This window comes from Papio anubis, chromosome 16, assembly GCF_008728515.1.
Source record: "Papio anubis isolate 15944 chromosome 16, Panubis1.0, whole genome shotgun sequence".
NCBI lineage: Eukaryota > Metazoa > Chordata > Mammalia > Primates > Cercopithecidae > Papio > Papio anubis.
Window position 1 is genome coordinate 34,499,395 of NC_044991.1, and position 540,210 is coordinate 35,039,604.

At 47.3% G+C, this 540,210-nt stretch overlaps 6 protein-coding genes, 4 long non-coding RNA genes, 1 other non-coding gene and 3 pseudogenes across 39 annotated transcripts; 5 read left to right on the forward strand and 9 right to left on the reverse strand.

Moving 5' to 3' along the window:
* Positions 1–6,210: 6,210 nt before the first annotated feature.
* Positions 6,211–17,753, reverse strand: VSX1 (visual system homeobox 1). 4 transcript variants are annotated; one of them, XR_652631.2, is made up of 6 exons: positions 17,051–17,753; positions 14,802–14,880; positions 14,179–14,302; positions 13,047–13,227; positions 7,852–7,959; positions 6,211–7,335 (listed from the first exon to the last, which is right to left on the reverse strand). XR_652631.2 is itself a non-coding variant. In XM_003905176.2 (5 exons), the coding sequence occupies exons 1-5, from the start codon at positions 17,472–17,474 to the stop codon at positions 7,238–7,240; spliced, it is 906 nt and encodes a 301-aa protein (XP_003905225.2). In that variant the 5' UTR covers positions 17,475–17,753; the 3' UTR covers positions 6,211–7,237. The 4 variants fall into 4 exon arrangements, 3 of the variants coding, with proteins under 3 accessions (XP_003905225.2, XP_009214939.2, XP_003905223.2); XM_003905176.2 differs by lacking the exon at positions 7,852–7,959; XM_003905174.3 differs by lacking the exons at positions 6,211–7,335; positions 7,852–7,959 and adding an exon at positions 9,950–11,899.
* A 6,017-nt stretch (positions 17,754–23,770) lies between these two features.
* Positions 23,771–53,913, reverse strand: LOC103888193. 5 transcript variants are annotated; one of them, XR_004178978.1, is made up of 7 exons: positions 52,685–53,913; positions 51,754–51,830; positions 50,743–50,787; positions 48,918–49,023; positions 29,265–29,502; positions 25,561–26,048; positions 23,771–25,224 (listed from the first exon to the last, which is right to left on the reverse strand). It is a non-coding gene; the product is annotated as an uncharacterized LOC103888193 (long non-coding RNA). The 5 variants fall into 5 exon arrangements; XR_004178976.1 differs by having other exon boundaries at positions 25,561–26,082; XR_004178977.1 differs by lacking the exon at positions 29,265–29,502 and having other exon boundaries at positions 52,685–53,907.
* Positions 26,961–29,267, forward strand: LOC100997494 (annotated as a pseudogene).
* Positions 53,914–63,430: 9,517 nt separating the features above from the next.
* Positions 63,431–69,971, reverse strand: LOC116270774. Its single transcript, XR_004178980.1, has 2 exons — positions 67,797–69,971; positions 63,431–67,079 (listed from the first exon to the last, which is right to left on the reverse strand). It is a non-coding gene; the product is annotated as an uncharacterized LOC116270774 (long non-coding RNA).
* An 18,910-nt stretch (positions 69,972–88,881) lies between these two features.
* Positions 88,882–94,462, reverse strand: LOC103888194 (annotated as a pseudogene).
* An 81-nt stretch (positions 94,463–94,543) lies between these two features.
* LOC116270775 lies at positions 94,544–112,515 on the reverse strand. Its single transcript, XR_004178981.1, has 3 exons — positions 111,410–112,515; positions 110,073–110,367; positions 94,544–94,581 (listed from the first exon to the last, which is right to left on the reverse strand). It is a non-coding gene; the product is annotated as an uncharacterized LOC116270775 (long non-coding RNA).
* Positions 112,516–112,657: 142 nt separating this feature from the next.
* LOC103888195 lies at positions 112,658–130,123 on the reverse strand. The gene is made up of 3 exons (XR_652638.3): positions 129,094–130,123; positions 127,551–127,635; positions 112,658–113,955 (listed from the first exon to the last, which is right to left on the reverse strand). It is a non-coding gene; the product is annotated as an uncharacterized LOC103888195 (long non-coding RNA).
* A 2,982-nt stretch (positions 130,124–133,105) lies between these two features.
* ENTPD6 (ectonucleoside triphosphate diphosphohydrolase 6) lies at positions 133,106–163,583 on the forward strand. Of its 12 annotated transcripts, XM_031656508.1 has the most exons (16): positions 133,197–133,305; positions 135,261–135,351; positions 144,742–145,063; positions 147,266–147,342; positions 150,682–150,825; positions 152,305–152,380; positions 153,108–153,143; positions 154,080–154,168; positions 154,906–154,985; positions 155,586–155,650; positions 155,802–155,912; positions 158,125–158,226; positions 159,728–159,868; positions 160,950–161,006; positions 162,061–162,173; positions 162,354–163,582. In XM_031656508.1, the coding sequence occupies exons 3-16, from the start codon at positions 144,772–144,774 to the stop codon at positions 162,450–162,452; spliced, it is 1,482 nt and encodes a 493-aa protein (XP_031512368.1). In that variant the 5' UTR covers positions 133,197–133,305; positions 135,261–135,351; positions 144,742–144,771; the 3' UTR covers positions 162,453–163,582. The 12 variants fall into 12 exon arrangements, with proteins under 12 accessions (XP_017800579.2, XP_031512370.1, XP_031512371.1 ...); XM_017945090.3 differs by lacking the exon at positions 135,261–135,351 and having other exon boundaries at positions 133,106–133,305; positions 162,354–163,583; XM_031656509.1 differs by lacking the exon at positions 135,261–135,351 and having other exon boundaries at positions 133,152–133,305; positions 144,745–145,063.
* A 19,287-nt stretch (positions 163,584–182,870) lies between these two features.
* Positions 182,871–242,875, forward strand: PYGB (glycogen phosphorylase B). Its single transcript, XM_003905180.5, has 20 exons — positions 182,871–183,233; positions 197,792–197,893; positions 213,555–213,633; positions 215,805–215,908; positions 218,962–219,093; positions 220,977–221,088; positions 221,574–221,656; positions 222,673–222,816; positions 223,407–223,499; positions 224,629–224,775; positions 225,317–225,480; positions 226,385–226,499; positions 227,530–227,631; positions 228,569–228,716; positions 232,795–232,853; positions 234,859–235,000; positions 236,739–236,946; positions 238,459–238,593; positions 240,206–240,272; positions 241,270–242,875. Exons 1-20 carry the CDS (start codon positions 182,991–182,993, stop codon positions 241,420–241,422), a joined length of 2,532 nt encoding a protein of 843 aa, XP_003905229.1. The 5' UTR covers positions 182,871–182,990; the 3' UTR covers positions 241,423–242,875.
* Positions 242,876–245,074: 2,199 nt separating this feature from the next.
* On the reverse strand, positions 245,075–330,714 carry ABHD12 (abhydrolase domain containing 12). 4 transcript variants are annotated; one of them, XM_021921322.2, is made up of 13 exons: positions 330,231–330,714; positions 277,734–277,858; positions 267,564–267,669; positions 264,532–264,651; positions 261,412–261,442; positions 259,226–259,271; positions 255,195–255,324; positions 254,213–254,250; positions 253,724–253,803; positions 252,571–252,653; positions 248,591–248,669; positions 247,131–247,258; positions 245,075–245,747 (listed from the first exon to the last, which is right to left on the reverse strand). In XM_021921322.2, exons 1-13 carry the CDS (start codon positions 330,419–330,421, stop codon positions 245,708–245,710), a joined length of 1,197 nt encoding a protein of 398 aa, XP_021777014.1. In that variant the 5' UTR covers positions 330,422–330,714; the 3' UTR covers positions 245,075–245,707. The 4 variants fall into 4 exon arrangements, with proteins under 4 accessions (XP_021777014.1, XP_021777013.1, XP_021777016.1 ...); XM_021921321.1 differs by lacking the exons at positions 245,075–245,747; positions 247,131–247,258 and having other exon boundaries at positions 248,301–248,669; XM_021921324.2 differs by lacking the exons at positions 245,075–245,747; positions 247,131–247,258; positions 330,231–330,714 and adding an exon at positions 278,200–278,699 and having other exon boundaries at positions 248,301–248,669.
* Positions 306,485–308,426, reverse strand: LOC116270776 (annotated as a pseudogene).
* A 17,045-nt stretch (positions 330,715–347,759) lies between the features above and the next one.
* GINS1 (GINS complex subunit 1) lies at positions 347,760–391,578 on the forward strand. The gene is made up of 7 exons (XM_003905182.5): positions 347,760–348,839; positions 355,212–355,276; positions 358,529–358,627; positions 359,525–359,615; positions 367,387–367,503; positions 386,900–386,974; positions 391,331–391,578. The coding sequence occupies exons 1-7, from the start codon at positions 348,372–348,374 to the stop codon at positions 391,397–391,399; spliced, it is 984 nt and encodes a 327-aa protein (XP_003905231.4). The 5' UTR covers positions 347,760–348,371; the 3' UTR covers positions 391,400–391,578.
* Positions 391,579–398,726: 7,148 nt separating this feature from the next.
* Positions 398,727–483,790, reverse strand: NINL (ninein like). 8 transcript variants are annotated; one of them, XM_031656514.1, is made up of 25 exons: positions 481,124–483,790; positions 468,009–468,199; positions 459,023–459,119; positions 455,921–456,093; positions 454,140–454,289; positions 453,933–453,999; positions 447,814–448,004; positions 446,895–447,047; positions 444,169–444,339; positions 441,493–441,629; positions 439,953–440,093; positions 434,672–434,846; positions 433,207–433,317; positions 432,579–432,659; positions 426,503–426,635; positions 424,703–424,809; positions 423,494–423,777; positions 420,629–421,675; positions 414,461–414,565; positions 412,831–412,900; positions 407,171–407,329; positions 406,297–406,410; positions 403,148–403,318; positions 401,707–401,820; positions 398,727–399,668 (listed from the first exon to the last, which is right to left on the reverse strand). In XM_031656514.1, the coding sequence occupies exons 1-25, from the start codon at positions 481,158–481,160 to the stop codon at positions 399,477–399,479; spliced, it is 4,371 nt and encodes a 1,456-aa protein (XP_031512374.1). In that variant the 5' UTR covers positions 481,161–483,790; the 3' UTR covers positions 398,727–399,476. The 8 variants fall into 8 exon arrangements, with proteins under 8 accessions (XP_031512374.1, XP_031512375.1, XP_031512376.1 ...); XM_031656515.1 differs by lacking the exon at positions 481,124–483,790 and having other exon boundaries at positions 424,703–424,779; positions 468,009–468,537; XM_031656516.1 differs by lacking the exon at positions 481,124–483,790 and having other exon boundaries at positions 444,169–444,222; positions 468,009–468,536.
* A 6,297-nt stretch (positions 483,791–490,087) lies between these two features.
* On the forward strand, positions 490,088–490,192 carry LOC116270911. Its single transcript, XR_004179215.1, has one exon. It is a non-coding gene; the product is annotated as a small nucleolar RNA U13 (small nucleolar RNA).
* The last annotated feature ends 50,018 nt before the right edge of the window (positions 490,193–540,210 follow it).

The following is a 540,210-nucleotide window of genomic DNA, read 5'->3' on the forward strand; positions in this document are numbered from 1 at the left end:
TAGCTTCTGAGAATGGCAGCCAGCTCTGGCTGGGAAAGTTTAGATTTTGACTTGCATAAAACTAAAAATTGAGAGGTGAAGCTAGGAAATGTATCCTCAGCTAGAACTCGGCGTTTGCTTCAGTTTGAATTTGAGTGACAACTAGAGTGTGGAGCTTGGAGGAGGAGGCTTATAGTCCAGAGGACAAAAGGGATAGTCCCAAGTTCAACACTGTGCTCGGAGAAACAGACTCCCACACCCAGGCAGAGGCACGGCAGCAGCAGGGTTTCCACTGCACCCGAAAGACCAGGGGCTCCCTGCCCTCATGGCTTTGTCCTGTGGTTTCATTGCCCAGCAGAAGCCTGAACCCCTCCCCACACACACATGCAGGGCCAGGGGTCCTGCTGTCTGCTGATGGCCCATCCTGTCCTCTGAGTGATCTTGGAGCCAGATGCACTGCTTGAGCAGTCGTGCAGATATTGCCCGGGTGCTTGTTTTGCAGCAATCACTTGGTTTCTTGACCCCTCCATGATAAGAGGCCACAAGGGGGAGAGGGAAACCAGGGAATAGCCTTTGGCTAGATCTGAGCTGTCGGCCCCTTTGCTCTGTCCTGAGAAGGCAAAGGCCACTAAAACTGCCATCGCATCTCTGCCTACGCCCTCAGGAACTTCTTGGACTTCCCAGCCTCTCAGCTCAAACTCAAGGGTGAAGGTTTATGATGCAGTCAGAGCTTTGAGCAGAGATCACAGGCAGGGGAGGAATTTGTCTGCAACGGTGCTGATCGCTAGGGCTGGACATGGCTTTCTCAGGGACCAGTTTCTGAGTCCCAAAGAGAGATTAAACATGGCCCCAGCCCTGAAAACACCAGGGGGGACCCAAGAGGATGTGTATCTATTGATGAGGAACTAATAGCATTAGTCAAATTTCTCACCGGGCTGAATGTTGAAAAATTGTAAAGCTGGCCAACACTGCCCCCTGGCGCTGTAACTGATGCTGCTTTCCAGCCTGTCTAAGCAATCTGTCAAGTCTTCCACAGGACAAGCCAACCAGAAGAACTCACGCATTCCTTAAGATCATATCGCCATCAAAGGAAGCCCAGGAGCATTTCCCTAATAATGAGCCCTCTCAGAATAGCCTTTGTCTCCTTAGTAAATTAATCAACACAGATTGACTATGGCCAGGGCAGTGTGATAGTCCTGAACTAGGGGAATTCCGGATGGGGACATGAGAAATCTCTTCGCCCGGGCAAAGATACGTACTCCATCAAGACGGAGGACGGGATACGGGAAGTGGATAGATGATAGATAGATAGATAGATAGATAGATAGATAGATAGATAGATAGATAGATAATAGATTCCTTTAAAGGTCTAATAAATTGGGAAAACGCAAATTCCTTGGTGGAAGAGAAATTCTGAGGAAGAGCCCCTGGCAGGTAGCAGGCAAATAGGTTGGAATTCAAGGCAGAAACTATAACTGACGGATATAGTCAGGAACACCCTTTGTGGTTTTCTTTTCATATTAGTTTAACTAGAATTAACTTTATCCTGGACTTACTGTGCAAGCAGGCATTGACGTTTTGGTAGATTTCCCGTCCAGTAGCTTCTGACAACGGCAGCCAGACCTGGGAAGTGGCTTGAGAGGGCAGCTGGGAGCACTGCGAAGGTGCTCTGGGGAAACCGTCAGGATTTTTGGCTGGGGACCAGGGAGAAGTAGAAGTAAAGTAAAGCCATGCAAAAGTTTTTGTCTGGGTGGAGGAACGATATAAATGCAGGCTAACTCTACATAGTGGTAGAAACATATGTTTATTTGGTATGTTTAAATTTTATGTATAATTCTTAGACAACTAAAAGGAGTATGTGATTTCCAAACCATTGGTGAAAGAAATGGAACAAAAATTGGTCAGTTTTAAAGAAACAAAATAGGAAAGGGTGGAGTGGGGAAGGAACAAGCAAGGATGGCAAGTTGGGAAATATAAAATAAGATCAAGAGATATGTCCATACATCATATCAGTAATAACTGAATTAATTAAATTTTCCCATTAAATAGAAATTGTAGCATAGAGTAAAGAAAGAAAATTTAGAAAAGAGGATGCAAGACATGGGGCATGGGATAGACACACATACACACACACCACACACACACGGACACACCACACACACACCACAATTCAAACACATATATACCACACACACACAGACACCATACATACACTAGGTTAATAATGACACACCACACATACACCACACAGACACACCACACATGCACACACCACACACACGCACACACACCACACACAGACACCACACACCACACACACGCACACACCAAATACAATCTACACACAAGACACACCTACATTAACACGTATATTATTAAAGACACCAGCACACATGCACACACCACACATGCACACACCACACAGACACACACACACATGCACGCAGACACACCACACAGCCACACACACATGCACACACCACACACACTATATTCATAGACACCATCGCACACACCACATACCACACCATACACACCAGAAACACCCTCACACTCCCCCACACCACACACACACACTACACACGTCATACACACGCACACACCACACATAGGCACCACACCACACCCACACCACACACACGCACACACCACACACACGCACACATCACGCACGCACCACACACAACCACACAGCATGCACACACCACATCACAAACCTACACAACCACACCGCACACACTCGGACACACACACCACACACACTACACACGTGCACACACCACACATACGCACACATCACTAACACACACCACACACTTGCAGACACACACACCACATGCACACACAGACACACAACACACACACACCCCCAGAGTAACATATACACAATACACACACGTGGTCACAAATACCACACGCACCTGCACACACCACTAATACACACATGCACACAAACACCACACACAGACTATACACACTTCACACACACCACACATGCACTCACACATACTCTTTACACACACACATACAACACACAAACATTCACACACCACACACTCCCACACAACTACACCATATGCACACAAACCACACACAGGCACACACCCACACACACTCGCACACACCACCACACATACGCACTGCACACACAACACACACGCACACACCAAACACACACCACACATGGGCATGCTCACACACACATGTGCTCACATATACCATTAATAATATATCAGAGTAACGTGCACAATATTTTAATGAACACATTACCACATCACTGTGCACACACACCATAATTACACACAATAATTCAAACACATGCACACACCAATATATACACACACGCACATCACATTTACAGCACATGCACACACACTTATACACACATATATACATAATGCCAAGACACACAAGATAAAACATTTGGAGTTTTAGGAGAGAATGGGGAGAGGAAATACTCAATGAATTAAAAGCTGCAACACTTCTAGAATTAATGAAAGACAATACTCGGACTCAGGAAGTACACAAATTCCAATTGACCTAAATAAAAATGAAAGCAGCACCTCAACACATGATTGCGAAACTGTCACAAACCAAAGATAAGCAGCAAGTCTTTAAAAAGTCAGAGAGTGAAGACAGATTACCTACACAGGAATGGTGTTTAGACTGACAGCTGACAGCTGAGTAAAATCTTTAAGGTATTTCAGGAAAATAATTGTCAACTTTGAATAGCGAAATCATCTTTCAAGAACAAGCACAAAATACGTTTTCAGACAAACAAAAACTAATAGGCTTTTCACCCTATTACTTCAGGATTATTTCCAGAAGAAGAAAAATTATCCCCCAAATGAGGATAATAAGGGTGGTGTGCCTGCAATGGAAGGACAGTGAGCAAGGAAATTGTTACACTTGTGGGTAAATCTAAAGAAACATTAGTGATATGAAATTATAGCAATAACGCCTGCATCATGGGGTTAAGAAAAAAACAAGGTAAAAGAAAAGTCCTGAACAAGAGTGTAGAAAGTAATTAAGAAATCAAAAGTAGCATCCTATAATTCCTCAAATGTTCAGGACAGTTTTACATTTACATCAATATGCATGTCAAATTTTCTAGATTAACCACAAATAGAAGCAGAATATATACCTTGTAATCTAGTAGAGGGAGACAAGGGGTAAGAAAACTGAGCAGTTTAAAAAATGAAAAAAGGAGAAATAGATTTAAAAGAAAGGGTAAAAAACATTTGCAAATACAAAAAATAAATTTGTTAAAATAAAATTTAAATGTCAACAATTATAATTGATATAAATGGAGTAAATTCTCTAGTTAAAGAAAAGATTTTTGGAATGGATTTTCAAAATCTCAACTACATACTCCTCAAGAGACAAACCTAAACCTAAAACATATTTAGAAAGGTTGATAGTAAAAGTATAGAAAATATTTACCAAATAAATATGAATTAAATATCAGACAAAATGCACAGCAAGACAAAATGCAAAAAAAGTTAAAAGGGGAAACTTTGTATGATAAATGTTCACCAGGAAGATCTAGAAGTTCTTAACTTACAGACACCTAATAATACAACTCCAAAAATATGAGCAAAAATTGATGGAAATACAAGGGGAAACTGAAAAATTGACCCTCATAGTATTTTCAGGCCATGTATAAGAAATCCCAAAATCATTTTTTTAATTGGGGCAGGGACTGTATATCATCTAAATCCACAAAAGTGGCTACTTCACTGGATTCAAACTTTGTTTACAAAACTGAACTCGGTAAAACCAGTTTGTGTGTACAGATGGAACTTTAGGTCATAATAGTTCTTTCAGATTCTGTGATGCATTCAGTCATGGCTGGGGTTGTTGGCCGTGGCAACCTGTCCCACTCCTGCTCCCAGTCTTGTGGGCTTGTGGGCAGGTGCCTTGACTTGGGAGAGGATGCAGGACTGAGGAGTGGGAGAGGGGATGGGCAGAATGCCCAGCAAGTGTTCCTTCTCCAGTCTGTCACGCCAACGGCAACCAGGGCTGGGTGCCACCCAGATCTTCATGTTGCTGCGTAGAATGACTTCAGAGGTCTCCATCACAGAGGCAAAAGAGGAGAATTTATCACAAGAACTCCCCTGACTGGTCACGGACTGCCTTGTGTGTGCTATGGACTTCTTCTAGGAAGGCCTTCAGGGTCCATAGTTGGAAGTACCAAGCAGGGGTACCTAAGACGTCCACATCTCAAAGTCAGAGAAGCCCCAGGGCAGTGTTAAAAGAAAAATCTTAGGCAAACTAAATGTAACAGAGTTTAATTGAGTAAAGGATGATTTGTGAATTGGGCAGCCCTGAACGGGAATAGGTTCAGAGAGGCACCAGTGCTGCCACATGGCCAAAGAAGATTCACGAACAGAAAAAGGAAAGTCACACACAGAAAATGGAAGTGAGGTACAGAAACAGTTGGACTGGTTACAGCTTGATGTCTTATTTGAACATGGTTTGAACAGTTGGCCCACTGTGATTGGCCAAAATCTCAGTGATTGGCACGAGAGTAGGTTACAGCCTGTTTACACATCCAGTTAGGTTATAGTTTACTATGTACAAAGAAACCTGTTGGCCAGACTTAAATATGTAAGGAGGCAGCTTTAGACTAAACTGAATTTAACAGCAGGAAGCAAGACCAGTTGCTGTGGCAATGGCCGGAGTAAGAGATATTTGAGGAGATGTGATCCGGGGCAGAGAAGTGTACCATGCAGGAATTTCTTGCAAGACTCATTGCATTACTTGGGAAAAGGAACGCCGCCCCCCAAACCCCTGCACACACACACTCCTGTGCAATATTTAGCTTCATCTTGGTCATTGTTATGGAATCCCTGGCCCTCCAAGGGCTCCCTAATGGGACAGTAAAGGAGATCCCAGAATCTCCTCCACTTCCCAGTTTAGTTACTGCACAAAATTGACTGTGTTAAAGAGGGAAATAGAAAACAGGCAACCTGGCTGGTCGAAGGACAAAAAATTTCAGTTCTGCAGGAGGAATGAGTTTAAGTTCTGTATACACGGTGACTATAGTTACTAACAATGTGTTACATACTCGAAATCACCAAAGGGGTAGATTTTAAGTGTTCACACCACACACAAAAAAAAATTATGTGAGGTAATGCTCTGTTAATTACCTGGATTTAGTCCTTCCACAATGTATACACATTCCAAAACATTATGTCTTACACCATAAATATATACAATTTTAATTTATCTATTAAAATGTAATTCTTATAAAGAAAGAACGAAAAGGAGGAAGTACTCCTTTTTAGTAGGCGATCTTCAACAGAAGAAAGTGAAAAAAAGTCCTAAAATGTCAGTATGAGACAACAGATTCTGCAATGACAAGAAGGGTGGGTAACAGACAATTACGTGAACAAACACATTTCAAAACCCCGGTTGAGATCAGGGGTCAAAGAGGAGACGACCACGGCTGGTGACTTAGAGGGTCAGTAAGAGGGACCAGGGCAGAAAAGCACAGAAACTCTTCCGCTTAAAATTTCAGGCTGTGAACTCACATGGGTGCCTAGCTGAGCGCCCAGGCAGACGCTGGCCGAAGGGGATGCCCGTGTGTCACTCATGATGGAAAGAGGGGAAAAGGGCAGCCAGCCTGGGGTGAACTCTTAAGAGCTGGAAGTAGCTGGGGCAGTGGTTCACGCTGTAATCCTAGCAACACGGGAGGCTGAGGTGGGAGGATCACTTGAGCCCAGGAGGTAGAGGTTGCAGTGAGCTATGATCGTGCCACTGCACTCCAGCCTGGAGACAGAGTAAGACCCTCCCCTAACCCTCAGTGTCTTTTTTTTTTTTTTTTTTTCTTCAAGGCATTTTGGGTTGAGGAAGTCCAGAAAAGTCAGAACAATGCCCTGGTATGACATTTCCCTTTCAACAGATAATCTTGCGTAGAAGCAGTTCCGAGTGCTAGACAAAGCCTCTTAAATAAGGAGGGGCATTTTTGTAAGAGCAGTTTTCTGCACCTGTCACTTGGACCTAGCTGTCATGACTGCAGGTTTATTCTCATCAGCTGGTAACAGATACGGGAAAGCACATACTGAACTTGGAAGAACAACGCTTTCAACTCCCAGGTTGTTGAATTCCTTGCACATCAGGGTGCCCTGCAGGGGGCAAGTCTGGTAGCAGTGATCATGGAGGATGACACAGGAAAATTGGCATGCTTCCTGAGGCAGAACAATGCTACCTGAGCACTTCTCCAGAGGGGCAGACTTTAGCAGCATTACAGGGTTCAGCTGAAGGTCATCAGGCACCACAGCAGGGTTTGGGGAGCCTGTGTGTCTCCTGCAAAGTCCAGTGAACAGGAGCCTCCAGGAGCAGAAGTTTGCACTGGAAAACGGAGAGCATTTCTCAACAACTCTTGTATATATGTAGGCAGAAAGAGAGGGGAAGGTGGGGCTGAGAGAGAATAAGAGACTGTGGCTTGGCGAACCTAGCTGAAATAGATGCACACAATTGTGAGCTTAAAATGATTGTTTTAAGCCACAGTTTGGGGAGAATTGAAGGATCTTCTAAATCAAAATATCTGAAAGCTTTACAGTTTAGCCTTTCACACACCAAACATATACACCATGTCTTTAATCCACTTGGAAGTGTTTTCCTGTAAGGTGTGAAGTACAGGTCCAATTGTATGTTTTCCCATATGGACAAACAGTTGTCCCAGTAACTTACCAAAAAGCCAGCCCTCCCTGGGTGTCAGCCACACCAGCTTTGTGTCCACACTATGTGTGCTGCCTGCTCCTTTTCCTGCTGCATGGGTCCATTCTTCCCCCTGAGCCAATACTATCCCGCTGTGATGATCACAGCCTTATCAAAGCACTGGCCTGGGACAGACTCAGCCATCACCTCGTTCTTTAAGGGTGTTTTCCCGATCCTTGGCTCCGAGTTTCTCATCCATTTGACAATCGGCTTAGCAGGTTCATTTCATTTCTCTGCGGCCCAATGTCTCATCCTCTGAGAATGCAAAAGGATCATGAATTTAAACATGATTCATTGGCCACAGAAAACAATTTGTGTTTGCATATATTGTTTTTATATGATTAAACCTAAGGAAAAAGCATTATTTGTTATATCTTGTTCTTCTGTCATTTCTGAAAATATCACCTTAATTCATGAATGTCCTCAAGTCCTGAGCTGCTGCCTCCTGCTGCTACAGAGACAGGAGTGTTAACACTGGTTCCTATTCGGAATGTTTTCAAATTCGCCTTACTAAAATTGTAATTTTTTGAAATCTCCTTTTAGATTTTAACAGCCGCATTTCAGCTGGCAAACAGTTTTGAAAACTGGAAACAATTCAGTCCTACTGTCAGTCTGTGGCCAGATTCCAATCTGACGTGCTGCGGGATTTGAGTGAGGGCTGACAGGACCACGTGTAAAATCCTGCTGGTCTCTTCATCCTCAGACGGGCACTGTGAGAACCACGCAGGAGTCACTGGCAAGATGTGAACTCTTTATCCTGAAAAACTTTCACAAGATATTTTTTAAAAGCATTTTTGTCTCATGTGAATTTAACCCTATATTGAGAAAGCGGTGTTAATATTTTAATAATGTTAATAATAAAAATTATTTTATTTTTACATACGAATTTTACAAAACTTAGAACATATTTAAAGATTCAAAGTATCCATTTGTCCATGATCTGAAAAATTTTATGAATATTTTAAAGAATTTTCGTCTATTTTTTCATCTTTCTGCACACGTTTCTTGTTTTCTCTCTTAATATCACACACACACTACTTTATCTCCTGTATAGGGATGACCTATTGGTTGGTTGGTTGGTCAGCAGTCATACCCCTTTCCTTCTTGTCTGTTGAAAGGGGCCAAATTACATTAGTTAACGGGCAAAAGAGCAGGGGCTGGCCACAACCCAGGCCCAGAGGTGAATTTTGATTGGACTAAACCAAACAAGGAATTCTGCCCACCTGGCTGGTGATGACTGGCTTAGGCCCCAGCGTGACATGCAGTGCTGACCACTGAGGAGTGAGAGGGGGCTCGCTTGCCGGTGGGGGTTTACTCCTTGATGAAGTGTGGCCGTAAGTGGTCTCCACTGTGATGTCTGGACTTCAGGAGCCTCCAGTGACCTTGCGGGGACAAGCTTGAGTCCTGGATTCCTGATGATGTTCCTGAGCAGCTCAAAGTCCTTATCCCCAGACTCTAGTCACACAGGACAGTGGTGGTCCTCTGTGGGGCGTGGCCAGTTGAGCTCCTGGTCCTTGCACAGCCAGAGAGAGAGAGCAGCCCAGTGACACACCGGCCCCTGCTCTGAGGGTGACATTTTGCTGTGTTCCTAGAGTTCTTCTTGAGTTGTTGTTGCAGACCATTCCAACAAGCTAATATTCCATGATTTCTTTTGTTGGTCCCATATTGTCAAATAATGATAATGATAACAAACTTCCTCACTTGAATTGTGACATTAATAGAAATGCCAATAATTACAGTAATAATAGTTAAATATTTAATTTGTTCCTTCCTCAGTTACACCAGAAACTGAGCCAAGTACATTACTCATGTCATCTCATTTAATCTTCAGAAAAACGAGTGTTCTGCTGTTATCTCCATTTTACAGTTGAAAAACCGACAGATCAGAAAGGTAGTGTAACCCATCCAAGGTCACATGGCTAGAGGTGGCAAAGTCTCCTCAAAGACTATGCTCTTACATTATATGTGTATATATACACACGTGTAAGTATGTATACATTATAAAATATTAGTCTGCCATATTGAAGAGAGCTCCTTATGTTAAGAAAGCATCCTTCCATTTTTACTTTAGTGCTTCTAGCCCCTTTGTCTTGTGCCACTTCCTATTTTCTCCTTTTCCTTTGTAACATTACACAGAGATTTGTCCACTACTTGTATATTTTGTATGCAGAACCAGTTGTCAAGGTTATTTATTTCATTTTCATTCTGCCTTACATATTTGTTTATTTCTATCTTTGTTCTTTTATTTAGGGATTTTTTTACTCAGCAATATTTTGTCAGCATCATTTCACATTAATAAATAGGGCTTACTGTTACAATTTTAGTGGCTGCCTGTATTGTCTAAGTGTGATGTATATAAGTTGCACAGCTTACTGGTTCCCTCTCCCAAACTCAATCCTGGATAAGCTAAGGAAGAGGGATGGAAGCAACAACCAAGGAGTAAACATGAGGAAACGTGTTGAGAACCTTCTGGGAGGCAGAACCTGTGTGGCCCCAGAGCCCGGAGCCAGGGCTGCTGTCTCTAAACAGGAAAGACAGAAGAACTTCCAGAGTTCATGCCAACTGCTCATTATGGATGCAGTCTCAGGCCGCAGTTATGATCTCTAGTAGCCAGAATTAATACAAGAACACAGGGCTCATCATTTTCTGTTGCTACAGAAAGGAATTGGTGATGTTTAATTTTCCCAACAGTATGGAACTAGCATAATATGAGAAAAATTGGCCAAAGGGAGAGAGCTTCTGTTTTCTTACCTGCAGAGATGGGACCACCAAGCCTGGCCTGACAGATCACTGTGCCAGTTCCCAGAGAAAGCCCTCACAATGAGCAGCTCCACACTTTCCTTGCACTGCCCTTCCTTCTTCACGAAGCACCACATTTTCCCATCAACTAGAAGATATCTCTCTGGACTCTGAACTCCAAAGAGTGAGTCAGACACAGCTGCTGCCCCAGAGGAGTTGACAAAGCAACACATGATAAGAGCTGCAGCCTGAAGAATAAATAAAATGTGTCACGTGTCCCCAGATTGAGAAGGGGTGAAGGGAGAGTCTGGCTGGGATCAGAGATAGTGGAGATGTGCATGTGTGTAATAGAGGGAGTGCCTTGAGAAGCAAACACACCACAAAATGTTTATTTTTAAATAATAAAGAAATGGCAAAGGAAACGCAGGAAAGGAAACATTTACAAAATCCAAGTCACTAAAGTGCTTTCAATCAAAAATTGTAAAAGACCAAAAGCCTGGTCTGACCTAAAAACACTGTTTCCAGCTATCCAACAATTGTTTAAATGTGATCCCATGCTATTTTTGAAGGAAATGCAGAAACGCCCAGAGTATGGCTTTCTTTGAGTTCCAATATAAATACCCTATCAAGTGACACTCAGGAAAACGTAAATTACCCCGTAACAAGAAAATTGAAATATCCAAGGCCAAGTTCAAGGTAAAGACAATATAATTCATTCATGTGTCCGTATAGAGTCTTCACTATAATGATATCAGATTCTTCTGGCGATTAAAGAATTTTATATTTCCTAATTGAGAATGAGGACATCAGACCTAACCTGTTCATCTGTATAGCACATTGAACCACACATCTCAAATGATGCCCAGCAGTGAAATCATTTTTGAACTTCGGGTCCTCCCTGCTCAAGCTACAAAAGAGAATCAAAAGTTTTGCACCAAATTAACTGGTTAAAGTGCCATTAAGGAACCGTTTCCATTCTAGAATGAAATAGAATTTTCCCTAGGTCACTCATCTGTCCTCTTAAAGCAAGTGGCATTGCATTTTATCTTGACAGTGTCAGAAGAAAATCAAACTGAGAGTATATGTCTTGGACCATTTTTATCTTTTGGAAAATGCCAGTGAGGAATATGCACATTTTCAGCCTTTGACGGTGGGACCTGTGGGTCTCATATGGCTCCAACTTTCCCTGGCTGGGGCCCCTCCAGTGCCATGGAGTTGGAGCCTCCTTGAGCACCAGCCCCAGGGTGCACTTTCTTGGTCTCCTGCCGGGCAGAGCTGGAGAGGTCGATAGCCACGTCTTCCAAGCCATGCTCAGGGCTCACTTTATCTGAGCCTCTCTGTGGTCCTGACTCACTCTGGCTAGAATCTTCTTTGAAGTGGTCAGAGCCCCAGAGTCCTGCCAACTTATCTTCACTTCCTGGCTTCCTTATCATCCCCATGGATTTTTTATGCATCCCTTGCAAAAAAAAAAAAAAGGAAAAAATAAAAATATAAATTTAAATTCAGCAATGAAGTAAATGTCCTTCTTTTTGTTCTCTAAATCCCACTAGAATTGTCCTTGTCAGTGCCTATCTCTGGGGCCTACAGGAAAGGCAGGTAGGTAACTCCCATCTTAGGGGTTTAAAGCAGGTGTCTGACCCCGGGTCACATCCAGCAAAGGTGTTTTGGATGACAGTGATTGGCATTGGGCCCACTTTCCCCAAGGCTGCGGTCTGGTGGATGCCAGTAAGCCACCTCCCCACCTGCTTGTGTAATTTCAGATGAGCCGGCTTGGGTCACTGCCCACAATGCTCCCTCTATTGTTTCAGTCCTTGAGAGCAAAGTCGAGACATATCTATGATTGGAACCTCCAGTGCCCAGCATAGGGCAGCTTGGTAGCTGTCCAAAAACTGTTCGGTGAGCAAAAAACTTCCTCCATCTAAACCTAAAATGCCACCATGATCCTCCTAACTAGTCCCCCCATGCCCGGAGGTACTCATCTGTGACTCATTCCCACAATCTGCGATCCCTGCCTGCTGGTTTCTGGCAACAGCAAACAGGGCAACAAGGGTGGAGCATCCTGAGAGTGCCCAACAGCGAAGTTTGGACCTCAGCAGCGGAGACTGTTGAAGCACCAAAAATCCAAGGGACAGAAAAGCCACTCGGCAGGTTGTTCATGACAGAACCAAGCGCGGGGCCAGCTCTCCTGACTCAGATGGAGGGGCTCACTGTCTCTAGGGGTCGCTGCTCAGCACCGCCCTCTTTCCTATTACCAAGTGCCCTAAATTGTACGGTTTCTAAAAATTCTAACAGCATTCAACACTTGGGAAACATATTTCACATAATGCAGTGATGTCATTTCACCCTTAAATCCCAAATTATTTAGCATGCATAGCCCGGTGAGACTTCCACACAGCCTAGACAATCTCTGTGAAAAATGAGGCAACCGTTCAGATGCTGCAAGCTTTGTTATTAATTAAAAATAATAAGAACGGTTCTGGACCTGCATCTCAGTAAACTGACGTTGCTTTGCTTTGGAAATGGCTGCCTCGGTGGGGACCCCCGGGGATTCCCCCACCTCCTACAACACCTCGAGCAGTGCGCTCCCGGGGACCCTTCCTTACCCAGGAGCCAGGGCGCGCAGGAGCCCAGCAGGCCACCCTCGGCGGAGTTGAGCACGGAGTCGGGCAGCGGGATGCAGTGGCGCACCATGGCCCCGTACAGCCCGTACTCGGCCATCACACTGCTGCCGCCCCAGCGCTTCTCCCGCTTGCGCCACTTGGCCCTGCGGTTTTGAAACCAGACCTGATTGGAGGCAGGAGAAGCAGAGAGCACACAGAAGAGACAGTGAAGAGAGGCGCCTGGAGGAGCGGAGGCGGCGTCCCTGGGCTCGGAGCTTCTCTCCCGAGGATGATCCCATGCTATTTCTGAAGGAAATAGCTCCTGAGGGCCAACCAGCCGCCCCCAGGGAGCGCGCCCAGGAGCCCCCAGCGGCGCCCATGTGCGGTCCGGACTCACGGGCATTCAGCGCGGTAGGCACACGCGTGACCAAGTCCACTGAAGTTTCCATAGAGTCAGGAATGAAAAAAACTAAATAATCAAACTCCCTTTTCCCACATTGTGTGAAGAGGTCAACTACAGTGTTTCCTGCTTTTTCTCATTGATTGGAAAGAGTTCACTGGGGCAATGGCTCCTTCCAAGCTTAGACTCTTGGGATGCTGGTGATATTTCTCATTAAAAACATTATGTTAATAAAAGACTATTATGAACTCCGGTGTAGCTGTTAAAAAATAGTTAGTGACGTATATTCTGACAAAACCAAGAGCAAAATTCTGTGTATGCATGTCAGCGTGTGTACATATGCAGGTAGATGTGTGTATGCACATACATATTCAGGGGCAGATAATATACTCCACAAAGTGGAGAAAGGTCTTCTCAGGCATTTATGTTGATTTCTTTCAGGGTTTGAGATGGAGAGGCAGTATTTTTTTTTCATTGACATATCTTTATATAGTTTCTAGTTGCAGCACACACTATCGTGTGATTTTAAAGAATGATTTGATACTAAATAATAATAAAATGAAAAAAGTCATGAGGGTCACAGGGACATGCTCTTGTGGTGCCTTCAGCTAAGGGAGTTTCTGTGCAAAGGGAGAGTGTTGGCTGTAGAGAAGGGACTGCTGATTGGCTCACTGAATGTGGGAATGACACGTTCTGTGCGGTGTCTTTGGAAAGGAGAAAAGGGACCCCAGACACCTGTATCCGGTCTTCAGGGAGCTCAGTTTTCACAGCCAGCATTTCTCGGGCATACACATCAGGGTAGTGGGCCTCGCTGAACGCCTTCTCCAGCTCTTCCAGCTGGTGAGCAGTGAAAACTGTCCTGCAAGGACCCCAAAACACACACGTGGGCACGTGTCCCCTGGGGACAGCAGCCTCCCTGGCCTTAAGGACCACCGTGCCTACTTCCCCTGCTGTTCACACCCTAGAAGCCACCTCATGATAATGGAACACCCCACCTCTGAATGATTAGCTGATGTAAAGTCCAGAAATTTCATTCAAACAAAAACAGTTCTTTAGCTCTTTCTTAATGAATACCATCAGCTCATTCTGACAAAATCCATTTGACAGACCCACAAAATTGTCTTTAAAATACTGCCAAAAAAAAAAAAAAAAAATGCTAGCAAGATTGTAGCATTTTCCCAGCCTCCTAGGAACAGCAGAATTATCTTCCCAAATGGCTTCTGTGCCCTTCCTACTGCCAACCAGGAGACCACTGGGCCTGCCATCACGCAGGGTCATAAACTCTCAGATGCAGGTGCCATACACCTTGGGCTGTGTCCCGAGGAAAGGCAGGCAGAGGGGACTGCCTGGCCCTGTACCTGTGCCGCCGCTTCTTCCTCTTGCCCAGGGTGGGGGATGCCTTTAGGTCATTCCTGTCTTCAGACGGGCTGTCCTCATCTGCTGGCACAAAAAGAAGAAGAGGACTTTAAAGGTGATCATATTCTGCCCTCTATTTCCTGGATTTTAATGTGAGGATTGAAGTTATGAACCTCTTGGGTATTTGAGTAGTTAACAATATGAACTAGCATTTTTAGTGCTTACTAGATCCCAGGTTCTGTGCTTAACACTGTCCATACATTATCTCAAGTATTCTTAATATAATAATAAAACACCAAAATGACTGCTATCATTATCATCCTATTTTTACAGATGAGGAAACTGAGGCACAGAATGGTTAAGTAATTTGCCCAAGATCACACAGTTAGTAAATGGTGAAGTTGAGAATTCAAATCCCAGATTATCTGAAGCCAAAACTACTTGGTTACTGATTGCACCTTCTGTCCCCACACTGCTTCCAAACACACCCACCCCTCTGCCCCCAGCCTCATCATCTTAACCTCTACACCAACATTTCCCAAAGGAAGTCTGGGGCTTGTGACATCAGAATGCTTGTCAGAACTGCACCCCTTCCCTGATGCACCAAATCAGAATCTCTGGAGGTGGGGTCTAGGAGGCTCATTCTTGACAAGTGTGCTCAGATGATTTGTAGTTGCCCTTGAAAATTCAAGAACCATTCCACTGTGCTTTATCTTTTTATACCCATTATATCAAAAAGTCCAGATGGAAAAGAAGGTTAGAACTATTGTGAGATTCATTGCTAGAAAGCATAATTGCCTCAAAATATTTTTAAAATGAATAAAGGCAAAAATAACTAAATAATACTAGTTTTACTCATCCATCAATTAGTTCACCAGAAACCTGACTTGGATGAAAACATTCTGTATTGGACTGTCCAACCTATGAGACATGAGACACATAAGGTTATCGAGCACAAGAAATGTGGCCAGTCAGATCAAGACATGCTGTAAACATAAATCACTCAGTGGAGTTAGAAGACTTAGTGCTCCTAAAAAGTAAAATATTTTTGTATCAATTATGTGTAAAATGATAATATTTGTGATCATTGTTGGGTTAAAATATAGTATTTAGATTCATTTCACTTTTAATGTGACTGTGAGAAATTTCCATCAAACATGTAATCACATTGCATTTCTCTTGGACAGCTCTGCTCCAGACTTTCAGAAACGCCGCCAGAGTAGGATTTAGCTGCCTTTGGTTTTGTAAGAAGGAACCCATCCCATGAAGACAGTTTTTGCATTTTTAGTGACACTAATAGCGAGTTTCATTTTATCTTATATAGAGGCTCATGAAATAAAGTCCTTTCAGAGTGGAGCGAAAATGTGCCTGCCTGTTGATCTGACATGCTTCTTTTTAGTATCAGAGACCCAATGTATTCTTTTTGCCTTGGCTGCCTGGATGCTCAGCTCTAGGTTCTACCACGTACCTTCGCTAGTCCACCCTTTCTTGTATAATTCTTTCTTTTCTCTCCCACACCCAAAACCACTCGCTTTCTTAGCCCTTGACCTTTATAGAATTTCATTGCTTCCTTCTCTTTCCCCGCGACCCGCCGGGATTTCTTTGGGGAAATGGGTAGGCCAGGAACACATCTCTAGGCGTAACTACAATGAATCCTCGAGGTTGCTTGTTTCTCCTGCACGGGGGACTGCGTGGACGCCGCGCCGGCAGAGGAGCAAGGTACCCGGGACTCTCTTTTCAGCACCCCGATGGGCGGACAGTTCCAGGGCTCGAGGCCCCGTGTTCTTCAAGGACCTTCAATCATTCGATCATTTCCGCCCGCGTTTCCACCTGGTACCTTGTTCGGTGCTGCTGGTGAACAACAAAGGTCCGGGCCTTCCCGATTCACACCGCTGCCAGAGGCCGAGACTGGCTCCTGGCGCTGGGGGAAAAAAGGCCCTCTGGAGATGGTTGTTGGGGTGCCAAGACCCCAGGGTCTCATCAAAAGGTTCCAGGTGGTGGAACCAGGTGGTGGCGGTCCCACATCGCTAACGGAACAGCACCCCGGATGAGAGGCAGGGATTTGGGATGCAGCAAGGGGCAAGCGGCGCAGTTCCGCGAATGCCCCTCCAGCGACGGGGCCTTGCTCTGGGCTCCCCGCTTAGATCTGGGACGCTGGGGCCAGGGGCGCGGTGGGGCGATGGTCTGTGACCCCTGCGCGGTTCAGAGCCTAGGGGACCGGGGTAGGAGCGTAAAGCGCGGGCCTGATTACCGGACGTTGAGACGCTCTCGCTGCGCTTCTGGCGGCCGAGCGCAGGCGGCTGACGGCTGGGGGCCTGCGGGGCAGCGGGCTCGGGGCCCCTGGGCGGCAGGAACGGCACGTCCGCTAGGAGCAGGCAGGGCGCTCGAGCGGCCGTCGGCGGCTGCGTGCCGAAGCCGCAGAGGAGGCCGAGTCCCAGCGGAAGGGCCCCACGCGCGAGGCTGGAGCGGTCAAGCCCCGGGCCTAGGCACGGCGCTGCCGCCGGACCCTCGCAGCCGGATCCCTGTCCCGGGCCGGCGGGCACAGGCAGCTCGGCCTCCAAGCCCAGCAGGTCCGTGATGGCGAAGCCCCGGGGGCGCGAGCCCCTGGGGGAACCGCCAGGCACCAGCGCCCTGCTGCTAGTGCGCCCGTCGGACAGCTCGTCCCGGCCGGTCATGGTTCCTTAGCAAGCAAGGCACGAGCCTCTCTGGATCCGGTTTGCGGAGGGCCCAGCTTAGAGGAAGCTTTATAGGATTGGGCTGTCGGTCGGGCGCGGGAGGCCTGAAGGGCTCCAATCAGCTGGGCGCCGGCGCGTCGCCGTTCCGGAACCCGCGAGATGGGGACGCCACCAGTTCCCCTCCCCTTGGTTACCGCCCTCCCAGCTGCAGTCCCCTCGGTCACCTCCTTCTCCTCTCTTCTCTCCAGCCCACCCCACCCCACCCCACCCCATTCTAGGATGGAGGGGAGGAAAGAAGGGAAGGGACAATGACTCCGCTCTCTGCCTGTCCCTCGAAAAGTCGCAAGTTCTACATCCTGGCGTGGTCTTCTCCTTCCTTCCAGACTCTGGGTGGAGGCCCACTCCCGGTTGCCCAGAAGCTTCTTTGATGTGACCCAACTGCCTATTAAGACCTAGGGACCCCACTGCCAACCACACCCCGGTGGCTACCACCTATACGTGCCCAGCCAGCCCTCCACCTCCGCCGCCGGTGCCAGGAAGGCCTTCCTGCAAGAAGGCCTTCTCTGAAAATCCCCAAGGGGAAAGGAATGAAAACCGTGTATTTAATCCATGGTCATTCTACCTCCAACCAAATCCACCACCAAGTCCATCCCCAACTCTCCACCGGCTGAACTGTAGGGGGTTGCAGACTCTCACCAGCTGGGGAAAGGGAGAGAAGCACAGACAGGAGTGGACTGCCGGGGGCTGAGACGGGCAGGGTACTAGGTTTAACCAACAAAACACGGTAGACTCAATGAAATGTGAATTTCAGATAAACAAGGAGGGTTTTGTTTGTTTGTTTGTTTGTTTGTTTGTTTGTAGGAGTATGTATCAGTATTTTATCCAGCAACCCTAAATTGGGGAGGAGTGGAGGGAGGTAAATTGGAATAAAATAGGGTCTGTCTACTGGAAAGCACACCTTTTCATCGGGGCTTACAATTTATTGTCCGATTTCACGATTATTCAAAGAAAGCCTGATTCTTTCAATAATCAGTGAAACTTTCATATTCGCTAAAGTTGGCCCCAAATTACGTGGGTAAGTCACTCCTGGTTAGCGCTTTGAATCCACCAGCCCTCATCGCTGGGAGCCCTGAGTCCCCCCTTCCCAATGCCAGAACCCTGGAAACAGATATCCTCAGTCCCACTCCCTGAGGGGCCTACAGTTGGAGGTCCCGCAGCGAGGGAGGAGCAAACGCCTGAGCTCTGCGGGAACCCGGCGCGGCTGCCTGCGCGCACTCAGGGACCGGAGACCGAGCCTGGGCCCTGCAAAGTGGGTCTCCCACTCTCTGCGCATTCGAGTGGAGCCTCAGCTAAACATGCAGATTAAACAAGGGGCTTCCGATAAGGATAATTACAGGAGTCTGCGCATTAACTTTCCATTACTAAAGGAAGACCCAAATCTCCCCTTGCAAGCTGTTCCCGGGATTACCAAAACAATAACTTTCCTTTGAGATAATTGTCTTTTGAATCGCTCCAGCTCGGGGGAGAACGCTTTAGACGCCGGCGTTGTTTTCGGCTCCACGAGGAATTTTCCCCCAGATTTATCTCTGGGTTTAGGGACGGCGTTGGTCACACTGGACTGCATAGTCGTTTGTAAATCCGAATTTGGGGTCGCAGTTAAGGGAGATACCTACGCTTCCACACAGTTTGTAGCCCGAGACCAGTCAGGCAGGCAGAGTAGTCTGTTGTAAGGTGGCCCGACCGGGGTCGTCCGCGAGTGGAAAGACTAAGAAGGTGCCGCGCCTGCAGCCCCGGGTGCCGACCAAGTGGCCTCAGACGGGTCTTGGGGTCTATCTCCCCTCGGTCTCCCTGGAAGGTAGGCGATCACCGGAGTGACAGACCCAGAGTAGATAGCCAGTGATTCAAAGACACCAACAGGCCAGGCGGTGGGAGCCCAGCCTTGGACACTCTCTATGGTGACCGCGGCGCAGGGCCAAGAACACCCCAGTTTCCAAATCCTCGGGAAGAATCGTCGTAAACTCATTTTACAGGTGAGAGCAACTGGGACTTATTAACCCAGTCACATCGGACACAGACAGAGTAGTGGGGAGGGCAACACAGAGCAAGAGACCCGATCAAGGAGCCCGTGTTGAGGCTCTAAGGGGATTCAGAGATGGAGAAGGAACGAACTTCTAAGGGGTCTTGCAATTCCTGGTCTGAGGCGTTCCTAACGCATCCCGGGACCCCAATGTCAGCGAGAGGCCTGCAGGACCCCAGCGGTGGGGAGTTGGGTCCTGGGTCACCTTGTGTTTCGCAGCGTGGGGATGGCAGGAGCGCAGCGCGGGAGGACACTTTCATTGCCTTCTACAGTGAGAAATGACCCCCACCCGAGGCTGCGCTAATCTGTGTCCCCGCTGCTGCCGAGGCTCTGGGATCCACTTGCGCGCCCTACGTGGTGGGGATCCGCTCAGAGCCCAGCGTCAAGTTATACTTCGCTCAGCGTCAGCGAAGCACTTCTTGCCGTTTAGGAGACGTCTGCAAGAGACAAAGAGCTAGTCCACGATCCACCCACGATCCTCGTGTCCCCGGGGTGCCCTCGAAGTTGCCAAATCTACGTGCCGCGTTTAGGGGACGCCTCCGCGCCCTGGCGGCCAGAAGAATGGCTCCCTCCAGCTTCCCCCTCCTGGATACCATCTGCAAATCTACGGCCATAGGCGCAGCCCCAGCGAGCGTTCCCGCCCCAGGCCGCCCCCAGGAGTCGTTTTGGGTCCCTAAATCCGTTGAGGGTTCCGAATCTGTCTTCATTAGCCAGGATTACCCGGGATTTAACTAATCAATAAAGGTTTTTCCGCTCATTATTTTCTAGGGAAGATCTCCAGCCCCTCTGTCGCCGACCGCGAATGTGCCTTGGCAGCGCCAGGCTGAGGTTGGACCGGCTGTGGGTGGCTCAGCAGACACCCCTTTTGGGCTTCTCAGAGCCGCAGCTGGCCAGGCTGGCGGGATAAAGTGCTCAGACACAATGGGATGGGATGCCGGAGAAGGTGAAACGGATCGCCCTGTGCGTCTGTGAAAATGACGCCCCGCAGCTCCGTTCTTATGATTTTCCTCCCACCTCTGGCTGCTCCATCTCGGATGCTTTTGTGTCTTCAGTTAAAAGTTGTAGCAGACGCTGTTTGGCCCTGCCCACCTCCAGCCTGACCCCTCCACCTGCACGCCCGCCCAGCCTCCAGTGCCCGCCACATCTTTACCTAGGGACTTTTCCCGACCTTCAGAGCTCACTCTGCCCAGTAGCCAAAGGTGCCAATAATTAACACGTGGAGATATACGGGACCAAACACTGACGGGAATTGCGGTGTAAGCACCACCCCCCACCCCCCGACACACACCCCCCTGCACAGAGTGACTCTTAGAGGCGCCTTCTACTCCGCCTCCCAGAGATCCGAGCAGGAGGAGCTTTAGTTGATTGCATTCCTTATTGCCTCCTATGTAAATGCTGTTGTGCCTACCGAGACTCCCTTTCCAGAACTGTCGCACCTTCTTTCAGCTGCTGTGAGTGTGGGACCCTCGACTAAGAAGAATTGCCCTCGGCTGACAAAGGCCCCTTAATCCAGAGCCCCCCACCCCCTGACAAACACACACACTGTGTCATCAACAGAGGGATGATACGAGGTCTCTCCTCTTGTTTCAAAGGACAGCTCTACAGAGGCATTTCTGCTCCAAGCCCCTCTCCCTTCATGGATCAGACCAAGTCAGCTCCTTGCTCAGCTTGTTCCCACCGCATCTTGGCCCCTCATTCCTGAGACCTTGTCTCAATATCTCTCAGGCACCCAGACCCCGTCCCTGGCTCTGCTTCTAGGAACTTGAGCTCAGACACTTCCTGTCTCCATCTTGCTTTTACCTGGGTGTTCCTGGAATGCTCAGCTCAAAGTCTACAGAGCCCTTCTTTCTCCTCAGGTGGAACTCCACAGGGCAATCACCATCTCCCTGCCCAGACCTCCGGAATCTTCTCCAATCTGGACCCCACTCCCAAAGCCCAGGCTGCTGTCTCAACGTACTCCTGCATGTCTGACCCAGTCTCCCGGGGCGCTGAAGTGCAGCACACTCAGAGCTGAACACAGCAGCCTCCCCTGCAGCCTGCACCTCCCCAGGTCTCCTCTTCCTCCACCCCGGGGCCCACACAGAATCTAGCGTCATCCTCAGCCCCCCACTCTCCCCACAGGCTCTCCTCCCACGACTGAAAGTGATGGTGATGGCCGACCTCTCTTGGCTTCTTACTGGGGGCAGCTATTATTATAAACACCTTGTCACAATGGCCACATTTCATCCTGACTACAGCTCTATGGGTAGATAATATTATTGTCCACATCCTTCAGATGAGGAAGTGAAAATTTCAATTGATCGAATAATTGCATAAATTGCCCGAGGTCACTCACTATCCAGTGGCAAAGATAGGATGTGAATATAAGCAGTGAGAGCTCACAGCCTAACTCTGACTCTGGGTGACTTGCCGCCCTGCATCCCTCTTCAGATCCTCTCAAAGTGGCGTCTTCTCTCCTTTGCCTGCTCTGATTTGACTGTGTGCCCTGAAGTTCGTTTGTTGCACCTTAATCTCCAATGCAGCAGTGTTGAGAGGTGGAGGCTTTAGCGGGTGATTAGGTCAGGAGGGCTCTGCCCTGAGGAGTGGATCGATACCATTGTTGCGGGAGTGGGTTAGTTATTGTGGGAATGGGTTAGTTATCGTGAGCGTGGGTTAGTGACCACAGGAGTGGGCACATGAGTTTGGCCCCTTCCTGCCCCCTCTTCTGCTCTCTCTTCCTCTCTCACCATGTGACACCTTCCACCATGTGATGTGGCAGCAAGAAGGCCCTCCCCTGATGTGGTCCTTTGACCTTGAACTTCTTTCCAGTCTCCAAACCATGAGCCAAATAAAAGTGGTTTGTTTATGAATTACGCAGTCTGTGGTATTCTGTTATCGTAGCACAGAACAGACCATGACACTACCCATTGCCACAGGATGGTTCAGACCAATTGCTCACTTGCTGGAGTGGAATTTATTTTTTAATCTAGGGCTATTCAGTATACAAATGAGTTTCAGAGTACCCTAAAGAGGTGGCTTCTAAAAAACAAAAACAAAAACACAAAACAGCAGGTAAAGTCCTCCTTGTCCCACTCCTTGGCAGTTCTGTGACCTTGACCCAGGGACACAGGGAGAGGGAGGGTTTTCTGCAGCAGCGATGGTGGGTGTCTCGTGGCTACCCTGCATGCTATGGCATGCTCACTGCTGTGCCCTGTGGTGATTTGGTCTTGTTCCCAGGTTCCTGGGCTGCACATCCCTGTCCTTCCTCTGCAGCTGCCCATCAGTCTGGGTAGGGAAGTGTACAGGGGTGAAATAATGCCATTCAGTAAGGCTATTTTCTGTGTAAATTGGCTGGATGACATTTCTGTGATTTGCATCCAATAACCCTGTCTAGGATGTACGGCCAGGGCTCTGCCCTCTGGAATCTCCACCTACCTCCTTCATGCCCCTCCCTGTACCCCACCACTGCCATCTTTATTCCACAGCCACAGTGATCCTTACTTAAGCACAGCCTATTGCTCCCTACTGCAAATTCCTCAGTGGCTTCCCCTTGCCACGTGGGCAATGCTGACTCCTAACTCCTTCCTGCTAGTGACTGAAGAAGCGATGGTATCACATGCCCAGCACGTCAGTAAACAAGTGGGCTCTCGAGAGTCAGCAATCCGGTATATCCTATAAAACTAACCCAGGGTGCTGGGATCAGGGTTGTCCATCCTCTCATCAGTCCCATGAGAGCATCAACCCCCGAGTTCCCTTTCTTGGCTGGATGTTCTGGTTACTATTTTAAGGTAACACATTATCCCAAAACTTAGCTACTTAAAATAAATGATTTCATTTTGGTCACAGTTTTGTGGCTGAAAAATCTGGGGAGAGCTCAGCAGGCCGTTATCACTTAGAGCCCTCCTGTGGTTGCTGACTGAGACTGCAGTCATCTGAGGGCTCAACGGGGCTGGGCTGGGTGCTCAAGGCAGTTCGCTCACATGGCCCAGGCTGATAGGCCTTGTGGGCTCTCGGGGGGAGTTGGGAGCATCCCATAAGAACCAGGCAGACGCTGCACGGCCTTTCCTGGCCCTTTCACAGAAGTCAGAGCATTACTTCCATCACGTTCAATCAGCGAGGCCATAGTGTGACTTTTGCGGAAATGGCACTTTTGCTTTCATAGGCTCCTTCTTCTATAAAAATATTTAAAGGTATATTTTGTGCCTATGTTGGTATAAAGGTGAATATAATCCAGTCTAGATTCATTGTTGCATATTCTTTATTATTGTATTCATTTTTCCTTCTGATTTTAAAATATATTCAAGGGCATTAGAAGCATAGGTCCTGGGCATTGTACCCAGGGTATTAGTGTGTACTGGCCTTGATGACTGGTCTAAGCAGCCACAAGCCACCATATTCAAGGATGAAACACAGATTCAAGGTGGGACACAGGACCCACCACATCGCACTTGCAGGGCCAGCACCAAGCAGTGCTCAGCCATCCATCAACGCCCAGTCCAAATGGTTCCTCACCGCAGGGCCTCCCCAGGTTTTCCTGCCCCAGCTGGAACAAAATCACTGCTGCACTCTTGAAGCACTTCATGGTCGTTTGGTCTTATTGTCTGATTCTTAAGCTCTTTTCATTAACACATCCCCTGGACAAATGTTCTTTACCTTTCAGGACAGTGGCTTCGCCGGTGGTCTCTGGAAGAGGCCTCCTTACTATGTGCCAGTGGTTCTCAAAGTGTGGTTCCCAAAAGTGGTTCTGGCCACCTGGGCACTGGCCAGAAAAACAAACTCCAGGACCCCACCCAGACCTCCGACATCAGAGACCTTGGGGAGATCCAAAATCTGTGTGTTCACAAGTCCCCCAGGGGACCCTGAGCCCCACTCAAGTTTGAGAACCACATCTTCTATTAATGCTTCATGAACCATGTATCCTGACTGGTTTCACAAATATGTTCTGGGTGCAGAAACACACAGTTATTCTCAAATGCTCTGAGGAGCTATGAGGAAAGCTTGAGTTCAGCACTAGGATAATAGTCAGCACCAGACATGAGCTTAGGGAATCAGGAAATTGAGGTTCCAAAAGGAGAAGGAAAAAAAGAAAAGAGAAAATTTTATTTTAAAATGTTACATATCAAAAAATACATTCGTGGGAAAACTCACAGCCACTATCGGTGGGGCCCTTGGTCTGTGCCAGGCACTGTAGGGCTTCACAAGAACCCGTTCACTTAGCACTTGTGACAGCTCTGATGAGGGAGGTCCTGTATTGTCCCCATTCTGTGGGTGAGAAAACCAAGGCCCAAGAGCTGGGACCAGCCCAACAGCCAGGGGAGCGGTCAGGACCCGAATCCTGATGGTCAGGCTGGAAGCAGCGAAATCTCCACGGGGCGTGGTCTGTGGCTTAACCTTGGTTTTGTTATTCATGTTGCAGCGCTTGGGATCTAGAGAGGTCTGACTCTTAAGCTGTTCCAACTGCTGTAGATGCATGGCGTTATGGGCTTGAGGCAGATTTCCCAGAGGCTCACATACACCATGGCTGGTCTTTTCCCTTTAGATCCTGAGACAATAGGAAAATCCTGGGTAAGAATCCAAGTAACACTTTGATTCCAAAAAACATATTTCTCTTTCTCCTTTTCCAGCCTCTTCACTGTCTCTCTCCTCTCCTCTCTCTCCTCTTCTCTTCCTTAGCTTCTTCTTGTTAAGTTCCATCTGTAAGAAAAAGGAACCCAGGGGCAAGTTAAGCTCAGGAGAGGACACAGCAACCAGCCCCTGAGCTAAGACCACCCTCCAACCCCACAGCAGAAAAGATCAAGAGCAGAGGGCACAGAAGGATCTGCCTCTCCTCCTCTCCCCCGTGGCAGACAAAAGCAGGTGCACTGTGTGGACCTCAAGAGGGTACAAGGGAGGTGACACAAGCCACGCCAACCAGAAGACCACACCTGGGCATGAGAGGGGCCACTGAAGGACAGCCCGAGAGCTGCCGCTGAGCTTCATTTCCGGCGTTAAACAAGCACTAGGTCATCTCTTGGCAATGGAGAAACCTACCCGGCCACTGATGATGCGCTTTTAACGAGCTCATATCAGAAGCGAACGCAATCACCATCCTAGCTCACGGCTAGCACTGAGGCTCTAGGCAAAGGTCAGAACAGCTCTCCCAGGGCCACGTGACTGAGGGTTCCAGCCTCTGCTTGCTGGGTGCCCACCTACTACAAGGAGGCAGGCATGAGTCATGACCCTATATGAAGGAGGTCTTTGCTCCTCCTTCTGTGCTCAACTCCCAGTCAGCTCCCTCCAAGGCACCCACTACAATTGCAACCATTCACTCACCTGCTGGTTTACTGCTTTACCTGTCCGCCTTGCCAGATGCTGCAGCTGACAGTGCTGGGTCACCTGCCGCCTCTGTAGACAGTTCACACACACACCACAGCTCCTGCCTGCAGCGCCTGCCACTCAACCAGAGGATGCCCCAAACCGAGGAGTGCACCAGTTAGGGCTGAAGTCCTGGAATCAGAGGGTGATGCCTCCAGCAGCCACTCTTGACAGATGACAGGGGTTGATGGGTGATACCTGGCCAAGGGGTGCAATTATCCTGTTGTAGGAAAATCCCAAGGAGAAATCACCTTGCAGAGTCACCCGAGGTCCTGGTGTGATTGAGCCTTGGGAAATGCCACTTGTTGTCACAGCTTCTCTGTGTCCCTGCCCCCTCATTAGTAAGTAATGTTCCTCCCACATTACTTACTTCACTCAAATCCCTGTCTCAGAGTCTGCCATGGAAAACCCAAACCTAGACTGCCCATAAGCTCCAGAACAGGGCTGGGTCTGGCCTGGGGTTGCTGCATGCCAGGGCCCCGCACACTCCTGGTGCAGAGCCAGTGCTTGGTGAAGGTCTGCAGCAGGGGAACAGGCCATAAAATGGAGAAGTCTGAACCATATGCCTGTTGACTGACAGGGTCTCCTGGGAGAAACTCAGCTCTTCCCCATTCGTCCACATTAGATCTGGAGTCCTCTCCCCAGTCCTGTGCCCACACTCAAGGCCTGATCCAAGGAAGACTGGCTGGGAGCATGTCATCCACTGTAACCTCAGTGCTCAAGAGGAAATAACGGCACCTTAATTCCACATTCTTCTTTAAGAAATATGCTAGGCTGGGCGCGGTGGTTCACGCCAGTTATCCCAACACTTTGGAAGGCCGAGGCGGGTGGATCAAGAGGTCAGGATATCAAAACCATCCTGGCTAACACGGTGAAACCCAATCTCCACTGAAAAATACAAAAAAATTAGCCAGGAATGGTGGCAGGCGCCTGTAGTCCCAGCTACTCGGGAGGAGAGAATGGGGAGCTCTGGGAGGCAGAGCTTGCTGTGAGCAGAGATTGCGCCACTGCACTTCAGCCTGGGTGACAGAGCGAGACTCCGTCTCAAAAAAAAAAAAAAAAAGAAAAGAAAAAGAAATATGCTAAAGAGCCGCAGATTGGGTCTTCATGAAAACAAAGGAAAAGCCGTGAAGTTTCCACAGCATAATTAGCATCATCATTATTCTGGCTGGAGCAACTACACTCATCATTGGCTCTGGTATTTCAGGGAGACACTCCATCACAGTCACTACTCTCACCCCAGCTGGGAACACTGGGTAGGATGGAATCCTGAGCTGCACTTTTGAACTTGACATCAAACTTTCTGATATTGTGATACAATGGCTGATGGAAGGGGTTATAGGCTTTGTCCATGAGTTCAAAGAAGGCAAAAATGAGCTGTCAGAGCAGGATGAAATGTTCAGAGGCCTGATAGCAGTGCTTGCTGATCAAGTGATAGTTGGCAATGCCTCTCTGCGGCTGAAAAACATACAACTCACAGATGCTGGCACCTACAAATGTTATATCATCACTTCTAAAGGCAAGGGAATGCTAACCTTGCATATAAAACTGGAGCCTTCAGCATGCCAGAGGTGAAAGTAGACTATAATGCCAGCTCAGAGACCTTGCAATGTGAGGCTCCCTGATGGTACCCCCAGACCGCAGTGGTCTGAAGATCCCTAGTTGACTAGGGAGCCAAATTCTCAGAAGTCTCCAACACCATCTTTGAGCTGAACTCTGAGAATGTGACCATGAATGTTGTGTCTGTGCTCTACAATGTTATGATCAACAACATGTACTCCTGTATGACTGAAAATGACATTGCCAAAGCAACGAGAGATATCAAAGCGACAGAATCTGAGATCAAAAGGTAGAGTCACCTATAGCTGCTGAACCCAAAGGCTTCTCTGTGTATCTCTTCTTTTTTTGCCATCAGCTGGGCACTTCTGCCTCTCGCCCCTTACCTCCTGCTAAAATGATGTGACTCGGCCACAAAAAAGCATGCAAAGTCATTGTTACAACAGGGATCTACAGAACTATTTTGCCACCAGATATGACCTAGTTTTATATTTCTGTGAGGAAATGAATTCATATCTAAAAATCTGGAGTGAGCAAACAAGAACAAGAAACAAAAAGAAGCCAAAAGCAGAAGGCTCCAATATAAACAAGATAAATCTATCTTCAAAGACATATTCGAAGTTGGGAAAATAATTCATCTGAACTGGACAAGTGTGTTAAGAGTAATAAGTAAAATGCACGTAGAGACAAGTGCATCCCCAGATATCAGGGACCTCCTCCTACCTACCAACTGGGGAATGAGACGATAGGATACTGCGTGTCCTTTGTCTCTGAAATTTTGGTTATCTGTGCTGTAATGTTTCTCTGAGGAAGCTTCTGGAAAGTCTCTATCCCAACATATCCACATCTTATATTCCACAAATTAAGCTGTAGTGTATATTCTAAGACACTGCTAATTGACTGCCACTTCGCAACTCAGGGACGGCTGCATTTTAGTAATGGGTCAAATGATTCACTTTTTATGATGCTTCCAAAGGCACCTCAGCTTCTCTTCCCAACTGAAAAATGCCAAAGATCATAACTTTAGCATAAACAAACCAGTCTGTGGCACCGATTTTATAAGTAAACTGAGCACCTTCTTTTCAAACAAATGCAGGTTTATTTCTCAGATGATGTTCATCTGTGAATGGTCCAGGGAAGGACTTTTCACCGTGCCTATGTGGCATTATGTCATCACAAGCTCTGAGGCTTCTCCTCTCCACCCTGCGTGGACAGCTATGACCTCAGTTTTCAATAGCATCTGGAGCAGCGGGACACAACTGGGGTGATTTCGCCCCCCATCCCCGGGGGAATGTCTGAAGACAGTTTTGGTTGCCACAGTGAGGGAGTGAAGGAGGACACAGTGCTATTAGCATCTAGTGGATAGAGGCCAGGGGTGCTGCTTAACCTCCTACTGTGTACAGGACGTCTCCCCATTACCACACCCAGTCCCAAGCGTCAACTGTGTCAGGGCTAAGAAATCCTGATTTAGAGTAGAAAAGGGCCTAGAAAGAGGGGAACAAACAAATCTCTCTGCTTCCTCACATTAGTCATTGGCAAAAAGCATTCTGTCTCTTTGGCTGCTGCCTCAGCACAGAGAGCCAAAACTCTATTGGACACCAGGATAACATCTTTCAGAGAACAGAGTTGACAAGGCCTGTGGGAAATGCCTGATGGGATTATCTTCAGCTTGTTGAGCCTCTAAGTTCCTTTCCCTTCATTCTACCCTATAAGCCAAGCTCTGTAAGAGAACTGCCTGAGTTCTACCTCAGGTTTTCTCACTCTGAATTTAGATCTCCAGACCCTGCGTGGCCACAATTCAAATTAAGGCAACAAACATATACCTTCCACGAAGCACGCAGAGACTTTTGAAAGCAGGGACAAGGACTGTTTGAATGGAGGACTTGAGGAATGAAGCTTTGATGGAAAAGAATGCTTTGTTTCCAGCGCCCTTCCTACACTTTTCGTGTCTTAACCACTGTCTTCCTGGCCCTTGGAGCCACCGTGTCTGTATTACATTTTGTTATAGAAAACTGACTTTAGAGTTCTGATCGTTCAAGAGAATAATTAAATATATATTTCCTAAAAAAAAAAAAGACACATATATTTTATTTAGCATTTCTAGAGAAAGTTTTCAGTTTAACCAGTTCACAAATACTATTAAAAATGGAAATCAAGTACTCTCCTTCAGATAAAATTTTCAAGGTGCTTCTGGTTGCAAGCATCAAAACCAACTGTGACTGATTTAGGCAAAAGGGGAATTTATTGGCTTGTAGCATGGCCTGTTAGTCAATTTGCATTGCTATAAAGGAATATCGGAGACTGGGTACTTTATAAAGAAACAAAGTTTCTTGTTTTGTTTTGATGTTGTTTTTTGTTTTTGGTTTGTTTGTTTTGTTTTTTGAGACAGAGTCTCGCTCCATCACCCAGGCTGGAGTGCAGTGGCGTGATTTCAGCTCACTGCAACCTCTACCTTCCAGGTTCAAGCAATTCTTCTGCCTCAGCCTCCCAAGTAACTGGGATTACAGGCACCCACCACTAAACCCAGTTAAATATATATATATATATATATATTTGTATATTTAGTAGAGACTGGGTTTTGCCATGTTGGCCAGCCTGGTCTCGAACTCCTGACCTCAGGTGATCCACCTGCTTCAGCCTCCCAAAGTGCTGGGATTACAGGCATCAGCCCCCGTGCCTGCCCAAGAAATGAGTTTTATTTGGCTCGTGATTCTTCAGGCTGTACAAGCATGGCACAGGCATCTGCTCCGCTTCTGGTGGGGCCTCAGGAAGCTTTTAGTCACAGCAGAAGGTGAAGCAGGAGCCAGTGTATCACAAGGTGAGATGGGGAGCAAGAGAGAGAGGGGGGGTAGCCAGCCTCTTTTAAACAACCAGATCCCACGTGAACTCATAGAGTGAGAACTCACTCATCATCACTTGGAGGAGAGCACCAAGCTGTTCATGAGGCATCCCCATCATAACCCAAACACCACCCACTAGGCTCCACCTCTAACACCAGAGATCCCATTTCAACAGGAGATTTGGAGGGGACAAAACATCTATGTCAAATTGGGCCGCTTATGTGACAACTGAGAAGAGATCATAGTGCCGCTGGACCTGCAGAAACAATTGTGGGCAGCCCCCCTCCTTTGGCTCCATGTCTATGGGCCGCAGGCTCTGCCTCACTGAAGCATGTTCTCTGCCACCCTCCAGAGCAGTGCCCCACATGGGATCCGTGCCCAGGAAGGATGCTGCTGGGGCCACCCACCCACCCCTGTGGGCCGTCTGGAGGGAGGGAGCATTTAGAGGAAGAGACAGCCACTGCAGGCACAGAGTGTATTGTGTCTACACTTTCTCCTCTTTTCTACCTCCTGTGTGTTGTGATGAAACTGTCCTGGGGAGAGAAGGAAAGGAGATGGAGTTGGCCAAGGCTCTGTGGTCACAGTAATATTGAAGGAGTGTAGGAGGCTGTAGAGTCAAAGGCAGAGAGGCTGGTCTGCCTACAAAACGAGAGGCCCTGGCACTGGAGCTCAGGAGCTAAAGGGGCTGACCACTTCTTGACAGAGCAGGAGTTTCACCATCTTGGACAAGCAGTGTCATTTTAAAGTTCACCTTAATCAAAAACCACCTAATCCAAAGGGCGTAAGCCTAATGGCTAAGGTCAACATGACCATAAACCACAAATAACGTCTCTCATCAGAAACATTCCAAACTCCTCCCTGACCAGAGACATGCTAGCCCCAAGATAAGCCCCCTCTGGGCAGGAAGATGTCAGCCCCAAAGTAACAGACATTCCGACCCCACCATAAACTTCTCCCCACACAGAAACATTCCAAGCTTGTGATAAGCCCCTTCACCCTAAAACCAATATATACTCTTAGTCTGTAAGAGAAAGCACTTCTGACCAAAATCAGCCAGAAGCCCCTCTCGGATTTTTTCTTAAATAAATCTGTCTTTAACTGTTAAGCTGTGTTTCGTGTTTCTCTCCTCTTTAACTCTTACACTTCTCTTCTAGCTTTGCTCCCCAGAGAGGCGGGCTGGGATGCCCAGGGTGGTGCGGGCGTAGGACGCCTCTATCAGTAGTTCTACTGAGACACCATGAAAGCAGGGCGTGTCCCCAAAGAGAAATGCAGGTGGCCCCAAAAGAAGGAGGAAGGATTGCTGGGCAGGCAGAGATGGTAGATGGGGTATCAGAAGGATAGGGCCACTGCCAGGGCCAGGAATTAGGCAAGAGAAGGAATCTTTCTCCTGGTATAAAACTAGACAATGCTGTGTCCACATCACATGATGAGACCTATTCAAAAGAACTAGTGGGGAAATAGCCTGGAGCTCTCCTAGGGGGACAATGAACCTGAATCAGAGTTAGGAAAGGGCCAGAGCACAGCTTTCCCCAACCCCCAGGCATAGGACAGAGCCCAGCCTCCTCCTTCCCCAGTGATGAGGCCAGAGCCCAGCCTTGTCCTTCCCCAGCCACAGGGCCAGAGGCCAGCCTCGTCATTCCCCAGTCACAGGATCAGAGCCCAGCCTTATCCTTCCCCGGCCATGGGGCCAGAGCCCAGCCTCCTCCCTCTTCAGTACTGGGGCCAGAGTCCAGCCTCCTCCTTCCCCAGTGATGAGCCCAGAACCGAACCTCCTCCTTCCCCAGTGATGAGCCTAGAGCCCAGCCTCCTCCTTCCCCAGTGATGGGGCCAGAGCCCAGCCTCCTCCTTCCCCAACCATAGGGCTGGGAAATTGCCCCAGGCCATCCACCTCAGAGTCAGCAAAGTCTGAGCAAATATCTCCTTTACATCAAGCGTGTACTGGAGGTTGGCAAGACCCAGAGAGGAGTATCTCTGTCACCTGGGGGACTGGGGAGGGTGGAGGGAATGGGAAAGCGGCGGCTGTTGAGAGAGGTGGGCTGTTGACAGAGGAGGGGGTCCCTCCACACATGGCTTTCCTAAGGCCCTTTGACTCCTAGGTGAAGAATTTCATGCCCTCATGGGACATGGGCCAAGGGAGCATTTGGGGAGCAAATGCCCTTCCCTGGCCATTGTGTGGGGGTGGGGCTCAGGCACAAATGGGGTTAGAAGGGCATTGGCCTGTGGACTGTCCAGGGCCTTGTGGGTCCAGAAGAGACCCACCGGCATGAAGACCCTCCACGCTCAAGACTAAAAGCCATTCCCTGCAGGGCTCAGCTGGAAACTAAGGAGACCCATCACCGCCCTCCACGGCCCCCCCATTGTAACAGCTGCTGCTCACTCTGTAATCAGGAGAGCACAGGCAAGGGGGGACTCAGCAAGAGGAGCTGGGGGCTGGGGAGGACCCATCTCTGACATTCCGAGCTCCCGCTACCACACAGCTGGCGGCTGTGCTGCCCCTCTAGGCTCCACCACTCCCTCGAACCCTTGCCTGCTGCCCTCCTTCCCCTCCACAGCCAGGCCGCCCGCTGCATCTGCAGCCCCATAGCAGGTGGCCTCATTCTGGTGGGTGAGACCAGGTCTCAGAGAGGCTCGGTGCTTCCTGCAGTCACAAGGTGAGTGGGGCCTGGCTGTCTCCATCCTGAAGCTGTGTTCTCTCTGTGACACTCAGCTGCTCCCACTCCCCATCTGAGAATTAGTCATCAGTAGGGCCACCTTCAGCTTCTCCTGAGTCCCAACAGCGGGGAGCCCAGAAGTAATGTGGTGGTGTTGTTTAAGCCACTGTTGTCTGGAATGGCTTTTGATGTAGCAATACATCACTGAAAGAGTTCACGTTTTAAGTAGCCACAAAGAATATTCCCAGCACACTGTCCATATGAAGAGCTTTAAGTGAAATTATTAGAGTGCTCTTTTTAAATAAAAGACAATTTGATGCCCAGTATCATCCACTTTAGAAAATGCATTAACAAACATTTCCTTTTCAGTGAGAAATTTAACACTGTTCCTTTCACGCCTTGAATTTGTATTTATTCCAGTTCCCCCAAAGAATTTGACCCTAATGTATATGTTTTGTGCTTGAAGATCTTTCATTGAACAATGTCATATGTTTCTATAACAAAAAATATATCATTTTAATTCTAATTTTAAAAAATTTCTGGCTGGGCATTGTGGCTCACGCCTGTAATCCCAGCACTTTGGGATGCCAAGGCGGGCAGATCACGAGGTCAAGAGTTCGAGACCAGTCTGGCCAACGTGGTAAAATCCCATCTCTACTAAAATACAAAAATTAGCCAGGCGTGGCAGTGGGCGCCTGTAATCCCAGCTACTTGAGAGGCTGAGGCAGGAGAATTGCTTGAACCTGATCTCTTGAGCCAAGATCGTGCCACTACACTCCAGCCTGGGCGACAGAGTGAGACTCAGTCTAAAAAAAAAAAAAAAAAAAATTCCTGCAACCACATGTTTCTATGTATTTAAAATGTCATCTGGGTTGAATTATAATTATTATTAATGCACAGTTGAGCAGTAGTAAATATACTTAAAATTTAAAGAATGATTAAACATAAAAACTCCTATTTTATTGGAGGAATGTATCTTTTTTGAAATAGAACGTTTTTGATTGGTTCATCATGCATAGGTGGATGCTGTTTATTGCTAGCCTGACAGTTTCATCACCCATTTCATCTCTTTTCTTAGTTTTACAAATGGAGCATCAAGATACCTGCTCACATGAAGTCCATGGGACTGGAAGCAGTTTCTCTATAGCAACATCACTCAAATATTTGGTGGGGATTTTTTGCTTTTTTGTTTGTTTGTTTTTAGACAGGGTCTTGTTCTGTCACTCAGGCTGGAATGCAGTGGCACCAACACAACTCACTCCAGCTTCTGCCTCCCAGTTTCAAGAGATTCTGGTGCCTCAGCCTCCCTAGTAGCTGGGACTACAGGTGGACACCACCATACCCAGCTAATTTTTGTATTTTTTTGTAGAGATGGGGTTTTGCCATGTTTCCCAGGCTGGTCTCAAACTCCTGAGCTCAAGCAATCCACCCTCCTCAGCCTCCTAAAGTGCTGGGATTACAGGTGTGAGCCACTGCACCCGACCCACTCAAATATATGAAGCCCTTCCCAGTTACATGCTGCAGACTCCATTTTTGCTCGATTATCTATCAGTTGACAACCTAATCAGGTGCTCTTTAGATTTGTTAAAACAAATAATAAGAAAACACCTGACATGCAAAGTTATTTCTTATCCAGTCTTTAGAGCCTTATTTTTGAGGAATTATAACCAAAAAGGCTTTACTTAGACCTACCTATCAAGTGACAATAAATTGTACCTATTCTTCTCTCACTTAGCGGCACCTGGCTTATTGCCATATATTAAGATCTGCTAGTGATACCAAACACCGCATGTTCTCACTCATAGGTGGGAACTGAACAATGAGATCACTTGGACTCGGGAAGGGGAACATCACACACTGGGGCCTATCATGGGGAGGGGGAAGAGGGGAGGGATTGCATTGGGAGTTATACCTGATGTAAATGACGAGTTGATGGGTGCACCACACCAACATGGCACAAGTATACATAAGTAACAAACCTGCACGTTATGCACATGTACCCTAGAACTTAAAGTATAATAATAATTAAAAAAAAAAAGAAACAAAGCTGTGAAACTAAAAGTGAGGTAAAATTGGAAAAATGCACATTTCAGAAATGCTTCTGGCAGCTCTGAACAAAAACAAATATAAGTCAATCTATTTGCATTTTGTATGTCACCTTAAAGTGCCTTAAAATGCATGACAGATGGACAGAAAGATGGATACAGCTATATACACATATACATAGGAATTGACTTTATAGTTATGCTTCTGACAGATTTAGCACAGCCTCTCCTGATGCAAGTGGGAGGATTAATCCTGCTCAAATGAAGCCGGTTTTCTCAAATTCACGGACTTGATTCCTAGATTATGCTTTAGGAAGATGTTGATCCCGCCCATGTATACAGTATATGTTTGGGAGTGCAGTGTAATCCAGGCTTACAGCATGAGTGTTAATGATTGCTAAGTGCTTTATTTACAGTACATTCCACAGGACACTTCTTGAGAGAAAGTATGTAGAAATGGCTCCTGACTCACAACAGGATGCTTGTACCCAAGTTTTTTGTGTTTTTCATTTGTTTTTGAAACAGAGTCTCACCGTCGCCCAGGCTGGAATGTTGTGGCACAATCTCGGCTCACTGCAACCTCCGCCTCCCGGGTTCAAGCAATTCTCCTGCCTCAGCCTCCCGAGTAACTGGGATTACAGGCGCCCATCACTATGCCCAGCTAATTCCAAGTTTTAAAACTCTTTTTTACATCTTATGTTTTATGAATTTCCTCCAATATGCTTTATGCAAAAGTCAGTAAAAATATTTCTCCTATAAGTCTAAACAAATGTTTAAAAAATATGTAAGATAGGAAGTTATTTCCTACTTGCATATTCTTTTCACAAATATGTAAGATAGGAAGTTATTTCCTACTTGCATATTCTTTTCACATGCAGAAGTAACGGTGAGAATTTTTCATCTCCTTCGCAGTGGACGCCCCCCGGCCTGGGCCCTCAGCAAGCTCGAATTCCTGTGGCTGGGAAGGCTGGGGAGGCAGAGCTGGCTTCCTAGCAGCCTGGGGTTTCCTAGGGTTGTTTCTGCGCATGTTAAATATGCTAAGAAAGTTTGGTTGTAGGATTGGTGCCTGACCAGATGCCTTTGCCTTTTACTGGCTGGTGCTGCCACACACACACACACACACACACACACACACACACCCCTGCTGCTGTGAGACTTGTCAGCTACAGGCTCACTGGGCATCCTTCCCTGGAGAATTGCCCGAGGCTGGCAGAACCACCTGGCTCTAAAATGCCTGGAGGCCCCAGCTTCCTCCACTCACCCTCGGCTGACCCGATGGGTCCTCCGCTGTGCCCCTTCCTCAAGGCAGGACTTGCTGTGGGACAATTCATCCCTCACATCCTTGCTTGGTTCCTTCCACTCTCCCATCCAGTTTTGCTCACTGCCTTCTCAGAACTCAGTAACACACAAGCACCAAATCCCTGCCTTAGGCTCTGCTTCCAGGAAACCACCTAAGCCAAGTGGTCATTTGGCTTAGTCAGCCTCCAAGACTGGCATTTATATGGCTGTAACTCGTAGAACTGTACATTTAAAAAGGTGAATTTTATTGCTTTTCAATTATACCTCAATAAACCTGCCCTTAAAAACAAGATGAACTTCATAGAAAAATAGTTACTGCTATTTTGGAGAAAAGATCCAAACATGTTAACCAATGAAAAACCTCAGAAAAGCAAAAAGGGAGGCAGGGAAATGCCACCTTGCATTTAAAATATTCTCCTGGCCCACTGGCATGCAGCCGCCACAGGTGGAGGACAAGGCAAGGGGTGGGTGCCCCAGGTGCTGACTGAGGGGCCAGTATGTGATAAAATCTCCTTCTTGAGAGAAAAGGAGGAACCACAAGACAGGAAAGGGATGCGCAGCTGCAGGAAAGGGGTGGGCCGAGGGGCCATGGTCTCTGCTGTGCCTTTCAAACACGTGTGGCGGGGAGCTCTGGGGGCTGTGCTCTCATCTGCCTGGCCGTCCTGTGCTCACAGGACCAGCGTGTGATTATGTGGGATCTGGCGTGGGTTTTCTCTTGTTTGTTTTATTTTTCACTTACCAGCTGCGTGTTAATAGAAAGTCCCCTGACTGAAGGATTTGCCCGGGATTTCTGTAATAAAATAGAAGGATTTGCCACACACGCTGGAAGGACCCTCTGCAAAAGTGGTATTTTTCAAGTGATTATGAGCCCCAGAACATATTGTCATCCTAGGCTGCAGGCCTGGCCTCTGCACTGAGTGGCGGTGACAGATGTCCCCTGTTAATGTCCAGTGATTAAATGTCACTGCAGAGGCCCCTCCTCGCCCACACAACCTGTTCCTTTCTTTCTGCAGCCACTGTGTCACTGCTTGTCACAAAATCCACATTTCCTGCATATCGTTGGCCTTCTCCAATGGTGAGCCCTTCTGCCAACCCTGCCCTGCCCTGCTGCCTCCTCGGCCCATCCCCAAGGACACTGGGGGACAGATAGTACCATCACTGCTGAGTGATAATAAAGGCTGGCAGGAACATGTCCTCAACTTGGGGCAGCTACAAGGAAGGAAAGAAATGAGGAAAAAAGCTCATGAAGATGCTGGAATTATAGTCTCCTCCTAGGAATTCAGCCCAAGAAAACAATTTGTCAGAAATAAAAAGCTCTGTTTAGATGGAGATTTACTGAAGCACTTGCTATCATAACAAAACCCTGAGAACAACTTGAAAATCCTTGTATAGGTGGATAAATGAACGATGATCAATTATCTTGATTGGTTATGGCAGGACCCTTAATAATCATGGGGCACTGGTGAAACGTGGCAAATTGAGCAGCAGTTTTTGTTTTCATTGCTTCCCCAAGTCCTACCAAAATAAAAGTAAAAGGGGAAAGTATACAAATTCACAGAAACAAAGAAAACGGGAGGAGAGAAAAAGGCGAAGGAAACAGCAGACAAGGAAGGTCAATGAAGAAGGAAACAGCGTGAACAGAAAAGGCCCAAGTTCCTGAGAAGAAAACCACTAAAATGTGGGTCACTGTGTGCTCCAGAAACCCAGCAAGGCTCAGGAATTGGACTCCCCAAGTACCAGGGAAAGCAGGATGAGGCCTGGAGCTAAGAGGGGAAAGTCTGCAAGGGGAACAAGCAGATGCCTAGAAGAAACTCCCAGGGCTCCAGTGGCCCCAGAACCATCCTCCCCCAGTCATTGGGAAGTGGGAGTGTCTTCTCTGGAGAAATGATTTAGATACATTTCCAAGGTGGAGACATCCAGGAGTGGGGGCAGGACTAAAGCACCAGACAGAAAGGGGTGATCATGAGAGAAAAATGTGAGATCTCAGGCCCAGGTCACTAGCTTGGTGCCCAGTGATCTGCAGGAAAACCAGCAGGTCAGCAAGCGCCCCCACCACACTCATGTGCACATCCTCACATGCACTCATACAGACTCTCACGCACGCACACACTCTCACGCATACACACACTATCACGTGCACACATAGACTCTCACGCACACACACTCTCATGTGCACACACTCACGTGCACACACAGACTTTCATGTACACACACTCGTGGATGCACACGGACTCTCACACACACTGACTCTCACGTGCACAAACACACACTTCCACATGCACACACACAGGACTCCTCACGTGGCACACACACAGTCACATGCACACACACCTCACATGCACACACTCTCACATGCACAGACTCTCACATGCACACACACACTCTCACATGCACACACAATCTCATGCACACGCATACACACTCAAGTGCACATACAGACTCACACACACACTCATGCACACACGCTCCCACATGCACACACACTCTCATGCACACACACTCAGGTGCACACACAGACTCACACACTCACGGGCACACACAGACTCTCACATGCACACACAGACACATGCACACACACAGCCTCACATGCATGCACACACACTCAGGAGCACACACACACTCTTACACACACACACACGTGCGCACACAGACTCACACACTCTCACGGGCACACACAGACTCTCACATGCACACACAGTCACATGCACACACACACTCTCACATGCACACACACTCTCACATGCACAGACTCACATGCACACACACACACATGCTCACAGACTCACATGCACACACACACTCACATGCACACACAGACTCACACACATACTCTAATGTATCACACGGACTCTCACACACACAGACTCTCACGTGCACACCTACAGACTCTCACGCACACACACTCATGCATACACATGGACTGTCACACACACAGACTCTCACTTGCACACACAGAGTCACATGCACACACACACAGAACTTCCACTTGCTTTTTGTTTACTCATTCTTAAATATGAAAATGTAGCTGAGGAAAGCCTGTAATGTTGGACACAAAAACTAAAACAAAAAATAGGAGACCCAGTGGAAATAGAGACAAAGCATAGAAGAGAAGAAAGCTTTAAAAATAACTACAATTAATATCCTAGAAGAGATGAGAGGGGCTGTCCCTATGAAACTGTAATAGAAATCAGAACTGATTTTTTTTAAAGTAACAGAAAGTAAGAATAACCAAACAATCTCTTGGAAATTAAAAGTGTAATAGCCAAAACAAAAATTCAGTGGCAAGATTTTAAGATCAAGTTGAAGACATCTCTTAGAAAGTGGTGGGGAGAGGCAAGGAGATTAACAGTAAGAGAAAAAAGGTAAGAAAGTTAAAGATCACTTCAGAGATGTACCTCTGAGAATCACTCTGAAGTGACTCTGTAAGTCTTGGAGAGATGTCTTCAGGTCTTTCACATATGGCTGATCAGAGTTCTAGAAAGTACAGGAAACATGGAGGGAATTTTCAAATGAAGCACAAAAGAAAATGTCCCACAAGGGAAGAACTCGTCCCTCTTTCCAAAGGCCCACCAGATACCCAGAAACACAAATGACTAAAGGCCAACATCAAGGAACATCATCAGGAAATTACAGAACACTGGGAACAAAGAAAAGATCCTAAAAGTTTCCAGAGAAAAACACAGGTCAAATACCATGAGTGAAGACTCTGAAAGGACTTCTCAACACAACAGAGGAAGCCATGGGAGCGGTGCTTCCACATCCTCAGGGGAGATTATTTTCCATCTAGAATACTATCCCCAGCCAAACTATCAATCCATTGTGGAGTAATGTGAAAATAGCGATAATTTTACACTTATAAGGTCTCAAAAAAATTATCCCAAATCATCCTCTTGGAGGAAGCTACTGGAAGGAAGATCCACCAAGATGAAGGCCACAAACCAAGAAGGAGGAAGACATGGGACCCAGGAGACAGGGGTCCCACAAGAGGGAAGCTGAGGGAGCTGCTGGGATGCTCAAGGGGATGTCCCAAGATGGTTCCTGCGCAGAGCCTAGACTGGAGAGGAGACTGGAGGGCTGCAGGAGATATGTTTGTAGGAAAAATAGATCAGTGAATCACAAGATGATCTGATATACTTGGCAGCATTAAAAAATTATAATAGCAGGTGAGGGAGGAATTGTTATGAGATTCCTGGAATACAAAGAAAATGAAAAGGAAAGACAATGATTAACTAGAGAAAAACAAAACTTTCTACGAGAAATGAAATGTAATTATGGCATAGTATATAGTCATAATAATGTAAATATTATCAGTTTAACAAATATAAAGAGAAAGCGAGAAAGAGAAGTAAAGAAAGATAGCAAAGTCCTCATACAGCATAATTTCTAAAATGGCTAAATAAAGAAATGGCTATATAAAATACTATTCAGTAATAAGAATATGCAGTCTAGAAACAGGTAAGAGGATTAAAAGTGATTGCATCAAAAGTGGGTAGTAGTGAGATATCTTATCCCAGGATCCTCCCAAACAGACCCTGAGACAAGCATTTGGCACAAGTCATTTGTAACATGATTCCAGGAAACACTGGTAGATGATGGGGGGCAGGGGTGGAATGGGGAAGGGAGGGAGCTAACAGAGGATGAGTCAATGATCAGGATGTCCCTGTGAGCAATTGGGAACTTCCAGGAGACAATGTAGGGCACACCTGAGAACTGTCACAACTCACTTTCCTCACTAGCTCAGGGCTGCTCTGTGGGCACCAGCTCCCTGGAACTGTGTGCCTCCTCCATGCAGGGGCCAAGCCCACTCCATGGTTGGATAATACCCCCAAGCGGAGGTCTGCAGGTGCTAGAGGTAGGAAGTCATCGGGGTACATGGAATTGTCCACTGAGACTTCAGATAACCTCTGAAGCAGGAAAATAGAAAGAAAGTAGATAGCAGTAGGGTACCAAAGGAGTTGCTACATGGACCAAGGTCCTATTATACATTATAAACTATCTGGTATCTTTGAGTATTTAAACTATAATGAAAGCTCTCTAAAATGACCACTAGTCAACCAACAGACACCCCCTCCTCCCACTGTTCAATCCCTATCGCACAATGAATGTTCATGGCTACCATCAAAAATGAGGTCATTCTTCCATTCCTACCAATCCAGTAGTATGCCTACCAATTGTCAGTAGAGATTCTTCCCAAACTTGTTTATGCCAGTTGTAGTTGTTTGCATTATACAACTTAGTTAATAACATGTAAATCAATTAAATAGGAATAATATGTAAATCAATGAGGTAGAAATGCAAAAGTAGAGTTTATTTTACATTAGGTGTTGAGGAAACATTTGTAAATGTAAGATTAGGAGGGAAATGTAAAAATCTAGAAAAGCTATCTTGATTTCTGCTTCTGGCAATATAGTAAACTCTCCATTCTCCGTCCTGGTCTGAATGGGGAAAAGAATAGTCTCTCCTAAAAATTGAAAATCGGATGTCGTGTTCTTACACTACCCTAACCATGAGAGTATCCTGACCAGACCCATGAGACTGAAATAACATAATTGCAGTTAAATTAAATTAAAGAATTTCTAGATTGGTAGCATTTTCTGGTACCCAGCTTTGGAAAACACCAATCTTCTATAGAGAAAAATATTCTCAATCCAATCTCCTAAGAATTTCCACAGATCAAACTAAGCCAAATGGGAACTCAAAATAAAAATTTATCAGTCAGTGGAGAAAATAAACATAAGATTTAGATTCCTTCCCCACAAGACTTCAAATATTATAATTATCAAATACAGTATATAAAATAGGTATGAAAAGTTTGAAGTTATAAACCATGAAGTTAAAAAATCAGCAAGATTGAAAATACTACCAATATTGAACAATCAATAAATGTTTTGTTTCTTTATTTATTTTTTATAGAGACAGGGTCTCCTTAGGTTGCCCAGGTGGTCTTGAACTCCTAGACTCAAGCAACCCTCCCGCCTCAGCCTCCCAAGGTGCTGGGACTACAGGCATGAGCCACCATTCCCAGCCCAATCAATATTTTTTTTTTTAACCAACAGTCATGGTTTAAAAATAGAACTCTTGGGCAAAAAAAAAATTAATCACTAAAGTAAAAATCTCATTGTCTAGGTCAACAGCAGCTAACGATAGAAATCATGAGCAAGAAGACAGAGCTGAAGAAGATGCTCAAAATGCAGCACAGGAGAGCAGTGAGGTGGAAAATACAAGGAGGAGATAACAAGGAAGACTGAAGAAGATCTAACTTGTGTCTAATCAGAGCTCCTAATGGAGATAATAGAGCACACAGAGAAAATGTTTGCTCTGATAATAGTAATCATTTTTCAGAATTGAGGAAAGGCTTGAATCCCACAGATTACAAAGTGTAATGTTTACCCAGCAGGCTTATAAAAAGACAAAGAAAATATCTTAAACAGCAAGTAGAGACAAAACACAATTACCTACAAAGAAACAAGAGCTAGACTTCTCTAGAGCAACAATGAAGCCTGAAGACAGCGGAGTAATATCTTCAAAAGCTGAGAAAAAATAACTCTCAGCTTAGAATTCTACACAGCTGCTGTAATATTTCAAGAGTGAGGACTAGTTCACAGATGACATATATATATACACACACACACATATATATACACACACACGCACGTATATATATACACATATGATTTTTAATATGTATATATGTATGCACATATATACACACACATACACATATCCTAAAGGTTTCACACAGAATACTACAAGAAATAATAAACGATTTCAGCAGAGTAGCATGATACAAGATCAGCACACACAAGAAATCAGCTGACGAGCACAGTGGCTCATGCCTGTAATCCCAGCACTTTGGAAGGCCAGGGCAGGTAGAACTTTTGAGCTCAGGAGATCGAGACCAGCATGAGCAACATGGCAAAACCCCATTTCTACCAAAAAAAAAAAATACAAAAATCAGCTAGGTGGAGTCCATGTGTCTATAGTCCTATCTACTTGGGAGGTTAGGTGGGAGGATCACTTGAGCCCAAGAGGTAGAGGCTGCAGTGTGCCATTGCCCTCCAACCTGAGCAACAGTGTGAGACCCTGCCTCAAAAACAATTAGCTGCATTTCTGCGAACTAAAAACGAACAATCTGAAAAGGAAATTAAGAAACAAATCCATTTAAAATAATATCTAACATCAAAAAGAATAAAATACTTGGAATTAACTTTAGGAAGCTAAGAATTTTACACTAAAAACTACAAAATATTGCTGAAAGAAAGAAGACATTAATAAATAGAAATACATTCAGTGTTTATGACTTGAAAGACTTAATATTATCAGAATTTCCACACTAACAAAAGTGATTGACAAATTAAATGCAATCTCTATCAAAATTCCAATGACATTTATGGCAGAAATTTTAAAAATTCATCCTAAATTTATAATGGAATCTCAGGGGACCTAGAATAGCCAAGACAATCTTGAAAAAGAATAAAGTTGGAGGCCACGTCCCAATTTCAAACTTATTACAAAGCTACAGTAATCAAAACAATGTGGAACTCGTGTAAAGGCAGACATAGAAACCAATGTAATAGAATAGAGAATCCAGAAATACTTTCTTGTACATATGGGGGAATGATTTTTGACAAGTGTGCCAAGAACATTCAATGTGGAAAGGACAAACTTTTCAACAAATGGTGTTGAGAAAACTGGATATCCACATGCAAAAGATATGCAACATTACCTTACAACATATGTAAAAATTAACTCGAAATGGATCAAAGACCTACATATAAGACCTAAAACATTAAAACTCTTAGAAGAAGATAAGGCGAAAGCCTTCATGACATTGGATTTAGCAACAATTTCTTGGATATGACATCAAAAGCACAGGGAAAAGAAAAATAAAGGAGATTGGATTACATCAAACTGTAAAAATTTTATCGCCGAAGGACTCTATCTAAAACAGAGTGAAAAGATAACCCATAGAATGGGAGAAAATATTTCTAAATTACATATCTGATAAGGGGTTAATGTCAAGATTAAATTTTTAAAAACTCCTATATCCCAGCAACAACAACAAATGTAAACCAGTTCAAAAGTGACAAAGGACTTGAATAGACATTTCTCCAAAGAAGATATACAAATGGTCCATAAGCATCGGAAAAGATGCCAAAAATCACTAATCATTAAGGAAATGCAAATAAAAATTACAATGAAATAACATTTAATACCCATTTGGATAGGACTATTTTAAAAATGACCCAAAAAACAAAATAACAATGGCTATGAGGATGTGGAGAAACGAACATTTGCATACTGCCGGTGGGAATGTAAAATGTTGCAGTCACTATGGAAACCAGTGTGATGGCTCCTCAAAAACCTTTTCCCACTGTGACTGTGCATTGAGGAAAAGGAGATCATCAGGCCTTCAGAGACCAACAGACACTGGCTCTGAGGTAACACTAGTTCCAGGAGACCAAAACATCACTGTGGCCCACAACTCAGAGGTCAGGTTTATCCCACAGTGGGCTCAGTGAGTCCACAAACACATCCTGGAGTTATTTCCCAGTCATGGAATGGATTATTGTAATAGACATACTTAGCACCTGACAGAATCCCCACATTGGCTCCCTGACCTGTGGAGCAGGGCTATTGTGATGAGAAAGGCCAAGTGGAAGCCACTAGGACTGACTCTGCCTAAAAAAGTAGTAAACCAAAAGCAATGCCGCATTCCTGGAGGGATAGCAGAGATTAGTGCCACCATCAAAAGATAGTTAGGGCTGGGCAAGGTGGTTCACGCCTGTAATCCCAGCACTTTGGGGGGCTGAAGCAAAAAGATTGCTTGGGGCCAGTTCAAGACCAGCCTAGGCAACAGAGTGAGATCCCACTTTAACAAAAAATTAAAAAATCAGCCAGCAGGGTGGCATTTGCCTGTGGTCCCAGCTACTTGGGAGGCTGAGGTGGGCAGATCACTTGAGCCCAGCAGTTCAAGGCTGCAGTGAGCTATGATGGTTCCACTGCACTCCAGCCTGGGTGACAGAATGAGACCTTGTCTCTTAAAAGAAAAGGAAACAAAAAAGCCCGGGCGCAGCGGTTCATGCTTGCAATCTCAGCACTTTGGGAGGCTGAGGCCGGTGGATCATGAGATCAGGAGATCGAGACCATCCTGGCTAACACAGTGAAACTCCGTCTCTACTAAAAATACAAAAAAATTAGACAGGCGTGGTGGCGGGGGCACCTGTAGTCCCAGCTACTCCGGAGACTGAGGCAGGAGAATGGCGTGAACCTGGGAGGTGGAGCCTGCAGTGAGCCAAGATCGCGCCACTGCTCTCCAGCCTGGGTGACAGAGCAAGACTCTGTCTCAAAAAAAAAAAAAAAAAAAAAAAGTGGGGTGGGGTGAAAGATGCAGGGGTGATGATTCCCACCACATCCCACAACCTCATTCAACTCATCTATTTGGCATGTGCTAAAAACAAATAAATCTTGGAAAATGACAGTGGCTTATCATAAGATTAACCAGGTGGTGACTGCAATTGCAGCTGTTGGACCAGATGTGTTTTCATTGCTTGAGCAAATCATCACATCTCCTGGTACCTGGTATGCAGCCATTGATCAGACAAATGTTTTTTCTCCCTCCCTGTTAATAAAGCCCACCAGAAGCAGTTTGCTTTCAAGTGGGAAGGCCAGCAGTACACCTGCACTGTCCTGCCTCAGGGTGTGTCAATGCTCAAGCCCCTTGCCACACTTTATTTCACAAGTGAACTGAAGGATCTTGGTTGCCTTCCCCTTCCAGAAGATGCCACACTGGTCCGTTACATGGATGGCATTTTGATTGGTCCTTGCCAGCAAGAAGGAGCAACTACTCTAGACTTATTTCTAAGACTCTGTCAGAGGATGGGAAATAAAGCCAACAAAAATTCAGGAGCCTTCTATCTTAGTGAAATTTCTATGGCCCTAGTGGTCTTTCTAAAGTGAAGGATGCATTGTTTCTTCTGGCCCCTCCTAGAACAACAACAACAAAAAAGCACAATGCTTTGTGGGTCTGTGGATTTGGGGGGCAACATATTCCTGACTTGGGCAGCTACTCCCGCCCAGGTACCAAGCAACTAAAGGAGCTGCTAGTTTTGATTGGGGCCCAGAACAAGACAAGGCTTGGAAACATGTCCCTGCTGCTATGCAAGCTGCTCTGCCAGGCGGGCCACGTGACTCAGCAGATCCGATGCTGCTGGAGGTGTCAGTGGCCGATGGGGATGCTGTGTGGAGCCTTTGGCAGGCCCCTCTATGTGAATCACAGGGAAGGCCCTTGGGATTTTGGAGTGAAGTTCTGCCATCTTCCTCAGATGACTACCCTCACTTTGAGGAGCAGCTCTTGGCCTGCCACTGGGCCTTAGTACAGGCTGAACACTTAATTAACCATGGGCCACCAAGTCACCATGTGCCCTGAGCTGCCCGTCGTGAGCTGGGTGTTATCTGACCCAGAAAGCCATAAACGGGCATGCACAGCTGCACTCCATCACCAGTGGAAGTGGTCTAACAATATCAGGCCTCAGCAGGCTCTGAAGACACAAGTAAGTTACACGAAGAAGTGGCCCAGATGCCCAAGGTTCCCACTCCTGCTACACCATCTTCCCTCTTTCAGACAGACCAGTGGCCTGGTGGGGAGTTCCCTACAATCAGGTGACACAGGAGGAGAAGACCCTGAGCTGGTTTACAGATGGTTGTGCACGATAGGCAGGCACCACCTGAAAGTGGAGGCTGCAGCACCACAGCCCCTTTCTAAGGGACATCCCTGAAGGACAGTGGTGAAGGGAAATCCTCCCTGTGGGCAGAACTCTGGACAGTGCACCTGGTTGTGCACTCTACATGGAAGGAGAAATGGCCAGATGTGTGATTATACACATATTCATGGGCTGTAGCTAATGGTTTGGTTGATGATCAGGGACTTGGAAGGAGCATAATTGGAAAATTAGTGACAAGGAAATTGGGGAAGAGGCATGTGGATAGACCTCTGAATGAGCAAAAAGCATGAAGATAGTTGTATTCCATATGAATGCTCATCAGAGGATGACCTTAGCACAGGAGGATTTTAATAACCAACTGGATAGGATGACCCAGTCTGTGGATGCCAGTCAGCCTCTTTCCCAGCACTCCCTGCTGTCACCAATGGACTCATGAAAAAGGTGGCCATGGCGGCAGGGATGGAGCCTACACATGGGCTCAGCAACGTGGACTTCCACTCACCAAGGCCAAGCTGGCTACGGTCACTGCTGAGTGCCCAATCTGCCAGCAGCAGAGACTGACACTGAGCCCCCAATATGACACCATGCCCTGGCATGATCAGCCAGCTATCTGTGGCAGGTTGATTACAGTGAACAGCTTCCATCATGGAAGGGGCAGGGCAGTGCTTTGATCTTATTGGAATAGACACTTACTCTGAATATGGATTTATCTTCCCTAAATGTAATGTTTCTGCCCAAACTATCATCAATACTATGGAATGCCTCATCCATCACCATGGTAGTCCACACAGCATTGCTTCTGATCAAGGGACTCATTTCCCAGCAATGAAGTGTGGCAAGGATCCATGCTCACGGAATTTATTGGTCTTATCATGTTCCCTACTATCCTGAATAGCTGACTTGAGAGAATGGTACAGTGGCCTTTTAAAGACTCAGTTACAATACCAGCTAGGTGGCAATACCTTGCAGGGCTAGGGCAAGGTTCTCCATGAGGCTGTATATGTTTTGAATCAGCATTCAATATATAGTGCTGTTTCTCCCATAACCAGGATTCACAGGTCCAGGAATCCAGGGGTAGAGATGAGAGTGGCACCACTCACTATTATCCCCAATAACCCATTAGCAAAATATTTGTTTCCTGTTCCAGCAACTTATGCTCCACTGGCCTAGAAGTCCTAGTTTCACAGGGAGGACTGCTTCCTCCAGGAGACGCAATGATTATTCCATTGAACTGGAAGTTAAAATTGCAACCCTGCCACCTGGGGCTCCTTATGCCTCTAAATCAACAGGCAAAGAAGGGAGTTACTCTGCTGATTGATCCAGACCACCAAGGAGAAATTAGACTGCTACTTCACAATGGAGTCAAGGAAGAGGATGTCTGGAATACATGTGATCCCTTAGGAAATCTTAGTGTTACCGTGCTCTGTGATCAAAGTCATTGGAAAACTACAACAACCCAAGCCAGGCAGGACTACCAATGGCCCAGACCCTCAGGAATAAAGGTTTCAGTCACTCCACCAGATAAAGCACCACCAGCTGAGACACTTGCTGAGGGCAAAGGGAATACAGAATGGGTAGTGAAAGCAGTTAGCTACAAATACCAGCTATAACCACATGACAGTTACAGAAATGAGGGCTGTAATTGTCGTATTTCTCCCTCATTGTATGTTATGAACAGATTTGTGTGTGTGTATGTGTGTGTGAAGCAAATGTCTTTGTTTTATTACCCTTCTTGTTCCCTTATCATGTAAACAAGCTGTATTGATTTTATATCATAGTGTTTCAGTATTATTAACTTTTTATCTGTCTTCGATTGGGCTGCTATAAAAAATTATAGCTGAGTGACTTAAATAACATTTTATAACATTTTATAAACCATCGGCTGAGTGACTTAAACAAGAAACATTTATTTCTCACAGTTCTGGAGGCTCAGTCCAAGATCCAGGCATCAGCAGATCTGGCGTCCAGTGAGGGCCTGCTTCCTGGTTTGCAGTTGACCATCTTCACATTGTCTCTTCCCCAGCTGAGAACAGAGAGGAAGTGAGTTCTCTCATGTCTGTTCTTATAGGGCACTAATCACATTCACAAGGGCTCCACCCTCTCGACCTAATCACCTCCTAATTCCATCACATTGGGGGTTAGGACTTCAACCTATAGATTTCGGGGGAACACATTCAGTCCATAACAACATCAAGTATTTAAGTTACAGAATATCAAGAAATCCTGCCTTGCTCTTTCCGTGACCAGCCCCCCTCTGAAGTGCTCAGTCAACGTTAGCACACAAAGAGACATCACTTTGGGGATTCCAAGGATGTTAGGAGTTGTACGCCAGGAAACAGAACAAAGACCAGATATACATATTTCACAATATCACATGTACATTTACAAATAATGAATTTTATGGTATGTGGATTATACCTCAATCAAGCTGTTTACTTTTTTTAAAGGCCAAAACATGTTCAGATGTAACCCAAAACATCAGGACTTCAGGTGCCTCCTGACCCTGACCACAGCTGGCACCTTTTCTTCCTCCCGCGCCATGTCCTGCACTCTGTTGAAACTGGGTTCCCATTAATTATTCATTTTTCTCCAGGGAATACTTGTTAAAGGAGAATTAATGCTATTGTTTTAGAGCAAATGCTGCCCAAATACTGTCTTTAGTAGAATTGTAATCAGCTTTACCCACTTTCCATCTAATCTGATTGAATCAGATTTTCTACAAAATCTTTTTTTTATTTTGTTGCTATTAAAAGGTCACCGATTTGATCTGCCTCAAACTCTAAGTTCTTGGGATCCATTTATAATTATAAGTTCACAGATGACCTAACCAAGGACTGAATTACAATACTTTTAATTACAATAGAAAAAAGGGCGGGGAGAGAGGTGGATGTTCACCACAGTGGAATTTGGGGGAATGCTGGGTGCCGCTTGGCTGAATCTATTTTAGCCTGTCTTCTCTAGCCCCTGGTTAGAAGTCTGTTCACCATAATGCCTTCTGACCCTCTGCACTTACTCCATCATAATTATCCTTTAATACTCTTATAAATGAACTTTTAGCTTATCTTCCATTAATTCTCCAGAACAAGCAAAGCCATCTAAATAAAGTGTTTAACCCTTTCCTGGTCTTCCCTTTCCCAGGGGTCCATGGAAAGTTGCTAGGCAGGGAATTTCATTACCCTCCTGTGTAGAAGTGAACTTGAATCAGTCACCTGTCTCTTCTCCCGACCACAAGTGAGGCTCACAAGTTGTATGTGGAGTGAAGTGGGTACCCCAAGGCCTCTTGATATCAGGCATGGGAAGGGCATAGCTGCCCCAAAGATGAGAAACACCCAGGGCACCACCGCAGGAGTCCAGGTGCTTGGCGTGGAGCACTCGTGGCCTTTGCAGCATTGTGTGGGCCCAGGGTCACACTGGCCAGGAAGAGTGGTCCACAGAGGACCAGGGCTTGCTCTCGTCCTCATACCGTGTGCGGAAGCTCCACCTTGGGGGCCAAGCAGCTCAGTGGGGGCAGGAAAAGAGCTCCAGGCCAGGTTGACGTGAGGCTCTGATCTCCACCCTGCCACTTGGTGGCTGTGTCCTTGGGCAATGAACTTGGCCCCCTCAGTTTCCTTGTCTGTAAAATGGAAATGGGCTTAGTGCATATTCCACAGGGATGTGGTGAAACCTAAAGGGACCAAGGCAGCTAGAGCTCAGTACAAGACCAGTAACATCCCCTACATGGCGCTGTCGGGCCAAGCCTTACCTGCCCCACTCATCTGCATGCCCTGGTGGTGCTTTCTGCAAATGCCTGTAAATAGGATTTTGGGCCTGAGAGCTCACGTGGCAGCCAGGAGTGCCAGAGAGTGAATGCCTGGCCCTCAGGTGCACATCTCTCATCCCTCAGGTGGATGCCCCTCAGATGGAAACCACTCAGGTGGGACTCTCCTCAGGTGGATGCCCCTCAGGTGGACACCCCTCAGGTAGATGCCCCTCAGGTGTGATTCCTCTCAGATGGACACCCCTCAGATGGACTCTTCTCAGGTGGGACTCCCCTCAGGTGTGTGCCCCTCAGGTGGATGCCCCTCGGGTGGATGCTCCTCAGGTGGATTCTCCTCAGGTGGACGCCCCTCAGGTGGATGCCCCTCATGTGAGATTCCCCTCAGGTGGATTCTCCTCAGGTGGATGCCCCTCATGTGAGATTCCCCTCAGGTGGACGCCCCTCAGGTGGATTCCCCTCAGGTGGATGCCCCTCAGGTGGACGCCCCTCAGGTGGATTCCCTTCAGGTGGACAACCCTCATGTGAGATTCCCCTCAGGTGGACGCCCCTCATGTGAGATTCCCCTCAGGTGGACGCCCCTCATGTGGGATTCCCCTCAGGTGGATGCCCCTCAGGTGGACACCTCTCAGGTTGATGCCCCTCAGGGGGATGCCCCTCATATGAGATTCCCCTCAGGTGGATGCCCCTCAGGTGGACACCCCGCATGTGAGATTCCCCTCAGGTGGACGCCCCTCAGGTGGACGCCCCTCAGATGGACGCCCCTGAGGTGGATGCCCGTCATGTGAGATTCCCCTCAGGTAGATTCCCCTCGGGTGGATGCCCCTCAGGTGGATTCCCCTCAGGTGGACACCCCTCAGGTGGACGCCCCTCAGGTGGACGCCCCTCATGTGAGATTCCCCTCCGGTGGATGTCCCTCACGTGGGATTCCCCTTGGGTTTGTGCTCAGTCTCCAGAGTCCCCAGAGGTCCCTGCTGGGATGAGGCCCTGGTCACCTACCACAGTCACTTGCAGAATGATGCTGGTATTCGTTCCTCCCCCGCCTGCCTCACTTTCCAATCCCTTATTAGAGTTTCCTGCAATCACCAAGAAATGATTAGTTATGTCCGTTTTGTCCCTACCCCATCTCCCACTTAGCACCAAAGCTGGGCCGCAGTCAGCTGCCTCCACTCTGTTTTCCAGCTTCATGTTTGGGTTGCATCTCCCTTCCAGGCCACCAGTCGACCACCTCTGGTCAAACCATACCCACAGGTGAGCCGCCCTGCACACTGGGAAGACTGCAATCATCACCTACCATCTTATTCAGGTGGGCTTTTCCCAAGCAGACGCAGCCACTGTCTAACCAGTGTCTACACCGCCTCTGAACTCCACGGAGCTCCCACACTGTGTTTGACCTTCAGGAGATTTTTTAAAATGCTGGTTCATGTTCCCTGTCCCCACGGAGTTGGAGAAACAAAAATGGCTCACATCTCTGTAGGGTCAGCCAGAATGGACATCATGGTTTGGAGTCCACAGAAGCAAAGCCAAGTCGGAGATTCACGTGCATGTGGTTTATTGGAGGGTGCTCACCAGAAGAGAGGGAAAGGAGGAGGCAGGGACTTTGTACCCCACCCACCCACTTCTCCACCCACCCCTCCTGGCACTCAGAGGCCACAGGCAGTCAGAGAGGTAGAAACTGTAGCTCTGGGCCAGGCAGCTTCTGCTCCCAGAGGGGTCCAGGAGCAGGTGGCAGGAGTGAGGCCTAAGCCCCCACAGCACCTGGGAAGGACACACCCTTACACGAAAAGGGGATAGCAGGGTGTCAGAGCAGGGACTAAAAGGCATGTGCTGTAATGGTCTAAAGATTCAGACTGTGTCTTAGTCCGTTCAGACTGCTATAACAAATACCTTGGCCTGGGTAATTTACAAACAATACGAATCTATTGCTCACAGTTCTGGAGACTGGGAAAGCCAAGATCAAAGCACGAGCAGATTCAGTGTTGGGTGAGAGCCTGTTCCTCATAAATGGTGCCTTCTAAGTGTCCTCACACAGTGGAAGAGGCCAGAGGCTCCTTGGAGCCTCTTTTATAAGGGCATTACTCGCATTCAGGGGGGAGGGGGAAATCCTTATAACCTAATCACCTCCTAAAGTTCCACCTTCTGTACCATCACAATGAGTATTAGGTTCCAGCATATGAATTTGGGGGGTGGGGGTGTATCTGAGTCCAAACTCACTCTGCTCACCACATGGCAGCCAATAAGTCAAGAGCAAGGAGCTAGGGCAAAGAAAGTCACTTATTTCAGAAAGTCAGAAAAACCAAGAAGATGGTGACTAGTGTCCTAAAGCACCATTCTAAAAGGCGTGAATCCCAAGCTTCTTTTTACATTGAGGAATGGGGGAACAAGAAGGGGGTTGAGGTCAGGAGGTGACTTATGACCACAGACATGTTGGAAGCAATGAGGATCTGAGGAGGTTGTGAAATGTCTTTGTCCTTGGTCAGGTTGCAATCCTCCCATAAATCCTTAACACAACATTGTTACTTGTATGTGCACCCTATTTATCTCCTTGGGGGTTAGTTTTATAAAGGAACTACTGTCATCCTTGCTTTAGTTTAACCAAATTCCTCTCATAGTTAGCTTGGCCCATGTGCAAGAATGAGCAAAGACAGCCGGTGAGGGTAGAAGCCAGACAGAGTCAGCTATGTTCCATTTCTCTCGCTGTTATGGGGGCACCAACACTCAGACCAGAGCACAAGCAAGGGTATGTCTAGAACTCCAGGGCCAGAGGTCCCAAAGGATCTAGAAGGTGTAGAAGGACTAAGACTCAAAGTCAACACATAATCCAGACAAGGAGAGCTTCTGGTTCAATCATGTTGGTTAACATAAAAACATTGTGTACGAAGTGTTACGTAGAAATAGAAACACATCATATTTAGTGTAGAAATAGAAATACATCACATTTAGTTATACAGCTGATGAACCCAATCCTACAGAAAAATGTAAAATGTTATAAAAGTCGGGCTGTTCCATGAAAGCCAGAGCATCAGGGACTACCTGTGCCAGTGAGAGGCTTCCCTAAGAAACCAGAGTGTTCACAAGAGGGCAGACGGTACTGGGGGGCCGGGGCTCAGGAACCAGAGCGTTCACAAGAGGGCAGACGTGCTGGGGGGCCGGGGCTCAGGAACCAGAGCGTTCACAAGAGGCAGACGGTGCTGGGGGACTGGGTCTCAGGAACCAGAGTGTTCACAAGAGGCAGACGGTGCTGGGGGGCTGGGGCTCAGGGGCATTTAACGCTTTTGCCTGCTGACCTTGGAAGCAGCCCTCACAGCCAAGGCCCTCCCTCCCTGCAGCTGCCTCACACCTGGGCCCTCCCTGGCAGGAGACTCTCGTCTCTGTAGGGTCAGCCAGTTTCTCCCATGTTTATACTACAGGAGAGCAAAGCAGAAATGTCTGCACATAATCTTAGGACAACCGTGGTGCCGCCAGCTGGAGTGCGGCGCCTGCCTCCCTGTAGGCTGAAGAGGGTTCAGGTTGTCAACTGAGAAGTCACACAAGTATAAGTTTGGAAAGAAGAGACTGTTTTTTATAAAGAGTTATGGCCTGAAGATGGTCATCCTGCAGGCTGGGAAGCACAGCCTCCGGCAAAGACCAGAGACAAGCAGGATTGGACAAGCAGGAGGAGCTTCATGTTGAAGAGGTTGGCTAAACATACATATTCAATGGCTGACAAGGGTAGCTATGAATATTTATGAGAATGGTCCTGATGCATGCATATTGAACAAACATGCATATAACAAATGGCCCATGTTCACTTTAGGGTAGAAACTTAACATTGAAATGTATTACAATTAGGGCCTATACATCAAAGGCCATACATCTTTCCAGGACACAGGGCACACCAGCACAGCCTCTGTAAACTGGCTAGGACCAGTCCATAGTCAGTGGCCTTTTGATCAGGAGAAAGTTACGAAAATCAATCTCCTGTCCAGTGAAAGCTGTAGTTATGGCTGGTGGAACAGGAGGTCAGCTAGGCAGTATTTGTGAGCTGGACCAGTTGTAACTGTTTGAATATCGCTTATCTCAAAGCCAGTGTTTATTTACTGCTAGAGAAAAAGAAAAACCCGTGGCAGTTAGGACACCATTTATTCTTTAAGTGGAAGGCACACGACTTGCCCCTCACCTGGAATGGCCTTAGGTCAGTCAAGTTTATGATTTAACATCTTACTGCCACACAGAGTCTGTTCTGTCAGTCTTATGATCTCTATTTTAACACAAATGCTGGTCAGTTGTGTCTAAACCACAAAAGGGAGGGGGAAACGAGGCATGTCCGACCTCCTGCCCCATCATGGCTGGGAACTCAGCTTTTTAAGTTTTTTTCTGGGGTCCCCTTGGCCATGAGGGGATCCATTCGGTGGGTGGGGGGCTTAGGATCTTCCTTTTAGTTTACAAGGTCCACACCCTAGACAGAGTGAGTGGAAACAGCAGGGGGGTCAAAGGCTTTGAGATAAGCGGCCTCTGAAGCTGGGCCTCTCGGGCCTTGATGCTGTGACAAGAAAGAGGGCATCAGGGACCTGCGTGGATCCCTCCTCCTCCTTCTTGCCTCCCTCCAGTCAGCATCAGCTCAGGCCGAGGAGGCCCCCATCCTTGGTAAGTAGAGTCTCCTTTGGTCTTGGGTCCCGCCCTGGCCACACACTTTCCTTCCTTCAGTCTGCACTGCCCTTGCTCCACTCATTCCCCGCGCTTCAAGCTTCCTGCAGCTGAAGCTGCATGATGAGATCCCAACAGTTGGCACTACCTGAGCCTGCCCTGGGCCTGTTTCTCTCCTGATCCTCTGAACATCCTCTTGGGCGTATTCATCCATTCCAAAATGTTCAGCCGGGTTCGCCACACCTGCTGGTGACTCCCAAACCCAGACCGGCAGTCTGGTCTCTGTCCTGAGTTCCAACTGGAATCCAGATGCCTGCTCAGCACAGACAGCTCAGCCCAGTGGTCAAGCCCGCCCGCCACCTCTGCTGGGTCACTTCTCCCCACCTGTACCAGGAATGGGGTACCTACCTGAACTTTCCCTGAACCCCACATGCAATTAGTCCCCACATCCCCTCTTAACCAATTCTTAGGGCCGTGCCTCCTCCCAGCCCAGGGTTACCGCCTGCTGCAGGCCCCATCCTCTCCTGCGGAATCCATGGTGTCTCCCACAGTCTCCCTGCACTTGGTCATTGCCTGCTGGGACGATCTCAAGACCAGCTGACCCCTCTATTCCGCTACTCAAAACCCCATGTGGCTCCCCCTAGTCTTTGGATGAAACTCACATTTCTTAGCTCCCCTCTGTTATTTCCCCCATTCCAGCCTCACCTAACCCCACAGAGGCCACACTCTCCACCCCCTCCAGCCTGCCCTCCTGGAAGCCCCCTCCTCTTTCCTTCCTTCCCGACTCCTGTGCATGGTTGCAGCCTTGGCCAAGAGTCCCCTCCTCCAGGAAGCCCCCGCATCCCCGCTGAGCCAGGCACCTACCTTTGAGGTCCTTTGTACCCTGAGAGGCCTCCAGCCAGGTGCATGGAAACAGGAAGAGCCTCCATGCATGCCAGTGGAGTGGCTGAGACCATGGCGATTGTGGGCATATGCTGCTTGCACGCTGTTTGTTCCATGAGCAAACCACTCAGCCTTTCTGAGCTTCAGTTTCCCTCTCCGTGAAATAGAGATGGTAAATGTGCTTTTAAAAAAATAATAATAATGTTGTCAGTGTAAGTGCACAGTGTCTGGCATATAACAGATGCCTGATAAACATCATGAAATGGAGTACAAGTCTTTAGAGATACCTAAACCCTCCATTTTAGAAAAACTGAAAACACAGACCTGAGAAGAAGAAAGTCGTTAGAAAACTCTATATGTGGGTCTCTGTAACAATGGCTCAGGTAGCTAACCGTGTCATGTTACTTACTGTGTTTTTCAGGCCATGTGGATAATGGCTTCAAAAAAGGGAGGCATCTACAGGGAGAGACCAGAGGACCAAGTTGACGCTCAAATAGATAAAAGCAAGAAATGGTCAGCAAGGGATACAGCATCTGAACTTATGAAATAGCAGTTACCTCACTGGATCTGGAAAGAGAATGGAAAGCATGTAAAGCACAACCAGATGGAGATGGCATGGGCTCCAAAAATGTCCCCACTGCATACGACCCCCAAAACCCCTCTCGGAGCACGGTCGGTCTGACCTCTGCAGAGGAAGACTGGCTTTTTGTGTGAGTTCAGGCCTCATGCTTCAGGCCTACCCCTCCTAATGGACGCATGCATCCATGAAGTCTTAGCAGCCCGAATGGGGAGCTTCAGAGAGCCCTCCTCCCAGCTCAGCCTGTGAGCGGCCCCTCCTCATTCTACCACCTAGGTCATCTCCATGGAACACGGGGTGCAAGGAGCCAGCAGACACCCCAGAAGGTCCTGACAAGTGATGACAAAGAGAGAGGAAGTTGGAAGACCCGTATTCCAGTGCCAACCCCATGGCTCACCATCGGCCGTTCTCTAGTCTCCATTTCAGTCATCAGGAAAATGGGAGGGTAAAGTCGATAGATTTGTGTATTGTGTGTTTTAATTTTATTCTTGAAAAAGAAATACATGCAGATGGTTCAAGTTTAAAATTACAAAAGATATTCGGCAGCGAGTCTCCCTCCCACCCCTACCCCTGCCTGTGTCGCCCCTCCTGGAGGCAGCTAGCCTGTGCGCGCTTCAGAGGTAGTTCGTGCATTTACTAACAGGTGCATCCTTTGCTTTGTTTACACAAATGGCAGCTCCCACACACACCTCCCACACTCCGCATCATTTGCTCAACACTGCGCCTTGGAGACTGTCCAGTGCACACACGAAGTGCTATCTCGTTTCTTTTTCTTGAGGCTGTCGTCCACTCCATGGAGGCATTGAAATTCTGGGCAGCTTCTCAGGGTCCCTTCCAGCTCTGAGATTCCAAGTTGTCCATTCAAATGTGTCTTTCAGCTGCCCACAGTGGGCTGAGGTGGGCACCCCTGCCACAGAGGAGGCTTCACCTCTCCTCCCCTAGAGGTGCTCTGGAGACGACCCCCTCCCATAAACCAGGCCACTCCTCACAGCAGACCTGGGACAGTCACCTTCTAGCCAGGTGGCAGACTGGCAGGCAAACCGGACCTGAACATCTTTGTTTCTAGGCTGTGAGGGACAAGGCTTCCATGACTACATGGGAGATTCCCAGCAAATTCACTCCATAAAATAACCAAACACATTTTAGGAAATGCCTGGCCATAAAGGATGGCCCTCACCTTTCCCCAGAGCTGGTCTGGTCCCTGTGTCAGGATAACGTCCCACTAGGCTGGTTTGTCTCTTAGAAAAGAAAAAGAGAATTAGGTTCTGAGGACAAAAAAGGCCACATCCTCATCTGGTGCTGGGGTTCCCTTGTCCAGCTACAAAAAAAGCACTGGGGTCAGCCTACAGAACTGCCGAGAGCCCCATGGAAGTCTCAGGCAGACCACACACTCGCTGGCGACCCTCCTCATCCAGCAGGGAGCCAGGAGGAGAGAGGGGGAGTGAGCACCACAGAGGGTAGAGGAGGAGGTGGGCAAGCAGAGAGAGAGAGGGAGCAGACGAAGCCAGGGAAGTGGGCGTCTGAGGCCGAGCAGGAAGATGGGGAGCACAGAGACCTACCTGTTAAAGTCACCAGAGGCCCCAGACCTGAGAAACAATGGCATAGAAAGGGTATCCGGAGCAGAAAAAGACTGATTAGTAGACCAATAATTAGCAGTTACCTAATGCTGCATAGCTAAATGTCCATGACTTAGTGGTCTGAAACTGCAACAATCATTTATCATCTCTCACAGTTTCTGTGGGTCAGGAATTCACTAACAGTCAGGCTGGGTGGTTCTGACTTGGACTCTCCTACAGCCTGAATGTGGCCCCTGGAAAGCATGTGCTGGAATCGTAATCCCCAGTGCAACAGTGCTGGGAGGGGGCTACTGAGAGGTGATTAGACTGTGATGGTTGTGCCCCCGTGAATGGATTAATTCTGTTACCATGAGAATGGGTTTGCTATCTCAGGAGTGGATTCATTATAAAAGAACAAGTTTGATCCTCCCTCTCTCTGTCTCTCTCTCCGTCCCCTCTCCCACCTTTTGCCATTCCACCATGGGATGATGCAGCAAGAAGGCCCTTGCCAGATGCTGGGCCCCCAGTCTTGGACTTCCCAGCCTCCAGAACCATGAGCCAATAAATTTCTGTTGATTATGAATTGCCCAGTCTATGGAATTCTGTTATAGCAGCACAAAGCAGACTAAGAGGGCTGCAGTCAGATGTCAGCCTGGGCTGCCATCATTTGAAGGCACTGCTGTGACTGGGCGATCCACTGCCAAGGCAGCCCTCACTGGCTGCTGAGCTGGAGCTGGCTGCTGGCAGGAGGCCATAGCGTCTCTCTGCATGGGCCTCCCCAGGGTTGTTTGGGCATCCTTTTGGCATGTGGCTGGCTTCCCCCAGCATGAGTCACCCAAGAGAGCAAGGTGGGAGCTGCAGTGCCTTTTCTGACCCAACAACATTCTGCTGGACACAGAGGCCAGCCCTGATTGAATGTGGAAAGGACTGCATGAGAGTGTGGCTCAAGGAGGCCAGAACCATTGGCAGCCACCTGGAAGACTTCGCGATCACAAAGAGAGGGAGACAAGACATTACATGGAAACTGTGAGTGGCTGTGTCAAGTTTATAATATTCCGTAAACATGGGTAGAGGAAGATAAGGATGAATGATTAGCAAGGAGAGGAGAAAAAATAGAAAGCAAACTTTGTGCTTCCACTGGACAGTGGTACCTGAAACTTTTTCTTTTCTCACCTTCCTTGTTATTTTAAATGATTTTAAATAATATCAGTAATGCATGCATATATCTTCACAATAAGAATGTCTAACAAAGCCCTCCTTAACCAAACCACCTTGAATGCCAGCCCTCCCCAGAGATCATCACCATAACCATGCTGAGTCACATCCCAGGACTTGCCTTCACAGCCTTCCTTTTATGTTGCTGTGTGTGTGTGTAGGAAATGAATTTTTTTTTTTTTTTTTTTTTTTGAGACGGAGTCTCGCCCTGTCGCCCAGGCTGGAGTGCAGTGACCGGATCTCGGCTCACTGCAAGCTCCGCCTCCCGGGTTTACGCCATTCTCCTGCCTCAGCCTCCCTAGTAGCTGTGACTACAGGTGCCCGCCACCTCGCCCGGCTAGTTTTTTTGTATTTTTTGGTAGAGACGGGATTTCACCGGGTTAGCCAGGATGGTCTCAGTCTCCTGACTTCGTGATCCACCCGTCTTGGCCTCACAAAGTGCTGGGATTACAGGCTTGAGCCACCGCACCCGGCCATGAATTTCATTTCATGAAACGTGTAATTCCATTTTGTATTTTTTGATGTAAATTGTATCATATTGTTGCTCTTAGAATTATTTTTCCACTTATCAATACGTCTTGGACATCATTGTGTGCAGATGTATGTAAGTGGATCTCATTCTTTTTGACCACTGCATGGTATTCCACAGTGTGGCTGCACCATGACTGTAACCATTTCCCTAATGAAAAATATTTAGGTGTTTTGCATTTTTTCTATTACTAGCAGTAAACCTTGTATGTGCATCTTTGTACACTTACTTCTAGACTATTATTTCTGAATATATATGTATCTTCAGTTGTCAATTCTTAATCTTATTATGTTGTAATCAGTAAGTGTGACCTATATCATGATTTCTATTTTTTGGAGTTTGTTGATCATTTCTTTACAGCTTAACACATGACCAATTTCTGTGACTCTGCTATGTATACTTGAAATAATATACACACTCTGGTGGGTAAAAAGACCCATTAGCTATTATGTGATGTTTGTCTCTGTTATTCAAGAGTTTTGTTTATTTTTATCTTCTTGATCTCTGTCAGTTTCAAAAGCTGTGCATTAAAAATCTCACACGATAGTAGATTTTTAAATTTATCTTTGCATTTCTATCAGTTTCAATACAAGTTGCTAATATTTATTCACCGCCTGCTAGGTATCAGGTCCTGTGATAAGGACTTATAAGGACTTAGCATATATTATCTCATCTGATCCTTACAACAGCCTGTAAGGGAGGCATTATTATTATCCTTGTTTTTCAGATGAAAAACCCAAAACAAAGAGGAACCTGATATCACATACCTAAAAAGTAGCAGAGTTGAGACTTAACCTACTCTTGGCTCTGAGTATGCAGCATGGACCACACATCATAATTGCTTTTCCTGGAGCCCTGCTCTTATTTTGTGTAGCCCTGAGAAAGAAAGAAAAAAGCTGCCAATTTCTATGACACAATGCTTTCTAATACATGAGAGCTTTTACATTTATCGAAAAAGTTCTTTTAGACATTTTTTTTTGAGACAGGATCTCGCTGTGTCACTCAGGCTGGAATGCAAGTGGTATCACAGCTCACTGCAGCCTCAGCCTTCTAGGCTCAAGCAATCCTCCTACCTCAGCCTCCTGAGTAGCTGGCACTACAGATGCACATCACCATGCCTAGCTAATTTTTTAAAATTTTTGTAGAAAAGAGGTCTCACCATGTTGTCTAAGCTGGTCTCAAACTCCTGGGCTCAAGCAATCCTCCCACCTCAGCCTCCCAAAGTGCTGGGATTACAGGTGTGAGCCAATGAGTCACCACACCTGGCCTTTTAGACTTATTGATAAATCATCTTGTCATCGATTTCTCCTGAGCATATACAAAAAGGACACATATGTGTCCTAAGACTTGCTTCCTCCCAGAACCCGATGCCTCTATGTCACTTTTGAATTAGAGCCGGCTCTGTCCCCTGAAGAGCATTGGGGATACAGGATTTATTTGAACGTGCCTTGAATCGTATTGTCTCCGAGGTTTTCTTCCAAGGCATTCACATCCATTCGCATCGGCACTGCTGCTTTGTTGATGTTACCAAGAAATGTCAACAGAAATTAGGAATCACGGACACACGCTGTTTTGCTCTCGCTCTCAGCTGTGTGTCGAGAACACAGTCGTAGGACAGCAGGGTGATGCAGGAAAGCTGCTGGCATCGGCAGAGAGAAATGGGAAGACAGCCACATCTTCAACCGAAGGCAAGCTGCCCGATGCACGGAGCCCCTAGGGCTGCCTGCACTTACATGAGCTGTTCAGACACCATGGACACCAAGGGTATTTGAGTGGCTGAAAGGTTGAAGATTATTCTACAGGATGGCAGCAGAACCAGGACCAGGACCAGGGGAGCACCACCAAGGAAGACCTGGACACAGCCACCTGGGGGCAGGAACCACACCTACTTCACTTTATGAGAAACAAATTCACTCGTCCAAACCCAAAGAATGGACTCAGAGACCCGGAGAACTGCAAAAGTGAGAATCTTAATGACAGTCTTGCAAGATCGGGTATCTGACGGACAGGCGCACCCAGCACAGTTTCAACAAGCAAGTTATCCTCTAGTGCACAGGCCCCTCCCCCGGTTCCTCAAATGCCAAGTACTATGGGGGTCACAGTCTTCCTGGACGTCACCTATTGGTTGTTGGGTAGGGGTTTTAGGCATTTTCTTTAGAGTGGTCATGCTGCATCTTGTTGCAGCCACAATGCATTGCAATCCTAGTTAGCTCAAGGGTTCCTCAAGTATTTGACTTATGACCTAAGTAACTGGTCAGGCTGATAAGAACAGACAAAGTGAGCTATTTTGCAGGCTAGTAAACTTTCATCTTCAACTAAACTTCTTTGGTTCTGGTGAGGGCAATTAAGGGGGCGAGAGGCATCAAAAAGGCATCGGCTCTCCAAGCAGGGGCCTAGTATATCCTGTCTCTTCTGTAGTTTGCTGACCTAAACTGATTCAAGGCACTATGTCTTGGAAATGAACCACTATATACATTATTTACTTCAAGTTCATCATCATGTTACCAGCGCTCAGCATAGTGTGGGAAACAGAGACAAGAGACAGCAATGGAGCCCTCAATGCTCTAACGGCCCCTAGATCGCTGTGTAAACTCCTCCTGCCCATCTGCCCTGATGTGGAGAGTGCCTGGCAGAGCTGTGTCAGGACTGGAATTTAGTGAGCAGGTCCATGGCGTCCCCGCTCTTTTAGTGGAAGAAACCGCACCAGGACGACTATCTTTGAAGCTTCCCAAACCACACTGTTACTCTGCCTTCTGTTTAAAATCTCTTGAAATTCACACCGCAATGGCACAATTCTCTCCAAAAAAACTGGGGTACTTAGCCCCCCGTGATGGCAAGTGAAGAAGACTCCACCGTGTTCATGGGCGAATTATCCAAGCATTTATCAACCCCTAGCTTGGAAATTCTTTGGCTGACGAGTTTCTGCCCCTTGGTCTGTCCACGTTAGGAGAGGACTGGGCGGGGGCTTGGCCAAGGTGAAGTAGCTCCAGGAATGCTCGCAGAGACAAATCCTTTGCCCCTTTCTGTCCTCTCTCCTGTCAACACCCCACATGGGTATTTTGCTGAGGAATGAGCGTGCCTCCACCAGCACGGGGATGTCCAGCATCTGTCGGCACACGTTTTCCGAGTGCTCCCCGTCCCTCCCTGGTTCCAGAGTGGGTCATACAAAGCACAGAAAACCCTCTCTGTCTCAGGACAGTGTAGCTAGCAAGTCAAAACTAGCACCACTCATTAGATAGTGAGCAGTTCAGTGCTAATTGACAGAAAATGGGTTAAAAAAAAAGTTCACAATCATATTTTTAAAGTAGTTTTTATGAAAGTATAATATTCATACAAAATCATAAATGTACCAATCATAAATGTACAGCTCATTGAATTTTCACAAAATGTTTACACCCAGATCAAGAAGAGAAAATTACCAGAACCTACCAGCACCACCCGCCACATGCAAGGATCCCACTGTCCCGGCTTCCAGCACCACAGCCTAGCTCTGTCCGTTTTTGAACGTAGTGTAGCTGGAATCGTAGAATGTGAATGCCCTTCCTCCTGGCTTCTTCCACCCAACATTATGCTGGTGAACTCACGGGTGCTGGGGCTCACTCATCGCCGTAGATGTGTGGGTATCCATTTATCCATGCTGCCCCATTGGTGGGCATTTGCCATCTCTCCCATTTGGGACTATTACAAACAGTTCTGCCCTGGAGGGCTTGGTGGCCACACATCCCCATGCCTGTTGCATGACTGTCCAGCCAAGGACTTGCTGGGTGCAGGGGGCACCTGTGGTCAGCTCTTGTGGATATCCCCAGCAGGTGCCCAGAGTGGTTGCCTCATGGTTCTATTTAGTGATCCTTATGACTTCAAATTTAAATAAAACTACCACCCAGGAGGGAAAACACACCACTACGGAGCACCTCATGTATCCTGGCATGAGATACGGCTCTCACCAGAGGACGGCATTGAGTAAAGGAAAGGAAAGCAGCCATGCAGTCACAGGTGCCCTTGAATTTCCCCTGGGAAGTCACTTGGGGAGGGAGGGGAGCGGGGAGACTGAAACTTCAGCTTTCAATAGACACAGCTGTGAAGACGATCCCATGTCCAGGAATCCTGGAGTGCCCCCAGAACATCTCTCATCATTAAGAAGGCAACGACAGGCTTCCATGCGGAGGCTGCCAATAGCCAGGAGGGAAGGCTGTCTGGGCTCGCGCTTGCCAGGCTGGGCGTTGGTCCACTCCCCACTGTTGTTTACATTGTTTATCATTCATTCTCATTCTTTCTTTCTCTCTCTCTCTCTCTCTCTCTCTCTCTATTTCTCTTTCCCCGACTCTCTCTTCCCATCCCCACAACTAGTGTCATTGTATTTATAAAAGTCAAATAAGGTGACTCCATTTTATCATCCTCTTTTTCAAAGCTGATGCAGCTAAGGCTCAGAGAGGCTAAGCAGTTAGCCCAAGGTCACAGAGCATTCACACACACACTGGCGCCCCAGGGCATGATCTTTCAGCTGTACCATCTCTCTACAAAGCCACCAGGATCATATAATAAAGAATGTAAAGAGACTCTCTTCCTACCAGAAAGTCCCTTATATGTGAGCAAACACCTAGGACACCAGAAGGACTCTGTGAGATTTGCATAGAAATCCGCTGATATTTCAGTTCTCCCAGTGAGTGGACACTATTTCTCATCAGGAGGCTTCGATGTCTCTAAAGTCATCCCCAGTGTTCTGAAAGGGGTAGATTACGCTTAGGAGTGACCAGCCAATTGTTACAGAATATTTCAGTCGAGGCTTTGCTTGTGAAGGTGCACTGCTCACAACTTAGCTTCCCCTGTATGGTTCACAAATGTGAAGGACCAAGCAGAGCATTTATGAATACCAAGGCTGTGGCTCACTCTCAGGTCAGAGTTTTAATTGTCCACTGTCTGCATCTGAGTAAAGATGCATCCATCAGTCCTAACATGGAACCCAGAGTAGAGTCTTTCTGCCCTGAGTAGGTCTTGATCCAGAGATCCAGTAAGGGCCCCTAGAAACAAGCATGAATGCCCCGGTCCTTCCAACCTCCCCAGAAGCAGAGAGAGGGCACGCAGCTGGACTGGGTTGCCTTAGCTAAGCTGTGGCTCATGGATAGGGGTGCCTGCTGGCTGCCTCAACCAGTAAGGAGGGGACTGCTGTTCCTGTAAAGCATGGTCCTCTCCTCTGGCAAGTCCACCATCATATTCCAACAGGGTAAGCACAGTGGCACGCAGGGAGGGGAATAACCCGGTATCACAGGCAGCCCCAAAGAAAGGGCAGTGAGACGAGTGAGTGTGGTCTCCAGTTTTCTCACTGGAAGCCTACAGGCCTTCCAGGGCTGGGCTACCTGGAAGTACCAGACCTTTTAGTTTACATCACTAAAAACCAACCACATTCTTACATCTCAAAGAACTTGCACTTAAATCAAACTGCCAAAATATAATCAAGTTGCATGACTCTGATTTTAATTTAAGGCCTAAATTTCTCCAGTAGTGTAGGGAACACTCAGGTGGCCAGTGTTGGGAGCCATATCACCAAGTGGCATTTGCTTGGGAAGCCAAAGTCCCCCAAAAGGAATTGGGCCTGGAGAACCTTACCAATATGTCATCAGTAACATTAACTGCCCCTTGATTAACCTTTTCCTCTTTGTAATTATTTTTCCTCCACGACTCCTGTGACATTCTTTCCAATGGTTTTGAAGACAAAGGAAAGTGTGCTGCCAAGCCCTCTACAGGCTTCCTTGGGAATGGACAGGCCACATAACATTTACTGCAACTTTAAGAAATTGTTTAATAGGAAAGGAATCTTCCTAAAAGCATTTTCTGATCATCATTAAAGAATTCAATCCCCTCTTTTAGCTTAGAGATAAATAAAGTCCTGATTACTGGAACAAAGTACCTTGAGAATTTCCCATTTATTCCCTGATGATATAATCCTCATGCCAATAAATTGACCATGTGATGTGCATGCTCCTGTAATGCCACGTGTTAATGTCAGGGAATAAATTCACAATCTGATTTGATTCTTTTTGGAGGGGGGAGAACCTGAAACAACATAATACAGACACATAATCAGCAGACACAAAATAAGCTGCTCATCCGATTTCACACACACTGACAACCCAACCTCACTTCTGAAATCACCATAATTACTTTTTCAAATAATTCATTTTTAATGATCATAAAAGTCTGCATTCCTGTTGTGGAAAATATAGGAAATAAGAAAAGAACAATCACCACTAAGCCTATGATCCACAAATAAGCCCTGTTAACATTTTTGGTCTATTGTATTTTAATACTTTTCAAAACATACACAATTTTACAACCCAATATCACATTGTAGATGCGACTTGTACTGATTTTTTTTTTCACTTTGCATGCAACATCGTCAAAGTATGTCAAAATGTGGAAGGATATATGCTAAGGTGTTAGTGATAACCTCTGGGTGTTATTTTCTTATTTTCTTTACGCTTTGTGGCCTATATTTTCTAATTTTCTATAATGCACATTCATTATTATGAAAAGATTATTTTTAAATTCAGAAAGATTATTTTCCATGGCTGCATACCATTACATCTTATGGATGTACCCTGATCTACTTAATCCTTATCAAAATGGTGGACAGCTGCCCTTTCCAAGGTCTTGGGATGTGTTCATGTGGTTACATGTTTTTGTGAAATTTGCAAGAGTAAACTATAACCACAGTCATTTGAGACCATTCTAACTTCCCTCCTGCACATCTTTGCTGTCAGGCTGTACTGGGAGGAAGTCGAATTGAGGGCATTTATGGGACCCACCATCATTTCTCATTGTACCTGTTACTGCAGCCACCTTAGCATGGGGATGCTTTCAGGATGCTCCCAATGTCAGCAAATCCATGAGGATTTAAGGGGATTCTAGGAAGATGGCAGCAGTGACCTGGGTTTTGAATCTCCTTGAATCGTACACAAAAATAACATGGAAATTAGATAGTAAAACCAAAAACACATGGACAAATTCACAACAAAACTAGATGATACAGTCCCCACCCCCTAGGCCCTACATACAAGCAAGTGGGGGCGATCACCATGGCCACAGCCCTGCGTGATAACAGCATCTGTGTGGAGGGAGAAGAGGGAAGCAAGGGAAACCTGGAAAAAGGATGACTTGGGAAAGAATTCAGGACAAATGAAAATCATCTCAGAAATGAGGGCTAAACTGGAAGGAACACAAGAGCAAATAACAGGCAGTCAATGCACTGAGAGAAATAGGAGGAATTTGTTTTAGCTGTTAAGGACATAAAGGAAAAAATAAAAAGGACTTTTAAGGAAATGACAAGTAGCTAGAAATGATTCAGCATATAGGTAATAAAGTGTCTAGAGAAAAAGCCCGAAGCAAAATAGCAGAACAAATACTGAACTCTGCAATGGCAAAAAAAAGAAAGAAAGAAATTTTCCCATAATTTAGAATTCAGAAAACAATGAAAAAGAGTTGAAACTACATTCTGAGAGAGCACAGTGAGCACCTGAGAATATCAACCCAAAAGGACCAGCACCAAGACATAGGCTAGGAAAACTACGGAACTCTAAAGACAGGTAAATAATTCCTTTGCGAATCTGGGTGGAACAGACATGAACGAACATAAAATCAAAGGGAGAGAAAATCTGATTACCATTCATGTGGAGAGCAACACTTACTCCAAAAGGAGATGGAGGAATCAATTCTGCAACCCAAGGAGCTGCTCTCGGTCAGTGCCATGGGGCTGCATCTGTGCAGGGGGCACAGGAAGGCCTGGACACCCATGTGTGGCAGCGTGATAAGGCCCGGAAGGGAACATCACACCCAGCCTAGACTGGCATTGAGCCACCAGTTGGACACCCGCATGGGAGCGTAAGCCAACAGGGAATCCTCTAGGAGGAGTGGGCCGAGCCACACAAGTGCAGGGAGGAGAGAGGAGGGAGGAGGGAGAGCCACATTGTGTCATGCTGGAGTGAGTAGGTTTGTCGGGACTCAAATGGGCCCTTTCTACCAAAGCACAAGCATTCAGGACAACCATCACCAAGTTCAGCTGCAGTCCTAGCACCCTACTGCTGTCTGTTTTCACAGGAGCACCAGTCCAAGAAGTGCATCAAGGCACATGTACATAGAACTGTGACATGCAGTTTGGCTTTGGAAATCTTGAGCAATGCACCATGCCCAGGAAAACCATAGATGTCCTTGACTGTCCTGTACCAGAATGACCAAATCATCGCTGCGTCTGCACAGTCCCAGAAATAAAACCACCAACCTAGTTTTCAGCCAGCTCAGTTTTTAAAAGTTAGTAAATGTACAGTTGTAAAGTTCAAAGTCATGAAAAACAAGGAAAGACTGAGTGACAAATGAAAGATTGAGAGAGACATGATGACTGAATACTGCAGGGCAACCTGGATTCAATTCTGAAATAGAAAAATTACATTGGTGGAAAAACTGGTGAAACCCAACTGAAGTGTGTCATTGAGTAAATGGCATTGCACAAGGGTAAATTCTTCGTTTTGATCAATGTCACATAGCTATGTAAGTTGCTAACATTTGGGGAAACTGGGTAAAGGGTATTTGGGAACTTTGTACTACGCCTGCAACTCAGCTATAAATCTAAAATTATTTCAAAATATCAAGTTTTAAAAATAGTTAACACTTTGCAATAGTAGCACAGAAGAAAACAACTAGTTATTTGGCTGAATCAGTTTCTTTTTTACCTTTTCGATGGTCCCTAGAACATCACAAGGTACTGTGGGTGGGTCCCAAGTGTTCTGCCCCTGTGTTGAGGTCAGAGCTCTCCCTGGACTTGCCACCATGATCCCCTTAGCAAGGAACTGCTGGGGATGCCCAGGAGCTCTGGTACTGGTCCCTACTGTGGCCATGAACCCCCACATGGAGAGAAGAAGTCAGTGGGTGACACCTTCCTGGACTTTCCCTATGCCTGTCCAGCCACTGTCCTCGACAGTTTTGCTCTCTGACTACAAGTGGATGTGGGGATGTTGTTGATGCACTTGAAGGGTTGATGCCTTGCCCATCCTTTCTCACCCTACAGCACAGTGCTGATGCAGCTAAGACCATGGCCCTGCCTCACATGCCCACAAAACCACACCCACACCGTCCCGGAAGGTCTCCCTTAGTCTGGCACCAATGCAAACAGCTCTGCACTGTCATCACGTCCTGGGCCTCCGACTCTGCCCCATTTGCTAACCCAGACCCTTGCCACGTCTTCTGGCTCCAGTCCTCAGAGAGCAGAGCCTGACCCCAGCCAGATGCAGGCTGTCAACCCCGGAGGGAACCCAGGGGCAGGAGTAAGGCTGGGGAGGCAGAGCTGACAGAGGTGGGGTGGGATATTGAGTCAGCTCCTCTTTCTGCCTTTGGGAGTGTGTCTGAGAACAGTCCTGGGGAGGAAGGTGAGCATTTCCCCATTGGCCCCCGTGCATCGCTGGTCCAGGACCCTGTGCGCTGGCTCGCCACCGGCAATGCACACTCCATGACCAGGGAGCCCCACGCAGGAAGGCAGAGGCCATGCCAGGCCACATTACCCCTGGGCAAAGCTCTCAGAATCCTGCCAGCATGCAAGGAGAAACTGAGAGGATGGGCAGTGGGGAAGGCAGGGTCCCGGGCAGCTGCCCCATCCTCCCAACAGAGCAACTGCGAGTCTCTGAGGCATTCTCTGCCCAGGAACCCAGCCAAGCCCACATGAGGGCAGGTGGGACGGCCAAGGGGCTAACACCCCCGGGGCAGCCTCAGCCGCTTAGTGTTAGTGGATCAAGACCCCAGCTTCCCCACCTGCCAGGTAAGACAATGCTGAGGTATGGTCCGCACATGGTCCTGGGGGTCCCTAGCAGGTGTGAGCCCCTGCTGCCCACAGTGGAAACCTGTGTCAATGAACACTCCCCGGCTAGCTTCCCTCCCTCTCACATCCCCTCCCCGCAGCTGCCTTCCAGGACCACATTCACCACTTGCACCCAATCCTACCCATAGGGATTGCTTTCAGAGAATCCATTTAAAACTGACTAAGTGGGCTTTGGAACCCTGCACTGTCTGATTCAGACCCAAAACGTTTAAACACAATGCTACTACCCTCAGTTGTTGGGAATGTTGGGTTATTCGTGGGTTCCATTTGGATACTGGCCCTGTGACGGCCACAGGACACGGGATGCCACCCATCCACTGATGCCACCTTTCTACCTCCTGCCCCAGCAACGCCTCAGCAAAATGGGCACCAGAGCCTCTGGGCACCTTCCGTGCTTCTCCAGATCCAGGGACCACGGAGGAGGGAGACTGTCTTCAGCTCTCTGCTCTGCAGCTTTAGATCCTGCATGCCACACACCTTCCCTGTGGCTCCAGACCCCTCCATGGGTTTATCTCCCGCAAGGAAAAATCATCACCGGGTTCTTCCTTTTACACGCACTGGCTGCAGCCACAGCCTGGGGGGACCAGGGCTGGACGGCGCCACAGGCAGGAGAGGGCCCGGACTCCCGAGTCACCTTCCGAGTCACCGTGGGAGAATAATCAGGCCGCGCTGACCTTCGCCTCCAGCACGGCCTCCGCTTCACTCCCTTCAGGGGCCTGGGCATCATCTCTGGGCCTGGGCACACCCTAAGACAGTCAGAGGCGGCGGCTTCCATGCGCCTCCCTCCCTCGGGCCTCACCCCCTTAGTTCTCTCACTCCAAAACCTCCTGGACCCACCACTAAAAACCCTTCCTTTAAATCACCGGGGGGAAACGATGCGGCTGTCGTGGTGGTGGGTCATTTGGTTTCGGGTCGCGTGACCTCAGTGAGTGTGTCCCCATGGGGGAGCCGAGAGCGCTGATGTGCCCCCCGGATGCGGGAGAGTCCACTCCAGGATCCCTGCTCCTGGAAAACCGCGTCCTCAGTGAGGGTGCAGCCCAAGCCCCTCCAGTTGGGGGCTGGCGGGGGAGGGAAGGCACTGGAGGAAGAGGCTCGGAGGTGAGTCCGCAAAGCCAGGCTGCCAGGCTAACCACGCCCAGCTTCCGCCAGACACCGACTAGGCTGCAGAGACGCTTCCAGAACATCATGTGGGTGCGCCGGCCGGCCCTGGGTGTCTGGGTCGAGGCCCCTCCAAGCCCACCTGGGAGAGCACTCCCGCCTCCCACTACCCGGGGCGCCCACCACCCCGGCCTCCGCCGTCGCTCCGCGACAGCACCCCCAGGGCCTGGCGTCCTGGGCCTCCGACTCTGCCCCGTTTGCTAACCCGGACCCTCGCCGCATCTTCCGGCTCCAGTATCCCCGGGAACCTCCTCCTTTTCATCGCTTCGACAAGACCTTCTGAGGCCACATCTCGAGGCAACATCTCTCTGTCCCCGCTTTGTTTGGCTCTCAAAATTGTGCTGTGCTCCCTCATCTCCAACAGCGTTACGTTGATTTTCGAGCTCTTCCATGCTCTCCCTGGCTCTTTGCTGGCGTCACTCGGTTTTCCGCGCATCCCCGTGCGCACGTGTTAGCTGTGCCAGCCCGGTGCGAGCTGCTGTAAGGATCGGTAGATTACAGCGAAGCTGCAGTCAGCAGCTCCTCTGCCTGGCCCTGCATACCGTGAGACTCCAGGCAGTGCCCGGGACAGCCTGGGGAACAGAGGAGGGAAAAGTCAAACCCTGCAGAGGAAGGACGAGAGCTGGCAGCCAGGTCGGCTGCAAAAGGAGAGAGAGGTGGGCAGTCCAGGCCTGGGATGAGCCAGCCTAAGCTCGAATCGCTGTGTCAATGGGCTGGTCACTTAGCCCTTTTAAGCCTCAGTTTCCTCATCTCTAAAATGTGGATAATAACAGGATCCTCACAGGACGTCCAGAGATGGAGGCTGTGCGATGAACCCAGCCCAGGCCTGTGGAGTTTTCTGTGCTCCCTGCTGTTGCTGTTGTCATCATTAGCCACCATTTTGCAAATCTCGGAAGCCTCTTAGACAGAAACCAGCTGTTCTTGATGACCACTTGTGAAAGGAGAAGCAGATTTTTTAATCAGAATGATTCAAAGAACGTTCTCCCAGCAACAGTTGTTAAATCCAGGCCTTGGAATTTCTCCGAAAGAGAATTCTGCTGGATGCCCTGCCTCACACCTGTAATCCCAGCACTTTGGGAAGCCGAAGTGGGAGGATTACTTGAGGCCAGGAGTTCAAGACCTGCCTGGGCAACATAGTGAGACGCGTATCTACAAAAAAGTTAAAATAAAACTAAATTAGCAGAGTAAGGGAGCGCATGCCTGTAGCCCCAGCTACTCAGGAGGCTAAGGCAAGAGGATTGCTTAAGCCTAGGAGGTCAAGGCTGCAGTGAGCTATGATTGCACCACTGCACTGCAGCTCGACAACAGAGTGAGACCCCGTCTGTAAAGAAAACAGTACGTACAAATAAATAAAAGAGGATTCAGTATCAGGCTTGAGTAGTTCCTGAGAGAGAAAAGACCTAGATCATTCCTTAAGTTCCCCCTGGAGCCCCAATATCTTGATTCTGTGACTCTTCACATCTCTCTAATTAAATTGTCTGGCTTAATCCTCTCCTTGAGTCCTCTCCTCAGCCTCTGTCCTCCCCAGCCTTGCATCCATTCCATGCTCACCTTCCGTGCTGGGGATGACTTACTAACTGCCGGCTTGCAGATTCACAACCACTCAACAATATGCTGCACAGACAGACTGCCTTGCTCCATGGACACCCTCCTTTGTGCAAAGACCAACTGCTTATGGGCAGTTGGAATGTCTTCTAAGCAGACAAAAGGACTGCTCAAGTGTGCAACTATTTGGGGGCAGTGGCCACTCCCTCCACGAGTGGTTAAGGGCTGTGCTGCCTGGAGCCAGCTGCTGAGTCCTGGAGAAGAATAGAGTAGGCATGTGGACACCACAAAAGCTGCCCAGCCCCGTGCCCCAGGCCAGCCTAGGACGCAGCCCATCCTCAACATATGGGTCCCCGGGGGGTGTTCCCCTCATTTAACAATCATGACTTCCCCCTTCAGGAGACAACAAGATTTGGAAACCTTAAATGGGCTGTGTGACTAAATTAAATTCCCAAGGCAGCCAGAACCAAGATGCTAATTGCCTTGGCTCATGGTTCTTACCCTCCATGAGACAGATTGGCTCATTTTTCAGGCGACTAATTATTAATTGAAGCCATGAATAGAAAGAGATGGGAAGGACCTGTCACATCCCGCTTGGTGAATGCTAAAGCTTTGTCATTTGCAGGCACAGGAGAGTGCCGGCAGGCCTTTGAGTGAGCCAGGCAACAAGTCAGGGGTCCCATATGTACAAACTGCATCCTGGCATTGCTTCTGCTCTGTGCAACGTGGTGGGAGCCCACTTAGAATCAACTGCCAACATCAGAGCTCATGGGACACAAGGGCCATGTTATCTGAGGCCTCAACAAATTCAGACTTCGGAGAGATCTCCAAAGTTTGTATAAAAGTCTCTGCTGGTATAAAGCGTGTAATTCTGAGTTACACTGTCAGAATTTTAAAATGTTAAAGTTCTTTATACAACTTTAAACTTCTGTCCTAGCCAGGAGCAGTGGCTCACACTTGTAATCCCAGCACTTTGGGAGGCCAAGGTGGGCGGATCACCTGAGGTCAGGAGTTCAAGACCAGCCTGGCCTATATGGTGAAATCCCCGCCTCTACTAAAAATACAAAAATTAGCTAGGCATGGTGGCAGGCACCTGTAATCCCAGGTACTCAAGAGGCTGAGGCAGAAGAATTGCTTGAACCCAGGAGGTGGAGGTTGCAATGAGCCAAGATCGCGCCACTGCACTCTAGCTTGGGTGATAGAGTGAGACTCTGTCACAAAAAAAAAACATTGGGGGGGTGCCCAAGATGGCTGAATAGGAACAGCTCCTGCCCCAGCTCCCAGCGTGAGTGACACAGAAGATGGGTGATTTCTGCATTTTCAACTGAGGTACCGGGTTCATCTCACTGGGGCATGTCGGACAGTTGGTGCTGGTCAGCGGGTGCAGCCTGATCAGCAAGAGCTGAAGCAGGGCGAGGCATTGCCTCACCTGGGAAGCGCAAGGGGGAAGGGAATTCCTTTTCCTAGCCAAGGGAAACCGAGACACACAACACCTGGAAAATTGGGTAACTCCCACCCTAATACTGCGCTTTGCCAAAGGTCTTAGCAAATGGCACACCAGGAGATTATATCCCACACCTGGCCTGCAGGGTCCCACACCCACGGAGCCTCCCTCATTGCTAGCACAGCAGTCTGAGATCTAACTGCAAGGCAGCAGCGAGGCTGGGGGAGGGGCACCCACCATTGCTGAGGCTTAAGTAGGTAAACAAAGCCGCTAGGAAGCTCGAATTGGGTGGGGCCCACCACAGCTCAAGGAGGCCTGCCTGTTTCTATAGACACCACCTCTGGGGACAGGGCATAGCTAAACAAAAAGCAGCAGATACCTCTGCAGATGTAAAAGTCCCTGTCTGACAGTTTTGAAGAGAGCAGTGGTTCTCCCAGCACGAAGGTTGAGATCTGAGAACGGACAGACTGCCTGCTCAACTGGGTCGCTGACCCCTGAGTAGCCTAACTGGGAGATATCCCCCACTAGGTGCAGACCGACACCTCACACCTCACACAGCTAGGTACACCTCTGAGACGAAGCTTCCAGAGGAAGAATCAGACAGCAACAGTCGCTGTTCAGCAATATTCTATCTTCTGCAGCCTCCGCTGCTGATACCCAGGTAAACAGGGTCCGGAGTGGACCTCAAGCAAACTCCAACAGACCTGTAGCTGAGGGTCCTGACTGTTAGAAGGAAAACTAACAAACAGAAAGGACAACCACACCAAAACCCCATCATTACATCATCATCATCAAAGACCAAAGGCAGATAAAACCACAAAGATGGGGAAAAAGCAGCGCAGAAAAGCTGAAAATTCAAAAAATCAGAGCGCACTTCCCCTCCAAAGGAACGCAGCTCATCACCAGCAATGGAACAAAGCTGGACAGAGAATGACTTTGACGAGCTGAAAGAAGAAGGCTTCAGTCAATCAAGCTTCTCAGAGCTAAAGGAGGAACTATGTACCCAGCGCAAAGAAACTAAAAACCTTGAAAAAAGAATGGATGAATGGATAACTAGAATAATCAATGCAGAGAAGACCATAAACAAACTGATAGAGATGACAATCATGACACGAGAACTACATGAAAAATGCACAAGCTTCAGTAACTGACTTGATCAACTGGAAGAAAGAGTATCAGTGATTGAAGATCAAATGAATGAAATGAAGTGAGAAGAGAAGTATAGAGAAAAAAGAGTAAAAAGAAATGAACAAAGCCCCCAAGAAATATGGGATTATGTGAAAAGACCAAATCTACGTCTGACTGGTGTGCCAGAAAGTAACGGGGAAAATGGAACCAAGTTGGAAGACATTCTGCAGGATATCATCCAGGAGAACTTCCCCAACCTAGTAAGGCAGGCCAACATTCAAATTCAGGAAATACAGAGAACGCCACAAAGACACTTCTCGAGAAGAGCAACTCCAAGACACATAATTGTCAGATTCACCAAAGTTGAAATGAAGGAAAAAATGTTAAGGGCAGCCAGAGAAAAAGGTCAGGTTACCCACAAAGAGAAGCCCATCAGACTAACAGCAGATCTCTCCGGAGAAACTCTCCAAGCCAGAAGAGAGTGGGGGCCAATATTCAACATTATTAAAGAAAAGAATTTTCACCCAGAATTTCATATTCAGTCAAACTAAGTTTCAGAAGGAATGGTACCAGCTCCTCCTTGTACCTCTGGTAGAACTCGGCTGTGAATCCATCCTTTACAGACAAGCAAATGCTTAGAGATTTTGTCACCACCAGGCCTACCCTACAAGAGATCCTGAAGGAAGCACTAAACATGGAAAGGAACAACTGGTACCAGCCATTGCAAAAACATGCCAAAATGTAAAGACCATCGATGCTAGGAAGAAACTGCATCAACTAACGAGCAAAATAACCAGCTAATATAATAATGACAAGATCAAGTTCACACATAACAATATTAACCTTAAATGTAAATGGACTAAATGGTCCAATTAAAAGACACAGACTGGCAAATTGGATAAAGAGTCAAGACCCATCAGTTTGCTGTATTCAGGAGACCCATCTCACATGCAGAGACACACATAGGCTCAAAATAAAGGGATGGAGGAAGATCTACCAAGGAAATGGAAAACAAAAAAAAGCAGGGGTTGCAATCCTAGTCTCTGATAAAACAGACTTTAAACCATCAAAGGTCAAAAGAGACAAAGAAGGCCATTACATAATGGTAAAGGGATCAATTCATCAGAAAGAGCTAACTATCCTAAATATATATGCACCCAATATAGGAGGACCCAGATTCATAAAGCAAGTCCTTAGAGACTTACAAAGAGACTTAGACTCCCATACAATAATAATGGGAGACTTTAACACCCCACTGTCAACATGAGACAGATCAACAAGACAGAAAGTTAACAAAGATATCCAGGAATTGAACTCAACTCTGAACCCAGCGGACCTAATAGACATCTACAGAACTCTCCACCCCAAATCAACAGAATATACATTCTTCTCAGCACCACATCACTCTTATTCCAAAATTGACCACATAGTTGGAAGTAAAGCACTCCTCAGCAAATGTAAAAGAACAGAAATTATAACAAACTGTCTCTCAGACTACAGTGTAATCAAACTAGAACTCAGGAATAAGAAACTCAATCAAAACCACTCAACTACATGGAAATGAACAACCTGCTTCTGAATGACTACTGGGTACATAACGAAATGAAGGCAGAAATAAAGATGTTCTTTGAAACCAATGAGAACAAAGATACAATATACCAGAATCTCTGGGACACATTTAAAGCAGTGTGTAGAGGGAAATTTATAGCACTAAATGCCCACAAGAGAAAGCAGGAAAGATCTAAAATTGACACCCTAACATCACAATTAAAAGAACTAGAGAAGCAAGAGCAAACACATTCAAAAGCTAGCAGAAGACAAGAAATAACTAAGATCAGAGCAGAACTGAAGGAGATAGAGACACAAAAAACCCTTCAAAAAATCAATGAATCCAGGAGCTGGTTTTTTGAAAAGATCAACAAAATTGATAGGCCTCTAGCAAGACTAATAAAGAAGAAAAGAGAGAAGAATCAAATAGACGCAATAAAAAATGATAAAGCGGATATCACCATCAACCCCACAGAAATACAAACTACCATCAGAGAATACTATAAACACCTCTATGCAAATAAACTAGAAAACCTAGAAGAAATGGATAATTTCCTGGACACTTACACTCTTCCAGCACTAAACCAGGAAGAAGTTGAATCCCTGAATAGACCAATAGCAGGCTCTGAAATTGAGGCAATAATTAATAGCCTACCAACCCAAAAAAGTCCAGGACCAGACGGATTCACAGCCGAATTCTACCAGAGGTACAAGGAGGAGCTGGTACCATTCCTTCTGAAATTATTCCAATCAATAGAAAAAGAGGGAAACCTCCCTAACTCATTTTATGAGGCCAACATCATCCTGATACCAAAGCCTGGCAGAAACACAACAAAAAAAAGATAATTTTAGACCAATATCCCTGATGAACATCAATGCAAAAATCCTCAATAAAATACTGGCAAACCGAATCCAGCAGCACATCAAAAAGCTTATCCACCAATGATCAAGTGAGCTTTATCCCTGGGATGCAAGACTGGTTCGACATATGCAAATCAATAAATGTAATCCGGAACCAATGACAAAAACCACATGATTATCTCAATAGATGCAGAAAAGGCCTTTGACAAAATTCAACAGCCCTTCATGCTAAAAACTCTCAATAAATTTGGTATTGATGGAACATATCTCAAAATAATAAGAGCTATTTATGACAAACCCACAGCCAATATCATGCTGAATGGGCAAAAACTGGAAGCATTCCCTTTGAAAACTGGCACAAGACAGGGATGCCCTCTCTCACCACTCCTATTCAACATAGTGTTGGAAGTTCTGGCTAGGGCAATCAGGCAAGAAAAAGAAATAAAGTGTATTCGGTTAGGAAAAGAAGAAGTCTAATTGTCCCTGTTTGCAGATGACATGATTGTATATTTAGAAAACTCCATCATGTCAGCCCAAGATCTCCATAAGCTGATAAGCAACTTCAGCAAAGTCTCAGGATACAAAATCAATGTGCAAAAATCACAAGCATTCTTACACACCAGTAACAGACAAACAGAGAGCCAAATCATGAATGAACTCCCATTCACAATAGCTTCAAAGAGAATAAAATACCTAGGAATCCAACTTACAAGGGATATAAAGGACCTCTTCAAGGAGAACTACAAACCACTGCTCCAGGAAATAAAAGAGGACACAAACAAGTGGAAGAATATACCATGCTCATTGATAGGAAGAATCAATATCATGAAAATGGCCATACTGCCTAAGGTAATTTATAGATTCAATGCCATCCCCATTAAGCTACCAATGACTTTCTTCACAGAATTGGAAAAAACTGCTTTAAAGTTCACATGGAACCAAAAAAGACTCCGCATTGCCAAGACAATCCTAAGCCAAAAGAACAAAGCTGGAGGCATCACACTACCTGACTTCAAACTATACTACAAGGCTACAGTAACCAAAACAGCATGGTACTGGTACCAAAAAAGAGATATAGACCAATGGAACAGAACAGGGCCCTCAGAAATAATACTACACATCTACAGCCATCTGATCTTTGACAAACCTGACAAAAAACAAGAAATGGGGAAAGGATTCCCTATTTAATAAATGGTGCTGGAAAAATTGGCTATCCATAAGTAGAAAGCAGAAACTGGATCCTTTCCTTACTCCTTATACGAAAATTATTTCAAGATGGATTAGAGACTTAAATGTTAGACCTAAAACCATAAAAACCCTAGAAGAAAACTTAGACAATACCATTCAGGACATAGACATGGGCAAGGACTTCATGTCCAAAACACCAAAAGCAACAGCAACAAAAGCCAAAATTGACAAATGGGATCTAATTAAACTAAAGAGCTTCTGCACAGCAAAAGAAACTACCATCAGAGTGAACAGGCAACCTACAGAATGGGAGAAAATTTTTGCAATCTACTCATCTGACAAAGGGCTGATATCCAGAACCTACAAAGAACTCAAACAAATTTACAAGAAAAAAACAAACAACCCCATCAAAAAGTGGGCAAAGGATATGAAAAGACACTTTTCAAAAGAAGACATTCATACAGCCAACAGACACATGAAAAAATGCTCATCATCACTCGCCATCAGAGAAATGCAAATCAAAACCACAATGAGATACCACTTCACACCAGTTAGAATGGCAATCATTAAAAAGTCAAGAAACAACAAGTGCTAGAGAGGATGTGGAGAAATAGGAACACTTTTACACTGTTGGTGGGACTGTAAACTAGTTCAACCATTGTGGAAAACAGTGTGGCGATTCCTCAAGGATCTAGAACTAGAAATACCATTTGACCCAGCCATCCCATTACTGGGTATACACCCAAAGGATTATAAATCATGCTGCTATAAAGACATATGCACACATATGTTTATTGCAGCACTATTCACAATAGCAAAGACTTGGAATCAACTCAAATGTCCCTCAGTGACAGACTGGATTAAGAAAATGTGGCACATATACACCATGGAATACTATGCAGCCATAAAAAAGGATGAGTTTGTGTCCTTTGTAGGGACATGGATGCAGCTGGAAACCATCATTCTCAGCAAATTATCACAAGAACAGAAAACCAAACACCGCATGTTCTCACTCATAGGTGGGAATTGAACAATGAGATCACTTGGACACAGGAAGGGGAACATCACACACTGGGGCCTATTGTGGGGAGTGGGGAGTGGGGAGGGATAGCATTAGGAGATATACCTAATGTAAATGATGAGTTAATGGGTGCAGCACACCAACATGGCACATGTATACACATGTAACAAACCTGCATGTTGTGCACATGTACCCTAGAACTTAAAGTATAATAATAAAAAAAAAAACTTGTGTCCCATGAATAAACCACACCTTTGACACTATTAATATTTTTAATAAACTCTACAATTATCTTGGGAATGGTACAACTTCTTTGCACTGTATTTTGGTATATTAAAGGCATTCATTACCCATTAAACGCAAACAACTAGGCCAGGCATGGTGGCTCACGCCTGTAATCCCAGTACTTTGGGAGGCTGAGGTGGGTGGATCACCTGAGGTCAGGAGTTTGAGATGGGCCTGGTCAATATGGTGAAATCCCATCTCTACTAAAAACACAAAAAAATTAGCCAGGCGTGGTGGCAGTCGCCTGTAGTCCCAGCTGCTCGGGAGGCTGAGGCGGGAGAATGGCCTGAACCCGGGAGGCGGAGCTTGCAGTGAGCCGTGATCAGGCCACTACACTCCAGCCTGGGCGACAGAGCGAGACTCCGTCTCAAAAAAAAAAAAAAAAATTATCTGGGTTTGATGGCACATGCCTGAGGCAGGAAAATCGCTTGAACCCAGGAGGTGGAGGCCGCAGTAAGCAGAGATCATGCCTTTGCACTCCAGCCTGGGCAAAAAGAGCAAAACTCCATGTCGAAAAAATAAATAAAATAAAATAAATGCAAACAACTAAAATTTACCATAACTTTTGGTAACTCATTTTCTCCTCAGCTTTCTATTATTTAAAGTTTCAAATATATAGAAGAATTGATAGTATTTACAACGAATCCCCATAGATCTACCACATACAGTCTACAATTAATGCTATCAATTGTAAATCAAAGAACATGACTGAGGCAAGCCTCAATCATTTTAGGAAGTTGATTTGCCAAGGTTAGTGACATGCCCAGGAAAGACCATAGATCCACAGGAAAAATTGTGGTCCATACCTTTCCTGAAGAGGGTCTGGGGATGTCAATATTTAAAACGAAAAGAGTGGGTATTGGAGAAAGAGGAGGAAATTTTTTAAAGGTGTGGGTAGATAAGAGGCAAATAGTTGTATTCTTCTGAGCCTTTGATCAGCCTTACATGTGAGAGGAGGACAGAGAAACAGGCACTTATGCTTTCCTGTAGCTCAGTGATTCTACATTTTTACATGAAATAAAATAGACATGGGGCAGAGGAAGTAATCAGATATGCATTTGTATCGGTGAGCAGCAAGACGAATTTGAGTTCTGTCCTTTGTACCACAGTCTATCACATTTTTCGTGCATTTCACATGAAGTTGCTGGCATCAGAGCACTTTGCCTCTAAACACCTCAGCATGCATACCATTACCAGCCATGTTTATGGGGATTTGGGGGTAAAACTTATATAGAATGTCACATCCACTCCAAAGCTCACCTTCTGTGAGTTTGGACATGTGTACCCCTGTCAAGATGCACAGGATTCATGCCCTCAGAAGCCTGGCGTCCCTTCCCAGTCAATCCTGTCCCACCCCCAACTCACCCCCAGTCCAGCCCCACAGGCAACCACAGTTCATTTTTTTCACCATAGTTATAACTCATTTTTGCTATAATATTTATATCCCAATATACTCGGAACCTCAATAAGTAAAAGTGGTCCAGGGCCCTGTCATCTTCCATGAGGTCCAGAGAGCCTCCTTACTATTCTTCTTTTTTTTTTTTTTAATCGCCAAATCATCAATGTGCCCCTCCAGATCTAAGAAGGTGAAGGGCAAATTACAAAACACAAGCTGGCTTTAAGTCCATGAGTCTGCAAGATGTCTTTTTCTTTTCTGCAAACAGGGAATATTAAGCCTGGTTGCTTTGCCTGTTCTCATGGGACACTTTAAAACAAGCAAAGTGTACACTTTGTTGAAGAACACAGAGCTCTCTGAATCTTTTGAATTGGAAATACAATCTCAAAAAAGAAAAAACAGAATTAGAGATTGATGTAAAAATCCCATTTTTAAGGCAAAAATCAACAATGGATGCTAAAATTAATGGGTGGAAAGTTGAGTAAGAAGATATTTACCTAGTCTCAAAGTATCTCCAATGAGATACTTAGCAATTTCAAAAGGAAATAGGGTAACATGGCAGTGGAGAGGCCTGGCAGACGCCGCCTAAACCAGGGATGAACTCCAGCATCATCAGTGATCGGACAAACTGAAACCCACGCCTTCTTGCAGGACGCGCAGAACAGGTACATCACTGCAGTGGTATTCTTTTTTTTTTTTTTTTTTGAGACGGAGTCTCGCTCTGTTGCCCAGGCTGGAGTGCAGTGGCCGGATCTCGGCTCACTGCAAGCTCCGCCTGCTGGGTTTACGCCATTCTCCTGCCTCAGCCTCCCGAGTAGCTGGGACTACAGGCGCCCGCCACCTCGCCCGGCTAGTTTTTTTTTTTGTTGTTGTTGTTGTTGTTTGTATTTTTTTTTAGTAGAGACGAGGTTTCACCGTGTTAGCCAGGATGGTCTCGATCTCCTGACCTCGTGATCCACCCGTCTTGGCCTCTCGAAGTGCTGGGATTACAAGCTTCAGCCACCGTGCCCGGCCGATGGTATTCTTGATGAAACCCCATCATCTGAATCTATCAGATGAACCCCAAATTAAGTGTCATTTAATAAAACAATTTACTCTTAAAAACAGTCAAGGTCGTGGGAAAAAAAGACTGAGGAATTGTTTCATATTAAAGGAAATGAGACATGACAGCTGATGGCAAGACATGATCAAAGACTTTCTTTTGCTATAAAGGACATTAAATGGAACAACAGCAAAATCTGATGAAGATACATAAATTATAAACAGTATTATATCAAGGTGTGTTAATTTCCTAATTTTAATAACTGTACTGCTGTTGTGAAGAGAAGATACTTGTTATTTTATAACAGCTTTGCTGAGATATAATTTTTGTACCATAAAATTCATCCTATTAAAAATTCATTCCATGGTTTTAGCATATTCATAGTTACGGAATTATCACTTAGATTGTTTTAGAATATTTTCTTTGCTCCAAAAAGAAAACCATTAGCAGCCATTTAGCCACTGTTCCTTCCTTCCTCCTTCCAGCCTCTGGCAACCACGAATCTACTTTTTACCTCTGTGGATTTGCCTATTTGAACAGTCCATGTAAATGGAAACATCCAATATGTGGCCTTTGTGTCTGACTTCCCTCACTTAGCAGAATGTCTTCAAGGTTCATGCGGGTTGCAGCATGTCAGAATGTCACTCTTGTTGTGGCTGAGTAGTATTCCACTGTGTGGGTCTACCACCTTGTGTTTATCCATTTATCAGTGGACAGACATTCGGGTTGTGAATAGTGCTTCTATGAACATTTGTGAATAAGTATTTGTAAGTATTTGTTTGAATATCTGTCTTCAATCATGTAGGGTATATATCCAGAAGTTGAACTGCTATATGGTATTTTTATTTTTAACTTTTTTTTTTTTTTTTGAGACGGAGTCTCGCTCTGTCGCCCAGGCTGGAGTGCAGTGGCCCGATCTCGGCTCACTACAAGCTCCGCCCCCCGGGTTCCCGCCATTCTCCGGCCTCAGCCTCCCGAGTAGCTGGGACTACAGGCGCCCGCCACCTCACCCGGCTAGTTTTTGTATTTTTTAGTAGAGACGGGGTTTCACCGTGTTAGCCAGGATGGTCTCGATCTCCTGACCTCGTGATCCGCCCGTCTCGGCCTCCCAAAGTGCTGGGATTACAGGCTTGAGCCACCGCGCCCGGCCTTTTTTTTTTTTTTTTTAAGTTAGGGTCTTACTCTGTCACCCAGGCTAGAGTGCAGTGGCGCTATCTCAGCTCACTGCAACCTTGATCTCCTGGGCTCAAGCAATCCTCCCATCTCAGCCTTCCAAGTAGCTGGGGCTACAGGCATCCACCAACACGCCCTGCTAATTTTTTGTATTTTTTTTAAAGATGGGGTCTCACTGTGTATCCCAGGCTGGTCTTGAACTCCTGGCCTCAAGCAATCCTCCTGCCTTGACCTCCCAAAATATTGGGATTACAATAATGAACCACTGTGCCACGCCTATTTTTAACTTTTTGAGGAATTCTCAAACTGTTTTCCAGAACAACTGCTCCATTTTACAATCCCACCAGCAATGCATGAGAGTTCTAATTTCTCTCTCTCTCTTTTTTTTTTCCCCAGACTGAGTCTCACTGTCACTCAGACTGGAGTGCAGTGGCATGATCTTGGCTCACTGAAGCCTCTTTCCCGGGTTCAGTGATTCTCCTGCCTCAGCCTCCAGAGTAACTGGAATTATAGGCCTGCACCACCACACCTGGCTAATTTTTTTGTATTTTCAATAGAGATGGAGTTTCGACATGTTGACCAGGGTGGTCTTGAACACCTGACTTCAAGTGATCCGCCCACCTTGGCCTCCCGAAGTGCCAGGATCACAGGCTTGAGCCACTGCACCCGGCTGAGAGTTCTAATTTCTTCACATCCTCACCAACACTTGTTTTCCTCTCCTTTGTTTAAATCAGAGACAACCTAATGAAAGTGAAGTGGTATCTCATAGTTCCGATTTTCATTTCCATGATGTCTAATGATGTTGAGCATATTTTCATAGCTTTGTTGGCCCTTTGTATGTTTTCACTGGAGAAAAGTCTATTCAAGACCTTTCACCATTTTTTAATTGGGTTGTTTAAGTTCTGAGAGTTAGTTATATGTTCTGGAAAGTAAGCCCTTCTTACACATATAATTTGCAAATATTTTCTCTCATCCTGCAGATTTTCTTTTCACTTCTTAAAAGTGTTCTTTGATGCACAAAAGTTTTTAATTTTGATGGGTTGCAATTTATCTAGCTTTTCTTTTGCCATCTGTGTCATAGCTATTGTCATAGCATTATATTGCCAAATTCAAAGTTATGAAGATTTATCCCTACATTTTTCTCCTAAAAGTTTTACAGTCTTAGCTCTGTGTTTAGATCTTTGATCCACTTTGAGTTAATCTTTGTATACAGTATGCAGTATAGTCATTCTTTTGCATGTGGATATACAGTTGCCCCAGAATTATTTGTCAAAGAGACTTTTTCCCAATAAATGATCTTGGCACCCTTGTTGAAAATTAATTGAACATAGATGTATTGGTTTATTTCTGGACTCTCAGTTCCATTTCATTGGTCCATCGTTATGCTACAACCATGCTTCTTTGGTTACTGTAGCTTTGTAGTCAAACTTTGAAATTGGAAAGTGTGTGTCTTCAAACTTTATTTCTTTTTCAAGATTGTTTTGGCTATTTGGGGTCTCTTGCAATTCCAGATGAATTTTAGAATCAGCTTTTTCATTTCTGCAAAAAAAAAAAAAAAAGACCATTGGTATTTTGAAAGGCATTGCGATGCATCTGTAGGTCACTTTCAGGAGCACTGCCATTCTAACAATTCTATGTCTCCCAATCCACAAACACAAAGTGGCTTCCCATTTGGGTCTTTTTAAGTTTCTTTCAGCAATGTTTTATAATTTTCAGTGCATAAATCTTGCACCTCTTGGTTTAAATTTGTTCCTGTGTATTTTATTCTTTTTTATGCTATTATAAATAGAATTGTTTTCTTTTTTGATTTTTTAAATAGGGACAGGATCTTGCTCTGTTGCCCAGGCTGGAGTACAATGGTGATCCTAGCTCACTGTAGTCTCAAACTCCTGGGCTCAAGTGATCCTCCTACCTCAGCCTGCTGAGTAGCTGGGACTATAGGCAAACGCCACCACACCTGGCAATTTTTTTTAAGAGACTGGGTCTTGCTCTCTTGCCTAGGCTGGTTTTGTACTCCTGGCCTCAAGCAATCCTCCTACCTCAGTCTCCAGAAGTGCTGGGATTACAGGCATGAGCCACCACAGTCAGACAAGATTGTTTTCTTAATTTATTTCTCAGGTTGTTCATTGCTAGTGTACAGAAGTACAACTAATTTAATGTATTGACCTTGTACACTGCAAATTTGCTGAACTGGTTTATTAGCACTAGTGGATTTTTTGTGAATTCCTTAAATTTTTTTATATGTAAAATTATGTCATATGCAATAGAGATAATTTTACTTCTTGCTTTCCAATTTAGATGCCTTTTTTTCTTGTCTAATTTCTTTGGCTAGAACTGCTAGTGAAATGTTGAATGGAAGTGGCAAAAGTGGGTATCCATTCCTTATTCCTGATTTTATAAGGAATGATGTCAGTCTTTCACCATTGACTGGGATGTTAGTTGTGGGATTTTCACAAATGTTCTTTATTATATTGAAGAAGTTTCCTTCTACTCCTAGTTTGTCAATTGCTTTTATCACAAAAAGGTGTTCAATTTTGTGAAATGCTTTTTCTGCATTGATGGAGGTGATCATGTTTCTTTCCTTCATTCTATTAATGTAGTATATCCACCGGATTGATTTTCATATATTGAACCACTCTTGCATTCCTGGAATAAGTCCCACTTGGTTATGATGTGTACTTCTCTAAAGATGTTGAATTAGATTTGCTAGTTTTTTGTATTTATACTGCTATGGACTGAATTGTGTTCCCCCAAAATTTATAGATTAAATCTCTAACCCCTAATATGGCTGATTTAGAGATAGGGCCTTTGGAAGGTAATTAAGGTTAATAAGTTCATAAGGCCTAAATCAACAGGATTGGTGGCCTTATAAGAAGAGGAAGAGAGAAATATCTCTCCCTCTCTCTTTCATCACATGCACTCAGAGCTAAGGCCATCTGAGTACTGCAGTGACAAGGTGGCCATCTGCAAATCAGGAAAGAGCCCCCTCCAGACAACTCACTGGGCCTTCATCTGGGACTTCCAGCCTCCAGTACTGTGAGAAATAAATGTCTGTTGTTTAAACCACCCAATCTATAGCATTTTGTTATGGCAACCCAACCTGATTAATATGTGTACTAACAAGGGATATGATCTATATTTTTCTTTTCTTGTGACGTCTGTATCTGACTTTGGTATCAGGGTAATGCTGGCCTCAGATAATTAGTTAGAAAGCTTTCCCTCCTCTTCTATTTTTTGGAAGAGTTTGAGAAGGATTGTTGTTAATTCTTGTGTGAGCACTACTTTGCAATCCTTAATGACACACACGCAGATATTCACATAATAAATCTTAAGATATCTATGTATTGACAAAGTATTGAAATACATACATAAACTACCAGGTAAGACTAACAGTCTGAATATAGGGGTTCAGCATTTTATTCTTCCTTAAACGATATCTTCTGTTTGGGAAAATAATTTTAGTGTTAAATTTGCAATAACATATTGTTTTTAATGTGTATGCCCAACAGTGATTTTTATATAGACAGTTTTCAATATTTCATTGTTTCTCAGCATACTCCAACTCATTAAATCTTTCCCAGTCTTCCTCCTGGGCATGCATATATGTCAACACCAGTTCATTTTCCCATCCAGGGTACTCATTGAGCCTTGTGTCAGGAAACTTTGACCTGAGTATAACATACCAAGGACAAAATCTCTGTGACAGGTGACACAAATAAATATCTAAAACTTAAATTCACCAGAACAGAGAACCACCACAGTCTCATGTTGGATGTCAAGAAAAGTGCCATGAATTTCATCACCAGGAAGGTGTCCTAGAAACATCAATAAAGCTCTTAATGCTAAAAGAAAAAAAATAATTTCTGTAGTTTTCAAATACTATCTTTTCAGAAGATACTTTCACGACTCAGCCTCCTGACATAACTGGGACTCCAGGTGCACACCACCACACTCAGTTGATATTTCTCACATTTTTTTTTAGTGATGGGGTCTTGCAATGCCCAGGCTGGTCTGAAACTACTCCTGGAATCTAGCAATCCTCCCATCATGGCCTCCCAAAATGTTGGGATTATAGGTGTGAGCCACCACCCAGCCAGAAGATACTTTTCCTACAAACTTGTGTTCATAGCTTATATGTCTGTTATATAACTAAAGTGAAACAGCAATGAACAGAGTAAACACATATTTGGTCTGAGGTATAATTCCATGGACCTTCCATGGATCATCAATTTTCAAAAATTTATAATTCATGGAATGGTATTCAACATTACACTGTAGTGAAAAGACTGCAATGGCACATTAGGGCCTTGCAGCCATCTCAGGTTGTCATTGTGAACATTGGTCATAGTTTAATAAAACTGGGGAAATGCTGAAGTCAGCTTAAAAGAATTCTGAAGAATAAGATTTACTATTATTACCCTGAGAAGTCTTGAGCTACCTTAGAAACAAGAAACAAAACCTAATAACATTTAAAGTTGGAGCAGAAAAAAATCCAGTCAACCTGAAATTTTTTTTTTAATGACAACTTTTCAGTTAGAATTTTTGTTTTGAGAAAAATAAGCTTAGTATAGAAATAAGAAAAGAAAAAGACATAAGAGATAAGAAATAAGAAAAATAAGTTTAGTATAGAAATAAATAGTCAATTTCTTTTCCATAAAATCAGTAAGTGGTAGTAAATCTGTCCATTATATTGAAGACCACCAAAAATGGGATTGCTGCCATGCATTTCAAATAGGAAAATGTTACGGACATTTTAATGTGTAAAAGGTATTTTCCTGCAGTAGCCCCTGAGGTATTAATATTTTGTTTTTCAGGAAGTTGACTCTTTATTAGGATATACCTATTTTTAAAGATTAGTTGGCCGGGCGCGGTGGCTCAAGCCTGTAATCCCAGCACTTTGGGAGGCCGAGACGGGCGGATCACGAGGTCAGGAGATCGAGACCATCCTGGCTGACACGGTGAAACCCCGTCTCTACTAAAAAATACAAAAAAACTAGCCGGGCGAGGTGGCGGGCGCCTGTAGTCCCAGCTACTCGGGAGGCTGAGGCAGGAGAATGGCATGAACCCGGGAGGCGGAGCTTGCAGTGAGCCAAGATCACGCCACTGCACTCCAGCCTGGGTGGCAGAGCGAGACTCTGTCTCAAAAAAAAAAATAAAAAATAAAAAAAATAAAAAAAAATAAAGATTAGTAACTAATCATAATTTCCTTAATAAGGGAGCAAGTACCAAATTTCAAGACAGCCATTATGATAATTCGTTCAGATTTTTCACAAAGATTTCTCTAGCTGTTTCCAAACAGTCTATGGAAAACTCACCCTTTAGGGATAAAACACTTGAGAACAACTGAAATGTACAATGTAATCCTGAAATAACATAGCAATTATTTTACAAAAAAAAAAAAATCTCTATATCAACAAGAAAAATAATCTTGGGATAATAGTAAAAGAAAGAAACAAAATGGACGTAAATGACTCCAAAGCTGAATTTACCTGGACTTCTTCAGAAACTCCATTTTATGCCATCCAGGTCTGAGTTAATTAAAAGAACCTGTGAAAACAGTCGCATGTGTCTGTGTTTTTGTGAAAAGAAAAAATCGGTTTCCTTTATTTGAGGTCTAAAGTATTTTTCTCTTCCTCCATTCTTCCTCTTTAGCGGGTTGTAAATTCTTATGATTTGTCAGTAAGTTAGAATTCATAAACTCTTCATGGGTGGGTGTGTCTTGTGTATTCTAGCCTACTAAGGAATAAATTTCCAAAGCAGCTTGTTTTTCCCTTAAAATAATTAATTAGCTAACCAGTTTAAGAAGGAAGTTGCAGAAGGGAGGACAAAGCACCAGTGATCTCGCTTCTCAGTTTCAATAATTTGAAATTATGACTCATCAGAGAAAATGACTGATACTCTGCTTATCAAAACACTGCTAACTTTCTATCGATGAATGTGAGTCATACAGCCACCAAAGAAAAAATGAAGAGCCACCTGACAGAGACAAATATATTGTGGCCGGAGGAAAGAGATTATTCAGAGACACACATAGCTCTTTGATTTCTTTGATCCCTAGGGAATATTTCAAAGTTTGCAGAAAAGAAAAGCAGCAGACGTCTTCTGGAGGAGAATCAATCTGATTTTCAAATTTAATGGCCAAAAAGATGGCATTTGTACTTGGCCTCACATTTAAATTAGTTAGAACTTCAAAAATGCTAACTTTCCTAGTTCCCAGAAACAAGCATTCATTTTCCTCTTTGAGTGTCTAATACTGGTTAAAATTCAGTGTTTCTAGAGACTTCAATCATCAGTTCTACTAAACAAGGTAACGTTATCATTGTATCCGGGGCTGAACACTCCAAGTTCTCTAAAACTTGTAAACAGGATTGCTCTCATTGCCAATCAGAGAGATGACTTCTTTCTTAGCAGTGGATGTCAGCTTACTCCAGGTAATGTCAGTATTTTTAAAAGCATGTAGAAGAAAGATGCCAAAGATAATAGTGAAGAATCCACTTAGGTTCTTGATGATATCTCCAGGCTTCATGCCATACCACTCTTGGAGTAAGATGGCAGAGCAAGTCACTACCATGGATGTGAAGAACGCAAAATAAATGGGAGTCACAGGAGATGTAGTAACGGTGTCCAGTGCCTTGAGATAGTTAATCTGTGTAGTCACCAAAAGCACAAGTATAGCCAGCAAAACAGTGACCAGGGGATGCTTCTAAACTGTCTTCCATTCTAGTAATTCCTTAATGGCAATTCCCAGGCCTTTGGCAGAAGAAACTGAAAATGCTCCAGTCAAAGAATAGATTTAAATATAGACCAATATATTGATCTGTCCTTTCTTGGGAGCCACAATCAAAATCAGTACCAAGAAGATCACAATTATGATCACAGCAAAGGAAATAAATCCTGGGTCTCTCAATTTCATTTCCATTTCATGCAAAGAAGTGACTTCCTCTTCTTGTGGGGGATGGATAACCATCACAGTTGACCCCAATATGCAGCCTGTTTTCCCATAAATGTTCAAGTGCTCATTTAAAAAATAAGAAGATAATATTGCACTTACGAGAACACTCAGAGGGCCGAGAGGGTGGGGGTGACCAAAATGGCAGGTGCAAAAGCATAAGCCAGAAAATGTACAGCCTTTCCTGCTCCCATGGCTAGCACTCCTGCCCCCTAGAGCCATCCTTCAGGTCGGAATGTCCACCTTGTCCAGCTCTAGTGACGCCTTTTTTGACCAGTTGCAAGAGACCCTTCTTTTTCAATATGAAGCTGGAGCTAATAAAAATACTGGAGGTTACTTCCAGTACCTAGCCCACATAAAGACTGTATTTGTTTTCTACGTTTGCTGAAATGCTCAAGTTGGTTATGCTGGAATTCAGGTCCGTGTAGAGGACCGGAGAAGCAGCTGTGACACTTCTGTGATCTCACACCAAGCCTGGGAGGAGTTTGGACAGACCAGAGACAGCATATATCCTTCTCGGCAGGGCTCTCTGTGCCACAGCCTCACATGGGCCCCCATGTCCCTGGACGGGGCTCCTGGATGCAGATGCTCTCTCCTCAGTCACCTGGGCCTCTCCTCCCCATGGACCTGCCAGATTGTTGTTAATTGTTTTTTAAAGAAAACTGCTCTATTGAGGTAAAATGAACATATAAAAAGCTGTATATACTGAATGTATACATTTTGATAAGTTTGGGGATAAGCTGCACCTGTGAAACCATCACCACTATCAAGGTTATAAACACATCCATCACCTCCCAAAGTTTCCTCCCACCCTTTTATTATTGTTATTATTATTGTTATTGAGACAGAGTCTTGCTCTGTCACCCAGGCTGGAGTGCAGTGGCATGATCATGGCTCACTCCAACCTCCGCCTCCCAGACTTAAGTGATCCTCCCACATCAGCCTCCTGAGCAGCTGGGATCACAGGCACAGGCCACCATGCCCAGCTAATTTTTATATTTTTAGTAGAGACACGGTTTCACCATGTTGGCCAGGATGATCTTGAACTCCTGACCTCAAGTGATCCACCTACCTTGGCCTCCCAAAGTGCTGGGATTACAGCTGTGAACCACTGCACCCAGCCCCTTTATTATTTGTATTTGGATTTTGTTTTTGTTACTGTTTTGATAATAACACTTACCATAAGATCAACTTGCCTTCATAAATTTTAGGTATACAATGCAGTATTTTTAGCTATAGGCATCATGCTGCACAGATCTCCAGAGCTCATTCATCCTGGATAACTGAAGTTTGGTACCTTCTGATCATCATCTCCCCATTTCCCCCTCCCTCCAGCCCATGAAAACCACCATTCTACTCTACCTGTTTTTTTTTTTTTTTTTCTTTTGAGACGGAGTCTCGCTCTGTTGCCCAGGCTGGAGTGCAGTGGCCAGATCTCAGTTCACTGCAAGCTCTGCCTCCCGGGTTTACACCATTCTCCTGCCTCAGCCTCCTGAGTAGCTGGGACTATAGGCGCCCGCCACCTTACCCAGCTAGTTTTTGTATTTTTTTGGTAGAGACAGGGTTTCACCGCATTAACCAGGATGGTCTCGATCTCCTGACCTCGTGATCTGCCCGTCTCTGCCTCCCAAAGTGCTGGGATTACAGGCTTGAGCCACCACGCCCGGCCTACTCTCTGCTTTTAGAAGTTTGATTATTTTAGAGTCCACATTGCTATGGTTTGAATGATGACATCCCTCCAAAATTTATGTTGAAGCCATCCCCAATGCAGTAGTATTAAGAGGTATGGTCTTTGGGATGTGATTAAGTCATGAGGGCTCTACTCTTATGAATGGGATTAGCACCCTTATTTAAAGGCTCAAGGTCAAAAGGAGTGCTCTGTCACCCTTCTGTCTTCCTCCATGTGAGAACACATGCATCTCCTCTGGAGGAAGCAGCAACAAGACACCATCTTGGAAGCAGGGAGCAGCCTTCATCAGACACCAACGCTAGTGTCTTGATCTTAGACTTCCCAGCCTCCAGAAACATAAGAAACAAATTTCTGCTGTTTATAAGTTACCCAGTCCCAGATATTTTGTTATAGCAGCACAAATGGACTAAGATACACCCATAAATGAGATCCTGCAGTATTTGTCTTTCTGTGCCTGGCTTACTTTGTTTAACATAATGTCCTCTGGGTCCATCTATGTCATCACAAATGGCAGGATTTCCTTCTTTTTAAGGACTAAATAATATTCCTTTGTATGTATATACTATAATTTTTTTTATTAAGTGAAATCAAGTTTGTTAAGGAAGTAAAGGAATATAAGAATGACTACTCCACAAGCAGAGCAGTCCTGAGGCTGCTGGTTGGCTGTTTTTATGGTTCTCTTGATTATGTGCTAAACAAGGGATGGATTATTCATGAGTTTTCAAGGAAAGGGGTGGGCAATTACCAGAACTGAGGGTTCCTCCCCTTTTTAGACCATATAGGGTAACTTCCTGACGTTGTCATGGCATCTATAAACTGTTGTGGTGTTGGTGGGATGTCTCTTAGCATGCTAATGCATTATAATTAGTGTATAATGAGCCAGAGGTCACTTTCATTGCCATCTTGGTTTTGATGGGCTTTGGCCAGCTTCTTTACTGCATTCTTTTATCAGCAAGGTTTTTGTAACCTGTATCTTGTGCCAACCTCCTATCTCATTCTGTAACTTAGAATGCCTAACCTCCTGGGATGCAGCTCAGTGGGTCTCAGCCTTATTTTACCCAGCCCCTATTCAAGATTGAGTTGCTCTGGTTCAAACACCTCTGGCATATTTCCCCCCTCCCTTTTACAAGGGAACCCTTAATCCTAAAGGCTGTAAGCAGATGAAATCTATCCTCTTCAACTTCTTCAGGCTGAATAGGGGCAATGATATTCCCACCTAACTATTAGGGCATCTCATATCCAGGGTAGAGAGGAGCTGAGTCAGAAAGCATCATTATGGTGAAAAACAGCCCCAAAACAACTGATGAGACTAGAATCTAATAACAAGTGTACCATAGTTTTTGAAACATAATTTTTCTCTCTCCAGTCTCACATTTTTACTAAAGACAAATCATGGTAGGATGGATTTGTTTCAAAAAATAAGCTTTAGCCTTATACTTGGTCAGATTATTTGTAAAGTGCAGCAAGAATAATTTTTCACATAGGCTTTTTTAATTGGCTTTGATGGAACGTTGTTCCATAAAATGAATCTCAGATAAGACTTTTTTCAAAGCCAAGCCCAGCGTTGAGTTTGTACCCTCAAATACCTATAAGTTGGAAAATTCCTTTCCTCTTTAGCTCACAAGGTAATATGGGGCTCCTGGGCCTGTTAGAAAGTGACATGCTTGGCCAGGCACTGTGGCTCAAGCCTGTAATCCCAGCACTTTGGGAGGCCAAGGAAGGCACACAATGAGGTCAGGAGTTTGAGACCAGCCTGGCCAATATGGTGAAACCCTGTCTCTACTAAAAATACAAAAATCAGTTGGGCTTGGTGGCGTGCACCTGTAGTCCCAGCTACTTGGGAGGCTGAGGCAGCAGAATTGCTTGAACCTGGGAGGCGGAGGTTGCAGTGAGCTGAGATTGCACCACTGCACTCCAGCCTGGGTGACAGAGTGAGACTCCATCTCAAAAAAAAAAATAAAAAATAAAAAAACCAAAGTGACATTCTTTACTTACCACAGGTTGGAAACCCTGTACAGGGACTATGCAGACAATGTATGAGGCCAGTTTTCCCAAGGGATTTTATTGGCTCTATAAGTCAAGTTTGATTCCTAAAAGGAAAGCATGCCATTCCAGTCAAAGCCTTGATAAATTAAGCAGTTTCTCCAATTGTGTCCTGTTACAAAAGAAAACAGATTATTATTACACTTATGCAAATAACTATATTGCCATAAGTTAAGAATACTCACAAATAGTTTTCAAATTCTGGAGAAAATAGGTAGAGAAAAACAAATATGCTCCAAATTTTGTTCACAGGAGTATACCTTACTCAATTGTTAAAAGCTGTATATAGCTCAAAAGAAAAGTTTCCTTGACTCTGGAAAACAAAACAAAGGATCCTCAGCATTTTAAGCAAAAAATTTCAAAAGGATTACTTCAGTTTTCTATTAGATCAGTCCATGCAGTTAACTCCTGTTCTGTTTGATATTCATGAACATTTCAGCTCTCCAAGAGAGTTCCAAAAGTTTTTTTTCCCTATTTTAACATCACAGTCTCCAAAGGTTATCAGATACCTGCATTCAGGAACATCTGTCAAAGTCCTATAGATGATTATAAACCTCATTTTAAATAGGATCAAAGCAAGACAATTGTCTGTGAATGACAAAAAATCTTAGGGCAGTTACTATTAAAGCCAAAATAGACTAAGAAATTTGGTTACTTCTTGCTGGCTGTCAAGATGGCTGAATAGGAATAGTTCCAGTCTGTAACTCCCAGTGAGATCAATGCAGAAAGCAGGTGATTTCTGCATTTCCAACTGAGGTACCCAGCTCTTCTCATTGGGACTGAATAGACAGTTGGGTGCAGCCCACGGAGGGTGAGCCAAAGCAGGATGGGGCATCACCTCACCCAGGAAGTGCAAGGGGTCAGGGAACTCCCTCCCCTAGCCAAGGGAAGCCGTGAGGGACTATGATGTGAGGAATGATGCCTTCTGGCCCAGATACTATGCTTTTCCCACAGTATTGACAACGTGCAGACCAGGAGATTCCCTTGGGTGCCTACACCACCAGGGCCCTGGGTTTCAAGCACAAAACTGGGCAGCTGTTTGGGCAGACACTAAGCTAGCTGCAGGATTTTATTTTTCATACCCCAGTGGTGGGTGGAACACCAGTGAGACAGAAATGTTCACTACCCTGGAAAGGGGCTGAAGCCAGGGAGCCAAGTGGTCTAGCTCCACGGATCCCACCCCCATGGAGCCCAATAAGCTAAGATCCACTGGCTTGAAATTCTCACTGCCAGCACAGCAGTATGAAGTCCACCTGGGATGCTCAAGCTTGGTATGGGGAGGGGCATCTGCCATTACTGAGGCCTGAGCAAGTGGTTTTCCCCTCACAGTGTAAACAAAGCCACCAGGAGGTAAACAAAGCCACTGAACTTGGCAGAGCCTACCACAGCTCAGCAAAGCCACTGTAGCCAGACTGCCTTTCTAGATTCCTCCTCTCTTGGCAGGGCATCTCTGAAAGAAAGGCTGTAGCCCCAGTCAGGTGCTTATAGATAAAACTCCCATCTCCCTGGGACAGAGCACCTGGGAGAAGGAGCAGCTACGGGGTCAGCTTCAGCAGACAAAGATTCCTGCCTGCCAGTTCTGAAAAGAGCAGCAGATCTCCCAGCACAGTGCTCAAGCTCTGCTAAGGGACAGACAGCCTCCTAAAGTGGGTCTCTGATCCCCATGCCTCCTAACTGGGAGACATCTCTCAGCAAGGGTCAACAGACACCTCATACAGGAGAGCTCCGGCTGGCATCTGGAGGGTGCCCCTCTGGGACGAAGCTTCCAGAAGAAGGAACAGGCAGCAATCTTTCCTGTTCTGCAGCCTCTGCTGGTGATACCCAGGCAAACAGGGTCTGGAGTGGACCTCCAGCAACTCCAGCAGACCTGCAGCAGAGGAGTCTGTTAGAAGGAAAACTAACAAACAGAAAGGAATAGCATCAACATCAACAAAAAGAATGTCCACCCAAAAACCCCATCCAAAGGTCACCAACATCAAAGAACAAAGGTAGATAGTGCCATGAAGATGAGGAAAAAACAATGCAAAAAGGCTGAAAATTCCAAAAACCAGAATGCCTCTTCTCCTCCAGAAATAACAAACTCCTCTAAGCTAAAGAAACATGTTCTAACTCAACGCAAAGAAGCTAAGAACCTTGAAAAAAGATTAAAGGAATTGCTAACTGGAATAACCAGTTTGGAGAAGAACATAAATGACCTGATGGAGCTGAAAAACTTCGTGAAGCCTACACAAGTATCAACAGCCAAACTGATCAAGCGAAAGAAAGGATATCAGAGATTGAAGATCAACTTAATGAAATAAAATGTGAAAACAAGATTAGAGAAAAAGAATGAAAAGGAACAAACAAAGCCTCCAAGAAATATGGGACTATGTGGAAAAACCAAACTTACATTTGATTGGTGTACCTGAAAGTGACGGGGAGAATGGAACCAAGTTGGAAAACATTCTTCAGGATACTATCCAGGAGAACTTCCCCAGCCTAGCAATACAGGCCAACATTCAAATTCAGGAAATACAGAGAACACCACAAAGATACTCCTCAAGAAGAGCAACCCCAAGACAAATAATCAGATTCACGAAGGTTGAAATGAAGGAAAAAAATGTTAAGGCTAGTCAGAAAGGTCAAGTTACCCACAAACGGAGGCCGATCAGACTAACAGAACTCTCTGCAGAAACTCTACAAGCCAGAAGAGAGTGGGGGCCAATATTCAACATTCTTATAGAAAAGGATTTTCAACCCAGAATTGCATATCTAGCCAAACTAAGCTTCATAAGTAAAGAAGAAATAAAATCCTTTACAGACAAGCAAATGCTGAAAGATATTGTCAAAACCAGGGCTGCCTTACAAGAGCTCCTGAAGGAAGCACTAAATATGGAAAGGAAAAACCGGTACCCGCCACCACAAAAACATATCAAACTGTAAAGACCATTGACACTATGGAGAAACTACATCAACTAATGGGCAAAATAACCAGCTAGCATCATAATGACAGGATCAAATTCACACATAACAACATTAACTTTAAATGTGAATGGGCTAAATGCTCCAATTAAAAGACACAGACTGGCAAATTGGATAAATAGTCAAAACCCATCGGTGTGCTGTGTTCAGAAGACCCATCACACATGCAAAGATACACATAGGCTCAAAATAAAGGGATGGAGGACTATTTACCAAGCAAGTGGAAAGCAAAAAAAAAAAAAAAAAAAAAAAAAAAAAAAAAAGCAGGGGCAGGGGTTGCAATCCTAGTCTCTGATAAACAGACTTTACACCAACAATGATCAATAAAGACAAAAAGGGCATTACATAATGGTAAAGGGATCACTGCAACGAGAAGAGTTAACTATCCTAAATATACATGCATCCAATACAGGAGCACTCAGATTCATAAAGCAAGTTATTAAAGACCTACAAAGAGACTTAGACTCCCACACATTAATAGTGAGAGACCTTAACACCCCACTGTCAATATTAGACAGATCAATGAGACAGAAAATTAACAAGGATATTCAGGACTTGAACTCAGCTCTGGACCAAGCAGACCTAATAGACCTCTACAGAATTCTCCACCCCAAATCAACAGAATATACATTCTTCTCAGCACTGCATCACACTTATTCTAAAATCGAGCACATAATTGGAAGTAAAACACTCCTCAGCCAATACAAAAGAATGGGAATCATAACAAACAGTCTCTCAGATCACAGTGCAATCAAATTAGAACTCAGCATTCAGAAACTCACTCAAAACTGCACAACTACATGGAAACTGAATAACCTGCTCCTGAGTGACCACTTGGTAAATAATGAAATTAAGGCAGAAATAAATAAGTTCTTTGAAACAATTGAGAACAAAGGTACAACATACCAGAATCTTTGGCACACAGCTAAAGCGGTGTTTACAGGGAAATTTTTAGGACTAAATGCCCACAGGAAAAAGCACGAAAGGTCTAAAATCGACACCCGAACATCACAATTAAAAGAACTAGAGAGGCAAGAGCAAATAAATTCAAAAGCTAGCAGAAGACAAGAAATAACTAAGATCAGAGCAGAACTGAAGGAGATAGAGACACGAAAAACCCTCCAAAAAATCAATGAATCCAGGAGCTGTTTTTTGAAAAGATTAACAAAATAGATAGATCACTAGCCAGACTAATAAAAAAGAAAAGAGAGAAGAATCAAATAGACTCAATAAAAAATGATAAAGGAGATATCACCACTAATCCCACAGAAATACAAACTACCATCAGAGAATACTATAAACACCTATGCAAATAAACTAGAAAATCTAGAAGAAATGGATAAATTCCTGGACACATACACCCTCCCAAGAGTAAACCAGGAAGAGGTCGAATCCTCAAATAGACCGATAACAAGTCCTGAAATTGAGGCAGTAATTAATATTCTACCAATCAAAAAAATCCCAGGACCAGATGGATTTCCAGCCGAATTCTACCAGAGGTACAAAGAGAAGTTGGTATACCATTCCTTCTGAAGTTATTCCAAATAACAGAAAAAGAGGAGCTCCTCCCTAACTCATTTTATGAGGTCAGCATCATCCTGATACCAAAACCTGGCAGAGACACCAAAAAAGGAAAATTTCAGGCCAATATTCCTGATGAACATTGATGCAAAAATCCTCAATAAAATACTGGCAAACCGAATCCAGCAGCACATCAAAAAGCTTATCCACCACGATGAAGTCGGCTTCATCCCTGGGATGCAAGGCTGGTTTGACATATGCAAATGAATAAACGTAATCCATCACATAAACAGAACAAGAAACAAAAACCACATGATTATCTCAATAGATGCAGAAAGGGCCTTCAATGAAATTCAACACCCATTCATGCTAAAAACTCTCAATAAACTAGGTATTGATGGAATATAGCTCAAAATAATAAGAGCTATTTATGACAAACCCACAGCCAATATTATACTGAATAGGCAAAAGCTGGAAGCATTCCCTTTGCAAACTAGCACAAGACAAGAATGCCCTCTCTCACCACTCCTATTCAACATAGTATTGGAAGTTCTGGCCAGGGCAATCAGGCAAGAGAAAAAAATAAAAGGTATTCAAATAGGAAGAGAGGAAGTCAAATTATCTCTGTTTGCAGATGACATGATTATATATTTAGAAAACCCCATCATCACCAGGCACGGTGGCTCACACCTGTAATCCCAGCAGTTTGGGAGGCCAAAGTGGGCAGATCACTTGAGGTCGGGAGTTTGAGATCAGCCTGACCAAAATGGAGAAACCCCATCTCTACTAAAAATACAAAATTAGCCAGGCATGGTGGCACATGCCTGTAATCCCAGCTATCCAGGAGGCTGAGGCAGGAGAATTGCTTGAGCCCAGGAGGCAGAGGTTGCAGTGAGCCAAGATCGTGCCCTTGCACTCCAGCCTAGGCAACAAGAGTGAAACTCCTTGTAAAAAAAAAAAAAAAAAAAGTAAAAGAAAAAAGAAAAAGAAAATCCCATCTTCTCAGCCCAAAATCTCCTTAAGCTGATAAGCAACTTCAGCAAAGTCTTAGGATACAAAATCAATGTGCAAAAATCACAAGCATTCCTATACACCAATAGCAGACAAACAGAGAGCCAAATCATGAGTGAACTCCCATTCATAATTGCTACAATGAGAATAAAATACTTAGGAATACAACTTACAAGGGATGTGAAGGACCTGTTCAAGGAGAACTACAAACCTGTTCAAGGAAATAAGAGAGGACACAAACGAATGGAAAAACATTCCATGCTCATAGATAGGAAGAATCAATATCGTGAAAATGGCCATACTGTCCAAAGTAACTTACAGACTCAATGATATCCCCATCGAGCTACCAAAGACTTTCTTCACAGAATTAGTAAAAACTACTTTAAATTTCATATGGAACCAAAAAGAGCCTGTATAGCCAAGATAATCCTAAGCAAAAAGAACAAAGCTGGAGGCATCATGCTACCTGACTACAAGCTATACTACAAGGCTACAGTAACCAAAACAGCATGGTACTGGTACCAAAACAGATATATAAACCAATGGAACAGAACAGAGGCCTCAGAAATAATACCACACATCTACAATCATCTGATCTTTGACAAATCTGACAAAAACAAGCAATGGGAAAAGGATTCCCTATTTAATAAATGTTGTTGGGAAAACTGGCTAGCCATATGCAGAAAACTGAAACTGGACCCCCTCCTTACACCGCACACAAAAATTAACTCAAGGTAGAGTAAAGACTTAAACATAAAACCTAAAACCATAAAAACCCTAAAAAAAAAACCTAGGCAATACGATTCAGGGCACAGGCATGGGCAAAAATTAACTAAAGGTAGAGTAAAGACTTAAACATAAAACCTAAAACCATAAAAACCCTTAAAAAAAAACCTAGGCAATATGATTCAGGGCACAGGCATGGGCAAAGACTTCATGACACAAAAAGCAAAAGCAAAACAACAAAAGTGAAAATTGATAAATAGGATCTAATTAAACTAAAGAACTTCTGCACAGCAAAAGAAACTATCATCAGAGTGAACAGGCAACTTACAGAATGTGAGAAATTTTTTGCAATCTATCCATCTGGCAAAGGGCTAATATCCAGAATCTAAAGGAATTTAAACAAATTGACAAGAAAAAAACAAACAACCTCATCAAAAAGTGGGGAAAGGATATGAACAGATACTTCTCAAAAGAAGACATTTATGCAGCCAACAAACATGAAAAAAAGCTCATCATCACTGATCATTACAGAAATGCAAATCAAAACCACAATGAGATACCATCTCACTCCAGTTAGAATGGTGATCGTTAAAAAATTAGGAAACAACAGATGCTGGAGAGGATGTAGAGAAATAGGAATGTTTTTACACTGTTGGTGGGAATGTATATTAGTTCAAGCATTGTGGAAGACAGTGTGGTGATTCCTCAAGGATCTAGAACCAGAAATATCATTTGACCCAGCAATCCCATCACTTGGTATGTACCCCAAAAATTATAAATCATTCTACTATAAAGACATGTGCATACATGTGTTTATTGCAGCACTATTCATGATAACAAAGACTTGGAACCAACCCAACTGTCCATCAAAGATAGACTGGATAAAGAAAATGTGGCACATATATACCATGTAATACTATGCAATTATGAAAAAGGATGAGTTCATGTTCTTTGCAAGGACATGAATTAAGCTGGAAACCATCATTCTCAGCAAACTAACACAGGAACAGAAAACCAAACACCGCATGTTCTCACTCATAAGTGGGAGTTGAACAATGAGAACACATGGACCTAGGGAGGGGAACATCACACAATGGGGTCTGTCAAGAGGTGGGAGGGCTAGAGGAGGGATAGGATTAGGAGAAATACCCAGTGTAGATGATGGATTGATGGATGCAGCAAACTACTATGGCACATGTATACCTATGTAACAAACCTGCATGTTCTGCACGTGTACCCCAGAACTTAAAGTATAATAAAATTTTTAAAAAGGAATTTGGTTACTTCTATGGCATACAACAATTTTACATAACAAATATAACTATTAATAACATACACTAAGTCATATTGGAATTATAGGAGTTTCCCGTAATTTTGGAACACATACCAATAATATGTTTATACAAATATAGCCCAAAGAAAGCCAAACAGCACTTCATATTTGACAATAGTTTCTGTATGACTTTTATACCAAATAAGCCAATTTCACCTTTAGATTAGTGTACTCTTATGTTAAATCCAATTCTTAAGAAAACCTTATAGACAAATCTACCTAATTTTAATATTTGACCATAAAATAAGATTCTCATAAACCTTTTATAATCCTTTACAAATTTTTGTGAAAGAACAGATCAGTGCTCTAAGAAAAACCTGTTGTGTTCAATTTATGGAAAAACTAAGTAATACGCCTTTTACTTTGGCCAATATGTTCATACAGAGAATTTTTACAAGATTAATTTTTCACAAACTTTCCACAACTTGTTCAAACCTTCAACTTTATCCTACCTAACTTAAAATAATCCTTTAGCCATCTAAACTAGGCCCAAGAAAACCCATATTCCATTGCTTTCTTATAATCTCTTACCAAAAACCCATTTCACTTTCCTTACACACCTTGCATGTAAAACTGTTTCTTCAGTAACCTACTAAAAGTCATTACAATTTTAATTTTTCTGACAAAATATTTGATTTAAGCACTTAGTATTTTTTTTTTATTTATTATTGTGCCTTTAAGTTGTAGGGTACATGTATAACATGCAGGTTTGTTACATATATATCTTGCAGTGCCATGTTGGTCTGCTGCCATCAGCTAGATCATTTACATCAGGTATAACTCTGATACAATCCCTCCCCTCCCCCACCTCCCATGATAGGCCCGATTATTGTGATGTTCCCTTCCTGAGTCAAGTGATCTCATTGTTCCAGTTCCCACCTATCAGTGAGGTACATCTCGGTGTTGGTTTTCTGTTCTTGTGATGGTTTACTTTAAGAATGATGGTTCCAGCTGCATCCATGTCCCTACAAAGGGCCCATAAACTCATCCTTTTTATGGCTGCATAATAGTATTCCATGGTGTGTATATGTGCCACATTTCTTAATCAATCTGTCACTGATGGACATTTGGAGTTGATTCAAGTCTTTGCTATTGTGAATAGTGCTGCAATAAGCTTATCACGTGTGCATGTAATGGCAGCAGCATAATTTATAATCCTTTGGGTATATCCCCAGTAATGGGATGGCTGGGTCATATGGGTACATCTAGTTCTAGATCCTTGAGGAATCGCCATACTGTTTCCATAATGGTTGAACTAGTTTACAATCCACCAACAGTGTAAAAGTGTTCCTATTTCTCCACATCTCTCTCCAGCACCTGTTGTTTCCTGACTTTTGAATGATCGCCATTTCTAACTGTGGTGTGAGATGGTATCATTGTGGTTTTGATTTGCATTTCTCACAGTGGCCAGTGATGATGAGCATTTTTTCCTTATGTCTGTTGGCTGTATGAATGTCTTCTTTTTGATCAATGGCTCCTGTTCATATCCTTTGCCCACTTTTTGGTAGGGGTTGTTTGTTTTTTTCTTGTAAATTTGTTTGAGTTCTTTGTAGGTTCTGGATATTAGCCCTTTGTCAGATGAGTGGGTGCAAAATTTTCTCCCATTCTGTAGGTTGCACCTTGTTCACTCTGATATGGTAGTTTCCTTTTTGCTGTGCAGAAGCTCTTTTGGTTAATGAGATCCATTTGTCAATTTTAGCTTTTGCTGCGTTGCTTTTTTTTGGTGTTTTAGACATGAAGTCTTTGCCCATGCCTATGTCCTGAGATAATTTTCACACAGAGTTTTCCTCTAGGATTTTATGGTATTGAGTCTAACATTTAAGTCTCCTAATCCATCTTGAATTAGTTATTTTTTGTATAAGGAGTAAAAGGATCAGTTTCAGCTTTCTACTTATGGCTAGCCAATTTTCCAGCACCATTTATTAGGCAGGGAATCCTTTCCCCATTTCTTGTTTTTTTTTCTCAGGTTTGTCAAAGATCAGATGGCTGTAGATGTGTGGTATTATTTCACAGGGGACTCTGTTCTGTTTCATTGGTCTATATCTCTGTTTGGTACCAGTACCATGCTGTTTTAGTTACTGTAGCCTTGTAGTATAGTTTGAAGTCAGGTAGCATGGTGCCTCCAGCTTTGTTCTTTTGACCAGTTGTCTTGGAGATCGCGGGCTCTTTTGGTTCCATATGAACTTTAAAGCAGTTTTTTTCTACCAATTCTGTGAAGAAACTCATTGGTAGCTTGATGGGGATGGCATTGAATCTATAAATTACCTTGGGCAGTATGGCCATTTTCCGCGATGTGGTCTTCTATCCATGAGCATGGTATGTTCTTCCATTTGTTTTGTGTCCTCTTTTATTTAGGTTGAGCAGTGGTTTGTAGTTCTCCTTGAAGGGGTCTTTACACATCCCTTGTAAGTTGGATTCCTAGGTATTTTATTCTCTTTGAAGCAATTGTGAATGAGTTCATTCATATTGTTTGGCTCTCTGTTTGTCTGTTATTGGTGTATAAGAATGCTTGTGATTTTTGCACATGGTATTTTGTATCTGAGACTTTGCTGAGTTGCTTATCAGCTTGCAGGAGATTTTAGGCTGAGACAATGGGGTTTTCTAAATATACAATCATGTCATAGGCGGGGACAATTTGACTTCTTCTTTTCTAACTAGATACCCTGATTTCTTTCTCTTGCCTAATTGCCCTAGCCAGAACTTCCAACACTATATTTGGCGAATGGGAGTGGTGAGAGGGCATCCCTGTCTTGTGCCAGTTTTCAAAGGGAATTTTTCCAGTTTTGCCCATTCAATTATGATATTGGCTGTGGGTTTTGTCATAAATGGCTCTTATGATTTTGAAATTAGTTCCATCAATACCCGAATTTATTGGCGTTTTTAGCATGAAGGGCTGTTGAATTTTTATCAAAGCCTTTTCTGCATCTATTGAGATAATCATGTGGTTCTTGTCTTTGGTTCTGTTTATATGCTGGGATTATGTTTATTGATTTGCGAATGTTAAGGTGTACTTGCATCCAGGATGAAGCCCACTTGATCATGGTGGATAAGCTTTTTGATGTGTTGTTGTGATCCGGTTTGCCAGTATTTTGTGAGGATTTTTGCATCGATGTTCATCAGGGATATTGGTCTAAATTCTCTTTTTTGTTGTGTCTGCCGGAGGGCTTTGGTATCAGGATGATGTTGGCCTCATAAAATGAGTTGAGGGAGGATTCCCTCTTTTCTATTGATTGGAATAGTTTCAGAAGGAATGGTACCAACTCCTCCTTATACCTCTGGTAGAATTCAGCTGTGAATCCATCTGTGGTCTGGACTTTTTTGGATTTGGTAGGCTATTAGTGTGCCTCAATTTCAGAGCCTACTATTATTGGTCTATTCAAGGGATTCAACTTCTTCCTGGATTTTAGTCTTGGAAGAGTGTAAGTGTCCAGGAAATTATCCATTTCTTCGGTTTCCAGTTTATTTCTGCGTAGAGGTGTTTATAGTATTCTCTGATGGTAGTTTGTATTTCTGTGGGGTGGAATTGGTGATATTCCCTTTATCATTTTTAATTAGTGATTTGATTCAATTTTCCTCTTTTCTTCTTTATTAGTCTTGCTAGTGGTCTGTCAATTTTGTTGGTCTTTTCAAAAACCAACTCCTGGATTCATTGATGATTTTTTGGAGGGTTTTTGTGTCTCTATCTCCTTCAGTTCTGCTCTGATCTTAGTTATCTCTTGCCTTCTGCTAGCTTTGGAATATGTTTGCTCTTGCTTCTCTAGTTCTTTTTAATTGCGATGTTAGAGTGTCAATTTTGATCTTTCCTGCTTTCTCTTGTGGGCATTTAGTGCTATAAATTTCCCTCTACACTGCTTTAAATGTGTCCCAGAATTCTGGTATGTTGTATCTTTGTTCTCATTGGTTTCAAAGAACATCTTTATTTCACTGCCTTCATTCGTTATGTACCCAGTAGTCATTCAGGAGCAGGTTGTTCAGTTTCCATGTAGTTGAGCGTTTGATTGAGTTTCTTAGTCCTGAGTTCTAGTTTGATTGCACTGTGGTCTGAGAGACAGTTTGTTATAATTTCTGTTCTTGTACATTTGCTGAGGAGTGCTTTGCGCCAATTATATGGTCAATTTTTGGAGTAAGTCACGATGTGGTGCTAGAGAAGAATATATTCCTTTGATTTGGGGTGGAGAGAGTTCTATAGATGTCTATTAGGTCTGCTTGCTGCAGAGATGAGTTCAATTCCTGGATATGCTTGTAACTTTCTGTCTTGTTGATCTGTCTAATGTTGACAGTGGAGTGTTGAAGTCTCCCATTATTATTGTATAGAGTCTAAGAATCTATTTGTAGATCTCTAAGGACTTGCTTTATGAATCTGGGTGCTCCTGTATTGGGTGCATATATGTTAGGATAGTTAAGCTCTTCCTGTTGAATTGATCCCTTTACCATTATGTAATGGCCTTCTTTGTCTCTTTTGATCTTTGATGGTTTTAAAGTCTGTTTTATCAGAGACTAGGATTGCAACCCCTGCTTTTTTTTTTGTTCTCCATTTGCTTGGTAAATCTTCCTCCATCCTTTATTTTGAGCCTATGTATGTGTCTCTGCGTGTGAGATGGGTCTCCTGAATACAACAGACTGATGGAGTCTTGACTCTTTATCCAGTTTGCCAGTCTGTGTCTTTTCATTTAGACATTTAGTCCACATTTTACATTTAAGGTTAAGATTGTTATGTGTAGACTTGATCCTGCCATTATGATATTAACTGGATTTATTTTTGCTCGTTAGTTGATGCAGTTTCTTCCTAGCCTCGATGGTCTTTACATTTGGCATGTTTTGCAATGGCTGGTGCAGGTTGTTCCTTTCCATGTTGAGTGCTTCCTTCGAGGTTCCTTGTAAGGCCCAGGCCTGAGTGGTGACAAATCTCTAAGCATTTGCTTATCTGTAAAAGGATTTTATTTCTCCTTCACTTATGAAACTTAGTTTGGCTTTGGATGTATGAAATTCTGGGTTTAAAATTCTTTTCTTTAAGAATGTTGAATATTGGCCCCCACTCTCTTCTGGCTTGGAAGTTTCTGCCGAGAGAGATCTGCTGTGAGTCTGATGGAGAAGGCTTCCTTTGTGGGTAACCCACGACCCTTCTCTCTGGCTGCCCTTAAAGTTTTTCCTTCATTTCAACTTTGGTGAATCTGGCAATTATGTGTCTTGGAGTTGCTCTTCTGAGGGAATATCTTTGTGGCGTTCTCTGTATTTCCTGGATTTGAATGTTGGCCTGCCCTACTAGGTTGGGAAGTTCTCTGGATGATATCCTGAAGAGTGTTTCCAACTTGGTTCCATTTTCCCCCTCACTTTCAGGCACCCCAATCAGACGTAAATTTGGTCTTTTTACACTTAATCCATACTTCTTGCAGGCTTTGTTCATTTCTTTTCTTCTTTTTTCTTTTGGTTTCTCTTCTGGCTTCATTTCATTCATTTGATCCTCAATGCAGCTGATACTCTTTCTTCCAGTTATTCAGTGGGTTTTCAAGCTTGTGCATTTGTCACGTATTTCGTGTCATGGTTTCATCTCTTTCATTTTAAATTTATGACCTTCTCTGCATTAATTACTCTAGCCCGTCCAATTCTTCCCTTTTTTCAAGATTTTTAGTTTCTTTGCTGGAGTAAGCCGTTCCTCCTTTAGCTCTGAGAATTTGATGGACTGAAGCCTTCTTCTCTCATCTCGTCAAAGTCATTCATAAATTAGCTTTGATCGATGCTGGCGATGAGCTGCGGCTCCTTTGCGGGGAGATGTGCTCTTATTTTTGGAATTTTCCAGCTTTTTCTGCCCATAGCTTTCCCCATCTTTGTGGTTTTATCTGCCTCTGGTCTTTGATGATGGTGATGTACTGATGGGGTTTTGGTGTAGAGTGTCCTTCCTGTTTGATAGTTTTCCTTCCTAACAGTCAGGACCCTCAGCTGGAGTCTGTTGGAGATTGCTTGAGGTCCACTCAGACCCTGTTTGCCTGGGTATCAGCAGCAGAGGCTGCAGAAGATAGAATATTTCTGAACAGCGAGTGTACCTGTCTGATTCTTGCTTTGGAAGCTTCCTCTCAGTGGTGTACTCCACCCTGTGAGGTGTGGGGTGTCAGACTGCCCCTAGTGGGGGATGTCTCCCAGTTAGGCTACTCAGGGGTCAGGGGACCCCTTGAGCGAGCAGTCTGTCCGTTCTCAGATCTCAGCCTCCGTGTTGGAGATCACTGCTCTCTTCAAAGCTGTCAGACAGAGTGGTTTAGCGTCTGCAGAGGTTTTCTGCTGCTTTGTTGTTGTTGTTGTTGTTGTTGTAGCTGTGCCCTGTCCCCAGAGGTGGAGTCTCTCTCAGTTGAAAATGCAGAAATCACCGGTCTTCTGTGTCGCTGGCGCTGGGAGTTGGAGACTGGAGCTGTTCCTATTCGGCCATCTTGCTCCGCCCTTCCAAATAATTGTCTTAAATAAATTCATCGAGTGACAAGGGAACACAGAAAAACAACTGGGGGAGGAGGGAGCAGGACGGCGCGGCTGGAGCCACTGGGCTCAGTCCCCGCCTGGCCCCTGCGCGCCTAGATCCGGGTGGGAGGAAAGCAGGAGCCCAAGCACTTAGTATTTTTAAGCCAATTAATCAGAGCTCTTTCATATATAAACATCACACACAGCACATATAAATACACAGTCAGACAAAAGATCCAGTAGTTGTAGGGTTTTTCATTTGCCAGTTTCTTACTTAGATTACTGGTTTCAGGGTAGAGCCCTTGGAGGAACAGGGCCAGGAAAGCATGCAGTTTCTATAGCCTAATAAGTGGGCACAACTGGAAGGCAAAAAAAAAAAAAATCCCCAAAATTAAAGGTCCCATTTTTCATATTGGATCCTAGATCCCCAAAAGAGAAACACTACAGAACAACAGTGTAATTATTTTACCATGCGTTTCATTGCAAAGCAATCCAAAGACAATCAGCACATTCTATGATTAGTCCATCCCCCTGAGAGTCTTATCTCTCACTGTGGGAGTGGGGACATTTTCATATCTTCTAGGTAGCCAAGAGCATGCTTCTCTGATCCAAACGTACAAAGAGCTGAGTATCTTCCCATAACTGCCATTAGCCACCCCTAAAAGTATATTTCCTACCTAGTCATTACACACCAAATCTCTCTCGCAATGTGAAGTAATATCTGATATCCCCAGAAGTCAAAAATGTTGGATGACACAATGCAAAACAGAACAGTGCCTTAGATTTTGAGAGAGATCTATCCACTTTCAGTTCCTGGGGTTTCATGAGGAAAACAGAGGATTTTCCCAAAACGGGGTCTGTGGCACCTCCTATTTTTCTCAAGGAGTTCCAGGCTGTTAGAGCTTGAATATGCGGTTTTAATTAAGCTGACTTTTAATCATAGTGCTCTTTTAAAAAATCCTTTTAAATCTCTTATTACCCAACATTAGTCATGCCAAATCACCAGTATTTCTGACTTTTGAACTTTACCAAATATAACCTCCCGGGTGCTCAGAGAAAGGAAAATTCAAGATGGTTCATGGAGGGGAGGAGAATCAACAAATGGTAAAGGTCGTATCGATATCAAACAAGGAGTGACTCATTCCCTAAGCCAGGAATTGAACCCTGAACCAAGGCTGCCATTGGAAACAGACAAAACCTTAGCCACAAAGCTTCAGCATTGGGCAGTTTCCACTGCTCTTCCCAGAAGGGGCCTAGAGTAGCCAATTTTGAGCTTTCAATGGCTTTTAACTGCTTAAGATAATTTTTAGAGCCAACTATGACATGAATTCCAAAATTCCTGTTCTCTGGATGGTGGAGACCAAGAGAAAGTACTGAGTACTGCCACATGGTTACAAGGTCAAGCTCCCAAGGACATGAAACAAGATGAGAGGGAAACTTTATCCAATTTTTTTTTTTTCAGAGACCTTCAGCAAGGTTTGTAACTGACCAGTTTGCTGGGTTGGCTTGTACAGCCATCTTATGGGGTCCTAAGCCTGTGTTCTATCCTAAGGTACTCGTCTTTATGACAGGACAATACAGAAAGACCAATTTATAGCACAACGTACACCAGATTTGCTATAGTAGCCACTCCACTTAGCGCCCAATATCAAACTGGCAAGGCTCAAACTTGCCCCCAGATGGGCCCTGTCATGTTTAATCCACTGCACTCCAGTGGGTGCTCATAGGTGTAAGAAGAGAGCCATGGATCTCTTGGCCACACTTGTCTGTAATACAACTTCTGCAACATCGAGCTGGGGAGAGATGTGAGATGCCATCTACTATGGTGAATCCATTGCCCCAAGTCAGAAGCTCAGGTGGGGAGGGAGTCCATCTTCTTGACCACATCCACCTGGAGTCAAACTTCAAGCAGGGAGAGGAAGGAGATCATGGATCAGTGCCACAGACCCCACCATTCTTACCAATATTTAGTAATATTCTTGAATAAATGCTTTTCCATTTGCAGGATGCCCTTAGGAGAATTTCAGAGATTTTATGTGGCTGTTTCTTTTCAATAATTTTCACCAATGATGGTTGTTTTGCTTGGGAGAGGGTCTGCAGAGCCCTTCTTGCCCCCATTCCAGAAGTGCACCTCTAGGGGGCAATCAGTTGGGGCTGGTTGATATATAGCACTGTTTTGGCAATAGCTGCCTAGTACAACAAGCCTACTTCCTTCTCCTAAAATACCATCTAGCATTCACTGTTTACTCTTCACTACTCATAGAGTAGATATTGTTTTTAATCCCCATTTTACACATGATAAAAGTAAAACTCAGAGAAATTGAGCTTCATCTCACCATCAAACAGCTGCTAAAGCACAGTGGTAGAACGTGAAGCAGAGCACATTTAAGTACATGTCCTACTGAAAGAGCCGTGTTATTCACATGTTAGTGTGTGTGTGTGTGTATGTGTGTGCATGCTGGTATTTATTTCATATGAGGAGAGTCACCTTCTTCCTAAATTTTAAGTATTTTTAAAAACATATTATTTGGGTTCATAATGGAGTGTGAGTAAAGTAGTTAAGATATATTGGCTGGGCATGGTAGCTCACACCTATAGTCACTCTGGGAGACTGAGGCAGGAAGATTGCTTGAGTCCAGGAGTTTGAGACCAGCCTGGGCAACACAGCAAGACCCTATCTACAAAAAATGAAAAAAATTAGCCAGGAGTAGTGGCATGTGCCTGTGGTCCTAGCTATTAATACTTTGGAGGCTGAGGTGGGAGGATCCCTTGAGTCCAGGAGTTCAAGGTTGTAGTGAGCTGTGATTCCACCACTGTGGTCCAGCCTGGGTGACAGAGCAAAATCCTATCTCAAAACAAACAAAGCAAACAAACAAAAAGATCTATCAATTGTAATAATAACTTTTCTGCATTTAATTCATAAACGAGAAGATTCCAAACTTACCTAATAAAATGCACTTATGTCAGGGTCTCTCCCTCTTGACAGATTCGGAGAGAAAATGGGGTCTGCAGGATGTTCTCCTGTCTGAGCCTCCTCTTCATGATGGGAACGCAGTGCTCAAGAAGCACATCCTGGCCCATGAGAGAAGGGAGGGAGTAGGCTAGAATAACTCTGAGCTCCCTTTCTGCTCCAAAACTTTAAGATTCCATGAGCTAGGATGTCAGTGACTCTCCCCACTATGACCTTTGGACCCTAGTTTTCCAGCACCAACTTCAACCAGCTCCAACCACCAGCATCTCATCTCTGTGCCAGAACCTGCAAATGCAGTAGGTCAGACATACAGAGGGATTCACACTCAACAATGATTGACAGGACCTAGTGTATAAATACCCCAGCTCCCTCCTTCCTCAGGCTCCGCGTCTGGGAAATCCCAACCAGGGCAGCGTGAATCCAGAAGTGTTTCTGTGAAGCAGAGAAAATGTGACTGAGCAGAAATCAGGAGCAGAGCTGTGTGAAGCCAGGAAGAGGAGGGCACAGCCAAGGACAGCCCCAGTCTGGGCAAACTGTGGGGTCAGCAATGTGGGAAGAGCAGGGAACTGGAGGCTCAAGGGTCAGCTCTTGCTACATGACATTCCAAAATACAGATCATCCCTTTTTGTTCATGATCTAAGGTGTGGCAAAGCTCAAAATTGGGGGTACATCATGACCCCTCAAAAGTTACAAGGAACTTTGACACAAAATGGGGCCTCGGAGCTGTAGTAACCTCAAGCCAACCACATCTCACGCCCATCCTCAGCAGAAGTCACCCCTGCAGGAATGCCAGGGTCCAGGGAACACTATGGCCAAGCAGACACTGACAGAGGAACACCAGGCTTAGGAGCACCACATTGACCTTTCTGTCTACCCATGTTGCCCCTCTTTCAAGGCCAACCTCCTCCAGGCCCAGTTGCAGTACTCTGCCTCCTATGCGGTCACTAGGAGTACTTGCCTGGAGCCAGGCCCACTGGGTTAGGATCCTGGCTTGTGAGCATGACTTTCAGCAAGTCTTTTTTTTTTTTTTTTTTTGAGACAGGGTCTCACTCTGTCACCCACGCTAAAGTACAGTTGTGTGATTTCGGCTCACTGCAGCCTTGACTTCCAAGGCTCAAGCAATCCTCCCACCTCAGCCTCCCAAGTAGCAGAGACCTCAGCCTCCCAAGTAGCACCACCACGCCTGGCCAATTTTTTATATTTTTGGTGGAGAAAGGGTGTCACCATGTTGTCCAGACTGGTATCAAACTCCTGAGCTCAGGCGATCTGCCTGCCTTGGCCTCCCTGGAATTATAGGCGTGAGACAGTGTCCAGGCATGGCAAGTCTTTTTGCCTCAGTCTCCTCATCTGTAAAATGAAGATAATAATAATTATCTCATGAACTGATTTAAATAGTGCATGTACCAAAGTCAAGAAACCTGGCAGACACTGTCTTAAATAAGTGATCAAAGTTAACATCACCAACAAGGAGACATATTGACATCACAGGCCTCCTGACAAGATACATCACTTCTGTGGCATTATTACCAAAAATGTATAATCTGTATTTAATCATGAATAAACATCAAACAGGCTCAAACTGAGAGGGCTTCTACAAAGTAACTGGCTCGTACTCTTCAAAAATGGCAAGGCCGTGACGCGTGACGTACACAGAAAGCCCAATGAACTCTTCCACATTGTGGACAACTAAATGCAGTGCGTGATCCAGGAGGCAGTCCTGGGGCAGAAAGGAAGAGGGAAAAGGAAAGACATTTTTGGTTCTGCTTTGTTTTTGCTCTGAAAGACCGGACTGGTACAGTCGGTGAAACTTCGGATGCGTGGACTGCATGGCAGTGTTGTGTCAGTGCTAAATTTCTGGTTTTGATGAGGGCACTGTGGCTGTGTAGGAGAGTGTAGGAGCTTAGGAAGAAGACTGACCCTCCAGAGGGAGAGGGCCAGGCCCAATTAATAGCTGTAGTTATTAAACTCTGGAGCAATTGCCATTGGCCCCGCACAGTCTATGATTATAGATAGTCTTGTTGCTTAACTGCTCAGCAGACAGATGCTTGATTTCTGGGGCCATTGCGTATTTGTAACACTCAGGAGGTCTAAAATATTGGCAGGCAAGTTATTTTATCCAACATGAATGAGATCTGGATTTGCCAGTCACTGTGCCAAGCATAGGGAGGCAAAGGGACCCGAGGCCCAGGCCCAGGCCTTTGTAGAATGTGCCCATTCCAGCAGGAGTGGCTGGAGAGCTCCCCACAGATAAGGGCAGGATGGGGTGCTCTGTACCAACTAGTGAAATGAGAACAACCGCAGGAATGCAGAGGAGGAAAAGGAATGTGTGTGGAAAAAAGACAAATGACATGGAGAAGTAGTAAGAGCAGAAAGACCCTGTTTAACATGACCTTCAAAGCATTTTCTTTGAGATGAGTGTGGGCTTGCCTGAAACGGTGAGAAGACAAGATATGTTCAAGGCATTCAGCCATGATGGCAACATTGCACTCCAGCCTGGGCAACAGAGCAAGACCTGGTCTCTAAGGGGGAAAAAAAAAAAAAAATATATATATATATATATATATATACACACACACACACACACACACATAAAATATATGTATGTATTATAATAATGACTTTTCTGTTTTTAATTCATAAGTGAGGGGCTTCCAAACTTACCTTAAAAATGCACGTATGACAAGGCACAATCTCTCACTCTTGACAGAACTTGGGAGGAAAATGGGGCCTGCAAAATGTTTTCTTGTCTGAGCCTCCTCTTCACGATGGGAGTGCAGTACTCAGGGAAACACATCCCACCTCCACGAGCGTAGGGAGGGAGTAGACTAGAATAGCTCTGAGCTACCTTTCTGCTCCAAAACTCTAAGATTCCAAGAGCTAGGGTGTCAGTGACCCTCCCCCAGTGGCCCTCAGACCCTTGCTTTCCAGCACCAACTCCAGTAAGATCTAACTGCCTATATCTCATCTCTGGGCCCAAAGGCTCTTTCAAGAACTTCAGTGTGCAGCAGATCAGATATGCAGAGGGAAAAACACTCAACAATAACTGACAGGACCCAGTGTATAAGCACCCAGCTCCCTCCTGACTCAGGCTCAAGGCATTATGACTTATGACTCAAGGGATTGAGTCATCATTTATAATAGCAACACTTGGAAATATATGGCAAGATATGTAATAGCCACACAACACCTCTCTCTTCCTTTGGAGTGCAGTGGTGCAATCACAGCTCACTGCAGCTTCTCCAGCCTCAGACTCTCCAGTAGCCAGCGTTCTTGCTATGTTGATCAGGCTGGTCTTGAACTCTTAGGCTCAAGCAAACCTCCTTCTCGGCCTCCCAAAGTGCTGGAATTACAGGTGTGAGCCATGGTGCCAGGCCAAAAAAAATTTGTAGACATCCCCAGCCTCCTCCTTGTGATACTATACTGCCGCCTAATGTCCTCTCAATAAATTACACCAAATACATTCTCCATGTGAATTCAGAAATAATGGAATAAACGAGGTTGAAGTTGAACCATTTTACTGTGATAGAAAAACTTTTTGGAAACCAGTCTGCACATATGCACGTATGCTTGTGTATGTATGAAGTACATCTGGAGAACACAAATAAGCTGTTAACAGCAGATGCCTCTGGGAAAGGGAACTGGCAGGCTGAGAAATCTACCAAAATAATAGTGATGATGATGATGGTGATGATGTTATTTTGTATCTTTTAAATTTTGAGGCATACGATGTCCTGCTAATTGAAAAAAAAATGTTTAACTTAAAAAAAAGGCATTTGTTAAATGTTGCTGCTATGATGACTAAGGGGCCATCTTTTCTTCATTCATTGATTCGTGTTCTTAACAAATACTTACTGAAAGCTTCCTGTGTGCTGGGCACTGTCTGGAGGAAAAACAGTGAGGAAGACACGCTCCCACTCTCCTGGAGCAGAGATGCTCAGAGGACAGCCCGGGACACCACATGGTGAAGGCGGCCGAACCCACGGCCTGGGTCCTAGGCTGGCTGGCCATGTGGAGCGGCACCCACCCAGCCCTGCGGCCGTGGGTCAGTGCCGTGGGGAGCAATCACACGCAATGGGCTTCAGACCTGCATTGGGTCTCTTTGTTTGGGCACTTCAGCCTTATCCTAATTAATATGCACTTCACAAGCAGCATATAAGGGACATTTTATTCACCCAGCAACTGAAGCACACACATTCTTCTCCAGTGCCATGGAAAACTTACAAAAAGTCACAAAGAGGGATACAAAGCTCATGTCGACAACCTCCACAGAGTGGACATCAGAGATGACACTCCCTGGCCACAGCTCAATCAAGTGAGAATTCACTGATTAAAAGGTAAATTTAGAAATTAATTCAAAAATTTAAAAATGTTTCTTTTTTATTTTTTTTAAATTTATTAGCAATCTAAAAAAAATACTGATTCATAGGACATAAATCAAAGAAACCACTAACTTGCTAATCTCTATGACATACTAATTCCATTTATGGTCATGAACTTGATAGTAGGCCAAATTTAGGGTTTAAAATCCTAGAAACAAAAAAAAAAATGTATAGAATTTTAACCTCACAATTATTTGAATGTCATTTTGGAAAAGTGCTACCTGAGACGCAGACACTGAGGACATACCTGTATGTGCATGTTGGTCCTGACCCCCACCTCCCTTTGTACTCACACTAAGAAGCACCCCAGTTACTAAACAGAACAAAAGGAAAGAAGCTGTGAAAAATTACTTATGAGAGAGGGGACATGACCACAGGCAGAGGTGCTTCCTAACTCGTACTGTGAAATCCTCTGTCTTCAAAAATTGTCCTTAAATGTTTGAGGTGATGTATATCCCAGTTATACATATGTATAAAAGTGTCACATGTACCTCAAAAATACATACAACTATGATAGAGCAAGTTTTTCTTTTAATACTTTAAGTTATAGGGTACATGAGCACAACGTGCAGTTTTGTTACATAGGTATACACGTGCCATGTTGGTTTGCTGCACCCATTAACTCATCATTTACATTAGGTATTTCTCCTAATGCTATCCCTCTCCCTGCCCTCCCGCCCGCCACCCCACGACAGGCCCCAGTGTGTGATGTTGCCTGCCCTGTGTCCAAATGTTCTCATTGTTCACTTCCCATCTATAAGTGAGAATATGTAGTGTTTGGTTTTCTGTCCTTGCAATAGTTTGCCCAGAATGATGGTTTCCAGCTTCATCAATGTCCCTGCAAAGGACATGAACTCATCTTTTTTTTATGGTTGCATAGTATTCCGTGGTGTATATAATCCAGTCTAACATTGATGGATATTTGGATTGGATCCAAGTCTTTGCTATTATGAATAGTGCCACAATAAACATAAATGTGCATGTGTCTTTATAGTAGCATGATTTATAATCCTTTGGGTATACACCCAGTAATGGGATCGCTGAGCCAAATGGTATTTCTAGTTCTAGATCCTTGAGGAATCACCACACTGTCTTCCACAATGGATGAACTAACTTACAGTCCCACCAACAGTGTAAAAGCGTTCCTATTTCTCCACATCCTCTCCAGCATCTGTTGTTTCCTGACTTTTTAATGATCGCCACTCTAACTGGTGTGAGATGGTATCTCATTGTGGTTTTGATTTGCATTTCTGTGATGACCAGTGATGATGAGCATTTTTTCTTCTGTCTGTTGGCTGCATAAATGTCTTCTTTTAAGAAGTATCTATTCATATCCTTTGCCCACTTTTCAATGAGGTTGTTGTTATTTTTTTCTTGTAAATTTGTTTAAGTTATTTGTAGATTCTGGATGTTAGCCCTTTGTCAGAAGGGTAGATTGCAAAAATTTTCTCCCATTCTGTAGGTTGCCTGTTCACTCTGATGGTAGTTTCTTTTGCTGTGCAGAAGATCTTTAGTTTAATTAGATCCCATTTGTCTATTTTGGCTTTTGTTGCATTGCTTTTGGTGTTTTAGTCTTGAAGTACTTTGCCCATGCCTATGTCCTGAGTGGTATTTCCTAGATTTTCTTCCAGGATTTTTATGGTTTTAGGTCTAACATTTAAGTTTTTAATCCATCTTGAATTAATTTTTTGTATCAGGTCTAAGGAAGGGACCCAGTTTCAGCTTTCTACATATGGCTAGCCAGTTCACCCAGCACCATTTATTAAATAGGGACTCCTTTCTCCATTTCTTGTTTTTGTCAGGTTTGTCAAAGATCAGATGGCTGTAGATGTGTGGTGTTATTTCTGAGGGCTCTGCTCTGTTCCATTGGTCTATATCTCTGTTTTGGTACAAGTTCCATGCTGTTTTGGTTACTGCAGCCCTGTAGTACAGTTTGAAGTCACGTAGAGTGATGCCTCCAGCTTCATTCTTTTTGCTTAGGATAGTCTTGGCTATGCAGGCTCTTTTTTGGTTCCATATGAACTTTAAAGCAGTTTTTTTCCAATTATGTGAAGAAAGTCATTGGTAGCTTGATAGGGATGGCATTGAATCTATAAATTACCTTGGGCAGTATGGCCATTTTCATGGTATTGATTCTTCCTATCCATGAGCATGGAATGTTTTTCCATTTGTTTGGGTCCTCTTTTATTTCCTTGAGCAGTGGTTTGTAGTTCTCCTTGAAGAGGCCCTTCACATCCCTTGAAAGTTGGATTCCTAGATGTTTTATTCTCTTTGTAGCAATTGTGAAGGGGAGTTCACTCATGATTTGGCTCTCTGTCTGTTATTGGTGTATAGGAATGCTCATGATTTTTGCACATTGATTTTGTATCCTGAGACTTTGCTGAAGTTGCTTATCAGCTTAAGGAGATTTTGGGCTGACATGATGGGGTTTTCTAAATATACAATCATGCCATCTGCAAACAGGGACAATTTGACTTCTTCTTTTCCTAATTGAATACCCTTTATTTCTTTCTCTTGCCTGATTGCCCTGGCCAGAAATTCCAGCACTATGTTGAACAGGAATGGTGAGAGGGCATCCCTATCTTGTGCCAGTTTTCAAAGGGAATGCTTGCAGTTTTTGCCCATTCAGTATGATATTGGCTGTGGGTTTGTCATAAATAGCTCTTATTATTTTGAGATACGTCCCATCAATACCTAGTTTATTGAGAGTTTTTGGCATGAAGGGCTGTTGAATTTTGTCAAAGGCCTTTTCTGCATCTATTGAGATAATCATGTGGTTTTTGTCATTGGTTCTGTTTATGTGATGGATCAAGTTTACTGATTTGCATATGTTGAACCAGCCTTGCATTCCAGGTATGAAGCCAACTTGATCATGGAGGATAAGCTTTTTGATGTGCTGCTGGATTTGGTTTGCCAGTATTTCATTGACGATTTTCACATCGATGTTCATCAGGGATAATGGTCTAAAATTCCCTTTTTTTGTTGTGTCTCTGCCAGGTTTTGGTATCAGGATGATGCTGGACTCATAAAATGAGTTAGGGAGGATTCCCTCTTTTTCTATTGATTGGAAAAGTTTCAGAAGGAATGGTACCAGCTCCTCTTTGTACCTCTGGTAGAATTCAGCTGTGAATCCATCTGGTCCTGGACTTTTTTTGGCTGGTAGGCTATTAATTATTGCCTCAATTTCAGAGCCTGTTATTGGTCTACTCAGAGATTCAACTTCTTCCAGGTTTAGTATTGGGAGGGTGTACGTATCCAGGAATTTATCCATTTCTTGTAGATTTTCTAGTTTATTTGCATAGAGGTGTTTACAGTATTCTCTGATGGTAGTTTGTATTTCTGTGGGATTGGTGGTGATATCCCCTTTATCATTTTTTATTGCATCTATTTGATTCTTCTCTCTTTTCCTCTTTATTAGTCTTGCCAGCAGTCTATCAATTTTGTTGATCTTTTCAAAAAACCAGCTCCTGGAGTCATTGATTTTTTGAAGGGTTTTTGTGTCTCTATCTCCTTCAGTTCTGCTCTGATCTTAGTTATTTCTTGCCTTCTGCTAACTTTTGAATGTATTTGCTCTTGCTTCTCTAGTTCTTTTAATTGTGATGTTAGGGTGTCAATTTTAGGTATTTCCTGCTTTCTCTTGTGGGCATTTAGTGCTATAAATTTCCCTCTACACACTGCTTTAAATGTGTCCCAGAGATTCTGGTACGTTGTGTCTCTGTTCTCATTGGTTTCAAAGAACATCTTTATTTCTGCCTTCATTTCGTTATGTACCCAGTAGTCATTCAGGAGCAGGTTGTTCAGTTTCCATGTAGTTGTGCAGGTTTGAGTGAGTTTCTTAATCCTGAGTTCTAATGTGATTGCACTGTGGTCTGATAGACAGTTTATTGTGGCTTCTGTTCTTTTACATTTGCTGAGGAGTGCTTTATTTCCAACTATGTGGTCAATTTTGGAATAAGTGCTATGTGGTGTTGAGAAGAATGTACATTTTGTTGATTTGGGGTGGAGAGTTCTGTAGATGTCTATTAGGTCTGCTTGGTGCAGAGCTGAGTTCAAGTCCTGGATATCCTTGTTAACATTCTGTCTCATTGATCTAATATTGACAGTGGGGTGTTAAAGTCTCCCAGTATTGTGTGGGAGTCTAAGCCTCTTTGTAGGTCTCTAAGGACTTGCTTTATGAATCTGGGTGCTCCTGTATTGGGTGCATATATATTTAGGACAGTTAGCTCTTCTTGTTGAATTGATCCCCTTACCATTATGTAATGGTCTTGTCTCTTTTGATCTTTGTTGGTTTAAAGTCTGTTTTATCAGAGACTAGGATTGCAATCCCTACTTTTGTTTTGTTTTGTTTTGTTTTGTTTTTGCTTTCCATTTGCTTGCTGGATCTTCCTCCATCCCTTTATTTTGAGCCTATGTGTGTCTCTGCACATGAGATAGGTCTCTTGAATACAGCACACTAATAGCTCTTGACTCTTTATCCAATGTGCCAGTGTGTACAGAATTGGTGGGTTCTTGGTCTCACTGACTTCAAGAATGAAGCCATGGACCCTCGCGGTGTTACGGTTCTTAAAGATGGTGTGTCCGGAGTTTGTTCCTTCAGACTTTCAGATGTGTCTGGAGCTTCTTCCTTCTGGTGGGTTCATGGTCTCACTGTCAGGAGTGAAGCTGCAGACCTTCGTGGTGAGTGTTACAGCTCTCAAAGGCAGCGTGTCTGGAGTTGTTCGTTCTTCCTGGTGGGTTCATGGTCTCACTGGCTTCAGGAGTGAAGCTGCAGACCTTTGCAGTGAGTGTTACAGCTCATAAAGGCAGCATGGACCCAAAGAGTGAGCAGCAGCAAGATTTATTGCAAAGAGCTAAAGAACAAAGCTTCCACAGTGTGGAAGGGTACCCGAGCGGGTTGCCACTGCTGGCTTGGGCAGCCTGCTTTTATTCCTTTATCTGGCCCCACCCACATCCTGCTGATTGGTCCATTTTTTAGAGAGCTGATTGGTTCACTTTACAGAGAGCTGATTGGTCCGTTTACAATCCTTGAGCTAGACACAGAGTCACAGAGTGCTAGTTAGCTGGATACAGAGTACCAATTGGTGTATTTACAAACCTTGAGCTAGACACAGAGTACTGATTGGTGTATTTACAAAACCTGAGCTAGACACAGAGTGCTGATTGGTTTGTTTACAATCCTTGAGCTAGATACAGAGTCACAGAGTGCTAGTCCTCCAAGTCTCCACTAGGTTAGCTAGATACAGAGTACTGATTTGTGTATTTACAAACCTTGAGCTAGACACAGAGTACTGATTGGCCTATTTACAAACCCTGAGCTAGACACAGAGTGCTGATTGGTGCGTTTACAATCCTTGAGCTAGACATAGAGTGCTAGATGTAAAAATTCTCCAAGTCCCCACTAGGTTAGCTAGATACAGAGTGCTGATTGGTGCACATACGATCCTCAGGCTAGATATAAAAGTTATCCAAGTCCTCATCCAGTTCAGGAGCCCAGCTGGCTTCACCCAGTGGATCCTGCACTAGGGCTGCAGGCGGAGCTGCCCACCAGTCCCAAGCGGCGCCTGCACTCCTCAGCCCTTGGGCTGTCTAAGGGACCAGGCGCCACAGAGCAGGGGGCGGTGCCTGTCGGGGAGGCAGCTAAGGCCTGGCGAGAATTTGAGATTTGAGTGCGGTGCCAGCAGGCCGGCACTGCTGGGGGACCCGGCGCAACCTCCACAGCTGCTGGCCCAGGTGCTAAGCCCCTCACTGCCCTGGGCCGGAGGTGCTGGCCAGCGGCTCCGTGTGCGGGGCCACCGAGCCCACACCCGTGCCTGTCGGAACTCACACTGGCCGGCAAGCACGGCCCCGGTTCCTGCCCACACCTCTCCCTCCACACCTCCCTGCAAAAAGAGGAAGGTGGCTGCAGCCTCAGCCAGCCCAGAGAGGGGCTCCCATGGTGCCGTGGTGGGCCGAAGGACTCCTCAAGCGCTGCCAGACCGGGTGCCGAGGCCGAGGAGGCGGTGAGAGTGAGGGCTGCTAGCACATTGTCACCTCTCACCAGTCTGTGTCTTTTAATTGGGGCATTTTCTCCTATTTACATTTAAGGTTAAAATTGTTATGTGTGAATTTGATCCTGTCATTATGATGTTAGCTGGTTATTTTGCCCGTTATTTGATACAGTTTCTTCCTAGTATCAACGGTCTTTACAATTTGGCATGATTTTGCAGTGGCTGGTACCAGTTGTTCCTTCCCATGTTTAGTGCTTCCTTCAGGAGCTCTTGTAGGGCAGGCCTGGTGGTGACAAAATCTCTTAGCTTGTCTGTAAAGGATTTTATTTCTCCGTCACTTAGGAAGCTTAGTTTGGCTGGATATGAAATTCTGGGTTGAAAGTTCTTTTAAGAATGTTGAATATTGGCCCCCACTCTCTTCTGGCTTGTAGAGTTTCTGCTGAGAGATCTGCTGTTAGTCTGATGGGCTTCCCTTTGTGGGTAACCTGACATTTCTCTCTGGCTGGCCTTAACATTTTTTCCTTCATTTCAATTTTTGTGAATCTGATGATTATGTGTCTTGAGGCTGTTCTTCTGGGGTGTTCTCTGTATTTCCTGAATTTGAATGTTGACCTGCCTTGCTAGGTTGGGGAAGTTCTCCTGGATAGTATCCTGAAGGGTGTTTTCCAACTAGGTTCCATTCTCCCTGTCACTTTCAGGTACACTAGTCAAATGGAGATTTGGTCTTTTCACATAGTCCCATATTTATTGGAGGCTTTGTTCACTTCTTTTTACTCTTTTTTCTCTAAACTTCTCTTCATGCTTTATTTCATTAATTTGATCTTCAATCACTGATACCCTTTCTTCCACTTGATTGAATCAGCTATTGCGGCTTGTACATGCGTCACATAGTTCTCGCGTCATGGTTTTCAGCTCCATGAGGTCATTTAAGAACTTCTCTACCTGTTTATTCTAGTTAGCCACTTGTCTAATCTTTTTTCAAGGTTTTTAGCTTCCTTGAGATGGATTCCAACATCCTCCTTTAGTTTGGAGAAGTTTGTTGTTACAAACCTTCTGAAGCCTTCAGCTCATCAAAGTCATTCTCTGTCCAGCTTTGTTCCATTGCTGGCAAAGAGCTGCAATCCTTTGGAGGAGAAAAGGTGCTCTGATTTTTAGAATTTTCAGCTTTTCTGCTCTGATTTCTCCCCATCTTTGTAGTTTTATCTACCTTTGGTCTTTGATGCTGGTGACCTACAGATGGGGTTTTGGGGTAGATGCCCTTTTTGTTGATGTTGATGCTATTCCTTTCTGTTTGTTAGTTTTCCTTCTAACAGTCAGGTCCCTCAGCTGCAGGTCTATCGGAGTTTGCTGGAGGTCCACTTCAGATCCTGTTTGCCTGGGTATCACCAGCAAAGGCTGTAGAATAGCAAATATTGCAGAACAGTAAATATTGCTGCCTGATCCTTCCTCTGGAAGCTTCATCCCAGAGGGGCATTTGACTGTATGAGATGTCAGTTGGCCCCTACTAGGAGGTGTCTCCCAGTCAGGCTACATGGGGGTCAGGGACCCATTTGAGGAGGCAGTCTGTCCATTCTTGGGGTTCAAACACCATGCTGGGAGAACCACTGCTCTCTTCAGAGCTGTCAGACAGGGACATTTAAGTCTGCAGAAGTTTCTGCTGCCTTTTGTTCAGCTATGCCCTACCCCCAGTAGTGAAGACTACAGAGGCAGTAGGCCTTGCTAAGCTGTGGTGGGCTCCACCCAGTTCAAGCTTCCCCAGCCACTTTTGTTTACCTACTCAAGCATCAGCAATGGCAGACGACCCCTGCCTGCCAGGCTACTGCCTCACAGGTCGATCTCAGACTGCTGCGCTAGAAGTGAGCAAGGCTCCATAGGCATGGGATCCACCAAGCCAGGTGCAGGATATAATCTCCTGGTGTGCCGTTTGCTAAGACCATTGGAAAAGCACAGTATTTGGGCAAGAGTGTCCCATTTTTCCAGGTACAGTCTGTCACGGCTTCCCTTGGCTAGGAAAGGGAAGTCCCCTGACCCCTTGCTTTTCCCAAGTGAGGCAATGCACCACCCTGCTTCGGCATGCCCTCTGTGGGCTGCATCCACTGTCCAATCAGTCCCAACGAGATGAACCAGGTACCTCAGTTGGAAATGCAGAAATCACCCATCTTCTGCGTCGATCATGCTGGGAGCTGCAGACTGCAGCTGTTCCTATCTGGCCATCTTGGAACGGAGAGAGCAAAAATATTTCTAAATAACACATGGACAGAGAAACATTGTAGTAGCAGACTTTAGAAAATGTTCCTAAGCCTGTAATCCCAGCACTTTGGGAGGCCGAGACGGGCGGATCACAAGGTCAGGAGATCGAGACCATCCTGGCTAACATGGTGAAACCCTGTCTCTACTAAAAATACAAAAAACTAGCCGGGCGAGGTGGCGGGCGCCTGTAGTCCCAGCTACTCGGGAGGCTGAGGCAGGAGAATGGCGTAAAAACCCGGGAGGCGGAGCTTGCAGTGAGCTGAGATCCGGCCACTGCACTCCAGCCTGGGTGACAGAGCGAGCCTCCGTCTCAAAAAAAAAAAAAAAAAAAGAAAATGTTCCAAACTGACAATTACAAAAATACAACATAGCCAAATGTGTGGGACAGAGCTACAAGGGTGCTTATAGGAAATGCAAAGCTCTAAATGCATTTCTTATAAGATAGGCTGAAAGTTGACTTCGGGTAAGACAGCAGCACATTGCTCCCACTGGGCAGCCTGGCTTGGGGCTCCCTAGTAGGGATGGTTTTTGAGGGGGACCTCATCATAGTTCTGGGGTCATGTATCGGACACTCTGGTGTTACTGTTTCCAGTGCACCAAGGGTGACTGTCTTCTGGTGACCTAGCTACCTTGGCCCAAGCATTCTGGGGCCTGGGAGACTGGGAGCCAGGAGATGGGTGGGAGGAGAAGCAGGCCCCAGGTAATAGGGGAGCAGGGCTAAGGAACACAGGTAGCCAGCCTGAGGCAGCTCCCTCGGCCTCTGTGCTGAGAAATCTCGTTCTCTACTTCTCCGCCCTGAGAAACCTTGCTGTCTGGAATCCTGTCACCTGCAGATGCTCAGCCATGCAGGTCACTCCCCAGAGAGAAGCAGCCTGGAGCTCTCACCTTGGCTCACAGCCTCAGATGAGGGGCTTCCGGATATAACATGGCACGTCCATCCTGAGCTTGTGCCCCCAAGTCAGCCTTTCAGCCCAGTGTGATGTGTTGCCATGTGACCCACAGCCCTGCTTTCAGCCTGTCAGAAAAGGCTTCATTTTAAACTTCACCTGAACTCCTCCCTTCTCCGCAATCCTGTCTATCCTGTGCTGAAGACAGGAGGCCTCTGATCTGGCTCCCTCGCTGCAGTTACTAACCCTCACTTTGTCATGGACAGCTGTGCCCTGGTGCCCTTCACCAAAGGGGCTTTATCAGGCATCAGAAACACCCTTCCTGATGGTGAGGCGCTGGGCTGTAAAATATATATACATTTTTTAAAAAGGCAAATGCTTGATGACACAGTGCTATTTGGACTTTATTTTTTCGAACGCTTAGCAATGCCCTTTTTCAACAAAACAAAACACCATTTTACTTGAATTCCTTAGATAATGGAATTGGCTGCAGGCAGGGTTTGTTTTTTCACCCCTCGAATGTTAAAAATAACCCCGAGAGAGCTATCTGTACTGAGCATGAAGGAAATAATACATACAGCGGTCCATTTCCAAGACAAAGTGCCTTGAATTGGTTTAGGTCAGCAAACTACAGAAGAAACAGGATACACTAGGCCCCTGCTTGGATAGCCAATGTCTGCTTGCTGCCTCCCCACCCTCCCCCCTACCCCATTGCCTTAGTTGCCCTCAACCAAACCAAAGAAGTTAGTCTAAGATGAAAGTTTACTAGCTTGCAAAATAGCTTACTTTGTCTGTTCTTAACAGCCTGCCCAGATACTTAGGTCATAAGTCAAGTACTTGAACAGGCCCTGAGCTAACTAGGATTGCAATGTATTGTGGCTACAACAAAATGCAGCAGAACAATCCTAAAGAAAACGCCTAAAACCCCTACCCAACAATCAACAGGCAATGTCCAGGAAGACTGTGACCCCATCGTACTCAGCCTATGAGGAACCAAGGGAGGGACCTGCGCACTAGGGGATAAATTTCTTCTGAAACTGCTAGGTGTGTCTGCCCATTAGACACCCAATCTTGCAAGACTGTCATTAAAGTCTCACTTCCACTGTTCTCCGGGTCTCTAAGCCCAAACTTTGGGTTTGGATGGGTAAGTTTTTTTCTCACAGCATGACCTCCTCTCCACCAGTGATGTGCACCATGGCAGTGAGCAGAGCAGAAGAGCTCTCCCTTCTCACTCACCCACCTGCCTCTTGGTTAGACATAAGTTCTCTTGTAACTTCTTTTGCTTCATTTCTTTTAAGTAAGAATAATAAAGTTTTAGTCTTTAATTTAAAAAAAGAAGATAGGCTAAAAATTAATAAGTGTTTAGCTTAAACTAGAAAACTTTTTTAAAAATACACTCTTTAAGTACAAAGAAAGTACTAAAGATGAAATAAATTTTAAAATATTAAACAAAGATACAGAGGCGTTCCACAAAGCCAAAAGTCAGCTCTTGGGGAAGAGAGGTAATAAAACTTAGGCATTTCTGGAGATGCTGACTAAGGAAAAAAGGAAAACTTACAAATTAATTATGAGTGAAATGGAGGCTATCGCTGCAAATACTAAGAAGATGTGAATAATGTTATACCAATAACACTGAAAACTTAGGTGAAATGGGATGATTCCTTTAGAAAAATGCCAAAACTGCCTGGAAAAGGAGAAAGCTTGATTAGAAATGGAATCAGCAGTTTAAAATATTTCATACAGAAAACAGAAATATTCCATCAAATATTCAAGAAATAGAAACTAAAAACTTAAACACATTTAGAAGATTTAAAAGCAGAAAATCTCCAACTCATTCTGTAAGGCGAATTTAATGTTGATAGTTTCTAAACAAGTACTATATTAGAAAGAACATTAGAAGCCAATCTTTTTGTGAATGTAAGAGCAAAGAACCTAAACACAATGTTAGCAAGTCAAATTCAGCAATGTATTTTAAAAGTATGCTTTATATTGGGAATGCAGGAATGATTCAACGTTGGAATTTCTCATATTAACAAATTAGTGGGCCAGGTGTGGTGGCTCACGCCGGTAATCCCAGCACTTTGGAAGGCTGAGGCAGGTGGATTGCCTGAGGTCACGAGTTCGAGACCAGTCTGGCCAACATGGTGAAAGCCCGTCTCTACTAAAAATACAAAAGAATTAGCTGGGCGTGCTGGTGTGTGCCTGTAATCCCAGCTACTTGGGAGACTGAGACAGGGGAATTGCCTGAAACAGGAAGGTGGAGGTTGCAGTGAGTCGAGATCATGCCACTGCACTCCAGCCTGGGTGACAGAGCAAAACTCCGTCTCATACAAAAAAGAAAATTAGTGGAAAAAAATAATAATATTCATGTATAGATGAAGGAAATGCACAAAATAAAATTGAACATTCATTAATGATTTTTCAAAACTCTTAAACTAGAAATAGAAGGAAATTTTCTTAATCTGGTAGATGACAACCTATACAATGTAAAATGCTAAAGGCCCTCGTGGAGAGAAGAGAGTCCATTAACAGCTACTCTAAATGGGACAATCTGTTCACACCAGTCCCCCCCCAACCAGGACAGTCGACCAATTGCCCAGAATATTATTACCTGTGTTACGGCTGCACTTCATGTGGTCCCAACAAGACTGTCACTACAGTGCAAGGTGACGTCTGTCGGATCATCCATCGGGAAGCTAAAAGAGACCACACAATGGCCCATGTGGCAGGCAGGAATCATAAATGCCAAGTTCTCTTGGGGAAGAGTAGGGTTTCCCTCACATTTTTTCCTGTGTGTAGTAGATTTTGGAAAATGGAAGGCTAGTCATGAGCAGGGAAGATCTAACTTACTTTTTTGTTGAGTTATAGGAAAAATATGTGGTAGAGAAAGCAGTGATTTGTGGTTATAGATTTCAGAGGAAGAAATCAGAGCAGTGGCCAAGATGTTTTGTTTGATATTATTAACTAAATGACCTATGAGTGATGGTATCTTAGGTTGAATTCTTCCAAAACAAATTCTAAAGAACGATTTGAGTGCAAGTAGTCTATTTAGGAGGTGACACCAGGAAAAACCAGTAGAGGAGTGGGGCAGTGAGACAGGGAAAGGAGGAAAGCCAGTATGGGTTACCACTCGGGACCACTGTGCTCAATTCCACGTAGACATGCCAGAGAGTTGTCCTGAGCAGAAAGGGAGCCAGGGTCTTTGCACCTGACATGGGCTGAGGGCCGCTCTCAGAAGCGTTACCTCCTGGCACTTCCTCTGCCAAAAGAAGGCCCTGCTGTGGAGAGTCATGGGAGTACACAGTGGGATAGACATGGGCAGGAGGCCTGGCAGCCTCTGCTACAGAGACACTGCGCAGTCCACGTTCTGTTCCTTCACTGAGCAGACAGCTTTGCAGCTGTCCTCCTGGACTTTTGTGAGTAGGTGGGCACATGTGAGCAAGTCATACACAATAGTGGGCTTCCTCCACTATTACTCAAGTTAGGTAAATTGAGGCAGCTTGATAACTCATCAACCTCTTCTAAAACATTCTCACCCCCAAAAAGCAGGGCCAGGCACTCCTCCCTGCTGTCAGAATACTTGCATACATGTTCTGCTGAAGCCCATGTCTCAGTTATCTGCTCCTGCATTCCTAGGGCGGGTGCCAATTGGCTTCCTTCACCTTCTGCCTGCAGGGCTGAGCTGCTTCTGGCTGACAAGTGAAAACATCAGAAGCACCCTCATCAATCGATCCATTTCTTCAACAAATATTTTTAATACTGACTTAATTTGAGTTTACCCAAAGGCAATTTGAGTCAAGAGCTTAGATGCAGGTAGTTGACCTGGGAGGTGATTCCCAGAAGCAGCAGAGAGAGAGAGAGTAAGAGAGAGAGAGAGCGCGAGAGCGCGCACGCGAGAGTGCACCGAGGAAGATCAGAGGACCACCCAAGGGGGCATTATTGAGCTGATCACCACTGAGGGTCACTGAGGCTCACTTCTACTGAGGACTCAGAATTGGTCCTCTGGGGACAGAAGGCTGAGGCATATATCCCCAAGTTAGTTAAGGGTTGCTGTGAAGCAGGTTCACTGTGCACTGGTTACCAACATGTCTGTGTCCAGTGAGAGAGAACACATTCATACTCAATAGGTTATATGAAGCAAATTTATTACTTACAGACAGGCAGCAAGGGACAAGAGGAGCATTCATTGCAAGCTGGTCGCCCAAGGCTCAGGAAATCTGCTCAGGGCAAATGGAGTCTCAACTGGGCAAACCCTGCTTTCACCACAGATGAGGGATGCCAGAGAGCAGCCTGCCCTGGGTTTAACATCCCAGGGTAATGTGATTTGCTGGGCTGTGTTGAAGGACATCCTATTTTCAGCAGGAGACTGGAACTGACCTTGGGCTGTTCGGCCAGCTCTCCCTTATCGCACGATGTTGCAATCCCAGCACATTCTGCAGCTATTCCTGAGAACTACATGGAAAAAGAGGGACTGGGTCTGTCCAAGGCCAGCCAAATTGCCCTGCAGTTACCCCGGGGATGTTAAATTTCCCTGAATTCCAGGCTGTGCCTGCTCCCAAGGCTTCCGGAGAAAGTCGTAAGATAAGCCTTAAAGAGGACAGCAACAAGATGCTTGAGGTGGCAGCATTTAGGGGAACTTTCCACAACAACCAGAGAGCTGACGGCAGAGGCAGGCAAGGGACATTAGCACTGCCAGTGTATGCTACAGGCACCTACCATGTTCCAGACAGAGTGCCGGGCACGCAGCAGGGAGCAGGACAGACCAACTTATTTGTTCTCATGGAGCTTCATTTCAGTAGTGGAACAAAGAATTCACCAATAAACAAGTCAGCAAATAAGTAATGATGGGTGTTGTCTTTGCAAAAATTATGACAATAAGAAAAATATGACATAGGAAAATTACGACAGTGAAAAAAAACCTGACCTAATCCAACTCCATCTTCTAACCTCCAATCTGCCCTTGTTCATTCCCAGGCATAGGCCAAACAAATTTGTGGAGAAATTTAGTTTATAATTTCACTTTAAACCAAATATAACAGCCCCTCCCTGAAACAAACCTCCTTCTTGCTTGGGGACCAGACCACCTTTGTGAGACTAACAAATTAGCTACAAGATTAAAAATTATGGGCCAGGCATGGTGGCTCACACCTGTAAGCCCAGCACTTTGGGAGGCCAAGTTGGGCGGATCATCTGAGGTCAGGATTTCAAGACCAGCCTGGCCAACATGGTGAAACCCTGCCTCTACTAAAAAATATAAAAATTAGCTGGGCATGGTGGCAGGTGCCTGTAATCCCAGCTACTCAGGAGGCTGAGGCAGGATAATTGCTTGAACCCAGGAGGGGGAGGTTGCAGTGAGCTGAGATCGCACCATTGCACTCCAGTCTGGGGGACAAGAGCAAGATCATCTAAAAATAAAAATTAAAAAAAAAAAATTATGGCTTAGGAGTCATGCAGCCCGAAGCCACAAGATTCCTAACTCCCCCAATTGCTCTAATAAATAATATTACTATTATAAAACGTAAGATTGGTGTTCAAGGTATTTTTTAGACCCTGCATTGTGATAGACTAGCCGCCCAGACTGGTAAACTGGCTCATCTGGTCTTGTGATCCCAACCCAGGAACTGACCCAGAGCAAGACAAAAGCTTCATCTCCTCGTGATTTCATCCCTAACCCAATCAATCAGCACTCACCATTCCCTAGCCCCCTGACTGCTCAACTATCTTTTAAAAACCCTAGTCTCCAGACTGGCACAATCCTAGCACTTTGGGAGGCTGAGGAGGGCAATCACTTGAGAGCAGGAGTTCAAGACCAGCCTGGCCAACACGGTGAAACCCCGTCTTGACTAAAAACACAAATAATTAGCTGGGCATTGTGGCGTGCACTTGTAATCCCAGCTACTGGTGAGGCTGAGGCACGAGAATCACTTGAACAGAAGGTGGAGGTTGCAGTGAGCCTAGACTGCACCACTGCACTCCAGCCAGAGCAATGAAGCAAGACACTGTCTCAAAAACAACCGCCCCCAAAAAATTCCTTAAACTCCGAATCTGAGGAGAGCCTGATTTGAGGAATAATAAGCCTCTGATCTCCTATTTAGCCAGCTCTATGTGTACTGAACTCTTTATCGCAATTCCCGTCTTGAAAAATTGGCTCTATCTGGGCGACAGGCAAGAAGAAGCCGTTGGGTGCTTACAGTGTGATGAGTGCTATGAAGGAAATAACATAAAGGGTGATAGAGAATAACTAGAGGAGGCATTCTAGATAAAATGGTCTCAGGAGGTGACATTTGAGCTGAGTATTAAACATTGAGAAAGAATCTACAAAGGGAAGATCTAGTGCAAGACCTTTACAAGCAGTGTATATATAACACACACAAAAGCCCATGCCAGCAAAAAGATTTTACTTTCACAAATTCTAGAAACTCTAAGAGTAAAAAATGGTGAAAGGAAATGAAGTGATAACACATATTGTGAGTGCAGCAGGCAGAAACAGCGCCATCACCGTTTCACGACAGGATCTCAAAATACTAGGAAAAGTGCAAATTAAAACCGTGAGATACAGTTTGGTCATTATTGGATGGGGAAAGATCCAAAAGTTTGGAAAGACCCCACTGGTGAAGATGTATGGAAACCCAAGGTCTTACACATTATTTGCCAGAGTGTAAATTAGTACAGTGTCTAAGGGGGGCAATTTAGCCATGTTTAGCCAATATATTATTTTAAAGGACATATCCCAGTACAGCCAATTCCAACTCTAAGAATATTTCTGACAGATACACCCACATGCATGCACAAAGACAGTCCATGGGATCCAGTCGCATTATTCCTAACTGCAAGCAACTGGGAAAAACTTCAAGGTCCATCAGTGAGGACCCGCATAGGCTAACCTCTGTAATAACCAAATCTCAGTGGCAGTGTCCAACCAGGTGCTTGTGGGTGACCTTCCAACAGGGACCGCATTGCCCGGCTGACAGGCCTGGTCTATGTACTGTCCGGGCATCCCATACAGTTAGCACTCATTCACCCTCAAAAGCGTCCCATCTTGAAAATAAACTCTTGTCACTTGGTGCTTCAGGAACCTGGGCTTCTTCCACCAATTACTCTCCCAGATGCCCCAGTGCGCACGTGGGGCCGTCCTCTAGGGCCAGGCCTGGCTAGGGCGCACCCACACCTCCTTGGCCAGACGCTGTGGGCCAGGATGGGGCTCTGGCCCTTGCGGGAATGAGGGCGCCTAGCATAGGTGTGCACGTGGGCAGCCCCCACCCTGGGGCCCCTAAGTAAGCCGGGGCCTGCGACCAGGACAGTCAGGAGTTGCAACCTTGGTGATTTCTAGGAAGACATTAGAAAATGGGGTCAAAGGCCGGGTGCGGTGGCTCATACCTGCAGACCCAGCACTTTGGGAGGCCGAGGCAGGAGGATCACCTTAGGTCAGGAGTTCAAGACCAGCCTGGCCAACAGGGTGAAACCTCGTCTCTACTAAAGATACAAAAATTAGCCGGGCGTGGTGGCGCACGCCTGTAATCCCAGTTGAGGCAACAGAATCGCTTGAACCCGGGAGGCGGAGGTTGCAGTGAGCCGAGATCGTGCCACTTCACTCCAGCCTGGGTGAGACCCTGTTAAAAAAAAAAAAAGAAAGAAAATGGGATCAAGAAATGGGGGGTGGGGGGGGGGGAGTGGATTTCATGAACCTGCCTGCTCTGATGTGGCTGCATTTCCATCATGCATTGTCCTAAAAAAAGAAAAAGAAAAAAATAAAATGTAGACGTGGAGGGGTGGGGGAAATTGCACAGGCCGGTCCAGGCTGTGAGGCTGCCCCCTGCCAGGCACGACGAGGGTCAGCTCTGCCGCGCCGTGAGGAAACCGGCCAAGGAAACCCCTTGAATCTGGCGAGGTCCCGCCCTGAGATGCTCGGGGAACCAGACTGCCGAGCCCTGCCTCTGGGCCGATGCCAGCCCGGTTGCGGACTGGAGAAAACCGCAACGCCACCCTCGGAAATAGAATTCGGCCGCCGCGCTTGCACAGCTGGGTCCCCGACCCGGCCCGCGCCTGCGCAACTGGGCTCCCCCGGCCCGCGCCTGGGCAACTGGCCCCTCTCCCCAACGCAGCCCGCGCCTGCGCAACAGGGACCCTGTGACTCCCGCCTCCTGTCCCGCTTGCGCCTGCGCGGCAGGGTGCGCCCGCACCGCCCAGCCTGTGACGCCACGTGCATGTGGGCGGAGCCCAGGTCCTAGGGAATCGTGGGGTCGTATCCCGCTGGTGGAGGTTGGGGTGGCGCCGGCCGCGGCTGGGGAGCCCGAAAGACCGGCTGCCGCCTGCTGCCCGGAAAAGGGCACTCGTCTCCGTGGGTGTGACCGAGCGCGCGGTGCAGGGTAAGCGGCGGGCCGGGGCGCTGGCGGGGGCGGCCGGGGATCACCGATTGCAGGCGGGCCTCCCCACGCGGGCGCGCTGCGCTCCGGAGGACGGCCTCGGGGTCACTCGCACCCCGGCTCCCACCTCCTACTGCCTTCCTGTCCAGGCTTCATTAGGGCTCCCTGGACGTCTGGGCTCCGCTGACCGGTGGGGGACAAGTCCAGTGTTTTGGGCCACAGGGCGGGCCAAATAGCAGGGGCCTCTAGCCCCAGGGGGCCCCAGCCCTGCTGCGTTCATTCATTCAACCAGCTTTTGCGGACCCGCCCCCAGTCTGCGTCAGGAACAGGCCCCTCCGCTCCTGGATGAGCCCGGCGGGGAAGCCTCGCGTAGCAGTTTCTGGGAAACAGGTAGGATCAGGCCGCTCGGACGGGACTGAGGGTGTAAGGACGATTCACCCCGGCATTGGGGTGATGTCCCGAGGAGCTCATAGGTGGTCAGAGCGGTTCTGCCCGAGTTGACCTGTGAGCCGCGGATGCCCGGACCGAGGGAGGGAGAGCCCCTGATGTGGACAGACTAGACTCCTTCAGTGGAAAACATTCAACAGCCAGGAGAGCGTGGAAGAGGAAGGAGAGACGGGAGGGTGTTTTTATTATAAGTGCAAAGGAACCAGCCACCGGGAAGTGCCTGGGCAGCTCTGGGTGTCCCTCCAGGCACCTGTATTCCAATCTTACCTGCGCGAAGCCACACACCCACGTCACACAGGATGCGGGGAATTCAGCCATAGCCTGCAGGCGGGGAATCTTCCTTGGGAGAGGTGGATTACAAGGACTCTTCCTCCCACCCGCTGTGCAACAGCCATGGGCGGCGGGTAGTCATTTTTGAAGGACCTGGCAAGCACGGTACCAATCTCGAAGTTGCTTTTTGTCTCCCTCCCCTTGGCCTGGAGAGAGTGACTGGCTAGCGTGTGTGTCTGCCTCCTGAAGCTTCGGGTAAAGGACCAGGGAGATAGGCAGCCCTTTGTGTCAGGAGATCCGGAAGCGCCTCCCCTCCCATCGCCTCCTGTGTAAAGGAAACAGCAGGTGGTGTTGACAGGCCCTTCATGCACCGGTTTTTGCCAAGGAGAGAAAAACCTATTGAAACCTCCCAGGAGGATGAGTGGAAGTTTCTAATGTGCTTTATTTTTGGATACAGCGTGCATGGCAGGCATTTGCATTCATGGCCCTTCCGTGTACAGGAACTGAAAACCTGAAGAAACTGGCCAACAGATTAGGCAGCCATCAATCCACATCAGATGGCGCCTGTATTTCCAAGAGGTGGCTTGCCATCCCCATCTCCTAGAAAGCCAACCAGGGGACGGGGCAGCTCCTACCACCGACAACACTGCTCCACCCTCAGATTCTCCTCTCTGACTCCTGCCTGGAGGGTGGCCTCGGCAGGAGCCACACCTCTCTGTTTGCCTGTGTGCACCCTACTTCCTATCCCTGCCTCCCCTTGGTCCCCACCTGCTACCTTCCTTACAGCCTCATCCCACCCTCTCTCTCCTTTAAAGAACAGACTGAGATGACATTGTTTTCCTCAATGAGTCTGTCAGGGAGAACGTGATCAACAAATTCACGCTGTGGTGTTAGTGGTTCCCACAGAAACCCCATTGCCCCTCCTGCAGGTGTCTCAGCCATGGGCAACACTTTAATCTAGTGGAATGACATTGATGTTAAGATCTGGGCCACAGGGATATGGAGGTGACCTGTTCCTTGGGGAGAGGGTATGGTGAACATGATTGTAAGAACTCTTCTTCCCACCCCTGTGCATGAGCAAGGCTGTTCCTGGTTCTGTGCTCTCTCAGTACTGTGTTCTAGTTGGACTCTTGTTTTTGTCTTCCTGAACTTGGTGTGTAACTTCAGTAATTATGTCTATGTAAGGTATGTCTATGTATGTGAGTGTTTTTTGGATATCTAAAGTAGTCTTGTACTTACAGGGAAGGTGAAGTGATAAAGCACGTTCAATTTGGGGACTGAAGCTGGGGACTCTTGTGTGCTCCACCACACACTGACTGCAATCTCAGACAGGTCCGTTTACACACATTCCCAGGGCCTTGGTGCTGTCTTAGGGAAACCCAGGGCTGTGAGGTGGGCTTTGTGGGGCACTGGACACGGGACATGGCACATAAAGGGTTATTTTAAATGGGTAGACAATAAATAACTAGCAACTTTGCCTCTAGATTTAATATACCACCTGTGAATCTGATCATGTAGAATATGGTTCTTAGACTAACAAAGGACATGACAAGACTTGATTATGGGCCAGGTGTGGTGTCTCACACCTGTAATTCCAGCACTTTGGGAGGCCGAGGTGGGCAGATCATTTGAGGTCAGGAGTTTGAGAGCAGCCTGGCCAACATGGTGAAACACCGTCTGTACTAAAAATACAAAAATTAGCCGGGCATGGTGGTGTGTGCCTGTAATCCCAGGTACTTGGGAGGCTGAGGCAGGAGAATTGCTTGAACCTGGGAGGCGGAGGTTGCAGTGAGCCAAGATTGTGCCACTTCACTCCAGCCTAGGTGAGAGAGTGAGACTCTGTCTCAAAAAAAAAAAAAAAAAAAAAACTTGATTACATGAAAAGGATTTTATTAAACATATTCACAGTTGTAGGGTGTTACTATTGCTTTTTGTCCTCACTATTCATCCCTGGACTGTTTCAGAACTTTCTCTATAAATACTGTAATTTAATTAAACATTTGATGATTACTTAGAAACCTGAAACTTTGGGTTGCAGTCCACTAAGGAAGGGAGACTGTTGTGGTATGAGAGGCGCTACCTTGGAATGGACATTCCTAGTGCCATGTCTCTTCTCCCAATCTCAGCTAACGTTGCCTTAATGTGCATCATTCCCAGCCCCAAGCCTGTCACCTCTCATAGAGTCCATCCTATTTCTGGACCAGCCCCAAACCTGTCACTTCTCATAAGGCCTGCCCTGTTTCCCACTGATGTCCCACTGGCATATCAAACTCAGCATGTTGAAAACCTGATCACTGCTGCCTCCTGCCAAACGGTCCCTTCCCAGATGACCTGTTTCAGCTCGTGGCCATCACCCAGTCCTGTGGCATCTGTGATGCCTGCATCTTCCTCCTACTGCCCATTCTCCCCCTCAGTACACTGCTGAGCCATCAGCGGACCCCCTTCAACAAGTGCTGGCTGAGCAGCTGCTGGGCTCTGGTTTTGTGTTGGGTGTTGGAGGTTCTGGGATGGGGGCTGGTCCCTACTCCTGGAGTCTAACCAGATTGAGAGGGGCCTGGAAGAAGAACTGTACATGTCATGTGCTATGGAAATGGCAGAGCAGCCAGGAGCCCAAGGGAGGAGCTCCGCCAGCACATTTCAGCAGGAAGAATCTTAGTAAGGCATGATCTGTCTCCTTCGTTGAGAGAGTAGGGCGTGAGTGTGATCAGAACTGTAAAACATTTTGTATTTGACACAGTGGGTGGGCCCTGCTCTCTTTATCCCCATCCCTCACCCCACAGAGTTCCTTAAGTCCTATACCAACAGAACTTACTTCTGTTACCTGCCTGGCCTAGCCATTGAAGGATTTTAAATGTTGCGATAAAATAGGCATAACACAAAAGTTACCAACGTAACCCTTTTTAAACGTACAGTTCTGTGGCATTAAGTGCATTCACAACCACCATCACCATCTGTCTCCAGAACCTTTTCATGTTCCCCAACTGAAACTCTTTACCCAGTAAGTCCTCCTCACCCCCCTGCCCTCAGCACCTGCCCTTCTACCCTCTGTCTGTATGATTTGACAGCTCTAGGTAACTCATGTAAGTGGAATCCTACAATATTTGTCTTTTTGTGACTGGCTTATTTCACTTAGTGAAATGCCTTTAAGGCTTGTCCATGTTGTAGCATGTGTCAGAATTTCCTTCCTTTTTAAAACTGAATAATATTTCATTCAAAATTCCATTCAGTTCTAAATTGAATTTTGTGTATCCATCTGTCAATGGATGTTTGGATTATTTCTGTCTTGTCTGTTGTGAATAATGCTTCAGTGAATGTAAGTGTGTAGCTCTTTAAGATCCTGCTTTCAACTCTTTTGGAAGCGGGATTGCTGAACCATATGGTAGTTCTGGCTTTGATTTTCGGAGGAAGCTCCGTGCTGTTTTCCGAGGCAGCTGCACCATCTGACTTTCCCACCAGCAGCGCACAGGGGTTCCAGTTTCTCCACATCTTCACTAGTATTTGTTATTTTCTGTTTGTTTGATAGTGGCCATCCTAATATATGATGTGATGGGTCATTGCAGTTTTGCGTTTAGCTAATGACTCATGATGTTGAGCCTCTTTTGTATGCTTTTTATCTGTTATTTTTTAATCAGATTTTTGTGGTTGACTTTTAAGAGTTCTTTATATATTCTGATTATTAACCCCTTTCAGAGCAGACGTACTGTTTATCTATTTTCTCCTGTTCTGTAGGTTTTGTTTTCATTTTGTTGATTGTTTCTTTTGCTGGGTAGAAGCCATTTAGTTAATGTAATTCCACTTGTTTATTTTTGCTTTGATTGCCTGTGCTTTTGGTGTCATATCTAAGAAATCATTGCCAAATTCTTTACTATTTATCTTGGTGGATTTTGTGTTCAGGAATTTGTCCATTTCATCTAGGTTATCCAGTTTGTAGGCATACAGTTGTTCATAGTACTCTCTTATAATCATTTTTATTCCGTAAAATAGGTAGTAATGTCCCCTCTTTCATTCCAGATTACAGCTATTTGAGTCTTCTTTCTTTATTCCCTAGTCAGTCTAGCTAAAGGTTTGACAGTTACGTTGACTTTTGAAGAACCAAATTTTAGTTTCATTTATTTTCTCTATTTTTCTATTCTCTATCCTCCTCTAATCTTTATTATTTTCCTCCTCAATTTTTACTTTTTTTCTCCTCCTTTTTTCCTCCTCCTTTTTCTAGCTTTATGTTTAGTTTGTTCTTTCAGTAGTTATTTAAGGTGTACAGTTAGGTTGTTTGTTTGAGCCCTTTCTTCTCTTCTAAAGCAAGTGTTTACAGCTGTACATTTCCCTATTGGCACTGTTTTTGCTGCATCCCGTAAGTTTTGGAAGGTTGTGTTTTTGTTTTCACCTATCTCAAGGTATTTTCCAATTTTCGTTATGACTTCTTCTTTGACTCTTTGGTTGTTTAAGGTTGTGCTCTGCTGAATTTCCACATAATTGTGAATTATCCAGTTTTCCTTCTGCTGTTGATTTCTGGTGCCACCCCATTGTGACTGGAAAAGATGCTTTGTATGGTTTGGATTGTTTAAAATGCATTAAGGCATGTTTTGTAGCCCACCATCTGGCGTTGCATGTAGGGTGTTCTGTTACACTCTTGCTCTGTAGTGTCGTTTGAGTCCTCTGTTTCTTTGTTGATCTTCTGTCTCATTTTTCTATTATTCAAAGTGAGACATTTCAGTCTGCTAGTATAATAATATTACTATTATTGATAGTTGTCTATTTCTCTTCAATTTTATCAGTGTCTGGTTTATATATTTAGGGGTTTTGATGTTTGTTGCATGTATGTTAACAATCATTTTATATTCCCGGTGAATTGACTATTTTATCGTGATATAATGTACTTCTCTGTCTCTTGTGACAGTTTTTGACTTAAAGTCTCTTTTGTCTGATATTGGTATAGCAACCCCTGCTCTCCTTTGGTCACTCCTTGTGTTGACTCTTTTCCATTCTTTTACTTTCAGCCCATATGTGCTCTTAGATCTAAAGCGAGTTTCTTGTAGATAGAATATACAGCTGACCCTTGAACAATATGGGTTAGAGATACCAACCCCTCACCTGCAGTTGAAAATCCAAGTGTAACTTCAGTCTCGAATGCAGTGGTGCAATCATGGCTTACTGCAGCCTCGAACTCTGGGGCTCAAGTGATTCTCCCACCTCAGCCTCCCCAAGGAGCCTGGACTATAGGCGCACACCACCATGTCCAGCTAATTTTTTGATTTTTTGTAGAGACAGGTTCTCCCTATGCTGCCCAGGCTGGTCTCAAACTCCTGGGCTCAAAAAAAACCTCTCGCCTTCGCCTCCTAAACTAGTAGCCTACTGTTGAAGAAGCCTTACTGATAACATAAATAGTTGATTAACACATAGTTTGTATGTTATATGAATTATAATCTGTATTATTACTATGAGGTAAGCAGGTGAACAGAAAATGTTATTATAATAAGAAATCATAAGAAAGAGAAAATGTATTTGCTATTTAGTAAGTGGAAGTGGATTATCATAAAGGTCTTCATCTTCATTGTCTTCATGTCGAGTAAGCTAAGGAGCAGGTGAAAGAGGAAAGGTTGATCTTGCTGTCTCAGAGGTGGCAGGGGTGGAAGAAAATCTGGATATAAGTAGACCTGTGCAGTTCAAACCCATGTTGTTTGAGGGTCAGCTGTAGTCAGGTCTTGTTTTTTAATCTATTCTGTCAATCTGTGTCTCTTGATTGAGGAGTTAATCCATTTATATTTAAAGTAATTACTCATACGAAAAGACTTGTTTTTGCTATTTTGTTGTTTGTATATATTTTATAGCTTTTTTGTCCTTCATTACTACCTTCTTTTGTATTTAGTTGATTATCTGTAGGTTCCGTTTTTGATTCCCTTCTCATTTCCTTTTTTGTATATGCTATAGATATTTTCATCGTGGTTACAACCATAGGGATTGCATACATAACATCCTGAAGTTATAGCAATCTATTTTAAATTGATATCAACTTAATTTCAGTCAGTTCACAGTAACCTCTCCTTTACAATTCCATCTACCCCCACTTTGTTATTGATGTCACAGATTACATCTGTATGTATTGGGTATGTACCATTAGCATAAACCTGTAATTATTTTTATGCATATATCTTTTAAATCCTGAAGAAAATATTAAGTAGTGTTGCAGACCAATTGTACACTAATACTGGTTTCTAAATTTGTCCCTCCATTTGCCTTTGCTGGAGATGTTTGTATTTTCTTACAGCTTTTAGCTGCTGTCTAGTGGCCTTTTGTTTTAACTTCCAGGACTCCCTTTAGCAGTCTTGTAGGGCAGATCTAGTGGCAGTGAGCACCCACATCTTTTATTAATCTGGAAGTGTCTTAATTTCTCCCTCATTTGTGAAGGACAGTTTTGCTGAATATAGAACTCTCCATTGACGGATTTTTTTTTTTTTTTTTTTTTAGCAGTGCCTCTGGCCTCTGAGGTTTCTGCTAAGACATTGGCTAACAGTGTTATTGGGGATTCTTTGTATATTATGAGCTATTCTTTTGCTGCTTTCAATATTCTGCCTTTGTCTTTACACAGTTTGATTACATTGTGTCTTAGTGTGGGTCTCTTTGGGTTTATCTTATGTGGGGTTTACTGAACTTCTTGGATGTTTATATTCATGTCTTTAGTCAAATTTGGGAGGTTTTTAGCTATTCTTTCTTCACATAATTTCTCTGCCCCATTCTCTCTTCTCCTTCTTAGACTTCTATAATGTGCATGGTGCATGTGAGGGAGGCCCCTAAGTCCCTGAGGCTCTGCTTACTTTCCTCATTCTTTTGCTCCTCTGACTTGATATATTCAAATGTGCTGTGTTCAAGTTTGCTGATTCCTGTGCCGACTCAAATTCCTCTGGTCACAGTTTTCAGTTCAGTTTTGTATTTTTCAGCTCCACAATTTCTGTTTGATTCCTTTTTATAATTTCTCATTTTGTTGTCGTATGTTGTTTTCTTGATTTATTTTCATTCTTTATCTGTTTTCCTTCAGCTCTTTTAAAAGGCATATTTAAGATAGTCATTTTTAAGTCTTGGTCAAGTATATCCAGTGCCTGCATTTCTTCAGGGATGGATTCTGCCGCTTCATTTTCTTCCTCTGAGTGAGCTGTGTTTTCCCGTTTCTTTGTATGCCTTGTGAGTTTTTTGCTGAACATTGGGCATTTGAAAAACAGCTCCATGTCCCAGTCTTTGCAGACTAACTCTGTTTTGGGAATGGCCCCCACCAAATAGCAGGATATGTCTAAGCCTACGGATCAGCTCAGAATGAAGGCTGAAGTCTCCTCAGGTTTCTTCTGAGGATGCATCTTCCCTGGGCCTGTGTGTATGTTTTTTTTCAATTTCCCCATATTCGTGACTATTTAAAAATATCTTCAAGCTTCCCTTTGGAATATACCAAGAAATGTATTTGGAGTTACCTTTGTTTTTCTTTTTTTTTTTTTTTTTTTTTTTAGGCGGAGTCTTGCTCTGTTGCCCAGGCTGGAGCGCAGTGGCTTAATCTTGGCTCACTGCAAGCTTCGCCTCCTGGGTTCACACCATTCTCCTGCATCAGCCTCCTGAGTAGCTAGGACTACAGGCGCCCACCACCACACCCAGCTAGTTTTTTGTATTTTTTAGTAGAGACAGTGTATCACCGTGTTAGCCAAGATGATCTTGATCTCCTGACCTCATGATCCGCCTGCCTCGGCCTCCCAAAGTGCTGGGATTACAGGCGTGAGCCACCACGCCCGGCCCGGAGTTACCTTTGTTTCTCTATCATTGTAAATTTAGATTCTGGAATTGGGGTTTGGTGGTGTGATGTGTTGCTCACATGTGCCCGGAACTGCTGTTCCTAAAGGGACTTTGAGATCAAAGAACACATATTTAATCTCCCCTTTATGGCTTGGTTTTAGTTCCTCTTTCCAAGTTGAATAACCAGTTTTTCATTGCTGTTTTGTTTAAGTTGGTGTTGTGGTGCTTAATCTCAGTACCCTTAACTCTGAATTGTCAAATTTTGATAAAATGTGTGCCCTTTTTTTTTTTTTTTTGGTAAGAGAAAGCAGGTCTTAATGTCTGCCAGAACACAATTTATTTGCCTTGTTGGCTCCATTAAACTTTTACAAAGCTTTGAGTACATATATATCTTACTTTCCCAAAGTCTCCCCCAGTCCCTCTTTGGGCTTGAGATGTTCTACTGTATTTCTCACCTGTCATTCTTGCCCCAGGTATGCGTGGGGTTGTAGTCACCCTACAGCTTTGCCTAGCAGTGCTCACAACCATTTCCCTGACTTCCCATCTGAGCTCTGAGCTCAGAGTCAGGTGAAACAGAGATCTGTTCCTCAGGCAGCCCAGGACAGATTAGGATGTTGCAGAAAGGTCCGCTCCGCTGCCTCCAGTTCAAGGGAAGGAATTGGGAACCGGGCTGCTGCTTTCATCAGGCGGCGCCGTGCTGGGGAGGCATGGGGCAGGAGTGAGTGAAGCACCGCAGAGTTCCTGACATCCTGAATGTGACTGCTTCTGGGCTGGGCATTCTCTTGGTTGCTGTAGATCGTTGCCTGTTTTGCAGAGCTCCTATACAATATTTTAACCAGTCTCTAGTTGTTTTTAATGTTTCTCTGTGGGGGAACGAGGGCCTTTGAGCTTCTTCTTTTACCGTCTTGCTGTGTCCTCTCCCTGTTAATGGATTTTCTACAGGATTCTGTTGTGTGTCTGCTGACGTTATAGAAGGTGCAGGGGTGGAGGAGCAGCTTCTTCCATTCTAAAGAAGGGCTTGGATACCATGCTGGGCAGCAGCAGCACAAGACAAACTGAGTCCCTGCCCTGGGGGCTCATGGCCTAGATGGGAGACACAGACCTACAGGAACCAAGTCTATTAATACTGGTTTCATCACAGCTGGTGGTGGGTAAAGGGAGCTCAGAGAGTATGTGATGGGGCATGTGGAGGTTGGGGGCATCCGGGAAGGGGGTGGCAGTGACATTTCAGTGGAGGTTTCAGAATGAAAACACGGTGCCAGGGTGGTGGACCAGTATTCTGGGAATGGGTATCAGTCTGTGCCAGGGGCCTGAGGCAGGGAGAGGCTGAGTTCTAGGGGCAGAAGGCGGCACTGTTCTCAGAGCACTGTGGGCAAGGACAAAAGAGTGCGATGAAGCAGCAGGGGCCGACAGGAACAGGCCCAGGCAGAGGCTGCAACATGATCCTGAGAGCTGTAGGAAGCTCCTGAGTGTGGTGGGACCCAGGCCCAACATAGGGCTGGGGAGGGGCTGCACCTTGGCACCTGCCAGGAGAGCCTTTTTGCAGCCCTGCCCATGGCAGATGCTCAAGGAAGGGTGGTTTTCCTGTCTGCTGCCCCAGTGTGGGTAGCCAGGCCACTGGTGAGGCTTCTTCCCTCGGCACGGGGCACTGTGGCAGTGCTTGCCTTACCTCTCTGGGCCTGAGGATAGCCAGCTGTGGCCACAGGTGGGACCTCAGTAAGGAGGGGCCAGGAAGGGCCTGCTCCCTGTGCTCTGCCCCACTGGCCCTGTCCTTCCATTCTGCTGTGCCCCAACAGCCTCAGGTAGTGCAGGTCGCTGCTGACTTGCCCCTTGGACTGCCACTGCCCCCTCCTCAGCAGTGCAGCCATGCTGTCCTTGGCTTCACAGAGATGTCACCTCCTGCTGCCCTTCTGTAAAGCCCGCGTGTGGCACGTGCTTTCTCTGCAGCCTGTTCTGAGCACACTGAATCCCCAAAGTCACGAGGGGCTCTCCCATGAGCAGCCCCACCTTACAGATGAGGCTGGCCCCCTCGAGGGGCATCTTGCCCACTGTCATACGTGGCTGCAGGCAGAACCGGTACCCCTTCCAGCCCGGCACCCTCCTGACCCCTGCTCCCCTCGGAGTGGCCACTCACCAGGACTGCCTGAGAGAGTGAGCGGGGGACAGGCTGGTGGACGTTCCCCAGGGTTGGCGGCCCTAGATTCGGCCCACGCTTCTTGTCCTTTGAAGCCTCAGGTTCCTACATGCTGCCTCACACTGGAGCAGCCAATGAAACTTGAACAAATGCTTTCATTTTGGGTGTATTGATCCAAAAATAATGGTACCCAGTGAATTTTTTGCTACTCTAGTAGAATTTTTGTAGGCTTTGGAAGTACACAGACAATATTATCTCCTTGGCAGAAATGGGCTACGTGAATGAAAAAGGTATTCGTTATGAAACTTCCAGAAAAACGAGCTACATTTTTCAGGTTTGTCTGGGGCTCTCAGTAGTTGCCCAAGGGCTGGAGTTTAAACCTTTCGAAAAGTAAATTGCCTGAATAGAAGTATAACTGAGGATTGAAAGACTGAATCAGATATGTGCTTCTGTTCCCATGAACAGTTTGGGAACACCATTTACATGTGGCTTTTTTTTACATAAATCGCCATGTGTCCCAAGCTGCCGGTGGGACCCTCCCTTAGAGGAGGCAGCAGCTGTGGCCTGTGCGCCAGGTCAGCACCTGCAAGGTGTGCGACCTTGAGCAGGCTGTCCTGCCTTTATAAACCTCAGTTCCTCTTCCGTGAGATGGGCTCACACCTTCTGGAATCATTATGAGGATCAAATGAAGCTTCTGATTCCTGTGGGGAACATGGAGCGGTTTCAGGTTGAACATTTTGTCCCTGGACCTGGGGACGTCTGACTCTCCTTGGAACTTGGCACCCTAACGTGCTCTTCCTGCCTCTCCCCCTTCCCACCAGCAGCCGCAGCACGGTCCTTGGCAGACAAGGATGAGAAAAATATCCAACCACGGGAGCCTGCGGGTGGCGAAGGTGGCATACCCCCTGGGGCTGTGTGTGGGCCTGTTCATCTATGTTGCCTACATCAAGTGGCACCGGGCCACCGCCACCCAGGCCTTCTTCAGCATCACCAGGGCAGCCCCGGGGACCCGGTGGGGTCAGCAGGCCCACAGTCCCCAGGGGACAGCTGCAGACGGGCACGAGGTCTTCTACGGGATCATGTTTGATGCAGGAAGCACTGGCACCCGAGTACACGTCTTCCAGTTCGCCCGGCCCCCCAGAGGTACCCGCCTCTCATGGCAGGGCTCTCGGGATCTTCTCCCCTGTGCTACGGTGTTGGCCAGGTCCCCTGCCGCAGACTCACCTGGGAGCTTGTCTAAATGCAATTTCCCAGAGATGCTGACGCCGATGTAGGCTGGGGTCCAAGAATCTGAATTTCCCGGGAGTCCCAGATCATTCTTACACTAGTGAGTGGTGATCATGCTGAAGGGCAGCTGAGACCTTGAGGGTGTTTGGTGGCCCGTCCCCTCCCCACATTCACCAGCAGGTCAGGTGGCTAGGACCAGGATTTAGGCCAGTGGCTGCTTGGGGCTTTGTGGGGAGTTCAGGCAGGAAGTATCCCCAGATTCAGGCCCATGGGAGCCAGAAAATCAGGAAAGCCAGATAAATAGCAAAGGCTCCTGGGCTTGACCAGGAGCTGCCAGGTGGGCCAAGATGGCCAGGGGCAACAGCCGAGAGGGGTCTCAGCTGGAGAAGGGAACTGGAGCCTGGACCCCGTTGGCTGTGCTTCTAGGGTGGGCCTCAGGCCGGGATGGGCGGCTTCTCTTGAGGGGTCCCCCTTGCTACCCTTTCCTCTGCTCTCCGACCACCCTCTTCCTTTGGTTCCCTGATACCCGTCTCGTGCCTGTGACCCTGAGGTTCGCCCTCCATGTGTCTCTAGCCATAGCCAGTGAGAGTTTGCAGCCCCTGTCAGGCAGGTCCCCTGGTGTCCCACGCTCTTCTTGGCTGACCTAGAACCTGTGGGGTAGACACCATCCTGGCATTGCACGGTTCTGCTGGCGCTGGAGACTCCAAAGCTGGGTGGTGTATTGTATTTACTTTTGACTCCATTTATTTTGTAACTTATTACAGTAGTGAAATATTTAGATGCCATATATGCTTATCTCTAAAAGTGGCTTCAAAGCCTGTAATCCCAGCTATGCAGGAGGCTAAGGCAGGAGAATCGCTTGAATCTGGTGGGCGGAGGTTGCAGTGAGCCAAGATCATGCTATTGCACTCCAGCCTGGACAACAAGAATGAAACTCCATCTCAAAAAAAAAATTTTTAATGGAACTTTTTAAAACTTAATAATTAATTAAAAAGTAAAGCTTCTTCAAAGCTAAGTGTGCAATAGACATCAGCCTGCGATGCTTTTGGAGCCATGTCCCAGGGTTTTCTCTTTGGAGAGAAAATACCTTGCAAAAAGTTTTGTCCCTGATCTTTTCTGGTCCAGTCTTCGTGTCTGAATTTAGTATTCCTGCTTGTTGCATGCACGAGTTCATGCCACTCCTGATAGTTTAAAACAGTGCATTTTTTAAAGTGAAGAAAAAACCTAATCTTGAGAACCCTGTAATAAATTCATTTCAGAATCAAGGAAATGGTGTTCCTATTTTCAGTTTGAAGTCACTTGTCCTGTTCCTCTGTTTATTGAATTAGCAAGAATTAACTGTGTTAAAATGTAACACTGATGTAGTTGTTTTGTATGTAAATTATCTTCAGTTAAGTTGGATTTTTATTTTTTATTTATTTATTTATTTTTGAGATGGAGTCTTGCTCTGTCACCCAGGCTGGAGTGCAGTGGTGTGATCTTGGCTCACTGCAACCTCCGCCTCCCGTGTTCAAGCAATTCTCCTGCCTCAGCCTCCCAAGTAGCTGGGACTACAGGCACCCGCCACCACACCCAGCTAATTTTTTTGTATTTTTGGTAGAGACGGGGTTTCACCATATTCTCCAGGATGGTCTCAAACTCCTGACCTCATGATCTGCTCACCTCAGCCTCCCAAAGTGCTGGAATTACAGGCGTGAGCCACCGTGCCCAGCTGTAAAGTTGGATTCTTAAAAAGTAAAATGCAGGGCACAGTAGCTTGCAACTGTAGTCCCAGCTACTCAGAAGGCTGAGATAGGAGGATTGCTTGAGCCCAAAAGTTCAAGACCAGCCTGGGCAACATGCAAGAGCCCATCTCTTTAAAAAAAAAATAATTATAATAAATATAATTTTTAAAAAATAATAAGTAACGTTCTGGCCAAGACATTAGGTATTAGACTCATCTTTTTCTGATGAGCAAAGAGTCAGAATTTAGACAAGGAATAGCTGAAGGGCCCCTGCCACTTGGGGATTGGTCTGTATTGTCAGCGTCTGTCTTTAAAAAGTGTGGCTAGTTGTGATTGTATGTGTTCTCGTGTGTGTATTCATAGTTGTACCCTTTTCAACATGTTTTCCTCTTAGAAACTCCCACCTTGACCCATGAAACCTTCAAAGCACTGAAGCCAGGTCTTTCTGCCTATGCTGATGATGTTGAAAAGGTAAGGATCCTCTCCCGTGTCTCCCTGTTCAACTGCGGAATGTGTTCAAGCTAGTTCTTTTCCTTTGAATGTGGTAGGCTGTCTTCACAAGGGAAGAGGGCTTTGACGGTGCTGCCTGGGCATTTCACACCATTTGGGATGGTCAGATGAGAGAAGGTGTGCAGCACGTGAGCCCAAAGGAGAACGCACCCCCACCGGGCTCCATCCTCTGACTCCACTGTGCCAGTGCTCAGTTCTCCAACCTGGGGGTCCTGAGGTCTTGGTACAGGTCAGAAGCACAAATCCTACAAACTTACAAAAATCATTATTTGACAGTTTACTTATTCATATTTTTACACTAATTTTGTCTTGTGAATTTTGCATAATACATTTTTAATTTTTTGTTGTGGTTTCTGATTGAAGATAGCACACATTGACTGAAATAAAAAATTAACGTTGGCTGGGCCTGGTGGGTCACACATGCAATCCCAGCACTTTGGGAGGCTGGGGCAAGAGGATCTCTTGAGCCCAGGAGTTCAAGACCAGCCTGGGCAACAGAGGGAGAACCCCATTGCTACAAAATTTAAAAATCGGCTAGGCATGGTGGTACACACTGTCATCCCAGCTACTTGGGAGACTGAGGTGGGAGGATCACTTGGGCCTGGGAGGTCAAGGCTACAGTGAGCCACGATTGTGCCCCAGGTGACAGAGTGAGACTTTATATGTAAAGAAAAAAGTTAAAAACATGTTACGGGCTGGGCACAGTGGCTCACGCCTATAATCCCAGCACTTTGGGAGGCCGAGGCAGGTGGATTACCTGAGATCAGGAGTTCCAGACCAACCTGGCCAACATGGTGAAACCTCATCTCTACTAAAAATACAAAAATGAGCTGGGCGTGGTGGTTCCAGCTACTCGGGAGGCTGAGGCAGGAGAATCACTTGAACATGGGAGGCAGAGGTTGCAGTGAGCCGAGATTGCGCCGCTGCACTCCAGCCTGGGGGACAGAGTAAGACTCCAACCCCATCCAAAAACAATGTATTATGCAAAATCCGCAAAACCAAATAAATAGAAATTTAATTAAAATTGTCAAATAATGATTTATGTAAGCTTGTATCATTGCTACTTCTATCTCAAGTCCTTAAAGCTTACAGATGCACTAATGCAGGATGCATTACTGCAGGTTGCCTGATTTTCTACTGAGGCACCCACAAAATGGGCTATGGAGAGAGTTGTAACTTCCTTTTGGTTCAGGCATTTCTTAAGTCATGAGCTAGTACATTGCTCGTGTCCACAAATGTGTCATGGTCTCGGACAATGTAGTTCAAGCCTTGCTTTCCTGTAGCTTAGTTAAAAAAGAAACTGAAATTAGTGATTCTAGAGTGACCTTACAGTTAAACCTGATTAAATTAGATAAATTTAGAATAAGCTCCTAGGATTTTTAAGGCCTTAGTTGTTTGAGTAGGTGACACACATTCAAGTGGGACAAATGTCCACGCCCTCCAGGGTGACAGCACAGATGTCCCTCCTACTCCGGGCTGCCTCGGAGGCCCACGTCCTGGCTCTCTTAGCATCCTTTGAGGCTGGTTGATGTGTATGTAAACAGAGGCATCTGTGTTCTCCCCATTTTTACCTCACACCCATGGTGGCGTCCATACCGAGGCCCTTGGCTTTGCTGCTGAGCAGGATAGTTGGACAGCGTTTATGTCTGCATGTGCAGAGCTTCCTTAGTTTTTTTGGCTGAATGTTATTGCCTGGATGCTGCACACTTATCTCATGGAACCAGTCCCCTTCTGAAGGACATTTAGATAATGTCCAATTTTTCTCTCTTGACAGTAGAAAAAGGCTGCACCTGACACATACTTCATTATCCACACACGCAAGGGGCATCTCTCAGATGAATTCTCTATTTTTTTTTTTTCCCGAGATGAGGTCTCTCTCTGTCACCCAGGCTGGAGTGCAGTGGCACAATCACAGCTCACTGCAACCTCTGCCTCCTGGGCTCAAATTATCCTCCCACCTCAGCCTCCCGAGGAACTGGGACCATAGGTGCACACCGCAATGCCCGGCTAATATTTAAATGTTTTGTAGAGATGGGAGTCTTGCTGTGTTGCCCAGGGTGGTCTTGACCTCCTGGGCTCAAGTGATCCTCCCACCTTGGCCTCCCAAGACGAATTACTGGAGTGGGATTTCTGGATAGGAGGAATGTGTTTTTCCCTTGGACAGATGCAGCCCACGTGTCCCCACAGAATCACACCTGTCTACAACACCCGGCTGCCTTCCAGGCCTTCACTCTCATGCACACACCGACATAGGGCCCTATACAGCCTTGGGTTCTGGATCCAGCACTCTGGCAGGTGAAGTGACTCCTCGATGTAGGTGTCATGGGGGTTTAGTGCCAGGAGGGACCCCAGAATTGCCTAGTGCCACACCTTTGCAATGTCCAGCGAAGCTGAGGCTCACCTGAGATTGCCCGTGAGGATTGGCACAGGTCTGGGTGTGGGCTTAGGTCACCAGGCTGCAGTAGAACAGCAGGCTTATTCTCCTGACCTGTCCTCCCCCTGCCGTGTTTCACCTGGTCCCTGTGTTCCCACACACCTGCCAGTACCACTTGCGTCACTGTTTCCTGCAGATTTTGAAAATCAGGAAAAAAAAATTTATAAAAGCAAGGGCCAGGGATGGTGGCTGACACCTCTAATCATAGCACTTTGCGGGGCTGAGGTGGGAAATGGCTTGAGGCCAGGAGTTCAAGACCAACATGGGTAACACAGAGACATAGTGTCTCTATAAGAAGTTTTTTTTTCTTTTCTTTTTTCTTTTTTTTTTTTTTGAGATGGAGTCTCGCTGTGTCGCCCAGGCTGGAGTGTAGTGGCGCCATCTCGGCTCACTGCAAGCTCTGCCTCCCAGGTTCATGCCATTCTCCTGCCTCAGCCTCCTGGGTAGCTGGGACTATAGGCGCCCACCACCACACCTGGCTAATTTTTTGTATTTTTAGGAGAACGGGGTTTCACTGTGTTAACCAAGATGGTCTTGATCTCCTGACTTTGTGATCCACCTCAGCCTCCCAAAGTGCTGGGATTATAGGCGTGAGCCACCGCACCCGGCCAGAAGTTTTTAAAAATTAATTGGGCATCGTGGCTCCCGCCCTTGTCCCAGCTACTTGGAAGGCTGAGGCAGGAGGATCACTTGAGCCCAGGAATTCAAGGCTGCAAATGAGCTGTGATCAAGCCACTTCACTTTAGCCTGGGCAACACAGTGAGACTGTCTCCAGAAACCAAAAAAACCTGGAAGGGTGGAAGCAGCACGTGTGACCCTGTATGCTGCATTTGACAAACCCTGCTTTGCTCTTACCGTGTTCACAGAGCGCTCAGGGAATCCAGGAACTACTGGATGTTGCGAAACAGGACATTCCATTCGACTTCTGGAAGGCCACCCCTCTGGTCCTCAAGGCCACAGCTGGCTTACGCCTGTTACCTGGAGAAAAGGCCCAGAAGTTACTACAGAAGGTGAGCCTGGCCATTCCCCAGTGCCATTAGCCAGCCCCCAGGACCTACTGATGACTAAAAACACCTGCTGTCTCACCAGTGCCACACCATCAGGCAGGACACAGATGCTTCTAAAGAAAAGTTTGCAGCATCACTTTTAGGTGGAGGGGTGGTGGGCAGATGATACTTTGTTCCTTGTGACATTTAAGGTTATTCATGTTTTCTAGAGTGAATCTGTGTTTTACAGGAAGGAAAGCAGCTTGATTTTAGAAGTGTACTGTGGGCTGGGCGCAGTGGCTCATGCCTGTACTCCCAGTACTCTGGGAGGCCAAGGCGGGCAAATCATTTGAGCCCAGGAGTTCAAGGCCAGCCTGGCCAACATAGCAAGACCCCATCTCTACCAAAAACACAAAAATTAGTTGGGCGTTGTAGCGCATTCCTGTCATCCCAGCTACTTAGGAAGCTGAGGTGGGAGGATTGATTGAGCCCAGGAGGTCAAAGCTGCACTGAGCTGGTGATTATGCCACTGCACTCTAGCCTGGGCAGCAGAACAAAACCTTGTCTCAAAAAAATAAATAAAAATAAATAAAAGTGCATGGTGCCTTCAAGGGACTTGATCCTGGTCAGAAGTTGGTGTGTGCTGAGCCCCGGTGCTGCAGCTGAAGCCTGCTTGTTCCCCATGGCAGCTGCTCATCCTGCTCCTGGTCTGATGCTCATACATGACTGTCGAAGAGGCCCTGTGGCCTCTCCCAGTCCCGGCACGTCAGGGCCAGTGTGTCCCCAGCCGCCCAGCATTCCGCACTGGGTCCTCCTCACCCTCTGTGCTGCCTCCACCCATTTACTTGTGGGAGGAGGGCACAGGGCACGCCTGTCAGGGTCCCTCACAGGGTTGGATTGTGGGGCATGCGTGCAGGTGGGGTGTGCAGAGGTGCTGAAGCTTCTGTGGGTAGATTTTGCTGAAAGGTGGGCAAGAAAATACCCCGAGAGGCCAGGGCCCTGGTGAAGGTTGCTGTCTGCCTTGGAGGACTTCCGGCTCCTTTATCTCACATCCCAAAGCAGGGCAATGTTTAGAGCCCAGCAGGCCCAGTGTGCCCCAGCTTCCCCCAGTCTGTGCAGCCCCCAGAGCCCTTCTGAGCCCCAGCTGGCTTAGGACAGGGTCTCCAGGGCAGCATGGGCCTCAGCGAGCCCTGGCGGTAGATTAACTTGCAATGGATTAGAGAGGCCTGAACAGACTCGCAGAACATTGGCAGGTGCCCCTGGGGTTTCGTTACTGCCTGCCAATAGCATGATGCAAAACCCTTGACCATAAATTCTAAAGGATGAAGAAAGCTGATCTGAGTGCAGTAGTATTTGCAACTAATTGATCACAACCAGTTACAGATTTTTTTGTTCTTCTCCACCCACACTGCTTCACTTGACTGACTAGCTAGCTAGCTAAATAAATAAATATATTCATTCATTCATTCTAAAGGATGAATTAATGTCTCTCTTTACATTTAGGTGAAAGAAGTGTTTAAAGCATCGCCTTTCCTTGTAGGGGATGACTGTGTTTCCATCATGAACGGAACAGATGAAGGTAAAGTGTCTGGAAGCGCCTCTGTACGGTAGGGCTGTGCAGTGAGGTGGGCGGGAGCGATCCTGCTGCTTCTAACCATCCCCCACCCCGCCCCGTGTGGCAGCCTCCTCCCCTGTCAGGTGCTCAAGTGAAGAATCATGGCTGTTACAGCCCTGTTCTGAGTTACAATTGACATGTCACAAAAGGGTCTTTTTGGGGTCATTGTCAGAGACAGATTATCTTGACCAACCCCAAACCTGGCACGAATGGAGCTTCTAAAAAACATCGTGTTTTTAGTTTTAAGAACATCTGGAGAGAATCTCCAGTTGCCGCCACATTTAGAATGTTGTTGCATTGTTAATTCTAAGAGACATTTAAGGTTCCTCACTGGCTCCTGATGGGTCTTCAATATGACCTTGAGAATGAGTGTGTATGGAGGAGGAAGGGGAGCACTGTGTTCTTTTTCTGCTTCTTCCAAAAAGAGGAGGCCAGTAATAACCGGAGGAGAGAAGCGGCGTTTGGTGAAGTGCTTTAGGATTCAGTTTGCTGTCTCCCGGACAGTCGGCCGGAAGCTGCTGGATGCATTTACGAGAAATGCTCCTCTCTGCCGATGATCCAAAGGCTGGGTGTAGTGCAGAAGTGATCCCTTCGTGCTCCCCAGATCTGAAAATTGTCGTTTAACGGTCCTGTGCATTATGCTCTCAGCATCTCAAGTGATTAAAATAATGCCTGTGACACTCTCTTGTAGGCGTTTCGGCGTGGATCACCGTCAACTTCCTGACAGGTGTGTGCGCACTGCATCACAGAGGCTAGCCGCCACAGACGCCTGCGGAGGGCTCGGCCAGGCCTTTCGAGAGCAGGAGCCTCATTTCTGCTCTTTAAGATAACCCCTCAGGGTTTGGCAATGTTGCTGACTGACCATAGGGTGTTGGGGATGGATGGGGTCAGCCATCTGACTCACAAGTGTAGATGCTAGGAGTGGGGTGCTTCTCTGCAGATCTGGGGCATTTTTCTCCCAGCACAGCCCCTGCCCTGTCGCCTGCAGAACATCCACCAGGACCCCCATCCTCTCATTTCTAAGAGAAGTAATGAATCAAACCAGTCATATCTTCCAATATTGAATGTGATGTGAACGCTATTCACCTTCTAATTAGATTCCTCTGCTGTAGGTGGAACAGGGAACGGAAACATCTGTTTTTAGAAACAAGTGACAAGGAGTCAGTTTTCTTAGCGCATGTGGATTTTTGTCCCTTTGCTGGAATTATGGGAAAGAGCAGTGGTTCTGATGTACGTACAAAAAGGAAAGAAGTTTCCTGTCAGGTTTGCCCATTTGCCACTTTGGGGGATAGAAATGTTAGGAGGTGGGTTGGGAGCCTCCGCCTGAGATGCTCTGGGGAGTGGAGACGGGCTGATCAGAGCAGGGCCCAGCTCTTCCTGGGAGCTAGGCGAGCGGGCTCCCTCCCAGTTGATACGGCAGTTTCAGTATCTCCCCTGAAGGTTCGTGCTGTTCCGTCAGGATCCAAATTAAACCACAGCTGGTGGAGCCATTACTCTTGTCCCTTAGATGTATAGTGTATCCTTAAATGGAGATTTGTCAATAGTTGAGCTACTTCTCTGTCTTGTTTTTCTTTCCCCTGAGGGCCTGGCGTTCACCCTGGCTTTTCTGCTGTTCTCGCCATCTTACTAATGCCCCGTGCTGTTTTTGCTTGCTGTGCTCCAGGCAGCTTGAAAACTCCAGGAGGGAGCAGCGTGGGCATGCTGGACTTGGGCGGAGGATCCACTCAGATTGCCTTCCTGCCACGCGTAGAGGTAACGAGCCCCTGCCGACCACACGCTCTTCCCACCCCGAGGCCACCCCCCACATGGGGGTGCAGGGTGGGGCCTGCTGAGGTGCTGCAGGGTGGGGTTGGCCAGGCCTCTGGACCCCTGCGGTCATTTCCTCGTCTGAGAGCTGGACTCACTCACAGATGATGTTTCTGGCTTGGAGTTTTAATTCCACCAGGAAAAAAGCCAAAAACAGAAATTTGGTCTTTAGAGGGGTGATAAATTAGAGAATAACTAGAAACGTTTGGGCTAGAGGGTGTGAAGTGCTGCCTCCCTGCCCTTCAAGGTTCCAAAAGGAGCAAGAGCAGAAAGAAGATTTCGTCCAATTCGTAGGTTGGGAGGGAGCTTCCAACCTTTTCAATGAAAACACTTCCCATTGAGGCGTCTGCTGCTCTAAAAACAGTTCCCTCCTCACCCACTCATCCTCCTGTTGTGGGTAGTTTTCCATGGTAGGGTGGGCTTGTAGGTACTGATATGATCGTCGTCGTGGCTGTGCCGTGTTTGTCAGCATGGGAGGGGTTGCCTGTGGGAAGGAGGCACCGTTCTTCACTGGGATGTTGGCTCCTTGTTGCCTGCTCCTGTCTCGCAACCAGCAACCTAGTGAACAGCTCCTTTAATTGGCTGCACCTGACCATCCCCTTTCTTTCAAATGAATTCAGTGGGTGGAGGAGAATTTTCTAGAAAGACCAGCAGCAAGCATAGTTACCCTCGTTCTTCCCCAGGGCACCCTGCAGGCCTCCCCACCCGGCTACCTGACGGCACTGCGGATGTTTAACAGGACCTACAAACTCTATTCCTACAGGTCTGCTTTCGGGAATAGGCGTGGGGAGGCGCCATGGGGCGGGTGTGTAGCTCCTGGGGCCTCACATGGCCCTCTTGAGGTCATGGATGGCAGATCCTGGTATTCCTGTGCTGGGAATCCACCCAGACCTCTCTGTCCTCCTCCTCCCACCTCCTCTGTCCTCCTTTGTCCTTTAATTTGTCTACAGTATAGCATATTCCTCCTTGTGTGCTTATTCTGTTCTGCTTTGGAGAAGGTTTGAGAAGTGGGAGGAACCAGGGCTGCACAGGAGTGTTCCGGGCCACCTTTTGCCATGTGCAGGCTTCAGTCGATTCTTGTTACAAAGCAGGAGCATCCCAGACTGGGGTCGAGTCAGTCCCACTCGCCACAGTGTCTGCAGCTCCTGGATGAGCTTCTGCCATATGATAGGCCCTCGTGTGTTGAATTAATTAGCTAAGTTTCTTCAACTGACAGAAAGAGGCTTTTAGAAGGAGCAGAGAAGCTCACTAACTGCCTTGCTGCAAGCTCCCCCTTCCCCACTTGGGCTGGGTCTCAGAGGTGAGCCTGCCGTGCCCTGTACCTGCCATGGCAGCTGCCCTCACTAAGGTGTCGTTCCCACAGCTACCTCGGGCTCGGGCTGATGTCGGCACGCCTGGCGATCCTGGGCGGCGTGGAGGGGCAGCCTGGTGAGTGGACATGTTGCCCCGGGCCGGCTCTTGCAGTCTCTGCCCTCCATTGTCAGCGGGAATGAGGAGCCCCTCGGGAGGGCGGCAGCTTGGCCCTGGGGGAGAGGTCCCTCCTCCCCTTCCGCCCCACTGCTGTCCTGCTGCACGCTAGGCACCCGGCCGGGCCAGGGCATGCGAGTGGAGGGCTGTGCTGCAGATCTTGTTGGTGGCAACCTGATGGGGCAGGAACCCAGGGTGGTGGTGTACCTGTCCACGTTCCAAGGTATTTCTTTCTTTATTTTGGGACAATATCTCACTCGCTCTGTCACCCAGGCTGAAGTGCAGTAACATGATCCCAGCTCACTGCAGCCTCTGCCTTCCAGGTTCCAGCAATTCTCATGCCTCAGCCTCCCCAGTAGCTGGGACTACAGATGTGTACCACCACACCCAGCTAATTTTTGTATTTTTAGTAGAGACGGGGTTTCACCATGTTGGCTAGGCTGGTCTCGAAATCCTGCCTTCAAATGATTGCCTGCCTTGGCTTTCCAAAGTGCTGGGATTACAGGCGTGAGCCATGACACCCAGCCCCAAGTTATTTTTTAAAAGATGCTGGTGAAATCCCTTCTGAAGCACTGAGCTGAAACTGAGGGAACCAGGGAACTGCACACTCATTCCCTACGTTGGGAGCCAGCTTTAGGGATGTGAAGACAGAACCTTGTTCAGACAGCACAGGAGGGCCGTGGGGTGGGTGCTCGGCTCTTGCCATCGGGAAAGGTTTTCTCTCTCGCTCATGATTCCAGCCTTGCAAGAACATCCCTCCTCCCTTGCTCTGCGAAGGGTCATGAAATGTGGGCTTGGCCCTTCCTGAGATGTGGAGTTGGCCTGGGGACGCAGCCTGCATCAGGGCCAGGGCCTCTGCTGCTTACAATGGGCATCACAACGGGCATGGACTTAGGAGATCTCAGGATTGCCATGGTCTGCTTCAGGGTCGGGGGCACAGCCCTGAGGCTGGTGGCACCTATCTTCCCTGATGGAACTGACCAGGCCACAGAGGCCTTCCCAAGGCCTTAGTGTCTGATGTGTGTATGAGGCGCTCAGCAGTGCCCACGTGTGCTCCCGCCAAATGCCCTTACCTCAGCCCCCAGTGCCCCATTGGCCCAGCACCCCTGCCCACCTCTTCCAAGGGCCTGGTATCTGACAGAGTAGGTTGTTCAACTAGAATTTTCATTCTCCCAGGCATGCCCTACTTCAGTTCTTTCTTTCAAATCTTGGTGTTTATCTTCATAATGGTATTTCTTTTGTTGCAAACAAAAACCATGTCTATGTCTCAGAAACACCTGCAGCCCTTATTCTGGGACCAAAAAACACCTATTATTTAGCCAATGAGAAAAGCCAGGTACCTCTTTGCCCCTTGTGGTTCCCAGGGAGTCGCGGTTCAGACACTGAGTCGTCTCCCACCCAGCAGAGCAGCAAGAAGGTCTCCTCGTCAGGCTGTACAAAGTGCCTGTTTTGGACACTTGGGGGCTGTGAGGACCCAGGAGAATGAGTCTCTCTGTTTTGTTACTGGTTATTGCATAACAGACCCCCCCAAGTAGAGTGAAAGAACAGCAAACAGCAGTCACGGCTGGAATCTCATGGCTGACCACACAGGCTCATCTGGGTGGCACCTCTGCTGGGGTTCTGGGGATCTGTGCACGTGCCTGTGGCTGTGGTGGCAGTCTAGATCCCCCCGCTGGGGTCCTGGGAGTCTGTGCAGGTGCATACGGCTGGGGCAGCTGTCTAGACTGGGTCTGTGCACGTGCCTGTTGCTGGGCGGCTATCTAGAGCCTGGGCGCTCTTCCACATGGCCTCGCCCCAGCAGAGCAGCCTGGGATGCTTTTGCAGTGGCTTCAGAAAAGGAAGGCTACCCTGAGGCCACCATTTCCTGCCCATTCCATCAAGGAAAGCAGGCCCAGGCCAGAGTCCAAGGATGGGACCAGCACCTTTTGGTGGGACAGCAGCCTGCTGTCCTCGAGCCTGATGCTGGGGCCAGCCCTGGGACCAATATGCTTTGTTTGCTGGTTTTGAGCCCCCGGCTTGTGTGTATTGGAGCAGCAGATTCCATTCAAGGCATGGTGGCACCTGGCAGCACTTGTCCTGGCCCTGCCACCAACCTACCAGCTATTCACTGCCTCAGTCACCTATAAAACTGGGAGATGATGGCTCCCCTCCTAAGAGGACTGTTGTCACACTTCACTGAACAGCCCTTGGCCCAGTACCTGGCACCCAACATGCCCAGGGCCATGGGCTGGGCATGGTCCTGGTAGCGGTGTGCTTCCTGGCTGAAGAGGCTTTGCTGCCACTTCCCAGGGAGGTGTTGCCTTCCCAGTGGACCTGGAAGCCACTCAGGTTCCCCCATCCAGTGTCAAGCCAGGGCCTCTATGACTCCTGGCTCGGCCCTAGTCCATGGCAGTGATATACCTTCCTTTCTCTTTCCTTTTTAATCTCTGTTTCAGCTAAGGATGGAAAGGAGTTGGTCAGCCCTTGCTTGTCTCCCAGTTTCAAAGGAGAGTGGGAACACGCAGAAGTCACATACAGGGTTTCGGGGCAGAAAGCAGGTATGGGAAAGGTTGCTGCTTGTTGGGTTCTGCGGGAGAGACTGGCGGCCTCCTCTCCCCCTTGCCTTTCCCACATCCCATGGGACGCTCCACAGGAGGCTCCTGACCTCTCCTTGAAGAGCCTGTACCTGCCCTGGAAGTGAAGGTGGTTCGGCTGCAGGGGCCTGTGCCTGTGCTGAGAGCTGGTTCCTTCCCTCTGCCTCTGCTCAACACTCCCCTGACTGTCACCAGAAGCTTCCTCCTGAGGGCTGATTTCCTAACAGGCCTGCAGGGAGGAAGGACTGGACCAGCTCGGGGCTCAGATGCAGGACTGGGGCTGGGAGCCCAGGCACTCTGTGCTGTGCCGGGAGGGAGTGAGGGAGGATCTGCTCCTACCTATCCTGCTCGAGGCCATGGAGCCCACTCTTGTCCACTGGCCCTGGGCAGGCTCTGGTGCTCTGCACCCTTGCAGTTTCTTCTGAGAGAAATGTTCAAACACCACTCCCAGACTGGGCACTCAGCATGAGGAGTGCGTGCCTTCAGGAACCGTACAGGTCCCTCCAACTCAGTCACCCACTGGTGCATGTGCTGGGGGGGCCGCATCAGGCACAGCAGAAGTGCGCAGCTGCGTTCCACAGGAGGAGCCAGACAGTGAAGCTCATTGGAAAGGCCTTCCAGGAGAAATAACATGGGGGTGGGGGTCTGAGAGGGCGACTGCAGCTGTAACTAGGACAGCCAAGGACGGCCTCGTGGGGTAACATGGGATCTAAGACAGGAGGTGGTTTAAAGGAACTGCACAGATCTGAAGCAGCAGCACCCCAGGCCGGGCAAACAGCACACACCGGGGCCCTCTGGCAGCTGCTGTGTTTAATGAACGAGGAGGAAGTGGTGTGGCTTGGCGAGGGACAGCAGGAGGAAATGAGATCAAAGGGTCAGAGCGTGGGTCTATGGACCATGGGAACCCTGGAAGCACTCGGAAGGACGGGGCCTGGTGGAGCAGGACTGGGAAAGCCGGGAAGCCGGGTCAAGGTGTGGGGTGTAGAGGCGCCCTCAGATGTCCACACGGTCCATTGGCCTCCGGGGTCCTCTGTTCCTGCTCTCCCCTAAGCCATGGGAGCTGGGCTTCTGCTTCCTTATCTATGACATAGGGAGGGTGCAGGCCCCCCGAGGAGGTGGGATGCAGGCCTGGCAGAGGGGGGATGCAGGGCAGATGGTCCCAACAGGCCAGAGGCCGGCTGGTATCAGGCATCAGCAGCCTCCTCCTCAGAGTCCAGGTCTGCGGCTGCTTCGTGCCCACAGTCTTCGCTCCCTGCCCCGGGACCAACAGTGCCTTGGCTCCTGAGGGCTGCTTTGGACCTGTGTGGGGAGAAGCCCCAACTTGGGGTGGGGTCTTAGGGGCTTCTGGACCTGCCTTTTCCTGACCATTCAGGTCAGGGTCTCAAGTCCCCTGGGAGGGGCCCCAAGCAGCTGTGAGGCCTGGTGCTCGGAGCCCACTGACTGCTAGCCTTGTGCTTGTCCCCAGTGGCAAGCCTGCACGAGCTGTGTGCTGCCAGAGTGTCAGAGGTCCTTCGGAACAGAGTGCACAGGACGGAGGAAGTGAAGCATGTGGACTTCTATGCTTTCTCCTACTACTACGACCTTGCAGCTGGTGTGGGCCTCATAGGTAAGGGGGCCCGGATGGGCTGAGCAGGAAGTTCGGGGTGGCGTGGAGGGCGTGTGCTCCCCAAGGCAGAGGGCCGGTGTCCGGCAAGCAACCCTGTTGCCACATCGCAGCAGGAGGCCAGAAGTAGATTTGGGAAGGCGTCTCGTCCTAAGTAGGAAAAGATCAGTTCTTAGAGCCCTTCAGTAAAACCTCGTGGCTGGTGACTTGCTGTTGATTCCAGTTCCTGCTAGAAGGCAGGTCCTGCCCTGCACTGGCCCACGTTGTCTCCTGGCTACAGGAGGCCTCCTGTGACCTGCGGGTGGCTGCCCTGTCCCCGTGGGAGGGATCAGCTCACTGAATGTGGAGTCTCTCCGACTCACCCTGCACAGCCCAGGAAGCCAGATTAGGGCGGAAAAGGGTATTCAGAGTTTGCTGAGGCTGGTGGTGGTCAGGCTGTATGGGGACTTTGGAGGGGGTTGCAGAGTCACTACCATGGGGAGAACATCAGAACGTATGGCCTGTGGTAAGGATAAGAACACTACTGTTTTAAATAAGCTAACACAGTGCTGGCTCTCTGGGCCCCGCGGCCTCCGGTGGGTGTCTGTGCTGACAAAGCTACCGCTGACCGGCCTGGGTGGAAGATGGGTGGTCAAGGTGGAAGGCCACCAATAAACCACCCCTCACTTTATTTTTCAATAACTTTTCTTTTTTTTTTTTTTACATTTGGGAAACTGAAACCAGAATACTGTTGCTGAGCTCAGTGCTATGGCTTCAGGAAACACTTCAATTTCTCTACTTTTATTTTTCTTAACTTAAAATTTTACTCAATTTGGGGCCCTGGGTTCCTGGTGAGCTTTCTCGGGCGACACTGCAGGGTTGGGATGTGGGGTAACCCTCTCAGCCCCCAAGCCCACCCCACTCCACATCACCCAGAAGCTGCCCTCAGAGCATGTGAGTGGCCGTCTACAGCTGGAAGGCCTGCCTCAGAAGCCAGTCAGTGCCTTGGGGCTCTCGGGCCGGCGTTCCCCGTGCCAGCCTCGTGTCTCAGTGGCATCGCCAGCCTCACGGTGCTCCTGCAGACTGGATGTTGTGTCCCCCACAGATGCGGAGAAGGGAGGCAGCCTGGTAGTGGGGGACTTTGAGATCGCAGCCAAGTACGGTGAGTGATGCTACGGGGGCCATCTCAGCAGGTGCAGGTGCTGCATGGTGCTCGTGACGCAGGCGCTGGCCCTGACTCTCCTGGGTGTAGCCCCTCCTAAACGGTGGCCACAGGCAGGGGCCTTGGCGGCCCCAGCTGAGAAAGGACCACCGTCCTCGTCCCACCCCCATGGGGTCGTGAGGAACTGGGTCCCTCGATTCCACTTCCTCTGATGCCATTTTACTGCTACTAGGGTAACCCCAAGAGTGATTTCCCCTGGGATGTCCCAGTAAGTTCATGATTGTCACACAACCCTTAAGAAGCCGAGGCCCTGCAGAGTGGAGCCTGGGATGTGGGGTGAAGGGCTGTCCCCGGGGTCGCAGGTGACTAGTCCAGCAGAACCTGTGCCACACACCTCACCCCTCCACCGTCTCCTTCATGCCTGGTCCAGCAAGCAAGCCTTGGCGAACATCTCCTGCTCTTGGTTGCCCTTCCCAATGTGTGGGTCCAAAGAGCTGAACTTTGTACATCTTTCCAGAAAAAGTACTACCCTTCCCCTCCCGCAAAAGTGGCTTTTTTTATAAAGCTTTTGTGTCATTTTCCCAGTTGTGCCCATGGACACTGGGTATCCACAACTACAGCAGGAAAAGGCTTTGAGCCATAATCCCAGGACAGTTCTTGGTGGATTTGACCTTCCTCAAAGAGCAGGAGTGGATTTTTCTGAGCTGGTTTTGGTGTTTTCTTTCCCCAGAAAGCTTACGTTTTATTCAGGTTGACACCTGGGAGAGGTGTCCAGGGTCTTAGATGTAGAAATATGGCTTGGGAGACGTTGGCCCATGACCCTAACACCAGGTGTGAAGTCCCCTTGGAGCCCAGACCCAGTGGCAGCCGAGGTTGCTGCCCACCTGCCTGTGCTGTGCACTAGGCGCCTTCTGCGCTCAGCTGCAGTCTTGTCTGTGAATCCGGAGTGCGGAGCCAGCGGATGCCTGTAGTGGGTGGAATTGGGGTCTGCACTTGCCCCTCCGCCCCTGGGTGGGAGTCACCTGGAGCCTGAAGGGATGTGTCTCATCCCCAGTGTGTCGGACCCTGGAGACACAGCCACAGAGCAGCCCCTTTGCGTGCATGGACCTCACCTACGTCAGCTTGCTACTCCAGGAGTTCGGCTTTCCCAGGAGCAAAGTGCTGAAGGTAAGGGTGCCCTCAGGGCACACCCCAGCCCCTTTATGGAGTGAGGGGCCTGGAACCACTTCTCTAGTTACTGGGGTTGTGTCCCCCAGCCCATCCCTGGCTTCCAAGGAGCCGCAGCCTCTGATGCACAAGCCTTTCCTGTCTGCGTGATGGTCCCCTCTCCCTCTCTGTCTTTTCAAGCTCACTCGGAAAATTGACAATGTTGAGACCAGCTGGGCTCTGGGGGCCATTTTTCATTACATCGACTCCCTGAACAGACAGAAGAGTCCAGCCTCATAGCGGCCGAGCCACCCCTGTCCCCGTCAGCAGTGTCTGCATAAATCCTCCTGTCCTGGACGTGACTTCATCCTGAGGAGCCACAGTACAGGCCGTGGTGGCACTTTCTGCACACTGACTCTGGGACTTGCAGAAGGCCTGGTGCTGCCCTGGCATCAGCCTCTTCCAGTAACATCTGGCCAGAAGGCTGTCTGGACCTGGGCCCTGCCCAATGCCCCCTGCCTGCCTGGGCTCCAAGTGGGCAGGACCAGGACAGAACCACAGGCACACACTGAGGGGCAGCATGGTTCCCTGCCTACCCCATCCCCGTGCCCCGTCCGCGGGGCTGTGGCTGCTGCCGTGCGTGTCCCTGTGACGGGAGTCTTGTCTCCCAACCTGTCAGTTTCCTCCCCAGGGCAGATCTCCCCTTCCTGCGAGAGTCTGGGAGGTGGTGCAGGCTGTCCTGGCTGCTCTGGGGAAGCCAAGGGACAGCCATCACACCCCTGAGACAGTGGGTCTGGGCGGCACCACTGGCAACTCTGGACTTGAGCGTGTTTGCCTCTTCCTTGGGTATGAATGTGTGAGTTCACCCAGAGGCCTGCTCTCCTCACACCCTGTGTGGTTTGGGGTTAATGATGGAGGGAGACACCTCCTCATGAATGGCAAGTGCCCACTCTTCAGGGAATCTCCCAGCATGGGCGATGCCAGGCGTGAGCTGCTGTAAACAATTTGTGGCTGTGCTGCTTGAGTGACGTCTCTGTCATGTGGGTGCCAAGTGCTTGTGTAGAAACTGTGTTCTGAGCCCCCTGTGTCTGAGCCACAGGACCGACTGTGTCCTGTGAATGTATCGCTACTGTGAACCGTTGCCGCCTAGCCAGGGCCATGTCTTAGACGCAGCTGTGCTGCGGGTCGGCTGAGCCACAGTCCCAGAACCAAGCTCTCGGTGTCTCGGGCCACAGTCCATCCACCTCGGGCTGACCCCACCTCCTCCATGGACAGTGTGAGCCCCGAGCCATGCGTCCTGCTCAGTGTGGCATGGGTGCCCAGGGCCGAGCCCGCCCCGCTGCTTCAGTGAATGTACAGTGCCCGGCACGAGCCGAACCTCATGTGTTCTACTCCCAATAAAAGGTTGACAGGGGCTTCCCCTCCTCTGGGCTTCCTCTCGTTGAGTGACAGCAGTACTTGCCCACCTGGCACCTGAGATCCCTGTTTACTAAAGCTTAGAAAAACTGCCAAACGGGGTGGTGTATTTCCAGTCCTGTCGACGTCCCTCCTGAGGACGCAGCAGTGGAGGGCCCCTGGGGGCCGGGGCTGGGGAAGGGTCTGGCTAATGGCCCCAGCCCTCCCAGCGTCTGTTGAGCACAGAGCTCCTCCCGTGCCAGGCCAGCAACCCACAGCATGGCCAGGCAAGGCCTGGGCACATCACCTCGGGTGAGCTGCAAGTCTGCATGTCATTGTGTCCAGCAAGGATCTGGTTTTGGTCTGGAAGCGTCCCAAAGGTGTTGCATGCCAGGGAAACTGCAGACCAGCCCATACCCTGAGTGCTTGTGCCTGAAGCCCCCGCAACCAACTGTGACAGGAGGACAGGGTCTGGCCCTAGGGCCTCCCAGGGTACAGCGAATGCTGATGGAGCCACGTGGTAGAGGCCTGCGCAGAGCAGGAAAGGACAGACGAAAAGAGGAACAGTTTCCTCCCTCCCAGAGCCCGGGCCTCACAGTGGGCAGGGGCAGGAGAGGGGTCTGGGCGGAAACCTTCCTGAGGTCTGAGCAGCTGTGTACCTGCAGGGCACTTGGGGAAGGGACGAAGGGAGGATGGCCACGCTGCACGCCAGTGCGGCCCCAACCCTGGAGGCTGGAGGGAGACCCTGGGACAGGAATGAACCCCTCAGAGAACTGCAGCCAGCTATTCTCTGCCTAGCAGTCTCCTCAAAACGTAAACCTTGGGGGAAGAGGTCTGGAGGTCAGCGTATGACACAGGCTGAGAAACCGCAGGAGAGATGGTCCCTCAACAAGTCAAAAGTCGCATTAGGACCAGGGCTAGGAAGCTTGCTTCTGGCGGGCATGACAAGGCCTATCCTCCCCACGCTCACCGCCCCGGTCTGGGCTGGGTCCCCGCCAGCACCTTCACTTCCCTAATATCCACTAGCTTAAATATTTAAAGAACTCCGGAGGCTGAGAATCAAACGCATGAAGGTAAAGCCAAAATCAATTTGGTCCATTTAAAGAAGGTCGGTGACCTCATGCCTGAAAAAGGCAAACAACTGGAAGTTTTCCAAAAGTGCACCAAATAAGTCATGGAATATTTCTGGGCCTGGCAAATTATGCAAGTCATTTCTCTCTGAGTGTCTTTTGTGATAATGAAGTAGGCTCTCATTTGTCAAAAATAGCTACACATGCACATCGTAAAAGAAGCAAACTAGGATTGCTTGAAAATTCTGTTCCCTCAGAGGATGTGTGCATTGACGAGCTCAGACAGGTCTCACGCACCCCAACGCCACCCCAGCCCACGTACCCCAGGTCACTTAGCACCCATTGCTGCCCACTGAGCTGCCTCAGTCCTGCAGTGCCCGTGTCTGGATGGCAGGACCGCAGAGCAGTGAGTTTCAGGGCATAAGCAGACGTCGCCACGTTGCCTTCAATCCTACTGGACAAGCATCGGTGCCGGCCGCCCCCATGTCCTAACAGCTGCAGCCAATTTAATCTTTGCCATTCTGGCAGATTTAGAAAAATGATAACTGATAGTTTTAATGTGCATGGATCTAATTCATCTGGTATATCTAAGTTGTATTTCTGTGAAACATCTGTTCATATCCCTTGCCAATTTTCTACAAGATTATCATCATTTTTTAAATTGTAGATCTTTATTTATTAAGGAAATTAGCCCATTGTGATATGATGTGTTCAGAATTTATCTTTTTGTGACTTCTAAGTTTCATGTCATAATTAGGAAGGCTTCTCCACAGAGATAGTTTTAAAAGTTAACCAAAAGGTATTTTTATAGTTTTAGTTTCTTAACTTTTTGTTTGTTTGTTTTTGAGACAGAGTCTCACTGTTGGCGAGGCTGGAGTGCAGTGGCACAATTTTGATTTCGGCTCACTGCAACCTGTGGCTCGCAGGCTCAAGCAATTCTCCTGCCTCAGCCTCCCGAGTAGCTGGGATTATAGGCACGTGCCACCACGCCTGGCTAATTTTTGTATTTTTAGTAGAGATGGGGTTTCACCATGTTGGCCAGGCTGGTCTCGAACTTCTGACCTCAGGTAATCCACCCACTTCGGCCTGTCAGAGTGCTGGGATTACAGGCATGAGCCACCGCACCTGGCCTTGTTTTTTAATTATTCATTTATTTATTTATTTTTGAGATAGAATCTCCCTTTGTCACCCAGGCTGGAGTGCAGTGGTGCAATGTGGGCTCACTGCAACCTCTACCTCCCAGGTTCAAGCAATTGTCCTGCCGCATCCTCCTGAGTAACTGGGATTACAGGCACCTGCTACTGGGCCCAACTAATTTTTGTATCTTTAGTAGAGATGGGGTTTCACAGTCTTGGCCCGGCTGGTTTTGAACTCCTGACCAGGTGATCCGCCCATCTGGGCCTTCTAAAGTGCTGGGATTACAGGCATAAGCCACTGCACCCTACCTTAACATTTTTAAATATGTTCAGGCACAACAAATCATTGTTGCAGGTTGAATTTGATTTTTAGAACCATTTCAGAGTCGTCAGAAGGCAAATGTGGCCAGGCATGGTGGCTCACGCCTGTAATCCCAGCACTTTGGAGACCGAGGCGGGTGGATCACTTGAGGTCAGGAGTACGAGACCACCCTGGCCAACATGGTGAAACCCCGTCTCTACTAAACATACCAAAAAAAAAAAAAATTAGCCGGGCATGGTGGTGTGCTCCTGTAATCCCAGCTACTAGGGAGGCTGGGTATGAGAATTGCTTGAACCCAGGAGGCAGGGGTTGCAGTGAGCTGAGATCGTGCCACTGCACTCCAGCCTGGGCAACAGTGAAACTCCGTCTCAAGAAAAAAAAAAAAGGCAAATGTGATATTCAGACTAGGTTAATACCATTTTTGGATAAAATCAAGGATGATGGCCCGGCACGGTGGCTCATGCCTGTAATCCCAGCACTTTGGGAGGCTGAGGTGGGTGAATCACGAGGTCAGGGGTTCGAGACCAGCCTGACCAACATGGTGAAACACCCCCGTCTCTACTAAAAACACAAAAAATTAGCTGGGCCTGGTGGTGCATGCCTGTAGTCCCAGCTACTCTGGAGGCTGAGGCAGGACAATTGCTTGAACCCAGGCGGTGAAGGTTGCAGTGAGCAGAGATTGCGCCACTGCACTCCAGCCTGGGTGACAGAGCAAGACTGAGACTCCATCTCAAAAAATCAAGGATGACGATAGAAATGAGGCAGTTCCACGAGGGAGCTCTCAAGAGCGTGTGGGTCGCAGCCATCAGTGGCAGAGTCCCTCGGCAAGGTCTTTGAGGAGCCACACTTGGGCGTGCAGTCTCTGGTAGAGGTGTTTAATATGACCTGTGTGGAGGCCATGAGATGTGGGGCATGTTTGAAACAACGGGCTGTTCATCCTGCAACAAGGAGCTTTTGGCTGGACAGCAATACGACAGGTGTCTTCACTATTACTGGAGGATTGTCAGACACTGGCTTTTGCCGTGTAGCTCCAGGGGCAGCAGAAGTTATGGGGACACTGCTGTCGGGTTTCTCACTCAAGCATTGCTCACTCACGCAATGAACGATGTCCAGGGCTAAGGTGGGCTCGTCCTTGGGATGTGCCCCTTCACCTGTGGGCATCGGGGTGCTTGAGAAAGGAGCCTGCGTGAATGAGAGGTTAGAGTCAGGTTCTTCCAGTGTCTTCACACTCATCAGATTCTTGGATTCGCCTTGAAAATGATTTTGAAAATCATGGTCAGGTAAGCATACTTACTTCTTTCCCCCTTAATTGTAAATGAATAACGGTAATTGTGTTTATGGAGTGCTTGCTGTGTGTCAGGCATGGTGCAAACTGGACTGTGTGTCGTGTGGTCAGAGACTGAACTGAATGCTCAGCCTCAAGGCAGGTACCGTGCATCTCCATCCTGCCACCGAGAGAGAAGCAGGCCTGCAGGAGCTTGGGGACTTACCTGGACCCGCTGAGACCTGGTTCTGCAGGCTTCCTACACCTAAAACAGTGGGCCACCTTGCCTCCCAAAGTGGGAAGTGTTTCCAGAGGAATGTTTACTGATCACATCAGGCCATGTGCTCATTCTCAAAGGCAGGTCTCTCCCCTGAAGAATCAGCCATCTCCATAACAGTGTGCTTGTAATGCTTACAAAAATAGTTACACAGTTGAGAGAAATAATAACTCCCTCTAGGCCTCACTGCCCCTTTATCATTTTAACAGCCTCTGATGATTTTCCTGTTATTGATTCAGTGGTTAAAGGTTTCCATTTAAGAGCTTAAGTGCAGCCTTGTGAATCTTACTACCTGCCACATGATTTACATCGTTCAGAAGCAGCCATCTCCCTATAAGGACTCCTGTTTCAAGAAACCTCTCTAGAGGTCAGAAGAGCCCACAGCCAAGTTTTATGGCACAGCACAGGGTGGTAGGATAGCTCTAAATACAGCCTCCAAGAGGGTCGAGTGTTCAGCTGGCACAGAGATGTGGTTCCTCCAGACCTACCAGGGAGGACAGCCAGGGATCGCATGGTTTTGTAAATTAAAATGCCCAAGCTCAGAGGTCTGCAAGGACTTACCTTAAAGCAACAGGGAGGCTGGATGTGGTGACTCACACCTATAATCCCAACACTTTGAAAGGCTGAGGTGGGCAAATCACCAGGTCAGGAGTTTGAGACCAGCTTGGCCAATATGGTGAAACCCCATCTCTACTAAAAATACAAATATTGGCCAGGTATGGTGGCAGGCACCTGTAGTCCCAGCAACTCGGGAGGCTGAGGCAGGAGAATCGCTTGAACCCAGGAGGCGGAGGTTGCAGTGAGCTGAGATCACGCCACTGTGTCTCAAATAAATAAATAAATAAAGCAACAGGGAGAGGCTGGATGCAGTGGCTCACGCCTGTAATCCCAGCACTTTGGGAGGCCAAGGCGGGCGGATCACGAGGTCAGGAGTTCAAGACCAGCCTGGCCAACATAGTGAAACCCTGTCTGTATTAAAAATATAAAAATTAGCCAGGCATGATGGCCCATGCCTGTAATCCTAGCTACTTGAGAGGCTGAGGCACAAGAATCACTTGAACCTGGGAGGCAGAGGTTGCAGTGAGCCGAGATCGTGCTGCTGCACTCCAACCTAGGGGGCAAAGCAAAACTCTCAAAAAAACAACGAAAAAACAGGGGGAGTTTTCCTGTTGATAGTCCCCTGGGCTGTCTCCTGTTTGGGGCTTTATGAATAAGGCTTCTGTGACCATTCTTGTGCAAGTCTTTTATAGGCACATGTTTTTATTTCATTTGGATGAATATCTAAAGGCAGAATGGCTGGGTCATATGGCATGTGAATGTTTAACTTTATAAGAACCTACTGGGCTCGGCGCAGTGGCTCACACCTGTAATCCCAGCATTTTGGGAGGCTGAGGCGGGCAGATCATGAGGTCAAGAGATCAAGACCATCCTGGTCAACATGGTGAAACCCTGTCTCTACTAAAAATACAAAAATTAGCTGGGTGTGGTGATGTGTGCCTGAGTCCCAGCTACTCAGGAGGTTGAGGCAGGAGAATTGCTTGAACCCAGGAGGCAGAGGTTGCGGTGAGCCAAGATTGCGCCACTGCACTCCAGCCTGGCAACAGAGTGAGACTGTGTCTCAAAATAAAAAAAGAACCTACCAAACCATTTTCCAACACGGCTGTAACAATTTACACTCCCATTAGCAGTGTGTGAGAGTTCCTGTATAATATAAACCAGGGTTTTCAGCTTTCTATACATTAAGAGATTTCGAAGGACTTTTTTTTTTACTGACTCTCCAGACATTGGCATAGTATTCAGCCTTAAAAAGAACTGAATTTCTAGCCGGGTGCGGTGGCTCACGCCTGTAATCCCAGCACTTTGGGAGGCTGAGGTGGGCGGATCACAAGGTCAGGAGTTTAAGACCAGCCTGGCCAACATGGTGAAACCACGTCTCTACTAAAAATACAAAAATAAAATTACCTGGGTGTGGTGGTGAGCAACTGTAAACCCAGCTACTCGGGAAACTGAGGCAGGAGAATCGCTTGAACCCGGGAGGCGGAGGTTGCAGTGAGCTGAGATCGTGCCATTGCACTCCAGCCTGGATGACAGGGTGAGACTCTGTCGTTAAAAAAAAAAAAAAAAAATAGCTGGGCATGGTGGCAAATGCCTGTAGTCCCAGCTACTTGGGAGGCTGAGGCAGGAGAATCGCTTGAACCCAGTAGGCAGAGGTTGTGGTGAGCCGATATTGTGCCACCACACTCCAGCCTGGGCAACAAAGCAAGACTCAAAAAAAAAAAAATTAAATTTCTGACCCATGCCGCAACATGGTGAACCTTGGAAACATTATGCTAAAGTGAAAAAAGCTAGACACAAAGGACTCCGTAGTGTATAATTCCGTTTATGTGAAATGGCTCATCCACAGAGACAGATTGGTGGTTGCCAGGAGCTGGGGTAGGGGAGAAGGAAGAGTGACTGGTGCGCAGGGCTTTTGGGGGGTGATGAAAAAGTTTAACACTTAGATTATGGTGATGCTCGCACAACTCCGTAAATATACAGTAAACCATGGACTTGTGCACTTAAACAGGTAGCTTTCTGCTATAAAAATTATATCTCAGTAAAGCAGTTTGAAAAATGAGGACTCGAACTCTAGAAGGCAACAGTCTGAAAACAATAGGTTTCCTCCAGAGAGTTCCCTTGAGGTAAAGCTCATGCTTGTCTGAGAGCCGATGACCTTCCCTTGTCTTTTCAAGCCTTAGACTCTTTTCAGTCTTGTCCTTGTCTCACCTTAGACCCTGAGAGGAGTATCAGACCTACTCGTTTGCTGGTGAACCCAAGTCCAGCAGGTGCTGCCCTGGTGCGGGGGTCCCTCAGCCACCTGTTGAGTGGCGGGAGGTTGCCTGTAAAAAGGAAGGAATTGAAATCCCCACACTAGGGATATTGGTCCTCCTCCACACCCCCACCCCGGCATTTCCTAGTGCAGCCAGCGATCCTCTTCTGTTTTCTCAGTGGGTGCGCCTGGCCTGGACTCCACCCAAGCCAAACAGCCGAGGTGAAACGGTTGGGCAGAGCAAACAGGCTTTCGCCAGGAGCCTTCCTTTACTTTCCCCTGGACAAATCACACTGGGCTCAAAGCCCGCGCTGGAATTCCTCCTGCTGCTGCAAGGCCCAGAGTGGCCACATCACCTGCCTGATGGAGTCATGAGTCACTAGCTCTCTCTGGGTTTTACCTTGACCTAGTGAATGTTTTTCTAAGAATATTTTCTTATTGAGGTATCATTTTCATATAATAGGACACACAGATCTTAGGTGTACAGTTCAAGTCATTTTGGCAAATGCATGCACCCATGTGGCTCACACCCCTATCAAAATAGAGAACGTTGCTATTACCCCAGAAAACTCCGCGAGTACCCTGCCCCTGGACTCTAGCAGCCCCTGTCTGGTGTCCATCATGACATATTACTGTCACCCATTCTGGAACTTTAAGTAGATGGCATCGTCCAGTGTCTGCTCTTGTGTGTCTGGCCTTCAGCTAAGCATGGTGTTTGTGAGATTCATGCAGGTGGATGCATGCAGCTCATTCCTTTTCATTGCTGAATAGTAATTAATTATTTCAATATAGCACACTTTGTTTCTTCATTTGCCTGTTGATAGTCCCCTGGGCTGTTTCCTGTTTGGAGCTTTATGAATAAGACTTCTGTGACCATTCTTGTGCAAGTCTTTTATAGGCATATGTTTTTATTTCTTTTGGATGAATATCTAAAGGCAGAATGGCTGGGTCATATGGCATGTGAATGTTTAACTTTATAAGAACCTACCTACTGGTTATAACCGGTTATAAGAACCTACCAACACGGCTATAACATTTTACTCTCCCATTAGCAGTGTGTGAGAATTCCAGTTGCTCCACATCCATGCTAGCACTTGGTACTGTCTGTAATTTTAATATTAACTGTTCCGGGGGGAGTACTGCTATCCTATTATGCTGTTGTCGTTTTTTTAAAACATAGGGTCTCACTAAGTTGCCCAGGCTGGACTCAAACTCCTGAGCTCAAGTGATTCTCCCACCTCAGCTTTGGAGTAGCTGGAACTACAGCTGCATGCCACCAAACGTGGCTCCATTGAGTTTTAATGTGCATCACCCTGAGTGAGGTAGTGAATTTTAAAGGAGCCTCCAAGAATCCTCCCGCCCAGGCCAGCCTGCCTCCCCTCCCAAGCACCCTATTGCCTGGCATGCTGCATACAGAACCGATGGGACTCCTTCATAAGGATTCACCTGTGAGCCTGTATGTGCAAGGCAGCGCTACAGACGTGGGTTCCTCACCCAGAGGTCCACACTCCAGGGTAGTGAATGGCCAACTCTTTTCGTAAAGAGCAGCCAGTAAATATTTCAGGCTTTGCAGTCTCTGTTTTGGCTGCCCACCTCTGCTGTCGAAGGGTGACAGAACCTTAGACAACTGTAAATGAATGAGAGAAGCTGTGTCCTAACTTGATTTATGGACACTGAAATTCAATTTTCATATCATTGTAACACCATGATTACTTGGATTTTTTTTTCAATAATTTAAAAATGTAAAAGGTATTCCTAGCTTGAGAGCCGTACAAAAACAGTGGGGTTACCAGATCCTGTGCTTGGTGCCCCGTTTCAGGCAGGCAGAGCAGCCAGCTCGGGGCCCTTCTGCACTAGGCAGGCTCTCAGGAGCGGCTTCACAGTGAACCAGGCCAGCCCTGCGGAGCTCCAGCATCCCACCTGCTCCAGGAGGCAGCTTCCCCAGGATGAGTCCAGGTGGGGACCCACACCACTCCCAAAGGAAACACCGATGGGCCAGAGGAGGGCGAGAGCCAGGCGGGGAAGGGCTTGAGAGTGCCAGATTGGTGTCCACAGCCCCTCCCTGCCCAGCAGGCGGCTCCCAAGCTCCCTGATTATGGGCTTCCTCTGTCTCCCTCCAGCCTCGCTGACCTCAGTACTGCTCCCTGCTCACCTGGTCCCTTCGGAATCCACACATCAGGATGCCCACTAGCTTTGGCCCAGTGTTCGCCTTCACCCTGGCCACCTCCTCAAGTCTGTCTTTGCCCTGCCCATGCCCAGCCTGGGGACCTGCCAGGAAGGGGTCTGGGGTGGGGGTGTAGGATTATTGTCTTTCTTGTGAGGTAGTGGTTTGCAGGAAGGGTGTTGGGCTCAGATCTCCATCTGGGGAGTGGAGTCTGCACCCTGTGGAGGCTCTGAGGAGGGGCCCAGGAGGCGGGAGGACCTGTGTGGAGTCTACTGCAGGGCCCCCAGCAACAGGACCCCAAGAGCAGTAGCCACGAGTTGGAAGAGGGTTGTGCATCCCCACAAGGAACAAAACACAATGGCCGGGTGTGGTGGCTCATGCCTGTAATCCCTGCACTTTGGGAGGCCGAGGTGGGTGGATCACCTGAGGTCAGGAGTTTGAGACCAGCCTGGCCAACCTGATGAAACCCCCTCTCTACTAAAAATACAAAAAATTAGACGGGCACGGTGGCAGGCGCCTGTAATTCCAGCTACTCAGGAAGCTGAGGCAGAAGAATCGCTTGAACCCAGGAGGCAGAGGTTGCAATGAACTTAGATTGCGCCAAAATAAAAAAAAGGAAGTCAAGTCTTGAGCTGGTGGCTCCTGGCCTCCTCCTGGGAAGACTGGCTGCTGGGCAGATTCTTTGTAGCTTGTGGAGAAGGCCTGGGCGTCGCTGGCACCACTGGTCTTAATGAAGGACCTAAAGCCCTGTTGAGTGTGGGGAGGGCCAAGAGGCATTGGATAAGGTAGGGAATGACCGTGGGATGTGGGACCCCGCAGGCCCGTGGCCCAGGTCTGGGGAGGTCCACCACACCTATAGACGCTGCCCACAAGGGGGTGGTTGCCAAGTGTGCCCACAGTGCACTTTCACACTTGTATACACCAGACAGCGATGAGGAGCTTCTCCAGATCCCACTCCTCACAGCCCCTCCAGTTGCACACAGCAGGAGGTTCAGCCACTTCCTTCCTAACAGGGTAGAGGTCTGACACCTGAGGGCTTCAGGGAACAGGATGTGCTCTTTTGGGCTGGTCCCTCACACAGCATTACTCATCCATGTGGGAGAGCAAAGTCGTAGATGACTCATCCTTGTGTTGATGTGAATATGCCACAGTGTATTTATCCATTCCAGTGATGATAGACGTTTGCATCGTTTCCAGTTTGGGACTGTTCTGAATAGGGCTGTTCTGAACGTTCTTGTACATGCCTTGGGGTGAGCATAAGTATTCATTTCTGTTGGATGTTTTCTTTGGAGTAGAATTGCTGGGTCATAGGGAGGCGTTTGTTTAGTGAACACTGCCGGTTTTTCAAAGGGATTGTACTAACCTATAAGGAGTTGTGTTGATGTGGAAACTGAAGGCGCCGAGAAGCACATTAGGGTCAGTGGGTGACATCAGGGACACCCCCAAACTGATATTGAGGGGGTCCAACTTGAGGTGTTCAGGACCATTTCACAGGCGTCCCAAAGGACAGGGGCTCCAGCTGACACTGTCAGTCCTGACAAGAGAGGACTGAAATAGAATCTCCAGCATTTGCTGTAGGATTTGGATTTGAGGGGCTGTGAAAGGGGAGAATCTTGGAAATGCCAGGCTGGGAGTCTGGAGATGGAGAGCAGGATGTTTTGATGGAACTGTGGGCCGTGGAGACACAGGCTGAGGAAGGAGTCGGAGCCCAGGCAGGCTGGCAGGCTGGGCAAGTCCCATGGGTTCAGAGAAGGGGCAAGGGTTTGAATGCCCTCCCCTCCAGAACTTGTGTTGAATTTCGATTGTTGGTGTAATAGTATTGGGAGGTGGGGCCTTTAAGAGGCGATTAAGCCGTGAGGGCTGCACCCTTATGGTGGGTTTAATGCCTTAGTGAAAGGGCTTTGGGAGTGGGTTCTCTCTTGGCTTTTCACTTTCTGCCATGTGAGCATGCAGCCCTCCTCCCCTCCGGAGGACACACCGTGCAAAAGACACCATGGAAGAAGCAAAGGGCCTCACCAGGCCCCAAACCTGCTGGCATCTTGACCGCACACTGAGAAGGACACTCCATCCTTAGACTTTTCAGCCCCCAGAACCGTGAGGTTGTATTCGTTCATTTTTGCATTTCTCTAAATACTTGAGACTGGGTAAATTATAAAGAAAAGAGGTTTAAATGGCTCATGGTTCTGCAGGCTGTACAGGAAGCGCAGTACCGATGTCTGCTCAGCCTCTGTGGCGGCCTCAGGAATCTTACAGTTATGGTGGAAGGCGAGGTGGGAGGCAGCAGATCACATGGCCAGAGCAGAAGCAAGGGGTGGGGCCCACACTTTTAACCAGATTTCACGAAAACTCACTATCTTGAGAACAGCATCAAGGAGATGGTGCTAAACCATTCATGAGAAATCCACCCCATTATCGAGTCACCTCTCACCAGGCCCCACCTCCAAAACAACATGATTACAATTCACCATGAGGTTTGGGTGGGAGCACAGACCCGAACCGTATCAGAGGTCTTGTGTTTTGTGTGTAAGTGAAGCTCAGTGCCTGGCTGGCAGCAGGTGCACTGCAGATGGAGCCAGTGTCTGATGAATGAAGGAAGGGTCCTTTGCTGGTGGGGTCCGGGTCTCACTGACCTGCTGTCCCCTCGGGGCCTAACGGGTGGGAAGTGGCCAGATGGAGGACTCCTCCTGGGTTGTCTGAGGACACCGGGCTGGCGCACTCGGGTGGCGCAGAGGCAGTTCCTAGGGACACTTGTTTTCCAGCGCCATTTCCACAGGTGCTGTGCTCATCCTTCTCACATTAATTCAGGCCAGCTGAAGAGAGCCGGGCTTTCTCAGTGTGAACTTAACCTGTCCTCTGGAGAGGCAGACATTTTAACAGCCAGGCCCGTGGGTGCACTGGAATCTTCCACTCAGTACTATGCTGGCAGGTTTGTGTTGGCCAGACCGGGTGGGAGGACCCCTGAGCGTCTTAAGTTCCGATTTCATCCCGGACCTGATACTGACTGAGCAGGAAGTGGCGGGGTGCAGACATGCGTATCAGTGGCTCAGCCTGGCCTTCTGAGCCCTGCCCCTTGGATGAAACCCACTGCCTGGTCACTATGGGGCAGCGGGGAGTACAGTCCATTGCTCAGCTCCACAGTGACCACCACAGCTCCCAGGGTGGGCCCATTTAACATATACCCTCTCCCCCAAAGTCAGGACATGTTTCTGACTTGGAAGACAGCAGGGTGGTGGCCCCAGGGTGTGACCAGCTTGCTGTCTCTTTAGCATGCTCATCTGTCCCTCACTAACTCCTGTCAGGGGAGGGCTGGGGCAGGGTACCAGACCCACTCTCGTCCCAGCTCTGGAACTCATCTCCCAGTCATTCAGTAGCAGCAGTTAGGCCTAGCTCACAGATGCCTTGAGGCCCCCTGAGAGCCCCTGCACCCCCATCTGCATACTGGGGAAGTCCTGGTAGAACTGGGCCACTGGGTTAGAAACGCAGCCCGCCCTGCGGCAGAGATTCCCACATTGCACAGTGAAAATATGCCCTGGAGATGGCCGAGTGCAGTGGCTCATGCCTGTAATCCTAGCACTTTGGGAGGCCAAGGCAGGTGGATCACCTGAGGTTGGGAGTTCGAGACCAGCCTGGCCAATATGGTGAAACTCCATCTCTACTAAAAATACAAAAATTAGATGGGCGCCTATAATCCCAGCTGCTCAGGAGGCTGAGGCACAAGAATCGCCTGAACCTGGGAGGTGGAGGTTGCAGTGAGCCGAGACCATGCCATTGCACTCCAGCCTGGGCAACAAGAGCAAAACTCCATCTCCAAAAAAAAAAAAAAAAAGGCCCTGGTGGTGCTCACTAAGCGGGTGGAATTCTGGGTTTGGGGCTTTGGGAATGTGCTAGTCACAAGCCCTGTCAAGAGTTTTTATTTGGAAGTTTGGGAAACTGCTTCCAAGTATTACCTGCACTTCTACAAACAGTGTCCCAGAAGCCTGTACTGTGTTACTAGGGAATGTAATATACTACATATGTTAGTGTGTAATATACTGCGTTATGTTACGGCACAGTAAGTGATGTTTGCCCTTCTCGGTGCACTGAATCAGACTCAGTGTGGGTTTATCCCCTGGGTGGCGATGCTAAGTTGCGTCACTTCATGAAGCTGGAGTCTGCCATACCTCTCCATTGCAAATCCCTTTTCCCTTTTATAGCTAATAAAGGTAAAGTGTAGGGTGAGGCTTCGAGATGCAGTGAATCCCCTGTTCCCCTGTGGCCGCTGTCCAGTAGTTCTCAAAATCTCCTGTATTGATTTGGCATCCTGTAGAGAGGAATGGCTTCCTTCCTTCCCCATCTCCATTTCGTTTCTTCTTAGTATCACTCTGGTCTCATGGATTCTTTTTCCTTTAATGTCAGTGTGTTAAAATCATTAATGTCATGAAGAATATCTGTTGACACACCCCAGTGAAGGGAAGGCATCAGTTCCACAGTGTCATTCCAGCTGGTGGGCTCTTTATTCCCTTGAGCTTTATAATTACCAGCCTCTCAAAAGTAATGCATTTGTTATTTATCTTCATTTCCTGAAAGCCTGGGTCTGTGTTCCTTTCTAACACGAAATTGACCAGCACAGATCTGCCAGTGGCGTTGCTGGGATCCCAGAGAGATTTTCCCTCCACACTTGCGGTCTCAAGGGCTGGCGGTGCTTCTGAGTCACTCATTTCGTCAGCAATCAATGCCACACTCTTCAGGTCCTCAAGAAGCTTAAGCCTAGCAGACCAAAAATATCTGTTTTCCACACCCCACTTCTAAGTCCCACAGCATTTTAATCCATTCACAAGACATCTTTCATCTCTTTTTCTGAGGCAGACGACAGGGGACTTGCTACAGTTCGAATCTTAAATACCTATTTAAAAGAACTTTAGGCTGGGCACAGTGGCTCATGCCTGTAATCCCAACACTTAGGGAGACCGAGTTGGGTGGATGGCTTGAACCCATGAGTTCAAGAGCAGCCTAGGCAACATAGCAAAACCTCATCTCTATAATAAATACAAAAATTAGCTGAGTATGCTGGCATGCACCTGTAGTTCCAGCTACTTGGGAGGCTGAGGTGGGAGGATAACCTGAGCCTAGGGGATCGAGGCTGCAGTGAGCCGTGATCACACCACAGCATTCTAGCCTGGGCGACACCATGAGACCCTGTCTCAAAAAACAGATAAAAGAACTTTAAAGGTAACGTATTATCTCCAACAACACAGAATAGCTCACTACAATAGTAACTAAACCAGAACCAGCATCCATCCCTTCTTAGTGATTTTTTTAAAATGACCTCCCAAAAAGAGAAGACAGAGATGTAGAGGACAGTCTAAAACAGGGATTCCCTGATGCTGAGGTTAGTAGATGCTCTGGCCTGGTCACTGCTCTCATCCAGGCTGCCAGAACAATCCTTTCTCTTAGAAGGGTAAACCTGCTTTTCAGCTTTATGTAAAATAAAAGCATAGCCCAATTTCTTTCCATTTTGCCTGTTCTGAAGCCTGGCAGTTTTGTTGCTAAGATGGAAGATGAAGCTGAATCCAACTCTTGGTTATTTACAGAAGGAAAAAAATCTTTTCCCTGGCCCATGTTAGGGTCTCCAGCTAGGGCGCCTCTAATTACACCAGCCAAAGACAATTCAATCAGGCAAGAGAAAAACAAGTTAATTGGCATGTGCATTGCACTTACACATGGCAGTACCTGGCAATGAATAACCCAAAGTGGGGTCAGAACTTGGGTTCATCTATCATCTTAGGCTGACACAAAGGAAAAGGCCTGGAGCTTCTGGGCAGGAGAGGCATGTTGTGGGAAGGTGTCTTGGTCTATTTTGTGCTGCTGTAACAGAATGCCACGGACTGTGTAATTTATAAAGAAAAGTGGCTTATCTGGCTCATGGTTCTGAAGACTGGGAAATCAAGAGCATGGCACTGGCATCTGGTGAGGGCCTTTATGCTACGTTGTCCCATGGAAGGAGGGTGGAAGTGCAAGAGAGGGTGAAAGAGACAGAACAAGAGAGGGCCAAACTCATTTTTATAACAACCCACTCCCACAATGGCATTAATCTATCCTTGAGGGTGGAGGCCTCCTGGCCTAATCACCTCTGAACAGTCCTACCTCTTACACAATGGCAATTAAATTTCAACATGAGTTTTGGAGGGCATATTCAAACCTCAGCAGAAGGTGCCCAGGAAAAGTATGGTAAACAAGGGTTCTTTAGGAAGGTTTGTTATGCAGAATAAGCCAGTACCTTCTTCCATTGATAAGAGTTGTTACAAGATACCCTCTTCCTTGCATGGAAGAGGGAGACATGGAAATTTCCTTTATAATAAATGTGAATTTCTTTTACAAAATGAAAATGGTTTTTAGAGCCTTTCCTGTGGTCTGCTGGTCTTAATGGCCTTTAACTCAAAATAATCCACATGCAAAGAGGCATATTTTGGGGCGGCATATCCCAATGCCCCTCAGATGCTTCTTTTGTGAACTGTCCAAGTGGATGCCCATCTCAGGACCTTTGCATTTGCTATTGCCCCAGATTCATTCATTCCTTCTTTTTTTTTTTAGATGGACTCTTGCCCTGTGGCCTAGACTGCAATCTCAGCTCACTGCAGCCTCTACCTCCTGGGTTCAAGCAATTCTCCTGCCTCAGGCTCCCAAGTGCTGGGATTACGGGCATGCGCCACCATGCCCAGCTAATTTTTGTATTTTTGGTAGGTACGGGGTTTCATCATGTTGGCCAGGCTGGTCTCGAACTCCTGGCTTCAAGTGATCCACCCACCTTGGCCTCCCAAAGTGCTGAGATTACAGGCGTGAGCCACTGCACCTGGTCCATTCTTTCACTTTTTTTAGTCTCAGCTCAAATATCACCTCCTGTAACTAACAGCTCAACCTGCTTTTCTTCACAACATTTTATCTAAAAATTATTCATTTGAAAATGATGGCCAGGTGCGGTGGTTCACGCCTGTAATCCCAGCATTTTGGGAGGCCGAGGCGGGCAGATCACCTGAGGTCAGGAGTTAAAGACCAGCCTGGAAACATGGTGAAATCCTGTCTCCACTAAAAATATAAAAATTAGCTGGGCATGGTGGCGGGCGCCTATAATCCCAGCTACGTAGGAGGCTGAGGCAGGAGAATTGCTTGAACCCAGGAGGCGGAGGTTGCAGTTAGCAGAGATTGCACCACTGCACTCCAGCCTGGGTGACAGAGCAAGACTCCATCTCAAAAACATTAATAAATAAATAAATAAATAACCTGAGATTTATTGGTTAATAAATGGCTGAGATAATTAATGAAAAATGAAATGGCTGAGATAATTAATCCTGGGACTCATTTAGCCACTCCAGCAATATTAGCGGCCAGAGGAGGTGAGGAGACATGATGGTGAGAGGGCTCCTCCCTGCATCAACCATGTGCATTATGAAGAGTCACATCATGAAGATTCAGTATTGGACTAAGTGCTGCAGGAGAGGGGAAGGACCATGGCGGCTCCCAGGAAGAAGAAATTACATCTGGGTAAGATAACTGTTAAAGAAAAAAAAAATCAATAGCATTTGTTAAAGCATGGTACCAAAGACTTTATTCACAACCATCATGATAGGTACAGGGACCACTGCAACGGGGTCTTGCAGCAGGGGAGAGAGATTGGGCTCAACTCCAAAAACAGCATGGGCAAGTGGGCATTTATAGCCAAGGACCAGGGGAGGGGTCAGTGGATGGACAGTTACTAAAAGGACACTTCAGGGGTCTGAGGGATTGTGGCTAAACCACCTCACAGGATTCCTGCTGAAGGCAGTCCAGGGTGATTGGACATCATGGGGGATGGTGGAGCACGGGGAGCCTGATCAGATGTCACCGAGGGGGATCAGCTATCAGGGGCAGGGAGTCCTTGCTAAATTGACAAAGCAGGGATTACTAAAACGGATGTCACAGGGAAGTGTACAATGGCCCTAGGAGAAGGCTCAGAATCCTGACTAGAGTTTGGTCAAAGAATTTTTGTCAAACATTTGTGTGGGATTAGCAAAAAAAAAAAAAAAAAAAAGAATTTTTGTCAGGATCTTGGAAAATTTCATAAAGTGTAGCTATGAAAGAAAGGACTTAAAATTTATTTAACCAGAGCACACAGAATTAAAAGTCAATCCAGTAAGAGAATATATAGGCCTTAAATCAACAACCATTAGTGAAGTCTGTGGCCTCTAGTTTTTCTTACTAAAACTTACTCCAATTATAAAAGAAATATTGTGGAAAAAACAGGAAATACAAAATGTATGGAGAAAATAAGGAAACCCCCCTGATAATTCTTCCATTCAGAAATAACCAGTGTTTAGGTTTGGATATGCACCTGTGTTTCTAACACAGTAGTCCGTAGCCACATGTGGTTATTTAAATTTAAATTGACTAAATTAAAATAATATTTAAATCAGTACTGTCATTTCTGCATTACATCCTTATTTTTGTCTTTCATTTATCAGTATTGTGTCATCTATCACACCTTCCTAGCTAGCTATTAAAATAGTCATTCCTTTTAGCAGCACAGTGGTTTATGATATTAACTTTGAGCATAGATACATTGTTCCGGGCTTGTGCAGTGGAGCAGGGCTTGGCTGGGGTGAACCTTGGCTGTTTCCCTTATTAGCTGTGTGGGCTTAGGGAAGAGTTAACTTCCCTGTGGCTCATCTTCTCCATTGTCAAGCAGGAGTAATAGCAGGCTATTTGCAGACATCAGGAGTTAATATACGTACACTGCAAGTAATGATTAATAAGTGTCAGCTCCTCCATTCTTTGCCAGGTGTGCACCACAGCTGGGGGATTAACCTTTACCACACCACAGCAGAAAACATATTTGCATAGCTTGCTTTTTGTCTTTTGAAGCTTTGCTTGAACTCTATTCCCCAGAGTGGTAGAAGTGGTCATGGGGCACTATCGTTTTTTTGACTTCTGAATTGCCAGATCACCCTCAGAGAGATTGCATAAGTGTTTGGAGCTTGCAGCCAAGCTCGACCCCACAGCCCTGCCATCTGTGCCCGAAGTTCGATCTTGTTGGCTCCAGAATCCCTAGGATATAGTGCAGGAGTGAATCCCGAGCTGGAGCTGGATGGGCTGTGGGGTCATTCCAGATTGATTAACCTCCGACCTCTGAAGTCTGCATCTGGAAGGGGCTCCAGGTAAGAAGATAACTTTGAAGCATCACACCAGGAAACCTACTGCACCTGGACTTTTATGACATCTCCCGCGGGCAATTTTTACCTCTATGAAATTCAGTAACCTTCGCAGCCCCTTCAGCCCAAGACCACCAGGAGCAAACCTGTAGTCCCACAAAATCGGGTGTACTGACCCACTGCAATGAGGGAGAGCCTCCCAAGAACGAAGGGAAAGGCAGAGTTCTTGTGGGAATGGGGGAAGGCAGAGTTTAGGTGACCTTTACATGAAGCAGGGTTCCCATAGGCTGAGGCCAGCAGGACTGTGTTCCGCGGGGACCAAGTGTGGGAAGCTATGTGCAGACGCCCCCTATCTGGAGCTGCAGCCTGGGTTGGGATGGCGGAGGCTAAATCTTGGTTAATGGCTGAGCTCCCCGGCCAGACAGGCATGTGTCCTCCTCCCTGCTGTAATCTCAAAGCGGACAGCGTCTGCCGGGTGGTTTCGGGAGCAGGGTTTCTCGGAGGGCTAGGGGGCTGCGGTCCATCCGAGGCGGGGTCACGGTGGCACTTGGCTGTGGCTGCCTGGCGCCCTCGGGAATGGGCGTCTCCCGTTCTCTGGCAGTTCGTTTTCTCCACGTCTGCTATCGGCCTGGAGTGGCAAGCAAATAGCTGGTATTTTCAGAGCCGCCCTGCCCCCGACACAGAAGACCGGGCCCAACAGGCGTTGGTGGATGCCTTTCAAGCTGTAATCAGTTTCCCCGAACGTTTACCAGGCCTCGGCCACAGCCCGGGCCCAGCGCACTCCCGCGAGGCACCTGCTGACCCGGTGTAGGGCGTGGGGACCGGCCCCAGGAACCCCCAGGGCCCGAGGGCAGGGCCCCCTCCCGCACCGCCCCCGGGCTGGCAGGAGCGGCCAGGACCGCACGCTCCAAGGCCCCGGGTCTCTTGCCCCCTCCACTCGCTCCCACTTTCTGCCGGGCTTCCCCAACGAGGGGGCAAACCCCAATCTCAGATGTTGTGGACAGGTCCCTGCTGCCTCGGACCACATCAGCGCTCTCAGCTGTGAGCCTGGACGCCCGCCCCGCCTTCCCGAGGCCCCGCCCCGCCTCCCCGGAGGCCCCGCCCCGGCGCAGCGCGCAGATGCGGCCCGTCCCAGCCGCAGAGCCGCAGTGCCGGGCGCCAGAGCAGCTGCACCATCCAGGCGCTCTAGTGTCCCGCCGCTTTCCTTCTCCAGCTCTTTTCCTCCGCCTCGGCCGGCGCGATGGCGAAGCCGCTGACGGACAGCGAGAAGCGGAAGCAGATCAGCGTGCGCGGCCTGGCGGGGCTGGGCGACGTGGCCGAGGTGCGGAAGAGCTTCAACCGGCACTTGCACTTCACGCTGGTCAAGGACCGCAATGTGGCCACGCCCCGCGACTACTTCTTTGCGCTGGCGCACACGGTGCGCGACCACCTGGTGGGCCGCTGGATCCGCACGCAGCAGCACTACTACGAGCGCGACCCCAAGGTGAGGAGCTGCCCCGCCCTCTGCGCCCGGGCCCGCTGAAAGGGCGCCAGTCCCGGAGCCGTGCCGGCGGGGGTCTCTCTGCGGGGCGGCCCCCTGGGCGTTACCCGCGCCCGTCTCCGGCCGGCGGCCAGGCACAGCCGACTGGGGAGTCGCCTGGAAGCCGCGGTCGGCGGGGGCCGGGCGTCCCCAGCGCAGGGCCGCGGCCACAGGTCGCCTCCACTGAGAGCCCGCGCCGTCCCCCGCATATGATGCTGAGCCCGGGAGCCTGGCGGATGTTCCCGGTCTCTTTCTGGCCGTGCGCTTCCGCGCTGGCTGCAGAGCCCGTGCTCCCCGCCCCTGCCTCCAGCCACCTTTTGTTTTCTTGCAGCAGCCTGTAGGAGAAGATGGGACTGGAACCCGGCCTGGGCAGCCTTGTAGGTTGGAAGGGGGTGAGCTCGGTAATCTGCAGGGAATTGTGAGACTTTTGTGTGTGTGCGTTGCTTAGAAGAAAATCGCTGAAGATGCCTGCTTCACGCAGGAGGGGTACGAAGCTCAGAGCTGGAGATGGAGCCCTTGAAGAAGGCTCTGTCTTAGAGGTTCCCATACCTCCCTTGGAGAAATTTACTTGGGTTAAAGTTCATAGAGATTGCCTTAGTAATTGTTACTTTTTATATCTTGCAAAAATTTGTTTGAGTAGTTGAAGTCACCGATTGTCCCCGTTACTCTTAACCATATTAACTATGGGCCTGTGTTCCTGCCGGTTTTTTGGTATTCCTAAACATACGTACACATTTTAAAAAAGTATAATGCACATAGTTTTTTTAGATTTTCTGTTTCATTCGTAAACATTTGTAACTTTTCCCCTGATAAACAGCTTTGCAAGTCAATGGATAGGATGGTAGGTTTCAGTTTGATAGGTACACGGTAGTCTTGCACAGCCCCATGTTGCCAGTTTTTTGTTGTGTTGTTTGTTTTTTAACTTTTGGCTATGGAGAATTGTGTCTTTCTACTGCACTAACGTAGAGGGAAAATTGGTGAGGAAAAGACACACTTCCAGACCTGAAGCCACTTGGCAAAGATTTTACTTGCAGTGTATACACCTGGGCACCGAGGACTTACTTTATGGATGGTATTTTAGAATATTTTTGTAGGGCATTAAGATATGTTTAATACAGTAATTGCTAAGAGATTGATTGCTTTGCCAAACTTTTTCTGGGGCATTCTTTTTTCTGAAATAGGGTAAAAGGGACAGATTTGTTAGAATACCAACTGGGGCTCTTCATATTTAGTATGCAAAACATAGAAGTGGCAACAAATGGCCAAAACAGGTTATAACAAGGGCTTGGGATGACTTTGCCAGGAAAAGCAGCCAAGAAGCAGTGGCTCCCCCAGAATTCCCTGCTGTTGGGACAGTTCTGATGCACAACACCAATTTTTTTTTTTTTTTTTTTAATTCTGAGACGGAGTCTTGCCCTATAGCCCAGAGCTGGAGTGCAGTGGTGCGATCTCGGCTCACTGCAACCTCTGCCTCCCAGGTTCAAGCAATTCTCCTGCCTCAGTCTCCCGAGTAGCTGGGATTACAGGTGCCTACCACCATGCCTGGCTAATTTTTTGTATCTTATTAGAGACGGGGTTTCACCTTGTTGGCCAGGCTGGTCTCTAACTCCTGACCTCGTGATCCGCTTGCCTCGGCCTCCCAAAGTGCTGGGGTTACAGGCGTGAGCCAACGCACCCAGCCTACAACATCATTTTTATTGTCTAAGTGGTTTATGGCAAGGACATAGCTCTGCCTTCACATTCAAGGGCATTTCCTTGGAGCTGGACCAGGACTCAGCTCGGCACCTTAGGGTGCCCATTGGAGTATTTATATATAATCACATCATGGAGAGGCCAGCGATGGGCTCAGGGATTACGGAAATGACCTTCATGAACAAGATAGTCCCTGCAACAAAACAGGTTTTCTGATCCACTGTGAGATCTGTTTTGATTGTCTACTGTGGTGGCTCTTGGTGGAAACCTTTCTCTTAAACCACAATCTGTAAGTTGTAAAGTTGTAAACTTTTCTCTTAAACCTCACAGTCTGTAAATAAGCTGTGTGCCTATTCTGAATAGGAAGGACGTGTAAAAGTGGAAAATTGGGATTTAAGTACTTCTTTGGCTAATTCATGATGAAAATAAACTTGCCATCCTTTCTCTGGAAAAGTTTCATGTTTGCTGGTGATGGACCAGCAACCAGTCCCACCAGAGCCAATGAGAGGAGGTGGGCTCCCAAGAAAACACCTGCTGTGCCTCCCCCTCAGCCAGAAATGACCTCAGATATTCACCGGCACACTGCAGACTGGTAATATAACACTCTAGAGTTCCTAAATAGAATGCTTTTTTTGTTATTTTTGTCTTTTCAAAAATTATGTGGCTGGGCGTGGTGGCTCATGCCTGTAATCCCAGCACTTTGGGAGGCCGAGGCGGGCGGATCACGAGGTCAGGAGATCGAGACCATCCTGGCTAACACGGTGAAACCCCCTCTCTATTAAAAATACAAAAAATTAGCCTGGCATGATGGCGGGCGCCTGTAGTCCCAGCTACTCGGGAGGCTGAGGCAGGAGAATGGCCTGAACCTGGGAGGCGGAGCTTGCAGTGAGCCGAGAACATGCCACTGCACTTCAGCCTGGGCGACAGAGCGAGACTCCATCTCAAAAAAAAAAAAAAAAAATTATGTAAGTCCTGAAGGAAAACTTATTACTGGAGGAAAAATTAGAAAATATAGATAAGCCAGAAGGAAAAAAATTAACTGTAATCCTGTAACCCATTTCTATCACCCACTTTGTAAATGCTGTAAATATTTTATGTTCTACATTGTTTTTTCTGTATTGACAGAAACTTGTTTTTAATACATAAAATAGCATTATACTGAACCTATTGTTTCATAACTCTTAGCACTTTATTTGTGGTAAATAGTAGAAAGAGTAGAAGTTGGAGTGTTCAGAGGAAGATTTGTCAAGCTTTGCCATGCTTGGCAAATCAGCACATCAAAACATCTGGCTAACATGGAGAACTTTGTGCTTGGCAAGAGGTGGCGGTTGGTCATGAAGACGTTTAATGGATTCTCTGAAGTGGTGGCAAGGTGGCGAGAAGAGTCCAACCTGAAGCTGCAGAGCCTGGGATTGCACTACATGGAGAAGGAAGGGTGTGCGTGATTCCATGCTCCTTTTCATCCTGGCCTTTCCATTCGGTCTGTGCAACTGTGGACTTGGGTGCATTTATTTGCTGTTCTTGGCCTCAGTTTTCTCATCTTTAAAATGAGGGGAATCAGGCTGGTGATCTGTTTCCGAAGTCTGTTGCCATTCTGAAATGTTAGAATTAACGTTTCCATTTCTTATTGAATTGACATTCCATCTCCATCCAAAGAGAATTGGAGGATGCTTATGCTAGATGCAGCACAAAAGGTTCACATTAGAAGGCCTCAAAGTGAAGGTTGGGGTGGGACAGTGAGGGTCAGGACACAAAACGCAGACCAGGATCCTGGCAATGAAAGCAGCCCATGCCCAGTTATGAGAGTCATGGGATCTCTTCTATAACATCCCGAAAGGACGGGTGCACGGTTTATTCTGTGGGCCTTTGTGAAGCAGTGTTGTCAGTGTGCTGAACCACTGACCTGCAGCACCCCTGCAGTGAATTTAACAATCAGTTTTTGAGACTCTTCCCATAAGCTCCTGGCATGACTACGACACAGATTAAGGAAAAGCAGCTCTACCTTAGGGCCCACACTGCTGTCCTAAATATTCCTAATAAGATAAACACAATGAAATACGATTAATCTTTTGGTTTGGCTGGACCCAGGAATTAAAGATGATCTAGAGAAGCATTTTGCAGCCCCTGCTGCTCTGTGATCCCCACTTCTGGGATTTGTTTTAGTCAGTCAGTTGTGGGACCAGCCTCTGGAATCTTAACACTCCCAGTTTTTCTGATGTGTTTCTACTTTTATGTGTGAAGTTCAGCTTGCATCTCCTGGGCAGGCTTCCCTGACAGCAGATCGCTCAAAGTCATTTTCTCTGGCCAGCAACTGATGGTGGGTGCTGTTTTGTGTTGCTGACAGCCAGCCAGCCACTTGGAAGGTAGGCCCCAGCTGTCATTTTAGCAGATGGAGAAGCCTGCAGTGTGTGTGCCTTCAGTTTCTGCAGAAGACTGCCTGGCCTTTGCCCTTGCAGGCTGTGGTGGCTGGGTTTTATGTGTCAACTTGGCTGGGCTGTTATGCCTAGATAGTAATGTGGATGTGCCTCTAGGGGGTGGGGGCTAGTGTTTCCCACACTGACTGAGCGTCCTACAATTCAGTTCTGTTCTGAGACTGTCTACCTGGATGTAGCCTGAGATCCCACAGGCCAGAGGCTCAGTCCCACAAGACTTCTCCACCCCAGATGTCAGTTGCACGTCAGGGCCTCCCTTCTGACCTCTGACCAGCAGCCTCCTCAGGTTTGATGATTTGCCAGAATGGCTCAGGAAACTCAGGGAAACACTTCACTTGCGTTTGCCAGTTAATTATAAAGAATACAACTGAGGAACAGCCAGATAGAAGATATGCAGAGGGCAGGTCTGAGGGAGGGTGCAGTGGCTTCCATACCCTCTGCAGGTGCCACTGTCCCAGCACCTCCAGGATTCACTGAACTGGAAGGAACCTCTTCCATCCCCTTCAGTTGGGGATTTTATGGAGGCCCCAATTACCTGGCGTGATCATTGGCCATTGGTGATGATCTCAGCCTTTAGCTTCTCTCCCTTCACTGGAGGTTTGGGGGTGGTGGGAGGGGTGGACCTGAAATTTCCAATCCTCTCATTGCAGATCTGGTTCCCCTGGCAACCAGCCTCTGCCCTTTAGGGGCTTGCCAAAAGTCACCTCGTTAAGGTGTGGTTGGAAGGCGTTTGTTATGAATAACAAAAGACACTTATTTCATCTTTACTGGTCTTATCACTTAGGAAATTACAAGGGTGTTAGGAGCACTGGCCAGGAAGAACAAACATACATATCTCATTACATCACAGTTTTACAACCTCCCATGGGGCAAGGCCTTGCAGAACAAACCCTGCTACCAGCTACCTTGCACCGGAGCTGCAGCTTGCCTGGGTCTCCAGCCTGCTGGCCCACCCCTCCCCCCGCAAGTTGCGGCCTTGCACTTCTAGAACCACTTGAGCCAATTTCTTTTTTTTTATTTTTATTTTTATTTTTTTTTATTTTTATTTATTTATTTATTTTTTTTTGAGACGGAGTCTCGCTGTGTCGCCCAGGCTGGAGTGCAGTGGCGCGATCTCGGCTCACTGCAAGCTCCGCCTCCCGGGTTCACGCCATTCTCCCGCCTCAGCCTCCGAGTAGCTGGGACTACAGGCGCCCGCCACCACGCCCGGCTAGTTTTTTGTATTTTTAGTAGAGACGGGGTTTCACCATGTTAGCCAGGATGGTCTCGATCTCCTGACCTCGTGATCCACCCGCCTCGGCCTCCCAAAGTGCTGGGATTACAGGCTTGAGCCACCGCGCCCGGCCCACTTGAGCCAATTTCTTATATCTGTCTCTCTCTCTACACATACCTTACTGTTAGTTCTGTGTCTCTGGAGAACCCTGACTAATCCACAGGGGCCGTGGTGGCTTTATAAAATATGGCTGGGCCTGGTGGCTCACACTTGTAATGCCAGCACTTTGGGAGGCCGAGGCGGGTGGAGCCCCTGAGGTCAAAAGTTCAAGACCAGCCTGACCAATATGGTGAAACCTGGTCTCTACTAAAAATACAAAAATTAGCTGGGCGTGGTGGTGTCTGTCGTCCCAGCTATTCGGGAGGCTGAGACAGGAGAATTGCTTGAACCAGGGAGGCGGAGGTTGCAGTGAGCCAAGACTGCACCATTGCACTCCAGCCTGGGCAACCCTGCCTAAATAAAATAAAATAAAATGAAATAAGGTAACCGACCTCGCCTCCACGTCTCAGCCATATTTCCTTTTAAACTTTATGTGATTTCAGACTCTTAAAAAGTTGTAGGAATAATACAAAGATTTCTTGTAATTCCTGTATACCCTTCATCCGGATTCCTCAGATATTAAACATTGTAACACACTTGTTAGGTCATTTTGTCGCTGTAAGTTCATTTTTTGTCGCTGTGAGTTCATTTTTCTCCGAATCATTTGAAAGAAAGTACCAGCCTGACCAACAAGGTGAAACCCCATCTTTACTAAAAATACAAAAATTAGCCAGGTGCGGTGGCAGGCGCCTGTAGTCCCAGGTACTTGGGGGACTGAGGCAGGAGGATCGCTTGAACCTGGGAGGAGGAGGTTGTAGTGAGCTGAGATCACGCCACTGCATTCCAGCCTGGGCAATGGAGCAAGACTCCGTCTCAAAAAAAAAAAGTAAGTTGTAGCCTTGTTGCCCCTTCACCCCCAAAAACGGCAGTGTGTACTCCGGAAAAACAGGGAGATTCTCCTACACACCTATAGTAGAGCAGTTAAACTCTGGACATTTTCATCGACACAGTGCTGTCATCTGCGAATCTTTCCAATGTCACCAGCTGTCCCGCTTCATAAATACAAATAAAATGCAAAAATACAATTATAAAAAATACAAATAAGTAAATTAGGAGAACTTTAGAAGTCTTTTCAGATTATACCTATTTTTTCATTATTATTAAACAGATCAAAGCTTTAAGCCATTTGGAAATTCACAGCATCCTAAGACATGCAGCAAATAACCGCAGGAGATAGGAGCTGGCTCTTCCTCACCCATGCAGAATGGCGTTCTTAGGATACGGTGAAGGGCAGAGAAATGAACACAGATTTAGAAAGGTAATGGACACTAAGATAGGTTTGGTTAACAGTGTCTTCAACAGTATCTTGAGTAGGAATGACATGTAATTTTAGGTGTAGCTAAGTGGCATTTCTTGGCTGGCAAACAGTTAAAATGAAAGATTAAAGTAGTGGTTAAAAATGGTGACTGGTGGCTCACTAGTTATAAATATAGTTTGACATGGTCCAGATCACTTAGTGTAAGTTGATGAGGCTCTGTCAGTGATAAGGAGAAGGCTCCCATCGCTTTCTGGCTCTAGATTAGTACTGAGTAGACTTTTTGTGGAGCTTAATTGAATAGAAGGCAGGAGACAGTGGACTGTGGCAATGTGAGTCTTGGATGTAGAAGGAATTTGTTTACTGCAGAACCAAGTGATCTCTAAGATCCCCGTAAGTTCTAAAGTTCTATAATTCTTTTACATTTCATTTTCAAAATTGAGCAAACAGACCTGTGTTTGAGTGCTAGGTACTGGAGTGTGAAGGAAATCCACGATCCATGTTGAGAAGCCTGTCCACTCCTCACGGGAAGCGAAGTTTCCCTGGCATTTAATTCATTAAGAAAGTGCTGTGTGACTTCACAGGCTGGGAGCTTGAGAGATGTGCTAGCTAATCCTCACGTCCTTACAGCAGATACAGTAGTAGGTTACCAGATTGCTCTGTGAGCAACTTCCCAGAAGCACCCTCAGACATGGTGGAGTGGACACTGACACTGTCAAGGAAGCCAAAGACCAACCTCAGCATCTGGCGGGTGGGAGGCCGCTCAGCATTTCTCCTCCCACAGGACCTTGGTTCCCCTGGATGGTGTCTTGAGACTGCTTAGCTCACCAGCAGGAGCCAGCAGGTCCAGCCCAGGGAGGTGACCTGTTTGTGTCTGGAGGGACCGGGAGCCCCCCTCCAAGGCCTGGCTGGTGGATCGTGGTGCCCACTGGCCTCCAGCTGGCTCAGTGGCCCGTGTCCCTGTGTCTTATCAGGGCCAGCTCTGTCCACAGTGCCTGGGTGGCAGGGAGGGACAGTCTGCCTTGTGAGTCACTCTGTGCCCATTTAGGAACCAGTAGAGGGTGGCTGGTCTGAGGCATGCTGGCACTGATAGAATTGAATACACAAAAGGAGAGTTGCTATGCTTTCTTGGGGACAGGAGGACCAGTTTCAGATTTCAGACCAGATCTACCTGCAGAATGAGGCTCTTCATCTTGGTGAAAGCAGCTGCCCAACTCTTTTTTTTTTTGAAGTGGAGTTTCGCTCTTGTTGTCCAGGCTGCAGTATAGTAGCACAATCTCTGCTCGCTGCAACCTCCGCCTCCCAGGTTCAAGTGATTCTCCTGCCTCAGCCTCCCGAATAGCTGGGACTACAGGCATGCACCACCACGCCCAGCTAGTTTTTGTATTTTTAGTAGAGACGGGGTTTCACTACGTTGGCCAGGCTGGTCTTGAGCTCCTGACCTCAAGTGATGTACCTGCCTCAGCCTCCCAAAGTGCTAGGATTATAGGCGTGAGCCACCACGCCTGGCTCCAGCTCTTTCTGTTGTTTCCCTGAATGTTGGGAAAGTTCTTTCTTTTTCCACCAGAGTATTCAGACACCAGTGTTATTAAATGAAGACTCTAGTTAAAAATCCCTTCAGAAAAGGGAGAAAAAATTGGTGGTTTCTACAGGCCTGATTCTGTGAACCTGTGTCTGTGAGAGCACAATGAGGCCCTGCCAGTTGGTGTTACATTCTCTTTTCAGTCTGTTAACTCCTGAGGTGTCATTAGATGATTGCTATGTTGTGTACTGTTTGTGTCGATCATATTTTCATCTATTTTTTGAGCTTTATGCTTTTCTATTATTTGCCTGGTTGTGTAGGCTTTGCATGTAATAAATAAACTCTATTTAAAAAAAAACACACACACAGTGGGGGGCTTGGCTTGAACCCAGGAGGCGGAGGTTGCAGTGAACCAAGATTGCACCATTGCATTCCAGCCTGGGCAACGGAGCGAAACTCCGTCTCAAAAAAAAAAAAGAACAACAGAAAAAAACAGGCTGGCTTTAGGCTAGTTAACACTTGTTATGGTCATATTGCAAGAAGGGACCATGCTGGAAAAAGCAAGTTCAATCCCAGGCGGCAGGGCCTCCTTAGAGCAGAGCTGCTGAGCAGGGAGGTTAAGGGATCCTGTTGGCATTTTCAGGCTGAAGTAGGTGAGACCAGTTCTCCAACCAGCACTGCCTGAGCAGGGAAGCCCTGTTCACGGTTGCACAGGAGATGCCAGAGGGGAGTGAGTGGAAAGAGGCTGTCCTGCAGCAGCAGGATTTGGGGTCATGGAAGAGCTAGGTCCCTAGGCTGTTGCTTGGACAAAGTCTATGACTTTACATGATTTTTTTCAGAACTGCCACCTGCCAACTTACTAGGCTCTGCATTTCTCCTTGAGAAGTCTGATATGGTGAGGGCAACCAACCTTGCCTAAGTCCAAGCCTAGCCCTGTGCGAGCCCACAGGTTAATGTGGTCCTCTCAGAGGCTGAGTGACTTGCCCAGGTCACCCAGCTAGCCAGGGCCGGGAGCTGGGAAGGGACCCCAGCCTGTACCATTCAAGTCTGCATTTTCTTGGCCGGCTCCTCCAGCAAGCCTCTTTCAGTTCCATGGTTTTCACTCGGAACCATCTTAAGGTAAAAGCGAAATAGACACATCTCAGCAAATGATGAAAGTTTTTAAATTGAAACAAGTCGCAGAAAAGCCTCACAACAACAAAACACATTGCAGTCCCCAAGGACAGAGCCTGTGGCAGGGCAGACCCTGGGCAGTGCCTTGGGGGCTGTGCTTCAGCAAGAGGCTGCAGAAACCTCATGTCTGCATACAACCTGGAGGACAATTGGAGACGCACAGGCTTCGAGTCTAGGCCCAGCACTTCCTGCATCAGTACTGTCCCTTACAAACAGAGATAATCAAGCTCTTGGGACGTAACTGGTGAACTTTTTCCCCACAGTAGAAAAGTTCCTAAGTAGAAGTTAGGAACTTTTGCAGAAAGAGCAAACTACAACCTAAAAATACACATTTTAGCCAGCTGTGGTGGCACACACCTGTAGTGCCAGCTGCTTGGGAGGCTGAGACGCAAGGATCACTTGAGGCCAGGAGTTTGTGGCCAGCCGTTTGCGGCCAGCCTGGGCAACACAGTGAGACCGTCATCTTTTAAAAAAAAAAAAAATACACATTTTTAGTTAAAGGCAAAATCATTCTGATCATGTTCTTAGCCTGTCAGCTTTTTATAAAACCTCTTGTTAATACTTGACTCACAGTATTTTCTCAGACAGCCAGGGTCTAGCTGGTCTCAGTATGATTTCACACTGGTTAATAAATCCCACCTGGACAGTGGCTGTGGCTTCCTCTGCAGGAAGGGAGGCAGGTGCTATGGAAACCCCATAGAATATTAAGTTCATTCAAATAAGTCCAGCATGATGAAAGTCTGCCAGAGGCCTGGCTGTGAGTGACAGCAGCAGTAGTTGTACTTATAGTGGCTATGGGAATTCATTAATTATACTGCTATAATGTCTTGTGATTTAAAAGATGTTGGAATTTGTATAGTAATGTAGAAGCCTGTATTCAAATGGGCAAAAAAGTAAAAACAGGCCATTAAAGACAGAGCTGTGATTTGTGTGTGTGTGTGTGCTTTCAATTTGTAGATTTCGATATTTATAGAGTATTCTTAAATTATGTATTAAAAACTTTATGGGCCAGGAGTGGTGGCTCACATCTGTAATCCCAGCACTTTGGGAGGCTGAGGCGGGTAGATCACCTGAGGTCAGGAGATTGAGACCAGCCTGGCTAACATGGTGAAACCCTGTCTCTACTAAAAATACAGAAATAGCTGGCATGGTGATGCACACGCCTTTGTTCCCAGCTACTTGGGAGGCTGAGGCAGGAGAATCACTTGAATCTGGGATGCAGAGGTTGCAGTGAGCCAGAATTGCACCCCTGCACTCCATCCTGGTCAAAAGAGTGAGACCCTGTCTCAAAACAAAACAAATAAAAAAACCCTTTTTATATATGTATATTTTTTATTTTTTGTAGTGACGGGGTCTTGCTGTGTTGTCCAGGCTGGTCTTTCACTGCTGGGCTCAAGTGATCCTTCCACCTTGGCCTCCCAAAGGGTAGCGATTATAGACCACCACACCTGGCCAAAAATACTTAAAATGTTTTATTCAGCCTCTTTTCAGTGAGCCTGGTGATGCAGACATTAGGTGTCCTCGGTCTTCCAAGCCAGTATCTTTCTCCCCAGTCCCTCTCATGCTTCTCCCACTCTGGTTCACTTTTTTCTCAGCCAGGTTTTGTTTTCAGCTTTGCTTTTGTTTTGCATTCAGTGGTTCCTTTAGTTCTGTGGTAGTTTTATTTACTTATTTATTTTACTTTCCCATGCTTGGTTGGATCCTTCTGTAACAGTCGTCATTTCTTGACTTCCTGGGTAAGTCTATGTTTATGAATTTCATTTGCCCCTGGGTAAATGCTTTGTGCTCTTTGCCCATTGTAGTTTTTTGTTTTTTGTTTTTGAGACAGAGTCTTACTCTGTCACCCAGGCTGGAGGAGTGCAGTGGTGTGATTGCAGCTCACAGTAACCTCTGCCTCCTAGGCTCAAGCGATCCTTCCGCCCCAGCCCCCCGAGTAGCTGGGACTACAGGTGTGCACTACCATGCCTGGCTTTTTATTTTTTTATTTTTTATTTTTTTTTGAGACTGAGTGTCGCTCTGTAGCCCGGGCTAGAGTGTGGTGGCACGATCTTGGCTCACTGCAACCTCCACCTCCTGGGTTCAAGCGATTCTCCTGCCTCAGCCTCCCGAGTAGCTAGGATTACATGCGCCAGCCACCACGTCCAGCTAATTTTTGTATCATTATTATTATTATTATTTTTGAGACAGAGTCTCATTCTGTTGCCCAGGCTAAAGTGCAGTGGCACGTCTCAGCTCACTGCAACCTCCGCCACCCGGGTTCAAGTGATTCTCCTGCCTCAGCCTCCCGATTAGCTGGGATCACAGGTGCCTGCCCCCGGCTAATTTTTCGTATTTTCAGTAGAGATGGCATTTCCCCCATATTGGCCAGGCTGGTCTCGAACTCCTGACCTCGTGATCTGCTCACCTTGGCCTCCCAAAGCACTGGGATTACAGGCATGAGCCACTGTGCCTGGCCAATTTTTGTATTTTTAATATAGATGGGATTTCGGGATTTCACTATGTTGGACAGACTGATCTCAAACTCCTGACCTCAAGTGATTGCCTACCTCGGCCTCCCAAAGTGCTGGGATTACACGCGTGAGCCACTGCGCCCGGCCCTTTTTTTTTTTTTTTTTTTTTGTAGAGATGGCCTTGAACTCCTTGACTCTAGAATCCTCCGCCTCAGCCTCCCAAAGTGCTGGAATTACAGGTCACGAGCCACCGTGCCTGGCCTCATCTATTACTTTCTTTGACAAGGGTATATCAACATAAAATTCAGGTACTATACAGTTCACCCCTTGCTGGCATGGTTGGATATGCTGGTTTGGGATGATCCTACAGAGTTGTGCTTCCATCACCACAATCAATTTTTTTTTTTTTTTTTTTTTTTGGGGAGCCCAGTCACCATCTGCCGCCCAGGCTGGAGTGCAGTGGCGGATCTGGCTCGCCTGGCTCACCTCGGTTCCTTGTTCTGCCTCCAGCCTCCCGGTAGCTGGGACTACGAGCCAGCCACTGCGCCCGGCTAGTTTTTTGTATTTTTTAGTAGAGCCCAGGGTTTCACCGTGTTAGCAGGATGGTCGATCTCCTGACCTTGTGATCCGCCCGTCTCGGCCTCCCAAAGTGCTGGGATTACAGGCTTGAGCCACCGAGCCCGGCCACCACAATCAATTTTAAAACATTCTTCACCCCGAACAGAAACTCTTTAAGCCTTTTGTTATCACCCACCGAAACCTCTAATCCCCAGCCCTTAGGCAATTACCAATCCCCTTTTGGTTTCTTTAGATATGCCTGTTTTGGACATTTCGTATAAACGGATTCATAGAATGTGTGGTCTGTTGTGACTGGCTTCTTCCGTTGAGCGTGGTGTTTTTGAGGTTCCTTCATGTTGTAGGACATGAAGGATTGACATTTGGGTTATTTCCACCTTTTGGCTATTATGTACAAGTGTTGGAGGGGACATAGGCCTTCATTTCTCTTGGGCGTGTATATACCTGGGAGTGGAATTGCTGGGCCAAAGAGTAACTCTGTTTTTCACTTTTTGAGGAACTGCCAAACTCAAAAAGTGCTAGAATTGGAGATGTGAACCACTGCGCCTGGCTCGTTGCAGCCTTGACCTCCCAGGCTCAGGCAGTCTTCCCACCTCAGCCTCCCTTGTAGCTGGGACCACAGGCATGCGCCACCACGCCTGGCTCACTTTTAAATTTTTTGTAGAGAGGGAGGTCTCCTATTGCTGCCCAGGTTGGTTTCAAACTCCTGGCGTCAAGCAGTCCCCCGCCTTGGTCTCCCAAAGTGTATGAGCCATAGTAATTGTTTTATTAATTTTATTTTTGGAATGTTCATTGCTAATGAACATTGGATAGTTATATTAATCATGAATAATTAAAAACAGTAAAGATAACTGATTTTGTGTTAGTCTTATATTCTGCTACCTTGCTGAATTCATTTATTAGTTCCAAAAGCCTGAATGTGGCTTAAGATTTGTGACAATTTGTTGATCACTCCTTGTCTTTTATGACCTTACAAATTTGATGACTGCTGGTCAGGCATTTTATAGAAAATTCCTCAGTTTGGGTTTGTCCGCTATTTTCTCATGATTACACTGGGGTTATGGGTTTTGGGAAGAACACACAGAGGAAAGTGTCCTCATCACGGCACACTGGGGTGCTGGTCAGCGTGGTCAGCTGTCTCCACTGTCAAGTTGCTGCTGTTTCCTTTCTGTGCTCCTCAGCGGGATGTTGCTACATCCAGCCCACCCTCAAGGTGGCAGACAGGGAAGTAAGCTCCTCCTGGAGTGAAGAATATCAGAAAGAGTTTGGCCCCTGGTTAAAACCACCACAGCAATTAGTAAATATTTCAGGGGAGATGTTGGCTGTGCAGATATCCTGTTAGTCCTTGGGAGTTGTGCCCACTGATCTTACCATTCAGCCCTGGCTGCTGCAGGCCCATGGATGGCCATGAGAAGTACTCGGTAGAGAAAGTAGGGCGCCTAGAACCCCGCTCAGGGCCCAGGAGGCACTGCATGGGTGGCCGTCCTTGCCACACCACCTCAGAGGCACAGAGCTGGCTCATGTGGCAACCCCAAGCCAGCCAGCCAGCAGGCATCGGCCAAGAGACTTCTGCTGGGGAACATGGAGGCGTGCATTCAGCCGTCTCTGCTGGCGTTCATTGTGCTCAGGGCTTTCCATTGAGTACTTGAAGACATGGCCTACATTACATCCGTGTTAGAGATGTGAAGTAACTTGCCCAAGGGCACATGTGTGGTAAGCTAAGTGCATGCTGAGCTAAGTGCAGACCTGGGTCTGTCCAGTTCAACCACCAACCTGCCCTGCCTCCCCACACATCATGGAAGTTAGTGTGCGTTCATCCAGGTGCTTGAGGGTCAGGGAAGAGACGGCCGTGTTGAGGAGGGGTCTCCCGGGTGGGCTGCTATGGTGGGCTGCAGTCAGCAGGCTGCTTGACAGAGCAAGCCCAGTTTTTGTGCATGGGATTGACATGAATGAAATCCCGAGGGGGGGCTTCATGGGTCCTGTCATCTCTGTAACCTTCCTAAAGTGTAGAATGGAATGAGAAATCTGATTCTTTCTTCTGCTTCCTCAGCGCATTTATTATCTTTCCCTGGAATTCTACATGGGCCGCACGCTGCAGAACACGATGGTGAACCTGGGCCTTCAGAATGCCTGCGATGAAGCCATCTATCAGGTACGGGGCCTCATGGCGGGGCTTCTGGGTGGCCCCTCCTGGTGCTTTGAGGTCTGAATCCATTTTCCCACGGAGGTGAGCCCTGATGTTAAGACTAGCAGCTATCTGGGAATCGGGAGACTTACAGCCTGTTCTCCCCTCCTGGAAGGAATGGGTTGGTGGGGCTGCTCTCTGTTTTTGAGAGGAGAAAGTGAGAATTGAATGGACCACAAGCATGGGGTTGAATTGGGATGCAAAGGTGTGGAGGTTCTAGAGGCCATCCCACACCCCACCCCACCTTGGGCAGATTTAGAGCACCGTACTGGTGATTGGTATTATTCCATTTTGACTTCATCAAACTGTTGACCCACATCTGGTTTCCCTCCCTCCACCCCTGAGATGACCTCCGGAGCTTACCCTAGTTGTCTAGTTGTAAAAGCGCCATTTCTCCCCTAAAAAAAAAAACTGCCTTTCCTTGGGAGTTCGTCATTAGCACTTGCTCACTTTGAACGTAATCTTTTCACGGTTCCTTTGTGGTTTTAGAGCAGAGCAGCCGTTGGCTTCCTTGTCTGTCTTTGCTTCCCTTCCCAGCTGAGTCTCTAGAGTATAACCTTTTACCTGCGTATAGATGGGTGTCTTCATGGCGAGGCCACTTCACCTCAGCACCCTGCCATCACCTTTGCTTTGCTTGGGTTTGATGTGGGTGGGAGGACTTGGGGGGTTTCATTGGGGGCAAATGTCTTGCCTGGCTGGGAGGCGGCTCAGCGTTGCCTGGGGCTCCGTCTCCCCCTGCAGGAAGTCATGGCTGTGTCTGTGCACAACAAAATGCAACAAAAACTTCATTCCCCGTGTTCGAAATTAGCTAATGGCGCTGAAGGTTACCCTGGCAGGTGACATGTCATTTATGTCTGTTTACTGACTGTTAACATTAGGACATGTCTGTAAGAAGTATGGAACATGCAATATCTTAGTCTTGTCTTTGGATTTTACCATTATAGAATGCATTTTATTTTTTGAAACATTTTATGCAGTTCTTACATATAGTAAAAATTTTAGTGAATAGTTTGCATCATAACTATGCAGTATGTTTATAATTTTTATTCTCAAAAAATGAATGTTAATTATAGAAATTTAGAAATTGCAGGCAAGCATGTATCCTTTTAAACTTTGTATACTTGATGGGAGGTTCCAAGATGGCCGAATAGAAACAGCTCCAGTCTACAGCTCCCAGTGGGAGCGACACAGAAGACTGGTGATTTCTGCATTTCCAATTGAGGTACCGGGTTAATCTCACTGGGACTTGTCAGACAGTGGGTGCAGGACAGTGGGTGCAGCCCACTGAGGGTGAGCCAAAGCAGGGCGAGGCATCGCCTCATCCGGGAAGTGCAAGGGGTCAGGGAATTCCCTTTTCTAGCCAAACAAAGCTGTGACAGACAGCACCTGGAAAATTGGGTCACTCCCACCCCAATACTGCGCTTTTCCAACGGTCTTAGCAAACGGCACACCAGGAGATTATATCCCGTGCCAGGCTGGAAGGGTCGCATGCCCACGGAGCCTTGCTCATTGCTAGCACAACAGTCAGAGATCCAATTGCAAGGAGGCAGTGAGGCTGGGGGAGGGGCGCCCACCATTGTTGAGGCTTGAGTAAGTAAACAAAGCCATTGGGAAGCTCAAACTGGGTGGAGCCCACCACAGCTCAAGGAAGCCTGCCTGCCTCTGTAGACTCCACCTCTAGGGGCAGGGCATAGCTGAACAAAAGGCAGCAGAAACTTCTGCAGACTTAAATGTCCCTGTCTGACAGCTTTGAAGAGAGTAATGGTTCTCTCGGTACGGAGTTTGAGATCTGAGGACAGACAGACTGCCTCCTTAAGTGTGTCCCTGACCCCCGAGTAGCCTAACTGGGAGACACCTCCCAGCAGGGGCTGACTGACACCTCACACGGCCGGGTGCCCCTCTGAGACGAAACTTCCAGAGGAACGATCAGGCAGCAACATCTGCTGTTCTGCGATATTCGCTGTTCTGCAGCCTCGCTGGTGATACCCAGGCAAACAGGGTCTGGAGTGGACCTCCAGCAGACTCCAACAGACCTGCAGCTGAGGGTCCTGACTGTTAGAAGGAAAACTAACAAACAGAAAGGACATCCACACCAAAATCCCGTCTGTACGTCACCATCATCGAAGACCAAAGGTAGATAAAACCACAAGGATGGGGAGAAACCAGAGCAGAAAAGCTGAAAATTCTAAAAATCAGAGGGCCTCTTCTCCTCCAAAGGAATGCAGCTCCTCGCCAGCAACGGAACAAAGCTGGACAGAGAATGACTTTGATGAGTTGAGAGAAGAAGGCTTCAGACGATCAGACTTCTCTGAGCTGAAGGAGGATGTTCGAACCCATCGCAAAGAAGCTAAAAACCTTGAAAAAAGATTAGATGAATGGCTAACTAGAATAAACAGTGTAGAGAAGTCCTTAAATGACTTGATGGAGCTGAAAACCATGGCACGAAAACTACATGATGCCTGCACAAGCTTCAGTAGCCAATTCAATCAACTGGAAGAAAGGGTATCAGTGATTGAAGATCAAATGAATGAAATGAAGCGAGAAGAGAAGTTTAGAGAAAAAAGAGTAAAAAGAAATGAACAAAGCCTCCAAGAAATATGGGACTATGTGAAAAGGCAAAACCTACCTTTGATTGGTGTAACTGAAAGTGACGGGGAGAATGGAACCAAATTGGAAAACACTCTTCAGGATATTATCCAGGAGAACTTCCCCAACCTAGCAAGGCAGGCCAACACTCAGATTCAAGAAATACGGAGAACGCCACAAAGATACTCCTCAAGAATAGCAACCCCAAGACACGTAATTGTCAGATTCACCAAAGTTGAAATGAAGGAAAAAATGTTAAGGGCAGCCAGAGAGAAAGGTCAGGTTACCCACAAAGGGAAGCCCATCAGACTAACAGCAGATCTCTCGGCAGAAACTCTACAAGCCAGAAGAGAGCAGGGACCAATATTCAACATTCTTAAAGAAAAGAATTTTCAACCTAGAATTTCATATCCAGCCAAACTAAGCTTCCTAAGTGAAGGAGAAATAAAATCCTTTACAGACAAGCAAATGCTGAGAGATTTTGTCACCACAGATCTGCCTTACAAGAGCTCCTGGAGGAAGCACTAAACATGGAAAGGAACAACCAGTACCAGCCACTGCAAAAACATGCCAAATTGTAAAGACCACTGATGCTAGGAAGAAACTGTATCAAATAATGAGCAAAATAACCAGCTAACATCATAATGACAGGATCAAATTCACACATAACAATATTAACCTTAAATGTAAATGGGCTAAAAGGTTATAGCCCAGTTAAAAGTATAGCCCAGTTAAAAGTATATAGCCAGTTAAAAGGCATATACTGGCAAATTGGATAAAGAGTCAAGACTCATCAGTGTGCTGTATTCAGGAGACCCATCTCATGTGCAGAGACACACATAGGCTCAAAATAAAGGGATGGAGGAAGATCTACCAAGCAAATGGAAAATAAACAAACAAAAAAAGCAGGGGTTGCAATCCTATGCTCTGACAAAACAGACTTTCAACCAACAAAGATAAAAAGAGACAAGACCATTACATAGTGGTAAAGGGATCAATTCAACAAGAAGAGCTAACTATCCTAAATATATATGCACCCAATGTAGGAGCACTGAGATTCATAAAGCAAGTCCTTAGAGACCTACAAAGAGACTTAGACTCCCACACAATAATAATGGGAGACTTTAACACCCCACTGCCAACATTAGACAGATGAGTGAGACAGAAAGTTAACAAGGATATCCAGGACTTGAACTCAGCTCTGCATCAAGCGGACCTAATAGACATCTATAGAACTCTCTACCCAAATCAACAGAATATACATTCTTCTCAGCACCACATCACACTTATTCCAACATTGACCACACAGTTGGAAGTAAAGCACTCCTCAGCAAATGTAAAAGAACAGAAATTATAACAAAGTGTCTCTCAGACCACAGTGCAATCAAACTAGAACTCAGTATTAAGAAACTCACTCAAAACCACTCAACTACATGGAAACTGAACAACGTGGTCTTGAATGACTACTGGGTTCATAACAAAATGAAGGCAGAAATAGATATGTTCTTTGAAACCAATGAGAACAAAGATACAACATACCAGAATCTCTGGGACACATTTAAAGCAGTTTTATAGCACTAACTGCCCACAAGAGAAAGCAGGAAAGAGCTAAAATTGACACCCTAACATCACAATTAAAAGAACTAGAGAAGCAAGAGCAAACACATTCAAAAGCTAGCAGAAAGCAAGAAATAACTAAGATCAGAGCAGAACTGAAGGAGATAGAGACACAAAAACCCTTCAAAAAATCAGTGAATCCAGGAGCTGGTTTTTTGAAAAGATCAACAAAATTGATAGACTGCTGGCAAGACTTATAAAGAGGAAAAGAGAGAAGAATCAAATAGACGCAATAAAAAACGATAAAGGGGATATCACCACTGATCCCACAGAAATGCAAACTACCATCAGAGAATACTATAAACACCTCTACGCAAATAAATAGAAAATTTAGAAGAAGTGGATAAATTCCTGGATACATACACCCTCCCAAGACTAAACCAGGAAAAAGTTGAATCCCTGAATAGACCAATAACAGACTCTGAAATTGAGGCAATAATTATTAGCCTACCAACCAAAAAAAGTCCAGGACCGGATGGATTCACAGCTGACTTCTACCAGAGGTACAAGGAGGAGCTGGTACTATTCCTTCTGAAACTACTCCAATCAATAGAAAAAGAGGGAATCCTCTCTAACTCATTTTATGAGTCCAGCATCATCCTGATCCAAAGCCTGGCAGATACACAACAAAAAAAGAGAATTTTAGATCATTATCCCTGATGAACATTGATGCAAAAATCCTCAATAAAATACTGGCAAACTGAATCCAGCAGCACATCAAAAAGCTTATCCACCAGGATCAAGTGGCCTTCATCCCTGGGATGCAAGGCTGGTTCAACATACGTAAATCAATAAACGTGATCCATCATATAAACAGAACCAAAGACAAAAACCGCATGATTATTTCAATAGATGCAGAAAATGCCTTTGACAAAATTCAGCAGCTCTACGTGCCAGCAACTCTCAATAAACTAGGTATTGATGGAACATATCTCAAAATAATAAGAGCTATTTGTGACAACCCCACAGCCAATATCATACTGAATGGGCAAAAACTGGAAGTAGTCCCTTTGAAAACTGGTACAAGACAGGGATGCCCTCTCTCACCACTCCTATTCAACATAATGTTGGAAGTTCTAGCCAGGGCAGTCAGGCAGGAGAAAGAAATAAAGGGTATTCAATTAGGAAAAGAGGAAATCAAATTGTCCGTGTTTGCAGATGACATGATTGTATATTTAGAAAATCCCATTGTCTCAGCCCAAAATCTCCTTAAGCTAATAGGCAATTTCAGCAAAGTCTCGGGATACAAAATCAGTGTTCAAAAATCACAAGCATTCCTATATACCGATAACAGCCAAATCATGAGTGAACTCCTATTCACAATTGCTTCAACGAGGATAAAATACCTAGGAATCCAACTTACAAGGGATGTGAAGGACCTCTTCAAGGAGAACTACAAATCACTGCTCAATTAAATAAAAGAGGACACAAACAAATGGAAGAACATACCATACTCATGGATAGGAGGAATCAATATCGTGAAAATGGCCATACTGCCCAAGGTAATTTGTAGATGCCATCCCCATCAAGCTGCCAATGACTTTCTTCACAGAAATGGAAAAATCTACTTTAAAGTTCATACAGAACCAAAAAAGAGCCCGCATTGCCAAGACAATCCTAAGCCAGAAGAACAAAGCTGGAGGCATCACACTGCCTGACTTCAGACTATACTACAAGGCTACAGTAACCAAAACAGCATGATACTGGTACCAAAACAGATATACAGACCAATAGAACAGAAGAGAACCCTCAGAAATAATACCACACATCTACAACTATCTGATCTTTGACAAACCTGACAAAAACAAGAAATGGGGAAAGGATTCCCTATTTAATAAATGGTACTGGGAAAACTGGCTAGCCATATGTAGAAAGCTGAAACTGGATCTCTTCCTTACACCTTATACAAAAATTAATTCAAGATGGATTAGAGACTTAAATGTTAGACCTAAAACCATAAAAACCCTAGAAGAAAACCTAGGCAATACCATTCAGGACATAGGCATGGGCAAGGACTTCATGTCTAAAACACCAAAAGCAATGGCAACAAGAGCCAAAATTGACAAATGGGATCTAATTAAACTAAAGAGCTTCTGCACAGCAAAAGAAACTACCATCAGAGTGAACAGGCAACGTACAGAATGGGAGAAAATTTTTGCAATCTATCTATCTGACAAAGGGCTAATATCCAGAACCTACAAAGAACTTAAATTTACAAGAAAAAAATCAAACAACCCCATCAAAAAGTGGGTGAAGGATATGAACAGACACTTCTCAAAAGAAGACATGTATGCAGCCAACAGACACATGAAAAAATGCTCATCATCACTGACCATCAGAGAAATGCAAATCAAAACCACAATGAGATACTATCTCACACCAGTTAGAATAGCAAGCATTAAAAAGTCAGGAAACAACAGATGCTGGCGAGGATGTGGAGAAATATGAACACTTTTACACTGTTGGTGGGACCGTAAACTAGTTCAACCGTTGTGGAAGACAGTGTGGTGATTCCTCAAGGATCTAGAACTAGAAATACCATTTGACCCAGCCATCCCATTACTGGGTATATACCCAAAAGATTATAAATCATGCTACTATAAAGACACATGCACACTTATGTTTATTGCGGCACTATTCACCATAGCAAAGACTTGGAACCAACGCAGATGTCCATTGGTGATAGACTGGATTAAGAAAATGTGGCACGTATACACCACGGAATACTATGCAGCTGTAAAAAAGGATGAATTCATGTCCTTAGTAGGGACATGGATGAAGCTGGAAACCATCATTCTCAGCAGACTATTGCAAGGATAGAAAACCAAACACGGCATGTTCTCACTCATAGGTGGGAATTGAACAGGGAGAACACTTGGACACAGGAAGGGAAACATCACACACCGGGGTCTGTTTTGGGGTGGGGGGAGAGGGGAGAGATAGCATTAGGAGAAATAACTAATGTAAATGATGAGTTAATGGGTGCAGCACACCAACATGGCAAATGGATACGTATGTAACAAACCTGCACGTTGTGCACATGTACCCTAAAACTTAAAGTATAATAATAAAAAATAAAAATAAAAATAAAAAATAAACTTTATACACTTTTTTCTTAAAAGTGATATTTTACTTGCAGTTTAGCTTTTATTTATTCTTGTGTTTGAAATATTTTCGTGATCACTGGGCTTTCAGTGTTTCCAGGTTCCTGTGCTGGGTGTGTCTAGGTGTGAGACATAGTGCCAGATGCTTCAGGTGGAAGAAAACAGTGATGCTTCCATTTCTAATGGAACGCCAAAAAGAAAATGTGGCGCAAATGCATTGTCAGGCCTGAGTCCTCCAGAGGAGCAGTTTATACTAAAAAGTAGTGGTTCAAAAGCAGCAGCCCACTCTTGATTGAGCTATTAAAGATGCATTAAAAGTGATCTTCATTATGAAACATTTTACACATACACGAAGATTGAGTGACTGTTACAGTGAACCTGTGCCACACACCCACCTTCTGCCTTCTCTAGTCACCAGCTCCACCTCACGGCCAGTAGTGTGTTCGTCATACCCCACCACATGCAGGTTATTTAAGCCAACCTGAAGCAGCATGGTATTCACTTGTAAATATTTCAGTAGGTGGCCGTGCACGGTGGCTCACGCCTGTAATCCTAGCACTTTGGGAGGCTGAGGTGGGCGGATTGCCTGAGCTCAGGAGTTCAAGACCAGCGTGGGCAACAATGATGAAACCCTGTCTCTACTAAAATACAAGAAAAAAAAAAAAAAATTAGCCGGGCATGGTGGCATGCGCCTGTAGTGCCAGCTACTCAGGAGGCTGAGGTAGGTGAATTGCTTGAACCCAGGAGGTGGAGGTTTCAGTGAGCCAAGATTGCGCCACTGCACTCCAGGCTGGGCAACAGAGTGAGACTCTGTCTCAAAAAAAAAAAAAAAGCGTGTGTGTGTGTGTGTGTGTGTGTGTGTGTGTGTGTGTGTGTGTATATATTTCGAGTGAGACTCTGTCTCAAAAAAAAAAAAGTGTGTGTGTGTGTGTGTATATATATATATTTCAGTAGGTGCCTCAAAAAGATAAGGAACTCCTAAAAATAGTTATATCATTATTCCTAAAATACTGACAGTAATTCTTTTTTTTCTGAGATGGAGTCTTGCTCTGTCACCCAGGCTGGAGTACAATGGCACGATCTTGGCTGACTGCAACCTCTGCCTCCCGGGTTCAAATGATTCCCCTGCCTCAGCCTCCTGAGTCGCTGGAATTATAAGCACATGCCACCACTCCCAGCTAATGTTTGGATTTTTAGTAAAGACTGGGTTTAACATGTTGATCAGGCTGGTCTTGAACTCATGACCTCGTGATCTACCCACCTCAGCCTCCCAAGTCAGTAATTCTTTAATGTCAACTTCTCAGGCAGGGTATAAGTTTTTCTGATCATGATACAACTTTTTAACAGCATGTTCAGAAACTAAATTGCATTTTTTTTTTAAACTTTTCTTTTTCTTTTTTTTTTTGGAGACGGAGTCTCACTCTGTCACCTGGGCTGGAGTGCAGTGACACTATCTCAGCTCACTGCAACCTCTGCCTCCCGGGTTCAAGCAATTCTCCTGCCTCATCCTCCCTAGGAACTGGGATTACAGGTGTGTGCCACCTCGCCTGGCTAATTTTTGTATTTTTAGTAGAGACAGGGTTTTACCATGTTGGCCAGGCTGGTCTCAAACTCCTGATCTCAACTGATCCATCTGCCTCGGCCTCCCAAAGTGCTGGGATTACAGGTGTGTGCCACCTTGCCTGGCCACATCTTTCTTAATCTATAGATATCTCCTCTTTTTTATTTTCTGCCTTGCAATTAGTTTGTTGGAACTGGGTTTGTCCTGTAGAGTTTTCACAGAATTTACATTTGACAGACTGGGTCCCCATCTGGTGTTTAACCTACCACTGTGTCCCAAGGATGTCTGCTCTCACAACTTCTTTTTGTTTTTTTGAGACAGAGTCTCGCTCTGTTGCCCAGGCTGGAGTGCAGTGGCTTGATCTCGGCTCACTGCAAACTCCGCCTCCCGGTTTCAAGTGATTTCTGGCTAGTTTCTGCATTTTTAGTAGAGACGGGGTTTCACCATGTTGACCAGGCTGGTTTCAAACTCCTGACCTTAAGTAATCTGCCCACCTTGGCCTCCCAAAGTGCTAGGATTACAGGTGCGGAGCCACCACACCCGGCCTGGTCTCACAACTCTTACTCAACATTGTACTCAGAGTCTTGGCGAGGGTATTTGGCAAGGAAATGAAATAAGAAGCATCCAGATTGGAAAGGCAGAAGTAAAACTAACTCTATTTGCAGATTATATGATCTAGAAAACCCTAAGGAATTGACTAAAGACCATTAGAACTAATAAATGAGATCAGCAAGGTTACAGGATATAGTATCAATCTACAAAAATCAACTGTATTTCTATACATCTGCAATCCAAATGGAACATTTCATTAATTCAGTCCAGATGGAATAAATCCAAAATGAAATTAAGAAAATAGTTTCATACCATTTACAATCGCATCAAAAAGAATAAAATGCTTAGGTGTAAATTTAAGCAAAAAAATGCAAAACCTATACCCTGAAAACAAAGACATTGAGGAAGAGCTAAATATGGAAAGGGATCTCATGTTAACATCTGGGAAGACTCAGTGTTGTTAAGATAGCAGCACTCCCCAAATTGATCTACAGATATAGTGAAGTCTCCATCTAAGTTCCATTTGGCTTCTTTGCAGAGATTGACAAGCTGATTCTAAAATCTTGCTAGAAATGCAAGGGAAGTCCGGGTGTCGCGGCGGGCAGCTGGCGTCCCTGCACTTTGGGAGGCTGAGGCAGGTGAATCGCTTGAGCCCTGGAGGACAGGGCTTGCAGTGAGAGGTTGCAGTGAGCCAAGATTGCACCGCTGCACTCCAGCCTAGGTGACAGAGCAAGACAGACCCTGCCTTAAAAAAAAAAAAAGGCCAGGCATGGTGGCTCACACTTGTAATCCCAGCACTTTAGGAGGCCAAGGTGGGCAGATCACCTGAGCTCAGGAGTTCAACACCAGCCTGACCAACATGGAGAAACCTCATCTCTACTAAAAATACCAAATTAGCCGGGCGTAGTGGTACATGCCTGTAATCCCAGCTACTCGGGAGGCTGAGGCGGGAGAATTGCTTGAGGCAAAGGTTGTGAGCCGAGATCACGCCATTGCACTCCAGCTTGGGCAAAAAGAGTGAAACTCCATCTCAAACAAAAAAGAAAGAAAAAAGAAAAAGCAAGGGACCAGGAATAGTCAAAATAACCTTGAAAAAGAAAAGAATCAGAAGACTCACACCTCACAATTTCAAAATTTACTGCAAAGCAGCAGTCATCAAGACTGTGTGTTAGAAGCATAAGGACAGAACAATGGAATTAGAATTAAGAGTCCCAGAAATAGGCTGGGCATGGTGGCTCACACCTGTAATCCCAGCACTTTGGGAGGCCAAGGTGTGTGGATTGCATGAGCTCAAGAGTTTGTGACCAGGCTGGGCAGCATGGTGAAACCCTGTCTCTACAAGAAAATTTAAAGAAAAAAATTAGTCAGGTGTGGTGGTGCTCACCTGTGGTCCCAGCTACTCTGGAGGCTGAGGAGGAGGATTGCTTTAGCCCAGGAGGTCGAGGCTGCAGTGAGCTGGGATTGTGCCACTGCACTCCAGCCTGGGTGATAGAACGAGACCCTGTCTCCAAAAAAAAAAAACCAAAAAAACAAAGTCCAGAAATAAGTCTCATATGTATGGTCTGTTGTTTTTCTGCCAATTAAAAAAATTGGGGTAAAATATACATAACATAAAATTTGCCATTGTAACCGTTTTTAACTGTACAGTTCAATTGCATTAAGTACCTTTACCTTGTTCTTTATCCATCACCACCATCCATCTCTAGAACTTTTTCATCTTTCCTAACTGAAACTCTATACCCATTAAAAAATAACTCCTCCTTTCCTCTTTGCCTAGCCCCTGAAAACCACTGTTCTGCTTTTTGTCTCTATGAATTTGGCTACTCTAGGTACTCATTTAAGTGGAATCATACGTTATTTGTCCTTTTGTGACTGGCTTATCTCACTCAAGCAAAACGTCCTGAAGGTTCATCCATGTTGTAGCATGTGCCAGTACTTCATTCCTTGTAAAGGCTGAATAAATTTTTATTATGTGTATATACCATATTTTGTTTATCCATTCATCTGTCAGTGGACATTGGGGAGCTTCTACCTTTGGCTATTGTGAATAATGCTGCTGTGAACATAGGTGTACAAATATCTCTTTAAGATCCTGCTTTCAGTGCTTCTGAGTATATACCTAGAAATGGAATTGCTGGATCATATGGCAGTTCCATTTTTAATTTTTTTTGGAACTACCAAAATGTTTTCCACAACAGTAGCACCATTTTACATTCCTACCAAAAGTAGGCAAGAGTTCCAGTTTCTGTACATCCTCACCAATGCTTCTTTTGAATTGAAAATAGAATGACTACTATTTTTTGATAGTAGTCATTCTAAATGGGTATAAAATGGTGTCTTATAGTTTTTATTTGCATGTTCCTGATAACTAATAATGCTGAGCATCTTTTCATGTGCTTGTTGGCCATCTGTATATCTTGTTTGAAGAAAAGCCTGTTCAAGTCGTTTACTCATTTTGAATCAGGTTGTTTGTTTTTTTGTTGTCGAATTTTAAGAATTCTCTATTTGTCCTAGATATTAATAGCTTATCAGATACGTGATTTGTGACTATTTTCTCCCATTCTATGGCTTGTCTTTTTACTGTGTTGATAGTACATATTATATTACTCTCTATATAAAGATGAGGTTTCACCTTGTTGGTCTGCTGTTCTCAAACTCCTAACCTGAAGTGATCCACTTGCCTTGGCCTCCCAAAGTGCTGGGATTACAGGCGTGTGACACTGCGCCCGGTCGATAGTATCTTTTGATTCACAAAAGTTTTTAATTTTTATGAAGTCTAGTTTGTTTATTTTTTCCTTTGTTGCCTGTAAGATTGGTGTCATATAGATCAATAGATTTTTTTGAAAGGAAATAGGTACCAAACCAATTCAATGGAGAAAGATGTCTTTTCAACAAACGGTATTGGGATATTTGGATATCTACATGCAAATAAATGAAATTGAACCCCTACCTCACACTACATACAAAAATTAGCTCAAAATCGATCAAAGACCTAAATGGTAAGAGCTAAAAGAATACAACTTTTAGAAAAACATATAGAGATCAATCTTCGTGACCTTGGATTAGAATGATTTCTTAGATATGACACCAAAAACCCAAGCAACGAAAGAAAAAATAGATACATTGGACTTCATCAAAATGAAAAACTTTTGTGCGTTAAATAAAGACAACCTACAAAATGAGGGAAAACATTTGTAAATCCTAAATCTGATAAGAGTCTAGTATCCAGAATATATGTAAAGAACTCTGACAGCCACAAAAAGACAACCCAATTGAAAAATGGGCAAAAAGACTTGGATGTTTCTCCAAAGATGATATCCACGTGCACAAAAAAGATGCTTAATGTGATTAGCTATGAGGGAAATGCAAATCAAAACCACAATGAGATGCTGCTTCATACCCACGAGAACGGCTATAATCATAAACACAGAAAACAAGTGTTGGTGAGGGTATATAGCCATTGGTGTGATTGTCAAATCTTGCAGTCACTTTGGAAAATAGTCTGGCAGTTACTCAAAAAGTTAAGCATAGAATTCTCATGTAGCCTAGCATTTCCATACCAAGGTATAGGCCTGAGAGAAATGAAAACATATGTCTACATGAAAAATTGTATATGAATTTCACAGCAGCATTATTCATAACAGCCAAAAGTGGAAACATCCAAATGTTTATCAGTTGATATATAGGTAAGCAAAATGTGGGCTAGCCATACAGTGGAATAGTACACAGCAGTACAAAGACGGGAAGGGCTGACATATGGCACAACATGGATGAAGCTTGAATACATGCTCATTGGAAGAAGCCATGAAATAACCGAAATAGGTAGATCCATAGAGATGGAGAGTAGATCAGTGATTGGCAGAGGTGGGGGAAATAGGTTATGACTGCTGATGGGCACGGGACTACTTTTTGATATGATGGTTTGGAATTAGTGGTGATGGTTGCACAATTTTGTGAACATACACTTTTAAAAGGTGAATTTTATGGTTAATGAATTATATCTCAATAAAGAGATAAAGGTTACTGGGTGTACTGCAGTGCACTTTTTCTGTCTTCAGTTCAGAAGCCCATTTCAGCAGAGTTTTGGACTTTCTGTTAGCTACTTTTTGTGTCGTTGTTGTTGAGACAGGGTCTTACTCTGTCACCCAGGCTGGAGTACAATGATACGATCACGGCTCACTGTAGCCTCAACCTCCCGGGCTCAAGTCATCCGCCTCAGCCTCCCGAGTAGCCAGGACTGTAGGCATGCGCCATCACACCCAGCTAATTTATTTTTTATTTTTTATTTTTTATTTTTTTATTTTTTTATTTTTTTTTGAGACGGAGTCTCGCTCAGGCTGGAGTGCAGTGGCCGGATCTCAGCTCACTGCAAGCTCCGCCTCCCGGGTTTACACCATTCTCCTGCCTCAGCCTCCCAAGTAGCTGGGACTACAGGTGCCTGCCACCTCGCCCGGCTAGTTTTTTGTATTTTTTAGTAGAGACAGGGTTTCACCATGTTAGCCAGGATGGTCTTGATCTCCTGACCTCGTGATCCGCCCATCTCGGCCTCCCAAAGTGCTGGGATTACAGGCTTGAGCCACCGCGCCCGGCCTATTTTTTATTTTATTTTATTTTATTTTATTTTATTTTATTTTATTTTATTATTATTATTTTTTGAGACAGAGTCTCGCTCTGCCGCCCAGGCTGGAGTGCAGTGGCGGGATCTCAGCTCACTGCAAGCTCCGCCTCCTGGGTTTACGCCATTCTCCTGCCTCAGCCTCCCAAATAGTTGGGACTACAGGCGCCCACCACGTCGCCTATTTTTTATTTTTAGTAGAGACATCTCATTATGTTGCCCAGGCTGGTCTTGAACTTCTGAGATCAAATGATCCTCCCACCTTGGCCTCCTAAAGTGTTGGGATGACAAACTTGAGCCACCACACCCAGCCTTTTTACATCTTTCTCGAATGCTCACAAAATCAAGGTGACATTTGCCCTCCTAGGTGGGATGAGTGTGCTGTAGGCACTCAATTTAAAAACATGAAGGAACTAAACATCTTTCCCTATGTTGACTTGTAGCCTGTCTTTGGAAAAATATATAGAGATTTTTAAAAAGTTTAATGGATTTTTTGAATTTAATAGATTTTTTTATGAACGAGAGGTTTTAAGATCGGTTTAGACCATAAACTTAGAGGTTTTCTGGTCGGTTATGTTGTAGTTAAACTTATTTCTTAACTTTGAGCAAGTAATGCATTATTGAGTAAATCCTAGCACTCCCCTCCCTGTATCCAAAATATTGTTGGTGGAATGTACCCTTTGAAATTGCTTTAGGAATTAAGTTCAAGTCACGGTATTTTGAAATTTTACCCTGAATCAAATTACTATATGTGTCAATACCATTCATTTGACTTAGTGTATGCTAAATCATTTGTAACTTTGCTGTTGTTATTTAAAATACTACCACTCTTCTCAGTGGATATTTTTTTGGTTTCAAAAATGTACTTTTTTAAAATTAAACTTTGTTGTTTTTGTTAACATGTATTGGGTTTACTATTTTTAAATGAATTCATATGTATACTTTAAAAAGGTCTGCATTTTAATTTGTAATTTGATAAATATCAATACATGTAATTCAAATTAAAAAAAGCTGTTTGGATTCTTCTGAGACCAAAAAGTATAAAGACTACCAATCCAGATAATGTGAGCAATTTGTCAAGTTCGTGCACTAAATCCAGATTAATGGAATATTTATCCAGATGCCATAATGAGAGTACTGAGTTCGGCTTCTGGAATGGTGTTGTCAATCGTGATTTTATTGCTTTTTCTCTAATTTTTAGCATGACATATCTATTTCACAACATCGTTTGAATACAGTTGGAATCACCACAGGAAAAGTGCTTTTAGGTTTCAGTTTAAAAATATGTCATGTAAATATCTTTAGCCCATGTGAAATTAGAGAATGACAGAACCATTGGTTTCATTTTTAGGATACATGTTATAATTTGTTCACTATTAATAGGTTAACTACCTGGCAATAAATGTTTTTGAAGTATTTGTAAACTTTCATTTCCATGCAATAACATCAAATTTTAACATTGGATTTTCAAGTCTAACAGAACCCAGACTCTAATTTTTAGCATAAGCTCACAAGACTTACGTATCTTTCAGCCTGTCATTCAAGGGAAAATATTGAGTAACATTAAAATGCTGCCTCTGTTTTTGTTTGCAGTTGGGGTTGGACTTGGAGGAACTCGAGGAGATAGAAGAAGATGCTGGCCTTGGGAATGGAGGCCTGGGGAGGCTGGCAGGTAAGCTGCCCCATCCAGGAGGAGCTCTCTTGGACCTGTTGGCTGGGTTGGTGGCCATGTAGTGAGGCCAGGGTCAGGTAAATTGGCTTCAGGGTAAATTGGCTTTGAGTGGATGGGCCAGTGTGTTCTTCAGATTGAAATCTTTGCCACTATTCGGGGGAAAAGGGGAAAATATATGTTTTCTTTCACACAAGGGGCATGTCATCATTTTCATGAAGACCAGTCCTGCCAGCATGGAGTAAGCTGGTGCTGGGAGGGGCTCCCGATATGCTGGCCACTTTCCAGGGCACAAGAGCCAGCGATTGGCAGACAGCCCAAAGGATGGAAAGATGATTTATGAACGTGGCCCTGCTGGCAGCAGGCAGTTTCAACTCTGATACAGTCAGCAGATTGCCTTGAAATAAGAAGGCAGGGCACTGAGCTTTGAAGGTTTTCAGCCCTCTCCACGCCCTGGCCTTTGCAACATGTGATGGGTCACCACCATCTTCCTGCTACGTCCCTTCTCATCAAATGCAAAACTGGGCTTCCTACACTCAAGGGAAGCTCCAGCCTCCTTTGTCCCCATCTGCTGACAACCCCAGGGGCGGCCATTCACCCCACGTCTCACCTCCAAGCTGGAGACTGTGGACTGCTCCCTCCCCAGCCCTGAGACCTGCTTCCATTTGGGGTGTTCCGGGTCCTTGGGCTTTCCGAGTCACCTTGCCTGCCCCTTGCTCCTCCCTTCATCCTTCTCCATGGCCAGATATGAGTAGAGCCTTTGCCTTCTGCCCACAGGGCCCCATACCCACAGACCCAGGCAGCACTGAGCCCGCCATGGCTTCATGTGCTTCCCTCCTGCAGGCAAGTCCCCAGAACAAGAGTCCGTGACGCTCCCTCATCCCTCTCCCTCGGCACAGGGCCTCATAGGCATCTGTGTGTTCCATGGATTGGACATTTTATTTTAGTTACTAGTGTTCCATGTCGGTGTTTTTTTGATTTTTTAATCCTGAATTTTTTATTTATTTATTTTTTTTGAGACGGAGTCTTGCTCTGTCACCCAGGCTGGAGTGCAGTGGCGTGATCTCAGCTCACTGGAAGCTCCGCCTCCCGGGTTCACGCCATTTTTCTGCCTCAGCCTCCCGAGTAGCTGGGACTATAGGTGCACGCCACCACGCCTGGCTAATTTTTTTGTATTTTTAGTAGATACGGGGTTTCACCGCATTAGCCAGGATGGCCTTGATCTCCTGACCTCGTGATCTGCCTGCTCCGGCCTCCCAAAGTGCTGGGATTACAGGCGTGAGCCGCCGCGCCCAGCTGGTCCTGAAGCGTTAATAAGGCTGCATTTCACTCTCGCCCAGGCTGGAGTGCCGTGGCACAGTCTTGGCTCACTGCAGCCTCAACCTCTCTGGCTCAAGCAATTCCCCCACACCAGCCTCCCGAGTAGCTGGGACAACAGGCATGCGTCACCATGCACGGCTAATTGTTTGTATTTTTTATAGAGACAGGGTCTCACTATGTTGCCCAGACTGGTCTCAAACTCCTGGACTTAAGCGATCATCCCACCTAAGCCTCCCAGAGTGCTAGGATCACAGGTGTGAGCCACCACACCTGGCCTCTAACTCTTTATTCAAAACATTGTTTTGTTTTTCTTCCAAGAAGTTTTGATTGGAACAAGGGCTGGGTTTAATGACACGTGCTGTAGCGCCCTGGGGCCCCTGGTACTGTGGTGTTTGCACAGGTGGACGTTGATTTGCACGTGGCCAGCTGCCACTGCTGTGCCGGCTTCACTGAGGAATAGGGGTGAGGCTTGGTGTGTTGATGTGTCCCTGCTGTCAGAACAGCTTGGGTTTCAGTGGAATGTGCAGGGGATTGGCGAGGCCTCAGCCTGAACTGGGGTGTCCAAGAGTGGAGCAGTGGGGGGCTTCGTGCTTAGAGAGGTTCCCGGCCTGGCGGAGTTCTCTGGGATTCTTCATCTCCCCATCCTCCCGTGCCCTTTGAGTAACCACGTTGATGTCTTCTGTGTGTGGCCCCAGGATCTCATGGGGAGGGTGAGGGCTCCAGTTTTCCTCTCAGTGAAGCCTGAAGTCAGTGTGATCCCCTCTGAATCTCTGCCTTGCGTCCCGTGGGCTGCCTCCCTATGGGACCTTGGTGCCGTGCCTTCGATTCTGAGTGATCTGTGATTGATTTCTCAGCGTGTTTCCTTGACTCAATGGCCACCTTGGGCCTGGCAGCGTACGGCTATGGAATCCGCTACGAATTTGGGATTTTTAACCAGAAGATTGTCAATGGCTGGCAGGTGGGTGAGATTTCATTTCTTCACTGGTTTCCAGCTCTTGTTCACACAATAAAATGGTAACATTTGCAGTTAGTCTTTTCATACTTCCCACGCCCCCGCCAGGGAACTGCAGGCCGGCCAGGGCAACGTGGAGCAAGTCAGGGCAGCTCCCTTGCTCCGGCTCCTTGGCCCACATGGCCTGGGAGAGCCTGGGCCCTGTGTGAGCTTTTTACCAGCTGCCTCTGCCTGGTGACGGGGAAGTTGGGGCATGCAGGACACAGAAACCTGGCGAGCCTTACAGCAGCTCCCAGTTAGGGCCAGTAGCAGCCAGGCAGTGAGGGTCACTCTGGTGACCCTCTGCACCAAAATGCAGAGTGCAGGGTGGTGCTTTTGGGGTCAGCCTCAGTGGGATGTTGGCCCTAAGTAGTTAGAAGAGCAGTTGTAGCATTTGCTCTCACCTTCTGCCTTCACTGCCTGACCCCAGTGAGGGGACAGTGCCTTTGGGGTTAGAGACTGGACTCTGCGTAGTACAGTGGCCCTTGGAAGGAGTGAGCCTCGATCTTGAAGCCTCACATTACAGCTAAGTGAGGTGGTTGAGACCGTGGCAGGGAGGAGGGCATGGCCTTAAAATGCAGCCTCCTCCTCCCCAGGGAGCAGCTCCCTTCCCATATGCCTCAGAATGAAAGTCACCACTATTCCACTCAGTTGGAGAATGGTTTATTTAATATCATCTGGGGCCTGCAAGTCACAAATAAAGCTAGTCTGGGGTTAGAATCAAAAGATTTGTAGCATCAGAGTGTACAGCCCCAATGAATGTGTGTGTGATGGGTGGTAGAGATGTCCTTGGGGCAGGGGTGGGAAGTGGGGTTGGGCCGCATGGCGGGTGCAGCCTCCAGAGCTCGTCCATGGCATCTGTAGGACTCATGCCTCTCACCATAGAGAAATTAACCCAAAACGTAAACACGCAAGGAGCTGCTGTCCATGACACGCACAGCGATGTGTTTAGAGGGAATGTGGACTCCTGTCTGCAGCTTGCTTTAAATGCACCCCAAAATCAACGGATTGGCGGATGGAGAAACAACAGACTTTACAGCACCTAGGTGTGGGTGCATGACGTTTCTGCATGTTTGAAAACACTCACAATAAAATGTTGGTAAAGAAAAGTAATGGCTAAAGGTAAACCTAAAACGGACTCAGATCCATTGCTTGATTTGTGGAGATGCCCTCTGCAACCTTAGAAAGGCACCTTTCTCCACTGCCTCAGGACAGCTCTGCCCCAGCCCTCCACGTGCTGCCTGAGCGCCAGGGCAGTCCGGTCTATGCACATGCTGATGCTCTGGCTCATTCTGGCCCCCAACAGTCCCCATGTCACGTGTGGGTTTATAAGGCAGAAGCTCAGAGGCACCCCTTCGCCTAGTTGGTGTTAGGGTTTTCAGCAGGAAGGTATTGGTGGTGGTTTTGGTTTTAGCACGGAGACATTTTTCCTTCTGGTGGTCCTCGTTCCTGTAACTCTTGCCACCTTGTGTGATAGTTCAGGATGATCAGTAAGTGAAGCTCACCCCTCCTCCCATCCCCTTTTCATGGGAACTGGTCATATTCAGTGGGTTTTTAGTTGGCTTTAGCTGTGGAAGAAATAAATACAGGCAGAGTTGGCCAGCAGCGTGTGGCCAGAGGGGCCGCAGGCCAGCCTGCTTGGCACCCTGGCCGAGGGAGCAGGGAGGCCCTGGAAGGGAGACTCAGGCTGCCTTTGTATGTAGGAAGCTATTGCTTCTGCTGACGACTCCTGGAGCAACTCTGCAGGAGATGGTCAGGCGCTGGTGTTGGGGAATCTCACAGCGGACAAGGAGATGCCACCAGAAAGGTCTTGCTGGGAGTACCATGGGGAGGTGCCTCCCGAACAGCACAGCCCAGACAGTCTTGCTCGTGACTCTTTATGTCTGTGTAGGAACCATTAAGAGGAAATCCCTCAGTGTAGCATACTAGGGCTGCTTGTTTGTTCTCAAGAGAAGAGGCTTGATCTCATTTCAGTTTTAGGAATTTAGATTTCAGAACCCACCCTTGCTGCTATACCAGACAGAGTTACTCTGTCACTTGGTGGTAAAGCAGCCCCTAGTGCTTCTGTGCAAGGGTGGCTCGAGTCTGCAGGGCCGCTTTTAGTGTGGGAATTGGTTTTGTGTATTCACTGGTCTCGGGTGCCACTGGGCACAGATTTTGGGAATAAGCCCTCCCGGAACAGCTTGTCTTCCTGGGTGCATCCGGGGCACCCTCACTGCCAGCTACCAGCTTGGCCCCAGCACTTGTGGATTTGCAGCGTCACTTTCTTTCTTTTTAAAATTTAATTTAATCATTTTTTTTAGAGTTAGGGTCCTGCCCTGTCACCCAGGCTGAAGTACAGTGGTACAGGCATAGCTCACTGCAGCTTCGACCTTGTGGGCTCAAGCAATTCTCCCACCTTGGCTTCCCAGAGTGCTGGGAACTGTCAGCGTGAGCCTCCGCCTGGCCAGTGTGTCCCCGTCAAAGCAATGTCTTCTAGTGATTCTTCTGTAACAGCTTTATTGAAATAGAGTCGATTTCAGTATATTCAGAGTTGGGTAACCATCACCACTGTCTATCTTGAGAACATTTTCATCACCCCAGAAAGAAGGCCTGCACCAATTTGCCATCATACCCAGCCCCTGACAGCCTCTCGCCTGCTTCTCTGTGCAGGTGCCCATTCTGAACATTTCCTGTAAATAGCCTCATGTGACGCGTGGTGTTTTTGTCTGGCCTCTTTCACTGAGTGTAGGTTTTTCAAGCTCCATCCAGGTCAGAGCATGTGTCAGTCAGTGGTTCTTAGTGTCTTTTTTGGGGGTGCATATTTCTGAATTTTGAGTTTGTTACTTTAGTGCCCACCGTGTTCATTTTACCCACGTGGGCTTGGCCAGAAGTGGGAATCCTGATGTGGTAAGTGGCTGTAGGTAAGTTTAAGTGCCAGGTGCTGTGTGATCTCGGCTGCATGGTCTGCTGGGTCCAGGACAGGGCGGCGGCCTGGGACATCTGCACTGAGGGTGCCCTCACAGCTCTCCCCTTTCCAGGTAGAGGAGGCCGATGACTGGCTACGCTATGGCAACCCCTGGGAGAAAGCGCGGCCCGAGTATATGCTTCCTGTGCACTTCTACGGGCGCGTGGAGCACACCCCCGACGGCGTGAAGTGGCTGGACACACAGGTACCTGGGCTGAAATGTCCACGGCAAGGCTGGGACCGGGTGAGGGGGCTGCTGCGGCTCATTCCTAGTCATCTCGACTTCTTCTGGCTTGGGGGACTTGCTGCCTCCCTGGAGGACTTAAGGTAAAAGCCGGGGGAGGTTTATTCTCCTCATCTCCCCAGTCTCTTACGCTTTGATGGGAGCTTCCCAAACAGTGGAGGCGCTGAGCACAGCGCGTGACTCTGTGGGGAAGCCCCGCTGGGCAGGAGCTGTGTGTTGGGGCTGGGCAGGGTCCACTCACAGCCAGATGCTCACGAGAACCCTGCTGCTTAAGAGCAGGCAGGAGGGTGTTCTCATGGGATGGGGGCACAGACCGCCGCGTGGGTGAAAACAGCTCCCACTATCTGTGGAGCATGCGACAAGCTCGCTTGGCCTCCTGGTGCCATACGTGGCCCGTGGCTCTCAAAGCGTCAGCTGTCAGAGCCCCTGGAGTATGTGTGAGGTCTGGGCGACATCTGGGGATGGGGCCAGGCCCTCCTGCCCAGCAGGGTGCTGATGGGGGACCAGGGCAAGAGCCTAGAGTACTCAGCAGTGAGGGGTGCCAGGCATGCAGAGGCCACGTGAGGGAGCACCCAGTCCAGGCTCAGGGCAGCTGGGAGCCGGGGTGCCTGGGGCAGGGCAGGGGCCGGCAGGAGAGGCTGCAGGAGAACGTTAGGGCATCAGTGAGATTTGGCCACCTGTGATGGAGAAGGAGGGGTGATAACGGGAGAGCCTGGAGGCTGGGTGGTCACTGGTGTGCAGAGGGCGTTGTCCTGACTTTGTAGGACACAGTTTTAAATCAAATACATGGGCTTAGAGTGGCTGGGGCCATGCCATGGAGGCTGAAAATACCATGAAAAGTTGTATTTAACTTGCAAAAGCAGGGCAGGGGACCGACGCTGTAGATGTGTTCATGGATGAGTGTGTCAGTGTGAGTGGGGATGCTGGAGAACCGGGACATCGCAGGCAGGCTGTGAAGATGGGCTTAGTCCCGAGGGCTGGCCAGGATGGAAGGGGCCGGAATGCCTTGCCGGGGACTTGTCGCTCACTTGGATGTCGCCTTGTGGGGCAGGGGCAAGGGTTGACAGGAGAGAGGAAGGGAAAGGGATCCTGGGGTTTTGGTCTTGGTGGCCCCGGTGCGCCCCCTGTGTGGCCATCTGAGCTGACTGGCGGTGCCACAGGCACGTGTGTGCCGGGATGAACCCAAGCATCCCTGAGTGCGCCTGCCGGGAAGCTGGGACCACAGGCCAGCCTCAGCTTTGTGAGCCTCCTCCTGCCCTTGGTGGGAGTGGAGCTGATGTCTCTGGATGCAAGGGAACCTGGGGGCTTGTCAAGGAGAGGGGGAGCCAGGCTGGGGTGGAGGGAGCACGGCTGGGCTTGTGCTAGGGAGAAGGCAGCTGCAGGAGCAACCTTCCTGCAGGTGGAGCTGAGAGAGGTCATCTCCAGGGCGAGCCTTTGTGTATTGGAGTTCCTAGAGCAGAGTTGAGTGAGGAGGGGAGGCGTGGAGGGCGGAGGGTAAGGAGGGAGGTGGGGGTTGGTGCTGCGGCACCTCAGGAAGTCGGGATGGGGATGTTTCTTCGTTCGAAGCCATTCCTGAGGAAGGTGAAGTGAGAAGACAGGTCTGGTCTGGGGAGGGTGGTGGGGCAGGTGGTCCTCTCAGGATGACAATGTGGCACCACAGGGGCGGGCGCGGATGGGGACTGTGGTGCTGAGCATGGGCTGGGTGGATGTGTTTGGGCAGAAGGGGGAGACCGTGGGGGACCAGCAGGGCGCCAGGTGCCCAGGAAGAGGCTGGGGCGGGGAGAGGCTCAGGGGCCGGTGGGGGCCCTCACCACTCCGTCCTGAGCAACCTGTTTTGTGGCCAGGTGGTGCTGGCCATGCCCTATGACACCCCAGTGCCCGGCTACAAGAACAACACCGTCAACACCATGCGGCTGTGGTCCGCCAAGGCTCCCAACGACTTCAAGCTGCAGGACTGTACGTTCCGTGGTTCTCGGCGCCCCTGTGTCCATGTGGGTGGCTGGCCCCGGATGCCCTCGCCCACAGCCTTTACCACGCCCTGCGGCTCCCTGTCCTGGAGGCTGCACGGCCCTCCTCTAGGGTGAACCTGCATCCTGGTGAAAACGAGGCTGGTGCAGCTTACCTGTGTGTGGGACCTGGCTGGGAAGGGCCTACAGGCAGAGCGACCGAGACACCTGGGCCCTGGGCACCCAGGGTCTGCTTGTGCAGATCATGTGCCCCTGGGGAGGCGTGAGGGGGATGGAGTTGTATGCGGTGCGTAGGGGAACTGCAGGAGGGATCACGTTTACCTCCAGGGGTGGGGGTGAGGTGAAGTAATGCAGCGGCTAGGGGAGTCCTGTGCTCGAGCGAGTTTCATTGGCCTTTGCAAGTAGGCCCCTGAGCGGTTGCGGTGCTGGTGCCAGGAGGCACGTGTGTGCTGACCCCACTCCGTTTCTTCTTAGTCAACGTGGGAGACTACATCGAGGCGGTCCTGGACCGGAACTTGGCCGAGAACATCTCCAGGGTCCTGTATCCAAACGATAACGTGAGTAGCTGGCCTGGGCACTCTTGCTCAGACTGCGTCGCTTTCCGGCTTAGTGAGGTGGGCTGACTGGCTGGGCTCCCTGGTGGGGCCTCTTGTTGGCCTTGGCAAGCAGTCCCCTGGTGGCCCTCCCTCCTCAGGTGCACACACGATGCCCTTGGGGAGGAGAGGGGGGCACTGTCCTCCATAAAGCCCAAGCGGGTCCTCGTGTGCCTCTTGGCAGCTCTGTGGTCGTCTCTCTGAGGACACTCTCTGCCACCTTCCCCTCTTATCCATTCCCCTCATAAACACACAGCCAGCAGCTCCTTGGGGCCAGCTGGAGCCTGTCAGCCCTCCAGCCTGTGTGCTGTTCTAGCCCGCAGTGCCAGTTCCCCAAGTAGGTGATCTGTCTCTCCGGGGAACGGTAGCGCCTACCTGGCATTGATGCCTGGGGACATTCGAAAGGTACTTGGCACATGCCCTTCCCATGCTAGGTGATGGTGTCGCAGCCATGTTCCCCACTGCCACCTACATTTAGTGCCCAGTGGCTTTCTTTTTGTTGTTGTTGCCTGACAAGTCCTTAGAATATGCCCTAGTGGGCAATAAAAAGTTAGCTTTTTATTTTATGAAAGTAACCCGTGCACACAAGAGCAAAGGCCTGGGTGCCGGAGGGCTCATCAAAGAGTGTACTCTCCTGTCCCCATGAGACTGTTGGCAGACCCCAAGCCCCAGGTGCAGAATGTTCCAGAAGGCCTGTGCTTGGACAGTGCAGCTCCTGAGTAGCACTGGCACTGTACTTCTCCTGACGGATGGACACTGTGTCCCAGGGTCTGTCCCAAGGCAGGGTGACCCTCCTTAATGACCTGAGGGCACACAGGCAGGCCCCAGTGTCAGGCGGCTGGGCTCCTCTCGGCCTTCTGCCTGCGCCCTTGAGCCAGGTCGCTGACCTGGGCTTCCTGGGGGAGGAGAATGGCCCTGGGACTGGGTCATGGGGCATGCGCCCCCAGCCTGCACCCTCCAGCTTGCTCTGCTGTGTGCAGTTCTTCGAGGGGAAGGAGCTGCGGCTGAAGCAGGAGTACTTCGTGGTGGCCGCCACGCTCCAGGACATCATCCGCCGCTTCAAGTCGTCCAAGTTCGGCTGCCGGGACCCTGTGAGAACGTGTTTCGAGACATTCCCAGACAAGGTGCGTGGTGGCCCTGGGAGGGATCTCAGTGCCAGGGGCTGGGCGCCTTCAGGCTCTTGAGGTTGCTTTCTCGTGTCTGTCCCAAAAGGGGCTAGAGTGGGATGGCACATGCCCCTTGTCTTGGGGTGTCGTCATCCTGGGCCAGGATCCCACCTGGGCCCTCCCTCGCAGAACAAGGGCCACCAGCCTTGTTAGGAGTCAAGTCAGCAAGGGACATGGTGAAAGGCTCCTGTGCAAAGTCAGATGTGCTTGGCGGAGCTAAGTGCAGTTATTTCATACAAAGCCTTCATAACTCCAGTGAGAGAGCCCCCAGCCCTGGTGGCCACGGCTCCTCCCCTCCGGCTGCAGCACACACTGGCAGCAGAGCACACCGCTGTGGGGCACTCACCAGCAGGCACGTCGGACACGGCACACACCTGCCACAGTGTGAGCCCGGCTGTCCTCCCTGCTTCCTTCCCAGAACCCCTCCCTGTTCTCCAGGCTCCTCAGGGCTGGGCTTGCTCCTTCACTCGGGGAGCTTCATATGCCAACAACCGTGGGTGCCCACACGGGATGAGATGACTGAATGGCACCCCTTGTGCGACCTGCAGGTGGCCATCCAGCTGAACGACACCCACCCTGCCCTCTCCATCCCCGAGCTCATGCGGATCCTGGTGGACGTGGAGAAGGTGGACTGGGACAAGGTGCGTGTGGAGGAGAAGGGCGTCACCTCCCCAGAGCCTGGAGCCCATGCAGACCAGGGCTACGAGGAGCTGAGCTGGGGGGCGTCTCCCCTGGCCTGGGGAGAGCTGTGTGGTCATCATGCCTGGGAGAGATGCGAGCTGTGGGAGGGGTCTGGTTCCAGGAGACAGAGGTTTTGTGGGCCAGTGTGTGGGGAGCCAGAGCGTGGGGGACAGGGCACGGGGGAGAGGATAAGGATAGGACTGTGACACTTCTCAGGGTTTCCCGTTGGTGCATTCTCATCTTGAAGTTTGGTGACGGCTCCCCAAAGCATTGTTTAGAGCTCTGTGCTCTGTTCATGGCACCTGCTCTCACGACTCAGCGTATTTTGGACTTTAATACGTTTGTGTGGTGAGATTTTCTTAATCTAACCGTTATCCAATCGACATGTAGAACCATGAAACTGGACAGTGTGGTGACTCACACCCGTAATCCTAGTGCTTTGGGAAGCTGAGGCAGGAGGGTCACTCGAGGCCAGAAGTTAGAGCCTGGGCAATACAGCAAGACCCCACCTCTAAAAACAAAAGATAGCCAGGTGTGGCGGCACACACCCAGAAAAACAAAAAAGAAACCACAGAACAAATTTTTTTAACTCCGTTTTGTAGAAACCCAAGCCCCTCTCTGGCCTTGGTGTGTGTGCACTCCAGGTGAGGCTGTGCCTGTTGAGGGTACCTCAGTTCTGGCCAGCACGGGGCAGGTCCACGTAGTAACCAGTGTCCTCCCCACTGTGGGTGTCCGGCTACTGTAGTGGAAATAAATAGAAAACCGCTCAGCGGTGCGTCCATTTACCAGTGATGGGAGAGTGTGAAGGTGACCCCAGGTAGCAGGCGAGTGTGTCTTACTTGTGTGTGTGTCACGCACTGGACCATAACATCACACTTCGATGGGTTGCATCAGCAGAGTGAGGGCTCTGGGCTGCGTGTCAGGCTTTCAGAGGGCTCCAGATCCACCCTGGAGAGCAGAGGGGAGGGTGGCCCTTCTTGGGGTACCCAGCATCTGCCTGGGATCCTGGATGCTCACCCCGCCTAGGCAGCTGGCCAGAGAGCTGCTTGTTTCTAAACAAACACATGGGAACATTCTCGAATGGCCTAGGCCTGGGAAATCACGAAGAAGACCTGTGCATACACCAATCACACCGTGCTGCCTGAGGCCTTGGAGCGCTGGCCTGTGTCCATGTTTGAGAAGCTGCTGCCGCGGCACCTGGAGATCATCTATGCCATCAACCAGCGGCACCTGGACGTGAGTGTGGGCCCAGGTGGCCGTGTGGGGTGGCGGTTACACCCATGCCAACGGCCCCCCACCTGGCCTGGGCGAGGAGGTGCTTTACTCCTTGAACGAGGCACCCTCCATTTAGCAGAAGATGCTTGGGGCTGGGGGCTGTCCCTTGGCAGAGCTGTTGGCTGATCCCCACGCCTGAGCCACAGCTGTCCCAGGTTCCTCTTTGTAAATTAAATTGCATGTTCTCTCCCTCAGACCCATCTTCCTCAGACACAGTAGCCCTGTGGGTCCCTGGGCCGGGCTGGGCCCTTTCCTGGGCTGGGGAGTGGAGTGAGCGAGAGCCTCCTCCTGGAGCTGGCCCCGGGCCCTTGTGAGATGCCTCTGAAGTGGCTGCTGGCGCTGGGAGCACTTGAGTGAGGTCCGGCTGTCGCAGCCCCAGGACTTCCCTGGAGGCAGCAGAGCTTCCTGTGGGTGGTCATGGACTGTCCCCTGGTCATGGGGAGTGCTGGGTCTCCGTGGGGCCTCCCGTGCCCACCTACCTGCCTCTGTGTTTTGGCACCAGCACGTGGCCGCGCTATTTCCCGGAGATGTGGACCGCCTGCGCAGGATGTCTGTGATCGAGGAGGGGGACTGCAAGCGGATCAACATGGCCCACCTGTGTGTGATTGGGTCCCACGCTGTCAACGGTGTGGCGAGGATCCACTCGGAGATTGTGAAACAGTCGGTGTGAGTAGGGCGCTTGCCCGAGGGGGCCAGCTCTGTCTGACACCCAGGCCTGCACCTAGGACCAGCCACCGAACACATGGACCCAGCTGTATGGCACACACCCCATGCCACTAGGCCCCTGCCTCCATGGCAATGACAGAGCTGCCCAGAACACCCTGTCAGGGTCACGCCTTGTGCCTTCACCGACCAGCACAAGGGGCCTCTGGCCCTGTGGGCAGTGGGGAGACGGCTTTGTCTCCTGTTGCTCTCCCGCGCCCCTGCCTTCCTGGGGGTCCAGTCGGAGGCTCTGCACCACTGGTCCTCCTGCCGCTGGCGGGGCTTAGACAGGGCTTGAAGGAGGGATTCTTAGGTCAGATCTCGTTCTTGCCCCTCTTAGGTCGGGCCTGATCTAGGAATCACTCCCACTCTTTCACCTAGCATGTGCTGGGCGTCTACTGTGCGTGCTGGGCAGGCAGAACCCGGCAGGAGCGGGGGCTTCTGTGCCCGGGGCTGGGCTGCAGGCTCTGTGCATGGCACCCACAGCAAGCTTCTGTGTTGGGCCCCTCCCCAGTAGCGATGAGGAAACCGACCACAGCTTCTCAAGCCCTACAGTCCCTGCGGTCTCGGCTGTCATGACTTGGACACCTGTTTCCACATGGACCGCTCCAGAGAATGGCCAGGCTCTGATGCCTGCGAGGGTGTAGTTGGGCAAACCGCACAGCCAGCCACAGAGGCCCTGGGCGCAGGCGCTGCCTTTGTATGGCTCCCAGAGCCTGCAGCGGCCGCGGTCACTGTTCTCAGAAAACAGAACAGAAACACTGAGCTTGAGGGATCCTGGGACCTCCTTAAAAGGGCCTTAAGGTCTCTTGCTCACCTGGTTCAAGGCACAGCATTTGTGACAGTTCCCTGTTCTCTGTGTTTGCAGCTTTAAGGATTTTTATGAACTGGAGCCAGAGAAGTTCCAGAATAAGACCAATGGTATCACCCCCCGCCGGTGGCTGCTGCTGTGCAACCCGGGGCTGGCCGATACCATCGTGGAGGTGAGCGCCAGGCCCTGCCTGTGCCTTTGAGTATGCCTGGGCTGAGAACCACTGGCCGTGTCATCAGCCCCTGCTGAATGGTTGCTGAGTAGGCAGGAGTCTGTCCCTCACGTGTTGACCTGTAGGCTTCCGGACATGAAGGCTGAGCCCCTGAACATGGACGCTGAGCTGGGCAGTCACCCAGTGGGGCCTGGCGGGTCCTGTGTGCGAGTTCAGAAGCTGAGCTTTAGAGAGGGCTGGGGTGTGGCTCAGAGCAGCCACGGGGCCATTGCAAAAGAGGCAAGAGGCAGCTGACTGCCAGGAGAGTCTGCCAGGCTGGGCGCCTATTTCCTGTTTGTATGTCGGCTCCTATGCAAGCTCCCGAGGGAAACGAGCACTGAGGTGCCAGGCCCTGTGCTACGGGCCAGGACCAGCGGCTTGGGGGTTGGGACCACTCACCTGGGGCTATGGTCAGGGAAGGCTTCCCAGGAAAGCTGAGGTCTGAAGAGGGAATGAAGAGGGAGGGATCAGTGCTCTGGGGCAAACGGGCCTAATGTCCTGTGCTGGGGGACGGGCCCCTGGGACCTGGAAGGCAGCATGGCTCCCGTGCAGTCTGAGGCGGGCCTGGGCAGAGTGAGGAGAGGTGGCTGAGTGTTTGCGGGCAGCACCTGGGTGAGGTGCTGGCTTTGAGGGGGCTGCCTGCTGCATTGTGGAGGCAGGGAAGGTGCTGGTGGAGGGCAGCCGGACGATGGCTTTGGGTTTTGGGTGGTGATGGGATGTTCAACGTCAGAGAACCCTAGGAACGGTGGCTGAGGGAGGCTTGTGTGTTTGTTGTGGGCATTTGAATTGGTGGGACTGGGCCACATTGCAGAGCCCTCTCAGAAGATCAGAAGAGGTGGGAGGGGCTGCCGGGGTGACCCTGTAGCCTGAGAGGTGGGATGCGTGGAGAGGCTGGATGAGCAGATCCCAGGGGAAAGCAGGGGCATGAGCGACAATGGGAGGAGGGCAAGTGGCTAGGGCCCACAGTGAGCGGAACCTTTACATTCTCCAGAAAATTGGGGAGGAGTTCCTGACTGACCTGAGCCAGCTGAAGAAGCTGCTGCCACTGGTCAATGACGAGGCGTTCATCAGGGACGTGGCCAAGGTCAAACAGGTAGGCATGGCCCTGGCCCTGGCCCGAGCCCCAGCCCCAGCCCTCCCACAGCCAGGCAGGTATGCCCTGGCCCCAGCCCTCCTACAACCAGGCAGGTCCGCCCTGGCCCCAACCCTCCTACAGCCAGGCAGGTCCACCCTGGCCCCAGCCCTCCCACAGCCAGGCAGGTATGCCCTGGCCCCAAGCCCTCCTGCAAGCCCAACACAGGTCCTGGGGTACCCACTGGGGCTTTAGTGGGGACTCGGAACAGGACTGAGGGTGAGGCTGTTAGGGTCCCCTGAGGTCTCTCTGCCCCACTCAGCCTTTCAGATGAGGGCCCCGAGGAGGACAGGTCACGTGGCAGATAGCTGAGTACAGACCCCAGGCCAGCCCTGCCCGTTCCTCAACCCTCCACCACGGGTCAGTTCTGTATGGAAGCCTCTAGAAGCCAATTCCAGCGTGATGCCCTCTTTGCCCTTGGAGAGCTGTGCAGGTACACGAACTGTCTGCACCGGCAGCAGCCCCTCGGCTAGTCCGGGGCCAGTCACGGCAGCCTTCAAACCTCAGCAGGCTGGAGGCCATTCTACACAGCCCGTCGAGCTTGGCCTCCTCCTAGAGGCCAGAACTAGTTCTTGTAGTCCTTTCAGCTGTCCCACTCCCACGCTGCTCCCCTGCCTGCATGCCTGGCTCTGCAGTGTCTTCTACTTGGTTCCAGGCGTGCTCCTGGGCCGGCTCCTCACTTATCCCCTATTCCTGGTACAGACCCACCTTCAGCATCGCCCTCTCCCCTTTTCCCATGAGAAGACCCCGGTGCCATCTCTGCCCCTCAGCTCCATCCTGTATACCCCTGCCCTTTCCCTGCGGCGCTCCTCACAGGGCACTCGAAGCAGGAAACCGCAGGGTCAGTGGGTGGAGTCCTGGTGAAGTCTCCAGCCATCCTTCCCCCTCACTCTCCCAGGAAAACAAGCTTAAGTTCTCAGCCTTCCTGGAGAAGGAGTACAAGGTAAAGATCAATCCCTCCTCCATGTTCGATGTGCACGTGAAGAGGATCCACGAGTACAAGCGGCAACTGCTCAACTGCCTGCACGTCATCACCCTGTACAACCGTGAGTGCCGGCATCACCTGCACGATGGCACTGCGGGGCGCAAGGCTTACCCTTGCCCGCCAGCTGTGCGCAGACCCTGGGCCTTTGTCATGGTGGGGGCTGTGCGTGTGTAGGCGTGGGCATGTGTGATGTGGCACATTTATTTTAAGCAAAAGCCACGTTTTTCTGTGTGCCCCATGCCAGGCCTCACGTGAGCAGGTGAACAGTTAAACACCCGAAAGGCCCAGGCTGGAGTGCAGTGGCACCATCACAGCTCGCTGCAGCCTCGACCTCCCAGGGCCCAGGAAATCCTCCCACCTCAGTCTTCCAAGTGGCTGGGACTACAGGCGCACGCCACTGTGCCCTTGTGTTTTTTGTAGAGACAGGGTTTCACTGTGTTGCCAAGGCTGGTCTCGAACTCCTGGCCTCAAGTGATCTACCCACTTCTGCCTCCCAAAGGGCTGGGGTTATAGGCATGAGGCACTGTACCGGGCCTTCAGTTTTTATTTTAAATTTAGTTATTATCTCTGTGAGACTAATCTTATTTAGAAAGATTATGCTTATTAGAGGCATTTAAAGCATACTTATAAAAATTAAGATAGTATGTGTTAAATTTACACATATATCTTATATTGTCTGAGGACATTTAATTATGAGAACAAACATGAATCGGACCTCCAGAGGTCAATGTGACTATTTGCTAGGTTTAATAGATAATAAAACCTTAAGGAAAAACTAGGTTTCTAAAGTTTTGTAATTTAATAAAGTGGGTATTTTGAAAACCAAAGGAACCACACATCCTCCTTTCCGATACAAAGCTCCTCTTGGAAATACATCTCCTACTCCCAATGAGTAAGCCTCGATGGGGTGGAGGATCTGGGTGCGTTTGAGACACACGCAGTAGGACAGAGGCTGGAGGCCACCCCCACTGAGGACCCCTCTGCTGTGTGGGCACCACGGGAGATGATGCTTCCCAGGGCTGTGGCTTCCTGGCTCCGAGGTGGTGCATGGGAACTTTGCATCACCTTTCTTTGCCCCGCTTTCCTCCTGCAGTTGTGACGCTCTGTGTGTCCCTGGTGGTGACCCGGAGTCCTCCGCTTGCACAGCGCTTGGTCCCATTCGTGAGCGACAGTGAGAGTCGCGGGTCACCCCTCCCTTCCTCCCACTCCGCTGCCCCCACAGTCAGTTGTTGCGTCGTCGTTTAATGTGGGCTGTCAGGCTTCCCAGACGCTCTGCTTCCGCTTGCTTGGTTCGTTTGCTTTGAACAACCCGCTGTGATTTCCAGCCGTTCACAGGAGGCAGCCAACAGGCTGGTGCTCGCTCCCACTGGTCTTCCCCCTTGCCCCATGTCTGTGTGCGTGCATAAATGTATGTGTGTGCATGCGTGTAAACACGTGTGCTTGTGTGTGTGCATGTACGTGTGGACATGCATCTCCTTGTCCCACTGTCAGAGCTCACAGCATCAGTACTCTGCCCTTCCTCCTGTCCCTAGCTCTGTCAGTTTGAGTCTGCAGGTGAGTATGTTCACTGCTCCTCACAGTCCTCCTACAGAGTGCTGCCCAGCCCTGCCGGCGCTTTGTGCCTAGTTCATGACTGGCTCATGGGAACAACCTTCCCGAATTCTTGCTTGTTCAAAATAGCCTGGACCCTTCACCACGAAGGTCGGTTTGGCTGAAGATGCCAGTCTTGACTCCACTTCCTTCCCCCAGTGCCTTTTGGGGCCCTGCTGGGCACTGTCTGGAGGGTGGATGTGTGTGCAGAAGTCTGGTGAGGTCTGAGTTCTCGACCTCATGAGTGACTCACTGTCATTGCCGTGTCTTGGTGTTGGCTGTTAACGCGGCATTTTCGTCAGTACTCAGGGTGCTTGTTGAACATGTTGCTGGACTTCAGGGAAGTTGTCTGAAACGTGTGTTTGGTTCTGTTTGGTTTTTTGCTTCTGGGCTGCAGTGTGGCGTGAGGTGGCTTTCTCTGGCCTGCCTCCTTGGTACCTACTTCTCTCAGGACTTGGCTTGTCCTTGTCCTTGGGGTGGCACTGCTCTCTGGAGCGTCTCCCGGCTGCACTTTCCTCCCGTGCCCTCTGCTCCTCTCCTCTGCTCTCTGCCCCCCTCCCTGAGGCCTTGCATTCGGCTCCATGTCTTTCCAAGTTGGTGGTCACCAAGGGTATGTGATTCGCGAAGGGGTTCACTCCCCTCCTGTGGCCTATAGCAGGGCTGGGTGCTGACTTCCACTGCTACGTTAGGGTGAGCTGGATCGCCTGGGGCTATTCGGAATAGGCTTCTCAGCCCTCCAAGGCAGCTCCTCTGCTGGGCCAAGGCTGTGCTTCCCCAGTCTGTGGCACCTCCCTGTGGCTGCGTCTCCGCTGTTTCTCCAGGTCTCACCTGGGCAGGAGGCTCCCCTGGATGCCAGGACCTGCCTTGTGAGGATGCCCTTGTGGGAGAGGCACTTGCCTGAGCCTGCTGTCCCCTGGGGGCTCCTTGGTGGCCCCCAGGACCGGACCTCTGCCCAGAGTGCCCCTCCCCAGGGGTTAGGATTCCCAGGACCCTGTCCCCTGCCCACTGTGGCCTGGAGTTTGCATGGTTGCCTTCTTTCCTAGTTGCGCTGAAATCATCATCTGCGTGTTTCATTTTTCCTGTTCTCTGCTGATTTCCAGAAGTACCAAGATCCAGCACTAAGGGGCAGCTGTGTTCCTCCTGGAGCCTGGGGCCAGGGGGTACACATCGGCCCGACTCCCTGCTGCCCCACCCAGGCCTGGCTCGCTGGTGAACACCTGTCCAGGGTGGCCACTCATCCCCTTTTTGTAGGAACCTCCTGTGAAATCTGCAAACCCATGATCTGGCAAGGACAGCCTGTTTGCTGGGCTGGCAGTGAGCTGGCCATCATGGCTTGACCCTCCATCCACTTCTGTGAAGAACTTTGGGGGCCCTCACCCCCTGTCCCAGCAAGGCAGAAGGGAGACACAAGGTCTCACCCAGCACCCCTGCAGGCTGATGGCACCACAGCCACAAGGCTGAGGTTGCCACTTTTTCTTTGTGTCATCCAAACAATGTGTTTAAAACACAATTTAAGGTCAGTGTGGTGGCTCACCCCTGTAATCCCAAGGATTTGGAAGGCTGAGGCCTGACGACTGTTTGATGCCAGGAGTTTGAGACCGGTCTGGGCAAAAAAGCGAGACCCCATCTGTACTAAAAGTGAAAAAATTAGCTGCATGTGGCAACCTGTCGGTGCCTGTAGTCCCATCTACTTGGGAGGCTGAGGAGGGGAGGATCACTCGAGCCCAGGTGTTTGCGGCTGCTTTGAACCCCGATTACACCACTGTACTCCAGCCTGGGTGGCAGAGCTAAACTTTGACTCTTAAAAACAAAAACAACAACAAAAAACCACAAGACTGGTAGAGCGTGAGGTGCGGTAGCTCACGCCTATAATCCCTGCACTTTGGGAGACCGAGGCGGAAGGATTGCTTGAGCCTGGGAGTTTGAAACCAGCCTGGGCGATATAGAGAGACCCTCAGCTCTACAAAAAGTGAACAAATTAGCTGGGCACAGTGGCACGTGCCTAGGATCCCAGCTACTCAGGAGGCTGAGGTAGGAGGATTGCTTGAGCCTGGAAGGTAGAGGTTCCAGCCTGGGCGACAGAGTGAGCCGCTGTCTCAAGAAACAAAACCAGACAAAACCCACAAGTGTGCCCTTCATGTACAGGGGCCTCGAACACTGGTGACCAAACCCAAGGAAGCTCCTGTATTGGGCTTTTCTGGAAACTGAGGTGCAGCTTTTCCTCTGAGCCCCTGGGAACAAACAGCATCTTTGCTTGGGTCAGCTGCTGGGTTCGTCACTGGTCCTGGCTGGCCTTCCTCACCAGCTGGGAACCTAAGTGCAGACCTCAGGGTGGCCTCGCTCCCTTGTAAGTGGCAGGTTCCTGGTGGGTGGGCAGTGGGTGGCCAGTGGCCCTGTGCCGCTGCCGCCCGTGTCACTGGGGCTTGAAGCACACTTACGGCGGAGCCTGCCTGTCCTGCCTCAGGGTCGGCCTCTGATGTTGCTGGGCCCCGGCAGGGGCTTGTCCGGCTCCTAGTGCCTTGTGTGAGTCTCTTCCGTGTGTCCTGCAGGAATCAAGAGAGACCCGGCCAAGGCCTTTGTGCCCAGGACTGTTATGATTGGGGGCAAGGTGAGTGACGTCCTCTGCAGTCCTCTCTGTGGTGTTTGGTCCAGGGACGGTGGGTGGGCAGCCTGCATGCTTCTCGTGGTGCCACATCCATACTGAGGAGCCGGGTGCCCAGCGGTCACCGGCCCTACTGGTGTGCCTGTCGGGGTGGGGACCCTGTAGAGGGTCAGAATGGGATGGAAGCCTCCCTGCCCAGCTCACCGGAGGGGGTCCCCAGCCTAGAGGGCCAGTCCCCAGTGGGCTTGCTGGTGCCCACCTCAGAGGGGGCGGTGTCCTTTCTCTTTGTGCCCATAGGATTGCATGGTGCCCAGTGGGCACAGGGCGCTGTGGCTGCTTCATCACCTGCACATGCCCTGAGCATTGCCTGCTTTCAGTTCACTTTATTTTACTATGACACATACTTTCAGAGTCCTAGATGTGCTGTCATCGAGTCCCAGGTCACATCGTCATACTCATCAGCCGTCTGCGGCCAGTGTCCCCACCTCCTGTCATGTTTCCCTAGTAGCTTGGTCTTTATCCAGAACTGTGGGGCTGCCGTGGGGTGCAGCGTCCTTAGGAGGGTCCTGCTGGAGCAGTGGCCCTAAGTGAGTCTGGACTGTGTGAGGCACCCCAGCTCTTCATGGCAAGGCTGGGGCCTGGGGGTGCTGGTGCCTGTGTGCAGCCTGAAGGACACTCTCTCTCTGCCTTCAACGAGTGGGAAGCTGGTCAGAGGGGCGAGCACTCCTCAGGGCTCCACCACCTCCTGGCACACCCCATTTGGTCTCTGTCCACTCCTGTCACCTGCTGTTTTTGAAGCAAATTTTGGAATTGCATCATTTTATTTGTCAGTATTTCAGTATGTGAAGTCTGTAGAGAGATGGAGTTTGAAAAAGTTTTAAATGTTATTGTGAAAGTTTTAGGCCGGGCACGGTGTCTCACGCCTGTAATCCCAGCACTTTGGGAGCCGAGGTGGGTGGATTGCATGAGCCCAGGAGTTCCAGACCAGCCTGGGCAATGTGGTGAAACCCCATCTCTACAAAAAAATGCAAAACTTAGCTGGGTGTGGTGGTGCATGTCTGTAGTCCCAGTTACTTGGGAGGATGAGGTAGGAGGATCGATTGTCCTGGGTGATTGAGGCTACAGTGAGCTGTGATTGCACTGCTGCATTCCAGCCTGGACAACAGAGCCAGACCCTGTCTCAGCACAAAAAAAAAAAAGAAACATCTGAACCTAGAGAAAAGCAGGAAGAACTGTAGCAAAACCGTAAACCTATCCCTCAGACTAGCTGAAGCATTTCCCAGTAAACGGCAGACACTCTAGCTCTTCAGTCTTACGTACGTCAGCGTTCCTCTTCATAAAATGATGTTTTCCACCAGAACCACAATGGGGCTAGACTGAAACATCACCACACAGTAGCACCCACCATCCGTCACACCTAAAGCACTGGACAGGAGTCCTCCGTGTCGTGAAATGTTCACTCGGATACCTCATGGGTCCCTGGCCCAGTCGACTTTGTGAAGTGACAGATATTTCTAAAAGTTGGTCTGAGGGAGGGCCCAGTGAGTTCTCACCTTAGACTTGCCATGGTGTCTCGGTTCTCTGTAGGTTTCCCCCACGGTCTGTCTGTTACAAACATCGGGTTGTCTGTCCGCCGTAGCCTGGCTCTTTCCGAATGTGTCCCTCTAGCGTGTCCCAGTATGTCCCTAGGGACAGTTCTCTGTTTCCTGACAGTCGGCAGCTCTAGAAATCCTGGTCTCTTTTACGTTGTGATTTCTGAAAACCTGACAACAACCAGAAAACCAGACTTGAGGCAGACACGTTTCTGGATGTGGTGAGGTGGCCACCATCCTGAGCGCTCAGCAGAGGCTGAGGCCTTGGGGCCAGGGCGGACTCCCCAGGTCCTCTACTGACCGTCCCGGTGGCAGGCTCCTGTGGCTCTGGCCTCACCCTCCTACAGACCCCAGGAACCAGGAGTGCTTCCGAGGGCCCGAACAAGGCGTTTATGCTAAAAACCTTCACCCCTCTCCAGGCAGCGCCCGGTTACCACATGGCCAAGCTGATCATCAAGTTGGTCACGTCCATCGGCGACGTCGTCAATCATGACCCAGTTGTGGGTGACAGGTTGAAAGTGATCTTCCTGGAGAACTACCGCGTGTCCTTGGCTGAGAAAGGTAACTCTGGAAGCCTGTGTCAGACAGAAAACTCACCCCTGCCCAGGAACGGGCGCTGTACTACTGTACTGGCCCCCAGGCCTTTCGTCCTCAGCCGGTTCAGCTCTGCCTGGACACCCAGACCTCACCAGTGGGGCTGCAGGCGAGCAGGGAACGGCTTTGGGAAGTGCTCCCTGTGCAGTGTGGAGGACTCAGTGCTTCCCGGGACGCCTTGCATGTCACAGGCAGTATCATCCCCCATCTGGGCGCCCTTACTGCCGTGCCTGCCTGGCCTGCCCTCTGTACCCTCCCTCCCCTGCCCTTTCCTCCTGCCCATCAGCCATGCCTTCTGCCCTGGGCCCCTCTGCTGGCAGGACATGCACCAGGCCAGTGGGGGTGTGGGCCCACAGCTTCCCCCAACCCCGCTGCCCCTCCTCCGCCCACGTCATTGCTCCTCACTGCCTGCCTGCTCTTGGGCCCACCACTGTTCTCAGGTGGCAGCACCTGCCTCATCTGTGCTTCCTGAGGGCAGCCTGGGCCAGTCCTGGGGAGACCCTGGGATGCGCTGCCACATGCCCTGGAGCCCATCGGTTCCCACCCCTATGGGCCCTTCTGGACAGGAAAGTGATTTGCCCACCAGATGGTGGGAGATCTGAGCCTGGCCTTCTCGTGCTCCCCTCCTGCTGCCGAGGGCCAAGAGTCCCCGCTAGTTCAGGCCACCTGGACTTCCCAGGCTGCGATGGTGTAGGTGAGAGGGCTGATCCGCTGTTGTCTTACAAGCTCAGTGGTGGAGGGGGGTCCCTGGGCACCGTCCCTGTGGCCTGGCTGCTGCCTTGGTGTCCATGTCGCTCCCCCTCTTTAGTGGTGCCTGGCCAGCGAGGTCCCTTGGGGCACTCACAGGCCGGCTTGCCTCCGACTTGGCCAGGAACTCCAGTGGCGTGGCTCTTCCTTCCCTGCTCCTCTGACCGAAGCGTCTTCTCTCCCCCACGCTGCCTGAGGCTTCCCTCATGTGTCTTTGGGGCCAGCTGACTCCTGCTCATCTTTAGAGCAGGCCTTCGGGCGCCTGGTCTGGAGTCTGGTGCTGGCTTCAGGGCCCTGTTCTCCCCAGCACTGTTGCTGTGGCTGGGCTGCAGCCCGAGATGAGGGCGGAGAGCAGGTTGTATAGTCACTGTGTGCAGTCACAGCGTGCCTGGGAGCAGTGACCAGTCCCGAGGGACAGGCACAGAGAAAGCGCAGGGCCGTGGCATCTGGCAGCTGCTGGTGCCCATGAGGTCGCCGCCCCTCAGCCTCTCCAGCCCTCTGGCTCTATGCAATTCTACGTTCCTCCTGAAAGGATCCAGGGAGCTGCTGGGGCTGATCAAGGTCGCGGGGATCCAGGGAGTGACATCATCAGCGAGCCAGGACTGGCTCCTTGGCTAGGCCTGGTTTTGGGAAGGTTTTGGTGCAGAGATCCTTTGCCACCTGGGGGGCTCCTCAGGAGCCTCCATCTTGGACCCTCTGCCTCAAGGCTACCCCAGTCGTGAAGGGGAGCCCAGCAGAGGCGGGTAGCCGTGTCCAGCCTGGTCCCCTGTGGGAGCGGGAGTGGGAGCAGGAGCGGGAGTGGGAGTGGGAGCGGGAGTGGGAGTGGGAGTGGGGGCTGGAGCAGGGCCACCACATTGGTCCCTCCATGCCCCAGCCCTGGGTGGATGGGCCGGCTCGTCCTGCAGTGAGCCTTGTGGCTGAGGACATTGGGGTCCTGTTCCTGTGCTCCCCTCCACAGTGATCCCGGCCGCTGATCTGTCGCAGCAGATCTCCACTGCAGGCACCGAGGCCTCGGGCACAGGCAACATGAAGTTCATGCTCAATGGAGCTCTCACCATCGGCACCATGGACGGCGCCAACGTGGAGATGGCCGAGGAGGCTGGGGCCGAGAACCTCTTCATCTTCGGCCTGCGGGTGGAGGATGTTGAGGCCCTGGACCGGAAAGGGTGCGAGCCCCCTCCTGTGCCCCTGGGCACCTGGCAGCGTGAGGATGGAGAATGAAGGGTGTTGGGCTGGGGGTATTGGCTGGACCGGGCTCTTGGGGCCAGGCCACGGTGTGCCAGGGTCAGTGCCGCCCAGGGCTGTGTGCCTGCCTGCAGGGGTGACCATTCTCTCCAGGTGCACGGAGTGGACGGGGTCCGGGCTCTGGGCAAGGCCACGGGGATGCTGGGCTGCTGCTGTCTTGGCTCTGAGGCTGAATCCCTGGGGTCCAAACCAGGGGCTCCTCCTCCAGGAAAGGCCTTTTCCCCCTGGGGAAGGTCTCCTAGAGGGACGCCCCCTGGGGCACAGGCTGGACGCAGCCCCACACAAATGGGCTGGGGCTGGGCGGGATCTCCACTGCTGGGGCGCTCTGCCGGAGCACTCTGCTGATCTGGGGCTTGCCTGCTGTTGAGGTTCCCTAGTCTAATTGTAACTGTTACAAATAGTTTAAAAATAGTATTTTGGAAACATTTTAAATGTGCCGGCGGGGAGCGGGGGCAGCCGGGGATCCTGAAGACAGTACCCAGAGCTTCATCCACCTTCTCCCCGTGCCCCTCCGTTGGCTGCACTGAGCTCGGAGCACTGGTCCTCCTGCAGCCCACACTCCATTGCGACTCCACCAGGCTCTGTTACTGTCTTTCCCATCCCAGGATCCCATCAGGGCACTCAGCTGTGTGTGGCCATCAGGTCTCCCCAGTGTCATTTGGTCTGTGACAGATTCTCAGTCTTTCCTTGTTCTTCATGACCTGGACGTTCATGAGGAATCCGGCACGGGCCTGATTCCAAGCGATAATTACAAATAAAAGGCAGTGTTGCCTGATTGTCTTGAAGTGCTGGGGAGCCCGTGAGGCCTCAGGTGCAGTCAGGTGAAACCGCACATGCCATCTGAAGTCAGAGCTGCGCCTTACCGGCCCGAGCACACAGGCCTATGCACCCTTTCTGCACCCTCACACAGCTTCTCCCGCCCGGGCCCCGTCCTGGGATGTCCATGTCTGCCCATCCTTCCCTCACCCACTTAGCTCTGCCTTGTCCTGTCTGGTCTTGCTTGCGTTTTTCCTTTTCCATCTTTGAGGTCCCCGCCAAGGGTGCTCCACTTCACTTCCTGCCACCCTGGCAGTCTGTTTTCCAAAAGCTCTGCCCAGGATTTCACAGTGAGCCAAGTTCTGAGTGGCCCTCTCCACTAGGAATGTGGCATGAGCCAGTATATCCTAGCAGATCTGCTAGTGATGACATTTCTTTAACAGTCAAAGGAGCAGATGGGATTGGCTTTAGGCTGACTTCACATCTCTGCTCGAGTGGGTCCCTGCTCAAGGGCCTCATAGCCACCCATGGCCACTGGCTGCTGCCCTGGACCATGCAGGCTTTGAGCTCCCAGGGCCATCCTGGGGCAGGGGCTGTGCCAGGCACCAACGTGGCTTGTCCCTCAAGGTGGCCCACCCGGGGCGCTGGCTGCTGACTCCTGGCCCATTGCCTCGCAGGTACAATGCCAGGGAGTACTACGACCGCCTGCCCGAGCTGAAGCAGGCTGTGGACCAGATCAGCAGTGGCTTTTTTTCTCCCAAGGAGCCAGACTGCTTCAAGGATGTCGTGAACATGCTGATGCACCATGACAGGTGGGACTGACTGCGCCCTGGTTGGCCGGCTGGGAGGGAGGGAGGGGTCCTCTTTGTGGGTTGGATATTGCACCTTGTTTGGAGAGTGAAACCCATGCTTTCAGGACGTCTCCACTGTGCCCATGAGACCTTACTGGGCAGAGCCTTAGACTCCAGCTGGGAGTTTGCAATGGCCTGTGGCAATGCCAGGGGGCCCTGAGCAGTGAGAGACAGCAGCAGAGTCCAGGCCCCAGGCCTTGTGGACCAATGTGCTGAGCAGGAGGGGGTGTCATCTGGTGGTTGGAAGTCCCAGGGGCAGCCATGTCCCAGCAGGCCAGTAGGGGGAGCATGGGCCCAGAACTCCCTGGGGTGGGGTAGGGGGCGCACAAGGGCTGCGGAACCCAGACAGGTGTCAGTGCCAGTGACAGGCAGTGGTGAAAATGGATTTCACTTGCAACGATGAAACATTATAACGTAGTTAGTGTTTTATTTCGGTGAAGTTAGCACATGATATGGTTTATCTAGAGTTACAGACTTTGTAAGGTTTGCAGCACAGGGCAGTTCTTTACCCTGCTGGCAAAAGTTGAATCTGGCGAGGGCTGGGAATTCACCTGTCCTCCACTTTCAGCTGCCTTTGGGTTAGTTTTGTCTGCTGCTCTTTAATGACTGTGTCACCTATTGGCTTCAGTCACACCGGCTCTGATCACATGCTGGGATCTGGGCTGGAACCTGGGTCCTGCTGAGGTCTGTGATACAGGAAGTGCTTTTAAAATTGTGAACTCTAGCGGCCGGGCGCGGTGGCTCAAGCCTGTAATCCCAGCACTTTGGGAGGCCGAGACGGGCGGATCACGAGGTCAGGAGATCAAGACCATCCTGGCGAACACGGTGAAACCCTGTCTCTACTAAAAAATACAAAAAACTAGCCGGGCGAGGTGGCGGGTGCCTGTGGTCCCAGCTACTCGGGAGGCTGAGGCAGGAGAATGGCGTGAGCCCGGGAGGCGGAGCTTGCAGTGAGCCGAGATCGCGCCACTGCACTCCAGCCTGGGCGACAGAGCGAGACTCCGTCTCAAAAAAAAAAAAAAAATTGTGAACTCTGCATTTCGTGAAGTGTGCTTCTGACTCGATAGCGAACAGAAATGCATTTGTAGAGTCATAAATCTGGCATTTTTGTTCAGCACATCAGGAATTGCAAGTCAGTATTTCCTGTGTAGGCAAATCCCAGTCAGACTTGAGATAAGACGGCAAATGGAGATGCCGTTGCCCAGCAAGTGCCCCCTGCCCCGAGGAGGTGCCATGGGCTCTCCACTGTCTGCCCAGGAGGCCTCTCCCATGTGCAGCTCTAACTGCCCTGTGTGTGGAAGATGCACTTTAAATGCCAGTTTATTTAAAGGAGTGTTGGGTTGAAATAAGGTTTTCCTGAAATACCGTCCCAGGACATAAGTCCTTGCTCACAGAGAAGCCCCGTGGCCAAATGGGCCCGGTGCAGCCTGGCTCTGACCAGCTGCATGGGCCCCTTCGCTCCAGGCAGGACCAGGTGGATGGTGCCTGGCCTCCTGCCCCGGGACTCTCCCCTCGGGACAGTGTGGGCAGGGCTCCCTGCTGCCCTGGCCCAGCCTCCTTTCTCCCATTCCAGGTTCAAGGTGTTTGCAGACTATGAAGCCTATGTGCAGTGCCAGGCACAGGTGGACCAGCTGTACCGGGTGAGGCTCCTGGGCCCGGAGGCTGGGGGAGCAGCTGGATGGGTCCGTGTAGACGTGTTGGGTCGGATTGTTTATTTCCCAAGCTGAGTAGGTTGTTGGCCGAGGCCAGAGGGGTTTGTGTTTCTGATTTGTCATCAGTCGGCTGTGGATGCCTTTAGGGAAGCTGTCACTGTCACTCCCTCCCTTGAAAAAACAGCTCCTAATGGCCAAGAAAAGAACGTGGGGCCTGGAAACTGAGTGCCAGGCAGGGCCCTGGGAGGGACCTTCTCTTCCCTTAGTCAGGGCTGGCCTCGAGGAAAGCCTGGCCTGGTGCAAGCTGCAGCTTGCGGCAGCTGTGAGGCTCCCTGGTGGAAGGAGAGTGCTCGGCCATGTCCACTGGCACTGGATCTGCCTGGGCAGTTTTTTTTTTTTTGGAGACAGAGTCTTGCTCTATCGCCCAGGCTGGAGTGCAGTGGTGCGATCTCGGCTCACTGCAAACTCCGCCTCCAAGGTTCACGCCTTTCTCCTGCCTCAGCCTCCTGAGTAGCTGGGACTACAGGCGCCCGCCACCACAACCAGCAAATTTTTTGTATTTTTTAGTAGAGACGGGGTTTCACTGTGTTAGCCAGGATGGTCTCGATCTCCTGACCTTGTGATCCGCCCGCCTCGGCCTCCAAAGTGCTGGGATTGCAGGCGTGAGCCACTGCACCCGGCCCCTGCCTGGGCAGTTCTTACCTGGTGCTATCCCTATCGTCATCTTGGGGGCCATGCCCTAGCAGGAATTTTCAAGGCTGGGACCTTCTCTCCAGCTCCTTGCTTCCTGTATCTAGGTATGTGGTAGCTTTCCTGGTCCGTGGGGTCCCCTTTTCAACAATTGATTGTAATGTCCTCCTCTTCCAGTGGACAGCCCCAAGGCTCAGAGCTCATTTGGAAACAGTCCTAAAGTTCTGGAATCCCATGCTCTTAGCAGCCCCTAGCCCTGTGACGCCAGAGACTAATTTCATCTCCTTCCCTGCAGAACCCCAAGGGGTGGACCAAGAAGGTCATCAGGAATATCGCCTGCTCGGGCAAGTTCTCCAGTGACCGGACTATCACGGAGTATGCGCGGGAGATCTGGGGCGTGGAGCCCTCCGACCTGCAGATCCCGCCCCCCAACATTCCCCGGGACTAGGCGCACCCTGCCTTGGCGGGACCAGCGGGCTTTTGTTTTCTTGCTGACTTTGCACCTCCTTTTTTCCCCAAGCACTTTGCCAGCTGCTGGTGGTCCCTGCTTTTCTAAGTACCATGTTTCCAGGAGGGGCCATGGGGGTCAGGGTGGTTTTGAGAGAGCAGGGCAAAGAAGGAATGTGCTAGAAGTGCTCCTGGTTTCTTATAAAGGAAGCCAGAGTTGACAGTACAAAGGGGAGGTTTGTACAGAGTCGACAGTACCAGAGTGGGAGGCAGGTGAAGTCGCCTGCTGGGCTCCCCTAGAACTTTGCACGCATCTTGCTATGTATTAGCTGATGTCTTTAGTGTTGAGCCTCTGGATTCTGGGGTCTGGGCCAGTGACTGTAGTGAAGCCTGGGGACGTATTACTGCAGCATCTGGGCTGCCAGCCACAGGGAAGGGCCAAGCCCCATGTAGCCCCAGTCACCCTGCCCGGCTCTGCCTCCTGGCCATGCTGGGAGGGGTTGGATCCTCCAGGTATTGCCTTCACAGCCCCCTGCCCTCTGTCCTGGCTCTGCACCTGGTATATGGGTCATGGACCCAGATGGGGCTTTCCCTTTGTAGCCATCCTGGGCATTGTGTGGGTGCTTGGAACTTGGGATGACCGAGGGGTACATTGGAGTGGGTGCTTGTGTCTGCTGTCTCAGAGGTCTTGGTCAAGATGAAGTTGGCTGATGCAGCTTAGCTTGGTTTTGCTTATTCAAAAGAGAAAATAACTACACATGGAAATGAAACTAGTCTTGTTTTAGCAACGGAAAATTGTACTTGGTCACTTTTGTGCTTGGGGAGGCCCATTTTCTGCCTGGCTGGGGGCAGGTCTGTGCCCTCCCTCTGCCTCCCGCTGTGTCCTAATGTGCATTTCCTGTTGTACACACAAGAGCCAGGCTCCATTCTCCCTCCCTTTCCACCAGTGCCACAGCCTTGTCTGGAAGAAGGACCAGTGGTCCCAGAAGAACCTGTTTCTGCTCTGCGTGGACAGCAGGCCTGGCACTGGGAAGTGGGGGTGAGCCCCTCACAGCTTTGCCCCTCCCCAAGGCTGCCAGCCTGCCTCCCATTGCCCAAGCGAGAGAGCAGGGACAGGCTACTGTCCTTCCCTGTGGAACTGCTGAGAAATCTAGCACCTTGCATGCTGGATCTGGGCTACAGGGAGGCTCTTTTTCACCCTGGCCTCCAGTGCCCACCAGGAGGATCTGCGTGCGGTGCACAGCCCACCAGAGCACTACAGCCTTTTATTGAGTGGGGCAAGTGCTGGGCTGTGGTCGTGCCCTGATAGCATCTGTCCCAGGCAGTGGCTGTGTGGAGGAGGCCATACTCCCTGAGCTGGTCACTGGGGCCACCACCCTGACCACCACTGTGCCCCTCATTGTTACTGACTTGTGAGATAAACTGATTAAACCTTTGTGGCTGTGGTTGGCTGATGTGGGGTCTGTGTTTCACCAACTGCAGGTGGTATTGTGAGGCTGTGGGAAGCAGAGAACACAGGCCTGAGGCCCAGGGTGGTGCCAGTGCAGTGATGAGACATGATGAGACCAGCAAGTGGGCTGCAGGTCCCGCCTCTGAAACTAGAGCTGGGCCTGAATTATACCCCATCATTCTGGGATTGAGGGCAGAAAAGTTTGCATCTCCACAAGGTGTGGGACCTGGGGCCATGTGTACCTGAACAGCTAGCTTTTTTTTTTTTTTTGAGATGGAGTTTTGCTTTTGTTGCCCAGGCTGGAGTGCAATGACATGGTCTTGGCTCACTGCAACCTCCACCTCCTGGGTTCAAGCAATTCTCCTGCCTCAGCCTCCTGAGTAGCTGGGATTACAGGCACCCACCACCACACCTGGCTGATTTTTTGTATTTTTAGTTTCGCCATGTTTGCCAGGCTGGTCTCAAACTCCTGACCTTGGGTGATCCACCCCCCTCAGCCTCCCGAAGTGCTGGGATTACAGTTGTGAACCACTGTTCCTGGCCAAGCTAGCTATTTTCTTAAAATCCTATCAAATCCAGCCATTACTAAACATGCTATCTGGGGATAAGAAACACTGGCCTTTCTGGTGTGACTTGTGCTGGTCCCTTTGCACCTGCAGCTTTTGTCTCCCACTCCTGGCCCTGGGGACCAAAACATCCCCCCTCAATTGTATAGTTGCAGATGAAGAAATCGGGAGAAACGAGCCTAGGGCTCAGTGCTACCCTGAAGACCCAAAAACTGGGATGCCGGAGTGCCGTGGGTGTCCTTGGCCTGAGACCTGCTCGTGCAGGGCTTGGTGCTGCCAGGTTGTCCTCGTCCCTACACCCACCATGCACCTGGGTGGGCAGCACCAAGATGGTGCCCTGGGAGTCTGCCTCCCCAGGTCTGTGGGGTTCTCTCCCAGGGATTAGTTGCTTGGACAATGGAGCTCAGCAGCCCTGGGTAGGGCACTTGGATGTAATGAGCTGACAGGTGATGGCGGAGCAGCTGCCACACAGTGCACCCATCTCGCTCTGATCTGCATCTGTCAGTTTTGTAAAAAACACTAGTAGCTTGGCTGAGTGCAATGGCTCATGCCTGTAATCCCAGCACTTTGACAGACCAAGGCAGGAGGATTGCTCAGGAGTTTGAGACCAGCCTGGGCAACGTGGCAAAACCCCATTTTTACAAAACACACAAGAATTAGCTGGGCATGGTGGCATGTGCCTGTAGTCCCACCTACTTGGGAGGCTGAGGTGGGAGAACTGCTTGAGCCCAGGAGGTGGAAGTTGCTGTGAGCTATGATTGTGCCACTGCACTCCAGCCTGCGCAACACAGTGAGACTGTCTCAAAAAACAACACCCACTAGGAGCTTGTATTTTTAGTTTATATCTTGCCTCAGTCCCCCAGCCAAGGATCCAAAGTAGCTTACATGGACAAAAAAATGAGGAAAAGATGAAGGCTAGCCCAGGTACAGCAGGTCACCTCTGCTTCCTGGTCAGGAGCCACAGTGCGGGACAAGGCCAGGAGAGCAGCCTCGGGCTCTATGCTGGAGTCCACCTGCGTCCTAAAGAAGGGGTTGCCTGGCTCCCCTAGGGGTTCCTATAGCCTCGCAGAGACAGTCTGGGACGCCACGTGGGTTCCCAGCTCAGATGGCTGTGCAGGGAGATCCCAACCCAGGGGCACGTGGTGTCTCCGGGGCCATGGGTGGGCAGAACAGAAATGACACCCTAATTAGAGACGGGGAGCCGGGACATACCCTGGCCAGGAAGGGGGCCAGCGTTTTCATGACTGACCTCCGGAGGAATGTCTACTCAGCTGCTCCCCTGTGTAGGAAAAGTGTTCTCTGGATTTGAGAGCCACTGTAGGTAGCTCAGGGTACCCCAGCGAAGAGGGAGTGCAACTGCAAGGACCTCTGGGCTCCCTGCCAGCCCACAGCTGCTGATGCTGGGCCTGCAACTTGGAGAAAGGAGTGGGCAGGTGAACAAAACTTCCTACTCCTGACAAATTTCTGAGCTGCTGGAAATGGAAATTTCATAGCCTGAGGCTGAGTCATGGAGTGGCTCCAAAACAGCCAGAGGCTGAGCTCTGAGCCTGGCTGGGGCTGTGGGCGGCTCTGGGGCTTTGAGAGTGTGTGGGGCAGGAGGCAACATTGACCCTTCTTGCGCTGCAGAGAGACAAAAGGACCACCACCACAATTTTATTCTTAAATAAAGCTCAGTCTAAGGCCAGGTTAGGCGTACAGGTGGGTGAAAGGGGAGGAAGTGCAGATCCTGGGCACCTCCACTGTGGGTGAGTGGGCCAGCCCAGAGGAGGCAGGGCAGCCGACGAAGGCAAGCAGGTACACAGGGCAAGAGGGGACGATGGAACCACTGGAGTCATTCTGCGTGTGCTGGGAAGGGGCAGAGAGAACCTGGACCCCACGTTCTCTGTGGGTGGTGCCGGAAAGCTCAGCATGGTCCTGAGCCCTAAGAGTCCCCTGCCCGGCCTCCCCCTGCCCAGCTCAGTGCAGCATCAACCAGGCAGTGATGGCTGCCTGCTGTCAGTAAGTCTCCCAACAAGATCTCAGGTTGCGTAGCGGCAAGGAGAGCCACGTGCCTGCCACCCACGCTTTCCACACACAGCCACGCTCAGGCCTCCGGGCACTGCAGGCCTGCAGGGTCCTCCCCACCTGGCATCTGAGTCCTCTCCAGGTGCAAGTTGGGCTCCTGAGCATTGCAGGTGCTGGCCCCCCCGGGGCTCCAGGATGCCGGGCTGCTGACTGGAGGAAAATGGGAGGAGGGCAGAGGTCTTCATGCTTCCTTCCCCCAGCCAGGCTCAGTGCTGGTGCTCAGGCTCCGACTTCCCCAGGAATTCCCTAGACCACAGGACAATCAGGAGCCAATCATTTGAGCTCAGATTTGAGCAAAGATCCTTCTCCACAGTCCTCACATTGCTATCTAAGGAAGCAGAGGCTGTGCAGAGAGGAGGCAGCCAAGAGCCCTGTGAGGACTCGCTGTAGCCCAGAGCAGCATTCAGTGAGTTAGGCAGGGCGCAAGCAGCACGGTGCCAAAGCCCAACACAGGCACGGACACAAGGCCTCTGATTCTTGACCCTCAACTTCAGAGCTATTCTCTGGTTTAAATTTTCTATAATCTTCCTTTTATAAGGGGGAAAATTATAACCACAAAGCAAACCCATACTCTTTGAGCCCACTGTCCCCTCAGCAACCCAGGTCCCTGTGCCCGGGAATGGCAAACCGCTAAAGGGACACAGCTTTGCCTCTGGAACTTCCAAAGGCGGCTGGAGAAAAGCAGAAGTTTGCAGTAGAATTACCCGTAGGATATACAGCACTGGGAGGCAATTCAGGCCACCAATTTCAGTCCCCTTCTGGGAGAAACTGGCACCTTGACCTACTTTTTGGAGCCGACTGGCACGACACAACAAAAAACCCTATCACCATTAGCAGCAGCCCCTCCATGGGTCCAGTGCTCAGGGTCGAAGTACCACATGCCCTCTTGGGCTCGGAAGCCTTGTCCCATGCACAGGGAGGGTTAGCATCTTGCCCAAGGCCACACCAGCCAGGCGGTGGGGTGGAGCCTGTGTCCTCTGACGGGCAGGTAGGCGAGTCTGGGCAGCAACCTGCATAGGGCCCAGTACAGGGCAGTACAGAGAAGGCTGGGGGTTGGTCCGTTCCACACGCTGCCCTTGTCACTACTGCCAAGGCCTCACCCTCAGGCTTGGGCTCTGCACTCAGGCCCAGGTAGGTACTCATGGCTCTCTGGGCTGAGCCCATGTCCTGCCAGTGCAGGGCAATCCAGGAGCACAGCGTCCCTTCAAGAAGCAGCTGGGGACCAACAGGCTTTTGAGGAGCTGGCCCAGGGGCAGCATGTACATCTGAGAGGTGTGTGGAAGAGATCCGAGGTCTGCGAGCATCTGGGGTGTCTGTGTCTGAGTGCTCTCAAGTGTGTGGCCACCTGTGAGCGTGTGTGCCCCTCTGTGTGGGTCTGTGTGAGTCTGTACATCCTGTACAACAGGGAGGCGGCTTACCCTGCATGATCATGGGAACAGTCCTGGAGGGGGGGAGAGGCACTCCCTCACACCCCTCTGCCAAGGAAATGGAAGGCTCCCAAATCACTGTGACTCTTGGCCCCACTGAGGCCCCCCTGCGAGCAGCTTCAGCAGCTGCCACCGGCTGCATGCTTAGATGTGAGCCACTGCCGCCCAGACGAAGCGCCTGGGTGGGAAGAGAATGTCTCACCTCAGTATCCGTGGCAGCTCAGGGCTCTTGTAAATGTATTTGTGCCTGTAGCCAAGGTCTGAATGAAAGGGCACAAACTGAACTTTGAAGTCTCGGAAGCTTCGAGCTGGTGCGGCGATGCTATAGAGCTGGGGAGAGAAAGGGGTCAGAGACTGAGGCAGTGGCCTGGCATGGGGGTCCCAGCCTGAGGAACATCAGCTTGGCAGCCTCCCCTTCAATAGAAACCAGTCCAGAGTCCCACATACACTGCTTGTTGCCACAGCCAGTCACAACCAGGAGGCCCAGGGGTGGGCTGGCAGGAGCCAGGCCCCAGGCTTGGCTCCTTGGCACACACACCACTCAAGATACTGTCCTCACACCTTCCAGACTGCCCTTCCTCTGGGGAGTGGCTAGGTGGATGGGCCAGACCAGGTGCCTGGGAGGCTCTGATGGCAGGGATGGCAGAGTCTTCGGGAGCTGGGACAAAGGGTATGTGCCTCAGGCTTAGCTAAGATGGGCTTGATATGCCCATCTCAGCCCCCTCCCTCCCATGTCGGCAAGGGTGGGTGGGCCTGAGCTATATGCCGCTGGGCGGCTCTGCATCCTGCCCCTACCCTGTATGGCTCTGTCATCTGTGTGCCTTATGGAGCCTCACTGCATGGGGGCTGTCAGAGCAGGAAGTGCTCCCAGCCCTGGGCTGAATCCATGGACGAGGCCTGCACGCACCCAACTAGTTTACCCTGCCCTGCCATTACCAAGACCCAGGCTGCGTTCTCTTACCCTACTCTGAGCCACAAATCCAATCCAACTTGTTGACAGTCAAAGCAAATTCAGCAAAAGCAAACACTGAGGCCCCAAAGACAACATGGTCTGGTTCTGACATCAGTGCAATTCCAAAGGCAAGGAAACAGGCTAGAAGTTTCTGTATCAATTTTGACTGACCCCTGCAATGGGCCTGGGAGATCCTCATCAAGGGGTTCTTTGCCTTCAGCCCATAACTGATGAGCCCTTCCAGCCGAGTGCCAGGTTGGCCTGGGCTCTGATAACACAGGCAGCCTGCCCTGAGAACCCCCGTGTGAGGACTGGGAACTGCCTGGGCTCTGATAACATAGGCAGCCTGCCCTGAGAACCCCCGTGTGAGGACTGGGAACTGCCTGGGCTCTGATAACACAGGCAGCCTGCCCTGAGAACCCCTGTGTGAGGACTGGGAACTATCTGCTTATTTTTCTTAGTTCTTCTTGGAGACAGCATCAGTGGGCCTCTGCCCAACCTTGACACCAGACCTCCCATGTCCTTCCGAAGCAGCCTGGAGGTGACACAGGGAGGATGAGGTGGCCTCCTGAGCCTGACGTGGCTGGTGCACGGCCCATGATGCAGCATGCAGAGGCTGCCTTCCCACCTGCCCACTCCCAGCCTGGCTCACCCACACTGGCTGAGTGTGCAAGATGCCAGCTACACCAGAGGCAGAGGCCAGGACCCACCTTTCTGCCAAGCTGGAAGGGCACCACCGGGTCGTCCTCAGCGTGCAGGATGAGTAGGGGACAGGAGATGTGCTTCACACTGTGGGAAGGAAAAGGGGCTAGGCCAAGACCAGGGAAAGGACAGAGTTGCCCAGACCCTCTGTCCGTGGCAGGGATCTGGGTTCAGGGTGTGTTTCACGGAACCGTCCGATTTCTGCTGGATTTCTTTTTACTAGACAACCGAAAGTTAACTCTTCATTGTCTCTATGAACATCTATTCCAGCTAGATGACAGGTGTCAATCACAGCTATATAACTGGCCCCGGGAATGTCTTCTGAAAATTGAAAATGATTATTTTTCCACCAGATATATTCTTTAAAAGTCACAAAACAATATTTTTAAGCTGAATAATTCAGGTGGGCCAAGAAACTTAGTGTAAATGAATGTTACTAGGAATCTGCTGGTAAAAAAAGTCAATGTCCTCTAATTTATCTTTGTGTAAGTGACATTTATGGTCACTCCAACTCTGAACATTTAGAAGTGATTTAGGATTTTCAGTAGGTCTGATAGATCCAAATCCTTCAGCAAACCACATAATAGAAGCATGGGCTGCCAGGACCGGCGGAGCCTGGGCTGTCTTGTGTGGCCCTCACTAAGGTGGCACCTGACCCAAGTCTCCTTTATCCCCAACAGGGCTGTGGGCTCCGTGAGGGCAGCGCTGGCGTGCTCCTGGCACCTGGAGCAGGACCTGGTTGGGAGCCCCCTCCCTGTCTCTGCTGCTGGCAGGAGGCACACACTCTTGCTTCCCAGTAAGGCTTTTCTGATGTGCGGAAATGATGAGGCTCTGGTCAGAGCCTCCCTCTGACCAGAGGCTGTGAAGGAAGCGGCAGTACTTGGGATTTCCCGGAACACGGCCCACCTGAGCTCAGGAAAGCCCCTCCTGCCCTCAGAGCGTGCCCCTGACTTCCAGTGAGCTGAGGGTGGGGGTCTCACCCAGGGTCAAACTTGCTTTGTTTGTTTTATTTTTTTTGAGGCAAGTCTTGCTTTTTCGCCAGGCTGGATGGAGTGCACTAGTGCAATCTCAGCTCACTGCAACCTCTGCCTCCTGCTTCGGCCTCCCGAGTAGCTGGGACTACAGGCGTGCACCACCAGGCCCGGCTAATTGTTTTGTATTTTAGTAGAGACAGGGATTCACCATATTGGCCAGGATGGTCTCAAACTCCTGACCTCGTGATCTGTCTGCCTCAGCCTCCCAAAATGTTGGGATTACCGTGGTGAGCCACCACACCCAGCTGAAACCTTGTTTTTTAAGAAGGAATCCAGTTCATTCAGATAATTATTTTTCTTTTCTTTTCTTTTTTTTTGAGACAGAGTTTCGCTCTTGTTGCCCAGGCTGGAGTGCAATGGCATGATCTTGGCTCACAGCAACCTCTGCCTCCCGGGTTTGAGCGATTCTCCTGCCTCAGCCTCCCAAGTAGCCAGGATTACAGGCATGCACCACCACGCCCAACTAATTTTGTATTTTCAGTTGAGGTGGGGTTCACCATGTTAGGGTGATCTCGAACTGCTGACCTCAGGTGATCCACCCGTGTCAGCCTCTCAAAGTGCTGGGATTACAGGCGTGAGCCACCACGCCCCCCGGATAATTCTTTTTCAAGTTCCAAAACAGTAACATTTACAAACAAGCACCGTTTGTTGCTTAATATATTTGCTCAACTTTTAATTTGTTCTATTTTTATTTTTAGAACCAAAACATACTTGAGGGGAAAAAATACTCCCTTTTTTTTCATATGCTGTTTCAAATTAAATTAAATATTTATAGGGTGTTTTACTTTCCCTCTTTTTTTTTTTGAGACAGAGTCTCGCTCTGTGGCCCAGGCTGAAGTGCAGTGGCGCCATCTCGGCTCACTGCAAACTCCGGCCTTCCGGGTTCAAGTGATTCTCCTGCCTCAGCCTCCTGATTAGCTGGGACTACAGGCGCAAGACACCACACCCGGCTAATTTTTGTATTTTTAGTAGAGACAGGGTTTCACTGTGTTAGCCAGGATGGTCTCGATCTCCTGACCTTGTGATCCACCCACCTCAGCCTCCCAAAGTGCTGGAATTACAGGCGTGAGCCACCGCGCCCAGCCTACTTTCCCTCTTTTTTAAAGAAATCAAAATCCATGATATAAAAATGTCACAAAGACAATGTCAATGCAATCTGAAAAAGGTTTAAAAAAAGAACCCTTAATTAGAATAGTTAACTTCTGGTTTATCTAATATATTTTTAACAATAAACTTTGTAATATTTTTCTATAACCAAACACAAATCAAATGGCTGAGGCAAAATCATTTTCTGAGTAAGTTAGTATCAGTCGGGCACAGTGGCTCATGCCTGTAATCCCAGCACTTTGGGAGGCCAAGGCGGGGAGATCACCTGAGATCAGGAGTTCGAGATCAGCCTGGCCAACATGGTGAAACCCTGTCTCTACAAAAATACAAAAAATTAGTGGGGCATGATGGTGGGTGCCTGTAATCCCAGCTACTCGGGAGGGAGAATCACTTGAATCTGGGAGGCAGAGATTGCAGTGAGCCGAGATCACGCCATTGCACTACAGTCTGGGTGACACAGCAAGACTCTGTCAAGAAAGAAAAGAAAGAAAAGAAAGAAAAGGAAGGAAGGAAGGAAGGAAAGGAAGGGATGGAAGGAAGGAAGGGAGGGAGGGAGGGAAGAAGAGAGGGAGAGGGAGAGGGAGAGGGAGAGAAAGAGGGAAAGAAAAGAAAGAAAAGAAAGAAAGAAAGACCAACCAGTTAATATCACTGTTTTAATGTCTTTTGGCTGTCACAAACCATTCTGAAATAAAACAACTATATGGGGCTGGGCGCGGTGGCTCACACCTGTAATCCCAGCACTTTGGGAGGCCGAGACGGGTGGATCACCAGGTCAGGAGATCGAGACCGTCCTGGCAAACACCATGAAACCCTGTCTCTACTAAAAATCCAGAAAAAAATTAGCCGGGCGTGGTGGTGGGCGCCTGTAGTCCCAGTTTCTCGGGAGGCTGAGGCAGGAGAATGGCGTGAACCTGGGAGGCGGCGGAGCTTACAGTGAGCGGACTGCGCCACTGCACTCCAGCCTGGGCGACAGAGTGAGACTCTGTCTCAAAAACAAACAAACAAAAAAAACCTATATGGACAAAAACTATATATTGTTTTAATATTGCTTTACTTCTGTGATCTTTTCAGATTTATTTCTTTCTCTGTCAGCCAGGCTGGAGTACAGTGGTGCAATCACGGTTCTCTGCAGCCTTGACCTCCCCAGGCTCAGGTGATCCTCCTAACTCAGCCTCCCATGTAGCTGGGACCACAGGTACATGACGCCACCATACCTGGCCAATTTTTGGATTTTTTGTAGAGACAGGGTCCTGTTATTTTGCCCAGGCTGGTCTCAAACTCCTAGGCTCAAGCAATCTGCCTTCCTCAGCTTCCCAAAGTGCTGGGATTACAGGTGTGAACCATGGTCCCTGGCAGGCTTTCCCTTTTTAAACCTGTTTGCTAGAGAACGACCCTAAAGGCCGGGCGCGGTGGCTCAAGCCTATAATCCCAGTACTTTGGGAGGCCGAGACGGGCGGAACACGAGGTCAGAAGATCGAGACCATCCTGGCTAACACGGTGAAACCCCGTCTCTAATAAAAAATACAAAAAACTAGCCGGGCGAAGTGGCAGGCGCCTGTAGTGCCAGCTACTCGGGAGGCTGAGGCAGGAGAATGGCGTGAACCTGGGAGGCGGAGCTTGCAGTGAGCTGAGATCTGGCCACTGCACTCCAGCCTGGGTGACAGAGCGAGACTCCGTCTCAAAAACAAACAAACAAACAAACAAACAAACAAACAAAAAAAAAAAAGAGAACGACCCTAAATACTCTGAATTCCATCCTATTTGATTACTGTGACTAAAGAGGCTCATCCAGGGGTTCTCAGAGTTTTTCTAAATAGGAAAATTAGTTCCTATCCCATAGTACTCACTTTTCGTCATTTGCAAATTTAATTCCACTGCTTGTAATAGGATCAAGGAAGAACCAGTCAAACCCAGGGAAGTATCGATATATCTGGAGACAAGATGGAAACCATTTTCAGAAGCGTTGGTTAAGATATCCAGGCAAAGGTCAAGGGTGCAGACAGTTTAAGTTCAGGAATCTACAAGGCATTGCCCATAACTACCCTATCTAAAGGAGCAGGGGTGACATTGCCAAGGGGCCACCAGAGCTGTGCCCTGGCACCTTCTGCCCTGGCCGTGTCCTGGCTTTGCTGCTAGGGACAGAAGAATCACCTGCCAGGCCCCACAGACTGGCATGGCAGGGGCTGCCCTGCAAATGGTGTTCCCACACCTCCCAGCCAGGCCGGAATCCAGCCCAGAAACCAGTCTTCCCACAGACACCAGGGCTGCCACCCCTGAGAAAATGGGGTCTATGGACAGTTTCCTCACACAATTTAAGAAAAGCAGCACCAAAAAGTAAGATAAGATAAAAGGCTCTTCTGGTCGGTAACAGAACAGCATGAGGCCAGGATGGGCTGACACAGGCCCAAGAATCTATGGCCAGTGGGGAGCACGGAGATCACAAACCAGTGTGAGAAGGAGGGGAAAATAACTGGCTAGGTTTTAAGAAAAGGTCCAAGGTTCCATTCCTAGCTGGGGAGGGCACAGGTTGGGTGGGGCCTAGCTTACCCAGAATTCCCACTGGGGTTCACCCAGGCCTTTCCCCAAGATAAACTGGGAGGCCAGGCTCCCTGGTCTACAGAGTTCAGCTCCCCAAGCACTGTCCTCATACACAGAGAGGGGGGCACCCCCAGCTCCACTCCTGAGCGGGAAGGCAGGGCTGTCAATATAACGCAGTCGATGACACCATGTGGACCCGGCCTCCACTGGGTCTCGCTGTCCTCACATGACCCAACTATGGCCTGTCATTTCACCTGGCTGCAGGTTATAAACTTCTCAGGCAGTTCTGTGGCCAAAACTAGTATTAATTTTTAATGAAATCTGTATTCATTAGCATATTTAAATAATTTTTAATAGTCATAACCTATCCTATTAGTTATTTCTATAATTATCTTAATAATGAGTTATTTCTATAATTATCTTAATAATGAGAAGTCAATTTTTAATAAAATATGTACTTGCCACTGAAAATGGATGGCTCTTAGCTTCTTCGCGGATATTAGTGAACGGAGATTCCAATATAAGGGCATCTGGAGGCGTCTCTAGATAAACAAACAGGGAACTGAGAGGTGGGCAGGAAGCCAGCGACATACACGTGGCCTGTGGGGCTCTGAGGGGCCCCCAGAAAGCACAGGGAGACCACAGTGCCTCCCCCTAGGCATCCACCTTGGCAGGCCTCAGATAGCTCCAGGGGCGCCCGCGGCGGGCCGGAGATGGCTCTGGTCACTCCTAAAAAGCAGACTTGCTGATGCGGCCTCTCTGGGGCCAGGCCTGTGTGAGGCTCCCCAGCTCCTCAGGTGTATCATGGGAAGGGCGGCCTGGTCAGCCCCGGGCCCCTAGAATGCCCAGCTCGTGCTGCTCCGTGAGGATGCTGAGCACTTGCAGCAGGGCCGGGACTGGGGAGCACCCTGAATGCTCACGGCCACGGATGGGGCCCAACAAGGCACTCACCTCGCTCACAGAGACGCCGCACCAGATTTGTCGCCACACTAGGTAAAAAGAAGAACAGCGTAGTTGAGTTATGATAAAATTGTCTGAGATGATATGGGCCTTATGCTGGAAAGTGCTCAGAGGAGCCACAGGGTCTGTGAAGCTACTGGAGTTGGAGGACAGAGTGGGGGAAATGGAGATCCCTCTAGCACTGGGGGTGACCTGACTGCTCTACCACAGCTGACCCCTGCAATGAGGGTTGTACCCACAGCCAGTCTCCTTGTCCCCAAGGTGTGTCCTGCTGCCTCTCACTGCCCATGCCTTCCCATTGGCAGGGCCGCCCGTTGGCTGGGGGTGGCCAGCATCTGCCTGCACCTCTCCTGGAGCCCACCACACCCAGGGCCTCTCGCCATCCTAGGACCACACCTGGCGGACCATGCAGACGGCCAAAAGGATGGCCAGTGCCCCCCACCCACTCCTCTCCTGGACGCTTCCCAGCCTGCAAGAGGCCATTCAGGCGCTGGGAGAAAGGGCTGCCCTGAAGGGAAAGGCAGCAGAAAGGGAATGGCAGTGAAAGTCTGGGGATTGGGGCCGAGAGCAACGGTTTCCCGCAGAGACTGTGGACAGCAGAGATGACTCCGGCTGCCCACAAAGGGCGTGTGGAAGTACCTCCTGTCCTGGCCTATGTGAGAAGCAAACCACCCACTGTGCCCTCCCCCAGCTCTGAAGACGCTTCTTCCTCAGGGCCAAGTCGCCCTGCGGAGACGCCTCGACCTCCACGGCCTATGTCTGTCCTGAACCACTTTCTGGACGAGGAGCTCAAATCCTTTGGAGTATCTTTGGAATTTCCCCTCCTGCCTCTGCCATGGGGACTGGAGCAAGGCTGGTTGGGACTAATGGTGCCACAGAGTTTTCAGGGATGGCGGGCTCTCTAGATCCAGGCATGGGAGTCACCAGGAATACTGGCTCCCACTAAAGGCTGCCTCCTGCTGGGGTCCCTTACCCCGTGCCCAGAGAGTGGCCCCAGATGTATACAGGGTTGTCACCACTTCTTGCTTTGATCCAGTCAAAAACGTGGAGTGCATCATAGGTCATGCCCCGCTCAGATGGCGTTCCCACCGAGTCACCCCAACCTGGGAGGGAGAAACGGCAGGACAGGGAGGTCAAAGGCAGTTCACAAAACCTGGACAAACATACCTCCCCAGGGGAGCCCAGGGTCAGGAGGGGACAGGGAGGGGCTCGCTCAGCCTGCCCTTCCAGAGTCCACAGACCCACCCAGGCCACTGGGCAGAGCAAGCAGTGGAGAGAACGGGCACAGCCCCACATCCCCACCAGCCCTGGGGAAGGCAGCCCAGCAGCAACTCTGCCCTGCCCCTGCTGACTGCACAAACCAGACGTCCCCTCACAGGGTCACTAAGTTGATGAGCTGCAAATTTGAATGGCAACTAACAGCAAGCTGAGTCAACAGATCACAGAGCTTCAGAGCTGGCACCGGCATCCTCACGCCAGGGCTGCGGCTTGCCTCACCCTCTTGCGCAGGGGGGTGAGCTCACCCTCTCCCTCTCTCTTTCTCTTTCTTAACAGACAGGCTAGTGAGGTCTGAGGCAGTGGAAGCCTTTGCCACCACCATCCTCAGCTCTACACTTCTCCCCGCTCCCCCAGCAGCATCCACGTGTCCCGCTCCGGCCCCGACGAGCATCAGTGCAGCTGGTGTGGTCAGATGAGCAGCCCCCGGGCCGCTGGCTGGACACCAACCTCCTCAACGCCGAAGGCTTGGTCAGGGGCAGGATAGGGAGTGGAGTCCGGAGGCTCCCAGAACAGGGAGGGCATTTCTGGGTGCAAGGCAACTCTGACCCAGGAAGGGGAAAGGGGCTGTTTTCCCTTAGGGTCTAATTAGCATCTTGTTTGCATAACGGAAAACACTACCATCTCTGCCCTCAAAATTACAACCTCCCAAGGGTCCCCCCCAGTCTCCAGCAAAGATGGAGTGCAATTATCTTTCCAGCAGCCCAGCAGTGAGTCATCATCAGATGATCTGAAAGCACCACAAAGGTCAGAAAGAGCAGGTTGTGCAGTGTAAGCAAACCCCACAGTTAGTGCAGGACTTGCTGTTTCCCGACTCAGACACTAGAGGAGGGAGGAGGCCGTGCAGAGGGCCAGGGCCAGGCTGGGAGGCAGGGGTATGGGGATATGAGACAGAAAGAAAAGAACAGAGATAGGGACAGGAGACAGAGACAGACAGGAAGACTGAGAGACAGGGACAGAGAGGCACAGAGACAGGCAGGAAGACTAACAGGGATAGAGAGGCACAGAGACGGGGACAGGAGGCAGAGGGATGTAGACAAAGAGGCAGATGCGGTGAGAGAGACAGAGGGACAGTCGGAGACGGAGCTGGCAGTCTTGGTGCCAGTTAGAAACGTGGAGACTCCACGAGAACTGAAACAGAAAGTGCTGCGTGGGATTTCATTTCCTGACAGAAGTGCGGGGAGATGAATGCGAAGAAGTCACCCCTTCTCCCTCTCCTAAAGTCTCTAGCGTGCGGCAGAAGAGAACCCATGTCAGCACGAAGAGAAGGAGAGGGCACACCACGTCCCGCTCCTCATTCTGGAGTTTCTCCCAGCCCACAACTGTCATCCTGATGGAACTTTCTTCCCTGTGGGTGGCAGCATGGCGGCCCCCACAACTGTCCACGACCCTGGCACTTGTGAACGTGTTGGGTCACATGGCTGGGGCATGAAGGGTATGGAAGGAATGAAAGCTGCTAACTGCTGGCCTTGAGAAGGGGGTGATCCTGGACAAGCTGGGTGGGCCCAAAACAACCACAAGGGTCCTCATCAGAGAAAAAGGGAGGAGCCAGGGTCAGAGCCAGAAGACCTGGGACTCAATCACGGAAGAGGTGTGAGCCAAGGAACACAGGCGGCTGGAAAGGGCAGCCAGGCATTCTCCCTGAGAGCCTTCCTCCCGCCCTGATTCCAGCCTGGGGGCTGCAGATTCTGAATTTCTGACCTCCAGAACTGCAAGACGCTACATGTGTGCTGGTTTAAAGCACTGTTTGTGCTAACATGTTACAGCAGCAAGAGAGAATTAACACAACCCCTACATCCGGGTGACAGCCTCTCTCCTTTGTTCCCCTCATATCTCCTCTTGGTCTGAGGATAGACACGCCGCCTGTCCCCCTGGAAGGTGAAGGCAGCCAGCCACGCTGCCATCAACTCTTTGATCTCTCCAGCTGAGGACTACATGGTGGAATACACTTTTTGAAATTTTTGAGACAGGCTCTCGCTGTCACCCAGGCTGGAGCGCAGTGGCATGATCTTGGCTCACTGCAACCTCCGCCTCCTGGGCTCAAGCTTTCCTCCCACCTCAGCCTCCCGAGTAGCTGGGATTACAGGCGCCTGCCACCACACTCAGCTACTTTTTTTGTATTTTTAGTAGAGGTAGAGTTTTGCCATGTTGCCCAGGCTGATCTCGAGCTCCTGGTTTCAAGTAATCTGCCCGCCTCAGCCTCCCAAAGTGCTGGGATTACAGGCGTGAGCCACCATGCCCAGCCAGAATACACTTTAAAACAGTCTCTCAGCCAGGTGCAGTGGCTCACTCACACCTGTAATCCCAACACTTTGGGAGGCCAAGGTGGGCAGACTGACTGAACCCAGTAGTTCGAGACCAGACTGGGCAACATGGTGAAACACTCTCTTAAAAAAAATAAAACAACATTAGCCAGGTGTAGTGGTGAGTGCCTATGGTCCCAGCTACTAGGGAGGCTGAGTTGGGAAGATCACTTGAACCCGGGAAGCAGAGGTTGCAGTAAGCGGAGATCACACCACTGCACTCCAGCTGGGTGACAGAGTGAGACCCTGTCTCAAAGCAAAATCAAAACCAAAACCAAAACCAAAACAAACCAGTCGTTCACTGTTAACACCAAGTTATTTCTGTTGCCCATTAAGCCATAGTGTCCTTGGTATATATCAAACTGGATTCTTGATATGTTCAGTGGCAAGCCCTGGTTCATTCAAAAAAGCAGAAATGCTGAGGTGCAGAAGAATCTATCTTCTCTCTTAACAGTTTTTTTTTTTTTTTTTCTTTTGACATGGACTCTTGCTCTGTCGTCCAGACTGGACTACAGTGGTGCAATCTTGGCTCACTGCAAGCTCCGCCTCCCAGGTTCAAGCGCTTCTCCTGCCTCAGCCTCCCCAATAGCTGGGACTACAGGTGCAAGCCACCATGCCCAGTTAATTTTTGTATTTTCAGTAGAGATGGGTTTTCATCATGTTGGCCAGGCTGGTCAAAAACTCCTGACCTCAAGTGATCCTCCTGCCTCAGCCTCCCAAAATGCTGGGATTACAGGTGTGAACCGCCGTGCTCAGCCTCTCTTAACAGTTCTTACTGTCTTCATAACTTTAACAAGACAAGCTTTGATGAGCATAAATCATGTCTGACGTCCAGCTGCAGAGACAGTCTAAGTCCAAAAAAGACAGGATCTTCTAATTTAAAATGTTGCAGGTTGGGTGCAGTGACTTGCCTGTAATCCCAACACTATGGAGGCTGAGGCAGGAGGATCGCTTTAGGCCAGGAGTCTGAGACTAGCCTAGGCAACATAGCAATACCCCATTTCTACTAAAAACAAAAAAAAAAGTAGCGGGTGTGGTATGGCATTCCCGTAGTCCCAGCTACTTGAGAGGCTAAGGCAGAAGGATCCCTTGAGCAAAGGAGTTCAAGGCTGCAGGGAGCTATGATCATGCTACTGCACTCCAGGTTGGGTGACTAAGTGAGAGCCTATCTCAAAAAAAAAAAAAAAAAAAAAAAAAAGTTGCTGACAGGGCATCTGCTGGGGGCTCCAGGTGCTGAGCCTCCCCTACCAGAAGGGGCTCTCCCGGCAGCTCCATCAGGGGCTTTGTCAGGACCCAGGAAACCTTCACAGCACAGCCAAAGCAGGCGCTGGTCTTGCTCCGAGCCTCTTCAAGTGAGGCCTGCCCATGGGATACTGCCAGCAAGCAGTGGAAATGTGCTCAGATGCTCTTGCAAAAGAAGTCTCACCTCTGTAGTCAAAGGTGACCACATGGTAACCAAGGGAACTCAGCACCTGTAAAGTGAAAAACAAACATCTTTGGCAACAAATCCAAGTGTCTGTGTTGAGGGCAGCTTGCCGCTTACTAAACTCATCCGACTTTCCCTCCCGTGCCTTGTGCGTAGTGGCAGCTTCACAAAGACTGTGACATGCTGCCTGACTCCTGGCTGGGTTTTATGAAACCCAGATGCCAACTGCCGCTTCTGGACCTGCTGACATCCCTGCCTGGGAGCACAGGAAGGCTCTCCCGTCTTGCTGCTTAGACGCTAGGGAAGCATCCCCCTTCCTCCTGCTTAGACTTAGAGGGCCAGGCGCAGACTCCCGCAGGTCCCAGGTCCCAGGCCCCAGCTCCACGCGTGCTGCAGGGCAGCCTCTGGGGCGGCCTCCTCTGGGGACAGCTCTCGGTGCTGCAGTGTGATGGTGGACCCCCAGGAGGAGGGCTATACTGTGTAGAGACCCCATCTCAGGACCCTTGCTGCAACCCAGTATTTCTTGGATTTTAAGCTCTTGTCAATTTTTTTCTGTTACTTTTTTTTCAATCCCTACAGACTAGCTGACCTCTCTGATTTAGATCACACCTCAACGCTCCTGTGCCCTTGCTGGGGTGTGCCCAGAGCAACATGGGAGGCTGCCGCACCATCTCGTCACCCAGAATCACAGCTCCCCTCTTTAGGGAGGGAGTCGGGTGCTTCCCCAGGGCAGCCGGCACTTCCCTGCCAGCTCCTAGCCACCACAGAGTCTATACCCAGAGCCAACCTGCTCCAGCCCTGTTGACCTCAGCAGGGTGAATCATTTCTTTTAACAGAAACCTAAAGAAAGAACCAATCACTTCTCAAACTCTCCCCACCTTTCCTGACTTAATGCAATTTACTCCAGGGGTAAAATCCTCCAATAGCTCAGAGCTGGGTGTGCCCCTACCTCTGTCTGTGCCCCTGCCTCTGTCTGTATCCCCTTCTGTCCTGTGGGCCAGTGCAGATGGCCCTCTGAGGGGAGGAGAGTGAGGCTGTTCCAACAGTAGCTCTTCGGCTCCAAGACCCAGACAACCAGATGAAGAACAAAATCAAGCAGCCAAGCACAAGTAAAGGTCTGCACGCCCTGCCCTAGACACCCCCTGGACGTGGGGAGATCTGCAGGTGCTCCCACTGTGTGCCTGGAAGCTGATTCAAATCCCGCCTGCACCCTCTGCTGGGGTGAGCCTGGGATCTGGCAGTCAGTGTAGCACCTGGGGCACCTGCTTTCTCTTTTCTTTTTTTATTTTTTTTGAGACGGAGTCTCGCTCTGTCACCCAGGCTGGAGTGCGGTGGTGCCATCTTGGCTCACTGCAACCTCCGCCTCCCTGGTTCAAGCAATTCTCTGCCTCAACCTCCTGAATAGCTGGGATTACAGGCGCCTGCCACCACACCTGGCTAATTTTTTTTGTATTTTTAGTAGAGATTCGGTTTCACCATCTTGGCCAGGCTGGTCTTGAACTCCTGACCTTGTGATCCGCCCACCTTGGCTTCCCAAAGTGCTGGGATTACAGACATGAGCCACTGCGCCCGGCCCTCTCTTTTCATTTTATACACAAGTAATGTAACATTGAAAAACAATTTCCAGTGCCATTTATGTAGTCTGCCAATATCTGCACTTGGTCTACCAAGCCCATACATTCTGATTTTGGGGCCCAAGCCTAGAGGCAGTGTGATGGGCAGTCACAGCAGAGGCAGCTAAGGCCCTACCTTCCAGCACACCCATCCAAAGGCAGTGTTCAAAAGGCCAACAAAAGGTCAGACATGGTGGCTCACACCTGTCATCCCAATACTTCCGGAGGCCAAGGTGGGAGGCCCAGGAGTTCGAGACCAGCCTGGGCAACATAGGGAGACCTCATTTCTATAAAAAAAACAACAAAAATTAGCTGGGTGTGGTGGCGGCATGCACCTGCAGTTTTAGGAGGCTGAAGTGGGAGGATAGTTTGAGCCCAGGAGGTCGAGGCTGCAGTGATCTGTGACCGCACCACTGCACTCCAGCCTGGGCAACAGAGCAAGAGGACCCTGTCTCACACACAGAAACAGCACAGCAATAGTTAACTCTCAAGCTGTGAGTCTGGTGACTCCCTTCACTTCCTGCCCTGGAAAGAATAGCCCAGGGAACAGGTGTGGATGCCACCTGCACTCACCTTGTAAAGCTCCACGCGGTGGTCACCTCCTCTGGAGAAGGAAACAGGACATGGTGTGAGCACATCTTCTCAGAGTCAGGCCCCAGGTCAACTTGTCCTCCGTACCCCAAACCAGGGAAAGGCCAATGAAAGAGGGCAACCTCCTCCTTGGGGCCCCCTAAGTGGCCCCACACTCGCCTCTGGCAGTGCTGTGCCAAGGGGGAGATAGTTTTAGCACTCTGGGGAGATTTCTTAACGACTGCTTTTATTTTTCAGTAGGTAATGCACACCTATAGTCCCAAACTAGAAAGACACTAAAGGAAACACAGCAAGCCCTCATCCACCACACCCCAGCCCCTCCCAGCTTCCCCGTGCCAGGGACACCCTGTGTGGACAGAGGCTGTGCTCCAACAGGGCCTGTGTGGACACCTTCTGCCCTCACTTCTTGCTCCACACGTCTCAGCTGACCTTCAGAACTCTGCTTAGCTGCACTGCCCTGGCCTCTCGTGGTCATCTCGGCTGTTTCCCACCTGGCACTAACTTCTATTTGCTGCCGCGGCCACCGTGCCTTATAGCCCTTCACGTGTGTGTGTTCCACGCATGGGATATGCTCCTAGAATCTCCTCAGGGAGACCCTGAGGTGCAGGAATGGCTGCCTCCTGGCCCTCACAGTCAACTACAGCTTCACCGTGCATGTCGCTACGGAGACTAAGTGGGCTCGGCAAACACACCCCCATTTGTACTTCCTTGTCTGAGGCCTGTCTAGGCTCCCTTCCCACTGTTAACCTGGACGGACCCCTCCCAGCAGGGACATGGGCCACCTGGGAGGAGGGCGGGTCCACACTCTCCACACTCCGTAGCTGTGCTCCTCCTTCCTCAGGAGCGGTTTCACCATTTCAGGTATGGGGGCAGGAGTGTTGCTGGTGGGAGACCAGGATGAGATGAAGGAGGAAGCCAATAAAGTGCAGAAACAAAAATGTAAAGGGTCAGGCCGGTGGCTCATGCCTGGAATCCCAGCACTTTGGGAGGCCGAGGTGGGCGGATCACTTAAGCTCAGGAGTTTGAGACCAGCCTGGTCAAACGGTAAAACCCGTCTCTATTAAAAATACAAAAATTAGCTGGGCGTGGTGGTGGGTGCCTGTAATCCCAGCTACTCGGGAGGCTGAGGCAGAAGAGCCACTTGAACCCGGGAGGCTGACGTTGCAGTGAGCCAGGACTGCGCCACTGCACTCCAGCCTGGGCAACAGAGTGAGACTCTGTCTCAAAAATTAAAATAAAAAATAAAGGAAGGAGTTTCAAGACAAGGAGGAAACACTGCAAAGTATTTTCAGTGATCACTGTAAGAGTTCATAGTGGCTCTTTTCTAAGTTTATAAAATTTCCTACATTAAGCAAAAAAGTAACAGTTGCTGGGAATCCAGGGGGTGTGGACCTCAGGGAGATCCGCATGGTGGATCCCACAGACCAGTGAAACTCCACTGGGATGCACAGGACAAAGAAAGCAGGCAACACGAGGGTGGCGAGGCCTGCAGCCAGGCACTCTCTGCAGGAGTGGGAGGGGGCAGCAAACCTTGAAAGTCACAGCATCACTTTCTAACCTGAAGTTACAAGCAGGTTCTTTTTTTTTTTTAAACCATGTGATGGGCACTGCAGAACTGAACCTTATTCACAGCCAACCACAGTTCTCTCATTTATAAAAAGATGCTGCAGGAGCTGTTTGTAGCCGCTTGCTCTTTGAAAAGCAGAAGAGAAACCCGCTGCAGCTTGTCCCAGACAAAGAAGAAAGGAAACTGTGCAGCACATGCGTGATTCAGTAGCTAGACACGCCGTCCCTGGCACAGAAATCGCCTTATGGACCATGCCGCTGGGCTCTTTCAGCAATGCCCTCTGCAGGGGTCCACCATGCAGATACCCACCTAGGCCTGCTTTCGCCTCCAGAAGGGCCCAGCACGGCTCTCCTTGCTGGCTCTGCCTATAAAATGTTTGCCCCTAGCCCTGACACACCCTGGTGCCACAGTGGACCTCGGCCCTGGCCCTGCAGCAGCCCTGTCTCCATGCTGGGTCTGCCTCTGCGCTGGCTCCTGGCTGCCTCTCTCACACACGAAAACCTTGGTGGTTTTCAAACAATGCTTTGTTCAGAAAATGTATCCCCCCTACACCCACCCTGGGCTCTCCCACAGAGGCTCTTCTGAACAGCAGTCACATGGTGTGGAAGGAGCACCCTTTAAGGCAGGGAGGCCAACTCCAGGGCAGCCAGTGGAAAGGACAAGCCATTAGGCCCACTCAGGAAAAGCATCTGAGATAGCACCGGGCAGAGCTGATCAAACAAAGCGCATGTACTTCACCAACAGCCCGTTAGTGAGTGGAGAGCCCACACTGTAGGGTGCCCTGCAAGGACCCCAGCCCCTGGTACATTCAGCCTCTCCCTTCTGCCCCTTCTCAGCACCCGCCACTTTTTTCCAGGAAGTATGGCTTCTCCTCCAGGGCTGCCCTGGCTCTGGCTTCAGCTGTCTGCCACCTGGAGCTATCTTACAGGTAACAAAGATCTGCCTGCCACTTCAGGCTGCATGACAGATATGGGGAAAACCAGCTGCCAGTGAGCTGGAGCCGCCCATTCCCAAGGGCATGAGGCTGCCACAGTCAAGTGCCACCATGACCCCTTCTCAGAGGGACCCCAAAGCCCTCACTCTCCAAGAACCCTGCTCCCCAAATCACATAACAGCAGATGCTGTGCCCTTTGAGATTACAACAGGGAGAAAAAAACATGCCCTCTGGCCCGGGAGCTCAACCCCTGACCGAGACTCAGCCTCCTCCATCCCAACCCAGGCTGGAGTTCCAGATAGCAGACGGTCTGCACACAGCTTCCCACACTTGGTCCCTGCGGAACACAGCCCTGCTGGCCTCAAGCTGTGGGAACCCTGCTTCATGTAACGTTCACCTAAACTCAGCCTTCCCTCAACCCCTTAAGAACTCTGCCTTTCCCTTTGTTCTTGGGAGGTTCTCCCTCATTGCAGTGGATCAGTACTCCTGATTTTGTGGGGTCGCAGGTTAGCTCCTGCTGGTTTCCAGCAGACTGGGCCAGGACATTCCCACCCCAAAAAGGAGCCATGCTCCATAGCAAAGATGGGCTCCCCTCCCTCACCTGGTACCTGCGTTCCCATGCAGGTACAGAATGATAGCGTGGCTGGAAGCCAAGGCATCCTCATACCACATCTGGTCTTTGCCTTGGGCGTTCTTCCACCAGACTGCGGGGACGGTATGCCTGGAGACAGAAGCAGAGGGCAGCGCAGGATCAGATGCTCCTTCCGTCCTCATCCAGGCGACTGCATGTGGTGTTACTTAATCAGCTCAAGTCCAGACAGCAGGGAGCTGCAGACCCCATCTAACTACTGGGGAACAGATGGGGGTGGGTGGTAGAAAACTAACCCCATCACTAGAATCAATAACCATGGAACTGCAGGCTGTGTGGATGGTGCTGACAGCTTCAGCAGGAGTGTTCCCTGACTGGCAGGCCAGCCTCCTCTGGGCCACAAAGGCTTGCAATGTGACAGTTACCACCGACGCCTAGCAGAGAAGCAGCACTTAGTTCATCCTAAGTAATAACATTTTCCTCATATGTGCCCCACATCCCACTTAACCCCATGCTTCAACTGTCCACAGTTTAACTCACAAAAGATTTTAAACAGTACATGCTGTCACATTTGCTAATTCAGCAACACCAATGTTCGTGAGCTTGACTAGAAACCAGGCCATCGCTGACGCCATTTCTAACGTCGAGTATGCACCAACTTCCCGGCCTGCTCATGGTCCACGCCTGGCTGGGCACTCTGAAGCTGCTGGTCTAACTAGCCAAACCCTCCTTCCGAGAGATACTAAGGTTTATTTTAACTCAGGCCAAATGGAATATTGTTAATCACTGGGGAGGGTCGAAATTAATCACTTTTCTGTAAAGCTTCTTCAAATTCATTCTGGATACCAGTGACAAGAATCTTCAAAAAAAATATAATGGCCAACTTCTTATTTTCTAGATTTTAAGCTTCAGCATCTCATCTAACTTCTGTCTCTGATCCGTTCAAGAGGATCACATTTTGGGGTGGATCTAGTCACTATGATCATCACTCCCATACGGTTATAAACTTGAGGGATAGGACGGCACATTTTGAAGGTGCTGGGAGCAGATGTGCTTCCAGTAGCCAGCCCACCCCAAACCTGGGTTCCTGACAAAGAGCCAGGGAACTCCTAGCCAGCAGAGAAACCCATTCCTGGGCCTCTTCTCTCAGCAGACAGGCGATGGCCAGGCATGGCCAGGTATGGCCCCCAGGCTTCACGCTAGGCCTTGAGGCCCTCCTTTCAGGAAGCTGGTGGGAGGGTTTGATGAAGTGATGGTGGGGGCAGTTGGTGAGCTGGGCCTGCTGCTACCTGAGGGCCCACTGTCATTGTGACTGCCTAGGGCATGAGAGTAGGCAGCAGCCACACCCACCAACACACAGCAACACACAGCGTGGCACCGCCTTGAGACTTGCCACTAGCATCACTAAACAAAACCTTTTCTGGTAACTGATAATATATGCAGATGTTGTTAGTACTTCCAGCCTACGTCTTACCACCATAAACACCCTCCTGCAATAGGACAGACTCATATTAATCAACAAGAGGGCTGGCCAAGTCCCACTCAGCAGCTCTGTGCAAAACAGGTCACGCTTCAGACAGAAACCCAGAGTCCCACAGTCACAGGTTGGTCAGTAAATGCTAGATTAAATCAAATCAGGAAGTGACAAAAGACTTTAATCCTAGCACCAACTACTAAGAACAAAAATCTCTCTTCTTGTTTTATGTTCTTTACCAAGGACCACTGTTAGAAACGCCTGAATGTTCTCTCATCCACACTGGGAAGCTACTCACAGCATTTCATTTAGAAGCTTCTCACATACACAGTGGTTTTCTGAGACAGCGGAAAGGGACGTTATGGCTACTGAAAAATAAATTCAGCTAGATAAAGGGGCTGTGATTCAGGATCACTTCTCAGAGAAAAAGGGAAGTGCCACAGTGAGGTTGGTTGATTTTAATTCAGTTGTTCAGAAGCACCATTTATGTACAGAAGAAAACATGAAAATGTATTCCAAGGAGACACAGAGAAGTCACGAGGCTTATGTCCAACGTAAATTTATGGCTTAAAAAAGTAAATACTTAGAAGACAGCCAACACCATCACCGAAGCTATATGTGAAAAGAAATCAAGCTGTTTTCACTTCTTGGAAAAGATATATATATTTTGGAGACAGAGTCTCCCTCTGTTGCCCAGGCTGGAGTGCAGTGGCACAATCTCGGCTCACTGCAGCCTCTGCCTCCTGCGTTCAAGCAATTCTCTTGCCTCAAACTCCCGGGTAGCTGGGACTATAGGTGCGTGCCACCACGCCCGGCTAATTTTTGTACTTTTTTTCAGCAGAGACGGGGTTTCGCCATGTTGTTTAGGCTAGTCTCGAACTCCTGATCTCAATGCCTGTCTCGGCCTGCCAAAGCGCTGGGATTACAGGCGTGAGCTACCGTGCTTGGATGGAAGATATATTCAAAAGAGTGTTTGCGATTCTTCCCTTATATTCTTTTTTTTTTTTTTTTTTAGACAGAGTCTTGCTCTGTCACCCAGGCTGGAGTGCAGTGGTGTGAATTCAGCTCACTGCAACTTCTTCCTCCTGGGCTCAAGTGATTCTCCTGCCTCAGCCTCCCAAGTAGCTGGGATTACAGGCGTGCACCACCATGTCTGGCTAATTTTTGTATTTTTAGTAGAGACAGGTTCACCATGTTGCCCAGGCTGGTCTCAAACTCTTGGACTCAAGTGATCCACCCGCCTCGGCCTCCCAAAGTGCTGAGATTACAAGTGTGAGCCACTGTGCCAGCCACTTACATCCTGTTTCTAGCTTCTTTGTTTGTTTTTCCTAGAAAGAAGGTTCTCTAAAAATAATAATCTCTTCACAAAGCCTTTGCTGGGAATAGAGTTTAAAGTCACTGAATCCCTCAACACTAGGATCAAATGTACTGAGATCTTTCCTTTAGGAAAGGAAGAGGTGAAGATAAAAATGAACAACATTTCAGAGGCCAGTGTCAAAGACAGCACCAGCTCAGCCATGTAGGGCCTTTTCCTGCTGCTGGAAGGGCTACAGAGCTTACCAGCACTTACCAGACTCCAACGGTCACATCTTCCTCTGGCTGCAGGTAGTAGTTACATGTGTGATTCAAACCTTGATCCTGTGGTTTTTTCAAATCAATGAAATAGGGAACCCTTACTGTAGGAAATAAAGAGATGGAAATTAGGATTACTGGTGGATTAATACACACACGTACACACAGACATGCATACAAACATGCACACTCACACACATATGCATCCACACGTACACACACACACACATGCACACCCACATGCACACACTGCAGAAGCTCTCAGAAAGCACCAAGTCCTTTTCCTGTGCAATCTTACAATAGTGCCAGACCTGCAGGCCCAGCCTCAGGCAGGGTATGGGCTGAGGCCAGCATGTGCAGGGACAGATACTGCAGTGAGGGCGAGGTCTGTGTAGAGACTGGAACGCTAAGGTCTAAGGTCACTCAAGGTGTGAGAAGATGCAAGTAAGGGAAGGAAAGATCCCCAACAGGTCTTAAGGATGGGCCAGCCAGGAGGGAGGCTAGGGAGGCTGAGCCTGCGAATAACTCAGGTGCCTAGTGGAGTGGGACATACACAGCAGGAAAGGGGATGGCGCTAAAGGATCTGATGAGCAACTGAACGTAGGGTGGCAAACAAGGTAAAGGGGATTCCAAAGTTTCTAGGACTGTTGCCTAACACAGAAAAGACAGCAGAAGGTGAGGTGTGGGGGCAGCAAGAGGGATGAATCCACAGGACCCATGCAGAGCAGAGTGAAGTCAGTGCAATGGCCCAGCAGAAGTCCTACATTGACCAGGTCATCTGCCAGCAGGACAGCAAGTGAATTAACCAGCACTCCACACTGTGGAAGACCATGAGGCCCTTAGACCTGGAGGAACCTCCAGGACCTGCGGGCAGAGAGGAGCAAGGTGACTGTGGGTGCGGGTGCGGTAGCCCCACTTTGCTATTGTAAAAACATGCCAATGAAACACAACCCCCACATGTGGCTGGGAGGAAATACAGAAAGACAGAAGCCAGGCCGCTCATATAGCTTCAAAGTGTGTGTGTGGGGAGAATGGGGGCAATTTTTTCCTTATATACCATTATAGTCTTATTGCTTTTGGTGAACACAACTTTAAAATAAGTTTAACTGAAAAATAAAAAATGTAAAATAAACCCATGAACCCTGAGGTGGGATTTTTCTGCTTTATAAAATGGCAACTCCCAAAAGAGGCAGTGACAGAGAGCAGTGCGGGCCTGGCTTCCCTCTGGCGGGTCCTGCCCCTGGGGAAGCTCTGCTGCTGACAGCTGTCTCTGGTGAAGACAGGGGCTGCATGACTCCCACGTCCGCGTGGCACACTGCACATCTAGCCTCACTTCCTCAAATGTCACCAGGCTGGACTCACGAGGACATGGGGACATACACACTCCTTCCCAGAAACTCCCTGAGCGTCTGTCCCAGACCACGTGGGGAGACAGTTCCCCTGACCAGGGCTGCTGTTCATACCCCACCTTCTTAATCCATCTCTTCCCCAGGAAGCAGATACATCTTCAAAACTTTAATAAGAAGTTTCTCTCAAAATAAAAAATGGCAAAGGAGGTGATCCACATCCCCATTAGCTCCGGCTGAGCCAGGCCACACAGTCTCTGAGGCAAGTCACCATCATCACCATCTGACGGCTCCTATTAGATTGCCGGCTCACATGATAAAGCTGGATTTTTTGATACCAGCCTGGGCAACATGGCAAAACCTCATCTCTACAAAAAATGTAAGAATTACCCAGGCAAGGTGACATGCACCTGTGATCCCAGCCACTTGGGAGGCTGAGGAGGGAGAATCACTTGAGCTCAGCAGGTCAAGGCTGCAGTAAGCCAAGATTGTACCACTGCATTCCAGCCTGAGTGACAGAGAGACCCTGTTTCAAAAAAAAAAAAAAAAAGAAAAGAATTGGCTTTGAACCCAGCAGCCCGGCTGCACAGCCCTGCCTCCTGGCTGGCTGGACAGGAAGTCAGGGAGGTAATAAGCCTGGCCCCTGAGAGGCCTGGAAGGTCCACCTGCCCTGTTATGGGCTGAGTTGTGCTCCCCAAGAAAGACTATGTTCAAGGCCTCACCCCCAGTACCTAAGAGTGTGACCTTACTTGGAAACAGGGTCTTTATGGAGGTAATCAAGCTCAAATGAGGTCACTGGGTGGATACTAACCCAAATGACTGGTGTCCTTATAAAATGGGGACATTTAGACACAGAGACAGAGGGAAGACCATGAAAAGACAACCAAGAAGATGGAAGCAGAGATTTGAGGGAAGCTTCTCCAAGCTGGGAATGCTGCCAGACAGACAGGCAAGAAGGGTCCACCTCAGCGTCTCAGGAGGAGCTGGGCCCGCCCACACCTCAACCTCGGACTCTCAGCCTCCATGACCATGAGAGGATACATTTGTTTTAAGCCACCCAGTTTGCAGGTTTGTTAGAGTGGTCCCAAAAAATAAATGCAGTCAGCCGGGCGTGGTGACTCACACCTATAACCCTAGCACTTTGTGAGGCCGAGGTGGATGGATCACCTGAGGTCAGGAGTTCGAGACCAGCCTGGCCAACATGGCAAAACCCCGTCTCTACTAAAAATATAAAAATTAGCCGGGCGTGGTGGTGTGCACCTGTAATCCCAGCTACTTGGGAGCCTGAAGCAGGAGAATGGCTTGAACCCCGGAGGTGGAGGTTGCAGTGAGCTGAGACCATGCCACTTCACTCCAGCCTAGGTGAAAGAGTGAGACTCTGTCAAAAAGAAAAGAAAACAAAAGAAAAGAAAACAAAAGAAAGAGGGGGAGGGGAGGGAAGGAAAGGAAAGAAGGGAGGAAGGGAGGAAGGGAAGAAAGAGAAGAGAGAAAGAGAAGAGAGAGGAAGGAAGGAGGGAGAGAGGGAGGGAGGGAGGGAAAGAAAGGCAGGCTCTTCTGCAACAGGAAACAATTGGAGAAACTGGTTATTTTACCAAGGCTTTGACTGGAATGGCCTGCTTTCCTTTAAGGATTCAAAGGACTTATAGAGACAATAAAAGCCCCGTGGGTAAAACTGGCCTCATACCTTGTCTATACAGTCCCCATACAGGGTTCCTGACCTGTGGTAAAGAATGTCGCTTTCTAATAGGCCCAGGAGCCCCAAGTTATTTTAGGACCTCAAGAAGAGAGGAATTTACCAAACTCATAGGTATTTGAGGATACGAACCCATGACTGGACTCAGTTTTTAAAAAGTCTTATCGGAGATTCCTTATGGAACAGAGTTCTATCAAAGCCAATTTAAGAAGCCTATGTAAAAAATTATTACTTGTGTTGCAATTTATGTAAATAATCAGGCCAAGTATAATAAGACTAATGTTTATTTTGCAAACAAATCAGTCTTATAATGATTTGTTTTTTAATAAAAATGGGGACTGGAGAGAGAAAACTTGTGCTTCGAAAAAAAATATATATAGTATACCTGTTGTTAGATGTTCTTGCATTTTTCCTGCAGTTTGGAAGGACTAAATCTTAAATTCTTTGTGGGCTACAAGTCACCAAACTAATGCATTCAAATCTTTACTTTTAAAACTGGGAATTGCACTCTTTACCCTATTCCTCATTATTAACCTTATAGTTCACTGTTCCCTTAAATGCAGTGCTAAAACTATAGATGACAATAGTAATGCCTTTGCCATGCAAGCCTTGGATCTCCAGCCATGCCTGTGTGAGTATGCTCAGAGCTGCAAAGTGGTTCCATTCCTTTCACCTTAGGGTAAACACCTACCCCCACTACACTCCTGGCCAGCAGGAAGAAGTTAGAGCTGTCTTTGCCCTTTCTCCATCTTCATTAGCTAACACCTGAAAATTAAGGTGTTATGAAACCCAAAGGGGTATGAGACGCGGTGGCGCATGCCTACAATCCCAGCACTTTGGGAGGCCGAGGCGGGTGGATCACGAGGTCAGGAGTTTGAGACTAGCTTGGCCAGCATAGAGAAACCTTGTCTCTACTAAAACTACAAAAATTAGCCAGGCGTGGTGGTGCACGCCTATAGTCCCAGCTACTTGGGAGCCTGAGGCAAGAGATTGCTTGAACCTGAGAGGCAAAGATTGCAGTGAGCTGAGATCGTGCCACTGCACTCCAGTCTGGGTGACAGAACAAGGCTCTGTCTCAAAAAACAAACAAACAAACAAACAAAAAACCAAAAACAAAAAACGAGAGGGAGGGACTGAAACTACCATTCCAGAACTGTAACTGAGACAGTGAAAGAGATCTGACCTGACTGACTCCATCTTGGTTCTAACCTCCACGCTGTCCTTGTTTACTCCTGGCCATAGGCTAAACTAACTTTGGGAGGAGCTTAGTTTATAGTTTAAAGCAAAGATGATACCCTTTCTGGAAACAAACCTCCTTCTTGCCTGGGGATTAGACTGCCTTTTTAGGACTAACATTTTGGCTGCAAGATTGGAAACTGTTGTGGTTTAGGAGTCATGCAGCTGGAGGCTAGAAGACTCTGACCCCTCCCCAAATTGCTCCTGGTGATAAAATCACTATTGTAAAACCTAAGACCAGTGCTTGAGATATTTTGCAGACCCTGAACTTGATGGATCAGGTGGCACCATCCAGATGATAAACTAGCTCATCTGATCCTGTGGCCCCCACAACACAGGAACTGACTCAGCGCAAGAAGACAGCTTTGACTCCCTATGATTTCATCTCTGAGCTGACCATCAGCACTTCCAGCTCACCGGCTTCCCCACACCCACCAAGTTGTCCTTAAAAACTCTGATCCCTGAATGCTACGGGAGAGTGATTTGAGTAATAATAAAACTCCAATCTCCAGGAAAAAAAAAAAAAAAAAAACACGGCCATACAAGTATTTAGATTTTATCCTGGCAAGGGGACTCAGAGAAGGCTCCCGACCAGAGGGAGTGCCTGGAAAGCAAGTCCACTTCAGGCTCTGGAGTAGGAAAATGAGTCCACTTCAGACTCCAGGGCCCACTCCTGCCGCCTCATCCTGGGAATTCACCATACACTTCGGGAGCCTGAGAGCCGCAGCCCAGGGTGCAAGTCTCTCATCTGACAGCCGGGAGGGGGGGTGGCCTCCCCAGTACAGTACAACTCTGAATATCCACGCCTGGGACCCACTGCCCATCCCACATCTAGACCCACTCAGCCAAATCCTGCCTCTGATGCTGGAACCAGCCCTGATTCTGCCAGATGGGAAGCGGGCACCATTGAGGGCCGAGGACACTGGGCTTCCACTGGCTCCACTTCAGGCCTCACTCAGTTCTGTGTCTGGAGAAGGATGCCAAGCTCTTGGGACACAACCTGTCCAAGAGTTCTGAGAGCATTCCCCGGCCACTGAAAAGTATTTTACAAGGATTAGCAGCTAATCCAGAAAGCTTCCAAGCCCAAGAAATCTAAGAACTAGGAAGCCAAATTCTACTCCAGGACGGCCTCATTCCAGGAAGCTGGTCTTCCAGTTCACTTTTACTCGGTTTAGAAACAACCATGAGGCCGGGTGTGGTGGCTTATGCCTGTAATCCCAGCACTTTGGGAGGCCGAGGTGGGCGGATCTCCTGAGGTCAGGAGTTCGAGACCAGCCTGACCAACATGCAGAAACCCCATCTCTACTAAAAATACAAAATTAGCCGGGCATGGTGGCGCATGCCTGTAATTCCAGCTACTCGGGAAGGCTGAGGCAGGAGAATCGCTTGAACCCAGAAGGCGGAGGTTGCAGTGAGCTGAGATTGTGCCACTGCACTCTAGCCTGGGCAACTAAGAGTGAAACTCTGTTTCAAAAAAAAAAAAAGAAAAAAGAAACAACCATGAAAAGGAGGCACAGTGACTGCTCTGAAGTCCCCCAGATACTGCCTGGCACCTTCTCTTCCGCAGCAGCACCTCCAACCAGCGTCATGTGGCATGGGAGGCATGGAGCTTGGCTGGTCCCAGGGATCACACAGCCCCAGAGCGCGTGGCTGTAGGAACCACCTGGCCAGTATTACTCTAAATGAGCAGAAATGCTTCAAAGTGAGATGGGTGGTGAGATGGGTTGGTGTGTGTAGGGTCACAGGATCCACCCAGGGCCAGAAGCACTACTGGCTCACTCCCGCAGACCAGTGCCAGGCGAGTGCCAGGACCCTCTGGCCTCCTGCGTGGTCAGATCACCCATGGACATCGACTCTTTGTGGCCCCCGTGACTCTGGCATGCTGGCTGGAGTCCACCCTGCCCAGGCCCCTGCTTCATCCACAGGCCTGGAGTGGGGACAGAATGCTCAGCCCCGTGGCAGCCCCACAGGAGTGGCCCGGGCAGTGTGCCGCCACTGAGGTCCAGCTCTCCCATGGCTCCCTCTCACAGGCTCTTCTGAACTGGGAGCTCCTCACAGGGGCCCCAGCACCATGGGCAAGCAAGGCCCACAGGGCTGCTGGGACTGAGGCCTCTAGCTGCTCCTGCTTCCCCCAGTTTTCACTGTCTACTCTCCAGTTACGTCATCACGTACCAGCAACCACAAACATCAACAGGCAGGATGGAGAACGGATTCTGCACGCACAGGTGCCGTGGAGAGTGAAGGAGTGAGAATGTGAGGGTGGAAAACGACCTGCTCTGTCATACTTCTTTTAGCTCACCTGCAAAATATTTGGTGGGGGAAAGGCTGAAACTACTGAGCTGTGATGGTCTTTGAGTGCTGAGGGTCTGAACACGGAGCTAAGTCTCATTCCAATCACTGTGAGTAACAGAGCAGCCTTGATACCGGCAGCCATAAGAGGTGTGGTGTCAACAAGGGAAAGCCTGGGTTGGTTATTTGGGTTTTATCAAATTCCAATTACCTGATGCAGGCTTACAGGGCCTTCCGTGTGAAAAAAGAGGGACAAGAAAAGAAAGGTAACAGGAGTTAACAGGAACAGCTCAGGGGAAGGACAAAGAGGAATCTGGCCCTTTGCTTTAAAAACAAATGCATGATGATAGATCTGACCTATTTCCAAAAAATCCCTGCCTAGCCTGTAAACCAAGACATGACTTTCACCAAGAGATTCCTTCTTGATCTGAAGGCAAGTAATGGCTGGGAAGATATTCTAGGCTTCATAAATGCTGAGTCTCATCCAAACATCTTTTGGATGGGATCAGACTGTGAATACAAGTATTGAAAAGCACATATATTTATGTGTATGTAAACGGACACATATAAAAAGGGTCAGTAGGAAATAAACTACAGTGTTAACAAGGATTTTCTCAGAGTAATGTTCATTTTCTTATTTATTCTATTGAGGGTTCTTTTTTTAGCTAATTCTTTGTTTCTAGAATAATCATGATGTTTTGCTTATGAAAATTTATTTAAAGTAGAATAATGCCTTAAATTGTAGTTGCTATGTTTCTTTAAAAGCTTATTTATCTAATTTATACATTTGGTTTCAGATAGATTTGCTGTGAAGAATGTTTTAACCACATTCTAGGGCCCAAGAGATTGCTACTCCTCCTGTAATGTTGAATGGATGCCCAGGTCATGCTTCTTGTCTGGAGACAAGAGCAGAGGCACCTCCCCAACAAAACTCCAAATCACCGCAGGGCCACGCCACAGACCCCACCTCCTCGGCGCCACAGACAGGCACAGACCTGTAAACCTTGGATGCACATTACAACTGGAAAACCAACAAGCTCCATGCTGCTCCTCTGAAGACTGCCCTTCCTCCCAAAGGGGGAGACAGAGACCCACACTTGGAAGGGCCTCACGAGCTGACAAAATACACCGTGGCTTCCTGGGGAGGACAGTGCGGCCTGGAGATGAGGGTCGCTCATCATGGGGAGGAGGGAGGAGTAGGGTGTGGGGGCCAGGCAGATGCCCAGGGGGGTGAGGCAGAAGGCATGTCCAATCGCTGCTCCCAGGGACACTGTTTCTTGGTGCTAGACCTTTGGTCAACTTTTCAAAAGAGGCTGGAAACACAGATTTTTATCATGCTGGCAACTAAAAATCTCTTTCAGAAACACCACTGGGCTGGGTGCAGTGGCTCACGCCTGTACTCCCAGCACTTTGGGAGGCCAAGGCGGGAGGATCTTTTGAGCCCAGGAGTTTGACGCCAGCCTGGGCAACATGGCAAAACCCCATCTCCACTAAATATAAAAAATTAGCCAGATGTTGTGGTGGTGAGTGCCTGGAGTCCCAGCAAATCAGGAGGCTAATGTGAGAGGATCACCTGAACCTGGAAGGTCGAGGCTGCAGTGAGCCATGATCACACCCCTGCAGTCCAGCTGGGGCAACAGAGCCACGCCCTGTCTCAGAACAAAACAAAACAACAAAACAAAATGCCACTGTAGGCTCTCCTACTCCAGTGTGGCAAACAGGTGGAAGGAAATCATTAAGGATGGGCAACACCCTGGGAGGCTCAGCCTCCCCTACCCAAGCCCAGCCCTACTCTCCCATGCCACGGGGCTGGACCAGGAGAACCCAAAGTTCTCCCTCATAGCAGTCTGCCACTTCCTTAGGAAATCCACAGAGCAAAATCTGTAGGCTGTGTGTCTACAGTAGCCCAAACAATCAAGTTAAAGAAAATCTATTCAATTCAAACATTTGCTGGGAGCCCACAATGTACTAGGCCACACAGGGCAATGCACCCCACACACCCTCCCTTAAGAACCAGCTCACGTGCCCGGCAGCAAAGGCACCTGCCCAAGGAGGCCAGCAAAGGTGCAAAAGCTGTGAGGGTCAAGTCTGAGGTCTGTTGATGGTGAACCTGCAGTCCTTGTAGCTTCGTGTTTATACCTAAGCCCCAAATCCTTTCTGGGCTGTACTATGTATATTTAAGGAACATTAAAGTCAGAAAAACAAAACTCTCATCATTTTGGTATACTGTTAGTTTCTTTTTGAGTTTGTGCTTCTTACAAGTGGCAAAACTTAGAGATGAAAAATTCCTAGAAGTTCTACTTTTCCGTTAGAAAAATCAAATGCCTCTTAGTACACTACATGTGTTTTACAATTAAGACACCCAAATAAAAAAGTCAGATTTACAAAGTATTAAATAACCTTACAATTTCTGTTCTTACCAGCATTAAAAAAACAAAAACAAAAAGAAACAGAAATTCCTTTTTTAGCCAGTCATTTCCTAAGTTTCTGTGATTAAGTCTATTATAGACTGAACACCCAAACTCATAAGCCCAGATGCCTGCAGAGGGAGTCTGGAGCCTCTCAGTACCTCCTGTGTTCCTCTGTGGCCTCCTCCTTTCCTCCTCCTCCCACCCCACCAGCTCACCTGCTGCCTCAGCAATATCAGGCCCAGCTTTGCAAGCCTTAAACTCCCAAACACGCAAGGCCAGACTCACTATGTGCAAACCAATCTAGCTACAAAGTGACCCCAGAGCCCCTGCCTCATTCTGTTCTAATGCTGTCAGCACCTGCCTCTCAGGCTGTCCTTCACAGAACACCCGCCGTGTGCAAGCCCTCGTTGTTCTCAAACAACCTTGTTTGTTTGAGAACAACCTCGTACCCACAGATGCAGCCCTTTCCTTGGAGCCTCATTTGTAGGACTGTTCGCAGGGCCACGTGCCCAGAGCCTCTGCCTTCGACCTCATGGGCTTGATACATCTGCACCTTTCTCCTTCCACATCTCCAAAAGCAAATACACAACGTGAAAAAACACACAAGATCCAAGTTCACTCAAGGAGACTACAATACCTACAAGGCCAGCACAAAATTCCACAGAAACCAAAGTACTGTATATCTGGATTTTTTAGGGGTATAAAAAACTAATTTGTTTTAAAAAAGAAACTATATTTTTTAGTGGTCATCTTTTCTAAAGGCAGTTAGGCTCCTAGAATGCACAACTGACAAGGCATCTCCAACATGATGGCTTCAGCTGACTTCTCAGGTTGTCAACATTTTTACTCACCTCAGCTGAAGACAGACACGCTGGGCCCCCAGTGCAGTGTAGTCTTCTGTGGACACAAATCCAGCACCGGAGAGCAACCCTAGCACAGAAAGTCCTCCAGCTGGGAAGGGGCACAGGGACCTTTCTGGGTAATAAAAGTGTTCTATTTCTCAATCTGGGTGGTAGCTCTACCTCTCTCTCTATAAAGATATAGGTATATAAACTGTACACTTAAGATATATACCCTTCACTGCATGTAAACTAAATCACCATTAAAGTAAAAAGACTCCCCCTAAAATCAGACATCATCATGAAAAGGAACCCTTACTAAAATTAAAGGAAAAATGGACACATACCACTTACCGAAATTCAAGAAAATCAGTTTGGCCTGTATTCCAGGACATAGTTTGATGAGAAATGGAATGGCAATGTACAACCCCAAAACACAGAAGAGTATCTTCCTCAGGCGCAACCATAGGCCCTTTCGCCTGCAAGAGAAAAGCAATGAATCGGTCAAAAGGCAGTAGGTGTCATTTTGCTGTAGTTTGTCAATAGTGTTATGAAAATCCCTAAAGAGCCACATGTATTTTTTTTTTCCCACAATGATACTGCCAATAATAAAAGTAGCCTCCCACCTGCCTTTGCTCAAGTAATTATTTTAGATAGTCTTTAACTTGAGCTTAGAACTCTACTGGGGGTAAGAGGAACTTTTTTTCTTGAAAGACGAAGAAATAGCTAATGATTTCTTACATTTGCCCTTGCGGAAGAATCCAGCAGAGAAAACAGACCCCACAATGCCCCCCACCTGACATCAGACCCCGGCTGTAACCTCATATCAGGGAAGAGCGGCTTCCTCAGGCCTCCCAATCAGTCTTCTGTGAGCCAATTGCAGGCAGGCGTAGGTTACTCATTAGCTCCTGGTAGGAAGCACGCAGACCAAGGACATCAACAGAACCTGCCTGACCAGGTCCTCGGAGAGCAGGAGGCTAAGAACTGGCACGGTGTGTCCTTGCATTTACGTGTGGGCGAGCCCCTCTGTACCCACTCAACAGAGGACCCTTTTCCAGGCCCGTCAAGCCAGGTCGCATGACCCTCTTCTAATTCCTCTCCAGCTCCAGAGTTCTCATCATGTTCCCAAACCTCCTTTCAAAACTATCTCTAACCCGATGATTCTCAAACTCCTTGGTCTCAGGACTTCTCTACAGTACAAAATTGAGGACCCTACAGAGCTTCTGCTCAAAGAGCTTTTTAACTTCTCATTTGACAGACAGTCAAAAACAGTTTATATTTATGATGATCTGTTATATGAGAAGTTAAAGACATTTAAAAATGTCTATTAATTCATCTAATAATAACAATCCATTACATGTTGTTATAAACGGTATTTGTTATGAAAAATAATTTTCCAATACAAAAAATTTTAGTGAGGAGAAAACCAAAAAATTTTAGTGAGAAGAGTGACATTAACATTATTACACCTTTCTCTAAGTCAGAGAGCTTAACAGAAAGATGGACTCTCCTATCTGCTTCTGCATGCAATGTGCTGTGAATCCACATATCACATATCATCTGGAAAACCTCACTGCACACCCATGAGAGGAGGATGAAAAAAGGCAAATCACACCTTGACACTATTATGGAAATCGGTCGGACCTTACTGACCCTCTGCAAGGATCTGGGAACGAAAGAGTGCCAAGGGCACACCTGTAGGGCCACCGTTCTAACTTACCATATGACTCTAAATCTAGTGGGACAAGCTATCTCTAGACTGTTTCCAAACAGTCTTAAAACCACATATTAAACTGCTGATACAAGCAACAATACAGATGAATCTCAAAAGGATTGTTATGTTAAATAAGACATCCAAAAAAGACCATATACTATGTAATTCCATGTCTAAAATTCTAGAAAAAGTAAAACTCTAAGGACAGAAAAACAGAACAGAGAGAGGTTGCCAGGGGCTGGGGGTGGAGCAGATGGACTGTAAGGGCCAGGAGAGGGTCTTGGAGTGATGGAACATACTTTACCTTGATGTGGCTGTGGTTACACGATGGCATACATTTGTCAAGACTCACTCAATTGTACACTTAGAATCCATGAACTTTGTCATACGTAAATAATCTCAATAAAACTGATGTAAATAATAAAGCTGACAAACACCTCAATAAAGCTGATGACAAATATGCACATCCGATAATGTAACTCATTCACTCATTTTCCTGGTTCATTCAGAGATCATCATCGAGAGCCTGGCACTCTGAGGTGGTGGACAGTCAGGGCAGCAAAGGATGGCGCCCACACTTGTGCTGTGCTCACAGCCCAGTGGGCGTTAATCAAGCACAAGGGCCGTGGCAGGCTGGGTGAGAGGTACCTGCTGCTGGGGATACTGTCCAGGGTGATCTGAGCTAGTTGGGCTACCAGGGACAAGGCCATTGGACTGATACAGTAATTTAGGAATATAAGAGTTAACTAGATGGTGGAGAGAACAGTTTAAAATGGCATCGTAAACACCATACATGATCGAGCTTTTCAAAGAGGGTATATTAATCACAATATTGAGGTTCAAAGTGCCAGCTCTGAAGTCTGGTTCAACATCTAACCCATCACTTACTATCTGTGTAATCTTGAACAAGCGATTTAACCTCTCTGAGCCTTGTTCTCCTTAATGCTTGGTAAGGATGATAATGGTACCTCCTTTGTGTAGGTTCCTGGAAGGATTACACACAGTAACACATGTAGACTGCACATGTGAGTCCTTGCACCAAACCTGCAACACATCTTAGCTTCCATCACCAACTCTTTATTCTTGTTAAAGAGCAGGGTCTGACACAGCTAATGGCCCTGGCAGGGAGAAATTGGGAAAATGTGAGAGGTTGGAAGAGGACCAGAAAGACTCAGAACGTTATCCTGAGAGAAAACGAAAAGCCCATAAAAAGAAAGAAGCCTGCAATCAAGTGTGCCACCACTTCAATGCCTGGTGCCTATGCCTGGATCATCTGTGGTTAGTTCTGTGTCCCTCCCACAATCTACTTACTCATCCTTCAGCACCTGCACAGATCTCTGCCCTGCTGTAAGGCGTCAAGTGGTTTGCAATTTTGTGCCTCAAGAGAAAGGAAAGCCTATGTCCACACAAAGACTTGTTAAAAAATGTTCACAGCTTCAGCCTGGGCAACAACAGTGACACTCTGTCTCAAAAAAAAAAAAAAAAAAAAAGAAAGTTCAGTTTTACTCACAGTAGCCAAAAACAGAAACAACCCAAATGGCCATCAATGAGTGAATGGATAAACAAACCATGGTATGCCCTTAGAATAGAACATAATGCAGCAATAAAATGAAATAAACTATTGATACATGCAACCATGCAGATGAATCTCAAAATAACATGTTAAGCAACAGAAACCACGTGAAAGATGGCCAGGTCACTGGCAGATTTTCACTGACATATGATTTCACCCAACACATTTTATTGCACTTCACTTTACTGCATTTTGCAGATACCACATTTTTTTTTTTTTTTTACAAATTCAAGGTTTGTGGCAACTCTGCACTAAGCAAGTCTGTCAGTGCCATTTTTCCAACATTCCAACAGCATGTGCTCACTTTGTATCTTTGGGTCAGTATTTTTTACCGGTAAAGTTCTTTTGTTGTTGTTTGCTTTGAGATGAGGTCGCATTCTGTCACCCAAGTTGGAGTGCAGTGGCACAATTATAGCTTACTGCAGCCTCTACCTCCCAGATCCAAGCCATCCTCCCACCTTGGCCTCCCAAGTAGCTTGGATCACAAGCATGTGCCACCATACCCAGCCAGGTTTATTTTTTATTTTGTAGAGACGAGGTCTCCCTATGTTGCCCGGGCTGGTCTTGAACTCCTGGGCTCAAGTGATCCTACCATCTTGGCCTCCCAAAGGGTTGGGATTATGGGTGTGAGCCACAACCTCCCAGACTCAAGTGATCCTCCCACCTGAGTCCCCTGAGTAGCTGGGGCTGTTATAGGCATGTGCCACTATGCCCAGCTAATTTTTAAATTTTTTGTAGGGACAGTGTCTCTCTACGTTGCCCAGGCTGGTCTCGAACTCCTGGGCTAGGGCAATCCACCCACCCTGGCCTTCCAAAGTGCTGGGATTACAGGCATGAGCCACCATACCTGGCCTAAAGTTTTTTTTTTTTTTTTTTTTTGAGACGGAGTCTCGCTCTGTCGCCCAGGCTGGAGTGCAGTGGCTGGATCTCAGCTCACTGCAAGCTCCGCCTCCCGGGTTTACACCATTCTCCTGCCTCAGCCTCCCAAGTAGCTGGGACTACAGGCGCCCGCCACCTCCCCCAGCTAGTTTTTTGTATTTTTTTAAGTAGAGACGGGGTTTCACCGTGTTAACCAGGATGGTCTTGATCTCCTGACCTCGTGATCCGCCCGTCTCGGCCTCCCAAAGTGCTGGGATTACAGGCTTATAAAGTATTTTTAAATTAAGGTATGTACACTGTTTTCTTAGATAAAACCTGCCAAAACTCACATAAGAAATAGACAATCTAAACAAGCCTGTTTCTATTAAATAAATTGAATCAATAATTAACAACCTTTCAAAACAGAAATCACTGGGCCCAGATGGGTTCACTGGGGAATTCTACCAAACATTTAAGGAAGAAATTACACCAATTCTCTGCAATCTCTTCCAGAAGACAGAAGCAATCTCTTTTTAACTTATCCTATAAGTTCAGCATTACCCTAAATGAGACAAAGACATTACAAAAAAGAAGACAAAGCTGGGCCTAGTGGTATGTGCCTGTGATCACAGCTACTTGGGAGGCTGAGGCAGGAGGATGGCTTCAGCCCAGGACTTCAAGGCCAGCCTGGGCAACATCTCGGAAAAAAAGAATGAGGTTGGGCACAGTGGCTCACACCTGTAATTCCAGCACTTTGGAAGGCCAAGATGAGTAGAGTTCAAGACCACCTGGCCAACACGGGGAAATCCTGTCTCTACTAAAAATACAACAATTAGCTGGGCATGGTGGCAGGTGTCTGTAATCCCAGCTACTTGGAAAGCTGAAGCAGGAGAATCGCTTGAACCTGGGAGGTGGAGGTTGCAGTGAGCTGAGATCACACCACTGCACTTCAGCCTGGGTGACAAAGCAAAAAATAAAATAAAATAATTAAAAAATAAAGAAAGCTAAAGACCAATACTTTCATGAACATAAATGCAAAATCCTCTAAAAAATATTAGCAAAGCAAATTCAATAATGTATAAAAAGAATTATACACTATGGCCAAGTGGGATTTGTCCCAGGTATGCAAGGCTAGTTCAATATAAGAAACTCAATTAACGTAACATTACATCAATAGGCTAAAAAAGAAAAATCACATGATCATATAAATAGACGCAAAAAAGCATCTGACAAAATCTATACCCATTCATGATTTAAAAGCCTCAGCACACTAGGAATAAAGGGCAACTTCCTCAACTTGATAATATCTACAAAAAACAGTTAACATCTTACTTAATGATGAAAAGCTTGAAGCTTTCCTGCTAAGATTAAGAACAAAGCAAGATTACACAATAAAACAAGAAAAGGAGATAATAGGTATAGAGACCGGGGAAGGAAAAAAATAAAATTGTTTGCAGATCACATGACTGTCTATGTAGAAGATCTAAAACTTGGAACTAATTAGTGATTATTGCAAGGTTCCAAGATACAAAGTTAATATACATAAGCCAGTAGTTTGCATATATACCAGCAATGTCAAATACAAAACATATTGCCATTTACATTAGCAACCCCCACAATGAACTACTTAGATACAAATCCAACAAAATATGTACAAGATCTAAATAAGAAAAACTATAAAACTCTGATGAAACATATAAAGGAAGAACTAAATAAAGAGATATTCCATCTTCATGGATAGGAAGGCCCAATATTGTCAATGTCAGTTCTTCCCAACTTTGTAGATTCAATATAATCACAATCAAATCCCAGCAAGTTATTTCCTGGATATTGACAAACTGATCCTAAAGTTTATATAGAGAGGCAAAAGACTCAGGATAGACAGCATTAAAGGAGAAGAACAAACTTGGAGGATTGACACAACCTGGCTTGAATACTTACAATAAAGCCACAGTAATCAAGACAGTGGTGTACTGTCAAAAATACGAATAGACCAACGAGCCTAGAAATAGACCCACATAACTATAATCAACCGATCTGTGACAAAGGAGCAAGGGCAATACAACGGAGTAAAGATGATCTTTTCCACAAATGGTGCTGTAACAACTGTACATTCATACTGGAAAAAAAATGAATGAAGATATAGACCTGATACCCTTCACAAAAATAAAACTCAAAATGCGTCATAGACCTAAATGTAAAAACCAGAAAACTGTAAAACTCTTAAGAGATAACAGAGAAAAAAATTTAGGTGAACTTGGGTATGATGAACACTTTTTTTTTTTCCTGGAGACGGAGTCTCGCTCTGTCACCTAAGCTGGAGTGCAGTGGTGCCATCTCGGCTCACTGCAACCTCTGCCTCCTAGGTTCAAGCAATTCTCCTGCCTCAGTCTCCTGAGCAGCTGAGACTACAGGCGAGCGCTACCACCCCCAGTTGATTTTTTGTATTTTTAGCAGAGACGGGGTTTCACCATGTTAGCCAGGATGGTCTCGATCTCCTGATCTTGTGATCCGCCCACCTCAGCCTCCCAAAGTGCTGGGATTACAAGCGTGAGCCACAGAGCCTGGCTGATGAAGACTTTTTAGATACAAAACTACCAAGGTAAGATCCATGAAAGAAATATTAATCAGCTAGGCTTCATTAAACTTGAAAACTTCTGCTCTGTGAAAGACAATGTCAAAAGAATGAGAAGGCCGGGCGCGGTGGCTCAAGCCTGTAATCCCAGCACTTTGGGAGGCCGAGACGGGCGGATCACAAGGTCAGGAGATCGAGACCATCCTGGCTAACATGGTGAAATCCCGTCTCTACTAAAAATACAAAAAAAAAACTAGCCGGGCGAGGTGGCGGGCGCCTGTAGTCCCAGCTACTCGGGAGGCTGAGGCAGGAGAATGGCATAAACCCGGGAGGCAGAGCTTGCAGTGAGCTGAGATCCGGCCACTGCACTCCAGCCTGGGCGACAGAGCGAGACTCCGTCTCAAAAAAAAAAAAAAAAAAAAAAAAGAATGAGAAGATAAGCCACAGACAGGGAAAAACATATTGACAAAAGTGTATCTGATAAAAGACTGTTATAAAAAATATACAAAGAACTCTTAAAATTTGATAATAAGAAGACAAATAACTGGATTTTACAAGGAGCAAAGGACCTGAACAGACACCTCTCCAAAGAAGATGCACAGATGGCAAGTAAGCATATGAAAAGGTGTTCACATATATGTAATCAGAGAAAGGCAAATTAAAACAACAAGATATCACTACACACTATTAGAATGGCCAAAATGCAAAACACTGATAACACTAAATGCTAGGAGAATGTGGAGCAACAGAAATTCTCATTCATTCCCAGTGGGAATGCAAACAGTCACTTGGGAAGACAGTTTGGCAACTCCTCCCAAAACTAAACATATTCTTACTATATGATCTAGCAATCAGGCTCCTTGGTACTTACTCAAATAAATGAAAAATATATGTCCACACAAAAACCTGTATACAGACATTTACAGCAGCTTTATTAATAACTGCCAAAAGTTTGCCATTCACATTAGCAACTCCCAAAATGAACTACTTAGATACAAGTCCAACAAAATATGTACAAGATCTAAATAAGAAAAACCATAAAACTGCCAAAAGTTTGGCAGTTATTAATAAAGATAACCAAGATAAGATGTCCTATGATAGGTGAGTGAATAAATAAACTGGTACATCCAGACAATGGAATATTATTCAATGCTAAACAGAAATCAGCAATCAAGCCATGAAAAGAACATGGCAGCAACTTAATATTACTTAGTGAAGCTTATTACTAAGTGAAAGCAGCTCATCTCAAAAGGCTATATACTATATGACTCCAAGTATGTGACATTCTGTAAAAGGTAAAACTATGGAGATGGCGGGCCGGGCGCGGTGGCTCAAGCCTGTAATCCCAGCACTTTGGGAGGCCGAGACGGGCGGATCACGAGGTCAGGAGATCGAGACCATCCTGGCTAACACGGTGAAACCCCGTCTCTATTAAGAAATACAAAAAACTAGCCGGGCGAGGTGGCGGGCGCCTGTAGTCCCAGCTACTCGGGAGGCTGAGGCAGGAGAATGGCGTGAACCCGGGAGGCGGAGCTTGCAGTGAGCTGAGATCCGGCCACTGCAGTCCAGCCTGGGTGACAGAGCGAGACTCCGTCTCAAAAAACAAACAAACAAACAAACAAACAAAAAAACTATGGAGATGGCAAAAAGATTAGTGGTCATCCAGGGATGGCACAGATTTTTAGGGCAGTGAAACTATTGTGTATGATATAACAATGGTAAATAAGTATTATACATTTGTCGAAATCTCATAAAATGCACAACATCAAGCGTGAACCCTACTTAATGCAAACTATGGATTTGGGGTGATGATGTGTCAATGCAGGTTCACTGATTCTAGCAAACATACCATTGCAGTACAGGATGTGGATAGTGTGGCATACCATGTGTGGCAGGGGCAGGGAGGGAGTGCACGGGAAATTCTGTACTTCCCACTCGATTCTGCTGCAGACCTAAAACTGCTCTAAAAAATAAAGTTTATTATTATTATTATTATTAGACACGGAGTCCCGCTCTGTTGCCCAGGCTGGAGTGCAGTGGTGCGATCTGTAGGCTCCCCCTCCCGGGTTCACGCCACTCTCCTACCTCAGCCTCCCGAGTAGCTGGGATTACAGGCATCCGCCACCACGCCCGGCTAATTTTTTGTATTTTTAGTAGAGATGGGTTTTCACCATGGTAGCCAGGATGGTCGCGATCTCCTGACCTTGTGATCCACCCGCCTCGGCCTCCCAAAGTGCTGAGATTATAGGCGTGAGCCACTGCGCCCGGCCAAGTCTACTAATTTTTTTTTTTTTTTTTTTTTTTGAGACGGAGTCTCGCTCTGTCGCCCAGGCTGGAGTGCAGTGGCTGGATCTCAGCTCACTGCAAGCTCCGCCTCCCGGGTTCACGCCATTCTCCAGCCTCAGCCTCCGGAGTAGCTGGGACTACAGGCGCCCGCCACCTCGCCCGGCTAGTTTTTTGTATTTCTTAATAGAGACGGGGTTTCACCGTGTTAGCCAGGATGGTCTCGATCTCCTGACCTCGTGATCCGCCCGTCTCGGCCTCCCAAAGTGCTGGGATTACAGGCGTGAGCCACGGCGCCCGGCCTCTACTAATTTTTTAAAGTCAACAATAAAATGTTACTCATAGCTGTCAAGTGTCTTTGGACTCCACAGAAGACCTGAAGCACAGGATGAGAGATGAGGGTGGTACAGGATAAGAGATGAGAATGGCAGTTAGTGTTCAGAGACTTGAGATGGAAATAAAAGTTAATATTACACTAAGAAATCCACAGAACCAGAAAGAGAAAACTACCTAATTTTGAAACCTTCACAGCTTACATATTAGAAGTTTTATATCATTATTTTTACCAGACATATATATATTCTTGTAAATAATTAAGTTCTGCAAGAGTCTCATAAGGGACAAGAGTTGGTCATCTGGAAATACTGCCAACATGGTGTTTTCAGCAGGGTACTCCCCAGCACCCTTCTCTCTCCTGGACTGCAACCATTATCTGTCTTTAAAACTGTACCAGGATGTGTGATTGCGGATGCCTCTCTCTCTCATCCTGTGAGTTTTTTCTTCATTTAATTATGAACTACTATATTATTTTAATACCTAAGAGTATAAGTTTCCATAATAAAATTTATTTTTTCTAGATTCCATTTCAGTCAGTGTTATGGTCAAGGATAAATCTTGGCCAGGTGTGGTGGTTCACACCTGTAATCCCAGCACTTTGAGTGGCCAAGGCAGCAGGACCCCTTGAGCCCCTTGAGTTTGAAACTGGCCTGGGCAACACAGGGAGACTCTGTCTCTATAAAAAAAAATTAAAAATTAGCTGGGCATGGTGTACGTGCCTGTGGTCCTAGAGGATCGCTTGAGCCCAGAAGGAAAGATAAATATCTTCAGCAAGTCTGAAAATCTCTTGGAAAGGCAAACAAATTCTGTAAGTCTGTATTATATTTGAAAAGCGTATCAGAAAAATAAAAATGTTTTCATGTTTTTAAAAAAAGTTCACATATAATGTTGGCTGTGGGTTCGGGAAAGAAAAAAAAAAAAGGAAAAAAGGCTGGGCGCTGGGGCTCACGCCTATAATCCCAGCACTTTGGGAGGCCTAGATGGGTGGATGACAAGGTCAGGGATCGAGACCATCCTGTCCAACGTGGTGAAACCCCGTCTGTACTAAAAATACAAAAATTAGCTGGGCATGGTGGTACACGCCTGTAGTCCCACCTACTCGGGAAGCTGAGGCAGGAGAATCGCTTGAATCCAAGAGGCAGAGGTTGCAGTGAGCCGAGATGGCACCACTGCACTCCAGCCTGGGTAACAGAGTGGGACTCTTGTCTAAAAAAAAAAAAAAAGTTCACAGATAAAAGCAACAAATACAAGAGCAACAAATACAAGAAAAAGCAAGAAATAGACTAATAAGTTCTGGGCTAGAAAGAGAATATGAATATACAAAATCAGGGATCAAAAAGGTCAGATGGCTGTAGATGAGATTTTTATTTTTAATAAAGAATATTATGTACTTTGCTAAACCAAAACAATTTTGATAATTCAATGACACAAACCATTTGGTTAAAAAAAAAAAATGCACTGGGTGTGCTGACTTGAGTCTGTGGTCCCAGCTACTCGGGAGGCTGAGATGGGAGGATTACTTGAGCCCAGGAGGTTGAGGCTCAGTGAGCTGTGACTGAGCCTGTGACTAGCCATGACACTCCACTCTGGGCAACAAAGCAAGGCTCCACCTCAAAAGAGCGTAAGTACTGAAAACTCACTCAAATTGTGTGGAAAAAAACTAATTAAACCTTTCTCCGAAGGAGGTGTTAGACAAAGTTATCAAAGACTTACATCCTTGAAAGCCACTAATCCCAGAAGGACTAACAAGCATTTCCCCCTGAATTTTAAGAAATAGATATCATATCATACAATCTGGCAAAACGGGGGAAAAAAGAGAGCACATTAAAAATCAAAGCTAGCGGCCAGGCGCGGTGGCTCATGCCTGTAATCCCAGCACTTTGGGAGGCCCAGACGGGCGGATCATGAGGTCAGGAGATCGAGACCATCCTGGCTAACATGGTGAAACCCCTTCTCTACTAAAAATACAAAAAATTAGCCGGGCGTGGTGGTGGGCGCCTGTAGTCCCAGCTACTCGGGAGGCTGAGGCAGGAGAATCCCGTGAACCCAGGAGGCGGAGCTTGCAGTGAGCCGAGATCGCGTCACCGCACTCCAGCGTGGGCCACTAAGCAAAACTCCGTCTCAAAAAAAAAAAAAAAAAAAAAAATCAAAACTGGCTTTAGTATAATGTGAAAATGGAATCAACATAGCACCACAAAGCAAACTACCAAGAGTTTCAAATATGAAGAGATACAAACATGCTGGTAGTATAAAAACAAATCAGGTAGGAATATAAAATAGTCCAGCTGCTATGGAAAACAGTTTCGCCATTCCTCAAAAAGTTAAGCCTAGAATTACCATATAATCTAGCAATTCCACTCCTCGATATATACTCCAAAGAATTGATATCAGGGACTGAAACAGATAATTGTAGACCAATGTTCATAGCAACATTATTCATAATAGTCAAAAAGTGGAAGTAACCCAGTGTCCATCAACAGATGAATAAATCAACAAATGAACAGATGAATGGATATACATACAATGGAGTATTATTTAGCTACAAAAATGAAATTTGGATGCATCCTATAACACGAACTTTTAAAACATTATGCTAACTGAAATAAGCCAGACACAAAGGATAAATATTATATGATAAAGAATAAATATGACACATTTATGTGATGTACCTAGAATAGGCAAATTCATACTGACAGAAAGTCTAACAGTGCTTACCAGGAGTTGTGGGAAGGGGATAATGGGGAGGTATTACTTAATGGTTTCAGAGTTTCTATTTGGGATGGTGAAAAGTTCTGGAAATGAATGGTGGTGATGTTTGCAAAACAATGTGAAAGTATTTAATGCCACTAAATTATACACTTCAAAATGATTAAAATGGTAAATTTTATGTTATATATATTTTATACCAATGATAAATGAAATCTAGGGAACATAACGAAAGGCTAACATAACATCAACAAATAGGTTTTATTTCAGGAGCACAAGTATCAGCTGCATCAATAACGTGGATGAAAGAGAGGGGCTTAAAAGGTTAGTAAAATTCAACATGTAGTCCCAATAATAAAACCCCTAGTGAAATAGGAATAGAGGACATTCCCTTAAGATGATCAAGTTTATACCTGTTTCAAACCAGTAATCAAACCCAAGCAAAACACAGCAGTAAAATACTAGACAGAGATAGGATATTCACTAGCATCACCATAATTAACACTATTCTGGAAGTGCAAGTTAAAAGAATAAGGCAAGAGAAAATACAAAGTATAACCAAAAAAACTGGAAGATAAAAAAATAGTTGTTATGATTTGGCCCTGTCCCCACCCAAATCTCATCTTGAATTGTAATAATCCCATGTGTCAAAAGCAGGGCCAGGTACAGATAACTGAATCATGGGGGCAGTTTCCTCCATACTGTTCTCATGGTAGTAAGTCTCACGAGATCTGGTGGTTTTATAAATGGGAGTTCCACTGCACAAGCTCTCCTGTGTGCCACCATGTAAGACATGATTTTGCTTCTCTTTGCTTTCCACCACGATAGTGAGGCCTCCCCAGCCATGTGGAACTGTGAGCCCATTAAATCTCTTTCCTTTATAAATTACCCAGTCTTGGCCGGGCGCGGTGGCTCAAGCCTGTAATCCCAGCACTTTGGGAGGCCGAGGCGGGCGGATCACGAGGTCAGTAGATAGAGACCATCCTGGCTAACACAGTGAAACCCTGTCTCTATTAAAAAAATACAAAAAACTAGCCGGGCGAAGTGGCGGGCGCCTGTAGTCCCAGCTACTCGGGAGGCTGAGGCAGGAGAATGGCGTAAACATGGGAGACGGAGCTTGCAGTGAGCTGAGATCCGGCCACTGCACTCCAGCCTGGGCGACAGAGTGAGACTCCGTCTCAAAAAAAAATTTTTTTTTAAATAATAAATAAATAAATAAATAAATTACCCAGTCTCAGGTATATGTTCATTAGCAACGTGAGAACATACTACTACAGTACATTAGTACCCCAAGAGTACTAAACATAAAATCCTAAGCCCCTCAATAGACTGAATGGACCCTCTTTGGGGATCCCAGAGAAACCTGTTAACGTCTTATCTGAACTTCCCTCATCTGACTAGAGCAGAACTTTATGACAGTCAGCTGCCATAAACCTCGCACTCTGGGAGGATCTCCAGTCAGGTTGATGATTGACCTTGGGTACTAGAGCATTAAAAAAAAAACTGTAAAAAAGCCTCATCAGAGGCTTCCATCCTATGAATCCTTCACTCACACACACACACCCTTATTAAGCTGGTACATAAACCTTCACCTCTTCTTCAGAGAGCTACTCTCTCTTAGAGTATTGCCATATGCATAATAAACATTTCTTATGTTAATCTATCTATTGTCGTTTAATTCACAGGCCCCCTAACAATTTGGATCTAAGTTGGTGGAAGAAAGGTTTTTTTCTTCCCAAAAGTGACATCATTGGATCTGGCTGTCTTTCTTCTCCAATATGATGGATTCCTGCCAGCAAAGACTTTGTCTTTCACCTTTGTCTCCAAGGCATTTAACTCAATGCCAGGCTCATAGTTTGTGCCTGATGAACCCATAACCAAAGAATTACTGTCTCATGATCATTAGTGCAAAAAAACGATCAGAACCACCATCACCTTCTTTGGGCTTCCACTGTACTTAAGAATTTCACACCTTTTTCTATTTCACAGTGTGTGTCTTGCTCCCATTGAAATAACTGCATTGGAAGTCACTCTGCTTGACAGTCACTTGGCTGTGTACTGCAATCTCCTGTAACATTTACAAAATACTGATGCTTGGGACTTGCCCTGGAAATTCTAATTTTATTGGCCTCAAGTTGACCTTGGCCCTTACCCTCTAGACTAGGACTTTTACTATCATTTAAAATAAACTGGACAGCACGGTGGTTCACCTGTAATCCCAGCACTTTGGGAGGCCAAGGCAGGCGGATCACCTGAGGTAGGGACCTGACCAACATGGAGAAACCCCATCTCTACTAAATATACAAAATTAGCCGGGGGTGGTGGCACATGCCTGTAATCCCACCTACTCGGGAGGCTGAGGCAGAATTGCTTGAACCCACGGGGTGGAGGCTGTGGTGAGCTGAGATCGCACCATTGCACTCCAGCCTGGGCAACAAGAGTGAAACTCTGTCTCCAAAGAAAAAAAAAAAACACTACACACTGTACCTAACATGGTGCTAGACACACAGTAAACAACCACATTTGATTATTTTTTATTTTACTTTTATTTTTTGAGACAGAGTCTCTCTCTGAAGCCCAGGCTGGAATGCAATGGCATGATCTCAGCTCACTACAACCTCCACCTCCTGGGCTCAAGAGATTCTCTAGCCTCAGCCTCCCAAGTAGCTGAGATTACAGGTGCCCGCCACCATTCCTGGCTCATTTTTGTATTTTTAGTAGAGACGAGGTTTCACCACATTGACCAGGCTGATCTCAAACTCTTGACCTCATGTGATCCACTTGCCTTGGCCTCCAAAGTGCTAGGATTACAGGTGTGAGCCACCACACCTGGCCTTTTATTTTATTTTTGAGATGGAGTCTCGCTCTGTTGCCCAGGCTGGAATGCAGTGGCAGGATCCCAGCTCACTGTAACCCCTGCCTCCTGGGTTCAAGCGATTCTCCTGCCTCAGCCTCCCAAGTAGCTGGGACTAAAGGCACGTGCCACCACACCTGGCTAATTTTTGTATTTTTCAGTAGAGACGGGGTTTCACCATGTTGGCCAGGCTGGTCTCGAACTCCTGACCTCAGGTGATCTACCCGCCTCGGCCTCCCAAAGTGCTGGGATTACAGGCCTGAGTCACCACACCTGGTGCAACCACATTTGTTTATTAAAGTGATAGGCTAAATGAAGGGACTGCTAATTAAGTGACTATCTGTATCTCTCAAGCTCAGGACAGTGTTCTTGAAAAGGGTATCTATTTATTGTACATATCTGTCAAAAAGATTTCTCAAAATTAAAATGAATTCTAATTAAAACACACACAGGCCAGGCATGGTAGCTGATGCCTATAATCCCAGCACTTTGGGAGGCCAAAGCAGGAGAATCGCTTGAGGACAGGAGTTCAGGACCAGCCTGTGCAACAATTAAGAGACCAGGTCCCTTAATTAAAACAAAAAATTAACCAGATGCGGTGGTGCGCACCCGTAGTCCCAGCTACTCTGAAGGCTGAGTCTGTAGTGAGCTATGATCACGTCACTGCATTCCAGCCTGGGCAACACAGCGAGACCCTGTCTATATTTTTATAAACAAACAAACAAAAAGAGCCTCCAAAATTGGTGATTTTAAATTAGCAGCTCTATCACCACTATAGTTCTGTCATCTAATTATGGAGGACACATATAAAGAATTTATAAATGAAAATTAGCTACTTTAAAACTTGAATCTCTAAGTAATACCAAAATAATAGACAAAATAAATCAGAAATCTCATATGTTTTTTTCCAAATTCTAGAGCTGAGGGCAAGTGTTAGGTGTTTTTTTGTTTCCTGGCAAACATGCCATGTTTAATGTACCTTTAAAGTTAATTCCCAAAGTATGAACAAGCACCTGTAAATGAAAGTAAATAACTCAAAGAAAAAATTTAAAGAATGAGCAAATTTATAAGCAGAATATGCAAATATTTAAGCAGAATATGCAGCATTACCCTCTAACTATTCCAAAAGACAACGCTCTCGAAACACGTGTTTGGGAATATGGTTATTTATGCAGCAGCACTCAGGAGGGCACACAGACAAAGGCCCCAAAGGGAAAAACACAGATGAACCTAAGCCTGACCCAGCTGTATTCTGTACAGGCTGTGCTGCTGCTGGGTCCACTTTAGAGCAGGACTGAGAATGTTAGTTTCTACCCTGGCAGGCAGACCCTAGGCTCTTATGGGACAGTTGCTGAGATCCTTCCAAGGTCCAGGAAATAATCAAGCGCCCAAGGCACAGAGAAATCAAATTTGTCCTGGGCCTAGAGACCACAGCCTGCCTGGGGCAACGGCTGTCTGCACACCTTGGGACACACTGCTCACTTCACCTTCCTGGCCTTTCCTTCTGTCCTCTGCAGAACCAAACTCAACGTCAGGCCATGCTTTCTGCTCATCCAACAATGACTGCTCCGTGATCACTAACGTGCCACTACCTGCACTTCAGTGTCTCAAGGTCTCCCCTGCTGCTGACATTTGGAACAGGCTGGTCAGGATACTGAGGATGCCGGACTCTTGTTCGCGATGGTCTTTGTATAAACCCAAGGGGAATGGGAATTTGGAGACAAAGGAAGCCATCCTGGAGTGGCCAAATAAAGCCTTTAATCTTTAAGGACTAGGAGGTTCTTATTTCAAGACCCAAACCAAATTCCTAAGTGAATAAACAAATGAGTATGAATTTCTAGCCTCAATAAATCAACTAAGGTGAATGTAGCAGCAGATCATATTTGGCAGTAAAGCAAAAACCAAAAACCAGAGTCTGGCCTGAAGGGCTGTTCCCACCTGTGGTGCCAGTTCATAGGTGTAGGGGCAGAAGATGGACACAGGGTACACGCTGTCCTGGAGGCAGGAAACAGGCAGGCAGGAAGGTCTGGGGAGAACTGGGGGGCAGGAAGGCAGGGAGGGGGCCGTCCCACTGACCCCAGCTCTGATGACAGAATACGTTCTACATTTTTATGGCCCCGTTTTTAAACATTCTGATTTTTCAGCATCCATTGCCACTGTTTGCTAGTCATGCCTCATAGTCTAAAAGGCTGTATATAAGCCACGTGTTACAGATGAAAAACTGAGGCCTGTGTTCAAGATGCACTGTCCATTGGAACTGGACACAGCCCATCTTTCCTGATGGCCATGATAAGAACCCTCTTGGTTCACCATTTACACAACCACAGGATCCCAAATGGATGGTGAAAGACAGTGACACCAAAAGAAATCTGACAAGTCAAACTATTAAGTGCAATAAAATCCTATATAAGATAGAATTGCTGTAATTATTAGAAAAAAAAATTATTATTTTAGAAAAAAATTAACTTGTCTGGTTTCCTCGGCTTTTGACTGTCGTATTTTCTTAGAATGACAGTGTTTGGCCTCTCTCCAGCAGTTCAGAATTAGAAACCTAACCCAATCACGTCTATCCCTTCTCTTATCCAACTTTGCTTTCTCTTTCCTATCTCTTTTTTCTCTTTCTGTACTTTCTGAACAGATACTCAAGCATAATTAGACTACTTTGAACAACAAAGACATTATGTCCTAAGAGGTCTGAGTTGTCAATGACTTTGTATTTGGATCAGGAAACAGGAAAAGTAAAGGTACAATAAGCCCAGAGGGTCCCCACTCTCAAATAATGCAGCACATTCCTGCTAAGCTACAGTGGGGGTGTTCTGGGCATCACTGGATTCACTGGTGCCACATCATACATGTACACACCTGACGTTTTCCATCCTGATGACCTGCAGGCTGGACAACACTTAATGCAGTCCATTCTCTGTTGCTGCCTACCAAAGAGAAATATGCAGAAAACAAACAAAGATTTTAAAAAACAGACCCTGTCCCCAATTTTAAGGGCAATATAGAAAAAAAAATGAAGGTGAGCTCATCATGCTAAAAGGAGAAATGCTGTGTCTCTGAACTCAATCTAGAAAGCTTTCTGTTGCCACTTCCCTCTTTTTGTTTTTGCCATTTCCTGCTGAAAGAGTAAAACATTTCCTTTGGGCAAATGTAAAGAGTGTTTTGTTGTTGTTTTGTACTTTAATTTCCCATACTGCATTTGACAAAGTATAAAGGGTTTTTTTGTTTTTGTTGTTTTTTTTTTTGAGACGGAGTCTTGCTCTGTCATCAGGCTAGAGTGCAGTGGCACGACCTCAGCTCACCGCAACCTCCGCCTCCCAGGTTCAAGCCATTCTCCTGCCTCAGCCTCCCGAATAGCTGGGACTACAGGCGCCCGCCACCACACCCAGCTAATTTTTGTATTTTTAGTAGAGACAGGGTTTCACCACGTTGGCCGGGATGGTCTCTATCTCCTGATCTCGTGATCCGACCGCCTCAGCCTTCCAAAGTGCTGAGATTACGGGCGTGAGCAATCGCACCCAGCCCATAAAGGGTATTTTTTAAGAAAAAAAGTTTCACCGCATGTCACCAAATAAAAGTTGTCATTTATATTTCAGGAGGCTGACTTCGTTTTGCACACGTTGAGCTGTGAAACTGGGCCAATAATAGGAGGTACTGATGGGCAGATACAGAGTCTTTTCCTGAGAGAACAAAAGCCAATCTAACAACCAGGGAGCCCACAAGATCATCTGTGTTGACGAAGCCTGTTTCTATTGATGCAGCTTCTGCACTTGGTGGTGACGAAGAAGGGCATACCCTAAGTGTGCTATGTAGAGCCCTCCCATCAAACAGCATCTGTAAAACTGCAAGGGAAAAAAACACATCCAGGGTCAGGCCTTCACGGTAGCTCCTCTAGGTCTCCACTCTCGCACCCGAGACTGCAGAGGTTTTGCTTCCCACGGGGGCCTTCGGACTCCTTACGTTGCCACATAGCAATAAACACTAGGTGCCTGTGAGAGGCTCTTCTATCAGCTCAGCCAGGCGGATGGCCACCTGTCTGCTTTCAGAGGTGGCAGATGGCTTTCCCATGCGCTGCTCTTGCACACTTTCCTTGCGGGGTGCGGGTCCCTCTGTGGCCATCCCTTAGATTGCAGGACTGGGAGGTGTGGGCCTTCAGGGCCTTGCTGAACAGCAGCTGAGCAGGGAGTGTGGCAGAGGTGCCAGCATTCCCTCTGCCAGTTTGACAGTGACTTCCTTTTCCTCCTACTGTCCAGGGTAACTGTTTGAACAACCTGCCCTGATTCCTCTGAGGGGGTTGGAAGAGAGCACTGGGCCCTCAGTCTGAGGATGTTGAAAGCCCTGCGGAGCACCAGGAGCACTGTGGCAGAGTGGCAGGTGGCTGAGTGGTAGGAGTGGGGTCTCCAGAGCCTCTGACTGCGATGGAATCTGCCCTAATGGGCTGCTGTGCATATGAATGGGGCCGGAAGGGAAATGCTTAGCAAGGCGGGCATCCTGAATGAGGACTAGGCAGTGAGCAGCACACTGAGGCCGCACAGTGCACGCGCCTGTAATCCCAGCACCTTGGGAGGTCAAAGTAGGAGAACTGCCTGGGCCAGGAGCTCAAGGACAGCCTGGGCAATATAACAAGACTCTGCTCTCTACAAATGAACAAAGAAAGACACAGTAAACTGAATAGGTCTCCTCAGAGGTTGGGGAAATATAACTAGAAGATCTGATATTTCCTTCCCAGACCCCAGTGACTATGTCTGGGGTCAATGCCCCCCTAATCCTGCCAAGGGCCGCTAAAACTGGTCCAGGACCCTGTGCCCCACGCTGCTGCCCCCTCTCTAGCACTTGCTCATCCAACCCCTGACTCTCCAGAGCCTTTCAGTCTCTCGCAGGGGCCCCAAATCTTCTGCCTCCTCCAGACATACGCTTCACTGCTATTCTCCAAAGTCCCCTGGCCATCCAGCCTAATCAGGCTCTCTCACCATATCGTGTCAGACTCACTCCTTTCCCTTCTGTCTGCAACAAAACATTTATCTCTAACATGATAGACAGAATCCCTCCCCACGAATAAGTACCGTAGCTCTCATTGTTGATGCTCTATCACCAGTGCCCAGAACTTGGATGCTCAAGAAGTATTGGTGGGATGAAGCTAATGAATGAGGTCTGCAGTTTCTATCATGAACCACGTTCTCATTAGATAGAAATATTGGTTCTGTAGGATGAGTTTCTTAAACACAACTTGAACCATTCAAAATATGTTCAAGGGAAAGTAAGAATTTATAAAAAATTTTCAAGATTCAAGTGATATAAATATTATGCAACATATATATGAAAGGCAAACATCACACAAATTTCATTCTCACCCATCGACTGACAGACTTTCATAATAATATCACCTAATGGCCAGGTGCAGTGGCTTACACCTGTAATCCCAGCACTTCGGAAGGACAAGGCAAGAGAATCACTTGAGCCCACAAGTTTCAGACCAGCCTGGACAACATGGCAAAACCCTCCCTCTACAAAAAATACAAAAATTAGCTGGGTGTCATGACACGTGCTTGTAGTTCCAGTTACTTCAGAAGCTGAGGTGGGAGGATTGTTTGAGCCTGGGAGGTCGAGACTGCAGTGAGCCAAGACCATGCCACTGCACTCCAGTCTGGGTGACAGAGTAAGACCCTGTCTCAAAAACAGTAATAATAATAATAATAATAATATCATCTAATGAAGGCAGGGGTGGGGGAAATGGGCACTGAGACTCTCTTTGTAGGAAGGCAAAACTTCCTAATCATGTTGGGAGTTACCTTGGCAACAGTTTCAAAATTTTAAATATTCATACTCTTTGACCCAACAAATCTCAAATTACCCTAAATAACTGGACACTTTTAACAAAGGAACAAAAGTTAGACATATGAAAGTTGCTAATAACAGCAAGAACTAGGAAGAAGCCAACTGTCCATCAATAGGAAGCTGATTAAATAAATGATGAGCCCATTTTAGCACAAGGATGCTGGATGCCCATCATATAGGATCTTTACTGGCAAAGTCAGTGATGATTTTCTAAAATTTCCCTGAAGTCATGATATGCTGCAAGGAGGAGTTCTTCCAGCTACCATTCCACCAACTGTTGGTCTATCCTCATGGGAAACAGTGAAGTTTGTGAAGGACTCCTTACATTACTGCCTGTTTCCTCATTGGTCTGCATTTTATCCCTCTTTCTCTGCTTCTGTACAAGCGAACTAGCACCATCACCTGCACACCCTCCTCATTATGTGTCAAAACACAGTGAGTACCCAGAAGAGGTCACAAAGGTATAAACTCCACATCCGCAGGCCTCAGGCTAGGAGGAGGCAGACCTGTGCAGAGTGCATAGGGTGGCACTCCAGGCACATGTGGACTTGGACCCCTTGTCCACATCAGCCACCTCCCAGAACTCTTTTCAGGGTCAGACAGCATTGTGCCACACCAGTGCCAAGGGAGGCTGGCATCAATGGGATAAGCAGGTCCTATGTAGTCATTCAAAGTAATGCCATCTCTATGTGAAGAGCTGGATGAAAATCCAGACTATAGTAGTTTTACAGCTTATAAAATCATATGTAAAAATGCAAAAATACAGGTGTATGCACAGTGTGAAAAGTTATAACCAAAATGTTAACAGTTACTGTTAAATTAATCTAGAATTATTTTAGCATATATGAGATAACAAAACTATTTCCTCCCAAACAACTATACAATTATCCTAGCATGCATTAATGATGCCTCCTTTGTAAAAAACAAAAAATTGCATATAACATTTCATTTCACTGCTGCTTCTATACATTTTTACAAATCAGAATAACATACTGCTTTAACAATTGTGGTTAATGACAAAATATCTCATATTATCTTCTCATTATTGATGTATAATAACTTTTTCTAGCTGGAGGTAAGCGGGGAAAGAGTTTTGCTCTGTCACCCAGACTGGAGTGCAGTGGTACGATCTTGGCTCACTGCAACCTCCATCTCCCAGGTTCAAGTAATTCTCATGCCATAGCCTCCCAAGTAGCTGGGACTACAAGCATGTACCACCATGCCTGGTGAGTTTTTTTTATTTTTAGTAGAGACAGGGTTTCACCATGTTGGCCAGACTGGTCTTGAACTCCTGGCTTCAAGTGATCCTCCCACCTCAGCCTCCGAAAAGTGCTGGGATTGCAGGCGTGAGCCACTGTGCCTGGCCAAGAACTTTTTATATTAAGGATGCTAAATCTTTGTCTGACACTTTATAAATGTATGTTAAAAATATTTGCCTCTATCATTTGTCAATATTTTGTTTAGAGGTTTTTAAATTAAGGAGCATGTTAAATGTTTATGTATTTCTACGTTATTCATCTTTCTCTTTATGGTGTCTTGATGTTCTCCTCTGTCCTTGAGAGTGGGTAAGTATTCTTCTTTTTCTTTTAGGGCTTTACACTTTACATTCAGTCTCTCTGGAATTTATTTTGGTATATAGTGGGAAGTAGGGTTCTAAATTTCTATATCCCTAAATAGTTACCCAAGGAATTCTTTGCTGTGTTTAAAATGTCACCTTGAACACATTACTTTTTTTTTTTTTTTTCTGAGATGGAGTCTCACTTTGTCACCCAGCCTGGAGTGCAGTGGCGTGATCTTGGCTCACTGCAACTTCCGCCTCCCAGGTTCAAGCAATTCTCCTGCCTCAACCTCCCAAGTAGCTAGGATTACAGGTGTGTGCCACCACGCCTGGCTAATTTTTGTATCCTTAGTAGAGACAAGGTTTCACTATATTGGCCAGGCTGGTCTTGAACTCCTGACCTCGTGATCCACCCGCCTTGGCCTCCCAAAGTGCTGGGATTACAGGTGTGAGCCACCACGCCTGGCCACACGTTACAGTTTTACGTTTGAGGTTAAAGATGGTAGATTTAACGATTTCCTCTTAAAATGCCACTAAAATGACAGTAAAATTTTAAAAGGACATAAAACCATAGTGGTCAAGAATGAGAGGAGAGACACCAATACCACGTTAGAAGCTAGAAAACAGGACAGGAATTAAGGTGACAGATCCAGAAAAGTCCGAAACCAGCAGGGGGAAGACAAGGCACATGAACCAACAGCACCAGGTACCCGAGGCGGGAGGATCAGATGGAGGCCACAATCGGGGGACAATTGAAAAAACCCCTCTGGGCTTCTACCTCACTGAACAGAGTGGGGCCACTGCCCCAATCCATCAAGAGACTGAAGATTTATTCTTTGCAGAGGGTACACCATAGAAGGTTTGAACTACGAAGGCCAGATACACTAAAAGCAGAAGACGTAAAAGTTTAGAAAACAGTGTGGAGAACCCCCAGCCATCTTCCACAGCTCTCAGAGAGCTGGAAGGTGGAGGCAGGCCAAGGTGAGTTTAGCAGCAAAAGATACAGGGCCCACTGCCCCTGCAACTCCACACTATGCGGCTGCTGAACCTCCAGCCCCTGGTCCACACTGCAGCTTGCCATCTGCAACCACAGAATCCCCATGTTGCCAGACTCACTCACGCCCCCGCATTCTGACTTCCCTAGATGGGAAGCTGAGGCTGACCAATCCCAGGCAGAACTGCATGAAATCTATTTGAAAAAGGAACAATATCGTTTCAATACTGTATGTTCTCATCTAAAAACAAACTGTATCTTTCCACTTAAATATTATTTTATGTTTAATGATTTTCTTGATAAACATTCTATGTGTGTTTTTTTTTTTTTTTTGAGACAGTCTCACTCCCTCACCCAGACTGGAGTGCAGTACTGCAAACTTAGTTCACTGGAATTACAGGCGTGCGCCACCTCGCCCAGGTAACATTCTATGTATTTCTTATGTAATTCTTAGATGTGTATTTTGTTGTTGCTGTTGCTACTGTGAAATAAAAGTTTATCCTGTTCCATCTTTCCAGCCAGTTGGTTACTGGTATATAAGAAGGCTATCAGTTGGTATATTTATTTTGTGTTTGAAAATCTTACACCGGGGCACAGTGGCTCATGCCTGTAATCTCAGCACTTTTGGAGATCGAGGTGGGTGGATCACCTGAGGTCAGGAGTTTGAGACTAGCCTGGCCAACATGGTGAAAACCCGTCTCCACCAAAAACACACAGATAAAATGGGCTGGGCATGGTGGCACATGCCTGTAATTCCAGCTACTCAGGAGGCTAAGGCAGGAGAATCGCTTGAATCCGGGAGGCGGAGGTTGTGGTGAGCCAACATTGTGCCATTGCACTCCAGCCTGGGCAACAGAGCAAGACTCCGTCAAAAAAGAAAGAAGAGAAAAGGCTGGGCATGGTGGCTCACAATCCCAGCACTTTGGGAGGCCCAGGTGGGTGGATAACGACGTCAGGAGTTCAAGACCAGCCTGGCCAAGATGCTGAAACCCCAGCTCTACTAAAAATACAAAAATCAGCTGGGCGTGGTGACAGTTGCCTATAATCCCAGCTACTTGGGAGGCTGAGGCAGATAATTGCTTGAACCGCCAAAATGGAGGTTGCAGTGAGCTGAGATCGTGCCACTGCACTGCAGCCTAGGTCACAGAGTGAGACTCTGTCAAAAAGAGACGGAAGGGGAGGGGACTCCATGAGTTTTGAGAATTTTTACTTGTTTTTGTTGTTGTTGTTGTTGTTGTTGTTTGAGACAAAGTTTCGCTCTTGTTGCCCAGGCTAGAGTGCAATGGCGTGATCTCGGCTCACCACAACTTCTGACTTCCGGTTTCAAGCGATTCTCCTGCCGCAGCCTCCCGAGTAGATTGGATTACAGGCATGCACCACCACCCCCGGCTAATTTTGTATTTTTACTAGACACAGGTTTCTCCATGTTGGTCAGGCTACTCTCAAAGTCCCAAACTCAGGTGATCTGCCCACCTCGGCCTCCCAAAGTGCTGGGATTATAGGCATGAGCCACTGTGCCTGGCTTTTTACTTGATTTTTTTTTTGAGTTTTTCAAGTAGAAAGTCACTGCAAGCAATGGCAATTTTGACTCCTCCCTTTTATAAGGGTTATCTATTTCTCATCTTCCAGTAATGTCTAGAACATTCAGAGTATTTTATAGTAGAGGTGAGAACAAATAAAAAGTCTCATTTCTTTATTTGAATTTCCATTCATTTAACAAATATTTATCAAGTATTCACCAGGTGCCAGCAGTAAATAAAATGATTGACATTTTACTTTTTTTCTTTTTTTTTTTTGAGACAGTCTCGCTCTGTCACCAGGCTGGAGTGCAGTGGTGCAATCTCAGCTCACTGCAACATCTGCCTCCCAGGTTCAAATGATTCTCCTGCCTCAGCCTCCCGAGTAGCTGGTACTACAGGCACATGCCACCACACCCAGCTAATTTTTGTATTTTTAGTAGAGACAGGGTTTCACCATGTTGGCCAGGATGGTCTCGATCTCCTGACCTCATGATCCGCCCGCATCGGCCTCCCAAAGTGCTGAGATAGAAGGCATGAGTCACCACGCCTGGCTGACATTTATTTTTCATTATAATGTTGGTTGATGAGATGGATGTCTTTAATCAAGATTTATTTAATTTTAAGGGGGCAGGCACAGTGGCTGATTCCTGTAATCTCAGCGCTTTGGGAGGCCGAGGCGGGTGGATTACCCGAGGTCAGGAGTTCGAGACCAGCCTGACCAACAAGGTGAAACCCCATCTCCACTAAAATACAAAATTAGCTGGGCATGGTGGCACATGCCTGTAATCTCAGATACTTGGGAGGCTGAGGCAGCAGAATTGCTTGAACCCAGGAGGCAGAGGTTGCAGTGAGTCGAGATCGCGCCCTTGTGCTCCAGCCTGGACAATAAGGGTGAAATTCTGCCTCAAAAAAAAGAAAAAAGAAATTAATTTTAAATGCAGTGTGTGGCCAACTTATCAATGAATGCAGGTGCAAAGAAAAAGCTTTAAACAAACACAAGCATCTGCATTTCCATCCAGTTGAGAATCTCTAAGCCCTAGGGTTCCTTGTGCTGAGAATGGAGCAGGAAAACCTCCTCCCCACTACTGTATCCCACAGGCTTGATCATCAGGACAAGTCACAGGCCCCAGGACCCTGCCTTCCAGCCTTCTGGGTCAAGGCCATGCTGAGACTCTACTAAACTAGCTCTCAAAATCATTAGCCTTCGCTTTTTATTCAAAGAAAACAAAAACTGATGATAAGGCAATATTCTAGAAATTTATCTTCAGATGACAAAGCTGCCTTAGTCCATTTTTGTGTTGCTATATTAGGAATACCTGAGGCTAGGTGATTTATAAAGAAAAGAGGTTTCTTTGGCTCACAGTTCTGTAGGCTAGACAAGAAGCATGGTGCCAACATCCACATCTGGTGATACCTTCAGGTTGCTTCCACTCAGGGTGGAAAGCAAGGGGATCTAGTGGGACGAGATCACAGAGCAGCGGGGAGGGAAGGTGCTAGGCTCTTTTTACAGGAACTCAGAGTCAGAACTCACTCATTCCCATAAGAGTGGCACCAAGCCATTCTTAAGGAATCTTCTCCCCCACAGTGACCCAGACACCTCCTACCTCCCGCCAGGCCCCACCTCCAACATAAGGACCAAATTTCAACATAAAACTTGGCAGGATGAAACAAACCATATCTAAACCATAGCTAACGGACTACAGAGCTATTGTGTTATATTTCCTGTTCCCAGAACATACGGCACTAAATTAAGATGACACATAGAAATGCAAATTAAACCATGAGGTTCCATTTTCACCTAAATTATTGGCAAAGAATAAGAATATAAGAATACTGACAATATCAAGAGTAATTCTGGGCAAACACTCTCACGCTGCCAATGGGAGCTGCTCTCTGACCCTCTGAAGAGGTGACCATACAGGTCGGGGGCCCAAGACCTGAGGTGGAGATGGCTAGGAGACCACCAAAACCTTGTACTGTCCCTTCCCTATCGAGTGTACAGCTGGGGAGGGGAATGGCTGCCTAGCTGGGGGCTACATTTCCGAGCTCAACGTGGAGGCAGGTGGAGCCAGGTAAGTAGTTCTCACCTATGCAACGTTGAGTAAGGCCTCATGTAGCTGGCTGCTGGTACAGCAGCAAGTGTTATCCTAACTAATTCAAGATTAACACTCTACATGCTCATTTTTGTTTCTAGCTTAACAACAGCTTTTTTGAAAAAGGTCATATGTTTACACAGTTCAAAAAATAAAGTCTCACTGTCAACTTGTCACTATATATCCTGTCTCCATCATGCCCACAGATAAGCATTTTTATTTGCTACTTATTTATCCTTCCAGTGTTTCCTTACACAAATATACGTACATGTTCTCATTCCTTTTTCTCATAAAAAGGTAGTATTGTAAAGTGTTTTACACCTTGATTTTTTTTTTTTCTATCAACAAGATATCCAAGAAATTTATCCACATCAATGCTTACCTATTTTGCAGCTCCCAACTGGGTCGGCATAACATAGGTTATTAAGCCAGTCTCCCATTGCTGGACATTCATGCGGTTTCCGGCAATCAGTGCTACCGTGAATCACTCTGTACATACCTTATTTTCTATGTACAGATAGGACACTCTTAGAATGGAAGTTACTGGATCAAAGAGTAAATGTGTCTATATTATTAAAAGATTATCCTCCCAAATCCTTGCTTCCCTCAGCCCTTACTAACAATGTGGTTGTCAAAGATGCATTTTCTCCAATCTGATAGGTGAGAAATGGCATCTTGGTGGAGTTTTGCCTTTATCATTAATAAAGTGTTGGCCAGGTGCAGGGGTTCACACCTTTAATCCCAGCACTTTGAGGCTGAGGTGGGAGGATCGCTTGAGGTCAGGAGTTCAAGACCAGCCTGGACAACATAGGTTTCTACAAAAAATTTAAACATTAGCTAAGCATGGTGGTGTGTGCCTGTACTGCCAGCTACTCAGGAGGCTGAGGTGGGAGGTTTGCTTGAGCCCAGGAGGTCAAGCCTGTAGCAACCTGATATCGCACCACTGCACTCCAGCCTGGGTGATATAGTAAGACCCTTAAAAATTAAATAAATATTGTTTGGAATTCTTTCACGGCTGGGTGCAGTGGCTCACGCCTGTAATCCTAGCACTTTGGGAGGCTGAGGCGGGCAGATTATGAGGTTAGGAGATCGAGACCATCCTGGCTAACACAGTGACACCCCGTCTCTACTAAAAATACAAAAAATTAGCCGGCCGTGGTGGCGGGCGCCTGTAGTCCCAGCTACTCAGGAGGCTGAGGCAGGAGAATGGCACGAACCCGGGAGGCGGAGCTTGCAGCGAGCCGAGATCACGCCACTGCACCACTCTAGCCTGGGCGACACAGTGAGACTCCATCTCAAAAAAAAAAAAAAAAAAAAAGAATTCTGTCACATATTGAAGGGTTATATTTCCTTTTCAATGAATTATGCTATCTTTTGCATATTTTTCATTGGGCCTTAAACTTTCTTTTCAATTCCTAGAAGTTCTTCATTATTACACTTCTTTACCTATGAGTTGCAAATATTTGTATTTTGTCATTATTTACGTCATGCAGATTTTTTTCATATTATGAAGTCAAATTTATTTTAAGTCTGTTTTTTTTTTTTTAAGACGGAGTTTCACTCCTGTTGCCTAGGCTGGAGTGCAGTGGTGTGATCTTGGCTCACCGCAACCTCCGCCTCCCAGGTTCAAGAGATTCTCCTGCCTCAGCCTCCCTAGTAGCTGGAATTACAGGCATGTGCCACCATGGGGTTTCTCCATGTTGGTCAGGCTGGTCTCGAACTCCCGACCTCAGGTGATCTGCCTGCCTCGGCCTCCCAAACTGCTGGGATTACAGGCATAAGCCACCATGCCCTGTCTTATTTTAAGTCATCTTAATAGAATTTGGACTCTGAGTTATAGTTAGAAAGCCCTCCTCCATTTCAAGACTTTAGAATTTCACTCCTGTTTTCTTCTAGTACTTCTTGGTTTCTTATTTACAGAGTAAAATATGGATCCAGATTTATTTTATTTCAAATGGCTACCCAATTGTCCCAAAAACCTTTCTTAACAATCAAAATCAACCTTGACTCCACTCAACTATTATTCCAACTTCACCTCAGACTAAATTCCCAAATGTATTTGGGTCTATTTTGGTAATCTCTGTCCTGTCACACTGGCCTGTTATTCCTGAGCTGAGCACCGTAGCATGGACCAGACTCCACATACCTCTCTTCTTTTTCCAGAGGCTCATGGCACTTCTGTGGGTCATTTTTTTCTTTTTTTAATATATCCTTGGTACAAGATCTCTGTATATTTTTTCATCTGAACTTCAGAATCAGCTTGTATTGAACAAGAAAGAAACAGATGGGCATTTTAAAATTTGGAATTCTGTTAGATGAATAATCTGAGGATTTTTTTTGGAATTTATCTTCTCTTTCTTTATATTTTACAACCAACTACTGTTGTTTGTATACAAGAAAGCTACGGATTACAGCAGGCTAATCTGACATCTCTTTAATAGGGGATAGTGCATCCATACACTGAGATGACATGTAGTCATTAAAAACAAAGAATGAGTGTTCATACAGTGACAGGAAGGGGGCAGAAAGGGCTTACAGTTTTGTGGGAGGAGGGACCATTCATATTAAGAATGGGGAAATGGGGGACAAAGAATTTGCCACATATACTTCAGCAATTTTTAAAATTTTACCATTTTTCCAAATTTTTTACACATAACAAAATTTACCATCATAACCATTTTCACGTGTACAGTTCAGTGGTAATACGTTCATATGTTCATACTGTTGGGTAATCACCACTACCATCCATCTCTATAACTCTTTCCATCTGTAAAGCTGAAACTCTGTACCCATTAAACAGTAACTCCCATTCTCCATCCCCCAGCCATGGCAACCACCATTCCACTTTCTGCTACTAGTACCTTGACGACTCTAGTGCCTCATGTAAGTGGAATTATACGGTACCTGTCCTTTTGTGACTGGCTTACTTCATTTAGTATAATGTCTTCAAGGTTTATTCATGTTGTAGCATATTTCAGAAATTCTTTCCATTGTACAGATATATCACATTTTGCTTCCATTGATCCGTGGGTGGACATCTGGGCTGCTTCCATGTTTTAGCTATTGTGAACAGTGCTGCTATGAACATGGGTGTACAAATAAATGGCTCTTAGAGACCCTGTTTTCAATTATTTTTGGTAGATACCCAGAAGTGCAGCTGCTGCACTATATGGTAATTCTACGTTCAATTTTTAAAGAGACAGCCATATTGTTTTCCACAGTTTCTGTACCATTTTTATTCTTACTAACAGTGTGCAAGGGTTCCAATTTCTCATATCCTGGCCAACACTTACTATTTTCTGTTATTTAGTTTTTATTTCATAATCATAAACTTAACTCAACTCTGCAATCCAGCTAGGCACAGAAGGGAACAAGGAAAACATGGAACCCAAAGGGAACTGCAGCGAGAGCACAAAGATTCTAGGATACTGAGAGCAAATGGGGTGGAGGGGTGCACTCCTGAGCTACAGAAAGAATGGTCTGGTGGTGAAGATAAAACACAGGTCAAACTTATTAGAGTTGTTCACAGTCAGCAATGGTGATCTTTTTGCTGGTCTTGCCGTTCCTGGAACCAAAGTGCTCCATGGCCTCCACAATATTCTTGCCTTCTTTCACCTCACCAAAGACCACATGCTTGCCATCCAACCACTCAGTCTTGGCAGTGCAGATGAAAAACTGTGAACTGTTTGTGTTGGGTCCAGCATTTGCCATGGAGAAGATGCCAGGACCTCTATGCTTCAGGATGAAGTTCTCATCATCAAATTTCTCCCCATAAATGGACTTGCCACGATTGCCATTATGGCGTGTGAAGTCACCACCCTGATACATAAACCCTGGAATAATTCTGTGAAAGCAGGAACCCTTAAAACCAAATCTTCTCGCCAGTGCTCAGAGCACGAAAGTTTTCTGCTGTCTTTGGAACCTTGTCTGCAAACAGCTTGAAGGAGACGCAGCTCAAGGGCTCGCCTTCAACGGCAATGTTAAAGAACAGTGGGGTTGACCATGGCTGATAGTACAGGGCTCCCGGCAGTGGTGGCATCTGCAAAGCCTACTTTCTTTTAAAAAAAATTATTAGCCATCCTCAGACAGGCGCAGTGGCTCATGGCTGTAATTCCAGTGCTTTGGAAGGTTGAGGCAGGATTGTTTGAACTCCTGAGTTTGGGACCAGCCTGGGCAACATAGTTAGACCTTCTCTCTACCAAAAATTAAAAACCTAGCCAGGTATAGGGGCGTGTACCTACAGTCCCAGCTACTTGGTAGGCGGAAGTGGGAAGATCACTTGAGCCAGGGAGATCACGGCTGCAGTGAGCCATGATTGCACCACTGTAGTCCAGCCTGGGTGACAGAGAAAGACCGTGTCTCAAAGGTAAAAAAAAGGTCGGGTGCAGTGGCTCACGCCAAGGCGGCCGGATCACGAGATCAGGTGATCGAGAACATCCTGGCTAACATCCTGGTGAAACCCTGTCTCTACTAAAACCACAAAAAAATTAGCTGGGCGTGGTGGTGGGCGCCTATAGTCCCAGCTACCTGGGAGGCTGAGGCAGGAGAATGGCGTGAACCCAGGAGATGGAGCTTGCAGTGAGCCGAGATTGTGCCACTGAACTCCAGCCTGGGCAACAAAGCGAGACTCTGTCTCAAAAAACAAAACAAAACAAAAATCAATAAAAAATAAAAATAGCCATCCTAATTGGTGTGAGGTGGTATCTCATTGTAGTTTTGATTTCCATTTCCCTAACGGATTAGTAACGTTGGGCACCTATTCATGTGCTTATAAGTCATCTATCCATCTTTAGAGAAATGTCTCTTCGGGTTCTAGGCCCATTTTTGAATTGGTTTTTTGTTGTGGAGTTTTAAAAGTTCTCTATATATCCTACATAAAGTCAAAATGCAGCAATAGCTATCAAATCTAAGAGGCCTAAAGAACAACAGTTTATCTCTTCCTCTAGCTATGGGTCCAGCACAGGTTGGCTGGAGTTCCACTAAACACAGTTACTCAGGAACCTGTCTTGCAGAAGCTCTATCACTTTGCAACACTGCCACCTCCACACAAGGCTTTAGGGTTTGCTGCAGCAGGGGTAGAGGGCACGAAGTTTCACGTACGGGCTCTTAATCACTTCTGCCTACAGAAGCAACATGTCACTTCCATTCAGATTGTGAGACCGCGTCTCAGTTCAAGAGGATAAGATCCTGAACCAGGAGTGCCAGTGAGCACTGATGTTGTGTCCACAGGTTTAAATAGGTACACATGCATGCACAACACATTAAGTAAGCTATTTTATAACTTCACACTGGAAAACCTTGCTCTTTAAAGAAACTTTGGCCAGGCATGGTGGCTCACCCCTGTAATGCCAGCACTCTGTGGGGGCTGAGGCGAGAGGATTGCTTAAGGCTAGGAGTATGAGACTAGTGTGGGCAGCACAGCAAGACCCTATTTCTCTGTCTCTGCTTTTTTTTTTAATTTAAAAAAAAAAGCCCTTTGTAGATTTTTTGTTAACAAAGGACATTTTTAGACATAAGTGGATCCTTGCCCTTTGTTTTTTCCTATCTGGAAAGATGGGCTTCCAGGTTATTTTCTTAAAGAAATGCACATAACCACTGCAGGAATTTAATTGATTACAGTGGACCTGAATGCACTCATTCCTCAAAGCTTTCAATGCCTTGGGGCACTGACTGTGGGGGGTCCCCTTGAGTCACAGTGACGCATCAGATCTCTCATGCATCCCAATTATTACTGGGGTGTACAGGTCTCCCTGGAGGCCTTGCTGTACAGAGCTCCCCAGCCACAACCAAAGTACTGGAGGTTGAAGGTGCCAAGCCAACAAGTGGGCCACAGAGAAGGCCACCAACTCCAAGAGAAGTCTCTGTGGAAGACTCAGAGGCCTCCGACTCCAAGAGAGGACTTCTGTGCCCTCAAGACTCACCAATGCTGTCAGAGAAGGAAAGCAATATGCTGATGAACAAACTATTTCTCTCAAGTGACAGTGGCTCAATATTTTCAACCCATAATAATTTCCCCTTGTTAATAGTCAGGATGTATCAGAGAGACAGTCCTAAGCAGGAGTCCTAAGCAGGAGAGCACAGCGATTAGAGCATGAGCGATGGAGATGGCACAGGTCTGCCACTTGGATGGCTGTGTGACCCTAGGCAAGCTACTTAACCATCCATGTCTTGGCTTCCTCATCTGTGAAGAGGTCGACCCACCAACCTCAGGAGGCAGCTGTGAGCATTACATGAATTCACACACGTAAAGCGCTTAAGGAAATGGTATCTGGTACACAGTCCTCAATCTATGTTATTTTTATTAATTCTTCTTGTGCCTTTGTTTATTGACTTTTTTTTTTTTTTTTTTTGGTAGAGACGGGTTTCACCATGTTTCCTAGGCTGGTCTCAAACTCTTGAGCTCAAGCAATCCTCCTGCCTCAGCCTCCCAAAGTGCTGAGATTATAGGCATAAGCCAACACACCAGGCCCTTCACCATGTATTTTTAATTGTTCTGCCTTTACTGTTCTACTTCCTCTTCTTCCCCTCCCATCATGAGCAAGCACCAACTTACCAGAAGCTATTTCTGAGAGACTGTGGAGTCCAGGAAGAACGAGAGTGATCAGCTAATTAGGAACATTCTTATTACTTTAAAGGTTTAGCAAATACATCCTTCTTACTCTGGAGAGACCACAGACGGAGACACTGGACCGGCGGTCACGGTTCCTACACAAAAGGCCCCTAAGGAGTGTCTATGTCCCCTCTCATCCCCATGGGCAATGCGTACATGGGGGTGTGGGACACCGGTACCAAGCCGCTGTCTCAGGCTCTAATGCACAGAAATGCCTGATTTTTTAAAAACCAAAACACCTGGTTATAAAACACTTAGTAACCATCTTGACTGCTTCATCTTCAACCCTATTCGTCTCTCTTCAGAAGTGATTCCTCCCAACATAACCCTCCCTGCTTCCTGACACTCCCCAAAAGAACTGGTTTCTAGATTTTTAGTTTCATGAACTAGTAAAATGTTCCATAAAACGGGGACTGACCTAGTATTGCCGAGTTTTTATTTTGCCAAGTAAGGATCTCAGAAACTTGATAGAAAGGCCACTGTCTCAGGGTTCAACCATTATACAAAGTTACCTTCATGCCAGTTCTCTACATTTCTCATTTCCCTTCCTCACAGTAAAAAAGTAGTCCAAAATACTGTGGGCCCCAAGCTGGTCTCAAACTCCTTGGACTCAAGTGTTCTGCCTGCCCCAGTCTCCCAAACTGCTGGGCTTGCAGGCATAAGCCGTAGTGCCTGGCCCCCTAGATTTTTAATGTGAAAGCTAAAGTCATCAATGGAAGATCTTTCTTTCTCACTACAGGCATTCAGTGCTATATTTTCATTTTCCTCAAGCATGCTTTAGGGGCATACGTGTGTCTTCCTTTTCATTCCATGTGAGCTACTTTGTACTTTCACTTGTTTTTTTAGAGAGGGGATCTTGCTCTGTTACACAGGTTGGAGTGCAGTGGCACACTCATAGCTCACTGAAGCCCCAAATTCCTGGGCTCAAGTGATCCCACCACCTTGGTCTCCCAAAGTGCTGGGATTATAGATACGAGCCACCACACATGGGTGTTAACATTTCTTTGTGTTTTTTTTTTTTTTTGAGATGGAGTCTAGCTCTGTTGCCCAGGCTGGAGAGCAGTGGCATGATCTCAGCTCACTGCAAGCTCCGCCTCCCAGGTTCACACCATTCTCCTGCCTCGGCCTCTGGAGTAGCTAGGACTACAGGCGCCCACCACCAGGCCCAGATAATTTTTCGTATTTTTTTCAGTAGAGACGGGGTTTCACCGTGTTAGCCAGGATGGTCTCGATCTCCTGACCTCGTAATCCCCCTGCCTTGGCCTCCCAAAGTGCTGGGATTACAGGAGTGAGTCACCCCGCCCAGCCAACATATCTTAAAGCATGAGTCTGCTGCTGATGAATTATCTCAGCCTCTTTTTTTTTTTTTTTTTTTAAGAGACAAGGTCTTACTCTGTCACCTGGGCTTAAGTACAGTCTTCACCTCCTGGCCTCAAGTGATCCTCCTGCCTCCCAAGTAGCTAGGACCACAGGTGCACAACACCATGCTCAGCTAATCTTTTACTTTTTGTAAAGATGGAGTCTACAAAACATAGCCAATTTGGCTATGCTTCCCAGGCTGGTCTGGAACTCCTGGGCTCATGTGATCCTTCCATCTTGGCCTCCCAAAGTGTTCAGATTACAGGTGTGAGCCATCATGCCTGGCCCTTTTTCAGCTTTTTTATATCTGAAAATTTTAGTATTTTGCCTTTGAAGATACTTTTGGGGTGGGAGGAATGACAACATAAAAAGGTATTTTCACCTGGTAAATAATTTTAGATGGATGGCTTTTTCTTTCAGTACAGTCATGCAAACTGCATAATAGCATTTCAGTCAACAAAGGACCACTTATACAATGTTGTCCCATATGATTACAATAGAGCTAAAAAATTCCTATTGCCTAATGTCATGGCTGTAGCGTCACAGTGCAAAGCATTACTCATATCTGGTAATGTGGTATAAACAAATCACTGCAAGTTGTATAAAAACGTGTATTAATGTTCTAAGCCTTCACATTCACTCACCACTCACTCATTGACTCACCCAGAGCAACCTCCAGTCCTGCAAGATCCAATCATGGTAAGTGCCCTATACTGTACTGTTTTTTACCTTTTATATTCTATTTTCACTGTACCTTTTCTATGTGTAGATACACAATTACTTAACATTGTGTCACAACTGCCTACAGGACTCAGTAGAGTATCATGCTGTGCAGGTTTGCAGCCTAGGAGCAACAAGCCTTACCCTGTAGCCCAGGCGTGTAACAGGCCATACCACCTATATCTGTGTAAATATACTCTGATCTTTGCATGACAATGCACTTGCCTAACAACGCGTTCCTCAGAAGGTATACATGTTATTGACATTACTACATGGCACGACAGCTTTAAAGATGTTGCTTCAAGGCCAGGCACAGACTCAAACCTGTAATCCCAGCATTTTGGGAAGCTGGGGAGGGTGGATCACCTGACTTCAGGAGTTGGACACCGGCCTGCCCAACATGGTGAAACTCTGTATCTACTAAAAATATAAAAATTAGCCAGGTGTGGTGGCGGGCACCTGTAATCCCAGCTACTTGGGAGGCTGAGGCAGGAGAATTGCTTGAACCCAGAAGATGAAAGTTACAGTGAGCGGAGACTGCTGCTGCGCTCCAGCCTGGGCTACAGAGTGAGACACCATCTCAAAAGAAATTTAAAAAATAAAGATGTTGCTTCGCTGGCTTCTTACTTGCTTTTCTTTTCTGATAAGAAACCTTCTGTTGCCCATATCTTTGTTCCTATGTGCACAATATGTCTTTTTTCCTCTGGTTGGTTTGAAGGTTTTTTAATCACTGGTTTTGAGCAATTTGATTGCAAAGTGCCTTGGTATAGAGCTTCACATTTCTTATGCAGGAGATTAATCAGGCTTCTTAGCAGTGGGTTTACAGTTTTCACCAAGCTTGTAAAGTTTCTGGCCACTATTTCTTCAAATATTTTTTCTCTCCTTTCTCCTCTTCATTGGGGACTTTACTTATCAGTATAATAGGCTGCCTGAAGTTGTCCCATAGCATAGTGATGCATTTATTTATGTATGTATGTATTTATTTATTGGCAGGGTCTCACTCTGTTGCCCAGACCAGAGTGCAGTGGCTTGATCATGGCTTATGTAGCCTTGATCTCCGAGGCTCAAGCAATCCTCCCCACCTTAGCCTCCCAATTAGTTGGAATCAAAGGCGTGCACACCATGCCTGGCTAATTGTTTAATTTTTTTCTTTTTTGACAGGGTCTCCCTTTGTTGCCCAGGATGGTCTCAGATTGCTGGGCTCAAGATCTTCCTTCTTTATTCTCCCAAAGTGCTAGGATTACAGGTGTGCTGGGATTACAGGCATGGTAGGAAAACAGGTGTGTGCCACCCCACCTGGCCTAGTAACGATGCTTTTGAAAATTTGTTTGGTTCTCTTTTACCCAGGTTTCACGTTGAATAGCTGAGCAGTGTTTAATCTGCCCTTCAATGTAATTCCCTTCAGTGTAAACTTGATCTCACACATTGTGGTTTTCATCTTTAGAAATTCAATTTGGGTAATTATCAGATTTTTCATGACTCTCCACTTAACTTCTGGAACACATGGAATACAATTACAGTAAGTGTTTTTTGTTTGTTTGTTTGTTTTTGAGATGGATTTTCACTCTTGTTGCCCAGGCTGTAGTGTAATGGCACTCCGCCTCCTGGGTTCAAGCGATTCTCCTGCCTCAGCATCTCGAGTAGCTGGGATTACAGGCATGTGCCACCACGCCCGGCTAATTTTGTAATTTTAGTAGAGACAGGAGACAGTTTCTCCATGTTGGTCAGGCTGGTCTCAAACTCCTGACCTCAGGTGATCCTCCCGCCTCGGCCTCCCAAAGTGCTGCGATTATAGGTGTGAGCCACCATGCCCAGCCTACAGTGTTTTAATGTCCTTCTCTTCAACACTAATGTGCATGTCAGTACTCAGTCGGTTTTCACTGATTATTCTCTTCATTATATACACATCATAGTTTCCCACCACTCTGCATGTCTGTGCTATGGGCTGAATAATGTCCCCTCAAAATTCATATGTTGAAGTCTTAACCCCTGGCACCTCAGAATATGACTGTATTTAAAGAGAGGGTCTTAAGGAGGTAATTATGCTAAAATGAGGTCATCAGGGTGGACCCTAATCCACTATGACTAATGTTTGTAAGAAGAAATGCAGAAAGAGCCACACACACAGGTTAGACCATATGAAGAAACATGGAGAAGGTGGTCATCTACAGGCCAAGTAGAGGGGCCCCATGAGAAACCAGCCCTGCTGACACCTCCATTTTGGACTTCTGGCCTCTGGAATTGAGAGAAAATAAACTTCTGCCATTGAAGTCACCTGGTCTGTGTTACTTTGTTATGGCAGCCCTCACAAACCCATATACCTGGAATTTCCCACTACTGAAGCATGCTGTTCCTGAATGCTTTACCCAGTAAATTACGGTCTTTCTCTAAGTAGCAGGGATTATTTCCTCTAATCTTTTCAGACAGTTCTTTCCCCAGCCACAGAGTGTCCTCACACACGTGTGCTGATCAAGGGGACCCTCTGCAGACCCCAGGGTCTCTCTCTGTGTTGCTCTCTCCTCTCTGGTACTCTGTGCTATGAACTCTAGCCACATTGGTCTCTCCAGATTCTCAGCTCCACACCCACAACCCTGGGAGTCCACGCAGCTCCCCTCCCTGTGCCATGGCGTGGAAGCTCTGTCAAGGTCAGCTAGGGTACCGTAGGGCTCACTTCCTTTGTCACCTCTCCGAGTTTACTGTCCTTTGTTGCCTAGTGCCCAGTGTTTTAAAAATTGTTTCGTGTATGTTGTCTGTTTTTGTTGTGGCTGCTGTTTGGGTTATTTCCAGGTAAATTCAGCCACCTTGGTCAGAAGTGGAAGTTCCATGTTTCTTTTAAAATATGTCCATAATTAGCTGGGTGCAGTGGCTCACGCCTGTTAATCCCAGCACTTTGGGAGGCCGAGGCAGGCAGATCACGAGGTCAGGAGATCGAGACCATCCTGGCTAACATGGTGAAGCCCTGTCTCTACTAAAAATACAAAAATATTAGCCGGGCGTGGTGGCGGGCGCCTGTAGTCCCAGCTACTTGGGAGGCTGAGGCAGGAGAATGGCGTGAACCTGGGAGGTGGAGCCTGCAGTGAGCCCAGATTGCACCACTGTACTCCAGCCTGGGCGACAGAGTGAGACTCCTTCTCAAAAAAAAAAAAAAATAATAATGTCTACAATTAGTTTTCACCAATTCCTCCATTAATGTAACCATCAAAATTGTAGAGGAAAAGTGTTTTATCATTTAATTCCACGATATTCTCTTAGAAGGAACGAGAGAGTAATGCCGAGTCTTGTTCCCCAATACAAACAGATTAAATTCTTCTTAGCTTTTAGGTGGAAATCTTAACAATAATCTCCAAAATCTTATTCAAAAGCAGTCAGTGTTGAGAGCAATTTCACTCTAGCGAACTGAAAACTTTAAGGCCTTAATAAAACACACAAGAGCAGTCCATAAATGTCTCTTTGTTCCCAAGGAAGAAAACAAAAAATCATGAGGATTCAGTCAGCAGAACTGAACAACTGGGTATCCTACTGTGAGAAGGCCTTATTTTCCTGGCTGTGGCCCAGCATGTTATCAGATGCTTTACATACGGCCACATTACCTTACCTTGCTTTATTTTTCATTATAGCACTTTTATCACCCTTTGAAATTTGACTGTATACTTATGTGCTATCTTTTTTGCCGTGTTTCTCCTTCATGAGAACGGAATCCTCACAAGGACTGGGATTTGTCCCACTCTTGTGCAGCATTTTATGCACTCTAGCCTTCAGTGAAGGCTAGGTCAATGAAAAAGACATACTTGCTAAATGGATGGAAGAACACAGGAGCAATACTCTCAACACAGGCCACACTATTCACGGCAATTATCCAGAGGGAATGTCACTTTCTTTGTTTTAAATTTTTATTAAGAACTCTTTATTAAATACTTTGGAATCAGAAAAAAAAATCAAACCATTTGAGAGAGGAACGGAGTGAGAGAGAGAGGGCCCCTCAGAGGCTGCCCTTCACCATGGCTATGACACCTCCCAGACGACCTCATACCTGGAGATGCTTCCCTGGACCCTGCACTCTCCTTCAGCTTTTTCCTGAGGCCCTGGGACTGCACTGGCAGCCTCCCAGCTGGCCTGTACTGACCTAACAGTCCCTTCCTTCCGGAACCCTAGCCAGATATTGAATGTCCTAGAATGGCAGTCTTCTTTTTTTCCTTCCTGTAGGTTCTGCCATGATGTGCCTTGTCAAGGTTTCCTGTGTCCCCAAACTGTGAGAATTTTTCTTATGTCTTTAGATGGCGTTCTATTGACCAGCAATGCATTTTGCATTACATCCTGTCAAGCAAGAGGCTAAAAGAAGAGACCCTATTCTTAGTCTGTTTTTTGTTTCTATAACTAAGAAACTGAGATCGGTAATTTATAAGGAAGGAAATTTATGTCTTAGAGTTCTGGAGGCTGGGAAGTCCAAGGTCAAGGGGCTACATCTGGTGAGGACCTTCTTGCTGGTGGGGACTCTTCTGAAGAGTCCCAAGCTGGCGCAGGGCATCATATGGTAATGGGGATCAGAGGACATGGCCACACTGCCTTGTGATAACTAACCCAAACCCTTAATAAATCATTAATTCTATGAATGGATTCATCCATTCATGAGAGCAGAACCCTTATGACCCAATCACCTCCCTAAGGTACCATCTCTTGTTTTTTTTGTTTTTTGGTTTTTTTTTTTTTTTTTTTTGAGATGGAATCTTGCTCTGTCGCCCAGGCTGGAGTGCAGTGGCGCAAGCTCAGCTCACTGCAAGCTCTGCCTCCCGGGTTCAAGCGATTCTCCTGCCCTAGCCTCCCGAGTAGCTGCGACTACAGGCATGTGCCACCATGCCCAGCTAATTTTCGTATTTTTAGTAGACAGGGTTTCACCATGTTGGCCAGGATGGCCTTGATCTCCTGACCTCGTGATCCGCCCACTTTAGCCTCCCAAAGTGCTGGGATTACAGGCGTGGGCCACCACGTCTGGTCAGCTCCCACCTCTTAACACTACTACATTGAGGACCGAGATTCCAACACTTTCCAACACATGAACTTTTAGGGGACACATTTAAACCATTAAACCATCAAGCCATAGAAGATGCTCTGAAGATAAATCAGCACATACTATGTCAGAGCAACACAGGAGTCTTTAAGAAAGGATAAATGTAAATGAAAGCAGACTAACCTTCTCCAGCCATCCCTGTATTTTCTCTTTGCCAAAGGCATCATCAAAGCCTGGGGATGCAAGAACTGATGGTTGCCAAGCATAAAACATGAAAGACAACTAGCTCCCTGAGGACAGGTACTATCTCCTTGCATCCCCAGGGCCTGGCACAACATCTGGCAAACAACAGGAATACAGTAGCTACTGAATAAATGACCTATGGGCACTTGGTATTGACAGGGCCACTTTCAGGTGGGAGCAATGTGGTCATCCAGGACCAGGAGTGGCAAAGGTCAAGGATGAAGGGGTAGGGCATATATGATGCATACATTATTAGGAGAAAACAACAGCTGAAAGTTAGAAACCGTATCTATTCTAGTTATCTGAACTACCGCATCAAAATGACCGGCATCCACCCTGAACATTCTTACCTTCCCATTACAAATAGTTCAGTCAACATGCCTCAAGCTTTGTTTGAAGACCCCACCAGTCTGATAAGAACTGAAGACAATTTGAATTTTTTTTTTTTTTTTTTTAAATCATGAAGCTCAGGACAACTTCTTTCAGGCTTTAAGAACAAACCCTAAGTTTCAGCACCCCTGAGGTATGCTATGCATGTATTCCTTCACTGACAGCCCGTGTCCACCTTCACCTTTACAAACCCAAAAGTCCTGGCCTTTTCAGCCGCTCCCACACTGACACCCATCTGCCCTCTGCTCTCATTATCTCAGGACATTTTCTTATCTGCTAAGCGTATCACAAGTGAGTGAGGCAACTCAGCCCACAACTACCATCTCAAGATTAATTCTATTTAACAAGGAAGAAACTTAGCAATCTGTGTACCAGCAAGTCCCGGGCCGAGACTTCTGCCTGGTCCCACCTGAATACTCTGTCATGACCTCAGTTCATGTGGACCTTTCTCCCACCTTCGTCTCAAGCCCAGCCCTGAGCCCCACCATGCTGGGATGTGTGCAGGAACCCCATGCAGGCTTCCCAGAGCAGGGGAGCACTCAGCTATGCAGAACATGCCAACTCCACAGATACACAGCAGGTCACGACTGCAATGACTTCCCATGGGAACTGTCTTTGTCATCCTTTTTAAAAACATTACATGTCAGAAAGAAGAGTCCCTGCTAGGCAGTATGATTGCTGATGTTAATGAGAATTTAGCAAGTGTGATGGGAAGATTCTGGTTAGGCTGAGGAGTGAGAGCTCAGACTGGGCTCATGTGGGGAACTGAGAGACAGAGGCCCAATACCTCCTCTTCCCTCTGCTCTCCTAGCAGAGGGCCTTGCTACTTCTTTCCTAAGGATGGCACAAGCACTCAGAAGAGAACTGGCAGATTCCTTCACCCACAAATCGATCAACTTACTCACATCTTTCCCCACAGCCTTGGCCTTCCTTCCTGAGAGGAGCTCCTCTGCTCAGCCTCAGAACGCTGGGTCCTGTCCCTTCTCACAGGCCCAGAGGCATCACTGCACCTACTCTGTCCCATGCCATCCATCTTCCCTCTCTCCTGGATTATTCCCATGCGCACTCCAGATTGTTCTAATATCGCATAATTACGATATCATAATTATCAATATAATAGGCTGCTTGAAGTTATCCTGTAGCACAGTGATACTTCTATTTATTTATATATTTTTTTGAGACAGGGTGTCACTCTGTTGCCCAGACCAGAGTGCAGTGGCTTGTTCATGGCTCACACCGCCTTGACCTCCCGGGCTCAAACAATCGTGCACACCACGCCTGGCTCATTTTTATTTTTTTTTGGTCTAGATGAGGTTTCCCTTTGTTGCCCAGGCTGGTCTCAGATTCCTGGGCTCAAGCGATCCTCCTTCTTTATCCTCCCTAAGTGCTAGGATTACAGGTGTGCTGGGATTACAGGCATGGTAGGAGTACAGGTGTGTGCCACTGCAGCTGGCTTCCTAATGATGCTTTTGAAAATTTGTTTGGTTCTGTTTTACCCAGGTTTCACGTTGAATAGTCGAGCCCTTTCTTTAGCAGTGTTTAATCTACGCTTCAGTGTAATTCCCTTTAGTGCAACCTTTACCTCACACATTGTGGTTTTCATCTTTAGAAATTCAATTTGGATAATTTTCAGATATTCCATGACTCCACTTAACTTCTGGAACATATGGAATACAATTACAGTATGTGTTGTTTTGTTTTTTGTTTTTTTGAGACGGAATTTCGCTCTTGTTGCCCAGGCTGGACTGCAATGGCGTGATTTTGGCTAATATATCACGTTAATTATGATAATATCATAATGATCAATATAATGGGCTGCCTGAAGTTGTCCTATAGCATAGTGATGCTATTATTTGTTTATTTATTGGTATCTAATATCACTGCTAAGAAAACTCACCCCCTCCAGCCATCCCTCCCCGTCTTTCCCCATTTCCCGCACAGCTCTCTGGAAAAGCTACCTGCATTTCCTCTCTCCACTTCTTCCTTGAGCTCTCACCATTAGGCTTTTGCCCCCACCACTAGCAGTAAGACACTCCTGTCAATGCTGATCTCATGTCACCAAATCCAATCGCAGATCATGCTTTCTTCTGCAACAGGCCTTCTTTAGGTGGCTACCTTGACACCTTTTCCCAGCAATCCTCCTAACTCATTGCCCAGGTCCTGACTCCTCTGTCCTGACTTGCCTGCTGGGCGAGTCTGCTGCAGGGCTCTAGGTACCACCTGCCACAGCCATGGTCAGATACAGGCCCTAACCTTCCCCTTGAACTCTATCCCCTATCCACCTGGATGTTTAACAGACACCTCAATATGTCCAAAACCAAACAGATTACTTATCCTGCCCCAAAGCACCTGCTCTTTCCACATCTATCCCCATCTCAGTATCTGGCAACTCCATTCTTCCTGTTGCTCAGAAAGTAGTTTGTGAATCCAGAATCACATGCTTCTTCTCATCTCCACAGCTGCTGTCCCAGCCTGAGCCCCTGTCATCTCTTGCCTGGATGACTCTGGCAGCCCCTAGCTGGTCTCCCTGCTTGCCCACTGCAGTCTGTGCTCGTCACACAGTCAGAGTGACATGATAACACACACATCATGCCATTTCTCTCTTCTAAAGCAGCCAGTGCCATCCGTTCACGTCTCCTTGTCAGAAACGTCCCCTGTACACCCAGACTGTGCACACACAGTCACAGGGCCTCATTTGTGGCTATCTCCTCACTGGGACCATTTTCCTCCTTAGTGCCCTGAGCATGTGGCATCACATGTTTCTTCATGTGTTATCTGCCTCCCCTACCAGAATGTAAAGGCCAGGAGAACTGCTATGGCCTTGGCATTCACAGGTGTTACTGGGCATAACAGGTACTCAAACTGTTAAATGAGTGGCTGGAAAAAAGTGTTAAATAAGCAAATGGTAGTGCTATAAATGCTCTAATACCAACAGACACACTAACTGATCAGGATGGACCGTATATGTATGACTGGCTGAGAAGCTAGACTCTTAATTGTTTGGGGTAGAAAAGGGTAGAAGAAAATCCTTCTTGACATGAGCTAACAGATCTTTCTCAGTACCCTCACCTCGTGTTTTCTTGTTTGTTTTGTTTTGTTTCTGAGACAAAGTCTTGCTCTGTTGCTCAGGCTGGAGTGCAGTGGCACAATCTCGGCTCACTGCAACCTCCACTTCCTGGGTTCCAGCGATTCTCCTGCCTCAGCCTCCCAGGATTACAGGAGGTAATCCCTCATCTGGAATTACAGGTGCTTACAACCTTGCCAGGCTAATTTTTATCTTTTTAGTAGAGATGGTGTTTAACCACATTAGCCAGGCTGGTCCTGAACTCCTGACCTCAAGTGATCTGCCTGCCTCGGCCTCCCAAAGTGCTGGGATTAAAGGCATGAGCAACCACACCGGCCAGTACCCTCAACTCTTAATATTATAATCATCATGGGGCTAGTCATCTAGAAGATGTCACTGACCGAGCACTCACCATGTGCCACGAACATTCCACACACCTGGGTCTCACCACAATCCTACAGGGAAGACACTCTAATCCCCACATCACAGATGAAAAAACAAACTCAGAGTGTTACACAACTCACCCAAGCCAGAGAATCTGAAAACTCACCTGAGACCCGAGTCTCTATGAAGGCTATCCTCTGCAACAGTAAATCACAATACAAAGCGGCCCAGGTCTAAATGAGAAGTCTTGCTGGTAATGGAACACTTTGGTTCTGGCATCCTGGCTCTTGGCCCCTGTTCACTGACTGACACTCTAGACGCTGGCTCTCAGTGTGGCACGAGATAGATGGCTTACCCACTCTCATGCTGAAAGAGCCCCTGCCAAAGCACAAGCACACTGAGCCTGAAGTCTTGTGGCATCATCTCTGGGTGAAGAGCATCGACTTAATCTGTCAGCTTTTCAGGTTATATTTCAATAAACACTTTCCCTGCAGAGTTCACTCTGGAAGGAAAAGTGTTCTAAGGGAGGAGGAGAGAAAGGAGGGGAATGAAGAGGAGGAGAAGTCGCAGCAGCAGGAGTCTGAAATGATGTCCTGTCTCCAAAGCTGTTAGCACAAACCTGACCCATCTTCCATGCCTCTCTCCAAGGCTTCCTCCATGAAAGTGCTTCAGGTGCTTTCAGCCTGCCCAAAAATACCCCTCACAGTTCAGGCCTGTCTGCCAAAGTCACCATAGAAGGTGGGCACTCCCTTGGGAAGAGACGCTGTGGCTGAAAGGAACTAGGAACCAAGCAGAGATACAGGATGCAGAGTCCTAATAAAGCAGAAGGCAGTGAGTGGCAAAGCACCAAGTCCCAGTGTGGCCGGTCCCTGGCTGGTGTGCAGCCATGATAAGGTACACTGAGTTAGGAAGAGGAGAACCAGCACCAGTTGTGGGGGGCGGGGGGCCAGCTGCGGCACCATAAACAAAGCCAGCCCCTTGCCTTGTCACAGTCCTGGTACAGACTGTACTGAGAGTGAAGCAAAAGGAAAAAGGAGATGGACAAAGCGGACTTTAATCACAAAAGCTAGCTCAGAACTCGCTCCCATCTTCCTAATCTGTAAAGAAAAGATGAAGAGATACCATGCAGGGACACTTAGAGGGTGAGGTTGATACTGAACCTGGGGAAGGCTGACACTGAAGAAGACAGATGTTAACCTCAGCCATCCACCCTTCTGGGTTAGGGGGAAGCCATTAGCAATCTTGGATAAAGTATCTTCTTTGGGTCAAGGAAGAACGAGGTGTGATGACTGTGTTCTTTGGCATTTACGTGTGAGGGTGATCTGGCTATGAAATCTCCCATGCAGCCCACTGATCTCTGTCCATCCAGCAGATCTGGCCTGTTGGTTGGGAGTCAGAGGATAAAGACTAGGTGACACACAGACCGTGTACATCTCATGACTGCCTTCTCAGGGTCCAAATTAGACCAGTCGTGCCTTCAATGAGCATTCCCAAGAATTCCAGGGCTAAAGAAAGGCCCACAAAATTCCTCATTTGGGCTGGGCACGGTGGCTCACCCCTGTATTCCCAGCACTTTGGGAGGCCGAGGCGGGCGGATCACAAGGTCAGGAGTTCAAGACCAGCCTAGTCAATATGATGAAAGCCCACCTCTACTAAAAATACAAAAATTAAGACTGGGCACAGTGGCTCACGCCTGTAATCCCAGTACTTTGGGAGGCCAAGGCGGGCGGATCATAAGGTCAGGAGTTCAAGATCAGCCTGACCAACATGATGAAACCTCGTCTCTACTAAAAATACAAAAAATTAGCCAGGCATGGTGGCGCGCACCTGTAATCCCAGCTACTTGGGAGGTTGAGGCAGGAGAATCACTTGAACCTGGGAGGCAGAGGTTGCAGTGAGCCGAGATTGCGCCACTGCTCTCCAGCCTGGGCAACAGAGGGAGACTCTTGTCTCAAAAAAAAAAAAAAAAAGAAAAAATTAGCCGGGCATGGTGGCAGGCACCCGTAGTCCCAGCTACTCGGGAGGCTGAGGCAGAAAAATCGCTTGAATCTAGGAGGCAGAGGTTGCAGTGAGCCAAGATCACGCCACTGCACTCCAGCCTGGGTGACAGAGCGAGACTCTGTCTCAAAAAAAAGAAAAAAAGAAAAAAAGAAAAAAAAAAATTCACTCATTTGCCCAGTACCTCCTCACACCAGACACCATGCAAAGAAAAACTTATCTAGTTCCTCGTCCCAAGGAGTACAGAGTTGACCTATGAATGAGATAAATATTTACCTTTAAAAATTACCTTTCAGTCCAGAATTTAAAAACAAAAAAAAAACTGGTTTGGGGTTCGTCTTGACCTCCAAAATTGCTCTCATCTGAATTACTTATCAATGTTAAAAAAGTTGGCAATACTACACACACACACACACACACACACACGCACACATACTAAGACAAAAAAAATTATATAAACAAACAAAAGGTTGGGTGCACTGGCTCATGCCTTTAATCCCAGTACTTTGGGAGGCTTAGGCAGGTGGATCACTGGAGCTCAGGAGTTCAAGTCCAGTCTGGGCAACATGGCAAAACCCTGTCTCTACAAAAAATACAAAAATTAGCTAGATATGGTGGTGGATGCCTGTAGTCCCAGCTACTTGTAAGGCTGAGGTGCGAAGACCATTTGACCCTAGGAGGCACAGGCTGCAGTAAGCCATGACTGCACCGCAGCACTCCAGTTTGGGTGTAGAGCCAAACCCGATCTCAAACACAAAACAAAACAAAACTAAAAAAAACACCAGCTAGTCTTTTCCAGAAAGACTGGACGATCTGGCCACTCTGGGACCACATTCCTGCCAGGCAGCAACAGGACAGGGTGTGGTAGCTGCTCTCCCCTTCAGACAGAACCTGTTCTCTCCACTTGTCTGCAGCCCTCAGCATCCCCCTAATCTCCCGGAACTAAAAAGAGATAAATATTTTCTTTGATGGAGCAGAAAATATGTATGTGTGTGTGTTTATATTTTTCCCCACTTCAGTGTATGTATGGATAATACTTATATTATTGACTAGCCTAAATCAAGAGGAAAAAGCAGGCCAGGCGTGGTGGCTCATGCCTGTAATCCCAGCACTTTGGGAGGCCAAGACGGGCGGATCACCTGAGGGTGGGAGTTCGAGACCAGCCTGACCAACATGGAAAAACCCTGTCTCTACGAGAAATACAAAATTAGCTGGGTATGGCGGCACATACCTGTAATCCCAGCTACTTGGTAGGCTGAGGCAGGAGAATTGCTTGAACCTGGGAGGTGGAGGTTGCAATGAGCCGAGATCATGCCATTGCACTCCAGTCTGGGCAACAGGAGTGAAACTCCGTCTCAAAAAAAAAAAAAAAAAAAAAAGAGGAAAAACCCTAATTACAAAAAACAGGGAACAAAACTAGGGAAATGGCCACAGCTACAGAGGAAAAAAGGTGAATTAAATTGATAATTTTATATGAATACATAAACCGCCAAAACTGAAATCAGGACATAGCAAATCTAAACAGGTCAATGACATAGAAGACACTGTAGTAGTTACCGAAGTGCTATATTCTGAAACAGCACTGGCTAGGATGGTGGCTCATGCCTATAATCCCAATACTTTAGGGGACAGAGGTGGAAGCACTGCTTGAAAGAGAAGTTCAAGACCAGCCTAGGCAACGTGGCAAGACCTGTATGTACCAAAAAAGTTAAATAAATAAATAAATAAATATAAAGGCACCAGGCTTAGACAGTTTTACAAGAAAATTCCTACCAAATTTTAAACAAATAATTTTAAAATTTTGTAAGCTGGCTAAAAGTTTAGAATATAATGGCCGGGCGTGGTGGCTGACGCCTGTAATGCCCAGCACTTTGGGAGGCCAAGGCGGGCAGATCACGAGGTCAGGAGATCAAGACCATCCTGGATAACACAGTGAAACCCCATCTCTACTAAAAAAACCACAAAAAATTAGCCGAGTGGGGTAGCAGGCGCCTGTAGTCCCAGTTACTCTGGAAGCTGAGGCAGGAGAATTGCGTGAACCTGAGAGGCAGAGCTTGCAGTGAGCCGAGATCGCGCCACTGCACTCCAGCCTGGGCGATAAAGCAAGACTCCGTCTCAAAATAATAATAATAATAATAAAAGTTTAGAATAAAATGTCATATAAGAAACTTTTTATAAAGCTATAGAAAACACTAAAACAACTTGATAAAGGTTGCATAAGAGAAAATTACAGACTATTCTCACAAATAATGATATAAAATTTCTAAATAAAATATCAATAAATAGGCCAGGTGTGGTGGCTCACACCTTACAATCTCAGCACTTTGGGAGGCTGAGGTGGGCAGATTATCTGAGGTCAGTAGATTGAGTCCAGCCTGGTCAACACGGCAAAATCCCGTCTCCACTAAAAATACAAAAATTAGCAGTGCGTGGTGGCACGCGCCTATCGCGGCTATTCAGGAGGCTGAAGCCGGAGAATTGCTTGAATCTGAGAGGCAGAGGTTGCAGTGACCCGAGATCACACCACTGCACTCCAGCCTGGGCGACAGAGTGAAACTCCGTCTCAAAAAAAATAAATTAATTAATTAATAGAATCTGACTATACAATAAGAGAGTTCATCCCAGGAATACAATGATGATTTAATGATATAAATCCATTACTATAACTTACTATGTTAACAGATAAAAGAAGAAAATCTCTCTGATCATTCCACAGATGTACACTGGCATTTGAGAAAACTCGTCACCATTTTTTATTTTAAAAACATCAGCGAGGGAGCAGGAACAAAAACAAAAAGCTCCCCACAACATTAGCAACACACCCCAGCATGTCACTTAATGGCAAAAACACTAACAGCATTCTCACTGAAGTCAGGAATGAAACAAGTTACTCAGTGTCATCCCTATTATTTAACTTTGTTCTAGAAATGCAATGCAATCAGAAAAGAAAAAGAGGTCAGACATGGTGGCTCACGCCTGTAATCCCAACACTTTGGGAGGCCGTGACAGGCAGATCACTTGAAGTCAGGAGTTGGAGACCAGTCTGGTCAACATGGTGAAACGCCATCCCTACTAAAAATACAAAAATTAGCCATGTGTGGTGGCATGTGCTTGTAATCCCACCTTCTCGGGAGGCTGAGGCAGGAGAATTTAGGCCTGTTATGGTAGTTCACGCCTAGCACTTTGGGAGACCCAGACAGAAGGATCACTTGAAGCCAGGAATTCAAGACCAGCCTGGGGGGCAACATAGTGAGACTTCAAATCTATCAAAAAAAAAAAAAAAAAAAAACAAAGAAGATTAACCAGGAGTGCATACACACAGCATCTCAGCTACTAGGGAGGCTGATGTGGGAAGATCACCTGAGCCCAGGAGGTCTGGACTGCAGTGGGCCATGATCATGCCACTGTGCTCCAGCCTGGGTGATAGAACTGCCTTAAAAAAAAATTGTTTAAAAATATTCCAGGTCAGGCACTGTGGCTCACGCCTATAATCCCAGCAATTTCGGAGGCTGAGGCGGGTGGATCACGAGGTCAGGAGTTTGAGACCAGCCTGGCCAACATGGTGAAACCCCGTCTCTACTAAAAATACAAAAATTAGCCTGGCTCGGTGGCGGGCGCCTGTAATCCCAGCTACTTGGGAGGCTGAAGCAGGAGAATTGCTTGAACCCGGGAGGTGGAGGCTGCAGTGAGCCAAGATCACCACTGCACTCCAGCCTGGATGACAGAACGAGGCTCCTTCTCAAAAAAAAAAAATTCAACCTTTCATCCTACCAAAAAAAAGGAGAAGACGAAGGGATGATTCAAAATTGGCTAAACACTGAAAACTTTAAGTGATGGATACATGAAGGCTCATTAGATTGTCTTCTCTACTTTCGTGTATGTTGACAATAAAGAGTTTAAAAAATGTAGGGAAGGATCAAAAGGAGGATCATAAAGACACAAAGGAGCCGGCTCTGTGGCGCAATGGATAATTTGTTCATTCAACAAGTATTTTCTAACCACTACTAGGTGCCAGCTACTGGAAATACTTAAGTGGAGAAAACAAAGCTCCTGTTCTCATGGTGCTTCCATTCTGGTTGCAGGGGAGGCACACAAGCAAAAATTACAATCTCCAGTAAGTGATAATAACGTCGACAGGGGTGGGCTGGTCTAAGAAGGCCTCAGTGAGGAGGTGATGGTGGCACAGAGTCTGAGAGAGGAAGCGGAGAAAGTCCAAGGATGTCTGAGAGAGTCAGCCGGGAAGGAAGACAACCAGTAGCTCGCAAATTTGGTCTTCCTTGCCTTTGTTTTGCTTTTTACCCCAACAGTCTTTTGCTTATCCAAAGGATATGGACACAACTGGAATGCCTCTCTTTGTCTCGACTAGAAAATAAAAATTAATCCGGTCATTTTAATACAGTACATTCTTCAAGGAAGGTGCCAGGTCGGCGCTGTTTCCCCAAACGTTGTGGAAACAATTTTTTTCTTTTCTTTTTTTTTTTTTTGAGACGGAGTTTCGTTCTTGTTGCCCAGGCTGGAGTGCAACGGTGCGATCTCGGCTCCGCGATATCTTGGCTCACCGCAACCTCCGCCTCCCAGATTCAAGTGATTCTCCTGCCTCAGCCTCCCGAGTAGCTGGGATTACAAGCATATGCGCCACCACGCCCGGCTAATTTCTTATTTTTAGTAGAGAAGGGGTTTCTCCATGTTGGTCAGGCTGATCTCGAACTCCTGACCTCAGATAATCTGCCCGCCTCGGTCTCCCAGAGTGCTGGCATCACAGGCGTGAGCCACCGCGCCCGGCAATTCGATTTTTCCGAAGGAAGAATTTTCCAATTTATCTAACATGCCATGTCTGTTAATAAAAGTGTATTAAAGTTAAATCATGAGTTTTTAATGCAAACAAATATTTCCATAGCAAAGAGAACAGATTAGTTTCACAAAAGATATTGATCAGATGCTAGATAAGTTTACACCCATAGACACGAATCTATCAGTCTCTGCCCTTCTGTTAAATCATCGACTTAGAGGTATCTATAGTTTAATTTCATGATCTTTTAAGCAATGAAGTTGAAATTCTAATTTTCCTTAGGAGAGACTTGCATAAATATTTTACACTCAAGTGGCCAGCATCAACTAAGGGCATTCCAGATGGTCAAAAAAGAAGTGCTCTGCTACAACGCCCGAGATCACCATATAGTAACTTCTTCAAATCACCACGAAATATCAACGCTTCAAAGCTGCCAGGAATGCTACGTTCTACAAACAGCCAGATAATTAGGAAACCAGCAGATGGGAGGAGAAATCTGTCCGTATGAAACATGTTCCCATCTCCATCCCAACTGCATCCTAGTTTTGAAAGTGGCTTTACATAAACGCGTTCATCTTCTACCCAAAGGGAGAACACCAATAACCAAACGATCCAGGACTGCAAGGTGATTCCCAAGGAGGCGAACTTGTGCGGACAGATTTCACGCACCACGAACCACCACCAGCAGAGGGAAGGACAGGCTTCCCTCCGCCGGCTGCGATGCTCCGAGTCCCTCCTTCCCCTACAACCTGCGGCCCACTGAGCCCTTCCCCAAAGGTCCCGGAGTTCTGAGCGACGCACGCCCCCGACCCTAGTTACCTGGGAGAGGCGCCGAGCGCCCAAGGTGCCAGGAAGGCTCCGTGCACGCAGCCCAGCCTGAAGGGCGCCTGCCCGGGCGCTCGGTGCGGGGCCCGATGCAGAGCAGGAAGAGGAGGTCCGAGTGGGCCCCAGCGCTCTCAGGATCTGGCGCCTGCCCCTCTGCCTCATGCCTCCGCTGTGCCCGGCGTCCAGGGATCTCCCAAGGACTCCCCACCCCCTAGCCTGCTCTCCCCCACGCGGGGTCATGACTTCGGGCGGCGCCAAGCCCCCAACGTAAGGGTCCCCCGGGCTTCCCCGGGAAAGGGTCGGGGTGCAAGGCTAGGCTGGGAGTGCCGAGCGCGAGGGCGGGAGGAAAACACAGGGGGTCGGGGCAGGGCAGAGCGCTCCCTCCGCGCTGCCTGGGGAAGGGAGCGGGGGTGGGGCCGCCGCGGGCCAAATGCGGGACACTAGCGCGGATCCGGGCGGCCGCAGATCGGGCTGGCGGCCACCCTGGGTGGGGCTGGAAGGTGCTGGGGCCCCCTGCGGGACGCACCTGCGCCAGGTGAATCCCCCCTCCGCGAAGCCTCACCTGCCCAGCGCCCGTTTCATTCCCGCGTCGGCTGCGCAGCGCGGCTCGGCCGCCCCCGTGCCCGTCAGGCGCAGGTTCTGCTTCAGGCGGCAGTCGGCGTCCAGCGCCGCGGCAGCCGAGCCGGAGGAGGACGAGCCCGCGGCGGCGCAGCGCTCATGCTCCAAGGCGACGGGCTCGGTCCGCTTCCTCATCCCGCGGCCGACAGGGCCGGCCGCCGACGGCGCCCGCTGGCCTCACCCGCCGCCTGCGCCGCAATGCCGCCGCTCACAGCCGCCGCCGCTCACAGCCGCCGCCACCCGGAGCCCGGAGCCCGGAACCCGCCGCTTCTCACATCCCAGCCCAGGCCGCGGTGCCTGCTACGAACCAGCGGCGGGGGCCCGCCGGCCACGCCGGCCAATCAGCGCCGGGCTCCCGCTGGCCCTGCCCCCCGGCCCCGCCCCGGCCACCTCTTCCCGGGTTCCGAGGGGCGCGCGCCCAGCATCCTCGGCGCCACCCGCAGCCATCTTGTGGGAGGGTAGGCGAAGCCGCAGCGGCGCGTCATCTGCAGGGCAGGGCTCTGGGCTCCATCCCGAGGCTGCAGCTGCCCTCGCCCGGGCGCTCGGTGTGAGGAGCACCCGCTCCCTGTCGTGCCCCGGTTCAGTGACCCGACAGGGGTGGCCCAGCGAGCCAGACCCGCAACGCCGGGCCCCTCGCGCTTCTGCGAACGGAAACCCAGAGGTAGCAAATCGCATTTCCGTTCTCGTGATTCTTAACTCTTCTCACAAGGACTTTACCTTTAAAAGTATGCTTTCCGGTCGTCAATTTTTAATTTGAAGCAAATGTATAAACTCAGTTTTTACTTTTGGGCCGAACATATGAACTGCTTGAAAAATTTACTTTTTAAAAACCTATATTAGATTTTAGATTTTTATAAAGCAATTAAGACTACCTGATGGGAGGAAAATCCATTTCAAAGATAAATTCGCCCTTGTGAAACCCAAATTTAGTACTAATTCAACCCATCCTAAAAAGAGAAAAGGAAAGAAAAAAGGGCAGTTTCACAAATTTAGTTTTATAACTTTGGCTTTCCTTAATATGGCATTGATTTTACATATGATCTATAACCAAGACAGCTATTTGCTTACTTATTCCAAAGTAACTTTAGAAATTTCCATATTTGTCACTTTGAAAACTATTGGCAATTGGTAATCTAAGGTCAATTGGAAATGCGTTTAGAAATTCAACAGCTTTTTATATTACTTTTGTAGTGATACTTTGAAATTGCAACGTAATTTGTAGACCATATTACTAAGTGTTACAGCCTGCATTCATAATTGTGTCAATATCTCCAGATATACTTTTTAAAAACATATTATGGGCTGAGCTCTGTGGCTCATGCGTGTAATCTCAGCACTTTGGGAGGCGGAGGTGGGTGGATCACTTAAGTACAGGAGATGGAAGCCAGACCAGCCTGGCCAGCATGGTGAAACTCTGTCTCTGCTAAGAATACAAAAATTAGACGGGTGTGGTGGCACAAGCCTGGGTGACAGAGCAAGACTGTTTAAAAAAAAAAAAAAAAAAGACTGGGCGAGGTGGCTCACGCCTGTAATCCCAGCACTTTGGGAGGACGAGGCGGGCGGATCACAAGGTCAGGAGATCAAAGCTAACCTGGCCAACATAGTGAAACCCCATCTCTACTAAAAATACAAAAATTAGCCAGGTGTGGTGGCACAAACCTATAATCCCAGCTACTTGGGAGGCTGAGGCAGGAGACTTTCTTGAATCTGGGAGGCGGAGGTTGCAGTGAGCTGAGATCACGCCATTGCACTCCAATCTTGGGGACAAAAGCAAACTTTTGTCTCAAAAAAAAAAAAAAAAGAAGAAAAATAGCTGGGTATGGTGGCGCATGCCTGTATTCCCAGCTGCTTGGGAGACTGAGGCAGGAGAATTGCTTGAACCAGGGAGTCGGAGGTTGCTGTGATCCGAAATTGTGCCACTGCACTCCACCCTGGCGGACAGAGGGAGACTCTTCTCAAAAACAAACAAATTAGCCGGGTGTGGTGGCGCACGCCTGTAATCCCAGCTACTTGGGAGGCTGAGGCAGGAGAATTGCTTGAACCTGGGATGCTGGGATTGGGAGGTTGCAGTGAGCTGAGATCACACAACTGCACTGCAGCCTGGGTGACAGAGCAAGCCTCCATCTCAAAATAAACAAACATACAATGAAATGTAAATGATAAATTCTTTATAGTGATGTAGTAACACATCCTGGAGAAATTGGAAATCTAGGAAATAACTAAAACGTAAAAGAAAAAAAAAAGTTTTGACTCTATCACTCACTTCAATTGAAAACAAACAAAAACAACAACAGCAGGGAGCGGTGGCTCATGCCTGTAATCCCAACACTTTGGGAGGCCGAGGTGGGGGGATCACAAGGTCAGGAGATCGTGACCATCCTGGCTAACACGGTGAAACCGCGTCTCTACTAACAATATAAAAAATGAGCCGGGCGTGGTGGCTGGCCCCTGTAGTCCCAGCTACGTGGGAGGCTGAGACAGGAGAATGGCGTGAACCCAGGAGGTGGAGCTTGCAGTGAGCCGAGATCGCACCACTGCGCTCCAACCTGGGCAAGAGAGTGGGACTCCGTCTCAAAAAAACCAAGCAAACCAAAAAAAGGAAGGAAGAGCTGGAGAGGAGAAATCTGTACTGGATATTGAATCTTTCTTACAGGCACGAGGCCCTGCCCACACAGTGCCCAACTCTTGGTGGTTGAGCCCATGCTAGTGATGCCCACATTTGTATCATTGGTCCACACCCCTCCTTGACCCTTAGGCTCCTCATAATCTCTGGTCTGATTTCTGACAAGTACTACTTCAATGCTGAGCTCCCAGCTCTTCTCCCACCCCCAACTCCATCCATGACCTTTCCCTCTTGGGGAATGGCAGTTCTATTCTTTCAGTTCCTGGGGCCACAATTCTGCAGTCATCCTTGACTTTTCCTTTCTTGTGCTGTAGCATGTCTATCACCAAGCCTTGTCAGCTGTGCTTTCAAAATCTATGAGAATTTAACCATTAAATTTTACCACTTCCATGGTCCCCACCCTGGGCCAAACTGCTGTCATCTCTCACCTCCATTATTTGAATAGCCTAACTGGTCTCCTGCCTCCACTTTGTCTCACTTCTGTCCACTTAATTCAGCTGCCACATAGGATTTTCTTGTTATTACAAGGTCTAATTCTGTCATTTATTTGCTCAGAACACTTAAGTGGCTCCCCATCTCACTCAAAACCCAAGGCTTACGAAAGGGTTTAACATGGCCCTCCCTGACTGTAGAGCACCCAATTCCGTCGCTGATCAGAGGTGCCACTTGTAACCTGCACGGACCTAGGGGACCTGAACAAAGAGGGATGAATGCGGGAATAAAAGACAAGAGACGAAAGAGTATATTTTGAAGAAGGGGTCAGGGGGCACCTTGCCTCTAGTGGACAAGGGTCCTGAGCTTTACACAGCCCTCCATATTTATTAGGCAAAACAGATAGCGATAAATGGGGGGTGATTGTGGGGTAGTAATTGTCCGTCTGCTGTTTGGTTCACAGCAGGCTTGCCAGACTGCATCCTGTGAACAATAGGTGCTAGATTTCTCAGTAGATAACTTCAAGGAGCCCAGTGCCAGGGAGTGAGGCCCTCAGCAAACCTTTTGGTGGCAGGCGCTGTGTGAGTTTGCTCACATCCTGCATTCATGATAAACAGTAGCTATTTGACCATATAGCCTCCAGTGGAATGCTGAGTTGATCACGATCCCTTTGTCCTTTTCAGCTCCCAACATCTCTCCCTTCGTGTTTATGTGTTAATTGAAAGAATGTAAGGCCAGGCTGGGCAGCTCTCATTCTCTGATTGGCAGTCCATCCAATTTTACAGACTATGAGCAGAAGACAGAGACAAAAACAGCATTATTCCAAGAACTACATATAAGATGTTAATGAGGTGCTTTAGATAGGTCCAAGGGCTGAGGCTTGCCAGGCCTTGCTGGAATTTGGTCCAGTCTTCTAAAGAAGGCTGACATTTTTGAGTTCGCTTATTTAAATCAAGAATTTTGTTTTGTCATTCACCAATATCAAAGGTGATGTTGGATGTGAACGCTCCCTGTAAATGAGCTTTCACAAGGTCCCGTGGATTCTCACTTTGGTTATATTCTAAGTTGTTTGCACAAATATGAATGTGGTTAAAATGACAACGCAATTGCTGCTGGAACTGCAAGCTCTGTACTTGTTCCCCTAACCATAGGACCGTGGATTTTAACATTGCCACTTCAGTTAACCCCGTGTTAATTTTATTCTGAAGTAGCCTCGTTTGATCAGCTGTGCGTGTCCAGTTCTCCAGGTCCTGAGCTGTTTGAATAGAATTATGCAAAGCTACAGAGAACATCACAACAGAAGTTATTAGTGTGACTAAAGAAACAATAGCAAAAATTATGCCTAAGGCTCTACAGACAAGATGAGTAAGCTAAGTTGGAAGAAGTTTCACAAAATGCAAAGCAGGTGTAGCAGCCCAAGGCTTGGACAGATTAACAGGAATCCATAGCCCAGGGATGCGACCCAAAATCATCAAGGTAGAAATGCTATGTGTTTGCAATGTGCTATGATTAATGCAGTGATAAAACTGGCAAGATTTACAGGTCAATTGGATATTGTTTACCTGGAGCTTGTTCTCCTTAACTGCCAAAAAGACATAAGGATTAAAAACAAAAACTGTAAATTGAGTGGTGATATTCTTTACAAATGCAACATTAAGATTGTGTCACTTACTATTGCTATTATTGGAGAGTATTCCAATCCAGATGTTGCCATTCATAAATGGGAGTGCTGCCTTCCATATCGTCTCTTGAATTGGTCCTTTCCTCCCTAGATAATGCCACGGAAGAAGAGGTGGGCTAAATCCTGCTCCATGCCAAGCAATCTGGGCGGCAGACTGGGATTGGATCCCAGTATTGTATAAAGAAGAAGCATTAAAAGCTTGCCACCAATGCCAGTGAAGTTTGTGCCATGATTTCTGATTTTCATCTTTTCGATCTAATTGACCTTTAGGTCCCCAATCCACAATGTCTCCAGTTGACATAGATTGTTTTCTAGCCAGTGGAGCAAGACACTGGGTCCACGGAGTAGGGTAGGAACTATTGAATGGAATCCATTCCTTAATCAGCACAATTAGGGCAACTGGGCTGGGAAAGGTTGGTTAGCACACCAGTTACATTAATAGAACCAAGACTTAATAAGTACATAATTTTTCCATAGTGACTCAACCATGTTTGAGCTTGAATTGTAAGACAGCTATGGCTGAGCAACATCTTTGTGGTGATACACAAAGGAAGTCCTTCCAGTGGAGTGGTATAATTAATGACATTATTCTGAGAGTCTAAGTGTTCTATGTCAGGGGGAGTTAGGGGTCCTGGAGCCCACACTCCCTGATCGTGATAAATCTCAGGAGGAGTGTCGCTCCAAAGTATAGGTTGTACTGCTGGGGGATTGATAACATATGCACAATGTTTTTGCCTCTGCACAGCGAAAACATACTAAGGGAGGAGACCACCCCTCATATTGTCTTATACCCAATTTCTGCCTCCAAAGAAAGAAGAAGTAAAAACTAAAAGGCAGAAATGAAATCCACAGGCAGATAGCCTGGCGCCACACCCTGGGCCTGGTAGTTAAAGATGGACCCCTGACCTAATTGGTTCTGTTATCTATAGATTACAGACGTTGTATAGGAATGCACTGTGAAAATCCCTATCTTGTTTTGTTCTGATCTAATTGGCAGTGCACACAGCCCCCAGTCACATACCCGCTGCTTGCTCAATCAATCACGACCCTCTCACGTGCACCCCCTTAGAGTTGTGAGCCCTTAAAAGGGACAGGAATTGTTTACTCGGGGAGCTCGGCTCTTGAGGCAGAAGTCTTGCCAATGCTCCCCGCCGAGTAAACCCCTTCCTTCTTTAACTCGGTGTCTGAAGAGTTTTGTCTGCCGCTCGTCCTGCTACAATACTGCACAGGACACTATGGCTAACATGGCCAAGAACATGGAATCAGGGGGTTTTGCCTGTCACTGATGCTCCAGTAGTTTCTCATCTTCCTGCGTGGTTTTCTTGAGTTGTCCCCAGGTTATGGGGGTTGATGTCATCATCACTCTGGTCAGCCTTCTCTCTATCTTTGCACTCAGGCTCAGCTGGCTCATGGCTTGTATCGGAGGGACCAGGCCCATGGTTGGCTGCCCTGGGTGTCATGCGCGTCCGTGTGAAGAGACCACCAAACAGGCTTTGTGTGAGCAATAAAGCTTTTTAATCACCTGGGTGCAGGCAGGCTGAGTCCGAAAAGAGAGTCAGCGAAGTGAAATAAGGGTGGGGCCATTTTATAGGATTTGGGTAGGTAAAGGAAAATTCCAGTCAAAGAGGGGGTTGTTCTCTGGCGGACAGGAGTGGGAGTCACAAGGTGCTCAGTGGGGGAGCTTTTTGAGCCAGGATGAGCCAGGCACAAGATAATGTCATCGCTTAAGGCAAGGACTGGCCATTTTCACATCTTTTGTGGTGGAATGTCATCAGTTAAGGCGGGGCAGGGCATTTTCACTTCTTTTGTGATTCTTCAGTTACTTCAGGCCATCTGGGCGTATACGTGCAAGTCACAGGGGATGCGATGGCTTGGCTTGGGCTCAGAGGCCTGACACTGGGTTCCCCCAGGCTCCGACTCCATGGTTGCATGCACCTTGAGGGCACCCACACGGTTTGTCCATGGCCTGTGAAAACAGAAATATACCCTCTTCTCCATGTCAGTAAATCCGCTGGACGTTTCCATTTTCCTTCTTCCAGGGATTTCCATAACACTTTCGGATAAACTTTCCTCTTTTCCTCTAACACTTCCCAATGTCTTTCTGCTGGAGTCTTACCATCCATACCAGGAGTCAAAAAATTTAAGGTAAATAAGGCTAAATGTAGTTTTGATTGAGGTGGTAGTTGGCCTCCTATACCCCCTTTTGTATTTTCAACATGCATTATAATGTTTGATGTGCCCGCTCTACAATGTGTTGTCCTTTAAAATTGGAATTATAAGGAATTCCAATTTTATGGGTTATAAGCTGTAAGACATTTTGAAAAGCATGACTAGTATAAATGGGTTCATTGTCAGTTTTTAATTGCTTATGTATCCCCATGTGAGCAAATGATGACAGACAATGTCATTGTACATGACCAGCTGTCTCACGTGTTTGGCATGTAGCATGCAGCATATGAGAATAAGTGTCTATAGTCATATGAACATAGCTAAGCTTACCAAAGGTTGCTATGTGTGTAATGTCAGGCCTCTGAGCCCAAGCCAAGCCATCGCATCCCCTGTGACTTGCACGTATTGTTATGCCCAGACCGTTTGTTCCCCAAAGAAGACCACCAGAGTCCAGTGTCAAAGCCAAGCGGCAAGGATCTTTACTACAAGTTCGAACTTGGTCCCTCCATTCCACAGTATACAAGAGGGCCCCGAACAATGCGAGCGTTTGCTTTTTATAGCCCGAAAGTTGCAGGGGAACAAAGAAATTCTTTTGGCTCCCACGCTTTCAGTAACCTTGAAGGGCTGTCTCCTTATCGGAGACTTTCTAGGTGGTGTTTGTACTGGGCTCAGGGAGTTTTGAGCCCGGGGCTGAGGAATGTGCCCAGCTCCTTTCAGTATATGCCCAGATGGCCTGAAGTAACTGAAGAATCACAAAAGAAGTGAAAATGCCCTGCCCTGCCTTAACTGATGACATTCCACCACAAAAGAAGTGAAAATGGCCAGTCCTTGCCTTAAGCGATGACAAGCGATGTAGCTGTAAAACCTGAATGACTGCAATTAGCTCTGAGTGTTGCGCTGAAACTCCAGAGGTCATTATTGTTCGAATACGTTTTGGTCCATAGATAGCGGCAGGACATTTGGAAGAGCCATCAGTAAAATAAGTCTGTCCACCTGGAATAGGCTTGTGATGAGTAATCACAGGAAGAATGAAATAATGGATTTTATAAAACTGTAAAATTTTTTCTTGAGGGGTAGTGGTTATCTATAGCACCCATGAAGTCTGCAAAAGTAGTTTGCCAGGCAGTCGACATTTCCCAAGCTGCGGCTTGTTGCTGGGAGTATAAAGGAACAATAATTTTGTCAGGGTCGTGTCCCGTAAACATTTTTGACCTATGCCTGCCGATAGTCACAATCTGTGTAATTAAAGAAAGATAAACTTGCAGGGTTTTGACTGTTTGATTAGGTAGAAAGAGCCATTCAATTACTGTTACAGACTTGTCTATGAACTAGTCCAAAAGTCCTGTTGGAGAGTTGGGGGTAGGAAGAATAAACAAAAGCAAGGGTTTTTGCAATTGTAGCCTTGGGGCATGTCTCTGCACTAACCTTTGCTCTACAAGCCATAATTCAGCTTCTGCCTCTTTAGTTAATTGCTGCAGGGAATTTATAGAAGAATCTCCTTGCAGGGTTTGGTAAAGATGTGTAAGTTGGTAGGTAGCAATACCTAACATCGGCCATAGCCAATTAATATCTCCTAATAATTGCTGAACATCATTTAAAGTCTGTAACCTGTCTTTATGGAAAACTACTTTCTGAGGCCGTACACCTCTCTCTAACAATAGTTCCTAAGTATTGGTGTGGGGAAGTTGTTTGTACCATTTCTGGAGCTATTTGGAGATTCTATTTAGTCAAAGCCTGCTTTGTTTCTCTGAATAACTGATGTAGGATTTGATCTGTAGGAGCAGCCAAAAGAATATCATCCATAAAATGAATGGTGTAAGCAGTAGGAAATGTATTCCGAGGTTCCTTTAATGCCTGGCCTACAAAATGCTGACATAGCGTAGGACTGTTAAGCATGCCCTGGGGTAAACTCTCCATTGATAATGAGACACAGGTTCTCTTTGATTAATAGAAGGCACAGAGAAAATGAATCGAGGCTTATCCTTCTCGTGTAAGGGTATAGTAAAGAAGCAATCCTTAAGATCTATTACTACAAGAGGCCAGTCTCTTGGAATAGCCGCTGGAGATGGTAAGCCTTTTTGTAAGGCACCCATCAATTTTATATGTGCATTAATAGCTCTTAAATCATGTAGCAGTCGCCATCTTCTGGACTTTTTGGTAATAACAAACACTGGAGAATTCCAGGGGCTGACTCCTCTATGTGTCTGGCATCCCATTGTTCTTTTACTAGCCGCTGAAGTTGTGTCAGCTTCTCCTGAGATAGGGGCCATTGATCCACCCATATGGGTTTGTCACTGAGCCATTCTAATGGTAAGGCAGTGGGTGGAGGAGAAATATCAATGACCCCCGTCAGAAATCCTGATGTCCTAGCCCTTTTCTATCTATTTTTCCAGTTACTGATAATCGGGTTAGGATTTCCTTGAAATTTTCCTAAACCTTTTTCCCTCTGATATCCCATGTTCTTCCTCATTTTAAATCCTGGGTTATCAAAGTTTTTTTTGTAAGTTTCATATCCCATGCTGTAAGTAAGTCTGGACCCCATAAATTGATAGCTATATTTGAAACATAAGGCTGAGAAGTACATGACTGTCTATCCGGAACAAGACAAGATAAAATCTCAGGGCTCTGTTGAACACTTTGAGCTGTTCCTACTCCCACTAGGGACGTAGAAGTTAATTGCAAGGGCCAGGATGGGGGCCAGTAGTCTTTAGATATTACTGATACATCAGCTCCTATATCCATAAGCCCATAAAATTTCTTTCCTTTAATTTGTACTACACAGGTAGGTCTGTTAGGTAGGTCTGTTAGGCTATGGGTTGGGATACATAGATTCCCATGTAGTTGTGCTCCCAAACCCTTTATTTCCTTGTTTCTCATTTTGTGCAGAAGGGTGTAATTTGCAGGGAATAAGCAATAATTAGCAATATAGTCTCCTGGTTCAAAAACCTAAAGATCTTGTGACATTAAAACTACTTGAATGGCCGGGCGCGGTGGCTCAAGCCTGTAATCCTAGCACTTTGGGAGGCCGGGCAGGCGGATCCAGGTCCAGGGAGATGCAGAGAGACCATCCTGGCTAGCGAGGTGAAACGTCTCTACTAAAAATACAAAAACTAGCGGGCGAGGTGGCGGGCGCCTGAGTCCCAGCTACTCGGGGAGGCTGAGGCGGGAGAATAAAGCGTGAACCCAGGGCCCGGAGCTTGCAGTGAGCTGAGATCCGGCCACTGCACTCCAACCTGGGCTGACAGAGCAAGACTCCGCCTCAAAAAGCTTCGCATTTCTCCTTCATAATCGGAGTCAATCACTCCTGGGACTACAGTCCCTTGCAAATTAAGATGGCTTTTGCCTAAAATTAGTCTCATGTATGCTGTTGGTAAAGGTCCCCAAATACCAGTGGGAACTTTGATAGGTTTGTCTTCCGCTACTAACATGATTCTTTCTCTGGTGGGTAGATCTAATCCTGCACTTTGTGGTGTTCCTGGGGTGAGGGAATCAGTGTGCCTCTGGGAACTTATCCCTTCCCTGAAACGGGATTGAGGTCTGGACTGGGAATGCCCTCATTGTGGGGCCCGGGTCTAGGCCCCGTCTCATTTCCTGGCATGGGGGTGCCATTCTGATGAAATTTTGAGTGACACCAATTAGCCCAGGGATTTCCTTTGTTACAGCAAGGACAAAGTCCTGGCGTTTTTTCTGCTGGGTGGGACACTGTATTGTAAGGTCGTTTCTGTCCTGAGATCTGGCAGCGTTCCTTTTTAAAATGTCCAGTTTTTCCACAATTATAACATTTTCCCATTTTAGGGTTTGACCCTTGGCTCCTTTTAGATTTGTCAACTGTTAAATTAGCCATTGCTTTTGCTAACATTGCAGAGCGATGAAGCTCAGTTCCCACATCGTGACAATTTCCCAAGTTTTTTGTACACCTCACCAGTGCCAGTGCATGTTTACAATCCGTGTTTGCGTTCTCAAAAGCTAGAGTTAAGGTTAGCATTTCTGCAGCTGCGGTATGAGGAATTTGACACTTCACTGCCTCTTGCAATCTTGCAAGAAAATGTGCATAGGGCGGCCAGGTGCAGTGGCTCACGCCTGTAATCCTAGCACTTTGGGAGGCCGAGACGGGTGGATCACGAGGTCAGGAGATTGAGACCATCCTGGCTAACATGGTGAAACCCCATCTCTACTAAAATTACAAAAAATTATCCAGGCGTGGTGGCAGGCACCTGTAGTCCCAGCTACTTGGGAGGCTGAGGCAGGAAAATAGTGTGAACCCGGGAGGCGGAGCTTGCAGTGAGCCAAGATCGTGCAACTGCACTGCAGCCTGGGCAACAAAGCAAGACTCTGTCTCAGAAAAAAAAAAAAAAAAAAAGAAAGAAAATGTGCATAGGGCGCTTGCAACCCTTGCATGATATGTAAAAAGGATTGTACTGGGACTCCCTCTTCAGGAATTGTGGCCCAGGCGCATTTAGCGGCCTGTGCGCACTGCTGATAAGCAGTGTCTGGGAGTGCCATTTGATATTCCAGGTCTGAATAAGGGCCACTACCTAACAGCATATCCTCTGTAATGTCTCGGTGTCTAGCAACATGATTCTGTCTAGCCTGGTCTGCACATATTTCTTGCCAATTTAAATTCCATGTCAGATATGTGCTAGTGGACAACCAAGCTTGCTCCAAGTGTTTTACATCAAAGGGTAAAAGACTTGTAGCACCAAACACGGATTCTAGCAATCCTAAGGTAAATGGGCTCTGTATGCCATTATTTATCACACTCGCTTTTAATTCCTTTAACAACTTAAACTCTCGTGGAGTGTATTCATGAATAATCTGCTGTGGATTATTTGGATCAGGCCTTACAGAAATACGAAAAGCACAAGGTCCTAAGGACTCTCCAGCTATGGCAGCAGAACGTAAAATTCTTTGTATTGGGGTCTCTATTTCTGCTACTGAAGGAAGCGGTACAGATGTTTCTGCAACTGGAGGAGGCGGTGTAGGCCAATTTTTATCCTCCCTATCCTGTTCTTTATTTTCAATTGGAGCTGTGGGTGGGACAACAGATTCTTTAAGATTTTTAGATTCAGCCTGCTGCCTGCTTAGAATAATAATGAGATAATGGCAGAAGTGCAGTACGAATTAAACTCCAAGTGGAAAAAACAGAAGAATCAACTTTAGGACCTTTTTGATGAGTCTGTTTTAATCCTTCTCCTGCTCTAGCTCAATTTTCCACATCAAGAGTGCCTTCCTGATGGCGGGTGTGAGTGAAAACATACCTGTAATCCAGCACTTTGGGAGGCCAAAGCGGGTGGATCACGAGATCACGAGGTCAGAGACCATCTAGCCAACATGGTGAAACCCGTCTCTACAAAAATACAAAAAGTTAGCCGGGAGTGGTGGTGCATGCCTGTAGTCCCAGCTACTCGGGAGGCCGAGGCAGTGGAATCACTTGAACCCAGGAGGCAGAGGTTGCAGTGAGCGAAAAGTGCATGCCATTCAGCCCTGACAGAGCAGATTCTGTCTCAAAAAGAGAGTGCCTGCCTGTGGAAACCATGGGTTATGGCAACCCTTTATGGCTTCTGCAGGAGGTTAGTTAGTGCCTGTGAATTAACCTGAGCTCCAGACTGTCTCAACAGAACTTTAAGCAACTGCACATAATGTTTTTCTTTAATAGACAAATTCTGCCCTTTGTTACCCTGATTCCAGAAAACTTCATTCCCAGTGCTTTTTTTTTTTTTTTTTTTTTTTTTTTTTGAGGCGAGGTCTCACTGTGTAAGCCCAGGCTAGAGTGCAGTGCGTGGCGATCTCGGCTCACTGCAAGCTCCAGCCTCCTGGGTTCACGCGCCATTCTCGCCTCAGCCTCCGAGTAGCTGGGACTACTGAAGCACCACCCTCGCCCGGCTATTTGTATTTTTGGCTCAAGCGAGTTCACCATGTTAACTGGATGGTCTCGATCTCTGTTTCTCGTGATCCACCGCTCCCAAAGATGCTGAGATGAAGCGAGCTTCCACAGCCCGGCAATACCTCTTTAAAGCACTGCTCCCAGTACCTCTTTAGGGCACTGACTTTATATCTGCTGCCAGCAGACTTGACCTGGGGTCCCTGTTCGCCTTGTCAATTTCAGTTCCTCTGCTCCAGCAGACCTTCTTTGTTCACATCCTTGAAGTCCCTGTTCGGGTGCCACTTTGTAGAGCACCTGATTCTGTCACTGATTGGGAGCGCCACTTGTAACCTGCATGGACCTAGGGGGACTGAACAAAGGGGGGGCAAATGCAGGAATAAAAGACAGGAGACAAAAGAGTATATTTGGAAGAAGGGGTCGGGGTCACCTTGCCTCTAGTGGACAAGGGCCTGAGCTTTACACAGCCCTCCATATTTATTAGGCAAAACAGATAGCAATAAATGTTGGGGGGAGGTGATTGTTGGGTAATAGTCAGCTGTTTGGTTCACAGCAGCCTTGCCAGGCTGTATCCTTTGAACAATAGGCAATAGATTTCTCAGTAGATAACTTCAAGGAGTCCGGTGCCAGGGAGTGAAGCCCTCAGCAAACCTTTTGGTGGCAGGCACAGTGTGAGTTTGCTCACATCCTGCATTCGTGATAAACAGTTTGCTGTTCGATCATATAGCCTCCAGTGGAATGCTGAGTTGGTCACAATCCCTTTGGCCTTTTCAGCTCCCAACATCTGACCTGAACACTGGCCTCTCCTATCATCTCCCTGCTCCAGCATCACTGCCTCTTTGCTAGTCCTCACCCAACCTTCCTGGGGCCTTTGCAGTTTGATTCCTCTGCCTGGAATTCCCTGCCTTGCCTAAGGCCCATAATCACTTGGGTTATTTTCTCCCTATTCAGGTCTGTGCCTTCTCTGAACACTTAAACTCAAAACCCTGACTCTTTCACCTTCACTCTGTTCACCTTCCTTGGGTTATTCTTAGTGCTTTATCACCAATATATTTCTTATCAGTGTATCTGTATGTTGCCGTTTTCCCACACTGGAATGTAGACTCTGTAGAAAGGACTTTGTTTACTGCTTTATTTTCAGTATCTAGGTCAATGCCAGGCTAATACTAGTGTAAACCAAAAATAAAATCCCAAACCCTCCATCCCCTGCTGACTGGATGGACTCCTTCTGGGCCAAAGGGACCCCAGAGAAACCTGAAAACCAAACCAAACCAAACCAAAAAAAACCAGAATTATTGGCTATGGACAAGAAGCAAAGTGGAACACACCTTGTTGTACCCCCTCCCTTTTGGAGTGTAGTCACAACTGGCCAGCATTAACATTAAAATAAAGATCCTAAGACTCACAAACACACTCTTTGTGGCAGTAAGGTCTAAACTCCAACCTGACTGATATAGCATCACATGACAGATAGCAGACTCTGAAGGAAATCAAGATGTTTTACCCCAAAATATATTTCTTTGAAATATTTTGAAATGGCCCTGGAAAGCCATCTTTTGTGTGGGGAATTTGCATCTGTAAAGAATCTCCATTAATGCAGCCAGGTCTTTCCTGAATCTAGGAGAGGTTAAACAAGAGTTTAACATACCTTTTAAGATCCGAAAAGAGACATTTACCATCAATTCTCTCAGAAGGCTGCTGCCTATGAGGCTTCATCCATATAACAAGAACCTTGGTCTCCACAACCTCTCCCTTAACGCAGTAATTTCCTTCTGTTGACAGTCTTTAGACAAAACTTGACTCTTTAAACCAATTGCTAATCAGAAAATCTGTAAACTCCCTGCTTCAAGATATCCCACCTCTTTAGGCTAAACAAAAGTATACCTTCCATGTGTTGATTTATGATTTTACCTATAATTCCTGTCTCCCTAAAACACATAAAACCAACCTGTAACCTGTAACTGCACTGCCTCACACATGCTTTCTCAGGACCTCTTGAGGCTGTTCATGGGCCATGGTCACTCATTGGCTCAGAATAATCTCTTTAACTATTTTAGAGTTTGGGTTTAACTTCAACACTAGGCATTTCATAAATATTTGCAGAAGGTATAACTGAATCATCTCAACTCCTTAGAGGTGGTTCCACTGTTCTCATTCTACTGGTAAGGAAGTGAGTATTGGGGTCATTAAGGAACTTTGCCTCTGGGCGGAAATTTATTTATTTATTTATTTATTTTATTTTATTTTATTTTATTTTTTTGAGACGGAGTCTCACTCTGTCGCCCAGGCTAGAGTGCAGTGGCCGGATATCAGCTCACTGCAAGCTCCGCCTCCCGGGTTCACGCCATTCTCCTGCCTCAGCCTCCCGAGTAGCTGGGACTACAGGCGCCCGCCACCTCGCCCGGCTAGTTTTTTGTATTTTTTAGTAGAGACGGGGTTTCACCGTGTTAGCCAGAATGAGTCTCGATCCTCCTGACCTGGTGAATCCCACCCGTCACCGGCCTCCCAAAGATGCTGGGATTACAGAAGCCAGAGCCACCCGGCGCCCGGCCTTCACCAAGTGGAAATTAAAAGCATTATGGCGAGGAGGAGTAGTGCATGCTGAACCCTTGATTCAGTCCTGCAGCACAGTCCAATCTAGAGTTGTGTATTTGAGAAAAACACCTGGATAAACTATTCCTTACTGTAGAGATGAAAATGAAATTGCCCAAGGGGTTCTCCTTGTCCACTGCCCAGACAGAACTGATTTATCAGGACGGGGGAGTCCTAATAGAGACAAAGTTTTTGTGTTTTTTTTTTTTTTTTTTTTTTTGAGACAGTCTTGCTCTGTCACCCAGGCTGGAGTGCAATGGCACAATCTCAGCTCATGGCAACCTCCTCCTCCTGTGTTTGAGATTCTCCTGCCTCAGCCTCCTGAGTAGCTGGGATTACAGGTATGTGCCACCATGCCCAGCTAGTTTTTTTTTTTGAGACGGAGTCTCTGTTGCCCAGGATGAAATGCAGTGGGGGAGCGATCTCGGCCCACTGCAACCTCCACCTCCCGGGTTCAAGCGATTCTCCTGCCTCAGCCTCCTGAGTAGCTGGGGTTACAGGTGTGTGCCGCCATGCTCAGCTAATTTTTTTTGTATTTTTGGTAGAGACGGGGTTTGGCTGTGTTGGCCAGGCTGGTTTTGAACTTCTGACCTCAGATGATCCACCCACTTTGGCCTCCCAAAGTGCTGGGATTACAGGCATGAGCCACCATGCCTGGCCAGGCTAATTTTTGTATTTTTAGTTGAGATGGGGTTTCACCATGTTGGCCAGACTCAGTCTCAAACTCCTGACCTCAGGTGATCCACCCGACTCAGTCTCCCAACGTGCTGGGATTACAGGCGTGAGTCACTGGGCCTGGCTGAGAAAGAGTTTAATTCATGCAGACCCAGCTGTACAGGAGACTGGAGTTTTATTATCGCTCAAATCACTCTCCTAGAAAACTCCAAGATAGGGATTTTAAAGGATAATGTAGTGGGTAGGGGATCACAAAGTGAAGGGTGCTGATTGGTTGTATCAGAGATAAAATCATAGAGAGTCAAAGCGGCCCTCTTGGGCTGAGTCACTTCTTGGGTGGGGACCACAAGACCAGATTAGCCAGTTTATCGATCTGGGTGGTGCCAGCTGATCCCATCAAGTGCAGGGTCTGCAAAATATCTCAAGCACTGGTCTTAGGTTTAATAATAGTGATGTTATCCCTAGGAGCACTCGGGGAGGTTTCAGAATCTTGTAGCCTCCTGCTGCATGACTTCTAAATTTCTAGTCTTGTGGCTAATTTGTTACTCCTGCAAAGGCAATCTAGCCGGGCGCGGTGGCTCATGCCTGTAATCCCAGCACTTCGGGAGGCCGTGGCAGGCGGATCACGAGGTCAGGAGATCCAGACCATCCTGGCTGACACAGTGAAACCCCATCTCTACTAAAAACACAAAAAAATTAGCCAGGCCTAGTGGCGGGCGCCTGTAGTCCCAGCTACTCAGGAGGCTGAGGCAGGAGAATGGCGTGAACCTGGGAGGCGGAGCTCGCAGTGAGCCGAGATCGCGCCACTGCGCTCCAGCCTGGGCGGCACAGCAAGACTCCGCCCCCAAAAAAAAAAAAAAAAAAAAAGCAATCTAGTCCCCAGGCAAGAAGGGGTTTTGCTTTGGTAAAGGGCTGTTACGTGTTTGTTTCAAAATTAAAGTATAAACTAAGTTTCTCCCCAAGTTAATTCGTCTTAAGCCCAGGAATGAACAAGGATGGCTTGGCGGTTAGAAGCAAGATGGAGCCAATCAGATCAGATCTCGTTCACTGTAATAATTTTCTCAATTATAATTTTTTCAAAGGCGGTTTCAAAAAGGCAATGTTTGCTGGGCGTGATGGCCCACGCGGTAATTCTAGCACTTTGGGAGGCCCAGGTGGATAGATCCTTTGAGCTCAGCAGTTGTGGACCAGACTGGCCAACATGGTGAAACCCCGTCTCTACTTAAAATGCAAAACAGCCAGGTGTGCTGGCCTGAGCCTGTAGTCCCAGCTACTCAGAGGGCTGAGAGGGGAAAATCATCTCGGCCCGGGAAGTGGAGGCTGCAGTGAGCTGAAATGCCGCCACTGCACTCCACCTGGGCAACGGGAGTTAAGACCCTGTCAAAAAAAAAAAAAAAAAAAAAGGCAATGTGGTTATTCAGCATAAGCCTGAGCAGGCCATTCCCATGCCCATTCCTCAGATGACATACCTACTGTATATTTGCAAAAGATCAACATAGTTTATAGGGTTAGCTAGAATTAATCCAAGCTTGCTTGTTAGAAATTAGCATTGCTTTTTGAAAAACTGCCTAATAAAACAATTCTTTAGCAGTGATTTCCATCTTCTATTCTATATGGTTAAGAAATATTCCATAACCATCTAGCCAAGAAAACGCCTAGTGAATTCGTGTTACTCTAAGGCAGATACTACAAATATTTTAAACTACTGCTTTAAAATCAAAGGGTGGTACTGTGGTGTTAGAAATGGAAAGCCTAAATGTCTAACCACTCTGGAGCTGTGTGACCTTGGGCAAATTACCTAACTTCTGTTTTGTTATTAATCCCGGGTCTTAAAACACTTCAGAGATAATCGTGAGAATGAAATACACTGCAGTCCCTACCAGCACTAGGTACCGAATAAAAGATAGCTTCATTTTAATATCAAACAGAAAACCCGCACTGCAAAACTGAAACGCTTGCGTCCTACCAATGCATACCAAGTTTTTGGGCCTTTCCACTTAACCTCAAAGTGCCCCCTTGAACCTAAACAAGAATGAAAAGGAAAATGAGAAGCAAGCTGCGGGGCGTGCATTTATTTCCAGCTCTGCTGCCTGTAGAGTCGCTCGGTCCGCCGCCTGAGAACTCGAAAAGCCCTCTCTGCTCAGCCGAGGGGTTCTCCCATCTCCGGGGCGGGGACCTCACCTTGGAAGGATCCCTCTCACTCCGCCCCTGCTGGAATGCGGCTGAGCGGCGGATGTCCCTTTTCGGGCGCCATAGGCCACGTTCCTATTGGCTAGCTTTGTTTGGCGCCAAAGAGCAGAGGCGGAGGCGAGAGCCTGGCGCTGTAGGTCTTAGAACCAAAGGAGTGAGGCGGCCCAGAGCGCAGATACCGTTTTGGCGTGAGAGCTGGCAGTTGGCAAGGCTGCAAAAGCGGAAAGCGTCCGCCATGTTCTGCGAGAAAGCCATGGAACTGATCCGCGAGCTGCAACGCGCGCCGGAAGGGCAGCTGCCTGCCTTCAACGTGAGGGGCGGATAGACTCGGACGGGGCGTGCCGGGGTTGGGCCCGGGGCTCTGGGGCGGGGCGGCCCCCCGGCAGGGTTTACTTTCGCACCTTGTTCCCCCCGAGGTCCGGAAAAATGTTGGGAAGCAGCAAAACAAAATTCGGGAGGTAAAAAGCATTCGTGTTTACGCTACGCAGCGATTTGGTGAATTTCCTCATCTGAGCACGTTTTAGCATTTTTCCTTGGACAGATTTGTTCCGGACCCTTAAACAAAACGTTTACAGGTTGCTTGATAATTTAGCATATCTTGCCCACTCAGGCATCTAAGCGTGGTCAGGAAAAGCTAGGCCTCTGGAACCTGGCTGAGATTCTGGTTCTGTAGTGTGACTTTGGGGCAGTTACTCAAGCTTTCTGTGCTCTCAGTTTTCTCATACGCAAAAATGGGGATGGTGACGATAATAGTACCCAACGCGTGATGTAGTGGACGCAAAATGAGTGGCACGTGTAAGGGTCTGTGCATATGCTTCACATACAGTAAGGGCTGAGTCAGTGTTAGCTATTAATATTCTTGTTCTCCTGCTGCTACTATTAATATTAGGATTATTTGTATTTTTCTACCACTGCTACCCCAGGGAGAGTGCTAAGCACTTCAGGTACATTATCTCTTGTCTTTCTGATAACCCTTTGAGAGCCAGGTGCCATGACTCCTGCCTGTAATCCCAGTACTTTGGGAGGCTGAGGCGGGAGGATCGCTTGGGGCCCAGGAGTTCAAAGCTGCAGTGAGCCATGATAGTGCCACTGCATTCCAGCCTGAGTGACAGAGGGAGACCCTGTCCCAAACAAAACAAAAATAACTTTTTGATGTTTAAACTATTGATTTCCACTTTTTTCAGCTATATATGCATAGGATTGGGGAGATTTAAGTATATTGCCTAAGGTGACACAGCAGGAAAGCTAGGATTTGAACCCTGGCACTCTGGCTCCAGAGCCTGCACTCTAAATTCTGTATTTCACTTCTGTCATAGAGCAGGCATTATATGGATATCAGGACACATTTTGCTGGAAGAGGGGCACAAAAACAGATAATAGAGTTCACCACAATAAGTGATACCAAGGAGGTGTAGCAAGGAGCACGAAGGAGAAACACCAGTATGAGCTGTGGTAGAGGAGGTGACATATGAGCCTTTCCATCCTCAAGGATGAGGTTACTGATCTGAGAAGGAAGTGAGGCATCCCAGCCAAAGGATGCTGCTGCACAAAGTCACGTGGTCACACTGGAGCAGGTGATCAATAGGATCTTTGGGGAGGCTAGGAAGGTGGCTCACAGCCTACATGAGTTTGTTGTTCACTCGTAAGGCATGCTGGGAGCTGGTAGAGGATTTTAGACAAGGAAGTGATAGGGTAATTTTTGTGTTTTGAAGATAACTGCGACAGCAATATGGGGAATGGATTGAAGAGAGGAAAGAATGGAACAGAGATGGCTACTGGGTGGCTGATAGAGCAGGTGAGAGGTGTGTGGTCTGAACTATGTCAGGTCAGTGGCACTGAGATCAGTGTCTGGGTTTTAGAGGCATGAAGCAAACACGACTTGTAACTATTAGAGCAGGGGCAGAGATGGAGCCCATAATGAATGAGAGGGAGAAATTGGGATCTTGGAGGATCCTCAGGAGACTGGGTAAACGACATCAGAGTTCAGGAGATCGAGTGTGTTGGGAAAGGTAATGCGTTTTGTTTTGAACACTAAAGAGCACCTAGCCGGACAATTAGATTGTCTTACAAATCAAGAAACTGAGCCAACACAAATTATGGGTCCAGTTAAGGAACTCGTCTGAATTTACAGCATATTGGAGATAGAGCTTCATCTTGAAGCCAGGTTTTCCAGTTTCCTATCAATTGTTTTTTCAACTTCAGAACAGTTACCTCATTTAAAAAGTTAGAAGGCAGCAGTCTGCAGCTCAGTAGAGATGCTGGAATGCAGGAGCGTGTAAGTGCTAAAATGTGGCTGGAGAAATAGGAACTTTAGAGGCCATCGTACATATCAGGACACGGGCCTAGAGAACAGAGAGACTGTGCCAGCAGCAGGTGCGGCCAAGCTGGATTTTGGACCTGACTCTGACACTTGGTTTAGCTCTGTTTTACTCAAATTTTAAGATAAATATTGGGTTATCACTTTGTGGGGCTAGGGGCTGGTCTTAAAAGTTGTAGAATCAGGCCAGGCGCGGTGGCTCATACCTGTAATCCCCCCACTTTGGGAGGGCAAGGCGGGTGGATCACAAGGTCTGGAGATTGAGACCATCCTGGCTAACAGAGTGAAACCCCGTATCTACTAAAAATACAAAAATTAGCCCGGTGGCCCGGGGCGTGCTTGTAGTCCCAGCTACTCGGGAAGAGCTGAGGCAGGAGAATAAGCTTGAACCTGGGAGGAGGTTGCAGTACACACTGGGGTCCGGGTCACAGCACTCAGCCTAGTCCAACAGAGTGAGACTCTGCCTCAAAAAAAAAAAAAAAAAACTTGTAGAATCACTCTTTTGTAGGTCTTAATTTGGTGGAGCACCTTTTGTCTCACTAGTACCTTCCACTGACAAACCCATCTGATGATCTCAAGGTGATTCAGCAGCCTGGAACACTCAGTCAGCCTGCGGAGGCTGGCTTCCGACTCAGTGGCACAGAGGAAGGCTGATGGTGGCTCTGAGAGGCCCTAGGACCACAGGCTTTTCTTTTTTTTACTGTTTTGAGATGGAGTTTTGCTGGTGTGGCCCAGGCTGGAATGTGGCTCACTGCAACCTCTGCCTTCTGGGTTAAGCAATTCTCTTGCCTCAGCCTCCCTAGTAGCTGGGATTACAGGCGCCTGCCACCACACCCAGATAATTTTATGTATTTTTAGTAAGCTGGGGATTTCACTATATTAGGCTGGTCTCGAACTCCTGACCTCAGGTGATCCACCCACCTCAGCCTCCCAGAGTTCTGGGATTACAGGTGTGAGCCACTGCACCTGGCTCAACACACAGGCTTTTCTTCTGGAATCACTCGTGGTGAAGTGCTGTGTTCAGCAAATAGAAAAGTGATTACTCCCTTTCAATATGCAGAATTGATGCTTTTTTTAAAAAGTGCATTTTTAGTAAAATTAGACCAAGCATGGTGGCTCACGACTGTAATCCCAGCCAGCACTTTGGGAGGCCAAGGTGGAAGGAACGCTTGAGCCCAGGAGTTCGAGACTATTCTGGGGCAACATAGTGAGACCCCATCTTCACAAAAAATAGAATTATCCGGTGTGGTGGCACAGATCTGTAGTCGCAGCAACTTAGGAGGCTGAGATGAGAGGATTGTATGACTCCAGGAAGTTGAAACTGCAGTCAACTGTGGTCACGCTATTACACTCCAGCCTGGGTGACAGGCTTAATCCCTGTCTCAAAAAGGAAAAGGTAAGAAAATTACCTTGGGCTCATGTAGAAGTCATGCTTGCATTTTTCACCAGGAATTACATCTTTTGAGCAGAGTTGAGTAGTTGATTTTGGAATTGTGCCATTTGTATATACCACAGCATTTTTGCCAACGCGTATATTTTGGCTCTAAAAATAGATTGCGAAAAAGAGATGGGATTGCTTCTCTTTGGATTGTTGGCAGACCTATTGGGCAACATTTAATCATTTCAGGCTGGACACGGTGACTCCCGCCTGTAATCCCAGCACTTTGGGAGACCATGGCAGGCGGATCACTTGAGGTCAGGAGTTTGAGAGCGGCGTGGCCAACATAGCGAAACCCTGTCTCTACCAAAAAAAAAATTACAAAAATTAGCCAGGCATGGTGGCTTACACTTGTAATCCCAGCACTTTGGGAAGCTGAGGTGGGTGGATTGCCTGAGGTCAGGAGTTCAAGACCAGCCTGGTGAACATGGTGAAACACTGTCTCTATTGAAAATACAAAAATTAGCTGGGCTGAGGCAGGAGAATCACTTAAACCTGGGAGGCAGAGGTTGCAGTGAACTGAGATCACACCACTGCACTAGCCTGGGCCACAGAGTGAGACTCCATCTCAACAACAACAACAACAAGAAAAATCAGAATTCTAATGTTTTATTTTTCCAAGGGAAAATTTGCCCCAAACTGGATATTAGAAAAACTCCTATGGCCAGTTTTTGCAGTGCAAACCAAAACCACTATTCCTTTTTCTTTTTTTGGTATTAACCTTTTAAGATCACTTTTTAAGCTGGGCCCAGTGGCACATCCTTATAATCCCAGCACTTTGGGAGGCTGAGGCGGGTGGATCACCTGAGGTCAGGAGTTCGAGACTAGCCTGACCAATATAGTGAAACCCCGTCTCTACTAAAAGTACAAAAAATTAGCCAGACGTGGTGGTGGGTGCCTGTAATCCCAACTACTCGGGAGGCTGAGACAGGAGAATCTCTTGAACCCAGGAGGCAGAGGTTGCAGTGAGCCGAGATTGTACCATTGCACTCCAGCCCAGGCAACAGTGTGAGATTCTGTCTCAAAAAAAAAGACCATTTTTTAGTAAATTATGAATTATTTGCATTATTTTTCTTTATACCTCATGCTTCAGTAGGACAATTGATATCTTTGTTCCTCAATTTTATTGATGTATAATTTACATACAACAAAATGTGTATTTTAATAGATTTTTGAATTTTGACAAATATGTACATCTTTATAACCAGCACCCTGATCAAGATTTCTGTAATTATCAAAATATCTCATGTACCCCATAAATATATATACCTACTGTGTACCTACAAAAATAAAAAATTTTTTTTTTTTTTTTTTTTTTGAGGCGGAGTCTCGCTCTGCGGCCCAGGCTGGAGTGCAGTGGCCGGATCTCAGCTCACTGCAAGCTCCGCCTCCCGGGTTCACGCCATTCTCCTGCCTCAGCCTCCCGAGCAGCTGGGACTACAGGCGCCCGCCACCTCGCCCGGCTAGTTTTCTGTCTTTTTTTTTTAGTAGAGACGGGGTTTCACCGTGTCAGCCAGGATGGTCTCGATCTCCTGACCTTGTGATCCGCCCGTCTCGGCCTCCCAAAGTGCTGGGATTACAGGCTTGAGCCACCGCGCCCGGCAAAAAATAAAAAAATTAAAGAAGATTTCTGTAACTTTGACCCCCTTTTGTAGCTACCTCCCACCTATAGCCTTAGGCAACCATGAATTTGCTTTCTCTGACTATAGATGGCATTATTCTTTTTGGCAAACTTTTCCTGTAAAGAGCCAGATGGAATAATTTCATTTATACTCTTAAGTGAGGCTTCTCTTGCTCAGTATAATGTATTTCAGTTTATCCTCGTTGTGTACGTTGTCAGTAGTTCATTCTTTTTTTTTCTTTTTTTTGAGACGAAGTTTCGTTCTTGTTGCCCAGGCTGGAGTGCAATGGCATGATCTTGGCTCATTGCAACCTCTGCCTCCTGGGTTCAAGCGATTCTTCTGTCTCAGCCTCCCGAGTAGCTGGGATTACAGGCGCCTGCCACCACGCCTGGCTAATTTTTGTATATTTAATAGAGACGGAGTTTCACCATGTTGACCAGGCTGGTTTTGAACTTCTGACCTCAGGTGATCCACCTGCCTCAGCCTCCCAAAGTGCTGGGATTACAGATATGAGCCACCGCCCCTGGCCGATTCTTTTTATATTATTATTATTATTATTATTATTATTACTACTACTACTAGAGATGGAGTCTTGCTCTGTCGTCCAGGCTGGAGTGTAGTGGCACAATCTCGGCTCACTGCAAGCTCCGATTCCCGAGTTCACACCATTCTCCTGCCTCAGCCTCCCAAGTAGCTGGAACTACAGATGCCCACCACCACGCCCAGCTAATTTTTTGTATTTTTTAGTAGAGACAGGGTTTCACTGTGTTAGCCAGGGTGGTCTCTTGACCTCATGATCCCTCCGCCTTGGCCTCCCAAAGTGCTGGGATTACAGGCGTCAGCCACCGCACCCAGCCTTTTATTGTATTAGATATTTCAGATAAGTGGAAGGTTTATCCATCTATCAGTTGATGGACATTTGGGTTGTTTCTGCATTTTGACTGTTATGAATAATGCTGCAAAAAACGTGTTTTCTGTTTTCTTGAATATATATAAACTTAGGAGTAAAATTACTGGGTCATATGGTAATTCTGTGTGTAGCTTTTGAGGAACCGTCAAGTTTTTGCCCACAGGGCTATAGCATTTTCCATTACCATCAGCAATGTACGAGGATTCCAGTTTCTCGGCATCTCCAGTTTCTCCACATCTCACCAACACTTGTTATAACCATGCTAGTGGGGTGTGAAAGGATTATTGCTTTTTGCTAAAGTATGTAAATAAAATACACAGTTCAGTATTGATAGAATATTGCCACAGAATTGGTGAGGAAATCAGTGGATTTCAATATCGGTTTATATGTTCTAGGAGGATGGACTCAGACAAGTTCTGGAGGAGATGAAAGCTTTGTATGAACAAAACCAGTCTGATGTGTAAGTTTCATAAGATTGATATTCTAAAACAATTTAATAGTTAAGATGTTGAAATCGGCTGGGTGCGGTGGCTCACGCCTGTAATCCCAGCACTTTGGGAGGCTAAGGCGGGTGGATTACGAAGTCAGGAGTTTGAGATCAGCCTGGCCAACATGGTGAAACCTCGTCTCTACTAAAAATACAAAAATTAACCTGGCATGGTATTGGGCACCTGTAATCCCAGCTACTCAGGAGGCTGAGGCAGGAGAATTGTTTGAACCTGGGAGGCGGAGGTTGCAGTGAACCAAGATTGTACCACTTCACTCCAGCCTGGCAATAGGGCAAGACTGTGTCTCCAAAAAAAAGAAAAAGAAAAAAAGATGTTGAAATCAGATAACCTTGCATTAGTTTTTGGATGTGATTTTTAAAAATTGTCTGTAAAATTATCTGCTCTAGCTGTACAAATTAGCAGAAGTCTGAAGGAATTTGTGCTGATCACTGCTTAATAAATATCTGTTGTTTCTCTGATAGGAGTTGAAAGGAATTAGAGTGGACCTAAAATAAATGACATACCTAAAATAAAAAGTAAAAATAGGCCGGACACGGTGGCTCATGGCTATAAGTCCCAATGCTTTGGGAGGTAGGTCCCAATGCTTTGGGAGGCCAAGGCAAAAGGATCAGTTGAGGCCAGGAGTTGGAGACCAGCCTGGACATATAGCAGGACTCTGTCTCTATTTAAAGAAATAAAAATTAGCTGGGTGTGGTGACACACACCTGGAGTCTCAGCTACTCAGAGGGTAAGGTGGGAGGCTTGCTTGAGTGCAGGGGTGCTTGAGTGCTTTGAGGCTGCAGTGAGCTATGATCATGTTATGGCACCCTAGCCTGGGTAACAGAATGAGATATCCATCTTTAAAAATAATAAATAAAAATTAAAACCTAACAAAGTGAAATACATGGTTCCCACTGTTTTTATTTTTATCAACAGATGCCTTAGTGAGTTTGTTAAAGGAAGAATAGGCAGTTTATGAATGGATATAAATAGGAGCAGCAATGATTTCTGATAGTTTGAGTGGAGTTCTCTGAGAACTAGCTATAAAAGTCTTCAGTGTAGTAGGTCCAGAGAGGTGACTAGATTTATTGACTCTTTAGAACTGAGCATGGTAGCTGGCACAGTGGAGAATTTGGGCTGTATGACAAACTTCATATGTTCCTGTGTGACACCAAAGGGAGTCAAGTACTGGATCAAAGTTGAAGTTTTCAAGGTCTCAACTTAGAAGTCTGTCTGTGACATGAGGTTTCCTCTTTGGACTTGTTCGCTACAGTGTTTTTATCTGTTACTTGAATATAGAAATCAGTGTTATGGCTAGTAAGATTTGTAGGGCACATAAAATGATAGGAGCGTTTCCAACTCCTGTGTTTAAGGAGAGATACAGAAAAATCTTTACAGGTGGACTTAGGAAGTGAACCTCAACAGATCTGCAGTAAATATAAGGCAAATGTAAAGTCCTGAACTCAAGTCCCTAAGCCATTCATTGATTTACTCATGAATATGTACTAAACAAATATATATCAATAAGTGGCTCTACTATTTCAGTGGTAAACAGCAGTCAAGATGGCTGTCCCGGGGCAGGTGGATCACCTGAGGTCAGGAGCTTGAGACCAGCCTGACCAACATGGTGAAACTCTGTCTCTACGAAAAATGCAAAATTAGCTGTGCATGGTAGTGCATGCCTGTAATCCCAGCTACTCGGGAGGCTGAGGCAGGAGAATCGCTGAATCCGGGAGGCAGAGGTTGTGGTGAGCTGAGATCGTGCCATTGCACTCCAGCTTGGGCAACAGTAGCGAAACTCCATCTCAAAAAAAAAAAAAAAAAAAGATTCCTGTCCCTGGCCCTCACTGTCTAGTGCAGAATACAGATAGATATGAAATATAGATATGCCAAATTGGGATTCATGCAATGAAGGAAATCAGAAGAGTACAAGGAGAGAAAAACGAATAGAAGGTCTAGCTTAAATTGAGGGATCAGGGAACTTCTCTCCAAGGAGGAGACATTTCAGCTGAGGCTTGCGGGAGAGGCAGGCCTTAGGGAGGCAGTAACAGTGGGCATAGAACATTCTAGGTGGAGAGAACAGCATATGCAAAAGCCCCTGAATCATGGAAGAGAATGGAGCACTCTAGAAACTGACACTTAAAGAAGACCTATGTGGCTGGAGTTTGGCAAGTGGCAAAGGGTGACACCAGATGAGGTGTAAGTGTGGACAGGTGGTGGCGTGTTTGTGTCTTAAAAGATCATCCTGGTTGCTGTGTGGAGGGGCTGAGAGGAGGGGGAAGCTGGTCACCAGGTTACTAGAGATTTAACTCGGACTTGGTAGAAAGTGAGAAGGTTGTAGATGTTTTGGAGGAGACCCTATAGGCCTTGGTTCCGTAAGGGAATGATTTTCTTGTATTCTCTGTGTTTATGCCATTTGCAAATTCATGATCCAAAATACTGTCTTCCACCTTCCTAGTTTCATCAGACTTTTATAGGGTGGCAGAAGTATATAGAACAGCCCTAGAAGACATGACAAGATGGGACATGTATTTTGCCTGTATTATCAAGGCCTAGCACAGTGCCTGGCATAGAGGCAGGTACTACATGAATGAATTCTTTTTATATTCATCTGGTTGTTTAAAAACTCCAACGTAAATTCTTATTCATTCAAAGGTTATATGTACTTTTTATAGGGTAAAACCAAAATTTTCAGTGTGAAAAATACTGAAGTATAGTACGTACACGTATTTGGAGATCAACAGATATTTGTTAGATGAGTGAAAGACCATTTTGACTCCATTTTAGCTCACTTTATTATAATGAGGATTTGGAAGCTCCACTGGAAGGGAGGTACTGTGTAGAATAACAACATGATGTAAGTCCATAACCTCATGTCCATCGTGTTAGGTTTGTCTCTTATTTCAGCATGATAATGGAATCTCGAAAAGTGAACAAACACAGTGTCTTTTAGAAAGAATAGAGATTAATCAGTGTGCAAAAATGCAAAGTACCAAATGCCTAAACAAAATGTATCTGATAGCATGATCTTAGGCAAGTTGTTTAGGTTTTGGCTTTTTAACATATTAGTAAAAGCTCTGGTGTACAAATAGTTATTATTTGCTTAGGTTAACTGCTAATCACAAATGGATTAAAAACAAGCATGTGACTCAGTTGTTAGCTTTGAAAATTTTACTTAGCCTGAAAAGTACATATTTTTTTTTCTTTTTAAATGCTCCTATCAGGAATGAAGCGAAGTCAGGTGGACGAAGTGATTTGATACCAACTATCAAATTTCGACACTGTTCTCTGTTAAGAAATCGACGCTGCACTGTAGCATACCTGTAAGCTTCTCAGTTTTTGCTTGGGTGGCAGGATTTTCAGTTGACCATCTCAAATGGGTAACATGAAATCTTAGATTTCTCTCTCTTTATAAGCATTCTAAATTTTTCCTCTGTTTTTTCATTTTTTAAATTTTTTATTATGAGAAAACACTTTTAAAAGTAGGGAGAATAATACTATTATGAACCCCAGTGGAGCTATCATAGGGTTGTAACAATTTTTATTGTTTTGTCATATTTTCTTCATCGTGTTTGGCTTGTTGGTGCCACACTATTTAAGAGCATCATGGTCTTTCACTACTGAATATGGTAGTGATCTTACTATTTTTCTTCTTTGTCTTAGAAATAAGGACCTTTGGCCAGGCACAGTGGCTCATGCCTGTAATCCCAGCACTTTGGGAGGCCGAAGCAGGTGGATCACCTGGGGTCAGGAGTTCGAGACCAGCCTGGCCAACATGGTGAAACCCCGTCTCTACTGAAAGTACAAAAATTAGCCGGGCATGGTAGCAGGTGCCTCATCCTAGCTACTTGGGAGGCTGAGGCAGGAGAATCGCTTGAATCCGGGAACCAGAGGTTTTAGTGAGAGGAGATCGTGCCATTGCACTCCAGCCTGGGTGACAAGAGCAAAACTTATCTCAAAAAAAAAAAAAAAAAAGAGAGGGAGGTGGGGAAGAAAGAAATAAGGACCTCAGGGACCTTTTTCCCAGGACTATTGTGCTACTGTCACACGTGGAGGAGTGGACAGTGCTTTCAGGCCGATTCTCAGACTGTGCTCATGTTCCTCTTGTTGTCCCTAAGATGTCTTTTTAGAGCTGGTGTGTTTGCATCAGGGGCCAAATGAAGTCCACACATGATCCCTCTTTTATTCTTACGCCACCCAATACCTTCTTGATATCCTAGGTATGATCGCTTGCTTCGGATCAGAGCACTCAGATGGGAATATGGTAGCATCTTGCCAAATGCATTACGATTTCACATGTCTGCTGAAGAAGTGAGTTAGCATTGTTCAAGTTTATAAATTTTGAAAATGCTGAAGTTCTGGCATTGTTCTATAATAGTGTTTATTGGTATTCCTCTTTCTGTTTTTAATGTCTGTTTTCCCCCAATTTTTGTCTGGTGTTTAGTATACAATGTGAGGGGACCTATGTGGTGTAGAGTAATTCTAAATGATATGTGGAAAATTCTATTATTACTTAACAAAATGGAGTCCCATGATGTTACTTATTAGTGATCCAATCAGTGGGATTAAAAAACTGGCATTATTATTTGGGGATATTCCATAAAATGTTTATGTGTATATATACTTTCCTAATGAAAATTCATATTTGCCTAGTTACTGAGGCAAAGAGGAGCTAGCCCATTATTTAAGGACATAGGATTGGGCCAGGCGCGGTGGCTCAAGCCTGTAATCCCAGCACTTTGGGAGGCCAAGACGGGCGGATCACGAGGTCAGGAGATCAAGACCATCCTGGCTAACACGGTGAAACCCCGTCTCTACTAAAAAATACAAAAAACTAGCCGGGCGAGGTGGCGGGCGCCTGTAGTCCCAGCTACTTGGGAGGCTGAGGCAGGAGAATGGCGTAAACCCGGGAGGTGGAGCTTGCAGTGAGCCGAGATCCGGCCACTGCACTCTAGCCTGGGCGACAGAGCGAGACTCCGTCTCAAAAAAAAAAAAAAAAGGACATAGGATTGGAGTCAAGTGGGCTTAGGTTCAAATCCTGGCTCTCTTCTGTCTAATCTTGAGCAAGTCACTTGACCTGTTTCTGTGCCTAAATTTCCTCGTTACAGAATGAAGATCATATTACCTATCTATTACAGGTTGCAATGACTTCTGACACTAAACTACCTGCAGTTATTGTCAACTAAGGAAGCTCACACAAGCTTTGATGTTCAGAGTGTGTATTGGGGCTTCATTACGTAGACATGATTGATTAAATCACTGGCCCTGTGATTGAGCTCAATCTTCATTCCTCTTCCCCTTCCTGGAGGTCAGACTGACATCAGGAGGCCCAAAGGCCCAATACTTTAATCACATGGTTGGTCTTTCTGGGGTGGCCAGTCCCAACTCTGAGTCATCTTGTTAGCACAGACTATCTAGGGGTTCACCCCAAGTCACCTGAGTAGCACATACTCTCAGGGCACATCATGAATAACAAGACGCTCCTACTAGTTGAGGAAGTCCAATAATTTAGAAGCTACTTCCCAGGAATGAGGGAGAGAGGCCCACCAAATTCTTTATTCTACAACAGTGTTATTACAAAGCCTATCAGAGGGTTACTTCAGGTGATCCATGTGAAGCACAGCATAGCATGGCACTCAATAAATTTTTTTTTTTTTTTTTTTTTTTTTTGAGACGGAGTCTCGCTCTGTCACCCAGGCTGGAGTGCAGTGGCCGGATCTCAGCTCACTGCAAGCTCCGCCTCCCGGGTTTACGCCATTCTCCTGCCTCAGCCTCCCGAGTAGCTGGGACTACAGGCGTCTCAGCCTCCCAAAGTGCTGGGATTACAGGCTTGAGCCACCGCGCCCGGCCAATAAATGTTAACAGTTATTACATTACAGTTGCATAGCACAGAGCTTAAGAAAGCAAATATTCAGTGTAGCAAACCACCATGGCACATGTATACCTATGTAACAAACCTGCATGTTCAGCACATGTATCCCAGAACTTAAAGTAAAAAAAAAAGCAAATATTCAATGTGTTTGTCATTAGATTCTGCACATTTTTGAGTGATCTATTTGTTGTCATAACTTTGTTTTCATTCTGTTCATTTTCTGCATAAATAAATGAGTAATCTCTACCTCAGATTTACCAGTAACTACGAAATTGGTAACATGTTAGTACCTCACTTTATGCTGTTTGTGTTCAAATCTACTTATATTAATTGAACTTTGGGGTACTTCCTGTGTATTATGGTGAGATGAACAGAACACTATGTTGTTTCTCTAACAACAGTAGCTTTAATGATTTTTCTCATACAATATTTTAGATTAATTTTTTAATGTATTTTTTTGAGATGGAGTCGCGCTCTGTTGCCCAGGCTAAAGTGCAGTGGTGTGACCTCTGCTCCCTGCAACTTCTGCCTCCTGGCTTCAAGCAGTTCTCCTGCCTCAGCCTGCCAAGCAGCAGTGATTACAGGTACGTGCCACCATGCCTGGCTAATTTTTGTATTTTAGTAGAGATGGGGTTTCACTATGTTGGCCAGGCTGGTCTCGAACTCCTGACCTCATTATCTGCCCCCTTCGGCCTCACAAAGTGCTGAGATTACAGGTGTGAGCCACAGCGCCTGGCGATTAATATGTTTTTTTTTTTTTTTTTTTACGGAGTCTCGCTCTGTCGCCCAGGCTGGAGTGCTGTGGCCGGATCTCAGCTCACTGCAAGCTCCGCCTCCCGGGTTTACGCCATTCTCCTGCCTCAGCCTCCGAGTAGCTGGGATTACAGGCGCCCGCCACCTCGCCCGGCTGGTTTTTTGTATTTTTTAGTAGAGACGGGGTTTCACCGGGTTAGCCAGGATGGTCTCGATCTCCTGACCTTGTGATCCACCCATCTCGGCCTCCCAAAGTGCTGGGATTACAGGCTTGAGCCACCGCGTCCGGCCTGATTAATATGTTTTTTATAGTTTTGTAAATGATTACAAGCTACGTTTATTCAAGCACATCAATTAGATTTCATATTGGGCATTGTTTCTGTAAGGGTGGCACTTTTCTGTGATGACTGAGTTCCCAAAGTCAGTTTCTATTTTAATGAAATAAAACAATGTTAACAGCAAATAAAATAATTTTTTTTTTTGAGATGGAGTCTTGCTCTGTTGCCCCGGCTGGAGTGCAGTGGCGTGATCTCAGCTCACTGAAACCTCTGCCTCCCGGGTTCAAGCGATTCTCCTGCCTCAGCCTCCCAAGTAGCTGGGATTACAGGTGCCTGCCACTACACCCCGCTAATTTTTTTGTATTTTTAGTAGAGACAGGGTTTCACTGTATTGGCCAGGCGGGTCTTGAACTCCTGACCTCGTGATCCACCCGCCTCAGCCTCCCAAAGTGCTGGGATTACAAGCATGAGCCACAGCGCCTGGCCTTATATAAAATAATATTAATGAGTCTAGAGATTAAGTTGTTTGAGAATAGTGAAACCTGAGATAGTTTCTTGGAAGAGTTTGTGAATTACTGCAAAACTGGCAGATGACTTCCTTCTACCCCAGTGACCTCATCTATAAAAAGGAATATGCCAGCCTGGCCAACATGGTGAAACCCCGTTTCTACTAAAAATAAAAAAATTAGCTGGGTGTGGTGGCGTGCACCTGTAATCCCAGCTACTCAGGGAGGCTGAGGCAGAACAATCGCTTGAGCCTGGGGCGATGAGCCGAGATCCCACCCCTGCACTCCAGTCTGGGGGAGAGAGTGAGACCCTGTCTCAAAAAACAAAAAGAAAAAGAATAAAAGGAATATACATGGTCTCATTCTCTTAGTGGTGTTTTGGAAAAACTTAAAAATGAGAACAGATTAATACAGATATACTCTAGTAGACCGCAGACATCCCTGCTTGAGCAATTGCATGGTGGCAACTTCATCAACCATTTTGGACCAGTAACAAGGAATATTTCCAGGTATCCCTGACAACTTACAGGAGCCTATTAGGTCTGAATGTCATCATAGGTGTCTGTGTTACCCAAGGATAGTGCTTCAGTGGGTGACTGAAGCACATGGACTTGAGTCTGCCACCTGAATTCAGATCCTTGCCTTGTTAACTCTGAGCCCTTTGCCGAATTATCTAATCTCTCAAAGCTTCAGTCCTTCATGAATAAAAAGAAGATAATAATACTAGTTACATCATGGGGCAATGACAAAGAGTAAATAAAATAAGCATATTAAAATTTTAGCAAATTCCTGGTATATAGTAAGCACTTTATTATAGGGAATGATGATCTTAATATTGTTGACTTAGGGTAACAATAAAAGTAAAAGCAGAGCTAAAATAAGGTTACTGACATGAAACAGATGATCATGTGTTAATAATGTTTAGAGAAAACACCATTGAAAGAATATGAAAGTACACGGATTATAAGTAAAAAAAACTTACTGATTTCAAAATAGTAACATCTTTTGTTTTCAAAATAGTAACATCTTTTATGTTTTTAAAATAGTAACATCTTTTGTTTTTTGATTTCCTAAGTTGCTGTTTAGAATCTTGAAGACATTAACATATGAGAGATAGTGAAAATAGGGATTTTTTCTTTCCTATTAATATTTTTCCATAAGGAAAAATAAAATAAAAATTTGTGACTATATCAGTATGTTCTTTTGTGGAAGTAATGTGCTGATTCTACATTGCCCTTTTATCCGTGAAAGAGACTAAATGAGGGTAACACCCTCATTGTCAAAACAGCTTCTGATTTTTCTTCCACTTCATCTTCTCTTTGGGGTCTGTTACACTCTACTGTTCTCAGTGGAGACACCCATGTTTGACTCATTTGGCAAGATCTCTCTCAGAGAACTTTTCTTCATACTTACCAATGCAAAATGTCATTTTTTTATCCTTTGTATTATAAAAGACAATGCAGTTTTTACCACCTTGGCCTACATACCTTTTACATCTTTTAAAATCACTTGGTTTAACCATTTGCATTGTGAAATCTAACATAAAAACAGACACATGCAAACACATCTGGAAAGGTGCAGAAAACGAACATGTACAGCCCAACGATGTAACACTGAGGAATTCCTATGTATCCATCACCCTGTTCAAGAAAGAACATTGCTCCAGAACCTTTGTGTCCCTCCTGCCAGTGATCACTACCCTCCTGGCTTTTGTGTAGACTGATCACTTCCTTGTTTTTAAAAATCTTATTGCTCTGGGTGCAGTGGCTCACACCTGGAATCCCAGCACTTTGAGAGGCCAAGGTGGATGGATTGCCTGAGCTCACGAGTTTGAGACTAGTTTGAACAACAGGGTGAAACCCCATCTCTACCAAAAAAAGAAAAAAAGCAAAAACAAAAACAAAAACTTAGCCAAGTGTGGTGGTGTGTGCCTGTGGTCCCAGCTACTCAGAAGACTGAGGTGGGAGGATCGCTTGAGCTTGGGAGGCAGAGGTTGTACTAAGCCGAGATTGCGCCACTGCACTCCAACCTGGGTGACAGAGTGAGACCCTGTCTTAAACAAAACAGCAACCAAAAAAACTTGCTATTTACCACCTAAGCCTGCATTTCTAAACACTGTAATTTAGTGTTGCCCATTTTTTGAACTTCATATAGATTCATGCAGTATCCTTTAATGATTGATGACTTTCACTAAATGTAATATTTTTGAGATTCTAACCTGTTGATATATTAGCAAGAGCTCATTCCTTGTTTTTGATATATTAGCAAGAGCTCATTCCTTTTTTTTTTTTTTTTTTTTTTGAGATGGAGTCTCACTCTGTCACCCAGGCTGGAGCACAGTGGCGCGATCTCGGCTCACTGCAAGCTCCGCCTCCCAGGTTTGCGCCATTCTCCTGCCTCAGCCTCCTGAGTAGCTGGGACTCCAGGTGCCCACCACCGCGCCCGACTAATTTTTTTTTGTATTTTTTTTTTTAAGTAGAGATGGGGTTTCACCGTGTTAACCAGGATGGTCTCAATCTCCTGACCTCATGATCCGCCTTCCTTGGCCTCCCAAAGTACTGGAATTACAGATGTGAGCCACCGTGCCCAGCCCATTCCTTGTTTTTTACTTTTATTTTTTGATGGAGTATTTTGCTGTTGTTGCCCAGGCTGGAGTGCAATGGCGTGATTTGGCTTATCGCAACCCCCGCCTCCTGGGTTCAAGCAATTCTGCCTCAGCCTCCCAAGTAGCTGGGATTACAGGCATGCACCACCACGCCCAGCTAAATTTTTTGTATTTTTAGCAGAGATGGGGTTTCTCCGTTGTTGGTCAGGCTGGTCTTGAACTCCCGACCTTAGGTGGTCCACCCGCTCAGGCCTCCCAAAATGCTGGGATTGCAGGTGTGAGCCACTGTGCCTGGCCGAGCTCATTCCTTTTTATTGCTGAATAGTATTTCCTTTTTTTTTTTGGACACAGTTTGACTCTGTCACCCAGGCTGGAGTGCAGTGGCACAATCTTGGCTCACTGCAACCTCTGCCTCCCCAGTTCAAGTGATCCTCCTGCTTCAGCCTCCGGAGTAGCTGGGACTACAGGTGTGTGCCACCATGCCTGGCTAATTTTTGTATTATTAGTGGAGGCAGGGTTTCACCATGTTTGCCAGGCTGGTCTTGAACTCCTGGCCTCAAGCAATATGCCTGCCTTGGCCTCCCAAAGTGCTGGGATTACAAGCGTGAGCCACCGTGCCCGGCCTACCCAGAGGATATTAAGATTTTTTTTTTTTTGAGACGGAGTCTCGCTCTGTCGCCCAGGCTGGAGTGCAGTGGCCACAATCTCAGCTCACTGCAAGCTCCGCCTCCCAGGTTCACGCCATTCTCCTGCCTCAGCCCCCCAAGATATTTTTCTGTGTAATCTTTTAGGAGCTATATTTTACCTTTTACAAAGAGATCTACAGTACTGGGATGAAGTTTTGTGTATACTATAGGAAGTATGCTTCATTTTGAATATAGATACTGAGATGACCCACCACCATGTATTGAATAGATGTGCCTCTCCCATCACTGTGTGCGTGGTATCACCGTCATACCCTGAGTGTCAGTATTCCTGTGGATTTTGAATGGGAGGACTTTTTCTTCTGTTAATGCTAGTCTATCTGTTCTTATACCAATTCCACTGTTGTAATTACCGTAACTATATAGTATAGTTGGAGCAAGTTCCCATCTTGTTCTTTTTTGAGAGCATTTCAACTATCTTTAGCCCTTTGCACTTCCATGTAAAATTTAGACTCAATTTGTCAGGTCCCATTTTAAAGAAGGTTAAGATTTTGATTGAGATTGAATTGAATCTATAGATTGTTGACATTATTACAATATTGAATCATCCAGTCTGTGAATGTGGTATATATTTAGGTCTTTCTTTTTTTTTCAACATTTCTAAAAATAGATTTACTGATATATGATTCATACACTGTGAAGTTTACCATCTTAAATTGTACAATGCAGTGGTTTTTAGTATATTCAGAGTTGTTGTGTATCCAGTACCACCATCTTATTTGAGAATATTTTCATCACCCTACAAAGAAGCCCTGTCCCCTTTATAGTTACTCTATATTTTCTTCCCTCCTCCCAGCTCCTGGAAATCCCGAATCTACTTTCTGTCTCTGTAGATTTACCTATTACAGGTTTTTCATATGAGTATAATCATGCAATATGTGGCCTTTTGTCTTTCATGTGGTAATGGCAATATGTTTCAGAACTTCATTGCTACTTATGGTTGAATAATGTTCCATCATATAGGCACATATCCATTCATCAGTTGGTGGACATTTGGGTGTTCTTAACAATGTTTTATAGTTTTCAGAAATAGCATCAATGCAGAGATTGAAGATATAATTCTGAAATGGCATCTTTTTCTTGGTTCTGTTTCTGGTCAAAGATTCCTAAGGCTTATTATTAAGTATGCTGAAATGTAATCTCTCTGAGAACAGAGAATTTTGTTCACTTTATTGAATGATTCATCCTAAGTACCCAAACCAATGCCTATATCATAGGAGGCAATTAATAATATTTTAGCATAAATGAATGAATGGTTACAATAGTGATTTGTGTTGGGATGTGTACTGTTTTCGAATGGATGAGTATGCAATGTGTGTAAGTTTTCTTAGAATTTTGTCAAATGATCATCTCTATGTTTGCAGATGGAGTGGTTTAATAATTATAAAAGATCTCTTGCTACTTATATGAGGTCACTGGGAGGAGACGAAGGTTTGGACATTACACAGGATGTGAAACCACCAAAAAGCCTATATATTGAAGTATGTATATCTTTTTAAAATGCATTTTTCTTTAACGTGTAGATTGTGCTACCTTTTAAGAAGAGGGGAGTATATGAATATGTGTTAGCTTCTATTAAAATAGAAAAGAAGCATAGACCAAATCAAGCTACCTATAGGGGGATGACAGAATACGATGGAAGAGCTATAATTTTCTGAATATACCTGTTTTAATAGTTTTGACTATGGAACCCTATAAATGTTTTATCTATTACTAAAACAAAGTTAAATCAAAATGGAAAATCAATCCCTAAATTTTGAAAGTAAAATGAAACAAATGTCTTTCAAGTTGGTGGATTAGTCAAAACAGGAAGTATTTTTGTTTCATTTTGTTTAATTTTTTCTAGTTTTGTTTTGTTTTGTGTTTTTTTTTTTTTTTTTTGAGATGGAGTCTGGCTCTGTCATGAGCTGGAATGCAGTGGCGGATCAGCTCCCTGCAAGCTCTGCCTCCCGGGTTTTCGCCATTCTCCTGCCTCCAGCCTCCCGAGTGGCTTTCGGACTACAGGCGCCTGCCACCTCGCCCGGCTGGTTTTTTGTAGTTTTTAGTAGAGACGGGGTTTCACTGTGTTAGCCAGGATCGTCTCCATCTCCTGACCTCGTGATCCGCCCATCTCAGCCTCCCAAAGTTCTGGGATTACAGGCTTGAGCCACCGCGCCCAGCCATTTTTTTCTGTTTTTTAAATTGTAAAATACATGTAAAATCTGCCATTTTAGCCTTTTTTTTTTTTTTTTTTTTTTTTGAGATGGAGTCTCGCCCTGTCGCCCAGGCTGGAGTGCAGGGGCGCGATCTGGGCTCACTGCAAGCTCCACCTCCTGGGTTCACGCCATTCTCTTGCCTCAGCCTCCCCAGTAGCTGGGACTACAGGCCACTACGCCCGGCTAATTTTTTGTATTTTTTGTCTTTTTAGTAGAGGCGGGGTTTCACTGTGTTAGTCAGAATGGTCTCGATCTCCTGACCTCATGATCCTCCCGCCTCGGCCTCCCAAAGTGCTGGAATTACAGGCGTGAGCCACCGCGCCTGGCCTTAGCTATTTTTAAATGTACATTTAAGTGGTATTAAATATTGTTTAATTTTCTATATTGTTTTGCAACCGTCACCACCATCCATATCCAGATTTTTTTCATCTTTTAAGATTGAAACTCTATACTCATTAAACAATAACTTCTCAATACCCCCACCTCCCATCCCCAGCAACCACCATTCTACCATCTGTCTCTATGATTTTGACTACTATAACTAGTTCATGTGAGTGGAATCATGCATGATTTGTCTTTTTGTTTTCTTTTGTTCTCATTAGAAAATAATTTCTGAGAAGCTACAAATGACAAGTATTTGTCTTTTTGTGACTGGCTTATTTCACTTAGCATAATATCTTCAGGGTTTATTTCTGTGGTATCTGTGGTAGAATTTGTGTCAGAATTTCCAGGCAGGCCCGGTGGCTCATGCCTGTAATCCCAGCTCTTTGGGAGGCCGAGGAGGGAGAATCACCTGAGGTCAGGAGTTCGAGACTAGCCTGACCAACATGTAGAAACCCCGTCTCTACTAAAGATACAAAATTAGCCGGGCGTGGTGGCGCATGCCTGTAATCCCAGCTACTGGGGAGGCTGAAGCAGAAGAATCGCTTAAACTCGGGAGGCAGAGGTTGCAGTGAGCCGAGATCGTGCCATTGCACAATTTTTTTTTTTTTTTTTTGAGACAGAGGTTTGCTCTTGTTGCCCAGGCTGGAGTACAATGGTGTTATCTTGGCTCACTGCAACCTCCACCTCCCGGGTTCAAGCAATTCTCCCGCCTCAGCCTCCCAAGTAGCTGGCATGTGCCACCACACCCGGCTAATTTTATATCTTTAGTAGAGATGGGGTTTCTCCTTGTTGGTCAGGCTGGTCTTGAACTTCCGACCTCAGGTGATTCTCCCTCCTTGACCTCCCAAAGTGCTGGGATTACAGGCATGAGCCACTGCGCCTGGCCCAGAATTTCCTTCCTTTTTAAGAATGACTGGCTATACCACATTTTGCTAATCCATTTATCCATCAATGGACACTGGGTTTCTTCTTTATTTTAGCTATCATTTTATGATTAATGCTGCTATGAACGTGGATATATAAATCTCTTTGAGACTCTGCTTTTAATTTTGGGGGGCATATATCCAGAGTGGAATTACTAGATCATATGGTAATACTATGTTTGAGGAATTGTCATACTGCTGTCTGCAGCAGCCATACCATTTTACTTTCCAACATTACACAAGGGTTCCAATTTCTCCACATCCTCATCAACACTAAATATTTTGGGTTGTTTCGTTTTGTTTTTGAGACAGAGTTTCGCTCTTATCACCCAGGCTAGAGTGCAGTGGCGTGATCTCAGCTCACTGCAACCTCCACCTCCTGGGTTCAAGTGATTCTCCCGCCTCAGCCTCCCGAGTAGCTGGGATTACAGGTGCACCACACTTGGCTAATTTTTGTATTTTTAGTAGAGACAGTGTTTCACCATTTTGGCCAGGCTGGTCTTGAACTCCTTACCTCAGGTGATCCTCCTGCCTCAGCCTCCCAGAGGCATGAGTCACCATGCCTGGCCTTAGTTTGTTTTTTTTTTTTTTTTGAGACGGAGTCTCGCTGTGTCACCCAGGCTGGAGTGCAGTGGCGCGATCTCAGCTCACTGCAAGCTCCGCCTCCCGGGTTTACGCTTTTCTGCCATTCTCCTGCCTCAGCCTCTGAGTAGCTGGGACTACAGGCGCCCGCCACCACGCCCGGCTAGTTTTTTGTATTTTTAGTAGAGACGGGGTTTCACCATGTTAGCCAGGATGGTCTCGATCTCCTGACCTCATGATCCACCCGCCTCGGCCTCCCAAAGTGCTGGGATTACAGGCTTGAGCCACTGCGCCCGGCCTTGTTCTGTTTTTTTAATCATAGCCATCCTAAAGGATGTAAAAATGTGGTTTTGACTTTTATTTCCCTAAGGATTAGTGATGTAGCGCTTCTTTTCTTATGCTTATTAGCTATTCCTGAGTCTTCTTTGGAGAAATGTTTGTTTAAGTAATTGGCCCCCTTTATGGGGCCCGGCTCACTTTTTTTTGAGACAGGAGTCTGGCTGTGTCACCCAGGCTGGAGTGCAGTGGCGTGATCTCGGCTCACTGCAACTCCACGCCTCGGGTTTGCGCCATTCTCCTGCCTCAGCCTCCGAGTAGCTGGGACTGGCTCCCGCCACCCGGCTAGTTTTTGTATTTTAATAGAGGCGGGGGTTTCACCATGTTAGCCAGGATGGTCTCGATCTCCCTGACCTCGTGATCCACCGCCTTTCGGCCTCCCAAAAGTGCTGGGATTACAGGCTTGAGCCACCACGCCCGGCTTAAGGGGCCCATTTTCACATAGGATGTTGTTGTTGTGGAGATTTAGAAATCCTTTATGTATTCAATATATTAATTTGTTATCAGATATATTATTTGCAAATATTTTCTCCCATTCTCTGGGTTGCCTTTTTATGCTGTTGATAGTATCTTTTTTTTTCTTTTTCTATTTTCTTCCTTCAGTGTCATGTTAATATTTTAAAATTTTCATGCCGCCCAGTTTGTCAGTTTTTTTTTTTTGAGATGGAATTTTGCTCTTGTTGCCCAGACTGGAGTGCAGTGGCGTGATCTTGGCTCACTGCAACCTCCGCTTCCTGGGTTCAAGCAATTCTTCTGCCTCAGCCTCTTGAGTAGCTGGGATTACAGGCATGTGCCACCACACCCAGCTAATTTTTGTATTTTTAGTAGAGATGGGGTTTTATCATGTTGGCCAGGCTAGTCTTGAAATCCTGACCTCAGGTGATCCACCCACCTGAGGCTCCCAAAGTGCAGGGATTATAGGCGTGAGCCACCGCACCCAGCCAACTTTTTTGTTTTGTTGGCTGTGCCTTTGGAGTCATAGCCCAGAAATCATTGCTAAATATATTGTCATAAAACTTTTGACCTGTATTTTCTTCTAAGTGTTATGTTGTTTTACATTTACATTTCAGTCTTTGATCCATTTCGAGTTAATTTTTGTATGGTGTTAGGTGATGGTCCAACTTTATTTTTTTGCATGTGGAAATCTAGCTTTCCAAGCATAATTTCTTAATAAGACTGCCCTTTCCCCATTGTGAATGATTTTGACACCCTTGTCAAAAATCATTTGACTATGTAGGCAAGGGTTAGTTTTTATCTCTTTATCCTATTCCATTGTTCTATACATCTGTCGTAAAAAAACTTTTTTTTATATACACATCTGTCTTTATGCCAGAACTGTAGTATTTTGATTATCGTAGCTTTGCAGTAAGTTTAAATTAGGGATTTTGGGTCCTCCACCTTCATTCCTTTTTTTTTGTTTTGTTTTGAGATGAAGTCTTGGTCTGTTGCCCAGGCTGGAGTACAGTGGCATGATCTTGGCTCACTTCAACCTCCACCTCCTGGGTTCAAGTGATTCTCCTTTCTCAGCCTCCCAAGTAGCTGAGACTAAAGGCGCCTACCACCATGCCTGGCTAATTTTTTATATTTTTAGTAGAGACTGGGTTTCACCATGTTAGCTAGGCTGGTCTCGAACTCCTGACCTCAGGTGATCCGCCCACCTCGGCCTCCCAGAGTGCTGGATTACAGGCATGAGCCACCACATCCAGCCCCATTCCTCTTTTTTAAGGTTGTTTTCACTATTTGAGGTCCCTTGAGATTTTATATGGATTGTAGGATGGGTTCTTCTCATGGAGAAAGGTGTCTTTCTCCAAAACACACCTTTGAGATTATAGTAGGGATTGTGTAGATCACTTTGGGTAGTGTTGACAGTACCCAAATTTTAATATTAAATCTTCTAATCCATGAATATTGGATGTGTTTCCAATTATTGATGTCATCTTTAATTTTCTTCGACAGTGTTTTTTAGTTTTCATTGTACAAATCTTTCATCTCCTTCGTTAATTTAATTTCTGTATATTTTATTCTTTTCACATTGATAAATTGAATTATTTTCATAATTTTTATTTTCAGATTAGTCATTGTAAGTATATAGAAATGCAACTGATTTTTGTGTGTTGTAAGTATATAGAAATGCAACTCACTTTGCATCCTGTTACTGTGCTGAATTCATTTATTAGTTCTAAAAGTTTTTTGTGGAATCATTAGAATTTTCTACATGTAAGATCATATCATCTTCAAACAGGTAATTTTAGTTCTTCCTTTTTAATTTAGAATCCTATTTCTTTGTCTTGTCTAATTACTCTGACTGTAACATCCAGTTATATGTTGAATAGAAGTGGCAAAAGCAGAAATCTTTGCCTTGTTAGTGAACTTAGAGGAAAAGCTTTCAGTCTTTCTTTTTCTTTTTGAGACAGAGTCTTGCTCTGTTGCCCAGGCTGGAGTGCAGTGGTGTGATCTCAGCTCACTTCAACATCCACCTCCCAGGTTCAAGCGATTTTCCTGCCACAGCCTCCTGAGCAGCTGGGACTATAGGCACATGCCATCACGCCCAGCTAATTTTTGTATTTTTATAAGAGATAGGGTTTCACCATATAGGCCAGGCTCGTCTCAAACTCCTGGCCTCATCATCCACCCGCCTTGGCCTCCCAAAGTGCTGGGATTACAGGAGTGAGCCACCACACCTGGCCAGCTTTCAGTCTTTCACCATTGAATATGCTGTGGAGTTTTCATATATGTCTTTTATTATGTTGATGTATAGTTATCTTCTGTTCCTAGTTTGTTGAGTATTTTTATGAAAGGAAGTTGAATTTTGTCAAATGCTTTTTCTGTATCAGTTGAAATGATCATGTTGTTTTTTTCCCTTTGTTCTGTTAATGACTTACATTAAATTGATTGATTTTCATATCTTGAACTGTCCTTGCATTCCAAGAATAAATCTCAATTGATTTATGATGAACTCTTTTACTATGCTGCTGCATTTGATTTGATACTATTATGTTGAGAATGTTTTTTATTTTTATTTTTTGAGATGGAGTTTTAGTCTGGTTGCCCAGGCTAGAGTGCAATGGCATGATCTTGACTCACCACACAACCTCTGCCTCCTGGGTTCAAGCGATTCTCCTGCCTCAGCCTCCCAAGTAGCTGGGATTACAGGCATGTGCCACCACGCCCGGCTAATTTTGTATTTTTAGTAGAGATGGGGTTTCTCCATGTTAGTCAGGCTGGTCTTGAACTCCTGACCTCAGGTGATCTGCCCACATCGGCCTCCCAAAGTGCTGCGATTACAGGCGTGAGCCACCATGCCCGGCCTGTGTTGAAAATTTTTGCATCAGTGTTCATAAGGGACATTGGTCTGTAGTTTTCTTGGAGTATCTTTTCTGGCTTTGGTATTAGGGTAATGCTGGCCTCATAAAATGAGTTAGGGAGGTGTTCCTTCCTTTTATATTTTTTAGAAAAGCTTGAGAAGGATTGGTGTTCTTGAAATGTTTGATAGAATTACCCAGTGAAGCCGGGCGCGGTGGCTCGAGCCTGTAATCCCAGCACTTTGGGAGGCCGAGACGGGCGGATCACGAGGTCAGGAAATCGAGACCATCCTGGCTAACATGGTGAAACCCCGTCTCTACTAAAAAATACAAAAAACTAGCCGGGCGAGGTGGCGGGTGTCTGTAGTCCTAGCTACTTGGGAGACTGAGGCAGGAGAATGGCGTGAACCCGGGAGGCAGAGCTTGCAGTGAGCTGAGATCCGGCCACTGCACTCCAGCCTGGGCGACAGAGCAAGACTCTGTCTCAAAAAAAAAAAGAATTACCCAGTGAAGCCATCAGGTCCAGCGTTTTCTTTATTGAGAGATTTTTGATTAGTGATTTAGTCTCCTTACCAGCTGTAGGTCTATTCCAATTTACTAGTTCTTCATCATTCAGTCTTTGTAGGTTTGTGTGTCTGGGAATTTATCCATTTAATCTAGGTTTTCCAATTTGTTGGTGTACAATTGTTCATAGGACTCTTAGACCCTTTTTATTTCTATAAGATTGGTAGTAATGTCCTCACTTTCATTTCTGATTTTAGTAATTTGAGCCTTCTTTTATTCTTAGTCTGTCTAGCTAAAGGTTTGTAAGTTTTGTTGACCTTTTAAAATAAACAAATTTTAGTTTTATGGATTTTCTCTATTGTGTTTCTATTCTTTATTTATTAATGTCTGCTCTAATCATTATTTCCTCCTTCTAGCTTTAGGTTTAGCTTGCTTTTCTTTTTCTGGTTCCTTAAAGTGTAAAGTTAGGTGGTTGGTTTGAAATTTGTCTTCTTTTGTTTTTATTTCTTTCTTCTTTTTTTTTTTTTTTGAGACAGGATCTCACTCTGTTACCCAGGCTGTAGTGCAGTGGCACAATCTCAGCTCACTTCATCCTCTGCCTCCATGGTTCACGCAATTCCCATGCCTCAGCCTCCGGAGTAGCTGGGACTATAAGGTGCACCACCACGCCTGGCTAATTTTTGTATTTTTTGGTAGAGAGAGGATTTTACTGTATTGTCCAGTCTGGTCTCAAACTCCTTACCTCAAGTGATCCACCCACCTTGGCCTCACAAAGTACTGGGATTACAGGTGTGAGCCACCATGCCTGGCCTTGTTTTTGTTTTTGAGACAGAGTCTCACTGTGTTTTCCAGGCTGGAGTGCGGTGGTGCCATCTCAGCTTACTGCAACCTCCGTTTCCCGGGTTCAAGCGATCCTTCCCGCAGCCTCCCGAGTAGAGTACCCGGGACTATAGGCATGTGCCTCCATGCCCAGCTAATTTTTGTATTTTTAGTAGAGACAGGGTTTTGCCGTGTTGGCCAGGCTGGTCTCGAACTCCTGACCTCAAATGATCTGCTGCCTCAACCTCCCAAAGTGCTGGAATTGCAGGTGTGAGCCACCGCGCCTGGCCATGAAATCTGTCCTATTTTTTAATTTAGGTGTTTATGTTTGTAATTATAAATTTTTCACTTAGTACTGCTTTTGCTGCATTCCATACATTTTGATGTGTTATGTTTTTGTTTTTTCACTTCTAAGTATTTTCAGTTTTTCCTCGTGATTTCCTCTCCTTTCTTTTTTCTTTTCTTTTCTTTCTTTTCTTTCTTTCTTTTTGTGTGACGGAGTCTCACTCCGTTGCCCAGGCAGTGTGGCACGATCTCGGCTCACTGCAACCTCTGCCTTGCGAGTTCAGGTGATTCTCTTGCCTCAGCCTCCCAAGTGATGGGGATTACAGGACTGCACCACCACGCCCGGCTAATTTTTGTATTATTATTATTTTTTTTTGAGACAGAGTCTCGCTCTGTTGTCCAGGCTGGAATGCAGTGGTGTGATCTTGGCTCACTACAACCTCCGCCTCCTGAGTTCAAGCGATTCTCCTGCCTCAGCCTCCCGAGTAGCTGGGATTACAGGCACGTGCCACCATGCCTGGCTAATTTTTGTATTTTTAGTAGAGATGGGGTTTTGCCATGTTGGTCAGGCTGGTCTCAAATTCCTGACCTCAGGAGATCTGCCTACCTCGGCCTCCCGAAGTGCTGGGATTATAGGCGTGAGCCACAACACCTGGCAGATGAATTGTTATTAGGTGTGTCTATACTTGTTACATCTTTTTCTTTATATTTTATATATATATATATATATATATATATTTTTTTTTTTTTTTTTTTTTGAGACGGAGTCTCACTCTGCCGCCCAGGCTGGAGTGCAGTGGCCGGATCTCAGCTCACTGCAAGCTCCGCCTCCCAGGTTTACGCCATTCTCCTGCCTCAGCCTCCCGAGTAGCTGGGACTACAGGCGCCCACCACCGCGCCCGGCTAGTTTTTTTTTTTGTATTTTTTAGTAGAGACGGGGTTTCACCGTGTTAGCCAGGATGGTCTCGATCTCCTGACCTCGTGATCCACCTGTCTCGGCCTCCCAAAGTGCTGGGATTACAGGCTTGAGCCACCGCGCCCGGCCAATTTATTACATATTATGTTATATATTATGTTTATTATATGTTAATTTTATTACATAATATTATATTTTTATATATTCTATAATATATAATATTCTTTTTTGTCTCTGGTAAACTTTAAATTTAAAGTACATTATAGGTAATATTAGTATAGCCACCCTGATTCTCTTTTGGCAGCTATTTGCATAGAATATCTTCTTCCACTCTTTCACTTTCAATCTATTAATGTTTGTGTCTTTGGGTCTATAGTGAGTGTCTTGTAGACAACATGTGATTGGATCCTTTTGTTTAATCCATTCTGCTAATCTCTGTCTTTTGCTTAAAGAATTTAATCCATTCCCTTTAACATAAATACTGATAAGGAAGGACTTCTGTCATTTTGCTGTTTTTCTATATGCCTTATAATTTTTTTCTTGCAATGGACTAGGAAATTATAACTTTTTTGTGTCTCATTTCCTGCATTATTGCCTTCTTAAGTATTTAGTTGATTTTTTGAAACATTTAGATTTCTTTCTCATTTCCTCATTACCCCCTACAGATACCAAGATCCATGGTTCTCAAGTCCCTTATATAAAGTAGTATGGTATTTGAATAGTACCTAGGTACATGCTGTTGTATACTTTAAATCATCTCTAGATTACTTACAATACCTTATACAATATAAATGCCATAGATATAGTTGTTATACCATATCATTTTTAGGGAATAATAATAAGGAAAAAAAGTCTGTACATGTTCAGTGCAGACACAACCATCCATTTGTTTAAAAAATGTTTTGATCCGGAACCCACTGACACAGAGGACCAACTATATTCTATAGCTGTTTTCTTTGTGGTTAGTGATAGCTAGTACATTGAATATCTTAAAATTATAACACTTTAATTTCAACTTACAGCAGCTTGACTTCAGTAACATACCAAAATTCTGATCCTTCCAAGCTTCATCCTTATTTCTTTCTATTGTTGATGTCACAAAACTACATCTTTATATGTTGTGAGCCCCAAAACGTAAACTGATAAATCTTTTAAATGCATTAGTTTCTTAAATTGTGTAGAAAACAAAATGTAGGTTTGCGAAGTTACAGTAATAACCAGCTTTTAGACTAATCAGTGTTTTTTTAAAAATGTGTTAGTCACTGAAATCATGTTAAAAACAAAAAATAGGGGCCGGGGGTGGTGGCTCTTATGCCTGTAATCCTAGCACTTTGGGAGTCCGAGGTGGGTGGCTCAGAAATTTGAGACCAGCCTGGGCAACATGGCAAAACTCCATCTCTACTAAAATTACAAAACATTAGCCGGGTGTGGTGGCATGAGCTTGTAGTTTCTGCTGTTCAGGAGGCTGAGGCAGGAGAATCACTTGAACTAGGAGGCAGAGATTACAGTGAACTGGGATCGCACAATTGCCCTCCAGCCTGGGCGACAGAATGTGTCTCCCCGCTCTCCCTCCCAGAAAAAGAAAACCAACAAAAAATAGAGTTATAAAATGTTACAATATTGCTAGATTTTAGAATTTTCCATGTATTCACTGTCTTAGTCCATTTGAGCAGCTAAAACAAAATACCTGAGAGTAGGTAATTTCTAATGAACAGTAATTTTTTTCTTTTCTTTTATTTTTTTTTTTAAAGAGACAAGGTCTTGCTCCGTTTGTCACCCATGCTCGGGGGTGGTGGTACAATCATAGTTCACTACAGCCTTGAACTCCTGGGCTCAATCAATCCTCCTGCCTCAGCCTCCCGAGTAGCTATGACTACAGGCATGCACTACCATGCCTGGCTAATGTTTAAATTTTTTGTAGAGACGCGACCTTGCTATATTGCCAAGGGTAGTCTTGAACTCCTAGCCTCAAGCAGTCCTCCTGCCTCAGCCTCTCAGTGTTGGGATTATAGGCTTGAGCCACTGTGCCCAGCCAGCCTGTCTCAGTTAATTCTGGAAGGCTGGAGGTCCAAGATCAAAGTGCCAGCAGATTCATTTGTCTTCTGTGGGCTACACTCTGCTTCCAATGTGGTGCCTTGAATGCTGCATCCTCTGGAGGACTGAAATTCAGTGTCCTTGCGTGGCAGAAGCTGGAAGGACAAAAAGGACCAAACTCCTTCCATCAAGTCATTTTATAATGGCATAAATCCATTTATGAAGGCAGAGCCCTTATGCCCTAACCACCTCACCAAAGTCCCCACCTCCCAACACTGTTGAATTGGGGATTAAGTTTCTACCACATTGATTTTTGGGGACACATTGAGACACAGCATTTACCTATATTGAGATCTTTGTTTCTTAACATGGGTTCAAGTTACTGTCTTGTGATAGTTACCATATATAGGATTCTTGGTTGGCGATGTTGTTCTTTTAGTACTTTGAATATATTGGTCCACTACCTTCTGGCCTCCAAAGTTTGTAATAAGAAATCTGGTGAAAATCTTATTGAGGATCCCAGGTATGTGATGACTTACTTATCTTTTGCTGCTTTCTCTTTGAATTTTTTAGAGACAGGGTCTCACTGTGTCAAGCAGGATGATCCGCAGTGGCACAATCATAGCTCACTGTAATCTCAAACTCCTGGGCTGAAGCAATCCACCCCAGCCTCCCAAGTGGCTAGGACTAGAGGCGCATACTTCCAAGCCTGGCTAATTTTTAAACTTTTTGGGGCCATGTGTGGTGGCTCACGCCTGTAATCCCAGCACTTTTGGAGGCCGAGGCAGGCAGTTCATGAGGTCAGGAGTTCGAGACCAGCCTGACCAACATGATGAAACCCTATCTCTACTAAAAAATACAAAAATTAGCCGGGTGTGGTGGTACACGCCTGTAATCCTAGCTACTCAGAAGGCTGAAGGAGAATTGCTTGAACCCAGGAGGCAGATGTTGCAGTGAGCCAAGATCGCTCCACTGCACTCCAGCGTGGATGACAGAGCGAGATTGCATCTCAAAAAAAAAAAAAACCAAAAAAACAGAAAAAGCTTTTTGTAGAGTTAAGTCTCGCTCTGTCACCCAGGCTGGAGTGCAGTGGCGCGATCTCAGCTCATTGCAACCTCCACCTCCAGGGTTCACATCATTCTCCTGCCTCAGCCTCCCAAGTAGCTGGGATTACAGGCACCCGCCACCATGCCCGGCTAATTTTTTTTTTTTTTGGTATTTTTAGCAGAGACGGGGTTTCACCCTGTTAGCCAGGATGGTCTCGATCTCCTGACCTCGTGATCTGCTCACCTCGGCCTCCCAAAGTGCTGGGATTACAGGCGTGAGCCACCGCGCCAGGCCGAATTAAACTTCTTGTAGAGGTGGGGTCTCCCTATGTTGCCTAGGCTGGTCTCAACCTCTTGGCCTCAAGTGATCGTCCCAACTTGGCCTCCCAAAATGCTGAGATTACAGGTGTGAGCCACCCTGCCCAGCCCTCTCTTGCTGCTTTCAAGATTCTTTGTCTTTTGAAAGTTTGATTATAATGTGTCTCATTGCGAGTCTCTTTGAGTTCATCTTGTAGTTTGTTGAGTTTCTTTGATGTTTATATTTGTGTATTTTATCAAATTTAAGGAGTTTTCAGTTATTATTTCTTCAAAGAGTCTCTCTGCCCCTTTGTCTTTCTTTTCTTGTTTTGCTTGATGGTGCCCGTTAGGTCTCTCAGGCTTCGTCCTTTTCTTCAGTGTTTTTTTCTTTTTGTTCTTCAGATTTAGTCATTTCTTTTGTCCTGTCTTCACGTTTGCTTCTTCTTCTGCCTGCTCCAATCTGTCTTTGAATCTCTCAAGTGAATTTTTCATTTTGGTTTTTACAGTTCTCAGCTCCAGAGTATCTTTTTGGTCTTTTTAGGTTTTCTATTTCTCTATTACTTCAATTTTGTTCATACATTGTTTCCTTAATCTTCTCCCCATCTTCCTGTAGTTCTTAGAGCATCTTTAAAACTCCTGTTGTAAAGTCTTTGTGTAGTAGATCTTCCATCAAGTCTTTTTCAGGGACCGTTTCTTATTTTTCTTTTTCCTTTGAATGGACCATACTTTTATGTTTCTTTGTATGCCTTGTGATTTGATTGTTTTTGTTGAAAACCAGGCATTTGAATCTAATAATGTTATAACTCTGTAAATCAGATTCTCCCCTTTCCCCCAGGGTTTGCTGCTTTTGTTACTGTTTTTGTTTTTTTGATTGTTGTAAGCTGTCGCTGTGCTTAGAATCAACCTGAGGTATAACTTTTCTCAAATCTTTTTTTTTTTTTTTTTAGATGGAGTTCCACTCTGTTGCCCAGGCTGGAGTGCAGTGGTGCCATTTCGACTCACTGCAACCTCCGCCTCCCGGGTTCACGCCATTCTCCTGCCTCAGCCTCCCGAATAGCTGGGACTACAGGCACCCGCCACTACGCCTGGCTAATTTTTTTGTATTTTTAGTACAGACGGGGTTTCACCGTGTTAGCCAGGATGGTCTCGATCTCCTGACCTCGTGATCCACCTGCCTCAGCCTCCCAAAGTGCTGGGATTACAGGCGTGAGCCACCATGCCCGGCCTCAAATCTTTATTGAAACCCATGCCTTTCCTTGGACGTGCATGGTCACTTTCTAATTTTTACTGTATACACAGTTGCTTTTCACTGTCCTAGTCTTTAATGTCTGGCTCCTGAAAGGGGGAAAAAAGAAAAATGAATGGGGGTGGGAAAACGGTGCTAGCTCTTTATTTTTATTTATTTATTTATTTACTGTTTTTTCTTTTTTTTTTGAGGCGGAGTCTCGCTCTGTCTGTCGCCTAGGCTGGAGTGCAGCGGCCCGATCTCCGCTCACTGCAAGCTCCACTTCCCGGGTTCACACCATTCTCCTGCCTCAGCCTCCCGAGTAGCTGGGACTACAGGCGCCTGCCACCATGCCCGGCTAATTTTTTGTATTTTTTTTTTTAGTAGAGACGGAGTTTCATCATATTAGCCAGGATGGTCTCAGTCTCCTGACCTCATGATCTGCCCGTCTCGGCCTCCCAAAGTGCTGGGATTACAGGCGTGAGCCACTGCGCAGGGCCGGTGCTAGCTCTTTAAATCCCCTGGAATTCACTTCAGTGGAATGTGGGAGGGTCTTGCAGCCTTTGAGAAGGTCTGGCAGCCTCATCATTTGCGCCTCTGTGATCAGAAACAGCAATCAGCAGTGAGGAGCAGGGTGCTTTTTGCACACTCTGCTCCAGCAACCCGTGTACAAGCTACTCCAAGAACATGCACTGTGGCCTGCCACAAAGCTAGAAACAGGGGATGGTTAGCTGTTGCTATGCTAAGAGGCAAAATGGACAGTAAATTGCAGTGAATGCTTGTCAAAGCTCCAACCTCAAGCCTTCAGTAGACTCCAAAGTTCCAAAATACTGACGTCAGACAGAGTCTGCCCGTGCAGTTGTTATGGAGGTAGGGAGACAGATTTCTGATGCTTCCTACTGTACCATTTTACCTGAATCCAGGAGTTATTTACATTACTTTAAAACACATAAATTGTATTTTCCTGGTACATATGTTCTGAGGACAAAAGAATTGCAAAGAGTTCTTAACCTGTTTTTACTAATCATATTATTAGTAATAATTTTGTTACTGTTATTTTGAAATAGTTTTCATATTGAAGAATAGAGCAAAAGGGTAATTGACATTACCAACAGTTTTCAGAATAAGAGAAAAGGGGCTGGGCACAGCAGCTCACACTTGTAATCCCAGCACTTCGGGAGGTCGAGCGGGTGGATCACCTGAAGTCAGGAGTTTGAGACCAGCCTGGCCAACATGGTGAAACCCCATCTCTACTAAAAATACAAAAATTAGCCAGATGTGGTGGCAGGTGCCTGTAATCCCAGCTACTCAGGAGGCTGAGGCAGGAGAATCGCTTGAACCCAGGAGAAGGAGGTTGCAGTGAGCTGAGATGGTGGCATTGCACTCTAGCCTGGGCAATAAGAGCAAAGCTCCATCTCAAACAAAACAAAACAAAACAAAACAGAGAGAGAGATAGAGAAAAGAGATTCAAAGTTGAAAAACTTTTTTTTTGAGACGGAGTCTCGCTCTGTCGCCCAGGCTGGAGTGCAGTGGCCCAATCTCAGCTCACTGCAAGCTCCGCCTCCCGCGTTTACGCCATTCTCCTGCCTCAGCCTCCCAAGTAGCTGGGACTACAGGCGTCCGCAACCTCGCCCGGCTAGTTTTTTGTATTTTTTAGTAGAGACGGGGTTTCACCGTGTTAGCCAGGATGGTCTCGATCTCCTGACCTCGTGATCCGCCCGTCTCGGCCTCCCAAAGTGCTGGGATTACAGGCTTGAGCCACCGCGCCCGGCCTCAAAGTTGAAAAACTTAAGGGAAAATCCTATATTCCTAAATTTGAGTTTGAAGCATAAGCAGGGACTCATGAATCGCCCCTTCTTTAAAAAACAAAAAGTAGGGATCAGGTGCAGTGGCTCGTGCCTGTAATCCCAGCACTTTGGGAGGCCGAGGTGGGCAGATCACCTGAGGTTGGGAGTTTGAGACCAGCCTGACCAATGTGGAGAAACCCCATCTCTACTAAAAATACAAAATTAGCCAGGCTTGGTGGCACATGCCTGTAATCCCAGCTACGCAGGAGTCTGAGGCAGGAGAATCACTTGAACCCGGGAGGTAGAGGTTGCAGTGAGCCAAGATTGCGCCATTGCACTCCAACCTGGGCAACAAGAGCGAAACTCTGTCTCAAAAAAAAAAAAAAAAAAAAGTATTGATTAGCTCTGCCCACTGAAAAGGCCTAGAAACAATGACCAAGCCAGTTAGCCATGAGTGTCCAGATTCTATACCTAAATGCCACTTCCCACTAAAGTAAACCAGGACTCCTGGCACAGAAATAGCTGATTCCAGGTTCTGAATAAAAAATGTACAAACTGAACATGAAACATCTTGTCTTCCCAGAAAGGAAGGGAGGTGTCAAGGACTAAGCAGAGACTGCTGGAAGGATGTGGGGGCCAATTTGAAGGAGCTCTTGCTAACCAAAAAATGGACAATTTTAGCATCAATGTGAATAATAACTGCGGTGAATTGGATTACATCAATTATGTTAGAAGCATGAATGCATAATGACACCAAAGAACAACAAAATTTTTTTTTTTTGAGGTAGTATCTGGGTCTGTTGCCCAGGCTGGTGTACAATGGTACAATCTTGGCTCATTTGTTATTTAGGACATGGAATCAACTATTTTAGTGCAAGGAGTCCTGGTTTACTTTAGGAACCTCCACCTCCCAGGCTCAAGTCATCCTCCCACCTCAGCTTCCAGAGCAGCTGTGACTACAGGTGCTCATAACCACATCAAGCTAATTTTTGTATTTTTTGTAGAGATGGGATTTCTCTATGTTGCCCAGGCTCATCTTGAACTCCTAAGCTCAAGCAATCCTCTTGCCTCTTCTTCCCAAAGTGCTAGGAATACAGGCATGAGCCACCGTGCCTGGCCAACAAAATTTTAAAAAAATAAAACATTTTTGAGGTTTCCTTGGAGAATGTGAGGGATCCAACTCATGTGAAAGGTGGCAAGTGGCCGGGCGCAGTGGCTCAAGCCTGTAATCCCAGCACTTTGGGAGGCCGAGACGGGCGGATCACGAGGTCAGGAGATCGAGACCATCCTGGCTAACCCAGTGAAACCCCGTCTCTACTAAAAAATACAAAAAACTAGCCAGGCGCAGTGGCGGGCGCCTGTGGTCCCAACTACTCGGGAGGCTGAGGCAGGAGAATGGCGTGAACCCGGGAGGCGGAGCTTACAGTGAGCCGAGATTGTGCCACTGAACTCCAGCCTGGGCAACAAAGCGAGACTCTGTCTCAAAAAAAAAAAAAAAAAAAGAAAGGTGGCAAGTTAGAGAATGGAATCAAAGCATCCATTGCTTTTACTATACAAACTCTATCTTAACGTGGCCCAATAGTTTACAAAGGAAATTTCTTTTTATAGAAGAATTCCAGCTAACAAATGTAGTAGGAATATAAGAATTAGATTAATGCTTGTAACCCTTTATTTACTAAAATCTTTCAGTGGATAATGGAGATCTTTATAATGCATAAGTATGGATGACACTTGGGCCCACCGATTAACCTCAATATCCAAAAAGAGACAGCCAGGCACTTTGTGTTTTATGGGGTCTTGTAATAGAAAGTACATAACACCATTTGCCACAAAGTCACCTTATCTGATGTAGACCTAACTTCCATTTTATAGGAAACGCAGGGACAAAGGAACATGTTAAATGACCCCAAAGAAATCCACAACAAAATCTTGATTGTGAAAAGTTGTACTGACCCTGTGCAGTGACTCATGCCTATAATCCCAACACTTATGGGAGGCCAAGGCAGGAGTATTGCTTGAAACCAGGTGTTCAAGGCTGCAGTGAGAAACTACTCACCCAATTTTTTCAACAAATAAAATGCCAAGGGGAAGGAAAAAATAAAGAGGAAGTGAAACCTATAGATTAAAAAACACGTACAAGACATTAAAAAAAAAAAGGTGATGTGTGCCTTTGTTGGATTCTGATTTCAATGTGGAAACCTTATAAAAATTCACGAGACAAGTGGGAAATTTGGGTACTAACTAGATAGTTCATGATATTAAAAATTATTAAATAAGGCTGGGTACGGTGGCTCATGCCTGTAATCCCAGCACTTTGGGAGGCTGCAGGTGGATCATTTGAGGTCAGGATTCGAGACCAGTCTGGCCAACATGGTGAAACCCTGTCTCTACTAAAAATACGAAAAAATTAGCTGGGCATGGTGGCGCACTCCTGTAATCCCAGCTACTAGGGAGGCTGAGGCAGGAGAATTGCTTGAACCTGGGAAGCGGAGGTTCCAGTGAGCCAAGATCACACCACTGCACTCTAGCCTGGGTGACAGAGTGAGACTCTGTCTCAAAAATAAATAAATAAATAAATGCCAATACTCTCTCATCTTAATAATTTTTATTTATTTATTTGAGATAGAGTCGCATTCTGTCACCCAGGCTGGAGTGCACTGGTGCGATCTCGCTCATTGCAACCTCAGTCTCCTGAGTAGCTGGGATTACAGGCACGCACCGTCACACCCAGCTAAATTTTGTGTTTTTAGTAGAGGCAGGGTTTCACCATGTTGACCATGCTGGTCTTGAATTCCTGACTTCAGGTGATCCACCTGCCTCAGCCTCCCCAAATGCTGGGATTATAGTCATGAGCTGCCATTTACAGTCAGTATTGGAATTTTTAAAAATTATCTGGTTTTATAGAAGTAGACAGTAGAATATTTACAGATGAAGTGAAATGATATCTAAGATTTGCTTCAGAATAACCCACAAGTGGGTCAGGGGAACAAACTTGGCCATGTGTTGATGTCAGTTGATGGGGACATGGAATAGTGTTTTTACTTTTGAATGTGTTTGAGATTTTCCAAAATAAAAGTCTATTTAGAGAAGCCAATGCGGCCAGGCGTGGTGGCTCAGGCCTGTAATCCCAGCACTTTGGGAAGCGGGGGCAGGCCGATCATTTAAGGTCAAGAGTTCGAAACCAACCTGGCCACCATGGTGAAACCCTGTCTCTACTAAAAATTTAAAAATTAACCGGGCATGGTGGTGAGCACCTGTAATCCCAGCAACCCAGGACACTGAGTCAGGAGAATTGCTTGAGCCTGGGAGGCAGAGGTTGCAGTGTGTGGATCACACCACTGCACTCTGGCCTGGGCAACAGAGCAAGACTCCGTCTCAAAAAAAAAAAAAAAAAAAAAAGCAAATGCAAAGGGCTTGGGGATTTTTCTGGAGTGATATTTCTCATATTTAATTAAAATAATTTGAGTGCTTTGGTAAAGTTCTGGAGGGATGGTAGGACATGATAAAATTATCTGGAAAAGTGGAAGACATAGTTGTTGCTGGCATTGACACTCCTAGCGACAATAGCAGTTCATCGCTAGTACTCGTGAGAATAACCTTCAGTCTGAATTCTCCTAGAAGAGGAAAAGTGCCTCCTTACTTCCCACACTTAGTGCTGTAGCAGGTCTGTAACCTGTACTTGGGAACACCTTTGCAGTTGCAGAGGTGGATATCAGAAGGCTGCCACTCCTGAATCCTGTCACGTGAGGTGGCATCTGCTCCTCCACGGTGTACTTCTAAGTATTCCTGGGAAATCAGCTGAATTTTGAATGGGACTGGAAGAATTGCTTCCAAAAACAAATACTGCAGACTTACCTGTGTCCCATTCTCAGATATTGATATTTTATGGGAGGGATCTATAAGAAGCAGGTTGGAGCAGATCTAAAGCATTCCTTGTGGATAGGTATTTCACCTGCTTAATTTTTCAGAGGGGAAGGAGACAACATCGTTGCCTTCCTGCATCGCCTTGCTGTCAGCACGGACATTTATTTACTAGCAGAGATTTTGCGATTCTTCTTCCTCCCTGTCAAAACTGGACACTTGAGACTATTAGAATACCACAGTAGTAGTACTAGGCCTAAGTACACAGAGAAGAAACACGAAGTCCTTACTGTCTATATATTTGTATAATGCCGATTTATTTTTTAGTCACTGCATATTAAAAACTAATTTAGATAAAATATCTCACGTTTTTTCTTTCAGGTCCGATGTCTAAAAGACTATGGAGAATTTGAAGTTGATGATGGCACTTCAGTCCTATTAAAAAAAAATAGCCAGGTATTTCTTATCTTCAGATACTTTACTTTAAATCTTATGACTGCTGAATGGTGGAAAAGTTGGAATAGCAAAATAAATATCAACTTGTGATGATCGTTTATATCTTAGGCAATATCTTTAGTATAATACACCCTGTTCTGTACTTTTTCTGAATATTAAGACTGGAAGCAAATGTTGCATATATTAAGAAACGATTAATTCATTTAGTAAGATATTGCTTATATTTAAAGTTCCTAAGCAGTTTTTTTACCTTACACTTTGCCTTATAAATCCTAGTTCTTTAGCAAACCAATAGTGATACAGATTTTTCTATTTTCAAAAAAAGAATTTTCAAGTATTTGGTATGTAAACATAACAATTTAATAGAGGAAGATTAAAATTGTAAAGTTGTAACTTAAGCTAAATTTGTCCTTATAAGGAATCTCTCTTTATCTCTATCTATCTATCTATCTATCTATCTATCTATCTATCTATCTATCTATTTTAAAAGAAATAGAGATGGGATCTTTAACAATGACCCGATAGTACAGTCTCGAACTCCTGGGCTCAAGCAATCCACCCACCTTGCCATCCTAATGTGCTAGGATTACAGGTGTGAACCACCATGCCCAAAGTAATCTCAGTATATTAATTATTTCCCTAGAAATCTTCAAATTCACATTAGATGAATTCACATTAGCTAAATTATTACTTTTATTTATTTATTTTTGAGACAGAGTCTCGCTCTGTTGCCCAGGCTGGAGTGCAGTGGCACAATCTCCACTCACTGCAAGCTCCGCCTCCTGGGTTCACGCCATTCTTCTGCCTCAGCCTCCCAAGTAGCTGGGACTACAGGAGCCCACCACCACTCCCGGCTAATTTTTTTTTTTTTTGTATTTTTGGTAGAGATGGGGTTTCACTGTGTTAGCCAGGATGGTCTTGATCTCCTGACCTTGTGATCTGCCTGCCTCTGCCTCCCAAAGTGCTGGGATTACAGCCGTGAACCACCGTGCCTGGTCTATTATTATTTTTTTGAGGCAGGGTCTGGCTATGTTCCCCAGGCTGGAGTGCAGTGGTGCAATCTCTGCTCATTGCAACCTCTGCCTCCTGGGCTCAAGTGATCCCCCGCCCTCAGCCTCCCAAGTAGCTGGACCACAGGTGCGCACCACCATACCCGTTTAATTTTTGTATTTTTTATAAAGACGGAGTTTCACCAGTTGGCCAGGCTGGTCTTGCTACTGAGCTCAAGCAATCCACCCACCTCAGCCTCCCAAAGTGCTGGGATTACAGGTGTAAGCCACTTTGCCTGACCACTAAATTTTTTATCCTATCCCAATTTTCTGAAGTTGTGAGGAGGAAAAATGACCTAATAAAAGCTGTTCTTTTTCTTTCCTTGCCTGCCATCTTGGGGTCAGCCATTTAGGATCTGATGACCCTAAGGATTTGATGTTCACTTTGTTCATGGCAGGGAGCAAAAGAATGTTTTAGGTCATGTGGTTCTTGAGCTTATTTTCCTAACAGGGTGAGTTGATCTGTTATTTTACTAATACCCTTGGAGCTTTAAAACTGTTTTACTAATAGTTGACTAAAATTATTTTACTAATACCCTTGGAGCTTCTAAAACAAAGGTTGAATATTTTAAAAAAAGATTTTGAGGGTTCCCTAAAGTCTTTGGTTGTTAAGGCAACAATTTCTGTCCCAGTATTCTCTTAGGACACTAATGAATTGAAAGCAGATAATGAATTAATGCTCTGATAAGCAGCTATATTTCTGGAGGGCCCAGGAGGAAGCTCTGGTTCACAAGAACAAGAAAAAAGCCATCCTCATAAAGCAAGATATGCGAAATGTCCCTTCATCCCAAATGCTGTCCTGTGGTTGAATTTTTTTTTTTTTTTTTAAACAAAGTCTTGCTCTTGTACCCCAGGCTAGAATACAATGGTGCGATCTTGGCTCACTGCAACCTCTGCCTCCTGGGTTCAAGCGGTTCTCCTGCCTCAGCCTCTCAAGTAGCTGGGATTACAGGCGCCTGCCACCATGCCTGGCTTATTTTTGTAGTTTTTTTAGTAAAGGTGGGATTTCACCATGTTGGCCAGGCTGGTTTCAAATTCCTGACCTCAGGTGATCCGCCCACCTCGGCCTCCCAAAGTGCTGGGATTACAGGTGTGAGCCACCGCGCCTGGCCTGGTGGTTGAATTTTTTAAGTCTGTTTCTCAGCTCTGACCCTACCCTCAATTATAAAAATGGAGGCATTAAAAAGAAACAATATCAGCCACAGTTGATGGTTGGTATTAGGGGCTTCTAATGTTCAACCACATCTGAATTTTCTGTAGAATCTGGTGTAGATCATTCATATACTCTAAAGAATTAGTAGGAAACATTTTATATGTGTGTATATATGTGTGTGTGTGTGTGTGTGTATATATATATATATATATGTTTTTTTTTGAGGTGGAGTTTCCCTCTGTCACCCAGGCTAGAGTGCAGTGGCACGATCTTGGCTCCCTGCAACCTCTGCCTCCTGGGTTCAAGCGATTCTCCTGCCTCAGCCTCCTGAGTAGCTGGGATTACAGGCGCATGTCACCATGCCTGGCTAATTTTTGTATTTTTTTTTTTTTTAGTGGAGGTGGGGTTTCATCATGTTGTTCAGGCTGGTCTCGAACTCCTGACCTCGTGATCCACCTGCCTCGGCCTCCCAAAGTGCTGGGATTACAAGCACGAGCCACCATGCCTGGCTGGGAAACATTTTCTAATATACATTCTTTTATATTTGTCACTATGGCAAGCACTGTTTATTTTTATCCAGAAATCAATACTCTCCATCTGTTTTAATACCAGCATTAGTATGGATATTAAATGAACAACTCAGTTATTTTGTTTTTGTTGTGTTTTTTTACATTTTTCTTGGCTCATGTATCTTCAAGATTGGTTTAGAAGAATTTGGTCATGGATCTCTTGTAAGGCCTTTGAGTTTGTGAGGCAGGACCTTCACGTGCACATGGCTACTGAGGTTACATTTTGCTTCCTTGAGGTCTTCCTTTGCGATTTTTTTGACCCCCTGTGGATCGGAAAGCCTTCCTGCCTTCCTCAGCTTCCCTCCTCCAGGGCAGTCAGTGTTTTCTGTAAGTCCTTGTGTTTGAGAGGGAAGGGGACATCTTTCCACCTGCCCCTGGTTCCCTTAGAGCAAGAGCGACGTCCTCTTAGGAAGACACGGGACAAGCAATACCTGGGTGTTGGCATCTTCCCACGTACCATGTGAATAGCACCCGCACTGTGGGTCATGAATACTTTTCATCCTTGAGAAATAGAGGAGGAAAGTTATCACTTGTTATTAGAAGAATGTTCAGACTCTGAAATCCTAGAGCAGGTTTTATGGAGAAATGAGCCTTTCATGGGTCTTCCTGATAGGCTGTTGGGCCAGTGATAATCCAAATCACACCTATCTGGATTTCTCTGTGCATAATTTAAAAAATACAAACACTAAGGACAATACCTACTAGATTCAGAAGTCTTAGTTGAATTGAACTTAAGCAAACTGAATTCATTTGTGAAAGTCAGAATTCTGTACAACTCTAAATAGCATCAATTTCAGTGTGATTAAAACAGCAAATATAGTTAAATTTAACTTTTTTTTTTTTTTTGAGATGGAGTTTTGCTCTTGTTGCCCAGGCTGGAGTGCAATGGCACGATCTCGGCTCACTGCGGCCTCCACCTCCCAGGTTCAAGCGATTCTCCTGCCTCAGCCTCCTGTGTAGCCGGGATTACAGGCATGCACCACCATGCCCGGCTAATTTTGTTTTTGTTTTTTTTTTTTGTTTTTTTTTTGAGACAGTCTCGCTCTGTCACCCAGGCTGGAGTGTAGTGGCGTGGTCTCAGCTCACTGCAAGCTCCACCTCCCAGGTTCATGCCATTCTCCTGCCTCAGCCTCCTGAGTATCTGGGATTACAGGCGCCTGCCACTGTGCCTGGCTAATTTTTTGCATTTTTAGTTGAGAGTGGATTTCACCATATCAGCCAGGATGGTCTTGATCTCCTGACCTCGTGATCCACCCGCCTCGGCCTCTCAAAGTTCTGGGATTACAGGTGTGAGCCACTGCACCCGGCCCAATTTTATATTTTTTAGTAGAGACACGGTTTCTCCATGTTGGTCAGGCTGGTCTCGAACCCCCGACCTCAGGTGATCCGCCCGCCTTGGCGTCCCAAAGTGCTGGGATTACAGGTGTCAGCCACTGCGCCCAACCCCTTAAGTTTAACTTTTAACTACTTACTTGTTGGAGTTTGAAAACTAATCAGTGCTACTTTTTAATGATACAAGAAATAATTTCAAATTCTTTCCCAATCATTTATTTTACTCTTTCTGCATCCCTTCTTGTCCCCTCAGCACTTTTTACCTCGTTGGAAGTGTGAGCAGCTGATCAGACAAGGAGTACTGGAGCACATCCTGTCGTGACCATGCACTGAGGCACTCCCACCCAGGCTTCACCCAACTCATGGATGCCTCTGTACTCACTCTCGCCACCCTCCCTTCACCTCCCTCTTTGATTTTACAAGCTGTAGACATTGTTGAAGGTAACTAAGAATACTTGGCTAAGAAGTATAATTTGCTATTAAAGACTTTCTTCTTTTTTTAATGTTGTACACTATTCTTCCTACTCCTTTTTGGTGTTGGTTTTGTTTTGTTTTGTAGAAACAGTGTCTCACTATGTTGCCCAAGCTGGCCTCAAACTGCTGGCCTCAAGCAGTCCTCCCACCTTGGCCTCTCAAAGTGTTGAGATCACAGGTGTGAGCCACTGCACCTGGCCCCTACTCCTTTTTCTAATAAGCTGAATCTAGAATCACAGCATTCCTACACAGTTTTGTTACAGTGTGTTTTTTAAATGAAAGTAAACATGGTTACATTTGAATCTCTTAAAAAATCAGTCACTTGGCTGGATAGGAAGAAGGTAGATCCTGTGTGTCTTGTTTTCTGGTCATGTGTATTGTACAAGCTAGAGAGCTGAATTTCTGAGATACACATTTTCAAATCACATGAGCAAGTGAAGATGATGGTCTGTAGAAATTTCCGGTATATGTAATGTTTAATGACATACTAATTTATCACCTGGATATTTGGAAAGGAAGGACATACATGGATTTTGCACATTTCCACCATGGTGGCTGGTATGGCTTGTGGCTGTGGGATGGTCACCAGTATCACCACTTTGGAGAGGGACAGTGAAATTGGGGCTAGAGAAAGAACTTTGTACAGTTTTCCCTGAGATTCAGATTGACTGAAAAATCACATAAAGAGTTGATTGGCTTTCAATGGTTTTTTTTTGTTTTTTTTTGTTTTTTTTTGATATGGAGTCTCGCTCTGTCGTCCAGGCTGGAGTGCAGTGGTGCAATCTCAGCTCACTACAAGCTCTGCCTCCTGGGTTCACGCCATTCTCCTGCCTCAGCCTCCCGAGTAGCTGGGACTACAGGCACCCGCCACCACTCCTGGCTAATTTATTTTGTGTTTTTAGTAGAGACGGGGTTTCACCATTTTAGCCAGGATGGTCTTGATCTCCTGACGTCGTGATCCGCCTGCCTTAGCCTCCCAAAGTGCTGGGATTACAGGCTTGAGCCACCGCGCCCAGCCCTAATGGTATCTTTTAAACAGCTGACATTTAAAATTTTGATGAAATCCAGTTTATTCGTTTGTTCTTTTATGCTTTGGATGTTGCATCCAAGAAATCTTTTCCCATCCCAAGGTCACAATTTTTTTTCCTTTTTTCTTCTGGAAGTGTTACAATTTTAAGCTTTATACTTTGGTCTATAACCCGTTTTTTTGTTCTGTTTTGTTTTTGTTTCTTTGTTTGTTTTGAGACAGAGTCTCGCTCTGTCACCCAGGCTAGGGTGCAGTGGCGTGATCTCGGCTCACTGCAATCTCCATCCCCTGGGTTGAAGTGATTCTTTTGTCTCAGCCTTCCAAGTAGCTGGGATTATAGGCGCAGGCCACCACACCTGGCTAATTTTCGTATTTTTAGTAGAGACAGGGTTTTACTGTGTTGGCCAGGCTGGTTTCAAACTCCTAACCTCAAGTGACCTACCTTGGCCTCCGAAAGTTTTAGGATTACAAGCGTAAGCCACCACGCCCAGCCTGCGATCCATTTTGAATGAATTTTCTATATGTTGCAAGGTGTCAATCTACCTTCACTTTTTCTTGGGCATATAGATATCCAGCTGTTTCACTACCATTTTTTGAAAGGACTGCCCTTTGCTCTGTCAGCTTTGCATTTTTGTTAAAAAGTAGTTGTCAGTGTGTATGTGGGTTTATTTCAGGACTCTGTTTTGTTCCATTGACCTGTTTTTCTCTCCTGAATGCCAATACCATATTTGTATGTAGTGTATGTAACTTTTCTAATAATTCTTGAAATAGATAGTATTAATGCATCTTATTTTTGCTGTTGTTTGTATTTTTTGTAGAGATGGGGTTTCACTGCGTTGGCCAGGCTGTGTTGAACTCCTGAGCTAAAGCAGTCCACTTGCCTCATCCTCCCCATGTGCTGGGGTTACAGGCGTAAGCCTTGGCACTGGCCCAATGTACCACTTTTTTTTTTGAGATTTGTTTTGGCTATGTTAAGTCCTTTGCTTTTGATGTGAAATTTGGGAATAGGCAGGGTGTGGTGGCTTACGCCTGTAATCCTAGAACTTTGGGAGGCCTAGGTGGGCGGATCACTTGAGCTCAGGAGGTCCAGACCAGCCTGGGCCCGTGGTAAAACTCCGTCTCTACAAAAAATATAAAAAATTAGCTGAGTGTGGTGGTGCATGCCTGTAGTCCCACCTACATGGTGGGCTGAGGTGGGAGGATCACTTGAGCCCCAGAGGTCAAGGCTGCAGTGAGCTGAGATCACACCACTGCACTCCAGCCTGGGTGACAAAGTTAGACTCTCTCTCAAAAAGAAATTAGGATCAACTTGTCAATTTCTACAACAAAAATCCCTGTTAGCACCTTGATTGAGATTGCATTGAATTTATATAAAAATGTTGGGAGAATTGACATCTTAGTGATATTGAGTCTTCTGGACTATAAACAAGGTCTGTCTTCCCATGTATTAATGTTTCTGTCTTCTATTTCTCTTAATAATCTTGTAGTTTTCAGTGTACAGGTCTACCATGTCAGCGTTTCATAGTTTTGATGCTAAATGGTATTTTAAAATTTCAAATTCTGCTTGTTGCTAGTAAATAGAAGTACAATTGATGTTGAACTTGTATCCTTCAGCCTTGCTAAACTGTGAGTTCTCATGGTTTTTTTGTAAATTACATCAACAGTCATGTGTTCTATTAATAAAGAGTTTTACTTCTTCCTTTCTAATCTGAATGCCTTTTATTTCTTTTTCTTGCCTGATTGCATTGGTTAGAACTTTCAGTGGAGTACTAAATATATGTGGTCAGAGAAGACCCCCCCATCTTGTTCCTGATCTAAGAAGAAAAACAGTCTTTCATTATGATGATGTTAGCTCTTAAGGTGTTTGTAGATGCCCTTTATTGGGGTGAGGAAGTTTCCTCCTATTCTTAGTGATATGGTTTGTCTGTGTCCCTACCCAAATCTCACCTTGAATTGAAATATTCCCACGTGTCAAGGGCAGGGCCAGTCGAGATAATTGAATCAAGGGGGTGGTTTCCCCCATACTCTTCTGGTGTTAGTCAGTAAGTCTCACGAGATCTGATGGTTTTATAAATGGGAGTTCCCCTGGACACACTCTTTTGCCTGCCAGCATGTAAGACTTGACTTTGGTTCCTGTCCATTTGCCTTCTGCCGTGATTGTGAGGCCTCCCCAGCCATGTGGAACTGAGTCAATTAAACCTCTTTCCTTTTTAAATTACCCACTCTCCAGTATGTCTTTATTAGCATGAGAACAGACTCATACACCTAGTTTACTGAGAATTTTTTTAAAAATCAGAAATGGATGCTGGATTTTGTCATATCTTTTTTCTACATCTGTTGAGATGGTTTTGTCTTTTAGTTTGTTAGTCTGGTGAATTACAGTGGCTGATTGATCGATTGAGTTTTCAGTGTTAAACCAACCCTGCATTCCTGGCATAAACCACACCTGGTCATGATATATTATCGTTTTTGTAGGATTTTATTTGAAAATTTTTTTGTAGAATTTTTGCATCAGTGTGCATGAGAAAGATTGGTCTGTGGTGTTCTTGGGAAAATAGTCCCTCCTTTTCAATTTTTTGGAAGAGTTTTCTAAATAGAAAAAAAAAACATTCTGTCACTCAACAACACAGAAGACTTCTGTGACCAAATGTGTGGGGGTTTTCCCCACATACCAAGCTCTGCAGTGGACACCAGGTGTGTCCTCTACTTCTACTTCAGTTCCAACACTACTTGGAGATAGCGTCAGATCCCACAGGCTCAGGGCTCAGTCCAAGACTGCCCTCCCTGCAGACACCGTCGCAAGTCTGGGCCTCTGAGATTCTGACCAACTAGCTTCAAGTTGGAGTTCCCATGATCCCCTCTTTGGATTCAATTAATTTGCTTGAGCAGCTCATGGAACTCAGAAACACTTAAGTTTACTGGTTTATTATAAAGGATATGGTACAATATGCAGGTGAAAGGATCCCAATGGAAGAGGTACATAGGGGAAGATGTGGGGAAGGCACATGGAGCTTCGATGCCCACCACCCTCCAGGAGCCTCCATATGTTCAGCAATCCGGAAGCTCTCCAAACCCTGTCCTTTTGGGCCTTCTATAGAAATCTCATTAGATAGGCATGATCGATAACCAAGCAGAGAAATGATTGGACAAAAAGGGTATGATCTAATGCTCATAGTCTGAGTGGCGCCATCCAGCCAGGCCCGTCTGCTCAGGTTCTTAGCCCCTGCTGCAGTCCTTCTTTCAGAGTATGGGGCAGCGCCCCTTCCTATCAGAGAATTTCTTTACAGCCAGCTCCAAGCCAGAAAGGCGGGAAGATTCTTGCCGGGGAGAGAAAAAGAAGCAGGTGAAAGGAGGGCAGAAGGGCAGAAAGAGAGATTGTCTTCCCTGAGGCCTAAAATGCCCCAGCATTACAACAAAAGACTGCAACGGGCCGGGCGCGGTGGCTCAAGCCTGTAATCCCAGCACTTTGGGAGGCTGAGACGGGCGGATCACGAGGTCAGGAGATCGAGACCATCCTGGCTAACACGGTGAAACCCCATCTCTACTAAAATTACAAAAACTAGCGGGTCAGAGGTGGTGAGGTGCCTGTAGTCCCAGCTACTCGGGAGGCTGAGGCAGGGCGAACCAGGGGCCCAGGAGCTGCAGTGAGGCGAGATCCGGCCACTGCACTCCAGCCCTGAGTGACAGAGCAAGGCCTCCCGTCTCAAAAAAAAAAGGAGCTACTGCTTGAGGCCATGGGAGTTATGAACAAGGAGCCATGGATGAAACCAATATATCTATCATATGTTTTACATACATGGTATTATTTATTTCTTACATGTTTACAGAATTCATATTTAAGCCATCTGGGCCTGAAGTTTCTTTGTGGGAAGGTTAACCACAGTTTTGGCTTAATAAATACATGGCTATTTTGGTTATCCATTTTTTTCCCAAATGAGCTTTGGCAATTTATGTATTCTCCATTTTATCTAAGTTACTAAATTTATTTATATAAAGTTGTTCATGAGCTGGGCACAGTGGCTCACGCCTGTAATCGCAGCACTTTGGGAGGCCAAGGCAGGAGGATTACTTGAGCTCAGGAGTTTGAGACCAGCGTGGGCAACATAGTGAGATGTCAGGAAAAAAAAAAAATTGCCAGGTGTGGTGCTGTGCACCTGTGGTCTCAGCTACTCGGGAGGCTGAGGCAGGGGTTGGAGGCTGCAGTGAGCTATAATCATGCCACTGCACTCCAGCCTAGGCAACAGTGAGACCCTGTCTCAAAAAATAAAAGTGTTCTTCATAATACTGCCTTATGATGCTTGTATGTCTGTAGATTATAGTGATATCACCTGTAGTGGATATCACTTCTCATTTCTGATATTAGTAAGTTTTTTTTTCTTTTATTCTGACTGGACTAGAAGTTTATCAGTTTTACTAATCTTCTGAAAGAACGTGCCTTTGGTTTACTTTCTCTATTTGTTTTCTATTTCAAGGGTCAACAGATGTTTTCTGTGTATTAGGCTTTCTGGGCCACATGAGCTGTTACAGCCGCTCTGTGTTACTGCTGGAGCACGAAGCAGGCATAGGGAATTGGGTGTAGGGAATCTGTGACTGAGTGTGGCCGTGCCAACCAAACTTAACACAACCGCTCTAGCCTGCAGCATGTCATGGCCAATCTGTTCTGTTCCTTGGTTTCTGCTTTGATCATCGTCGTTTTCTTTTGACTTTGGGTTTAATTTGCTCTTCTTTGTCGAATTATTTAAGGTGGAAGCTGAAGTCGTTAACTTGAGGCCTTTCTTCTATTCTAAGCTGGGTGTTTGGTGCTGTGACTTTTCCCCTAAGTAATGCTTTCACTCTAGCCCACAAATTTTGATATACTGTGTTTTCATTTCCATTCAATCCAGAATATTTCCTAATTTCCCGTCTTATCTCTTCTTTGCCTCATGGGTTATTCAGCAGTATGTTGTTTCCACATATTGGGGGATAGATTTTTTTTTCAGGGCACATGTAATAATTTAATTTTTAAAAATTTTTCACTTTACCTCATTTTATTTTTTATTATACTTTAAGTTCTAGGGTACATGTGTACAACGTGCAGGTTTGTTACATATGTATACATGTGCCATGTTGGTGTGCTGCACCCATTAACTTCATCATTTACATTAGGTATATCTCCTAATGCTATCCCTCTCGCCTCCCCTCACCCCACAACAGGCCCCGGTGTGTGATGTTCCCCTTCCTGTGTCCAAATGTTCTCATTGTTCAATTCCCACTTATGAGTGAGAACATGCGGTGTTTGGTTTTCTGTCCTTGAGATAGTTTGCTGAGAATGATGGTTTCCAGCTTCATATTGTGGGACAGATTTCTAATTTAATTCCATTGTGGTCACAGTACATACATTGTATGGCTTGAATCTTCGTACATTTTTGAGATTCGTTGGCCTGGAATATGGTCTGTCTTGGTAAGTGTTCGGCTGCATTTGCTTCTGCTGGTGTCGTGTGGTGGGTTCTAGATGTCAGTAGATCGATAATGTTGTTCAGGTCTCCTGGTTACTCCAATGTCGTTACTCCAGCCTCAGACAGAAAAGCCCAAGTGAATGAGTAAGTGTACTCCTCAATGAGTTTTGACAAATGCATACACCCGTGTAACACAAACTGTATTGGGACTTGTATTTTAATAACTGGTAGAACTAGTCCCCATACATTGCTCTTCTTTCTTCGGAGTTTTCCTAATTGTTTTGTTTGCTTATTTAGTTTATATGTAAAAACTTTAGAATGTCTTGTCTAATTCTGGGGTTGATTGGGGCATGGAACATCTGTATTTTTATTGGGACTAATTACATTTATCAGTAAACTCTGAAGAACCAGTCAACTTCATGTTGCCAAATCTTCCAAAGAAACGAACTTTCCATCTGTTCCAGGCTTTATCTTTCCACAGTGTTGTGACATTTTTCTCCTGCAGAAAGGAGAAGACATGCCAGCTTTGGGATGGCGGATGCCCCAGGAAGAGGGCGGACGCTGAGAACAGAACAGGCTCCGGCCCTCCACAGTGCTGTGGCAGGATATTATTCTTACTACATATGTTGATGGACACATGGGTGTTTCTTATATAACTATTTTCCTGTATGTTTGAAATATTTTATAGTTTAAAAAATTAACAAACTTAGAAGTCAATTTTAATAGGAAAGAATTTATTGCAAATACAGTGACTTTTTATATTACAGCAGTACATTCCAGTCAGCCATATGGCCATAATTTGTATACATTTCAAATATAAAACTATACTTTTTTTTTTTTTTACATATAGTACAATTTCCAGTGTGATGACATTTCAATGGGAAAAAGATTGTGCATTTGCAATAAACACCATCATCCCTGAGTCCACAGATAAGGTCCCTGGAGAAGGGGCTTCCCCTCTTTTCTTGCTGGGTTGACGTTCCCAGCGAGGGAAGCCTTTCTGGAATGTGTGTACACACCCGCCACCAAGCGTTCTAATAACCTAAGCTCAAAGCAGAACAGTGAAATGGCAAAACTGTACAGAGCCCTGATTTTACATTTCAATCTGACAGCCGGGTCAGAAGTGCCACATGGAAAGTGTTGTCCTTAACTGCTCACTTAGCTGCTCCTTGCTGACAGCTCCCAGAATCTGCCTCCAACAAGTGGCAAAACGGGGAATTTTGCCAAGGAAAATTACTCAGGACCGCTAATAAAAACGCAGGCTTTTTCAACATGCATATTCCCCCAGCCCCCGACCCCGATCTTGCCCAGGGCAGGGCATTAACTGTCTGAGGGGTGAACAAAGAATCCCAATCCTCAGATGTCCCAGGACTCATGGCTCATGACCCATGGAAAACTAAGGCATCACAGTGGCTTAATTTAAAAGATGTGCTTTCGAATGAATCCTGGAAAACAATCCGTCTTTACACAGAGAGGGCTGCGGGGGCAATCCTACTGACGAGTTTGTTGAGAGCGCGAACTTTTTCTTCCAAGATGCGGCTTTGTTTCTCGGCGCCTCGCTGCTTCTCCTCGGTGGCCTGAAGTGCTCTCACCAGGTGGGCATTCTCCACGTACAGCTCCTTCAGCAGCAGGTCGGACTTCGTGTTCTTTTCAAACTAGAGAGGGGAGGAAGCCAATACTTTGCATGAGGCCGGTGGAGAAACGCTACAGATCAGCCTGCTGTCTTTTATCCTCCCACATTTATGCAAACCATAGTTTTGGGCTCTTAGAAATCTGACCCAAGGCCGGGGGTGGGGGCTCACGCCTATAATCCCAGCACTTTGGAAGGCCGAGGTGGGTGGATCCCAAGGTCAGGAGATCGAGACCATCCTGGCTAACACGGTAAAACCCCGTCTCTACTAAAAAATACAAAAAAAATTAGCTGGGCCTGGTGGTGGGCGCCTGTAGTCTCAGCTACTGGGGAGGCTGAGGCAGGAGAATGGTGTGAACCCAGGAGGCGGAGCTTGCAGTGAGCAGAGATCGCGCCACTGCACTCTAGCCTGGGCAACAGAGCGAGACTCTGTCTCCAAAAAAAAAACAACTGACACAAATACTGCATTATAATAATAAGTTTTGTTACCCTGGCATGAGAGGAAATTGAGAATCTGCTGGGCTATGTGGTGGAGAAAACTTGAGGCAGCTTTGTGCCATGAAACAAGGACTTCAGGGACTTCAGGCCAAAATGGACAGTCCTCAAAAGGCCCTGGGATGGTCGGAGTGTGGAATAGGTTCATCTGCGTGTGCTCTCCTGGCTGTGATGTCAGCAGGGCCATGAGCCAGGGGAAGCAGGGGAGGAAGCAGCCACACGACAGGCAGTACTGAGGCCCCGAGCTGTGGCTTGGGCTCAGGGCCAGGGCAGGTGTGCAGGAGCCACAGGATTTAACCAGAAGTCAGGTGTTACTGGCCAGACAGGCAACTGAGGACTGTGGGTGTGTGCCAGGGAGAAAGGATGAGAGGGACTGGGGGCACCAGCAGGGGAGGGAGCTGGACAAGGACGGTGGCCCCAGGGAGGGACTGGGCACCTTCCACAAATGCCTTGTCTAGTTTGGGCTGAGCTCGGGATCCCTCACGTAGACCAAACCATACTGGATCACGATGGAGCACAAATACTTCTCCAGGTTTTCACATTGCTCTTAATATCTCCTAACAACTGAATGTGGTCCGCGGCCAGGCCTCTTCTGTGTGTGCACCCCACACCCGTGGGGTCCACCCACACCCTGTGCCATCAGCCCTCAGGGCACAGCACTGCCGCACGTCAGTTCCCACCTGCTGAGTTAGACTTCGAGCATCCATAGATCAGGTGAGCTGTGGCACCTCATTGTTGGTCTTTGCTCCTTATAGCAGCCCAAGTGACTTTTTCCCTAGTATGGTTTCTTTTAAAAGATAGATCTTGTCATGCTTTTACTTAAAATCTCCCAATGCCTTCTAACTGCCATTATGATAAAACCCAAACCCCTGACCTTGGCTTCCAGGACACACATGACAGGTGCTGCCTACCTGAGCCCTACCAGTTCACACCAGCCATGGCGACCTCCTCCATGGCTGTGCGCTGCCTGGAATGCACCCTCCTTGGGGTCCCCCAGACATGAGGAGATGTGTCCATCTCCCACCGAGTGAGCCTTCCAAATGCCACCTGGCCTCTGCCGGGGACACAGCTGGACCTTCCTGTGCTGGTCACTGGGCATCTGTCCAAATGCTGGCTCTTCAAAGTGGCCTTGACCACCCCACCGGCTCCCTCCACTTCTATTGTCTCATTTTCAGAGCATTCATCATGGCCCGAGGGCATGTATGCTCTATGGAAGCATCTACCTGTCTCCAGAGGGTCAGGTCTGGGAGGTAGGCTCAGCCCTGCTCATCTCAGGTCTACCTAGGAAAGCCTCGACCGGAGGTGCTCGGGCACGCCCGAATGACTACAGGAACAAATGAACGGATGAGTCCTGTCTGAGTGTATGTGAACACCCACAGGACAGATCTTAAAACCATTCCCGAAGGAAAATAAATGCAATGTGCACCTGCAGTGTAGGGTATGCATTTAGTTCCCTGGACTTCCGTGACAAGACAGCGTTTTCCTGTATTAGCTGCCTGCACACCCATAAAAGTGGGGAGCGCTCAGAAGAGGACGCGAGCATGAAAGCAGCAGCACCCATCACTCACCTGCTCCTTCAGCTCATTCACTTTCTCTTGGAGGAGCATTTCCATATTCTTCAGAATCATCTCCGCCTCTTCTACCCGCTCTTCTGTGGCTTTCAGCTGTTTCTCATGTTCTTCCTGCCATAAAAGAAGGTTGCAGGTGGCCAGGCTCACGCCTGTAATCCCAGCACTTTGGGAGGCCGAGGCAGGAGTTCAAGACTCACCTGGCCAACACGGTGAAACCCCATCTCTACTAAAAAAAAAATACAAAATTTAGCCGGATGTGGTGGTGCGTACCTGTAATCCCAGCTACTTGGGAGGCTGAGATAGGGATTCACTTGAACCCAGGAGGTGGAGGTTGCAGTAAGCCAAGATTACACCACTGCACTCCAGCCTGGCAACAGAGTCAGACTCTGTCTCAAAAAACAAAACAAAACAAAAATATGTTCTGGCCCAAACCACACAGCTTTCCTTTCTCTTTGTCGTTCAGGGAGACTCAGCAGACTCATTTGTCCTCAGAGAACTGGTCCTAAGATTTTAACCATAAATAACTCCAAAGTGAGATTTCCTCACTGTGTTACTGTCTTTTTCTAGGAGGATTCTCCTTAACTTTGTCAATAATGTAGCATCACTTAACTTTAGCTTGACCCCTTTGTGTGATGTTACAAGGTTATTCTTCATTAGAATTTACACTTTACAAACATCAAATGTTACCCACTTTTCAAGTCGTGTGCCAATTCCTTTTCCATAAGGGTGTCCCCTGCCCTCTGGCTCCTGATCTCTCCTGAAGTCTGTCCCTGATGAACTATGAACTATGTTGGGAATTTCAGGCGTGAGTTAGTCCCTCAGCCTTTTGAATTAAACTCTTGCACAGGGCAAAGCGGTGCCGGGGCCTCTTCAAGTGCTCTAAAAGCGCCAACCCATTGATGCCTCCCGATAAGCCTTGAGGTGGACGCCACTGCCAGCAGGACTTGACAGATGAGAAACTGGGGCACAGAGAGGTTCGCTTGCCCAAGGTCACTCAGCTGAGAGGTGGTGGGCGGGATCCCACCCTCCACAGTCCATGCTCGGAGCCACTGTCTCCCATCGCCCACCACCTGCACGGTCTGTGGCACCTGCTGGGCCCGGTCTGTCACCCTCTGCTCTCTGCCCTCGGCCTCCGGTCCCTGCTCCCCTGGAACATGCCAAGAATCCCCTACCCCAGGGCCTCTGCTGCTCCCCTGCCAAGCCGCTCCCTCACCTCCTTCAGGTCTCACCACCTCAGGGGCCACCTGTGAGGCCTTGTCTGGCCACCCTGTTTAAAACCACGCTGCCCCTCTCCCTACAGCCCTCCTCACCATCTGACATGCTACATACGTGACTCACGTATTCACACTTGGGCAGCTTCTGGGTAACTGAGGACCGCTGGGCCTGCCTCACCCTCCTCCTCATCTTGTCAGCCGCCTCTCGCTGCACCCCCACTCACCCGCTGTGCATCCAGGCGCCTCCCAGCCTGCTCTCCCTGAAGGCTGAGCAGGCGCTGCAGCTCAGCCACACGGTCTTGGGGCACCAGCCGGCTCATCTGCTCCTGCAGCTGCCGGACCTCCTGCGAGTGCTGGGCCTGGGCCTGCCTCAGCCTCAGGTGAGCTCCTTGCACCTGTACGGAAGAGGGGACACAGCTCTGGTGGGGCTGCTGAGACGTGGCACAGTGGGGCACCCTCTCCATCCAAGGACACCCCCACCTGCAAGGACAAGGAGGGCATGTGCTCCTGAGTATGCAGCAGCACCTGAAGATTTAGAAGGAGCCCGTTTCTTTGGAATTCGGACAGCCAGGCTGCTGTCAGCCAGCGCTTCCACAGGGCTAGAGTGCAGAAAACGTGTCCATCACCCTCAAAACGGTGACGCTGACTTCCTGTCACACTCAGATTCTGCTGCGTCCAGTGTTAGCTTTCAGCGAACCTCACTGGGGCCTGATTCTTTTCAATGACCCACACCAGTCCTTTCAGCGGAGACTCCACACTCTGAAACAGGGCTACACTGGCCACAGACTACCCAGACAACACGGACTGCTGAAGGGAAGGTGGGGCCGGGGCTGGAATCCTTGGCAGCGCCTGGTTTCCTGGACGGCACCGTCTGCTGGAGTCGGGCTGAGTTGTTACGGTAAACTGTGCACCACTATGCCAGCCCCTTTAATGAAGCAGCTCGAGGCAAGATCCAAATACAGTTTACATCCAGCCAACTGGAGGCTTCACCAGGATTTCTTCGGCACCCTGTAAGAACCGGCCACGCCACCCCTTACTCACTTGAGACCCCACAGACGGCGTGGGAATCACACTCCATCGGGGTCACGTTTGGGCCGGGCCTGGCATCACCGCACGGTGGAGGAAGAGGGAAGGCAACGCCCTGCGCCCGCACTGCCAGGCCTGGCTTCCCTTCAGTAGTCCCTGCACTGACTCCGCTGAGCTGGGGGCCCGTCTTGGGGGGCCAGGTCATCACTGTAAAGCTCACCCTTCTTCAGGACGGGGGTCACCCCAGAGAGACACCACCTGCACCCCACATTTTCCAGGCCCTGGGGGGCAGCTTATGGTTTGAGACAGAAAAGGAGGGAAGAACCAGTTCTAAATCGCATCTCTACCAAATGCAGCCTTCTCCCGAAGGCTCATTTCAGACGGTCACTCTGGCTGCTGTCCCCCAGACCTGCGGGACTCCCAGGTGTCAAGCACATCTACCCACCCAGGAAGGCTCTGGCCCGCACCCCGACTCCCTCGGCTCTGATGCTTACAGGTCCTCAGACTGCACCACCCCCCACCGCCATCCTGGGACCGAACCCCCACGAATTAAGCCCTCCATAGCATAGCCTGGGTCCAGCCCAAGGGGGGGTCTCTGCCCATGGTGGGCAGCCTGTAAACATCTACTGAACAGACAGCCATCCAGTGCTCTTCATCTCCTTCCTCAGCAACGCGAGACGGGCCACGTCTACAGACTCTGACAGTCACAGGGACAGGGAAAGACGTCCCCAGGGGAGCACTGGAAACAAGGACATTTGTGTTCTGGGTGCTGGAGTGAGGCAGAGCCTCAGACAGGGCATCATCTCCCACCCTGAGTGCAGCCACCCTTCCTGTCCTTCCCGTGGAGAGGGCCCTGTGGGTCCCCGTCCCTTTGCCCTCTGAGCTCCCCTGGGAGACCCTCCACCCTCTGAGCTCCTCCATGAGGCCCCATCCCTCCTGTCTGCTCTGGCCTCTGGGGCCTTCCTCCTGAGCCACACATGGGCATGACAGTGACTGCCCTGGCTTCCCTCCCACATGGAAACGGTGACCACATCAGCTTCAGGCCCAGCCTCTTGTGGCCACTCTTAGGGACCCCCGTCTGCCTTTTCGAGTGCCCTGAGCTAGCCTGGAAGCTCCCAGCTTCCTGATGCTGACTGGAAGCCACTTGCTTTGGGGGAGCGTCTTCCTCTAAATCATGAGGAAGAAGGGGTGACCCACATGGCTGCAGGGCAGACTCGGTGAGGTGCTTCCCGACTGAGAGGCTGGTGGCAGGCATGGCCTCAGGGGTGTGGAGTGCTCTCCCTTGGCCCTAGCGGTGCCTCCAGCGCCAGGTGCTAAGGAAGTGCCGGCCTTTTCAGGTGGTCTTACTCCTCAGCCTCAAAGGACTCGAACTGGCCCAGGCAATTTTCCAGGGTTCCTTTTAGACTCAAAAGTAGAGAAGGGTGCCCCAAATAGGCAGAGCACCTCTGGGAAACTGACAGACTGTAGCTGCAAGGCCAAGAGCCTATGGGAGCCCCAACAGCATCCCAGAAAGCTCTGGGGTCCGTGCCCAGCTGACCCCTCTGTGTCTCAGGACGTCTAGGGGGTGCCTCTGCACAGGGCGCCAGGGCCAGCACTGGGGGGGACTGGGTGCAGAGGCTCAGCCAAGCCTCACAGGCAGGCGGGGAGAGACCCTTTCCCATAGCCCCCTTTCCTCTCTGCAGCCCCCAAGCTTCCAAGTGTGCCCTGCACCTGTGTCCACACTGGGCACTCGCCCTCGGGGCACCTTTGGCTGTCACACACCTGCTCTTCTCTCCCTTGAGCCACCCCTCCACAAGCATCCCCTGAGCCGGCTCCCCTCCCTGAGGCCCCTGCTCGGCTGCCCCTGCACACACCTGTCTGTCCCAGACCACGAGCTCCTGCCACCGTAGCCCAGCCTCCCGTGTCTGCACCTCCCGCGCCTCTCACCTGCAGGGCCAGCAGGTGTGGCACCTGGGGCATGTACAGAGGCCAGTGTCATGCATGTCCATGAGTGCCTATTTCACCCCACCGCCAGGGCTGGGGCCTGCTGCCTTGGTTCTGATGACACAGTCCCCAGGCTTGCCTCTGGCTCCTCCATTCTGTGGAGGGCTCACCCAAAGGCATGGTGACCGCACTCCTTCCCTCGGGAGTAAACTGAGTCACCACTCTTCACGGGGCTTGCTCACAGTCAAACCAACTCTGCACTGGGAGCAGCTTTTTCCTGGGCCCAGTAAGCACCTGGACAGCTGTGTCCAGGCCAGCTCAACACCTCTGGGCTGGAGGAGGCCTGGCAACACCGTTGGCACTGTGGTGATGCTGCTCCCGGGTGGGACTGGACGCAGTGCCTCCAGCCACCACTCATACCCACCTGGCCTTGACTTTCTTCAAGGGCCTGGGTCAGCTCTGACTGTGACAGTTGCAGGCTCTGATATTCCTGATTCAGGCATTCAAGTTCAACTTTAAGTTTTTGGATTTGGTCACTCTGTTTTTAAAAAATCAATTGCACAAGTCAAGAAGTATCTGAAGAGTCTGGTATGTAATTCGTGCAGAAACCTCAGAAAATTACAGAAAAGAAAAAAAATTACAAAATTTAAATCCCCATGAACCCACCAACCAAGGCCGGCCCTGTATCCTGCAGCCAATCCCCGGCCCCTCCTCTACACACACGCATCCCCCTGGTGAGACAGTGTTGGGCGTGCTACGCACTGCAGGAAGCGCCTTCTCCTCACCACAGCGGGAGTGTTTCCCAGGGCATTAATTGTGATTTGAAAACATGCTTTTCAATGGCTGTGCTGTGATCCAGTGACTCCCTCAGCTTCTGTTGGTGACTCGGCTGATTTCATTTCTGCTTTGCTATTATAAACAGCACAGCAAGGAAAATGCTGCAGCTGCATCCTTCCACAAGGCTCTCGGGAACATCCCCATAGGAATCATGACATCAAGGCATGTGGACTTTCTTCAGCCTCTAAGTGTGTATTTTGCCAAACTGCCCTCGGGGAACTTTGCACCAATTCCCTCCTCTGTCAGCAGCATGTAAAGCTATTCTGCTATTTTCTTTAGATACTGGGATTTGCCAACACAGCACCGTCCACCTATTTCTCCAAGGCATGCTTGGGAAGTCCCTCACTTCCCTCCAGGCTCCTTAGCGCCTGTCCTGACCTGTTTGCAGCCGCCTCCGCACCCTGCGGCTCCCAGCCTCCAGCACAGCCCAGGTGGAGCTGCCGGCGGCTGAGGCCACCCACCTGCTGCTGCCCGCTGCATGCCACCTCCTCCAGGCTCTGTGTTAACAGCTGAATGGTCACACGATGCTCCTCACTTTGGGACTGGTGGGTAGAAGCCTCCTGTCCCAGTTGAAGAACCCTGTCATTGAGCTGGGATAATTGATCCTTGTAGTTCTGATTCTAGGGGGAACAAGTTTTTAAATACATAAGAAAAAAATGTTTTTAATTTTTATTTTATATATATATTTGCCTATCATTGGCTATATTTTTATTAAGTAGTTTTTTGCTTTGTTTTGTTTTTCAAGACAGGCCCTCGCTCTGTTGCCCCAGCTGGACTGCGGTGGCACATTCATGGTTCACTGCAGCTGTGACCTCCTAGGCTCAGGCGATCCTCCCACCTCAGCCTCCCAAGTAGCTGGGACCACACGCACACATCACCACTCCCACCTAGTTTTGTTTTTTGGTCAAGACAGGGTCCCTCTGTGTTTCCAAGGCTGGTCCTGAACTCCTAGCCTCAAGGAATCATCCCATCTCAGCCTCCCAAAGTGCTGGGATTACAGGTGTGGGCCACTGAGCCCAGCCCCACCTTGCCCCCTAAAATACTTTTAAGCCAGCAGCTCAATTCATATCATTGTAATTGCTCTCAACCAGGTACAACTTTGCTCCTGAGGAAATGTCTGGCAATGTCTCTAGGTATTTTTGGTGATCACAGCTGGAGATGGAGGAAGCTGCTGGCACCAACGGCATGGGGCACTTGACACCCTACAACGCAGATCAGCTGGCCCCAAACGTCACCAGTGCCGAGGACAGGAAGCCCTGCTCCGGCCCCTAGGAGAAACACACACACATCTAGGCCAACAGAGCGGAGTAGATGCCATGACCATCCAAACCACTGTTTGGAACACCTTTCACGTTTTTCTCATTTCCTCCACGATTATTTTAATATATTTAAAAACATATGGCAATTTTAACAAAAAAGCAACCTATTTAAACTTGAGGTATATGAATCCCTAAGTCTCCTCTCATCTCCGTCACTGAACATACAAGCGTAGCTCTTGGCAGGGTACATGGGTTCAACAAATGGTATGTTTTGCTTTTTCTCAATAGCATCCCCCATAGATAGTGGATTTCAGCACACGTTCAGCGGGTGAACCTGTGAGGGCACCGTGCAGTGAAACAGTGGCAGGAAAGCGGCCCTGCGGTCTGGACCACGGAGGCTCTGCTGTCTGCAGTCACCTGTCAGGAACATCTTCATGCAACCACATTTCTACTTGTTTTTTCCCACTGCAGCTCTTGGGGGTTCGGAGCGATGTCCTCTGACCCACTCTCAGCACAATCGACCACGTACACGTCACCTTCCCAGAGTGATGCCAACAACCACTGCCTTTGCTTTTATAGGTTTTACAGGCACATAAGAAAACTGGGACGTTGTTTCCATTTGGATTTACTCAAGATTAGGGAGTTCGGCCGGGCGCGGTGGCTCAAGCCTGTAATCCCAGCACTTTGGGAGGCTGAGATGGGTGGATCACAAGGTCAGGAGATCGAGACCATCCTGGCTAACACGGTGAAACCCCGTCTCTATTAAAAAATACAAAAAAACTAGCCGGGCGAGGTGGCAGGGCGCCTGTAATCCCAGCTACTCGGAGGCTGAGGCAGGAGAATGGTGTAAACCCGGGAGGCGGAGCTTGCAGTGAGCTGAGATCCGGCCACTGCACTCTAGCCTGGGTGACAGAGCGAGACTCCGTCTCCAAAAAAAAAAAAAAAAAAAAAAGATTAGGGAGTCCACGAATTTTTCTCATGCAATTCCTTGCAAATTAACCTCACCTCATCCCTTCCCTAGAACCTCGAGCCTGAAGTTAAGAGAAGCTTCCACCACAACATAAGCATGTGGCAGTTATGTCTGGTATAAAGCTCACGTGTTCTATTACATTTTATTGTGAAAATTAGAACTCTTTTAATACTGACACACATTCACCTTGCCCTCTAAAGACAGCCTTGATTTCATGAGTAGAAATGGAATCTTCCTTCAGTTCTTGAGATAAACACAAAGTGGATTTTCTTCTATTCACCTTTAACATTTAAACTCTTCATTTGGTGGCTGGGTGTGGTGGCTCATGCCTGTAATCCCAGTGCTTTGGGAGGCCGAAGTGGAAGGATCACCTGAGGTCAGGAGTTTGAGACCAGCCTGGCCAACATGGCGAAACCCCCATCTCCACCAAAAATACAAAAATTAGCCGGGCTTGGTAGCGCACACCTGTAATCCCAACTACTTGGGAGGTTGAGGCAGGAGAATCGGTTGAACCTGGGAGGCAGAGGTTGCAGTGAGCTGACATTACACCACTGCACTCCAGCCAGAGTGACAGAACAAGATTCCATCTCAAAACAAACACACACAAAAAAAACTCTTCATTTGGAAATAATTTCAGACTTGAACAGTTGCAAGACTAGAACATGACCACGGAAACCCACCTGCCTTCCATCCCGGCTCCTAGCCAACAACAGCCCCCAGAATCTGCTTTGCCCCGCTACACACACAGGTGCACACATGATGTCTTCCCTTCTCCACAGCTGCCTGCCTCCCGGGGACAGCAGCTGTCACACGGCTACTGTGCAGCTACTGCTTCAGGACAGTGGCTTCCATGTCCCCACACTTCATTTTGTCAACGAGCCTGGCAGCATCCTTCCGGGCACAGGATCAGCCGGGCCCTGTCCTGTTGTTTCAGCCTCCTCAAATGTGCAATGTCTCCTCAGCCTCTGTCTCTCATAACTTTGACAGTTTTTGACAAATACAGTTCCATCCCCTCCCATTTGGGGTTTGTCTGGTGCTTCCTTGTGACTCGGGTGACAAGTTCCTGGGCAGATACTGTGCAGGGAGCTGCATCAGGAGGCAGAGATGCTATCTGCTCCTGGTGGCGTTCATGCTGGCCACCTCTTAACTTCGAACTTGCACTCATCTGGCTCTCACTGCAGAAGCCAGCATGAGATGTCAGCAGTTGTCTCCTGGCCGTGTGTTAAAACAAATGACATCTGTGTCAAATATGTTCACTCTGCATCTGCTCCAGCCTTTAGGCCTAATTTCCAGTTTACAAGACAGACAAGTGACATATGACCAGAGTAGCCTACACTCTCAGAAAACAACTGGACAGATCCAGAACGTGGGATGGCCCATGGGACCACTACCTGGGCTCTTCCAAAAGCCAGTGTCATGGGGAAAAACAGGTCTTCCAGATCAAAACACCAGAGCGACCCTGCAGGGCATGTGTTGTCCAAAGAAGCCTCCAGCAGCTTCTCCCATCCCACGTCCTCTTCTGCAATGTGACCTGAACACTTACCCAGCAGAGAAGCCTCTCTGCAGCTCCAGGGACTCGGTGGGAATAACGTGGAGTGACTTCCGAGGAGGGCCTGGGAGCCGTGCCTCCCACCAGCTGCCCTGGAACACTAGCTCCCTGACACCCCCCATGACACTCTCTCCAGGTCCAGCCCCACGAGGAGAGGCCCCAGACAGACATGAGCAGAAGGGGTCCCCAGATGACTCTAGCCCTGGCCATTAGGTAACCCCAGCTGTCCAGCCTTCCCAGCTGAGGCTCCCGCATCACAGAGTAGGGACGGCTATGCAGGCTGTTTGTCTGAATGCCTGACCCACAGGTGCCATGAATGCACTCAAGTGGCTGGTTTATGCCAATAAGTTGATCTGACAGCTAAACACGGCTGAACAGAGGCACAGTTACACACAACGTGGCACCCCCAGCTGCATCCTACTGTCAGAAAACTTACTGTACAGGACACTTTTTAATAACTGGAGAAATGAGAATATGGTCTGAATACTGATGTGAGGTAACTACTGCTACAGCATTCCTTCAACGTGGCAAGGCAGGAGATGCACTTCCTTTTAAGAGATGCCTGTTGAAATATTGAGGAGTGGAGTATCATGACATTTGGAACTTATTTTCTATTTTTATTATTATTAGAGACAGGGTCTCACTCTGTCACTCAGGCTGGAGTGCAGTGGTATGATCTCCGCTCACTGTAGCCTCAACCTCCCAGGCTCAAGCCATCCTCCCACCTCAGCCTCCCCAGTAGCTGGGACTATATGTACATGCCAGCACACGCAGCTCATTTTTCTTTTTTTGTGTGGAGATGGGGTTTTGTCATGTTGCCCAGGCTGGTCTTGAACTCCTGGGCTCAAGTGATCTGCCCACCTTAGCCTCCCAAAATGCAGGGATTATAGGTATGAGGCACTGCACCCGGCCTACAACTTATCTTCAAATGGTTCAGAACACACACACACACACACACACGCACAAGTGAAATATATAGATATGAACAGAACTAAAGTGCACGCAGCAATGTTGATAACAGTTGCATTAATGTTGTGGTAGGTTGGTATATGGATGATCACTGTATATTGTTTCAACTTTCCTGTGTTTAAAGTTTTTCTTTTTTTTTTTTTTTTTTTTTTTATTATTTTTTTGAGGCGGAGTCTCGCTCTGTCGCCCCCAGGCTGGAGTGCAGTGGCGCGATCTCGGCTCACTGCAAGCTCCGCCTCCCGGGTTTACGCCATTCTCCTGCCTCAGCCTCCCGAGTAGCTGGGACTACAGGCGCCGCCACTACGCCCGGCTAATTTTCTGTATTTTTAGTAGAGACGGGGTTTCACTGTGTTAGCCAGGATGGTCTCGATCTCCTGACCTCGTGATCCGCCCGTCTCGGCCTCCCAAAGTGCTGGGATTACAGGCTTGAGCCACCGCGCCCGGCCTAAAGTTTTTCATGATAAAATTTTTGGGGTAAGCAGGGTACACTGGCTCACACCTGTAATCCCAGCAATTTGGGAGGCCGAGGCCGGCGGATAGCTTGAGGTCAGGAGTTCAAGACCACCCTGGCCAATGTGGTGAAACCCTGTCTCTACTAATAATATAAAAATTAGCCAGGCATGGTGGTACATGTCTGCAATCCCAGCTACCCAGGAGGCTGAGGCAGAAGAATTGCTTGAACCTGGGAGGTGGAGGTTGCAGTGAGCCAAGATCGCACCACTGTACTCTAGCCTGGGTGACAGAGTGATAATGAGTCTCGAAAAAACGAAAAACAAACAAACAAAAAAAACCCCAAACTTTAGGGAGTGTCCAGGCACAGTGTTTGACACCTATAACCCCAGCACTTTGGGAGGCCGAAGCTGGAGGACTGCTTGAGGCCAGGAGTTTCAGAGCAGCCTTGGCAACATAGTGAGACCCCGTCTCTACTAAAAATACAAAACATGAGCTCAGCATGCTGGCGTGCGGCTCCCCAGGCGGGTCATCTCCACAAGCAGCTGGGCCTCGGGCCAGTGCAGAGCCTCAGGCACTCACAACACAGACAGTGCCTGCCTGCCGGTGTCTGTGAGAAGCTGCTCACAGTTTCTAGATCAAAACACCAAAGGGACCCTGCAGGGGATGCCTGTGGTCCCAACTACTGCATGCCACATGATTCTGAACATCCTTGGGACCACCAGCAGATCTGACTGGGGCAGGGGTCTTCATAGCCACACTCAGTTCCTGACTTCGATGACACCTGGGGGCCGGTCAGCAACTCACTCTCAAGTCTTTTAGAAGAATGTTCTCCACTTCCTTTTGTAAGTTTAAAACGCTTTCAAAATAATAAAAAAAAAAAGAAGGGTGGCATGAGCTCCATGCCAGGCATCGATACATCACCTGTCTGGTGAGCACCTCCATCTCAGAGCAGGCCTTTTCCTTGTCTTTCTTTAAAACCTCAATTTCCTTCCTGTTGAAGAAGCACAATTAACAGTGATACCACTTGTGACCAACCAGTGCCTTCTTTCCTGGTCAGCACCCAAGGTAAGAGCAGCATGCGGGTTTGCAGCCACAGCACAGACGCCCACACCTGCCCCTGGCATTCTCCAGCCCCTCTTGGTCCCTGCTGTTGCCGCTGCTAATGATGATGACAATCCCGTCCTCCGTGGTTTATCCCAAACCATGAAGACTTTAGGAACGTGAAACTGTCAGATTACTAGAGAGCCTCTAACAATCTACACTGCCAGCATTGTAAGAATGCAAACCCCGCCTGACGTTCCTCAATCAAATACATGAATATTTCTTTTGTAAAACATGTAACAGTTCACACTCAGCAGAGTGAACAGAGACTGAAACAGCCTGGCATCTCCGGAGGCATGCCATCAGCGGGGTCCTGACAGACTCAGGAAACCCAGAGGAAAAACGGTTTCTAAAGGAAAACAAGCTTTGAGATTTCAGGAGTGCTGTCATGGAAGGGCAATCCTTGGGTACCGGCTTGGGACTCGCTACTTTAATCACCGCGGCAATTCTGTCATTTCAGAATTACTGCCTATGAGAGCCAAGCTCACCTTGAGATGCATACTTGGGGAAAAAAAGGTCAAACAGTTGTCCTTGGATATGGCTACAGTAGTGACAGCAGAAAGCCACTCTCTCCAGAACACACATTCTCTTCAGTCCCCGCCCTTCCCCAGCTGCACTGAGGGGACACTCCTGCGGTGTCCCCTGACTCTCGCTGATGAATGCCCCCTGCTCTGTCCCACTGACTCTCACTGACGGGCGCCTCCCTGCTCAGTCCCTCGACTCTCACTGATGGGTGCCCCCCGTCCGGTCCCCCAACTCTCACTGGTGGCCTCCCTGCCCTGTAACCCCTGACTCTCACTGGTGGGCACCCCCCTGCCCTGTCCCCTGACTGATTCTCACTAGTGGGTACCCCCTGCCCTGTCCCCCGACTCTCACTGGTGGGCACCCCCCTGCCCTGTCCCCTGACTCTCACTGGTGCCCCCACCCCCATCCTCTCTTGCCTCAGTGCTCAGGTTCCTGACCCTCCCCACACACGTCCCCTCCCCCAGCTCTTGTTCACTGAAATTGATAAACCAGCAATGACCCTCCGAGGAAGGCAGAGCTGAAACTGTTATCAGGAGAGGAGCCTAGGAGCACCTCTGACCCCTACAGACACTGTTGTGGCCTCCCCCAACCCCTAAGTGCGACGTGGAGCATCTCCGTGCGGTGAGCAGCGCCCGTGCTGGTGCTGGGGCTCTGCTCGCAGTCCCGACCATGCTGCGGGCGCCCTGCCCCACTTCCCACACCAAGGAGCTGGGGTGTTCAGGTGCCGCCCACACGAGGAAGGAGCCCAGAGCCTCCCACATCTGCCGAGTCCTTCAGAAGTTAACAAGGCTCACAGTTTAGGGTTTTCTGGAATGTAGGGCTAATCTGAGAACACTTCCCATGGTCTATATGGAGACTGCATAAGGTCACTCTATGGAGGGCAAAACGCACCCCCAGAAGGTCTGGGTGGGGGCGTGGCCCTTACCTCTGTGCATTGTGAGTGCTTTCTGCAGCTTCAAGCTCTTGCCGAACCCTTCCCAGGTCGTTTTTCAACAAAGCGTTTTCTTCGGAAAGTCTATGGAACTCCAGTCTGCGTTAAAATTGAGGAAAGACCGGTGAGCACCTGGGAAGCCACAGGCCGAGGTCGCGGAGACTGGCTCTGCAGCAGGGAGTCCTGAGAACTGTGCGTCGCCATCTCCCCGTCCCTGCAGGTGGCGCCAGACACCCTTCCTTTCCCTCTTCCTGTACCAGGTGTTAAGGTCTTGGATCTCCCATGAGCCAAGCCACAGAAAACCAAGCTCTCTTAGCTTCTAAACTGCCACGCTGTCAAGTCACAAATGCACTCAGAACCTTGGGTTTTGCTTATGCTGAGTTTATAGCTGACCTGCTCCTGCATCTGTGGCCTCTCACCAAACACATGTGTGTCCTGGGTGCCAGTGCTGGGTGTGAGTTCTCAGGTACTGCAGGGTACTCATCCCTGGCAGTGAACCCAGTGTGGAGCTAAGAAACACAGGAATCAGAAGGCCAAGATATACAGGAAACCTTTGCTAGGTGAATCTCAAAGTAGGAAAAGGCAGGGATAGACGGCCGCTACGGGAACCAAGTCTGCCTGGGGCCGTCTTTGTTCTCTGACAACTCAGAGAGTCCCTGCTTGGGTAATGCCATTGATTTGACAGAGGAAGATGGCAATTTACCAGTGAAGATCACTAATGGGAGCCAGGTGTGGCATCATGCATCTGTAATCCCAGCTACTGGGGAGGTTGAGGCAGGAGGACTGCTTGAGTCCAGGAGTTTGAGACCCTCCTGGGCAACACAGTGAGACCCTGTCTTTAAAAAAAAAAAAAAAAAAAAAAGATCACCAGTGAAGTAGCTTAAGACCCCTACTTGCAACCCAGAGAATGCATTCTTAATACTGACTGGTAAGGCTAACGTTTATTCCCCAAATAGGTCTCTATACGGTACTAGCTTCTTATTTTTTCAGTCTGAAAATACTGAAAGCCACATGATCTCACCATGTTCACTTCATGTATTTTTTTTTTCTTTGAGATGGGATCTCATTCTGTCACCCAGGCTGCAGTACAGTGGCACAATCATGGCTCACTGCAGTCTTGAACTCCTGGGCCCAGGAGCTGGGACTACGGTAGGCATGCGTCACCACACCTGGATAATTTTTGTTGTGGTTGAGATGGGGTCTCGATATGTTGCCCAGGCTGGTCTTGAATTCCTGGTGATCCTCTCACCTCAGCCTCCCAAAGTGCTGGGATCACAGATGTGAGCCACCATGCCTAGCCCGCTTTATGTATTATGCTTATAATAGTCAACATAAGTTCTTCTTCATATGCCTTCATTTTATCTCATGAGGAACTGAAGACAAAAGTAAATAGAAGTCACTGGAATTAAAAGCAGCAAAAGGTTTCAAGCAGGAGAGTTCTGTGTTTTTAAACTATCACTCTGGCTCCAGAATAGAGAACAAGTTGATGCAAAGCTGAAAGCTGAGGGGTGCCCCACCCCATCCCCTACACGACGGCCAAACAACTAGATCCTGCGCAAAGCTGATCGTAACCTCTGTGACTGTCCTCATGAAAAGAAAAGGTAACCTGCAACAAAATCCTGGAAGCTGAAACCAACGCGGTGAGCATTATGCAATACAAAGCTGTGGGGACCCTGCAACCAATGCCTATGTCAGCACTACTATCAGCAGAATGGAGAAGCTGCATTGTGGACACCTGCACCAGCCAGGGCCCTGCAAGGAGGTTCAGATGGTTCCAGATTAGCAGCCTTCCACTTCTCTGCAAAAGCAATAGCATCCCATATAAGGCTCTTCACATTCCCAGAGATTAACATCAAGCAAATATGAGCTCACAATCAAAGATCACCATAACATACATGGAGCAAAGCCACCCATAAAGGACAGCAGAAGCCAGAAGCCAGAATTCAATCCCCTAGAAACTGCAGGTATTGGAATTATTAGACACAAACTAAAAATAAGTGTTATGAAATGTTTACATAAATAAAAGATGGAAACAAACAATGAACAAGCAACAAGAAACTATTGACAATGATCAGATAGGACCAAACAGAATTTTTAGAAATGAACAAAAAGTCAGTGTCAAAATTAAAACTCATGGAATGGGTTAAATAGCAGATTACACAGAGCTGAAAGAAAGAGATACTGACCTGGAACACAGAGGTACGTAAAAAATATCCCAAATGTGATACAGACAGAAGACGGAAAATATAAAAGAGAGGTTGAGAAATAAAGTGAAATGCTGTAACATTCATGTATCTAATTGAAGAAAATAGTGGGAGGAGAGGCTATATATACACACACACACACACACACATATACACACACACATATATATATACACACACACACATATATACACACATACATATATATGCACACACATATATATATATATTTTTTGAGACAGAGTTTTGCTCTTGTTGCCCAGGCTGGAGTGCAGTGGCGCAATCTTGGCTCACCACAACCTCCGGAGAGGCAATATTTTAATAGTGATGGCTGAGAGGTTTTCATGAGATACCAATGCAATCCATACATTCAACAGATAAAATATTTCTTTTCTTTTTTTTTCTTTTGCTCTGCCACCCAGGCTGGAGTGCAGTGGTGCAATCGCAGCTCACTGCAGCTTCAACCTCCCAGCCTCAAGTGATCCTCCCATCTAGCCTCCCAAATAGCTGGGACCACAGGTGCGTGCCACAATGTGTGACTAATTTTTCTTAAGTTTCTGTAGAAACAGTCTCCTTATGTTGCCCAGACTGATCTTGAACTCCTGGGCTCCCAAAGTCCTGGGATTATAGGTGTGAACCACCGTGTCTGGCTGGGACAATATTTTCCAAGTAGAATGAACAAAAAGAAAACTACGCCTATACCCACAATACAACAATCCCATTTCTAGGTACGGCCTAACATAATGCTCCAAAAGACACATGCAAGAACGTTCAGTGCAGTTCCATTTGTGAGAGCCAAAAACTAGGAACTACCCAAATGCCCATCAACAGGAGAAAATAATAAACTGTGGCATGTGCATACAACAGAATACCATATAGCAATGCAAATGTATGAACTACAGCAACAACACAGACGAATCGCACAACCAGGTTGAGCCAAGAAAGTCAGACACAAAAGAGTACACGCTGCATGATTCCTCTCCGTAAAGTAAAAACACAAGCAAACTGAATCTATGCTGTTAAGAAGTGGTTACCCCTGGGGTCTCTGGTGAATTCCATCTCTTGTTCTGGGCGCTGGTAACACACATGTGTTCAATTTGTTGACAGTTCTCCTAATTGTACATATATATGCCTTTTCTTATGTGTATCACACTTTAATAAAAAGTTAAAAAGAGGCTGGACATGGTGGCTCACACCTGTAATCTCAAGGAGAATCCACTTTGGGAGGCTGAGGCCAGAGGATCGCTTGAGGCCAGGAGTTTGAGACCAGTCTGGGCAAAATAGTGAGACTCTATCTCTATAATAAATAAATAAATAAATAATAAATAAATAAATAAAGTAAAATAAACAAAAAGTGGCCAGGCGTGGTGGCTCAGGCCTTATGTAATTCCAGTACTTTGGGAGGATGAGGCAGGCAAATCACTTGAGGCCAGGAGTTCAAGACCAGCCTGGCCAACATGGTGAAACCCTGTCTGTAGTAAAAATACACACACACACACACACACACAAATCAGCTGGGCGTGGTGGTGGGCACCGGTAATCCCAGCTACTTGGGAGGCTGATGCAGGAGAATTGCTTGAACTCGGGAGGCAAAGGTTGCAGTGAGCTGAGATTGTACCACTGCACTCCAGCCTGGGCAACAGAGTGCGACTTCATCTCAAATAAATAAATTAATTAATTAAATTAAAATAAATAAATTTTAAAAAGTTAAAAAGAAAGAAATGCACAGCAAAGAAAAACCACTAAAGATAAAGGTCTCAGAAGTAGCCAGAGCACAAAAGTCAGATACCTACTGTGGATGGCACAATACTGGCCTCTAACGGAGACTATGTGACATTACACAGCAGGGGGAATGAAGGCTGCTCATTCTCTGACTGTGGATTACTCTGGATTCTCCATAGGAACCCAACGTAATCACCAGGGTCCTTAGAGGTAGAAAGTGGAGGCAGAAGAGTCAGGTTGGAGTGAGGTGATGTGAGGAGGACTCGGCCACCCAGGGCTGGCTTCCAGGATGGAACGATGCCTCAAGCCAAGGCCGCTGGAGAAGGCGAGGCAGGCAGCTCCCCTTGGGGCCTCTGGATGGCCCTGCAGCCCTGCCAGCACTTCACTCCTAGGCCAAGGAGACCCTTTCCTCTTCCAACCTCCAAAACTACAACATTGCACTTTTGTGCCTTGTTAAGCCACCAAGTCCGTGGAAGGAAGAGCAGACGGATCAAGGGCCATTCACGCAGCATCAGCAACCAGGTCTCTGACACTGAGAGAAGACATTCCAAGGGCAGAAAGGCGGCCCTTTAATGGCTAATCTAGATTTGTGTCCCTAAGAATACCGTCTTACAAAAATGAAGGAACATTTAAGACACTTTTCAGATAAGCAAAAACAGGAAATTTACTACAAACAGAGTTTCACTAAAGGAACTTCTTTTTTTCTGAGATGGAATCTCGCTCTGTCACCCAGGCTGGAGTGCAGTGGTGTGATCTTGGCTTACTGAAACCTCTGCCTCTCGGGTTCAAGCAATTCTCCTGCCTCAGCCTCCTGAGTAGCTGGAACTACAGGCGTGTGCCACCATGCCCAGCTAATTTTTGTATTTGTTTTTGGAGACAGAGTTTTGCTCTTGTTGTCCAGGCTGGAGTGCAGTGGCGCGATCTCGGCTCACTGCAACCTCCGCCTCCCAGGTTCAAGCGATTCTCCGGCCTCAACCTCCCAAGTAGCTGGGATTACAGGCGCATGCCACCACACTAATTTTTGTATTTTTAGTAGAGACGGGGTTTCACCACGTTGGCCAGGCTGGTCTCGAACTTCTGACCTCAGGTGATCCACCCACCTCAGCCTCCCAAAGTGCTGGGATTACAGGCGTGAACCACCACGCCCCAGCTGTTATGAGGTTTTAAATTCCTGATTCCTGGTGGTGCACGCCTATAATCCCAGCTACTCAGGAGGCTGAGGCAGGAGAATCGCTTGAACCCGGGAGGCAGAGGTTGCAGTGAGCTGAGATAGCGCCACTGCACTCCAGCCTGGGCCACAAAGTGAGGCTCTGTCTAAAAAATACAAAAAACAAGAAAACCTCATAACGAAGCCCAGGAGCTGATGGCTTCACTGGTGAATTCTACCACTTAGAGAAGAACTTCTACCACCTCTTCTCAAACTCTTCCAAGAACTGAGCAGAAGGGAACACTTCCAAACTCATTCTATGAGGCATTACTTGATACCAAAGCCAGGCAAGGACACTACAGACCAAAAAAGAAAACTGCAGACCAATCCCTTATGATGCAAAAATTGATGCTAAAATCCTCAACAAAATACTAGCAAAAAGTTATTGTTTAATGGGCATACAGCTTCTGCTGGGAACAATGAAAAAGCTTTGGAAGCGAGGGCTGTGCGCAGTGGCTCACGCCTGTAATCCCAGCACTTTGTGAGGCCAAGGCGGGCTGATCACCTTTGAGGCCAGCCTGGCTAACTAACATGGTGAAACCCCCTCTCTACTACAAGCACAAAAATAGGCCAGGCTTGGTGGCAGGCGCCTGTAATCCCAGCTACTTGGGAGGCTGAAGCACAGGAATATCTTGAACCCAGGAAGCGGAGGTTGCAGTGAGCCGAGATTGGGCCACTGCACTCCAGCACCAGCAACAATGCAAGACTCCACTGTTTAAAAAAAAAAAAAAAAAAAGCAGCAGGAACTTCCTAACACCAAAGGCGGGACACCAGGGCAGTCAGAGCTGCCCCAAAAGGCTGTCCTGCCCTCTCTCTGCCCAATCATAGAGCACCAGATGACCGTGGGATTCCGGAACGGGGCTGGGCTCACAACTCGTACTCAGGCTGAAGGGCTACACAGCCCCCATCAGGGGCTGCGAGCTTGTCGGCAGAAAGGGCCATGCAGCACCATTAGCAACAGGGGTCAGTGGGTTAGTTGTGCTTTTTTGGTTTTAAGTTCTTAGTTTTAAGAACAAGTAGAAGCCAAACCTGTCATTCTCTCTCAAATCTACATGTTTCTCCAGAGCCCGGACAACGTCTTCCAGATGTAGAAGTTTGGTTTCCATGTCATCCTTCTCTCTCTCCAGCGCTGTTTTGGTCTCTCCCTCTTCCGGGGCGGCAAGCTGCTCCTGCCTGGAAGCCCGTGGGTCCGAGAGCTGGAAGTGGGATGGCAAGGACCCTCTCCTGGCGACCTCCACGCCGTGCTCCTGGCACGCAGACTCCAGGGCGCCCTCGGCCCGGGCCTGCTCTTCCGAGGCCTGCCCCTGGGTGCCCCTGCTCCAGCTTCGCGCTCGCTCTTCCTGAATGGCCTGTGGCTTCTCAGCCTGTCCCCTGCACGAAGCGGCCGGGCTCAGGGGTGACTCCCACATCCGTGGCTGGGTTTGCGAGGCGTCCCCCTCTGTTCCCAGCAGAGGCAGCTCCCGGGGTCCAGGCTGCTTCAGCCCCACGGGCACACCGAAAAGCTCTGGCTCCTCTGGGACAGTCCCCCCATCCACCCCACAGGGCTGTACATGTGACCACCTCTCTGAAGGCCCGTGGGATGCCGGGGCAGGGGCGGGGGCGGGGGCCGGGCTCTTCGTGGCTTCTGTGTCCTGGGCTTGCCTGCAGCGAGACCCGGCTCCTGCCGCCTCCTCTGACTCTCCGCCATCGCCTGGGGTCAGCCAGGCCAGTGGCCGCTCCCCATAGCCCGGGCTCAGTGGCAGGAGGCCACGTGCCCCCTCTCGGCCACTTCCTGCCACCAGCCCTTCTTTTGGCAGGGCCCCCAGCATCTCTGCTTCCCGGGAGAGCCCGTCCACTCGTTTCCCACCGGCAAGCTCCAACTCCTCCTCGAGGGCCAACGATGCGCACATCTGGGCGCCCTTCTCGCTCGCACACTCCAAGTTCAGTGCACTCTCTAAGTTCAGCTGCTCCGACCTCCGGCTTCCGCGTGGCAGGGGTCCCTGCAGCGGCTCCTCCAGCTCCAAGGTCAGGTCTCTGCGAGCGGGCAGGGCTCTCAGCCCCAACAGCTCTCCGCTCAGCTCCGCGTGGGCCTCTCTCCTGCAGAAATAGAATCCTCACACACCACAGCCCTGCCTCCCCCAGCCCCTCTCTCGGGTTTGAAAAGTCTGCCCAGCTGTTTCAATGGCTGCGACCTCTTCCCTCTGTGGCTGGCTTTCTTTATCCCTCCTCGCCTCCCTCAGCCCCAGGTTCAACCTATACCCTGGGCCCTACTTAAGAGTCCACAAGAGGATCTGCCCCACGGGGCGAGGTTCTGCACGCGGAAGCCCAAGCACGAACCCTTTCCATGTGGAGTGTTCATATGGAAGATGGCCGCCACCAAGCAGGACCCGGTTGCAGCCCCTCGGCCATGCAGGTCGCGTTCTAAGCCCTCACAAGCTCCCAACTGGACAGGGCAAACATAGGACATGGCCCACACTGCAGTGGGTTCTACAGGATCGCTCTGGAGACCCAGAGCCAAAACTGTCCCCTAAATCCCCAAAGCTGCTGGACCTTGGGACCTCTGGCGGCCCGCAGGAGAGTCCAGTGGAAGTGAAGTGAGGGCCTGCAAGACTACAGCACCAGGAGGGGTATGTGGTCCATGCCTGGCCAGGGCAGGGGAGCAAGGAAGTAGTCAGAAGGGGCTCCACCTCCAAGCATTGGCAGATTGGGAGTCCTGCAGAGTGGGGACAGCAGCTCCCCAGGAGCAGGCTGCCAGAGACAATGGCCTGGATGCTGAGAGGAGGGGGGCTGCTCGTGCCTGCCCCTCTGTCCCCATTGGGGTCAGCAGGGACTCTGACCGAGTCTCTTACCACACGCTCTTGGCTTTAAGGGGAAATAGCTGAAAGCCTGGGGAGGCACAGGATGGAAAGATGACTTTTTTTTTTTTTTTTTGAGACAAGAGTCTCACTTTGTGGCCCAGGCTGGAGTGCAATGGCGAGATCTCAGCTCACTGCAACCTCTGCCTCCCAAATTCAAGTGATTCTCCTGCTTCAGCCTCCCGAGTAGCTGAGATTACAGGTGCCTGCTACCATGCTCAGCTAATTTTTTGTGTTTTTAGTAGAGACAGGGTTTCACCATGTTGGCCAGGCTGGTCTCAAACTCCTGAGCTCAAGCGATTTACCCGCTTTGGCCTCCCAAAGTGCTAGGATTACAGGTGTGAGCCCCTGTGTCCGGCCGGAAAGATGACTTTCTATCTGTCAGGCTGGGGGTGGCCCGGTCAGTGTGGTGGGAGGGCCCATCCTCTTTTAAGCCGGGGCCAGTGCTCTCCACAGGACAGTGGGTGCCAGCTGAGCAGCAGCCTGTGTGCTATGACCAGGCACTTCCTCTCCTACCTCACATGCTTCCTCTCCTACCTCACATGCCCCCAACAAGAACAGACGCGGTCACTTCACATGTAGCCCACACCAGAACACACAAAACACCAGTGCAGGCTTTCTGTAAGCCTTCTCTCTCGCTTGCACACCTGAGCCTTTTTGGGACTCTCACTAACCCCAGCTGGCCATCTTTCCCATTGTTCAGGGCTTCAGGCCTTTTCCCATTTCCCCACATGCTACCCTGCCTGGCCCTGGAGAAGTGGGCAGCTCTGAGCAAGGGAGGTGATGCTCCTGCCAGGCACGGCTGAGGCAGAGGGTACAGAGCACTGGGCTGTTTCTACACAGTGAACGGCTTCACGGCCCATGCTCCAATGTATATTTTAAATTTAGAGCCAGAATCCTTGTGCCAGGACCCGTTCTTTTGGCACTCACCCATCTGCCCAGAGGAAAACCACCCAGTCAGGAGGCACAGCAATTCTGAGTTGTTTCCTAAGTCTAATTTCAACTTTTGGTTCTTGGCAAGAAACCCCAGACTTGAAATCTCGAAAGAAGCCAGCCGGACCTGATCTGCCGCAGGTGGCTCTGATGCCGCAGGGCCAGGCCACACAGTGCCTGGGTGCAGCAGGGCGCCAGGCCCATCCGCTCAGGCTCGGGGTCGTGGGCTGTGTCCTGCAGCTGCTCCTGCAGGCCCCAGATGACCTCCTGAGACTTCTTGTGGAGCTCCTCCAGGTCAGCCTTCTGACCCTCCAGCACGCTGACCTCACGCCTGCGAGCCTGCTCCATGTCCTTCCTCTCCTTCTCAAAGTTCCTTTTCAGTGCCGCAATTTCCCTTTCGTAGTGATTTACCTAAAACGAGAAACAGGAGCCCCATGGACCAGGAGGCCCTAAAAATGATCTGGCTGCTGACACAACACAGAAACACGAAGCCGCCTGGCACAATGTGCAAAGACCGGCATCCTGGCCCGCTGAGGTGCCAGGGTGTGCTGAAGGGGACAGTGACATGAATGCTGGTGGTGCTCCCCAGGGCCTAGTGAGGTGCGAGTCACCTATTCCCCCTGAGGCAGGGCGGCAGGCAGGGACAGGAAGCTCAGGGCTCACTAGAGTATCCGGCCGAGCACTGCAAGGGACGCAGAGGGTGACTCTGAACAGTGTGGAGACCCTCGGTGGAAGGAATACCATCCAACCATGGGTGGGCAGGGCTCATCGGAGCTTCCAGTTAATCCTTCAGGGATCCCCAGGGCATGGCCGCAGGCAGCTCCACCTAGCTGCCACTCAGACGGAGGAACTGGACACATGACAAGTCGTGGACACTGTCCCTCAAAAGCCACCACAGTCTAGGAACAGAACAGGGCTAAGTTCATCCTGACGGCTTCATCCAGGATGGCCCTGGCCTCAAAGCCACTGAGCTACCTAGGGGGCAAATGCCAGGTCGCTCAGGCTGGGAGCACAGCCAGTAACTGATTCCCACCCGCAGACCGGCAAGGAGGGCTGGCCACGGCGCTGCCTCAAGTGTCCCCTCGTGACACTCCAGAGCATCACACCATTCCCTTCCCATCAGTTATCCTATGTCCTGTGTCCTTCCAAAGAGGGTTCGGGCAGCATGTCAGTTTTATTTGCATTTCCCTACAAACTTACCTCCTGACAGGGGCTCACAATGAGACAAAGGATTCCGGGGCAGACACACGTGGAAATGTCAGTGTGGCCAAGTAAAGCTGCCCGACACACAGCAGCTGCTCCCAAGGGCCCCACAGCCCCACAGCCCCACGCTCACCTTGGTCTCCAGCTGGGTCCTGAGGTCTTGGTAATGCTCCTTCACCTGCTCCATCATCAGCTCCGTTTCTATACTCACTGGAACAGAATTACCCAGGAATGAAATGCCTGCAAACAAGAGGACACTTCCGTTTGTCACACTGAGGATGCCACGGGGGCCCCTTCTAAACCTTCCAATCTGATATTTGGGCAGCATCCATGAGGGGCAGGCGGTGCTAGCCGTTGAGGATGACACTGCGTCCTGAAAGTCAGCACTCCTCAGTACGCAGCATTCCGTTATTTACCACAACACTCAGAGATGAGAATAGGTAGCTCCCCACATCATTCACAGGAGCCCCTTCAGTCTCTAAAATACGCTGCGCTGTGGTACATTTACTGCACCCTAAATCCTGTTTGCTGAAGATGTCAGGGTCACGGAGGAAATGGAAGGATGGAGTGGGCTATGGCACAGCAGATCCCCGGTGGTGCAGAGCTTTAGATGATGTGCAGATGACCAGAGCGCTGTGCACAGAGATTATCTATCTATTTAGATAACCTTTTCTTGGTGGTCCTATGTTATTATTTAATCACACAAAAATGATGCCAGGTTCTGAGAGGCAAGTCTGGCACACTAACCCCTGCTGGAATTAGCGCTCTGAGGCTGATGGGCAGGGAGGTGTGATGGCCAGCGGCGTCCAGGTGGGACATCAATGGGGCTACGGACCCACAGTCACCACCCTGGGTGCAGGCAATCCTGGATATGTGTTTCCGGGATGGGTGGCCGGCAGGGTCTTGCTCCTCCCTGCAGCTTCCTGAGAGTCTGCCAGCTGTCGGGGCTGCGCCTTGGGAGCCTGACTCCAATCCAGGAGCCAGCAAGGGAGGGGGTGCCTTAGGGGTCCCAGGAGGTCGGTCTCACATGCACAATAGCCCCCACTAGGCTCCCCTAGGAGGTTCCCATATTGCCCATTTTTAAAATTTTATTGAGTAAACAGTTTCAGGGCAAAAGGAGAACTCTGAAGTTCTCCCAGGGTTACAGATGGCAGCAAAATCTTCTCTGAGGGGCTGAGGTTGCCATGACGGGGGAGCGAGGGAAGCAGCTGGGACTGCTGGGTCCCCATGGGCTCCTGTCATAGCAGTGGACACGGAGCCACGTGCACTGAATGCTGCTATTGGGTGGGCAGAGGCCACCCCATCCTCCAAAAGGAGCACTGCAGACCTCAAGGGCGGCTGCAGCACCTGGACCCCCATTCTCTCTGCAGAGGAGCCAGAGACACTTCGATGTGGGTTCTGGGGCCTCTGGGTCTGTGGAGTTTGTCCCAATCCCATTGGCTGGGAGCACAGGGGCACTCGGTCAGGTAGGGCCGCTCCCCTTGGTGCCTGGTGCCTCCCTGCCTCGCTCAGACTTGGGGGGTGGCGCCAGCTACCACATCACACAGAAGCAGCAAGGGCAAGCCTGACAGCCTCCGTCTGAATAGGCCTGAGTACTGGGAGGCCCCAGCACATTCACCGGGATTTAGCTCTTCAGTCTCAGCAAATACCGTGTCACTGAAACAGCTCTCAGATGTGGGAAGAGCTTGGACCAGACCTGGGGCTGCCCAACCTCAGCCTCCCTTCCTCCTCCCTCTCCAGGTGACCTTCCGTGTTGCAAGGTCACCCTGTGGCATCACTGGATCCTCCCTGGAAAGAACCTGCAGAGCAGACCACCTCCCTTCAGGTCACAGCAACATCATCATCTTCATCATCTCCACTCTCCTTTCCTGGCTCTGGGCCTTGGTGTCAACAGCAGGCCTTGGGTCACCCCCTTCCAGGGACGCACTCCTACCTGCTGGGCCAAGTCCAGAGAGCTGCCGTCTGCACCCACCCGGGCTCCATGAGGGGCTGTGCTGGTTCTTGGGCAGCCGCGCCCACAGGCCTTCCAGCTCAGCTTGCAGCTCATCATTGCGGTCCTGCAGGTCCTGCGGGGACAGAGCCAGACACCTCCTCTAGCAGCTGCAGCTATTCAGCCCAGTGAGATGGCTGAGCTGGCCTCCAGGAGGGTCCCCTGCAGGTGAGGTGCACTGTGAGGTGACAGCCTGTTGCTTCCCAGCTTCCAGCAGGAAACCATCTGGATTTTAAGTTGCTAACGACATGGTGAGACAAGCCAAAACAAAGGTCCTTTCTTGACTTTCTCTGCCCTACATCACTTTTAAAAACTTCTATTTTTTACTTTATTTATTTAGAGACAGAATCTTGCTCTGTTCCTCAGGCTGGAGTGCACTGGTGCAATCTCAGCTCACTTCAGCCTCCTCCTACCAGGTTCAAGTGATTCTCCTGCCTCAGCCTCCCAAGTAGCTGGGATTACAGGTGTGCGCCACTACGCCTGGTTAATTAATTTATTTATTTTTGTGTTTTTAGTAGAGATAGGGTTTCACCATGTTGGTCAGGTTGGTCTCAAACTCCTGGTCTCAAGCGATATGCCCGCCTCAGCCTCCCAAAGTGCTGGGATTACAGGCGTAAGCCACCATGCCCGGCCCTTACATCACTTTCTATCACTGGATATATGGGAGGTACCCAAAGAAAAAAGCAAGGCGGCTACTGGGGAGAAATGTAGAAAATGCAGAGTACGGCTGGGCATGGTGGCTCACATCTATAATCCCAGCACTTTGGGAGGCTGAGGTCGGCAGATCACGAGGTCAAGAGATCGAGACCATCCTGGCCAACATGGCGAAACCCCGATCTCTACTAAAAATACAAAAATTAGCCAGGCGTGGTGGCGGGTGCCTGTAGTCCCAGCTACTCGGGAGGCTGAGTCAGGAGAATTGCTTTAACCCGGGAGGCATAGGTTGCAGTGAGCCGAGATCGTGCCACTGCACTCTAGCCTGGTGACAGAGCGAGACTCTGTCTCAAAAAAAAGAGAAAAGAAAATGCAGAGTATTGTCACCACCAGAAGCTACAGTCTTTGTTGGAGCCACAGTGGTGCTGCAGTGTGCATGTTGCATGTCAGGCAGTGCCCTGAGTAAGGGTAGGATTCCTTCCTCAGTGGCTGCTGAATTTGCAAAGGGTTCTGCAGCTTTAACCACCAAAGAAGAAACCATTTGCTTCAGATCATATGCCACAAAGCAGAGAAGAACATGTCAGAAAGAAAGGATGATGTTGTCAAGCAGACACTGGAGCAAGTGGAGGCCGCGTGGGCGACGGGAAGGCTAGGACACCGTGGCAGCGTGATGCTAAATCCAGGGAAAATTCTGATGAAGGCAGGATATTTGCACGGTCTTAGAGTGTCTCTCGCTGACTATGTATTATTAACAGTTGCAGAAAAAATGGTGATTACAGAGCAGAGAAACCAGGTGACACCTAGGTTGAGAGATCAGAAGCAACACCAGCGAGCGGGGCATGTCACCACCCACGTGCTGTGCCAGTCGAAGACGCACAGCCTCAGGGCTGTGAACAGGAAACATCAGAAACGCACAAAACGAGAACGTTGCTATGAAAAAGCGAGGAGGACAACATTCTTCAAAAATATCAATGTCATAGAGACAAAGAAAGGAAATGAGTCAGAGTAAAGGACATTAAAGAAACCACCTGGCCCTGGGTGGACGCACTGAGGGAAGTGGAACGCGGCCAGCAGGTAATATGTTGCTTCGATGGCAGTTCATGAAGCTAGCAAGCATGCCTCAGTCATGGAGAAAATATTCAGTCGGGTGTTGGAAAACTTACTCTTCAGGAAATAAAAGCCCTCACTTGTGGCTTTTACAAATTTCTGTGGTTTAAAGCCTGTGTCAATTTGAAGCCTACCAAAGGCTTAATAAGCAACCTGTAAATCCTTGAACTCTGCATGATCATCTGTAGCAGCAGGAAGCTGCACAGCACTGCCAGCAGAACAGGAGGAAGCGTTTCTTTCTTTTTTTTTTTTTTTGAGATGGAGTCCTGCTCTGTCGCCCAGGCTGGAGTGCAGTGGCACGATCTTGGCTCACTGCAAGCTCCGTCTCCCGGGTTCAAGCCATTCTCCTGCCTCAGCCTCCCGAGTAGCTGGGACTACAGGCGCCCACCACCACGCCCGGCTAGTTTTTGTATTTTTAGTAGAGACGGGGTTTCACCGTGTTAGCCAGGCTGGTCTCGATCTCCTGACCTCGTGATCCACCCGCCTCAGCCTCCCAAAGTGCTGGGATTACAGGCGTGAGCCACCGCACCCGGCAGAGGAAGCGTTTCTTAGGAAGTGCACACAAGCACTGGGCCGTGAAGGGTCAGGATGTGCGTATCTGACCCTCGGATGCTAAATCATGATGTTTAGTATCTTTACGGGTACTTATACACTTTTTTCTTATTAGGTAATGTATTCATATTTGGAGAGAGTTTTCATATATTCTGGATCCAAGTCTTTTATCAGATAAATACATAATTCACAAACATTTACTCCCATTTGTGTCTTTTGATCAATGGGTCTTTTTATTAAATCAAACATTATTATTGTAAAAATCTATTATCAACTAGGCTTTAGAAGGTATAGTAAATAAAACTTGGATGTCGTGAAGATCACAGTGTTTTCTCCTTTTCTCAGTGGATTCTCCAGTGTTTTGTCCAGGGCCAGGTGCTGCCTTCAGGTGTCCTGTTCCTTTAACGTCCTTGACTCTGAAACATTCCCACAGCCTTTCTTTGTCTTTTATGACATTGATAATTTTGAAGAACACTGTTCTTCCTGCCTATTTTTCATAGAAATGGTCTCATGTTGGGGTTTGCTGATGTTTCCTTTGGATTACTTGAGGCTGTGGTTCAGAAATAACGATGTCTACCTGTTCACACCCACACCAACAAGCCAGTGAGCAGGTATGCGAAGGCAGAGCCAACGGGGTGAAGTGTGAACAGGTGCATGTGGGTAAAAGGTACACAGACAGGTGTTCTGTGCACTAGTTTTGTTTGTAACTATGAAAGTTTGAAATTGTTTTCATATAAAAAGTTTTTAAATGTTCTAAATGTTAGTTTGAAACAGACAAAAAATATCCAAAAAAAGGAAAGGGGAAATAGCTGAATAAATAGGTTAGCATTTAAATATAAAATATCTCTGCTGTTTCAAAAAATAAAATTGAAAGAACCCCAGATGAAAAGAATAGCATGTCTTTAAGTAACAGAATCACATTAAAGAAAGAAGAGTTTTACATTTGAAAAATCCAGGGCACTAAAGGAACCTATTAATGGCAGGTTATCTCTAGGTTCTGAGTCTGCTCCAGCAGCTACAAGAGGAGGAAGCCGGCAGCCCACATGCAGCTGCAGTCCTAGCAGCGCACTGTCTAGACCCCATCCGCACGGCAGGCCCCACCCACCCCACACACACCAGTTGAGGCAGAGGGAAGGTGATGCCGCTCACCACACGCAGGATTCTCAAAAGGAGAATGAGACGTGCAGGGAATGATGGCAGGGTGCCCAGATGGAGGCAAACCACAGACAGGAAGGGGGAAGCACAGCCACTGAGAACGCAAGCTCGGGCTCACCTCGATCCTCTGGGGTTGCAAAGCAACGTGTGGCAGGACAAAGTCAGGGTCACTTTACATGGGAGGGAGATCATTCACAGTGAATCGAGAACAGACCCTTAAAATCGAACAACAATGCTTTATCTGGTTCCCTGACTATAGGGCAGCCCATGACTTACCAGCTTCACAGACATATTTTCTCCATAATACCTGCTCAAATTTCAAATTTCACATCGATTGCTCACTTAACAATGACCATCACAGTATCCCCAGAAACAATCACAGATTTTCGGCATGGGGTGATGTGGCCTTAAGATTCACACATGGAAAGAATGAGCTGTAACTAAAACCAGTTGTGCTGTGGCATCACCACCCAAGGTAACTACAGATTATCCACCGGGTAAAATTAAGTCAGTTTCAGATCATCACCTGTTCATATAGTTATAAACTATGGTTGCCCAACTTGAAAATTTTTATTAAAATTATTATGAAAGCTAACTTGCAGGAGAAATGAATGAGTGAACAGTAAGCAAGCTCTACTGATACCTTCAGATATTTTTCTCATTTTTGCTGGGTGGGGGGAGCGGATTATACAGGGTCTTAAATGGCTGTTATTTGTGGATGCAGGTGACTTATCTCTGTTCACCTGGCAATGCCGCCTGGAGAGAATTCCATGCCTAAAATCATCCGCTTCCATGTTATTTTCAAGCCTATACAGGGTTCTGTTAGAACAACAGTCATAACACGCCCAGCCATTCCTGATGCTGAGCGCTTGGCTGGGTTCAGTGCCTACTGTTACAACTTGTTTGGACCTAACCCTCTGTATGCCAGGATGTAAGAGGGGCAGCTGGGTCAACGACTGGGGTTTTGACAGTGAAAAAAATGTTTCTGTGAAAGTTTTGCATAAATTAACTTTTGGTAAATTAAAACCTAACAAGGAGTTGCCTATGAAAGAACCATGTGGTGAATGACTAGAGATAAAGTAACTTTTCTGTATTGTTAATGATCAACCCAACTCAACTCTAGTTTGTTTTCTTCTACACAAAATTTTCTTCAAGAGGATAGGTCCTGTGGGGTGAGACCCACGGGGAGCTGGCTGGGCCAGCCATCGGCTCATCTGCGAGGTGGCCTTCAAGGCACTGGAACCAGGCTTTCCTCACAGAACCATTCTTGCAGATCTAGGGAAACACCTGAGCTTTAAAACATTCCACGGTCTCTGCATGCTCAGGTGAGCAGGGAGGGAAAGAAATGGGGGCTTTGGAATGCCCCAGAACCTGGCAGCTTGCATTCAAAATGTGCCAAGGAGGGTGGTGGTCCAACTGCAGGCTCTGAACCTGAACAATCAGTCACTCTGTGTCCGAAAGAACCAGAAACACAGGCTGTGAGGGTGGACGTCCAGGCCTCCCAGCAGCCCACATGTGGCCCAGCGGGGCAGATGAATGTGTGGCACGTTGAGGTGTGAAGTGACTTCTTTGCGCTCATTCTCTTTTTTTGTGGGGGGAAGGAGTTGCTCTGTCGCCCAGGCTGGAGTGCAGTGGCGCGATCTTGGCTCACTGCAATCTCCGCCTCTTGGGTTCAAGTAATTCTCCTGCCTCAGCCTCCTGAGTAGCTGGGACTACAGGCATACACCACCACACCTAGCTAATTTTTGTATTTTTAGTAGAGATGGGGTTTCACCATCTTGGCCAGGCTGGTCTTGAACTCCTGACCTTGTGAGCCACCGCTTCCGGCCTCCTTGCGCTCATTCTCTTTCGGGGCACATGGCAGTTCCAGATGCTCTGTGTCATGTGATATCACGAGGGACTGACGCAGCAGCAGGTTTGAGCATCCCGTCCTCTGTTGGGCTGGCCAGTGAGGAGGCTGGCAAGAATGCAACACCACAGCACATGCCTGGCTAGTTTGTCTTTCTTTTGGAAAACAGCTATGTTCCCCAAAATAGGCTATTTATGCTAACCTATTATTACATTATTATTCTTAAATAAATTAATAAATTTAAAAAATTTCCACTTTAATTTTTACCATGGTAAATATTAAATTTAATCCACATAACCTACTTCAACAAAAGCTCTTTGGGGTCCTTGAGAACATTAAGGGTGTACGCGGGTCCTCCTGGGTTTAAGATTCATTCACCGCGTCCACTGCGCCCTGCACTCCTGTGTCTCCAACTGACAAACGGACACGCGTGGCAGGTTTGGCCCAGGAAAGCTAAAGATGAACAACAGAAGACGACAATGCCCTGCATGGTGCCTGGACACACAGAGGTGGCCTTCAGGATAGGTGGCAATGAGAACCAGGGAACCCTAAGTCTAGGAGTGTGGCAAGGCCATGGTCGAGAATGGCCGCAAGCAGTGGCTCTGCCTGGAGCAGACACTCCTGCGTTCCTGTGAACCACCTGCGTGTGGAGACCCAGAGCCTGGACATGAGACTATAAGGCAGACAGAGCGGGGCACGTACCCGGCACTTGAGCTCGTATTCCTTCAGGACTGCTGCGAACCGCTCCTCCTGGGCCAGGAGCTCTGCACTCTGTGGCTCCAGCTGAAAGTCAGACACGCAGGAAGTCACAGGTGGGCCTCGGACAGAGGGGGGACCTGCTTCTCCAGCCCCTGGACTCCAAGAACCTGCCCAGCTTCCGCCAACACCAGGCGCTGCATCTCCAGGTACAGCCGCCATCCCCCCTCCTTCTCCCTACTCCCCCGTCTAGAAGGTCACAAGGCAGAAGGATTTTCCAGATTTAGCTAAGGTGGCCACACTCATCCCTGGAGCCCAGACCCTGGCCCTGGGCAGCCCCTCTCCCCGTCCTCCTCCTGAGGTGACAGCCAGGGAGGGCCCTGCTCTCCCTCCACGCCCCCCACCACTGAAGCTGTTGCTAGTGAGCAGTTGTGCTGCGCGGGCAGACAGCCCCCCACATCGTCACGCAGAGGAAGCAGAGGGAAGGCCTCACGCTGGCTTTCTCTTCATGCAAAATTTTAGGAGAATACCGAATTCCGTTACCTGCTGCATCTCTCCCCCGCCACCCCCGCCACCCCCACTCTGCCCAGCAGGCCCTTCCCTCTGGAGGCGCACTGTCAGCAAAGGGACGCGCCTTGTCCTTCAGCACAAACTCCAGGTCCTTCTGCAGCTTCAGGGCCAGCCTCTCTGAATCTGAAAGCTTTTCTGCCACTTCCACAATCTCCTTCTGTAGGCGACTGTTTTCCTAGGAGACACAGGCCAGTGGCTCGTCAGGCTCCTGCAGGACGGAGGGGATGTGTGCAGGATGTAGGTGAGAGGCTTGCTCCCCACAACACTGGGCATCAGGAAAGAACCCCTACCCGCCGCTCGCGAGGCAGCTGGTGCTGTGCAGGCGGCTGTGCCAGGGATGGCCCCCAGCCTCCCAGGACAGACCCCAGAGCCCACCCAGACTGTGGCTACCCCATCGTCTTCACTTCTCTTGTCCCCTCCCTTACTCTGTGCTCAGAAAGGCCATGAGTCATACAAGAAAGGGTGGGGAGCTGGGTACAGTGGCTCACGCCTGTAAATCCCAGCACTTTGGGAGGCTGAGGCGGGCAGATCACAAGGTCAGGAAATCAAGACCATCCTGGCTAACATGGTGAAACCCCGACTCTACTAAAAATACAAAAAATTAGCCAGGCATGGTGGCGGGAGCCTGTAGTCCCTGCTACTCAGGAGGCTGAGGCAGGAGAATGGTGTGAACCTGGGAGGCGGAGCTTGCAGTGAGTGGAGATCGTGCCACTGCACTCTAGCCTGGGCGACAGAGCGAGACTCCATCTCAAAAAAAAAAAAAGAAAGGGTGGGGAATACAAAAGCATTGCAAAAGTATTACAGAAAAGGCATCCTTTCAGAGCCATACCTAAACCATCGATCTGATATTGCACCAGGACAGCTCAGACGGCCATCACTGGGGGAGGAGGCAGCATCTGCAGACGGTGGGGGACTGTGGTGAGAAGGGTGGAGAGCAAGGCTGTTTGGGGGCTCAGGCTGCTCAGTCCCTCCTTCCGGGAGGTGGGGCAGGTGTGGGGAGTTAGGAGGGGAGGACACAGGTGGGAGCAGAGCAGGAACCAGCACAGGAAGGGCCAGCACCTCTGTTCCACTGCAATGCCTCACTGGAGTCAACGTCCGGCGACAGGTGTGAGACACTCACCAAAGCCCATCAAACCCTATCAGCTCCAGGCCACAAACCCAGCCTCAGGCAGGCTGGGCTTTAGGTTCTGGTCGCTTTGCTGCCCCCACAGGTGTTCCTGGTTTCTGGGGTTGAAGCACTGCTGGCTGCAGGTGCTGGTCCTCCCTGACCTCAGGTCCACCTGGCCCTGGGCAGAGAGTGGGAGTGGCGGGGAAGGAGGGGCAACGTCCTGCTGGCAAGCCAGGACCCCTTCTGCTCTGCAGCGTGTGGGACACCTCCTCACTGCGGCAGGTGCTCCCTCAGGCCCTGCCCTGAAACATAAGCTTGAGGGCACTGGCAGGTATGATCTGGATCCTCAGCCAGGATGACGTGGGTATGGGGAACGCTCAGGCTCCCCCTAGATTCTTGGATACCCTGGGGATGCCCCTACCTTCAGGGCCAGGGTCAGCTTCTCCCGGAGGCCAGCCTCCTCAGCCTGCAGGCGCCCCACGTCCCACTCCAGCGCGGCCCTCTGCCTGTGGGCCTGCTCCCAGAACAGCTCTCGCTCTGCCTCCACCTCAGACCGCAGGAGGCTCAGCCTTTCCCGGTACCCCTGCTCCAGGTGCCTGTAACATGTCACACATCACACGTCAGACATGTCATCTCAGGGCCACCCAGGCCCACGTCACCACCTTCCTAGCCTCCTCCCTCTCAGAAATGCCCCTGTCCTCAGCACGTGCAGGGCCGTCCTGCCTTGGCTGAGCTGCCCATGCTGGGAGGCAAATCTGAGGGTTGGTGCTCCTCCCTCATGGGCTGGTGGAGGTGACCCCAGACAAGGGGATCTGGTGGGTCACATGGCAAATGCCACCAGTTGCCCCCTCACAGTGAGGAGCACAGGTCCCTGGGCTGAGTCCCAAGGTGGCCCCTCCACCCGGTGTGCATGGCAGGCAACAGCCCTTTAAAGACTTTTGATACCAAATGCACATGAAAATCGCCTTCCTCCCAAAGAGGGAGGCAGCATGAAACCCATGGGCAGTGAATTCCCAAAGCAATCCGAGGAAGAGGTGGGGGGTACTTTTTTCTCAGATGCTACATTCATCTTTTGCAATAACCACTTCCATGAGCAGGAAAAACAGTGTTCAACGCTCAGTCTCATCTCTGAAACAGCAGCTTCACAGGAATTCTCAGACCACGTCTACCGAGACTGAAGACCAGTGAGGCTCCGATTCTGCAGAAGCCTGGTGATGCCCATAACCAAGTCCGAGACACCTGGGCCCCAGAGCCCGGGATTTTAATCTTGGCTCAGAACTTTAAAGAAACAACACTCTAAAGGGAAGAGTATGAAGGAAGTACAATAATCTGAGTAATATAATACGCCACAAATCTTTTGGGGTAGTGTTAAAGCTACATCAGCCTACTCTTTAAAAACTTTTGAAATATACAAAAATGGGGAAATGGTCAAATAAATTACAGCAGATCCACACAAAGACCCATGTGAGATGCTCTGTGGCCATCAGAAAAGCATATACAACATGATATCTTTTTTTTTTTTTTTTTTTTGAGACGGAGTCTCACTCTGTCGCCCAGGCTGGAGTGCAGTGGCGCAACTGCCGCTCACTGTAAGCTCCACCACCCGGGTTTACGCCATTCTCCTGCCTCAGCCTCCCGAGTAGCTGGGACTACAGGCGCCGGCCACCACGCCCGGCTAAATTTTTGTATTTTTTGGTAGAGATGGGGTTTCACCATGTTAGCCAGGATGGTCTCGATCTCCTGACCTCATGATCTGCCCGCCTCGGCCTCCCAAAGTGCTGGAATTACCGGCGTGAGCCACCGCGCCCGGCCACAACATGGTATCATTTTTTAAGAATTATGTGCATAGAAAAAAAAGGTGAAAGACATATAGAAAATGTAAACAGTGATACCCCCTGGAAAGTGAGATTTCTGGGTTTATTTTTCCTTTAATTGTATTTTCTAAAATGTGTGCAATAAACATATATCACTCATTACATTTATAATAAGGAAAACCTAATGCAATAATAAAAGCTACTTACAGAAACCTACTCATAACTCCCATTGCTCATAGGACAAAACCCAAGCTCTCAGGGCCACGTGGGTTCTGAGGCTGCAGCTTAGCACCTCTAATGCATCCCTTCACCAGGTTCAAGGACAGAGGTGCTGCCTTAGTGTTTCCAATCCTCTAACCCTGGGAAAGACAATTCACACAAGTCTTTCCAAATGGTTGGGAGAGAATCAAGCTATACACGTGTGGACAGAAGCAAATCAGTTTTCAGTTACTCAAACTGAGTATGAAAGTCAACTTACTTCTAGTTTTGAACACAAGTGTCTCACAAGGAGCACCCTTGTCTAGGAGCTCTGCTAACCCCCAGGCTGGGATGAGGCTGTGCTCAGGAGACAGAGGTTGCTGGAGGTCAGAGCCCAGCCCCTCAGGTCCTGAGAGGCAGCACCAAGATCCCTGTGGCACCAACAGGGATAGCTGGATCCCGACACTCAGGATGAAAGTGAGAGACAGACGAACCAAGCTTACAACAGCTGTCAGGAGAAAGGAGGGGGCGTCCAGGGAGAGGAAATGAGTTCCTAGAGCTCCCCGTGGGTCTCCATGACATACTTTCAGCTGCTAAATGTTAGCAATTGTCTCCTCTGTGGAGATCCAAACTGGACTCATGTGCGCCCTGGAAGGCAGGGAGCTATGAGAACGTCTTAAGCAACAAAGCCAAGGTCCCTCCCCTGGGGGTCGGGGGCATCTTTTGGTCCCTCCTCTAGGAATTTCTCAGCCAGTTGGGAACGATGACGCTGCAAGGCTGAACCAGAATAGCTCAGCTGACGGAGACCACAGAGACTCTTCCTGCCCACAGGAGCAGCGATATACTGCTTCCTAATGAAATGCCTTCCACGCTCAGGGCAGGGAACTCGGGCCTTGAGGCCTGGCCCAGCTCTTCCACGTGGAGGGCAAGGGCCCCAACCACTGCCTGTACCTGTCCCTGTACCCAGTTTTTGGCCTCACCAGACACCTCCTCATGTTTGGTGAAAGGAGACTTAACTTTTAGCTTCCCTGAAAATGACCACTGTCCTATAGGGGCTTCTCACCACCACCACAGCCACAGGAGCCAGTGGCACCCAGAACGTACACTCCAGGGGGCCCGCAGGCCGCAGAGGCCCCATGCACTCACACAGCACCCCCCCACTGCACCCCCCACACACAGCACCCCCACTGCACCCCACAGGCCCCACGCACACTCACAGCACCCACATGGCACCACACAGTCCCCACATATACTCAGCACCCCCACTGCACCCCACAGGCTCCACACATGCACACAGTACTCTCCACTGCACCCCTCTAGCCCCAGACACTCACAGTACCCCCACTGCACCCCACAGGCCCTAAGCACGCTCAAAGCACCCACATGGCAGCATACGGGCCCCACATACACTCACAACACCCCCAGTGCACCCCATGGGCCCCACGCACACTCACAGCACCCCCAGTGCACCCCATGGGCCCCACGCACTCGCACTGCACCACCGCTGCACCCCACATACCTGAGGCCCCATGCATGCTCACAGCACCTTCATTGCACCCCACATGCCCTTGCACTCCACAGGCCCCACGCACTCACACTAACTCCTCACACCATGTAGAGGCACATGTAGATCTGGACCTGCTGTGTACGGCCATCCCCAGCCAGCACTGGAAGGAAAGAGGACTTGGGAGGTGCAGGCGAACAGAGGTGGGGTGAGGCCCCGCCCTGTCCCAGCCGCCCCTATGGACTGAACCACATGGAGGTGGCGGCTGCAGGAGGTGCAGCAGGGACGCCCTTCTGCCCAGAACAGATCCGTGGAAACCCTGAGGATATGGGTTATGGAGATGGGGGGTCCACTGGTCTTAGAGCTGGCCCCGGACTGTGCCTGGCTCTGGGAGGCCTGAAGGAGAGTGGCTGGGCTCTGCCCTCAAGCTTCTCCCACCTGAGATTCTTGCTCCCCAGAAAGCTGACCAGTGGCCTTCGGCTGTCCCAGAAACAGCGTAAGGCCAGGAGAAGGGAGACCTGGGTGTCAGCTCCACACACCCATGCTCACTGCTGCAGGACTGGGCCGGTTACTGAGCTGCTCTAGGACTCCATTTGTTTGGCTGAACAATGGGAATAAATGGCCTATTTGGTCCCAATGGCCGTTAAGTGAGACAACCCCTGGTGCACACAGGAGACACACCACAGCCGTCTTACCAACCAAAATCACTTCCCCAGAGGCCATGGACCTTGTTGCTCAGGGTTTCTTTGGTGAAGGAGAAGCAGCTTCAGGCTTCAGCCCACGGTACAGCTGGCACAATTCCAACATGCGATGTGGCCAGCGGCCGGGCTCCCATCTGCAGGCTCACTCACCCTGGGGACCCTGCAGCACCCTAGGCAAACTGCCCGCATCCCTGGAGGGTGCCACACCACATGGCTCCACCGTGCGTAGCTCTTCTCTGCGAGCCACGCTCAGCTGAGCCACCGCCACCAGGGCCATGGCAGTGAGTGCTGTGTCTGTGTTGTGCAATGCAGAGGGTGGGCCGATCTGCAGACCAAGAACCCAAGGGCGTGGGGACAACAGGGCCAGGACTGTGGCCTTGGGCAGACCTCCCGAGCCACCAGAGGACCCACTGACAAGGGAGAATGGCAGGGAGGCCAGCCATGTCTTGCTGCCCCTGCCCAAGAGCTGTGACTCAGAGCCAGGAAAGCCTGTCCTGAGCTACCCCTGGAGGACCCCCAAGGCATGCGCAAACTTCAGGTGAACAGCAGCTGAGCCCTGGCAGACATGTGCCCCACCAATAACACAGAGAAGCCCCTCTCCCTGCCTGAGCCTGGGGCGCCCTCTTGGGTGGGATTTCCTCAGATGTGCTGTTCATGAAGCAGTGCGGTGGTTGTATCCTTACACAAATCAGAAATCTAAGGCCAGGCGTGGTGGCTCACACCTGTAATTCCAGCACTTTGGGAGGCCGATGGGGACGGATCACTTGAAGTCAGGAGTTGGTCAGCCTAGCCAACATGGTGAAACCCCATTTCTACTAAAAATACAAAAATTAGCCAGGTGTGGTGGCGGGCACCTGTAATCCCAGCTACTTGGGAGGCTGAGGCAGAATTGCTCGAACCTGGGAGGCGGAGGTTGCAGTGAGCCAAGATCGCGCCACTGCACTCCAGCCTGGGCTACAGAGGGAGATTCCATCTCAAAAACAAAAACAAAAATAAAAACAAATCAGAAATCCTTTTCTCTGGTCTATCCAGCCACTGTTCCACACAACTGTCCCCACACTGGGGTCACTACAGCTGTGATACCTGGAGTTGGGTTCCTTCTCTGTGCTCCTTCTACCTACTGGGCCAAAAGGAAGCCATTGCCAGCCCTTGCAACACAGCCACCTGCTTCTTGCATCACAGGCATGCAGCTAGGGGCAGAAAGGCTTGGCTTGTGTGAGAAAGAGACCAGCAAAGCAAGGGCAGGAGGCAGGACCTCCTCAGCCCACGGGGACGCAGCCAGGGCCAGGCACTGCACCAACCCCCGGAAGAGCAGGGCTCCACTTTCTCAAGGTTTTGCCTCCGGGATTCCCCCTGGCTCAGGTGAAATAGAGGGGTCTCCACTCAGCCACACTCGCAGCTCTGGCCCCTGGCAGCCCTGTGTCCACTACCTGCCCTCAAAGGGGCTGGGGAGGCCCAGGTAAGAATCCTGGGCCCAGAACCCACTTGATTTTCTTCTCGGTGAGCTGTTCCAGGGCAGAGTGGCAGTCATCCATCTCTTTCACGAACTCCAGGTTCCTCTTCTCGGCCCTCTCCAGGTCCTGCCTTGCCTTGTCACGCTCCCTCACCAGCTGCTCCACCTGCCCTCTGCCACAGGAAGGAGACAGGGTCAGATGGGACCCCACTGCTGGCCTGACCCACCGTGCCAGGCAGCTCTGGGCCCCGTATCCGCATCAGCGATAGAAACCAGCACACCAGCTGTACAGCGGGCGCTGCTCCACCAGCCTGCTCCTGAGGCAGTTTCTACAACTGCTATGCCCATTTTCCAGATGTGTACACTGAGAGAGAGGGGCCACATGCCTTGGCAAGGAAAGTTTCTTGGTGGTTTCTAACCCAGGAAGACTGAGCCTGGAGTTCCACAGCATGCCACGTCGCTTAGGCAGCCCCAGGGTGTGTGGTAGTTGGTCTGTGAGCCCTCTCATCGGCAGCTGGGTGTGGATCACAAGTGCCTAATTCAGTAACGGGCACATGGCGGGGAGGAGGCTGGCCACCTGTTAGCCCTGCATGGGCATCCCAGCAGCCTAGTGAGCACACAGTGAGTCACCAGAGCACAACACAGTGGGTGTGTGTGGTCTCAGCTCTGTGGCCACCCTGACCTGGCTGAGGCACTGTGTACATCACTGGTGGCACCTGCTATTCCAGTGACTATTTCCCCGCCGAAGGAGCTTTTCTCCCTTCCTGTCCCAAGGCCAAGGGAGGGACCTGGTCAAGCCTTTCTCTGGTTCTATCTGCAGAGCTGCCTGAGGCCAGAGGCTCCGCTGTCAGCATGTGGACAGATGCAGTCTTTAGGATTGAGATTGTGGTTTCTGTCAATCTTTTCTGCAGCTTCAGAACATTGACAAAAACACAACAATCTTTTTGCAAATCTGCTTAGCAGACGGATGGCCTGAATGGTCAGCCACAGCAAACAGACACAATTAAAAGGGAATGGGTTCTCGGCCCCTCACGGGGTACTTTGTGACCACGTTTGAAAAGCACCTTTTCTTCCTCCTGTTGACAGCCCAGTCTGGGAGCCCCCTGGCGCTAGAGGCAGCGGCAGGACCCCATCGGGCGCTGGTGAGCGCCTGCACCAGCAGGATGAGGCGGGGCCTCAGGTCTGTCCTTTAGAAACCTCAATAAAAAGGGCTCAGTGGGGGCCCCCAACATACAGATCCCAAGCCTCAACAAGTGGGAGGGAAGCCAGCAAGCCTTAAATTGTGTGGACTCAGACAGCCCAGGTCCTCAGGCCCCACCCAGCCCACACACACGAATGAGCGGCTGCCATTCACCTGTCCATGCTCCGTGGCTAGATTCTACTCCTATCCCTCTGCGAGCGCCGGCTTCAGGGACCAGAGAGCACGGGACAGATGGTGTGCAGAGCCCTGCCCCAGGACTGACCATGTGGTGTGGACAAGAGCCAACTGGTATCCTGTGTGTCCCAGACACCCCTCCAGGCCCACCTGGCCAGCCACACTGCCACGTTCCCCACTCCCCTGCGGCCTCTTACTGCTGGTAGCTCAGTTCCTGGTGGTAGCAGGCCAGGGCTGCCTGCTGGACGGCACTGTCCACTGTCATGAGCTCGTTGTCAAGGGCCCAGGTCAGCTCCAGAAGGTTCACCTTCTCGTCCACACTGAAGTCCAGGCTCTGGAAGCAGCAAGCCTGGTAAGCAGGAGAGGCTGAGGGACTTCCCCAAGCAGACACCTCTCTGCTCCCTCCCTGGTCCAGGGCCTAGCCCAGCATGACTGTCCCAGGCAGCACCCGCCCCTCCTGTCTGCCAAGGTCTCTGCGTCTTGAGGGGTGCTCCTCCTCCATCCCTTGCAACTCTGGTGGGCTGTCAATGGCCTGGTCCTCCTGCCTCTGCCTCAGGGGTGCATAGGCCCAGGCTAGACAGAATCCCTCTTCCTGGACAAAGTGTCAGACACAGGCAGGGGCAAGTCCCCTGCAGGCCCTTCATGGGGACTGCTGTGAGGCCAGAGCACAAGGCCCTTTTCCCTCTGAAATAATCTGTTTTAAGGATGTGAGCCTTGGGATTCCCTGCGATGAGGCCTGCCCTGCAGCTCATGCCACCAGGAAGAGTTTAGAGAGATGGAGAGGGTCCCCACAGCAGCCCTCAGGCTTAGAGCCAAAAAGCTTTCCAGAGCGGACTGTTCTTCTCCTCAGAAGTGTGAAGAATACACCTCACAAACTTCAAAGCACAGAACAGCTGGCATTCTACTGAAACAACAAAAAATAGAGCCACACACACCCTAAGCCCCTCAGCTCAAGGGAGCGGCAGCTAACGTTCTGTCGCGTTTGCTTTTTCTGCCTCTGCCTTTTCTGCCTCGGGTATTCCTGGCTCTGCTTTCCACTTGTGGCTACAAACGCCCTGCTCAGGCCAGCAGCAGGCACCATGGCAGGGTGGCTGAAGCAGGTGCCAGGACAAACCCGGCCCAGAGTCTCCCGTGAAGTAGGGGCTGACTTTTCACGCTGCCCACTTCCCAGCAGCTCCTGAGGAGCAATGGCATCTTGGCAGAGGCTGGGGAGCCGCCTGGAAAGCTGTCCCTACACAAGCACACGCTCCCTGCCACGTCACTGGATGGCGTAGAGGGACAGAGCCGCCACAGCAGCCTGAGGTCAGAAATGACACTGAGTTGCAAGGCAGAATTTGGCAGCAATCTATTATGAAGTGAGGGAGAAGCCACCCAGGGTGTCTTTGCAGAGCAGCACCAGCAGCTCTAGTGCAAATGGGAAAGAGAATAAGTTCTGAAAGGGCAGAGGCAAGATGCACTCATCAGAGCCAGGGCGCAACAGCAGCCAGGGAACTCCCAGAGCTGTGGAGTCAGGTGTCGGGAATCTTGGAACTGAGAGACCTGTGCTCTCTGCCCTTCCTGCAAGCGATTTTTGGTGATCCTGCCTCCGCCTCTGGCTCTCAGGACAATTGCGAGGCCAGCTGTTTAGGTCTGGCTTTGCCATCTTGGGGGACTCAGTAACAGATAAGGTTGGGCCTATGAGGGTCTTGGTCCGTGGAGTTGGGTGGACTGTTTCAAGGGCTGTCTGGGCTCCTTCCTGTATTGTCTGTCTGTGCCAACAGGACATTTTCTCAGGGAATATGACAGAGCCTCCAAGAGTTACAGGGTGCAACTCCAGGAGTCCAGCCTCAGAGAAATGCCAGCACAGCAGCACGAGGACATCGATGCATATAAATGCTCAGATTTTTCATAGGAAAAGTGAAGGGTTGCATAAATTTGCAAGACAAACGGTATGATACCAATTTTGCAAATATATATATATATATATATAGTCAGAATGTATAAATAATATGCATCTATCATGTGCCAGGGAAAAGTTCTGCAGGACGCCCACCACACCAACAGCTGTCACCCCCTCCAGGGAATGGGGGAGGGGCAGGTAGGCTTTCTTTCTTATTTAATAGGTTTTTGTTCAGTTGACATCCTTTCTAACAATGGAAAGTAATGAAAATAATAAGTCTAGTCCACTGTACCTCGTGAGGCTGTCTTTCCTCACCCATGCTGGGCCCCTGCACACCTCTGCCCCTGCACAGGTGTCACCAAATTGTGCCCAGGGCAGAGCTCCTTCCAAATCTCCAGGGCTGGCCTGCGTCCCTCTGGGAAGCCTGAGCCTGTGAGGAGCTGTGTCCCATGCGAGGACCACATCTTCCCTCCCAGGCAGCCCCAGCAGAACACGGAGGGAAGGGTGCGCCTCCTGACACCCGGCCCATGGCGGGAAGGGCCTGGGGTAAGTGGGTGCCATGGGGGAGAACAGCTCAACCAGCCAGGCAGGGGCTCCAGGAGAGTTCGGGCTCACTCTGAGCTCATCAGTAACTGCAGTGACAGTGGTGCCCAACAGACATCGACATCACAACAGGCAATTTCCTTCCATTCATCTAACCTCCTTGGCCCAACATTCAGGGAAAATGTCTAAGCCACTAAAGGCTACCTTCAAATTGTCTTTTTCACACTATCTTTGTATTTTATTTCTTATCCTTTTAAATTATAATGTCCTATATTTTAGTAGCAAAAATTAAAAGATAGAGGTTTCTACCTGGACTTCCTTGCATGGCATTCTCTGCACAGAGCACAAACCCCTGCTGGGTCCCTGGCTTGGGATGCTCCATCCATCCTCCTCTGCAGCAGATGGGCCCCCCAGGTTCCCTGTCCAGCTCAGGCATCACCCAGTTCCAAACCTGCAAGATCTCCCTGCCATTCTGAATCCCCTCTTGGGTCCACATGGCCAAGACCTGATCAGGAAAAGCGAAGCCAGAACCATCGTCAATGCTGGAGAAGAGGCGCAGGCTGGAGCACAGGGACATGAGGGATGAGGTCGTGGTGGTGTGGCAGCCGCTCTCCTCTGGGACCTGCACGTCAGGAAGACTCCCATAGCGCCCAGCGTCCAAAGCCTCACGCCCGTGCGCTGCTGATGTGCTCTCCATCCTCCCCAGCCTGTGCTCAGAGGGCCTCACAGGAACAGCTCATGAGACCATCCTCAGCTCTCAGAGGACAGGTCAGAGGTGCAGCCCCTTCACATGACCTCTCCAAGGTCACATGGCTGTGCAGGTGAGAAAGCCGGGACATGCAACCAAGGCCCCCGACACCCAGGACTCTGAGGCCTTGCACCCACGTGGCCCAACTGGCCAGCCCCAGTCAGCACACTCATCATCACTTGGAGAGGGACGACAAAGGAGTTTTGATGTTCCACCCTTGAATTCACAGAGGTGGGAGCCTGGCCTCACAGAGGCAGGGGCCCAGAGAGTCCATGCCAGCACCAGGAAAGTCTCAGCTGTGAAAAGAAACCCAAGGCAGGTTGGAAGGGCAGAAATGTGCTGACCCAGGCAGAGGCGCACACACCCCTAGACCCTCAGAATGCAGCATGGGTGGCTCATGGCCAAGTTGACTTGGCGTTCGACAATGAAGGCAAGCCAGTTCAGGAGGCATCTCCCCAGCCCACACTAAGCACGACCTGTGGGACCTCATGTTGATCATTCTCGCCTTACATGGCCGCCTGACCCCTTTCCTCAGTGCTGGCTCCTGAGTTTCTTCTTTGTCGTTCTCACTGATGTTAGCCTCACTGCAGCCTCGACCTCCTGGACTCAAGTGATCCTCCTCTCAGCCTCCCAAGTAGCTGGGACCACAGGCATGTGCCACCACACCTAGATAATTTTTAAATCTTTGAGATGGGGTCTCACTATGTTGTCTCACCTTCTCTCAAACTCCTGGGCTCAAGTGATCTGCCTGCCTTGGCCTCCCAGACTGCTGGGACTATAGGCATGAGCCACTGTGCCGGGTCCTCATTGATTTTTTTTCACCAAGTTTCTAAATTATTTAGGTTTTTAAATTAAATTAAATTAAATTAATTTATTTATTTGAGATGGAGTCTCACTCTGTCTCCCACGCTGGAGTGCAATGATGCGATCTCAGCTCACTGCAACTTCTGCCTCCTGGGTTCAAGCGATTCTCCTGCCTCAGCCTCCTGAGTAGCTAGGACTGCACATGTGCACCACCACACCTGGCTAATTTTTGTATTTTTACTAGAGACAGGGTTTCACCATGTTAACCAGGCTGGTCTCAAACTCCTGACCTCAAATGATCCGCCCGCCTCGGCCTCCCAAAGTGCTGGGATTACAGACGTGAGCCACCATGCCCGGCCCTCATTGACTTTAGAGTCAGAAACCTAGATTCTCAGGCATACCTACCCCCGGTACAGAATAGCACTACAGGTCCTGCAACACCACTCACCAAATTCAGGACCAATTGCAGCAGCAAAGAAGTATCCAGCCCCTCAGCAGCCATGCCCTGGTCTCCTCAAACTGCAGAGAGACCCAGTATTTGTGCAAGAGATAGAGCATGGGTTAAGGGACACTATCAGGACCAATCCTAGACAGACTCACTGAATCCTCTGGCAACTGATATGGCTTAGATCTGTGTTCCCGCTCAAATCTCATATAAAAATGTAATCCCTGATGTTGAAGGTGGGGCCTGGTGGGAAGTGACTGGATCTTGGAGGTGGATTTCTCACAAATGGTTTAGCATCATCCCTCTTGGTACTGTCCTTGTGATAGTGAGTTCTCATGAGACCTGGTTGTTTAAAAGTGTGTGGCACCTCTCCCCTCGCTTTCTTGCTCCTGCTCTGGCCATGTGACCTGCCTGCACCCCTTCACCTTCTACCATGATTGTAAGCTTCCTGAGGCCTCCCCAGAAGCAGCCGAGCAGACACTGGCACCATGCTTCCTGCACAGCCTGCAGAACCGTGAGCTCACTAAACCTCTTTTCTTTATAAATTGCCCAGTCTCAAGTATTCCTTTAGCAATGTGAGAACAGACTAACACAGAAATATTGCCCTTGCTATTCCACAATGGGGAGGATGGGAGGGAGTTTTCTTGCTGGGGCATATCACACCACAGGCTGAGGAGCTGCCACATTCCTCACCTGAGCACTGCCTTCTGTAGCCCCGGGAGGTGGGCACCTGACAGCCCGTTCCTCACCTGAGCACTGCCTTCTGTAGCCCCGGGAGGTTGGCACCTGAGCAGCACGTTCCTCACCTGAGCACTGCCTTCTGTATCCCCGGGAGGTGGGCACCTGAGCAGCACGTTCCTCACCTAAGCACTGCCTTCTGTAGCCCCGGGAGGTGGACACCCAAACCACCCCCGGCTTACATGTGAGCCTGAGGCTTGGAGAATGTAACTCCCCTAGTGACACACAGCCAGGGAAGAGCAACACTGGACCCACCTCAAATCTATGTGGCTCCAGAATCTACGTCGTGTGGTCTCCCACATACATGCGTGTGTGCATGGCCTATCCAGCTCTTGGACAGCTCGTTGTGTGGTGACACAGGCAGGGAGGGAGTCAGCAGTTTTAGTCACCAGAGAGTGACATCAGTGGTTGCTGGGTTGAGGATTTGACTGTTGCATTTTACCTGGTAATGAGACCAAGGCTTGCTCACTTTAACTTGAGTGGAAGACTCCAGAAGTAGCGCGGGCTCATGACTGAAGAGGCCAAGCTGGAATTCCTCAAGACTCACTTTGCCATCTCTGTCTTGATCCAGTTTGTTAAACAGGTCTTCAAGTTCCTAAACAAAAGCCCTCATACCTCAGGCCCACCCATAAGAGGTCCACCCAGCTGCCCTCACCAGGGCCTCCCTCCCTCCCTCCCTCCCTCCCTCTGGTTCCAGGTACCCAACAAGGGCCGTTTCCTTGTATTATCCAGCCTTAAAACTGTGTAGACCATGAGGGCTGTATTTTCCCAAGGCACCCCCTCCCTCTATCTTGCAAAACCCACAGGCCTTGGTTTCCATTTCACTGTGAGTGGGTGTCACCTGAACTTCTCAGTTCTACAAATGCTTATTCAGTGTCTGCTGGGGCCTGTGGATGCTGAGCAAGGCCAGGTCCTGCAGTGTGAGGACCAGCAAGGACATAGGGCTGAGAACTCCAGCAAGGCAGACTGGCCTCCCACCCAGGAGGAGAAGGAATATGGCCACTGGGGAATGCAGACAGGCTTGGGGGTCTTGTCTTGGCTGTGCAGTGGAACCTGGTCACACAGAGAAGAGGGAAAGGCATCCAGGCAGAGGAAGGATGTGAATGAAGGAACAGGAAGTGCCTGCTACACCTGAGCGTGGCAGGGAGTTGGTGGGACTGGGCAACTCCATCAGAGATGGGCTTTCAAAGGTGTCTGGAGTTTTTAGCTTTTGGCAGAAACGCCAAGAGCCACCAAAGGATTTTAGATTAGAAAGCGATGCACCTAAATGAGTGGCTGAAGGGTAGAGGGGTTTCCAGACCCAACACTAAACCATGACCATGGCCAGGAACATGTGGCTAGGTGGCCTGCTGTGCCCTCACCTCTTTCTCCAGTTCCCGGAGCCCGACGCTCTGGCAGACCACAGCCAGCTCCTGCTCGCTCAGGTGCCCATGGCTGCCCACCCCCAGCTCTTCCCACATGCCCCGGATCTGGCTCTCTGGGGTGTCAAAGGAGGGGCTGCAGCACTTCTCGGGGCTCCCAAAGTCCTCGGTATCCCAGGTCTGCAGCTGTCCTGAAGCAAGGGGGGAGTCACAGTTAGACCCTGATACATACACAGTGGAGCACAACTCAGCCTTAAAAAGAAGGACGTTCTGCCCTTTGCAACAGCATGGATGAATGTGGAAGACATTACACTAGGTGAAATAAGCAGACACAGAAAGACAAACACCATGAGATCTCACCCACATGTGGGATCTAAGGAAAGAGGAACTCATGGGAGCAGGGTGTAGAAGGGTGGTTACAGAGCTGGGTGGGGGGGGAGATGCTGGTGGAGGGGGGTCACTTTCAGTTATAAGATGAGTAATTTCTGGATCCCCAATGTACAGCACGGTGACTACAGTTAATAAGACCCGACTGCTTCCTCGAAGTTTGCTAAGAGAGTCTATCTCAAGTGTTCTCAGCACACACACATAACTAAGTGAGATGGATGTGTTAACTGGCTGGACTGTGGTCATCATTTCACAATGTACACATGTCTCAGATCATCACTGTACACCTAAAATATATACAATTTTTATTTGTCAATCACACCCCAATAAGGCTGGGGAGAAAAACCAGCAACAGTTAAGTCCTGTGCTCCAGGCTGAAGCATGCAGGGGACGCACAGCAATGCTGGTCAGTGACTCTGAAATCAGATGGACCGATAGATAGAGGGCTGGATGGACGGACCAACAGAGGGATGGATGGACGGGCAGAGGGATGGACAGACCGACAAAGGGGAGCTGCAAAGCACCAAAGGTGGAATTAGGTGGTTGGTACATGGGTTTTTATGACACAGTTGTTTGCACTTCACTCTGTTTACAAATTTTCAAAATAAATGTTGGGGGAAAATATCTGCCTCTAATGGGGAAATTCTCTCTGAAGAGAACCTTCTATGGTCAGCCGTGCGAGCATTTAAAAGAGGCAGAGGGGCTGGGCACACTGGCTCACACCTATAATCCCAGCACTTTGGGAGACCGAGGCGGGTAGATCACGAGGTCAGGAGTTCAAGATCAGCCTGGCCAAGACGGTGAAACCCCGTCTCTACTAAAAATACAAAAATTAGCTGGGTGTGATGGCGGCCACCTGTAATCCCAGCTACTCGGGAGGCTGAGGCAGAGAACTGCTTGAACCCAGGAGGTGGACACTGCAGTGAGCCGAGATTGTACCACTACATTCCAGCCTGGGCTACAGAAAAAGACTCCGTCTCAAAAAAAAAAAAAAAAAAAAAAAGAAGGAGAGGACTCTATTATTTGTATTTACAATAAAAAGACGAGTCTTTTAATAAGTTAAATTTTGAAAACTTTCTAACTTACACAGAGCAAGGAGTAAAGTGAAGCCCAGAGCACCTGCTACTCAGGCTCCACTATGACAGCACCCTGCCACAGGTTTCTTCTCTACCCGCTTTCCTTACGGCTGAAGTATTTAGAAGTACAGATGCTCCCTGACTTACGATGGAGCTACAGCCCAACAACCCCACAATAAGCTGAAAACGTCAAGTCAAAGATGTACTGAATATACCTAACCCACCGACATCGTAGCTGGGCCTGGCCTACCTTACACATCTCAGAACACACTAACCGACAGTGAGGCAAAATCCTCTAACACAAAGCCTATTTTAGACTAATATGTTCAATGTCTCATGTAATCTACTGAACACTGTACTGAAAGTGAAGATCAGAACGGTCGCATGGACACTGAAGGACGGCTTCTACTGAATGCATATTGGCCTCACACCATCACAAAGTTGAAAAATCGTTAAGTCAAAACACCATGAGTCAGGATCCATCTCGGTTATTTGAAATCACAGATCTCATGTTACTTCTCCCCTACATATTTGATCCATATCTCTAGAAAAAATATATATATTCTTACATCACCACAATGCCACTATCACACCTAACAAAATCAACAGGATTTTCCCAAGCGTCTCGAAAATATATTCTTACAGTTGATTTGTTTGAACCAGCATCCAAACTCCTCAGGGTGCCCTTGGCTGTTATTCCTCTCACATCTTTCAGTCACAAGCACCTCTCCCAAATCCCCACAGCCCATGCCTTTTTAAAGAAATCAGACTCACTGTTCTGTGGAATGTTCCACATCCGGATCTATCTGCCTGCTTCCCCGTGTTGTCGTCTAACAAGCTCCTCCATCCTTAACATTTCCTGAAAACCTGAGTTAGCATCAAAGTCTAGTTTGGCTGCAGGCTCAAGTTCATTTGTTTGTTTGGCATAAATGCTTTGCAGGTGGCACTGTGTCCTCCGTGCCTCACTCAGGAGGCACTGGTGTGTTTAGGATTCAGCAGTGGGCTCGGGTGGTGGAAGGCCACTTTTCCTAACCTTTGTCTTCAGTCGCTTGTCTTCTTGATGTGTTTGAAGCTGTGGAAACAGCTTGAGAATGAGGACAGACACTGGGTGTCCAAGAGAAAGTGTCTGTGGTGAGCCAGCTGTCCAGCCAGACGTGTTCCTATGGTGACCTATGTGTCCAGCCAGACAGGTTCCTCCATGCCTCGTCCACACCACCTAGCCCAGAGCGGACATGTCTGCTTCCACCCAACACAGACTTTAGTGTTGCAGTTCTGCTTCAGTAGTCTGGATCTTTCAGGTAGATGAGCCATGTGGGCATGAATGACTGATAATCCCGCTGGTAATAGGAAAGCCACCATCCCCCAAAGGAAGGCAGACTGTGTGCTCACAAATGACACTCTGGGTTGGGTTGAGGAAAACAAGAGGAAAGGGACGGGTAAGAAAAGGCCACCTCCGAGGTCCCTTCCAGCCTAAGGTGCCTGAAATCTCCAAGGAAAAAATGTGAAAGCAATCCTGATACTGGGTTATTTCTCAGGCTGGCAGAAGAGGTCGGGCAAGTCCTCTGAGCTTGACACGAGTGTGTGCGCACTACCGTCTGTCAGCTCTGATCCTGCACAAAGCTTTCTGTAAACTGCTGGGAGGAACCCCAACCTGCTCTCCAGGCTGAGCACTGAAATCACTGGGTGAAAAACAGCCTCCCCCTGCGAGCCCTTCCCTTCGCTGCCCTAGATCTAGACATCAAGTCAAGGATGGAAGACACGGCGGCTTGGCTGACTTTTCTCAGCACATAGGAGTCTGCCTGCTTTGTCCAGCACCACAGCTAGAAGCTCAGGTCAGTTCCCCTGACATTTACTGAGATAAAAGTTGAACAAAGGCCGGGCGCGGTGGCTCACGCCTGTAATCTCTGCACTTTGGGAGGCTGAGGCGGGCGGATCACAAGGTCAGGAGATCAAGACCATCCTGGCTAACACGGTGAAACCGTCTTTACTAAAAATACAAAAAATTAGTCGGGCATGGTGGCGGGCGCCTGTAGTCCCAGCTACTCGGGAGGCTGAAGCAGGAGAATGGTGTGAACGCAGGAGGCGGAGCTTGCAGTGAGCCGAGATCACACCACTGCACTCCAGCCTGGGCGACAGAGTGAGACTCCGCCTCAAAAAAAAAAAAAAAAAAAGTTGAACAAAAAATGCCCCAGGCATTCAAGGACCATGGTCCAAGGGGTGCTAACTGTTTACTTTGGCAGAAATCCCAGGGCAATGCCCTCTATCGAAGCTATGTTTCTGCACAGTCAGCCCATGTGACCGCCTGTGTGGGGAGGCCTCATTAGGGCATCCACTGACTCACATGGAAAAGCCTGGAAAGACAGTGAAACTGCTCACAGGACTAAGGAACACAGACCAGTGCTACTCCCTGCCCTGCATGGTCAGCGGCCTGCCTGGCCTGCAGCCCAGCCCAGGGCAAAGAGTATGGCAGGGCACCCTGTCTGGGGTTGGGGGTTCCTGGGGTACAGGGCACTGACTGGGAGCCACTGACCCTGCCCACGCCTCACCGGTGGGATCCAGTGCCGCCTGCAACCTGATGACTTCCTGGGATGGCCTCATGCCTCCTGCAAGGGGACACACCCAATGCTGCCACCCTGATCCTTCTGCAACAGGGGGAGACGGGGGGTGCTGGCAGCCTGAAGAGGGCTCTCAGCGTTCAGCCGGGCTCCAGCCTCTCCTCCCCAGTCACCTGCATCCCTGCAACCTGAAATACTAGCTCCTCTCATCACTGCCTCCTCAAATGCCATGGCAGCCACCTGCACTCCCATATACCTGCACCTTACATGCCTGGCTGCTAAGGATCCTGCAGTTTGCTCCCTACACATTCATCAATGCCTCCAGCCTTCCTGTTTCCTGAAGCACATGACACCCCTGTTCTAACTTCTCCCCTCTTTGCCTTCCTTCTTGCTTTCAGCCTGCCCATGTGAGGCAGTTTGGAAATGCGGCTTCCAATTTCTTTGGCACTCTTCGCTTCAGGTCTGTGTCCCTTCTCCTTGAATCTGGTAGCCTTGTGACAGCTTTGATTGATAGAACGAGGTGGAAGGGATGCTTTGTGACTTTGAGGCTGGCCTGAACTCAGTGAGGAAATCCCAGCCCTGTTTTTGGGACAACGTGTCCTTAGGGCCCTGAGCCACCAGGTGAGGCAGTTGACTACCCAGAGCCACCATGCTGTAAGGAAGCCCAGCCACGCTGAGGCCTGCTGCAACCCCTCGGAGGCTGTCCTCAGCTGAGCTCCTCCAGCCCAGACGCATCAGTGACGCTTCATATGATTTCAGACCCAGCCTTCAAGTGTCCCAACAGAGGCCCTAGATGCAATGGAGTCCATCCTAAGTCTCTCAACTTCTCCAATCCTTCCTTGAGCACTGCAGCCCTGCTCCTCGGAGAAGCCTGCAGCAGCGATTGAAAAGCTTGTGCTGTGATCGTAAGGGCCTGGTGTGAACCTCAGCTCTTGTTCCCAAGCTCAGCAAGACGTCACCCCTGAGCCCCAAGCTGCTCTGAGAGGAGGGATGCTCGGATTATGCCAAGCCTGCTGCAAGGGTTAGCCAGGTTGCCGGCTTCACACCTGGGTAGTTCCTCAGAGCTCAGCGTCTGGCCACCACGCTGATCCTCTCACACCCACCTCTCTGTGGGGCCCCTTTCTTCACTCCTGCGGGCATCAGGTAAGTCAGCAGTCACTTCTACGGAGTCTTCTGTTTTTGCATTGTTTGCATAGGTGTTGGTCTTTTCTATCCAAAATACTCTGGGATTCACAATTAATATTTTTGTTCGCTTTTTAATGTCAAGGAAGTATTATAGGCAAGCACAAGATAATTAAAATTAAAAAGAAGTCCTCCTCTCCCAGAGCCTTTGTTCCTCTCCCCAGGGGGATCCACTGGGACGTTTTTTTGTCTAGCTTTCTGTCCCCACAACACATGTAATGCATGTCACTCCAGAAACGTGGTGAGGGAGCTGAAGTCTCGATCATGCCCCTGCATGTAGCTTCTCTTCCCAAAATGTCAGATCTTGCAGAGGGCACCACGGCAGCACGGATGGTGAGCCTTCCCTGCACGCTGCACAGCACTGTGAGGCTGTACCCTGTGATTTGCTTCTGTGTCCCAACTGCTGGCCTTCTGTTATGTAAGGCTCTAAGCTCCAGGACCAGGTATTACACTCCATTTGTGGGACAGATGAAACCCTGGTGGGTGCTAAGAATGCCCCTGCACAGCAGGGGAGAGGCTGTACCTAGCCCAGTGTGCCAGAAAGGAGGTGTAGGGGCAGTCTGAGGTGACGGGGCCAAGCAAGGCCCTCCTGCCTGAAACCACAGGGCCATACCTGCCAGCTAGGGTCACATGGGTACTTGCAGACCATAAAGTGTGACGAACCACACTGCTCCCTCGGCCACGGGTCTCTGCCCCAGGGTCTGACCTTGGGAGGATGAGGACCGAGTGACGGCCTCACTGCTGAGATGATGACATTCTGACCACTCCCAGAGAAGGAGGAATCCAGCGGGACACAACCCACCCCACGCATTTCCCAGGATATTAAACTTGTGGTGTGTACTGCCCAGTGACCCAGCTCTTCAGCTTTCAAAGCTCTGGGCAAAGGCAGAGAGCACCAAATGCGAGGCTGAGGCTTTACCTTGTGCTTCGAATAATTCATTCTGAGCTTCTTTAGTGCTCTCGGCCTCTTCATCTGACTTGAGACTCTGCAGAAAGATGCAGAGAGAAGGCTGTGAGTTCCAGGGGGTGCTGCTGGGGACGGAGCACCGGGAGCAAATAGAGCAGGATGTTTGGGGAAGTGGCAGATGGCTGAGTATGGAGTCGATCCCTCAGAGGAAAAGCCCACCTCCACTTTGGGGCTGCCCTGCATGCCAGCTAGCAGCCCCAGGTGAGCCCCGCCTAGCAGCAGCGAGGGGCTGGGCCAGGGAGACAGGGGACACGCCTTGTTCCGCACGCTCCGGCTCCTCAACATAAGCCCATTCGTCAACAGTTGACCCTGCAAATACAATCAAACACTTGTAGTCCCAGCAGCAGAGAAGCCTGTCCGCCTCTGCATGGTGATGATGGTGATGGCTTCAGACCCAGCACGTGAAAGAAGCCAGCCCTGCAGCCACAGTCAATCATTCAGTCTCGGGACACACTCTCCATACGAGGCTTGCAACACGCCTCTCTGCACCTCTCCCTCATCAACTACATCAGTTCAGCAAACAGCTGCAGGGTGAGAAAGCAGGTTTCTGTATCCCTTCAAGGGCTTGGGATAGCACACCACCTGGTAATCACCTCACACCCCAGCAGCCTTTGCAAACCTGCACCCAAGACAAGAGCTGGGGCCATCAAGAAACGTGCAACTTAAGTATAAACCTCGTGCTGCAGTGACTGCGTCAGCCAACCAGAGTCAAAGTCTGCTTTTGTCCGGGTGTTGTGTGTCCCCACAACTGACTGTGGAATGGATGCCTGGTGACCAAGACTCCGTATGCTTCAAAGCTGGCACTGGCTCTGACTGGGGAGAATCTGTGAGTTGGTGATAAATACTCAACCCCATTTTTTGAGTTCAACTGCACTGACAACCCTAAAGGCGGCTTTCCCTGTGTTCAGGTTTTGGGAATCAAAGATGATTTAAGAAGCAGAATGGCACCAATGAAGATCCACCACAAGGAGTAGATTCACTCTCTCTCCATCCCTGAGGTCCAAATTTTTAAAACAGAACGAAAAAGGAATATTCTGGATTTACCTAGATGTCACATGCCCCTGAGAAAAGAGACTCTAAGATTTAAATATATTTGGTTGTTTTTCCTCTTTGCCTCCACAAATGGTGAAGACAAATGGTAAACAAGTCCACTGGGGCCCCGACCTAAGAAGGAGGTGCTCCTGATGGAGGCCCACCTGGCAGAAGCTGACGGTACAGAGAGCAGGAACCAGGAACCTTTTGGAATCATTGAAAATGGTTCAACCCAGTCCATGATTAACTTACAAGCTGTGGACCTGCCCCATGGACATATTTCTTAACATGAAGCCCCACGAGAGTCTGGCAGCCATCTCCTGGGCCCATCCCCCTTTCACTGGATGATCCCTGCATACCAGCCACCTGCAGCAAATGACACAGGGAGCCTGGGGGACAGGGAGGCAACTTCCAAGGCCCCAGGAGGCATTGGCTCATACAGGCCAGTTGTAAGTGCTGGGCCTCAGTATAACTAAGTGTTCAAGATAGGCAGGGCTAGGGGTTGACACACTCACACTCCTGACCTCGAGGCTGTTTCAAAAAGGCATCTTCCCTTTTCTACTCTTAGCACGTTGACCCTTCACTCCCATGAAGCCATAAACATTGCCTTCTAGAGTTGGTGGTGGTATCGGGGAAAAAGAGATATTGTACACAAAGGATTGATGCACAAATTCTCTATTGCACCAATTCAGGAGAGAATCCTGTGGCCAGGACTGTCCTGAAGACAACCAGACCCAATTTAAATGAAATGGCATTCCCCAAAGTGACAAAGCTTCTGGTGAATCAAGGTGCCTGAGAGTGCCCTGCCCTCCCCACATCTTGTGATCACGTGCTACCAACAGGGATGAAAGGAAGCATTTGTTATTCCCAACACTGGGCAGCTGGGGTGGGAGAGGGGCCTGACCCACCTCCACGCTCTCCAGAGACGCTGAGCGCCAGAGCTGACTTTTCAGGCTGGCCTGGGTTTGCTGCTCGGGCACGTGTCTGGCTTCTGTGGCAGTGTCACATAGCTCGGGCCGGCTCCGACGGCCGTACCACTTAGAACCATTCACATACTTTGGAGGGATGGCACTGGAGGCAGCTGGAAAGAAAACAGGAAATTTGGTGGGGGTCCTTTATAGCAGTTATGGGCCCGTGCAGGCCAGCAGGTACGCTCTGAGAAGATGCACACTCAGCACCAAGTGCGCCTCCCAAACATGCACTGCTCTGCACACAGAAGCCTCTGGAAAGACCCGAGAAACAGTGAACAATGGCAATTCTATGCCTTGGTTGGGAGACTGTGAAAGCAAGGGTGGGGAGAGGAGGACTTTCCCCTAAACTCTATCTGCTATTTACACTTTTTCAAGCATATTTTGCTTTTATGTAATGAAAAACTAATAGGAAATCTAGCTATCTATGCAAAGGAGCAATAAAACCTCCAAAAATCCAAGAACATATACACCTGACTCTCAGTAACCTGACTGAACACGATAAATGTCAGCTGACAATAAGCAAGGTGACCAGAATATCTCTCACCCCACTGGGACAGAGTCATCATGGGCCTGATTAACAATCACCCCAAGACAGCAGGCACCATCAAGGACTGGCCTAGCACACTCTCACCAGAAAGGTCTGAGCATACAGGAGGTTAATATGGTTTGGCTCTGTGTCCCCACCCAAATCTCATGTCAAATTGTAATCATCAGTGTTGGAGGAGGGGTCTGGTGGGAGGTGATTGGATCATGCAGGTGGATTTTCCAATTGCTGTTCTCATGATAGTGAGTTCTCATGAGATCTGGTTGTTTAAAAGTGTGTAGCACCTTCCCCTGCTCTCTTCCTCCTTCTCCATTCATGTAAGACATGCCTGCTTCCCCTTCACCTTCTGCCATGATTGTGAATTTCCTGAGGCATCCCCAGCCAGGCCTCCTGTACAGTCTGAGGAACTGAGAGTCAATTAAAATTCTTCTTTAGAAACAAATTACCCAGTCTCAGGTAGTTCCTTATAGCAATGTGAAAACAGACTAATACAGAAAGTTGGCACCAGGTGTGGAGCATTGCTACAAAGATACATGAAAATGTGGAAGCAGCTTTGGAATTGGATAATAGGCAGAAGTCGGGACAGTTTGGAGGGCTTAGAAGAAGACAGGAAGATGTGGGAAAGTTTGTAACCTTCTAGAGACATGTTAAACTGTTGTGACCAAAATGCTAATAGTGATATGGACAATGAAGTCCTGACTGCAGCAGTCTCAAATGGAGATAAGGAGTATACTGGGAACTGGAAAAAGGTCACACTTGCTATGCTTTAGCAAAGAGCCTAGTGGCATTTTGCCTCTGCCCTAGAGATCTGTGAAACTTTGACCTTGAGAGAAATGATTTAGAGCATCTGGTGGAAGAAATTTCTAAGCAGCAAGGCATTGAAGATGTGCCCTGGCTACTTCTAACAGCATACGCTTATATTCATGAGCAAAGAGATGATCTGAAACTAAAATTTATATTTAAAAGGGAAGCAAAGTGTGAAAATCTGGCCATGTGGAGTAGAAAAGAAAAATCCATTTTCAGGGTAGGAAGGAACTCAAGCCAACTTCTCTTCTCACCTGGGGCCTCAGTTTCCTCATCTGAATAACTGGTATGGTAAGTAATGCCACAGGATTTCTTTCTTTTTTTTTTTTTTTTTTTTTGAGACGGAGTCTCGCTCTGTCACCCAGGCTGGAGTACAGTGGCCGGATCTCAGCTCACTGCAAGCTCTGTCTCCCAGGTTTATGCCATTCTCCTGCCTCAGCCTCCCGAGTAGCTGGGACTACAGGCGCCCGCCACCTCGCCCGGCTAGTTTTTTTGTATTTTTAGTAGAGACGGGGTTTCACCGTGTTAGCCAGGATGGTCTCGATCTCCTGACCTCGTGATCCGCCCGTCTCGGCCTCCCAAAGTGCTGGGATTACAGGCTTGAGCCACCGCGCCCGGCTTGCCACAGGATTTCTATGAGGGTTAATTGGACTCTTTGTAAATGTACACAAAGCTCAACGCCATATGCTCACACAGAAAACCTCTGTGTGAGCCTGGTCCCTTCCGCTTTCCCGTCCTCTGCCCCAAACCCTGTGACAGCCTTATCTACTGCCGCACACCCCTCCTGACCAGGACATCCTGCTGTGAGACACAAGGGAAGCACTCCCTCTGTGACACACTAATCAATACCACAAACACAACGCCCCTGCAAAAGGGAAAGAGCCACCCCCATTTCACACCCTCCTGACATGGGGCCATCTGCAACCAAGAAGCAGGCCACCACGACCTCAACACTCCAGGCCTGGGCAGCCCTCCCTCTGACCTCGCCCACAGCCTGTTACCATCCTGGCACCCTGAGGCTGGAACCAAGGCCAGGTGGCTTTCCCCAAGGATGCCACTTCCACTTAGGGACATAGCCTGTGTCCCAGCAGCCCTGTCCCTGTAACAGGATTCTGATCACTTACATCAGCACAGTGCAGTGTTATCATCCACGGCAGGCACAGCGTGCATTATTATATGACACCATTTCACAAATAAACAAAGGAAGAGAAAACATCAGGGCTGAGAGCGCGGTGGCTCCGCAATCCCAGCACTTTGGGAGGCGAGGCCAGACCCAGGATCCAGTCAGGAGGTCGGGGCCATCCCTGGCAGGAACCGCGGTGGGGGCCCGTCTCTAAAGAAATACAAAAATTAGCGAGGCAGGAGTGGCGGCTGGCGCCTGTAGTCCCAGCTACCAGGCTGGGCAGAGAATGCGTGAACCAGGAGGCCGGGGCCTTGCAGTGGGCAGGAATCCGGCCCTGCACTCCAGCCTGGGCGACAGAGGTGGGAACTTCCGTCTCAAAAAAAAAAAAAAAAAAAAAAGAAAAAACATCAAGTGTTTTTTCCAAGTCCATGTACCTTGTGGGTGACAGACAGTAAGGTAGAATTCAGTTTTCAGAACTGCCGGATTCTTTCATTAGAATATTACACTCCAAAAGTTAACAAACAAATAATGAAAAGAAAATATGGCCAATAGGATTAAATCCTCTTACCTGATTCCAAAGAACTACTGTCTTCATCTGAGGGGCGAACACCAGCATTTGATGACAACACAGCCACAAAACCTTCCTTAAATTCCTCAAAGTTAACCTGGGTGAATTGAAGGTGAGAGAGAACAATGTCACTTTCAACAGATCACACATTTCATAAGCGAATCTTTTGGATTTTCTCTCAGATAGAAACATATTATTATTGCCTTTTAGAACGAGAACAGTCATGTTTTCAAATATTTACTTAAGATTTTTAAAAATAGAAGCGCATGATAAGGAAAATAAAAGTAGACCATAATCCTAACACCAAATAAACACTATCAACAATTTTGTAAATCAAACAACATAATTAGGAAAGAGGGATCTGATGACCACAAAACGTTACATATAAGGTGAACGCCCCCATGGTGTCCCCGACGCCGCCAGCACTGCAGAAGGCCTCTCCACCATGACCCTTCCCCCTGCATCTCCTGAACCTTATCCTGACTTTTATGGTGACAGCTTCCTTGCTTTTCTAGACCTCATTTGCATGCATGCCTAAAGCTTAGTTTCATTTAGCTTCTCTGTGTCCTCAGAGGCTTTGCTATGGTACCCACCTGAGAAGGGGATTGCTGGGCCATAGAATGTGCCAATAGGGCATATTCCCTTGGTGAACTGAACCTTTTATTATAATAAAATGCTCACACTCTTTAATTCACTAAAGCTTTTCACCATAAAGTCCATTTTCTCTTTTATCAAGACACTACCCCAGCTTTCTTTTGATCAGTATTTACATGATATCTTTTTATTGAACTTTTAATTCCAATTTTTTATATCCTTATGTTTTAGATATGTCTCCTATGAATGGTAACAGTTGGATTTTGTCCAATCTGACAAACTTTATCCCTCAACTTAAATATGTAACCTAATTACATTTAATGTGATTACTGATTTACTAGATTTAAATGGACTATTTTGCTTTCTGCTTTCAATTTGACTTGCTTGCTTTTTCTCTCCCTTCCCCCACCCTGCCTTTGGATTCACTATTTCAGGATTTCACTTTTCTCTTATTAATTTAGATGTTATGGCCAGGCATGGTGGCTCATGCCTGTAATGTAACCCCAGCACTTTGAGAGGCTAAGGCAGGTGGATCACGTGAGGTCAGGAGTTCAAGACCAGCCTGGCCAATATGGTGAGACCCCATCTCTACTAAAAATACAAAAATTAGCTGGGCATGCTGGCGTGTGCCTGTAATCCTAGCTACTTGCGAGGCTGAGGCAGAAGAATCACTTGAACCCAGGAGGCAGAGGTTGCAGTGAGCCGAGATAGCGCCATTGCACTCCAACCTGGGCAACAGAGAGAGACTGTCTCAAAAAAAAAAAAAAAAAAAAGTTATATAGTCTATTTCCACTTTTCTACTGATTACCCTAAAATTACAACATCCATTCTTAGTTTACCAAAGTTGACTATTAATCAATACTTTTACCCTCTTCTATGACAATATAAAGCCAGTGAAATATATTAGCTCCAGTTACCACACTCCTGACTTCAATGTCTTTGTTATCACATATTTTATTTCTATATGTTTTAAACCCTCATAAAATACTATTTTTGGTTTTATATAATGTTCATTTAGAATTATCCACATACTTATTCCCTTTTTCATCTTGCATTTCTGACTTTCCATCTGGAATAATTTTCCAACTATTTAAAATACATCCTTTAGAACTTTGTTTTTCTTGAATATGCCAGTGCCAATTTTTTTGTCTAACATGTTTTTATTTTACATTAATTCTTTTTTTAACAAAGAAATCATTTATAACTTATAAATTATCCTTTTAGAATAGTGGAAATGACTCTGCTGTTCATTCAAACAGAATGCATAAACAAATTGATACAGGCATAGTCATACAATGAAATACATGACAATGAAAAAGAACAAACCACTAATAGACACAGTAACATGAATGTATCTCAGAGACATACTATTGAGTAAAGAAGCCAGAGAATGGCCGGGTGTGGCGGCTCATGCCTGTAATCCCACTGTAATCCCAGCACTTTGGGAGGCAGAGGCAGGGTGATTGCTTGAGCTCAGGAGTTGGAGACCAGCCTGGGCAACATAGTGAAACCTCATCTCTACAAAAAAACACAATAATTGGCCGGGCGCGGTGGCTCAAGCCTGTAATCCCAGGGAGGCCGAGGCGGTAGGATCGAGATCAGAGGTCGAGACCATGTCCTGGCTACAACAGTGGAAACCCGTCTCTACTTAAAAATACAAAAACTAGCCCGAAGTAGTAGTGGCCGAGCCTATGATCCCAGCTACTCGGGAGGCTAAGAGGCAGGAGAATGCGTGAACCGGGAAGTGAGGCTTGCAGTGAGCTGAGATCAAGCCTGCACTCCAGCCGAGGTGACAGGCCAGAACTCCGTCTCAAAAAAACACAATAATTAGTCAGGCATGATGGCGTGCCACCATAAGAGCCAACTACCTGGGGGCTGAGGGCAGGAGGATTACTTGAGCCCTGGAGGTCAAGGCTACAGTGAGCCAAGATCACGCCTGGGTGACAAAGTGAGACCTTGTCTCAAAAAAAGAAAAAAAAAAAAAGAAAAAAAAAGTCAGAGAGTATGTATTGAGTGTGTGCTGTATTAAAATACAGAATTTATATAAAATTCAGAGCAGGCCAAAAAAATCTGTGGTGTTGAAGTCGAGACCCAGTGGATTCAACCTTTGGTATGAGAACCAAAGAGACATGATGGGGATAAAGGGGTGTGATGAGATTTCACAAAGGTGCACTCAGTTTGGAATATTCACTGACCTTGTACACTTGGAAACATGCTCTTTTCTGTAGGTACGCTTCAGTGAAAGTCACACAGAAAGAAATCAACAGAAGGGCTATTAGGTTGGTCAAAATATCACCATTAAGTGTTGGAGAAGAAGGTTTGGGGCCATAGGTCCAAGTAGGATTCCACAATCTGGCCAAGAATTTGCACGAGCACATCTCTGTTGCTGCCATTGAATGCAAAATGTGGCTGTTTCTTTGCAACACCTCTGCCTGGGACACACATGTATTACTATCTGAATTAAATTATACATGCATTTGCTTATTTTCTGCCCCCCAGTTAAAATGTGAGCTCACTTTAGTAGCATATAGTAGAGACTCAACAAATATTTATTGGGTGTCTTTGCCTCTATATCCTTTCACTGCTAAGCAGAACTCTCCTTCTCACAGAGGCATTCTTTCACCTTTATTCTTAAAGGTTATTTTTACTCGGTATGAAATTCAGGTTGGCAGTTATTTTCTTCTAGCATATTGGAGATATCTTTCCACTGTCTTCTGACTTCTACTGTTACATTAGAGAAAGCAATGGTCAATCTAACTATGGCTCACTTTTAGGATATGTCTCTTCTCTAGTTTCCCTTTTAAAATTATTAAACTTTTCATCTTGAGATCATTATAGACCCATAAGCGGTTGTAAGAAAAATGCAAAGAGATCCTGTGTACCCACTTCTGGCTGTTTTTAAGATATTCTCTCTGGCTTTGTTTTCCTTCAGTTTCACATAGTAAGCCAGATATAGATGTCTCTTTATCCTGCTTGGAATTTCACAGGCTTTTGGAATCCCAAGAAGTATGTTTCATCTGTCCTGAAAATGTTTTAGCTATTACTTCTTCACATAATGCCCCTCCAGCATTCACTTGTTTCCTCCCGGGACTCCAGTTAAAGAGCTGCTGGACTTTCTCACGCCATCTGTACCACCTCTTTTTATATCTTCATGCTGCATTCTGGATGACTCCAGTTAATGAATGGTTTCTTCAGCTGTGTCTAATCTGCTCTTAAATGCTTCTATTTAAATTTTGGTGATCATACTTTTCAATTCTAGACATTTTATTTGGTTCATTGTTCAGATTTGTTACTTCACTTTTTAGAGTTCTTATAGATATTTTTTAAGCTTTAAAAAAATCTCTAATATAGTAACCATAGTTGTTTTATATTTTGTGTCCAACAATTCTAATATCTCACATTTTTGTGGGTCTGCTTCCATTGTCAGTTGTTTCTGCTGGTTCTTGCTCATCCTGTCTTGTTTCTTTGCCCAGTTATCCTTTACTGTATGCTGGTCATTGTATTTGGCTATTATTTAGGAATAATTTCAGATTTGGGATGATGGCACTTTTATTGTTTGCTTTGGCTAGGTGCCTATCCATGCAGTGCCCGTAATGTAAGTGCAGGATTTGAGATTATCTAGTGTACTGTGATATAAGATCAGACCACAAAGCAGTATAATGACTGACTGCAATTTGTCTTTACCATACAGGTCTTACCCTTCAGGATTCTTCCTTAAATTTGGGGTTGGTTTGCCAACCCTGGGTTTCTACCTTAAATGAGTCCAGGTTTTGACATATGTTTCTGGGGCCCTTTGAGGTCCTCAAAGCCACAGATCAATTTCTCAGTTGCTTACTTAAAATCACAAAATATTCTCAAGGAAAACGGGCTTTTGTGTGCTAACCTTACCTTTCTGGGTACTTAATTTACTACACTTTTTTTTTGTTTGTTTCTGAGACAAGATCTCACTCTATCACCAAGCTGGAGGGCAACGGGCACGATCATAGCTCACTGTAGCCTCAGTCTCCCAAGCTCAAGTGATCTTCCACCTTGGTCGCCTGAGTAGCTGGGTCTACATGTGTGTACCACCCCGCCCCCCAGCTAATTATTTTTTATTTTTAGTAGAGACAAAGTCTGGCCATGTTGGCCAGACTGGTCTTGAACTCCTGAGCTCAAGTGATTCTCCTGCCTTGGCCTGCCAAAGTACTGGGATTATAGACCTGAGCCACCATGCCCAGCCTATCACAGATTTTTTGACTGGCAATTTCTCACTGATTTATTTGCTCTTTACTGTTTTCAAAATATTTGTTTCTATTATTTTGTTCAGTTTTTTTAGTAGTCCTCCTTGAAAGCTTGGCCTGAGTTAGCTCACTTGCCACTATCAGAACATCTGAACTACTTCTTCCTTTTTTTAGGGCTGCAAAAGATTTCAACAAATGGAGCTACCAGGATTATGTAAACGATCCCATACTGAAAAAGCTGTTTCCAAACTTTTCCTGTCTGAAAGAATGCCAGAATGCATCCCTTAAATGCATGTCTTTCACAGGAAGACAGAAACTGGGGGTCTTTCCTCCTTGCATCCTTAGCATCTGGTGTTGCCTAGCACATAGGAAGTCCCCCAATAATAGCTGTCAAATACTAGACAAATAATGAAATTGCAATTTTGCTCGTTCTAATCACAGATTCTTTTGTGTTGTTGGTAATAATTACCAGCTGACTTTCTTCCATCCATCAAAGAGCAGGGGGATCAGATGGCCCAGTCTGGTGTCACTTCAGTCTGACACCATCTTGACCACACTTGTTTGTTTTCTTATGTCGTTCTTTACAGTTCACAAAAGGCGAGCAGCAACCCCATATATTCAAGTATTTTACCAACAAGATGCACCATCCCATCTCCGCATGATCTCAGACTCATTCGCCACAAAGTATAGGGGCTGGAATGTGTGATCTAGAGGTACTTTCATCTTCAAATTACAATTGTCCCTCAGTATCCCTGGGGGATTGGTTCCAGGACCCTTGGCAGATACCAAACTCCACAGATGCTCAAGTCCCTTGTATAAAATGTAGTATTTGCATATAACCTATGCACATCTTCCTGTATATTTTAAATTAGCTCTAGATTACTTGCAATAGCCAGTACAATGTAAATACTATGTAAATAGTTGTTAGGCTGCATTGTTTAGGAAATAGTGAGAAGAAAAAGGTTTGTACCTGTTCAATACAGATATGACCATCTTTTTTTTCTCTGAATATATATATACACACATATATATATATGAGACATTATATATATACATATATATATATATGAGACAGGGTCTCATGCTGCTGCCCAGGCTGGAGTGCAGTGACACAATCACACCTCACTACAGCCTCAAACTCCTGGGCTCAAGCAATCCTCCCAGCTCAGACTCACAGTCGCTGGAATTACAGGTGCGTGCCACCACACCCAGCTACCTTTAAGATTTTTCTGTAGAGACGAGGTCTCACTCTGTTGCCCAGGCTAATCTTGAACTCCTAGACTTAAGCAATCCTCTCACGTTGGCCTCCCAAAGTGCTGGGATTACATGTGTGAGCCACCGCATCTGGCCTGTTTCATTTTTATGAGATTTCTGTATCAGTAACATTTATATAATATCATATATGTTAATTACTACAAGGACTGGATATGTAGTATTGGTTTGTTTGTTTGCTTTTTGAGATGGAGTCTTGCTCTGTCGCCCAGGCTGGAGTGCAATGGCGTGATCCTGGTTCACCGCAACCACCACCTCCCGGGTTCAAGCGATTCTCCTGCCTTAGCCTCCTGAGTAGCTGGGATTACAGGTGTGCATCACCACGCCCGGCTAATTTTGTATTTTCAGTAGACACGGAGTTTCACCACATTGGTCAGGCTGGTCTCCAACTCCTGAACTCATGATCCACCCACCTTGGCCTCCCAAAGTGCTGGGACGACAGGCATGAGCCACTGCACTTGACCTGGATATGTAGTATTTGAACTGAAAAGCCAATCCATTCTCCTGGATAAAGAGTTTATCTTGGTTTTCTTTGAGACTCCCTGAAATCTCTACCATTGGGTTTCTTGTAGAAAAGTGGGGACACCTATATGGACATTTCTGGCTTGATACCACTTCCCTTAAATCTCTGTATGATGTTCCACCTACCGGGGCTGTGGGAGCTCTGCCCTGTCTGTGGGACGAAGCAGAGAAGCAAGCAGAGCCTGAAAAGAAAAATCGTCCACCATGACCAACCATCTCCGAGGAGATAGGATCAAGGGACAGGCAGGGAGAGGTGAGCGCTAGGCACCTACAGCGCTGGCAGGGTGCTCTCGAAATGTTAGAGAGAAGAGAAAGATAACATCAGAGCACAGTCAAGAGCACTAGTGTAAACAAAGTTACTTCTTAATTTATCTAACATCTGACTTGCTTTCTGGGAACAGAAAATTATGGCTGTAGGAGGGGATGGAGCTGGGACAGACAGACGGACGATGGCTGGACATGCATGGCTGTCCCAGGAGGAGCTGTGTCAGAAAGGGCCCAGCTCCTGTCACTGCTGTGGTACCCAACTTTCTTCTCATCCCCTCCTCACAAACATATGAGAAGCCTCAAGCCTCCTGAAGGAAATTCCGTCTCAGATGAGCCGCTTTTCAGGACGCGTGTGACCGGGTTCAAGTCAGAAATCTCACATAACCCAAGCGAATTTTTCTCCTTGCTGATGCTCTAATACTAATCATGGTTATTCTATCATAATTGGATGTTTCTGTCTTGTATCATTCCTATAAATATAAAATGAAGAAAGCCTTGGGAATGACATGGCTTATTCAATCAGCAGAGCCTGCACTTTGAACGTGGACCCAAAAGTTACTCTTTTGGTTTTGAATTTTCCAAAGTTTGATTTCCAAATTCTTGATTTTTTAAAAATATCAATTCAGCAAGACACAGACTCAAATTAAAAATATATATATATAAAAACTGGACCATCTGTCTGTATTACTTAAATAACCAGAGCGTTGATTTTTCACCAGTGTGCCTTTTGCTCATCTATCTCCCAAACACACTTCCAGGTGATATCAAGAGAGGCTAGATCATTATCTATCAATAACACATTTGCCTTCTTAAGCGCATTTAAAAAGGCAGGAATAGAAAACGAAGTCAGAGAAAGGACATGAATTTGCCTGAGGAGAGCTCCCTATGAGGGAGGCACAGTGGCCTGCTGACAGGGCAGGTGAGGCTTCTTTGAGGAACTCATAAGAGGTCGGATTCACCCGGACTCTCTACTAGGCCAGCAGTGAGTGGTTCTTTTCTTCATTTGTTTTGGTCCAAGGGCCATTTCAGGAAAATTTACTGGCTGTTTTTTTTTCCCCCATTCAAAATAAAAGTACTGGCGGGTGTAGTGGCTCACACTTGTAATCATAGCACTTTGGAAGGCCAAGGCAGGTGGATCGCTAGAGCTCAGGTGTTTGAGACCAGCCTGTGTAGCATGGTAAAACCCCATCTCTACAAAAAAATATAAAAATTAGCCAGGTGTGGTGGCGCAAGCCTGTGGTCCCAGCTACTTGGGGGACTGAGGCAGGAGGATCGCTGGAGCCTGGGAGGTGAAGGCTACAGTGAGCCGAGATGGCTCCACTATACACCAGCCTGGATGACAAAGTGAGACTGTCTCAAAAAAACAAACAAAAAGAAAATACTGAGTCTTGTAGAAAAAATATTATTCCTTCAAAGTTAAGATGACCAACAAGATAAGGCACTGCTGTTAGCACTAACATCCAGGCATGTTTAAGAAGTAGGAACGGGGAGGTGCTTTTCAGCGTTTTGATCATGAAAGCAGGCTGCAGTCTAGGACCAAGATCCCCATTCTAGATGATCTTGACCTTCTGATAGAAAAGAACCCTCCAATTTCACATTTTCTATCTGGCCTAGATGAAATTATGGTATACTTTTGGACATGGGTATCCTTCATTCTTTCAACAGCAGCTTGCAATTGTTTTGTCCAACTCCTAGATGCACTTCAAACTGTGAAATTGTATAAGACAATCTGCCTTCAAGAGACTGTGACACTCTCTCTGATTACCAGTGTGATTACAGCAGGCCCAACCCATGTGGTCTTTGTGAGCCACACACCACTGGCCCATATCAAACCGCTTCACCATTCTGCCCCTGTGACAAACCACTAAAATATCTTTCTGGAAAAACAAAACCAAACCTCTGGAAGTTACCACATTAAAAACAAGTAATTTTAAGAACCACTTTCTACAATGTAGAATTTCCATAGAGGGAAAAACTAGGACACTGTTCTGTTTGCTAATAACTTTCCTTTGACACTTGTATCCTTATTCAGCTGATACTTACCAAATGCCCATAGGAGCCAACTACAGACCCCTGTGCTTTCCTTTATGACAATGAAGTCCGACACTCACCCTGGCGAAATGGTCGTTTCCGAGAAGCGTCTGCAGTAGGACAGGCAGCTGCTGCTCCAGGTGAAGCTTAAGGCAGAGCTGGGTCAGCTCCTGGCGGTCCAGAAAGCCGGTCCCTGTGGTGTCACAGCTGCTATAGACTTCCCTGAGCTGCGAGACATAGTGGTTCTCTTCTTCATCCATCCCATAGCAAGCTGGCAGTGTGCAAGGGAAGAAGAAAACATCAGGACACTTTCCCGCCTCCTCTCCCATTCCCACACTGCCGGTGAGTGCCGAGCTACGTGGTCCAGGCAGGGGTAGGAGCTGGCATGTGGGGAAGCCACCAGGGACCCTTGCAGGGCCAAGCACAGTGGGAGGACTGAGCTCCACCCTTGCAGGAGAGGCCAGAGCAGGTTAACAGGGAGTGAGGATAAATAGTCCTTCAGTCGTCAGTCACAGGAACTAGAATTTCTTTGTTGTATGAAAAATATCCATTAGGCCAGGTATGGTGACTCACGCTTGTAATCCCAACACTTTGGGAGACAAAGGCAGGAGGACTGCTTGAACCCAGGAGTTCAAGGGTGCGGTGGACTGTGACAGTGCCACTGTTCTCCAGCCTGGGCAGCAGAGCGAAACCCTATCTCAAAAAGGAAACTATTATAGAATAATTAGAAAGTAGAGATATGCAGTATAAAGAAAACTAAAACCATCAAAAGTTCCACTACCATATAAAAACACTACTATTAATATTTTGACCAGCATACAATCTAATTTTTTTGTGGGGGGGAGACAGGGTCTTGCTCTATTGCCCAGGCTGGAGTGCAGTGGCACAATCTCAGCTCACTGCAACCTCTGCCTCCTGGGTTGAAGTGGTTCTCCTGCCACAGCCTCACAAGTAGCTGGGACTACAGGTGCATGCCACCACTCCTGGCTAATTTTTGTATTTTTACCAAAGACGAGGTTTCACCATGTTGGACAGGTTGGTCTTGAACTCTTGACCTCAAGTGTCACCTGCCTTGGCCTCCCAAAGTGCTGGGATTATAGGTGTGAGTCACCACATGCAGCCCAGATTAATTTTTCTGTATACATGTACAAATGTAGTTTTTTTCCTTACAAGGTTTTCTTTCTTGTAGTAAAAAGGCAGTAAAAATTTTACTAAATTGTACTAAATAAAAGTGCTTACAATAAGGAAAAAAAGGAAACTCTAATAAAAATATACAGAGGATGTTAATAAATCACAAAAGAAATATATATAATTAATAACCATCTAAAAATGCTCAAATTAAAACCGAGATATGCTATTTGTAACTGTCAAATTATCAAGACTAAAAATCCTGGATGCCTATTGTAAGCAGGGATCTCGCCCACTGCTGGAGGAAGGAATGGGCAAACATTTCTGGGGGGTACTTTGTCTGTATATGAAGAATACTTAAAATATTAACTGTCCGAGTGTCTCACTTACATGAAATTCCTTCTATTTAAGAAAATAGAGCTACAGACAAAAATGTGAGTTCATCAGAATATTATTTATATAAGAACAGGAAAGAAAATAACCTAAAATATCCAACAGAAGAATAGTTTGTCAAATTATTGTGTATTTATATGACAGAATATTAAACAGTCTTGAAATTCACATTTATTTATTTTTGATTGTTTAGAGACAGGGTCTCACTCTGTCACCCAAGCCTGGAGTGCAGTGACACAATCATAGCTCACTGTAACCTTGAACTCCTGGGCCCAAGAGATCCTTTTGCCTCAGCCTCTCAAGTAGCTGGGACTATGGATGCATACCACCATGCCCAGCTAATTTATTTAAATTTTTTTTTACCAAGATGGGAGTCTCACTATGTTACCCAGGCTGGTCTCAAACTCCTGGACTCAAGGGATCCCTTGCTGTGGCCTCCCAAAGTGCTGGGATTACAAAGTGTAAGCCACTGCACCCAGCCGAAAATCACATTTCTGAAAAATATTTAATAGCATGGGCAGTGTAGAAGAATAAAAACTTTATAATAATAACTAATACACTTACTGGTCACTTTACATATAATAATCCATTTATGCCTTATAACAATTCTACCAAGAAGTTTCTGCAACTTTCTGGAGGAAAATATATTTTAAAAAAGGGGAAAAAAGAAACAAACACACCAAAATGGTAAGAAATGCTTTCACTGGCCCGGGCGCGGTAGCTCACGTCTGTAATCCCAGCACTTTGGGAGGCTGAGGCAGGTGGATCATGAGGTCAGGAGATCGAGACCATCCCGGCCAACATGGTGAAACCCCGTCTCTACTAAAAATACAAAAAAAAAAATCAGCTGGGTGTGGTGGCAGGCGCCTGTAGTCCCAGCTACTCAGGAGGCTGAGGCAGGAGAATGGTGTGAACCCAGGAGGCGGAGCTTGCAGTGAGCCAAGATCACACCACTGCACTCCAGCCTGGGCAACAGAGCGAGACGCCATCTCAAAAAATAAATAAATAAAAATAAGAAATGCTTTAATGGTATTACACATTTATATTTCCTATGTTGTATATTTTTATATCTCTCAAAAATTTTAGAACAAGTAGAACACTTTAGTAACTAGAAAATGTTACTAAAACATAAAAAACATTAAGGCCCTAAAGATATTCAGATAAACCACATAAAACCACCAATATTAGGCCATCATTCTGACCCACAAAAATGGCAATTTCATACGGTTCAGCCTATAAGGTAGGCACAACAACTAAGGAACAATTCTAAAAAACAGAAAATATAAGGAAACAACAAGATGAAAAGTCAATCAAGCTCATTCATAATCAAGTAATTCGTAAACATGACACAATGAAGCAACATCCCTTTCCAGTAAGGCACAGCACAGTAAATGCCAGTTCTATATAGATGTCACTTTAATGTGGTGGGTGGCATTTACTCGCCATCATCCACATGGAGTAGGGAGGTCGGAGTCAGAAGAAGAATGTATGAGGAGTTGAAAATCTGTTCAGATCAGCTCCCCAGTGGAAAATGTGCATGCTCCTCATCTTACTCAGGAAAATAATATAATCAATGATATAAAAATTAACGTTGGCCAGGTACGGTGGTGTGAGCCTGTAGTCTCAGCTTCTCAGAAGGCTGAGGCAGGAGGATAACTTGAGCCCAGGATTCAAGGCTGTAGTGAGCCGTGATCACACCACTGCACTCTAGCCTGGGTGACAGAGCAAGATCCTGTCTCTTAAAAAAAAAATCAATTAGAATCTTCACGGTGACATTAAATTGATTGTAGAAAGTGAACACAGCTGACCTTTTAATTAAACACCTGTTGATAAGCTGTAAAAACAGTCAGTATCTACACTGAGAATGAACAAACCGGTTCATAGTCTCAGACGGCGTGCAGGTGAAAACGATAATCTGCTCAGCATCTGCAAGGGCCTGCCCTATTTGCTAATCAAATTACTCAACCCTTCTCAGACAGGAGTACACAGAAGTTCAGACAGGGCGAAGAGGAGTGAACTGTGAACATCTGCCTCCTCTTTCAGACTGTTTTGAGATGGTAACAAAGAAAATGGACAGAAAACCAGAAACGATAAATCGGAAAGCAAACAGCCTGGGCAACATGGTGAGACCCCGTCTCTACAAAAAATAGAACTAGCCGGGCGTAGTGGTGCATGCCTGTAGTCCCAGCTACTTGGGAGACTTAGGTAGGAGGATCACCTAGAGGCCAGGAAGTTGAGGCTGCAGTGAGCTGTGATAGTGCCACTGCACTCCAGCCTCAGCAACAGAGCCAGACCTTGTCTCAAAAAAAAAAAAAAAAAAAGAAAAAAAGAAATGAAAAAGAAAGACAAGTGGTAAAATCCAGAATGTGAAAGTCAGGGAATGGGGAGAGAGGGCAGAGTGGCTGGTGGAAGGACCCCAGGCGGAGGTGAGCAGGATGCCTCCAGGGTTCACCCAGCCCACCAGGGCCCAATTTCCAGCCCTTTCCTGTGTCTCCAAGAATCATGAAAAAATCTGTTTTGAAAATTCCTCCACTTTTTTTCTATTTTATGTTTAGTTGTAACCAATTCAACCATTTAAAGTATATGAAATAAAGAAAACAAAATAAGCCTGTCCCTCTACCCTCCCTGCTTCCCAGAAGAATCACTGCTTGGAACGCAGGCTTTGAGATCATTTCTTTTTTTTTTTTTTTGAGACGGAGTCTTGCTCAGTCACCCAGGCTGGAGTGCCGTGGCGCAATCTCGGCTCACTGCAAGCTCCGCCTCCCGGGTTCTCGCCATTCTCCTGCCTCAGCCTCCTGAGTAGCTGGGACTACAGGCGCCCGCCACTAAGCCCGGCTAGTTTTTTTTTTGTATTTTTAGTAGAGACGGGGTTTCACCGTGTTAGACAGGATGGTCTCGATCTCCTGACCTCGTGATCCGCCCGTCTCGGCCTCCCAAAGTGCTGGGATTACAGGCTTGAGCCACCGCGCCCGGCCGCTTTGAGATCATTTCTAAGCCTCTAGAATAGATGGGCGGTGAGGCACACGCACATACATAACACACAGACACACATGTATATACATACTTACGTATAATAAGTATAACATTGAATACATTATTTTCCAACTTGTTTTGAAACTTGCACTGAGAGATCGTTCCCTGTCTCCCCCATTTAAAAAAATACAATGCGCTCTTGTGTGCAGGGCTGTAACATGATGTATCTAAGTATTCTCAGAGAGACGGGTAAATCCAGGGTTTTCTCTTACATCACCTCCTGCTTGTATGGGCATATGTAATCTGAGGGGCAGGGGAGAAGACAAAACCTCCTGCATCAAACACCCCTGCTCCTTCCTCTTTGTGAGCTCTGAAAGGCGTGAACCAACCACTGTTTCCTCCTGACCATGCCCCACAAGCCATGCCTTTGGGAAGGTCCAGGAGTGCTTCCCAAACAGCAAGCCTTGGAGGAAACATGCGGCTGGGCTGTTTTCCCAACGTCAGAGGGTAAAAAAGGGATCTCTTCATCTCCTGGCTGTGGGCAAGTCCTGCACCTAAGCCAGCTGGGGGTGCCTGGCCTTGGCTCTCAGCTCTTCCTATACCACAGCTATTTTTACTACACAGGAGAAGGCACAAAATGGGGACTCAAAGTTCCTTCTCATGGGCATCTTTCCCTTTCTAAACAAGATGGGGAAAGTCTCAAATTGGGGCCTGCGGAGCCCTGGCTGCCCCTAGAAGGACAGCTCTCTGTGTGGCCAGGCCTGGCCCACGACACTGCAAACCCTCTGTGGAACTAAGAGAGGCACAAAAAAGAAAAGAGCCTGCCACGGCTGGGACTGCAGGGGCAGCAAGGCTGGAGAATGAGCTCCTTCCCCACCACCTACAGCAGCTGGGCCCGCCGGTCCCTTCCATGTGTGGGGCTCTCAGGAGGCCCCAGCCACACCACTTCCCTTCCTCTCAGAGCCCCAGATTCACGTTTCTGAGGCTGGGCTGGGATTTCCAGAAGCGGGAAGGAGCTTCAATTCCTATATGACTACGAGTCAGGCATCCACAGGAGGGCTGGCCAGCAGGGCCGGCGCGTGGGAAAGAGCAGTCCCCTCTGGCCCTGTCTTCACCGGCTCATGGCACAGGCAGTAGGGCAAGCCCACCCATCTGACCAGCCAGCCCCCAAGGGGACCTGCAGCTCTGCCCCACCATCCCCATGTGAGCAGGGAAGTACAGGCAGCCCCTGCCCCTTCTCAAGGCTGCACCGAGCCTTCTCAAGCCCATGGCTGAGTTACTGAGCATTCAGAGCCGCCCCTCTCCTCTCCTCTCCCTCACTCCTGCGTCTCAGACTCTGCCCAGAGAGCAGGTGCTTCACCTACTGGTGAGTCAGGTGTGGGCAAGCAGGTGAGTCAGACACAGCAGGTCTACAAGCCAGTCAAAGACCTTTCTGTGACAATTCACCAGCACATGGCCTAATCCCCATCCAAGACAACATCCAGCCACATTTTCAAAATAAAGGAAACGAGGAGGTACTGTCTCTATTTGCATACACCCAATAGAACTTGTCCTCCCCTCACCCCAGGAAGAGGGCCGAAGCGTCTTTCTGTAGTCTCTCAAATACCCCATGACCAACTTTAGCAAATGAGGCAGTTGGAAACCCTGGCCAGGAAAGCTTAGAAAAACCCCAAGGCTCCACAGAAGACTGCATTCCCTGGAAAGCGGCCTGGCTCAGCCACATAGGAACCCCGCTGCAAAGAGGCTGGCCACTTCGAGGGGCTGCCCTGGGATCCAAAAACCCCCGAACACAGCCCAGGCGACAAGACAGCAGATAAGCCATGAACCCCGCGGAACTATGGAGGGTCTCAGAAGCAGTGGAGCAGCCTGAAGGTGGGGCTCAGAATTCCAGCGTTCACACACACTCCACTCCCTGGAGTCTGGAGCCAGTGAGGCAGGGAGGATGTGGGAGAGGAGAATAATGAAGGGGCTGAGCCCAACACACACGCGCGCGCACTCACAGAAACTGCACTACCCACAGGAGGAGAGAGGAAAGCCACTTCAGCCAGGAAACAAGACTCTGGGCAAAAAGAACGATCCGATACCAAGGGAGGTTTCCTGGACACTGACATGTTAAGTGGCAAAACAGACGTCGACAGTAGGATCAGAAGACAAGGAAAGCTCGTATCGAGTGTATCTAAACAATAAAGATAAAAAATGAGAGAGAAAAAAAGGGAAATTAAAAATCAATTCCATATATTAGTCAAATCAGTGTGGTCCCAGCACAAGCAGACATAGACCCATGGAACAGAAAACAGACCCCAGAAATCAACCCCCATGCATACTGTCAAATGATCTTCAACAAGGGGGTCAAGACCACAAAATGGTAAAAAGACTGTCTCTCCAATAAATGCGGTAGGGAAAACTACAGATATCCACAAGCAAAAGAACTCAGTTTAACCCTTCCCTTCTACCACATACAAAAATTACCTTTTGTATAATTTACCAAAAATGGATCAAAGACCTAAATGTAAGACCTAAAACTATAAAACTTTTTATAGTTTTAACTAAAATAGTGTAATAGTTTTATAAACAGAGAGAAAGCTTCATGATGTTGGATTTGGCAGTGATTTCTTAGATATGTCAGTAAGAGCACAGGCAACAAAAGCAAAGATACACAAAGGGAACTACACCAAACTTGAAAACTTGAAGGCACTGCAGGGCCAGGCTGGTGGGAGCAGGGGAAGCCAAAAGAAAAGTAGGTAAGCTCTAAGTCTGTTCGTCTTCCTGGCCCAGGATACACAGTCCTCCTGTGCCCAGCTTCTCCCCAGACACCTGCACATTAGCTCACCGCAACCTTGGCCTTATCAGTACTGCACAAAGCCCTCTTCAGCATGCAGCATAAACACTATTCTATAAAATCCCCAGTAAAACTTTGTCTCTTTGCAGTCAGCTCCTCTCTTCCTGCTGTGCCTGTTGCTCCCTTGCAACGTATTTTTCTACTTTCTTTCCGCCCTTCTTACAGGTAGGTAAAAATACCTTACCTACCTGTACGGTATTTTTCTATTTTCTCTCTGCCTTTCTTGGTAAATTCTTCTTACCCCTGCGCTGCCAGCCCCAGATAGTTGCCGCTCAACTGTGACAATAACCAAAAGAATTCAAAACAGCATCTCAAAGAGATACAGTCATGTATCACTTAACAATGGTGATAAGTTCTGAAAATGTGTTGTTAGGTGATTTCGTGGTTGTGCAAACATCACAGAGTGTGGTAGGCATGGCCTACCACAAACCTAGGCTACAAGCAGGTTCATGTACTGAATACTGGAGGCAACTGTAACACAATGGTAATCTAAACATATCTAAAGACAGAAAAGGTACAGAACTACAGTATTATAATCTTATGAGACCACCACTGTATATACAGTCCACTGCTGACTGAAACATTGTTACGTGGTGTGTGACCATACATACAGTCATCCCTCAATATCCATAGGGGGTGGTTCCAGGACCCCTCATGGAAACCAAAATCATAGATGCTCAAGTCCCTCTCTAAAATTATGTAGTATTTGCCTATAACCTATGCATATCCTCCTGTATACTTTAAATCGCCTCTAGATTACGTATAATACTTAAGACAAGGTAAATGCTGTGTAAGTAGTTGTTATACCATATTGTTTAGGGAACAATGACAAGAAAACAAAAAGCCTCTACATGTTCAGTATAGAGGCAACCGTCACAGGCCTTACTACATTTTTTATTCATGGTTAGTTAAATCCACAGATGTGGAACCCAGAGATACAAAAGACTCACTGTACTTCTGTGTACAATAGAATATTATTACATCTCAAAAAGGAGGAAAATCTTGTCATTTGCAACAACATGGATGTGCCTAGAGGACATTAATGCTAAGTGAAATAAGGCTGGCACAGAGAGACAAACGCCACAGACCTTACTCAGATGTGGACTCTAGAGCAGCTGGCTGCAGAGAAGCTAAGAGTGAACAGGAGTGACCAGGGGCTGGTGTCGGGGGACGTGGAGGTGTTGGGTAGGGGTGCAAAGTTTTGGGTAAGACATGAATAAGTTCTGGTGATCTACTGTACAACGTGGTGACTATAGTTAATAACAACATATTTTATACTCAAAAATTGCTACGAGAGTAGATCTTAAATGTCACCACAAAAAGTATTAAGTATGAGAGGGGACACATATGTTAATTAGCTAGATTTAACAATTTTATAATGTATACATGTATCAAAACATCATTTTGTACACCATAAATACATGCCGTTTTTATTTGTCAGTTATACCTTTATAAACTGGTGTGAGGGAGAAGTTCTAGAGATCTGTTACAAACCTAAGCGAATCTAGTTAACATTACAGAACTGTACACTTAACAACGGTTAAGAGGGTAAACTTCATGTTGTGTTTTTTAACACCATTAAAGTAAAATATATTTTTTAAAAAGAAAGAAAGAAAAATGTTCAAAATATGGTGGCCTGCTTTCTGAAACTGCTCAACTCTGTTCTCCTGTAGCACTTCTATCTGGATTTTCTCCTTGCCTCCCTCTCCCGCAAAATAATCAATCCCGAAGCTCTACACATCCTCGAAAAGCCCAGAAAAGGGAGCCAAGGGAAAGCAAAGGGGAAGTGATTAGAATAATACAACACTTCTCCAAGCACACAGATGGAAAAGTCGTTCCGCTTGGGAAACAAATGAAAAGCACCCGCACCAAGCACACCCTCGGGAACCTCAGAGCAAACTAACGAGTGAGCCCGACAGATGTCCAGAGAGAAGGAGCAGCCCCACATCACAGCAGCAGGGATCAGAACAGCACCATGCCCGCAGCAGCAAGGCTGAAAGCTCAGAGCCAACCCAGGGCCTTCCACGTGCTCAGGGTAGTAGATGACTTTCCATCTACCCAAGAGGCTATAAAATCCACACTGAGCACACACTTCAGCAAAACAAGGGGTGAACCAAGAAAGCTGAAGACAAAGGCTCACAATCTGGGCTCCATCCAAGATGGGAGGCTTTGGTGTAGGAGCTCAGCCAGGCCAGGGATGGGAGGTGACCGACCCCAAACAGACTGCTGTGTACTGCCCACTGAGCATTTGGGAAAAATAGGGATAGGCTTTTGACAGGGCCGATGGAGCATTTGGAAAAAATCAGAGTAAGTTCATTAAAAAGCGAGCCAGGGCCGGGTGCAGTGGCTCACGCCTATAAACACAGCACTTTGGGAGGCCCAGGCAGGCAGATCACTTGAGGTCAGGAGTTCGAGACCAGCCTGGCCAATATGGTGAAATCCTGTCTCTACAAAAATACAAAAAAATACAAAAATTAGCTAGGCATGGTGGCGGGCGCCTGAAATCCCAGCTACTCAGGAGGCTGAGGCAAGAGAATCGCTTGAGCCTAGGGGGCAGAGGTTGCAATAAGCTGAGATCATGCCACTGCATGGTCCAGGCTGGGCAATAGAGTGAGACTGTCTCCAAAAAAAAAAAAAAAAAACAAAACAAAACGATAAGCCAGTAAAATCCCAGACAATATCAGCCTCTATAAAGCCAAACCCAGCAAAAGAGTAGAAGTATAATCACGGCCAACCTGTTGGTTCTGCAGTGGACAATGTTATGCAGTGACAACAGCAAAAATGCACAGTGGCCACTGGGGAGCCTAAAGAGTATAAGAAATAACAGCAGAATGAGGTTCCATTACCGTGTCCATATTCTGTATGCCATAAAACAGCATAGTTAGGGTATGGACATGAGTATCAGGAGAAATGTCTAAGACTGAAACGTGGTTGCCTCTAAGGAGACACATGGAGAGATGAAGGCAACAGAGCAGGGTAGTTGATGTCAACATACACTTTTTAAAACTTTCTGCCTTTCTTTGTTTTTGAAACAGAGTCTCCCTCGTGTCGGCTGCGGTGCGGTGGTGTTGATCACAGCTCACTGCAGCCTCAACCTCCTGGGCTCAAGCGATCCTCTCACCTCAGCCCCCAAGTAGCTGGGACTACAGGTGCGTATCACCCTGCCCGGTTACTTTTAAATTGTTCTGTACAGATGGGGCCTCCCTATGTTACCCGGGCTGGTCTCAAACTCCTGGGCTCAAGTGATCCTTCTACCTTGGCCTCCCAGAGGGCTGGGATTACAGGTGTGAGTCACCACATCTGGCCTGAATGTTTTCATTTTTAAGCCATGTAAGTATGTTATTTGACAAAACAAAAACTGACGTCAAAGAGCCGCGCACCTGCTGGCTCTGCACATACAACACAGCAGTGCTCCTGGGGAGGCGTGAGGTTCATTATGGAGCCAGTCCTCTCCACACACAAAAGTAAAACAGAGTACAGAATACCGGAGTAAACACTGAACTTCACAGACGCAGCACCGCACATGCACAGCAGCGTGGCTGTCAGGTAGCACCACCCTCTGCAGGGGACAGGGGCACGTCACGGGGAGGCCCCCTGGAGGGACGGCCCTGGGCTGCTGCCAGTGGAGGGTGGTTCTGGGGAGGAGGAACCCAGAAACGAGCTTTGTGCCTTCACCGTCCCATTGTGGGGGGCGCAGCTACCTCAGGACACTGTCTCCTTCAGGCCCACGGTGGCACCACAGGCCACCATTAACGGGGCTCCTGACAAGAGTCAAAATGCACGTCACGTTAATTGCACATCTACACTCTCATGCTTGCCGCTTGGTCTCTCTCCCTCCCCCTTTCTCAGGGACCCAGTCTCTACCCGCCCCAGCAGCATTCACAGGACCAACACGGTGCCCTGCCCAGGCTGGGGACTTCCCTGGGGTTGGAGCGTGGCTTATCTGGGTGAAAGACACCTCGGTGTGAGATGTTGGTGGCTGCCCCTGGCCCATCCCAACCCCGCAATGCCACTGGAAGATGAACATGTGTCGCCGAATGAAGGGCAGGGAGGCATGGGCGTGGACTGTGCACCTCTGGCCCTGTCCTGAGGGGGGACTCCTGTGGTCGCCAGGCGAGGGGAGTTGTTTCTGTCCAGCTTCTTCCTCGGAAAGCAGGGGCTGAGAGGGGTGGGCTCCCCTACCTCTGCTGTGGCCTGTGGTCCTATGAAAAGGCCTCGCTCCTGGACAGTGGACGACCATGGAAGGGAGGAGTCTGCCAGGTCCTATAAAAATACTGCGTGATATATTTTCTTTCTTCCCCCACAACATAAATTATACCCACATTTGCTTTCCAGAGTTCTCTCAGCTCACCCCAGCTTCCTCTGAGTAAGGAATCCTTTGACGCCCTGGACCTGGTGTAGACGGTGGGTAGCCCTCAGGGGCACAGCCAGGGCAGACATGGTCGTAGGCTACCATGTGTGGCTGGCCAACCATGGCATGGCCTCTGCTCCCAGGCATGGACACGGCCTCCCCCCAAGGTCACAGTAGGGCTGGAGAGCACAGAACTGGGGAGAAAGACAGCTGCCCTAACTCTCCCCAGGGCTGGGGAGCACAGAACTGGGGAGCACAGGGGTGGGTAGCACAGAACTGGGGAGAGCACAGAACTGGGGAGCACAGGGGTGGGGAAGCACAGAACTTGGGAGCACAGGGCTGGGGAGCACAGGGCTGGGGAACACAGGGTAAGGGAGAACGGAGCTGGGCTTCAGGGTGGCAGCAGAAGACACTTGCCAGCCAGGGCTCTTGGGCTGTCAGCTGCTGCTGGAGAGGCCCTGCCCACTGACCTGCAGTGTTTGATCAAATGACATGAGTGTTGCCCTTAGTGACCGGCAGGCACTTGATAAATGTTACCAAAACGTACACTAACATGGGCAGGACTGGGGTCAGCTAGCCCTAGCAGTGCTGATGCCCAGAATCCAGTGTCCGATTTCCCTACAGCACAGCTGTGTGCACACTCATGGAATCAGCTGGGACAGCAGGGGTAAGGAGTCAACAAACAGCCATGCTCCTGCTGCCAGGGTCAACGGAGAGAGGCCAAGGTCACATGACGGGGTTCATAGCAGTGGGATCTTCCTGACCCATGCAGACAACCCTGGATAGACAGACGTTGGCAATGCTGACTCCATAGCCACAGAAAACCAGCAACCTGGCCCACACCTCGCTGAGAGGCCGCAGGGCCCCTGCGTGACCAAGGCAGGCAGCTCAGCTCTGGGCAAGTCCCAGCTCCTGCCACTTGCGGCCTCATGGTCTACAGGGTGGACTAAAAACCTGCTACTAAGGAGGCGATGACTGAAAGGGCCAGGCGCTCCATACAGAGACTGCTGCTTACTCACTACACGCTGTAATACTGCCACCAGGGACACCAGAACTACCATCCCATGTACGTACAGGTGCCCAGAATCCGAGCCTCATGCTGCTCAAACCCTATTTCCAGGGGTGCCTTGCTGCAAATCAGCCTTCCCCTCCCTCCCTACTTGGAAATACAACCAATGCAAATGACAGAACACTGATGGGAGAAAGACAGCCGCCCACCTCTCCCCAGGGAGGCCACAGCGCGTGAGCTGCCCACCCACAGCCCTCTGTTTAGACTTCCCAAAGCCTCTGCGTGAAGGTAGAGGCAAGGACACCCCTTCTCTATCATCCTTCCACAGACCTCGGGGAGGAGGAAAGAAACAGGGAGCTTTCCCTGAACTCTCAGGACCAAGACATTCGTCCAGCACTGCCACTGCACACCCCTGCGGGTTCCCGGGAGCTCCCAGGCCTGCGCAGGCACCTCAGTGCAGTCTCACAACAAGCAGCTCACTATAATAATACACACTGTTTACCTGAGCAGTTCAGAGGCCTCTTCAGTTTCTTCTTCATGCAAACTGAATTATTAATACTCAGTATTCCACATGTGCATAAAATGTTTGCACATCAAAATCACTGGAAAACCTGGTCAGCATTCAGCAGCTGACTACAAAATTGATAAAAAGCAACACAGTTTCTCTTAGTTTCATTTTTGGAAACTGGAATGAGTAGGCTCTCAATAATCCTAATGCTATAAAGCTTGATTTAAGATACAAACATAAACTTTGCCAGCAAGTGAAAGAAAATCCTGTTTTCATCCAGAGGCGAAAAGCCTGTCCCCCAGCAAACTGGACACTGCCCCAAAGACAGATGATGTGGCCATCGCTCTGCAGGACCGTGCAGCCCTCTGGAGGCCGGAGGAGCAAGGTGTTGGTTTGCATTTAATTTAGTTAATTTATGCACAGTGATAAGGGAATTTAAGCTATGCCCCCCAGAATCCACTGGGCATTAAGGGCAGAGAAGGGATTCATGACCACTCGGAGGCAGCCTAGGTGTGCCGATCACCTAGGGACCCAGAGTGTCTGTAACAAGAAGCCATTCCCAACAAGGCTCTCTGTAAATCCCGCTCACCCAGAAAGAACAGGGCTGAGGCAGCCCTTTGAGGGTGCTCCTTTTTTATCTGGAAAGATGTTATAACCCCAATAAAACACTGAAGCTGGCGCCTACCTTCCAGCTGAGCGGACCTCAGTGCTACTTCAAATGGCCTTGCCAGCGGGAATCAAGCTTCACACTCCGGCAGTTCTGAGCTATTAGGATTAACTTCTGCTTTAACTGTTTTCATGGTTTTTGCTAATTTTTCAAAATTTTTGCTATTTATTCGTTTTGCAGGCACGGGCCTGAAATATCTCAACAATCAAGTTTGAAAGGCTATCCCTTTTTTAAAAAAAAATCAAATAAGGTTTAAGAAGCTTTTTTATTGTTCCAGTCCCAAAAATATAAAAATAAGCTTATACCTCATTTAAGTGTTAATCAGTATAATACTTACTTTCCCTACAAAGTAGATTTTCAGACTAAAAACTACAAAGATACCAAATGTTAAAACTGTCCTAGAACACCTATCTTTCTATGGTCTCCTAAAAAAAGACATCTCAGTACCTATCAATGCCAGACTGTGCTGTCAAAGTCTCTGGTTTTAATGTGGGTTCTGCCACTTTCTAGCTCTGTGGCCTTGGACACGTTACTTCACCTCCCTGAACCTCAGTTTCCTGATCTGAACAACCCAATTAGGACATTATGAGCATTAAAAGAGCTAATGCTAAGCATGCTAACATGTTAGGTACTGAGACCTGTGCCTAATAGATGGCAAGTACTGAATAAATGTTACCATGCCCCATTAAACAGGCAACTGTGTCTGGGACTGTACACATGTTTCTAACCATCTACAAGCTGGGTGGGCTTTTATAGCTTCCAAGATAAATAATCATATACAGCTAATGCTGTAAGTTCCTATTGTATGTCAATATATGTAAAGACTTTTATATCCATACATAATTATATTCATGCTAAGACTATAGCAAATATATATGTGTATCCATATAATTACAAAATACCCATACAATTATAGACATGAGATTATCCACATACACTTCTATGTATATAAAATGAGCTCTCTCTATATATATCATTACAAAAATAGGAAACTTTATTCTCAGCATCAATATTGACTTCTAACATAAATCTACTGTAAAGAAAGCAACAGTTCCTCTTTTTTACTGGAAATAGCCAATAACAGAAATAGAAGAAATGAGAGAACAAGAAGAGCACATTTGCAGCTACCACTGTAATAGCTGTAATAAGACAAGAATCATCTGTGTATGATCAAAAACACTGGGAGGAATGACATTGTGCACAATAGTGGAGCGGGAAGGTCTAGGGGGTCAGACGCTCCCACAGAAACTACTGAGCACCTGCAATCAACTATTTCAAAACTCTGGAATCATTTCAGATCCTTATGGGCCTGCTACCAACCCTGTTCCTCAGCCCCTGTTCCTGCTGCCCTAGAGCTGGAGGACAGCAGCCTGCACTCCTGGGATATCCGGCTGGTGCCAGAGTGGGCAGTGGGGACCCTGTCCTCCAAAGCACAGGTTCAGGGTTTTGGTTGGTCTAGTGGTTCCTTTAGGGAATGAAGCAGACCTTGCCTTGCATTCAGCCTTCCTGGGCTACAGAAGCTTCCCTCAAAAGCATCTATCAGAAGATACAAAGGGATGGGAGTACCTTTTGGGAAGGAAGAAACTTTGTCAGGTCACTGGCTGACTGTGAAGAACAAAAACTTCAGTCACTGCACACAAGAAAGATTATACAATTTGAAGAATGCAGAAAAAGAATGAAGAAAAATGAACACAGTCTAAAGGTCAAGTGAACAATCATACACATCAGAGGAGACTAGAATGGGGCAGAAAAAAACATTCACAGAAAAAATGGCCCAAAACTTCTCAAATCTGATGAAAGACATGCATATTTTGATCCAAAAGGTAAGAAACCCAAAAAGAATAGTCTTAAAGAGACCCACACTGAGACTCACTATAGCCATATGGTCAAACCCTGAAGGTAAATAGAGAATTCTGAAAGCAGCCAACCAGCAGCCCTCGGAGCTGCTCTACGGAATAGCCATTCTTTTGTTTCTTCACTTCTCTAATAAACTTGCTTTCACTAAAAAAAAAAAAAAAAAATGCCCAGGCATGGTGGCTCAAGCCTGTAATCCCAGCACTTTTGGAGGCTGAGGCAGGCAGATCACTTGAGGTCAGGAGTTCAAGACCAACTGAGGTCAGCATGGGTGAAACCCCCTCTAAAAATACAAAAAGTTAGCCAGGGGGTAGTGGGCACTGCCTGTAATCCCTAGTTACTTGGGAGGCGAGGCAGAGAGAGAGGAGAGGAGGAGTGCGCTGAACCGGAGGTGGAGCTGCAGTGAAAAGGAGCCAAGATCAGCCGATACCTCCAGCCTAGACAGCAGAGGCGGGGAGCTCTGTCTTCAAAAAAAAAAAAAAAAAAAAAAAAGAAAGAAAGAAAGAAAAAGAAATATGGCTGTAGAAAATCCTAAAGATTACACAGACACACACACCCCCCTCCCAAATACCCACCTGCCTGTTAGAAACAATAAGTGAATTCAGCAAAATTGCAGGATACAAAATGAGCACTTAAATATCAGTTGCAGCCGGGTGTGGTGGCTCATGCCTGTAATCCCAGCACTTCGGGAGGCTAACGCACACAGACAGCTTGTGCTCTGGAGACCCAGACTAGCCTGGGCAACATGGCGAAACCCCATTTCTACAAAATATACAAAACTTAGCCGGGCGTGGGGGCGTGGTGCTCTGTGCCGGTAGTCCCAGCTACTCAGGAGACTGAGGTAGGAGTGAGGCAGGAGAATAGGGTCTGGGGGAGGGAACCTATGGCTGTTTCATGCCCAACTAAATTGAAAGGAAAACCCTAACTTTCAACGCCTAAGTAACAAAAGGACCAGAGGCTACTCCCTTTGCAAACCCCCAACCTTTTCTGCGTGGTAGATGGGAAATTGGCTGTCCCCAACCAATCATACTGATTGTGGGTGGAGTCCTCTTTTGCAACTTCGCAACTTTACCTTAGCCTCTGATTGGCTGCAAAATGCAACCAATCAGATGTTGCACAAGAGTGTAACATTTGTAACTCCATTTCAGCCTCTGATTGATGCTGAAAGCAACCGACTGCAGGCCACCACTTCATTTCCATGAGGTGAGCATGAAGTGGCCAATGGCAAACCTCTAGCTGGAGGATTTGGGACAGAATATTCTGTATGCAGGCCCTTGAGGCGCTGCTCAGCCCGCTCCCACCACACACCGTGGAGTGTACTTTCGTTTTCAATAAATCCTTGCTTTGGCTCTTTCATGGCTTCATTCTTTCTTTGCTTTGCTGGGTGTTTTGTCCAATTCTTTGTTCAAAATGCCAAGAAGCTGGACAACTTGGAGTCAACACCCTCCACCAGTAACAGGTGGATCACTTGAGCCCAGGAGGCAGAGACTGCAGTGAGCGAAGACTACGCCACTGCACTCCAGCCACAGCAACAGAGTGAGACTGTGTCTCAAAAACAAACAAACAAACAAACAAAAAATCAGTTGCAATTCTATATACCAGCAATGAACAACCTGAAAAGGAAATTAGGAAAACAACTCCATTCATAATAGCATCAAAAGGAATAAAATACTTTCAAACAAATTCAATGCAATCCCCAACAAAATCCCGAAGTCACATTTTGGAGAAATGAAAAAGCCCATCCTTGAATTTATATAAAATATTGAGTGACCCCTAATAGCCAAAACAATCTTGAAAAAGAAGAACCAAGTTGGAGCACTCAAACTTCCCAGTTCTGGAGCTCACTACAAGGCCACAGAGTAATCAAAACACTGTAGTAATGGAAAGAATGAAGCTGGACTCTTACCTTACATCATATATAAAAATTAGGCCAGGTGTGGTGGCTCAGGCCTGTAATCCCAGCACTTCGGGAGGCCAAGGTGGGTGGATCACCTCAGGTCAGGAGTTCAAGACCAGCCTGCCCAACATGGCAAAACCCTGTCTCTACTAAACATACAAAAAATTAGCTGGGCCTGGTGGCAGGCACCTGTAATCCCAGCTACTCAGGAGGCTTAGGCAGGAGAATCACTTGAACCCAGAAGGCAGAGCCTGCAGTGAACTGAGATCACACCACTGCACTCCAGCCTGGGTGACAAGAGCGAAACTCCATCTAAAAAAATAAACAATAAATAAAAATGGGTTAAACAAAAAGGTAAAGGCTAAAACTATAAAACTCTTAAAAGAAAACATAGGAGAAAAGATTCAGGACACTGGATTTGGCAAGCATTTCTGGATGGCACCAAAAGCACAGGTAACAACAGGAAAAATAAAATCAGATAAATTTTCATCAAAATTAAAAATTTTGTGCATCAAAAGACACTACCAAGAGAACAGATACTCCAAATACCTTGATTTGACTATTATACATCATATGCCTGTATCGAAACATCACATGTACCTCATAAATATGCATAACTATTATGTGTCCATAATAATTAAAAATATTTTTCTTTTTTTGAGATAGAATCTTGCCTATGGCCCAGGTTGGAGGGCAGCAGCACAATCATGTTTCACTGTATCCTCAACCTCCAGGGTTCAAGTGATCCTCCTACCTCAGGCTCCTGAGTAGCTGGGAGTACAGATGTACACCACCACTCCTGGCTATTTTTTTTTTTTTTTTAATTTTTTTTGTTGACATGGGGGTCTCATTATATTGCCTAGGCTGCTCTCAAACTCCTGTGTTCCAGCAATCCTTTTGCCTTGGCCTCCCAAAGTGCTGGGGTAACAGGCATGAGCCAGCGCGCGCAGCCAAAAAAACTTTTTTTTTTTTTTTTGAGACAGAGTTTTGCTCTTGTTGCCCAGGCTGGAGTGCAACTGCACAATCTCAGCTCACTGCAACCTCTTGCTTCCCAAGTTCAAGCGATTCTCCTGCCTCAACCTCCTCAGTAGCTGGGATTACAGGCGTGTGCCACCACACCCAGCTAATTTTGTATTTTTTTTTTTTTTAGTAGAGACAGGGTTTCACCATGTTAGTGAGGCTGGTCTCAGACTCCTGACCTCAAGTGATCCACCTGCCTTGGGCTTCCAAAGTGCTGGGATTACAGGCGTGAGCCACCGCGCCTGGCCAAAAAACACTTTTTAAAGACACTATTAAGAGAGAGAAACACAGATGGACACACAGTGGTGTGTGCCTGTAGTACCAGCTACTTGGGAGGCTGAGGCAGTAGAATTGCTTGAGCCCAGGTGCTTCAAGTCCAGCCCAGGCAAATAGCAAAACCTTGTCTCTTAAGAAGAGAGAGAATCTATGCAATAGAAAATACCTGATAAAGAATTAATATCCAGAATAAAAAATACTACAAGTCAACAATAAAAACCCAATTCAAAAATGAGCAAAGGGGTGTGGTAGCTCACACCTGTGGTCCCACCACTTTGGAAGGCCAAGGCGGGCGGATCACTTGAGGTCAGGAGTTTGCGACCAGCCTGGCCAACATGGTGAAACCCCATCTCTACTAAAATTACAAAAATTAGCCAGGTGGGGGTGGTGGCTGCCTGTAATCTCAGCTACTCGGGAGGCTGAGGCAGAAGAATCACTTGAACCTAGGAGGCAGAGGTTGTAGTGAGCAAGATTGTGCCAGTGCAGTCCAGTCTGGGTGACAGAGCCCTGTCTCAAAAAAAAAAACAAGGCAGATATAAAAAATTCAATTGTAGGACGGGCACGGTGGCTCATGCCTATAAGGCCAGCACTTTGGGAGGCTGAGGGGGGTGTACTACTTGAGGCCATGAGTTCAAGACCAGCCTGGCCAACATGGTGAAATTCCATCTCTACTAATACAAAACAATTAGTTGTGATGGTGAACACCTGTAATCCCAGCGACTCAGGAGGCTGAGGCAAAAGAATCACTTGAACCCAGGAGGCGGAGGTTGCAGTGAGCCAAGATCATGCCACTGCACTCTAGCCTAGGCTACAGAGAGATCCTCTGTCTCAAAAAAAAAAAAAAAAAAAAAAAAAAATTCAATTTTATTTCTATATACATGCAATGAACAATCCTACTAGAGCATCAAAAAGAATAAAATACTTAGGTATAAATTTAATTTAAAAATGTAAAACCTATACTCTGGAAACAAACATAGTTGAAAGAAACTTAAGCCAGGTGTGGTGGCTGGTATCTGTAATCCTAGCACTTTGGAAAGCCAAGGCAGGCAGACTGCTTTAGCCCAGGATTTCAAGACCAGCCTTGGTAACATAGTGAGACCTCATCTTTACAAAAAATGAAAAAAATCAGCCGGGCATAGTAGCGTGCACCTATAGTCCCAGCTACTTGGGAGGCTGAAGTTGCAGGATCTCTTGAGCTTGAGAGATTGAGGCTGCAGTGAGCCAAGACTGCACCACTGCACTCCAGCCTGGACCCTGGGCAATAGGGCAAGGCTATGTCTCCAAAAAAAAAAAAAAAAAAAAGTTTAAAAGCAACTAAATAAATGGAGACACATCTGTGGTAGTTCCTCAAAGATATATTCACTTCTTAATATCTGGAACCTGTGAATATTATCTTATATATTAATAGCAAAGAAAGTTAAGTAGATTAAGGATCTTGAGAGGAGGAGTTTATCCAAGATTATCCAGGTGGGACGTGATGTAATTACATATAGCCTCATGAAAGGCAGAAAGAATTTTGAGAGAGAAGAGGAGAGGGCTGTGTGACAAGACGCAGAGGCTGGAGTGACGCAGCCATAAGCCAAGGAATGCCTGCAGCCCCCAGAAGCTGAACAAGCCAAGGCACAAATTCTTCCCTGGAATCTAGAGAGAGCAAGCAGCCCTGCCAACACCTTGTGTTTAGACTTCTGGCCTCCATGACTGTCACAGGATAGATTTCTGTTGTTTAACCGTAACTCAATTTGTTGTAATTTGGTACAGCAGCCCTAGTAACTAATACAACATCCCAAGTCTCAGTGTTGTTAAGACGGCTGTAACTCCCTCACCCATCACAGAGTTGATGCATTCTCTACCAAAATCCCAGCTGGCTTCTTTAGAGAAATTAACTAGTTGACCTTAAAATTCAGATGGAAATTCAAGGGACCAAGAATTACCAAAACAATCCTGGAAAAGAAGAGCTAGATATTCCCACTCAATTGCAAAACTTACTACAAAGGTACAGTGCAGTATGGTACTAGCATAAAGACAGACACACAGACAAATGGAATAGCATTGAGAGTCCAGAAATAAACCCTTGGATTTACAGTCCATTGATTTTCTTTCTTTCTTTTTTTTTTTTTCTGAGACGGAGTCTGGCTCTCTTGCCCAGGCTAGAGTGTAATGGCGCCATCTCAACTCACTGCAACCTCCGCCTCCCGGATTAAAGCAATTCTCCTGCCTCACCCTCCCAAGTAGCTGGGATTACAGGCATGCACCACCACGCTCAGCTAATTTTTGTACTTTTAGTAGAGACAGGGTTTCACCATGTTGGCCAGGCTGGTCTCAAACTCCTGACCTCATGTGATCCACCTGCCTCAGCCTCCCACAGTGCTGGGATTACAGGTGTGAGCACCTGGCCCAAAGCACTCTTAAAACTCAACAAGGCCGGGCATGGTGGCTCACACCTATAATGCCAGTACTTTGGGAGGCCAAGGTGAGTGGATCACCTGAGGTGAGGAGTTCAAGACCAGCCTGGCCAACATGGTGAAACTTCATCTCTACTAAAAATACAAAACTAGCCAGGCGTGGTGGCACACAGCTGTAATCCCAGCTACTCGGAAGGCTGAGGCAGAAGAATCACTTGAACCCAGGAGGCAAGATTGCAGTGAGCCGAGATCACGCCACTGCACTCCAGCCTGGGCAACAAGAGCAAGACTCTGTCTCAAAAAACAACAACAACAACAAAAACTCAACAATAAGAAAAAAGCCTCAATTGAACAATGGGCAGAAGATGTGAACATCTCACCTAAGAACATATACAAATGGCAAATATGCATATGAAGATGCTCAACATTATATGCCCCACGGGAACCACAAACAAAACAAAGAGACACCATGACACACCCATTAGCATAGCCAAAATGCAAAATACTAATACCACCAAATACTGACAAGAATCAGGAGCAACTGAAACTCATGTTCACTGCTGCAGGGAATGTAAATGGGACAGCCTCTCTGGAAGACAGTTTGGCAGTTTCTTACAAAACCAAACATATTCTTACAATGCAATCCAACAATTGTACTCCTTGGTATTTCCTTAAATAAGTTGAAAACTTATGTCCACACAAAAACTGTACCTGGATATTTATCGCAGCTTCATTCAGAACTGCCAAAACTTGGGTGCAACTAAGATGTCTTTCAGTAGTTGAATAGATAAACTGGTACATCAGATAATGGACTATTATTCAGCACTAAGAAGAAATAAGTGATCCTCTTGTAGTTCGTAAGTGTGATAGCTGGGTGTTCACATGCATGTGTGAGATGTGCTACCCTGAAACCTTGTTATGATGGTGGGGGCATTACTCATCTAACATGAAAAGAAGAAAAAGAAAAAAGAAAATTTCTGAACTATGAAGGCATCAAAATACATGAAGGAATCTTAGATGCATATTGCTAAGTGACAGAAGGCAATGTGAAAGGCTACATTCTATACAATTCCAACTATATGACTTTGTAAAAGCGAAAAGTGTGGAGATGGTAAAAAGATCAGTGGTTGCCAGGAGTGGAGGGAAAGGAGGGATGAACAGGGGGAGTACAGAGGAATTTCAGGTTAGTAGAACTTTTCCGTAATATACTACAATAGCGGATGCATGTCATTTTACATTTGTTAAAACCCACAGAATGTACACCACCAAGAATAAACCCTAATATAAACCTTGGTCTCTGGAGGGGGATGACGTGTCGATGTGGGTTCAACAAGTACAATGAAAGCACCAAGCTGGGGCAGGACACTGATGGTGAAGGAGGCTGTGCACGGCAGAAGCGGAGGGCGTGTGGGATCTCTCTTCTATCCTGCTCAATATTGCCATGAACCAAAACCGGCTCTAGAAAATAAAGTCTTTTTTTTCTTTTGAGACAGTCTCACTCTGTCACCCAGGCTAGAGTGCAGTGGTATGATCTCGGCTCACTGCAAGCTCCGCCTCCCAGCTTCACACCATTCTCCTGCCTCAGCCTCCCGAGTAGCTGGGTCTACAGGTGCCCACTACCACGTCCGGCTAATTTTTTGTATTTTTTTTAGTAGGCTGGGGTTTCACCATGTTGGCCAGGATGGTCTCAATCTCCTGACCTTGTGATCTGCCCGCCTCAGCCTCCCAAAGTGCTGGGATTACAGGCGTGAGCCACCGCGCCTGGCCAATAAAGTCATCTTTTTAAGTAAAGGAGAAATTAAGACATTTTCAAGTAAACAAAAACTGGGAAAGTTCTTCAGTAGCAGATCTAACCAACAAGAAATACTAAAGAGAGTCCTTCAGGCTAAAACAAAAGGATGCTAGACTAAAATCAATATGAAGAAATAAAAAGTACCAATAATGGTAACCGTATCAGTAAATACAAAAGTTAATATTAATCAATTTTTGTATTTAACTTCATTCCTCTTCATTTGGTATAAAAGACCAATTATACATAATTTGCACAATACGATAATTATATATCTATCTTGATGAGTACAAAATGTTTAAAGATGTAATTTGTGATAATGACAGCATAAAGAGGGAGGAACAGAGCTATCCAGAAAGAAAGTTTTTGTATACTATTGTGATATTATGAGATATACATATATGTTGGTTTCATCCACAGCACATTATCCAACTTTCAGATATTTTTTACAATCTGATAGGTTAAATTAAAAATCACATCTTCCTATAGGTTTCATTGACAAACAGCTTTTTGGAGGAATAAGCAATTTTGTTTTAACATTGGGGAACTTGAGGTCTCAGATGCAGATACTGGAGCTGACGTGAAGCCCAAGTCAGCCTGACTGGGAAGCCTGTCATCTTCACCACGGCTGGGTTGCCCTGCCAGGCTCTGCCGATACAAGAAATCCATCGACACCCATGTGGGGTCTGGAATCAGTCTAGTGACTGTTCTCCTGCTCTCAGGGTTGAACCCTCTGGTCCCTCTGCCACAACATCTGTGAGATCCCAGCCTCGCTCAGTCCTGATCCTGCCACGCCACCCGCTGTGGGCACACATGACCCCAGCGATGAGTGTGTGGCAGCTTAACCAGCCTCCTATCAATAGACACTTAGGTTGTTTCCAATCTGCTGTGGTTTGGATGTCCGTCCCCTCCAAATCTCATGTTGAAATGTGATCCCATGTTGGAGGTAAGGCCTGATGGGAGGTGTTTAGGTCCCAGGGGCAAACCTGGCATGAATGGCTTGATGCTGTCCTCACAATAATGACTGAGCTCTTGCTCTGAGTCCATGAGAGATCTGGTAGTTTAAAAATGTGTGGCATCTCCCTGCCTCCCTCGCTCCCGCTCTCAGTACCCGCTCTCCCTTCACCTTCCACCATGACTGGAAGCTTCCTGAGGCCTCATCAGAAGCAGGGCAGATGACTGTGCCATGCTTGTACAGCCTGCAGAACGGTGAGCCAATTAAACCTCTTTCCTTTATGAATTACCCAGTCTCAGATATTTCTTTATAGCAATGCAAGAGCAGCCTAACACACAATCTTTTGCTAATATAAACAATGCTGTAATAAATAACCTCTGAGGGATAAATTCCTAGAAATGGAGCCCTTGGGCCATGAGTGTGCATCTTTTCCATATGGAAAGCTATCGCTAAAACGTCTTCCACAGAAGTTACACCAATGCACAGTCCCATGAGCAACAGATGAGGCTGCCTCTCTGTCCCTTGGCAACACAGCACATTATCCAACTTTCAGATATTTTTTACAATCTGATAGGTTAAAAAAAAACACATCTTCCTATAGGTTTCATTGACAAACAGCTTTTTGAAGGAATAAGCAATTACTCAATGTCTGCTCTAGGTAAATCTTAGATAATCTGATGGATTACAAAAGATATAAAAGAAACGTTCTCAGCTCGCAAGCCCAAAGTCAGGTGTGACTGACGGAATATGCACACGACACCAGTTAGGAACATGAAGCAGCATGTCTGGTCAAAAGGGAGACGGGACGCAGTAGCAAGCATCTCAGGCTGTCTCCATCAACACCTGCTGGGCCTCAGTTTCTTCTTATGTAAAATCGGGGCATGAAATCAGATGAATCCCAAGATCCCTTCCATTTTTGAAATTCTATATTGAATAGAACATAGTCGAACTCATTTTAAATCTGGGTTCTTTGCAAATAACCCATGTTGGCCAGCAGGGTGTGACAACGGCACTGTGTCCCCACCCTCCTGACTCTGGGCACGAGGCTGCATTCAGTGCTGGAGCTTTACGACACTGCTGCCCTTGCCCCAGCCTAGAACCATAATTTGGTTCCAGACACCACAACAGGCAAGTGTTAGAATGGAAGGTGTAAGAGGAACCTTGTCCAGCAGTGGTGACGAACCCACACTCAACTAGCCTCACTCACACATATTCTCACCTCTGTTCACTGCCCACAATTTGACACGTGGAATCTGGACGGGAAAACAGTGATGCTGAGTGGCCCCAGGCAACTCCTGGCTCTGGCCTCACCAGCACCCACATAACAGGATAAAGGAGGCGCACAGGGCTGATGGGCCCACAGAACCATCTATCTTTAGACCAAAGACAGTGAAGGCACAGGAAGGCATCTTTCGTTAGTTCTACCCTGCATCTCCTATTTCTCAACTTGTAGTAAAAGTATGAATTACTTTCAAGGAATGAGCAGGATGCAGACAGATTAAAAAACAGATTTGCACGTGACCTGACTATGCTGAAAGGCCACTCTGGCATAAAATATTTGAGGTGCTTAGGAGAACAGGAAGTGGAATCTTTGGAAACTTCAGAAGTTCAGTCCCAGGGGCCAAATCTTTGTTTCAGATGCATGGGTCCTTGTGAGAAGTCTGGCTGCTCTGAGCCCCACAACGCTGGAGTCTGTATTTTTCACATTACGATTCCTAAACTCAACTCTCTCCAAAAGCTAGCATTGGCATGAAACAAGCAGCCACAAAAAGGTTTTTCCTCTGGCAGGAACCAAGCTGGGTGCAGGGAAAAGACATTTGCTAAAACAAACTTCTGGTTCCTGAGCACCCCAAACAACTTTTACTGGGTCTAATCATTGCTGGCCAATCTCCCTTGACAGGATGAATTCTTAAATAAACAAATCTGTCTTCAAGCTGCATTTGTTAAAACAGCAGATGGAGATTTAACTGAGCTGAGGAGGAACAGAGCTCTTTATCTCAGTAAGTAATGACAAGCGAGATGAGGGACTGAGGCAGACGTCTCAACCCTCAGGGCCTATTAAGCAGCTTTAGGGAGCATCCAGGAAAACCCGGAGCGACAGCTACATATGTGGCTGTTTTCCTGAAGAGGTTTTCTGGAGGTTTAGTAATTACATATTCCTTTAAAGTGGGGAAGGCATGTGGGAAGAGGGACAGGTAGGCAGTAAGGCGAACGGTTCTATTCCCATGGGCCTTGAGCTGGTGCCCAGTAAATCTATATTTTACATAAGATAAGGTGAATGTCTGACGAGGAGGAAGGACTAAAGAAGTCAGTTCCACAGACATCTCCCAGGTAGGTAGAGAAGGGAGTCTTGTCTTTGCTCTGCACATGGGAAGATAATCAACATTATCAGTGTGGAGTTTCAGGAGCCAGACTTAGACTGTAGACCTAAAGTCTCCCCTTTTCCATACATTGGCATGTCCTCATGTATGGGAGGTGAAAACCAAAAATAAAATTCTGAGCCCCCCCAATCATCTGAATCTGAGCCCCCCCAATCATCCCCTCCTCTCAGCCAAGGGCATTCCAAAGTTAACCTAAAGAACCAGTTCAGGCATGATGGGATGGGGGGTTGGACTGTCCCATTATACCCTCCTCTCTTTAGGAGAATTCAGGCCCAACTGACCAGCATTAACATTAAAACAGATCTCAAGACTGACAAAGCCGACTCCTATAGCAATAAGATACCAGATACCAGCTTGACTCTAGTACAGCGTCACAAGACAGATAGCAAGCCCTGGAAGTACTTTATTACACACTACATTGCTTTGCCATATCTTGAAGTAGTCCTGCAAAGCTGTCTCTTGTGGGGAAAATCTACATTCTGAAGAGAATCTCCTTCCTTTTCCAGGCCTTCTTCCTGATCCAGGAGAGAATCAGCTCTGATAAGACACATTTACAATGGATTCTCTCTGAAGCCTGCTACCTGGAGGCTCCCTAAGTATAATGGGAGCCCTGGTCTCCATAACCCCTTTTCTTTCTTTGTTGTTTTTTTGTTTTTTGAGATAGAGTCTCACTCTGTTGCCCAGGCTGGAGTGCAGTGGCGCAATCTCAGCTCAAGGCAACCTCCACCTCCCAGGTTCAAGCAATTCTCCTGCCTCAGCCTCCTGAGTAGCTGGGACCACAGGTGCATGCCACCACACCTGCCACACCTGGCTAACTGTTTGTATTTTTAGTAGAGACAGGGTTTCACCATGTTGGCCAGGCTGGTCTTGAACTCCTGGCCTCAGGTGATCTGCCCACCTTGGCCTCCCAAAGTGCTGGGATTACAGGCGTGAGCCACTTGTGTGCCTGGCCTCACAGCCCCTTATCTTAACCTAGACATTCCCTTCCATTGATTCTCTGTTTTTAGATAATAACTTAACTTTTTCAACCAATTGCCAATTGGAACATCTTTGAATCTACCTATGACCTGGAAGCCCCCACCCTACCGCTTTGAATTGTCCCACCTTTCCGGACGGACCAATGTACATTTTACATACACTGATTGATGTTTTATGTCTCCCTAAAATGTATAAAACCAGCCTCTCACCTGACCACCTTGGGCACATGTTCTTGGGATCTCCTGAGGCTCTTGTATTTGGCTCAGAATAAATCTCTTCAAGTATTTTTCAGAGTTTGACTCTTTTTAACAATAGAGACCAGCAAAGAATTGACCAGTGAAAAATCTGTGGGGGCAGACCTTTACAGATACCCGAGGTCCGTGACCTTTCCTTAGTAATAGTTGTTCATTTGGAAACAACACCTCACGTGACTCAGCCTCTGGGCTTAACCTTCCCTTTTACATAAGAAGTTTTGGAGTCCTGAGATTTCTAATTGGCCTTTAAAAACTAAAAATAAAATCTTAAGCCCCCACTCAGTGAACCAAGCGGACCCCAGAAAAAACTTAAAAACTGAATTTCCAGCCATGATGGGAAAGTCAGACATTATATCCCGCTCCTTTTGGAGTTCAGGCACAACTGACCAGCATTAATGTTAAACAAGAGATCCTAACACTGACAGAACAGACCCTTTGTGACAAGAAGATACCAAGTTATAAACAGGACACAAGGCCATGCCAGACAAAGTTTATGTCATGCACCCCTGCAGGTCGCCCTGACCCCATGTCCTAGGTAGCGACTTTCTTAATTCCAGCTTTCCCTTCTGCTGAGTCCAAAACTTTAGACAATGCTTCACTCCTTTAACCAACGGCAAATTAAAGAATCTCTAAATCCACTCATGACCTGCAAGCCCCCCACTTCAAGATATATCCCACCTTTTGAGGCCAAACTAATGTCTGGCCTCCACATACTGACGTATGACTTTGCCTGTGACTTTTGCTTCCCTAAAATGCGTAAGACAGAGTCGTGCCCTAACTGCCTCGGGACCACTTATCAAGGCTTCCTTTGTGTTTTCCCCAGGCCACGGTCAATCATATTGGTTCAGAATAAACCTCTTTAAGACATTTTACAGTTTGGGTTTTCCATTAACACCTTCACAGCATAAACTTGAGTTTTTAAATTTGAGCAGGTCCAGCAGGTTTCCCCCAGGTGGATTCTGACTGAACAGTTTATGAGTCATTTCTCTATCCCTGTTATTCAATCCAAGCTTTCCTGGGTAAGTGCTTTCTTACCTGCCTGTGCCCCTCAATCAGAACATCAGAGTCAGAAGGTAATCAGAACCAAGAAAAATTTAACCCAAAAAAGATCTAGAATAAAATGCAGCTTTTGCTTCACCCCTAAAAGAGTGGGAAATTTGACTACATAAAAGTCAAAATTTCTACATAGGAAAAAATAAAATCAGAAGATAAATGACAAACGAGAAGATAATTTTAATGTAACTCACGGGCCAAAGGTTAATCCCCTTAATAAAGAGCTCCTAAAATCAGTACTGAAACAACTTACCCTGCCCCCACCCTCCAAAAGCAAAGGATCTAGATTATAAAGAGGGAAAAACAAATGGCTCTCGAGCCTGTGGAGAGCTGCTCCACTGTGCTCATTGGGAGAGATACCAAGCCCACTGAGAGGACTTTTCGCCTATCAGACTGTGCCTCGGGTCGGCTGGGCTGCTGTGACAAGGCACCGTGGCCGGGTGGCTGAAACAGAACGTATTTCCCTCTGTTCCAGAGCCTGGAACTCCCAGATGAGGCGTCTCATCAAGAAGCAGGCGTGGCTTCTTCTTTGACCTCTCCTCGGCTTCCAGATGTCTCCCCTGCATGTGCCTGTGTCCTCATCTCTTCTCATAAGGACACCAGTCGTACAGAACCAGGGCCACCCTTATGGCCTCATGTGATACTGTGGTGTAGTAAGAAGTGTATGTTTAGTCTTGGTTCTAAATTCCTGACATACAGCTCCCAAAACCCTCGGAATTTCCTGACTAATATGGGTGAGAGGGGCATCTTCTGTTATTCATAATAAGCCCCTTTCAACTACACCAGTGTTTATACTACTGCAGTGACTCTAGGAGGAAACGGCTGGTTACCAGATGAACCAACACTGGGATTAGGATAATCCCACCCACAGCCTCCAGGGTGGGCGGGGCTGCAGCTAAACCCCATCTGCCTCTTCATCTGCTATTCATCCACATTCTTGGTCACAGCTTCATAACAAACCGGTAAACATTTGTAAATGTTTCCTTGAGCTTTGCAAGCCACCCAATCAGATGATCAATCCCCAGAGATGGTCTTGGGGACTCCTGATTTAAAGTCAGTCATTCAGATGCACAGGTCACAACCTGGGACTTGTGACTGGCTTCTGAACTGGGGGAAGCCAAATGGAACTGAGCCCTTAACCTATGGGGTCTGTACTAACTCCAGGTAGTATAGAACTGGGTTACATTCTAGGACATCCAGTGGTCTCTGAAGAGAACTGGAGAACTGCGTGGTGTGGAAAGACCACACGTTTCATGTTAGAAGTGTTCTGTTGAGTAGAGAAACCATGTTTTCCATTTTACTTTTCACTCGATTACCTCTTTAAAGAACCTGTCTCCAAATACAATCACATTCTGAGGTACTGGAGGTTAGGGCCTCATACACACTGATGGGAAATAAACCGGGGCAACCTCTACGGACAGCAACTTGTCAGCATCAAAATTTTAACGTGCATTTCACAAAAGAAGATGCATTAATGGGCAATAAGTGCACAGAAAGATGCTCAACAGTATAAGTCATTAGGGAAATGCAAATCAAACTAATGAGATAATGCTGCACACTGCCTGGGATAGCTATGCTCCTGGGATCGACTGGGCAGATGCACTGCAATGCTGGTCTTCCCCAAGGTTCCTGCCCTGTCCCTCCTTGCCATGGGGGCACATTTAAGGAGGGCCACTGCCACTCACGCCAGTCTAGTGCAGCTTGGTCTGGGGAGTTCTGCTGCACTCCTGGGCAGCTGTGTGGCCTGAGTCAAGCTGCTTATGCTTTCTGGGCCTGAGCTTTCTGAGATATCAAATGAGGAAGCCAAACCTGACCCCAGGCCCCTTTGAGCTCCAAAATTCTCATTCTCTTGGGCCCAGCACAATGCCTCCTGGGCTCCCCTCACCACTGAGCTCCACAAGAGTCCTGAGGGGGAAATCAGAGGACAGCAAGCAGCCTGGTCTTGAACAGGGTGTTCTGGAGATGGCCATTACCTGAGCGTGCCAGATTATGGGCTGGCCCTGGGCACCCACGGCCACAGCTCCCACACCCAGCCTCACCCAGGGCTGACCCCAGCACCATGGCCACAGCTCCCAAACCCAGACTCACCCAGGGCTGACCCCAGCACTCATGGCCACAGCTCCCACACCCAGCCTCATCCAGAATCCAAGCTCGCCCTGGACACTGTCTCTCTGGCCATTGCTCAGCATGGACCTGGCTCTTAATGAACCCTCCATCGAGATCTGCTGAGTCTCACTTCCTCTCTCCCTCTCCTGCTCTGTGCTAGGAAAAAGGCAATGTGAGTTTTTCTTTTACATCCAAACAAAAGCTGGCCGCTCATCATGCATGAGTGGAAGCAAATCAGTTTCGTGGCCTGAGGTCGTGCAGCACACCGTGAGCAGGTGAGCAACCTTAGCGGGGAAGCCCACTCGGACCTCGGAGCCCCAGCACGCCCATTCAGCCGTCTGGGCCACTCTTTCCAACCAACTCCACAATGTCCCTAACATGTTTTTTAAAAAATGTTTCCACACAGGAAAAGTCAAAAGTTAGGAAAACTGCAGAACTCCAGCTATAATATTTACAAGGTTCTAGCTAAGCTTGCCATACACGTCTGCCAACATGCTTCTAAAAGAGGAAAACTTTTAGAGCCAAAAGAATGAAATAAAGTGGATCAGAAGTAAATTCAACACTGATAGGGCAGTGAAAAGAACACATGAAACACTTGGCATCTATTTATCAAAAGGAATTTGTCTCTCCAAACACTGGCTCACATCATGTTTACTTGAAGAAAAAAGGGGGTGGATACAGTGGCTCATGCCTGTAATCCCAGGACTTTGGGAGGCTGTGGTAGGAAGATCACTTGAGGCCAGGAGTTCAGGAACAGCCTGAGCAACATAGTGAGACTGTCTAGAAAACAGAAAAATTAGCCGGGCATGGTGGCATGCGCCTGTATTCCCACCTACTTGGGAGGCTGAGGTGGGAGGACCACTTGAGCCTGAGAGGTTAAGGCTGTGGTGACCCGTGACTGTACCACTGCATGATGAAGGGGGCCTGCCCCTCCCCACCTGTGAGTATTTCTTGCAAGGTGGAGACGAGAGACTGAGAAAAGAAATAAGACACAGAGGAAAAGTGGGTCCAGGGACCAGCGCTCAGCAAGCGAGGACCTGCACCGGCACTGGTCTCTGAGTTCCCTCAGTATTTATTGATCACTATCTCTACTATCTCAGCGAGGGGGATGTGGCAGGACTATAGGGAGAGGGTCAGCAGGAAAACATGTGAGCAAAGGACTGTGTGTCACAAATAAGTTTAAGGAAAGGTGCTGCGCCTGGACGTGCACATAGGCCAGATTTGTGTTTGACTTTATACAAACATCTCAGTGCAGTAAAGAGCAGTACTGCTGCCAGCATGTCTCACCTCCAACCATAAGGCGGTTTTTTCCTATCTCAGTAAATAGAATGTATGATCGGATTTTATACTAGACATTCCATTCCCAGGGACGAGCAGGAGACAGATGCCTTCCTCTTATCTCAACTGCAAAGAGGCCTTCCTCTTTCACTAATCCTCCTCAGCACAGACCCTTTACGGGTGTCGGGCTGGGGAACGGTAAGTTCTTTCCCTTCCCACAAGGCCGTATCTCAGGTTTTCTCAGTGTGGGGAAACCTTGGACAATACCCAGGCTTTCTTGGGCAGAGGTCCCTGCAGCCTTCCGCAGTGCATTGTGTCCCTGGGTACTTGAGAATGGAGAATGGCGATGACTTTTACAAAGCATACTGCCTGCAAACACATTTTTAACAAAGCACATCCTGCACAGCCCTAAATCCATTAAACCTGGAGTCAATACAGCACGTGTTTCTGCAAGCACAGGGTTGGGGCTAGGGTTACAGATTAACAGCATCTCAAGGCAGAAGAGTTTTTCTTAGTTCAGATCAAAACAGAGTTTCTTATGTCTTCCTTTTTCTACACAGACACAGTAACAGTCTGATCTCTCTTTCTTTCCCCCACACATTCCAGCCTGGGCAACAAGGGCGAGACTTTGTCTCAAATAAATTTTTAAAAAAAGAAAAGAAAGAAAGAAAAGAAATATGAAACTGCCCCTAACAGATGTAGAAAAAAGAAGGTAGGGTGTTCAACAAAAATGGTCACTGAGGCAAGTGTCTCGATCAGCAGAGGTTTATTAAGCCAAGTCTGAGGACTCACCCAGGAAAAACACAAGCCAGTGAAGCATCTGTGACCTGTGCTTTTCCAAAGAGGATGCTGGGAACTTAGTGAGCATGTGAGGTGGGGGCAGGCAGGAGGGAAACAAGGGCGGGGGCAGGGAGGCAAATGGTTATTCTTATGAGGCTCTAACAACTGCTCAGCACCTGTATGTTTTATATCAGATAAGGTAAATGTTTGAAAAGAGGGAACGGAGGAGAGTCAAGCAGGAAGAGTGACTGATCCTGTCTTGTGCGTGTTCTGCAGTTGGGAAGGTAAGCTTGTCATCAACATTGTCAGTGTGAGATTTAACAGAACTCAGTTTGAGGAGTTAAACTTGGCTTGTGGACCCAAGGTGACAATTGGCATGTACTGGTTTTATAGGAGATATGTATCCTGAAAGGTTCAGGAGCTAGCAAAAATGTCCTTGTAAGCAATTTGTGAGGGAGGCCATCAGGAGGTATACGCCCTTTTGCCATCCTGGGACCTGGCTTATGTCTAACACTATGACCCAGGGTTGTGAAGTGACAGTTCTGTTTAGGGAAAAAGAACGGCAGTTGCATGACTCCATTCCCAGGCTTAACTCTCCCTTTGGCATAACTAGTCGGTGGGGTGGGGATGGGGAGGTACCAAAATTTCATTTTCTTTCACAGAAGCTATTTCCCTCAAGCCTTTTACCATTTTTGTTCTTCCAACTCAAGTTAAAAATCTACTAAAAGAGCTAGGCATGGTGGTGTGTGGCTGTAATCCCAGCTACATAGGAGGCTAAGGTAGGAGGACCATTTGAGCCCAGGAGTTCAAGACTAGCCTGAGCAACATAGCCAGACCCTCTCCACCTCCAAAAGAACCCCGATAAACTAACCATATAAATAGGTTAAACCACTTGTCTAAAAGAGCTGTGAAAGAAAAAAATAAATCTACAAAAAAAAAAAAAAAAAAAAAGTAACCTAATCCTCTGGATTTGTAAGACCAATTGCATGTTTATCCTATTAATCAAACAGTGAAGTGGATTCCAGAGCTTTTGTTCCAAGCCATGCTGGCACTGTACAGACAGAGGCAGGCTTGCCCACCCTTCTGTCTAAATCACGGAGGGGCCACAAGCCACCAGCATTTGGTCAGGCCCTCAAATCTGAAGTCAACTCAGTCAGGTCTAGACACACCCCCTTGCAAGACTGAGAGGTCCTGGAAAGAACCACATCCCGGGCTACATCCAAGAGAGAAAAACAGAGGTGCTGAGCAGGGACAGGAGAAGAAAGGAGACACAGAAAGTAATTCAGAGTAGCTCCAGGTGGCTCTTACAGCTTGGAGGACAAGTTTGGGAAGAGCTGAGCCTATCTGCGAAGGTCAGTAAACACACCGGGTTACTCAGGCCTCTCTGGAGAATCGGGGTCTGGCTAGAGTCAAAGAAAGGCTGAGTGAGACACCCAGGGAAAGCGCTGGTCTGGTGAAACACTCATGAAGCGGGGGGTCTCACCTCACCTTTTGCTTCCCCACACAAGGGCACTGGTGCAGAGGCCTTGCTCACTGTGGCCCTCCACTCCAGACCCCACTATGCCTGGACGTTATTTCTCACCCTTGTTGGGTTTTGGGTTTTTTTTTTTTTTTTTTTTTTGGAGATGGGGTCTTGCTATGTGGCCCAGACTGCTATTCACAGGTGCGATCATAGCTCAATGCAGCCTCACACTCCTGTGCTCATGATCCTCCCACCTCAGCTGCCCAAGTAGGTGGGACTACAGGTACCTGCCACCATGTGCAGCTTACTGGAATCATAATTGGCCTCAGACACACTGTTACAAAAGAAATGTGTGATCTAAGGCAAAGGTTGGGAAGCTCGGTGGCTCATGCCTGTAACTGCAGCACTTTGGGACGTGGAGGCGGGCAGACTGCTTGAGCTCAGGAGTTTGAGACCAGCCTGAGCAACATGGTGAAACCCCATCTCTACCAAAAATACAAAAAACAATTAGACAGGTGTGGTGGCACATGCCTGTGGTCCCAGCTACCCGGGAGGCTGAGGTGGGAGAATTACTTGAGCCCAGAAAATGGGGTTGCAGTGATTTGAGACTCCAGCCTGGGTGACAGCATGAGACCCTGCCTCAAAAAAAAAAAAAAGAAAAAAAAAGAAAACAAAAAAAAAAAACAAAAACAAAAATCCAAAGGTTGGGGAAATGGTATTTTAAACAGAGCCACTCACTGGTCCCCGCCAGTGCTGAGGACACACACAATACTGGCCCCGGTGTTTCCACTTCTCTAACCAATGGCTTGTGGGCCACATTGAGAAAGATACTTTCTGATTTTCTTTAACATTAAAAACAATTTTAAGAAAAATAATTATCATTCCCATGGAAAAGGTATTTTCCTCCAATGTGTAACACAGATGCATATTAGGCTGAAATAAATACAGTTAGGTTAGCATGAACACGTGTCACAAGTAAAGCCCAAATAAAATCTCATTCCTTTAAACATGCACACAATTACATGAACTTGAGTCGAAAAAGAGTGTCCTTCACGTGTCTTTCTCCCCAGGGAAGCTAAAGAGGAAGGAAAGAGCATCTCAGGTCAACAGGCACGATGGGAAGAGGTTCTGAACCAGTGGCCCATGGAGGTGACCCCGTTTCCTGCTCCCTGATCACTCTGCCCCACTCGGGCAGCAGGAGGATATTCTGCACTTGCTGCCTCCAGGAGGGAGACAGAGCAGAACAACACAAACTGGGAGGCTCTTCTTGGTGTCTGAGGTTCAGACGCTCAGTTCCCAGACAGCAGCCAACAGTTACAAATAATAAACATGCAAGCCTTCCAGGCAGCTATGGCTGGGCCTGGCAGGCAGGGCACGGATCAGGGCAGAAGGACAAGGCCTTCTAACCTAACCTGCAGGTAGATGTGGGAGCAGTGAGAGTGAATTCACTCTTTTAGGCAACATTTAGGAAGGGGCAGGAGCCCAGCCAAGGAAGGGTAGCGAGGTGTGTACAGGCAACAAGCAGCAGAAGCTAAACAAGGAGCCACACAGCAGGAGTGCTGCACTCTGCAGAGCACGGGGTCAGGAGAAAGGTCTGTGTACAGGGGACCCATGGGAACCAAGGCCCAAAGACAGACAGAAGGACAGCCCAGTGAGTGCCAGAGTGGAAAGAACATGGAACACCTGCCAGGTAGAGACATAGCCCTGGGTGACCTCTGGATGGATAAAAATGAACTTTCTGCCACCTGGAAGGGTATGGGCTCATGGAGGAGAACACAGTGCATCTCAGACAACAGAATGGCAATCTGCACACTGGAGTTTCAGGATCACAATTTATACAACACCTATGGCTCTAGCCAGGCATGGTGACTCACGCCTGTAATCCCAGCACTTTGGGAGGCCAGAGTGGGTGGACTGCTTGAGACCAGGAGTTCAAGACCAGCCTGAGAAACACAGTGAGACTCCCATTCTTTACAAAAAAAAAAAAAAAAAAAATTAGCTAGGTGTGGCGATGGGGGTCTGTAGTCCTAGCTATTCAGGAGGCTGAGGCAGGAGAATCACTTGGGCCCAGGAGGTCAAGGCTGAAGTAAGCTATGATTGCACCTTTGCACTCCAGCTTGGGGGATAAAGCAAAACCATCTTAAAAACAAACAAACAACCTGTGTCTGGTAACTGCAGCATCAGGGACCCTGGGAAGCCCGCTTTGGCAGTATGTGCCACTCAGGTCTTTCATTCATATCATCATAGCTCCACAGGCCTGAACATCTTCATTGTGTGCCAATATATTTAAAACTAGAAAAAATATGTGCCCTGGGATGATATTTTTTTTCCTCTACAGAGCAATGGCCATCAGCACCCCTGTAACAACCTGAGTCGAGATCACAGGCTGAGATGAATACAAACAGTGTTTGGTTTCTGAGAAGGCCAGTTTGCTTCCAGTTCACTCCTGTTCCTAGGGAATAATCTTCCTCATGGTCCTGACCCAAAATGTAGGCAGTCTATCAGGCGTCTACCTTGGTGGGGCCTGGACATCAACTTGTGTCTACCCAACCCTGTGACACCGTCAGATGTGACTCTCAGGCACCTCTTCCGGAATGTACAGACAGGCCCCACAGCAGAGCCGCCCATGCCACACACACCTGCCGAGGCTCCTACCTCTTCCTACTCACTATTTTGATGGATATAGCCAAATTGCTCTCCATAGAGGCTGTATCTATTTACACAATACATCATGGACAATGTTCCAGGTAGATAAATGAGAATTGTAACACATTTACTCTAAGTAAAATTTGTACTGAAAAATAAATATTCAAAAGTAAATGTACACAAATCATGAGCATATGGCTCAAAGAATACTTACAAAGAGAACACACTCATGTAACTACCATTCAGAACAAGAAAGACACATCAGGCCAGATGTGGTGGCTTCTGCCTGCAATCCCAGCACTTTGGGAGGCCAAGGTAGGAGGATCGCTTGAGTCCAGGAGTTTGAGACCAGCCTGGGCAACACACGGCCTCCGTCTCTATTTTCCCTGTTGCCCAGGCTGGTGTGCAATGGTGCAATCTCGGCTCACTACAACTTCCACCTCCCGGTTTCAAGCGATTCTCCTGCCTCAGCCTCCCAAGTAGGTAAGATTACAGGCATGCGCCACCACACTTGGGTAATTTTTGTATTTTTAGTAGAGACGGGGTTTCACCATGTTGGCCAGGCTGGTCTCGAACTCCTGACCTCAGGTGATCCACCCACCTCGGCCTCCCAAAGTGCTGGGATTATAGGCATGAGACACCATGTCCAGCTTATTTTCAATTAAAAACAAAACAAAACAAAAACAGGCTGGACATGGTCCCTCATGCCTATAATCCCAACACTTTGGGATGCCAAGGCAAGGGGATTACTTGAGCCCAGAAGTTCAAGACCACCTTGGGCAAACATAGTGAGACTTCATTTCTACCAAAAAGCAAAAAATTAGCCAAGCGAGGTGGCAGATGCTTGTAGTACCAGATATTCAGGAGGGTGAGGTGGGAGGACTGCTTGGGCCTAGCAGGTCAAGGCTACAGCGAGCCATGATTATGCCACTGCACTCCAGCCTGGGTGACAGAGCAAGACCCTGTCTCCAAGACCCTGTCTCAAAAAAAAAAAAAAAAAGTTTCATGTAACACAAAAAACTTTTATCTATTTAAAATCAAGGCCAGGTACAGTGGATCATGCCTGTAATCCTAGCACTTTGTGAAGCCAAAGTGGGAGGATCACTTGAGCCTACAAGTTTGAGACCAGCCTGGGCAATATAATGAAACCCTGTCTCTAAAGAAAAATACCAAAATTAGCCAGGCATGGTCGTGTGCAACTGTATTCCCAGCTACTTGGGAGACTGAGGTGGGAGGATCACTTGAGTCTGGGAGGTCAAGGTTGCAGTGAGCTATGATCATGCCACTGTACCCCAGTCTAGGCGACAGGGTGAGATTCTGTCTCTAAATAAATTAATTAGTAATTAAATAAAAAAAATTAGACAGGCATGGTGGTATGTGCCTATGATCCCAACTACTCAGGAGGTTGAGGTGGGAGGATCACTTGGGCCTAGCAGATCGAGGCTGCAGGGAGCTGAGATCGCCTGGGTGATGGCGAGACTCTGTCTCATGCATGGATACATATATAAGGGCCAATAATCCTACCAAACTGACCTTTCCCCAAATAAAAATGATAAACTTTGGATATAATACAGAACACAACTATTAAGGGCAGATACCTGAGAGCAACCCAAAACAGGAGGACTCTGGAAGGGAGCTATGGGCACCAGGGGAGTTTCCCACCTCCACAGCTCCCACTCGCAGCTGGAAGGAAGTGGGGAGTGATTGCTAACGGGTACAAGGTTTCTTTTGGGTGTGATGAAACTGTGTTGCACAACTCTGTGCGTGTATTTTATTGTACACTGAACTGCATACTTTAAACAGGTGAATTACATGGTATTTGAATTATATCTCAATTAAAGCCATTATTTTTGAAAAGTGGCTATAACCTCTACCATGCATACTGTAAACAAGCATACTGGAGAGACCATATTAATAGACTCCAAGAGGTACAGTATTGGTCAGGTGTGGTGGCTCACACCTGTAATCCTAGCACTTTGGGAGGCCGAGGCGGGCAGATCACTTGAGGCCAAGGGTTCGAGACCAGCCTGGCCGACATGGTGAAACCCTGTCTCTACTAAAAATACAAAAAAAAAAAAAAAAAAAAAAAAAGGAGCCAGGTATGGTGGCATGTGTCTGTAATCACAGCTACTCGGGAGGCTGAAGCATAAGAATCACTTGAAGACAAGAGGCGGAGGCTGCAGTGAGCCGAGATCATGCCATTACACTATAACTTGGGTGAAAGGGCAAGACTCTATCCCAAAAACAAACAAAAAACAAAGATAAACTTGCTGAGTAGAATAGGCAGTCATTAAGCCTTCATTTGTTTATTTATTTATTTGTTTTGAGACGGAGTCTTGCTCTGTAGCCCAGGCTGGAGTGCAGTGGTGTGATCTCAGCTCACTGCCACCTCTGTCTCCTGGATTCAAGTGATTCTCCTGCCTCAGCCTCCCAAGTAGCTGGGATGACACACACCCACCACCACATCGGCTAATTTTTTGTATTTTCAGTAGAGACGGGGTTTCACCATGTTGGCCAGGCTAGTCTCAAACTCCTGACCTTAGGTGATTCGCCCACCTCAGCCTCCCAAAGTGCTGGCATGAGCCATCGCGCCTGGCCCAACCCTTCATTTAATAATAATTTATTTAATCTCCTTGGAACTTATAATGATTTTTCAAATGGTCTTGTCTTCCCAATGAAACTGACCAAGGTAATTTGCAATGATGCCTTTTTCCTTCTTGACCAAATTTTCTGAGTATGAAGACTCATTCAAATACATTCCATTGTCCTCAACGTGCAGTCAGGTTGCTCCTTGCTCTTACGTTTTAATATTCTTACTCCCCAGCACCAAGGGACAAGAGGTCCTGGTTCCCTTCAGATTGTTTAGGCCAAGAGCAAGTAGGCAGGCAGAGGCACAGAGTATCTGAGAATAGGTATATTCTGAGAACTGCAAACACAGAGCAGTAAAAAGCAGAGACGGCCTGTCCCATTTCATACCCACAGCAACAGACACTTGCAGATTCAACTGTTCATTTCCCAATATCAAGCTGCAGAAGCGAGACACACGCTTGCACCTCCTGCTTTTCCCAGCCAGGTTGCTTTGCTTCCAAGATCTTGTGATATTCTCCAGAGTTTCACATGTTTTGTAACACTTTACTTTTCAGCAGTTACCTGTGAGCTTCAGTCTCAAGAGACTTACTTGCACAACTTTGCTCAACCTATGTGATTATCACGTGATGACCTGCACAGAGCCTAAAAATAGGGCCACGTAAGGTAAGGTATCTGCTCACCCAGAAAGCCTCCTTCCTGTAAATGAAGCCATCATTGGCTTGGGATGAGGCAGTGTGCTCAGCTGGAGGAGCAGAGGAAGGCCTTTTTCTTTTTTCTTTGAGATGGAGTCTCGCTCTGTCGCCAGGCTGGAGTGCAGTGGTGTGATCTCGGCTCACTGCAACCTCCACCTCCCGGGTTCCAGTGATTCTCCTGCCCCAGCCTCCCAAATAGCTGGGACTGCAGGTGTGTGCCGCCACACCCAGCTAATTTTTGTATTTTTATTAGAGATGGGGTTTCACCATGTTGGCCAGGATGGTCTAGATTTCTTGACCTCGTAATCTTCCCGCCTTGGCCTCCCAAAGTGCTGGGATTACAGGTGTGAGCCACCACACCCAGCCAGGAAGGTCCATTTCATCTTCCATCTGCTTGGTCACCACTAATCCATTTTCTATCTTGCCAGGTGTTTTGTTTTGGTTTTGAGACAGAATCTTATAGTCTGTCACCCAGGCTGGAGTGCAGTGGCCCGATCACAGCTAATTGCAGCCTCGAACTCCTGAGCTCAAGCGATCCTCCTGATGCAGCCTCCCAAGCAGCTGCGACAACAGGCACATACCACCACGCCCGATTAATTTTTTTTTTTCATTTCTTGTAAAGATGGGATCTCACTGTGTTGCCCATGTTGGTCTCAAACTCCTGGCCTCACGCAATCTTCCCCCTTTAGGCTCCCAAATTGTTGGGATTACAGGCGTGAGCCAGCATGCCTGGCCTTGCATGGTGCTTTGATGCCAATGGTTTACACTGATTGACTGATTGATTGATTGATTGAAACAGGGTCTTGCTCTGTCAGCCAGGCTGGAGTGTAGTGGTGTGAACATGACTCACCACAGCCTCAACCTCCTGGGCTCAAGCGATCTTCCACCTCAGACTCCTAAGTAGCTGGGACTACAGCCATGTGTCACAATACTCAGCTACTTTTTAAAATTTTTATAGACAGGTCTCGCCTTGTTGCCCAGGCTGGTCTCCAACTCTTGGTCTCAGGCAATTCTTCACCTTAGCCTCCCAAAGTGCTGGGATTACAGATATAAGCCACCACGCCTGGCCTATTAAATACTGTTTGATGCCTATGTATGTAATTGACAGAAGTTGGTCTGAGACTCCCTTTCATCATAACCAGAGAGCAAGGTTATAATGAGGGGGAGTACTACCTTTCATTCATTTCCAACTTCCTACGTGGCTAATCTCCTCTAACAAAAGGAACCTAAAATCTGTAAATGATCAAACTGGCTGAGGTCAGTAAGCACACATAAGTTATCCTAGAAGTCAGGTGGCCCTAATATATCAGTGCTGCAATGAGCACAGGCCTGGAGCCCAGCAGCCCTGAGTGCTGCATCAGCCGGTAACCGCCTCACTCGAGTTTCTGTCACCTCCTCAGGATCTTCAAGGAGTGGGCGGAAGATCTCTTTTTCTCCAGGAATTTATAGCCCCCTGTACCTTTGCTGGTTTGGGGGGATCTCTCTCATAGAGTTTAATGTCTCCTTGCAAGGTATTCACTGTCTCCTCTCTCTAACCATGACCCCTCAAAGGAACCTAAGAGCCCTACGATGAAAGACAAGGAAGGAGGCAGGATCTGAGGGCTCTGAGAAGTAAATGACAACAACAACAACAAAGACAGTAAAAATATCTTTCACAAATTAAGGTGAAAGAAAGACATTCTCAGATGAAGAAAAACCAAGAAAATTTGCCACCAATAGACCTGTTCTAAAAGAAATGCTAAACAAAGATCTTCAGATAGAAGGGAAGTAATACTAGAGGGAAAACTGGAGTTTCAGGAATAAAGGAACAGCACCAGAAATGACAAAGAGCAGGCCAGGCATGGTGGCTCAAGCCTGTAATTCCAGCACTTTGGGAGGCTGAAGCAGGTGGATCACGAGGTCAGGAGATCGAGACTATCCTGGCTAACACAGTGAAATCCCATCTCTACTAAAAATACAAAAAATTAGCCCGGCGTGGTAGCAGGCACCTGTAGTCCCAGCTACTTGGGAGGCTGAGGCAGGAGAATGGCCTGAACCTGGGAGGCGGAGCTTGAAGTGAGCCGAGATGGCGCCACTGCACTCCAGCCTCGGTGATAGAGCAAGACTCCATCTCAAAATGACAAAGAGCTATATAAATAGACTATTTTCCTCTTCTTATGCTAGCTGAAGGCAAAATTTGTAACACTGAAGCAATTTTCAACACACATAGATCTACAACATAATGTGGTGGGTAAAGGAACTTGTATGGTAGTATGGTTTCTACATTCCACTTCAAGTGGCACAATATTATTTCTAAGTAAACAAAGTTAAATATGAATACTATAATCCCTGCAGTCACCACTAAAATACCTATACAAAGATATATAGTCTAAACCTCAATAAACTCATTAAATGGAATACCGAGAAACATTCAAGAAATCCCAGAAAGAGAGAGAAATAAAACCTAATGAACAAAAAGAAAATAACAAAATGATACATCTATATTCAAACATATTAATAGTTACGTTAAGTATAAATGGTCTAAACACACCAATTAAAGAGAAGGACTATCAGATTGAATGTTCTTTAAAACAGACCCAAATATATGCTACCTACAAGAAATCTTCTTCAAATACAAGTAGAAGGATGGAGAAAATATACCACGCAAATAATATTTTTTAATGTGAGATAGCCATATTAATAGGAAAAGAGAGAGACTATGGAGTAAAGAAAATTACCAGAAATAAAGCACGACATTAAATAATGATTTTTATAAGTCCATTTGCCAAGAAGACACAGAAATCCTAAATGTATACTTGTTCTTAGTGTCAAGAAATGAAAAAAGAGAAGAAGGAGAAGAAGAAACAAATAATTAGACCAACAAAATACATAAAGCAAAAATGGACAGAACTGGCTGGGTGTGGTGGCTCACGCCTGTAATTCCAGCTCTTTGGGAGACCAAGGCAAGAGGATTGCTTGAACCCAGGAGAACAATCTGGGCAACAAAGCAAGACCTCATCTCTACAAAAAAATCAAAATATTAGCCTGTCATGGTAGCTGGGTATGGTGGCATATACCTGTGGTCTCAGCTACTTGGGAGGCTGAGGTGGCTTTTCCTTCTTCTTTTTTTTGGAGACAGAGTCTTGCTCTGTCACCTAGGCTGGAGTGCAGCGGTGCAATATCAGCTCACTGCAACCTCTGCCTCCCAGGTTCAAGCAATTCTCCTGCCTCAGCCTCCCAAGTAGCTGAGATTACAGGTGCATGCTACCACGCCCAGCTAATTAATTATTTTTTTTTTTTTGGAGACAGAGTTTTGCTCTTTTTGCCCAGGCTGGAGTGCAATGGCACGATCTCAGCTCATTGCAACCTCTGCCTCCTGGGGTTCAACCCATTCTCCTGCCTCAGCCTCCTGTGTAGCTGAGATTACAGGTACTTGCCACCAGGCCCAACTAATTTTTGTATTTTTAGTAGAAACAGGGTTTCACCATGTTGGTCAGGCTGGTCTTGTGTCCTGACCTCAGGTGATCTGTCCGCCTCAGCCTCCCAAAGTGCAGGGATTACAGGCGTGAGCCACTGCACCTGTCCAATTTTTGTATTTTTAGTAGACATGGGGTTTCACCATGTTGGCCAGGCTGGTCTTGAACTCCTGACCTCAAGTGACCCACCCGCCTCAGCCTCCCAAAGTTCTGGGATTACAGGTGTAAGCCACTGCCCCATTTCTGTTCTAACATGTAAAGAACTTGAAAGGTGCCATTTAAGTTCTCCTCACAATTAAAAAAAAAAAAAAGAGCTGAATGAAATAAAACTTCTCATATCCATCAGAGAATGAGGTCACAAGGTAAACTCCTACCTAAAAACTGAAGAGATAGCGGGCAAATACAGAGATCACAGTTTTACTGAAGCAAAAGCCAGGTAAGCCATAATTGGTAGAAACACATGGCAATTGATGATTGCTGGAAGCTGATTATAGACAAGTATGAGTTCAAAAATCCTGAGGCCCAATCTTTCAGGGTAGGGGCAGGAAGTGACATACTTTCATAAGTTTTGTTATATCTCCAAAAGCCTCACCAGATGCTCATGATGAAGATTGGAGGAAAAAATAAATCCCCCACTCTTCAGACAGGGGGAGAGAAAAAAAAATAACCATTTTGAAATGCACTCAAAGAAAAGTAACCATTTTGAAAAATGCCCAGAACATTCTGTTTTCCATAACAAAGGCCTTCCATCAAGGAAAACTACTTTATCAGAACCTTGTCTGGCCAAGGGAAAGGAAAACTTGAAAAATGAAACCTCTAGTAGCTTTCTGGATAACTTAATGGGGTGGGTGGGTCAGGGGAAGAAGACAGAAAGAAAGGAGGGAAGAGGAGGAGGAGGGAGAGGGAAGAGAGGCAGGGAGGGAGGGAGGAAGACAGGCAGGGAGGCAAAGAAACTTCTGAAGTTCACAGTCCAGGGACTCAGATTTACTAAAAACCTGAGACTGAATCACAGGATTACAGGACATTTTCCTTCCCCAATACCTTACCACCACATCAACAGGGCTGTAGTATAATCACATTAATTACAATGGAGGGGCAAGATAAAGACTCCACTTGTAATGGTTAATTTTAGGTGTCAACTTGACTGAATTAAGAAATATCCAGAAACCTGCTAGAGCATTATTTTTGGGTGTGTCTGTGAAGGTGTTTCCAGGGCAGATTAGCAAGGGAGTCTGAGTGGACGAGGTGGGGAAGATTTACCCTCATTGTGGGCAGGCACCCTCTAATCTGCTGGGGGCCTAGAGAGAACAAAAATAGAGAAAAGGCAAAGCTATCTACTGAGCTGCCGTGCACTCTTCCTCTCCTGCCCTGGGACAACAACTCCAGACTCCCAGCATTTGGACTCCAGGACTTACACTGGCGGCCCCCTGAGGCTTTCCAAGCTTTGGCTTCAAATTGAGAGTTACACCATTGGTTTCCCTGGCTCTGAGGCCTTCAGACCTGGCCTCAGCCATGCTATTAGCATCCTCGGACCTCCAGTTGGCAGCCAGCTGGGCACTGGACGTCTCAGCCTCCATAGTCGCATGAGCCAGTTCTCCTAACACATCCCTTCTCACACACCTATTATCCATAGATACACAGACAGATACCCTGTTGGTCTGTCTGGAGAATCCTCATACACCACTTAAGAAGGAGTTTCTAGAAAAACCCAAAGACAGTTGGGAAACAAAAATGGACACAGGAGGAATGTGAAGCCTCTGCCAGCTACAGCTACAGCAAACATTAAACACAGCCTAACTGCCCGCCAGAGAAACACAAAACCTCACACTAAAGATCCATTTACTTAAGTTCCTATAGCCCAATCAATATATCATGTCCAGCTTTCAACAAACAATTGTAAGATATATTAAAGTCAAGAAAAAAAAAAGTCTAAATACACAAAGCAAGCATCAGAACCCACCTCACATCTGACAAAGATTTTGCAATTATCAGACTGAGACTTTCAGATAACTATGATTAACATTCTAGGGGCTGTAATGGGAAAAAGTGGACAACATACAAAAAGATGAGTAAGGTTCATAAAAATATGCAAACTCTGAGAAAGAATCAGAAGAAAATGCTAGAGATCAAAAACATTGTAACAGGCCTGGCATGGTAGCTCAATGCCTATAATCCCAGTGCTTTGGGAGGCCCAAGGCAGGAGGCTTGCCGGAGCCCAGGAGTTTGAGGCTGCAGTGAGCTATTATTATACCACTGCACTCCAACCTAGGTGACACAGCAAGACCCATCTCTAAAAAAAACAAACAACAACCAAAAAAACGAAAACAAAGCAAACACAATTGTAACAGAAATGAAGAATGCTGGCTGGGTGCAGTGGCTCACACCTGTAATCCTACCACTTTGGGAGGTTGAGGCAAGAGGGTCACTTGAGGCCAGGAGTTTGAGACCAGCCTGGGCAACACAGTAAGACAAAAAAAATCTAAAAATTAGCCAGGCATGGTGGTGCATACCTACAGTCCCAGGAGTAGGTATGAGTTTGAGGCTGCAGTGAACTATGATCTCACCACTACACTCCAACCTGGGCAGCAGAGTGAGACCCTGTCTTGAAAAAAATTTTTTTAAAAAAGAATACCTTTGATGGGCTCATCAGTAGACTGCTTATGGTAGAGGAAAGAATCAACGAGCTTGAAAATATTTCAATAGAAACTTCACAAACTGAAAAGCAAAGAGAACAAATAATAGGGGTGGTGGAGTAGGGGAAAAACAGAATCTTCAACAGCTATGAGACAATTATCAAAGGTGTAACACGTGCATAATGGGAACATTAGAAGTAGAAAGAGAGGGAGAAGCAGAAGAAATGTTTGAAGCAATAATAGCTGAGAATTTCCCTACACCATAGACTCAGGAAGCTCAGAGAGCACCACACAGGATGATACCAAAAAATCGAGGCCGAGGCCTATCATATTCCAATTGGAGAAAACCAAAACAAAGACCTAGGCCTATCATATTCAAACTGCAGGAACCCAAACAAAGAGAAATCCTGAAAGAAGCCAGAAGAAAAAAATATCTTAGGAGCAAAGTTAAGTATTACATCAGACTTCTCAGATACCATGAAGCCAAGAAAAAGATACTCTATATTTTGGGCCATAAAACATGTACCAATACATTTAAAAGAATAGAAACAATATAAAATATGCTATCAGACCATAATAAAATTAAATCAGAATTCAGTAACAGAAAGATGCAACTGAAAATCTCCATACACTTGAAAACTAACACATTTCTCAATAATTCATGGGTCAAAGATGACATTGCAAGAAAAAAATTCAAATATATTAAACTGAATGAAATGAAAATGCAACATACAAAAATCTGTGGGATACAAATAAAGCAGTTCTCAGATGAAAATTTATTATTAAATGCTTGTATTAGAAAAGGGCTCAAATCAATAATCTCAGCTCAAGTAACTAGAAAAAAAGAGCAAAATAAACTGAAGCAAGCAGAAGAATGAAAATAACAGAAGGGAAATCAATAAAACTGAATGCAGAAAAGTAACAGAAAAAAAAAAAAAATCGATAAAACCCAAAGCTGATTTTTGAAGTTCAATAAAATTGATAAACCTCTAGCAAAACTAACGAAGGGAAAAAAAGAGAAAGAAGACACAAATTTTCATTTGTCAGATCTCCCAAAAAAACAACAACAACAACAACAACAAAGACGGCCAGGCGCGGTGGCTCACGCCTGTAATCCCAGCACTTTGGGAGGCCGAGAGAGGCGGAATACGAGGTCAGGAGTCGAGACCATCCTGGCTAACATGGTGAAACCCTGTCTCTACTAAAAAATACAAAAAACTAGCCGGGTGTGGTGGCAGGCGCCTGTAGTCCCAGCTACTCAGGAGGCTGAGGCAGCAGAATGGCATAAACCCGGGAGGCGGAGCTTGCAGTGAGCTCTGGCCACTGCACTCCAGCCTGGGCGACAGAGCGAGACTCCGTCCCAAAAAAAAAAAAAAAAGACAAACTGCCATTATTGTCAATAAAAGAGAGAATTGTTCTTTACAGATTCTGTAGACATAATAGGATAATAAAGGAATACTATAAACTCCACACACATAAATTCAACAGTTTAGATTAAAAGGACCAATTTCTTTCTTACTTTTTTTTTAAAGACAGGGTATTCTGTCACCCGGTCTGAAAGAGTACTGGCATGATCATGGCTCATAGCAGCCTCAACCTCTTCAGCTCAAGTGATCCTCCTACCTCAGCCTCCTGAGTAGCTGTGACTACAGTCACAGGCCACCACGCCTGGCTTATTTTTTAAATTTTTTGTAAAGACAGCATCTCGCTATGTTTCCCAGACTGGTCTCAAACTCCTGTGCTCGAGTGATCCTGCTGCCTCTGCCTCCCAAAGTTCTGGGATTACAGGAGTTAACCATCACACCCTGCCACCAATTTCTTAAAAATCACAATCAGAACTTTCCCAAGATGAAACAGATGATCTGAATAGCAGCCCTGAAATTGAAGAAAGAAATTGAATTTGGAATTGAGTGTAGTGGCTCATTCCTATAATCCCAGTGCTTTGGGAGGCTGAGGCAGGAGGATCACTGGAGGCCAGGAGTTTGAGACCAGCCTGGGCAACACGTTGAGACCCCTCCCTGTCTCCATAGAATAATTTTTTTTTTTTTTCCTGCTGGGTGTAGTGGCTCATGCCTGTAATCCCAGCACTTTGGAAGGCCCAGGTGGGCAGATCACTTGAGGTCAGGAGTTCGAGACCAGCCTGGCCAACATGGTGAAACCCCATTTCTACCAAAAAAATATTAGCCGGGCATGGTGGTGCTAGGGGCCTGTAATCCCAGCTACTAGGGGGGCTGAGACGGGAGAATCACTTGAACCTGGGAGGCAGAGGTTGCAGTGAGCCAGGATGGCACCATTACACTCCAGCCTGGGTGACAGAGTGAGACTCTGTCTCAAAAAAAAGAAAAAATTAAATTAGAAATTATATAAATTGGCCGGGTGCGGTGGCTCAAGCCTGTAATCCCAGCACTTTGGGAGGCCGAGACGGGTGGATCACGAGGTCAGGAGATCGAGACCATCCTGGCTAACAGGGTGAAACCCCATCTCTACTAAAAAATACAAAAAGCTAGCCGGGCGAGGTGGCGGGCGCCTGTAGTCTCAGCTACTCGGGAGGCTGAGGCAGGAGAATGGCGTGAACCCGGGAGGCGGAGCTTGCAGTGAGCTGAGATCCTGCCACTGCACTCCAGCCTGGGCGACAGAGCGAGACTCCGTCTCAAAAAAAAAAAAAAAAAAAAAAAAAGAAATTATATAAATTAAATTAGTAATAGAAAGATACAACAGGAAAATCTCCATACACTTGAAAACCAAGTAAGTTTGAATAACTTATCCTGCTGCAGGGGTATACATGCTAAGGAGTTTATACCTGTTTTTATTAAACAAGATAATTTACATTTACCTGGGAGGATCTGTGATAATGCTTCCCAAGGGAGCTCCACAGTGCTGGGTTGGAGCAGTAGCGGGGTGGGATGCTGGTGCAGAAGCCACTGCATGCCTGCAGCTCTTCCACAGCAGCCAGCAGCCCACGTCTCAGAGCCCGGAGGGCAAAACAGCGATGAACGGAAGTGAGCAGGTCACCCCCTCCTGGGAGGCCCTGCAGGAGGCAGGAGAGATGTGGGCACAGATATGTTCTGAGCGACACCTGAGAGGCCAAGGACTGGTAACCCAGATTCCCTCTGAGGTAGAAGGCACGGCCTGGTGCGGAGCAAGCATGGAGGCGGGGGAAGCAGCCACAGGAAGAGCAGTCCCTCCTGAATGCAGCAGGGCCACAACTGAGCCCCACTACCCTTGTCACTATGGAAATGTCACGACTGTCATGGAACCACCCAGAGCTTTTCCAGGAGCCTCGCTGGCACATCTGATTCTCCATCAAAGCTAGGTACTGCAGCCGGGCACAGTGGCTCACACTTGTAATCCCAGCACTTTGGGAGGCCAAGGTAGGAGGATCACTTAGAAGATGGAGGCCAGCCTGGCTAACACGGCGAAACCCTGTCTCCACTAAAAAAAAAAAAAAAAAAATTAGCTGGGTATGGTGGGTGCCTGTAGTCCCAGCTACTTGGGAGGCTGAGGCAGGAGAATCATTTTAATGCAGGAGGCAGAGGTTTCAGTGAGCTGAGATTGGGCCATTGCATTCCAGCCTGGGTGACAGAGCAAAACTCTGTCTCAAAACAAAAGCTAGGAATTACAGAGAAGAATTCATATAGACACCGATATGGTTTGGGTCTGTGTCCTTGACCAAATCTCACGTTCAACTGTAATCCTCAATGCCGGAGGTGGGGCCTGGTGGGAGGCAACTGGATTGTGGGGGCAATTTCTCATGGGTAAGCACCATTCCCCTGGTGCTGTTGTCAGGATAGTGAGTTCTCATGAGATATGGTTGTTTTTGTTTTTGTTTTTGTTTTTGTTTTTGAGACGGAGTCTAGCTCTGTCGCCCAGGCTGGAGTGCAGTGGCCAGATCTCAGCTCACTGCAAGCTCCGCCTCCCGGGTTTACGCCATTCTCCTGGCTCAGCCTCCCGAGTAGCTGGGACTACAGGCGCCTGCCACCTCGCCCGGCTAGTTTTTTTTTTTTTTGTATTTTTTAGTAGAGACGGGGTTTCACCGTGTTAACCAGGATGGTCTTGATCTCCTGACCTTGTGATCCGCCCGTCTTGGCCTCCCAAAGTGCTGGGATTACAGGCTTGAGCCACCGCGCCCGGCCGAGATATGGTTGTTTAAAGGGGTGTGGCACATCCTCGCTTGCTCTCTGGTGCTCCTGCTCCCACTGTGTGAGCCACCTCGCTCCCCCTTCGCCTTCTGCCATGATTGGAAGCTCCCTGAGGCCTCCCCAGCAGCAGAAGCTGCTATGCTTCCTATATAGCTTGCAGAACCCTGAGCCAATTAAACCTCTCTTCTTTATAAATTACCCAGTCTAAGGTATTTATTCATAGCAGTGTGAGAACGAACTAATACACATACTTTTTTTTTTTTTCCTTTTCCAAAATGTCAGAGATACTGGGCAAGTAGATTTTTGTTTGTTTGTTTGTTTGTTTGAAAAGAAGTCTCACTCTGTCACACAGGCTGGAGTGCAGTGGCGCAATCTCAGCTCACTGCAACCTCCACCTCCCAGGCTCATGCGATTCTCCTCCTCAGCCTCCCAAGTAGCTAGGACTGCAGACATGCGCCACCATGCCTGGCTAATTTTTGTATTTTATCTTGTCCAGGCTGGTCTTGAACTCCTGGCCTCAAGTGATCCATCCACCTCAGCCTCCCAAAGTGCTGCGATTACAGGTGTGAGCCACCACGCCCAGCCAAATTCTGGGCAAGTAGATGTTATTATTCTGAAAAAACACTGATGACTGCTCTGTAAGTAGGTATTGTTACCATGAAAGCTCCCCGTTTTCACTCATTAATGAGTAAGCCCCGACGGCTGGTTGGGTGAGGATGCCACGGCTTGCTATGACTATGATGTCTTTACTCCTATAAGAACCATGTCAAAATATCCAGAAAAAGGAAGGCTGATCATGTAAGGGCATAATCTTGCTTTTCATTATAATAAGCATGTTTCATAAGCACAGTACTGCTTATCATTAAGTAAATATAAATTAAAACAACTTAAGAAAGGGTTTCCCTCCCTTTTTCATCAGGGGCAAGATGAGATGACTCCATGTGTCTGGCACGCCAGGGTCAAGGAGAGGGCATGTGTGAGCCTGGCCAGCCCAGACCCTCCAGCAGTCCTCGAAGGAGCCTGCTGGGAGGTTCTGATAAGAGAACTCAGTGCACACCTACCCCAGCAGCAGCCTGAGTACTCAGTGACGGGACTGCAGGGAGGAAGGAAGGTGGAGACATTTCAGTCCAGAGAGAAGGAAAACAGGAAGACTTGGAAACTCTTCATGGAATGCTCTTTAAAAGTTGCTTTAGGCTGGGCGTGGTGGCTCACGCCTGTAATCCCAGCACTTTGGGAGGTTGAGGCGGGTGGATCACTTGAGGTCAGGAGTTTCAGACCAGCGTGGCCCACATGGTGAAACTCCGTCTCTACTAAAAATACAAAATTAGCCGGGCTTGGTGGCACACGCCTGTAATCCCAGTTACTCAGGAGGCTGAGGCAGGAGAATCACTTGAACCCTGGGAGGCAAAGGTTGCAGTGAACCAAGATCACGCCACTGCACTCCAGCCTGGTCAACAGATTAAGACTCTGTCAAAAAAAAAAAAAAAAAAAAGAATTTGCTTTAGCTAAGCAAAAAATCAAAATCCTAACAAAAGGGAAACACAGAACATCACGGTATATATTTTCAACAGCACTGAAGCTAACAGGCCATGTACTGTGTCAACATGCAAACACCTGTCTATAAAAACACTAATCAAGAGAACTCAGCAGAAGCCTAGCACACACAGCTTTCAACTCTGCAGAATGCACATGCAGACACCGGAGGACATGAGGGCAGAACCTGCAGGGTCACCACAGGGTCTTAGTAATACAGTCTGTTCCTTTAAGTTGCCTAAGTTTATACTTGTTTGAAGTGTTTGCACATTTTGCCATTCTGAGTAGTTTTTTTTTTTTTTAAATGAGACAATTGTTGCAATTTATTTTTGTTTCAGTCAAGTGACCTTAAAGGTTGAGGGGAAAAAAAAGGACCCCAGGAGATTTTAACACTCACTCCCTGGGAGTGCAGTCCTGGGGACCACTCTCTGAGCTGTCAGAGCCGCTGGAGAGGTGTCTACCACTGACCCCTCACTAGGGTGCTTGCTTTTATAATTATCTTTTGATGATACAAAAAACATATTTCTTGAGTGCTCATCATGTACTGGACACATTCCTAAGCACTTTGGAATTTATCCTTGTGAAGGAGGGACTATTATTACCCATTTTACAGGTGAGGAAATTGAGCCACGGAAGAAGCTATGCAATTTGCCCAAGGTCACAGATCTGGTAAGTGAACTCACAGTGAGTTATAACTCCAGAGTTGGAACACAAACCTTTACATACTGCCCCATACCTACTAAGAGCACACAAGCATATAAGATAGTTTTGAATAGTTTTCTGGAAGTTTTTCCATGAAATAAGTACAGGAATTTGATATCCAGAATACAGGGAAAATGTCCCTTCCAGCTCTAAATCAACCTGAAAAGTCCTAGTGTCATCTAAGAATCTGTATTAGTAAACCGAATTATAAGGAAAGAGTATTAATTTGCTTCCTCTCCAGAACAAAAAAGCAATACTTCAACCAAACATTCCACATCCTGATTCATTCTATCCATCTGTTATAAAACTGAGACACTTTCTCTTCCCCAGAACCTGGGTGTAACCTTTCTAGTTTCATGTTGACTATACAGAAATAAAAGAATAGGCCAGGAGCGGTGGCTCACGCCTGTAATCCCAGCACTTTAGGAGGCCGAGGCGGGCAGATCACCTGAGGTCTAAAGTTCCAGACCAGCCTGGCCAACATGGTGAAACCCTGTCTCTACTAAAAATACCAAAATTAGCTGGGCATGGTGGCACACGCCTGTAGTGCCAGCTACCCGGGAGGCTGAGGCAGGAGAATTGCCTGAACCTGGGAACCCGGGAGGTGGAGGCTGCAGTGAGCTGAGATCATGCCATTTGCACTCCCGCCTGGGCGCCAAAAGCAGAACTCCATCTCAAAAAAAAAAAAAAAAAAAAAGAATAAAATAACACAGCCTATAAAATCTATGTTGAAAAATCCTAAGAACAGTCTACCCCTTTTCTCAAGATTATTCCAACTTTCATATCTGAAATTCCAGCCATGCAATTAGGAGCCTAGAGGCACAGCACACAACACTGATGCTCTTCTACGCCCTCTACACGTATCCTAAAGTGCACAGAATCTGACAAAGGTCTGAATATTTGGGGCTTCTATTTCTAAAGAATGAGCCTGCTGTGAAGGTCAGTGTCAATACCAACAATTCAAAGGCCCTAAAAGAGGATTCAGAATTGCCCATCCCCCTAAATGCAGATAAAACACAGTAGTCTGAGGAGCCCACTGATGGGAAAATTACCATATTTTGCTATTGCAACTACTTGAAGTCCATGCCAAACAAACTAAAATAAAATGTTACAATCCTGGGCTGATGCAAAGTTTCCCCTGAGTCAAACGAAAAAGACTTTGCATGGAACCGTTTCTAAGTCTGACACACATGGAGTTCAAGGTCTGAAGAGACCTAAAAAGTTTCCAACATGGTGGTGACTAGGGACCCTGGAGCAGACAAGAGCCCAGGGCGTCAGGCCACATAGCCTGTTCCATAGCACACCTGTTCCTGGTGGTCGGAAATGAATTCCCTGCGAACATCCAGTGTAAAACTCACCCAGAAACAGAAACCAGTAAGGGAAAGTAACCTGGGAAGGAGTGTGGGGAGCCAGGAAGCAGAGAAACCAGCCACACACCTGCCTTTCACCGACGTCTGTGCTCAGAGCTGTTTGCCTAAAGTGTATGTGTTATTTGAATGATTCTAGTATAAATGACTGTTTCAAAAGTCCCCTATTTTAAATCACAGAATTTTAGAGCTTTATGGCACCTTAAATTCCCTTGTCCATTATCTTAACTAACTCGGGGAAACTACTCTCACTTGACCATAGAGAAAATGAAGCACAGACATCTGGATCCCAAAGTCATTTCAAGAAACAAAGCTAGTGTCTGTGCCATGGCATGGCTGGGCAAGGGCCTTGTGCCCGCCACCGTCTTTTTTTTTTTTTTCTATGAGAATGCTTTATTAGGCATAAAAATGCCATTAAAACGCTTTAAAATGCAATAGGAGGAGATGTGAGACACAAAGAACAAGTACATAGTGACACATGGCTATCAGAACACTCAAAGTAAAGAATCCACACCACTTCCACCCTTTACCCAGAAAAGGAAGGATCTAGGCCACCTCCTCCTCATGCATGCCCCACTTTACAGGAAGTGTCTGCATCTCCCCTCCTAGACAGGTCCTGGAGCTCCTCCCGTTGGACCTTCTGGGGCCATCGGTGGCTAAAAATCAGGTTTCTGTTCCTTGAGGGAGGAAACAGAGGAAGCACAGATTGGCATGATAGATAAGAGGTGCAGACAGAAATCCAGTCTGGAATATGTTGAGTTTACTGTAGTTACATGGCATGGGAGTGGAATCCTGGAGTGTAGATGTGGGCATGAGGGTCTGAAAAAACGTCACATGCAAAGCTCCTAGGAATCTTCTTTTTTCCCACCTCTTCACATAACAGAGCCAGAAAAAAATACAGTATTTCATCAAATTTGAGATGCCACTAATTCTAAGACAAATGATGACAAAAGACTGCTGTCAAAACGTGACCCAGTGCTAAGATGGCATCAGTTTTTAAATGTACCCCCAAATCAAACATATTATCATGTAAAGAAAAAAAAGGTTTATCTTAGAATAGATGAAATACAGTAAACTTTTTATTGGTAGGTCTTTAGATGGCAGTGAAGACAGGACTGACTTTTTAACTTGTTATTCTGAAAAAATTTCAAACGTATAGAAAATTTAAAAGAATAGGCTGGGCTCCATGGCTCACACCTGTAATCCCAGCACTTTGGGAGGCCGAGGTGGGCGGATCACGAGGTCAGGAGATCGAGACCATCCTGGATAACACGGTGAAACCCTGTCTCTACTAAAAATACAAAAATTAGCCAGGTGTGGTGGCGGGTGCCTATAGTCCCAGCTACTCCCGACGCTGAGGCAGGAGAATGGCATGCACCCAGGAGGCGGAGCTTGCCGTGAGCCGAGATCGTGCCACTGCACTCCAGCCTGGGTGACAGAGCAAGACTCCATTTCCAAAAAAAAAAAAAAAAAAGAAAGAAAGAATAGGCCGGGCGTGGTGGCTCATGCCTGTAATCCCAGCACTTTGGGAGGCTGAGGCGGGTGGATCATGAGGTCAGGAATTCGAGACCAGCTTGGCCAACATGGTGAAACCCCGTCTCTACTAAAAAATAAAAAATTAGCCGGGTGTGGTGGCATGCGCCTGTAATCCCAGTTACTTGGGAGCCTGAGGCAGGAGAATCGTTGGAACCCAGGAGGCAAAGGTTGCAGTGAGCCGAGATCGCACCATCCAGCCTGGGTGACAGAGCAAGAGTCCATGTCAAAAAAAAAAAAAAAAAAAACTTCTTAGAATAGTACAAAAAATTCTCTAATACTCCCTCACCCGGCTGGCTTCAACACCTGTTTCCACTTTCCCCCTTTATCATGACCATTTTGTCATTTTCTCTCCCTCACTTCCTCCCTCCCTCCACATCATCTATCTACCCCCGCTCCTCTCCTTCTCCATTTGAAATTGGGTATCAGACTTTGTGTCCCTGTGTCCCTAAATAGTTCAAAATGTATTCACTAAGCTCAAGGAGACAGTCACGGTACAACAAACTAGGGAAATTTGACATTTATACAATCCACCATTCAGATTCAAATTCTGTCCATGGTGCCAACAATGTCCTTTACAGCTGTCTTTTTCACCCCAGTCCAGGTTCCAATACAGAGTCAAGCACTGTACACAGTTTTCCTGTTCCTTTAAACCAGACCATTTTCTCTGACTCTGTGTTTCCTAACTTTGAAATTTTTGGAGTACACACAGGCAGGGCGTTTTGTAGAATGTCCCACAGAGTCTGTCTGGTGTCTGCACAATTAGATTCAGGGGTGGCAGGAACACCTGGGTCAGGTGTGTCCTTGGCACATCTCATGGGGGCACGCATGTCTCATTACTGGTGACAGTAACTGCAATTGCTTGGTAAGCATGGTGACTCCAGCAGGGTAATCACCTTTATGTGAGTTTGAATTATGAGAAGTTTATTCATTTTTATTTTATTTCACTTTTTTGAGACAAGATCTTGCTCTGTTACCCAGGCTGGAGTGTGGTGGTGCATCTCCACTCACTACAGCCTCCACTTCCCGTGCTCAAGTGATCCTCCTACCTCAGCTTCTCAAGTAGCTTGGACCACAGGCACACGCCTTTGCGCCTAGCTAATTTTTCCTTTTTTTTTTTTTTTTTTTTTTGTAGAGATGCGGTTTCAGTACATTGCCCAGGTTGGTCTCGAACTCCTGAGCTCAAGGGATCCTCTCACCTCAGACTCCCAAAGTTCTGGGATGACAGGCATGAGCCACTGTGCCCAGCCTGAGAATTTTAAGTGGTAAAAATCTACAATTCTAAGAGTCTTACTTTATGTGCACAGTTGGAAATAATAAAAACTCAATAATAATTTAAAATGTATCAAGAATTGCTTAGTTTTAAAGCTGTGCAACAGTGTACACTATCAACCACAGTTTAAAACTTTTGCCACAGAGCAAGGCCTGGCTGGTCTTGAACTATGTAGGCTGTGGACTGTGTCCACTTCAGACCTGCCCCTGCAAACGTCCTGCTTGACACAGTTTCCTGAGGAACCCTACCAGAAATCAGTACAGGTCATTAATGTAGATTCTGGGCTTCCGAAATTGGGCATCCACGTTTCTGTCCCTAACCAGAGTCGGGGAAAATCTCAGCCTGTCGCTTACTTTCATTTGGGGCCTTGGAGAGCAGTGACACCGTCACCTGAAGCAGGAAGCTAACTGGCCGGGCTGCAGCCCGCCCTCCGGAGTCCCTGCTGGTCATCGCAGGACTGTGGGTACTCAGTTTTACTCACCGGTCCACATGGAGATACGCATCCCCAAGTCTGTTCAAGGCCCTGCCCCCTCTCCTGTGTTGGAGACCTGTCACGCTACCCACTTCTGCCTGCCTGGTTTTGTCCTCATCCCGAGCACAGCTGAAGCCCCAAGGCCACGTGGCTGGACAGTCCAGCACATCCTTCCTCAGGTCACCTGAGTACAGGACAGGCAGAGGCCTTCAGATACAAGGCGCTCACCCTGGGGTTGGGACAACCTGCTCAAAATCTGCACCGAGCAGACTCTCCCTGTTGATTTTTAAATAATAAGCTGTTTACTACATTCCTATGCCCTTGAAATGAAAACTCCAAGTCAGTGAATATTTCACTATATTGACTGACGCTGGTTCTCATGTTTAGGGTCTGACACCACCCGTGACTCTAAGGGGAACCTGGAGGCCCTCAGTGTGAATGGAGCTCCTGTGAGGTCCATCCTGGCAGGGGAAGCCCACCACCCTACTTTGTGTGGGGCCAGCAGAAGATCGGGCCTTGTTATTTCCCAGTCCCAGGAACAGACTCATTTTTCTGAAATATTTTCTTTTCCTTTCTTTTTGAGACGAAGTTTCACTCTTGTTGCCCAGGCTGGAATGCAATGGCGCAATCTCAGCTCACCGCAACCTCTGCCTCCCGGGTTCAAGAGATTCTCCTGCCTCAGCCTACCGAGTAGCTGGGATTACAGGCATGTACCACATCACACCTGGCTAATTTTGTATTTTGCAGAGATGGGGCTTCTGTGTTGGTCAGGCTGGTCTCAACTCCCCAACCTCAGGTAGACCTGCTTGCCTCGGCCTGCCAAAGTGCTACAGATGGCACAAGATTTTTTCTTTTTTTTTCTTTTTTGAGATGGAATCTCACTCTGTCACCAGGCTGGAGTGCAGTGGTGAAATCTTGGCTCACTGCTACCTCTGCCTCCCAGGATCAAGCGATTCTCCCACGTCAGTCTCTGGAGTAGCTGGGATTATAGGCGTGCCCCATCACACCTGGCTAATGCTTTATTTTGTAGAGACGGGTTTCACCATGTTGATCAGGTTGGTCTCAGCTCCCATCTGCCCGCCCAGCCTCAGTCTCCCAGTGCTGATTACACGATAAGCCACCTCTACCCAGCCTTGGAAGAGTTTCATAGTACACTCAATAAAGCCCAAAAGGCAAAGCAATAACTATTAAGTCCTCGAAGGCTCTGTTAAAAGGACTGATCAGCTGTATTCTGTGGCTCACACCTGTAATGCCAGCACTTTGGGAGGCTGAGGCAGGCGGATCATGAGGTCAGGAGATCGAGACCATCTCGGCTAACACAGTGAAACCCTGTTTCTACTAAAAATACAAAAAATTAGCTAAGCAGGTGGCGGACGCCTGTAGTCCCAACTACCGGGAGGCTGAGGCAGGAGAATGGCGAACCCGAGGTATGAGTTTGCAGGCAGAGCTGATCCGCCACTGCACTCCAGCCTGCGACAGAGCCAGACTCCATCTCAAAAAAAAAAAGGAATTTAATCACAGTAAAGCTTCAAGCAAATGAATTAAATTAAATTAAATTAAATTAAATTAACTTAAATGGAGTCATGCACATACCTGTAGTCCCAGCTACTTGGCAGGCTGAGGTGGGGGAATGCTTGAACCTAGGAGTTCAAGTCAAGCCAGGCAACACAGTGAAACTCTGTCTCTAAAACATAAATAAATAAAATAAAAACGGGACTTTTAGAGTCACAACTAAGTAATTGCTTCTCAACCAGCATGTGTAGACGGGATCACATAAGTTACAGCTTTTCTCTAGCACTGAAAACACCCCGTTTTCTTGTTAAGGTAAAGAAATGATACAGTCATAGGCAGTAAGGTATTCTGAAAACCCCATCGTGTTGGGAGGCACAGTGGGGGACATGGAATTTGCAGAGCCTGTCCAGACCCGAGCACCCCTGACCTCCATGTGACCTTGAGCATGCATATCCTCCTGACCCCTCGACCTGTGCTTGAGGAGGATGGGGCAACAGCACGCCTGCCCAGCCTCCTGCTGTGAGTAATTCCTGAAAGAATTTAACAAAACACTGAGAACAGTACCTGGCAACCTACTGAATACTCATTCAAATAAAACAAAACACAGGGAGACATCTTGAGCTCCATTTCTGGCAGCCACAACCAGTGCACAAGTCATGCACGGGACTGGGCACAGGTGACACGCTACCTGTATGGTGAGGCTCACACAGCCCCCATGGACCAGGCACACGAAAGCCTGTCCTTCCTGTCCCCACACCCCCACGGCACCCTGCCTCTGGAGACAGCCCAGGGGAGGCCTCCTGCTGACTGGTTCAAACGGTCCAGGACTCCATGGCCTTGGCTGGGGCAAATTCAGCTGTCACTCCTCCCTTCAGAAAGGCACAGAAGCCACAGAAGCCAAGCTCCTCTCCTCACCGATGTGAGAGGCTGTGTGCAGAAGAGGAGCCATCTGGGTCCCTCAGGCCCACTTCAACCATGGAGCAGCCCATCCTGAGGTCTTCTGTGAACTCCCTGTGTATTTAAGCCAGACTGAGTTGGGTTTTCCATCACTAGTGGCTAAAATATCCTAACTGATATACTCTATAAATGTAAAATTCTTTACCAAAGGCTTAAAAACTGAGAGATTTTGAAGAGTGACTGACCCTCAGGTCTCTGACCACTCTTAGAAACTCCAACAAACCAAAATCATTACTTTACTCAACAAAGTAGATCCAAAAATAAGGTTGTAAGAGGATGTGTGGGCCAGGCACAGTGGCTCAAGCCTGTAATTCAGCACTTTGGGAGGCCGAAGGCATGGATCACCTGGGGTCAGGAGTTCGAGACCGAGCTCTAGCCAACGCAGTGAAACCCCCGTCCCTATTAAAAAATACAAAATTAGCTGGGCATGGAGGTGGACGCCTGTAATCCCAGCTATTCAGGACGCTAAGACAGGAGAATCACTTGAACCTAGCAGGCAGAGGTTGCGGTGAGCCAAGATTGCGCCATGGCACTCCACAGCCTGTATAGAGTATTCCACCCTGCAAAATTTGTGCCACCTGCCCCTATGAGAGCTGGGCCAGCAACAATCAATGCACAAAAATTGGTATATCCTACAGCTTCTCAAACTCGATTGCCTCAGAGGTACCTGGAGAGTTCTGCTGTTTCAGAAACTAACAAATGACTTTTACTCCAGGGAGACTATACAGCAGTCTTGGGGAAAACGGGTCACCTCGCTTGGAGGATGATGGAAGGCTCTATTATCTTTCTGAAGTCCTGAGGAAAAGCATAATCCGGTTCAGAGAGGGAGGCTAACCAGGCATGCCAGATGCATGTTGAACCTAGGTCAAAAAAGGACAGAAAATACAAGCCATGCCTGTGGTGACCTCTGGCCCCGGTGAAACCGTCCACCAGGGCTCTGGCACAGTAGCCTGCCTGTAATCCCAGCACTTTGGGAGGCCTGACATGGATCACGAGATCATTCATCTGCTTAACACGGTGAAACCCTGTCCCACTAAAAATACAAAAACTAGCTGGCGAGGTGGCGATTTCTTATAGTCCCAGCTACTCGGAAGGCTGAGGCAGGAGAATGGCGTGGAACCCGGGGAGGCTGGAGCTTGCAGTGATGGATCCGGCCACTGCACCCAGCCTACAGAGCGAGATTCCATTCAAAAAAAAAAAAGAGAAAAACTGTCCATCACCCTTACAAACAACACAATCATAATCTAGGAGGCCTGAAAAGTTCTGCGTAGGGAAAAGGAAAGCTCTACCTCCAAATAGCTCCAGGTAGAGTTATGACCCAAACTTTTGTCTCCACAGAGTAACCAAATGTCTGCCGCGGCCTGAATTCTAATCTGCACTTGAAGACAAGGACTAAGCTAAACTCAAACCTAGATTCCAGTTACAATCACCGCTGCTCAACTACCTGTGCAATAACCAAGGAATGGAACAGTAAAGTGGCCACAACGCTGGAAATGCCTTCCAGGGCAGAGGACACTATTACCTGCAGCTAGGAAGCCACACCAGTTCAGGTGTGAGGCCAAGACACTGCTTTTGTTTTTGCTTCCTGCTTCCAAATCTGTCTTGTGCCAGGAAAGAGGAAAGCTATCTAGTAGCTACCTGCTCGTGGCAAGATCCAAAAGTAGGCTGGGCGCAGTGGCGCACACCCGTAATCCCACCACTTTGGGAGGCCAAGGCAGGTGGGTCATTTGAGGTCAGGAGTTTGAGACCAGCCTGGCCAACATAGTGAAACTGTCTCAACTAAAAATACAAAAATTAGCTGGGCATGGTGTCAGGCACCTATAATCCCAGCCACTCAGGAGGCTAAGGCAGGAGAATCGCTTGAACCCGGGAGGCAGAGATTGCAGTGAGCCAAGATCATGCCACTGCACTCCAGCCCGGGCGACAGAGCGAGACTCCGTCTCAAAAAAAAAAAAAAAAGACTTACAACATGCTCTTAGCAAATGACCGTTATCAATTCACTCACCTCAGAGCAGTCCTATAAATCACAACGTATGGGGTAAGTATGAGTTAGCAAAAAAGTTTCCATCCAAGTTAATATAAACCACTCAATTAAATTTTGCTTAAGTCCGGCCAGGCGTGGTGGCTCATGCCTGTAATCTCAGCACTTTGGGAGGCTGAAGCAGGTGGATCACGAGGTCAGGAGATGGAGACCATCCTGGCCAACATGGTGAAACCCCGTTTCTACTAAAATACAAACATTTAGCCGGGCGTGGTGGTGCACACCTGTAATCCCAGCTACTCAGAAGGCTGAGGCAGGGGAATCGCTTGAACCTGGGAGACGGAGATAGCAGTGATCCAAGATCATGACACCTGGCGACAGAGCGAGACTCCATCTCAAAAAAGAAAAAGAAAAAAACTTTTTGCTTAAGTCCTAGTTATTCCTCTATAAAGTGCTTTCTTTCTAATTTGATGGAGTTAAATGTTATCTGAGGCCAGGTGTGGTGGCTCATACCTGTAATGCCAGCACTTTGGTAGGCTGAGGCAGGTGGATCACTTCAGTCCAGGAGTTGGAGACCACCCTGGGCAAGACTCCTGGCTCTACATTAAAAAAAAAAAAAAAAAAAAAATCTGAAGTCCAAGTTCCTCGGAGAAGGCTTGCTATTTTCTCATTCTACAAAAAAGAGTTATCCTCTAATATTTATTGCACCTGAACTTCATATTCATGCACCTGAACTAATATTTATTGCACCTGAACACATTCCACTTTTATTTGACAATACAGATCGGTTCAATCTGTCATCATTTAAACCACTAATGGATGATGTATAAGTGAAATGAAAGGGACAAGCGTGAAAGTAGACTGCTTCTCTAACACCTGAGCATTTTCCTTTTAATATAAAAGTATTCTTGCACACAGTTCATAAAACTGCTAGACTGCTGATTCAGTGTTCTGTTTAACAGATGAGTTTTAACTACTTAAAAACAAAACAAAACTGCTTTCTACAACTACCTGATCTTTGACAAACCTGACAAAAACAAGCAATGGGGAAAGGATTTCCTATTTAATAAATGGTGCTGGGAAAACTGGCTAGCCATATGCAGAAAACAGAAACTGGACCCCTTCCTTACACCTTGTGCAAAAATAAACTCAAGATGGATTAAAGACTTAAATGTAAAACCCAAAACCATAAAAAACCTAAAAGAAAACCTAGGCAATACTATTCAGGACATAGGCATGCGCAAAGACTTCATGACTAAAACACCAAAAGCAATGGCAACAAAAGCCAAAACTGACAAATGGAATCTAACCTAAGAGCTTCTCCACAACAAAAGAAACTATCTTCAGAGTTAACAGGCAACCTACAGAATGGGAGAAAACTTTTGCAATCTACCCTTCTGACAAAAGTCTAATATACAGAATCTACAAGGAACTTAAACAAATTTACAAGAAAAAAACAACCCCATCAAAAAGTGAGCAAAGGTTATGAACAGACACTTCTCAAAAGAAGACATTTACGCAGTCAACAAACATATAAAAAAAAAAGCTCATCATCACTGGTCATTAGAGAAATGCAAATCAAAACCACAATGAGATAACATCTCACACCAATTAGAATGGTAATTATTAAAAAGTCAGGAAACAACAGATGCTGGAGAGGCTGGGGAGAAATAGGAAAGCTTTTACACTGTTGGTGGGAGTGTAAATTAGTTCAATCATTGTGGAAGACAGTGTGGCGATTCCTCAAGGATCCAGAACCAGAAATACCATTTGACCCGGCGATCCTATTACTGGGTATATACCCGAAGAACTATAAATCATTCTACTATAAAGACGCATAAACGTGTATGTTTATTGCAGCACTATTTACAATAGCAAAGACCTGGAACCAACCCAAAAGGCCATCAATGATAGACTGAATAAAGAAAATGTGGTACATATACACTGTGGAATACTATGTAGCCATAAAAAAGAATGAGTTCATGTCCTTTGCAGGAACATGTATGAAGTGGGAAGCCATCATTCTCAGCAAACTAACACAAGAACAGTAAACCAAACACCGTATGCTCTCACTCATAAGTGGGAGCTGACAACGAGAACACATGGGCACAGGGAGGGGAACATCACACACCTCACACACCGGGACCTGTGGGTGGGGGGAAGGGGAGGGAGAGCATTAGGACAAATACCTAATGCATGTGGGCCTTAAAATCTAGATGCCGGGTTGATAGGTGCAGCAAAATATCATGGCACATGTACACCCATGTAACAAACCTGAACGTTCTGCACATGTATCCCAGAACTTAAAGTAAAATAAAATTTAAAAACAAAAACAAAACAAAACAAAAACTTGGCCGGGCACAATGGCTCAAGCCTGTAATCCCAGAACTTTGGGAGGCCGAGGCAGCTGGATCACCTGAAGGTCAGGAGTTCGAGACCAGCCTGACCAACATGGTGAAACCCCCATCTCCACTAAAAATACAAAACATTAGCTGGGCGTGGTAACAGGCGCCTGTAAGCCCAGCTACTCGGGAGGTTGAGGCAGGAGAACTGCTTGAATCCGAGAGGCGGGGGTTACAGTGAGCCGAGATCACGCCATTGCACTCCAGCCTGGGCAACAAGAGTGAAACTTCGTTGTCAAAAACAGCAACAACAAGAACAACAACAACTCTGCTTTTAAAAGTATTTTAAGTCCGGTATGAAAAACCTGGAAGTCATAGCAAAGGCCTCTAAGAAGAAACTCACCATCACTCATGACCCCTCTTACTACTGACCTTGAAAATCACTTGCCCTTCTCCAAGGCCCCGCCAGCTTCATGGGTCTGAACCTCCTCCCTAGTTCCAGGGCTTGGCCTAAGTCTCACGGAGCAGAAAGAAACGTGGCCACCCTTCCTCACCTGAGTCCCGTGCAAACATACAGCCCTACACAGAGCTCCTAACAATGGAGCATCAGTACCCAGGCAGGATGGATGAGTATGAATGCAACGCGATCAGAAACTCCCACGTAGTGTGTGTGACTTGTGCGCACAGGCGAGAGGAAAGGAGCGAATCTGCAAAACGAGTACAACAGATAAAACTCGCAACAGACTTCTCCACCCTTTCGTCCCTTCGACCCAAAGCGCCCTGTCACGGGACACGCTCCGTAGGGGGCCGCAGCCACACTGGCGGGAGGAAATCCTGGGCCTCGGCGGCCAGCTGGGCAGGCGGTGGGCGCTGGCTCGGGACGCGGGAGCCCGGCCAAGGCCGCCTGACGACCGCCAGTGCTGGACCGCCTCGTTACGTGGCCCTTGCCCAGCTGCCCTCGAGAACCAGGTTTTCAAGCGTTCGGCCCAGCGGGCGCGGTATTTAGAAGTGACCCCGCCCTTCGAGGGCGACCGGAAGAGCAGGCACGGCGGATGGTGGAATCTGCGCCACCGCGAGAGCACCCAGGCCGCCTCCCGGGCAGGTCTGAGTGACTGAAGGCGCGCGGGTCAGCGAGGCAGAGGCGGCCCGGACTTACAGTACACCATGCATGGCGGCCCACTTGGGAAGCCCTGGCCCATCTCACCTGGGAGGCCTGGGCGGGGCTGGCCTACTGATCCAGCCGGCAGCTCTTTGTGTCTGGAGGCCAAGACGCAACACTCCTCCCGGCCTCGAGGCGCCGCCCCCTCGGTGTCCTGGCAGGCGAGAGCAGAGGCAGGGCAGGCGGGACTGGGGTTCGGGGCGGATCCAGGATTGCGGGGCGGGTCCGGGATTCTTGAGGGCAGGGTGGGGAGTCAAAGGCAGCCTCCCGCAAATCTCAGAAAGCTGACTCAGGCGGTTTGGGCAGGGCAGCAGGCCCGGCCTGGCTGGTCCTGTAGGGGGCCCTTGAGCTGCGCCCGAGGCTGGCCGAGTTCGCGCTCTGGGGGTAGCATCTTCTGTAACAAGCCCGGAGGCCGGCCAGGCAGGGATAATACCCCAAACCCACCACTGAGGAAACCGCGATTTAAAACCTAGATCGTCACGTTTCCACCGCATATTAAATCAATACAGGTTGAGCACCCCAATCCAAGCATCTGAAATCCGAAATGCTTCAAAAGCTGAAAGTTTCTGGGCGCTGACCTGATGCTCAAAAGAAATGCACATTGGAGCATTTCTTTTTTCTTCTTACCAACTTTCTTTCTTTTTTGAAAACATGCTTCATTTGCTGAGCTGGGATGCAGTGGGCGGTCGCTCCACTCAGCCCTGCGACTTTTCCCGGCTTCTGGCGATCCTCCCGCCTCAGCGTCCCAGCCCCCAGTAGCTGGGACTGCAGGCACCTGCTACCATGTCCGCTAATTTTTGTATTTTTAGCACAGTCTCACTGTGTTGCCCAGGCTGGTCTCGAACTCCTAGGCTCAAGGGATCCACCGCCTTGGCCTCCCAAAGTGCTGAGATTGCAGGCATGAACAACCAGGCCCAGGCTCTGGCTAATTTTTGTATTTTTTTTGTAGAAAGGGAGGCTTCCTGCCATATTTGCCCAGGTTAATTCTGGAATTTCTGGCCTCAAATGATCCTCCCACCTTGGCCTCCCATAGTGCTGGGATTACTGGCATGAGACACCGGGCCTGGCCTCTTTGGAGCATTTCTAATTTGGGATTTTCAGATTAGGGATGTTCAATTGGTATAATGCAAATATTCAAATCAAAATCTGAAATCCTAAATGCTGGGTGCCAAGCATCTCTGTTAAGGGATATTCAACCTGTATGTATTTGCTCCGAACCTAATAGGGTGCTCGATAGAGATCCGGTGATCCTGAAGGGGCTGCCAACAGGGGGGCAAAAAATCCCTGCCCCTTATAGGTTTACCGCGAGGAAAACAAATTTTAAAAGCATTAAAATACCCGGCCAGGCATAGTGGCTCATGCCAATCCCAACACTTTGGGATGCGGATGCAGGCAGATAGATCACCTGAGGCCAGGAGTTCGAGACCAACCTGACCAACATGGAGAAACCCCGTCTCTACTAAAAATACAAAATTAGCCGGGCGTGATGGCACATGCTGTAATCCCAGCTACTCAGGAGACTGAAGCAGGAGAATCGCTTGAACCTGGGAGGCAGAGGTTGTAGTGAGCTGAGATCATACCACTGTATTCCAGCTTGGGCGACAGAGCGAGACTCTGTCTCAAAAAAAAAAGTAAATACAGCCAGGCACGGTGACTCACGCCTGTAATCCCAGCACTTTGGGAGGCCACTGTGGGCAGATTGCCTGAGGACAGGAGTTCAAGACCAGTCTGGCCAACATGGTGAAACCCAGTGTCTACTGAAATACAAAAAAATTAGCCAGTTGTGGTTAACACGCGCCTGTAGTCCCAGCTACTCAGGAGGCTGAGGCACAAGAATTGCATGAACCCAGGAGTCAGAGGTTGCAGTGAGCTGAGATCTTGCCACTAGACTCCAGCTTGGGTGACAGATCAAGACTCTGTCTCCAAAAAATAAAAACATAAATATACAAAAATGTCAGAGAGTTATAAATATATCAGAATTACAAAATGAGCTCTACACTCTAGTACAGTACACTCTAGCATGAGAAAGGTGCATATATTTTGTAGGAACTCCACTTTAGAGGATGTAAGGATCAGAGGCAAAATTACTGGGGTGAGAAGGAACCAGGATGAAAGACAGGCTCTGAAGGCAAGCACAGGGAGGCACTCACAGTGTCTTCTAGACTGGGAGGTTTCTCTGACCTGCTGAGTGTGCCCGGATACCTTTTGCTATGCCTATGACCTGTCCCAACCAGTGTAGGGTACAGTGGCAGGGCACACCGTGCAAAGGTGGTCCCCGTGGGATGCGCAGCCAAGACCCTGATGACTCCAGTTTATAACCCTGGATTCCCAGGGGTGCTCAGAGCCATGGGGGTTGCCATTGTGAAAAATGTCTTCTCCTCAGTGCTCCTGATGCTCTGCATGGGCTCCCACTCACTGGCTGGAGAATGAATTTGGTGTCAGAAGATATGGATAGTGCCACTTACTAGCTGTTTGACTGTGGATCACCCAGTCATGTAACATCTGTAAGCTCAGTTTCATTTCCAAAATAGAAATGTAAAAATTACCCATTGCACAGGAGTGTACTGAATTTATTTGTTATTTTATTTCTTGAGACAGGATCTCGGTCTGTTACCCAGGCTGGAGTGTGGTGGTGTGATCACAGCTCACTGCAGCTTTGATCTCCTGGGCTTAAGTGATTTTCCCACCTCAGCCTCCCAAGCAGCTACACTACAGATGCACCCCCACACCTGGCTAGCTTACTAATTTTTTGTAGAGATGGGGTGTATGTTGCCCAGGCTGGTCTTGAACTCCTGGGTTCAAATGATCCTCCCACCTTGGCCTCCCAAAGTACTGAGATTGCAGGCATGAGGCACCATGCCCAGTTGAGCATACCGAATTTAAATGACTAGGAGTTCTCCACTTTGACTACTTAAAAATTAAAAACACCAGTGCCTGCATCCTACCTCCAGACATTCCAATTTTATTGTTGTGTAGGGAAAACTCTCTACTCCCACACCGCACCGACAGTCAACACAGAAGACCTATGACTAAGTGTGTGTGGGGTCTTCTCCACACACCAAGCAGCAGACACCAGCTGGGGGTCCTCTAATTCAGTTCTGTCACTACCTGGAGAGAGTGTCAGATCCCACAGGGTAAGGACTCAGTCCCCAAGACTCCTCACACACACCAGTCGCAAGTCCGGGCCTCCACAGAACTTCTGACAGATCCGCTTCAAGTTGAGGTTCCCATGACCCTCTGACCCCCTGTTTGGTTTCGATTAATTTCCTGGAGTGGCTCACAGAACTCAAGAGAAACGCTTTTGTTCACTGGTTTACTTTTATTTATTTGTTTTTGAGATGGAGTGTTGCTCTGTCGCCCAGGCTGGAGTGCAGTGGTGTGATCTCAGCTCCTGCAGCCTCCGCCACCAGGTTCAGAAGTGATTGTTGTGCCTCAGCCTCCCCAAAGCTGGCACTACAAGGCATGTGCCACCACACCTGGCCTAGATTTTATATTTTTAGTAGAAACAGGGTTTTGTCATGTTGGCCAAGCTGGTCTCGAACTCTTGACCTCAGGTGATCTGCCTGCCTCGGCCTCCCAAAGTGCTGGGATTACAGGCATTGAAACCCTGCTCACCTGGCCCGCTAGTTTATTATAATGGATATTGTAAAGGACACAGGTGAAGAGATGCATAGGGCAAGGTTTGGAGGAAGGGGGAGAGCTTCCATACCTCCCTGGGTGCCACCGTCCAGGAACCTCCACTGTTCAGCTACCCAGAAGTTCACTGAACCCTGTCCTCTTGGGGTTTTATAGAAGCTTCATGACATCAGCATTCCTTCTCCCAGGGAGTAGGGTAAGACCCTCTCATGGGAGAGTCTTAAGACCCGCAATTGATGGCAGGGCACGTTGGCTCACTCCTGTAATCCCAGCACTTTGGGAGGCCGAGGTGGGCAGATCACAAGGTCAGGAGATCGAGACCATCCTGGCCAACATGGTGAAACCCCATATTTACTAAAAATACAAAAATTAGCCGGGCGTGGTGGCACATGCTTATAGTCCCAGCTACTTGGGAGACTGAGGCAGGAGAATCGCTTGAACCCACAAGGCAGAGAGGTTACAGTGAGCCAAGGTCGCACCACTGCACTCCAGCCTGGGCAACAGAGTGAGACTCCATTTAAAAATTAAAAAAAAAAAGACCCACAATCAGAAAGCCAGGAGAAGGTCAGGGGCCTACCCCTGAGGCCCAACACAACATTATAACAAAGGACTATAACAAAGGACAAGGGCTATGGGAGTTATGTGCCAGTAACTGTGGATGAAAATCAATGGATATCCTAACACCACAATTGTTCAAGAAAGAACCTTTGAGTCAATCTTGACTCTCTCTCTTATACCCCACAGTGACATCATCACATCCTGATCGCTCCCTTTAAAAACTTTTTCTTGGCCAGGCTCAGGAGAGGCTGAGGTGGGTGTGAGTCACCTGAGGTCAGGAGTTCATGACCAGCCTGACTAACATGGTGAAACCCCATCTCTACTAAATACAAAAGGAAAACAGCCAGGCGTGGTGGTGCATGCCTGTAATCTGAGCTACTTGGGAGGCTGAGACAGGAGAATCGCTTGTACCTGGGAGGCAGAGGTTGCAGTGAGCCAAGATAGCGCCATTGCACTCCAGCCTGGGCAACAAGAGCGAAACTCTGTCTCACAAAAAAAGAAACAACAACAACAAAAAAACCTTTTTCTTTTGAATTAATGTTATCTTTACATAAAACTTGGAAACGTAGAAAAGAGAGGTTCCATATACTTCTCACTCAGGTCCTGTAAATATCAGCATCTTACATAGCCATGTTTTTTTTTTTAAGTAAAAAAAATACTTTTAAATAAAGTATACTTTATTAAGTATAACGTAGACAAGAATAGTGCACATAAGTGTACAGTTTGATAAATTTTCACACCGATGTAACTAGCAAAAGAACATTACCAGTGCCCCTGAAACCCTTCTTGCCTCCCATTCCAATGCTACTGCCCCAAAGGGATTATCTTTTCATTTTAATGGAATATTTAGATATATTTCTTTCAATGCCTAGAACTAATCATTGTCTATATTAATCTTCAAAACTGGACAAAGGGCAGAATGGCAATTCTCATCTCTTCTTCATCTTCCATAAGAGAAATGTCCAGGAGGAATTCAATTCTCTATTGTTACAACTTTTAAGAACAGCTTATTTAGATTAACCACTTTCCTGGCTCATCTGCTTCCTATATCTCCTGTCTTTTTGTAGGGGTCTATAGCCATGTTTGATATTCTTTTCAGTTGTCCTCTTTCTCATCCCCCTTTCTATAGTTTGGAAATTTTCTACCTCATAATCTAAACCTTGCTTACCACAAGAGGATTTGGAAGTAGCAGAGATTTGTTTTCCCTGGCTGCCTTGAGCTGGCAGCTGCTTCTGGTCTCCAGAGGCAACAGGGGTGGTTGCTCTAGTGGGAGTAGCCACTCAATATGTTTCTGAAATATTTCCATGGTTATGTGTTCAGAACCTGCATCTATAGTCCATTTTACTGCTGTAGAAAATTTCCATTGTATAAATGTCACTGGGGGGTTCCTGCTCACAGAGCTCCCAGGATGGTGGCGGGCCCCTTCCAAGATGGTGGCAAGCCTCGTGTTCTCTAACCTGGGATTCTTGGCCTCACCCATTCCACCGAATGGAATCTTGGGCCATGGGTGAGTGTTATAGCTCTGTTAGAAGCCGTGGGTCCTGGAAGAGAACAGTGGAACCCAGTGACTAGTGTTGAGCTCGATTGGGATGAACCCAGGCACTTAGCCATGCAGGAACAATGGCAAGCCTTTAGCCCAATTGGGAGCGGCAATGGGCGCCTTGCTGGATCGGGAGCACAGCGGACACCCTGCTGGATCCGGAGGGATGGAAGTCAGCCCCAGGTCTGGCGGCAAACACAGTGGTGGACCGTGAGGGAAAGCTCAGCTCCAGCGGTAACAAACACGGACCAGAGGAGTGCAGTTGCAAGATTCAATAGAGTGAAAACAGAGCTCCCATACAAAGGGAGGGGACCCAAAGGGGGTTGCCCAGCCATGTTTTTTTATAATGGTGTAGTTATCGAAACCAGGAATTTAACATCAGTACATTACTATTAACTAAAGACTTTATTCAGGTTTTACCAGTTTTCCCACTAATGTCCCTCCCCTTTTCTTGTCAGTGCCGGATCCTTCCAGCATCCCATCACGGCCATTCCAACCCACTTACTCCCACCTTTAGTCCCTGTAATAGTCTCCTGGGCCTCCTCTTGCTTCTACTTTTGCCTCTCAACTTTCCATTTAAGCATTGCTGTTTTTAATTACCGACTCCTCTTGTAATAATCTAGCTCTCGTCTTCAGTTTCTTTCCTCAGGTCCGCAGCTTTCCTTTCATCCCACGCTGTTGTTTTGTCTGTTCTGGAGCTCCTGTTCACGAACTATATTATATTCTTAAGATATTGTAGGCCGGGTACGGTGGCTCACGCCTATAATCCCAGCACTTCAGGAGGCTGAGGCTGGAGGATCGCTTGAGCCCAAGAGTCTGAGGCTACAGTGAGCTATGATTGTGCCACTACCCTCCAGCCTGGGCGACAGAACAAGACCCTGTCTCAAAAAAAGGAAAAAAAAAAAAAAAAAAAGAGAATGCTCTGTCTTTGTTGATTGTGGTATCTGATCTTAACTAGATAGGCTGAAGGCACATGGTTCCCTCCAGAAACCACTATTGGTACCACTGCAAAAACAAGCCAGCAAAAAGACAGTGTAGAGAGGTTGGCTTGCTTCCCTCTCTTCCTAACTGCATGTTGAAAAATAAGCCTTTATTGATCTTAAACATCTGTCAGATGAGTCATACATTGGGTTATTTTTTATATACATGTATACACAAAATATTTCAAATTGAAAGCAGCATCTTAATGGATTCAAAACTATTACAAGCT

Bases quoted from the DNA above. Each gene is read 5' to 3' on its own strand.
- ABHD12 (XM_021921321.1), bottom strand. From the start codon at position 330,421: ATGAGGAAGCGGACCGAGCCCGTCGCCTTGGAGCATGAGCGCTGCGCC. The intron at 261,443-264,531 runs GTGAGGGAGGGG...TTCCTTCTCCAG, and splicing joins CATGGGAACGCAGGTACCAG to AGGAGGTGACCACCGCGTGG. The intron at 254,251-255,194 runs GTAAGGGACCCC...CTTTTTACCTAG, and splicing joins GGCCACTCTCTGGGCACGGG to TGTGGCGACAAATCTGGTGC.
- VSX1 (XM_003905174.3), bottom strand. From the start codon at position 17,474: ATGACCGGCCGGGACGAGCTGTCCGACGGGCGCACTAGCAGCAGGGCG. The intron at 13,228-14,178 runs GTGTCTGGGGTC...GCCTCCAATCAG, and splicing joins TCCCTGAAGACCGGATACAG to GTCTGGTTTCAAAACCGCAG. The intron at 11,900-13,046 runs GTAAGGAAGGGT...TTTTTTTGCAAG, and splicing joins CTGCGCGCCCTGGCTCCTGG to GGATGCATAAAAAATCCATG.
- PYGB (XM_003905180.5), top strand. From the start codon at position 182,991: ATGGCGAAGCCGCTGACGGACAGCGAGAAGCGGAAGCAGATCAGCGTG. The intron at 197,894-213,554 runs GTACGGGGCCTC...TTTTGTTTGCAG, and splicing joins GCGATGAAGCCATCTATCAG to TTGGGGTTGGACTTGGAGGA. The intron at 240,273-241,269 runs GTGAGGCTCCTG...CCTTCCCTGCAG, and splicing joins AGGTGGACCAGCTGTACCGG to AACCCCAAGGGGTGGACCAA.
- ENTPD6 (XM_021921318.2), top strand. From the start codon at position 142,874: ATGGGAGACACAGACCTACAGGAACCAAGTCTATTAATACTGGTTTCA. The intron at 147,343-150,681 runs GTAAGGATCCTC...CCGTGTTCACAG, and splicing joins ATGCTGATGATGTTGAAAAG to AGCGCTCAGGGAATCCAGGA. The intron at 158,227-159,727 runs GTATGGGAAAGG...GCTTGTCCCCAG, and splicing joins GGTTTCGGGGCAGAAAGCAG to TGGCAAGCCTGCACGAGCTG.
- NINL (XM_031656513.1), bottom strand. From the start codon at position 468,257: ATGGGAGAGGAGGCGGGAAAGTGTCCTGATGTTTTCTTCTTCCCTTGC. The intron at 441,630-444,168 runs GTTTGGAACTGG...TGCTGCTTCCAG, and splicing joins ATGGCAGGGAGATCTTGCAG to AGCCTGGACTTCAGTGTGGA. The intron at 406,411-407,170 runs GTGGGTGGCCTC...TTTTAAAAACAG, and splicing joins CATGCAGCGGGCAGCAGCAG to AGTGACCAAATCCAAAAACT.
- GINS1 (XM_003905182.5), top strand. From the start codon at position 348,372: ATGAAAAGGAAAATGAGAAGCAAGCTGCGGGGCGTGCATTTATTTCCA. The intron at 358,628-359,524 runs GTAAGCTTCTCA...TTGATATCCTAG, and splicing joins CGCTGCACTGTAGCATACCT to GTATGATCGCTTGCTTCGGA. The intron at 367,504-386,899 runs GTATGTATATCT...TTTTTCTTTCAG, and splicing joins CAAAAAGCCTATATATTGAA to GTCCGATGTCTAAAAGACTA.